This window comes from Vipera ursinii (genome assembly GCF_947247035.1).
Source record: "Vipera ursinii genome assembly, chromosome: 1".
NCBI lineage: Eukaryota > Metazoa > Chordata > Lepidosauria > Squamata > Viperidae > Vipera > Vipera ursinii.
In genome coordinates, this window is record NC_139512.1 from 89,798,183 (window position 1) to 90,374,898 (window position 576,716).

The 576,716-nt window shown below is 38.5% G+C and overlaps 1 protein-coding gene across 1 annotated transcript; it reads left to right on the forward strand.

Annotated features, from left to right (window-relative positions):
• Positions 1–7,083: 7,083 nt before the first annotated feature.
• On the forward strand, positions 7,084–445,818 carry LUZP2 (leucine zipper protein 2; the record flags this gene model as incomplete). Its single annotated transcript, XM_083349683.1, has 12 exons — positions 7,084–7,145; positions 241,493–241,610; positions 242,837–242,907; positions 258,076–258,157; positions 276,684–276,746; positions 322,210–322,272; positions 331,285–331,347; positions 371,349–371,423; positions 372,010–372,174; positions 423,021–423,110; positions 443,767–443,820; positions 445,714–445,818. 12 exons carry the CDS (start codon positions 7,084–7,086, stop codon positions 445,816–445,818), a joined length of 1,011 nt encoding a protein of 336 aa, XP_083205809.1.
• Positions 445,819–576,716: the final 130,898 nt, after the last annotated feature.

Sequence of the window (576,716 nt, forward strand, 5' to 3'; positions counted from 1 at the left end):
GCTCCACTGGCAGCTGGTTCTAAAGGGCAGGCACCCCCACTGAGAAGGCCCTATCCCTGGGTGTCGTCCGCCGGCAATCTCTTACCGGTGGCACCCTGAGAAGACCCTCCCTGTGGGAGCGCACTGGACGAAGGGAACTTGATGCCGGCAGCAGGTGTTCCCTCAGATATCCCGGACCCAAGCCATTTAGGGCTTTATAGGTCATCACCAGCACCTTGAATCTCACCCAGAGGGCAACTGGAAGCCAATGCAGCTCGCGGAGTAGAGGTGTTACATGGGAGTATTGGGAGACACCCATATATGTATGTATGTATGTATATCAGCCCCTTTACCTAGATTACAATCCCTACATATTAAGCCATCTTCCTTACTATCTCTACTATATGATTTATTTTATTAGGCATACTTTCAAGATATTGTGAAAACAAAATCTGATACCATGTCAACCAAGGGATTTCAAACAAACAAACCTGCTGTATTAAATTGAAGAATCATCTAATCTAGCGTTCTTTTTCTCCAGGATGAGGTAGAAGAAGCCTCAATATCAAAATTGTTGTTTGGAGATATATTCCTTCTGATTACAAAAGTAGAATATAAACTGCAATGTCATGTAGCCATTATAAACTTAATTGTCCATGAAGAGAAAAGCTGCCTAAATTTCTGGTGTTGATATATACTCTGATAATAAAATCTCAGTTTGTTGTGTGATGAATAATTCAGATTAATATGAGTTCATTCTAGAATTATAATGGAGGAAGAAAATTTCTTGCTATCTATTTTGTCTTCACTATACACTTTTTTATTTATTCATTTATTTAAATTTATTGACTTCAGTGGACTCTTTTAATATATTTCAATCATGTTTCCCAAAATTAACATTTCATTTCTTTCAGTTATTTGCCAAAAATCCAAAAATGGTTTCCAAGTAGAAAATAAAATTAGCCAAAGACTTTTCTTTAATTAAAACTGTCAATTTTACCGTCAGCTTTACTGTCCATTCTTCCACTGTAGGTATCTGTAAATCCTTACAACTTTGTGCATATAAAAGTATCATTGTTCGTTTTTTTATATATATAAGATGTTTCCAAGAGTTTATCCATTAAACCCAATTCACAAAATGTCCCAGACATTTCTATAAAGTCATTATAATAATAGCTTTTAATATTTATGCCTTCTCTATCATAACCTCAAAATATCTGTTGCTCTATCATCCTTCCATAATAACCTACATAGCAATACTGAATAGAGTTTGCCACTTTAAAGAACACTTCCTGAATTTCAGTAGCATTTTAAAACTCCCCATGAACTGTTTATTTGTGACATTAATAATCAAGCATCCTCAAATCTGGTTGCCCCATCTGCTCCAAATTCAAATATTTTAGAAACAACTTTATTTAATCATTTAAGAAACCATTTTTCACATCTATTGGCTTTTTACTTATAACCTTTTGTTGTTCTTTAATTTCTTCTCAGGCCATAAAAAAAACTTTATTCTTGTTATACAATTCCTATGAATCTTTTTGATATCATTACAGAATGGCTTTTGAAATACCAAGTTAAAATGTTTGGCTGAAGAGTCCTCATATTTGTTGATGCTAACAGTGTGCTTTGTGCATAAAATCATGTGGATCACAGAGTTGCATCATGTTCATGGATTATGGCCTGGAGAAATACAAAGACAAAAATTGACTGTACTGATTAAAGAAAAAAATATGAATACTTTTATTGCCACGTGGAAACTGCTTCTAGATTTTGTGTTTGAGGTGGAAAAAAATGAAATTTTGATTGTGGGCTTTACCAATTAGATAGATTTGATGATATTGAAATGGCTAGTTTATATTATTTTGTAAAAGTAAAAAAATGAGGTTTGATACTCTATTGCACCAAAGGAAGTTGGAAGTCAATGCCTTTTTCTCTCTTTTTTCTCTTCCTTACCTCACTTCTCTACTCCCTTTTCCCTTCCTCATCTTTTCTGCTATTTACTTTGTATTTCAGTTGTATCGTTATATTATAAACTAATAAAACTTTGAATATAACAGAGAAATACAAAACATAACTATTGAAAGGAAAGAAAGTTATAGTGGTAGTGTTTGGGATGAGGAAATGTGAACAGGGATAAATGATCATAGCACTCCTGCGCTGAATGACTGACTAGTAGAATTAATAAGGAACTTTGCTTTTAGCTTATTCTGCTCTAATTGTTTTTAGTTCAGCTATTTTTCAAAGAAATCAGTCTTTGTAATTCCTTTTCTCAGTCTACCCACTCTGAAGTCAGTGACAGAATTGAAGTGTTCCCTCACTGGTGTAGTGAAGCATTGCTGACAGATTTGTTTTGCTTTCACATTTATATACTGTCCAGTATCTCTGGGTAGCTTATTACATGCAGACATATAAACCACAGCATCAAATAAACAAAGACTATTAAAAATAATAGACAATGAAGATACATCAAGAAGACAGAATCTCTGGATGAATAGTTTCATCTCAAGCCATGAACTGTAATTATATGCTAAGGATGTCATGTTTGCAGTTACTCAACTAAAGGAATCCTTAGAATCGATAATACAATACATACTGCAATAGTGTTTGGTATATCTGATTATTGGATTAATGACGATATAACTCAAATGTTGTCATGAGACAAAGTCAAAGAAGAAAAGCAATATTTGCACCAATAACAGGGTTTGGCATTATTGCTAGAAAAGTCAAATAGATAGGTATTTAAGAAAAAAAAATAGCAACCCATTGAAAAAAAAATATTCACAGATTTGAAAAAGCTATTTCAAAATGGAGAAAGCTGAAATTATCTTGGTGAGGATGAATTGTAGCTGTAAACATGAATGTTCTACCAAGCCTTAATTTTGTATTCCAAACTATTCCAATAAAAATTAAAATTAAGGTATTAAATGATTGGCAGAGCAAGTAAAAACTTACATATAGTCAATAAAAGCCATGGATTAAATTCAAGATACTACAGGATGAAGTTGTCTGGCAGCCCTCCAAATTTCAAACTGTATTATCAAGCTAGTTTTATAACCTGGATAACAGATTGCATCGTATCACCTTATGGCTTGGCTACATCTTTTGATAGAGCAGAATTACCAGATGGACTGCAAAAAACTTTAATTGGATGATACAATAAAATATTAAATATTGTAAATATTCACTCAATGAAATTGTATAGACAACAAAGCTTGATTAGCAGTAAGAGGTAGATAAAACTTTTTTAGACATTTCCTTCAGAATGGCCAGAAACAACCAAATGTTGTCAATATCTTCAAATGAGCAGTGCAACATACACACAGAGAGAGAAAAGCAAAAATTAGGGAAAAGACTATGTCAGTTGAGTGAATTTGAAAAAAAATCTTAATAATTGGTAAAATGTACATGCATTCTCTAAAAATTGTTGGATTTTATTGGTTTCTTTAGTGGCTGTGTTGTAAAGTACAGAAAGAAACAATGTTCTAAAAGCTGAATTTTCATTCCAATCTGATATTTTTTTTATTAAATATTATTTAATATTATATTCCTCAAAGTATACTAAAATACCATTGTGCATGGTTACTGCTTCAGGAATTTGCTATGCTTCTTATATGAAAGGAGTTATAATTCCATTCATGAAAGAATGGCTAGTTCAGTTGTGGAAGTATGCTTGAATGTCTAAGTAACTTCATATCTCAGAAGTAATTCTGACACAGAATTTTTAATTCAACTTGGAAGCCAATTCTGAACTATAATTCAACATTTGAGCTTCCAACACCTCCAAAATTTGGGTTTACTATTCTGATTCTATAGGATCCATTAAATCAGAATACATCATCAGTAGTTGTATTTACTATAACTATTAAACTTACTTTAGAATTTACACTGTGCTGAACTTTGCTGCTGTATATATTTCCTATATAGCTCGTGGATTTTAAGAATGTCTGGGAAATCTAAAAATGTATAATAAAGAAAATTACTTAAAAACAATTAAGTATTGTTGTAGATAAAAACTGACTTGTTAATAATGTCTGATTAATACTGTATGTACTTAGTTATATCTACAAAAGCTGTTGTTATTCTGGGAAGGAAATTCAGAGTTATGGAGAACATTTGAATGTTACATCACTGGAATTGTGAGTTTTGTGCTTAAGGAACAAATGCTTGTGTAATCTATTTATTAACATTTTGTCCTATATTTTCTCCTATGATAATAAATATTTCTTTAAACCTGGGGAAGCTTGAGAAGAAACAACTAGTATTCCAAGGGCACAAATTTAAGTCTATCTGGATGCTTTTTTTCTAAAGACAGAGGCAAATTTCCAAACTTGGAAGCAAGAATCTAACATCAGCTTCTACCACCCTGCCTCTCTCTATGCTTCTTCTTTTGTTCAGAAAATTCAGAAAAAGACATTGGGCTTGAGGCAGGTCAGAGATAATCAGAGTCTGAAGCACTTTAATTCTCCATATCCAGCCCATCTAAACTTTAAGAAAAGGGAAAGAAAGAAAGAAAGAAAGAAAGAGAAAGAAAGAAAGAAAGAAAGAAAGAAAGAAAGAAAGAAAGAAAGAAAGAAAGAAAGAAAGAGCATATTGATCCTTTCAAACACATATGTTTCAATTAATGTTTCATAATTTACAACTAAGAACTCCAATATGGGGGAATCTACATGCCAACAAGTGCTTCCTTTGGTTTTACTTTTAAAGAAAAGTTTCAATTCTTTTATTTTCTGAAAATAAATAAATAAATACAAAGATGGCTTCATGAAAAATATTCCCAGCCTTCAGTCTTATATTTATTTCTAAGAGGCATTGTATAGAAACTATAAATATGATCACAAAAATAATTGCTACAATCCAATATTCTGTTTAAAAATGTGTCCAACTTGCTGAGAGATTAGATAGACATTCAAAAGAGTTCCTTGATATAAATGCATTTATTTGTTTACTTATTACTTATAATTCATATTTCTAAGTCTACCCAATTATCAACTTTGGCCGAGTTGCAGAATTAAAAAAAATCCAATATATTGCGAAAACTCTTGCATTTGATACTTTGTAACTTTCTGGCAAAACCTTGTCAACAAAGTGACCTCAGATGAGCTAATTTACAGGACTTATTACTCCTGAGGGAATGAAATTTGGGACATTTCTGGTGTCTTAAGCATGGCTGGGCTGCAGCTGCTTCAGCACCACTGCCATGCTACTGTGGTTGTGGGGTCTTCATTTTCAGTATTCTATGAAAATTTTCCAGCCATTCGAACAATCCTTTGCTCCTTCTCCCAGCGGGTAGCAACCACTTACTTGACTGCTAAGAAGAAAGAGAAGGGAAAGGGAGGGAGGAACAGAGAGGAAGGAAGGAATGACCACACCCCGTTTCAAGGCCACACTGTCCCTATGCATCATCACGGACCCTTGCAGCACTTCTTGTGAATCTCGATAGACTCCTGTCGGCCTCCTTCCACCCATCTGTATCTTCTCCCTGACTTGCATGGCATTCATGCACATCTTTGCACACGCTGTCCCCTATCTTTACAGCATCTTTAACACAACCCTAAGCACCCTTCTTAACCTACACTGCCCAACACAGTGGGAAGGAAGGAAGGAAGGAAGGAAGGAAGGAAGGAAGGAAGGAAGGAAGGAAGGAAGGAAGGAGAAAAAGAAGAGAGGGACAGAGGAACCCTGAAAACCACTTAGGTCAGAGTATATTTCCCTCAATTGGACTTGAATACAAAATGTCATTCATTAATGATACAATATAATGTATAAACTTCAACATCTATTATGTGATTTCTATTAGTGGGAAGGAAATCTTGCCATTTCAGTGTGTCACAATTAATTTTCACATGAGTATTTTGCCATTTAAAGGCTTCTTGTTAGCAAGGCTCTAGTTAATAGGTTTCAAATGTTCTTTATCCAATCTTCTGGAAGCTTTTGCCTTGGATATTTTGCCTCTCTGTGATATAGCAAATCATTTTAAATGTTTTATATGCCTTTCTGCATGAACAATTTATCTATTCAGGCGACTGAATTCTCTTTTATCCTGACTACACAACCATATTTCCTTTCCAGACCAAGTTATCCTCTTTTCATAAAACTGCAATATGCTTTAAAGTCTAAATGCTGACATAACCAAAATATATTATAGAAACCTATTATGACCCAAGAGTAGAGCTTTATTTATGTTTGGGGACTGTGAAGGACATCCAGGACTTTAACTTTCATTGGCAAATGGATTTTGAGTGATGTCAAGAAACCCTCTTTAAGGAGTTTTAATATGCCCCCCCCTTTCTCACCCCACAAATTAAAATTTTAATAATTGATGCCAAATGTTGCTTCTTTAAACAGGATATCAGGATAACACCCAAAGAAAGCTTACATTTGGACTGACTTTTATAAAGTTTCCTAATGATGATAATTGGGTCTTTAGAGAAAATACTCACTTTGGGGATCTTTTTAAAAAAAAACAAAAACAAACCCATATAGTGTTTCCTACTTGCTAAGGAATGTGCTTCTAGTTGGTACAATAACTTCCTATTCATGATGAGTGGAGAGCTGCCTTTCTCTTGCACCAAGCAGGAGGTGAGTTTGAAACCTGGCTGTTCATTTAAAAAAGTCTTCACCCTTGATCTCCATGTGAATGACTCAACTTTCACTAGACCCACTAGACGTTTTGATTTTTAGGGTGATTTTATGATGAGCCCTTAGCCTTAAGCAGCATCTGCTGCGTGCTCACTTCCCTCTGCTGTTGCCACTGAAACTGCTAGTAATAACAAATCCTTCAGGACATCAATAGAGTCCCTGTGTTGAATAATCACAGACTATCAGGCATGAGACTTGCAGCAGCAGCAGCAGCAGCAGCAGCAGCAGCAGCTCCGTTGCCTGTGACATCACTCGTGAAGCTCAAACCCCACTCTACACTGCCTTCATTAGTCAGTGTGTTGGTCTGCCTGCTTTTTCAGATCTACTGACTGTCACACGCGGGAGCTGGTTCTTTGCAGAGGGAGGACTTTAGAAATCGGAGAGGTGGTGAGAAAGAGAGAGGAATCGAGAGAGGAAGAGTGCCAAGCAGTTCCAGAGGACGAAACAGCCACGCTTTGCAATATGAAATTTATCTTGCCTCAGTATTTGCTCTTCCTTTTTCCTGCTTTGGTTCTCAGCACCAGGTGAGTGGCCGGCTGTTTCTGACTTGGAACTGGGTCTGAGAAGCAGTTAAGGTGGATTTTTAACCAGGCTTTTCATTCCAGCTTTTCCCTGCTTGGAAGTTCAGACAGCATCTTCTGTTGTGTGGATAACTAGGGTAGCTTTTATTTCCCTTTTCGTCCCTTTCACAAATGCTTCTCTGTCTCTCTCATACATACACTGAGAGAGAAAGAGAGAAACGGTGCTTAAGAGACTTTGATTCTGGGTCATTCACTAGTTAGTCAAGTCCATTCATCTTCTTAGTCAACAAGAGGAAAACTCGAAGCTCTGCAATGAGCCAATGCGTTTGTGATTAAGCAAAACAGTTTCTTATGTCAATAGTACTCATCCAGCACTAATATTTTTTCATGTGCTCCAATGCAAAAACAACAACAACCTTATACCAGAAGAATAGGGAATGTACTTGGCTTTGTTATACATTGCATTTGATTTCAAAACAAAGCCTTAAAGCATGGACCAGTTTTATTTTACTGGGTGTTTTGCAACAGAAAAATAGCCTTATTGGTACTATGTTTGTATTTTTGAAGAGCATAATGGTGAAATGACATTGGGATGCTATCAAGATTATTTAAAAGTTCTATTAATACATGGAGAGTACACAGAATACATTATTTAGCAATGAAAGAGAAAAGCTGGTAAAATGTAGGATTTGCAGTTGTGGATGTGTGTATGATTTTTATTCTGGAGTACACACTATCAGATTATATACATACATCCACACATTCTGTCCTGCAAATGAAATTTGATATAGAGTCACCCAGGATACAGATAGAAAGTTAAGACTGTGTGCAAGGTATGATCTGAACAAATAATCTCTTCAGCAGCCTTACTGTCAGTGTGTACTTTTCAATTTTCTGAAGCCTATAAATGAGAGACTGACAGTCTTTTGCTTTGTTGCTTATTAAGTAGCCAGTAAACTTCTAAGTCTCTGGGAAATGCAATAAACTGCCTGCACAGAGCTATGCCTATCTTGGGAGAAATGCTTGTATGCTTTTCTGCCAAGTTATGTTTTCTAGCAATATTTCTTTACAGTGGATTTGGAAAAGCCTTTTTTCTATTTTGAGCTCTAAGTGTTTAGTCACTAAAGCAAGATTACTTGCTAAACTGTTGGGTTTTTAAAGATAGTCCACCTATGGAAGGATTCCTGACAAATACAAATGAAACAAAGAAGAAAGGATTCAGAAAGTCATATAAGTGACCACAAATAGCCTGATAATGAAACATAGTAGGACTAATTACTCAACTATATTTTGAAAAAAACAAACATAATTGAATATTCTCTCCTGCTTAATCAGTAACGAACCACTGTAATGATTACATGCTTTGACAGACTGTACAGATCCCTTTGGAACTTTGTACTGTGATTTGCTTATTACCTGAGGATCTGCTTTGACTTAGCAAGTGATTTTGGAAATATTCTCTTGGTAAGAATCTCTGTATAAAACCGTATGAGTAATCTAGGGTAGTCTTAAATTTTAGGTGTCTCTCCGAATTATACCAGAGCTAAATTCCAGTGGAGGAGAGATGGTCCAGTAAATCACCAAGAGATGAATGGGCTTTTGAGTGAAGTTCTTTTATCCTTGCCAATTTATCTCCTTTATATACTGAATAGAAAATGAAAATAATTGTTTGCCTTTCCCCAGAAAAATTTTAGAAGAAAACTTGAAGAGACTTGGTGGAAGGAAATTTGGTCAAAGGACCAGTTTTAATTTAAGATCTTTTCTAATAAACTTTGAAAAACTATCACCCCCCAAAAAATGTTTCTTGCCTATACAGTACATAAATGCTGGAAATTTGTAAACAGTCAACTCCCTTTTTTTCTAGAGGTTTTTTTTAAAAGATAGAATTGCAACAAAACTGGAAAAATAGACATAGATATCCCAATACAAGCTTCTTATGACAACTTTCAGAAATAAAGTTAGTTTGCATGCATTCATCAGAAATAGTTCTTTTGGTGTTGAAAACAGAATATTGCACACAGATCCAGTTTTTAAAAATGACTTCTTGGAACTTCTTCCTTTAGCTTTTTGAGAAATGCCAATTAAGTTTTAAATGGAATATTTGGCATTAGAAACTAAGCTAAAGTGGTGTTTTAAATAAATAGTTTACGTTCCAATAGTAATAAAAATGTAAAGGATTGGAGATAATGCAATAATTTTTTGAATGTCCATTATATGGGTCCAATAAATCACATATTAGGAAGTAACAATAATCTGCATATTTTGGGAGATTTCTCTCTATAGAAAGACAAAAGTTTGTTGTAAGGTGTGTTTGGAGGTATCTACTTAAGAAATATAAAGTGTCGTTCATTGGTGAACATAGACTTCATTGCAATAACCTCACTTTAGGAAATGTGGACTGTGGGAGATGTAGCCTTTTATTAGACTTTTACCTTGATGAGATTACTGAAGTCAGTGGCCTTTCTCCTATCATTTATTCCAGAAGAATGTCATTTAGTTTGTAGCATCTCAGATGGTTTCTTTCTAACATATGGTTAATGTTCCGGCAATTGAGATACAGAGAAGGTTTCAAAGAACAGTTGCTGTACTAAAGAAGGGACTCTGTTATCCTGCTGTTTGAAAATGCTTAGCTCAGGCATACTTGCACTGTAAGTGTTAAAAAAAAGTTTTTAGAAGTATTTTTTGTCAACTTATATGAACATTTGCAAGAAAAATCTCTGTAAGTAGCCTCTAAAGGAGGGGTTGGTTTAGTTAGTTGTTGAAGCCAAGAAGAGGATGGGAACTGTGTTTCCTGCCTACCTAAACATTGGCAGTGAGGGCACTGATGAAGGGACTGGCTTTTCTTAGATGGGGCACTTTGGGTATTATATGGTTGACCTAGGAGAGAAGATTTTAATTTTTTAAAAAACCCTCAAAACTTCTGGGGATTAAACTGTCTCCCTAACTCCATTTCTGGCTCCTTTTCTGACTATTCATATCACATACTGATTTTACCCATGACCATGAGTTAAATGTGCCATGCCAACCATTCAGTAACATAAATATCTAGGTAAATGTAAAAACAAAAAAGTCCCCTGCTGTTGATATACAACAAATGAATTAATAAATCAAAGAAGCAATAAAAGAAGAAAGCATTTATTAAGATCCAATCACCTGGCAAGCTATACCAGACAGACACCTAATATGTTACCATTAAAGATGCTTCAAAAGGCAACAGTGTACCAAGAATGTAAACACAGTGGTTGAACTTGAAGACCGAGTTAGTTCGTATATGTCCTTCAGATAGTCTACTCCTAAATCTTCAAAGGTAATAACTTAGCATCTTGAACTGTATTTACTAGCATATTTCAATAGTATTAAGCTGAACTAACCTGTTTAGTTTCAACCTGGTTTTAAGCATTGCTCCATGCAATTTATATTACAGTAGTTCAACTGATTTTCATTAAAGTAAAACAAACAAAAAGTCATAGCTAAATCTGATCATTCCAGGAAAAGTATTCAGCTGACTCATCAGCAAAACCTTTTTAATGCCTATATATTTTCATAACAAAGTTGAGTCTAGTAGTCATCCCAGATTATAAACCTGATTTTTAATGGGATGAAATGCTATCAGTGAGTGAAATTCAACTATAGTATTGGCTGGACTCAAATCAATGTTATTTCTGTATTTTAGTTTGTTTAACTTTACCTAACTCATCACCCATGTAGAACCTTCTCAGCCTTCTCAGAATATGGTAGAAGAAAAATAAAAGGTAAATGTAAAGGTTCCCCTGCACATGCGTGCTAGTCGTTTCCGATTCTAGGGGCCGGTGCTCTTCTCCATTTCAAAGCCGAAGAGCCAGCGCTTGTCCGAGGACGTCTCCATGGTCATGTGGCCGGCATGACTAGACACCAGAGGTGCATGGAACGCTGTTACCTTCCCACCATAGTGGTCCCTATTTTTCTACTTGCATTTTTACGTGCTTTTGAACTGCTAGGTTGGCAGAAGCTGGGACGAGTAACAGGCGCTCACTCTGTTACATGGCACTCAGGATTCGACCCGCCAAACTGCCGACCATCTGATCGACAAGCTCAGCATCCTAACCCACTGAGCCACTGCATCCCTTTAGAAGAAAAATACATACCCTTAAAAGCACCTTTTCAATTTCCCAGTGATTCCTGGAGAGGTTGAAAAGCTTAGGCGATAGAATGTACTCCAAGGGACAACTTAAATCAAAATAATTAACTACAGAAACTTCAGATAATAGTAGGAAGATATTTTTAGGGAAAATAGCATGAAAGTGAGTAAGATAGGTAGAATCACTTTTACCTGCAGAAATTGAAAATGAACTAGCCATTGTAGTACCTACCTAAGTTACCCAGAATTGGATCTGATTAGTACATGAATGGGAAACAATCAGAAAATCCCAAAGCCATGGGCTAATCTGGGAAGTTGAACAAAATATCTTTGAAAAAGACCTGATCACTTTTTATTTCCAGCACAATTCATCATCCTTATCAATAAGTCAAAACATGCCCCGCTTGATCAGTTAAGGATATACAGTGCTTTTTTTTGTAAAAGAAAAAGGTGCCGGAACTCACACTTGTCATACAAACCACCTTGCCTACCCTACAAGGTTCCATCCATAAAAGGTGCCGGAACTCCGTTCTGAGCGTTCTATGAGAAAAAAAGCCCTGAGGATATATATCAACTGGGAAGCTCCTTGCTAGAGATCGTTGCCAAGATATATTGCATAGAATATCAGGGAGAAGGTTATCATGAGTTCTCTTTGGATGGCCAAATAAATAGTAGAAATTTCTGTACTTGTCTTATGGAAGGGCAGCAGGATAATATGATGGAGCTAGTGAATAGAGTATCTTGACAGGGTCTTATGATAGACTATAATGATTCTGTGTACCTTCCCTTGAACTTTGACTGCTAGTGAATACTTCTAATGATATTCTTCTTACTATGTTCCTGTAATAGATATAAAATCAAATATGATAGTGCTAAAGATTTTCTATTATTAATGCACCTTACATTAGCTAGCAGCATGAGTATCAAGTTTTATAGGATTGAAATGAGTATATATAGCCACACAAGCACAATGGAAGATCACAGTAAGAGGAAACAGCAGACCATAAATCTCTTAAGTCTTAGTTTTTTAATTGCATCTTCCCCATTAGATTAGTTTATTGGTGTGGGTGGGGATAGTTTAGCAATCATGGAATGCAGTCACTGCTGCTCCATTGGAAAGTCACAATCTGTTCTGTGAGTTGAATTGATATGTACATTATATCTGAACACTTAAAAGTGGTGTTATGTGCAATTGGAAGCACAGTATAATCAAAAGGACTTGACTCGTATGTTTAATAGAATCAGAGGAGTAAACTGCTATATTCAGGACTCTGCAGAATCTAGTGTGAATTTAGTATATTCAACTCCGTACATTCTTATTCAAAGCTAATTTATTTACATGGACAAACAGTGCTCTAATAGTTTACTAGTCTAATATGTTAATATTTTGCAAAAGTTAATGCTGGTATCTGTATTTCAAAAAAGTATGTTTTTTAAAAAAATGTTATTGATCTTCTTTTGTGATTACCATGGTATTGTCATTTTCTTTAATTATGTATTATGAAAACTGATATTAAGTATAATTCAAATCTTACTGTACATATGGGGCGCCTCTGTGGGCGCCCCGGAGCTATGGAATCAGCTACCGGTTGAGCTCCGGACGGCGCCCGGCCTTCGCTCCTTTCGCCACGAGCTAAAAACATACTTTTTTGAACAAGCTGGCCTGGCCTGATGAGGGGATTGGGGGGGGGTTGTTATTGTTATTTTATTAGGTTTTAAAGATGTATTTTAGTATGTGGGCATTTATTTAATCTTGTTTTAACTTTTGTAATTTGTATTTTTATTCTTGCCCTGTTCACCGCCCTGAGTCCTTCGGGAGAAGGGCGGTATAGAAATATTATTAAATTAATTAAATTAAATTAAATATTAGCATTTTCGTTTGTTATAAATCTTAATAGATACTGGAAATGTCACTACTATTAAAGCACTATATGGTGATCAAAGTGTTCCTTTTACAAATCTAATGCTACTTTCATTTCCGAAAGGGATAATATAATGGTATTTGGGAAAGACTTTGGGAGATGGAACAAAAAGATGCTGCCCAGGGAATGGTCAGAATTGTATTTTCAGACATGCAAGAATCTCTTAATGTAACTTTACAATAAAAATAGAATTTATCTGGTCATGTTTCCTGTCTGGTCTAACTGATAAGGCTGACAGATTAGAATCCAGTAGAAGTTATTTTTGCATGCTGCCTCTTGTTCTCTGCAGATCTCCACATGACTTCCCAGGATTTCCCAGAAATCTGGAGGAACAGCTTTTGAAGGGTACATAATATAAGAAACAACAAAAGGAAATAAGACATGACAAAAGTTACATTCCACAAGTTTTGTTAGCAGGAATGATTTGTAAATGAGCTTTTGCTCAGGGGAACATCTATTCTGGTCATAAAAATTATAAAAGATTATGGGGCTCTGCTGAAAATTTTCCACTTTTAATTTTTGATCAAATTGTTGTTGGAGTGTGGCTTTTCATTCTCAAATTCATACTACCCACAATTTGCCTTTGTTTTAACCCTGTTTCCCTTGCCCACTGACTCCTCTTACCTTTTTAAGGCATAAAAGATTAAGATAATAATATATACAACCAGATTTCTTAACACATTAGTCATAAAATGTTCTGACATATTTTAAGCATCTGTAAACTTCCATGGGGAAAACTATTTAACACCTACCCAGTAATATAACAGCTGAAAGTACTAGACTGTTATTCAGTCTCTAGCAAAGGTATGGCTAAATAGTTCAAGAAAAATAATCTGATATATCTATGGATTAATGGATCTTTCCATCTGTCATATATCAATGTTTTTTGCAAGTGGTACAAGCATGTTGTACATAATATAGATTTTGGGGGGCGCTGTCAAGTACAAATAGGATAATTAGTTTTGGCTTCCTCCCAAAAGAAATTTGTCCTGGTAATACATATACAGGGAAGATAGTGGAGAACCTCTTAAAATACATTACCATTCCTGTCATTAACACTGTATATATCGTATTGATCAAATCTGGTCTCATGTTTAGTTATTGACGTAAGGAAACTCTATCCTTAACAGCACGTGAACATCTGTAGATGAGTCAGGCTGACTTTGTAGTAAAAAGACTGAACTATAAATATAGCAAAGAAACATGATGGGTATGGTGCTGTATAAAATTAAGTACACTGATATAAAGTAATATAAGACAGGATCAAGCTGTGTATTTTTCCAATGGAATTTAAGAATAGAATTTTGGTCCGGATTAGTGCTGGGCTGAAAGATAGCATCCAGTTATTTATGGACAGTTTGGATGCATATTCATTTTTATTCATGTATCATTAACTTTTGAGCAAAAGGTCTAGGACCTTGGCTAGATGATGATGTCTTACTTTAGAGCAAGACTTTTTCCTAATTTTGTTAATCTAAGCTGTCTAACCGTGCTGACATTCCAGGTAATGTTCAGTGCAACATCCAGCAATGCTCCTATAAGTATAGCTTCTCAGATAATGATCCTATAATATTGTATATTGTGATTTATTTGTACTTCTAGTGAATGGGAGAGAAGGAGAGAGAAGATAGCTGCTTGGATGAACTGCTCACAATACCTGTCATCTAATATGTGTGTGGCTATTCAGCCCACAGTTTGGAATATTATGAAGAATATTGATCTGTCATTTTCAAAGCTTCTTGATTTTGCTTACCTCCTTTTTTGTTTAAAATCAATCAAACTCACCTATGTGCTCACCTATTAAAGCAAACAGACCATACTGTATAATCAAATTGCTCTCTTTTATATAACTTATATGTCTACCATCTGTATATCTATATCATCTGTCTATCATCTCTATCAACTATTTGTTTATCTCTCATTTCTCTAAGGTTTTAAGTGAGAGATTGTTATCTCTTTAAATAAAAAAAAATAACGTAGACAAACTTTTTTTTCATTGATGCTTTGCAGAACATAGACATTAGCAATAAATTTACATGAGTAGATTTAATAACCAAACTCTTAAAGCTACAATGCTAAGCAGATTGGTCTTTAAAGCTGAATAAATGGGTCTTCTATGTAGATATCAGTTTTTTGTTTGGCAACAGGAAGAAACAAGTATACTGCACCATTATTTATTAATGGACACTTTTGTTGCTTCTCTTTTTCTTGCATAGCAAATACTTTCATCTGTAGAAATAAAAAGAAAAAAGAAAAAGAAACAGCATTGTTTAGTAGGGCCAAATTAGGACTTTTCATTCATGAACAGTCATGAAATCCCAAGAAAAGTCAATAATGATGTTTGTAATAATGTGCTTAAATGGATGTTATATTAGTTTAATAGCAAGGAGAAGGAGAAGGAGGAGGATAAAAATAAAAGAAAAAAGGAGAGGAAGAGAAGGAGATGGTCATGTACTGCATTATGCAATATAACTTTAATTCAATTCACAGGAACAAACGCTACATTAGACTTTTAACAAAAAAAAGAAAGCATGTTTTGGGATTTCTGTTCAATGCTATGACACAGAATAACAGATTAACCTCAAAGAATCTCTATTGATCTTAAAGATGGCCGTTTTGACTGCCATTTTGAAGGCACTTCTATCAAATTAAAATGGAACTGCTGAAACCTTGTATTTATGTAACTCAACATTTTTAATAAAAATAATAATTCTGTGTTTTAAAATCCATTAAATGTTTAATTCATTTTAATATTCCGTCAATTCATTGTTAGATTACTCATTCAACTAACACAACCAACCCTTTGATGTACATTTTTAAAATAATCAAAGACTACTCCTTATTAATATATTTGCTTTGAGCCTCAGTTTGTTGTCTTGGAAAACAGCCTATTTCTATTTGAAACTAATCAGCCATTGCATGATTCATTTGGAGCTAGAATATAAATAAAATGTGAAAATACAGTTCTATACTGTCCATTGATTAGCATAGGAAAACTACAAATGATTGTAACTTTTTCAATGTGTTAAAAGATTAGGATGAATGAAATGTTCAGGCACATGCTTCAATAAGAATGAAATCTGGCTGTTTTTAAGGAAAGAGGTGCAGGTGAAAAGTCTTTTATGTGCTGTTTTATTTTTAAAAGAAAAATGCTTACAGTCTTACTTTTAATAAAATTGGATTACATTTGCATGCCAATAAAATTTGACTATATATCCCTCACACAAATTATTGTGGTTTGGAATGTCTGATAATCTATTATCAGAAAGATCTGATATTCTTCTTACATTATGCTTCCTTCTTTTTCTTCTCCCTATCATGGTGTTTTATGGAGCAATTGTGCTGTTTTTCACAATTTCAAAGTTTTTGTTCTGATCTATAGTGCTGAATTGCACTCCCCTGAAAAGGACTTTGGAGGTCTTCTAGTCCAACCCCCTGCTCATGCAGGAGACCCTACACCATTTTAAATAAGTGGCTGTCCAGTCTCTTCTTAAAAACCTCCAGTGATGAAGCACCAACTTCTAAAGGCAAGCTGTTCCACTGGTTAATTGTTAATTTAACAAAAGTGCTATTCAATATAATTTTAATTAATACAATTACTTTTTTAAAAAAAAATACAATTAAAAACTTAACAAGTAAACATCGATTAATTTGGAAAACCCTAATAGGATTTTGGTGATTTTCAGTTTGATTTCATCTCAGACAGCCTCAGAATCAGTCCACACTATTCTAATTTACCTGGAGATTTAGATTTAGATGAAGCAGCAACATACTTACTTTGTCCTTCACTGAACTAATCATAAGCAAAACAAGAACAACACCCTTAAAAATGAATAAATTTGTGTTATTATTCCCAGCAATTAAAATTGGAAGAATTCAAATGAAGTTGCCAAGGTCTAGATAGTTAAAGCATTACTTTTTTAAGATTGATTAGGTGCCATAAAGTTGTTTTCAATTCCTAACAACAAAATGAAATAAGTAGGCTTCTGTAAGTTATGAAGATGTGTTATGATTTCAGAAACATTATAGCATTCTTATTTTTAGGGCGTGAACATATCTAATACTCCTTCCTCCTCCTCTTTTCTGCCAAGAATCACTGCATGGGATGAGTTGGGTTGAGAGTCACTGATGCAAAGTCACCTAGTTGGCTTTCATGGTTAAGACAGAACTTAAACGCATGGTCTCCTGGCTTCTAGCCTGGTGCCCTAATCATTAGATAAAATTGGTTCATTAAAATTTCTTCTACCCTTCTCCACAACCTTCCCCCCAAACTTTCTGGGTATTCAGATAGTAATTTTTTTACTACCTCCCCCACAAAAAAGAAAAACAATCTCTCAAACCCTGAACTGATCCCTCAAACCCTGAATTCATTCATGAGAATGAATTCCTATTATAATTTTGACACATTCAGAATAATACATCTATTAACAATGGCTATATATACAATGCTTTGTGGAAACTTTTTTCTAAGCTCTTATGGTTGCTTCAAAAGTTGCTTCTGGCTATATCCACATTCTGGCATGAATGCACTTTGATAGTAAAGGCTTTATCCAAGGCTCATCCTATATGTACATAACTTCCAAGGTTTAAGTCCTAGGCCTCTCCCTCCCTTAAAAGTTTGGTTTGCTGTTTTTCCCTACCCCCCCCCCCCCCAAATCTGAGGCATCTTTATAAAACATCATCTGTGATAATTGGAAGATCCTGTTTAATTACTTTCACATCAATTTACAAAGACCATGTGCATGCTGATATGGTTAGAAGCCTGGTGTGTCAGTTGCGACCCTACCTGGACCGAGATGCCCTACGCATAGTCACTCATGTGCTTGTGACCTCCCGGTTAGACTACTGTAACACTCTCTACATGGGGCTGCCCTTGAGGACCACTTGGAGGCTTCAGCTGGTGCAGAATGCAGCCGCACGAGTTGTGATGGGGGTTTCCCGATACTCCCATGTAACACCTCTACTCCGCGAGCTGCATTGGCTTCCGGTTGCCCTCCGGGTGAGATTCAAGGTGCTGGTGATGACCTATAAAGCCCTAAATGGCTTGGGTCTGGGATATTTGAGGGAACACCTGCATCAAGTTCCATTCATCCTGTGCGCCCACAGGGAGGGCCTTCTCAGGGTGCCGCTGGTAAAAGACTGCCGGTGGATAACACCCAGAGGGAGGGCCTTCTCTGTGGGTGCACCTGCCCTTTGGAACCAGCTGCCCATGGAGCTTAGGACTGCCCCTGACGTTTGTTCATTTCGCCGGGACCTAAAAACCTGGCTCTTTGAGCTTTCTGGCCCAGGCTGAGAGTTTTTAATTGGGGTTTTTATATTTTTACTTTAGGGATTGAATTTAATCATTTTTAATTGTTTCTTAATTTTTGTATTGTATTGATGTTTTAAACACCTTGTAAACTGCCCTGAGTCCTACGGGAAAAGGGCGGTATATAAATCTAATAAAATCTAAATCTAAATCTTTTGAAAGCACCTGCCCAAGCTTCAGTGATGTTAAGAGATCCTTTGTATGTACTGTCAGTGCAAATCATCTGTTCTGAAGAGTTTGTACAACTCTTCTATTGAATATTGTCTCTTATCCAAGATAGTTATGTTTCAACAGAACTCTAATCACTTTGTGGGAAACAGCAAACAACAAAGGGGATGTATTGTATTCATAGGTGGTTTTGAAGTTTCTCCAAAGCTGACAAGATTTAGAATTACACAAGCCCTTAGTTTAATGCCACGAGATTCTTATCTCTTTAAAGAAAGTTATTAAGGAAAGGACCATGCTGATTTACAATAGCTTCTGAAACGATAAGACCCATTCCATACATCTCTCTTTATAAGATTTAACTCTGTTTCTTTATAATTTCATGACCAAAGTAAGAGAAGAATTCAGCATAATTCTGCACTGTATTTTGTTTCATACAAATTGTAATTTAGCTATTCCTACCATGAGTTTTAAAGGTTTGTGATTAACTTTCTACATATTCGAGTTTCCTTGAAATTACAGTTTTTTTCAATAACTAGTAACTTTTTCTATATTGTAATTTTGGTATTGACTATTTTTTTCTATTTACATAAATCAAATCAATATTCAAAACCAATTCTGTAATGCATACCTGAGGTCAAGAAGCTATTATACTTCAAATAACCCTAAATAAAACAATTGAATAATGGGTTGTGCTTAATCTCCCAGCCCAAATGGCTTTGGAATTATCTTTTAATGTCTTGGAAACAGCATTGAGGCCATCCTGATCTCAATGGGTTTGTTGATCCATATGGTAGGCAGAGTGACAAAACTGTCTCACATATATGGGAACTAGAGCATGTAAACTTTGCTGGTTTTGGTGTGATTAGCAGAGATAATTGTTCACACTTCTAGAATAATGTTGTATTAACAGGAAGTTTGGGGAAAAGCAGGATTTTTTTTCTCAGCATAAAAGAACTATTACCTGCCTCAGTTATACAGGGGTTCATATCATTCATCTAAATGAAACAACCTGTTTAAATGAAGAAAGCAATATCTAGTCACCTATTATACAATATTCCCTAAGAGTGATAAACCAGCAATGTCTGGTGTGGAGCTGACTAATGGGGACATGAGAGAAATATATTTTATTACACACTGGACAGTTTATGATAATTAAATAAGATTATGGTAAATTATTTTAGATCTGGAAGATTGAGTTATAGAAATTTATTAAATTGTATGAGCATATTTTGCATGTTGAAAAGAATGGTTATTACTTTGCTAAACTGAATATCAGTAGTAGCCCAAAGATGCCAAAGATTTTCATAAATGAAAAGTAAAGAAATAATACTACTGCTATAACTTGAATTATTTTTAAAGGCTAAAATGGCTAATATTCAGTAGAAAATTGTACTTAGCATTCTGTTGTATTTTTGTTTGCAGTATTCTGATAGTTTTAAATTTTACTTAAGTGGATGCCTTAAAACATGATAGAATAGTGAATTTAATAGTGTTTTGAAGGAACAATACCTCATCAGTGTTTATCTTGATGTGCTTTTTTTGTTTCAATCAACATACAGTAGTTGATTGAAATCTGAAGACTTTTTTATGTAATGAAGGAAAACATTAAAAAATTGTAAAAGGGATACAGTGCTGAATGAGAAGGTGATCCAAGAGCTGGAATAGTAGGAATAAGGGCACTCAAAAACTGAAAATATGATTGAAAAATAAATATGGGAGGCAGAAAATTGAAAGTAAGTCAGAGAAATTTGAAATCGGGCTTTGAGAGGTCAAGAGTTGTATACTACTAGCTATATTATTAGCAAGAAAGCGACAGGCAAAAAATATGGCAGAAAATTTTAGACCACAGCCATCAAAAATATGAAAAGGAAGGATAAATCAGATAAATTAATATGTAAAACAGAATAGAAGGACCAATGAGACTGCAAAACATCCCTCTTATCATTTTTCAAGTGATGTTACTCACTTGTGAGGAGACTTCAGTTAAAAGCAGATTATACATATGTCTTGAGAGTAAGTCCTATTAAATTCAGACAGACTGTATAAATCTAGTGTTGCCTTCCAAGAATTAAAACAAGTCCTTACTAATGTCAAGTTGAGGAAAATATATTGACTGTCCATATTATTGTTATTATATTAATCCTTTGATTGTCACACTTATAAACTGCAGCAGTTAGGATTTTTAACAAAATGTCACTGAAGAAATGTGACATTTGACCTTGATAGAGACAGTGTTGCAGATCACATGTTAACTTGGAAATATTTATAATAACTATTAGGAACTTTAACACACTTAGCTAATAATCAATATGCACATTGTGCTTTCTGAATCTTTGAAATAGTTTTTAAAGGATAATGTCTGTTCAAGAAAGTCGTTGATAAAGCCCAAATAAAGTATATATAAAGGTAAAGGTTTCCCTGTCAGTCATGTCTGACTCTAAGGCATGGTGTTCATCTCTGTTTCTTGGCCGAAAGAGCCACAATTTCCATTGTCATGTGGCCAGCATAGCTGTACACCAAAGGTGCATGGAATGCTGTTACTTTCCCACTGAAGTGGTACCTATTTATCTACTTGCATTTGCATGTTTTCGAACTGCAGGAGCTGAGGCAAGTAATGGGTGCTCATCCCATTAAGTGTGTGGGTATTCTTATATGATTTTTAATAATCACTACTTTTCATATATCCATTTTTAAGCCTAGACAAGTTTATCAGAATATAAAAAATGTGTGGCAACCAAAAGAACTTTGCATTCAGTTTATGCTTTTAAACTGTGTGTGCTGTGTGTGCTGTGTGTGGAACAATTAAACTAACCAAGACTTGCAACTTGTTCCCATGAAATGGATATTAATAGATTTCTCATTATACCCATTAGATAATCCTACTCATGTAACACATCTGCACAAAATGTAGCAACTCGGTTATGACTGTGCTTGATCAGTCCTAAGCATATCTTGGCATATTCTCTACCTTACTGAAATTAACTTTCTACTCACACTGTTCTTTCTCTTATTTGGCCTCTTGACAATATAATTGAAGGTTGAAACTAGAACAGCCAAATTATGCCAATGAACTCTCATGAACTAGGTTCTTGTGTTTGTCTGTGTGTTTATGTGTCCATGTGTCTGTGTCTCTGTGTTTGTCTCTGTGTGTATGTACTTTAGGAGTATTCTGAGTTGATTTGGTGGAGAAAAATCTCTTTTCTCCCTAGCTTTTATGAAAAAAAAAACAACAACACTCAAACCATTATGTTAAGTTTTCTTAATGATAATGAATTTGTTCTGCATTTATAAATACAGTTCTTATTTAAACAGATGAAGATAAATTTGCTTCACAATCTCTTTTAAGAGGGATGTGAATTGCTAAGGAATGGTTGAATATGAATTCTTGTATAAGTGCAAGAATTTAGTTTGAGATGACCAAGAGATTCATGAATGTCCTTTTTTTAAAAAAAAAAATCACAGTCACCTCTCCAGTGGTTATGCTAGATCCTCCTCCTTCAGTTAAATCCCAGTCAAGGACATATAAAATAACATTTCTTATTGGGCTATTTCAATAGCAAATTTATTACTAGAGTGGAGTCCTGACTTGCAAAATTGCTGGATATTTTTTCCTTCCACTCAAGAAATATAGTGGAATCATCCACCCCATTCTTCTGCTGTAGTTTGACTACAGAATTTCTAAAGCCCATTAGCGTTCAGCTCTCATATCCACTCTCCAAAAGAATGAATTCCACAGCTATCTACCCCTAACTGACATATGCCTAAAGCTGAGATCCAGTTTTAATATCTCAAGTAATCTCTCTCATACGGTATAATAAATAGATCCCCTTATCCCTGTAAGAATCAATAATCTTTGGTCTTTTCAAATTCCAACCTTTCTAGGTAAATATCAAATATTGAGATTTTCAAACTGTGTTTCTTGGTTCTGTAAGAGAGTATGAAGAAAGAAAGAAAGAAAGAAAGAAAGAAAGAAAGAAAGAAAGAAAGAAAGAAAGAAAGAAAGAAAGAAAGAAAGAAAGAAAAGGGAGGGAGGGAGGGAGGGAGGGAGGGAGGGAGGAAGGAAGGAAGGAAGGAAGGAAGGAAGGAAGGAAGGAAGGAAGGAAGGAAGGTCTCTTGATTGGGGGTTAAATCTTAAACAAAAAAAACAATCCAGGTTGACCAACTTGAAAAAGTGTGAAACGGCCTGCTGCAGAACTCTCATGGAGTGGATAATTAGTCATCCAGTTACAAGAGTGTTAAAATGCATCTATACTGTGACAACAATATGTGAATTTGTTATGTAGTCATCATACAGTCATCAGTAGAATTATTACTGCCTCATCCATTAGTCTTTAAAAAAAATCTTTTGCAGCATTTAATTATGGGCCTGTGACAGATCACAGTGAAAAACTGCAGTAAGGTAGGTGTGATTTGTAGCATACCGCCTGAAACAATATCCCATTATTCAGGAATACACATTCACACACACACACACATACACACACACACACACACATACACACCACACAGCTAAAGTTTAATCTAAACAGTCTTCAGAGATTCAGTCTGTATCATTCCACTGAGTAGACAAGCATTGTGTCTTGATTAGGTAAAAACTGTCCCTCTTGCTGTTTCACAATTTGATTATTTCTTGGAGAAGTTACATCATTACAGACATGGTTCTTGAAATAACTCTATTTTAAAAAAATCTAATTTTGACTGGAGCCAAGCTAAACCTTCAGAAAAAATGCCGTGCAAAGAATTCAAGACAATTCCTTGGAAAAACACTGGAGTGCATATTCAACGCCTCTTTTTAGCTTGTTAATGCGACCTTATAATTAACAAGGTTTACAGGGCTGCATCCCAGGTGCTGCCTTGCACTGAAATGCAGGTTTTTTAAAATATTTTTCAAAATCTGATTGAAGCTTTCCCTACTGTAATTTTTACTCCTCAATCTGAAATAATATCCTGGAATTATTGCTACTATACGGTTCTCATTTCAAGTAGCCTTCAGTGTCGCCCTGCTGGATTTTTCTGGAAGAAAACATATACTACAAAAGATTCACGGTGGTGATTTGCATTTACATAAAAGAAAAAACAATAAAACAAAACATTCTTTCTTATGCAGTTAAAGATATGCAGGTGTGTTTCCAAAAGCCCCAAAACTGTGCATATAAAATATGAATACAAAACTTCACAAAATTATTGAACAAGTATATGAAAGAATGACCAAACAAAATACTCAAATGGAGAATAAGGAACTACATTTAATAGGTGGTAGTTTCACAGTGATATCTTGGCTTTATCTGAGCAGAGGGAAGGCAAAACTTTTCTTAAAGGTATAAAACTAATAACTACTAGATTACTTGTTATCTGTCTGTATTGAAATACTCAGCTTAATGAGAAAGAAATGAATGTGCATAAGATTAATAAAGGAATGATAGAAATTGTATTCATGGGTACCAATTGCAAGCTATCATCATTATCACTATCATAATTACCTGAAGGTTACTGTTTTAGGTCACTGTGGTTTCAGATAATATTTAAGACAATTATTTTGTTGATGTATAAAAGTCAGTAACATATATCTGAAAAACAAAAGAGGAAGTGAAATTAGGGAGGCATCCTTAATGTTTTATTTGATGTAAGTTGATTGCAGTTTTGGTTTATTTCAGGAATGTCAAACTGCTGGCCCATGTGATGTTCTGTATCAATTAACTCACTGTCCCCATTGTTTAGTTTAAATATTCCTCCAGAAAAGCTGTGAATTTATTGCCAAGTAACTCAGTCTCTTTCTTGGATGGATGCAGACCATCTCTTTTGTACATTTTTTCATTGGACCAGCTACAGACATCATGACTAATATAACCAAAGCCTTCTCCTTTACACCACTCCTTTAGCCACATATTAAATTTTGCTATATGCTATTTGTATAAAAATAACTTATATTTTGCTAATTTTTTAGATTCCAAGCTCAGCATTTCAGAAAAATGGGCCCTAATTATGTTCCAAAAAGCATAGCCTAACAGAAATAACAATCTCTTAGCCTGCCACTCATGCTTTAAGTCATCTAAATTTGTTTTTACAGTACAGGAAAGTCAAAATATTATTTTCAGTTGGGCATAAATTTTGGTTTCATAGTTATGTTCATATTGTTTTCCTGGCAAAGGATATAATATGAAAGTAGCCTGCCATTATCTTCCTGTTTCTGACACTAACCAACATGACAAGATTTACTTTCACATATTCAAGATGTGACTTTTTCAACCTTGTTTTTTCAGGTTCAGTCAGCATCAGTTAGGTAGTGTCAATGAGTGTCAACTTTTATAAAGCTGCCTTCAAAATTCTACAAAAGAAGCAAATTAAAATGCAACTAGCTTTAAAATGGAGGTGTTCATGCATGTATCGAGGGTTAAACTTTGGTAGCTACATGCCTTTACATTTCAACTTGCCTTTAGATAAAGGGGGGAGGTGTTACTTTCAAGTGGATTAGATGGAGAAACAAAACTTCTGTGATTCAGCTGAAGATGGTGAGAGCCTGAAACCTTTTCAAGGATACCAGTACAGGTGTGGATTCGAAGCAGTTGGTTCCCATAACAAAGAGAATTTGTTTATATGGACTACATAAGACATTGTGGATTTGGCTGGGAAAATTATTGTTTAAGTCTATGTATTGGTGTTGGAACTGCAAAGTTAGTTTTGCTTCAAAATTACCATGCAGTGTATTCAATAAACAGTAAGATTTTCAGAGATGGTATAAACCTGGAGTTTTATTTGGATTCTCAAGCTGTATGTTGACAGCATGGTAATATCATTTTGCAGTTTTTTTTCTTTTTTTCTTCTTTGCATTCTTTCTTTTATTTTCTTCCAATACAAGTTTCTCTTTAAAAAATAATAATAATAACGTGTAAATTGGGGGAAAACTCTTCAGGTGAATCATCCAAGGAACTACAAAGATAAGTTTAAATACTTTTACTATGTCTAACAATGATTCTTTGCAATAGTGGTGAATGATTTTTTGGTCAACAGTTTTCTTGGGATTTTGCCAAAACTGAAATTTAAGGAGGATGTATAAACCCATCCTCAGATTAAAGCTGCAAAGAATTTCAAAGGAAACTAAAAGCAGTTTGACAAGTAGCATAAATTCTCAAAAAACAATGAGATACTGTTTCTCTTTAGCCGCTATTACATTGTCTTACCTTTGTAGATACTAGTATTTTGAAATAGTCTTTTGGTGCGAAGTACTGAAGCTAAACATTCTAATGAGCATAAGTGGTGCACAGTGTTTACTGTATAATCAGTATTATGTTTTATGAATGTCAGTTTTAAACTGCATACTAAACACTCTGCATTTTGTTGAAGTAAGTGCTGCACACTTTGATAGGCACAGGAATTAAGAGCTTTTGAAAACATGCATTATTAGAAAACAAGGAAGTGACATTAATTGGTTACTTTAAAAAAAGCCACCAGAAAATAGCATTGCTATTTTTCGTCATGCCATTTCTAGCAAAAGGCCAATCATTACCAATTGGCATCAATCTGCTTTGTAAAAATGTTTTAAAACTTTTGTTTTTGACTACGAAAGGTTTGGCTGGTGTGTTGTGCTTATCTTGATTTGAAAAGTGTGGGGAGGGGGATTATAAACTTTACTACCTTAAGTCCAGATGTGGAGATTCATCACATATAGAAAGGGTAATAGTGAGAATGTTTAGTTCTATTAGGCATACAGTAGCAGATGGAAGCTACAGTTTAATTAGCAGTTCTGTGTAGTTTCTCATAACCTCTGCTAGGCAAAATAAAGGTTCAATGATTTTCAGTTTACCCACTCGAAGAGAATTCCCAGGTAAAAAATATAAATAGAAATGAAATCCATCTCACTATCGAAAATGAAAGCTTAAACTATCATGTATATCAGTAAATTTTCATCCATTTAATGCTGCTCAGGGGACTGGAACATACACATACAGAGAACTCATTGTTCAAGCATGCATTTGTAACTTTTATCTCCTAAAAGTCTACTTCACACAATGAATGCAAAACCACTGTGTTTTTTTTAAAGTTCCATGTGCTTCTACTGCCTGCATGTTTTCCCAAACTTTTCAGAACATTCAAGTCATAACCTATTGCCTTTATCTGATATTTTTATCTTCCCCCCTTTCCCCCCCTAATAGCTAAAGAAAAGTAGAAAACATTTTTTAATAAACTTCCTTGCTTGGAGGACAGTTTTTGTATATCCTGGCATGTTCTTTTTTTGAAAAAAAAAATCTTATTTAAGAACATGATCTCCTACCAAGAATAAATGCCCAAATGGTATGTAGAACAAAGAAAAGGATAAGGATAAGGAAGCAAAAACGGTTAGAAATTATTTTTTCACAGATTACATTTTACAAATGTACACATGAGGCTGCATTTCTTTTATTATAACTGAGTTGTTTGTGATGCTGGCAAAAGAAAACAATCCCCAATAGTTTTAAAGGGCAACTGATATATTCTTTTTGGCGTTTTCTTCTCAGAAGAACAACAAGCTCGATTATCTTTGCTTCCTCAGCTGCACTTACTGCCAATCAGAAGCACCAGAGGAGAGATGGCTGGAATGCTTTTATGGGCACCTGCAGTGGTGATTCACTATTGACATTGCAGCAGAAAAATATGTGGCTTAATTTATATAACCTGAAATCTGTATATACTAATGCCTTGATACATAATGTACAAATCAGGTTGCACTTCAAATCTGCATTTTTGCTACAGAAATGGGCCTTTTTTTCTAGATTCCAGAACCCCAATGCTTTCTAAATGTCTCAGGATCCTAAATGCATGCACATCAGTTAGAAATTGTAGTTGAACTGTGCATTTGTGTGCACGTGCGCACACACACACACACACACACACACAAATAAGTTTGAGCCAAATTGTCAGTACTTTTGATATACTTCCTACCAAGGAACAGTATATAGACTTGCAATGTAGTCACTAGATTAAAGATCCTACCCTGCCTAAAACAATACATTTGGGATAACACTGGGCTTTTGTGGTATGTATAATACACTGCCCAAATATGCTAATTTATTATTTTATTTCAATGTTTAAACCACCCAGGAGCCAAACCTCTCTGAGTGGTTTATAACAAAATACAACACAAACCACAGTAAAAAACACCCACAATAAGATTAAATAAAATGAAAAATGAAAAACTTACAAAATGGGCAGCAGCAAGCATTAAAAATCTAAAAGTATAAAAATCAAATGACACTGAAAAATTGAGGATTAATGCCTTTGCCCTCTACAGGGAATGTTTTTCTAAGTCTTCCTTATCTTATTTAAACCTGTGAAAGTTTTCATTGTCTAAAGCTTTCCTGAGTGGTGGAATTCAATATCTATAGATGCATGGTAGTTGAGATGTTGTTGCTTTTCTCTTTTATGCAGGAAATATGATAGTTCAGATTTGGAGGGGCAGCATAAGAAAAAGTGGAATCCTTGATTGGTAGGTAGGTAAATGTTTGGTAGATGAATATAGACGAATGCTTAAAATCACATATATATGAGTGTTGTATAGAGTCTGTGCCGGTCTGTATCTTTGAAGGTTTTCTCATTAGAGATATCCAGACTATATGCGTGGACAATAGCAGAAGGCAGAAGCTTAATGTATATAAAGGACAGTATGGTTCTTTCGTACGATTCTTCTCCCAACTCCTATTATACTTACTTGACAGTACTGAGAATACTACTCAGTGAAGTCTATCAACATGTCATACATCATATTATAAAAGTGCTTGTGATTTTGTGAACAAAAGTGGGTCTGTCCCCTATTGGGTTCTAGTTATCGAAGTCTACATGACCAGGCAAATGTATTTAGATTTGCAAATTAAATGTTAAAAGAATTGTTAAAAATCATACACTAACAGTTCAGATTATAAGGAACACCACATTAGAAAGATAGAATTGCCAATTCAAACCCTTAATTTGTAGAACCATAGGAAGAATGTTCTGTTTAAGGGTAGGTATGCCACACATTTTACAGAGTATTTCAGGAGAAATAAAAGAAACTGGGAAACTATATCCCTACCCAATTGTATAGCTAATAGCCTACACTTTTCAGTCCAGGGTCGCCTTCTACAGAACAGCTCACCACAGGTGGTGCTCATTCTCATGACCTTACAAACCTGATAAAAACGTGGCTGTTGCAGAAGGTCTTCAGGACTTGACTGATGTGAGATTGTCACCATCAGATGTGCTTTTATTACAATGCAACATAAGAGGCTTTATTGTATTTTATTGTTTGCATTGGCAACATTGCTGTTGTGTTTTTGTAATTTGTTTAGACTCTCTTAAGATTAAAGTGGTCTCAAAATTCCATTAATATATACATTAGATGCTCAGGTTCAAACTAAATCCAAATCTGACCTCTCTGGCTTCAGATGACATAGAAAGGAACGATGGCAGGAAAAAGGCTTTATCTTCCTAAACATCTTAAATTCTGTTTTTTTTTAATTTTACCTATACATAAAGTATTGCTATATAAGTCTGTGATAAATAGAAAATGCTACTATTAGGAGCATGATTGCAAAAAGAATAATTGATGCTAAGCTTCTGAGCTTCTTGTGATCCTGATGTGGATCTGCATTTCAAAAATCTGATTGAAATCTGGATGAAATTATGCTCACATGTTGGACTGCTGAAATGTTGGATTGGGTGTTGGAGCCCTCACAACTTCTGGAGGCAAGTTGTTCCACTGATTAATTGTTCTAACCATCAGGAAATTTCTCCTTAGTTCTAGGTTGATTTTCTGCTTGATTAGTTTCCAGGAGAAATTTCCTGACAGAACAATCAATCAGTGGAATGACTTGCCTCTAGAAGTTGTGGGTGCTCCAACATTGGAGGCTTTTAAGAAGAGATTGGACAAAAATTTTTGTCCAACATTGTTTAGGGTTTCCTGCTTGAGTAAAGTGTTGGACTAGAGAACCTCCAAGGTCCCTTCCAACTCCATTATTCTGTTATTCTGAAAGCTATTCAGAACATTAAGAGTTAATGGGGAGGTTGGAACTATGAAATGATGTAAACTATGTTACACTTATAGTAAGTTCATCTCCGGTTTGGGATGATAGGAAAAAGAAAATCATAAATAATATGCTGCATTCTAAACTGAAATTGAAAGTTATCATATAGCTGGAAAGTCTATGTTCATAAAATACTTTATTTTGTTGCCTGTTCAGCTAAAGATAAATTGTTTAACAGGAGTGTTTTAGCATGGGAGCACAGCAGACAGTAGAATTGCATAGCAGAAATAGTAAAAGAGAGATGTATACATAAACTTAATTTTAATTCTGGATTGTTTTTGTTTTCTTTTATTATAACTATTTCAATGGAAACAATTAAATGGAATTAAATTAGACTAGTTCCCGCTGTTTCCCATGAGACAATATAGAGAATATTGTATAGGATACAGAAGGATTTTCCATCACTTCCAGGGTAATCTGCATTCCATACCTTGCTATTTTTCATCCCCAGAAAGTCCTATCTATAAGCTGACAGGGAGACAAAAAAAAATGTAACAAATTCTGTGCCCTCTGAGATGGTGTCAGGGACCAGTATGAAGCAACCAGAAGTACTTTGAAGTTTTCATTTAGGGAAAAAGCTTCCCGCTACAACTTACAAAAAGTGTTTCATCTGTGATGAATTGTGACTTGTTCCATATTCATGGTAAGAAAATTATGTTTCCAAGTAATTTACATATCCCCAATATTCTCTTTTTCTATCTCGGTTCCATTCTGACTTACTCTGCTTGTCCCTATCATTAAAATATCTCCAAGTTTGGAAGATATAAAATTTTAAATCTTTTCCATCATCAACCCTTGGGTAATATAATTCTTCAACCATGAGCTCTTGCTTTAACAATATATGAATCTTGGAATTTGAATACAGTTTCTTTCATGGAGGATTTAGACCAGCATCTTCAATGGGCCAGAGAGGCTTGCCTTCATCATGCCTGGAGACTACCATATTGAGAAAGTTTGTTAGAAATGTTTAATTCCCATTTATTTCATGGGGAGAAGAACAGGAATAACTTTATCTGTATTGGACTATTGAGAAGAATTGAGGCCTTTGAACTATGGTGCTGGAGAAGACTCCTGAGAGTCACTTGGACTGCAAGGTGATCAAACCGGTCAGACCTAGAGGAGATCAACCCTGACTGCTCTTTAGAAGGCCAGATCCTGAAGCTGAAACTTAAATACTTTGGCCACCTAATGAGAAGGAAGGACTCATTGGAGAAGAGCCTAATGCTGGGAAAGGTTGAGGGCAAGAGAAGAAAGGGACGACAGAGAATGAGGTGCCTGGATGGAGTCACTGAAGCAGTAGGCATGAGCCTAAATGGACTTCAGAAGATGGTAGAGTGGTCTTCAATAATATATCCAAAATGTAATAATTTGAGCCTAGTCAGTGAGAGTGAGATTGGATTGATTGATCTATTCTATGCTCTATGTATTTGATTTCTTGTCTATCTCTGATATTCTTAAGAGTCTCCTCCAACATCAACACTTAAAAGCATCAGTACATTTTGTGTCCTGCTTCTTCACAGTCCAACTTTTGCTTTCATAGAGTGTAACAGCAAAAGCCATTGCCTGCACATTTCTGATCCATTACTTGCATATTTCTGATCTTTATAGGTATAGAAACTATACCTATCTATATCACTCACTATATCTGAATATCTTTCCCATGCCTTCATTACTTCTTATCAAGTGCTATCCTATAGTATATTCTTGACTGCTAGTTCCTGTTGAAAATTGATTCTAAAATGCAGATGCCATCTACCACCCTATCAGTGGTGGGATTCAAATAGTTATCTGTGTGGATGCTGCTCCAAAAGTCCATTCTGGGCCTGAGCAACAAAAAATTAGTTACCGGTTCTCCCGAACTGGTGCGAATTGGATGAATCCCTCCACTGCACCCTATCATCGTAAGGCTGGTTGATATACTTGTCATTAACATGGAGAATAATCTCCTATCATGTATCAGTTGTATTGCTTTCAGCAATCAAATAATTCTATACTCATACAAAATATTTCATAATTTAAGCCTATTCACTTTATCATAATTAAAAATATCCACTATAATTTTCTTATATTTGTATATTTCTGAATAGCTAGCAGAAGAGCAAGAATTTGGATGCAACATCCTTTGCCTAGTACAAAGCCATAATGAACTCCCAGATTTTGTAAATTTTCACTTTCTTATAATTTTAGTTCCTTAAATGCCTTCCAGATACTTTGAACAGTCTGATACTCCTGTAGTTTTTTACATTCCGCTTATTACATTTCTTCATAGTGGAACTATAATGTCTGTTTGGGGAAAACACAGAAGATGATTCAGATGTTATAAAATAATGAAAGAGACACTTTGGCATATTTCAAGTAAATATTAGATCCCTTTAATGTGTGTGTGTATGGATTTGAGAGGAATGAGTATATATTTATAAATATATTTATAATATATGTTTATATTATATTGTTATATAGAATATATTTAAAAGACAATAAGACACTCAACAAATCAGCAAATTAATAAATGGCTTTATATTACTCTTCTAATTAATTATTCAAGATGTAAGCCTTTTGAAATTCTTACACAATATTAGTTAATATTAGTATGTAGTTTATCTATACTGCAAATAGTCTGCTCTGAGATTTGGGAATAGCTGAGTTGTAGTTTTCATCCACCGAGAAGGGAAATTAACAGTACTTCATCATCTTACATTTGCCAAATATTCTGCCTCTTTGTGAGCCATTTTATTTTTTTTATTATTAGTTATCTATTACCTGCACACCCCCAATTTCATTTTTATTCTGGCACTCAATTCTACAGAGACCTAGTAGAATTAGACCTAATTAGAATTACTGTCATATGTTGCTTTTTTCCCCAGGATCTCAAAGTTCTAAAGTTCTGAGGACATTTTCCCATAGCTACCATATGGCTAACCCCCAAAACCTTCAGAAACAAATTCACTTCTGTTTGTGATTATCCTCCCTTCTGACATGCTTGGAGTGCCAAGATCCCAGAACAATTCCTGTGTTCTCTCCAATTGGCCATAAAGAAAAAGAAAAACGGAACACTGCAGTTATCCAGAACCACTTTGCCACCATTCATGTTCTTTACTTGCCATATGTTTGTCATTGGAGACTGGGTGTGTATGTGTGTGTTATAGGAGCAAAATAACAGTTTGACTCAATTTAAAATATGTGATGAAATGGAGGTTTGTTAAATTATCATCAACTAGAGGAAAAAGAGTCAAAGAGACAGGGGGTGGAATGAGAACAGAGTTCATGCCAGTTGAAAAACGTTTGCTTCCAAACTTCAGTGTTATCAAAATGTTTTCACTGTGGTTCTTGTTCCATGGCTGAGCTGAAAGCTCATTGGCTCAGAGGGCAAAGAAGGATGAAGGTACAGAAGCCTGGATATAACCTGAATGGTATTGCTTTATGGAAGTGCCCTAGATCCCTTCTTTGTTTTGTTTTTTAATGCCTCATTGAAAATCGCAAACCTTACCGGGAATGAAGGCCATACAAAATAAGCTTACCCAGTTCTGCCAATTAGCATCATGAAGAAAAATTATCATCTTCCCTCTCCTGTCCCATGCATTATGCATCTACACATAGTTCCAAATTTTGAAAGGGCAAGTTAGACACGGAGTAGGTATTCAGACATTCACTCAAATGCACTGGGATAAATGTGGTCCTTGCAGAGGACAGCAGAAAGGTTGCCACAAACATGTGACAATGCACACTGCTGGCATTTCTTTTCATCAATGAGCAGTGGGGAAGGAAAGTCTGACAATATGAAGTATTCCATAGGGGTGTGTGTAAGCAGAGCATCCACAGTGTATTCACTGGAGTACTTGTAAAGGATACGTGTACATTTCCTATGGATGAGTGTATGAAGATTCATCAAAACAGATCTTGATTTTTATGTTATCATAAAAATGATAGTATATGATTGGGCTCTGCCCAAATTGGGGGAAAAAAGATTTGGAAGAAGACTGATGTGGAAGTTTTTAAAAAGGTAGGCTATGTTAATGAATAGTTGGGAAATGTGGTACTCTTCCTTTACAGAGTCTGAAACATTTCTGAATCATTTTCAAAGCAAATGAAATCCAACTGTATTATTTTAGTACAATAGCAGGAAATACTATTTCTTAAATTGATAGAGCTGTGCTGTTTACACCAACAATGTTTGTCTAAAACTAGAAAGAGCAATGCTGTTTGAAAGTCCTATACAGATTAAGAGAACTTATTACTGCTGCTTCTTTCTAAAATCAAGCACAAACCTGTTCTGAAACTGGAAGGAGTCTTTTTTAAAAAAAATAAAAATGGAGCTTTTGGCAATAGGGTTTGGGGCTTTTATCTGTCCTTTGAAATGTTGGATTTCACCTGCATATGTATATGCTTTACGTTTAATCTTTCTTGGCCACATACGTTCTACAAGAGTTCCTTGAAGTACTACTCACTCGTTGGTTTTAATGTCAGGTAGGTAGAGAGGCATTACATTGGTGAGCAGCCACATGAACGTCATGCAGTTTATGTTGATTAAAGTTAAGTCAAGTAAAATTACTTTAATTCAGTTTTTCAGTTGTCTTTGCTATAGAATACAAGTAGGATACTGTAGATCAGGGGTGTCAAACTCAATTCCATTGAGGGCCGCATCAGCATTGCGGTTGCCCTCAAGGGGCCGGGTGGGTGTGGCCAGGGTGGGCATGGCTTACTGGGTGGGCGTGGCTAGAATGCGTATGGCCTACTGAGTGGGCGTGGCCAGCTCTACATCGTTCGCATCAATGGTGCCCATGGGGGCCTGGGCAGGAGTGGGACAGATCTGAGGGTCTCTGGCAGGAGGTGGGTCTCTGGGCCAGGGCCAAGGCAGCAGGGGCCATTCCCTCACTGTTTCCAGGATGGCTTTGCGGGCCACATGAAACCACTTCACGGGCCGGATTCGGCCCCCAGGCCTTGTGTTTGACATGTCTGCTGTAGATGGCTAACAGCTGTTGGCTATGCTCTTTGCATGACACATCAGGGCCAAGACCTTTCAAACCATAAAGGGTTTCCTAGTCTTCTTTTCAAAATATTGTGATAGTGATCCAAGATAAAATTCAATTCTTCGATTCAATCTGATCAACATCTCCTTCCTAACAGGGATAATTAAATGCTAAATAGAACAGCTTTATAATTAAAATATGAACCTTCCAGTACAGGATTTCAGCTAATTTCTATTGCTTGACTATGAATACAACAAACGGCATATAAATGTAGATAAATCAATAAATATCACCTAGAAGGAATTCCTCTGAAATTGTATGGGCATCTATAATAAACTAAAACTCTGGTTTTCATATTCTCAATGTAATGTCTTAAAGATACCGTAATATTATTATTCGTCTGTAACATGAAATATAATTATAGCAGATATTACACAATGCTCTAGAGATAAGAAATGCAAATACCTTGGGGCAGATTACATCTACAATACAAGATTTTGTTGCTTAATGTCATTTTGGTTTTTCCTATCCGGAATTAACTTAACTTTTTTACTCAATTAAATTTATAGCAATTAGGAATAAGGCTTGATTATAATGTTATGATTTTAAGAAAAACATTTCAGTGGGATTTTTTTCCCCAATAAGTGAAAGAGAAATTACTGCATGTTTTTCAATAGATTTGATTCTTTTTAATATGGACTAAGAACTACTAAATACAGGTAGTCCTCAACTTATGATGACAATTGAACCCAAAATTTATGTTGTTAAGTGAAAAAATTGTCAAATCAGTTTTGTCACATTTTACAATTTTTATTGCCATATTTGTTAATTGAAGTTGTTAAATTAGTAGCATGGTTGTTAAGTGAATCTGGCTTCCACATTGTCTTTGCTTGTCAGAAGGTTGCAAAAGGTGATCACAAGACCCGGGACATGCAACCATCATAATTATGAACCAGTTGTCAAGCATCCAAATGTAAATCTCATGTGAAAAATGGTCATAAGTCACTTTTTTCAGTTCAAACAGTCACTAAGTGAACTGTTTTAAGTCGAGGACTACCTGTATTTTTAAGAGTTTTTTTAAAAAACTCCTACACTATAGTGTTGATCTCAGTTCTATGGTACATGGTTATTTTATAAACAAAGCCTATTAAATAATTTGATATGATTTAACTGCATGAATATTTAGGCTACTTGCAAGTACACATCAATCACCTGGGCAGGATTCTTGGAAAAAAAAATACCATTTACATTTTATGAGCTCATTGTAATATCAAATTGAAACATAATTTAATTCTGACTTCTTTTTCAATGATGTTGCAATTTGTTGCTGTTTTTGTTCAGTGATTATGATATGTAATTCCAAATAGTGAAAATAGTTAATTTCCTTCCTTCCTTCCTTCCTTCCTTCCTTCCTTCCTTCCTTCCTTCCTTCCTTCCTTCCTTCCTTCCTTCCTTCCTTCCTGAGCCTTTTGATGATGTACTTTAGAAAACAGGGATATATCATGTATCTGGCAGTTCTTTAAGACAGTCCTACCCTTTCCCAGAATGACCTAGCAGTCATGGCCAGAACCACCCATTCCCAAGAAAAGGCAAAGCCAGATAGTTTTAAATAGGATAAAGGCTTGACTCTTTATTTCAGCAACTGTCTACTGCAGAATGATCTAAATTGGAACACATAATTAGATTTTTAGGCTATTATTCAAAAAATTTTCTTCGGTATAGTAGATTCTGCATAACCATAATCACCTTATAATGAATTGGTTCAACCAACCTTCCTCTAAGACCTCTTATGTTCCTAAGTCCTGCTTTTCCACTGAGACTTTAATAAGAAAACAACCTGGATCTCTAATCAGCAGGTTAGTAGTAGGGAAGATTTTTTTTTCCTTACAAATTTGAAAATAATACCATCTGATAAGGAAAGCTGCTTGAATCAGGGTTTGTTTTTGTCATAGAATGCTCAGAATGGAGTTCCGGCACCTTTTTTGGATGGAACCTTGTAGGGTAGGCAAGGCGGGTTCTATGGCATGTGTGAGTTCCGACACCTTTTTCTTTTACAAAAAACCCACTGGCTTTAATTCATTATAAAACAGCATTTTTGAGGAAATGGTGCTGTTGAAGGGGGGAGTAGACAGAGACAAATCCTCATCTCTGACTTTTCTCAAAACCTATATTCCTACATTAATGTGAGGTTTTACAGAAGTAATTCAAAGGAGATGGCTTAGGAGAGAAAGACTAACCTTCTCGCAGTGGTGGGATTCAGCTGGTTCACACCACTTCGACAGAACCGATAGCTAATTTTTTGTTGCCCTGGCCCAGAATAGACTTCCAGAAGCAGCATTCACACAGAGAACCAGTTGTTCACATATTTGAATCCCACTACTGCTCTCTCACCTTCAAATGACTTCTTCCTCTCCCCTATTGTCACAGGACTTTAATATACCTTCCACTGCCATGAATAGGTGAGATTTAAAGCCTAAATGCAATTTTTAAAGGATGCATTACTACTGTACTTGTTATTCCCCTCTCCGAAGTTGTGTCCCCACTCTTGGTGAAAAATCAGCCCCGTAGTGCAATCAGAGTTTAAGGGTGTGCATTTTCTAACTTAACATTGTTTTAGGAATATAGTTGTATATGCTTTGAGTATAAGAATGTGCTCTAGAGAAAAGTATCAGAAACCTCAGCCCTGCCCACTAATGGGAAAGCAAAAATTGGAGACACTTGAGAAATTGAAATCAGACAACTGGAGTAAGAGGCCCCATACCTTAGAGGTATCCATATAGTCTATTCCAGAGGTGTCAAACTTGCCACGTCACATGATGTGTCGCAACGTATCACGACTTTTTTCCTGTTGCCGGAGCTGGCGTGGGTGTGACTTTTGTGTGATGCATCTGGCCCGTGGGCTGGCAGTTTGACACCCCTGCTCTATGGCAATAGGAAAAAGTGTGTGTTCAAGAACTTAGGAAGAACATATTAGATGCTTAAAGAGCATAATTAAAGAATTAATCTGAGAAAATATCAAGACATTACCCATTACTTTTTAATATTTAAGAAATCAAGGCACACATTTAAAATTGGAAAAAAGAGGGACTTATTGCAACTGAGAATAATATATTATGGGTACTATTCCTTTAAGAGGTCCCATGCCTTACACATAGACTGAAGAAGTAATAAATATTTCAAGAATGCTGCAGCTAAGGAACCTTACTTAGTTGAGCTGCTGAATGATCAGCCCTACTTCTTTAAAAATGTTCATGATATGCAAATCTGTACCTGCTATAGTTTCATATATCTACTGCAAAGTATTTAATAAGACCTAATGAAATATGGCATGATTGTGTCCTATTCTTCACTCAAGGACTATTTACTTAATTGGGCTTAATAAAGGTAGTTAAAGAGGAGGTCATTAAAACTGATTTTACATCCATGGCAATGTGACTTGGTGGTATTGATTCTCTCTCTCTAAAACAAATGACAAAATTCATTTGGCATCATTGGAATGACATATCATTGTGATTAAATAAACTTTTTTGACAAGCAATTTTGAGATTGAAGGATGTTACAGTCTTGGCTGGAAGTTACTGAATACATGTAAACTTAAGCATTGAAAAACAAAAGTCTGCTATTTCATGAGAAAGATTCCTCTTTGTTGCCATGTAGAAACTAAAATCGAAAAAAGGTCAGCCAATTACATATTTTAATGAAATCCTGCTGAGATATTGAAGCCAGGTGCAAAAGGAAGATAAGGTGGAATGGTGTCCTAGACCAGGTGGAAGAAACGAATCCACACAGAGCATTTCTGTCAGGATTTATTGAGAACAAAAGAATCTTAATTAAAATGTTGATTTCTATATTGACTTTCATTCCCAAAATAGCCTCTGTGTCTGTTTTGCTTTGTGGATTGCTTCACATTGCTTCCACTGTTTCTCTTTCCATTTATTTCAAGCCTTCTTGAATGGAACTGATTTTCTGGATTCCTTTCAACCTGCTTGCAAACCTACTATTGGAACAAAAAGCTGCTTTGATTGCCCTGTGAGATGAGTTATGCTGTGAGATGAATATGAACCTGTTATTTTGGGGACTATTGAAAGATTCTGAGACATTAATCGTGATAATCCATCTGGAGAGCTGTCCTAGTCAGGATCCAGGAAGACTGTATTATAGTCACTTCCTTTTATTTGCATGGCAAATTCCAGAAGATGGTGCTAAGGGATTATAGCACTTCCCTTATGGCCCCTTAGATCTCTGGTTTGTTCCCTGTGCTTGTATATGTTTATGTTTATCCATACATGCATATATACATATGTACGTACATACATAACCACCCTTAAGATGAAATAGTTGAAAAAGCAGTCTGAACTGTCACTGATATAAAATTTACATCCAGTTCTTTTCCTTATTGTATAATCAGGTGAGGCAGTTGGTGTTTTAAACCCATGTTTCTCAAAACTTAGCACCTTTAAGATTTCCTCAGGCAGCCATTCCCCATAAAGTCTACACATCCTGAAGCTGCCAAGTTTGAGAAACACTGTTGAAAATCACACCTTGATTGTATATTTTTTTATTTCAAACTAATATAAAATAAATGGTTTTCAATAAAGTATGAAGCGAAAGAACTATCCTCAGTAAAATACTCTGAAGAGGTGTGTATTTTGTAATAAAATGGCTGATAGGTATATTGACCAAATTGTCCACTAGAGTTTGTTCACAAATAGAGGCTAACAGAAAAAGGGCTTTGTATAGCTGTAGTGTGTATGTTTGTGTGTTCATGCATGTGCATATACATACATACACACTTGCACACATTCATGAACATACACACAAACATATATGCGGTATATATAAACATACATACACACGTACACTGAATATTTGACAAGTTATAACAGTAGAATAATTTGACTGGATATAGTAGGACATGAGTGTGGTAGCTGTGGCAGAACTATGAGGTAATGAAGGTAATACTATAAAGACAATAGCTTGTAGGACCTGGGCAAAAATGGTGTTCTTTGAATAATATTTACTCTTGATGTATTACTTTGCTGGGTGTTATCTCTAAACCATGTTGCTTCCAGCACTATTTCTATCTCTTAGTGTTTTTAATCAACATTCTTTATGCCTAATGTTTCTGTAGTAGTTCTGACAGCTTATTTCTCCTGGGAAAATTAATTAATTTGAAGTGGTTGCTTTCACTATTACCATATTTTACAGTTTGGTATAAATGTTACAGCAACCTACAGTAGCTCTGGTTCTCTGTTCATTAAATACCCTAAACTTTGGGAAAAACTTGACAAAACATCTACCATGGATGTTGGATGGAGCTATTTAGGAATAGAATCATGGTTCACTTTGAAAGGATGCAGAGATTTGTAATTAAAAGAAAAAGAAAAAATGCATCATAGGAAATCTCATTGTTAAGGTTAGGGCAAAAAGCTTAGACAATATTAGATGTGTTTAATATTAATAGTTTCTTTTTATATAAAGTTTTTAGCCCAAGAAAAACTACTATTAAATAAATCAAAATGAAACAAAAGAAATGCAGTTTTATTTTTTAAAAAGAAAACTATTTTACAAAATTAGGGATAAGTTACAATCTTAATGCAGCATTAAAAGCAGGCAGAAAAGAAAATGCAAGCTGTTCAACCCAAATTCCATGGTGTAATTTAGGAAAGAAAGCTTCAGGGACTAATCATCTGTGTTATAAGGTTTACCTTCCATAATTTCACACAGATAAAATATCATGACATTTGACCAAGTAAAATAAGAGTGTTATAAGCTCTAAGAGAACAAATTGCAGCTGTACCATTCTTAACCCCAAATTTTCTAGAATAATTGGAATTGCAAATCCAGTTGAACTTTAAGTCATTTTGATGCAATAAGTATTAACTTTAAGCCATTGTGACACAGTACATATTAAGAGATCGTAACATTTGTAAACAGGAGAAACCTTAGCAACAGCATGAAATACATTTTTTCATTGTGCCTTTTTATTTTTCACAAATTCATTGTGCTAAAGTGATTAACAAAAGGAAATAAAAATACGATACTGAAAAAAGCCTGATGTAATAATATGACTTCAACACAATTCTTTTCAAGAGAAAGAAGGAATTTGATTTGGTTTGATGAGGCATCTTGCACCACCTTGTAGATTCTTTTAACATTTGCAAAAGCTGGATGAGCATTGGACCAGAAGGAAGCAATACAAAGTGAACTGCCCCAGAACAAACATAGGCTAACCTAAAAGACAGAACAATTTACTTTCATCAAAAAGCTAAAGCCTAGGGAATAACAAATCTAGAGAACCAACAGTGAAGACTGGACAAGTAAACCAGCAAAACTATATATGGATGTCAATGTTACTCATGCAACACACACAATGGATGTCAAATCCAAAGATTAATTTATTGAAAAGTAATAATTTGTGCACAATTAAATGAGAAATGATAAATTATTACGGTTTGGATCTTAAAATCATTGCTTTCTAATCCTTTTTTTCAACACAAGGAGAGGGGGGAAAAGGTTCCACAAAACCTAGAAGTAGGCTTTGATGCATTCAGTGATTTTAATGGTTAATACCGTTTCTCTGGAAATAAGACCTGGTCTTTTTTTGCCTCCAAAAGAGGTACCAGGTCTCATTTTGGGGGGTGTTTTTTCCACTCACCTTGCGGCAGCAGCACTGACATCACCGCCCAGCCTACCCACTTCTTCTGAGGCCAATGGAGCAGCTTCATTCTGCAGCTGAGAATGAAGCTCCAGCCTGCATGCTGCAGTCAGAGGCCTTTACAGAAGGCTTCTGCATCTGAGAACTGAGCTACGGATTGGATCCATAGCTCATTTGTCAGCTGCAGAGGCCTTCCTGAAAGGCCTCTGACAATGAAATACAGTCTGGGGGACACCATAGAAGAAGTGGGCTGATGAAGACAGATAGGTGTTGTTATATATCGGCTGTTAAACTATTTATTCACCTCACACGTTCGTGAGGGAAACACGGGTACATTCTCCTCATACGTTCGTGAGGAAGAACACGGCAGCCCGTTGACAGCTGTCAAAAGGGCTGCCGCCTCTCACCCCCACCGGCGCAGCAAGTGGCTGACTTTGACAGCTGTCAAACTGCAGCGCAGGCGCAGTTCACTGACAGCTGTCAAAGTTGCCTGGACCGCGCATGCGCAGAACATCCAGAGCTGTCAAAGCTGCCAGCTGGCCACAGCAACAGTTCATTGACAGCCGCGGCTGCCACAGCTGACCTCGCCTGATTGGCTGCCGCCGCGTGGCGGGAGAACACCACCAGCTGATTGGTTTTTCGTTACAAAGTTTGTGTATAAATAAGAGTGAATCCCGGCGGTGCCTCGCCCGGGACATGAGTTCAAAATAAATTGTTAAACTGTGCCTGCTGCCTCCTGGTCTTCCTTCGACAACAATCCATGTGTCAATTCATGGGAGGCCTGGTAAGTGGGTGCGGGGCACATGAGGCAGCTCCACCCCCCACCCCCACCGTAGCTTGATTTTAGGCATGTGGCCTTGCCCCAAAACTAGGGCTTATTTTTGGAATAGGGAATATATTAGGCCCACCCCCAAAAATCAAGCTAGGGCTTATTTTGGGGGTAGGTCTTGCTTTCAAGGAAACAAGGTATATGAAATTAATACAGTTTTTTGAACTGAAGTATAGATGGATGCTACATATAGAGGCAAAAAGCTGAGCAACCCAGGAGACTTACTATTGAACAAAAATGGATGAGTTGCACTACAAGTGATGGAAAACAATGTGTGTTGTGAACTTAAACCTCAGCATCTGTAAAATGTGTTTTTCACTCTCTAAAACTAAAATCTATGTTGATATTTTGCTATTTTGAGAGTAAGCAAAAATAGCGTGTGTGGAAAACTTTCCTCTTTCAGATTTTTTTTTCTTTTCTATTTTTTTTTAATTCAGGAGATTTAACCTTGCACAGTTTGGCTCAAACGGCTAATAATATTTGAATTATGGATCTGTAGAGTATTTTAAGGGATTTAGAAATGTCACAAAGATCCGGTCATGAACTATTTGCCACCTAATTTATATATCTGGGGATTAGGAACTTTCAGCAATAGCCATGAAAGAAATATGAAAAAAAAAAGAGCAGGATTTTTTTTGCTGGTCAATTACCCCCACCCCCATCCCCTCCTAAAAATACTTGACCAGTCTTCCCTTTTTCTAGCTTTCACTAGTCTGAGAGCAGATTTATACCAAAATTAATTTCACAATTTTTTCTCTTTTATTATATTTTTATAATATAAAAATGAAAGAAAAATCATTAGGGAATTATAAAAAGGGGAAGAAGGAAAAGAGGTAAAAACACAGTTAGAACCCCTACATTTTGTTTTCACACATTTAGTAAGTACTTCTGATTTCTATAATAATAGATTTCATTTAAAACCCAAATCTGGATCCAATATTATTTTCAGTTATCACAGGTCCACCAGAAAATCTCACAGTTTTTTGATCATGGAATCATAGAGCTGTAAGTATTCTTGGAGGTCATGTAATCAAACTGCCTTGGCAAGGCAGGAGTTCTTATGCCATTTGTCAACCGTCCAGCTGGCGAATTCAACATTAAAGAAACTCTATGGCCTTAAGGTGTTATAAGAGATATTTTTTATTGAATACACATCCTGACACTGAAGAAGTAAAATCAACTCTACTTTTCCCACGCAAAAATCTGGTTAGTTAACAATAGCTTTTCATAACCCCCAGCCATCATGTGTTCATGTTGTCCAATCACATTCTTTCTGTTTGTTATGGGGACAGTTCACTTCTTTGCCAAACCTGCTTTGGATGACCTTGGTTCTCACGGTTCATAGATGGCTTCTTGAAACTCCCATTCCTTTCCTATATTCCCCCTCCCCCCTGTTTCTATGGCAAGTTGAGCAGCAACAGAGGTTAGCAAGCATCTTAGCAATTCAACCTTGACACCATCCTGTACAAATGGTTGTCCAGATTCTTTCTTGAAAACTTCCAGTGATGGAGCACTCACAACCTGGGGAGACTGGATTGAACAAGCTGTTCCATTGATTAATTGATAGATTATACAATCCAGCTGGTGATTAAGATTCTGTCAAAACAAAATTACTTGAGAAGAGAGAAGGCACTAATTTGGAAAGGATTTGACAAGGTATAATTAAAGGGAAAAAAATTGCAAATAATAACAATAGATTCATATGCTTAACTAAGGATTGTTATGTTATATTTTAAAAAAAGTTACCTCTAAATGAAATGACTACATGCCCATAATAGTTGATTTCCCAACAGTGCTGATCTTACAAAGATGACAATGTACTCAGGGCATAAAAAATAAGGATAATTTATGACATGCATAAAGAAAATAGCAATCAAAAGGAGAAAATGCTTGGGAAAGCTAATATCACTATTAATGCTTTACATATAACCTCTGTGTCCTAGAAATTTATCCTTGAAAGCAATTACTGAGTGGTAGAAACTAAAAGAAGCTGATCCAATTTGCAGGATGATCTTCTATTTTCTTCAGCAGACTAAAATATCACACTTCAGTCCCTGAGTGAGAAATTCAAATGAAGTCTGGTTTAGTCTCCTCCATATCATTATCAGCCCTAGTTAATTATTTCTTCCTAAGCCTCCTTTTTTTGGCTTTACAAGAACAGGAATCTTAAAAAGACTGATATTTTCTTTAAAAGGTAAATTTTTAAAGCCGCCAAATGTCCATACTGATCCAAGCATGGTATCTCTTGAAGGAAATATTTTCTCATGATCCCATTTTTGGTGCTTTATTCAAAGCATCAGTTGCTAAGGGTATTACCTGAAGATAGGCAGGCCAGACAGGAAACAGATTCTGTGTAAAAGAGAAGTTCTCAATGAAATGATTTGATTTAGAATAGCAAATTCCTAAACAGATTGGAAAGATGTCCAGATAGATTTTCCAGACAGTATTTATTGGTTAACAAAATAGCAGATAAAATTTGATGTAAGTAAGGAAAAACCGATGTTTGTACTAATATGGGGTACTACTATTCTATCACCTCATTTCATTGTACCTACTTTCTGGTTTTACCTATTCTTTTCTCTCTTCTTCCTCATTTCAAACAATCATTTAGCAATTCATGAATATAGAACATATTCATTTGATCTATTGGTGTTTTTTTAATTGCCATTCCTTTTGATCTCCCTCACCCCCCACCCAAATATTTTATTTTATTTTTATTTTTATTACATTTATATCCTGCCCTTATCCGAAGACTCAGGGTGGCTTACAAGCTTAGCAGTAGCCTTCATTCTATGTATATGCCTGCTTATTAGGGCTTTCACACAAACCCCAAGTGGCATTATTACAAAGTCAGCTTATTGCCCCCAACAATCTGGGTCCTCATTTTACCTACCTTGGAAGGATGGAAGACTGAGTCAACCTTGAGCCTGGTGGGATGCTGTATTGTACCTCCCAAAAATTTATATCTTTTTAAGTTATGATATTCTCTCTTTAGCTATGCTGGCTAGAATGAAAGAGAAAATATTAAAAGGTATGGAAGAGGCCCCACATTTTATAAAGTTGAAAGACAGGTAACAAGAAAGATTGCAAATTGCTCACACCTGAATTGCAGCATCCTTGACTGATAAACTGTCCAACTTCCATGGACTGTGAGGCTTCTGTTTCCAAAGAAAGCCTATGTCACTGTTGAATATCATCAGGGTTGGTTTCCTGCAATTTCCATGAACTGATTCCTGCTTGCTCTCTAGAGGAAAAAAAAGGAACAAATTGTATTGTGTTTAGGAGTAGGGAACAAATATATTGGTGGTAGTTACAACTTCAAATGTCGTATTCCTCTTGTCAAGCTGCTCCTGAACAACAAACAGCATCAGAAGCGTCTTACCTGGGCTAAAGAAAAACAGACCTGGTCTGTTGCTCAGTGGTCCAAAGTCCTCTTTTCTGATGAAAGCAACCCAGAGTCTGGAGGAAGAATGGAGAGGCACACACTGCAAGATGTTTGAAGTCCAGTGTGAAGTTTCCACAGTCTATGTTGATTTGGGGAGCCATGTCATCTGCTGGTGTTGGTCCACTGTGCTTCATTAAGTCCAGGGTCAACGCAGCCGTCTACCAGGAGATTTTGGAGCACTTCATGCTTCCTTCTGCAGATGAGCTTTATGGGGATGCTGACTTCATTTTCCAGCAGGACTTGGCACCTGCCCACACTGCCAAAAGCACCAAAACCTGGTTCAATGACCGTGGGATTACTGTGCTTGATTGCCCAGCAAACTTGCCTTACCTGAACCCCATAGAGAATCTATGGGGCATTGCCAAGAGAAAGATGAGAGACAGAACAATGCAGAAGAGCTGAAGGCCGCTATTGAAGCATCCTGGTCTTCCATAACACCTCAGCAGTGCCACAGGCTGATAGCTTCCATGCCACGCCGCACTGAGGCAGTAATTGCTGGAAAAGGGGCCCAAAACAAGTACTGAGTACATATGCATGCTTATACTTTTCAGAGGTCCGATATTATTCTATGTACACTCCTTGTTTTATTGATTGCATGTAATATTCTAATTTTCTGAGATTGTGGATTTGGGGTTTTCATGAGCTGTACGCCATAATCATCACAATTATGACAAATCACGGCTTGAACTATCTTGCTTGGCATATAATGAGTCTAACTCATATATTAGTTTCCCCTTTTAAGTTGCATTACTGAAATAAATGAACTTTTGCACGATATTCTAATTTTTCGAGTTTCACCTGTAAAGTGCCATCAAACATTCTGGACAGTTAGATAGCTAAGTACATTTTCAATTTCTGCAAGTGTCATTGGTGATTAAGATTGACTGATTATATGCCATCAAGTTGGTGTTTACTTTGAGAAATCACATACACAAATATTCCCCAGAATGTTTAACTTTATTCTGGTCTATTTGGTCTTCCAACATTGCACTTATCATTGCTGCAATTTGTTGCGATGAGCGACCGGTCAGGGTTCTGGCCTCAACTCTTAGAGCCCCGTGACAGGGGTGAGAATTTAGAGGGACCCTCGCAAGGGTGAACACCTTGAATATGGAAAGATCCTGCCCTTTGCCACCGACCCAGTATGCCGGAAGTTCCAACGGTCATACTTGGGAACTGCGATAGTTTAGAGCAGAATCCTAGGAAAGACTGAGGCACCAACACAAGTTTTCTCAAGGTGAGGGAGCATGGAGTGCTCGGGGTGGATGGTGTGCCCCCAGAACAGCTTTGGAAACCCTCTCTTTATTAGGCTGTTTCATTTGGGAGGGGCAGGTACACACATGAGGGAGCAACATATGGAAGTATAGAAGGTCAAAGGGAAAACATAACTCATTGTACACATCTGCTAATGAAGAGAGCAAAGGTCATCACAGGAAACAATAAAACATAGCTTATCATATTACAAATGCTAACAGAGAATACAAGGGTTGTCATCAGTCAAGAAGGCATATCTTAACTTGAAAGGCATGACTTGAAAGGCATGACTTGAAACATAACTTGAAACATAACTTGAAACATAACTTGAAACATAGACAATTATAAAAGACAAGTGTTTGTTATAAATGAAGCAAGGGGCAAAGGTTTATCACAGGAATGCAGACTTAAATGGGGGAAGGCAGAGGCCCCATCTTGAAGCAAGGACAACTATGAACAAGTGTAAAGAGATTTATCACTACAACTCAAGAATGCAAAACTGTATAACTTTTAATATAGAAATTAAAAGGGTCTTCTGTAGGTAGAGGAAAGCAGATTTTACACTTGCAGAAATATTATCACTGGAGACAGGAAGGGAGAATATTGTAATTTTTAATATAGGAATAAAAAAGGTCTTTTGTAGGTCTGGGATATCTACAACTCCTCTTTTTCTGTTTTTTTAAAGCCAATTACTGAGAAGGCCCCTCAAAATCCAGAACTTTCTCTTCTAGGATACTTGCGCTGGAAAAAGAGAAATCCTCCGATACCTCCTAAGCCTGCGTCAATGTTCCTTTCAAAGAGTGTTGGTGTGAGGGTGCATCAGTCTCTGGGTCAGAAGTGAATTCTAAAAGAAGATGTTTGTATTCACTGTCAACAGTGTTTTTCATCAACAGAATGTCATCGCTAATGCTGTTCAGCCTTCGTTGTAGAAAATCTAAAAGTTTACCCATAACACATGGGCCAATTGCACATGCAAGTAATAATAAAATTAAAGGACCAGCTATAGCTGAGAAAAGGGTGGTCAGCCAGGGAGAAAAGTTAAACATTCCTTGATACCAAGTATAATTCTGCCATGGAGTCAAGCACAATCAAAGAAATACTGTTAGTAATACTTCTGATAAAAATAGGCAAGACACAAGGTAAAATAATACATCCTAATACAATCATACTAATAAAAGCTACAATAGCTTGTAAACCAGGTACTTTGGGAAACCAGGAGCCAAGTAATTCCTGAAAGTTGAAACCATTTCAAGTTTGGACAGGAGCATGAGCTACAGAGTTCACATAGATGATGATGGTAGACTCGTTGTTAACAACAGGTTGTTCCCTCTGGGTCCATGAAATGGGCAAAAACAGTGTGAAAAGAGTCATTTTTGACTGGAACCAATGTCAAAGGTGTGAGAGGCGGCAAGACTTTGACGTCTGGGGTTAGCTTTCAGATGGAATTGTGTTTTAGTGGCATCAGTCAGTGGTGTTAAAGCTGAAAAAAGTCACAAACCATGCTGTCATCTTTAATGGGTTCTGCAGTTGTGTTTGTGGAGGCATGATACGGATGAACATGGCGACCTGGGATCCACAGCACTTTGTCTGGCAGTTGAGCAACTGCGTAGCCTCTTCCCCAAGTGAGAAGGTCTGCAGGGCCTTTCCAAGTTAGGTCTGGAAGTTGGCGATACCACACCTGTGGCTTAGGGAGATCTGAAGAAGAAGAAGAAGAAAAATGCTGCTCTGCAGCTGTGGTTAATGGATAGCCAGTCAAGTTGGAAAAGTTCAGAGTATAGAGGCAAAGATTAAGAATTTCTTGCATTGCTGGGAGGTTGGGGTTTCGTTTTCCCCTGTTCTGATTTTTATAGTGATGTAAAGCATGTTTCAAGGTTTGGTTAACCCTTTCCACCAAGGCTTGGCCTTGGCTATAATATGGAATTCCGAATTTGTGTGTGATTTGCCAATGATGACAAAATTTTGCCATGGCTTGACTGCTGTAGGCAGGGCCATTATCTGGTTTGAGTTCTTTTGGACATCCCAGCACTGCAAAGGTCCGAATACAATGATTGATTACATGTTTGGTGGCTTCTCCCCTTTGGGGGGTAGCCATGATGAGCCAAACTGCTTTTGCAAAGCTTTGGAATTTTGATGAAAATATGAATGACTTTCCCAGGGGGGTGAGGGGTTGCAAAGAACAGGCTGAAGGTCCGAAGGCAGCCTGATCTGCAACATTGTTTCCCTCTTGCAAAAAACCTAGAAAAGGCTGATGACTAGAATGTGAGCAACAAAAATAGGATGTTGGTGTTCAAAAAGCAAATTTTGCAAGGTTAAAAAAAGTTGTAACAAATCTGGTTGAATGGAGGGGGATAAATAAGATCCATAAATCACTTGAATTGTGTGATAAACATAAAAGCTATCCACAATAAGATTCAAAGGTTGAAAGGAAAAAAGTTGACAAGCCAAAATTGAAGCAGCCAGTTCAGCTTTTTGAGCTGACCGCTGGGGTGTTGTTTGCTTGGTTAGTGCGAACAATTTGCATTGCGAACGATAATGGGTGGTGGGTGGCAAGAAACCTTGCCATGCCAATAAGCTAAGGAAAATTGTAATTCACTCGAGGTTTGAAAAAATGATTCCCAAATTTGCAAAGACATAGGCACAAAAAGAGTGTCTATCTCCAGCCCAATCAAGGCTTTCGTTCGGTGACAAATTTTAAAAATCAATTGAGCTAATTGTGCTTCTCTGGTTAAAATAGAAACTTTGGGCGTGTGGGATAAATGAATCCACTCCAAAATTTTCAATTGGTTAGCACGTTGAACAATAGCAACAATAAATAGTCCAGGCGTGTTTAAAATAATAGCAGCAAAAGGAACATCCGACTCCCATCATGCAACATCCACCTCTCTCTATTTAGTACATTCTTGTTCCTTCAGAATTCTAAGGCTTGCGTTAAGGCATACAATTCATGCATGCAATTCACAAATCTGTGCAAAAACCACTTTTCTGTTTCTCCCTTCTATTATCTATTCATTCACTGCCCTTCTGCCATTCTGGCCTAACTTCTGTCTTTTCTGCTTCCAGCTTCTATCAACTTTTGCATGAGCCAACTGTTTCTCTTAGCTATTAATCAATCCTCTACATTTCTCTTCTCCAAAAGTATTGAAAATTCCATAATCATATTTGGAGTCAGTGTATCTTTATTAACAATTTCAGAGCCTGTTGTAAGGTATAAAATCCACAGGCTAGTGCTGATTAAGGGAGGGAAATTCTCCCAGATATCACCTTCTATCAATGTGTCCTGCACACAGACACAAAAACATCAAAAACAAAACAAAAAAACAACAACAACAAAAAAAAACAACTCCACAAAAAGATCAGAGTAATTTCTTTTGGGTGATGTTTAACTAAAACTCAAAGAATTCCAAAAACTTCTTTTGGGTGATGTTTAACTAAAACTCAAAGAATTCAAAAAACTTGTCCAACAAAGAATCTCTCCTCTTTCAAGTAAAAATAATTGCAAGCTGAAACTGCAAGAGTGGGCATCAAGTTTCACATCCACCCCCCTTTCTCAGACTGGAATTCTAAGCAGAGAAAAAAAATGGTTAAAAGGACCAGCCACCCCCCCTTCTTCTGGCTGTCTCTCCCTTTCTCACTCTTAAAGTAACACAGCAGGGTTGGGGGGGGGTAAAAGAAACTTTACAAAAATCTCACCACCAAAAAATAAAATAAATAAAAATAGTTTGCTCTCCTTTACATGCATTTACTCTCACACATCATCCATGGCTTTTACAACAATAAAATCTGCAATTTAGAGGGCTAACACACTCACATGTACATATCAGCAAATTAACTCATTCACTTCCATTCTGACTGCTTGCATAAACAATTTCACATACAAAAATTCCATTTCATACTTTCTCCAGACAACCCATACATTACAAAAATTCCATTTCATACTTTCTCCAGACAAACCATACATTATTAAATAAGGCCTTTTTGTTTGGTGTTATCAGAGAGGATTTTGACCCTCTTCCAAGTCTTGGAAATAACACAGAACAACACAGACAGACATATATACACAGATACTATTAAGACAACATTTATTTAAAACAGAACAAAACACACATATAAAACAACATTTATTTAAAACAGAACAAAACACACATATCAATTTGGGGTTTTAGGCCAAAACAATAATCCAAAGAGCTAGATTAAAAGAAAAAGATAGAAGAAAAACTTGATTTTATTTCTTTGATTTTTCTTTTCTTTAGGTTAACAACAACAACTACTTTCCTATTCTTTGATTTGGTAGGCCATAATTATCAATTTAGCTTGGCTTGGAGCCTGCTATGGGAAGCTAGATCCCAGAAAACTCCAGGCAGTTGAATTCAACAGGCGCGCCCCTGGACTTTACTGAGAACAGCTCACCCCAAGAGGCTCTTTCAAGCCCCACATAAGCCAATTTTAACAGGAGTTCATTTCGGGCATATTCATTGTCTATTTGCCTTGTATTTTCTTCCTGCAATCTATCCACAAAGTCTGAATAAGCCTGATTGGGATATTGATAAACTTTTGCAAAAGACATTTTAGCTTTTCCGTGAGGATATCCTGTGGAAAGCTGCTAAAGCCCCTTCAAATTAAAAGCCTCTCTTGGGCTTTGAGCCTGTTGGTCATTAGTAATGAATTGTCCCGTGCCAAATAATTGATCCCTATTTACTCCTTGAGGTAATCCAGCAAGAATTTTTTCTCTATTTCTTTTTTATTTATATTCAGATTCCCAAACAAGATATTGTGATAGAGTAGCTTACCTATACTCATTAAAAATCCTTGCACATAGTTGATCAATTCATGATGCAAGGGTGGATTGGTGAACCTCCGGCTGCTGGTGGCGGCAAAAAATTAACAGGAGAACAAGATGACAAATCTTCCTCATAAGGAGGGGGAGGTGGAGAAACTGAAAAGGCTTAATGAAAAAGAGAATCATTAAGAGGAAAAGAAATGTCCCGAAGGCATGAGCTGTAAGCATAGAGTGAACAAAAGGTGCCTCTTGAGTGAGGAGAGAGATTTGGAGAAGGAGGAGGAGGGAAGGGGGGAGGGGGGTTTAGAAATGGCAACAAGCTCAGAGGCTTTTTCCTCTTTGCCGAGAGCAGAAAGAGAGACAGGCACAGCAGGGCAAAAATAAAAGGCAGAAGGAAGATTCTCCGGAGGCAGAGCAGAGGGGGGGGACATGCACAGCAATAGGAGGAAGTTTCTCTGATTTTTCATAGGGTGGGGGTGGCACGGATGAAGGCAGAAGATCAGAAGAGTGATCAAGAGGTTTAGAGATAGAAGATGTTAGATCTAAAGGAGATGACAAGAGTTTTAATGCTGCCATCACGGCTTGCCATGCAGACAGAATGTCAGCAGGCACCCTGGGATGATTGTGAAAATATTTACCTAGCTTTTCCCAGGTTACAACAGACAAAGTGCCTGATTCCGGATAAGCCAGACAATTTTTGTTAATATATCGTAAAAGTTTTGTTAAAAGTCTCTTTCCTACAAGATGGACCATGGTGCCATTGTGTTTTTGAACAAAATTAGCCTTCTGCATTATATTAAAAAGTTCGTCCCTATGATCTGACGAAACTTTGAAAATTGGAGAGCCCATTTACTCACGATTTGAAGCCTTCTCCGAGGTGCGTGAGAACAGGGAATGCAGGCAGCACACGCCTGGACAGGAGTCGTGCTGTGGAGTTGAAGCCACGATCCAACGGACGAGCCCCCAGTTGTTGCGATGAGCGACCGGTCAGGGTTCTGGCCTCAACTCTTAGAGCCCCGTGACAGGGGTGAGAATTTAGAGGGACCCTCGCAAGGGTGAACACCTTGAATATGGAAAGATCCTGCCCTTTGCCACCGACCCAGTATGCCGGAAGTTCCAACGGTCATACTTGGGAACTGCGATAGTTTAGAGCAGAATCCTAGGAAAGACTGAGGCACCAACACAAGTTTTCTCAAGGTGAGGGAGCATGGAGTGCTCGGGGTGGATGGTGTGCCCCCAGAACAGCTTTGGAAACCCTCTCTTTATTAGGCTGTTTCATTTGGGAGGGGCAGGTACACACATGAGGGAGCAACATATGGAAGTATAGAAGGTCAAAGGGAAAACATAACTCATTGTACACATCTGCTAATGAAGAGAGCAAAGGTCATCACAGGAAACAATAAAACATAGCTTATCATATTACAAATGCTAACAGAGAATACAAGGGTTGTCATCAGTCAAGAAGGCATATCTTAACTTGAAAGGCATGACTTGAAAGGCATGACTTGAAACATAACTTGAAACATAACTTGAAACATAACTTGAAACATAGACAATTATAAAAGACAAGTCTTTGTTATAAATGAAGCAAGGGGCAAAGGTTTATCACAGGAATGCAGACTTAAATGGGGGAAGGCAGAGGCCCCATCTTGAAGCAAGGACAACTATGAACAAGTGTAAAGAGATTTATCACTACAACTCAAGAATGCAAAACTGTATAACTTTTAATATAGAAATTAAAAGGGTCTTCTGTAGGTAGAGGAAAGCAGATTTTACACTTGCAGAAATATTATCACTGGAGACAGGAAGGGAGAATATTGTAATTTTTAATATAGGAATAAAAAAGGTCTTTTGTAGGTCTGGGATATCTACAGCAATTGAGTCCATTCTCCTCACTGCTAATATTCATATTTTTATCTTCCATCTTTCTTAATGTTGTACATTTCTCAAGAGAGTTAGTTCTTGACATAATACATTCAAAATAATGTACACACAAATACACAGGTTTTTTTTGTAAATTTTAGTAAAGTAAGAAGGAATAATTTTCATACTTGAAGGTTCTTTCTCTACATTTAACTTAACAAATGCAGAATTTTAAAACATCATACCTGAATTTGGCAATACAGAAGGAATATGTGTGAACATCTACATACATTTTGAGCATTATTTAACTACTGTATGCAAGTAATATTTTTAGTTCCGTGGGATTTGAGTATGCAAATCTTTGTTCAATGAGTTTCCTATCTATAATACAACTCACAGAACTGAACAAAAATTTGCAGAGAAATTATTCCCTATCTCGCTCTCTGTGTGTGTATCTCTGTATCTCTCTCTCTATCTCTGTGTGTGTCTTTTTGCACATACTCTTCTCTCACAGTAACAAAAATACAGCCTGAAGCATCTTGTCTACAGATTTCTTTTTTTTAAATACAGTGTATGTATACATTTTCATTAAAGTTTTTTAAAGCACATAAAACTAATAAAGAGCAGAAGCAGGAAAGAGACAGACAGATAGACAGAAAGTCCTACTTTGTTCAAAATTTGTCTGCAGATTTCTGACATGCTGATTTTCTGATGATGGCTTTCCTAAATAAGTTTGGTTGAGTGCTTACAGAAACCAAATGTTATGGTTGATCAGCATGGTAATTTTGATAGAATATCTATATGGCCCTTTATTATCAACTGAAGCAAGATATTTCAAATTGTGCATGTGTTGTGCAATAATCAGAAGCAAAAAAAAAAAAAAACCAACACATTTGAGCTATTAATGCCTAGATATTTCTTTGACATTTATTTTTTTAAATAGTGCATTGAAAGAACTTTAAAAATAACTCCATCTACTTAAAATGGTTTCCCATTCCAAGAAGCCACCATGGAAAATGAACAAAAACAAAAATCTTGGATTTGTCCATATTTCATCAGATACATTTCTTCTTTAAACAAAGTATTGTTGGTATGCAGGAATAGTCATGTCAGGACCCACCCCAAACCACATCTTAGGAAGACAAAATTCTTGGAGTCAAATCTATTCCAAAAAGAATCTTTACTATGACATGCTTGGTTGTAGGAAATGAGACAGGACTTAATAATATTCCACGAACTAAACCCTTATATAGAGTTCCCGGTTTAACCCCCCTTAGCCCCATTTGGTCAGTCCCCCATCCTTTATCTCGTATCATCCCTCTCGTGGGAAGAAGGAACTTAGGACCTTTCATGTTTATTGCTCTCTTCCGTGACACAAGCCAGATGCTAGCCCTCCCTTTTGTTTCCCCAGTTCAAAAGGCTTCTCCTTTCCTTTGAAATGCCTAATACCGGTTCAATACACATCCATTCTCTTCTCTTCGGGAGATGGCAGAATCCATGGAATAATGTTTTAAACATACATTTATAAATATGATATAAATGGATTCTGACAAGTCATCTAATTCGTTTTAATTTGTATGATATCCCAGGACAGATATCAATTGTAGGACTAGGATGTAGGAGACCCAGACTGAAGCTTATTCCTCACCTCGGCCATAGAAGCTCATTGAACAACTTTGGATTAGTTACCATTGCTAAGACAATCTACCTGCTGGTGGTTGCTGTGAGAAAAAACATGAAGGGGAGCCTGGAGCTTGTCTTGAACTTCTAGAGGAAAAACAAGATATGCACCTACTAAAAAAACAAAAACAAATAGGTAACAGCCCAAAAATAAAACCAAAATTTTACCTTATGTAATACAGTATTATTATTATTTTCAGTAAAGTAGATGTACAAAATGCCACAATTATTAGTGCTAGGTGCACTTTTAGAGAAAGGGACAGCAGAGTAAGAATTGTTAATGTGTTTGGTTCAGGTAGACAATGACTCAGAGTGGTTCACAATGAAAAGAGTTTATTCAATACACATAAGTCAACTGACAACTGTCAAATGTTTCAAGCTTTTATACTAGAACTGTTTAAACTGTAACCAATCATCAATCGCTATTTTCCCGCTTCTTTGCAACTTTAACCAATAGTTTCACCAGAATCTCCCGCTTCAAGAACCTTCTTTTGCAACCTGCTATTTACATGTTTGCAACTATCTACAGACACAACACCCCTTACCCCCCAGTTGTTGTTATTTATTGACATAGTCTCTTAAGTATTTGGGTGGCCTATGGACCCTTGATGGATATCTATTGCTTTGGATACCTAAGTCATCTCTATCAGATTGTCTGCTTGGCTGGCTTACACTGGTGGATCTGGACTCTTGACTAATTGGCTCAGATGCTTCTCTGCTAACAAGTTGTGGTTGTTGTTGTGTTTGATGTTGATGTTCAGCTAATGCGGGCCTGCTCAAAGGGGGCAGCTCCCAGTCAATTTGACTGTGTTGTTGTTGGTTAGCTGTGGACGGACTGGTTTGAATTTCTGCTTCCCCACTAACTGGCAGGTTGTTATCAATAAGCCATGATGCAATGTTCCCCCCGTGTATACTTTGATCCCCATCAACTGGCATGCTACCAATAGTTCTCTTCCTTAGCTGATCTATATGTCTTTTGCTAACCCTATTCCCTTCCCCCTCAATAGTGTAAGACAAAGGTCCCATTATCTCAGTGACCACCCCTGGGACCCATTTGTCCCCTTGTGCATAATTCCTGGCCCAGACTAGGTCCCCAATTTTGAATGATCTGTTTGGAATGTCCGGTTCAGCACTTGATGGTAGTCTGTCAGGATGTAACCTGTCCAGTTTGGTGGTTAATCTTTTCCCCCACCTCATTTCTGCTGGGCTTTTCCCGGTAGCCGTGCAAGGGGTCGTATGTTGGGTCAGAAAGAATTCTGCCAGTCTTTGGTGCCAATCGCCACGGATGATTCTCTTTAATGCGTCCTTGGTGGTTCTCACGTTGCGTTCAGCCAAGCCGTTGGTGGACGGGTGGAAGGGTGCTGATGTCGTGTGTCTAATCAAGTTGGCCCTGAGGAAATCCTGGAATTCAACAGAGGTGAATTGGGGCCCATTATCTGACACAATTACATCAGGTAACCCATGAGTGGCAAAGAGGCCCCTTAAGACTTGTATTGTTTTACCTGAAGTCATTGAACTGACGGGTACTACCTCTAGCCATCTAGAGAAACTGTCCACTACTACTAGAAAGGTTAACCCTTGGAAAGGTCCAGCAAAATCAATATGAATTCTAGACCAAGGATTCCTGGCCAACTCCCACTTATGAGTACGTGTGTGTTGCAGCTCAGGTCTAGAACGCTGACACAAATAACAATTAGAAACACATTCTTCAATGTCCTTGTCAAGTCCTGGCCACCATAAGTGACTTCTAGCCAATGCCTTCATACGTACTATTCCAGGGTGACCCTCATGTAGTTCTAATAAAATTGTAGGTCTGTGGATTTCAGGAATGACAACACGGTTTCCCCACAGAACACATCCCCAATGGGATGATAGTTCATCCTTCCTTCTAAAATATGGAATGTACTTGGCATCCGGGTTAGTACTTGGCCACCCACTAAGGACCCAGGCCATAATTCTTTTTAGGATATGGTCTTTATTGGTTGCCTCAGCTATATCTTTAGCAGTTAAAGGGCATTCAGGAATGTCCTGTAAAGACATAATTTGTCCCACAGGAGCAGGGTCTTCCTCAGTGTTGTTTAATGGCAGTCTGCTAAGGGCGTCTGCATGTCCCATTTCCTTGCCTGGTCTGTGTTGAAGGGAAAATGAATATGCTGAGAGGAAAATTGACCACCTCAGCATTCTGGGCGACATTATTTGGGGTGTCTGTTTATCAGTGGTAAACAGTCCCAATAATGGTTTATGGTCAGTGAGTATGGTAAAGTTCCTACCATAAAGGTAATCATGGAACTTTTTTACTCCTGCCACGATTGCTAATGCTTCCCTATCGATCTGTGCATAATTCCGCTCTGCTTTAGTAAGCGTCCTGGAATAATATGCGATTGGCTTTTGAACACCATGACTGTCCAAGTGGCTGATAACAGCCCCCACACCATAAGGTGAAGCATCGCAAGCTAAATAAATTGGTTTATTCTCAATAAAATGGGTTACTGTTGATTGGCTAGAAAGAATATTTTTTAATGTTTGGAAACTAACTCTATGTTTGTCAAGCCACTGCCACGGGTTTTTTTTATCTAAAAGTCTATGAAGAGGTTCTGCTATGGCAGCTTTGTGTGGCACGAATGTGTGGTAAAAATTAACTAATCCAAGGAAGGCTTGTTTTTTGGTTCTGGTGCCAATTTAATTGCCTTGATTTTATCAGGGGTAGGATGAATTCCATTTTTGTCTATCCTAAATCCTAGAAATTCAGTGGACTTAACCCCAATACAACATTTTTCCTTTTTTAATTTAAGTCCAGCCCTCCTAAACCTTTCCAATACCTGTTCCAGACGCTCTGCTAATATTTCTTCATTTCTTCCAGCAATCAGAACATCATCAAAATAAGGGCATACACCAGGTATGCCCTTTAAGGTCCTCTCCATCACCTCTTGGAAGATGCCTGGAGCTGCTGCAATACCAAATTGCAGTCTGTGGACTCGGAACGCCCCCTTGTGGGTAACTATAGTTTGAGCTTCAGCAGCCTCTTCAGAAACAGTTAATTGCAAGTACGCCTGCGCCAAGTCTAACTTGGCAAATATGGCGCCGTCCTGTATCGTGGCGAGGACCTGCTTCACCGTCGGGACCGGGTAAGCGTGTTTTTTCATTCCCAGGTTCAGGGTGGCTTTGTAGTCAGCGCAGATCCTCACATCCCCATTAGGTTTAAGGGGTGTGACGATCGGCGTTTCCCACAAACCACCCTCGACTGGTTCTAGGACGCCTTGGCCTACAAGCTTATCGAGCTCGGCCTCGATTTTTTGCTTAAGGGTGAAAGGCACCCTTCGGGCCTTAAGCCGGATGGGTTTAACCGACGGATCTAAATTAAAATTAATTGGGGGCCCTTTATATTTACCTAAAGACCCATCGAATACGTCTGCGAATTCATCGCAGACTGATTCGAGGGTCTTATTTTTAATAACTCTGTTTATTCCCCCTATCCAAATGCCCAGGGCAGGAAACCAGTTAAGGCCTATTAAACTAGTCCTATGGCCTTCAGTAACTATTAAATCTAAAGCTCCCTTAAACCCCTTATATTTAACACTAAGGGTAATTTTCCCTTTAATTTTTATTGGGGTTTTTTGGAAGTCGGTCAATTGGATTTTGGTTGAACTAAGTGGAATTTTTCTGCCACTTATTTGTTCAATCTTTTTTAAAGTTTCACCAGATATTATGGACACTGAGGCCCCAGATTCTATTTCCATTTTGCAAGGAACCCCTTGCAATTGGACTATAATTTTTAATTTTCCTTCCGGAAAATTATTAATTTTTCCCTTCCTACTATGATTGACTCGCGCCACCTCCCCACGGTTCGGAAATTTAGCCCTCGGTCTAGGGGTCTCTTTGCCACTGTAGTAAGGGGTTACCTTACCTTCGGGCCAAATGTCGACTTCATGTAGGCGATTGTCGCGTGCACGGCCCCTGCAAATGGCTTGAATGTGGCCGGTCTTCCCGCACAATCTGCATCTGGCGGTACGAAATCTGCAAGTTGCACGGGGATGATTGCCCCCGCAGCTGCCACATCGGTTGTCATTGTCGCGCGGCCTCGTTGCGGTGTCTCTCCATTGTTGTTGGGTCGCGGTTACTTGTCGTTGTGGTGTTGAGGTTTGGAATCGGCGGTTTGGTTCAGGCCCGTCGCTTCGGGATGGTTTTGCCGCCATTTTTCCAAACCGTCTGGTGACTTCGGCGATGTCATCTTCCCATTGCTGGTCCACCTCCCCACAGTCCACAAGGCCTTCTTGATTAATTTCGGCAGACGCAGCCATGCTATTACGGGGGGGGTCGCGGTACCCGATGGATTCATAAGTTAATAGTTCGTCCAGTACTTCTTGCAAATCGCCGGTGGGCTTGGCGATGATTCTATTTTGTAGATGCTCATCTCGCAAGCCAAGTACCACTCGGTCCTGGATTCTGATTTCCAAGTTGTCATACTTGCATCATACTGCGGCTTCTCTGACTGCAGCAACGAATTTTTGAATCGATTCGCCCGGTCTCTGATTTCTTTTTTCGAAAATACGACGCCAAAAGAGTTCGGATCTCCTTGGCGTGAAATGTACTTTTAGTTTAGCTAACAGATCGGCATACGGAACACTTGAGACCGGCTGTGGTTGACAAAGTCCTACAGCGATCCGATATACTGGTGTGCCGCATATGGTCAGTAAAGCTGCCGCCTTTTTTCGGTCGTCCGTTATCCCGTTAACAAGCAGGAACCCTTCGACCCGTCCTACATATTCTTCCCAGTCCTCTGGGAAGCTTGGGTCGAATTCTTTCAAGGACCCAATTTGCACCATTCGGAGGATTGTTGATTCCGCCGCGGCCGCTTGTGGTTGACTGTGACTTCTTTTCAAATTTGCCGCCTATGCGTAGCTGTTCCGCCGAACCTACTCTGGTCTGCCGTCAATCCCACCTTCGTCGCCAGTTGTTTGGTTCAGGTAGACAATGACTCAGAGTGGTTCACAATGAAAAGAGTTTATTCAATACACATAAGTCAACTGACAACTGTCAAATGTTTCAAGCTTTTATACTAGAACTGTTTAAACTGTAACCAATCATCAATCGCTATTTTCCCGCTTCTTTGCAACTTTAACCAATAGTTGCACCAGAATCTCCCGCTTCAAGAACCTTCTTTTGTAACCTGCTATTTACATGTTTGCAACTATCTACAGACACAACATAATGCATGTTATACTTTTTTTTCTGACTCCAATATTAAGCGAGAATATTAGTGCGTATAGTTTAATAACAACTGGGCTGTTACATATTTCTGTTGAATTACATTATACATGTCTCAAATGTAGAACAGCTGTTCTACATTTGAAAACAGATGGTTCCTTTCTTGTCTCATGATATGTATTGATGACAAGCCAAATTATAAAGTGTTGTGACATCCACCTATCACAGAAAGTATTTGTCACATATGTATTTCCTGATGATTTAATGGTGTCTGATCTAGAAATACATACTAAAATATTCTCAGGAAAAGGAAGATTTTATTGACTTTCACAAATGAAAAATAGCTTTAAAAAAATTCTATAAAAATATTTTGATCAGATCAATTCAGCATTAAAGTTAATGTTAATCAAGAATGTACAGTACATGCAATTTAGTCAATGTTGCTATCAGGTCGTTTGGCAGCTGCCTCAAATTGAAATTAATTCTATCAAATCAGGATTCTCACAGAGGTTTCTTTAACAAGATTTATTAAAATAAAGGGGATGGAAATAGAAGAATTTGTGCAATTGAACTATTTCCCATCTACAATCAATTTGTCCTCTGACATCTACAATCAATTTGTCCTCTGATGGTCACACTTTTAGTTTATTTCCAGCAGCCTTTAAATGATCCAGCAAGGAAATGACTCTTTTCATTGATAATGGAAAGCTTGCAACTGCCTATTCACATTGCCATTTCCTGAATCTCTATCAGTGTGGGGCCAAAATACTGCAGCCATTCACAATATTAAGTACCGGTATTATGAAATTATAACTTTGGACCACATAGTCATCTCCCTAACAGTTCATATATGGAAATAGAACAATGAAGATTGAACATGAGACTGATTTTCTGGTGAATATGTTATGAATCTTAGCCATGAGTCACCTTGAGCCACTCACTCATTCTCAGTCCAACTTACTTCACAGGATGATGGTTGTGGGAAAATAGGAAGGTGTAGATATGTTCACTGTCTTAAGTTATTTTCAAAAATAAGGGAAGGATAAACACATACACATATATGTACAGTTACAGGTATACATATACATATGTGTGTGTAAAATCAGTTCAGTATTAGAGTAAATATTACAATCAAGAACACACACACAAACACACACACACACACACACACACACACACACACAGAGAGAGAGAGAGAGAGAGAGAGAGAGAGAGAGAGAGAGAGAGAGAGAGAGAGAGAATATTTGACTGCTTGTGGATATGGATTCAGGAAAGTAGATATTTTTTTCTTGTTTTTCCACTGAATAACTACTAAGATAATGCACCTGAAGTGCAGTCTCAGCATTTTAGGGTTTTGACTGCATAGAGCTGGTTGCCTAGATCCAAAGAACAATTTTATGGTGTTCTATGGTTTTTCACTTTTTAAGTAAGAATTCTCCCTTCTTTTCCTTTGAATTGGTTACTTTGGTGAACTATACAACCCAGGCTTTGGTAAATTGTGATAAAAAGATTTTTTAAGTTAAAAGAATTATTTTACTAAAGGTGTTATGCTTTATAATGAAAAGAAAATAAACATTTATGGGGTTTTTTGTAGCCAACCAAGTGGAGTTTGCATGCATACAGGACTTTAACATTTCCCCTAAATATAAACAGAAATTTAGTTTATAATAAATTTAACTATTTATTATAGTCGTCAGGACTGCTTTTCAGGTGCAGTGCTTAGATGCTAAACAATTTACTGTTTCACTGTAAAGCAAATATTTCTAATTCTCTAGAACAGCAACCTACAAAAAGTGCTTTAGGAAACTTCATTCATTATGTAAGTGAAATATTAAAATATAATTGTGTTTCTGAAGTATGTGAAGAGGTGTGTGTGGAATAGATTCAAATTTTCATCATGTCTTGTTACTAGCTAATTTGCTGATACAGTCTAAATTAGATTTGTAAATTTGACAAAACTGCTTTCTCATTTTCATTTTATATGCACTGCAATGAAACATATTTATCTTGTTATTCCAGAAATGGAAGGTTTCCAAGGTAGAAAATGACTAAGGCTAATAGTTTCCCCTGTGTATTTTGCTTGTCATAGCAAAATATTATAAAAGCTACCTGGAACATTCATAAATTGCATCCGATCAACATTCAGTGCATCCTGGAAAGTTGATCTAAACAGATTAATCTATTGTTCATGTTCTCCTTCTTTTCAGGTATAATATCTGGGGATATAAATACATTTATGCTACAGAATTTCCTATGGCAATTCATTTTCTCTCAGCAAGCCCCATACCATTTGAGCAGACCTTGCATGTATATACTACATTCATATACTGTATGTTTGCCCACATAATTTATCATGCAGCTGCCTGAACTTAAAAAAAAATATAGTAGTTTCTTAACTTCTACCCTGAAAATGCTTAGGGGTGTGGAAGTAAAAGTTCCACACATTTAAAGGTCATCAAGTTGGTGATAACTTTGCTTATTTCTCAATAAAATGAGATGGCTCTATATGCAAATACAGGTGAAGACAACTGGGATCAGCTTCTGAAGCAGCTGCATGAGCCTTACACAAGCCATAGCTATCAATGGTCATAAAGTTTCTGGGCTTCATGAAGCAACCCATTTAAATGATTTGCACACCCATAGTTTTTTTATATAACTATTTTATAACACATAGACTTATATACTGCTTCATAGTGCTTTACAACTCTCTCTAAGTGGATTTACAGAGTCAGCAGATTGACCCCAACAATCTGGGGCCTCATTTTACCAACCTCAGAAGGATGGAAAACTGAGTCAATTTTGAGCCGGTCATAATTGAACTCTTGGGAGTGGGCAGAGTTAACCTGCAATCCTGCATTCTTACCATTGGGCCACCATGGCTCTTCTACATATCTTTCTATAATTTTATGCACTATAAATATTTTAAAAATTGCACACACACACACACTTTGCACAGTCCCGATTACCATCATTAAGCAAGGATCACTTCATTTTAATAAATTGCAATAGAAATTTGTATACCCTACTGTGAAATGGCAGTGTAATGTATTCAAATTTATCTTGATTTCACAATTTGGTCCAGATGCATTAGCAATCTTCAGTGTATATAGCATATTATTAGCATTGGTATGTGTCTAATAATCAAAAAGTATTGCTAAGCTAGATATTAGCTACTAAGAAAAATTTTGGAAGAAGGACTATCCCATATTGTTAAATCTATTTTTTCCTTAAAGATTATTTAAAATGTTTATAATTTTAAGATGAGATTATTTCAACATTTTTTTCTCATAGTTATTAGATAAATGTTTTAGAGTTCTCTAACAATATATTTTTGGACCTGTAAAAATGTTGAGGAGCCATCTACTGATATAAAGTAGGCTTGTCTTCCTATTGCTTTTCTTTTAAAGTTCTTATATCTCTTAATATAAATTTTATAAATCAACATTTCAAATATGTCAATATATAGTACTTTGAATTTTTTTTATAAAAATCATGGATATTTTTTTTTCATTGTGTAAGGAATTGATTTTTTGAGCATGGAGATAAAAAAAGGTTATTCTTCAATATGGAATAGCCTGTGCAACTTTTCATTTATAATTCTGGGATCAACGACATGTGGTTTGGTATTTGTTTATGATCTGGCTGTTTACTGACATAATGGCAGACAGATCCATGTTATTTTGTGGCCCTAAAGTTTAATTATGCATTTCAATATTTAACTGGGTGATTATCCATCTGTGATTTAAAAAAAATATTGTCCCTCTTTTTTCCTCTCTTTTGTGTTTTGCTTTTTCTCGCCCCACTTTGTCTTGTTTTTCCCTGTCCCTTTTTGTACAAAACCAATACATTAAAAAGAAAAAAAAGCATTTTGTGTTAACAGAATATTGAATGCACAAAATGCTACATGTCATCCCGTTGAGACAGCATGATCAACAAACAGGTACAGAAGGGAATTCAGGAATGCTGTTTATTATTATAGGGTAGAATAACATTTGTCTGCAACCTTGTCTGAATGTATCTATTCCATTAAGAGGAGGTAATATTCCTGTCTCTCCTGGAGGACAAAAGGTAGCAAGAATTCTGGAGGATAATATGCAGGTACATTAGCCATATACTGATTGAAAGGGAAACATCTCAATGTATCAATGTGTTTTAGGCAAATTCTACAGGAAGTAATAATTCAGTTTTTTTGTTGGTAAGAGTACAAATATTATTTCAGAAATGCACTCATTTTTTCCAATTATCCATTAGATTTCAGATAAGAGGATGACAAATGAAAGTGAATGTCCAGTCAATAGAAAAAGCCTTTCAAAATTTTGATATAAATTGAGAACTTTAATCTAAAATTGATAAAATACTTGGATCAAAAATGAAAGTCTTATGCAGTCCCCTGAGCTGACAGTAGTTGCTTGCAAGGAATAAAATACACCATCTTGGTACACCAATCCACTATGACTAAAATAATTGTGCAGCTGAAAGATCAGTAATAACATCTACAGAAACAAAATGTGACTGAGCTAATCATAATAGTCTTAGTCTATAAAAAGATATGACAGAATAAAACATAGTATTTAATATTCATTGTTAGTTTGTAAGGTTACATGGAAATAATCCATTAATAGCCTTACATATAGGTCTTTTGTGGCAAGAAAATCAAACCCAACTGAACTACTGCCTGATTCCTTGCTCCTGAGTTCCCTAGAATTTCAAGGAAAGTGGGAAATAGCAAGCTTGTTCTGTGAACTAGGAATATGGGATATATAAACACTGAAATAAGAGAAAAGTTGTGTCCACTGATCTGTTGTGGATTGAAGGTCTAGGTCTTTTGCAAGTGCTCCAAAATCTCGTGAATTCTGCAACCTGTGCAGGGTGAGTTGCTCCCTGCAAGAAAACACTCGATTGTTACAACACTGCTTTTATGACCAGCAACTTTTCTTGAAAATATCATAGTTTTTTTGAGGCAAGAGAAAGAATCTGAAGTCTGCTGAAGCCTGCAGGAAATTACCTCCCAAAGTTGAAGCTGAGGCATGTTTGCAGACAAATTGCCTATAAAAATATCAAAGCTCAGAAAATACTGGACATCTTTCATATTTCTAGGATCCTGCCATGTGAAAATTTATTGTACTTTTGCTGAATCTATTTATATTCTGTCTGTGGAGATTATACAGCCAAGTAATCCAATTGGGGAAGATCAGATTTATTCAACTTAGCAAAAGGTTTGCAGTTGAAAAACTGTTCATTTCTGATGTAAGTCTCATATAAGAATGTGTCTTCTGAACATATGTAACTTTTTTTCAAATCTAATTTAATGAAAATGTACATCTTCTGATGGTGATCCACTAGATCTGAAATAAGGAACAGTACACAATAGTTCCAAATGATTGCAGAATTAGAAGTCTATAATCACACACAGTTCTTAGGGAATTGTTAGTTTTATTTCCAAAAAGGAAAAAAAAATAGACACAGACACTAAATTTATAGAAAGGTAAACAAATTATTTAGATTGTCATCCAAAACTTATTTAAATCAGCTAAATTAAGAACAGATGTGAGATATTACGGTACGTTTTATCTGGAATCTGGATTACAGGTTTTAAGAAGCTGTTTATGGTCCCGTGAGGCTAAGTTGCTGCTACATCTTCCTCCAGAGCATCTACAAAAACTGTTAATCTTTCTAGTAAAGAAGAAATTCACAAAGAAGGAAAAGAATGAGACCCCTGCCGTTTTTGCTGACACCTTTGAAAGTAAAACAAATTCTCTTTGGTTCCTGGTAGTTATTCAGATTATGAGTTTGCAGTCAATCTATGCTCAAAACTATGGGGACATATAAGGAAACTGTAATGCAGAATGATAATATAATGTATGACCGTTTATTTTAACTGCATAGGCATTGCAATAGCAAAAGAGGACCAGCTTCAAGAGATTGCCTGTCAATTTTCTCAACTAGCATTGAGTTCTCTAATAAATGTGCGGGCAACTGAAACTGATGCACTGTAGTCTCATTTATTTATTTATTTTATTTATTTTTATTTATTTTATTGGATTTGTATATTGCCCTATTCCCGTAGGACTCAGGGCGGTTTACAGGGCAGTTAAAACCATAAAATACAAAAAAAATAAAATCAATTAAAACAATTAAATTAAATTCAAGCCCCAAGAGTAAATCTAAAACCCAGTTAAATTAACAACCCCACAGTCTGGACCAAACAGATCAAAGAGCCAAGTTTTCAGGTCCCGGCGAAATGAGTGAAGGTTGGGGGCAGTCCTAAGTTCCGTGGGTAGTTGGTTCCATAGGGCAGGCGCACCCACAGAGAACGCCTTTCCCCTGGGAATAACCCATCGGCATTCATTAACTGGCAGTACCCTGAGAAGGCCCTCCCTGTGGGGGCGCACAGGATGATGGGAAGATGATGCCGGCAGCAGGTGTTCCCTTAGATAGTCTGGACCCAAGCCATTTAGGGCTTTATAGGTCATCACCAGCAGTTAGCTGTTGTGCCAGATCCTAAAAGAGAGAGAAAAGAATTTTATTTTTGCACCAGCAGAGGTGCAAAGAGTAACAAGGATAATAAAATGCATTTGCCTGCTGACTGACATCTGAGCACTTCTTAATTGTCTGAGTATCCCTCAGTGGAGCTTTTTGGAGGGCTGTCTGCAAAGTTCCCCAAAGACAAGCCTCTGCAGCAATTGGGCATTTACTGGTGAGATGACCTTGATGTGGTATTTTCCAGCTGTCTCAGAAGAAGCAGCTCAAGATCTCCACTGTAAAAGTATAAACTGAGATAATCCTGTTTTGTTTCTTCTTTGCAGTCTGCATCTCTTCTCTGTTCCTACTGATATGGGTTCTATGGTACCAGGGTTCATAGGCTATTTAGCTACAATTTATTATGTACCAACTGTTTGGTAAATATTACCAAACATAGGGTTAAGATAACCTCATAAATGGAGCACAGATTGAAGCTTTCAGTCCCAGCCCCTGACATCCGTAGAAAGTACCATAAAAGTCCCTGTCTGGAATTCTGAACTAAATGGATCAATGGTGTGGCTCACGTTGTATGAAGGAATAAGTCAGTCTTTAAGGGAGGAATTTTGGAAGTAATTACTTGGTCCTTAGGGGGAAAATAGTATGTTTTTACTTGGCATAACATGGAGTAGAGAGAAACTCAGACAGGCTTTCAAGGTTACTTTTTTTTTTTTAACCCCACAACAGTAAAAAAAAAACATTCCCGGAATGCTAAAGTAAGGAAATCACAATTTCTGAATATATAGTTGATTTCCACTTGTATGTCAGAAACATCCATAAGGTGCATTAAAATAAAATGGGAGAGCTGGTTCGGAATTGTGTGTTAATGGATCAGAAATTGGAAGAGTTGGGATGTGAAAGAAATAATAGAGAAGTAGTTTTACAATTTTGTACAGTCTTCTCCCTGCCCTCAGCCCATGAGCCCTGGTACCATTGAACCCATATAGATAGGACTCAGTGAAGAGATGCAGACTGCAGAGGAGAAACAAAAAAAAAAAAGGATTATCTCAGTTTATACTTTTACAGTGATGGTCTGGGGCTGCTCCTTCTGAGACAGTTGGAAAACACCACATCAGCCTTATATTTGGTAAGATTCACCAAATAATTGGTAAAATAGTAGCTAAATAGTTATACGATTGGGCCATGAAGTAGTTTAACTCAGAGTTTCCCAATCTTTCCGGCATTGCAGACTAGCATGGGGGCAGGGAGAGGGGATGTTTCCGCATGAGCAGCTGCTCCATTTGCAATAGCGGTGTACACTTGTGCCCACTGCCGAAGCAAATAGAGCATATGTGCACACACTTCTCCACCATTTCCATGGCCCAGTTTCAAACAGCTTATAGCCCACTAGTGGACAGTGGCCCAGAGGTTGGGGACCCCTGGTTTAAACGAGTACCCATTCACATACTGTAGGGGACAGTAATGAGATTTACTTTTGAGAAAAGGTGTAGAGGGTAAAGTCTCTATTTAAAATGTGCATTGTTTGTACATGGCAATTGCCTCTGCTTACTTAACAAAATAACTGAAGATGTTGTTGGCAAAATATGCAAAAGCAATCAAATTTGTGCACCTAGCATGTGCAATGTCTAATCAACAATGAATAATGAGCTCAAAGATTGCTAGGGGATCACAAGTGGGCTACACAAATGAAGCCGGGATTTAACCTATAAAGATTCCAAGCACTAACGAATGCAATGCCAGTCATTCAGGTTGATTCACCACAGGGAACTATTCATTTAAAGCAATATGGGTCCTAGCTTATAATTTCAAGATAAAGGGAGGCAATAGCTTGTAATCAAATCAAGGACCACTGGAATATTAATTAAAAATATTACACAATCACACAAAATTGCGACCTGTGTTATTTTTCTAATATAAGATCAAATATATCAAGTATCAGTCTCTCTCTCTCTCTCTCTCTCTCTCTCTGTGTGTGTGTGTGTGTGTGTGTGTGTGTGTTTATGATAATTGCTAGTGATATATCCTGCCTTTTGTTCATGAGCAAAACATAGCATCATTATGATGAGATGATATTTTCTCCTCCCTTTCAAAATATATTTCTGGCCTATTCAAGACAATGAAAAAAGCCAATACTCCTGCCTCTTATTTTCTCCACAACAATAATCCTGTGAGGTAGTTTGGGCTGAGAGAGTGAGACTGGTCCATTGTCAACCCAACCTACATTGTGTGCCCCCTCCCTAATTGCCTCTACAAGAACAACCCTATTAGACAGGTTGGGATGAGTGGAAGGCCTAAAGTTATCCTGTCAGCTTCTCTAATGTCAGCTCAGCCCTTAACCATTACATGATAGTAGCAACACTGCAAGTTCTATTAAAACCAATTAGTGATGTCAGTTATTTGCTAAAAGCTATTTAAAGTCCAAATAAGTTTAAATGCAAGTAAACTCCATTTCACTGAGACTTAACCAGTTCAAAAACATATATAGGATTGCAGCTGCATGATCCTAAACATTTGGTCCATGTTTTATATCAGTTTGTTGGCTCTTGTCATAAGGGTATCTTGATCTTAATTTATATGTGTAGGATGAAGCCCAAATTCTATAAGCATATGAAATACTCCCTGAATTTAATAATAGAAGAGATGTCTCTGTGTATGTATGTGTATATTTATATAAAGACCTATTTATTCCCTTCATCCTATTTAGATTTCACTCAGGTGCTCATTGAAAATTTATGACAAAATATTACATAGCAAATGCAATATTTAAAAGAAGAGTTAAAATAATGAATACACTTCTTGTGTATACAGTTCTCGAGACAAATTTTATATCCAACACATTTCTTCTGGACTGTTTATTATTTATGTAAGAAGCAGACACTCATATTTCATTAACTTAACAGCAGATGCAGAAAGATGGAAAAATTACATTAAACTTAATGTCAGGCTGCCCTCCCCATTGCTTGTGCTGCAGCCTGCCACAATCCTGAGGGGGGCAGTTGAGGGGTAAGAGTGATTGTTGAAAAAGGGGGAAAATAGGGGAGGGGCCAGAGAGACCACCACAAAGAGGAAACAGAAGTGTGAACCAGTTTCATCCAGCTACTTCAAGGACTTTGGGTACCTGGGAGCTGGGTATAAAATGTTAACTGCTTCTCAAAGAACCAGCTACCATCCTATTAGGCACTGATGAACTGGTCAAAAGGGGGGGGACTAAGAGTTTGAAACAAGGTAACAATTTGCATGGGTTTTCTTCAGATCTGGCTTAGCTTTTGCAGTTGTCTCTAGTAAAAGAGCCTTGTAACCTTCTGATGGAATCAAGTGTCTCTCTTTCCTAGAAGGTCAGCTAAGGCAGGGCTGACACTTCATAGGACTTAGGCATGTCAATTTAAATGGGCAATACCAGAGTTAGACAGACATGGGTGCTGCTGAAATAAAATAAAATATAAATAAAAAATACCCTTTTCCAGGGACATGCATAATACATGTGATTTAATTGGTTCTTGATTTATTGTGCTGACTTCTTTATTTGCTGTAGTGCACTGCATTGCTGCAGTGCAGTGGTTAATTGTGCACTACTATGAGTCCTCGGGCCATACGGTACTAAAATAAATAAAATAAATAAATAAATAGATAAAATTTAGACTGTTGAGTAGCAGCTATTTATTATTAATAAAATTATTATAATTTTAAAATTTTTGTTTTATTTATATAAAATTTATAACATATTTTATTTTTATGTAGATTGGTAAAATCTCAGCTAAGGTTTGGTTTTATTTTTGTTTTATTTTCCTCCCCAGAACTACTTTTCTGTCTTAATTTATTTGGGTAATAGCATAAACTTTGAAATATCACACCTCATATGGTATTGAAGTTATATAATAAGAAATTTATCTGAAAGCTTCAAACATGATAGTGGTGTTGCTCTTGCCAATGATGATGCACGGAAGACCTCAATTTGCCATTGATTTCAAGGAGACAGTACTGTTCTCTAAATTACTGGAAAATTATAACCTAAGTGAGCATGAAGAAGCAAATCCTGGCCATCTATTTCTGATGAAAATTTCATGGCAGGCTAACAAGGTGAATTAAGTAACAAAATCCATTAATGTGCAGATGAATCACAACACCCACATGAGAATGAGATACTCATCTTTTGTTTTTAAAGGTCTTGTTTAGTAGATGGATAGCTGGTAAGAACTTTATGGGTACTGAATAAAAGGAACCACATTAATGTGTGTTAGGAGAAAGAAAATCATTCTCTTCTGCATCTGTGAAATCTAATTCACGGCTCCTTTAAAAACCAAGGAGGGACATCATAAGGTTTCCAGTTTAGTCATCTAATCTGAAAGAAATAAAGGGAAATATAATGGAAAAAAGTAGATTTTAACTGGGCTTGATAATAGGGTCCCCAACCTGGATTTAATATGAAAGAACTATTACCCAATACATCCTACTTCCTGAAGATGCTTTCTCTTTATCTGTAGATTGACAAACAAGTTTCCTTCTCAGTCCAAATCTGAGGTGGTGCAAGTGAGAGAGGAAAGGTCTAGAAAAGGGAATAAGATGAGAGAGGACAGGGAAATTTTGTAAATCATGACCAGTGGTCCACTTTTCTTCTTGTTCCCACCTTTTATATTAGTATTATTCTTTCTGATTTCAGAGCTTCTTAATTTAGCAGAACAGTTTTGCCTATATTATTGTTATTTATTTACTTAATAATACTTGAATTTTATTTTGAAGGGAAATTATAAAATGGCACTGTCCTTTATCTCTGTTGAACTTTTCAGGGTGAGGAGGACGAACTCACATTTGGAGAGCTGTGGTAGCGCAGTAGTTAGGATGTAGTATTAAAAGCCGACTCTGCTCACTGCCAGGAGTTCGATCCTGACCATGCTCAAGATTGACTCAGCCGTCCGTACTTCTGAGATTGGTAAAATGAGGACCCAGATTGTTGGACATAATATGCTGACTCTGTAAACTGCTTAGAGACAACTGTAAAGCACTACGAAGTGGTATATAAGTCTAAGTGCTATTGCTATTGCTATTTGAGAAGTTCTGATTGGTCCAGAATTGAAGCTGGGTTTCATGAAGAAAACAGGTAAAATCAGGAAGATGTAAGTCAAATGGAGATCAAAGGAAGAGGAGTATAAACTGCAAGGCAAACAGTTCTGAGCAAAGGAGTCTTTAATTTACACACTATACCAGCAGTTACAAGAACATATTTATATATTTAGTTAAGTATTATGTTATTCAAAGAAGGAAACAGATCTGGACCATTAGAAGTGCACTCTCTCTTCTTCTTCTTCTTCTTCTTTATAGTTAAGATAATCTGTAAACACTCAGTGCAAATAGCTAACTAATTTTCTCTGTGGATTATTCACATTCTTGTTTTGTATCTATAGAGTTCCATAACAACATTGGTTTATTTTTGTTTGGTGTGTCTTAGCCTTCTAGACAGAATTCTCTCTAATCTTTTAGCGGATTGCACTGAAATGCTTATCCACATAAAATATGTTTGCAGCATATTTTAAGGTTCCAGGAGAACCTCAGCTTGAATGCAAACAAACTCTGACTTTATAAGAATTCAAGGTGAAAATGAATTGCTTATGCTTTGCAAATTTCATAGAAAATTGTCTTTTTGGAAATATAGTAGTACTTCCTCTCAAATGTGAACCTGCTAAACCCCTCTGATTACCCCTCTGATTATATCCAGCCTAACTTGGGATACAAAAATATTTACATTTTCTTAGTAATATGACTCATAAGAATAATTTATAAAGATCTGCATTATGCGAGTAATGATACAGAACTTCCCATCCTCTCATTTAAAGAAGTGCTACAGAACAGCAATGCAATATTGTAGAACTAAAAACGAGAATCCAAGCATAACAAAAACAATTATTTGTGTTGCTGTTTGTGGGGAGAGAGAGACCCCAACACTTATCTGTTCCAGTAGTTCTCCAGTCCTAAGAAGAAAAAGAAAAATGAGACGGGGAAAATGTGTTGCTCCATTTGCTTGCTCTTGCTCCAAGAAATTCAGATTGATGACTTCTCAGGGGAGAGATTATAATGCATTATTTGATGAAAGCAGTGATGGGATTCAAATATGTGAACAACCGGTTCTCTGTGTGGATGCCGCTTCTGGAAGTCCATTCTGGGCCTGGGCAACAAAAAAAAATTAGGTACTGGTTCTGCTGAACTGGTGCAAACTGGCTGAATCCCACCACTGGATTAAGACACGATGCCAATGCTTTTTCAGATGAAAATTCTGGATTTTTTTTTTCAGGATCTGCACTTTTTGTTATGGAAATTTATGTTGACAACCATGAACATCAAGCATCAGCCTCAGACATCAGAAAAGCAGATTGTAAATAGAATACATATTAGCTATGTGCTCTTTCTTAAAAGGGTCTGAAAAAAAATAATAGCATGGAAAATCTCTCTCTCTGTGTGTGTGTGTGTGTGTGTGTTAGAAATGTTACCTGTCATCTCTTGGGCCTTAAACCTTCCTTGCCTTCAGATTACATCCTCATGTTTTCTGGAAAAGAAAAAAAGGCCTTGAATGAGTATGTGATGCTAGTTTTTTTTTAAAAAGTCTTTTCTTTCTGCTTTGTTAAAAACACCTTATGGTTTGGCTTATCTTCCAAGTATATAGGCTGGATTTCATAAGCTCCTTGCCTTATGTTCACCTTCTAATCTCTTATGTTATACATAGTTTTGGTTCCTTTCCATGAAAGCTTTTCATCTGAGTTCTTTTGCTAAAGGCGATTATGGCTGTTATATTCACTGGGAGCTAAATAACCCGTTTCTGTGTCTCCTTGCATTTCGCTTGAACAAAGTGTGGTCCTTGAAGACTTTACAATGATTGAGTGAAAAGAACATCCAAGAGCTATAAGAGATTTTACTTTACTCTTTCTGTTATATACAAAATTAAAAAACCCTGAGGTCTCACTAAGTTTACTAGTAGCTCTCCCTTAGGCCACCTACCTGAAGACAACAATGTTGCATACTCAAAATTGAGATTTGTCCCTTAGAAGCATTTGATCACCCTGTGAGAGAAAATGTGGTGGATCGATTACTCTTTGTACTCTTTGTATTAAGATCCATTTATATCCTGCTTTTAGCTCCCAGAGGAGATCAGCTAGAAATGTATTGTGTACACATATACGGTTAGGAGAATTTATTCCCTGGGGTTTGTTCCCTACTCTGGTCAAACACCAGTGCCATAATTTATCGTTTCTGGTTTTTGGTTTTTTGGTTTTAAATCACGCAAGGCAAAAGCCAGGGATGCAACACTTTTTTCACTCTTTTCAGGTACAAAGAAGCAAGAGTCACAAAGGCAGATAGGAAAAGAATGAGGAGAAACAGATAAAAATATATAGTTAGCAAGTGAGAAATTGGGCTATTCCTTATAAAAGGAAAATTAAGCTGGAGAATTTTAGAACTAGGCATGTACAAAACTTGCTAACTATACCTTTTGTTTCTCTTTCTCCTCATTCTTTTCTTATCTGCTTTTGTGACTCTTGCTTCTTTGTAATGGCAAACCACTAACTTACCTTTTAAAATGGCCTTAGTTTAGCTTTTTGGTATTCATTTTCCAAAAGTACTTTTAGAATGGCCAAGGTTTAGAATCAGTGTCATTAAAGCTGAATGATTAATTATAATTCTAGTAAATCAAAGTAAATACACGTGTTCCAGGATAATGTTGCAAGATCCAATCTCAGTCAGTCATCAGGACTTCCATGCTTTTGGGCTTGCGCTAGAGCCTATTATCAGGGAATTCTCTCTTTCCAGAATATGTGCACTGGAGAACAGCCAGCACACATATTCTGGATAGAGAGAGGTTCCCTAATGATGGTCTCAGCACAAGCCTGAATGCATGGAAGAATAAACCTTTGGTGCTGGTGACTAACCCAGATTGGATCTTGACATTGTAGAGTTGCCTCCAAACTCAGGCACTCCTGATAGATAAGATCTCTGAATTTGAGAGAGAGACATTTATTTTTATAAGGGGGCTTCTTTGCCCATCGAAAAATAAGAATCACCAAGTAATTCAGGCAAAGCAAAAGCATTTTTAATGGCTGTGTGTGTGTCAAGACTTTTTATAGGAATGGAAACAAATTACCTGCATTTGGAATATGTGATATATCAGAAAGTGATCAAACAATAGAAGACAATGATTACATGTGAGACTTGAACAATAGAAAACATTGGCTCCAGATAATATTCCACAAGTGACAAATTTATAAGTTGCATTGCTTCTTCCCAGCTGGGTTTCTATCTTTCTCAAAAAATGAAAGTGTATTCAAGGTTTTTCAGAATATCCTCTTTATTGTTTAGTGCTGAAAAGACAAGTTTTCACATATCAAAAGAAATAGCTTTGGCTAAGAAGAAAACAAAAATGTGTCCCTGAAATTTACAAAAACAAAACAAAGGCATAAACTGCCATTTTTTAAAAGTGCAAACATCATCTTTTAAAATGCTAATAATGAAACCTAAAATTCCAGGCAACATCATAACATTTTAAAATATTTTCATTGTATGAATGAAGATGAATGGATGAATGAGTGAATGAATGAATGAATGAAAGCATTCCCACTATTCCTTAATCCTATTTGTTATATTTGTGTTTATATGAAATTGTTTTTCAATTAGGTATCAAGGGTGGTGTAAATTTCTGCATTTGAACAATTATTTGAATTTTATTTATTGGAATTCTTATAAGAGAGTACATAATTTAATTTAGAAATCTACTTCTTAATTTGTAACTAATAATTTCTATGGAATGGGCATACATTATTCCTAGGATTCTATTATGCCTCAGGAAATCTGAAAAACAAATTTATTTTGCCTACTGTTTTGTGTTATTAAAAGCAGAAAATAGTGAATTATTGCTTCTGAACTATTTATAACATAGCTATTCTCTAAGCCATCATGACAGTTTTCCTTTTAATAAAATTTGATAGAAGAACATCTTAAACATTTAAAATAAATAGACAAGTAAGTGAGGTGAAGCAAGTACCTTTCAATCCATCCTCTCCTTATATTAAGAAGTACTTAAAAATATTTATTTTGAGGAGTCTTTGGTTCTCTCTAAACTTGCTTGTTTTCTTGCAGACTTTTCTTTATCCAAACTAGGTAACATTATCTTGAAGTTACCTAGTTTTGGTAATGAAATGTCTGATGTTACCTAGTTTGGGTAATGAAACATCTGCAAGAAAACAACCAAGCTCAGAAAGCACCAAGGATCCCTCATTTCAACCCTGAGCTACAAATATTCTCTTCTATTGATAATATTCATTTTGTTGGCAGAGTCAAGCTCTATTTAACATAAGAAATTGTTAAAAACTGATAAAATATGCTGGCAAAGTGGGAATCTCTTACTTTATCATGACAAACAGTTCTTTCCATGAAAGGGTATATTATTATTTTTTTATTACACTTACATCTTGCTTTAGCTTGTGAAATATGAAACAGCTCAGTTCATACGAAAATGGCTTTGCCAGGAAGAGGGAGGGAAAGTTGAAATATCCTCGGTCTCTGAAGTTAGTCTTCCAAAGCACACGATGTTTCCAGAAACATGCTAGCATTCAGATGCTTAGCCAAATGTGACCTTTAATAGTTGTAGTTGCTCTACTGAACATGAAGGATATTATTCCAATCTTTTCCTCTGCCAAATAGGCTTCCAGCTTTCCTCTGATAGAAAAAAACATCTAGAGATGGAAAGAGACAGGTGCAGTAACAGCAGGACCTCCTTTTTTGACATTATGTAGGTGGAATGGGAGCTGTTTGCAACAGCTTGCAGGGTGAGGAAGAAGTCACATGAACATCCTTTTCTCAATTCTACAAAAAAAGGGGAGAAGACTAAGTGAATCGTTCAGTCAATGAATGATATGGACTATAAAGATTGGACTGTCACTTTATAGATAGATGATAGATAGATAGATAGATAGATAGATAGATAGATAGATAGATAGATAGATAGATAGATAGATAGATAGATAGATGATAGAGATTATACAAACACACACATGGGGAGGTACATACATATTTCATAGTCTATTTCTCTCTTGTTATGTTCCTGTTTTATAATGAAGTTAAAATTCATTATTATTCCTATTTTTTATTGAAAAGTTTTACAATACATTTTATCTTTAACAATCCCACCCCCCTCCCTCCACCCAACCCTTCCTAACCCTCCCTACCTCCCCCCCTTCCCCCCTCCCCCCTCCCCGACTTCCCAGAGCTAAATACAAGGTATAAAAACAAAAAAAAACAATCATAAACAACCATATGTTAACAACAATAAATATTAAGTCTATCACACTCTAGCTCATATGAAATGACTACAAGCAATACTAATATCACATAAAAAAAAGAAAAAAAAACTTATTCAAATGCTAAGTGAAACTTTTTGGTCCCATATTTGTTCTGATTATTATTCCTATTTTTAAAAAGAACAAATTTAAGGTGAATAAAATGTTGGGTTGCCTTTGCTTGATAGCAATATGAGGTCTAGGGGAACTCTTTTAGGATGGTTAAACTTTTTGAAGCCTGGTATATTTACATGGAGTGGCAGCACTCTACAAAAGAGCAATTTTCCATTCCCTAATGCTTTCTAAAATTCCAGTCTGATTGCCATGCAGATTCTCCATCTCTCCTTTAATATTTATCTTGTTGTGTATATCTATACACAGGCACTTAGGCCCTGTAACATGAATTAAGCACCATTATTGATTTCAGTGGAAGAACTTCATTCAAGATTAAAACCCTACCAAACCCAACTCTTTTAATCAGGAGTAAGCTCCCTTGAAGAGAGTGGAGACCTCACATAAAGATCTAATGTCAGGTAAATCTCTGTCCTTGATTAAGGAGCAGGAGAAGAAAACAAGTAAAGGAACCATACTGATAGGAAAAATGTGGTGGGGGGGGGCAAGGAGAATATGTTGGGAATAATATTTCAAGCTAGAGGATGTTAATACACTTTCATTTTTTCCCTCCTCTTCCTTCCCTTCAAAGGACCTGTTGTTGTTGGTCTGTGCACAGCTTTTACTAAGAGGAAGCTTCTATGCATTAATCTTCTCATAATATGTCTCTTTTTTTCAAGTTGCAAAGGAGCAGATCCACAAAGGAGCAGCACTATCTGATTTCACCTTAAAAGATGAAGATTAAAAGCATTTATCTCTGGTTTACTTAAACTTGTTATTTTAATATTACTTTTGTGTTTAAGTATGGGTACTGATACAGAGTGCTGTATATTTTAATCCAAATAGTGTTCAGCACAATCCCATGGTGAATAAGCCATTGTATATTGACTTCCATGAATTGACTTGCTTACCATAGGATAGAAGAAAATTCCTGAAAGTGAATGGTTGCCAAGACTCTTACCTTACAAGGTAGTTGTTAGTTGACTGGCATGGTTTGATTACTCTAGATTCTGTGAAGCTAAAACCATGAGCTTCTTTTTTTATTAAAGAGTTTTACAAAAACAAGATTTTACAATATATTCCCAAATCCCCCCCACCCCAAACCCGCCCACTTCCCCCCCACTTCCCAGAGCTAAATACAGGATTATAGTTATAATAACCATATTCTAAATAAGAATTATGCATAATATACAATTAACCAAATTCGTAATGTGCTTTAACTCCCCTTTAACATAACTACATACAAAGTACCAATAACAATATCCCTCTAAAATCTACTCATAAGCTAAATGGAACTTTTTAGTCCCATATTTATTCTGAATATAATCTATCCATCTCCTCCAAACTGAAATATATCTTTCCTGTGAATGATCTTTCAAGTAAGCAGAAATCTTAGACATTTCTGCAAGATTCGAAACACCCATTCTTCTATAGTAGGCAAACTATCCTTCTTCCAATATTGTCCCACCAGTAACTGTGCTGCTGTTATCATGTTCAACATCAAATTAGTTTCTTTAACATCACAATCTACAACAATACCCAATAAAAACAATTGCGGAGAAAATTTTATCTTTCTCTTAAAAATCTTTTGAATGTTCCACCAAATTTTTATCCAAAAAGCTTTTATATTTCTACAAGTCCACCACATATGAAAATAGGTGGCTTCTAAACTACCACATCTCCAACATTTAGACTGTAAATTAGGATACATGTTAGACAACTTCTTGGGATCCAGATGCCATCTATAAAACATTTTATAAAACTTTTCTCTTAAGTTTTGAGCCTGAGTAAATTTAACATTTCTGACCCAAATTATCTCCCAAGTGTCCAACGAAATTGGTTCCTGAATATTTTGTGCCCACTTTATCATACAATCTTTAACTAATTCCGTTTCCGAATCCAATTCAATTAAAGCATTATTTATCCTCTTTATATGTGCACAATTTAAAACCATGAGCTTCTTCAGTCATGCCTCAACTTAGGAAGTGAAGAAAATTGTTTAGGGCTGTGAAAAGTCTTATTGGGCAACTCTTCCTTGGTGACCAGAACACCAAGCCATCAATCTGATGGCAAAAAGAAACTGCATTCATACATGGAAGGACACATATTTATATGAAAGCAAAGACTGCATCATGTATAGATGCTTATTTTTCTAAGGACTGCAGTAATCTTGGGAAGTATATGTTGCAGTGTTTTAAAGTTCACATAAGGCATTGATAACTGAGATGAGAGTTTTCACAGAATTTTCAATTCACGGTCCTAAATTGCTTTTAAGAAGGGCGAGGTGATCTATTTTAACAAAGCATAAGACCTGAAATACCTTGTACTTTAGGTTCATGATTAATGGAAATGTTTGAAGGTCTGTTATTATGTACAGTAGACATTCAGTAGATTAGCCTTCTTAAAATGTTTTTTTCTGATACACTGGAACAAAATAGAAGAGGTGGTGATGTAGAATGGAGCTCTAGATCAAAATGATATCTACTAAGGACTTCCGGATGGCAAGGCGTCGCCGGAGGCAGCCATTCTTCGGCTGTCAGCCTCACGGCTCCGTAGAGCCGCCGAAAACAGTGCTGATCAGCTGTTTTGGTGGCTTGGAAGCCCCCACCTCGGGAGAAGAGGAGGGGGTGAGCATCCAGGTAGGGGTAGAGCTCTCCGGGGCTGCCAGAACTTAGAGTTTTGGCAGCGGAAGGATTGAGCCCCCCCGAAGCCTGGGCATGCTCCGGACTGCGAGGCGCCTCTGCTCCGGGTTTTTTGGAGCAGAACAGGGCATTCGCAACCATCCCTGCTAGCAAGGAAAAGCTTTTGAGAACGAGGACGCAGGCAGAGTGATGCAGGAGATTTTGGTGAAGATGGTGTTTTGATCTTTAATTCAATGGACTTTGCTGAACTCGTAAGTGAAAGTGCGTAGCTAACAATAGTGGGTGAAAATGGCGGCTATATCTTCTAAAGTTCCTGCTTTGATGCAGCAGTCTTCAGTGAAAACTTTATTGTCCCCTGCATCCATATCTGTATCAGCTTTTACAGTAAAAGATTTGCAGAATCTGCTGCAAGACACTATGGAAAAGCAAATGCAACAATTTGTTGAGATAATGGAGAAAAGGTTGGAGGAGAAGTTTACAGAGAAATTAACAGAAATGAGAGCAGACATCACATCTGCAATGCAAAGCATGGTTAAAGGCATTGAGATTTTGGATGAAAGAATGGAAGATCTTGCTCAAAATGATATTAGACTGGAAGCCAAAATGACAGAAACAGAAAATGTGATAGAGAAAATGGATTATGATTTGATTTCGACACAGTATTAGGCGACAGCTCCCTTTGAACCTGGAGGAAGCTGAATATCTAGATCCGTACCAATCGGGTTTCAGACCGGGGCACAGCACGGAGACGGCATTGGTCGCGCTGGTGAATGATCTCTGGCGGGCCCGAGATAGAGGTTATTCTTCTGTCCTGGTCCTATTAGATCTATCAGCGGCTTTTGATACCATCGACCATGGTATCTTACTGCGTCGTCTTGAGGGGCTGGGAGTGGGAGGCACCGTTCTGCGTTGGTTCTCCTCCTACCTCTCGGACCGTTCGCAGACGGTGTTGGCAGGAGGGCAGAGGTCAAGCCCTAGGCCTCTTAATTGTGGAGTGCCTCAGGGTTCGGTGCTCTCGCCCCTCCTGTTCAACATCTATATGAAGCCGCTGGGAGAGATCATCCGTAGCTTCGGGGTGAAATATCATCAATATGCTGATGATACCCAGCTATTCATCTCCACCCCGAACCAACCCAGTGATGCCCTTGATGTGATGTCCCGTTGTCTGGAAGCGGTACAGATTTGGATGGGAGAAAACAGGCTTCGACTCAACCCGGCCAAGACTGAGTGGCTGTACATACCGTCATCTCGTTTAGTCCAAGAGGTTCCATCTCTGACTATAGGAGGAGAGATGTTACCTCCCATTGATAAAGCACGCAATCTGGGCGTCCTCCTAGATTCACGACTCAGTTTTGAAGATCACATTGGAACCGTGGCTAGGGGGGCATTTGCCCAGATTCGTCTTATATACCAATTGCGCCCCTTTTTGGACCGAGATGCCCTACGTACAGTCACCCACGCACTCGTTACCTCCCGTATTGATTACTGTAATGCTCTCTACATGGGGCTGCCCTTGAAGACCACCCGGAGGCTTCAGCTGGTGCAGAATGCAGCTGCACGGGTTGTGATGGGAGCTTCCCGATACTCCCATATTACACCCCTCCTGCGTGAGCTGCATTGGCTACCAGTTGCCCTCCGGGTGAGATTTAAGGTGCTGGTACTTACCTTTAAAGCCCTACATGGCTTAGGTCCGGGATACTTGCAGGACCATCTGCTGCCGGGAACAAATTCCCATCGTCCAGTACGCTCACACAGAGAAGGCCTCCTCAGGGTACCGTCAGCTAGGCAATGTCGGCTGGCGACCCCCAGGGGGAGGGCCTTCTCTGTGGGAGCACCAACCCTATGGAATCAGCTCCCCCCTGAGCTTCGGATAGCCCAAAACCTCCAATCCTTTCGCCGCGGCCTCAAAACACACCTGTTCCACCAAGCTGACCTAGACTGACAGGCATTTCAATTAATTTATATTTAGTATTTTTAATTCATTTTAAAATTCTCTAATTTTTATTGCACTGATGTTCTCAATTTTCATTTTATCTTGATTTATGTACTTATTATATGTTGTATTGTGAGCCGCCCTGAGTCCTTCAGGAGATAGGGCGGGATATAAATCCCATCAATAAATAAATAAATAAATTATCAGATGGAGTTTGCTTTAAGGATCAGAGGCCTAAAAGAAAATCCTAAGGAAAATTTGAAGAAAATGGTTTCTGAGGCTTTGGAAGGGGTGTTGGAACGACCAGCAGATGAAATAATGGAAGATAAAGTTCGATAGTTTAAATAGTTTAGGATTGTTTGCGTAAGTTAGATTATGATTATTTTGTATTTTTATACCCTGTATTTTGCTCTGGGAAGTGGGGGGGGAGGGGAAAGGGAGGGAGGGGTTGGGGAGGGCTGGGGAGGGGGAAGAGGGTGGGAGGGGAGGGGGTTGGGAGGGTTTTTTTCTTTTTTTTTGTTTGTTAAAGATAAAATGTATTGTAAAACTTTTTAATAAAAAAAATGATATCTACTAAAAGTTACATATTAACAATATATAAAAGAAATATATAGCAAAGTTTCAAGGTTATGCACAGAGATAATTGCTTTATTTGCTGTTTGTATAATAATAGCTTGACCAATCTATTTTCGTAGCTTTTAAGGGGACAGATTTTGTATGTGTGTATATATTTATGTATATGAATATGTATGTGTGTATGTGTGTGTGTGTGTGTGTGTATTAGAAAGCAAGCTGTATTAACTTTGGAAGCATTAAAAGAGTTATATTTTTCCTGTAATATAGAATGCTTTGCAATACGGTTTTTGAACTTTTTGTATATTGCTTTAAGAACTTTCCTCTACTTTAATTCAAACTGTAGACAATGTGATGATTTCAACTTCCATCATCATCATAAATAAAATTCCCCTTGAAATCTGTAGTAGATCAAAAAGCAAAATTATACTTAATTACAAGAAACTTGTCAGGGTTGGCTAGAACATGTCAAGTGTTTTGAAAAGTCTCATTAGTGTCATTTCTAAAGAAGCTACAAAGGATGTAGCATCGTAAAATTTTGAGAGACTTTTATTCAACAGCTGTTTTACTCAAGTGCTATGAGCTGTAGATTTAAAATAAGTATTTACTCCTTAGAAAAAAATAGTGTTGATGTATTATGTTGGGATTAATATGAAATGGTTTATGTGTACATAAACATCACCAATTCCACACATTCACTTGAAGGCATATAAAATAAATGTGTCTGATTTTAAATGTAGCTGATTTTAGACAGCTTGATCTACATATGTAATCAACATAAAAATATGTCAGTGAAATTGAAGATTGTGAATTAATCAGATGCTTTGCTTTCTACTCTCTATTACATATTTAGTCCCTAGGAATTAAAATATGTATGAACTGTCAAATGTGTGCAATCTAACATTGACATTTCCACCATGGGTTATTTTGTGTGTATGTTTTGTGTGTATGCCATTGTTGCAAAGAAGCTGAAGAAACAGTTAACCTCCTGGTTAAATGCTGCAAAAAAAAATAATACTACAAACAACAGTGTGACACAGTAGCAACAATGGTGCATTAGAATATTTGCCAGAAATACCATTGGTCTGCAAACAAGAATAGGTGGGACTACAAAATATAGAAAGTAATATAAAATGAAGGACCTAAAGTGCTTGGGACTCTAGAATTCAAATAGACAAGCACCTGCTGCATAATACTTTAGATTTAACACTTATTGATAAGGAAAATAAAAATGTCTAATATCTAACTTCCCATTTGAGGAAGATAGTTGAGAAGATGGTTCTGCAGCAGCTTCAGAGGACCTTGGATGAAGAGTATTATCTGGATCCTTTACATTCAGAATTAAGTTCTTAGTATAAGATGGAAACCCCTGAAATTGCTGCCCATTTAAAAGGCTGATTGGAGAGATAGGTGATGGTTAGATTAGAAGGAAAACTCTGACCTGAAAACCAATAGCTAATTTTTGAATCAAATAATCGCTTTCCCTTTTGACCAAGTCATTTTATGCAGGAAAGTGATAACAACTTTAACCCTCCCTCATTTGATACAGTTGCTATGGCAATATCCTGCCATTTCCACCATTGTAGAGGTCCCAAGCTACGTATCAAAGGTTCACAGAGGGATGTGAATCAGGGACAGAGTAGGCTTGTCTTGCTTTGAATTTTAGGCTGGGTGTTCAGGCTGTGCTGTGAATTAGAACACAATCCTAATCCTTACCTATACACCATAAAAATTGTCAAAGGCAATCCCTGATTCAAAACTTATCATGTTTAATATTAAAAATAAAGATGCCTGCACAATGAAATATTAATATGAAAGATGTACAATGGTGCGATTTGTGTAAATTCAGGTTATGAAGCAGAAGTATTTATTGTGTCTAATACAGTAATTGTATTTTACCCATCTATTAGCTACTAAATTTGTATCCATTTTATCATTATGATTAAATGTCTCTGGAGTTCATTAAAGCAAAACGTGACTCAAAATCACACACTCAGTATGTCAGATGACAGTGTCAAATTGCTAGGAGAGTAATCATAAATCATCCAGCATTACATGAGTGTACAAATATTTCAGGGCTTAGAAATGAAAAAGTAAATGGTACTTCCTATTGTGATATAATAAAGAAGAATGATTGCAAATTGCTTTCTTGGAGCATCTCCCCAAAATATGATCCCTAGCAAAGGGTTTAGAAACATTTCCTGTCTAAGGATAAGATTAGGGATGGAGAGAAATTTATCAGATTCACAGTACTGAATAGAAATACAGTTCTCCTTACAGATTGAGCTAGTTCATTGTATTTTGCTTGAATGTACAAATATAGTTCTCCAATAAATTGTTGTTTTAACTATTCATTCATGTCTGACTCTAGACAACTTTACAGGCAAGTGCTCTTCATACTACCATGTCAAACACAGCTTCTTTCAGTTGTTGGATGTTCATCTTTGTATCAGTTTTGATGTTATCCAACTGGCATGTTCTTTGCTTGCCCCTTCTTCTTGTTCCACTAACCCAGGGGTGTCAAACTCAATTTCATTGAGGGCCGCATCAGCATTGCGGTTGCCCTCAGGGGGCCGGGTGGGTATGGCCAGGGTGGGTGTGGCCTACTGGGGTGGGCGTGGCTAGAGTGCATATGGCCTACTGGGTGGGCATGGCCAGCTCTACATCGTTCGCATCAAGGCTGCCTATGGGGGCCTGGGCAGTAGTGGATCTGTCCCACTCCTGCCCAGGCCCCCATAGGCACCATTGAATTTCATTTTGTTAGATAGTGCCCAATGTTAAAGTCTGTCAAGATCCTCCTGTATCTTAAGCCTATCTTCTGGAGTGTTAGCTATTCCTGCAAGCTTGGTGTCATCTGTAAATTTCATGAGTTCCCCATCCATTTACTCATCCAAATAATTGATGAAGATGTTGTAGAGTACTGGGCCTAAAACAGAGCCTTGGGGTACCCCACTGCATACTTTCTTCCATGTAGATGCAGTTCCACTGAGGACTACACATTGAGTGCGGTTGATCAGCCATTTATGATTCCATCTGGTAGTGTTCTGGAGTGTTGATTATTCCTGCCCATTTGGTGTTGTCTGCAAATTTGATGGGTTCCCCATCTTTCCCCTTATCCAAATTATCTTCCACGTTTTCTAGGAAGATAAAAGTTATAGGTGATTGCAGCCTAATGATTATTTGCTTAAGAAAGAGACAAAGGTAAGCAAGAAACAACATGACAAGAAACAAAGGTAAACAAGAAGCACTATGGCAAGTAACATCCTGAAATATCTTTGAGTTTGGGTTGATGGTATCATCTACCACATCCATGTGGAGAAGGTCTAGACCTGCAGCAGACTTTTTTTGAGATTACCCAAAACATGATTTCAACATTTCAATGGTGCCTTCCAGCTCAAAGAAATGTTGGATTTGGGTGAGACAAATATACCAAAACACATTATTTGATGGCAAAATGCTAACAAAAATGGAAATACAGAACAGCATTGTAAAGAAAATGCTTGTGTTAGAGAAGTATTCACAAAAATGAGGGTGAACACTTGAGCACACTTTTATTGAAATCACAAAACAAACTGATGCAAAAATGTGAAGGCAGAAAATGGTGGATGGGGTAAAAATGAAAATTGATAGGCTGTTTTTCTGCCTATATGTGCAAACTTTTTATTAACATGATGAATAGAGAAACCAGTTTCCTCTTTAACAGCTTCCTTTGGATTCCTGATATGGCTTGAAAGTGAAAGCCCTGTTTTGCAAGTGAATTAACATTGATGTATAAAAAAGTTGACATTAGGCGAAATGCTTGTCACTGGTTCTTTGATGCCATTCAGCTCAAACTCTAATGACTTGATTTTGCACACATCTCCTTTCCTGTTCACTATTCTGGCTGTATAACAGTAGGATGCTAATGTGTGACCTGTTCATACCTAAAGGTTTTTGCTTGTTTGTTTGTTTTGTGGCTTAATTTGTGGCTAGGCCACAAAACTCACATGAGCAATACAAACTCCTTTTTGTCTAAAGTTGAATATACTCAGAGTTGAAGCTTTCATGGGGCCTATAGGCACATTCATTAATTTCTACCGTGTAAGATAATAAACTTTTCGCCAATAGAAACCGTGTTCAATAATAAGTGTCTGCATTATGTACAATAGTTTTTCCAATTGGTACCCATTTTGTACAATGTCATTGAAACCCACTTTTATAAAATAAATGATTCTCTTTTCCAGCAGATTATTTTTCTTTCTATGTTTTACTCCGTACCATATTCTGTTACTTTTGTATGACTAAAAGCTGTCAACTTCAGATATTGAATGATTCACACACACACCCGATCTTACTTACAGGAACAGCTTTCATCTTCAATGAAACTGAAAAAGTATAGAGATGAATTGTACTCTGGCACTTATTATGGATTAAGATTACATTTTTTATGCTATCCCTGGATCTGTACAGAAAAAGTGCCGTGAGATTTTCAAATTGGTTAATAAATGGTTCTAGCTCTTTTTTCTGCCAAAAGAGTATAATCATTAATTACTTTTATGTCCCTTGATAAGAAGTAAAGATAATAGAAAGACTGGGATACAATGATCCAGATAAAATAGCTTCTTCAGATAATGTACTTTAATCAACCATAAATCATAGAGCAGTTTTCCAGTGTTCACGTAGATCCATATAATAATGTAACATAATGTAATGATGTAATATAATATAATAAATACATCATGCTAAGCCACAGTTTGCTTAAGGATCATTTACTGAACAAACCATAATGAACCAGGTGATAATTCATAAATTCAAGTAGAAGTTCATACAATGCACTAAACCAAAACCAGGCAAACCACATTGCAAATTAATACGTTGTGAATTTCAAATCAGTTTCAAGTCATAGATAAAGAATAAAGAACAATGGTTTCCTAAAGCTACATCATGAGCAAATGGAACCAAAATTTAAATTCTTGATTTTTACAATAATGTTAACCAGAAGATTTACAAAAGTGACGAGTGTTGTTCAAATATTTTTTGTTTTCTGACTATCCTGGATGTTGCAGCTTTCAATAGTTTGAAGATCACCACATTTGGGAAACCCCTTCTATAATTTTGTACACATATTTTCATATAGAAAGTCTTAATTACATAGACATGTACTGTATATATAAAACTATTTTCAGCGAGGGTATGGGATTGGTTGGTCTCATTCTGAAGGTTAACAATTTGATAATTATTAATATTTCATAAAAAGACCCACAACTGTTTTCAGTTAGCATCTCAACTATGGATTACTTTCCACTTTATTCATAAAAGTCACAATGTCATCCATGACCATATAATTGAAATCCCACCCCTTTTAAAATGTGTGGCACATCTTCAACAAATGTAAAAACTGGTGAAACTTTGATTACTTAGTTGTGGTTACCATTTTTTTATCCATCTCCTATGATTGCCCCCGGAAATCCATGAGCAAAAAAACACATTTGCATGATTTGATTTTAATAATTTGTTTCACACAATATACCTTGTGTAGAACTAAAATAACTTGATTGATTTTAGTTCTTTAAGTCATGTATTTAAGAGGTTTTCTATGAACATCTATATTTTAATGAAGAGAAGAACTAGGGTGTGACATGATAACAGTGTTCCAATATCTCAGGGGCTGCCACAAAGAAGAAGGATTCAAGCTATTCTCCAAAGCACCTGAAGGCAGGACAAGAAGCAAAGGATGGAAACTAATCAAAGTGTCATGGTTCCAGATTTTTTTTGCAATCAGGTCCATTTGTGCATAATTTTTAGATCTACCTTCAAGTGAAAAAAAAGTATGATGAAAAGACCTCTCAAGTGTAAGAAGTAATTTCTGACCGTCCAAGGAATAAAAGTTTTATTTTTGCCTACTGCCTCTTTCTCCATATTTTGAGTAATTATCTTCATCAATTTAGGTCTATAAGGCTGCAGTCATATGCATACAATTTGAGAACTTAACAAACCAAATCACGTATGATAGATTTTTGATATCAGGAGCTATGAATAAGAGGAATTAATTAAATGATACTCTACAGTACTCCCGTTCCTCCCAAAAAGCAAGGTATCTAAATACTTAACAAACATTTAACACACATTTCCCTTGCTTCTCAGCTAAAAGAGAGAGAGAGAGAGAGAGAGAGAGAGAGAGAGAGAGGGAGAGAGAGAGAGAGAGAGAGCGCCTGTGGCCTAGGGGTTAAAACAATTGCCTAATTTGCAATCAGCCCAGGTTCGAATCTCAGAAGGGTATGGCTGACTGATGAGAACAAATAAGTTTGAAATGCATATCAGTCTCCCTTTAATTCTTTGTTAGCAATCCAAAAAATTTACACACACACACACACACACACACACACACACACACACACACACACACACACATATATATATATATATATATATATATACATACAGTATATATATATATATATATATATATATATATATATATATATATATATATATATATATATATATATATATATTCAAAAATTCAATATTGTATATAAATTTTTCTCTACAACAATAAACCTGTGAAATAGGCTGGCATGAAGGAAAAAGAGAGAGAGAGAGAGAGAGAGAGAGAGAGAGAGAGATTAACTGGCCTAAAATCATCCAGTAGGATTCTATAAGAGAGGACAGACTCCTTAGTAACAACCTAACATGTTACCCATAACAGCAGTCTATGGTGTTGACATCCTTTATTAATTAAATTAGTACTGAGATTTACTTTTGTATAAATAAGGGGAAAAAACTACATAACTGATTATATTTCCTTGTAATATTCGATGTAGGTTGACCATTCCTGGCATATTAATTTTCCCAAGATTTGTGAAGGTACTGTTTAAAAAGGAAAAGTAACCACTGATGATTGTAAACTGACCACCGCCCCCAATCTCCCCCAAAAAGGAAAAAAAAACCCTGTTCCATTTCAGTCTACTTCCTATCTCTTGATAAAAGCACTCATCTTCTCATCTTCTCTGATAACAAAGGCAAGTGGGAGCAGCAACAACACTAACTGTGAATTTATTTAATTTTGTCTCAAAAGGAAAATACATAATTGGTGTGAATCTTTGTCAGCATGAAGTCAGTGACCTGATGCCTAATGTTTCCCATTCAACACACATAAGCATTATTGTGGTTTTATGTAACTTTTTTTTCCAAACGTTGTGAAATGGTCATCAGGTTTAAATATTTCAGAATAAAGTTTGATAACACAGTAATCCTTTTTTATTATTTTAAAGTTGTTTATTGTCTAAGTAATCCCAGCTGAAAAGTAAGGGTGGACATCTGTTGTTATATTGTTATGTGCATCATCCTCTCATGGTTCAAACTGCATCACCAGAATATTGAGGCATAGGTGATGTCACTTCTTTCTTATGCTCTTTCATTGCCTCTGCCCAGAAAGATATGAACAGAATTACAATTTTGCAAGGTATTATTGAATGCTGTTTTCTTCATCTGAATAATGGGAAAAGAAATGTAATGCATTCAGTAGTAACAAATTGCCATCACATAACCCTAGAGCAATTCCTTGGATATGCTGTAAAATAAGTTCCAGAACTCTTCATACACACACACCCACAAATATATATACATATATACATACATACTGTATATAGGGACGCGGTGGCTCAGTGGGTTAGGACACTGAGCTTGTTGATCAGAAGGTTGGCAGTTTGGTGGGTCGAATCCCGAGTGCTGTGTAACAGAGTGAGCGCCTGTTACTCGTCCCAGCTTCTGCCAACCTAGCAGTTCGGAAGCAAGTAAAAATGCAAGTAGAAAAATAGGGACCACTACAGTGGGAAGGTAACAGCATTCCGTGCACCTTTGGCGTCTAGTCATGCCGGCCACATGACCACGGAGATGTCCTTGGACAAGTGCTGGCTCTTCGGCTTTGAAACAGAGATATATATATACATATACATATACAGAAAACATATATATATATATGTATGTATACAGGGCTTTTTTTCTCATAGAACGCTCAGAACGGAGTTCCGGCACCTTTTTTGGATGGAACCTTGTAGGGTAGGCAGGCTCTGTTCTTTTATAATACAGCTTGGGAAACATAGAAACAGCTGCACCTGCTTTCCCCACACCAGCATGACTTCCATGTGAGGTGTCACACAGATTTTTAGCTCTGCTCCTTCAGTATCTGATCTTTTTAAGTGCCTGTAACTTTATCACTTGAGGCAGAATGTGATGATATCAGCAGCTCTAGTTGCCACTATAGGTAGGAAGGAAGGTATAATGAGGTGGATCTGAGAGAAAGAGGTCAAGGAGTGAGACTGAAGAGATGGTTGTAAGTAATGATGATGCCCATTCCTGAATGTAATGGAACTGCTTGTTAAGGCTTGAGGCAATAGTGATAAAATAAATCCATTTTTTGGTCGGGGAACTAACACAGCTAACAAAAAAATCACACAATTTTTTCGGGACATGAAAGTAAAGTAGATTGAATGACCCAAAATTTATCTCGCTCTATGACAGTCCCCGTCTGGGTGACTTTGAACCAGTCACTCCTGCTCAACCCAATTGTCTCACAGGGTTGCTGGACTGGGGATAAAATAATAAAGAAATATCACTGTAAATTATCCTGAGCTCTTGGAGAAAAGGATGGATGTAAATCTTGTAAATAAAGCTCAAAAGATTCAATTACTGAAGCCTGATAACAAAAACAAAACAAAACATTGACTTGAGGACCGGTCCTGCATTGATGCTCTTTCTTAAAATAGGCAAAATTGTTCTATAAAACACATCATGTTTACTTAGAAGTAAATGTAATGAAATGTACCATGAAAATACAATTTCCCTATAAGGCTTAAACTTTGTTGCATTAATTTTGTTTGAGTGTTCTGCTTATTTTGCACTATTACTACATTTAGAAGTTAAAAATAAATTAAGTATTACAAATATGTAAGAAAGTTTATTTCTTTTGATTTGCAAGAACAACTAACTAGGATGTCTTTTATTTTAACTTGTGTTCACATTACCAATAATGGATTATATTTAAGATTTTTGGGGGTATGTGTGGAGTCCAAGGTGCTATGTGACAGGGAAATTAAGGTTAAAAACAAGCAAAAAAAGAAGTGTTTGTCCCAGTTCTAACTTTGATTTGTCCATTAGTGCCCAGTTTTGGAGAGATATTTGCCTCCCCATGGTCAAGGTCATCTAGCCCATCCCTTCACCCAAGCAAGAGACCCTACACCATTTCTGACAGTCCAGTCTCTTCTTGAAAACTTCCAGTGATGAAGCTCCTAAGGCTTCTAAGGAAAATCACAGGAATATTCTCTCTAGTTACAAGATAATATTTCAATAGTTTTAGGATGTGAACATTTGAGTTTTCATCTAGCAATCTGTGAAATTTAGATAATTGTTAACCTTGTGGAAAGGAAGCTGGTTTCTGAAACCCCTAATTTAGAAAGTATAATAATAATATTTTATCCCAATATGTGTAAAACAATGTGTGTCTGAACTGTGTGGAAAAAAAATCAGCTTGCAAATGGCATCCAGTGGTTACATAAAAAAGGATCTAAAACATGTCACAGGTATATACAGCATGCGTAATGAGCTTTTCAGTGGTTTTTAGAGGTATCATTTAGGAAAAAAGAGGAAAGTACATTCACTGCAGAAATGCAACAGTAAATTATATCCTATCAGTATAGAACAAAACTGGTTCAGATTTTTATTTCTAGTGTCTCCTCAAAATGTCCCTGTATATTTCAGTATCCGTTGACAAGAATTTTATGAAGTAATAGATCCATAGAATCCATCCAAGCAGAGACTAATCAGTTTTTTTTTTACCTGAACATAAAAACCTGTGCTTGACTATAAGAAGCTGAAAAGCTCCAGGAAGGCGTGAAACTTTTTCTAAATCAAAGGAAAAATTCATAAACAACCCCATGGCTATTAGTTTCTATAGTCCTGATGTATTTGAGATAACTAGAATGGATGGATGGATGAACAGACAGGCACCTCCATTGTTACACAAAGTAGGGAAGAATAGGAAACAACAAGGTCAAAAATAATGAAATATATTTCATGGTATTTAACACCAGATAAGTTATCTAGAATGTATTAAGATAACTCAAATGGATGTTGTAAATGTAAATGTAAAGAAAGGACTTTTTATCATTTATGGTGGATGTGTGAAAAAGCAAAGAAATGTTCAGAAAATTCTTAAAGTGGATATAAAGATAAAACTAGAAACTTTTCTTCTGGGCCTAATGGAAAAAAAAAACTTGGAAAAAAACAACCCTGGAACTTTGATTTTATATATGTTGACAGCAGCAAGACTACTTTACACACAAAAATGGAAGGATATTTCAATTCCCACCATGGATGAATGGCTACAAAAGTTGATGGAGTTAGCAGAGATGGCTAAAAGGAAAGAATACTTTTATTTCTACATGTAACCCTCGTCTGGATTTTGTGACTGAGGTGGAAAAAAATATGATGCTTTGATTTTGGGTTTCACTGATTAGACTGATTTGTTGTTACAGAAATGGCTAGTTTATACTATTGGAGAAATGTAAAAAGTTGAGGTTTGATGTTAAATGCCTTATTTACTAACCCTAACCCTTATTTTATTGCAACAGAGGGAGTTGGAAGTTAACTTTTTTTTATTTTTTCCCCTCCATTCCACACTCCTCTTTTTCCCTTCCCTATATCTTTGTTCCTTACTATTTGCTTTTGTATTTTCGTATTTTATCAGTTAGTAAACTAAATTACATAAAAATAATGAAATATAGGCTATTTCTATACCTCCTACATTTCATTTCTGACATGTATCATACGTATGTCAGGATATAAAAGAGTATATGAAAAAAGCAAAATAATCCAATATGAGGAATATCTATCTATCTATCTATCTATCTATCTATCTATCTATCTATCTATCTATCTATCTATCATCTGTCTGTATGTCTATCATCTGTCTGTATGTCTATCATCTATCATCATCTTACAGAGAGATACAAATACAGATAGAGTTAAAATACATAGATGCATATTCTTCTATCAAATAAATAGGATATATATATATATATATATATATATATATATATATATATATATATATATATATATATATATATATATAAAATGTTTCAAATGTTAACTATTTAGACGACTGAGGACGACTAAGGAGTCAGAAATGCATCTCAGTTTATATATATATATATTATCCTATATATTCTAAGACATTTATTATGTCATAAATGTTTGTGGCTACCACATTTTGTCATATATATATATTTTTGTTATATATATATAACAAAATGTGGTAGCCACAAACATTTATGGCATAATAAATGTCTTAGAATTTCAGATGACATAAATAGGATATTTTCTGATTTTTATTCAATAGACCAAAGAAGAAAACAAAGGCAGAAAATAAAGAAAAAGGAAGAATTGTTTAATACTTGGAACTAGAAACTGCAGGCAGAACAGAAGACATGCATAAGAAACAGGAAACAAGATTTTGTTTTCAGATTTGCAGAGTTCATACAATGCCTGTGTGGGTTTCTTGAAGCCATCTTTCCTTATTAGAACATTAACAGGAATATTTATTGCCTTTTTGTCTATCAGTGTTCCAAGTTAAACAAATTACTAAGAACTTTCCTAGTAGTTGTCCCTGAGAGCATAGAGAAACTGTCTTGATACATGTTTAGGCATGTGGTAATAAGAAGCTTCCTTCAGTTCCAGGAAGACTTTGTTGTCTCACTGCTACTGAAGAAAAGCATCCATGAGTCTTAAACTAAAACAGAGCCATCCATGGAGAGTTCTGATTACATCACCTAGAGAGGCCCTTGGTTTGATATAATAGTGGAAGCCTAACAAGGTTACAAAAAATTAATTTAGATTTTAAAATGTGTCACTGAAAATAATATGGATTTATCTGGAAAAGGAATAGTGTTAGGGAGCACATACAAATTAATTCATTCATTTTGCAAGTTACATATAAGAGCAACATTTTTGATAGTATTCATTCTTGTGTCACACAATGGCTACTGCTAATTCCCAGGCTTTTTAATACGATTTTTCATTGGAAGAAGATTTTACTCCCTTCACGTCTTTCCATTTCCCCAATGACAATATAGTGCTGTAAATGCTAATTATTAATTCAGGTGACTAGTCTGGAAGGAGGGCTTTTGTCTATGTGCCTCTCTGTCTCAATGCAGCATTCCTTTTCTCAGAGTTAGACCCACACTTAATGCAATCAAGGACCTTAAAAAGAATACTAGATGTATTGGATGTGAAAGATGGGTTTGTATCAACCTGCTTATATAAAAAAGGATGAAAGAGAAAAGCAGGGGAACTATCTATAATGCAACAGATTTTTTTTCTCATTAATTAATGAGCATATCAAGGCAGATGACAGGTGTAATGACTACAAATGCAAAGCAACTGCTATTGATCAGAGCTATGCTAAATAAAGCTACTCACTTTAAAATTTTTCCCCTGATTGGGAGTTTTGAACTGACTAAATCTGAGAGTGATTTGGCAGGTGCTTTAGAATTTAATAGCAGGAATCAAGAGACATTCTACTGAATACATTCAATAAAGCTACAAATTAAATAGCTGAAATGCTATGCTCTCTGAATATCTTTCTTCCAGCTGCTTAGTAAACGAATATTATATATTGGCATTCAATAAACAATGCAACGAAACACTTTACAAAGGAGCTATTTATCTGTTTTGAATGTTGAAACCAGCTTTATTTGCTTCTTTCTTCTTCTGTTCTTGCTTTGCCATCTTGCAATCTTCTTCTTGGGGCAGCCTTGGCAATTCCACATGACAGAGCTATTGCAGAAATCAAACCCTGAATTTTTCAGTGCAGGCCAAAACTTCAGCATTGTAATAAAGATCTGTATATACTGGATTTATAAAGAACTCAAATGGATGGCTACACCTGTCCGTCTCCAAACCAGTTTTCAGCTTTCATGACAAGTGTAATGTATTGGGATTTTTTATTTGTATTGATTCACATGTCTGTTTGAATGCTGCTTAAGGTTGCTCAATGGTGTGTCTGTGTAACAGTCACTGACTAAGCCAGACTTGTTGTCTCCAAGAAGATCATTGCATGATTTGGGGTGGGAATGGGTTCCTTTAAACCTATTGGCCACCACCTATTGGCCAACCATATAAGTAGCTGTGCAGCAGCCTCTGTTTCAGTTTTGTTCCTGTTCACCTCAATAAAGCATGTTCCTGTTTGCAAACTTCTGTCTTGCTTGTTGCCTACAAAGAACTGGCTACACAACACTGGCGATGAGGATGGGATGCTGCTTCTTCGTAAGAGCTTGAAGTCACTAGGGGTGAGGCCAGCACAGCATCTGGGAGGGACCATGTTCCCCCCCTTGGTCTGCCTAGCAAGCCCCGCTAGAGACCACCCCACCATGTGGACCAGTCCCAGGGCCTACGAAGAAGCTAGCAGCACAGGGTAATGCGAGACATGAGCTGCAAAGACTTCTCACCATGTCGAAGGTCGGAAAGCTTGAAGAATTCAATGTCATGCACCCAGAGAGATGGTTGTCCTACATCTTGAGAGAGGAGAACTACCTCCGGGCAAATCAAGTCACCAAACATGGTCTAAAGGCTACAACACTCCTCTGTGTGTGAGGACCTGAAACATTTGACATCACTGAGAACTTGGTCGCACCACCACAGCTGGAGTCCATCACTTAAGCAGACCTGAAGAAAAGGCTCGGCAACCATTTTCAACTGAAGCTGTCAGTGATAGCATGGAGGCATGCTTTTGAACAGCAAGAACAACAACCTGGCATGACAGCCACAGAGTTCGTTGCGGCATTGAGGCAGGTGTCTCGTCTTTGTCAATTCACTGACTTGGAAGAAAGACTTTGAGATTGTTTTGTCTGTGGACTCAGGAGCAGAGAGCACCAACATAAACTTTTCGTGAAGAAGACTCTCTCACTCCAAGAAGTATTGAAAGAGGTCATGGTGGACAAAGCCACTGGCAGGGCCCTGAAGGCATTGTGTGCCAACAAAAGCACACCACACAAGGAAGCTGTGCACCAGGAGGACGCAGAGCAACAAAAAGACGTCGACTCCGACCATGAAGTTGACAAGGTTCAGTGACACCATGACAAGGAACAGAGACCCCCTTACAAGGCAGTTCCCTTCCTTCAATGTTTGGGCTGTGGCGGCTGCCACCAACGAGCAGACTGCAGATTCAGGAGAGCTATGTGTCAGGCCTGCAGAAAATCCGGCCACATTGCAGCAGTCTGTACAGGTCGCCAGAAGGACTGCCAACTGGATGAATCATTCAGGAGAGGTACTGGGGCAGCATAGAGTAGGGTTCTGCTCCAGCCACAGGAGTGTCTGCCGCACGGGAGCTCACCATCCCCTTAAACAAAAACTTCAGCTACAAGTCAAGCTGCAAGGTTTTCCTTGCAGGATGGAACTGGACACCGATTTAGCTGTATCTATTATTTCCCTTGAGACTTTCCAGTTCGTGTGCAGCTGCAGCAAGAGATGGGCCAAGCTTGGCCATCTGACATTATTTTAACAGATTTCCAGAATTTCTGAATAGCCATCAAGGACGAGGCCACTTTGGCCACAAAATTCAAGGGGTTTTGGGGGGCCATAGATGTCATTGTGGTAGAGGGCCATAGAACAAGCCTCATTGGGCTTGATTGGTTTGATGCATTGGGCATTCAACTAACCCTAATCCACCAGACACAAGCTGCAAACTTGGCGTCAGTATGTGAGGAGTTCGCAGATGTTTTTGACACAAGTCTGGAAGAGTAGAAGGGCCCTCCAATAGACTTTAAGCTTGGTCCTTCCATAACGCCACTTAGGATTAAGCCCCGTTGTGTGCCTTTTGCACTAAAACACAAAATCGATGCAGAGCTGGACAACCTAGTTATTTATTTATTTATTTATTTATTTTATGAAATTTGTATACTGCCCTATTCCCGTAAGACTCAGGGCGGTTTACAGGGCAGTTAAAACCATGAAATACAAAAAAAAAAAAAAATCAATTAAAACAATTAAATTAAATTCAAGCCCCAAGAGTAAATCTAAAACCCAGTTAAATTAACAACCCCACAGTCTGGACCAAACAGATCAAAGAGCCAAGTTTTCAGGTCCCGGCGAAATGAGCGAAGGTCGGCGGCAGTCCTAGGTTCCGTGGGTAGTTGGTTCCAAAGGGCAGGCGCACCCACAGAGAACGCCCTTCCCCTGAGAATAACCCGCCGGCATTCATTAACCGGCGGTACCCTGAATGGCTGAATTCTGCACCAGTTGATGCCTTCGGGTGGTCCTCAAGTGCAGCCCCATGTAGAGGGAATTGTAGTAGTCTAACCGCGAGGTCACGAGCGCATGAGTGACTGTACGTAGAGCATCTTGGTCCAGATAGGGATGCAACTGGTGCACCAGGTAAATCTGGGCAAAAGCCCCCCTGGTCACGGCTCCTATATGATCTTCAAAACTGAGCCATGAATCCTGGAGGACACCCAGGTTGCGAGCCCTATCAACGGGGGGTAATACCTCATCCCCTATTGTTAATGATGGAGAAGGCTGGTCAGCCCGAGATGCTGGTATGAACAGCCACTCAGTCTTGTCAGGATTGAGACAAAGCCTGTTTCTCTCCATCCAAACCCAGACCGCCTCCAGGCAACAGGACATCACGGCGAGGGCATCACTGGGTTGATTCGGGGTGGAAAGAAAAAGTTGGGTATCATCAGCATACTGGTGATACCCCACCCCGAAACCATGAATGAGCTCACCCAGCGGCTTCATGTAGATGTTGAACAGGAGGGGAGAGAGGACCGACCCCTGAGGGATTCCACAAACGAGAGATCTTGGGGTGGACCTCTGTCCTCCCGTCAACACTGACTGCAAGCAGCCCAGGAGGTAGGAGGAGAACCACTGTAAAACAGTGCCTCCCACTCCCAGCCCCCTGAGACGCCGCAGTAGGATACCATGGTTGATGGTATCAAAAGCCACTGAGAGGTCTAATAGGACTAGGACAGAGGAACAACCCCTGTCCCGAGCCCGCCAGAGATCATTCACCAGTGTGACCAATGCCGTCTCTGCTATGCCTGGGTCTGAAACCCAATTGGTACGGGTCGAGATAATCAGTTTCCTCCAGGAACAGAGGGAGCTGATGTGCTACCACACTCTCAACAACCTTCGCCAAAAAGCGAAGGTTGGAGACAGGACGATAGTTATTCAGAGTTGCCGAGTCCAGGATGGGCTTATTGAGGAGGGGCCTCACCACCGCCTCTTTCAAGGTTGCAGGGAAAACACCCTCACACAAAGAAGCAGTTATTACTGCCTGGAACCAGCCTTGAGTCTTCTCCCAGGCTGCATAAACCAGCCAGGAGGGGCATGGGTCCAATAAACAGGTGGAAGAGCTCAGCCTCCTCATGATCCTGTCCACCTCATTGGGGGTCATAGGATTGAACTCATTGCATATAACACTCTCAAGACCGCTTGATTCCTCCCTGTCAGACTCTGTCCAGTCAGAGTCGAAGCCGGCCCAAATCTGAGCAATTTTATCCGCAAGATGATGACTGAACTGCTCAACCTGCCCCTGCAAGGGATCCTCCCTCTCCTCCCAATGAAGGAGGGAGCAAGTAACCCAAAACAGGGCGGCCGGGCAATTATCTGCGGACGCGATGAGGGCAGCGAAGTAATTAGACTTCGTCATCCTCATTGCAGCGAGATAAGACCTTGTAAAGGCTCTTAGCCACAATCGGTCAGGTTCAGATCGGCTGGATCTCCAACAGCACTCTAGACCCCATTCATTCTTATGTAGCTCAATGATTTGATTTGATTTCTCTCTTCTGGCCCAAAGAAGAAAAAGTGGCCCAAATAAATATTGTTTCAGGGGATTGGCACCATAGGCTGGATGATTTCTTGCTATGCCAGCACACTACACCATGCACAGCAACAGGCAAAAGCCCAGCAGAGCTTTGCTGGGGAAGAAGATTGATCACGAAACTGGACAGGTTGCACCCTGACCGGGTAGCAGCAGACACCACATGCCCAAAGGCTCCAAGGGGTTTGCAAGTGGGTGATGGGGTGTGGGCCCAGAACTACGGGCATGGGAATTTGTGGGTGCCTGCTAAAATTGTTAAGGTCTCAGGACCTCTCTCCTACGAGGTGGTCCTGGAAAGGGGGGGTGAGTCATTCGCTGACATATTGATCAGCTGCGATGGCAGTTTGCTGAACTATCACTAAACGAGAACTCCCCAGAGGGTCTGCAACAAGAGCCGGCAGCCAGCAGTCTAAAGAGCAGTTCACATGCTCTGAGGACTCTTTCAGACAGTACAATGGGGAGATGGCCGTAGATGGACACAGTCCAGAAGTGCAAATTGGATCTCCAGACAGGGAAGGACAACCTAAACAGTGCAGCAACTCCGCTGACCTAGCTACCACACTGGATTTTCATTTGGGCCAACCAGGAATGGCTAGCCAAAGGAACTCGAGTCAACTCAACTCACTTGAACCCAAGAGTCCTGGTCTACTCAGCTCGGCAGGCAAGCAGGTAGACCTTGAGTTGCCCAGAACCCCCAGGCATTCTGAGCAGTCTCGCAGACCACTGAAATATCTCCAACTATGTTATTAAATAATGTGTGTACATTTTAGGGGGGAGGGGTATAATGTATTGGGATTTTTTACTTGTACTGATTCACGTGTCTGTTTAAATGCTGCTTAAATGTTGCTCAATGGTGTGTCTGTGTAACAGTTACTGACTAAGCAGACTTGTCTCCAAGAAGATCATTGGTAGATTTGGGGCAGGAATGGGTTCCTTTAAACCTATTGACTGCCACCTAGTGGCCAACTGTATAAGTAGCTGTGCAGCAGTCACTGTTTCAGTTCTGTTCCTGTTTACTTCAATAAAGCATGCTCCTGTTTGCAACCTTCCATCTTGCTTATTGTCTGCAAACAACCGGCTTCACAACAGTAAGAATTGTCCAAATTAAAGGTAAATATAAGTGGGTCTTCTCCCTACCTTGATACTTAGGGTGATGCCAAAAATCCCTCTACAGATCTGAAAAACTTTATAGAAAAAGTTTCCAGGTCCAAACCTTGCAATTTTGTGATTCCTCTAAGCCTGAACCTGCTTCATAGGATCACCGTACCTTCCTGAATTGCTAATTGGGAACAGTTCTGTTACTGTAGCAATTGGTCTGCAGCAACTGAGAAGCTTGGCCTTTATTCTGTACGTGTGAAAAACTCACGCTAATTGAACGCACAATTTTTATTCCCAAAGACGTTTCATTAAAATAAATGCAAGCTTTGTATTGATTAAAATAAAACCATGTTCTTGTATGCTAGAAATGTAGAGTCCTGCTTACCCTTTAATGTAGAAACATGTGTGAGGTTCTTCAGATTTTAGTCATCCTTCCTTTAAAAGTCAAAAATAGCTACTCCTTCGCTAGTTGAGAGTTCTAGCAGTGCTGACTTATTATGGAAACAACAAGCAAGGTTATTATTTAAAAGCATATTTTCTCCTGCAGATTCCAACTGAAATCTAAACTTGAATTAGCAGTTACATGAATAAGATAAATCTAAAAATGAAAGCAGGAAGGTTATGTTACATTGAGAATATTGCTGGGTTTTTTTTCTCTCTCATAATTTTAATCCTGCAGACATTTTGCCATTTTTCCAGTATTTGTTTTTGATAACATGCTAGCCAATAGATAAGAAGCTTGTAAAAAAGTAACAAGATGACAAGTCACTTCAGCCGATTAGAAAAAAGGACCTTTCCTGCCCATAATTAAAATTGATTTTATTTACTGCATACCATTCAAGATGCTTATTTAGAGTACAGTGCTGGGTGAACATCTGGAAGAGATCAGTGCAATTAAATTTCATTTGGAGGATAGGAAATGGGGGATATCTTTTTAATTAAAAAAGTGGGGGGTTCATTCCTATGTAACTCAATGATTTTATTTTATTTCTCTCTTCTGGCCCAAAGAAGAAAAAGTGGCCCAAATAAAATAAGAAACTCACGGATTAACTCTATTTTAGTTTTGCTAGACATATTTTAAATGCACAAATTCTGATCAATGAAATTTTAAATGTATTATTCCACGCTGAAGCAATTCTGTCCTGAAATATGTTATCCTATTTATTTAAACATAATTTTCTTCTTTCTTTCACTGTAATGTTTATTTTTAAAAAGAAGGATTTTTGAGCTTCTTTTAATACAGCAAAAAGTGTTTCTTTTCTAATTTCTTCTTTTAAAATCTCCATGTGAGAAATTTCTTTAAGAATTCTTATACTTAGAGTTCTTATCTTTAAATTCAAGTCTGGGAAGCCAGAAAGGCAGCAAATGTCTGTAGAATAGGGTCCCATTGTTCAGCAAATTTTCTTCTCATTTGAAAGTAGTAAAAAAAAAAAATCAGGAGTGGTTTCCTACACATCAGTACTATAGGCAAAAAGCAAAAGTTTATTTTCTTCATGTTTTCTCATATAATTTATAATTAATCTGGTAAAAATGTTCAGCATGCTTTGTGAAATTTACAAATTCAATTTTAGGTTTGCTAAGTAATAGATTAATTGAAATTGTTAATTCTTTTAAATAATACATTTAAATTAGACATGCTACAGATGAGCAGGTGTTATCAGAATGTCAGGAATTGTGTCATGATAGGTGTTTCTTGATCAATTCCAACAGGAATTGAGATTTGATTATAATTTCCATCAGTTTGGGAATTCAATTTTCTTATCAAAATGTTTCTAAATGCATTCAAGGATGAAGTACATAGAGGATAAATTTAGAAGAAACATAGTTTTGTAAGGATGATTCAAATGCATACTCAGGAATTCTGGTCTATTATTTTTAACTAAATCTAAATTAATGAGAAAACAGCACATTGTGTAATTGTGAATAGACTCAGGTAAAATTAAGATGGTCTAAAATATAGACTGACTTGGATAAGAAGTAGGTGGATTCGTTCCTAATGAGAAATACTTCCACATCTTAAATACCTATTCTGATTTAAATGCTAGGTCCCTTGGTACTGAGATTGACTGAATAATTTACAAGTACATAGGTTTCTTTTTCTGGACCCTTGCTTGAACACATTCTTTATCATACAAATGTACTACCTTAATCAGTAGTCTGCCTACTACTACCTCCCATGACTCATTGTTTCATAGATGACAAAAGGTAACCAATAATTCAGGGGAGAAGTGGAAAGGATAGAAATAGAAAATTTTGAAGATTTCATAAACAATTGATGCATACTCTTTCATCTTGGTTCCTAGACAAGAAACATTTACTTCGTGTAAATGCTTTCCACATTTGTCTCTCTGTTCTTACATTGCAAATTCTGATTTGCACCAAACACCAAACTGCAGCATAGTTTGTTTGTTTTCATTAAGACATGTAACTCTTTTCAGGTTCTTTTGAGCCACCAGCACACTTAACATCAAATAAATTATAGCACAGTTGATATATATATATAAATGTTTAATGTTATAACGTTATTATTGGTTATGTTAAAATGGTTATGGGTTAACAGTTAAATAACTGGTTACATGAGGTAAACGCGGCTGACAGGAAAACACGTGGCAATTTGACAGCTGTCAAATTGCCGCCGGCTACCGCGCAAGCACGAAGACTAACAGCTCAGCACGAGGACTCAAGCTGTCAGAAGCCGACGCAGCCGATTGGCCCAGCGGCCCCGGCGGGAGAAGCCGGGTCGCTGATTGGAGGAACCAACTTCCAGCTGGCTATATAAAGAAGTCAAACTGGCTGACTTTTGCTGGGTGTACCACAATAAACAAATGTAACCGAGCCTGCTGTCTCCGCGTGATCCTTGCCATCGCAAGCCACTTCAACAGTTGTATGAGTAAACACAAAGGGACATGATGGCTCAGCAGTTAAAGATGCTGAGCTTGCAGTTGGAAAGCTGAGAGCCCAGGTTTGAGACCCAAGTGCTGCATGATGGGGTGAGCTCCCATTACTTGCCTCAGCTCCTGCCTACGTAGAAGTTTAAAAGCATGCAAATACAAGTAAATAAATAGGTACCACTTTGGTGGGAGGCAACAGCATTCTGTGTGCCTTGGCATATAATCATGTTGGTCAAATAATGACAGAAATGTATTTGGACAATGCTGGCTCCCTCAACTAAGAAACAGAAATGAGACCACCCCTTAGAATTGGTCACGACTGAACAGGGGAAACTTTTATCTCTATGAGTAAGCACACTTATGGATAAAATATGCAACACTAACATATCTTGGTGCCTTTCAGTGAATGTTTCACTTTCATGAGTTGGAACTATGTTTGCTAAAATACCCAACCAGAATTGTTACTAGCAATTTCCATGAACAAATCCAACCTACTGTAGTGAGAAAAGCTCATCAACATTCCCTTTTACATTTTATATTAACACGCATAGCAATTGTTGCTTTAATAATAAACCTCAGTACAAAAACACATCAACAAATCCCTATTAAAAATGTTGGCACAAATGCAAATTAATAGCTCATGACTGGTAATTCACATTACCTAAATTACAGACATATATGAAATGGTAATCTATTTCATGCAAACATATAGCAGGGAACTGAAAACTGTTTAGGTTCCATATCTGCATTTGATTTTACAGTCCTCTAAAAGATTATTTTTCAGCAAGGAAAAAAAATCAGCTTTATGAATTAAGTTCAAAAGAGAAGGTACCTTCATTGCCTCATCTACGCAGGCTTATTCTCAATAGTGCTTCTCCAAAGTGAAAATCCATTGACTGGCTACAAAAAATATATTCATCTGTATGCTATATAGTTAGAATCTATGACATATAAGAGAACCAAAGATTAATTAAACCTAAAGAAATTAAAACTGAAGTAAAAAAAAAACATGAGAGAACAACATTAACCAAATAACTCAATTTGTTTGGGGTTCAAGCAAGCTAAATTGATGAAAATGGGTATGGTTTTAATGCAGTATAATTATGTGTGTTTAAGTCCAATTGATTTCAGTTGGACAAATTCATGCCATTGCATATTGAATGATGGGAAGTCTTTGATTACAATTTCTTCATATATCAAGCTTGACTAAAATTAAAAGAAAAAAGGTATGTGTAGAGGATATATTTAAAAAAGCCATATGCATTTTTGTTTATAATTATCTGCTTGATTGTACTTATCTATTTTTTTCCTGTTACTGTGGCAATTAAAGAAGTATTTTCTTTATTAAGATTTTCAGGTGGTGAAGATATGACTCATAGGATAAATTTGTATATTATTAGTTCAATTGGATGCCAATTCTGGTACTGTGAAAAGACTAGAAATGGCATCAGATATTGGAATATTAGAATATTTAATTTACCATTAATGCTTTTGGTTGGGAATTTAAAATACATGCTAAAAACTAGTATGGTCTCTAAAGCCAGTTTGGTGTAGAGGTTCAGGCATCAGGCTAAAACTAGATGAATATGAGTTCTTGTCCCAGTTAAGGAACGAAGAAAGCTCGATAGTATTAGGCCAGCCACTTTTGCTCAGTCCTGGGAAAATGACAATGGCAAACCATTTCTGAAAAACCTTGCTAGAACAATTTCAGATGATTGTCAGGAATCAAAACCCAACCCAAAGGAACCAAAACACAAACAAAAAACTAGAGACTAATACAGTGGAGAAATCAATAATTTCCCCCTTTTTTGTTAACTAGAGCTCCCTGAGACTGGGGTATATGTAAAGAAAATCCTATCCAAGTTTCTCAGATGGAATCCTTCATCCGAACAGTAGTTATATATTCAAGATGGTAGATGTATTTGATGCATAAGGCTTGCTAATAAAAGCCATGATTGAGGGGAAATGGCAGCAGCACTACTAAAGCAGAGTTTAAACATTACTTATAGCTTTCTTTCCTTCCAGTTTTCCCCAGAACAAAAAGCCTACAAGGTAAGTGGGACTATGGGAAAGTCACTGGCCCCAAAACAGTGGTGGGATTCAAAAATATGACCAACCGGTTCTCTGTGTGGATGCTGCTTCTGGAAGTCCATTCTGGGTCTGGGCAACAAAATATTAGTTACCGAAGTGGTGAGAACCTGCTGGATCCCACCACTGCCCTAAACCACCCAGTAAGTTATAACTAGATCTTCACTATATGAGGTTTCTTCTTCTAATATGGCATTTCTTATACATAAATAAGAGAATAATATGTATTCTGAAAGGCAACATTCTACTAAGAAAGTCCAATTGCCTTTTGAAAAGTACCTTTGGAATGACCATGACCTGGATAGTTGAGAATCTTACTAATGTGTGAGAAAGGTCCAATTCTTTAGCAGTTCAAGCATCCCTTAGCAAGTTTTCAAACTTTTTTCAGTCCTTGGAACTTGATAGTCAGTGATGATGATTTATAATGATTTCTGGAATCCTAGAGCAAGAGACAAAGCTCTAATGATAGTGAAAAAAATACATTCAATGCTCTTGATCTCTCATAGAACCCTCTCAAGTTCTTATGGAACTCTAGTATTCTATGGAGCAGAGTTTGAAAAACCCTGTTTTCCAACACTGCTTTCTACATCTTTTCCCCCCCCCAGTGTTTTAATGTTCTCCATATCTCCAACTGCAGACCATTTGTCCATTTGACCATTTTCCATTTCCTTCTCCAGTGCATTGTGTTTTTCCTGTTCTTTCAGCTGTAACATGCCTTTTATGGGGGACTGTTGTGATTCAGTGTCAGCCTGTGCTCCCAGCAGCTGAGTCTGAGGAATCTGAGGAGGAGGAGAGGTTTGGAGAGACTTCAGTGTTGGAGGGAGGTTCTGATGCACTGCAGGACTCTCAGGCTGGCCCCTCCAGTCATGTTCCTCATAAGGCTCAGCTGTGTGAGGAGAAGGTGTCAGACTCAGAGGAGTCACAGCTGAATCTTTTCAGAGACTCTAGCAATCCAGCAGAGTAGAGCAGAGAAAATCAATGAGGCAACTCAGTGAAAGGAGGAGAAGGCATTAAGAAGCCACGACTTGGGACTGATAATAAAAGGGGAAGGTGTGGACGGTGCTGGTTACTGAAGGCAACCGTTCAGAGACATTCTAAGAGAATCCTGGTCTGTTCTTGTTAATCTGTTTGACTCTTGTTTGACTCTTGCTGGATGTTTTGAATCATGTATTTTTGGTTGAAGAAAATATTCTGCTGCTTTTTTGTTTGAAAGACTTTATTATTTGGAACTGTAAATAAATTTGGGTTGGGTTTTTTCCTGCCTATTGATTGTTAAAAGAAAAAAGGAGTTGTCCCTGACTCACAAACAGGGCTGGTTGTAGGCTGGAACAGAACAGGGACTCTCTTAAGTGTATATCATTATTTATAGTTGTAAATAGGCTTCCAAATCCCAATAATAATGATTTGAATTACAGATAATGATCCATAAATGGGCAGCACATACAGGATACCCTGTTTAATTTGCTCTGAAGCTTTCCACATTCATCCTACAGTTCTAGGCATATGACGGTTTGTCTATGGTGCACATTAGCTCTTCCACAGACCACAAAAATGTGTTTGTTTTAACAAGCCAGGTTTCAGAAAGAACTTGTGTATCTGTGGACTCTACAGCAATTCTCACACCTATGTGGACTATGTTTAAACCTGAATTGTGGTACAATGTACATGTACCACAGGATTTTACCTTATTTTCTGGTAACTCTGATTGATAAAGGGGGATCATTATTTCCCAAGGAACACTTTAACAAAATGTTGTTAAATGTTGCATTATAGCAACTTTCTGGAAGAGGCCCTTCACTTAAGACTTCACAAATCTTCAGCTAGCTTCTAAGTCTTAGATACAAACTGTGTTATATTATGAATAAATATACAGACATAAACTTGTAAGCACTATGCAACAATAGTTGTAAAGATTATAAAGTTTACAGTCTGAATTGTGATGCAAAGACTAAAGTTTAAGGTACATTTAAGGTACATCTTTAAAATGGTGCCAAACTGATGAATAATGCATATTAATCTTTCCCCTCTCCCTCCTTCAGAAGATATGCCCTTCAGAAGTACAAATCATAGCGTAAGATAGCCTTCTTCAAATGAAATTGAAACAGTGAGACCATACATTTGAAGGTTCTTTCATATGGAAATCTAGCATGGCTGGGTGAAAGTTTCTAGTTATCTTTATTAAACTGTACCCAGAATACAGAATGCTGTGTGCCCAGATGCCTTGTTTCTCAGTCTTGAGGATTTTGTAAATGTGTCCGGTCAAACATGCTTACATAAACTTTTTCAGTAAATATAGAAAATTTAACATGCAAAACTGAAACACTGTGTACCTGCATAGGTACCCATGTTTCATTCCCATTTTATTGGATTTGATGGACAAATTGCAGACATTATGCAATGAAAGTTTTGCAAAACACTTTAAGTGAACTCATAGTTCAATATGTAGGTTGGGCTTTACATGGTGTTCTTTCTTTTATTCCTGGGGGGGGGGAACTGATATGGAATCTGAGGTCCCTGGCTGATCCAAAGTCTAGTGCACTACTGAAATGAAGAAACAGAAAAGAAAATAATATGTAATTATGGAACCAAAAGCTAGCTTGATATCAGTTCTATACCAATGACTTCAAATCAGAGTTTCTTAGCTTATCTGGCAGTGCATATTTCCTACTTAGCAGCTTCTAATGACTGGGTTGGTTTTTAATCATTTTTTTTTCCTTTTCAAACAAAATAAAACAGAAGTCCAGTTGGAATCCTGCCTCATACCAGACAAAATATAGGGTATGCCTTGATTAATTTTAAGGATAAAAGCATCATCTATGTATATGTGTACGTGCACATCTATAGATAAAATAAATGTATATGGAGTATTCCCTTCATTTTAACTGTGTGAAAGAGAAGAGCATGAGAAAAAATGAGATGGGCCACTCACACCCAGTGACCTGTATCTGCTCGGTAATAAACTCAATAGCATAGCCTTTTTACTAGCTTACTGTCTTCAGCATAGAAAACCAAAATAATTAATAAACATTTTAGTTATACTTTCCTTGAGATAAATACAGAGAGAGTTTATTAAAGTCATCTTTCTCCTCTTGACTTGCTTTTACCCACTTGTTTAGCTCAGGATAAACATCCACACAGTCGCAAAACACACTGAGAGACATGCCACTTCTTGTTTATTTTGCTCTACCCAAGGAATCAACATTCTGAGAACAGTAATTCATGGGTCAAAGTCTTTCGGCTCCGGGGAAACATTTTCTTTCCGTGGCTCATTTGTTCTTCCAGACGCTAGCCCAGAAGCAAAGAGGTAGCTTAGACATTTTTGTAAGACTGATGAAATACGTTCTGAATGAATGTGCCACTCAAAACTTTCACTGCCACATTCTGCATCAGATGAAGCATCCCAGTTATTTTCAGAGGCAGCCTAATGCATAATATATTGCAGTAATTCTATTTTTAGTCATGGGGTTGTAAATTAATATTAATGTCTGAATTTTTTATACTAAATTAGAAATTCTAACTTCTTTAGAGTATTAAAATTTTAACACAATACCACCTTTACAAGCATTTGGACTCATTTAGGGGATGCAGATTTTGTGAAGGGGTCTTTATTCCAAGGAGCTTTTCAGTGAATCCCTTGACAAATATGCAGGTGGAGCAACAGATGGGATTTCTGTCACTTGGCTTAATTAATTCCCAGATACCACCCAACTGATCATGTTATAAAAATGAATAGTAAATATTCTAAGAGAATTGGTCTCAAGACCAATGCCTAAGCGACATAATCTTATTCATCTTGGACATTTAGAGGTTAGAGATGTCAACAGTGATTATTAAAACAATTAGTGGAATAGTGGAAGCAGCAGTGGGTATAATCATTTAATATCTGCCTTTTGTTTCTTTGTTTTAAGGAGAAAATAAAGCTAATTGTAGTTTGCATAACATTTTGGAGCTACAAGGAGGAATCAGTCTCCAGAAGCAACCATCAAGGGAAATAGAAAGTGAAGAAAACCGAATCAATACATGGCAAAGAGTTATGTGTGCATTAACTGGCAGTACAGTAGAAGGTAGAAGAGAAAATGGCATGCTAGATTGCAATTATAATAGGCAATCTTGTCAGATGGCTGAGTATCAGCCATCATTTTTCAGGTGAACCATCTATTTTCATAACTATTCTGTTCAATATAGTCAGAGCCTTTTCACTGCTAACAAACAGCTAATCAATGTGAATGAGGAATACAAATTCAGTCACCATATTAGACATCAGGCTCATTGGGAAGGAAATGTTGACAGGACTTTGAAATAAAAGAAGTCTAAAACTAACTCCCGCTTCATGGATTACTGCCTTGCCGTGGTGAAGGGGCTTGTGTAATTCAAAGAAGCTATGAGCTATGCCGTGCAGGGCCACCCAAGATGGACAGGTCATAGCAGAGAGTTCTGACAAAACGTGATCCACTGGAGAAGGAAATGGCAAACCACTCCAGTATCTTTGCCATGAAAACCCTATGGACAGTACCAAAAGGCAAAACAATATGATGCTGGAAGATGAGCCGCTTAGGTCAGGAGGTGTCCAATATGCTACTGGGGAAGAGCAGAGGGCTAGTACTAGTAGTGCCAGAAAGAATGAAGCAACTGGGCCAAAGCCGAAAGGACGCTCAGCTGTGGATATGTCTGGTGGTGAAAGGAAAGTCCGATGCTGTAAAGAGTTTTTCTCCATAGGAACCTGAAATGTAAGATCCATGAATCAAGGAAAGCTGGACGTGGTCAAACAAGAGATGACACGAATGAACATAGACATCTTAGGATCAGCTAACTAAAATGGACAGGAATGGATAAATTTAATTCAGATGACCATCAGGTATACTACTGTGGGCAAGGATCCCTCAGAAGAAATGGAGTAGCCTTCATAGTCAATAAAAGAGTAGGAAAAGCAATACTGGGATACAATCCCCAAAATGACAGAATGATCTCAGTTCGAATCCAAGGCAAACCATTCAATATCACAGTAGTCCAGGTTTTTGCCCCAACCACTGGTGCTGAAGAGGATGAAATTGACCGGTTCTATGAAGCCCTACAGCACCTTATAGAACTAACACCAAAAAATGATGTCCTTATCATCATGGGGGATTGGAATGCTAAAGTAGGAAGCCAAAAGATAACCGGAATAACAGGCAAGTTTGGCCTTGGAGTACAAAATGAAGCAGGGCACAGGCTGATAGAAATTTGTCAAGAGGATACGATGGTCATAGCAAACACTCTTTTCCAACAACCCAAGAGACGGCTCTACACATGGACATCACCAGACGGTCAACACAGAAATCAGATTGACTATGTGCTTTGCAGCCAAAGATGGAGAAGCTCTATACAGTCAGTAAAAACTAGACCAGGAGCTGACTGTGGCTCAGACCATGAGCTTCTCATTGCAAAGTTTAGGCTTAAACTGAAGAAAGTAGGGAAAAGCTCTAGGCCACTCAGGTATGAATTAAATCATATCCCTGTTGGATATACAGTAGAGGTGACAAGTAGATTTAAGGAATTAGATCTGATAGACAGAGTGCCTGAAGAACTATGGACAGAGGTTTGCAACACTGTATCAGAGGTAGCAACTAAAACCATCCCAAAGAAAAAGAAATGCAAGGAAGCCAAATGGCTGTCTGAGGAAGCTTTGCAAATAGCTGAGAAAGGGGGGAAGCAAAAGGCAAGGGAGAAAAAGAAAGATACACTCAATTGAATGCAGAATTCCAGAGAATAGCTAGAAGAGATAAGAATGCCTTAAATGAACAGTGCAAAGAAATAGAAGAAAACAATAGAATAGGGAGGACTAGAGATCTCTTCAAGAAAATTGAAGAGATGAAGGGAACGTTTCCTGCAAAAATGGGCATGATAAAGGACTAAAATGGCAGGGACCTAATAGAGGCAGAAGAGATTAAGAAGAGGTGGCAAAATTACACAGAAGAACTGTACAAGAATGAGCTTAACATCCCTGATAACCATGATGAGGTGGTCACTGACCTCTAGCCAGACATCCTAGAACATGAAGTGAAGTGGGCCTTAGAAAAGCTGAGCAACAACAAAGCTAGTGGAGGTGACAGTATTCCAGCTGAGCTATTCAAAATCTTAAAAGACGATGCAGTAAAAGTGCTATACTCAATTTGCCAGCAAATTTGGAAAACTCAACAGTGGCCACAGGATTGGAAAAGATCAGTTTTCATTCCAATTCCAAAGAAAGGCAGTGCCAAAGAATTTTCAAACTATCACATCATTGCATTCATTTCACATGGTAGTAAAGTTATGCTTAAAATCCTACAAGCTAGACTCCAGCAGTATGTGGATCGAGAACTATCAGAAGTACAGGCACGATTTTGAAGAGGCAAAGGAAGTAGAGATCAAATTGCCAACATACGCTGGATCATGGAGAAAGCTAGGGAGTTCCAGAAAAACATCTACTTCTGCTTCATTGACTATGCTAAAGCCTTTGATTGTGTGGATCACAACAAACTGTGGCATGTTCTTAAAGAGATGGGAGTACCAGAACATGTTATTTGTCTCTTGAGAAACCTATATGTGGGTCAAGAAGCAACAGTGAGAACTGGACATGGAACCACTGATTGGTTCAAAATTGGGAAAGGAGTCCAGCAAGGCTGTATACTGTTGCCCTGCTTATTTAACTTATATGCAGATCTAGATAGCACACTAAAAAGCAGAGACATCACCCTGTCAACAAAAGTGTGTATAGTCAAGGCTATGGTTTTCCCAGTTGCAATGTATGGCAAGATAGCAATCATCATCATATTATCATAGAATCATCATAGAATCATCATCATAGAATCTATTCATGCTTTTTCATGCTTTATGCTTCATTTTTCTTTCAGAAATATAGAAGAAGAAGAAAAAAATCAATACAATTTAAAAAAAATCTAGATTAGCACTACAGGTCAATTGGTTAGCAAGCAAATTACAGATCTTAGCATCTTGCTAGCAAAAATACACTATATTTTGTAAACATTCATCACAGAAGTTCATGTTTTCCTTCTCTTCTAAAGTTTGCATGAAAAGAACTGTCTTTTCAAATATATATCATTGGTGAATTCTGCAATTCATCTTGCAATAAATAAATACTACTCTTGTTATTGGGCAGATTACCATAAATGAATAATTAATTAACACAGCAATTATTGAAAGCTCAAGCATGATATTGTTAACCAGGCAATCACTAAACACAAATAGTAATAATATTTTTTTAAAAAAAAATAGAAAACATTCAGGTTGCTGGTTTGCTTTTTGTTTGCTTGTTTGTTTTTTCAGAATATGTTATTACATTTTTAATAAGCATAGAATAAATTCTCTGTTTTTGAAGCAGAATTAAACATGTTGCAGTAAAAAAAAATATATGATTTAAGGCAGAAAGTTATCTTTAAGGGAACCACCTTAAAAAGTAAAGCACAAAAAACAATAAAATATATTAACTGTATACTATCTTTGTCAGAACCTGGAAGTGGGTAATATGCTTCTCTTGGCCCTTTTTTTACTTTAGTTAGTAACTGTTGACTTCATTTCCATTGTGAAGAATGTTTAATTTTGCTTATTTTTCCCTTCGGTAATTAAATTCATTACAATTATGAAAAGTTTACCGTTGTAATATAACAAATTTCTTCAGTGATATAATATACTGAGAAGACTGTTGTAAAGATTTCCTTCCATAGAGGATAGCTTCTGGTGCCTAAATGAAGACATCTATTCTGAATTCTCATCTCATCTAGAGTCCTAACACTCCTGGTGTCTCACATCAACATAACCAATTCCAGTGGTGGTTATTTTTTCTATAACACAAACTGTGGAGGGAATTATATTCACAGAGCAAGGTTATTGTTCATCTCAAAGGTCTAGTTCAGGGGTGTCAAACTGCCGGCCTGCAGGCCAGCTGCATCATGTGGAGGCCACGCCAACCTCAGCTCCGGCAATGTGAAAAAAAGTCACGATAGGTCACAACACATCACGTGACGTGGAGAATTTGACACCCATGGTCTAGTTTATCTCACACATCTTTAGCCATTCCTAGTTGTCTTTAGCCATTCCTACAGAGCAGAAATGAAAGATTGGAGACCCTTGGCCTTTTATACTCCTGTTGGTGGTTTTTATTTAAGAATTTTCCAGCTAATAAAAGGTGATGCTAGGAAAAGATATTGGATTGTGCATAACCAGACCTTATCACTAAGATTATTTCCCTTTGGCTTTTCTGTCAATGAAAATCTGACGCTGGAAAATTTGGTCTTTGGAAGCAACAGAGATCTGGTGGAAGATTTTTCTTGTCTAAGGTTAGAGCTCTTTCTCAACTGGATTCTACTTATAATTTTTCAGGGATTATAGAGTTAAAGAGTTGGAGGAGCATATGTGAAAAGTGAAATGCCATGCCTCTTTATTGCCTTTTTGTGGGTTTGATTCTGAATAATAGTTTTGCTGCAATATCTATCAATTCTTCCTTTCTTTCAACCTTTGATGTTTTCCCTTGTTTACTCCTACTTCATAAATAAGAAGAATTTATATGCTATTCAATTTTATTTTAGTTTTCATTTCATTTAAAATGTTGCATTTTTATTACTAGACTTGGATGTTTTTTAAAGAAAAAGCAAGAAACAAATGTTCAAAATAGAAATCCACCAAAGAAGAATAGTGTACGATGAGTATTGTATGCTTCTCGGAATTTCCCAGGGTGAATGAAGTCAATGTTTTTAGTTACTAGCTTGTGTTCTGGGCATGTGGGAAGGTTAATATATAATATAAATGATTTGCAGAGATGTAAGACACCAAGTGCACCCTTCATTAATTCTCAGCCTTTCCAATAATTAGGATGATCTCTGCAAATATTTAATATTGAAAATGATAAAACAGTTTCTATACATTTAGGTCTTGCCATCCAGCAAAGACTTTCAGCAATGTACAATTAGAGTTAACACAACCCTTAAAAATAGGGGGGAGGACCCTGCAGGTGTTTAGTATCTCTGTAAAATGTATAGTATATTTTGTCTCTTAAATCTTGCCAAAAAAGTTTTTAAAAAGAAGCATCTTTGATGTGACATCTTCCATTTGCTGATATCATTAAAAATAAAAAAAGATCAAAATATTTTCTTTTATTAGTAGAGGACAGTATAATGCTTAAAAAAATAGAACATTAGTATTATCATTGCCTTCTTCTGACAATGAAAAAACAAAACCCTATAGCTTATTTTGTATATGTTTATGCATGTGAATTGTGTGTTTATGTACTCGCATAAAATGACATTTAAAGCTGATAGAAGTTGTGCACCTTGGTTTTAAATTAAAAATTAACAAATTGGCCCTAAGGAATATTAGCCTGAAATACAACACAGAAAGCATGTGTGAGAACAATCAATACCCACAAAAGATGTAACTTACTTTATGATAAATTTTATGGGCTCTCCAATTATTATGCCCCTGTCATGGACCGATCATCATCTCCTGCGGCTGGTCTTCCGTTTTGCCACCCCCCGCCGTGGGTGTTTGGAACCAATTAAATGGTACCGCCCCAGACGCTTAATGGATCCCCAGAGGTTCCAGGCAGCGCTGGGGTCCCCACCTGCCTCCCTTGCTCACAGCTCGGCAGATGCCTTAGTGGAAGCCTGGGAAAGGACGGCCACTGAGGCTCTTGACCGAGTTGTACCCCTGCGGCCCCTGACCCGGTGCAGATCCCGTCGAGCTCCATGGTTCTCTGCGGAGCTTCGGGAGATGAAGCGTCAGAGACGGGGCCTAGAGAGCGGTTGGAGGTCCAGCCGATCCGAATCCGACCGATTGCGACTAAGAGCCTACATTAGGTCTTATCTCGCTGCGATAAGGGAGGCGAGGTCTAACCACTTCGCCACCCTTATCGCGTCCGCAGATAATCGCCCAGCCGCCCTGTTTAGGGTGACTCGCTCCCTCCTAAATCAGGAGGTGAGGGAGGATCCCTTGCAGGGTCGTGCTGAGGAGTTTAACCAACATCTGTCGGACAAAATCGCTCGGATTCGGACCGGTCTGGACTCTGACTGGGCAGAGTCTGACGATCAGGACACTGGCGATCTTGTCGATATCACCTGGGAGGAGTTTGATTCTGTGACTCCGGAGGAAGTGGACAGGATCATGGGGAGACTGAGCACCACCACGTGTTTATTGGACCCGTGCCCTTCCTGGCTGGTTTATGCAGCCCGGGAGAGGACACGCAGCTGGTTCCAGGCAGTTATATCGGCTTCTTTGAGTGAGGGTAGCTTCCCCGCCGTCTTGAAAGAGGCGGTGGTGAGGCCTCTCCTCAAGAAGCCTGCCTTGGACCCAGCTGTATTAAACAACTTTTGTCCTGTCTCCAACCTTCGCTTCCTTGCGAAGGTTGTTGAGAGTGTGGTGGCGCATCAGCTCCCTCTGGTCCTGGATGAAGCGGATTATCTAGACCCGTACCAATCGGGTTTCAGGCCCGGGCACAGCACGGAGACGGCATTGGTCGCGCTGGTGAATGATCTCTGGAGGGCTCGGGACAGGGGATATTCCTCTGTTCTAGTCCTATTAGACCTCTCGGCGGCTTTCGATACCATCGACCATGGTATCTTGCTGCGGCGTCTCAGGGGATTGGGAGTGGGAGGCACAGTTTTACAGTGGTTCTCCTCCTATCTCCGGGGACGTTCGCAGTCGGTGTTGGCAGGAGGGCAGAGGTCGACCGCGAGGTCTCTCATTTGTGGAGTTCCTCAGGGGTCGGTCCTCTCGCCTCTCCTGTTCAACATCTACATGAAACCGCTGGGTGAGATCATTCGTGGCTTTGGAGTTGGGTATCATCAGTACGCTGATGATACCCAACTTTTCCTTTCGACCCCAAACCACCCCAGTGATGCCCTCAACGTGATGTCCCGGTGCCTGGAGGCGGTTCGGGTCTGGATGGGGAGGAACAGACTCCAACTCAACCCCGACAAGACTGAGTGGCTGTGCATACCTTCATCCCGGGTTTATTCGGATGTTCCACCTCTGGCTATGGGGGGTGAATTATTACCCCCCGTAGATAGGGCTCGCAACTTGGGAGTCCTCCTAGATTCACGGCTCACTTTGGAAGACCATATAGGAGCTGTGACTAGGGGGGCCTTCGCCCAGGTTCGCCTGGTGCGTCAGTTGCGGCCCTATCTTAGCCGGGATGATTTGTGCACGGTCACTCATGCGCTCGTGTCCTCTCGTCTGGACTACTGCAACGCTCTCTACATGGGGCTGCCCTTGAGGACCACCCGGAAGCTCCAACTGGTACAGAATGCAGCCGCGAGAGTTGTGTTGGGAGTCTCCCGATACTCCCACGTTACACCGCTGCTCCGTGAGCTGCATTGGTTGCCAGTTGTCTTCCGGGTGAGATTCAAGGTACTGGTAACAGTGTTTAAAGCCCTTCATGGCATGGGGCCGGAGTACCTTAGGGAACATCTGCTGCCGGCATCAAGCTCCCTGCGCCCTGTGCGTTCCCACAGAGAGGGCCTTCTCAGGGTGCCACCGATCAGAGAATGTCGATTGGTGGCCCCCAGGGGGAGATCCTTCTCTGTGGGCGCTCCGGAGCTGTGGAATCAGCTACCGGTAGAGCTCCGGATGGCGCCCGATCTTCGCTCCTTTCGCCGCGACCTCAAGACGTTTCTGTTTGTACAAGCCGGCCTAGCCTGATGGGGATTGGTGGGGTTTTTTAATTTTTTGCTTTAATTTTAAATTGTTGTTTTAGAATTTTATTCCAACTGTTTTAATATGGGCAATTATTTAATCTTGTTTTAACGTTTGTATGTAGTATTTTATTCTGCCCTGTGAACCGCCCTGAGTCCTCAGGGAGAAGGGCGGTATACAAATATTATTAAATTAAATTAAATTAAATTATCATTTTATGGGGGTTTTTATGTGGTGGATTTTTAAATGTCGTAATCTGCCCACAGTTACATATGTGTGAGTTGGTGGCTACATAAATTTAATAAATAAATAACACTTAGCTGCCTCATATGAATTTGGAATAAAAATGGCAATAATTTATGACAATATATAGGATCTATGTTTATTATGTTCCATTGGATATATTTTTATTACTATTTTGCATCCATTTTGTTATACCTTTTCTGGTATCTTTCTCAAAGTTTGATTACTTTTAAATATTTAAAAAAGGAGTAAGAATTCTGGATTATTATTATTTTTTTTAATTCCATTTATATCCCGCCCTTCTCTGAAGACTCAGGGCGGCTTACAAGCTTAGCAGTAGCCTTCATTCTATGTATATGCCTGCTTATTAGGGCTTAAATACACCCCCCAAGCAGCATTATTACAAAGTCAGCTTATTGCCCCCAACAATCTGGGTCCTCATTTTTACCTACCTCGGAAGGATGGAAGGCTGAGTCAACCTTGAGCCTGGTGGGATGTGAACCTGCAATAATTGCAGGCAGCTGGTGTTACTTAAGGAGGCATTAGCCCACTGCTCCACCAAGGCCCACTGCTCCACCAAGGATTATACTTAAGCATGAGATTATTTTTCTTTATATGAATTCATAAACTTGTCCTATCATAAGTTAGTTTTTTAAAATTGAAAATATTCATTGTTTGGCAGTCGAATATAGTGAATTACCGAATTAGACAGGAACATATATATTCAGTGATCATCTCTGAGTTTTGCATTCATTTTTTCATATGATTAACTATATTTGCTATGTGATAAATTGCTGTTCCTATTTGTTACCTTGCTTATCTGAAGCTTCCTCATGGAATTATAATCATATTCTTATCTGTTCTCTCATATGGTGTTTCAAGCTAACTAGCTTTGTTAGCTACTGATGAAATCAGAATAAGCTCCAATATAACATATGGAAAAAACCCCATAGATTATTGCATGATACATACTGTACATCCCATAGCAAATTATTATTTTTTTAAAAAAAGTTTTCTTTTAAGCCAACTAATAATGCAAACTCACCAACACTTTGGTTTCACAAATGAGGCTTAATGGGATATAGGAGACAGAGGTTATGTCAAGTACTCACAATATAGGTATGTATAACCCTTGTCTTATAATCATTTGTTTAGTGACTGCTCAAAGTTACAATAAGCAAGCCTTGAACTTGGCTATGGATAAACAAATCAACAAGAATTACCATAAAATGATTTGATCAGTAACTCAAATATTTAACCCAAAATGAACAATTATAACTGTTTTTCTCTCACAGAAGAATAAGTTAGCATTTCTTTTATCACCTGTTTAAATATTTTTTTAAAAGTTTGGCATCAGTCCAACATCTAAATCACAGTTTAGCCAATGTGATCAACTGAGGAAACTCTTCAGATGCCTAGAAAAACCAGTTTAAAAAGGGCTTCTGAAACAATGGGGAAATACTTATATTTGAAAGTATAACTTACATATTATTTATTGGGATTTAGATATTTTCTAGAGAGGAATATTATCTAACTCTTTCAGTCCAGTACAAAAGTCTACATCTCTTTTCTCTCAGTCCAATCCAGGTTTCAATCATCATAGTACATTAGTTTTGAGAACAATTGGGAAAATAAAACCGAAGCACATTAAAAAAAAAACATGTTTCCATAATACTGGCATCGGTGATTATTAGCATCAGATCTGAATTCCTGGAATTCTCTAAATGCATTTCCAAGAGAAACCTCTGTCCATGGGATTATTCCTGACTAATGGCCTTTTTCGGCAAATGTTTCTTATAATTTTATTTTTGAAAGGGATTAAGTCTTCCTTATCACCATTTTTCCTCAGTGGTTCATTATCTTGGTATTTTCCTATGGGCCAGCAATTTTTCATGAACCTACTGGTTTTCAGTCCAAATTTTGTTACATTATATGTACTTCAGTATATACTTTGTTATAAGTTGATTGACTGGTTAATTGATTGATTGATTGATTGATTGATGTGATTTATATTCCCCTCTGGGCAGATCCAGTGCCCCTTCCAGCTCCTTGCACAGAATGCAGCTAGCATTTCCCCACCACCAAAATGGCGATATATCTATCTACCTACTCACCAATAATGTTTTTGAGCTGCTAGGTGGGCAGTAGCTAGGGACAAGAGTCAGGAGCTCACCCCATCCTGCAGAGCTGGACTCAAGCCACTGGAATGATGGTAATTGCTCAGCATATCCAGCACCATTAAGCCTTTGTGCCACCATGTCCCTTATATTAGTAGTAATAGCTAACATTATCATATTATTACCAGTACCCTTACCTTTATCAGCTAATTTTTCTGGCTAACTCAGAGAAAACGGAAATCTAATTACTAATATCTGTCAGGCCTTTCTTAACTCTAGAATTAGAAAAAGTAAGAAGAGTACAGAACACTTCATATAGTACACTTATATTAAGCTTGTGCAATAACCTGAACACATACACTTATTTAGAGCTAAGTAGAATTTAAAGTTGGACTGAAAAAAATCTCCTCCAGACTGAAATATATCTTTCCTGTGAATGATCTTTCAAGTAAGCAGAAATCTTAGACATTTCTGCAAGATTCGAAACTTTAAACACCCATTCTTCTATAGTAGGCAAACTATCCTTCTTCCAATATTGTCCCACCAGTAACCGTGCTGCTGTTATCATATTCAACATCAAATTAGTTTCTTTAACATCACAATCTACAACAATACCCAATAAAAACAATTGCGGAGAAAACTTTATCTTTCTCTTAAAAATCTTTTGAATGTTCCACCAAATTTTAATCCAAAAAGCTTTTATATTTCTACAAGTCCACCACATGTGAAAATAGGTGGCTTCTAAACTACCACATCTCCAACATTTAGACTGTAAATTAGGATACATGTTAGACAACTTCTTGGGATCCAGATGCCATCTATAAAACATTTTATAAATATTTTCTCTTAAGTTTTGAGCCTGAGTAAATTTAACATTTCTGACCCAAATTATCTCCCAAGTGTCCAACGAAATTGGTTCCTGAATATTTTGTGCCCACTTTATCATACAATCTTTAACTAATTCTGTTTCCGAATCCAATTCAATTAAAGCATTATATATCCTCTTTATATGTGCACAATTTAGATCTCTAATTTGTTTTACTAAATTTTGATCTATAATTGTGATGCCAACCTTTTGATCTAACTTCCACCTAGCTTTCAATTAGGTATATTGAAACCAAGAGTAACTTATGTTTTCTTGTCTTAATTCATCTAATGATTTAAGTTGCCAGTCATTCCCTTGCAATCTAAGTAATTCCTTATAAGAAACCATATCCAAACTCACTCCCATAGATACGCCCTCTATCGCGTATCCAGGAATTCCCCAAATCGATATTTTATAATTTAACTTATAATAATACTTTTTCCAGACACGCGAGAATATGGGATTTAAAAGCCCTGTCCACCTTCTTATCGTAAAGCAAATATGCATGCCATCCATATATTGTTACCTATATATTGTGACTTCACTCTAGAAGTTACATGGCAATTATGTGTATCTCCCTCCTAGCAGTTTCAAGAAATGTAATCTCTGTAAAAAGTCCACAATGTCAATATTCTGCATATTGGAAGAGGAGCAACCATAAAAAGGACAGTTATAAGTGCTTAGCAAAGCATTACATGCTTCTGAATGCAACCTCTAAACAATTATTAACCCAAAGAGTTCTCTTCTTCTTTCCTTATGCGATGAAAATCGGGTTAAACCAGATTAGTCAATAATGTAAGTTATATACCAACGTAGCAAATTGTGCAATATAAAAGTTATAGATTCATTACTTAGAAGTATAATTTATCAATGACTATTTTTGCTAATGAATCCTTTTCAATTAATAAATATACAACAAAATAATGTGATTGGGAAGTAAAATTAGGAAAGCTCATTAAAATCAGTAGATATGCTATGAGTTCACTAGCAAGTAAGTAATTCATCAACTGCACAATGCAGTTTTTTTAAAAACAACAGCCCTATCCATAAATTACTTTTATTACTAAGCTAATACTAGTTTGGTTTAGAGGCATGCACATGCACACAGACACACAAACCCATACACACATACCTAGCATAAAGGTTCAGAAAGTTTAATTGCAAATTGATTAACATGGAGCTCTGCTAAATAAATCAGCTGAAAGACATTTAAGTTGACACTATGCTAGGTGCTCAAATTAAAAGACTGTCCCATCACATTAAATACAGTACATTTGTCACTGATAAACTAACAGTCCCTTATTTGAGCTGACAGCCAATGGAGCAGGAAAGCAATCTATACAATATTGGATTTAATGAATATTTAAATTATTCTCTACCCAAGAATCCTAACATAAACCAAAAAATGTTTCTGGTTTTATATTTTATCAGGACAAGTCCCTGCAGTTTTCGTGGCAAGCTTTTTCACACAAATTGAGATTTGTGCATATGTTACCTTTTTTGTGGCAACTGATTTGCTTCAAGATGCAATTCAGGGTGTTGGTTATTATCTTTAAAGCCGTACATGGTTGGAGCCAGGTTATTTGTTGGACCACCTCTCCCCAGTTATATCTACCTGGCTTGACAGAGTGGCCTGGCAAAGTATGTAATGGGTCCCGTCTCTTAGGGAAGTATGTCTGGTGGGACTCAGAAAGTGAGTCTTTTTTGTAGTGGTTCCTCCTCCCTTTCAATATCATTCTTCCAGAGAAAACATTGCCCCCAACTTTGATACTTTTCCAAAAGGCCCTGGAGATATGATTGACATGGAACTGATTAAGTGATTGATGTTGGTAGGGCAGAGGGTTGTGGTTTTTTACATTGTAAAATTTTACTGTTGTAAGCCACCTAGAGTCACCATGTGTGAGCACAAGCTCACCATATTAAGTTGTTTAATAAACAAGTAAATAAATAAGATAGAAGCAAGACAGAGAAGTAGTTGATTTATTAAAAGTGCTTTGTCTTGGAATAAATGGTATTAACATGTTAATATGTGAACAAGAGAATGCTGTCAGATTAAACCTCTAATTAAAAAACACCATTCAGTATATAAGTATAGGTAGTCCTTGATTTGCAACAGTTCATTTAGTGATCATTCAAAGTTACAACAGCACTGAAAAAAGGGACTTATGACTGTTTTTCATCCTTATGACTTTAAACCTCTAGTCACATGATCAAAATTCAGATGCTTGGCAACTGTTTCATATTTAAGATCATTGCTGTATACCAGGGTCATGTGATCACCTTTTGTGACCTTGTGACAAGCAAAGTCAACGGGGAAGCCAGATTCACTTAACAATTGTATTGCTAACAAATGTAGTGATTCACTTAACAACTATGGGAAGAAAGGTCATAAAATGGGGCAAAAACTCATTTAACAAATGTCTCACTTAGCGACATAAATTTTGGACTCAGTTGTGATTGTAAGTCGAGGATTGCCTGTATATTGATGAAAAATAGTTTCTGCACTGTACATTCAACATGGGACATTTATTTCTTCAGTCTTTGATATGCCTTCATGCTATCATGTACCAAAAATAACACAAAATCCATAGATAGTAAGTTCTCTGGCGCTGTAATGTCATGCATTATTCTGCATGATTTTAAAATAAATCCCATTGGTCTTAGGGTTTAGTTTGTAATAAGCCTTGTATAGCATCCTTCCACAGTGTTTTATCGTTCAGAGATTTTGCACTACGACTGCAATCCATAGAGCCACGAATTATACAGAGCACATTCTTTACAGGCAAGATAATGTGCAAGATATAGCTGGACAACTCATTGCCCATACACCCAAAGCTATTGCAGTAAATGCAATACCTCTGTTATTTCCCCCCACATTTCTAAACGTGGATTAGAGAAAACAAGCAAACATTTCTCCCTTCTTTTATTTGTAGATAGCCTCCATATAGATTACACTTACCTCTAAACTTGCAAATTTTATAAATGAACAGTAATGATCAAAGCCATCCCATTTAAAACTAATAAAGGATTAGATGAAAGGATAAAGGAACAGAAAAAGAAACTATAACTTAGAGAACTTTGCTGGTTCCAGAAGCCTAATAGGGTCAGCATTGAATGAAAGACTATATCAGAAGTCCAAGGCTGTAAGATCAACAAGCTGAAAAAAAAAATCCTAGAAGAAGGCAATAGAAACCAGTTTCATACTGTATTGCTAAGTAAACTCTATGGACATATCTAAGGCACCAGGAGCTGACTAGGTAACAAAGTAACTCAAAGGCTATCATAAATTATTGCCAAGACAAAAAAGTTTTTATGACTCTCTGCTCCTTGACTGCCACTTTAGCAGATAAATGTTAGAGGATATCTAGCCTAAGCTTATTGTTAAGCTTATTGTTAAGCTTAGGCTAGATATTGTTATTGTTACGGAGACACTTATCAAATTTACTGTGGTTGGCAAAACATGTTTAGACTGGATTTGGCATGTTTATCCATCTACCCAAAGACTTTGGGTAGGCAGGTATTGTTTGATGGAATTAAAGATATTAAGTTGTAAAGTTGCCTTCTCCAACTGATTGATTTTGAGTTTATCAATGTAAATGGTGTTCCAGTAGTGTTCCAGGTGTTTTATTAAAGTAGTACTATTGGTATTATTTTTTGCTCTCTTTTGCCACAGTCTTTCTATTTCTATTTGTAGAATTTTCTTCAGTTCTTTCTCTTCTATTCCGCTGTCTCCAGGTACTGTACATTTTTGTCTTTCTATCAACAATTAAATTAGGTCTAGGATAATGTTTTTGTTCATTGCACAATGTCAAATGTTGAGTTATTTATAAAAATAAATATAGATTTATTATAATAAATAAATAAATAGTGGAGAAAGTTGGTTTCATTTTTGTCTTAGAGGCTGCAAAATGTCAGCTGATTCAGATGCATTTTAACCTATCATATTGGCAGCGAAGTACTTATGTGTGTGAATGAAGCACCATTTTTGTTTTGTTGTGGGTTTGTGGTTTTAGACTCTGCCTGTACCACTTACATTAAATAATTCCACTAGTTAGATTTCTTTCTTTTTTCAGAATTTTCCTGTCTTCCAAAAATTTGCTTTGTATTCATCTTGCAGTGTTATGCATACACATGGCAAAAACATGTGTTCATTATCTTCTCTTCATTATCATGTGAGCTTCTACTGAATTGTTCCCAGAGTATTTCTTCATATGAATGCATTTATAAGTATTCATTGTATCAAGCACATAATTATAAATTATGTAACTGCACAGAAGCCCAATTAACCAGAGCCACACACCAGAAATAGCAAGCATGGCCTCCATTCCCTGAATGAGTTTCATTCAGAACTTTGCATCCCCTTATACTGGACATACTCTGCATTTTGCACACATTATACCATAAATATAACTTGCATCTATTGCTCCTGTCTATTTCTTATCTTATGTCATTGTTTGATTTTAGTTGCATTGGTTACTTCACTTTGGACTAAAGAAAATTATTCTGGACTGGATAAGATTATTATTTTCTCTGGAACAAGCCCATCATGAACATTCATTATCCAATGGTCCTTCATGGTACCCTTGGTCTCCCACACATGCAAGGATGCAAATATCTTCTGCACCTCATGCAAAAATAGATTTCTGGGATAAAATATTAAAAGCTCAGCCTTCTTAATAAAACATAGAGAAAGGAAAGCAGACATGTATTTGTGCACACACACACACACACACACACATACACACACACACACACAAAGAGAGAGAGAGAGAGAGAGAGAGAGAGAGAGAGAGAGAGAGAGAGAGAGAGAGAGAGAGAGAGAGAGAGAGAGAGATGTTGCCCAAGAGCAGACTCTATGGCCTTAATCATAGCACTCAATATAGAAGGAAAGGATTGTTCTGATGTATTAGAATGGAGCAATATTTCTCCATTAATTAATACTTAATTCATTATGTTTAAACCCACTCAATTGATGGGAAAGTAAAATTCAGAGCTGGACCAGTTGCCTAATGCCAGATAATAAATGTTTCACTAATCCAAATTAATCTTTCCACCCAATATAAGATTATACAATGGGACCAAAGAGCCATCAAGAAGAAGAATGCATGTCATCAAACCCAGCATTATTCTTCTTCTCTTCCAAATAAGACCTGATAGCAATTCCATTCTGCTTATTTGATTTTTCACTCTATTCCACCCTTTTGCTAAATTCTAGCTAATAAAAATGCAGTGAAGAGGAAGACTGTTGCATAAAAGTCATCACAGGAGCCCTGGTGGAACAATGGTTAGAATACAGTATTGCAGGAAAACTCTGCCCACAGCCAACAGTTCAATCCTGACTGGCTCAAGGTTGACTCAGCCTTCTATCCTTCTGAGATCAATAAAATGAGAACCCAGATTATTGGGGCCAATACACTGACTCTGTAAACCACTCAGAGAGTGCTGTAAAGCACTGTATTGTGGTATATAAGTCTAAGTGCTAGTGCTATTGCTATCATAGAAAGGAATGTTTTTAGTCAACCTACAATCATTAGACTCAAACAGGAACACATGTTCAGACAAGAGAAAAAGCTGCAAAGGCAACTGCAAATGTGACTCACAGAAAAGAGATATAAATTTGATCATGTGATCATGACTGCCATTTTGACTTTTTTGACATCTTCTGCAGATGCCCCCAAACTAATTCATCTATTGAAATGTTGTGATTCACATCTGACTTGGTGCATTTTTAAAAAATCCAAATCAACAGTGTAAAATGAAGAATTTTTTATTCACAGAATGAATTTTCTAGTTCTTCATTTCATAAACTTTATATAGAATAGAATAGAATAGAATAGAATAGAATAGAATAGAATAGAATAGAATAGAATAGAATAGAATAGAATAGAATAGAATAGAATAGACCTTGGAGGTCTTCTAGTCCAGCCCCCTGCTCAAGCAGGAGAACCTATACCATCACAGACAGGTGACTGTCTAGTCTTTTCTTTAAAATTTCCAGTGATGGAGTGTCCCCAATTTCTGGAGGCAAGGTATTCCACTGGTTGATTGTCCTCACTGTCAGGAAGTTTCTCCTTAATTCCAAGTTGCTTCTCTCTTTGATCTGTTTCCAACCATTGTTTCTCATCCTTCCCTCTAGTGCTTCGGTGATCAACCTGGCCCCCTCTGCCTTATGGCAGGTCCTCAGATACTGGAACTCTGCTATCATGTCTCCCTTATTTCTTCTTTTCTTTAGACCAGCCAAACCCAAGTCCTGCAGCCGTTCTTCGTATGTTTTAGTCTCCAGGCCTTTGATCATCTTAGTTGCTCTTCTCTGATCTTTTTCCAAACTCTCGACATCTTTTTTTGTGATATGGTGACCCAAATTGGCTGCAGTATGCTTGTTAGCTAATAATGGCCTCTGAATCAAAGCCTAAATGATGAAAAAGAACTCACTTTCCACTCCAGTCTTCTGCTAGCATGAGAACTATAAAATGGTCATCTCCTCTGAAATATGTAAATCACATACTTTTTGATGTATGCAAAACTGAGCTGAAACACTGAAACCTACTTTGAAGATTTTTTTTCCTCGGCACAACCAACCGAAAGAATGATTCTACTTCAGCATTTTCACAAAAATTATATGATGCCTTTTTTTAAGAACCAATCAAGATACTTACAAAGCATCTTTGATAGCTTTTCCAATCTGATATGTAAGCTTTCTTAAAAGAACAAAATATTTAAATATATGCAGTCTGTATAATTGCCTAAAACTTCTAAAAGGGATTCATGCTTGCATTTGCTTATATGAAAGTATATGTCCAATAAAGATATTGCAGAGCAGTGTAGTTGCAGTAAAGCAAAGCTAGCTTGACAATCCTGAGTTTTCCCACTGAAAATACTGAGATCTGAAAAAATAGAGATGGGCTGAACATTTATGCCTTTCCTCTACTTACTTTTAAATACTTATATCTAAAGTGCCTTGGTGGAGCAGTAGGCTAATGCCTCCTTAAGTAACACCAGCTGCCTGCAATTGGTGCAGGTTCGAGTCCCACCAGGCTCAAGGTTGATTCAGCCTTCCATCCTTCCGAGGTAGGTAAAATGAGGACCCAGATTGTTGGGGGCAATAAGCTGACTTTCTAATAATGCCGCTTGGGGGGGGGCGAAAGCCCTAATAAGCAGGCATATACATAGAATGAAGGCTATTGCTAAGCACATTTGATTTGTGCTTAGATTGTAAGCCGCCCTGAGTCTTCGGAGAAGGGCGGGATATAAATGGGATTAAAATAAATTTAAAAAAAAATAAAGAGGATTTTTCTTTCCCCATGAAGAAAATTCTAAAGTTGTGGAGCCAGCACTGAAAAGGATTTTGATTTGGTTAACCTGGACTTTCCAGCAGACAAAAGGTTCAAAGGATTAGCTGCAGAGTCACTGTGAGGAATATACTAGATAAGGTCTCTTGGATTTTATCTATTGGATTCTAGCCTTGAAACAGATCCTATGGATGTGACTGAGATTGCTTAGTTATCTGAAATTTGAACCCAGGATTCCTGATAACATTGGCAGATTCTTGGTGCAACTAGCTTGGCCAACATCATTTTAGTTCCATGTCCCACCTGACTGACCAAGGCTTTCTGAGTTGGATTCTGACAGTGGTGGATTTCTCTAGAGAAGGAGTAGATCTGTTATCCCTTAAAGACGTAGTAATGTGTCCACTCTCAAGAAGCCATCACTAGACCCAACTGTGCTGAACATTTTTTTGTCTTGTCTCTAAACTTCTCTTTCTAATGAATATTGTTGGTGAAGTGATTGCATAGCAGCTCTAAACAATATTGGAGGAAACTGATAATCTGGACCCCTTTCAGTTAGGATTCAGTGGACAGTACTATATTAGGTTTTCTGGGAAGGCTGTAGACAGTATTGATAGGGGAGAGACCAAACTCATGGTTCCTGCTGTGCAAGGTTCCATGGGGCTCCAAGGTGCCCTCTCTCTCTCTCACACACACACACACACACACACAAACACAGAGATTTTCCATGCTATTATTCTTTTTCAGACCCTTTTAAGAAAGAGCACATAGCTAATATGTATTCTATTTACAATATGCTTTTCTGATGTCTGAGGCTGATGCTTGATGTTCATGGTTGTCAACATAAATTTCCATAACAAAAAGTGCAGATCCTGAAAAAAAAAATCCAGAATTTTCATCTGAAAAAGCATTGGCATCATGTCTTAATCCACTGGTGGGATTCAGCCAGTTCGCACTAGTTCAGTAGAACTGGTAGCTAATTTTTTGTTGCCCAGGCCCAGAATGGACTTGCGGAAGCAGCATCCACACAGAGAACCGGTTGTTCACAGATTTGAACCCCATCACTCCTGTTTAACTTCTACATGAAACTGCTGGGTGAAGTTATTAGTTATTCATCAGCATGGGGTGAATTATAATCAATATGCAAATGATACTCAGCTTTATATAGGTTGTCTTCATTTAACAACTGTCTTGTTAAGTGACCATTTATATTATATGACAGTAATAAATGGTGGTAAACTGCAGTAAAGTAAAATTTCTGAACAATGCTCATTGGTCCAAATTTCAGCACCTAACAGCAATGCCTGATGGGGTGAGAGTAATGCTAACATAATATATGAGGCATTTATCTTAATGAGATGGCAGCAAGGGTTCTTCAAGCATAAGGCTGCATACATAGACCTACCAATGCATAGCCAAATAATGAGGCTTTGTTTTCTAGACCCAAAATTATGTCCAAAAAGCTAATTATTTTATTCATTTTTATTCACTTATTAAACTTATATACTGCCCATCTCCCCTACAAGGTGACTTTGGGCAAGTTTGGGATTGTAGTTAATCCTGAAATTATTTAACTGAAATTAATTTGACCTTAATGTGTAACTATATAATCTGCAACCATATAATCTTATCTCTTCCTATCTCTCATTTATCCTAACTAAAATGTTGCAGATTACTATTTTATATGGAATCACTATTTAAATAGAAATATGCATTGCTTCAAAATATGTCAATAGAACTGCATTTAGAAACCCTCCTACATATTCTAATGTTCAACGCTTTAAACTTTTGTCTCTGAATCCTGTTTTTCGTGGTACCATTGTGCATATGTGCACTTGCAGTAACACTGGCTGATTATGAAATTCCCACCCATGGCTTCTCTTGTACGATCTTGTTTTCTTAATGAGCTAATAGCCATTTTCTGACTGCTTTTCCTATTATATCCTGTTTACCTAATGTACCATGTAACTATATATTTCTCAAGGTAGCTGGCAGCTGTGTGTTGTATAACGCTTTATGGTTATTTATGTAATTGTGATGTAAATGTAGTTTGGAAATACTGAAAGTATCTGGCAGTCTTCCACCACACTCCACAGAAAGCATTCAGTTTCATGCATATATTTATTTTTAACTTTTGAAAACTCAAAACATGGAAAGTAATATTCAGGCTGAGCACTAAAATAACTGGAAGAATGATTTTATATAATTAAACCATTGAAGCCTTCACTACTGTTTCCTCAAGGCATATGACCCTGTAGTACAATAGAACTATATTAAAATGTACACTATGGGTATATTTATTTAAGACAAAGATGCTAGGTTTGAGACAATAACATTGGATGTATCTTATTTTCTTTGTATTCAAAGATATACCATAACTCTAATTATATGGCATTTGAAAGTGTTGTTTAAGAATGGACTTCCAATATTTTTAATTAAAAAGAGTGAGCAATGTAATAATATTAAAATAAGAAACTAATTTAGGAATAGGGCTTCTTACAAATTATGAACTTTTATTAAAGATTCAAATTATGCAATATGTCTGTTCATATTTAGAAATATGCATTTTTTGAAACCGAACCACATTCTATTTTCCAAAAGGGAATTTTCTAAAACCTTTCTTTCTTCATTTTCATTAGGCTCAGCATAAAAATCCTAAAAGCCAAAATTGACAATAGTTCCAAATCATAACAAGAATTTGCAGCTGAATCATCCTGATTAAAGCATTCTAATTCATTGTAGTTATGTATAAATAAAAAAGTGTTATATTTTTATACATTTCATGAATTCCATCACCATCAACATATTTTTATTTCTAAGACATAATATTTATCAGCAGGTTGAATAGTGAATTCAGAATGATAGATTTAATCAGATGTTTGTTTCTGTACCTGTATTTCTCTCTGTGTCTTTCTTTCTTTCTTTCTTTCTTTCTTTCTTTCTTTCTTTCTTTCTTTCTTTCTTTCTTTCTTTCTTTCTTTCTGTTTCTCTCTGTGTGTCTTTCTCTCTCTCATCTATCTATCTATCTATCTATCTATCTATCTATCTATCTATCTATCTATCTATCTATCTATCTATATCTATATCTATATCTATATCTATATCTATATCTATATCTATATCTATATCTATATCTATATCTATATCTATATCTATATCTATATCTTATCTATCTATCTATCTATCTATCTATCTATCTATCTATCTATATCAGAATAATGGCAAACAACAGTAAAAAATTCATTATCAAAACATTTAACAAAATGAATAATTGAGGAGTTTTAAAAATTCACATGAACAGCACATTTACTGTAATTCTACCCAGCTGTTTGCCTAAGTATGCTAAGGCAAAGAGTAAGAACTAGATAAGATCCCAGTTCTAAACTCCACTTTAAAAATACTCAGGTATGGATACAATTTTAATTACATTATAATAATTCCAAAGAATGGCAATGAAGATAATCAAGCAACTAGAGATTAAATGTTGAGAAAAGAAATAGAAGGATCTTGAAATAGTTAGCCTTGGGAAGATTGGAGGAGGAAGCATGAAGGCTCTTTGAATACCTTAAAAAAAGCACATGAAATGTCCAGGACCTCCTATAGGCATAATATGGATTTAAGTTACAAGAAAATTCTAGTTGTATGTTAGAGAAAAAAAGAGCTCAATTACCAAGAAATGTGGTGGGATTCCTTTCATAGTCCAAGAAGCTGGACAACTATCTGTCATGTCATTTTTAATTTTCCTGCAAGGAGTAGTGTGCTGAACTCATTTCACATCAGCTTGCAAAACTGATTATTAAATGTTCTGCAATTTTGCAAGCCAGTTGAGATCAGATAGTGATCAGATATTGATCTCAACTGGCTATATTGCATAGGTGGTTACCTTGCTTTTGTGAGATAAAGTATCTTATTGAGGGAATTGCCTCACCTCTGCAAAATCTGCATGGATTTAAGATAGATGAAACCAAGCCTTTTGAGATATGCCAATCAAGTGGCAATGGCTTTTACTAAAATCACCTTGGGATTTTAGTTCAGAACGTCCATTTCAGTTTAATTTTATCCTTGAAAAAAACAAGGAAACTGGAAGAATATGAAATGCAAGTCAGGAAGAAACAAGTTCTGACTGCTCTGTCCATGAAACTTCATAAATTAAAGGATTTATTTATCAGCACTAAGGAGATGTGATTTTTAAATAACTTTGTGATTCAGAAACAGTTATTTCCCATGTACATATTGTGGAGTGTGGTGGCTCACATGGTTAGAAGCTGGTTTGGAGGTTAGCAAGCCCACATTCAAGACCCAAGGGCTGCTGTGTGGTGAGGTGAACTCCCATCATTTGCTCTATCTCCTTGACAGGGACATGAAAGGAACCCCTATAGGTGTCCCCTGTGCAGTGGTGATGTCACTGGCAAATCCTTTTAATCTTTTAAAGTGCCTTAAATGGTGCCTCCAACACAAAGGGCATGGGATAGCTGTACACATTTATAAATGAAAATAAACATTTTCATGAGGGTCACAATGTAATAGTAACCAGTTCCATTCATAGCCAATTTATTGTGGTCAGTGTGAAGGCTATAAGCATGGTACAAGCGTAGTAGCAACCTGTTGTATTAGTTCACCTCTTGCTGGTATAATATTAACTTTCCAAGGGGGGGAACTACTTGCAAATTTATGGTAGAATAGCTGATTTGTTATTCTTTGTCTAAGCTGAATGTCTGGGTAAATGTGGATTGTAATTACAAGATTTATTTTATTAACAACTTGCATCTTGTTTTGACATGGCTCAGTTTCTCCAGTGGAGAAAAAAAAGCTTTATTTTTCTTCATACTTTTTCTCAGTGCTTATTTTGTAAAAGAAAAAGTTGCCGGAACTCACACATGTCATACGACCCGCCTTGCCTACCCTACAAGGTTCCATCCAAAAAAAGGTGCCGGAACTCCGTTCTGAGCGTTCTATGACAAAAAAAGCCCTGCTTTTTCTAGTTTCATCTAGATTATTGAGCTGAAGCCATGACAAGTTAGTAAATAACTGCTTTAGTACATTTAAAATGATATCATACATTAATAGGTATAAATCTGAAAAAAGTACACAAGTGAGGGTTTGGGGTTTTGTTTTGAAGTATATAAAATATTTATCTGAATGTTTTATGGTGGACCTTATTGTGAGTCATGCACTATTGGGTCAAAACTTCATCCCAATTTGGCTCAAGAGATTCAGGACAGGGCCATGTGTCACAACATCAACTACTGGTACTAATATCTTTTAATTAAGTATGCTATACAATCCTTTTGAAATTTGAAAGCAGCTCTCAAATTTTATTTCTGAGAAAAGACATGTAGAAGTGTTACTACAGAGAGAAGAAAACAAACTTGACCGCTACTCTGTCAAAAAAATAATAATCATTTCAGAAAGATATATCTTGATCTTTAAACTGTAAGTGCACTTATAATTCTGCAAGGCAGCAGGGGAAAAAATTCCACAAAATACCATATTGCTTGTCATATACAAGTGCTTTTGTTGTTTTAAAAATAACATTTTTTAAAAAAATCATGGCTGACATAGGAAGGAAATACAAGATAAAATTTCTGAAATAACTCTGAATGAAATCCAGTATTCTCTGCCTAAAGCAATCACCCAAATGCCTATGAGTTGTTGAAAATGAGGACATGAGTTATGTGGAAACTGATTATTATAGATATTCTTCAGCTGACTAGGTAAAAGCAGCAAGAACCATGGAAAGTAACAACTGTGTCATTTGGGGGTTCAAGATGTTACAGAAAGAAAGGTAAATTGAGGATACAGTAGTAAATGTACATTAGATTCCAAGAGAGATAACTTCAAGAAGCTTTTGAAAATACTCAGTATCCTAATCTAAAATAACTACATACTATTCCAATAGAAAAAGAAAAAGAAATGGGGACAGCTTAGGAAAAAGCTGTAGAATCAATAATGAAATTTCTGTTGTCTAAATTTAAAAGGAACACATACAAGAAAAGAAAAATGGGTGTTTTTCTTGGATTCAAATATCCTTTTGGTAACAATTCAGCATTTTCCTTGTCTGAGATAAACCAACATTTCATTACATTCTCCATTCTAACCAAAGGAAAAATGAAGCCTCTGTTATGTAAAAAACTGTTTTCTGAAACATCAGATCTGAAGTACCTAATCTATCAATGACAGAAATGTTGAAGAAATCATGTTACCAAAATGTAATGCTGTAATCTCTTTTACCCATTTAAAAAAAAATAAGGAAGACACAGTTGTCAAATATATATCCTGGTTTCACTTTCTGGTTGATTTCTTCAGTTGCATCCACTTCCAATATCTGAATATGATTCTGTAGCTTCGTACTAGAGATGAGCAATAATAAATGAGCACTCCAGATCTGCATGAAATTGTTATCATACACTCTAACCTTGGTGGAGCAGTGGGTGGAGCAGTGAGCCTTGGTGGAGCAGTGGGCTAATGCCTCCTTAAGTAACACCAGCTGCTTGCAATTAGTGCAGGTTCGAGTCCCACCAGGCTCAAGGTTGACTCAGCCTTTCATCCTTCCGAGGTAGGTAAAATGAGGACCCAGATTGTTGGGGGCAATAAGCTGACTTTGTAATAATGCCGCTTGGGGGGGGCGCGAAAGCCCTAATAAGCAGGCATATACATAGAATGAAGGCTACTGCTAAGCTTGTAAGCCGCCCTGAGTCTTCGGAGAAGGGCGGGATATAAATGGAATTAAAATAAAATAAAATAAAATAACACAAGCAATAGGACTGTTGATGTAGCTTTTAATGGCTTTTAATGGCTCTAAAAGATGGCTTTTAATGGCTCTAAAAGATCTGGTCTGTGAGATTCCCATTAGTATCAAAAAGAAAAATGTAGTTACACTTCCAGGTAACTGTCTTGGCAGGTATAGAATAGAATAACAGAGATGGAAAGTACCTTGCAGGTCTTCTAGTTCAACCCCCTGCTCAGGCAGGAAACCTTATACCATTTTAGACTAATTGCTGTCCAATCTCTTCTTAAAAACTTCCAATGTTGGAGCATTCACAACTTCTGGAAACAAGTTGTTCCACTGGTTAATTGTTTATATTGCTACAGTATCTCTTCTCCCTTTGCCTGAGCCTTGCCAACATTATTTGAGGCATCTAAGCTAGAGGGGGGAAAAGTCCATAAGGAGATGTATTTATTTAAAATGGTACTCATCTTTATTCTATAAAACCAATTGGAAGTTTGCAAGTTCAAAAAGTATATTGTACAATATCTTAAACTGTGTTTGCTTACCACTTGCCCTATGTATATTCTTTTCTGTTAATATTTGAATCCAAATCCAAATCTATCTAACAAGACGAAATTCAGTGGTTAAAAAAGTAAGGTTCTACACTTAGGGAAGAAAAACCAAGTGCACAGGTATAGTATAAGGTAGTACCTTGCTCAATAGTTTGCAACTGTGAGAGGGATCTTGGAGTCCTAGTGGACAATCACTTAAATATGAGCCAGCAGTGCTAGGCTGCATTAACAGAGGGATAGAGATCACACTTTTATAATGCCTTGGTAAGACCACACTTGAAATACTCCATCCAGTTTTGGTCACCACGATGTAAAAAAGATTTTGAGACTCTAGAAAGAGTACATTGAAGAGCAACAAAGATGATTAGGGGACTAGTGGCTAAAACATATAAAGAACAGTTGCTGGAATTGGGTATGTCTAGTTTAATGAAGAGAAGGACAAGGGGTGACATGATAACAGTGACCCAATATCTCAGGGGCTGCCACAAAGAAGAGGGAGCCAAGCTATTCTCCAAAGCACCTGAAAGCAGGACAAGAAGCAAGGGTGAGATTTAAGGTGCTGGTACTTACCTTTAAAGCCCTACATGGCTTAGGTCCGGGATACTTGCAGGACCATCTGCTGCCGGGAACAAATTCCCATCGTCCAGTACGCTCACACAGAGAAGGCCTCCTCAGGGTACCGTCAGCTAGGCAATGTCGGCTGGCGACCCCCAGGGGGAGGGCCTTCTCTGTGGGAGCACCAACCCTATGGAATCAGCTCCCCCCTGAGCTTCGGATAGCCCAAAACCTCCAATCCTTTCGCCGCGGCCTCAAAACACACCTGTTCCACCAAGCTGACCTAGACTGACAGGCATTTTAATTAATTTATATTTAGTATTTTTAATTCATTTTAAAATTCTCTAATTTTTTATTGCACTGATGTTCTCAATTTTCATTTTATCTTGATTTATGTACTTATTATATGTTTTATTGTGAGCCGCCCTGAGTCCTTCAGGAGATAGGGCGGGATATAAATCCCATCAATAAATAAATAAAATAAATAAATATCTCAGGGCTTACCACAAAGAAGAGGGAGTCAAGCTATTCTCCAAAGCATCTGAAGGTAGGACAAGAAGCTTTAAGGTGCTGGTACTTACCTTTAAAGCCCTACATGGCCTAGGCCCAGGATATTTGCAGGACCGTCTGCTGCCGGGGACGACTTCCCATCGCCCAGTGCGCTCACACAGAGAGGGCCTCCTCAGGGTGCCTTCGGCTAGACAATGTCGGCTGGCGACCCCCAGGGGGAGGGCCTTCTCTGTGGGAGCGCCAGCCCTGTGGAACCAACTCCCCCTTGAGCTCCGGATGGCCCCGGATCTCCGGTCCTTTTGGTGCGACCTCAAAACTTTCCTTTTTCATCAGGCTGACCTGGACTGATGACGGGTTTTTAAAATGTTTTAATTTTTAATTGTTTAGTTAAGTTATTTTGGGGCTGTTTATTTAATTTCTCTTAACTTTTGTATTGCTGCTTTTATTGTTGTTAGCCGCCCTGAGTCCTTCAGGAGATAGGGCGGCATATAAGTCCCAAAAATAAATAAATAAATAAATAAATAAATAAATAAATAAATAAATAAATAAGTAAGAAGCAACGCATGGAAACTAACCAAAGAGAGAAGCAAACTAAAACTAAGAAGAAATTTCCTGACAGAACAATTAACCAGTGGAACAACCTGCCTCCAGAAGCTGTGGATGATCCAACACTGGAAGTTTTTTAAGAAGAGACTGGACAGCCATTTGTCTGAAATGGTATAGGGTTTCCTGCCTGAGCAGGGGGTTGGACTAGATGACCTCCAAGTCCCTTCCAACTCTATTGTTGTTGTTGTTGTTGTTGTTGTTGTCATTATAATCATCAAATAGGGAGAATAAACTGTGATCAATAAAGCCACCCCCTCTCTGTTTGAACCTTTCATTTCCTGAAGTATTACTTACTCAATTAATCCTTGCTAAAATATGTCTCCCTGGATCATAAACTCACTAGAGTTGTTCAACATGCTAAAATAAAATATCCCTCAGTGTTCTGGACAAATCTGGACTTTGTCCTGGTCATGTATTCCTTTTTATTTAGAAGGCCATCCCAACTCTCTAATAATTCTGGGTAGCAAACAATAAAAATGTTATGCAGCATCTAATCATTAGGGCAGGGGTGTCAAACTCAATTTCATTGAGGGCTGCATCAGCATTGTGGTTGCCCTCAGGGGGCTGGGTGGGTATGGCCAGGGTGGGCATGGCCTACTGGGGTGGGCGTGGCTAGAGTGTGTATGGCCTACTGGGTGGGCATGGCCAGCTCTACATCGTTCGCATCAAGGGTGCCTATGGGGGCCTGGGCAGGAGTGGGACAGATCTGAGGGTCTGTGGCAGAAGGAGGGTCTCTGGGCCAGGGCCAAGGCAGTGGGGGCCGTTCCCTCACTGTTTCCAGGATGGCTTCGTGGGCCACATGAAACCACTTTGTGGGCCGGATCCAGCCCCCAGTCCTTGTGTTTGACATGTCTGCATTAGGGCAACACTGTCAACAAGGACAATGCTGTGGGAAATGCATTAACCTCAGCTTCTGCTTTCTTGGAATTTTCCCACAAAACACACTTAAACTGCCATCTTTAACACTTCCCTTTTAGTGTTAGTCACCAAGTTTCCTTACCACCATTTCTTTCACTCTTCATTTTCATAGTAAGTGTTCTGAAAATCCAAAGCTTTCTTCCTCAGAATCAGGCCATTGGACTGTTTCTTTATTATCTACTCCAGCAGTCAATCAAGGTCTAATCTTTTAGCTTAAATGTACACGATACATTTAACTATTGATAGGCCACCATTTGCTTGGTGGGAGCATAACCATTATAGAAGACTGGGTTGTAGTGGATGGAGAAAGTTTTCAAATATATTAATTCTATTTTGCATGAGTATGATCCTTGGATTTTTCATTTTCCAAATCTGAGATACAAGTTTGATGAATGATATTTTCCAAATTGTGGGAAGCCCATCCTTCTTGTCTATGTCTCAGCTTACAACTGAAATTATGCAACTAATTCTCCCACTTCCACTAAATTTTGAAGAGTTTAAAAAAAGGAGGAAGATGGGGAATGCAAGCTGCTTAATTGCCAATTTTCTATTAAACCATTCTTTGCTTAATAATTCCATTATGTCAAGGTGTACATTTTGATTTACATATTTCATTGTTTAGATTTACTAGACATTTATTAAAATGTAACTTACAAGTATTGAGAGGTAGGTCATTCCAATTGCCAGTGTATAGCTAAATTGTAAAATATAATAGAATGAGGGTGATTAATATATATAAATATTACAAGGAGGTGAAATATTCTCAGAGAGAGACAGCATAAAACAGTATTATGTGGAATAAAATTTCCCTTATTACAAGCACTATCACATTTGTGCATAAAAATAAATTTGACATTAGATAGAACTATAGTTTGCTTAGGATAGGAATAGTAAAAGAAAATGAATAGTGAAATGGAACTAATAAAAATGAATAAAAATAATATAATACCCCCCAACAGTTTTAACAGCGTAGGAAGTGTGATTTGGCACAATTTTAGAAAACAATAAGTAGAAATAAACAGTCAAGTGTAATATGTGTGGTTGTCAGTGAAATTTAAAGAATCTACTTTCAAGCAATTTCACACACCCACACAATGCTGTCAACTTCATATCAGTATTTGGTAGTAAATCTCATTCCTTCAAACACTTAACCCTGTATTCAAGATTAGGCTTATTCAGCAAAAGACTGGCAGACATCATTTGACTGAATTAGACTCTAATTTGAGGACAACAGTGAAACCATGTACAGAGAAATGATTTGCCCTCTGTAGGGCAGAGATCAAAGCCTTTATTGTAGTTTATATTTCAAAATATAAAAACTATTATAAAGGGAAACCAATTGCTCAACAGTGAGATGGGCAGCATATAAATTTAATAAATAAATAAACAATTTAATAAAAATGTCATTGTGGCAGTCATGGCATCACAGTAAAAGCCTTTCTCCTTTTGTATGTTAGTCACTGTCTCACACACATGTACAAAGTGGCAGGACTTAGATCAAATTGTGATGACCGCTATCTTGATTTTTTTATGTATACACACACACACACACACACACACACACACAGAGAGAGAGAGAGAGAGAGAGAGAGAGAGAGAGAGAGAGAGAGAGAGAGAGAGACCATTGCTTCGGGTTTTATCCTCATGTCTTTAAGGTTATAGATATTCAGTAATTCATTTAGTGGCCTTAGAACAGATCTTTTTACATGATGGTTCTTTCTAGACTTAGGACTGTTGGTTGCCATTTCATATTACATATATCCCCATTGATTCAGCTGTATTTAACCTGAATAATTTATGTTGAATTTACTGTGTTTGGTTTCCTGCCTGCTAATAATATTTCCAACATAAAGAATGGCATGGAACATTTGCTATACATATTTGGAAGGCTTTCTCCTTATTTATGGGTTGCATGTGCTACACAAGGGATCCCATGTGTGCCATTATTGCTCAGAGTTGTGTGAAAGTAGGAAACAAATCCTGCCCCTATAGCAGCATCTTAGAGGATCTGAGCAAATGTCAGGTGGTTTAACAAATTGTTTGCCATTTTTCCCGCAAAGAAAATGAAGTTGTTGTTGAAATTATGAAGAAGGAAATTATGAGGAGGTTTGGGGGTTAGTTTAGTTATATGGTCAAGAAATGTGTGCTGATATGCTTTCTTCCACTGTATGATTCTTCGTCTGGTGATCTGCTGGTTCCCCAACTTCCAATGTCAACACTGAATTTCCTTTGAAAAGTATATTGTTACCATCCAAAATAAACAACAACAACAACAAACAATAAGCGGATAGGACGGTGGTATTTTTCTCTAAAGGAAGATCGTGTCAGTTAGAGGAAAAAAGGTTATTATAACCCTGGCCAAGATAGTGTACATGGCTCCAAGCATTTCCTGGGGTTTGTTTCACAAATGGTAAGTCTCTCTTTTTTTAATTTTTTCCACTCAGAAATTTCCAAAATGGGTTGTAATATAGAAGAGCTGAAACAAGGAAATGAAGCCTATTTGATTTGTACAAGTTCTCTGATGTCTTTAAAATAGTTCCCTGAACTGTGACCTGTTAGGGATTGTTGTGCAGAGGTCTCCTTGTGCTACCAAGGAGTTGCACAGACAAGGAAGGGTACTGAGAGCAGTAAGAGTCACACAGTAACCACAAGAGACACTGAGTTGTGAAAGCAGAAAGTATTTTACTTTTGAGGTGGTGTAAAAACAAAAATGCACAGTCAAAAATAGTCCAGGTCATACACAATAGTAAAAGTCCAAGTAGCAATCCAAATACAATGTCTTCTTACCGGTCCAGCGGTCAAAAACACAGTTGTTCAGGTTTGTCACAGTAGTAAACCAACAGTACAGCAAAACAACAATAGTAGAGAGAGCAGAGCATTCAGAGAGAAAGAAGCTATATTCCTAGCTCCCTCTTATGGCCATGACAACACTTACACACCCATTGGCCAATTAACATCTTAAAGTCACAATATCATAGTTAATATATTTTCAACCCAACATTGTAGGCTATCACCATATGCCTAACATGACCAATAGATTCTCATATGAGAAATGTAAAAATATTGGTATGGCCTGTATGAGGAAAAAGACTTAAATACTTAATTGTAATGAAAATCTTAATGGCATAAGAATATTTTGAATATTGTGAGGAAAACAAATTTAAATAAGAATTTTAAACAGGATCTATGATAAGGCACTCAAGATGATCGGTTAGAAAAGGGTTAGGTTTATATCAATGTGATTATTATTTGCAGAAATATTAGAAAAATCTCTATATTTGTTATTTATCCAAATAATGAGAATTGTATTAATTCAAGGATGGCATTTTTGGAAGAAGAGAACATCAAGCAAAGCTATTATGTTATCTATAGAATTATAGAAAGTAATTTTTATTGTGTGCTTTTTTAAAACATAAACCCAGACAACATGATGTTTACCAAATATTAAGGTGATTATGTAAAAAAATAATATATTTTTTTTTTAAAAAAGATTCTCATCTAGGGTTCTTGAGGAATAAAGATCATTGTATGGCAGATTTATGCAACTTTTGTCATGGCTCTGTTGTGATTCCGTGCCAGCCTGTGATCCTGGCAGCTGAGTCCAGGGAATCAGAGGAGGAGGAGGGGCCTGGGGAGCCATCAGAGTTGGAGGAATGCTCTGATGAGTTGCCAGACATACAACGTTAGGAAGAACCTGGCCCTTTCCCTCGTGGTCAAGCTGAAAGCCAGCTGGTCTGGGAGGCAGATTCAGACTCAGAGGAAGCACAGTTGGAAGACCTCAGAGATGCTCAGAAATGTAGACTGGTCACAAGAGTAAATCAGAGGGAAGCAATAGGGTGACTCCAGAGGAGAAGGAGAAAGCAGTGCGAAGCCACATCTTGGGGGCTCGTAACAAAAAGGGAATGTGTGGGCAGGGCTGTTTGATGGAGGCAACCGTTTGCAAAGAACTTCTGTGTCAAGAGATGATGGTCTGTTTATGTTACCAGTGAGTTAATTCCTGTTGGCTCATGCTCTGTTTTGTTTGTGAACAAGGTCTGTAACTTCAATAAAAGGGGTTTATTTATCCAGTCTACTGCTAAATTAGGGGTTGTCTCGTGAAGTAACAAGGACGTAGTAGGCTGGGACAGAACAGGATCCCCCTTGTAACCTTCCCTATAGCTAGGAAGAGCCAATTTTATAAGGGTTTACTCCAGTTTTAGATCCTTCATATTATTCACTGCCAAAGAATATCATTGAAAATCTAATTTTAACTAGAGCCACCTGACAGTTCAGTTTTGTATGAAAGATGGCTTTACAATAATTAGGTGGCCTTGTCTTAGTTACAATAGGCTTTTATTAAAATAGAACCCAGTTTTCATGCCATGCATTAACTATTAGAAAAAGAAAAAGAGTGGTGTAAATGACACTAATATGGGCCAGTGTGATAGCAAAGTATTCATTTTATACATATGTGCTAAATATTTTTATTAATTCAAGCCTGATTCAGAAATGCATTAAATATTATCATAATCTAATGGGTTTCATTAGTTATCTTGAACACATAAGACAGCTTCATTTCAAAACCAATCAAACTCAAGAACAGAGAGAAAAAAGGATGAGCTAAGCTTAAATATTGGGCTGAAGACCCCAGATTATTTTCTAAAAAAGAGTAAAAGATGTTCAGGACACCATGATGAGATCCATGATAATCAGGATATGCAATATTTTATTTAGTAACATAGATTAGGGGGAAAAATAATACAAATACTGGCAGTATGAACTACTGTAGAAATAATGAATTGAATCATATCACCACGAAAGTAAACATGACAACTTAAATTGGCCAATACAGAAACTTGCCTGCTTTTATGATTTAGTGAGAAAAAATGTCAATAGGCCAAAACTATACTTGAATACATGTGTCTGAACTTATTACCAGGTAACTATGCAACACTGAAGTTTCAAATTGGTCAAAAACAAACCAGAATGGTAAATGTAAAATTCCAGCTCTGTTACATATGTTCTGGAGACATAGAATCTTCAGAGAAAAGAAAATTAGTATGAATCATTTTCCACATCATTTCACTGGGGGGTATAGTTAAAATTAGATACATAATCATGATCCTGATACCAATATATTTGTATTTTGCTTATGTATTGTTAATACTAAAGAATGGCATTATATTCAGGCACTCTGGCTGAGGAATTCTGGGAGTTGAAGTCCACAAGTCATAAAAGGGCCACGTTTGAAGACCCCTGAGTTATATAAATGAATCATAGGTTATTTAGAAGGTAAATGTTTCCCATATCTAGTCGTGTCCAACTCTAAGGGGCAGTGCTCATCTCCATTTCTTAGCCAAGGGAGCCAGCATTGTCCAAAGATGTGTCTGCGGTCATGGGGCCAGCATAACATCAAGCTGCAGCACAGAGCATGTGGTGAAACATGTAATGCTGTTATTTTCCCATCAAAGTGATACCTATCTATCTACTCTCATTTTCATACTTTCGAACTGCTAGATGGCAGGAACTGGTGCAAGAACAGGAGCTTGTCCCATCATGTGGCTCTTGGACCTCAAACCTGGGCTGTCAGCTTTCCAGCTGACAAGCTCAGCTTCTTAACCATTAAGCTATCACACCCCCTTAGGTTATTTATAGCTTTGTGCAAAGTTTTGAAGTAGTAAATTTATTTCAAGGAGACTTGACTGAATCATGGATTGATCTGTGACATTAAATCAAGTATCTCTGAATTGTTTCAAAATAAACTGAAGATAATTTGGAGATTAGGTGGATTCTCTGGCTTTGAAGAGTTTCGAACATTGTTCTTTTTAGATTGTATTTTATCATATCCTTCTGATAATTATCACTGAAGTAAAAATATTTGACATGACATATTTGACTAGTGGTGAAAAATCTGAACTGGTTTTCAAATTTTCTCTTATAATATATGCCATTAATTATTCCCTTCCTTTGTTTCTTTCTACCAGAGATAGCTATGAAGTTCATCTGTTAAGCCCCGTTTTTATTGTCAATATTCTGCTGTTTGAAAATTTTATCTACTCTGCTATTCATGAGAGACAGTTTGCTCCATAATTTAGCCTTAATAATTAAAAGCAATGTCAATGTTTATAAATATATTGATCCAATCACCAGTAATGTACAATGGGAGGGAACCTAGAACTATGTCATTAATATCATTTTTACTTATTTTTCTTTTTCTAAGTCATACTTTTATTATATTTTTCCATATTCTTCCCCTTTTCCTTTCCTCCTATTACCTGAATGTGTGCATGCATTTTGGGGACAAATAGTGGTGATATCAATATTAGAGGGATTGTTAGTTTTATAGAGCTTTTTAATAACTTCTTAAGATAATATAATTAATCTATATATTTAATTAACTAATTTAAAATTTATGATATTGTGAATTCTGTTTCTTCAGTAATATTTTATCCTTTACCCACTATGTCTCTATCATCTTATTTTTCTTTTTTTTCTTTAATCATGTTGGTGGATTTTAAATCTACATTAAGAACTTACTTTTAAAAGTAAGTAATTTTTCCCCCTAAGTTGTAGTGAAACATTTCTGCATAGGCAACTTCATTTGTGGCCAGACAGTTGGAAAATGGCTGTCCTGCTTTATCCCCAACCATGTTGTTTTTGCTTGAGAAGACCTGCAAGGAGTATATTTCAAATATTTATTTTCGGGGAAACCCTTGAAATTATCCAGCTTCAATTTTGAAAGAAAAATACCCTGTAAAGGTTCTATCTTGCCTGGCTGTTTTCAACATACTCTGTCAGAAATTGAAGCAACTGCAGGAAATTTAATTCTTTCCAGTTGCAATCTGTGATTGAGTCTGTTACTAAATCTCAAATTAGTTCAATTGCAACCTTACGGCATGAAACTTCAGGCTTACATCAAACTTTGCCAATTTAAATTGGTTCCCTGAAATCATTTGATTTTAAATAATGTGTGTATATGTGTGTGCTTGTGCATAAACATGCTAAACTTATAGTTTGTGGATGCTGATGTATGTTTGTATTTGTATGTTTGTGTATAAACTTATACCGTAGTTAATATATTTAACTACATATTAAACATAGTTTTAATTTTTAAGCTGAAACTAAAGGTTGTTCCCAACCCCTCTTTGAAACTTTGTATATTTATATTAAATCTTTTAAAATAAGATTTAATATAAATGTAGCTAAGTTTTTCTTAGGTCAGTGTAGAATTTTTGCCACAATGTGTATAATAAAATAACAGTATTTCTACCCACCCATCCACCCCACACACTCTTAATGCCTATAATTCTTTTTCTGGTAGGCTGCCCAATTATTTCCCCAGGTTATTTTGGACTAGTTGTTGTGTTTTTGATCTGGGGAGTAAGGAAAGCCAATTAAAGCATTCAACATGTCCCTAGTGCTTTATGAATCAATGATCCATTATAAATAGGTGAAAATGTACTATACCATGACAGCTTCTTTGAAGAGTTATTGAAATATAAAATGTAATCTATTATAACTATGGAGGAAATATACTCTCATTATTCTTTACAGAATATAAAATTACTATATTGGTTTAAATGTAGTTTGCATGAACTACACAATAGCTGTCCATAATTGATCCACAATTGTAGATTATAGTCAGTGAACCAAGTGGGCCTAATTTTTTTTATACCATCTGTCTACTTATTTTCTATGAAAGTAGAGTTTTATTTCCTTTGACATATCACTCCCAGAAAAATGAAAATAAACATATATATTCAGTAGTCAAATAAATTCAGCAAAGTTTACTTTTAATTTAAGTTAATGTGGATTCAAGCATAAGAATAATAAATGGAGGATTCTTGCAGTTGGAAAAGGATTTACTTCCTGCAGATGATGATCATGATCATGATGGCTGATGATGATGGTTGATGATGATGATGTAAAGTGGAATACTGGGGCAACAATATAGATACAACAGCTGTGGGAAGCTAGTTTCCTTGGAAAGAGTACTCTGCAATTGGGTTGGCATCAGTGGTGGGATTCAGCCAGTTCGCACCACTTCAGCAAAACCGGTAGCTAACTTTTTTGGTTGCCCAGGCCCAGAATAGACTTCTAGAAGTGGCATCCACACAGAGAACTGGTTGTTCACATATTTGAATCCCACCACTGGATGGCACCTCCAAAAAGCTTGCTTAGTCACTCTCATTTGAAAAACAAATCTGGACCAAAGGCTTTCAATTTGATCTTATGGTCTGGTCATTTATACAAAAAGAGATTATTATGAGTAAATTGATTTAAACTAGTTTTTGAAAGAAAATAAATTGCATTACAGCATGTAAAAAAAATTGCCGGGACGATGTAAACTTATCTATTGATTTTGGTTGAAATTGGTATTCTGTTTTGAACCGGCAAAAGTGACAAGGTCATTTTTTGCACAACAAAAAGTCTAGGACTCACAGTCTCCTGGTTTCTAGCTTGATGCATTAACCAGATCACCGAACTGGCTCTCTCACTTACGTTTTGAAATACATTGATTTCACTAAAATGAAAAATAAAACAAAACAAAGCACTTTCTTTGATTTCCCATTTGGTTTAAAATGAATCTTGGTGCCACTGCAGAACTTCTCAAAAGGTGGGATTGGGTCCCTGAAGGATCAAGCCAACTAGTGGGGGATTCAAGAAAAAAAACAAAAACACAACCCTGAATAAACCTGCACTGGCAAAGTAAGAGCATTTGCCAGAGCAAGCCCAGCTGCTAGAAGGGGCACTAAATTGGCATCAAAATCCCTTGCAGATTTTGGAGGAATGAATGCAATAAATAAATAAATGGTTCAGATCTCTATATTAGTGGTATAATGCAATGGTAGGGTCTCTTGATGATTAATACTTGGTTGTAAGAGCTGTACGCACCTGTGCTATTGTTAAAAAGAGCACAACATGGTATCATATTATGCTCTGGGACTGCTGATGCTTGATTATGGCAGGATGTTATTATATGCTCAAATCGGCACAGATACTATATGTAGATTTAACAATAAGATCATAATTGAAATGTATTTAAATATAACCATCAGTGGTATATTTGTTTATTGGTTTAGTAAAAGTTGGAAAGGCAATGTTAGAGGACAGAAATGTTGGCAATTTCATATGGAGCGAGGATATTTCAGTTTTTCTCATCTTAAACTTGAGTTCTGCTAAACTGATTTCTAACTGAAGCATGCAAAACTACTTTTCCGATTGAGTTTTGTATTATGTATAATTTTAATTGTGATGTTTGTGTCCTTGCTTCATTCATTCTTGGTTTACAAGGTGTTTTTTTTTTCTCTTTCTACCTGAAATAAATCATTGTATATTTTCAGTTTTATTACTTGCATCTAAATATGTACATTTCTCAGAATAAAGCTGTAATCTTATTTAATAAATACGCGAAGTATTAGTGCCACTTTATAAAACTCTAGTAAGACAACACCTGGAATACTGCAGCCAATTTTGGTCAACATGTCACAAAAAAGATGTTGAGAGTTTGGAAAAACAAATCAGAGAAGAGCAACTAACATGATCAAAGGCCTGGAGACTAAAACATACGAAGAACAGCTGCAGTACTTAGGTTTGGCTAGTCTAAAGAAAAAGAGAAATAGGGGAGACATGATAGCAGTATTCTAGTATTTGAGGGGCTGCCACAAGAGAAGATCAGGTTATTCACCAAAGCAGCAGAGGGAAGGACATGAAACAATGGTTGGAAACTGATCAAAGAGAGAAGCAACCTTGAATTAAGGAGAAACTTCCTGACAGTGAGGACAATTAACCAGTGGAACAGCTTTCCTCCAGAAATTGTTGGCACTCCATCACTGGAGATTTTTAAGAAGAGGCTAGACAGTCACTTGTCTGAGATGGTATAGGTTCTCCTGCTTGAGCAGGGGGTTGGACTAGAAGACCTCCAAGGTCCCTTCCAGCTCTATTCTATTCTAAATTCAGTGGAAACAATAGATTTAAAATCTCATTGCACTGAAATGAGAAAGTTATAAGTTGTCTGAAACTAATGAAAACAAGATTGCTTTAGTTTGAATGTTTCCTCCACTGGGTACAGCAATTACATCGGTAGATATCAAAACAGAAATTACCTTGCTAAAAGCACAATTTTTCTGCCATAGATATCTGTCACAAACAAGCATTAATCCAATTTTTGCATGATTCCCAATTTTTTTTTTCCTTAGCTAAATCTCTGAAAGGAGATTCTTCATAATTCATGCTTCTCTCTCCTGTGAAACAGCCAATAACAGCCATTTCTTTAAGATGTTTGGCATACAAATATTAATAACTTTTTAATCAATTGGAAATACCTCATCTATTAATAGCACTTAGCAATAGCAGTAGCACTTAGATTTATATACTGCCCTGCAGTACTTTAACAGAACTCTCTGGTTAGTTTACAGAGTCAGCATATTAACCCCAACAATTTGGGTCTTCATTTTACTGACCTTGAAAGTATGGAAAACTGAGTCAATGTTGAGCCATTCAGGATCGAATTCTTCACTGTGGGCAGAGTTTGCCTGCAATACTGCATTCTAACCACTGCATCATCAAGGCTCTAATCTAAGAGTAATTAACCATTACTCTTACAGAAAGCACCATTAAATTGGATTTTTTTTCTCAGCCTTTTTTTATCCTGGGTCGTCTGTTGCTTATATAAAGGATACCTGTACAAAACAGTGTTAGAGATAATATTACTTGAACACTGACAGTGAAATGACAGGATGCAAATCATAGACATAAGCAAAGAAGACTAATGCAATTAGTGATTGAGGAACAGCCAGTTAATTGTTCATTACTAGAAGCTAAACATTGGGATAATTTCCAACTGTAAATGAAATTCTATACTTGAGACATAGAGTGATAATGCTGCCAGATATGTAACTTTATTAAAAAAATCCCAAACAACCTTCAGCAACCAATTCTTCCACCTTTCTATATAGACTTTCCTATGTATATTTCAAAAAGCAATAATTAATATATTCATATATTGAAGATATTTCAAGTCCAAATAATTTCTTCCAACAATGTTAATAAGTATGGGCTTATTAGAAATGGCAGAATTCTAGAGGCCCTTGGAGCATTTAGATTTTTAAGCAATCAATGAAAGCAATCAGAACTATCCCAGATTATTCCCAATGTCAACTCAACCCAGACAAGACTGAATGGCTGTACATACTGGCATGTCAGGAAGTTCATATTATTCCATCTCTTACTATTGGGGGTGAGTTATTACCCCCCGTAGATAAGACTCGCAATCTGGGTGTCCTCTTAGATTCACAGCTCTCCTTAGAAGATCATATAGGAGCTGTGACTAGAGGGGCCTTCACCCAGGTTCGTCTGGTGTGCCAGCTGCGACCCTATCTGGACCTGGATACCTTGCGTACAGTCACCCATGCACTTGTGACCTCTCGTCTTGACTACTGCAACACTCTTTACATGGGGCTGCCCTTGAGAACCACTCGGAAGCTTCAGCTGGTGCAGAGTGCAGCTGCACGAGTGCTTTTGGGGGGTCTCCCGATACTCCCATATTACACCTCTGCTCCGTGAGCTGCACTGGCTTCCAGTTGCCTTCCGGGTGAAATTCAAGGTGCTAGTGATGACATACAAAGCCCTACATGGCGTGGGTCCGGATTACCTACGGGAGCACCTACTGCCAGCATCAACATCCCTCCGTCCTGTGCGCTCCCACAGAGAGGGCCTGCTCAGGGTGCCACCAGTCAGAGAATGTCGGCTGGTGACCCCTAGGGGGAAAGCATTTTCGGTGGGTGCGCCAATCCTTTGGATCCGCTTACCAGCTGAAATCCGGATGGCCCCCGACCTTCACTCCTTCCAGCGTGATCTAAAAACTTATATATTCCAACAAGCTGGCCTGGCCTGATGGATTTGGGTTTTAAAATTTTCTCACTTTTTTGCTTTATTGTATTCTTACTTTATTGCTCTGTACACCGCCCTGAGTCCTCCGGGAAAAGGGCGGTATATAAAACAAATAAATAAATAAATAAATAAACTTTATAAAACAAACACAACATGCATACCTCCCAAAGCACAATATTTTGCAAACTAAATTAGGCCATTTCCCTGATGAATTTCAGAGAGCAACAGTGTCATAAAGGATACATTGAAACGGGCCTCCCTCCTAAAGGTGAGTAGCAAAGTGATGCTGCAAAGATCATTAAGCAGTTGTTGAGCCCCATGGGCCCAACATTCAGTGGGGGAGGCGGTCTCTCACACCAGCCCCTCCCCCAGTTTCTGCCTCTGACAGTCTCTCTGTGGGGCCTACCGCTGGGCAGCCATGTCCATCTCCCTTCCCTACGGATGCTGCCAGCCTTCCCAGGCATCCTGCTTCTTTGGACAACTGCCAGCTGCTCCCTGCTTCTTCGGCTGCCTGCCAGCTGCTTCTGGAAACACTGGTAGGCACGGCTGCGCAAATGGGCCTCCCTGCCAGGTTCTGCCACCAAACAGTTGATCCGGGAGGCGTTGGAGGGTGCTGCCACCGAACAGCTGATCCAGGAGGCATTGGAGAGGTCTACACAGCATCTGGAGCATCCTGGTGGCTCCGCTGCTGACCATTTAGGTGTGGGGACCTCAGGGGGGGGGGCAGCAGAGCATTTGGAGCTCCTTGCCGGGATGGCTGCCAGCCAGAAGAGCCCAGGAACAGACTTCCTTGGGTTTGCAGAGGGTAGTTTGGGCTGCAGCATTCCTTGTGCACCTGGGCACGGTGGGGCCAGACGTTTAGGAATAAGGGTGGGGGTTACATGGTCTACTTACCTGGTTGGGGGTGGGCTGCTGGATAGGGGAGAGATAGGCTGATGAACGCGTGTGAGGTTGGCATCTGGGGACAGCAGCAAACGGAGCTGTAGGGGGGAGGAGGGATTATATGGAATTGTGGGTGGATGTTGGTCTATGGATTGAGGGTGGAGCCCTGTACCTGGTGACTATGTAAGCATTGGGAGTGATGTGCTACCAAAGATGACTTTGTTTTCACTTTATGTGCATTGGAGCTGAATAAAGTAACCTCTGTTTTGTCACATGTTCCTGTTGAAGATTCGTGTTTGCTTCCATTCGAGGACGTGTATCGACAGCAGTTCATTCAGAAAGTTTTAGAATTAGCACTATGACTTCTCTACCAAATCAGATAAAGCCAGAAGCACTGTAATCTGCATAGTTTATAGAAAAGATTCTACCACTTAAGTCTATAGGCTCCTTATTTATTCCATTATTACTCCTATATACATGGGTCATTCTTTTGGGAGGTTGGGCTGCCACGGCTTGGATTCCTCCAGTAGATGTTTCAGGAGATTCAGAGAGGATACGTTCCTGTTAGTTCACCTCACCTGATACAGAAGGGAATTTCAGGAGGTATTGCTGAAGCTCATGTTGATGCCATTGGCCATTGGATCATGGTATGATGTTTGAAGTGATTCAAGGGATCCATTCCTATTTAATTGACTGAGGAAGACAGAAATGCATAGGAATTGTGAAAACAATAACTAATGGTTGCAGAAGCCTTTTGATGTGCAAATTGTTAGTGAAAAATCCAGTACTAGGAAAACTGAAAAAAGCTGATTTATAATATAAATCTTAATAGCAAACGTTTAGGGGTTACACTCTCTCCCCAGATAAAAGTTCTTCAGCCAGACTTAGAGTGGATTTTAGAAGTCATTTCACCCTGGTACCAAATTACATATATTTTCCTTGGACATTTATCGTGCTATGTTACCCTTATTGGGGAAATTATTATTTTTTAACTCAGAAAATGAAAGAAGATCAATTAATTTAGGAATGGCAATATATATTTCAGTCACATATGACCTACTTGAACTTCCCACATATAAGAGAAATCTTTTTATAATGGCTATTAGGAATGTAAAATCAGTAACACTAATCAATAGAATGACCGAATGTGATTATCATTATATGCACGTATATTTGGAATTGTACAGTGGAACATCTGCCTGAGTGTCACCTTGCAAGTTGGATTCACAGATGGTGTTCATCTGTAAATGAAAACAGAGTCCCTGCTAAGCAGGACAAAGCTAAAATGCTTGCTCTGTGATAGAATGATATATTTTAAAAAATCATTCAGGGAACTGGTTTTAGTTTGATTTTTTTTTCTTTTTTTCAAAATAACGAGCATCCCTGATTACAGGCTGTGTTACTTAGGACTGCAGAAGGATTTGGAGGAGTGTACTTCTATGAACAAAAACTGGTCCTAACTCAACATAATCATCACATTGATATCATCACATTCAGTGCTGCAATTCTAGTCTCTGAATGACTCAATTTGGCTATTCCCTTTTGACGATAGCAAGTCCTGCTCCATTGACATAATGGTGTAGCCAAATTCAGTCATTCAGAAACTAAAGTTGTAGATTGCAGATACCCATATTGGGAAAAAATAAGTTGTTATGTCTCACTGAGTTTAATAACAAAAGTACATTAATGTGCTTATTAATTTGTACGTTTTGCTTTATGACTGTAAGCAAATCAATAGGAAATTAAACACTCAAAATGCTTAGAATATTCTACATCTTTTAGACTTTGCTTTTTTGGATGTTCCCCAGTTCAGAATAGGAATATTTCAATTTGAAAGCCACAGGCAACACATTGCTGGAATTACATTATTCACATTGATGAGGATGAATCAGACTTTGACTTTGAAGTAGTGCTTGGGGGATGTGCAATTTAAATAAATGAAATGATTAATTTTTCCAATTCAGATATGACATTTCCACCTTATTTAAGTATCACTACAGTATTTGAATTTTAGCCCATTTTTATTTACTTACTTTTATGTATATAATTTAGAAACTATTTGACTCCAAATGATACCTGGAAGCTTGTGCTTAAAAGTATAAGAAGTAATAGAGAGATAAATACAGATCATATGCAGCCAGAGGATAAACCATGTAAAACAAAGAAAACTTCATTATAGGGACTCAATAATTAATATATAACAAGATCTAGGAGAATAGACAGGACATGCCACTCCCATCCTGGGTCTACCACAGTCATCAGCAAGCATCCCCAGTGGTGTCTCTGAACTGTCTGTGATAATCCTCTGGAGTTGTTACCCAGTGGCCTTCTCATCAAATTTCTCTTAAAACAGAAGTTTGGAAACTGGATGATAACTAGGTCTAGGATCATTGGGTTTAGTGATGGCTTCTTGAGAAGGAGGAATCTTATCACCATCCCATCTCTCAAAGAAGCTAACACTGGTGTAGTAACCTAACTTCAGGTCACCTCACAGAAGCTATATAAGCCAGGCAGGGTTTTGATCTAATAAACAATTGGCTGAACTCAGAACTTATCCATTTCATCAGTATTCAGAGGCCCAAATTCACTCCCGATAATCTGGCAAAACTCAGCCCCCAAGCATATCAACAGTAATTGCCCAGTTAAGCAGATCTGAGAAATATCATTCACCAGAGAAGCTTGAATATTCTTCATAATGGCCTTGCAAATGTTTCTGTGGCTTGCCTCTGTCCAGCATGGAGCAAATCACTCCAAAACATACTTCAAACAAAATGGGAAATTTGCTTCTTACTGCTTCTCTCATTCTGTCTCTGAACGGGCAAGTAGGAAGACACTAAATGTTTTTGTTCTATTTTTCATTAATTATGGAAGGAAGTGTATACTGGGGTGCCTCCGGGCTCTGTTCTGGGCCCAGTGCTCTTCAACATCTTCATCAACGATTTGGATGAGGGGATAGATGGGGAACTCATCAAACTTGCAGATGACACCAAGCTGGCAGGAATAGCCAATACTCCAGAAGATAGGCTTAAGATACAGGAGGATCTGGACAGACTCGAACACTGGGAGCTATCTAACAAAATGAAATTCAATGGTGAAAAAAAGTAAGGTTCTGCATTTAGGCAGGAAAAATCAAATGCACAGCTATAGTATAGGTGGTACCTTGCTCAATAGTAGTAGCTGTGAGAGAGATCTCGGAGTCCTAGTGGACAATCACTTAAATATGAGCCAGCAGTGTGCTGCAGCTGCCAAAAAAGCCAACACAGTGCTAGGCTGCATTAACAGAGGGATAGAATCAAGATCAAGTGAAGTAGTAATACCACTTTACAACGCCTTGGTAAGGCCACACCTGGAATACTGCATCCAGTTTTGGTCAACACGATGTAAAAAAGATGTTGAGACTCTAGAAAGAGTATAGAGAAGAGCAACAAAGATGATTGGAGGACTGGTGGCTAAAACATATAGGGAACGATTGCTGGAATTGGGTATGTGTAGTTTAACGAAGAGAAGGGTGAGGAGTGACATGATAGCAGGGGCTGCCAGAAAGAAGAGGGAGTCAAGCTATTCTCCAAAGCACCTGAAGGCAGGACAAGGAGCAATGGATGGAAACTAGTCAAGGAGAGAAGCAACCTAGAACTAAGGAGAAACTTCCTGACAGGTAGAACAATTAAACAGTGGAACAACCTGCCTTCAGAAGTGGTGAATGCTCCAACACTGGAATTTTTTAAGAGGAGACTGGACAGCCATTTGTCTGAAATTTAATTTAATTTAATTTAATTTATTGAGATTTCTATACCGCCCTTCTCCCAAAGGGACTCAGGGCGGTTCACAGGGCATAAATATAAAATGACAATACAAAAATTAAAAGACAATTAAATCAATGCCCAAGTTAAAACAAGAATAATAAAATAACCTATAAAAACCCATATACCCCCATCAGGCCAGACCCGCTAGTTCAAATAAATGGGTCTTCAACCCGCGACGGAAGGATCGGAGGTCTGATGCCGTCCGGAGCTCAGCCGGCAGTTGGTTCCATAATGCCGGAGCACCCACAGAGAAGGCCCTCCCCCTGGGGGCCACCAGTCGACATTCCTTGACAGGAGGCACCCTGAGGAGGCCCTCTCTGTGGGCGCGCACAGGGCGGAGGGGAGTCGACGCCGGCAGCAGGTGGTCCTCGAGGTATCGCGGACCCATGCCATGTAGGGACTTAAAGATCATAACCAAAACCTTGAACCTTACCGGGAAGACAACTGGTAAACAATGCAGCTCACGGAGCAAAGGTGTAACATGGGAGTACCGGGAAACTCCCAAGACAACTCTCGCAGCTGCATTCTGTACCAGTTGGAGCCTCCGAGTAGTCTTCAAGGGAAGCCCCATGTAGAGAGCGTTACAGTAGTCTAGGCGAGAGGTCACGAGCGCATGAGTGACCGTACATAAGGCTTCCCGGTCCAGATAGGGCCGCAACTGGCGCACCAGGCGAACCTGGGCAAAAGCCCCCCTAGTCACGGCCACTATATGATCCTCCAAAGTGAGTCGTGAATCTAGGAGGACTCCCAAGTTGCGAGCCCTATCCACAGGGGGTAAAAGCTCACCCCCCATAGAAAGAGATGGAACATCCCAGGTGTCCCGGGAAGCCGGAATGTACAGCCACTCAGTCTTGTCAGTATTGAGTTGAAGTCTCTTCCTCCCCATCCAGACCCGAACCGCCTCCAGGCAACGGGACATCACAGCGAGGGCATCACTGGGGTGGTTTGGGGTCGAAATAAAAAGTTGGGTATCATCAGCATATTGATGATACCCAACTCCAAAACCACGAATGATCTCACCCAGCGGTTTCATATAGATGTTGAACAGGAGAGGCGAGAGGACCGACCCCTGAGGAACTCCACAAGCGAGAGTCCTAGGGGTCGACCTCTGCCCCCCTGCCAACACCGACTGCGAGCGTCCCAGGATATAGGAGGAGAACCACTGAAAAACCGTGCCTCCCACTCCCAGTCAACTGAGACGCCGCAGCAGGATACCATGGTCGATGGTATCGAAAGCCGCCGAGAGGTCTAATAGGACTAGGACAGAGGAATATCCCCTATCCCGAGCCCTCCAGGGATCATTCACCAGAGCGACCAATGCCGTCTCCGTGCTGTGCCCGGGCCTGAAACCCGATTGGTAAGGGTCCAGATAATCCGCTTCATCCAGGACCAGAGGGAGCTGATGCGTCACCACACTCTCGACAACCTTCGCAAGAAAGCGAAGGTTGGAGACTGGACGAAAGTTGTTCAATACAGCTGGGTCCAAGGCAGGCTTCTTGAGGAGAGGTCTCACCACCGCCTCCTTCAAGATGGTGGGGAAATAACCCTCGCTCAAAGAAGCAGATATAACCGCCTAGAGCCAGCCTCGTGTCCTCTCCCTAGCTGCATAAACCAGCCAAGAAGGGCACGGATCCAATAAACATGTGGTGGAACTCAGCTTCCCCATAATCCTGTCCACTTCATCAGGGGTCACAGAATCAAACTCCTCCCAGATAACATTGACAGGACCGCCCATGTCCTGATTGCCAGACTCTGCCCAGCTGGAGTCCAAACCGGTCAGAATCCGAGCAATTTTATCCGACAGATGTTGACTAAACTCCTCAGCACGACCCTGCAAGGGATCCTCCCTCACCTTCTGATTAAGAAGGGAGCGAGTCACCCTAAACAAGGCGGCCGGGCGATTATCTGCGGACGCGATGAGGGTGGAGAAGTAATTACACCTCGCCTCCCTCATCGCAGCGAGATAAGACCTAATATAGGTTCTTAACCGCAATCGGTCGGGTTCAGATCGGCTGGACCTCCAGCAGCTCTCTAGGCCCCGTTTCCGACGCTTCATCTCCCGGAGCTCCGCGGAGAACCATGGAGCTCACTGGGATCTGCACCGGGTCAGGGGCCGCAAGGGTACAACCCGGTCAAGTGCCTCAGTGGCTGCCCTTTCCCAGGCTTCCACTAAGGCATCCGCTGAGTTGTGAGCAATGGAGGCAGGTGGGGACCCCAGCGCCGCTTGGAATCTATCAGGATCCATTAGGCGTCTGGGGCGGTACCATCTAGTTGGCTCCGTACCCCCACGGCGGGGGGTGGCAAAATGGAAGACCAGCCGCAGGAGGTGATGATCGGTCCATGACAGGGGCATAATAAATGGAAAGCCCCCACCAAGATCATCCAACCACCGTCCAGATAAGAAAATCAGGTCAAGGGTGTGGCCTCCCTCATGAGTTGGTTCAGAAATTACCTGCGTCAGGTCCATGGCCGTCATGGAAGCCATGAACTCCCGAGCAAGCTCAGATGAGCCTCCCAGGGATGGTAGATTGACGTCTCCCAAAACTATAAGTTTGGGGAACTCAACCACCAACCCCGAGAGGATATCGAGCAGCTCGGGCAGGGCTGCCGCTACGCGACTAGGCGAAATGTACACGAGCAGCAAGCCCAACTGCGCCCCAGAACCAAATCTCATAAAGAGAGACTCACACCCGACTATCTGAGGAACGGTGGTCTCCCGCGGACATAAGGTCTCCCTAACGATCACCGCCACACCCCCACCCCTACCCTGAGCTCGAGGCTGGTGTAGCACCCGGAAGCCTGGTGGGCAAAGGTCCACCAAAGGGACCCCACCCTCTGGGCCCAACCAAGTCTCCGTGATGCAAGCCAGGTCCGCATGCTCACCCTCAACTAAATCCCTAACAAGGGGAGCTTTGTTAACCACGGACCTGGCATTCAGGTACACCAGCCGGAGCTCAGGAGGCTGCACATCCTCGCTCCCGGAACCTCGGGAAAGAAGCAGAGGGTCGGAGCGCCTCACCGCTTGCAGATAGCAGAGACGGCCCTCCCGGTAACGATATGGCCCCCTGTCTATCCGCCTGCTGCCATTCCCCGTCGTGGGAATTGGTAATCCCACGACCCGCTCATGAGCCCCGGAGACAACGACCCCCCGTTCTCCCCCCGCGCGGTCAGACCCAAGTCTGGCCTGAACTATGGTTGATTGGCCGCCCCCCATAGCCAGACAACCCCTATCTCCCACCCCTCTCCCCAACCCCGTAAAATTTTTTGATAAAAACATAATCAAGGGCCTCTTATTAAATTTATAATGGCCCCTGCCCCTGCCCAGCCATCTCTCAGAGACCCAAAACTCGGGCCCTTCATTGAGGTTAGGATTTAAAGAGGCGGGTCGCACCCAGGCGAGGGTGGCACCCCTGAGGGCGAGCAAGTCCGTGCTAGTATATTGTCGCATGTTAGTCCAGCAAGTACAGAATAGGCAGTCCCGGAGGTGATCATGTCCATAGGAGGGTCGAAGGCAGGAAAAGAAAATATCTGGATCCACACCCAACTGCACTGCCACTCAGCTGGGTGCCCCAGTAAACAGGTCACCCCCGCCCTCTCACGGCAGGTTGCAAATCTGTACCTGGGGGTGGTCAAAGATATACTCTGGGTAGGCATGCCCCATAGAGCTCCCACCTCTACGGGGCTGCAGATGTAAAAGTCAGCCACTCTCCCACCGTGGCTGGTACCCAGGACCGACTGAATCCAAAGGGGAGAGGGGGAGGTAGGCAAAGTTATATGTTCAGGCAGAAGGGTAGACGGGCCAAAATGGAAGAAATGGTCTGAAAGTGTCACCGCCGTTAAAACGGTCCAAAAGCGGTGTAAAGACCGCCTGTTGCTCCATTGAAGCGGTCCGAAGACGCCGTTGCCAACACAAGCGGTCCGAGGCAGCACAGCAAACATCATCGCCGCTGGGATAACTCTCAGTCGCCCTCTCCGCCGCCAAAACGGCCCGAGGACGACAGCGTCACCAAAAGCAGCCTGATGCGATCTGGGGTAAGATGGAAACACCACCGCCGGCGAGAGGGGCCAAAAGCCCGAGAAACGTCGCAGCCAATCACCGGCCTCCACAAGCTGCCCGAATAGGCCAGAAAACACTGATGCCGCCGAAGTGGCCCGGAAACAGGTCAAATGTTGCCACTCGGGCCAGGAGGCCCCAGGAATGCCACCGCTTAGTGCTGGTCGCTGAGAACGGCCAAAGCCCACTGCTGCCGTCGTCGTCGTCGCCGGATGCAGGCCATCTCTGCCGTCGAATGCGGCCCAAAGGGACGCCGCCACCAGCGCCAACGCCCACGCCATCGCCGCCGCCATCGCCGCCGCCAAGTCGGACCCACAGGCATCTCTCTCGGCAACCAAAGGCAGCCCAAAGATGTTAAAGGCGGCCCGAAACGGCCCGGGGAAGTGGTATAGGGTTTCCTGCCTGAGCAGGGGGTTTGACTAGATGACCTCCAAGGTCCCTTCCAACTTATTATTATTATTATTATTATTATTATTATTATTATTATTATTATTATTGTTGTTGTTGTTGTTGTTGTTGTTGTTGTTGTTAATATATCAGCAAACAACAAGATCCCCATCCAGAGCCACCTCGTAGGAAAGGGGTCCTGAGATTTTAACAATTTTACCTGGCACCCACAAGTTCTCAGGCCCATAGTTCCAGGCCCACACCCCATCACCCACTTGCAACCCCTTGGTGCCTTTGGGCATGCAGTGTCTGCTGCTATCCGGTCAAAACCTGTCCAATTTTGTGATTAATCTTCTTCCCTAGTGAAGCTCTGCTGGGCTTTTGCTGATTGCCTTACTAGCCTATGGTGCCAATACCCTGAAACAATGTGCTTGAGTGACTCTTTCATCGTACGCACCATGCATTCAGCCTGCCCTTTAGTCAAGGGGTGAAAGGGAACCGATGTTGCATGCCTTACTAGGTTAGCCCTCAAAAAGCCCTGAAATTCTGCCACTGTGAACTGGGCCCCATTGTCCGAGACTACGATGTCTGGCAGCCCGTGTGTGGCAAAAAGCTTTCTAAGCACCTGGATGGTCCTAGCAGTAGTCATAGTAGATATATGAATTACTTCCAACCATTTAGAGTGGCTGTCAACCACTATCAAAAACAGCTGTCCCTGAAAGGGCCCAGTGAAGTCAGTGTGAATCCTTGACCACGGTGTATGAGTCTCCTCCCATCAGTGTACAGGGGCCTGCGGCATCTCTGGTCTGAACTGTTAACATGTGTAACACCTGTGTACTTGGGCCTCGATAGACTTATCTAACCCTGGCCACCATAGGTAGTTCCATGCCAATGCCTTCATCCAGACTATGCCTGGATGGCTCTCATGCAGAGACTGGAGCACATGGTGCCTTAATGAGCTGGGGACAATAACCCTGCTCCCCCATAGAATGCAGCCTTTGTGTGCTGAAAGCTCATGTCTATGTGTGAAGTAGCTCTGGAACTCTGGTCCCAGGCTATTATCCAGCCAACCCTGTGTGAACCCATGACAACACCCTGCTTAAAATTCTGTCTGCAGCAGTTTCCGCAGCTACATCCTCAGCATGGAGGGGAAGTTCAGGCAAATCTTGAATTGACAAGATGCATGCTGCTGGAGCTGGAGCTGGCTCCACGTGTGGCAATGGCAACCTGTTAAGGCCATCTGCATGGCCTATGTCTTTGCTGGGTTTGTGAACCAACCTGTAGCTGTAGGCTGAGGTAAAAATGGACCACTGTAACATTCTGGGGGAAAGTATTTGAGGTATCTGCCTATGTGTGGTAAATAACCCAAGCAATGGCTTGTGGTCAGTGAAGACTGTGAATTTATGGCCATACAAATAATTGTGGAATTTTTTAACCCCAGCCATGATGGCCAGAGCTTCTTTGTCAATCTGAGCATAATTGCGCTCAGCCAAGGACAATGTCCTTGAATAGTAAGCAATAGAGAACTGAGTCCCATCATCTGACAAATGGCTTAGTACAACCCTCACCCCATAAGGAGATGTGTCACACACAATACAAACTGGTAAGTTTTCATTAAAGTGTGTAAGTACTGAATTTGAGGACAGTAGTGACTTTACTGCCTTAAAACTATTTTTGTGAACCTTGGTCTACTTCCACGGGGTGTTTTTGTCTAAGAGCCAGTGTAACAGCTCTGCCATTGCGGCCTTGTTAGGAAGGAATGCATGGTAAAAATTCAGGAGACCCAGGAATGACTGGAGCTCTCCTTTGGATCTGGGGCTTGGTGCCAGCTGAATTGCCTTCAGCTTGAACTGTGCAGGATTAATGCCTTCAGCATTGATATGGAACCCCAAGAATTCAGTGGAAGGGATCCCAATTCTACACTTGTCCCTCTTCAGCTTGAGTCCTGCTGTATGGAACCGCTGAAGGACAGTTTTGAGCCACCTTGCTAGCACCTCAGTGGACTCACTGGCAATGAGTACATCGTCAAAATAGGAGCAGACCTCCAGAATACCCTTGAATGTATGTTCCATCACTCCCTGGAATATCCTTGGGGCTACGCTAACCCCGAATTGGAGGCACTTGACCCGAAAAGCCCCCCTATGTGTCACAATTGTTTGTGTGGCCGCTGTGGCCTCATTCACTGGTAACTGCTGATAGGCCTGTGCCAAATGTAACTTAGCAAACACGGTACCCCCTTGCAGCAATGCCAAAATGTGGCTAACAACTAGCACCAGGTACACATGCTGCTGCATGTTTTTTAAAGATTAAAAAAAATAAGCATGGTTGGTTGTTTTTTTCTGGAAATGAATTTGGTTGTGTCAGATCCATATTGTGATGAGCAATTGATTGATTACTTGTCATCAAGCTGGTGTTGAATCTTGTGACCACATAACTAGATCTTCTCCAGGATGAAAGATGAATTCCAAAAAACCCAAACAAACTCAGATGTTCCCCACGCCCAAAGGAAAAATAGATTGACAGTAAAATGGAGTGGAGTGTATTTTGAAAAATGAACTATGTGGCTGAAACGTTTCCTTCTTCTTTCTTTAACTTCTACAGATTATGTCTTTGTAGATCAGAGTTTGTTTTTTCTCAGTGCTTCTTGTAATTTCCATCTAAGTGACATGATCAAATAGAACAAAAAACAGTGTATGCTATTGAAGATTGTTAGGAAAAATCCAATAGTATTTTATTCCATCACTGTATAGCTTTCAGGCTCATGCATAATATTAAAGATGAAAATCTTATCAACAGCAAGAAGCCTATACAAAGGTCATAAAATTTAACCTAGGTTGCAACTTCCTAAAGCATGATGGTAGCACTCGATGTCACTTTTGTAAGTCTCTGACTTGCTGAATTTGTGTGTTTGCACGCATATGGAGGAGAAACATTATACCAATTTGGTAGTGAACCAGAACTAACTATATGCTGTGTTAGAAACAGAATATTTTGATTTTTGAGTCTCCAAACTCCCAGAGTTGCTTTTTGTGAGATATTTGATTAATAAATGTGATTAATAAATGAAAAATAATAAAGATAACACAATCTTTTCCAGTGAAAAAAAATTAAAAATTAAAAATACCTTTAAGGATCAGTTTTGCCTTCTCCAGTTATAATAATAATAATAATAATAATAATAATAATAATAATAATAATAATAATAATAATAATAATAATAATAATAATAATAATAACAACAACAACAACAACAACAACAATAATAATAATAATAATAATAATAATAATAATAAGAAGAAGAAGAAGAAGAAGAAGAAGAAGAAGAAGAAGAAGAAGAAGAAGAAGTAGTTGGAAGGGACCTTGGAGGTCATCTAGTCCAACCCCCTGCTATGGCAGGAAACCCTATACCATTTCAGACAAATGGCTGTCCAGTCTCTTCTTAAAATTTTTCTTAATTTACATTTCTCTGCTCTTCAGTTATAGAATGTGTCAATGAATGCTTTTGGAATTAAACATTTAAAGTCTATGATGAAGGTGACAATGTAAAGTTGACCTCTTTTTTATTATGCAGAATGGTGAAAGTCAGATATAAATTGGGGGTTTTATCCATTATTTCACTTGTTGTTCACTTTCACTTGAACAGCAGGAAGGAAGCCGTTTTTATTAACTGCCACATATTTTCAGGAGCAGAGAGGAGGGTCGCAAGCAAACCTGAGAAGGCACATCTTATTTTGCTGATTTCATGTTTGATCTAATTTGACCGGCTCTTTTGATTTTAGAGTGTTTATTTACAGGAATAGATTTATTTTATATAAACATTTCATTAGAAGAAGTGTTTATCCAAGGGGACACTACACTACTAAGCTAAGGAACAGATGTTGTCAATATTCGAAAGATTCAGATGTACTTGTCAGGAAAAAAAATCTAGCACTCATTTCTGCTCTCTAACTAGCAAAGCAGCAGAAATGAGACTAATGTCTCGAACATGTTCTTCAAGAGAAATTTGGTGTGAAAGTGGATGATAGAAATACATAGTCTATTTCATAACATATAAAGAACAGGGAACTGGAGGAAGTGAAAGATACAATGGAAGTGAAAGATACAAAAGATACAATTCAATCACTTTTTATAGATGCCTATTCCATTGCATTAAGTCTCATTCCAGTTGAGTTGCACTTCTGGGGATTTCATGGAAACAATTGTGTAGTTTTCTTGACTATCCATTTTTTTTAGTCTAACCTTCAGTCCAGATATTCTATGGTGGTCTTCCATTCAAATATCCCAACTTTGCTTATTTCCTGAATTCATACAAGCAGTTTTCAACTGCTCAGATCATTACAAGTACATGTGGTAGATACTAGCTATTAGCCATGATTTTTTCCCCCTTATTTTTAAGCAATGACTAGAAATTGTTTGTTTCATGGGAGAAAAATGAGATGGTTTCCAGCTATAAATATTGGAAAGAGGAAACTTCTGGATCTCTAAAAAGATAAATCCTTGAGAGTGCAGTCAAGTACCAAGTTGAGGAGCATTAAAGACACATAACTATTGTTGTCATGAGGGCTATGCAGTGGTTCATACTGTATATGATCTTTATGCACAGTCCCTATGCTGGTCTATGACCATAATAAAGACTTGAATTGGGTTGATTTGATACTTCTGATTATAACTGATAATGAGCTGAGCTTTTCAATATTCTTATATAGCTCAGCTGCAAAACATTGATGGTAAACACTGAACTCCGTATTCATTATGTTTTAAAAATCTTTCTCATGCAAAGGTTATATTCATTTTTCCCAATTCTCATTGATGTTGATAATTTGTATGACTTTCATGTATTATCTGCAACAAAATACAAACAATACATATACAGGATAGCCACTTTTCAGATATTTATAATTCTTGAGTTGTGAGTCATCTTTGTCATTTGCGTGAACTGATTCGTGTATTTAACAGGCGATCAAATACTTTTACCAAAGTTTTGATTCAGTGCTACTGTGATAAAAAAATATATGCCATTATAATGAATGCAATTACAGAAGTCCTTTTTCAATGGTGCACTGAAAATAAAACTGAAGATCTTAGAAACCTTGATATATGTTGTCTAGAAGTGAAAGGAAAACAACAACAACAATAAAAAGAAATCTGCAGAATTTAATTTCAACTTCTTTGCTTTAATGCTATGTATGCTTCTAATGTTAGTTGTCATGAACATATACACATCATGAGAAACAGGACAAACCTGAGGTTGACAACTTGTAGCTTTAGGGCAGAAGTGATACCCACTCAGTCTCATTCCCAGAAGCCTATTGGACTCAGTATAGCTTTTATGTTTCCAATCCTTTGGAGACAGGAACTACATGAATGTTGCATAGCAAGATTTTTTTAAAAAAGTTAAATAAATAAAAATAACTCCCAACAAAACAAAATCTAGGTCCCTTTTCCACTTTCATACATGACAAGCCGTGCTTTATTTTGTATAGACTGCAGCTCTTTTCCTAAAATGTGCAGTGATTTTGGCTCATGACTTAGTTCACACTGGACTTGGTATATCTAGAAAGTTGGAATATCAAAGACTTTCATACTAGTTCACAGTAATCTTTATGTACTCATTTTGTATAACCAGAATGGATATTCTTTTGATAATATAAGTAGCAGTCATGGCATATTCATTATTCCATTGCTATTTCAAATGTTCTTACCTACCCAGAATGGAACAATATCTTGAACCATAGACTGAACATAAATCTCTGTTGTTAAAGACTAAACATGTTAGTGTATGACGTTTGGTACTGAACTGTAAGGATAAACAATATTTTAATGGCTAATAGCCATTGTTCTTTTATGGTAAGATGACCAAAAAATGAATGTGGCCTTATCATATAGGAGAGCAAAAGTATTTTTTCCCCTAGGGAATGGGGGAGGAAAAAAACATGATGTGTTCTTTAACATATAGCCTTATGCATATTTTTCACCTCTTCCCTACTTTAAAATATCAGGAGACTGTGCTATCAGCTTTTGACAATATTACCAGAAACAGTATCAAGGGTACTTGAGAGCAACATGTATGTACATAAGCATAAGGAAATATGGAGAACAGTGACAAAGATGTTATGAATGCTGTGTATTAGTGAGACCTTGCCAGTCGTCCATGAATAGTCAATCTAAAGCAGGGGTCAGCAACCTGAAACAGTGAAAGAGCCACTCGGAACCGGTTCCCTCACAAAAGGAAAAACTGGGAGTCGCAAAAAATGTGTGGGCATGCACGTACATGTGCACATGCGCAGAACAGGGTTTGACTGAAGAGTGGAGCCAAGGTGAGATATGCACCTACCCTGCATATTTGAATTGATTGGTTGAACTTTTTTAGTCCCACTTTTTTTTTTGGACTACACATGGCAGAGGACTGGGAGCCGCAGGAGATGGCTGAAAGAGCCGCATGTGGCTCCAGAGCCGTGGGTTGCAGACCTGTGATCTAAAGTAACAAGCAACCAGTATCATCCTGCTCTTTCACTTACAATTGATGTCAAGCCAACTGATGCTAAAAAGCTCCTCCATTTTCCTTTTGGTTAGTTTTCTGGATCTTCCTAATTGAAAAAAACCCCACATCTGAATGATGACATTATTTCCAATGTGTGTCCCAATATCACAAAGCATAAATGTTGATTGTCTCCGCCAAGGGGCCTCATTTATGTATTCACATGAAAGACTGCCTAGATATTTAAGGCAGCATGAGATGTATTAAGTTTGATTTATTACACAAGTCAATAATAGCTTAATCTTTTTGTCTGGCTCTAAAAATGTGCTCTTCAATAAAATAAATATTTATAAGAAAGCCGAGCCTTTCATTTACCACTTCTGCAAAGCAGAAGCTCTGAACATAAACTGTTGGATGGAGACAATTAGAAATAGTCATGTCTCATTTGGTCACTCTAGGGAATTTAGCCAAATTTGTATCTGTTGACTTATGTCTATCATAAAGCTGGATGGATGGACCAATGGATAGATTTTTTTTTCTGCTCCTCTTTTTCCCTCTCCCCACAATCTTTCAGTTCCATTTCAAATATTTCAAATATTTCTTAAATTAGCCCATAGAACTGAATATGGTAATTTTTTGCTACATTTAAACTTAAGGATACATAAGAAAAAAGATTAATATGAAAATTAGGAAAAGTATATAGTTGTGTGGCTTCACAGTTTTGCTGTTGCATTTATATTTAAAGTAACTAAAGTTTCATCTTCTATCACCAGCTACAATGCTGCATGGCTAACTCCTCAATACCGCATTATAATACTCACATGTTTCTGGTGGATGTGAAGGTATTTGTATGCATATATGATATGAATTACAATCCTTCTCGCCTACATATCATTAGCAGTTTGGGTTCAAATCTCTCCCCAGGTAAGTGACGTGTGCAAACATGGGTGTTCACAACATGGATTTCAGTATCTTAGGAGCTGTGGTGGTGCAGTGGTTAAAATACAGTATCACAGGCTAACTTTGCCCACAGCCTGGAGTTCAGTCCTGACCAGTTCAAGGCTGACTCAGCCTTCCATCCTTCCAAGGTCGGTAAAATGAAGATCCAGATTGTGGGGGCAATGTGCTGACATTTGTAAACCACTCAGAAAGTGCCGTAAAGTACTATGGGGTGGTATTTACGTTTAAGTGCTATTGCTATTGCTATTGCTATTCAGGATACAATAAACACGATTGTCACGTGTGGTACCAATCCTCTGCTCCTCCCACACATTCAGCAAAGGAGGCAGTTGTAGGAATTGTCCAATTATGAATGAATTCCAATCTTCTGGAATCTACAGTTGTTGCTACTGGGAGTTAGCCATTTAGACAAGGGAATGTCAAGGAAATTGTCAGGGATAGTTGTGCTGAAACTAACATTTTCAGCCCAAGGAAGTGGCAAAGGTTATGTAAGCACAGTGTTGGCACATCTAAGCAATTGGAGTCTTTGCTCTGATAAATGTTTCACCTGTGAGTTTCTGCATTCTATACAGATGCTAAACAGAGAGTTGCTGTCAGGAAAGAAAAAGATGGCAATTGTATGTAACCTAAGTTAGAAGGGAGAGTGAAGTTTCTGGTGATTTGTGGAACAATTCTTAAGAAGTTGCTTGTTGATAGAATATGCTTGCAGTGCTAGTATTCGTTTCCCATTTTCATCAGGTCAGCTACTCTTGAGCCTTTCTTGACATCTACACCACTTCACGTCTAAATGCTCTGGTTTATTTCCATCCTCATTTTCTAGCAGGAAATAAAGCAGTGCAGCATCCGTGAAAAGATAATTGTTTTGACATTGTCCTATCTGAAAGCTTGTTACCTTGCAACTATAACATATTTTGTTTTAGGCTGTGCTTTAAAGTAAACAAAACTTTAAAGCAAAACTTGTGTCTGTTCCACTGAACATACTGTGTGTACAATTGGTATTAAAAGAGCTGTACAAAAATAATGGCTTTTGTGATACTTATTTTTTTCGGAGTCTTATCAAAAAATTAGAAGATTCGAATCTTAATTGACGATTTTTTAATGGCAGATTGTGTGTGAGAGTAAGTATACAAAATAGAGCAGTAAGAAAAATAATGTTTGTAGAAAAATGAAACCTTGTTTTAATACATTGGAATGGCAGCATATATGTGATATATAAAGTTGTGTCTTTTAATTCTTAAAACATTCTTTTAAATGCTACCTTAATAGTGCTCTCATTTTCTTTTCTTTGTTCCTTCGTTCCTTCCTTTTTTTCTAAATATTTTATTAGAATTTTTTTAACATAACATAAATCATTATAAAACAGAATGTTGTCTGAGTAACATTTATAAGACAGTCCTTAACAATTAATTTCTATAATCTATATTCCATATGTTAATTATTTGATTTCCCCTTTCCCCAAAATATCTTTCTTTGCAAAACATTACATTAAGACAGTTTTATTTGCTTAACAATAGTTCAATATATAGTTTCAATAATCCTGTATATCATTTTAGTTGTCTTATCATAAATCCTGTCACCATGTTTATTTCAGCTTATTTCTCCCCTTTTTAACACTTAACTATATTTACCTTGGTGGATTTCATTCTGTTTTTTCCATACCCTCTCATATTTTTATATTTCCCAATCAATAAGGAAAAAAAAGGAAACAAAAAGAAACAAAAAAAGAAAGAAGAGCAGCTTATTTCTCCCTCCAAATTCTAAATGTTTATTTATTTATTTTTATTTTATTTAATAATATTTATATACCGCCCTTCTCCCGAAGGACTCAGGGCGGTGAACAGGGCAAGAATAAAAATACAAAGTTACAAAAATTAAAAAAGGATTAAATATATGCCCACTAAAAACAGTCAATACAATTAAAACCCCAATAAAACAACAATAAAAACCCCCACTAATCCCCCATCAGGCCAGGCCGGCTTGTTCGAATAAGAATGTTTTTAGATCGTGGCGAAAGGAGCGAAGATCGGGCGCCATCCGGAGCTCAACCGGTAACTGATTCCATAGCTCCGGGGCGCCCACAGAGAAGGATCTCCCCCTGGGGGCCACCAATCAACATTCTCTGACCGGTGGCACCCTGAGGAGGCCCTCTCTGTGGGAACGCACAGGGCGAAGGGAAGTTGATGCCGGCAGCAGGTGTTCCCTAAGGTACTCTGGACCCCTGCCATGTAGGGCCTTAAACACCATTACTAGTACCTTGAATCTCACCCGGAAGACAACTGGCAACCAATGCAGCTCACGGAGCAGAGGTGTAACATGGGAGTATCGGGAGACTCCCAACACAACTCTCGCGGCTGCATTCTGTACCAGTTGGAGCCTCCGGGTGGTCCTCAAGGGCAGCCCCATGTAGAGAGCGTTGCAGTAGTCCAGACGAGAGGTCACAAGCGCATGAGTGACCGTGCATAAGTCATCCCGGCCTAGATAGGGCCGCAACTGGCACACCAGGCAAACCTGGGCGAAAGCCCCCCTAGTCACAGCCACTATGTGATCTTCCAGAGTGAGCCGTGAATCTAGGAGGACTCCCAAGTTGCGAGCCCTATCTACGGGGGTAATAATTCACCCCCCCATAGAAAGAGATGGAATATCCGAATTAACCTGGGATGCAGGTATGCACAGCCACTCAGTCTTCTCGGGGTTGAATTGAAGTCTGTTCCTCCCCATCCAGACCTGAACCGCCTCCAGGCAATGGGACATCACGTTGAGGGCATCACTGGGGTGGTTTGGGGTCGAAATAAAAAGCTGGGTATCATCAGCGTACTGATGATACCCAACTCCAAAGCCACAAATGATCTCACCCAGCGGTTTCATATAGATGTTGAACAGGAGAGGCGAGACGACCGACCCCTGAGGAACTCCACAAATGAGAGACCTCGAGGTCGACCTCTGCCCCCTTGTCAACACCGACTGCGAACGTCCCAGGAGATAGGAGGAGAACCACTGCAAAACCATGCCTCCCACTCCCAATCCCCTGAGACGCCGCAGCAGGATACCATGGTCGATGGTATTGAAAGCTGCTGAGAGGTCTAATAGGACTAGAACAGAGGAATGTCCCCTGTCCCGAGCCCTCCAGAGATCATTCACCAGCGCGACCAATGCCGTCTCCGTGTTCTTACAAATAACAATCAGTTCAACATTCAACTATATTTACATTAGTGGATTTAAGTACTAAACTAAAAAAATAACATATGAAAATATGTATTTCTCCTAATTTAATATATATTTATTCCCTCAATTTCTCATTCTTTTTTAACCATAGCTAAAAATGTATTTAGTCTATTTAAACTTTGAACATTCCATTCAATAGTTCTAATCATCTAATCCTTTAAATCTCATTCAAAACACATTTTTATATTTTTCTTATCATCACATTTAAGTAGCTAAAACATTTGCTTTTGTTTAAATCAATTCAACTCAGAAGAATAAAAAAAAACAAAAAACAAACACAATTATATTGATTAGGAGAAAGAAAAAGAAGAAAAAATTTCCCTCTAAGAGTAATTCCTGAGCCAGCCATGCTGAGGGAAAAGGGAGAGGTTTTCAAGCTGAGCCAGGCTGGCTCAGGAATTCTGGGAGTTGATGTCCACGAGTCATAAAAAAGCCAAGGTTGCCTACCCCTGCTCTAGTCATTTGTAGAATGACTGCTAGGTTTGGTAGTATTCTGTTTCTTCTTTATCTTTCAATCTCTTGGTTAATCTGTCCATGTCTGTGCATTCCAATATTTTTTAATTTACTTCTTCCTCTGGTGGTATTCCTTCATGTTTCTAGTATTGCACGAAGGTTATTCTTGCTGCTGTTGTAATGTGTAGAACCATATATAAACTTTGTTTATTAATCTTTTCTGGTATTATACATAAAAGAAAGAGTTCAAGGTTAAATACTAAATGTTCTCCCAACATTTTGTCTAACCAAGCATGTATTTTTTTCCAATAAGCCTTTGCTTTACCACATGTCCACCAGACATGATAATACGTGCCTGAATTATGTTTACATTTCCAACATCTATCTGACATATTTTTAAACATTTTTGCTAATCTTGCTGGTGGCAGGTGCCATCTATAAAACATTCTCAATTTATAATTTCTCTCCCATGATTTTTGCCATTTTTCTAGTTCTATATTGTAACCAAAGTTTTTCGCCCTCCTTGTCATTGTTTCTTTAATTTGTTCACTTTCCATCTCCAAAGTTAACAAAAAAAATATACATTTTCTTAATTAGTTTCTCATCAGAGGTTAACAATATATTATCAAATACAGTTTGTTCTTTATAAAACCCATAAAATTTCACATCTTTTTCATATCTATTTTGCATTTATAGCTGTGCCCACCATGACAGGTTGATACCCTGATTTTCCAGTTCTTGTTTAGATTTTAATGTTCCATCAGTATTTAGAATATCTCTGTATGTCCAAATTTTTTCAAAGTCTACCACATTTGGATGTGAGAAAGCTTCAGTCATTGGTAGCCACCCTGGAATTTTTACATATATTTTAGTTTTATTTTTTCCCATACTGTTGTCAAAGCATTTCTAATATAATGATTTTGGAAATACTTATGAATTTAATTTTTGCCATACCACAAAAAAGCATGCCACCCCAATTGTAAGTCATGTCCCTCCAAATATAGCAACCTTTTATTCCTGAGAATTATCCATTCTTTCACCCATGTTAATACAGATGCTTGATAGTACAAAGCCGACTCAGGTAGCCAAAAACCTCCATTTTCCTTAGCATCTTGCAATGTTTTCATCTTTATTCTAGCTTTCTTTCCTTGCCAAACAAACTTCAAAATTAATGAATTTAAATCTTGGAAGAATTTCTTCTCACGTTTTATCAGAATTGTTTGAAATAAAAATCAAATCTTCGGCAATATACTCATTTTAACTGTACCAATTCTTCCTGGTATTGACAGTTGCAAATTCCTCTACTTTTCCAAGTCTAATTTTATTTGTTTCAATAGCCTTATATAGTTTTCTTCTTTTATTGTTGAGCATTTGGCTGATAAATATATACCCAAATATTTTACCTTTTTCACTATCTGTACCTCTACTGATTCTGACAATCTTTTTTTTTTGCTTATTTGTAAGATTCTTTACTATTATTTTAGTTTTTTCTTTATTTATTTTTAATCCTGTTATTTCTCCATACTGTTCTATCTTTCCCCACAATTTAGGTAACATAATAATAATAATAATAATAATAATAATAATAATAATAATAATAATAATAATAATAATAACAACAACAACAACAACAACAACAACAACAACAACAACAACTTGGAAGGGACCTTGGAGGTCATCTAGTCCAACCCCCTGCTCAGGCAGGAAACCTTATACCATTTCAGGCAAATGGCTATCCAGTCTCTTCTTAAAAACCTCCAGTGTTGGAGCATTCACCACCTCTGGAGGCAGGTTGTTCTACTGGTTAATTGTTCTAACTGTCAGGAAGTTTCTCCTTAGTTCTAGGTTGCTTCTCTCCTTGAGTAGTTTCCATCCGTTGCTTCTTGTCCTGCTTTCAGGTGCTTTGGAGAATAGCTTGACTCCCTCTTCTTTGTGGCAGCCCCTGAGATATTGGAACACTGCTATCATGTCACCCCTCACCCTTCTCTTCATTAAACTACACATACCCAATTCCAGCAATCATTCCCTATATGTTTTAGCCTCCAGTCCCCCAATCATCTTTGTTGCTCTTCTCTGTACCCTTTCTAGAGTCTCGACATCTTTTTTACATCGTGGTGACCAAAACTGGATGCAGTATTCCAGGTGTGGCCTTACGTAAAGTGGTATTAGTACTTCACTTGATCTTGATTCTATCCCTCTGTTAATGCAGCCTAGCACTGTGTTGGCTTTTTTGGCAGCTGCAGCACACTGCTGGTTCATATTTAAGTGATTGTCTACTAGGACTCCAAGATCCCTCTCACAGTTACTACTATTGAGCAAGGTATCCAGGGGTTCTTCCAAAATAAATACTAAATCGTCAGCAAATGCTTGTAATTTATATGTTTCACCCTTTATCCCCAACCCTTTAATTTCTGTATCTTGTCTAATATTTCTATTTAAAACTTCCAAGGTGAAGTTGAATAACAGAGGGGATAATGGGCATCCTTGCCTTGTGCCTTTTCTTATCTCAAAGCTCTCAGTGCATTCTCCATTCACAATCACTGTGGCTGTCTGTTTGTTATATATTGTTTTTATCATATTTATAAAATTCTGTCAAAAGTCCATTATTTGTACTTGGTTAATCATAAATTGGCAGGAGAGATTATCAAATGCCTTTTGGGCATCTAAGAATATTAATGCCATTTGTTTCCCTGGGTGTAGCTCATAATATTCTAATACGTCTATTATCACTCTTAAATGGTTTTTAATTTGTCTTCTTTTGATATTAGAGTAATATTTGCTTCCCTCCATGTAGATGGAAGTCTAGCTTCTAATAAGAGTCCATTGCAAACGTCTTTCAGCAGTTCACTTAGTATCTCTTGGAGGTTCTTATATAGCTCCACTGGAAGCCCATCTGGACCTGCTGTTTTTTCCATTGTTTTGTCTTTTTATGGCCTCTGATATTTCCATCATTGTAATCCTTTCATCTAACATAATTTTAAATGTCTCTGAGATCTTTGGAAGATTATTTTCTTCCAGATATTTTACAGTTTTCTCTCTTGAAGTTTCCTCCTTGTCATACAATTCCTTATAGTATTTTTTGATTATCTTTTTTATTTCTTCATTTTTATATTGTAAATGACCTTTCCCATCCAGTAAGTTATGTATCATTTTTTTCTCTTTCTGTTTTTTAAGTTTATAAGGTATAGGCACATGGGCAGATCATCAGCGATGCCCTCGCCGTGATGTCCCGCTGCCTGGAGGCGGTCCAGGTCTGGATGGGGAGGAACAGGCTTCGTCTTAATCCCGACAAGACCGAGTGGCTGTACATACCGGCATCTTGGGTTACCCAGTTTATTCCATATTTAACTATGGGGAGTGAGGTGTTACCCCCTGTAGATAGGACTCACAACTTGGGCATCCTCCTGGATTCACAGCTCAATTTTGAAGACCATATAGGAGCCGTGACTAGGGAGGCTTTTGCCCAGGTTCACCTCGTGCGCCAGTTGCGACCCTACATGGACCGAGATGCCCTACGCACAGTCACTCATGCACTCGTGACCTCCCGTTTAGACTACTGCAATGCTCTCTAATTGGGGCTGCCCTTGAGGACCACCCGGAGGCTTCAGCTGGTGCAGAATGTGGCCGCGCAAGTTGTGATGGGGGTTTCCCGATACTCCCATGTAACACCTCTACGCTGCATTGGCTCCCGGTTGCCCTCCGGGTGAGATTCAAGGTGCTGGTGATGACCTGTAAAGCCCTAAATGGTGTGGGTCTGGGATATTTGAGGGAAAACCTGCTGCCAGCATCAAGTTCCCTTCATCCAGTGCACTCCCACAGGGAGGGTCTTCTCAGGGTGCCGCTGGTAAAAGATTGCCGGCGGATAACACCCAGGGGTAGGGCCTTCTCAGTGGGTGCGCCTGCCCTCTGGAACCAGCTGCCCGTGGAGCTTAGGACTGCCCCCAACCTCCGTTCATTTCGCCGGGACCTGAAGACCTGGCTCTTTGAGCTCTCTGGCCCAGGCTGAGAATTTTAATTTTAATTGGGTTTGTTTTTTTCAGGGATTGATTTAATCTTTTAAAATTGTTTTTAACTTTTGTATTGATTTTTGTTTTAAATACCCTGTAAACTGCCCTGAGTCCTTTGGGAAAGGGTGGTATATAAATCCAATAAAATAAATAAATAAATAAATAAATAACCCTCTGAAAGTGACCTGGAAAGGAATACAAAAAAAAAACCAAGATGGACTTTAAATCCATCCATATTAAAAGCAAAAGAATTCATAGAGTTAGCGAAAAAAGAAATGGAATTTTTCTTCAAAGAAAATAAAAAAGAAGATACAACAGTACAAAATCTATGGGATACAGCTAAAGTGTACTTTAGAGGCATAGCTATAACATATATGGCAAGGAAAAATAAACAGAGAAAACAGCAATATGCATTATTAAAAGAAAAATTTGGAAAGTTAGAATTAGTTAGAAAGTTAGAATTAAAAACAAAATCCACAAAAAAAGACTTTGAAAAGAGAAATGGACATAATAAAACATCAACTAAATCTGTTGGACTCAGAAAAGTGGCAGAACAGATAAAGAGAGTGAAACAGAACTTTTTCAAAAATGCCAATAAACCGGGAAGATGGTTAGCCTATAAACTTTCTTTCTTTCTTTCTTTCTTTCTTTCTTTCTTTCTTTCTTTCTTTCTTTCTTTCTTTCTTTCTTTCTTTCTTTCTTTCTTTCCTTCTTTCTTTCCTTCTTTCTATATTATGTACCACCTTGGTAAATCTTTTAGGCTGCACTTCAATGATTTCTTTAGATGTGTGACTGACATATTTTTTTTGTCTTTTTCCCTTTTATTTGGAGAAAAGAAAAAAAGATTGGAACAAAATTTAATCTCAAGCAATGTCAGGCTCAAAAAACCAAGAAAGACACATTGTGATTCTTGCAAAGCAGATTTCTTTATGGTTTCTCACTCATAGACAGAACCTTGCCAAACCAAATCAAACTATGATCTCCATAAAGCATTTACTGTGAGCACCATTAGGCAGGAGCTGTCTTCATTCTCCTTCTCTCACACAAATTATCTGAATTGAGTTGTTTCTTGTTCCTCTGAAAAAATATTCTCTTCCTCCTATCCAGTCTACATTGCATTACAGGCGGCTTCTGCCCACTCCCACTTCTGTATCTTACTAGAATGAAAGTGGATCTACTCATTTAGCATCTAGTTCAGAAATTTCTCTTCAGACAGTATCAGCCTGACGTTTCTGGTAACTTGGTAACTTGGAATCAGATCATAAAATTAACAAGGAAACCTGTTTTTCTCCTCACAGTTTATATACATAGCAGCAATGGGAATAAAAATATAATTGCCCCTGTGAGTTAGAACAAAAAAAATGTTGTACCAATAAAATAAAATATTTATAGCTGAGATTTGAAATAAGGGGTCCTTGCTGCTTTCTGAGCTTGGTTGTTTTCTTGCATATGTTTCATTACCCAGACTAGGTAACATCATCTAGTTTGGGTAATGAAATGTCTGCAAGAAAACAACCAAGCTCAAAGAATCCCTCAAAGTAATGTTGGGACAAATGACAATAAAAAATGGCAGTCATTATCAATCACTTCACTTTGTTTTCTTTGATATCTGACTCCATGCCCTGAGAAGATCAAAACATGAAAACCAGTTGTAAAAAACTTGTCTGCAAATGGAAAATATCAAATAATTTTAAGGAGAAAAGCTCTCACCATCGACTCTCTCCAATAAGCTCCTGTAATTAGAAATAATAGTAAGCACACTATTCTGTCAAATGAATTGTACCAGTGCAGAGATTCTGTTGCAAAAAGAAAAAAGAAAGATGAGTAGTACTGAAGGAGAATAATAGTTTGCTTTTGTTTTAATCTGTGGAAGTAGTTTGTTTGCCAAAAAATACAATCTGCATCATTGTAATTGGATTGATTTTTCTCCAATGTTTGTTTAAGTCTTAACAATCATATTCATTATGTCAGTGTAGGCTGAAAGGAAGTATTCCATGCCAGACAGAACACCTTTAAAGAGATGTACAGGAAATTCACCACATATTTTACTTTGCAAGAACATTCATATGTTTCATATATCAGAATAGTTGCATTTGAAAAAAAAGGTATGTAAAGGAAAATTGCATTCAAAATTTTGGTGTTAAGGATAATTTTTGTTGACAATGTGAATATGTACTGTATTTTCTAATTACATTTTTAACCACAAAATCAGATAAAACTTATGATAATTGAAAATCTGTGATACTGATACAAGTTTCACAGAGACTAATCTCCACACTTCTATTTTGTAACATGAGTCAAATGTTTAGAATTGCAATTACTTCAATTGGTGGGAGTCTTTAAATGTAGTAAGCCAAGTGTATCTTGTTGGTTATAAAACTCTTATAAAAGCCAGGCATCAAGTGAACATCTCTATGTCTTTATCTGTATCTCTTAAGAGAGGGAAAGTGACAAAAGGAGAATGGAAGAGGAATGTTGATAGAAAATAGAATTTAAACAGTTTAAAGCAGGGGTGTCAAACTTCCCAAGTCACGTGATGTGTTGTGACGTATTGTGACTTTTTCCCTATTGCCGGAGCTGGGATAGGCACGGTTTCGGCATGACGTATCCAGCCTGCGGGCCGGCAGTTTGACACCCCTGGTTTAAAGCCATATGATATGGACTCAAGCTGAAAACTTCAGCCTTATCCTGGAAACAGCAATGTAAATATAAATGAAACCTTTGCATACTTGTACTGTCGATAACCAGTTCAGCATTTCTAGTGGGATACTATAGACTACCATCTAAATATTACCAAAAGATCCAGGGAATTCAATAAAGTCCATGTCCTTCTATCTTTCTTGTGGCAAAGTTTATCTTACAAATTATTGTGACAATTTCATTGGCACAACAGGCCTAAAGACCAAGACTTTGCAATACTATAAATGCAGTTCAGAAATTGAATACAGTACTTGCCTACAACTCATTAAAGCAACTATAATTGTTTCTGAGATAATTGCACAAAAAGGATGAGATTAATGAATCACAGCCAGGAGTTGCATTCTTGCCTCCATTTTTTTGAATTAACAGTAAAGTATTGTACAACCCTATCAAAGATCAGTTCAAATTAATTAGAATTATTATTTTTATCCATGAAAGCTTGTCTATTATTTGCCACTATATTCAGGATGTAGGAACTGAATTCTGCCCAGAGAAAATGAAGTGAGGTGAGCAATTAATTCCCTTTAATACAATGTGCCCTTCCTCCTCTAACTACTATTAAATGTTGAGGGAGTTATTGAAATATTTGGTTTTATAAACCAATTAAATGAATGTGCTTTCATTGATCCAAAATCTGTAAATGAGAACAAAGAAACCCCAAGTTAGCCAGCAAGTAAAATGGCAGTCTTAAAAATGTCTATGTTTTGCAATTTCAGTAAGTTGTAATGTAGTTCTATTTAATTTAATGAGCAACAGAATATTAAAAAAATGGTGCAAGGGTAAAAATCTAATCTCTTTACACAAATTCATTATAGACATATAGAGGAGGATTGAAATCTTCCTTTTGCGTGTTATCATAATTGCTGTTGCATAATCATTTTGTCAGTTGAACTTATATCTGTTTTCACCATCAAATGAGGAATGTCAAATAGCCATCCTAGGCTACCTGAAAAAAATAAAAATAAAACAAGCATAGCTCTATTATTTTAGTGTGCTCACTCATGGTCAAGGAATTGGCAAAATATAATCACTGCCACTATAACTATGCTATCATGTAGCTTTATATTTTTAATATCGCCATGTCATTCAATAAGGGAAGCACACAGAGCAATCTGTATGCTCTAAGCAGGATTTATTTAAAATATTAACATTTCATTTACAGTGGGATAACCTTGATGGGCAATTTCTATGATTCTAGAATATTAAATATCTTGCTTGAAGTCATTTAGTGCTTTTGTAGATGCAAATAAAGAAAAAAAAAGTAAAGCTTTGTTTTATTCCCTTAATGAGGTGTGGAGAAACTATGCTATTTTTACCAGTTAGTTCTTTGTTTTTCACAATAAGAATAGGCAGTTTCTCACACATGAACCTTACTAAGAAGCTGATGAAAATATACTTAATCAATTAACCCTTCTAATAACAATGCTTTTGCCATGTGTCTGTGTTTGTGTCTTTGTGTCTCTGTGTGTATTGTGTCTGGCCACTGTTTGAAGAAGTCCTGGTGTTTTCTTGGCAAGATTTCAAAGGGTGAGGGGTGACATGATAGCAGTGTTCCAATATCTCAGGGCTGCCACAAAGAAGAGGGAGCCAAGCTATTCTCCAAAGCACCTGAAAGCAGGACAAGAAGTAACGGATGGAAACTAGTCAAGGAGAGAAGCAACCTAGAACTAAGGAGAAACTTCCTGACAGTTAGAACAATTAACCAGTGGAACAACCTGCCTCCAGAAGTGGTGAATGCTCCAACACTGGAAGTTTTTAAGAAGAGACTGGACAGCCATTTGCCTGAAATGGTATAAGGTTTCCTGCCTGAGCAGCGGGTTGGACTAGATGACCTCCAAGGTCCCTTCCAACTTCAACTTCTTCTTCTTCTTCTTCTTCTTCTTCTTCTTCTTCTTCTTCTTCTTCTTCTTCTTCTTCTTCTTCTTCTTCTTCTTCTTGTTATTATTATTATTATTATTATTATTATTATTATTATTATTATTATTATTATTATTATTATTATTATTATTATTATTATTATTATTATTATTATATGTTTCCTAAATTGTGGGGAAAGATAGAACAGTATGGAGAAATTATTATTATTTATTATTATTATTATTATTATTATTATTATTATTATTATTATTATTATTATTATTAGTTTCCTAAATTGTGGGGAAAGATAGAACAGTATGGAGAAATTATTATTATTATTATTATTATTATTATTATTATTATTATTATTATTATTATTATTATTATTATTATTATTATTATGTGGTTTGCCATTGTCTGCTTGCTAGGGTGGAGAGATCAGAATGGCCCAAAATCAGCCAGCTGGCTTCATGCCTAAGGCAGGTCTGGAATTCACAGCCTCCTGGTTTTAGCCTGATTCTTTTAGCCACTGTACCACACTGGCTTTCTTGCTTTGTTCCTTTTTTTTGTTAGTAGTACAGAATGTAATTTATAATTATGAGTTTCCCAGACAAAATATAAAATACAACATAGAAATAAAGGCAATGGAAAAAAGGAGAGGAAAGGGGAGAGAGGAGATGAAGTGAGGAAAGAGAAAAAGAAATGAAAAAGTTTTTTTTGATGCAGTAAGATGCATAATATAATTATAGTAACAACTTTTTACTTATACTAAATAGTAACTACTAGCCATTCTACAGCAGTAACCCAATTGTCAAAACTGAAAGTCAAATCCATTTTCAACCAATTGTATTCAGAGTACTTATAGACAATCACAAATGTATGGCTTTTAAGTTAAGACTGCAAATTTTGAAATGCTCACCTTATTCTTCTTATTCAGTTGGAAATATAAAAGGTAGCAGTGCACTTTTATTTAGAAGAATCTTGCTTTTTAAAACTGATTCTCCTAGATAGCATGAAAAATATAAAAATATTGAGTTAAAAACAAACAAACAACAAAGGAATTAAAATGTAGTCCTGGAAGACCACTACTTCTTTTCCATGGTCCAATTGCTCTTAATAATAATAATAATAAAGTTGGAAGGGACTTTGGAGGTCATCTAGTCCAACCCCCTGCTCAGGCAGCAAACCTTATACCATTTCAGGCAAATGGCTGTCCAGTCTCTTCTTAAAAACCTCCAGTGTTGGAGCATTCACCACCTCTGGAAGCAGGTTGTTCCACTGGTTAATTGTTCTAACTGTCAGGAAGTTTCTCCTTAGTTCTAGGTTGCTTCTCTCCTTGACTAGTTTCCATCCGTTGCTTTGGGTAGATAATATTTATTAGAAATTATAATTTTCCCCAGAAGCAGTTCTTTAGCTCTAAGAACAAAGAGCACAATTCTTGATTATTCTAGGTTGTATTTATCTTTCAGAAAATTATACATAAAAAAGCATAGAGTAGCTTTATGAAAGGCATTATAAACTGTCCATTCAATTAATAGTCAAAGAAATTGGGTAGATAATTTATCTGAATTGTTCCAGGAATCAGAGGAAATTTCCAACAGATTTTCTTCAGCAAGGTAAACTCCTCTAATGTTGCAGTTGAAATAAAGCACCACAGAAGCAATTATGGCATGATAATTTCCTTTGGAATATAATGGGAAATTTGAGAGTCAGGAAGGCTGCAGATGACTGGAGAGATGCTTGCACTATGAAAGAAATGCCATTCACACATATACCTCCTCCAACTCTCAAAAAATGCAAGGATACTACATTCTACCCAAGATTAATTCATTTTTTAATCTTCCCTTTGTCATTCTTATAAATAATTGAAGGCAGTGATTATACCAAATATTTCTTCTTCCTTCTATTTTCCCCACAACAACAACCCTGTAAAGTGGGTTGTGATGAATACTTTCTTTGAATTGCTAAAGCACATTCTCTTTCATAAAAAATCAATAGGATAAAAATCAGAATATCTCTGCTCAGAAGAGAAACACATGGAAGGGACTTCTGTTTTTGTGTCATAGTACTGTGGCCAAGGGATTGTGGAGCTCCGCACCCCACAGCTGGTTTTGCCCCACCAGGGGACCTTAAACGGGTCTAAAGTTGCCTCGAAGAGACAGCAAAGAAGGAGTGCCCCCCTGTCAATCACAAAAAGATGGCAGCATTTCCGTTTGATCCAGGGGAAGCCCTCCAGCCTGACAGGAGAAAGGCTAGCTGCACTCCAGGGACTAGTCCAAGCTACAGGCATCCAAAATCCAAAAGCATCAACTAAGAACAACTGTGAACAACATGTTTAGAACTGGATGAGAACACATATTTTCTCTTCTCTATTTTGAAATTGATTTCCTGGAAAAGATCCCCAAGAAGCAAAAAATCCTCTGAAAGTGAGAAGGAGGGGGATTATAACCCCACCCTTCCATATGTTGAAGCGGAAAAGTAATATTTATGGGGGATAGAAATACATTGAATTGGATTAATGTAAAGCTATAACCTAGATAAAACTGAAAACTATAGAAATTGTTAAGATTTTTCATTTGAAAGAATATTGAGAAAACTACAAGAAAACAATTTTTGTTTTTGTTTTAAAAGCTGGAAAATAAATTGCTCCTGACATCTAGTGGTGGATCAGAGTATAGAACTACAGCTGCCCTGACTCAGAAATTGGCAAGACATCCAGAAATAGAGCACAACTTGTTTCTTTGATCCTCAGTGACTCTCAACTAAATAGAGAACAGCTGGGAATGGAGGAAAGAAAATACACTGGGCTATCTATTGTAGAATGAGAAACACAATTTTTATAAAATCTGCTTTTCAGATTATAAATACTTACTGACCTGTGACATTTAAGTTCAAGAATCATTTGCAGAGAAAGAAACACCTTGACTTATTGGCCACTTTTTAAGGGGGGAAATTACTGGATTGTTTTTAAGTGGTTGAACATTTTGGACTGTTCATAAAGATAAGAGCTATATAAGACTATAGTGTTTGGAATTTAACACTGGTTGGTTTGGTGGAAATGGAAGCTGAATACATAACCAAAAGTAGTAGGAATATCAGAGATCTGCAGGATTAATACTTTAATACAAGACAAATATCTTCCAGGAGGAAATGCATGCTATGTTACAATTAATTCAAATGACAATTGTTTCAAATCATAATGAGATTAAAAATAATTTGATGATATGAATGAGCACATCCTTGACCTAAGCTCACAAGTAAAAAACTCTCAGAAAATGATGACAAAGAATGAACAAATAAATCAAGCAATAGAACAAAAAACAAAGGAAAGTGACCCAAAGATGGAGCCTACAAACGAAGAAAATCACAGTTTAACACAGTCAAAGAAAAATCTGCAAGATTTTGCCATAATATTGGAAATGGAAAAGATATTTTATTTTTCAGGAATTCAGAACAAAACTGAGAATAAGAAAGAAGATTTGATAAAATAGACTATAGAGCTGTCAGGAGAACCACTAGAGTTTGGGAGACAAAAGATGAAAAGAGAGATTGAGGAAGAAGGAAAGCGGAAGCATCTTAATGAACATAAATGAGTAAAACTTCCCCTCAAAAGTACCTTACTCAATTTGTCTTTCCCATTTTTAACAACACTTATAAAAGTACAGGAAGAATCCCCTGGCAATCTGAATACACTGATTCGGAAAGCTGCCTGGCAAAAGAAGAAGGCGAGAGATAGACTCAAGAGAGATGATTTGACCTACCAGATGGAGTACTCCATGACTAAACACTTGTTTGAATATGGTTAAAAGAATAATTAAATTTTGGATATGAATGGGTTTTATAGTAAGAGAGAGATGTGATTTATAAATAGTATGGTATTTCTTTATGATATGGTAAATATAAAAATAATGGGATATTTAAATGTAATCAACTTGGATAAAATTATAGCTGACAAGAAATGTTCTAAATACTGAGGGGAAATTCAGCTTAAACAAGAATAGGAGAGAGTCAGACTCAAGAGAGATGATGTGACCTAACAAGATGGAGTACTATATGATTAAATACCTGTTTGAATATGGTTAAAAATAGTAAAATTTTGGACACAAATAGGTTTTATAATAAGAGAGATGTGATTTACAAGTAGTATAGTATTTTTTTATGATTTGTGAAATGTAAAATACTGGGATAATTTAAATGCATGAAATGTTTTGGATATTTAAACATAATCAATTTTGAGAAAACTATAAATTACAAGAAATGTTTTGACTACTGAGGGAAAATTAAGCTTAAATAAGAATTCTGAAAACAGGACCTACAAAAAATAAGATTTTTTTTGCAAGCGCAATTGTAAAACAAGCTGATTAGAAAAAATGCTACATATTGATGTTATTGTTATTCATATAAATATTAGAAAAATCTTTATATTCAGCTTTATATGTATTGAAAATACTAAGAAATATTTGCTTAATGTTGGTAAAAGTAGAATATAATTGGAAGAAGAGAGGATCAATGATAGGCATTTCTATTTAGTATTTTGATTATGAAATCATAGAAATTAAGTATTATTGATTGTTGTTAAATATATGAACACAGAAAATATGTTGTTTACCAAGTACTAAAGATTGTTATTATAAAAAATCAATAAAATATATTTTTAAAAAAGAAAGAAAAACACATGGAAAATTTTCAGTGCCAGCCATAGCAAAGCCTACAGAGAGAGGCTATACTTTTAAAATACCAAGACTGCTGTAATCTCCCCTATGTACATGAATAAATGTAATGGAATATACTTCCTAAGTTATATGAGTTTAACTCAGAAGACTGAAATATTTAGTTTACAATTTACATCCTTTTGTGTTCTAAAATATATTTGGAGAATGGAGTCTTTGTGCTTAGAATCCTTGCTCCCTGTTTAAATATAGAATAGAATAGAATAGAATAGAATAGAATAGAATAGAATAGAATAGAATAGAATAGAATAGAATAGAATAGAATAGAATAGAATAGAATAGAATAGAATAGAATAGAATAGAATAGAATAGAATAGAATAGAATAGAATAGAATAGAATAGAATAGAATAGAATAGAATAGAGCTGGAAGGGACCTTGGAGGTCTTCTAGTCCAGGCCCCTTCTCAAGCAGGAAAACCTATACTATCTCAGATAGGTGAATGTCTAGTTTCTTCTGAAAAACCTCCAGTGATGGAGCACCCACAATTTCTAGAGATAAGCTGTTCCACTGGATGATTGTCCTCACTGTCAGGAAGTTTCTCCTTAATTCCAGGTTGCTTCTCTCTTTGATCAGTTTCCAACCATTGTTTCTCATCCTTCCATCTGGTGCTTTGGTGAACAACCTGGCCCCCTCTGCCTTGTGGCCGCTCCTCAGATACTGGAACACTGCTATCATGTCTCCCCTATTTCTTCTTTTCTTTAGACTAGCGTCACTAGCCAAACCCAAGTCTTTGTAGTTTTCCTTGCCAGTTTTGGTGGGGCTGTGTCCTTTTTGTCAGTAGTTCCTTGATTAGGATATTGTTGTCTGTTTGATTGCTTGTCCGTTTGATTGTTTGTCTCCTAAGTAGTTTAGGGTGTGTGGTTGGTGAGTCTGCATTTAGATTCAAACAGGATTACAGCCTGCTTTGTACTTAGTTTTTCCTCCTCAAGTTTCCCCTTTTCAACTTGCTGCATTTAGAGGCAAGCAATGAGCTTTATTCATATTTCATAATGGATTGCACTCATAACTATGTAATATCCAAGGTGCAATGAATAATGCCACAGGTTTTATTAAATTTGCCCCAGTGCTATTAAAAAAAGGATGTGAGGCAAGCATTCAGGTGGTGTCGTCCTTACATCCACATAAGGGTCTTTGGTACAGATATTATATGCATCTTGGGGAATTAACTCCACCTACAGAAGATGAAAATGGCAGAATTAATGCAAGACGCATTAAGTAGCAATTAACCGGAGGTGCTTGTTTATCAAGTTTTTTTCCCCTTTGTCTATTAAAGCATAGAACTTGCTTTAAAAGCTGTTGTCTTAAAACTGTTTCGCACAAGGACACATTTGTTCTCGCAACCTAATTTACTTTCATTAAATCAGAAGCAGAATAATGCTTAAACTGATTTTATCTCTTAACTGGGTTTTCCGATCTTCATTCCTTCCAGCAATATCTGCAGGATCCTGAGACTTTGTGATTGAATGTGACATTGCAATGCAAATAGAAAAGAGATGGGTCTTGATGATGACATTGGTAATGAGGAAGAGGATGATGATAATGCACTGGTGCTTTCATTGGTCTGTCATCCCCACTGATTCCCCAGAAGACACTTCTGATCCCCTTAGTTTGTATTTGTGGTGAATGGGAAACTGTTTTTTGTTAAATAGCGGGTTCTTTGGCGCAGGAATGAAGATGTGGAACAGAGTACAGGATAACTCATTGTTTATTTCATGCTGGAACTGTACTGGGGGAAAATGCCTGCAACTAGCCGCAATATATAGTCTAGCCCCTAGGCGGCAGCCAATAGGTTTGAATCAACCATTGCTGCCTGGAGATAGCCAATTTCATCACAGGAGACTTGTAGTCTGGGTTGCTGGAGAGCCGTTAGCTGCTCCAGAGCCGTTAGCTGTGGTATTTTACAAGAGCCCAGTACATAACACCCCTCCCCTCTTAGATCAGACCATAATAACACCAATTAGTCTCAACAATTGTCAAGACTCATTATCCAACACACTAAAGTAAAAGTGATAATAATAAAAATAATAAAAAACCAATGTAGGTTACATTAGGGAGACCTTATGTCCGCGGGAGACCACCATTCCTCAGATAGTCGGGTGTGAGTCTCTCTTTGTGAGATTTGGTTCTGGGGCGCAGTTGGGCCTGCTGCTGGTGTACATTTCGCCTAGTCACGCGGTGGCAGCCCTGCCCGAGCTGCTCGATATCCTCTCGGGGTTGGTGGTTGAGTTTCCCAAACTTATAGTTTTGGGAGACTTCAATCTACCATCCCTGGGAGGTTCATCTGAGCTAGCTCGGGAGTTCATGGCTTCCATGACGGCCATGGACCTGACGCAAGTAATTTCTGAAGGGAGGCCACACATGAGGGAGGCCACACCCTTGACCTGATTTTTTTATCTAGACGGTGGTTGGATGATCTTGGTGGGGGCTCTCCATTTATTATGCCCCTGTCATGGACCGATCATCACCTCCTGTGGATGGTCTCCCGTTTTGCCACCCCCCGCCGTGGGGGTACGGAGCCAACCAGATGGTACCACCCCAGACGCTTAATGGATTCTGATAGATTCCAAGCAGCGCTGGGGTCCCCACCTGCCTCCAACGCTCACAACTCGGCAGATGCCTTAGTGGAAGCCTGGCAAAGGGCAGCCACTGAGGCGCTTGACCGGGTTGTACCCTTGCAGCCCCTGACCCGGTGCAGATCCCAGCGAGCTCCATGGTTCTCCGCGGAGCTCCGGGAGATGAAGCGTCGGAAACGGGGCCTAGAGAGCTGCTGGAGGTCTAGCTGTTCTGAATCCGACCGGTTGCGGTTAAGAACCCATATTAGGTCTTATCTTGCAGCGATGAGGGTGGCGAGGTGTAATTACTTCTCCACCCTCATCGCGTCCGCAGATAATCGCCCGGCCGCCCTGTTTAGGGTGACTTGCTCCCTTCTTAATCAGGAGGTGAGGGAGGATCCCTTGCAGGGTCGTGCCGAGGAACTTAGTCAACATCTGTTGGATAAAATCGCTCGGATTCGGACCGGTTTGTACTCCAGCTGGGCAGAGTCTGGCGATCAGGACACGGGCGGTCTTGTCAATGTTATCTGGGAGGAGTTTGATTCTGTGACCCCTGATGAAGTGGACAGGATTATGGGGAGGCTGAGCTCCACCACATGTTTATTGGATCCGTGCCCTTCCTGGCTGGTTTATGCAGCTAGGGAGAGGACACGAAGCTGGCTCCAGGCGGTCATATCTGCTTCTTTGAGTGAGGGTTATTTCCCCACCGTCTTGAAGGAGGCGGTGGTGAGACCTCTCCTCAAGAAGCCTGCCTTGGACCCAGCTGTATTGAACAACTTTCGTCCAGTCTCCAACCTTCGCTTTCTTGCAAAGGTTGTTGAGAGTGTGGTGGCGCATCAGCTCCCTCTGGTCCTGGATGAAGCGGATTATCTGGACCCTTACCAATCGGGTTTCAGGCCCGGGTACAGCACGGAGACGGCATTGGTCGCCCTGGTGAATGATCTCTGGAGGGCTCGGGATAGGGGATATTCCTCTGTCCTAGTCCTATTAGACCTCTTGGCGGCTTTCGATACCATCGACAATGGTATCTTGCTGCGGCATCTCAGGGGATTGGGAGTGGGAGGCACGGTTCTTCAGTGGTTCTCCTCCTATCTCCTGGGACGCTCGCAGTCGGCGTTGGCAGGGGGGCAGAGATCGGCCCCTAGGTCTCTCGTTTGTGGAGTTCCTCAGGGGTCGGTTCTCTCGCCTCTCCTGTTCAACATCTACATGAAACCGCTGGGTGAGATCATTCGTGGTTTTGGAGTTGGGTATCATCAATATGCTGATGATACCCAACTTTTCATTTCGACCCCAAATGACCCCAGTGATGCCCTCGCTGTGATGTCCCGTTGCCTGGAGGTGGTTCAGGTCTGGATGGGGAGGAACAGACTTCAACTCAACCCTGACAAGACTGAGTGGCTGTACATTCCGGCATCCCGGGACATTCAAAATGTTCCATCCCTTTCTATGGGGGGTGAGCTTTTACCCCCCGTGGATAGGGCTCGCAACTTGGGAGTCCTCCTAGATTCACGACTTACCCTGGAAGACCCTATAGTAGCCGTGACTAGGGGGGCTTTCGCCCAGGTTCGCCTGGTGCGCCAGTTGCGGCCCTATCTGGACCGGGATGCCTTGTGTACGGTCACTCATGCGCTCGTGACCTCTCGCCTAGACTATTGTAATGCTCTCTACATGGGGCTTCCCTTGAAGACCACTCGGAGGCTCCAACTGGTACAGAATGCGGCCGCGAGAGTTGTCTTGGGAGTTTCCCGGTACTCCCACGTTACACCTTTGCTCCGCGAGCTGCATTGGTTGCCAGTTGTCTTCCGGGTGAGGTTCAAGGTCTTGGTTATGATCTTTAAGTCCTTACATGGCATGGGTCCGGGATACCTCGAGGACCACCTGCTGCCGCTGTCAACTCCCCTCCGCCCTGTGCGTGCCCACAGAGAGGGCCTCCTCAGGGTGCCTCTAGTCAGGGAATGTCGACTGGTGGCCCCCAGGGGGAGGGCCTTCTCTGTGGGTGCCCCGGCACTTTGGAACCAACTGCCGGTTGAGCTCCGGATGGCATCGGACCTCCGATCCTTCCGTCGCGGGTTGAAGACCCACTTGTTTGAGTTAGCTGGTCTGGCCTGAAGGGGAATTTGGGTTTTTAATTGGTTTTACTATTTCATTATTGTTATATTTTAATTTGGCATGGTTTAATTTTCTTTTAATTTTTGTATACCTATTTATATATGCCCTGTGAACCGCCCTGAGTCCCTAGGGAGAAGGGCGGTATAGAAATCCAATAAAACTAAACTAAACTAAACAATGAGATTAAACAATGTTTCAATGAAAAGGCTTCACAAATTGCCCTATTAGACAGTTAGGGGGTCCATGTTACACTCCAGAGCTCCCCAGTTCTCCCTCTGGTTCCATCTCAGCTAAGAAGGAAAAGCCCTGGTAGTCCATGTTAGGGCTGGCTTGGCCCAAGTTTGAGGACCTTGGGAGGGACTTATGATGCAGTCCTCACTTTGTGGCCGTTCTGCAAACTGTTTCCTGAGCTAACCAATGTGTCATCTGACAACTCGCCTTCCCTCCAATCCCACTTCATAAGATAGGGGTCCGGATGTCTTGGTGATTTGAACAGGAACCCACAGATTCTCATGACCATAGTTCCTGGCCCAAACCAAATTGCCCATGTGCAGCCCCCTCAGGGGTTTTGGTCGAGAGGCTTCTGCTGCCACTCTATCTAGATGCAACCTGTCCAGTTTAGCAATCAAATGCCTCCCCCAAAGTAGTTCTACAGGACTTTTGCCTGTAGCAGTGCAGGGCGTAGAATGCTGTCAGAGTAAAAAATCTGCCAGTCTGTGATGCCAGTCACCTGTAACAATGCGCTTGAGTGCTTCCTTCATTGTCCTCACCATGCGTTCAGTTTGACCATTAGAAGATGGATTAAAAGGCGCAGACATTGCATGTCTGATGAGATTAGCTCTAAGAAAGGTCTGAAATTCAGCAGCAGTGAATTGGGCCCCATTGTCTGAAACTAAGACATCTGGCAACCCATGTGTGGCAAAGATTTTTCTCAGCACCTGGATGGTCCTAGCAGTAGTCATGTTAGGAAATGGAATTACTTCCAGCCATTTGGAGTGGCTATCCACTACTATAAGGAAGAGCTGTCCCTGAAAGGGCCCAGCATAATCTATGTGAACCCTGGACCATGGAGTGTGTGTTTCCTCCCACCTGTGAACTGGAGCCTGTGGCATTTCAGGCCTAGATTGCTGGCATGCATAACAATCATGGACTTGAGCCTCAATAGCCTTAGCAAGGCCAGGCCACCAGAGGTAGCTTCTAACTAAAGCTTTCATTCTGACAATGCCTGAATGGCCTTCATGTAATGATTGCAAAACCCTGTCTCTTAGGGAAGTGGGAATTATGACTCTGTTTCCCCATAAAATGCACCCTTTATGTGCAGATAACTCATGCCTCCTGACAAAATAGCTTTGAAATTTTGAGCCTGGACTTTTTTCCAAGCAGCCCGTGTATACCCATGACAACACTCTACTAAGTATTTTATCTGTGGCACTTTCAGCAGGTATGTCCTGTATGGACAATATTCTAGCAGCAGGAGCCGGATCTGGATCCATTAGTGGCAGGGGTAGTCTGCTGAGGCTATCAGCATGGCCCATTTCCTTGCCCGGTTTGTGAATTAATTCAAAATTGTATGCAGATAGGAAAATAGACCATCTCAGCATTCTTGTAGATAGTATGTAGGGGGTTTGTTTGTCTGTTGTAAAAAAGTCCCAACAGAGGTTTGTGGTCAGTGTAGAATTCCAGCAATGATGGCTAGGGCCTCTTTGTCAATCTGAGCAAGTTATGCTCAGCAGAAGACAATGTCCTTGAGTAAAATGCTATAGGAACCTGTTTCCCATTTTTTCTATGTGACTTAAAACTGCCCCCACCCCATAGGGAGATACATCACATACAAGACATACAGGTTTAGACTCTTTGTAGTGAGTTACAGTGGACTTTTCTGACAATAGTGCTTTTAATTCCTGGAAACTTTTTTATGTAAGTTAGTCCATTTCCATGGAGTTTTCTTATCAAGAAGCCTGTGGAGGGGCTCTGCTATTGCAGCCTTATGAGGTAGAAATGTGTGATAGAAGTTTAGGAGACCCAAGAATGCTTGTAGCTCTCCTTTTGATTTGGGCCTAGGAGCCATTTTAATGGCCTTCACTTTAGAATCAACGGGGTGAATGTCGTTAGCATCAATTTGGAAACCCAGGAATTCTGTTGAAGAAACCCCAATACTACACTTGTTCTTTTTTCATTTGAGGCCTGCTTCACGAAGCCTCTGCAAAACAGCCCTTAGCCTACTGGCCAACACTTCTGGGGATTCCCCTGCAATAAGAACATCATCAAAATAAGGGCAGATGCCCTGAATACCCTTGAGTGTACGCTCCATGATTCCCTGAAACATACCCAGCACAACACTGACTCCAAACTGTAAGCATTTAACTTTGAAAGCCCCCCTGTGAGTCATGATCATTTGAGCCACGGCTGTGGCCTTGTCAACCAGCAACTGCTGATAGGCCTGTGCTAAATCAAGTTTAGCAAAAATAGTACCCCCTTGCAAGGAGGCTAAAATATGGTTGACCACTGGAACCGGGTAAGTGTGTTGCTTGAGGGCTTTATTTAGTGTGCATTTATAGTCAGCACAAATGTGAATTTCCCCGTTGGCTTTCAGTGGAGTGACTATAGGAGTTTCCCACTCCCTACATCAACAGGCTGTAACATGCCCTGTTCTACAAGTTTATCAATTTTGGAATCAATTTTATGTTTTAAGGCAAAGGGGACCCTATGAGGCTTAACCCTGATTGGAACTACGTTGGGATCAAGCTTAAATGAAATAGGCAGGCCTGTGTATGTTCCAAGGGTTGAATCAAAAACATCCGCATATTCCTCAGACACTGACGCGAGGTCTGCAGTTTGTGTCTGGTTTATGCCAGTAATCTGAATACCTAAGGCATTGAACCAATCGAGTCCAGTGAGACTTGTTCTCTGGCCCCCTGTTACTATTACATCCAGGTGCCCAAAAACCCTTTAAACTTAACCAACAAGGTGGCTTCTCCCTTAACATTAACGTGAACATTTTGAAAATCTGTTAGGATTATATCTGAGGGTCTTAATTTGGCCCAATTGTTACTGCACCTACACTTGAAGTTAAAAGTGTCTTGAGAAATGATTGAGACTGCAGAGCCAGAGTCCAATTCCATCTTACATGGAACTCCTTGTAGCTCTACCATGAGCTTAAGTTTGGGTTTGAGGAGGCGTCGAGCCCTGGTGTGGCATACGCTTCTACGGCTTCTGAAAAATCCCACACTAACTGGACCCTGGGCCCCAGTACCTCTCCTAGTCAGTTCTTCCAACTAGTGTTTGGGTGGCCGGTCTCTCTGGCGGGCTCTGCAAACCACCATGATGGTTTGCAGAGCCCTTCCACAAGCTCTACACATGGCTGAACGAAATCTGCAGTTAGCGCAAAAATGGTTGCTGCCGCACCCCTTACATCTCAGTAAGAGAACTGGCTTGCAATTTGTCCTCTCGTGGCTGGCTGTTGCATTGTAGTGCATTGGGTTGCTTTTGGAGTCAGTTGATTTCAGGTTCTTCTTCCTCGGAGAGTTCTTCGGTGCATTTGGCTTCCTCATGGTGGACCGTTTCTTTGAACTTTGTTGATTTGGCAGGCTGTACTGCTTGAACTGCACCTCTGGTAGCTTTGTCAGCCATTACCTCATCTTGTGCTTCAGAAAAGATTAAATTTGGCCTAGCAAATATTCTCTGCTGAAGCGTTCTGTCCCATAGGCCACAGACGAGCTGATCTCATAGTCGCTCTTCTAAATTTGAAAATTTGCATAGGCGTGCGGCCTGCCTTAGGCCTGCTATGAACTCCAACGCTGACTCCCCAGGAAGCTGCACTCTTTGGTCGAACTTGAACTGCCAAGCCATTTCAGACATCTTGGGCTGGAAGTGCCTGGTTAGGTTCTTTTGAGATCTGCGTAGGGGACTGCTTCGATTGGTGTCAGCGCAAAAAGGTTCTCGGCTAAATCAAAGGTTGCTGGGCCGCACACGCAGAGTAGTGTTGCGGCCTTCAGTCCTTCTTCTGCGATCTGATTGGCTCTGAGGAAGTTTTCTACTTGCGATAAATATGATGGCCATTCCTCCGGGTGTTTCATGTCAAATTCTCGCAGTTTGCCAACCTTGGGCATTCTTCTTGCTGGTTCCTGCGTTCTTCCGGATCCTGCTTCAGACTCAGGGAATGAGTCCACTGAGCACGAGGTCGCTAGCGTAGCTTGCTAGCTGACCTTGAGGGGGGGGTAATGCCTCTTCCCTCCAGCGTGTGCTGCCTTTCCCTCGTAGACTTCAGGTCTTTAATCAGTGTAGTAGGATCCCACCTTTGTCACCACTGTTAAATAGCAGGTTCTTTGGCGCAGGAATGAAGACGCAGTACAGAGTACAGGATAACTCATTATTTATTTTGTGCTGGAACTGTACTGGGGGAAATGCCTGCAACTAGCCGCAATATATAGTCTAGCCCCTAGGCGGCAGCCAATAGGTTTAAATCAACCATTGCCGCCTGGAGATAGACAATTGCAGCACAGGAGACTTGTAGTCTGGGTTGCTGGAGAGCCGTTAGCTGCTCTAGCAACCCACATGGTATTTCATGAGAGCCCAGTACATAACAGTTTTTCACTGCAACAGAATAAGAGGGAGGAGAGGAAGAAATTTGCCTACAGTATCCCTCGAGATTTTCCTCCATTCTGTCATTGCAAAGGGAAAAAAGGGGAAGGAATAAGAGATTGCTGAGGGTTATGAAAGAAAGCAGGTGACTTTGGAGGAGAAGAAAGAACAACTAGAAGATGGAAAAAGTAAGAATGGTGGGAAAAGATATGGAGACTCTCTCTTAAAAACTAATGTTAATGTGTGGTAATGAAAATACTACCTAAACACAAAGTGCACAGTACACTCAGTCATGCAAGATGAAAGGGTTTTTTTCCATTTTTCAGTCCACCCCACAACCTCCACCAGCTTCACTACAGAAGAATAAATAACACAATAAATCTAATATATTTTTATTCTTTTTGCCATACATGAAAAAAGTCTTCATCTGGGAAATATTCTAACCTCTATTGATTGTTCCCTTTCTATACCTTTTCTAATTTTATAATACCTTTTTTAAGGTGATGTGATCAAGCATGTCCTCATAAATTTTTATACGACATTATTATACTGGTAGTTTGTTTTTTTAATCTACCCCCCACCTAATAATTCTGAACATGGAATTTGCTTTTCCTGAAGTATTTGACATTTCCACTGAGTTGTCCTCTGTGATTCTAATATATCTCTTTCCTAGTTCATCATTGTCAGCTGAGATCCCATGAATTTATATTCATTGTTGTATCATAAGAAATGTATATTTATGTATCCAGTTAATAAACCTTTGGCTGTACCAGCTGGAACAGAATCTTACAGTCCAATAACATCTGGATGATCCATAGGAGCTTCTGCCATTGTATCTAAATTACCTCCCTCAAAGAGAAGAACATTAGAAATTCCATTATCCTCTTCCATGTAATCTTGGACTATTCTCCACCACCACTACATTTTTAATTTTATATAACGTTGTCTCTTTTATTAAACTCCCTCTGCACTATGGGACATTCACAAGCAAATCATCATCAGCACCATGCTGCAGTCTGAAGACGTCTCCATTAAATGTTTGAGAAATGCCCCAAACCAGCTTCTACTATAAATGGATAATTTCCTACTTTCCAAGTCTTTTAAAAATTATTTCATTACATTATAGAATGGAAATAATAGCCAAGTGGAATGGAATTTAAACAACAGGAACTGGAAGCTATTAGCACAGTCATGATTATATAAATTAGGTAAAACCTTTCAAAATAGAAAATGTATCTCAATGTTAAATATGATTTCAGAGATGTAAACGGACCGAGTTAGTTACATTGTGTGATTAACACTGAATATAATGTTGTAAAGTACATTGAATTAATTTCTAATAAATAGTTTATTGTTACTTTTTCTAATTTATTAATACTAAGAAAAAAGAAAAATCAGACATGTTTGGAAAAAGTAGATGGGTATTTAATCTCTAACTTCCCCCTTTCCTCTACTCTGAAAGATTTGCACTGTTTTTAAACACTGAAGCCTCCTTAAAACCCTCCTGTAAATGTTACGTGATACTGTAAGTATTAAATATACAACAATTATACTTGTTTAAATTTCTGTTGTGGATTCAGCATGTGCTATAATTTTGCCTTTACTTTGCCTTTATAAGCTTTTATTCCCAGTCAGATGATTTCAGCTTGGTTGGGCAATATTTATCTCTGTAGCCATTTATTTCAAAAAATGATGGGGTGATTGTTAATATATTCTAGCATTATTTTATTTATTTATTTTATTTTATTAAATTTATATACCGCCCTATTCCCGGAGGACTCATTATATGGTACCTAGTTTCAAAAATTTCAAATTTGATTTCTAAAATTTCTAAAATTCTTTGAATGGTCCTATGCATGTCTTCCACATTTTGTATTTAAGTTGTTGCTTCTGCTTCAACTTCACCAATTGTACCTCATCTTACAACAGTTGTTATAGTGACTGTTTGAAGATACAACGGCACTGGAAAAAAAGTGACTTATGACCAGTTTTCACCCTTATGACTGTAGTAGCATCCCCATGGTCATGTGATCAGAATTCAGACTCTTGGCAATTGACTCATATTTATGATGTTTACAGGGTCCTGGGGGTCACGTGATCACCTTTTGTGACCTTCAGACAAGCAAAGTCAATGGGGAAGCCAGATTCACTTAACAGCAGTTTGACTAATTTAACAACTACAGTGATTCACTTAATAATTTTGGCACGAAAGGTCATTAAATGGGGCAAACTCACTTAACAAATGTTTCACTTAGCAACAGAAATTTTGGAGTCAATTTTGGTCGTAAATCAAGGACTACCTGTAAACTTTCACTCCCTTTCAAGTTATAATGCACTTTTAACAACTTTAATTCTGAAGAAAGAGAAGAGATTATTTTATGCAGTGCTTTTTTTTATAAAAGAAAAAGGTGCCAGAACTCACACATGTCATACAACCCGCCTTGCCTACCCTAAAAGGTCCCATCCAAAAAAGGTGCCGGAACTCCGTTCTGAGCATTCTATGACAAAAAAGCCCTGATTTTATGACATGAAAACTGAATTCAAAATCCCTAACAGAAAATGGTACCCATTCATTCATTCAGGAAGTTAATATGTGGTAGGTTGTGTGAAGCTTCAAAAGGGCATTTAAATGTTTAAAGGCATGTTTGCTTTGACAAAGCTATAGAGGAAAAATGGTCCTCAAAGCTTCTCTTCAAAGTGACAGTGGTCCAATTATTTTTAGATGTAAGCAAAGAAATATATTATCTCCCTCGACACCCAAAGAGGTAAAAGAGGAAGTAAAGAAGAAGAAAGAAATATGGTGGCTTCATTTCAGTTTGCTTCAGAGTCCCTCTGAGGCTTCTTGCACAGGACTATGAGGAAAAAAAATTAGGGGGGAAAAAACCCCGAGACAAGTTGAACTTCTATGTCAAGAAGTATCTCAGGCTAAGCAGCTCCAGCATCAACTATGCACAATTCCAGATCTTATGTTTGAGATACTAGCCTGAAGGCCCTTAGCCACACTGGTCTACTCCAGTAAAGGTGGCAAGGAATCCATAAGTCCATGAAAAATGTGAACATCTCAATGGGCTATGTGTAAACTCACTGTATGTGAGCAGTCTCCTCAACTGAGCAGCAGTGAGAAAGGTGGCAACATGTTATCACACATGTCAGAAGCAGCTACTCAAAAGCCTGAAAGTCCACAGGAGGAAAAATATGTGTTGGAAATAGGAAGCCTGAAGCCCACTTCATCCCCCAGTGCCAAGGTGCTCCTCACATAGTGGAATTATGGAGAAACTTCCTAATACAATAGTGAAAACCATTAACTAAGGGAACAGCTTGCCTTCAGAAGTTGTGGGTGCTTTATCACTGCAGGTTTTTAAGAAGACACTGGACCACCACTTGTCTGAAATGGTATAGAGTCTCCTGCTTGAGCAAGGGGTTGCACTGGAAGATCTCCAAGGTCCCTTTCAACTCTATTCTGATTGATTGACCTATGCCACATATCTTAACCTTGGAAGCCCCTCCAACACACTGAATTGATTTAAAGTAAATTGTTTTCAGTGTACACATCAGCAACACTGCATCTGCATAGCCTTGCAGAAGACTGAAAGACTTCTAGGCTAAGCAATTTTGAAGAACAGTGCAAACATTTCTAGCTGGAGGCACTTCAGCATGGGGGGAAAATACAGGAGAAGACCTTTATCTGAAGTGCTTTGAAGCAACCCAAATTGGCTTGTTGAGGCAAATCAGCTTCTTTGCTTCGGTGAGATGACTCAAGTTCAAATACCTTCATTGAAGAAAATCTTTGATCACTTTGGAAAGAGCTATTAAAGAAGATGGAACATGTCCTTGATTCCATATAGAAGAAAAAGATAAAATAAAACAATCATCTATCAATATCTTTCAGTGGTGAGTTAAAGAAACTTCTTAACTCTCAATCCTATTCATAAGCATCACATGATGGGCAACATTTTCAATATTTTTTTTTTATTACATTTATATCCCGCCCTTCTCCGAAGACTCAGGGTGGCTTACAAGCTTAGCAGTAGCCTTCATTCTATGTATATGCCTGCTTGTTAGGGCTTTCACACACACCCCAAGCGGCATTATTACAAAGTCAGCTTATTGCCCCCAACAATCTGGGTCCTCATTTTACCTACCTTGGAAGGATGGAAGGCTGAGTCAACCTTGAGCCTGGTGGGATGCGAACCTGCACTAATTGCAGGCAGCTGGTGTTACTTAAGGAGGCATTAGCCCTCTGCTCCACCAAGGCTCATTTTAATGTGTCTAAAACTTAATTAATAGACTTAATTGTTTGTAAGGAACTCAGGTAACTGCAAATGGAAATCCTTTGAAGTACCTGCTTGATATGAACAGAGCTACTTCTTTCATCATGTTGTGAAAAGCCATTTTAAAAATGAAAGAAAAAAACTTTATAATAGCAAATTCAGCCATTGCTTTCCCCAATAAAATAATAGTTACATGTAATTATTTTCATGGGGAGGGAGAGGAAAAATAAGTGTATTGTGGGAAAACAAAAATGTAAAACCTTATAGCATATAATATAGAGATATTTTTTTTCTTTTAGAGTTGAGCAGTGATCCTATAAATTAAATTTTCAGCATATGATGAAGCAATTACTGTGAGATGCATGCTGTCTGCTATTTTCAATGCAATGGGCTTCATGACAAATGTTGTCTAAATGGGTTTTTTTGCGTGTGTCTGTTTCTTTTTCATGTAACAATAATGAGAAACTATAAACTATTTCTCTTTTTTAAAAAAAATATGAATGCTAAAATTCTCCCCATGCTGAGAAATCCTTATGAGCTGATTAAAAAGAGTATTCTGCATATTCTTTTAATTGGCAGTTTTAATAGTGGCACTCACAGGATTCTTTTAAGTTTATTTTTTCCCCAGAGATAGCATTGTATATATGCTAAAAGATTTTATTATGATGCATATCTTCCTTTGAATATCTGGCCTTGGGCAATTCATTTTTTTTAGAAAGGGCTAGCATTTAATATTTATATTTAATTCAGCAGAAGCTTCTTTTGCATTATAAGAGCCTCCTCCTGAATTAGATGAAGTAATTTGCTTCCATAAGCTTTGGGGATGTTTGGGAACAGCAACTGTTTCATTAGAGGTGCCTTAGAATGATTGTGTTCCATCTATCAAAGTGCAGCCTTGCAATAAGAACTGTCAGTCTAATGCACAAGCATCTTTCAGTAGACTTGACAGCCTTTTTCATTAATCTTCCAACAGAACAAGAAAGAAAGAGATTGGGGTAGGCTCTTGTCACTTAATGTAAAGTCTCCTTCATTTAACTTTGATGAAGGGTGCCAGAGAGAGGGAAAGAAAGAGAGAGGGTGTTTTGCATTTGTGCATTCAGTCAAGGCAAACCATGAACTTCCCAACACCAATAAGTTTATGTTGTAATGATATGAACCTAGATAAACATCAGACAGCATCAAGCAAGCAAGAAATTCAATTTTATCCTTAGATAATGGAGTAATGACACTGGGTAGAAGCACTGATTGTAGGCTTCCCCCAGACCGACATTAGAACCAGAGAACTCATAGACAAGAACTTAAGGACCCGCATCTGTAGAGATGCTTTCATTCTTCATACTGGTGGACCTTTGGTAGCAAAGAACACCAGCTACTACACACTCTAGGATTCAAGTTCTTTTTTTCAAGAACTCCCTCAAGTAAAAATTACATTTCTTTCTCTTTCCTTTGCATTATAGGGGACTGGGCCATTTGTTTCTGATGGGAGAAGTGGCTGGCACCTGTAATGGACCAGTCTACTCTGAGGCTATCTGCTTTAGACCTTGCAAGCTCTTTCCTTCATAGGGTTTTGAGGGTATTCAAGTAAGACTTTTACATTACTGGCAAGAAGACTATACTTTTTTTTATTTTAGTCCCAGATGAGAATTATTTTCAACTACATCAGTTTTGTATCTGATTTTTAGTTGAGTGATTTAATACATTTAATACTGGTACAACTGCAGTTTCAGAATCTTCCTATTTCATGAACTGTATCAGATACTCCCCCCCCCAAAAGGCTTGATCTCTTTTTATTAATTGTCATATAAATATGCATTTGTTTCAAACGCAACTTTTTATAAAATAGATTCATTGTAAGCTTATCTTATAAATAAACATTCTGGCAATCTGATGCCTGGCCTTTGTATGGAAAACATGGGAGAAAAACATTATGTTGCAGCTGACCTTCTTGGCCTTTCAGGGCAATGAGTATCCAAGCTCAAAAGCTGAAGATTCCTGGCAGAGCTTTCACTGAAGGGATGATGAACATGAAAATAAGGTTGTTATAGAGCCCTGGTGGCTCAGTGGTTAGAATGCAGTACTGCAGGCTACTTCCTCTGACTGCTGGCTGCCCGCAGTTTGGCAGTTCAAGTCTCACCAGCTCAAGGTTAATTCAACCTTCCAACTTTCCAAGGTTGGTCAAATGAGGACCCAGATTGTTGGGGGCAATATGCTGACACTGTAAACCACTTAGAGAGGGCTGTAAAGCACTGTGAAGTGGTATATAAGTCTAAGTGCTATTGCTAAGTGCTGTTAGCAACTGAAATGGGAAAAATATTCCACGTGTCATTGCCCAAGGTAATAATGAGTATATCATTTTGACAGAAGATGGGCCTGGGGCTGTTTCTATTAGAAGGTGTAGGGGGATGCTGCTGCTTCTAGAAAAGAGGAAAGGGAAGGTGGAAGAATCTGGGGAGGATACGAAATTGGGTAACTGAATTAAAATTATTACTTAGTCTGTCCTATATTTTTTTCCTAGAGGAAAAAGTAGATATTCAGTTAATGTACTGCACTGTGTGTTTTGAAATACCTTTATTTCAACAGACTTGTATGCATACCATAGTGCTCTACATACTCTCTGAGTGGTTTGCAAATGTGAAACATATTGCCCCTAGCATTCTGGGTTTTCATTTTTCCCACCTCAAGAAGGATGGAAGGCTGAGTTAACCCAGAGCCATGTCAGGATCAAATTCCTGGAAGTGGGCAGAGTCAGCCTGCAATATTGCATTTTAACCACTGTGCCACCAGGGCTTTATGATGTGTGTGTGCATGTGTGTGTGTTTATATCTTATATGTATGTTTGTATATTTATGATTTGTGTTTTGTGTTGTGTGGGCCTGCTTTTGCTTCAAAGAAAGGCTTTTAACAAGTGGGGGAATGCTAAGTACATTTTGAGTAGAGATGCAAGACCACCTACTTTGGATCCATATAACATTTTTGTATCTGCTAAACAGGAACATCATTTATTTTATGCCTTTCACACAGAGTATTCATTAAATTATAGAAACTAATATTGGAAGTGCTGTGAAAGATGATTAGGTCTTCAGCCGAAATAACTACAACATCAAAAAACATCAGGAGGAAGAGTTGAGTGTCAAAGGGAGGACATGACAGAAATTATGTTACATCCTCACAATGTATGCAGTAGAGCTTGCATCACCAAGTCACAGTGCCACATTTATTATTTTGACAAAAACATCATATCCTGTAGACGTCTCAAAACAACATTATTGTATTTTGTATTAAGTGCAACCATGGCAAAATATATAATGATTCTGACTCAATAAATTAAAAATGTTAATATTTTCCCTTGACTACATAACACTGAATCCAATGCAACAGGAGAAGAAATTAATCATTTTCATATAATAGAGCTCTTCCTAAGATTATGCATAATCAAGCTGCCTATTTAGCTGCATCATTATCTCTCCAAGAAATAATAGATGCTATTAAATCTGTGAAACAGAAAGCAGTCCCAGTCCAGTAGGCTATCTTCTTGAGTTGTATAAGAAATAAAATTGAGGTTTGTGCCCCATTGATACTAAACAGTTAGTGTGCAAATAAGTTTTTCTAGCTTCCTTTAGAAAAAGCTACAAAACTCTGACTCTGAAAGCTGGTAAACAATATTCTGCTTGAACAAGTGATCCACTTTCTTTCCCCAACATTGTCACAAAAATATTGACTCTAACTTTGACATATAAACTACAATGATCCATTTTTCCCAATTTGATTTTATAAAAGGCAATCAAGCATTTGATAATAATACTTTATGAAAAAGGGTCCTGGATATTCATTCAGAAAAAAAAATCAAAATAAGCCATGATGGCCTCTTTGGGTCAGAAAAGGCCTTAGATCTGATCCAGTGGGAATGTCAGAGATTTGCTGAAATAAGGATAGCCTCCCTTTTATCAATTGGATTAATATATGGTATCCTATATCCTTTGCTAGTGTTAGCATTATGTCATCTATGAAGCTGTCTCATGAAAAATGTCAAGGGAGTGTTTTATTTCATTATAATCCAGTATTAAATACACAGATTTGTTTTATTAGACAAAGAAAGTATAGGTCTAACACAGCTGGAATTAAATACAAGCTGTTATTTTATGATAATTATGATACATTATATTGGTGATAATTATGTGTTTTGTGCAACAGTTGGTAATTTGTCAGGTTATTATATTTAGGAATAGTCATTCCAAGGAATTTTTTTTTAAATTTGTTGTGTCAAACGTATATTTTTTTCTTAAATCTCAGATTAAAATGGATATAAGCAAATAATTTAAAATACCACTGACTTTGGGAGGATAAAATAAATGTTGTAAAAATAAAGTTAAATCCAAGTAGTGCCAGTTTCCTGTCAGAAGTTTACAGATATTTGAAAGTCATGGGCATCCATCTTCCTTTCAGCCTTTCATTTTTAATAATAATAATAATAATAATAATAATAACAACAACAACAACAACAACAACAACAACAACAACAATAATAATAATAATAATAATAATAATAATAATAATAATAATAATAATAATAATAATAATAATAATAATTTTATTTGTATACCGCCCTTCTCCCGAAGGACTCAGGGCGGTGAACAGGGCAATAAATACTAAAATACAAAAGTACAAAAATTAAGTAAAGATTAAACAAAGTGCCCAATAACTTACAACAATAAGTTAAAATACGTTAAAACAATAATAAAACCCAAACCCATCAGGCCAGGCCGGCTTGTTCAAAGTATGCCTGAGTCTTAACTTTACTTTTTGAACTTTGCTTTCTATTTTTAGAAGTAGACCAGCTGGCTGAATTCAGGACTCTAGTTGTTCTTTTCTTTTTCTTTTTCCTTTTGATTTATGCTGTTGTTCTAAATAACTTTCATTTTCCCATATGGAAACATGGCATGCTCTTGGCTGGTGAAGCGCTTTCATTTGATTTACATTAATATTGGATTCTCATCATAGAGTTTTTTGCATGTTTTTTTTAAAATCTGTAAAATACTTTGACTTTATTTCTTTTTATTTTTTCTTTCAATCTTGGATTAAAATACCTTCCTTCTGTTTCAGTTGTTGTCTGGTTAAGTCTCACAGAACAACACTGGATCAGATTACAAACAGCTCTAAGAGTGGCTGGAATCTGAGAAAAGACCTTTGGGTAACATGCAACCTTTAATTGAAAGTCTGATGAGATGATAATGGACGTGGAAAATTTTCAGAGGCACGTAGGTTTGGATAAGTTAGATTCACAAAAGGAATTTGATTTGAAAGATGCATACCAAAGAGATATGCACTATACAGATGGAGAACTAAGTGAGCTGATTCCATATGTCAGTTGGAACTTCAAGCCTGCATTCTCTTACAAAAGCAGAAGCCTGACTGAATTGGGAAGTGACGAATTGTTTGGTGTTTTTTTTTTTTTTGCTTTTTTAGGAGAACTGAGGGGGATTGGGGAATGGATTTATTACATTGAATCACTTCTATCTGGACTTCCTTGAGAAGACAAGACCCCTTGTCGAGATTGAATTTATTATATTTAACTAAACAATAACTGATAAGAGGTATTAAGAAAGAAATGTGGATATTTGATCCAGGATGAATGATGTAACTTTTGTAATGATTTGGGATCATGGTAAACTTTCTATACGTTGATTACAACAACAATTTGTAAACAGAGGGTTTTGAAGTTTTAATTGTCTCCTTTTCATTACTGTTGTTCTTCCTGTTAACTATTTTGTCATTAATATAGCATATAAATGACAGGTCAATAATTTGCAAATAGATTTATTAGTTTAAAATTTTTGAGGGGATCTGTTTCGTAAGGGGTAGGAACTAATATTGTAGTAATGTGCTAATCAGAGTTCATCTTAGGTGATAATAAATGGTGGTTTTTTTTCCTTTTTAATGTCTTGCTTGTTTTGTGTTTTTCTTTGTTTTATTTTGTGTTGTTTTGTTTTGGAATTTTGTATTTTAACTTTTTCCCCCCAAATAAAATACAAATAGAAGGGAAAAAAAGAAATTACCAGATATTTGATTCAAAACTACTTGGTCTGGATGCTAGACTTAAATTTGGTTAGAGGCCCTCAGACACGCAAACTGTCACAACATTATTACACTTTGTCAAAATAAGGATCTGAATTCTTTCTATTATCCACAACACCTGAAAACCATTTTCTTCCCATCATGATCTAATGGACTTTGCTGTAGACCACATACATTGTTTATATATCTCCTCTACCCTTTGAATAACTAGTTTCTACACTTAGGCTTTTCTCTATCCCTATCCCAGAGTTGTGACTCTGTCTAGAAAGACTGGAACTCCCTCTTTTGACTCTGAGTAACAAAAAGGGAGCTCTTTCTCCTTCATTCATATTTTTTTCTTTGGTCAGAGTTGGGGGAAATTCCACTCTTACAGAACTCATTTTCTCTCTTTTGAGTGATTCGGTTTTTCTGCTCCTTTCCTCAGCCATATCTTCCTCTCAATTTCCCTTTCATTTAAGTGCCTTTCTCTTTAGTGCCTGAATCACTGGCATTGGATAATAATGTAAGAATAGTCATGAAGTCTGTGTTTGTGAGGAGGCAGCAAATGGATCTGGTGAAGGAGATGATAATGTTAACTATAAACGTATACTGAATGTTTATAGAACATTCAGATCCTGGGTATCCCTCCCAATAAGTTAAACATTTATGCTTCTGTTGAATTGAGAATAAAAATGTGTTTTATTTCAAATTCTTTCCTCCCTGCTTCGAAGATGGGGAAAAGTAGTAGGATCAAGGTCTGTAAGGAGAGAAAATTGTGTGTTAGGAAAGAAAATTGGAAAACTGGGTGTATTTTTAGTGTGGTCAGAAGCTGCAATCAAAAGCCTAAAGGATTGATTTATGCTATCATAAAAAATGAACTCAAACATTTGACATCCAGCTTTTTTTTTTGAAAACCAGTCAGAGGGCAGGCAGAACTTCATGCCCAATAGTTAAAATAGTTTTTTGCCAAGATGAGCTGTGATAGTTGAGCTCCAATCTGAAATCATTTGACAGGGGCAACCCTGGTGCTAGAAAACGTGAATGAAGAGACAAGTTCATGGCTCTTCTCCTGAGAATAAAAAGAAAGAAATCAAGTTGTAATGGCAAAACCTTGGCAGAATGTTTCAGATGCACAACTTGGTAGAGTTTGGCTTGAAGTTAACTAAAAGCTCCAAAACTGCTCAACTAGATAAGAATCTTTACACACATTAGAATGAAAAATGGATGACTGTCCTCTGGGATTGCATAGTTCAAACCTATTGCCTTTTGTTCCTGCTCCATTTCAAGAGACTCTGTGTGTACTGAGTGGTTGTTGATTGCTTATGCTAAAATAATAGGCATTGATATGACTGCAGAATTAGCAGTACTGTTAACAAAAGAAGCATGTTACATATACAGGCAGTGGCGTAGCGTGGGTTGTCAGCTCCCGGGGCAAGGCAAGTAATTTGCGCCCCCTAACCCGTGGATTTTAGCACTCGAGTCTCTTCCACTAGATTAGTTAAAGAAACCCTTACCCCCTAAGCACATGTATTGTTTGTTATGAAAATACTGATGTAATTAAAGTAAAATGCATCTAATGTGCCCCCCCAGATGTTGCACCTGGTGCGGCCAGCACCCCCTGCACCCCCCACGCTGCGCCACTGTGTACAGGCAGCTGTTGTCTCGGCTTTCCTTGTGAGTTTGTACATATAAGAAGCGGGTGTTGGTGCCACTGTGAAATACTTTCTTAAAGTTCAATCATGCAAAGAGTTTACTTCTGCATTTAGGAATACAGCTTCCCTTTAAATATTCCTGCTCATGGTAGTTTGTTGGGTCTGGAGAGATAGGTATGAATACAAAGAATAGGTCAAGGACAGGATCCTTCAACTTATAAAATATGCAGACCTAAAACATCTTGTTAACATTTTGTTCTGTCTTTTTCTTCCAACATTTTCTTTTTGAAGATAGTAAAAATGTCTTTTTATTTTTTCCCTTCCAAAGAAGAAATAAGTTTAGTGAAAATCTCATGGGTGTTTGTACAAGGTATATGAAATTGGGGCAGGAGAGTTCCATGCTTATACTATATAATCACTTTTCCAAGTGTTTGCATATGTCTGGTTTTCCATATGTAGCTTGAACTCTAAGATAAGATATCATGAAAGGAACTCTTCTATTATTACTTTTTTTCACACCAGAAATGGAAAGATTAAAAACCTTCTGCTACCTCAAAATAATGGATTAAACTCAAAGCACCATCAAAATTTTTTAAAAGAAATATTATAGCACTCTGATTTTTTTTTCAAAGACATGTTAAAAACTGTTCAGGAGATAGGATGACAGTGTAATTCCCGCCCCCCCCAGTATTGTGTAAATACGTTTTTCAGCATGAACAAGCTATGGAAATAGTTTGTGTGTGTGTTCCTTCAACTCAGTGCTGACTTCAAGAAACTGTCGGGATAAGTCCTTGCAGTTTTCTTGGCAAGATTTCAGAAGTGTTTTGCCATTGCCTTCTTCTTAGGACTGAGAGTGTGACTGACCCCAGGTCATCCAGATGGTGCCTAAGGCAGGATTGGGAACATATGGACTCCTGGTTTCTAGCCTGGTGCCTTAACTACTACACCACAATGGCTCTTTCAAATAGTTTTAGGAGTGACCAAATTTAGACCAAACAAAGAGGGTTAATGGTTTCATAGAAAACAATCCAATGCATTCAAAGAAAGAGCCTGTTTTATCTATGGAACTATTTACAAATAGTTGTCAATAGTTGTTGGTTGGAAATCTGACTTGTTGGCTGGAAAGCCAGCAGCCCAGGTTTGAGGCCCAAGTGCCATGCAATGGGGTGAGCTCCCTCCCATCCTTGCCCGAGCTTCTGCCAACCTAGCAGTTTGAAAGCACGTGAATGTGAGTAGATAAATAAGTACCACTTTGGTGGGAAGGTAACAGTGCTCTGTGATATTATGCTGGCCACATGACTACAGAAATGTCTTCAGACAACCCAGGCTCAATGGCCTTGAAATGGAGATTAGAATCTGCCCCTATAGCCGGCAATGACTAGCAGAGTAAAATCCGCAGAGACTCCTTTACCTTTTACTATTTACAAAGCAAAAGCATTCTCCTGTGGTATTATGTCTTGAAGATTTGTAGAAGGATTAGTTTAAAAGTTGTTGAAAGCAAAATATTGACCGTATCTTTTTATGACTATTATTTCAGCCTGAAATGTGTAATGGATCTTTTCCTTGACTGAAAAGAACTAGCTTTTCTTAGTAAAACGTTATTGTCCATCTCATTTGATCTCACAAAAATATTGTATTGGAAATCTGTTAATATATACATGTGTTTACTTTGGTAACATGCAATAATTTTATTGATTCATTGTCCAGAAAATCAGCTAAAATACTGTTATTAGTTTTCAAACTGATTTCATTAAAATGTTCCTCTTCAGTGTTGTTTGAAGCATCTTGATAACCTCTTTTCCCCAGGATAGTTCAGAGAAGAATAGCCTTTATTTTATTTATTTTGTTAACCAATGACAAGGATGACTGATTTTTATAACAAAACAACAACAACAACCCATATTGAAATAAATATATTCAGAAATATTCTGCTGATATTTAAATGATTGGAAAATTACTCCGTAAAGACATTAGCATCCCTAAGAAATAAATGTGAACAATAGCTTTTTTGAGCTGTCAGTCAAGCACCATTTGACAAATATAAACTCTGTACACTCATCCTTGGAGCCTTTATCTTTTAGCCCACTATAGCAACATGGCCAACATGCCTACTATCTCTCCATGCTGGTTTCATCTCATTCTCCTGCCTACGAGTGAATCACACATGCCATTCTTTGCTGAACCACCCTTAATATAGCATTATTATTCTGACACCATACAAGGCCACATGTAAGTTTTATAACGTCTACCATACTTGGAGAGAAGTCAGAAGACTGCAGTGAATTGATGCAGGCAAAACAGGCAGGATAACAATTAGCAGTGGACATAGCAACTGGTATCATCTTGTACGGATTTAATGATGGTTGGATAGCACTTCAGTTCAACAATAGGGAAAGGTCTGAATCTGCTCTTGAAAGTTGCGAGTAGATCAATAGAAGTGTGAAGAGTAAAATGAAAAAAGAAAAGAAAAGAAAGCATGTAGTTGAATTTCATGGAACCCAATAAATACATAAAAGATACTGCTATCCAACAAACTTTTGATCAACTGCTATGAAACCTCTATCTTTTTCAATAAGCAGATGATTTGACTAGAACATTACCTTCACTTTGAATTGGACTCATGAATTGGATATCATGTTTAAGCCAAATTGAATACATAACGATATTTGGGTTGAGGAGGTGAGGACCAGAGAGAAATTTTAAAATTTAATAATTTCTAAATTTGGATACACAGTGCTCAGTTTTGCAACCTGAATAATTAGCAAAACATGCTATAGATAATAGTTTCCATCTGCTTCCTTGGATTGGGGAAATTTAAGATTGAAAATGTAACTGCTTTATCTGCTTCTTCTTCATGAGGTGTTCTGCTCAGATTTTAGTCTAGTGACATGATCTTGGATTGTTGAGGGGCTTCAAGGCTCAGGTTGTGTCAGCCACAAGATACCAAAACTGTGAGCTGATCAAAGTTGCTTCTTTATTGCTGCATACCTATTTACAAGAATCTACCCAAACTGAAGGCATTTTCTTGGCAGCAGCCAGATAAAGGATTTTAGGGATTCTGAGAGTTGTAAGATCTGCATTGCTTCCTGCTGTACAAGGATTTTAAGCTTCCCTCCCTTTCTCATCATACCTTCACCCCCCAGTCTAGCTGTAGATTCCACCACAAGTTGTGTCCTGCTATAAAGAAACAAGTTAGAACAATTAAAAATCACTCAATAAAAAGCTAGGAAGAACCTTACCTCTTAAAATTCCTGAGTTTCTTTGTCTATATACTAAGAACATAGGACATAAACAATATGTCCATGAACTCTTAAAACAGAACAGCAAATATGATTTAACAGGTATAAATGGCATGATTGAAATATAACAATTGAAGATGCAAGTTGTTCAGAAAAAAATAGAAACTATAGAAAAGAAGGAGGGGTTGCACTAGGTTAAAAACATTCACACCTGTTCAAAAATGCAAGTAGGTGAACTTCGTGACACTGTAAAGAGCACAGGAGTTAAAACAAGTATATGAAGAAATAAATTATTATTGTTATTGTTATTGTTATTGTTGTTGTTGTTGTTGTTGTTGTTATAACACTTTTATTCATTAAACATGAACCTCAGTCAACTGAACATTCAAATTGACTGGCACTAATGGTTGACACAGGTTGCTGCCAGTATCCTAGGTATCAACCAGGTAGCTCCTTAAAATGTAAGATGTTCCGAGTAGCACAGTTTTTTGTAGCTTCGCTGGAGTTATTGCAGGAAGCTACAATTTTTTTAATGTAATTTGGAGTTTTTGGACATAGTTCTCAGTGCCCCAATAACAATGGGTATACATTTCATGTATAATCACACAGTTTTGATGGCCAGGTCACAGTATTTCATAATTTTTTTCCAGTTCTTTTTCTTCAACTCTGGCATCTCCTGGTACAGCAATATCAATCAACTGTACACTTCGGTTCTCTACAACTGTGATATCTAGCATGTTGTGTTCCAAATGGCAATCTGTCTGTATTTGGAAGTCCCATAAGATCTTCACCCTCTTATTCTTGACAACTTTTTCCACCCTATGTTCTCACAACTTTTCAGACAGAGACAAGTTATAGTTTTTACACAATGCCCAATGGATTAGTTTAGCAACTCAGTCATGTCTAGTTTTGTAATCAGTTTGTGTGATTTTGGTGCACTCACATATTAAATGTGAAACAGTTTCAACTTTGTTGTTGAAAAGTCGGCAATTTGGATTGTCAGTAGATTTTTGTATCTTTGCTTTCATGGCATTAGTTTGTAGTGCTTGTTCTTGAGCAGCCAGTATTAAGCCTGTCATTTCTTTCTTGATGGTTCCCACCATAAGCTATGCCCATGTCAAGTTATCACATTTTCCTTCAATGTTTTTCAAATGCTGTCCATGCAAAACTTTATTATTATTATTATTATTATTATTATTATTATTATTATTATTATTATTATTATTATTATTATTATTATTATTACATAAATGCTTATTAGATCTGCATATTAGACAAACATTTTACTTTAATTATTTATTTACATAATTTATATGGCTGACCAACTCACACTAAGTGGATCAGGTTATGAGTACCATAGACAAAGTAAGACAAAAATAAAATGTAATGTAATTATGGTAGATTAAAAGAATAGATTAATGGTTTATAAAATGGGGAATATTTAACTTGGTAGTACTAGTGGAAAACATCTCAGAATACCTGAATACAGTTGCAAAATAGGCACACAATTTTAAGCTAGATGAACAAACCTGTGGTTCCGAATTTATCTATCCAGTGCTTTTTTTCTAAAAAAGGTGCCAGAACTCTCATCTTGTTAATCTTTTATTTATATATTTATTTATTTCTTAATTGGCTTATAGTCTTTGGTTGCACTGTGCCCTGTTTGCAATCCACTACTTACTGAGAGAAAGTTGGTGAAATTGCTTCCCGGGGGCACAAAAGGAGGAAAGATTGCCAAGAAGTGCACTTACCTATATACTGGCATCGTGAAGATTCTGGATTTCCCTCTCAGCCTTTCTATCCTAGGAAGATCCAGCAGAGATTGAGCAATAAGTTCATCTCGGGTCTGAATTCCCATGTAGTGAAAAGGAGAGGGCTTGCAACTTCTGGTTGTAGTTATCCATGCACACTGAGATAATTGGCCACGTACACAAATACAGAGCCTATCATGCTTTTATAGTTATATGTGACAGATACATTACCTGAAAATTTAGGGGAGAAAAAAATTGTGCATATATGTATTTTGGTTCTCACTTTAGAAGCATTTGGCATGTTTGCACTGCCAATTGTACTGTCAATTATATACCTATAAATATATCACTCATGACATAATTTTTGGAATCTATAAAAAATTTGAACCAGCTCAGAAACTCATTTCCCATTGTTTGTGTATATATACAAAGTAAACCCTGAAATCAATTTGGAAAGAGCAAGGACTTTGATTAAATGGAAATGTTGCTAAGCATAGAACTGTTGAGTTAATTTGCAGCTGTTTCTTCTGTTTTCTTTTTATGTGCTTATGATTTTACATCACATTTTAAAATCAGCTAAATTGAATTCAAAAATATAAATGTGTGATAAATATGTTTTTAAAGATCTTTGCAGCTTGTTCTCATATATACCCTGCCAAAGGAATAAATAAAATTATGAAATTTAGAATCTACTAAGCTTCCCTCCCATGGACAGAAGACAATCCATGGGAAATGTGTATCAGTAATCCATAGGCATGACAGGCTCTGTATTTGTGCAAATGGCCAATTATCTCAGTGTGCAGAAACGTGGCCATGTAGGTGCACAGGATGAGGTGGCAGCAGGGGTGCAGGTCCAGCACTGGATAGGCCATCAACCTGGCTGACACAGGTGAGCACAAGAAAGGAGTCCACATGGACTCCGCAGAACCCACCTCCAACTCCTTGTCCTCACTTACCTACTTGAGATGGTGTAGTTGAGCAGCAGGGAGGGGTGCAAGTTCCTGCCAACTGTCTTTCACTACAGGCAACTTGCCTGTGCAAAGTTTGCCTGCCAGGTCTTTTGGCGCACTCAGCAGCATTTCCAATAGGGGGTGTAACACAACTTGTGCAAAAGCTTTTTTTTTGTGCAAAAAAAGGTGCCAGAATGCCGTTCTGAGCATTCTAACAGAAAAAAAGCCATCTATCTATCTATCTATCTATCTATCTATCTATCTATCTATCTATCTATCTATATCTATATCTATATCTATCTATATATCTATATCTGTCTTGAGTGTTTTGAGCTCCTCGTTGGCCCAAATATGGGTGAAATCTATATCAGTCTCCCTTTAATTCTTTGTCAGCAATACAGATTTATTTAATATCTATATATCATCTATAGATATAGATATAGATATAGATATAGATATAGATATAGATATAGATATAGATATAGATATAGATATAGATAGATATAGATATAATATTTGGTCAGAAGCCTTTTTGAGTATTGTTTAAAGTTCTATATTCCATATTTTAGAAAAAAAAACTCAGACAAATGAGAACATAGTAATGAGAACATTCAAAGGACTAAAAACAAAGCCCTGTGAAGATTGGTTTCAGCAAGTGGAAATATTCCTCCTTGAGGAGAGAAGGTCAAGGAGATAGACAGTAGGATTTTTCAAATAACTAAACCAACGTCAGTCAAAAGAAAGTCAGGATCTGCTTTCTGTTGCTTCAAACTGTAGGACTGAAATAATAGATTTAAATTTCAGGAAGGAAGTTTCTGAATGAAAGCCAGATAGTGGAACAAATTACTAAAGAGTGAACATTTCTTTTCACAGGATACATTCAAGAAAAGGCTAAGCAGCTTTCAGTCAGAGCTGCTTTAATTTGGAGTCAGGCATAGAACACAGTGTCCTAAATGGCCTTTTCAACAGTATGATTCTCTTATTCTAGATTACTTGAAGTTTGTCTTTCTATCATTTGCAACAAAACTAATAACTTTGGAAACTGAAATTATGTTTTAGGAATTAAGGGTTGCAATGGATAGAGTAATAATATACAGTAGAGGCATCCTAAAATACTTCCTGCTTTTTTTCTACAAGTTCTCATTCAATTGGAAGATACAATAGTTCTGCCGACATTGCCTTCAGAGGGAAAGTAAATATCGCTAAATACTTCTGAATAAAGTTAGTGTCCTTATTCATTATTTCATTAAAGGATGGATGGGTAAATATCCTGTTTGTTTGTTTTTCATTGTACAATCATTCTTCTAGTGCAATCCCCCTGGTTTCCTCAACTTTAATTAAATCCCAGTGGAAGGCATTCTAGGGAAAATTCAGAAAGATTTCTCAGATCAGGAATTGTGGGGAAGTTGTGTGGGAAGTCGAGAAGTCAGAATAACAGTGTAATGGGAAACAATGTCTCCATCCATAGATTCTTCTCCACTTCCTGCAAAGAAGAAAGCTCATTTTTTTAAATAGATGTAATGTGCTTAGTTCATTTCAGCAATAATAAAAGAGCAACTGTTAAAATGGCCCTCGATTATTTATTTATTTGGCCAGACACTGCCAGGATCATCTTTCATTAAATGATCATTTTAATACCCTGAAACAACACATGTTGTTGTATAGAAGACACTGATGTTCACCTAGACTGAGTAATATTTGGGGATAATTTTGTCCCCAAACCTCAGAGACATGCTAAGTCTTCATGAAAGAGATATGAATGTGGAAAGCAAACTTTTGATGTTTTCTTTAAAATGTTATATTAAGAACTATCACATATACAGTATAATAAAGATCAGCATCAGCTTAAAAAAGGCTTGAAAGGAGCTCATTTGTGAATGGACTAAGATTTCCATTTAAAGCAAACATTTTTTTTAAAGACTAACTCTTTGTCTTCTAAAAAAATCAGCTAAAGTCTGAATCCTGAAGTAGTAAAGAAGAGAATCAATTATTCTTCCTGGCATAATTCAAATGCTACTTTTAATTAATCCAGTTCTATATGGTTCTGAATCAAAAACCCTCCATATCCAAAGTATGGCAGCCATAGTCAACCTGCCTGAGATCTTCCCAAGAAAAGTTGCTTGTGATTTTTGCAATTTCAGGAATGAATGGGGTTGAAACCAGAAAATGCTGTTTATCTAGCATGGCACCCCTTCCTCAAACCAGTCTCCCTTTAGAAACTAGGCTGCTTCCATTAACTGTGACCTTCCAGAAGTCAGTGAAGAGTGGATTCATTTGGAAGGCTTTAGGGAATGATTGTGCACCATCTGGACCTGGATTTGTCAATTATTATTGTATATTTGTATTGCCATTTTTATAACTGCTTATGAGATTGTAGTCATAAGCCACTCAGATTCAATCTGGAGTCAGACTGTGCCTAAATTGATTAAATTACATTAAATTTGTTATTTTGTACTTATTTCATTACATCATTGCTTATATATTCTAATTTAGTTTGCTGTTATTGAGGTTAAGCAGTATATTTATTTTATGTTGGATATTTTATGTTGTTCTATGTTGTTGTAAACTGCTAACAGATTTGGTGGCATGCAAATTTAATAAATCAGCACAATCAGCTTCAACATCATGCAAAACTCTATATAATTTATGTAGTGAAGTCAACAGTTAGAAGAGCAAAAATCTGATCTCACATACTCTGCCTGGCATAAAATCATTTGCACTTTCAAGTTTTGCTGTTTTCTTTTTGTTGACAGGCAATCTCAATTCTTTCAGTACTGTACATTCCTAGACTCAATTAAACTACTCCCTATAATTTTTGCTTTCACTTTTGCTACATTGAAAAGCATCCTTTCAACCATCAATTGATAATTAAACAAGCTACAGACCCAGTCTTAAGCAAATTATAGTTGCACCTTACCATTTCTATTCTATTACCTTTTCTATTATAGCTTAGATAGATATGCTACAATAGAATAGCATTATAGCATTTACCCCTTCAAGCCTTATTTTTCACAACATACACAGCACTTTTGACACTAACATTCATAGTATTTACTTCAGTTCTAGTCTTTCACAGACTAATATCATTCCTATGTGAATTTCTAAAATGCTCTTTTCTGCAGGCCTTCATTTCATTTTTACCCTAAACAATTTAACTGCTTTTACTTGTTTAAATCCAGTTAATCTGATCTTTGTTTAGCCCTCTTAATATACATGTATTTGCAAAGAATGTTTTATTTGCATAATCACTCTTTTCCTTATTTGAGTTCTCTTTCTCTCTTTCTTTTCCTTCTCTCTTAGTCTCCTATTTAAGTTCTTTGTCTGTCTGTTTCTTTCCACAATAATTTTTATCACTTTTACCCCCAGCAATTATTTTATGCATTTTTCTACTCCACAGAAAAAGGTACACAAGGTACACATTTGCTTCCAAAACATATATTGATTTCCTCAATATTATTATTCATTGGAATGTAACTCATACCTAGTACCATCTTGTAGATTCCTATTTTCATATATACCCACAAGAACCTAGGACATACCATACTTAGGACATACCAGAAGAAGAGAAATGTCTGCTTGACATCTTTTTCTGTAACAGCTTTCCAAAAAACTTTGTATTCTAACACACAGCATCCAAACCACAACACACCACACAGCTGATAACCATGCAAAGTAACCCTGGTGTTGGAAATGACAGCCAGAATTCTCCAACCTTTAGGAATAGCAATAGTCCACAAACCCACAGCCACACTCTGCCAGGAATTATCCAGAACCAAAGACAAGACATTTAAAAAAAAACACAAGACATCTACAATAATAATAGAAAAGCTCACATCAAGTGTGCTTAGGAAACAATATTAATGTATGATTAAATCCATAAAATATGTTCATAGTAGCTTTAAGCACGCTTAATCATATATATTTTATATGATATTTTATAACACCAACCATATTGTGAAGTTTGCAGATGATACAACAGTAGTGGGCCTTATTCATGATGACAAGGGGGAAGCTTACCACAAGGAGGTTGAGGGGTTGGTGAACTGGTGTAAGGAAAACAGCCTAGTTTTAAATACCAGAAAAACCAAAGAGATCATTGTCTATTTCATAAAAGGCAGGCACAGCCACACTTCTCTGTGCATAAACGTTTCTCCTGTGGAGATGGTTACCAGCATCAAATTCTTGGATATGCAGCTAACGAGTAGGCTGGCTTGGTCGCTCAACAGTGAGAAATTGGTGAAGTGGGCACAGCAGTGCCTGCAGTTTCTGCATCACATGAGAAAAGCACATCTGACCACTTTCTACAGGGGAACGATTGAGAGCATCCTGTCATACAGCATCATAGTCTGCTTTGGAAGCATCACTGCTTCAGACAGGAAGGCAGTGCAGAGAGTGGTGAGGATGGCTGAAAAGATCATTGGCAGTTCCCTCCTTCCCATCCAGGACATGGCACATAAGCGTTGTTTGAACAGGGTCCGTAAGATTATCTGGTCCGTAAGATTATCTGGGACACATCCTCTTCACAACCTGTTTTCCTTGTTACCTTCTGGGAGGAGGCTTCATGGTATCCGTAGCAGAACATCCAGATTCAACCATAGTTTCATTCCATACAGCATTAACCTTGTGAACTCTCAGGCTTCCTCCTTCCGTTATATATTCAAGATGGACAGTATTTAATATTTATTTGTTATGTATATGTGTGTCATGTATGTGTTCCACTTTGAGAGCAGGCAACTAAATTTCAATTTTGATGTTTGCCATTGTGCCCACAGTAAAAAAATAACAATAAAGATTAACTTATCTTATCTTATCTTATCTTATCTTATCTTATCTTATCTTATCTTATCTTATCTTATCTTAAATGACAAGACACAGAAGGATGAAAGAAAGAATGTAATCTACAAACAAACTGTAACAATTGCAACCAATTCTATGTGGAACAAACATCATGTCAATTAAAAACCAGAATCCACGAACACCGGCTGGCAGTCAAATGCCACGATCCCAAATCCTTAATCTCTACCCACACTGACACCAAACAATACCATTGTTTAGCATTGGAGCAATGCTGAAATCATCGGCCATGCTACCACCTGTCACTCTTGTGAGTTCATCAAAGCCTGCCACTGCATAAGCAATTCCATCAACAGACACATTGATCTACAACCAGCCTACAAACCTCTCAGAATGCAAATCAACCACACAACCAACCAGAGACAGCACCGACCCACATCCAACCCACGCAAGTCCCCTCTCCCCCACCAGCAGTTCACCTTCCAATGACCCTAACCTGATGTAACCTCCCCATCACAAGACCCATCTCAAACCTCTCACTGATGACTCACACCTGACCCATCAGAAGACCTATCACAAGACCCTATCACAGATTAGGTGAAATCTGGCTCAAAAACAGTAACTATTAGAGAGACCTTGGAGTCCTAATGGACAATCACTTAAATATAAGCCAGCCATGTGCAGCAGCCACCAAAAAAGCTAATACAAATCTTGGTTGTATAAACAGAGCCATAGAATCAAAATCACATCAAGTATTAGTGCCACTTTACAAAGCCTTAGTAAGACCACACCTGGAATACTGCATCCAGTTTTGGTCACCACAGTACAAAAATGATATTGAGACTTTGGAAAACTGCAAAGAAGAGCAACTAAGATGATTAAAGGCCTGGACACTAAAACATGTGAAGAACAGTTGCAGGATTTGGGTTTAGCTAATCTAGAGGAAAAAAGGACAAGGGATGACATGATAGCAATATTCCAGTATTTGAGAGGTTGCCACAGAGAGAAGGGGGTGAACTTATTTACCCAAGCACTTATAGACAGGACAAGAAATAATCAGTGGTGGGATTCAAATATGTGAACAATCGGTTCTCTGTGTGGATGCCGCTTCCAGAAGTCTGTTCTGGACCTGGGCAACAAAAAATATAGCTGCCGGTTCTACCTAAGTGGTGCGAACTGGCTGAATTCCACCACTGGAAACAATGGATGGAAACTAATAAAAGAGAGAAGCAACCTGGAACTAAGAAGAAACTTCATAACAGTGAGGACAATTACCCAATGGAACAGCTTGCTGTCAGAAGTTGTATGTGCTTCATTACTGCAGCTTTTTAAGAAGAGACTGGACAGTCACTTGTCTGAGATGGCATACGTTCTCCTGCTTGAGCTGAGGGCTGGACTAGAAGATCTCCAAGGTCCCTTCCAGCTCTATTCTGATTGAGATCAGCTACTGAGCCAGTTCACACACTAAAGGTCTATTGGCTGAAGATTGACAAAATTGGAACTAGTCCGATTTCCCATGGCAAAGTGTGGCAAAACTAGCAAATAACCATTAAGACCTTATTTGAATGAGGAAGGACATTCCCCAAATCTGCAAGGTTGTGAGGCATGTTAAAGAAATTGTATTCTGTTTTCTTGAACATCCACTTTGGTATATACCATGTGGTGTCCACCTTGCACCAGAGGAAAACATAAGGATGCACAGATATAAGTACACAGATTTCTGCTGGTTTATCTACATCAGGGCTCATTAGCTTTTGTGAGGTCAGGGATTGCAACTCAAATATTCATTAAGCAGGCAGGCCTTTCAATGATGTCATTGAAACAGGGCTACTAATTTTCAGGCTTTGGGCAGAGGCAGATTTTGCATTTAAAGAGGGAGAAACTATCTAATGTGTTGTCTCTTACATTATTTCTTATAAAACATATGACACTCTACTTGCTGTAGTTTTTCTTTATAGGAAATATGCTGCAGCCTCATCTCTAATCACTCCTTTGTAGCTGTCCTTTCCGCCCATTAGCCAGCTGTGCATTTTTTTATTTTATTTTTTTTTATTTTTGGTGAGATGTGATGTGAGCTCTATGTACTATTTCAAATGTAATTTCATCATATGTAAGGACATTATGATTTTGGATTTTTTGACGATTTTTCTTCCCTGGAAATCCTTGCATTGAATTTTTCCTCTTTTAAAAAGAACAACTACAGCCCTACTTTCATTTCATCTTTTTAACAACCTCACCAACATAATTCTAAGCTTCCTTTCCTACTCAAATCACTCCCAATTCTGACCGTATAATGTGCATTTGCAATTTTTCCCCTCTCCAACTAACATTGCTTTATATTTACAAACATCAAAATATATGTGCCACTTCTGCTTAAAGTATTTACCTTGAGAAAATTGTCTTGAAATGTCTATGGGGTCATCCAGGTCATTGTTTGTCCCAAAGGTGCTTTTTCCAAAGGCAGCTGGATTTCCTTTGTTTTTCCTTGAAGATGTTTCACTTCTTATCCAAGAAAAAAAAAAAAAAACACAGTCCAGTTGCCTTTGGAAAAAGCACATTTTGGACAACCATGATCTGGATGACTGAAAACTGAAGAAGCTTATTGGATGAAAAGTGGAATGTCTTCAAGGAAAAACATAGTTCAGTTGGCTTCGGAAAAAGCATCTTTGGGTTCTCTTAAACCACTTTGCAAATGTTTATTTAATCATGATGAACAATTGCTCCATAAATTTGGCCAGTGTTCACCCCAAAAGCTAAATCAAATTGAGAAGAAATTGAGATTGAATGATTAAAAAAAACATACATTCATGCAGTCAGTCAGCAGAGGATGATTCCTAATTTCAGAAAATGTATTTATACAGCTTCTCTTTTCTATTTTATCCAGGTATGTCTTAAATACTATTTGTAAAAGCGACAAAAATCCACCACTATCAGCAAATAAGCTATGAGAAAGATATCCTAGTGAGGATTAAGAAAGGCTATAAAACATAATACCTATTATTTCCAGTTATATCCAACCAAAAATGATGAAAAACTGGACTGGACTGAATAACCAAGTTTTTTTTTTCATTTTTCTACTTCTGTCTCCCCCCTTTTGGCTTTCAGTTAGGGACATTTGCTTCCAGTTATTTACCTACCTTATAGCAATGACACTAAATATAGGTCATTTCCACTCTAGTGATTTATACTAATTTGTAGTGTTGTTGCTGTGTTGATATATCATTAATGAAGACAGACTTTATATAGCCACAATTATAGTTAGTTGATGTTATGAGAGCCTATAAATCACTAGTAAGGAAATGGTTATAGTTAGCAAGTTTTATTTTGCTATTTAGCAAGATAGCATGTGTTATTCCTTCCAACATTACAGAATGCTGTAAAGAAATTATGTAAAGGGAGGCAGGATTGTCTGTGTCAGGTCATCTGCGGGACAATGCTCAAAAATAGAACTGAATCAATTATGATGTGGGAAAAGCACAAATCTGACAAAAGGAAAATTGGGTTAAAAAATCAGCTGAGAACTGCATAGGGGAAAAAAAGTTGAGAAAATGTCACTCATATGTTCTTATGGGATGGAAAGTTGGGTAGTCTTGAAATGCTGTTAACTGCTCCACTCTTAAACTACTTTCTCTCCTGGTCCTGTGGCTCAAACTGGAGGAAAAGGTTTTTAAAAGTCACGCTTCTCTGTGAAAAGTAAACCTTTCTCCATAATTTCCTTCTCCACCCCCCCCCTACCCCCGGTATTTCATTAGAACGCATCTGATGGCTCAGTGGACTAACAATTGTGTTTACTTGGGTGATATAGAATAAAATTGTGCTGATTGATCATAGTTTCTTATTTCACAACCTAGTAAAAAAAAAAAACACCAGAGAAGAAAAAGCAACGGAGGGAGAAAAAGGATGTGGTGTAAGGTGATAACTTTTCTCAAAGAAATTTTATCAAAACAGTCTATTGCTTTAATATAAGGCAGAAATGTGCATTAATCATATTATTTTTTAGTGGCTGACTAAATTAATGCAGTGTACTTTGTAAGGAACACAGCAGGAGACATTTGTGATGTAAATCAATGGTGCACAATGGAGCCAATTTAGGAAATAGGATAAATGATTTCTGTTACCACTACTCTTGGTAACAAGGAACGTAATGTTAATTCATTATAACACTTAAAGTCAGGGCATTTAAAATATATATGATTAAGTGTGCTTAAAGCTCACTATCAATATATTTTAGGGGTTCAATTATACATTCATATTGCTTCACAAGCACATTTGATGCGAACTTTTCCATTATTATTATAGATGTCCTGTTGTGTGTGTTTTGTTTGTGTCTTATTCCTAGTAGGTTCTTCAGCAGATACTCTTACATGACTCCTTAATTTCAGAAACCCAGCACAAAGCCTGGTTCTACCCTGACCCCTTTTAATTGGTGGTGCCAAGCATTACATTGAGACCACGTGAATGTGAAGCATGTTCTTACTTACATAGTCTTCCTAGGGAACATATGATACATCGGTTCATGAGAATAATGGACTTCTAAATCATATTATAGGGACGTGGTGGCTCAGTGGGTTAGGAAGCTGAGCTTGTCGATCAGAAGGTTGGCAGTTTGGCGGGTTGAATCCCGAGTGCTGCGTAACAGAGGGAGCACCTGTTACTCGTCCCAGCTTCTGCCAACCTAGCAGTTCGAAAGCACGTAAAAAATGCAAGTAGAAAAATAGGGACCACTATGGTGGGAAGGTAACAGCACTCCATGTGCTTTTGGCGTCTAGTCATGCCAGCCACATGACCAAGGAGATGTCCTCGGACAAGCGCTGGCTCTTTGGCTTTGAAACGGAGATGAACACTGGCCCCTAGAGTTGGAAACGACTAGCACGCATGTCCGGGGGAAACTTTACCTTTACCTAAATCATATTGAAACAGAAAATAAGTTTTTGATTTTATTATTTTTGTTTGTGGTGGGAGAACGAATAAGACTGTTTTCTAAATTTCGTCTTAAAAGTTACTGCTAACTTTCAAAATACAAAGTGCTGAAACTTACAAGACTGACTCTCATAACAACATTTTCCAGATCACAGACAGCAATGGAAAGCAATCAATAATACCTTTCTCTGTGGTACAGATGAAATCCCTTTATCCCAGCAGTGATGATGTATTAGTATTTAAGCCTCTTTAACATTTAGCACTTTGAAGTCTTCAAGGCAAATTTACATAGCATTATAGTAATTTATATAACTCACTTTGATAATTGACTTTTTTAGCCTACTTGGATTCTTAGAATCATTCTGTATAAACTATGTTCTTAGATTGGAATGAATTGTCCCATAGGTGCTTTTTCAAAAGGCAATGGGACTTTGTTTTTCCTTGAAGACATTTCAGTTCTCATCCAAAAAGTTTCTTCAGTTCAGAATTGAACTTCAGAACTGAAGAAACTTCTTGGATGACAAGTGAAATGTCTTCAAAGAAAAGCAAAGTCCAGTTGCCTTTTGAAAAAGCACCTTTGGGACAACCATGACCTGAATGACTGAGAATCTCCATAGACATTGGAATGTATTATTTACTTCTTGGTTCATACCCCATGTCATACAATTATACTATAATAGGATCACCTGATCTCTGATGATGAGCTGTCCCTGAAAGAAGATAAATGCAAAACTTTAGCTTTATACTGTTCCCATTAGCCCAGAGTTTCAACCTCACTGGCAATACCATAACAATAGTGCAATACCTCTTTGCCACCCAGGGTATCTTTATCAGTCCTAGCTGGTACGGTCTGAATCAGGGTTCAGAAGAAACTTCAGGAAATTAGAAAGAAATGATCACTAAGAGTTCCACTGTGTTGCTATGGGAGATTGCAGCAGCTTTGTGGGTTCCTTGCTTAATTTTATAATGTAGCTTCCCACACTGAGTAACAGTTTTTCTTTTTGTCTTGATTTAAAACACCCTGTTCTTGTTTAAATTTCTTAGGAGCTTCTTTAATCTTTAATAATCATACATACTATAGAACCAGCATCATAAATACTGCTAATTAATGCAGATTAACTGCATGATAAAGAACTGTTCCATTAATTATAAATGGAAGAAAGAACAATATTGTGGAGTTTTGGGGTTCTCTCTGAGCTTGGTTGTTTGCTTGCAGTCATTTCATTATCTAACTAGGTAATATCCTCAGTGATGTTACAGTGGGGATCACTGAAGAAGTCACTTAGTCAGGTAGTTAAATGTCTGCAAGCAAACAAACCAACTCAGAGAGCACCAAAGACTCCACAATTCAACTCCGAGCTACATTTATTCTCTTCTGTTGGAAAGAATATTGCATCAATAGAAGAGAATTTATGTAGCTCAGGGTTGAAATGTGGAATCCCTGGAGTCCTATTGTATATAAACAGGGAGTAAATCCCACACTAACTAGCACTGATGAAGTTACCTAGTTGGGTAATGAAATACTGTATTTTCTGGCCTATAAGACTACTTTTTAACCCATGAAAATCTTCTCAAAAGTCAGGGGTCGTCTTATATGCCGGGTGCTGAAAATTTAGGGACAGGGCTGGCTGGAAAACCTGGAGCGGATCTCCCATTTAGTCTGCACAGGGAAAGCAGGACCAATTGGAGAAGAAGCTGCAGTCTGTGATTTTTTACAGGGTTTATAGGGTTTCCTGCCTTAGCAGGGGGTTGGACTAGATGACCTCCAAGGTCCCCTCCAACTTATTATTATTATAATAGCGGTCATCTCTGCTTCTCTGCTTCTCTGAGTGAGGGTCACTTCCCCACCGCCTTGAAGGAGGCGGTGGTGAGACCTCTCCTCAAGAAGCCCACCTTGGACCCATCCTCTTTGAATAACTTTCGTCCAGTCTCCAATCTTCGCTTCCTTGCGAAGGTTGTTGAGAGCGTGGTGGCGCACCAACTTCCTCAGATCCTGGATGAAGCGGTTTATCTAGACCCGTACCAATCGGGTTTCAGGCCGGGCTACAGCACGGAGACGGCATTGGTCGCTCTGATGAATGATCTCTGGAGAGCCCGGGACAGGGGCCATTCCTCTGTCCTAGTCTTATTAGACCTCTCGGCGGCTTTCGATACCATCGACCATGGTATCTTGCTGCGACGCCTCAGGGGACTGGGAGTGGGAGGCACGGTTCTGCGTTGGTTCTCCTCCTTTCTCCAGGGTCGCTCGCAGTCGGTGCTGACAGGGGGACAGAGGTCGACCCCGAGGCCTCTCGCTTGCGGAGTCCCTCAGGGGTCGGTCCTCTCGCCTCTCCTGTTCAACATCTACATGAAACCGCTGGGTGAGATCATTCGCAGTTTTGGAGTAGGGTACCATCAGTATGCTGATGACACCCAGCTTTTTATCTCAACTCCTAACAATATCAGTGATGCCCTAGACGTGATGTCCCGCTGCCTGAAAGCGGTCCGGGAATGGATGGGGAGAAACAGGCTTCAACTGAACCCGGACAAGACTGAATGGCTGTACATACCGGCAAGCCAGGAGATTCAGAACGTCCCACTGCTTAACATTGGGGACAAGTTACTTCCCCCTGCTGATAGGGCCCGCAACCTGGGTGTCCTCCTAGACTCGCAGCTCTCCCTGGAAGACCACATTGGAGCTGTGACCAAGGGGGCCTTCTCCCGGGTTCGACTAGTTCGCCAACTACGGCCTTATCTAGACCTGGATTCCTTACGTACAGTCACCCATGCCCTTGTGACATCTCGCCTAGACTATTGTAACGCTCTCTACATGGGGCTGCCCTTGAGATCCACTCGGAAGCTTCAACTGGTGCAAAGTGCGGCGGCACGGACACTCTTGGGAGCCTCCCGATACTCCCATATCACACCTCTCCTCCGTGCGCTGCACTGGCTTCCGGTTGCCTTCCGTGTGAAGTTCAAGGTGCTAACAATGACATTCAAAGCCCTACATGGCATGGGTCCGGACTACCTACGGGAGCACCTTCTGCCGATGTCAGCACCCCACCGTCCTGTGCGCTCCCACAGAGAGGGCCTCCTCAGGGTGCCACCGCTCAAGGAATGTCGGCTGGTGGCCCCCAGGGGGAGGGCATTCTCAGTGGGTGCGCCAACCCTCTGGAACACCTTACCTACCGAAATCCGGATGGCCCCTGACCTCCGTACCTTCCGTCGCGACTTAAAAACTTTTTTGTTCCAGCAGGCTGGCCTGGCATGATCGCGTTAATTGGGGTCCCAGTTTGTGTTCATTAGTGTTTCTTATTATTTTATTGTTCGGTCTGTATACTTCGTCCTTCCTCTGTACACCGCCCCGAGTCCCTCGGGAGAAGGGCGGTTTATAAAAACTAATAAATAAATAAATAAATAAATTATTATTATTATTATTATTATTATTATTATTATTATTATTATTATTGTTGTTGTTGTTGTTGTTGTTGTTGTTGTTGTTGTTGTTGTTTAATCCACTTGCACTGTTTTATGTTTACATGTTTGATGACAAACAGCCTTATGTTTATAAGTGACAGTTTTCCTACTAAGCACCTGCATGTCATAAGCATTTGAATTAAAATTACCATATTAAAATCAAATCTGATGTTTTTTAATTTTTATTTAGTGTGCGTTGGAAGAGGGGTAGTCTTATACGGCGAGTATAGCCCAAACCCTATAATTTAACAGGAAATGTAGGGGGTCGTCTTATACGCCCATACGGTAGCTGCAAACAAACAACCAAGCTCAGAGAGCACTAAGGGTTTCACAGAATAATATCGCTTAGGAAAGACTAATTAAGGACTAAAACTTATAATCTCTTGATAATATTAAAAGATTTCATTCTCCTCCAGTGATTTACCAGCAATAAACCATGGATTTAGAGTGTCTCTGAAAAGTAATTATTTCTATTCCTTCTGTATTAGAAGTCGTTAGGTGATGAAGTATACAACCAAATGAGTTTTAATTGTCTCAATCAGGTATTTAAATATGTGTGTGTTTTAATGCCAAGATAATGCATGGCCTAAACAAATTTATATAGATGAAATTGCCAAGACCCATTTTTCTTTTGCACTTAAGTTCAAATACCCTTCTTTTATGGGTTTCCATTCTATTTTTAGTATGCAAGAAATAAATATATTCAACACTGGATTCACATGCTAATACCTGAGAGTGAACAATGAGAGAACACAGAGAAAGAGGATTTTATAATGGTAATGAGCCTGCAACTATCCCAGCCCTTAACTATAATGTTGAATGTCTCTTAAATTCACAATGGAGTGGCTGTGGAGGAATGAAATGCAAATGCTAGCATTTACGTCTTTTTTCCAAGTTTACCTCAGCTTATTTAGTTTTTTCCTGAAGGCTGAGAGTTTATAATCACAGTTGTTTGCCACTGACGAGCTGTAGTAAGGAATAAGAGCTCTGTTAGTCAGAACTCTTGCAAGGGAACCACCTGGGATGGATGATGGAAAAAAAAGAGGCAGCATAAAGAAAGGGACTCACAAATTTAGAAAAAGATGGGCTTCTATATTCTAGGACAGGGGTAGGCAACCTTGGCTGTTTTATGACTTGTGGACTTCAACTCCCAGAATTCCTGAGCCATCTGGAATTACTACTGCGGGCAAGAATCCCTCAGAAGAAATGGAATAGACTTCATAGTCAATAAAAGAGTAGGAAAAGCAATACTGGGATACAATCCTCAAAATGACAGAATGAACTCAGGTCGAATCCAAGGCAAACCATTCAATATCACAGTAGTCCAAGTCTATGCCCCAACCACCAGTACTGAAGAGGATGAAATTGACTGATTCTATGAAGCCCAACAGCACCTTATAGAACTAACACAGAAAAATGATGTTCTTATCATCATGGGGGTTTGGAATGCTAAAGTAGGAAGTCAAAAGATAACCAGAATAACAGGCAAGTTTGGACTTGGAGTACAAAATGAAGCAGGGCACAGGCTGATAAAATTTTGTCAAGAGAATACGATGGTCATAGCAAACCATAGGTAAAATAAGGACCCAGATGGTTGGGGGCAAAAAGCTGACTTTGTAAAAATGCCACTTGGGGCCCTCCGAAAGCCCTAATAAGCAGGCATATACATAGAATGAAGGCTATTGCTAAGCACATTGATTTGTGCTTCTTAGATTGTAAGCTGCCCTGAGTCTTCAGAGAGGGGTGGGATATAAATGGGATTAAAAAACAACAACACTCTTTTCCAACAACCCAAGAGACGGCTCTATACATGGACATCACCAGATGGTCAACACAGAAATCAGATTGACTATATGCTCTGCAGCCAAAGATGGAGAAGCTCTATACACTCAGTAAAAACAAGACTAGGAGCTGACTGTGGCTCAGACCATGAGCTTCTCATTGCAAAGTTTAGGCTTAAACTGAAGAAAGTAGGGAAAAGCACTAGGCCACTCAGGTATGAACTAAATCATATCCCTGTTGAATATACAGTAGAGGTGACAAATAGATTTAAGGAATTAGATCTGATAGACAGAGTGCCTGAAGAACTATGGACAGAGGTTTGCAACATTGTACAACAGGTAGCAACCAAAACCATCCCAAAGAAAAAGAAATTCAAGAAAGCAAAATGGCTGTCTGAGGAAGCTTTGCAAGTAGCTGAGGAAACGAGGGAAGCAAAAGGCAAGGGAGAAAAAGAAAGATACGCCCAATTGAATGCAGAATTCCAGAGAATAGCTAGAAGAGATAAGAATGCCTTCTTAAATGAACAGTGCAAAGACATAGAAGAAAACAATAGAATATGGAGAACCAGAGATCTTTTCAAGAAAATTGGAGAGATGAAGGGAACGTTTAATGCAAAAATGGGCATGATAAAGGACCAAAATGGCAGGGACCTAACAGAGACAGAAGAGATTAAGAATAGGTGGCAAAATTACACAGAAGAACTATACAAGAATGTGCTTAATGTCCCTGATAATCACAATGAGGTGATCACTGACCTCGAGCCAGACATCCTAGAATGTGAAGTGAAGTGGGCCTTAGAAAAGCTGAGCAACAACAAAGCTAGTGGAGGTGACAGTATTCCAGCTGAGCTATTCAAAATCTTAAAAGACGATGCAGTAAAAGTGCTACACTCAATTTGCCAGCAAATTTGGAAAACTCAACAGTGGCCGCAGGATTGGAAAAGATCAGTTTACATTCCAATTCCAAAGAAAGGCAGTGCCAAAGAATGTTCAAACTATCACACCATTGCACTCATTTCTCATACTAGTAAAGTTATGCTTTAAATCCTACAAGCTAGACTCCAGCAGTATGTGGATTGAGAACTACCAGTACAGGCAGGATTTCGAAGAGGCAGAGGAACTAGAGATCAAATTGCCAACATATGCTGGATCATGGAGAAAGCTAGAGAGTTCCAGAAAAACATCTACTTCTGCTTCATTGACTATGCTAAAGCCTTTGATTGTGTGGATCATAACAAACTGTGGCAAGTTCTTAAAGAGACCATCTTATTTGTCTCTTGAGAAACCTATATGTGGGCCAAAAAGCAACAGTGAGAACTGGACACAGAACCACTGATTGGTTCAAAATTGGGAAAGGAGTCTGGCAAGGCTGTATATTGTCGCCCTGCCTATTTAACTTATATGCAGAGCACATCATGAGAAAGGCAGGGCTAGATGAATCAAAAGTTGGAATTAAGATTGCCGGAAGAAATATCAACAACCTAAAATATGCAGATGATACCACTCTAATGGCAGAAAGTAAAGAAGAACTAAAGAGCCTCTTGTTGCAGGTGAAGAAGGAGAGTGCAAAAGTTGGGTTGAAACTTAACATTAAGAAAACCAAGATCATGGCACCCAGCCCTCTCAATTCCTGGCAAATGGATGGGGAAGAAATGGAGGTAGTGACAGATTTTATTTTCCTGGGCTCCAAGATCACTGCAGATGGGGACTGTAGCCAATAAATTAAAAGACACTTGCTCCTGGGGAGGAAAGCCATGGCAAATCTAGACAGCACACTAAAAAGCAGAGACATCACCCTGCCAACAAAAGTGTGTATAGTCAAGGCTATGGTCTTCCCAGTTGCAATGTATGGCAGTGAAAGTTGGACCATAAGAAAGGCCGAGTGCCAAAGAATTGAAGCCTTTGAACTACGGTGCTGGAGAAGACTCCTGCGAGTCCCTTGGACTGCAAGGCGATCAAACCGGTCAGTCCTAGAGGAGATCAACCCTGACTGCTCTTTAGAAGTCCAGATCCTGAAGCTAAAACTCAAATACTTTGTCCACCTAATGAGAAGGAAGGACTCACTGGAGAAGAGGCTAATGCTGGGAAAGATTGAGGGCAAGAGAAGAAGGGGACAACAGAGAATGAGGTGCCTGGATGGAGTCTCTTGCTCATATCACTTGATACTAGCCTTAGTAGCAGATTGTTTCTGGCTCCCTCTGATTACCATAAGCCATTTCATTCAAAATTAAGTCTTACATCTTTGCATTCCTGTGTGAATTCATCAATTCTACTCCACAGGAACAGATTACCTTCATTCAGATCTATTACATTTCCCCCTTTTCTCTTAGTCTCACACCAAACATATCTATTCCTTTTTTTAATTCATGCTCTTTGCCATTTTTTTTAAAAAAAACCTTAATTTAGGGTTATAGTCTCCACTTAATGAATATTAAGTGGCATTCATTCTAGTATGATAAACAGAAATATATCAAAACAATAAATAAGCATACCATGGTCAAAAAAAAAAATAATGCCAATAATGTTCCATTAGTCTCACAAAGAAATAGCACTTCCTGTAACAATCATCTGCTTAAAGGTGGAAAATAACTATTTTCTCAGTCCCCAAAAGCTTTCTGAAATAGCCAGGTGTGTGTCTTTTGATTGGGATTTTAATAAGTTTGATCTGGCCAAGTCCTCTTTCATATCAAGTCTCAAACTCCCATATTTCATGTTCATCATCAGATCATCTCATCAATATTATCTTCTGCCACTGTTCCATCCCCTAAATCATTTTTTATCAATTAAGACTTTCACATAATGTTCTTCATTAATATATATAATATCAGGAGGTGAGAGAGGAGCCCTTGCAGGGGCAGGCCGAGAAGTTTAGTCATCATCTGATGGAGAAAATTGCTCAGATCCGGGCTGGTTTGGACTCTAACTGGGCAGAGTCTGACATGGAGGAATTGGACGGTCTTGAGCATGTTATCTGGACTGAGTTCGATCCTGTTTCCCCTGATGATGTGGACAGGATTATGGGGAGGCTGAGTTCCACCACCTGTTTATTGGACCCGTGCCCCTCTTGGCTAATTTATGCGGCTCGAGAGGAGACACGAAGCTGGTTCCAGGCAGTAATATCTGCCTCTTTGAGTGAGGGTGTCTTCCCTGCCGCTTTGAAGGAGGTGGTGGTGAGGCCCCTTCTCAAGAAGCCTGCCCTGGACCCAGCGATTTTAAACAACTATCGTCCTGTCTCCAACCTTCGCTTCCTGGCAAAGGTTGTTGAGAGTGTGGTGGCACATCAGCTTCCTCTGTTCCTGGAGGAAACTGATTATCTGGACCCATACCAATCGGGTTTCAGGCCTGGGTACAGCACGGAGACGGCATTGGTCGCGCTGGTGAATGATCTCTGGTGGGCTCGGGACAGGGGTTGCTCCTCTGTCCTAGTTCTATTAGATCTCTCAGCGGCTTTTGATACCATCGACCATGGTATCCTATTGCGGCGTCTCAGGGGGTTGGGAGTGGGAGGCACTGTTTTGCAGTGGTTCTCCTCCTTTCTCCTGGGCCGCTCACAATCGGTGTTGACGGGAGGGCAGAGGTCTGCCCCGAGGCCTCTTGTTTGTGGAGTTCCTCAGGGGTCAGTTCTCTCTCCCCTCCTGTTCAACATCTACATGAAGCCGCTGGGTGAGATCATTCATGGTTTTGGGGTGGGGTATCATCAGTATGCTGATGATACCCAACTTTTTTTATCCACCCCGAACCAACCCAGTGATGCCCTCGCCGTGATGTCCTGTTGCCTGGAGGCGGTCCAGGTCTGGATGGGGAGCAACAGGCTTTGTCTCAATCCCGCCAAGACTGAGTGGCTGTGCATACCGGCATCTCGGACTAACCAGTCCATTCCATCTTTAATGATGGGGGGGTGAGGTGTTACCCCCCGTCGATAGGGCTCGCAACTTGGGCATTCTCCTGGATTCGTGGCTCAGTTTTGAAGATCATATAGGAGCCGTGACCATGGGGGCCTTTGCCCAGGTTCACCTGGTACGGCAGTTGCGGCCGTACCTGGACCGAGATGCCCTGCGCACAGTCACTCATGTGCTCGTGACCTCCCGATTGGACTACTGCAACACTCTCTACATGGGGCTGCCCTTGAGGACCACTCAGAGGCTTCAACTGGTGCAGAATGCAGCCGCACGGGTTGTGATGGGGGTTTCCCGATACTCCCATGTAATACCTCTACTCTGCAAGCTGCATTGGCTTCCGGTTGCCCTCTGGGTGAGATTCAAGGTACTGGTGATGACCTATAAAGCCCTAAATGGCTTGGGTCCAGGATATTTGAGGGAACACCTGCTGCCGGCATCAAGCTCCCTTCATCCTGTGCACTCCCACAGGGAGGGTCTCCTCAGGGTACCACCGGTAAAAGATTGCCGGTGGGCAATACCCAGGGGGAGGGCCTTCTCTGTGAGTGCGCTGGCCCTTTGGAACCAGCTGCCTGTAGAGCTTAGGACTGCCCCTGACCTTCGCTCATTCCGCCAGGACCTGAAGACCTGGCTCTTCGAGCTTTCTGGCCTAGATTGAGAGTATTAACTGGGGTTTTAATTGTATTTTTAATTGTAATCGGGTTATATTTCAAGGTTAGTGTAATTATTTTAATTGTTTTTAATTTTTGTAACTTGTTGCATTGTTTTAAAAAACCTTGTGAACTGCCCTGAGTCCTATGGGAGAAGGGCGGTATATAAGTTTAATAAAATAAATAAATAAATATAAAATGGTTATATTAGACTTTAGCCTTTGTCGTTGGCAGTGCAATGCTGGATTCCCTTTTAATTATAAGGAATATATTGGTCAATTTGGGAGCAGTTGGCTAATATATCACACATGAATTCCTCTTAATCATTATTGTAGTATAAAATCTACACTACTCAGCTAACTGTACAGTCAAATTTTACTTGTTCATAGGGAAGTATACTGAACACATAAAGGTAAAGGTAAAGGTAAAGGTTTCCCCGCACATGCGTGCTAGCCGTTTCCAACTCTAGGGGCTGGTGCTCATCTCCATTTCAAAGCCAAAGAGCCAGCACTTGTCCAAGGACGTCTCCGTGGTCATGTGGCTGTCATGACTAGACACCAAAGGTGCACGGAACGCTGTTACCTTCCCACCGTAGTGGTCCCTATTTTTCTACTTGCATTTTTACGTGCTTTCGAACTGCTAGGTTGGCAGAAGCTGGGACGAGTAACAGGTGCTCACTCTGTTACGCAGCACTCAGGATTCGACCCGCCAAACTGCCGACCTTCTGATCGACAAGCTCAGCATCATAACCCACTGAGCCACCGAACATATTGATATCTAAAGGGATGTGAGAGGACAATTACAATCAATGTGATATGAACATATGTAATTAGCATATATTAGATCTGTTCCTTCCTCCAATATGCTATTCACTCCTCTATTTCACACATGGCAATAAGATTGGTGATTTCCCCCCCCCTTCCTTCAGCTTTTCAACCACATAGCAAAATCTTAAAGCTAGAACCTTCTATATTTGTTGCATCTACCATCTCAGATAGTCTCTTTCTCTGGAAGCTGATTTTAGAACAATGAGTTACATTTCAAAAAATGTAGAAAATGTTGTACTAATGAATGTTGGCATGCCTCTTGACCTTGTCCCATAAAAAAACCTACAGTTCTTAAGATCACACAGTGATTCATGTCTGCAGCACTGGAAACATGAGGAATAATGCTATTAAAAGCACAAATAAAGACAATGTTTGACTGTCTTGTCATTTCAGGTAGAAAGAAAACAAAGTAGAATTGTTCTGAATTTTGATCAGGGTTCATTTTGGTTTCAAACATATATCAAGAGCATAAAGTAGCATTTGGTAAATTGTCCTTCCAAGATACCAAAGGTCTTTTCAATAACATATATTTCTGTAGTCGTGTGTGTTGGGACTCTAAATCATCTTTTAATTTACAAGCCCTCATTTCATTTGCCATCATTTTACTATTTGTTTTGAAGATGCAGCTTCAGAAAAGTTGACTTTTTGCATGTTTTATTCCATTAACTACTAAAATAAAAGGGAAAAAATGCTTTGTTCCTTAGTTTCTTCAAATCAAAGACTGACATTCTTAAGAGTTTCCTTACCAGCGTATTTTCTACATATGAATATAATGCTTCTCTATTACTTTTTCCTCATCATGAGGGTAGAAAGTTCAGGTACAGGGTTATCTTTCTTCTTTAATAAATTTTATTTATCCTCTTTTTTTTTGGTTGGGGGTAGGACTTTACACTTATGTCCAAGAATATATGCAACATTTTGAATTTTAATTATTTCAAATTCAAAATATCTCATCTGAGATCCAAATTGTCCCATTTTGAGTGGTAAACAGTTGTTCGGAGCATCAAACAAGCTGTTCTGAGAAATAATGGGTAATACTCCAAGCCAAGGACTAGAGCTTCTCTATCTCAAATGGAGCTATTTCAACCTCACAGCGTTCCTGAGATCAGAGTGTTTCAAATTTGAAGGAGACAGAGACAGATGTTGCCACTGTTGGCTATTTTGGTTTGTTGATACACATGTGCTTTGCTAGATACAGGTTCCAGTGAATTAACTAGAAGATTCAAATTTGGGTTAGCTTAATATTTTAGCTTCAATTTTCATTTCCCCAATCCACACAATCAGCAGTTCATATGTATTCTTTTCTATTCATTGGATGATATGAACCATGAAACTTATATCAGAATAAATGCCTTCCTCTTTTATGTGCCACAAATAGTTTGATTATCTTTTCATTTCCTAAGAACCTTCTGGGCTTGTTCAAATATTTATTGTATTCCTTGCTTCTTAGTTGTATTATATATGTAAACATTCCTTTAATCAATGTATATATATGTTAACAGTACAAATAAGAAGGCATCGCCTAGCATATAAGGTAAAACCGCCTGACAGAAATACACGCGGGAACTTTGACAGCTGTCAAAGTTCCTCGCACCACGCAGGCGCCACCACTGACAGCTCGCGGCTGTCAAACGCCGGACTACGAAGAAGCCTGAGCTGTCAAAGCACCCACCGTACAGCGCAGGCGCAACCACTGACAGCTCGCGGCTGTCAAAACACCAAGACATGCGGAAGCCGGAGCTGTCAACAAAAGACGACGCGGATTGGTCCCTGCCTGACAGGGCGCCAAAATGAACACCGCTGATTGGTCCTCGCTACCAGCTGCCGGCTATAAAAGCCAGACAAGTTATTCTATGTTTGCCTTGCTCTTAATAAACCTGTTGTTGAACTAGCCTGTCGTCCCGAGTGGTCCTTCGGCTACTTCACTGGCGACGAAGGTGGGATCGCTCCGGAGCTGAAGTCACGGCCGAGGAAGAGAGTTCCCGGCAAGAGCTGTCACGGTAGTTTTAACTTCCATCGGAGCAACCCAGGACCGGACGACATGGCAAACTTCGGCCGTGTGAGGGAGTTTGATACCCGCCATCCCGAGAGATGGCAATCACACCTCGGCCAAGTCGAGGGATTTCTCCTCGTCAGTAAAATCACTGACGACCGAGCAAAGGCCGCCGCTCTGCTGTACATCAGCGGGCCCCCGGTGTACGACGCAGCCGTCGGGCTGTTCAGCCCAGTGCCCATCACGGAAGTCTCCTACGCTGACCTGGTGGACCAGCTGAACAAGTACTACATGCCAGCGCGTTCAGAACTGTACTGGCGGGTGCAATTCGCACAAAAGAAACAACGGCAGGACGAGCCCGCCAACGAATTCATTGCCGGGGTCAGACACGCCGCGCGGAACTGCTCCTTCCCCGACCTGGAAGACCGCATCAGAGACCAGGTGGTGATCGGTCTGAGGGACGAGAAGCTACAGAAGAAACTGACGTCCAAACCCGACATGAACCTGGCAGAGCTGACCAGGGAGATCATGGCATATGAACACAGCCACAAGAAGAAGCCGACGAACACGACCCCAGAGACCCCCGCGACCGTCTACCAGGAAAGCGCAACCTTCAGCGACAGCGGAGAGTCAGTAGACTTCACCGATGGAGAAGCCCTACAGCGCAGGATGGAGCACCGGCAGCCGAGGAGGGGAAAAACGTCGGACCGCCGCGGATCCAGGAACCCACCACCGCCACCACCGCGTTACGAGCCACGGGCCGCCTGTGCCAGCTGCGGGGGCAACCATGCCCGAGGAAGCTGCCGTTTTAGGAACGCGAAATGCCACAACTGCGGGAAGACTGGCCACATCAAGCCGGTGTGCCGCAGCAAGGGCCGGGACAACATCAATGAGGTGGAGGCAAACCCCCCAGGTAGGCCGGCTGCCCAGGCCAGCAGAGAAACCCCACCAGGCCCCCTGGTAGAGACAATTGACAGGGTAAACAGCATAAGCTCCAAAGTTAAGATCTGGGTCAGAATTCAGGGGGTGCCCTGCCACATGGAGGTAGATTCTGGGTCAGCAGTCTCATTAATTTCGCTGACAACCTATCAGGAAATCTGTCAGAAAGGCCGAAGACAAATTCCCCTGAAACAAACTCAGGTACACCTTGCAGACTTCCAGAAAACCCCTATTCCGTTGGAAGGGAAAGCCAAGGTCCTGGTGCAGTATAAGGGGTTCAAGGGTCCCCTGGAGGTTTTAGTTACGCCAGGGAACCGTACCAACTTGATAGGGCTAAACTGGTTCACTCCACTAGGCATCGCCTTAACGGGGGTTAATACCATTCAAACACCTAGCCTAGAAGCCGTTTGCGGAAGGTACGCCGACGTTTTCGATGGCACTTTAGGGAAATATACAGGTTCCCCCATTTCCCTGCAACTAAATCCAGCAATTCAACCAATTAAAATAAGAGCTAGGAGGGTACCTTTCGCCCTTAAAGAAAAAATTGAAAACGAGCTTGACCGACTCGTGGGACTAGGGGTACTGGAACCAACAGAAGGGGGAACCTGGGAGACCCCTATTGTCACCCCAATCAAACCTAATGGCGAAGTGAGACTGTGCGCAGACTATAAAGCGACAGTCAACCTAGCCCTCAGCCCCCATGCTTACCCGGTGCCAGCGGTAAGGGACGTATTTGCTTCCATCCGCTCTGGCACCATTTTCGCCAAGCTCGATCTCACACAGGCGTATTTACAGCTGCCTGTCACAGACGACACCGCGGAAGCTCAAACTATTGTCACCCACCGCGGTGCTTTTAAAGTAAAGAGGCTACAATTCGGCATATCTGCAGCCCCGGGTATTTTTCAGGGCATCATGGAAAAGACCCTGAAGGGAATACCCGGGGTCTGCCCCTATTTCGACGATGTTCTCATCGCCGGGGAAAACGAAGCTAGTTTAGCTGACAGGTTGTCAGCTGTGCTGAGCCGGCTCAGAGAAGCCGGTCTCAAACTTAAGCGGGAGAAGTGCTCTATTGGAGTCACTTCTACAGAATTCCTAGGGTATAAAATTGATAGCCAGGGCATCCACCCCACCGCTGAAAAACTAATGGCTATTCAAACCGCACCCAGCCCTAGGAATAAGCAAGAGCTTCAATCCTTTTTGGGGCTGTTAAACTTTTACCATGCCTTCATTCCCCACAAAGCCACTATTGCAGAGCCGCTCCATAGGCTCCTAGACAAAGGTACAACTTGGTCCTGGACCAAGGAACATGAGAACAGTTTCCAATCGTTAAAAAAGCTTATCTGTCACAGCTCAACTATCACCCTTTTCAAGGAAGACACCCCAATATGCATCACTTGCGATGCCTCTCCCTATGGAATCGGGGCTGTATTAAGTCACATATTCAAGGACGGTACACAAAGACCCATAGCTTTCTATTCACGCACTCTGACCAAAGCTGAAAGAAACTATGCACAAATTGACAGGGAAGCCCTAGCGATAGTGGCAGGGGTCAAAAAATTTCACGATTATCTGTATGGAAGACCATTTACTATATTTACAGATCACAAACCCCTGCTAGGCATATTTACTTGGAATAAAACTACTCCACAAATCCTCTCCCCGAGAATTTTAAGATGGTCAACATTTTTAGCAGCCTATTCTTATCAGCTAATACATAAACCAGGTAAAGAATTGGGCCATGCTGACTGCCTCAGCAGACTGCCCATACAAACCAGGGACTCAGACCCAGCCCCAGCCCGCGGGATTTTAGCAATCTCCCAACTTCCAGAATGCCCCCTGACTGCAAACATTATAGCCAATAATTCAACAAAAGATAAAATACTTGCCAGAGTCCTCAAATGGGCCACAACTGGGTGGCCAACTCAAAACCCACAACCCCAATTCCAACCTTATTATAACAGAAAAAATGAGATTTCAACACACAGAGGTTGCCTGCTATGGGGAAATAGGGTCATCATACCAGAGAAAAACATAGACCAAACATTGCACATTTTACATGAAGGGCACCCTGGAATTGTAAAAATGAAGGCGATGGCCAGAAGTTATGTGTGGTGGCCCGGCATAGATAAACAAATTGAACAGTATGTGGGTGGGTGTTACACCTGTCAGGAGACCAGGAATGAACCACCCCAGGCACCAATCCATAAATGGGAGACTACAAGGAACCCTTGGTCACGTATACATATAGATTTTGCAGGACCTATCCAGGGCCAAAGTTTCTTAATTGTAGTGGACAGCTATTCCAAATGGCTGGAAGTCACACCCCTTAGGAAAACAACGTCCACAGCCACTATTCAAGCCTTACGAAAAATATTCGCAACACACGGCCTACCTGATACCATAGTTTCTGACAATGGACCTCAATTCACCTCTCGTGAATTTCAGATCTTCGCTACGAGGAATTGTATTAGGCTGGTCACGTCGGCGCCGTTCCACCCATCGTCGAACGGAATGGCTGAAATTATGGTACGATACACAAAAGAAGCCTTGAAAAAATTCGTTAAAGGAAACTGGCAAAGGCGACTCAGCCAGTTCCTCTTATCACAACACACAACACCATGCTCTACAACTAGCAAATCACCAGCAGAATTAAGATGGGGGAGGAGGCTAATAACACGTCTCGACAGACTGCACCCTGACACAGCCCCAGAAGAAAAACAGCACCCCCACCCCGGCCGCAAACTCAACCCGGGTCAATTAATATGGGCACGTTCATACACAGATAAAAACAAGTGGGTCCAAGGGACAGTAATAAAACAAACAGGGCCCATCTCATACCTTGTAGCTACGCAAGCACAGGGCAACATACGCCGCCATATTGACCAGCTCAGACCCAGACAACCACCACACGCTTCTGAGCAACCAACCAGTGCCGACTTACAACCCCCACCGGAAATGCGGCCTATCCCAAACCAGGAAGCTGAGCACCAAGACGAAGAACCAGAACCAGAACACCCACCACCCCTTCGCCGCTCAACCAGGAATCGAAGACCACCCACCTACCTAAAAGACTATCAGTGGGCAGGTTCAAACATCCAAGAAGGAAGAAACGAACCAGGGGAGGGGTAAGGGGTGTATTATATATGTAAACATTCCTTTAATCAATGTATATATATGTTAACAGTACAAATAAGAAGGCATCGCCTAGCATATAAGGTAAAACCGCCTGACAGAAATACACGCGGGAACTTTGACAGCTGTCAAAGTTCCTCGCACCACGCAGGCGCCACCACTGACAGCTCGCGGCTGTCAAACGCCGGACTACGAAGAAGCCTGAGCTGTCAAAGCACCCACCGTACAGCGCAGGCGCAACCACTGACAGCTCGCGGCTGTCAAAACACCAAGACACGCGGAAGCCGGAGCTGTCAACAAAAGACGACGCGGATTGGTCCCTGCCTGACAGGGCGCCAAAATGAACACCGCTGATTGGTCCTCGCTACCAGCTGCCGGCTATAAAAGCCGGACAAGTTATTCTATGTTTGCCTTGCTCTTAATAAACCTGTTGTTGAACTAGCCTGTCGTCCCGAGTGGTCCTTTGGCTGCTTCAATTTTCATTTCCCCAATCCACACAATCAGCAGTTCATATGTATTCTTTTCTATTCATTGGATGATATGAACCATGAAACTTATATCAGAATAAATGCCTTCCTCTTTTATGTGCCACAAATAGTTTGATTATCTTTTCATTTCCTAAGAACCTTCTGGGCTTGTTCAAATATTTATTGTATTCCTTGCTTCTTAGTGGTCACTTCATCACAATGTTTTCCAAAGCCCATAATTAGGGAACATACGGTATTCTGTACTGGGAGAGAGTCCCCAGAACCCATAAGATTGTGATCTTTGAAAGTGTTTCCAAATTTCGCTGCTTAGAACAAATTCTAGACTACCCATTGTGCACCTCTGAAACCCTGAAAATATTTCACAAAATTGCCATAAACTATCTCTGTAGGTCAGAGTGCATATGATTGGAGAGAGGAATGGGGTTAGAAAACAGCAGCTGTGACCACAATTTTGAATATATATATATTTTTACCACTACCACTTCTTGTATACGGTCCTGTATCTAGGAGTAACCTGAAGCTCTCAGATTAATTTCAATAGTTCTTGACTTGATTTCAAAACTTGTTTTGCAAATGTTCTAGTTAAGAAGTACTAGTTAAGAAATCACTGTTTAGGTAAGAAATCTCTGTCTCTTTCCTAATCTGTTGTTTGAAAAAGAAAAATACTGGCCTTTGTGTCTGGCCTTCTCCTGCTGTAGCCCACTATCATTTATTACAACACATTGTAACTGTAGGCATGCACTGCTTAATACAAATAGGACTTTTCTACTTCTAGTGTAATTGAACATGGCATGCTAAGATCAATAACATGGTTAAGTAATCCATGAGAGCTGAGCTGATCTCTTTGAAGAATCTCTGATAAGCTTTCAGATAAGTTCCATGGACAGTATGAGAAAAAAAGACATATCATAGAAGCAGAAAACTACTGAAATCCATTGAAAACACACACACATACACACACACACACACTAAATTTACTGATAGATGCAGGCAAAGGTTTTTTAACAGTAGTGCTGTATGGGTGCTTATACCAAGAAACATGTAAAAAGTGCAAAAAGAAAAGTTCAGAAAGATCTTCTTGTGTTTACTGAAACTGAGACAATCATTTATAAACATTTTTTATGGGTCACATGCTAGGAAAATGGCCTGGAGTCTCACAGCATCAATGATTTTAATGGTTTATTATTGATGCTCTCTGAGGCATAAACAAGAACTAGTGTTGTGATGGATACAGCCAGCTGTGAAGTTTTGCTCTAGAAAAATCATATCCCTTTCTGGTGGCTGTTTAATGTTTACCAATGAACACCATTTTTTTAAAAAAAGGTGGTAGTTATCTTGTTGCTTTTATGCTAGCTGAAGGATTCAGTATTATTTTAGCTACATTTATCTGAAGATAGAAATGAAATAATGAAATGAAATGAAATAAGTTTTGTGGAAAGCTACAAAGGATGTTTTGCATCAACAAAACTCAGGAAGAATCATTCCAAAGCAAATGTTTGAATAAGAGTAGGAATTCCTATGTCGAATCAGAGTTCTCTGAAAATCTTTGTAGAAATTTGAAATGAATCCTATATCCGGTAGCTTTTCTGCTACTGCTAAGCTTGCTAAAGACAATGCACAATATTATAACTCTGCTGACATATAGTGAGAGTGCACAAGGAAAATTTTGAATGATGGGATGGCCTTTATTATTGATAAGTATCTGGTCAATTTTATCATCTTATGAAATGCTTTGTCTCCAGAAGTTTGGAATGGGGTGTGTGGGGGGGATGTTAGTGCTAACAGTGCTTTGAGCTTCATTCACTCTCTCAGCCCTCAGTTTCCTTATTATGTAGCCCACATAAGCCTTAGCTTTATTATCTGTTTTGTAAAGGGAATGTTATGCTTTATGCAGCAGTATTATATATATATATATATATATATATATATATATATATATATATATATATATATATATATATATATATATATATATATATATATATATATATATATATATATATACCATATGCACTGCTGCTTCCATATTCTGCAAACACAATTGATAACTCAGTTTAAATCAGCTCTCAGCACTCTGAATGTTGTCCAGATGAGCTGTTGGGTCAAACTCTACTTCTCTATTCTTCATAACTTGGGCAGACTTAAGTCTTCTAACTGTGAGTGGATGGCTACTATGCTAACAATCACAAGCACTGGTTTAAATATTTATAGCAAAAATAGAGGATGGCAAGGCTACAAATGCCAATTCTTCTCTGGTGGTCTCTTTCTCTGATGTCTGACATAACATCTTCCTCTGCAAAACTGATTCTGTTTTTTGGGCTAATTAACAAACACAAAATATTACTGTCTGTCCAAAACCTGATTGAATCATGTAAATGATAAAGAAATCCCTTTACAGGAGAGCCCAAACTTACCAATCAGCTATGCCAGGTTTCCTGGAATCTATGGAACCCCAATGAACAGAAACAACAAAACTATAATATGACACAAGGGCAAAGTCAACAATTGTTGTTTTTTTCCAACTCCTTGTTTCAGTGATCTGTTAAGGTTGGCACCCTGCTAAAATTTGTGATAAGGACATCCTGCTCATAAGAAATCAAACTTCCCAACCATTTATACCAATCCTGCTTGACACGGTAGAAAGGGCAGTGATATAGCAGAAAAATAGCAAACCACACCACCCTACAAGAACATATCAATTGTTATTTTTCATCATTTCCCAAATCCCAGGAAAGCAAACAAAAAAAGAAACATTTTTGCTATCTCTTTGCAGAATGACTACACTAAAAAAATATTGTAGAAAAAACCCTTTGAAAATATTCAGTGGAAACTTGGCATTGACCTTGACAATAAACTTCTCTTAAAATTTATTCTCCCTGTGATTTTCACCTTGTGAATGAAACAGCTGCATATGTATAAAAAAATTTTTAACTCCAATCTTGTAGTGATTCAGATTAGATCAATTTACTCTTGATTTTTGAATCATAAATTCACACTGACTCATGCTTCCTTGAAACTCAAATTGGAATTGAACCACAATTGATTTATACTACCCCCAATATATAGCTTCCACTTGAATAACCAGATCAGAACTCTGATCATATTCTAACAAGAATCCTTAAAATAGTAAATTTATTAAGGAATCAAAAGGAACTCTGGTTATTTCTATGGTGCAATAAAGGCTGACTTCTGAGCCAAAGTTTAGACCTGGGAAGTGACAGATGATAGGACACTGAGCAAAAGACCTGATTTCAGCACCTGATTCAACATGGCTTATCTGAGGCACAAGAGATCTAACATTACTTCCAACATTTTGCTCCGCCCCTCCTTCCTGGACATTAGGGTGTTTCCAGGAATATACATGGCCACAGATTATCATTATGTTACTTGTGTGTACCCTTTTTCTATAACATACAGTAGTTGTTCTTATTGTAAAAGAAATACATTTAGCAGTAAACACTGTTTTATTCCTGTGGCTACTATAGTGCTTTATACAAGTTTAAAATATTAATGTTGTACATGCAACTCTTATTAGTGTTGGTGAATTGCTTGTCTGTTTTGTTATAATGTAAGTATAACAAACCAGCAGTTGTAAAACCATGGAATAATGCAAGAACAGGTTTCTTATATTTTTTACAAGTGAAGTAAGCTTTGTGCCCATTTAAGGGAGGTAGGAGTGTGACAAGATTGAAATTACCTGGTCACATCATTAACTAACTATATTAATTCATGAATAAGCAACTTTAAATTGGAGGTAATAAGTTCTTTTTTCTTGTCACTAGTTCAGAATTATTGTCTGCTTCAGCTCTGATGACAGAAAGACTAATATATTGCCTTTCCAGATTACATCAGCATGGAAGGTTTTCTCTACTTTATGGTTACTTCATATTTTATCACTGATGCTTTGGAATCCACAAAAGAGTACATTTTTTGAAATTTATTTATTTCTTATAATTGCAGTAATATCATTCAATTAAATTCAGAGGAAATAGCTTTCAATTTTGTAGCACAAAAGATATTTTAGCAATCCATTTCCCCTTTGTGTTGGCTTTCCCCCCTCAAACTATTAAATTATCATCATCATCATCATCATCATCATCATCATCATCATCATCTCCTCTATATTTCTCTTCTGCATGTGGATATTGACTCCAGACTCAGAACTGAATTGTGTTGATTTTCCTCACTTTGGATGTATCTTTACTATTGACTTTTTTGTAGAGAAAAAGGATAGGCTTCGGGAATGTGTATATATAAAGCAGCAAAAGAGTAGTAATATTGAATGACAAAGAGTACATAAGACAGCTGAGCTAAATACTTTCCCCAATGTTTATTTTTCTTCATTTCTTTATTTTCAATATTAAAGTCACCCCAAAAGGTAACATTTGTCAAATTTAAAATATCGTCTCACAGATGCTGGTTAGAATAACAGATTTTTTGATGAAAAGCCTAACAGATAATAAGACTGCTGCTATCCAAATACCTGAGGATTTGGCTGTTGATATTTAGATCATGGACTAAAAATAACAAATAATCCTCTTTTTGGTCAGTAAAGGAACTGGATACTGCCGTAATCAAACCAAGGTATAATTCCAGTTCTATTTGTGCTGCTTCAGTTATTTTGAGACAATCTCACCACTGTTTTTTTAATGTGTTAGACAGGGCTATGAAGAGCTGGAAAGACAACTTAAAGAAGTCTTTAAGGAAAGAAGCAACATACTTCGCCAGCTGTCAAAGACATCCAAAGAGCTTGAGGGAATTAAAGTAAACCTTCAGGTTAGCATTTATGCCTTTCCTCCTCCTCTTCTATAGCTGTAAAATGCATTTGACATTAGCTCTGCAACATTATTTATTCAGATCACATGAGGGTGAAATGTGGACATGGGATGTGGACAAAGATACAATTGCTTTTCCTGACTTTTCTCTTCATTGTGGGGTTCTTCTAAAGAGTCTGTAGAAATGCCTATATGATCTGTAATTCTGCCTTCTTGGATGGATTTATGACATGAAAACTTTTCTGATCATATTCAAGCAAGCATGACTTACTTACCACCTTCAGACCCCTTTCCACAAAGACAGAGGAGAAACTAATTTTGAATGCGAGCTTGCCTATTCATTCATATCAGCTCCCTTTTTTAATCCTTCTGTAGAATTATATAATCTTTTAAAGTGAATATCAATATAATAATAGTGGAAGGTGTCAAGATTTAGAAGGCAAAATAACTTTCATCCTTCTGTTTTCTTTCCTAATTATTATTCCTTTCTGATGACCATCAGCATTTTTTTAAACTCGTAAATGTGGTATGCTCAATTCCCAGTTCTTCCAACCAATTAGACTTCTGGCAGGGAATAAATCATTTGGAGAAAACTTATCTGGCTCTTCCTCCATTTGTGATTCAACGATGAATGAAAGTCAAAGAAATGGAGAAGACAGAAAGCCTGAGATAAATGCACTTTCAATATTTCATTTTTCATTTTTAAGAGCTTGCTCTGTGAAGAAAGAAAGTCATATGAGTTGAAGAACCAAGGTCTTATTTTCTGTCTTAAATCCAAACTGGTAATGTGGGTAAAAATTACAACATAATATTAGTCTGGGGAAAAAGTGTATCATAATATTAGGCTGGGAAGCCATGATTAGTCCCACCCAAGCATGATGATAACAATTAAACTTTTGCCTAATTTATTTATTCAATTTCTGCAGCTATCCATCTCAGTCAATTACTCTGCGTAGCTTACAATTATGTTGTGTATATTTGGATGAATTTCATGTTCAGATTCATATTAAATCAGCTTATGCCTTATGAACCACCCAATTTGTTTGAGCGTGCTGTTAAAACTCAGCCACAGAAGAACAAAGTTGTATCTTCCTTACTTTCTTTTCTGTCATATAATGTATCTTTCACATATAGCCTTTAATACAAAAAGTCACAATAAATAATTTTAGTGGTGAAAATTTTAAGGGAGCTCCTTGGTAATACCTGATTTCTTCCTTTTGTTATCAGTCTTTGAAAAATGATGAGGCATCAGCAAAAAGTGATGTGCAGAAACTCTTGGAATTAGGCCAGAAACAAAGGTATGATTCAGCATTTATTTGCCTTAACTATTATATTTTCTAATATAAATAGAAAACGATGATGAATCCTTACCTTTTAAAGCCAGTAAGCAAAACAAAACATTCACCTAAGAAATGGATCATAAAAAATCAACAATCTGACCTGAAATACTCGTTTCATGTTTTGAAGTTAAAGGGGAAAAAACAAGAAAGAACAAGATTAAAATCTTTTTGTTGAACCATTTTTCTACATGGGAAGTTACTTCTATATTGGAGTCTATTCCATTGGGGGGGGGGGAGAAATATTTTCATTTTGCATGCAAAGACCTACCACAAAAAAGATTCTTCAATTCTGAAGTCTCATTTTGTTAAAGCTAATCAGAAGCATTATCTGAATGCATACCTTCAGGTTTATTTTATGGCAATTTCCCAGTGATGGAAAATTTTACACTGTCTGGCAGATAAAATCTACAGTGGTTCTTCTCAAACTTTTAAATCCGATAAATGCCAAAGATCAGAATGAAGTTATGTGCAGGAAATCAAGAGCAAATGTCCATATTTTATAACAAGGCACAGGATTTAGAGGAACCCAGTAAGGAGCTCATTTCTTTTATTAAGAAATCCAAATGGATATATCACAATTATATGTTTATTTTCTAAATATCTTACAGCTCAAGAATATCTATAGACTATTAGGTACCTTAAAAAGGTAAAAAGGTAAAGGTTCCCCCGCACATGTGTGCTAGTCATTTCCGACTCTAGGGGCCGGTGCTCATCTCCGTTTCAAAGCCGAAGAGCCAGCGCTTGTCCGAGGACGTCTCCATGATCATGTGGCCGGCATGACTAGACACCAAAGGCGCACGGAACACTGTTACCTTCCCACCGTAGTGGTCCCTATTTTTCTACTTGCATTTTTACGCGTTTTCGAACTGCTAGGTTGGCAAAAGCTGGGATGAGTAACAGGCGCTCACTCTGTTACGCGGCACTCGGGATCCGACCCGCCAAACTGCCGACTTTTTGATCAACAAGCTCAGCGTCCTAACCCACTGAGCCACCGCGTCCCTTATTAGGTACCTACTTAGCATTTAATCTCCAAAATGAAGTAGGTTTTTTTTTAAACAACAAAAAAACTTCTAATTGTGAAACTCATATATAAGCACTGACTCAAAGCAATTAATACAGAAAGGCATTAGTAAGACTGGGTACATTATACTTTACTTTTCCACTGTTTCTCAAATATTTAGAATTATTGCACAACAAAGATTTTGTTCTCTGAATATTTTTTGGTGTATTTTATAGATTTTTTTGGCTAATCTATATTTACCCAATGGCAATGTACACTTTTCAGTACTAGCTGGCTATCCTTGTTTGTTGTCACTGTGAGTTGTGTGTGTGTGGGGGGGGTGCACGAAGGAAGGCTCAGCCAATGTCATTGTACACATGTTGTACTTTGACAATAAAGCTGATTTGATTTGATTTGCATAATGAGAGAACCATAAGAAAACATGGAACTATTGTTGAAGCACATCCACTACACCACATGCAGGTGGAATATCTGTGAAGATCTAAAAGTAGTGGCTCTGCTGCTTGGAATGCAGCTTGGATATACCAAGTACTGATGCTACAGATGTGAATAGGACAGCAATGGAAGAGGGGCACATTACATTAGAAAGAAATGGCTACTCTAAAAGAGTTTGGTTCCAGGAAAGAAAAAACAGGGCACATGAACCCCTTGTTGATCAAATGAAGATAGTTTTGACTGCACTTTGCATAACATTCAGACTGATGAAAAATTTTGTGAAAACGATGAACCAGGAAGATGAAGGTTTTGGTTATTTGAGACAGATGTTTCCAGGAATCACTGATGCCAAGATTAAGGAAAGCTTTTTTGTTGGTCTACAGATCAGATACATCATGACAAGTAGTTCAAACATCTATTAGTGAGGTCAGAGAAAATCACCTGTATTCTACTGGTTGACCAACTTCTTACAACAGAGAATGCCATGGAGTACAACATGTCATTGAAGATTTATTTTCTACATTCACACGTGGACTTTTCCCAAAAAAATCTAGGTGCAGTCAGTGACAAACCTAGTAAAGGTTTTAGCGGACATGACCACAATGGAAGAATAGTATCAGGGCAACTGGAATCTGACAGTGCTGGCTGAATATTGTTGGACACTATAGTAAGACACTGAGTACACATGAAAATCAGCAGCCAAACACCTTTAGTCCTATTGAACTCATGCAACATGTTGGAAACATTATACAATTAAATGCATTATTCTCATCAAAAGTTAATTTTGCATTTCTCAAGATTCCAACTGTACATGAGACAGTTATTCTGAAATTATATTTGTGTTAAGTTTGAAGGGGTCTGTAATGAGCACCAAAAGTTTTTCAGGAAGCAAAATTTTGGAAAAAAAAGTTATCCAGTGTAACCTTCCCCAGACCAGATATCTGGATTTCACAGTGCAATCTGACAGCTACAAGCAGTGCAATCTGACAGCTACAAGCTATATACACTCACTACCATTGCAATATTGTGTCATCAAGTTTCTAAACCAATTTGGGTCACTACCTGGATATATTTGTAACCCAAACCATGCATTTCTGTGGGGTGGCAATAAAAATACAATTTTTGTATGCTTAGGTTTTTAACATAAATATTGAAACAACAAAGGAGAAAAGGGACAAAAGCCTTCACACTTATATGGGAAATAAATTTATCTTTTTTATATACTCCTTAAAGAATTTTAAACAATATTTATTACATTATATTACAACACCCAATTTTTAATTTAATTTAATTTAATAATATTTCTATACCGCCCTTCTCCCTGAGGACTCAGGGCGGTTCACAGGGCAAAAGTGAAATACAAAATACAAACATTAAAAAGAGATTAAATGATTGCCCAAGTTAAAACAATTGATATACAATTATAAAACCCCAAAGATAAAATTAAGAATACAAAAAATTAAAAACCCCACCAATCCCCATCAGGCTAGGCCGGCTTGTACAAACAAAAACGTCTTGAGATCGCGACGAAAGGAGCGAAGATCGGGCGCCATCCGGAGCTCTACCGGTAACTGATTCCACAGCTCCGGAGCGCCCACAGAGAAGGATCTCCCCCTGGGGGCCACCAATCGACATTCTCTGATCGGTGGCACCCTGAGGAGGCCCTCTCTGAAGCTGAATCAATGCAATATAGCCTTCTGCCTTTATGGAATCTCTCTGTTAAGCAATGGATCTTGCTTCCCCCATTCCCTTACAAGATCATCTGAATTTGAACAGTATTGAATTTAAACCATTTCACATTTAACTATATAAAGGAAAAATAATAAACATTATAGATTCCAAAGCCTTGCTTTCAAATCTCTGGAGATGTTACATTTTTTTTAGAAATTTACTCTGTTTGCTGTTTTCAAAGTAAAAGTGTCATCTCAGAGTTGCCATGATACAACTGAGTGGAAAACAAAATATTTTAATTCCCAGAAACCATTACGTGTGACTCTCTATACATTTCATACTAAAATGAGAGCACATCAGATTTCAGTCACTGTTGAAGCATCAAACAGATAATGTAAAAGCAAAATGATATCTCCAGAGTAAGGAGGTGAGTTTTATGAACCCCCATCTGAGGCAAGTCAAAAGAAATACTCCACACACACTTTCCAAATAGTGTCAAGATTCATAAGGGAAGATTTCCACTACATTTAAAATTTATGAAATTTATTGTCTTGAAAACAAATGCTGACTTCCAACAAAGTTCTGTAATTTGCAGTCTGTTTTCTAAAGTGTTGGCTATTGCCCCCAGCTTATCTTCTAATCCTCCAGGCAAATGCAATGAAAATCATATACCAAATAAGGCCAATATAAGCAGGTCCTTAAATAATTCCTGGATTTAGGATCCATTTGGTTGGAAAGGCACACATTTTAAAATGTGCGTATCAGTTAAAAATGTAAGGCACAAAATTGCCCTGTAATTCATGCAAAGAACAATGCACATGCACTTCCAGTTCCTGTTTGATAGTTAAACAACCTAACAGTAAATCCATCAGGATAAAGATACCTACTGTATCAGATAGAGAGCTGAGTCTTAATGTATTATCTTGTCTACCCTGCAATAAATTTTCTGAAACAACTAAGAAAGGTTCCCTGCTTTATTTATTGGAAAAAAGTAGTTCTCTGAAATTATTCCATTGAACCTAATGAGCAGTGTACAAGATAGCTTTTACATTTAATATGTAGTTCTTCCATTCAAAATGTTCTGTTCTAATCAGAATTATAATTCCTTAGCAGCATTTCTACATTAAAATATTAAGACATAACTATGGTGGAAACTAAGCCTCTATAGCAATGGTACCCAGCCTTTCCAGCTCCATGGACTGGCAGTGGTGGCAAAGAGGAGGGGGGGCGGTGGTAGTGATGGTTTTGCAAGTGCATTCACTGCTTGCTTTGCATGCTCATCTGACACTTGCATGGCCCCGGTTCCCAATGGCCTGGGGGTTGGGGGTTGGGGACCCCTCTCTGCAGATAGCCTTTTTCAGTGACCATTTAAATTACAACAATTCCAAATAAAGACTTGAAATAGTCCTTCTAGTTGTAGCTGTTGCATGTAATTATAGACACATGTTCATGATTCAGCAACTGGCTCACAATTATAATAGTCACAACAGCCCATGGTCACATGATCACACTTTGTGACCTGCCAGCTTCTGACAACCAAAATCAATGGGGAAGCTGGCAGGAGGTTGCAAATGGTGATCACATAACTGTAAGATTTGCAATCTTGCAGGATTTACCTGACAATGGCAACTGGAAGTGCTGCAGTTGCTGTCATATGTCAGTGTGGTTACATGACATCTCAGTTTATGACTATATTACTTACGGACAGACTTGCTGGTCCCAATTATTATAATTAATGAAGGACTACCTGCACCTAATCTCTGATACTTGATAGTTTTGCATCTGGGTTCTAATGACATCCATTGGCTGATATAAACCAGATGTATGCATGCTGAAGAGATCAGTCTGTGGAAAATTTTCACATTTCCATATTCTTGTTCAACCTATTTTTATCACTGATTACACTGAAGCAGTTCTGTATTCGAGTTTCCAAAGAGTTCCTGAGAATAGCCTTCTGTTTTTCCACTATACATTTAGCCTTTTTCCCTAGCATAGGTGAGGCTGGGTTTATTTATTTATTTAGAAAATTTATTTGCCTACCCTACACCATAAAACATTAAAGCAGAAAAGACATTAAAATCAATTGTCATGGCACACAGCAGATAAAATCATTGACAATTACAAACCATTAAAACCAGGGAGCCGGACCCACAGGAGGTGGGGAAGTGAGATTAAGTTTTCATTAATCAACCACTTCCAGTATGCAATTCCCCCATTGGGTCCCCAAGCCATCTGGCAAGTCAGTTCTTAAGGCTCTTTCAAAGTATCAGGGGGGTGGGGAGCCAATCTTGGTGGTAAGATGTTCCAAAGGGCAGGAACTTTTTTTTCCTGGAGCCTGTCAGCTTGAAATTCCTTGGCTGACAGGATCCGCAGGATCCCCTCTGCTGGCATGGGTAGTCTGGGCCAGTCCAGTCAGAGTGAGAGGGTTCCTCAAGTAGGCTGGACTCATAACCTGCAGGGTTTGCTGGAGTATTTGCTGAAGCCATTTGCTGGAGGATCTGAATGCATTTATGCCAGCATTAGATGAAAGGGCTCCCTGCCTTCTCTGATAGCATAAACCCCTCAGGAGAATGCTGAAAAGGGCTCCAAAACAGACTGGAATAAATCAGTATGGTCACATGTCAAAAGTGAGAGAATCTCATTTGGTTTGTGAAGAAACTTTGAGACGCTGCTGGGCTTAAAGCATCGTCCAACTTGTTGTGATTCAGGGTCAGCCTGTGGGTTCGGCAGTTGGGTTGGACAATTCAGAAAAGGAGGAGGGGGTGTTGGAGAGCCTGCAGAGGACAGCCCTGAGGCTTTGCAGAGCCCTCAGCCAGGCCCCTCCCATCTGGTTACGACGCAGACCCAGCTGTGTGAGCCTGACAGTGTGGATGAAGATGACCCACAGCTGGCCCTGTTCAAGGATGCCTGACGCAGGAGGCAGTCAATCAGGAGTAAACAGAGGAAGGCAATGGGGCACCTCGGAAGGAGGCAGAGAGAAGCCACACCTTGAACTGTCGGGACTGTGTGGGAGGGCTGGTTTGCTGAAGGCAACAGTTTGAATAGCTCCTGTTTCATGGTTCGTGTTTTTGTTTTGTTCTGTTTGCTCTGTTTTGTGTCAATAAATTTGGCAGGCTTAGTTCCAGCCTCTTGCCTTTTTGTAAAGGGGTTGTCCCTGCCTTTTCTGCAGGGCCGGTAGTAGGCTGGTACAGAACACAACTGAAGATGAACACAGTTCTTCTAGACATACTTCTTAGAGAAAACACCCACCCATATTAGGGGTATTATTGAGCCAGTTCAGTTGTTTTGAGGGGCTTCTACAAAACTTCTACTTTTGCTGCCACCGACCCTGTAGTGTATGCAGGTTCTGAATACACATGAGGGGTCAGTGAATTAAGAAGGCGCAGAGCTGGACAGCTCCGTGCAGGAACAGCAAGCAGGAACAGTGTTTGGTGGGAAGCCAGAACAAAGAGACAGCGTTCGGCGGGAGAGCCGGATTTAAAGGGATTGGCTGACCAGCCGACAGGACGCTTGGATTTTAACCCATTGGCCAGGCAGTTACCTGGCCAGGTATAAATGAGGGCTGAAATCCTTTGTTCCCCAGTTCGGCCATGTTCCTCAATAAAGCAACGTAACTCCTGAACCTGTGTCATCTCTGATTCTTGAACCCAACTTAACAACTGGCGACGAGGATGGGATGTTCTGAAGGGTGGTAGGAACCTCAACTGACTGGAAAATCACCACCTGCATCAGATCGGAACAGAAGGAATGCATGAGATGTCCCAGGACGGTCAGGCTCAAATGGCTCAGGCGGGTCCAGTTCCCATGGTCCAGGTCAGTCAAGCCCCCATGGTGCCGGTCAGTGTAGCCCCCACTTTTAATAGTACTCATCCCGAAGAGTAGGAGGCATTCGTAGGGCAGTTAGAATTTTACTTCATCGCCAATAATATTGCTGAGGACAGGATCAAGGCGGCCACCCTGCTCAGCACATGTGGGAAGGACATTTATCAATTAGCCATGGGCCTGTGCATGCCCACAGCCATCAGGGCGGTGAAGTATGATGACCTTATGGACAAATTAAAACAGTCTTTTAACCCACACATGTCAGAAGTGGCATGGACGTTCGAATTCGAAAAAAGGAACCAGCAGCCGGGGGAGTCAGGGTCTGCATTCATGGCTGCAGGCAGGCAGGCGGCTCGCCTGTGCAACTTCAACGACTTAGAGAGGAGATTGTGGGACCGAATCGTTTGCGAGCTCAGAGACCGGAAATTGAGACAAAAGCTGCTGGCCAGACTGCGTCTAACCCTCAAGTCGGTGCAAGAAGAGATATTGGCCTGGGAGCTAGCTGAAAAGCCAGAGATGTCCGACACCAGCCACAGCAGCCAGGGAGGCACCATCCATAAGACGCACGGGGCAGAAGGAACCAGCGAGGAAGAACTAGTGGCCGAAGTAGACGTGGTTCATCTACGACCCCCCCATCCATCCAGACAGCACGGGATCCCAAAAGGACAACAACCAGCATCAACAACACCAGCCACCAACAGCCAGGACAAGAGATGCTCCAGGTGAAAAGGCTGCATGTCCCGACAGAAATGTGCTGGTTGCAGGGGGAATCATCACCACTCTACCTGCAAATTTTGGGGAGCCAAATGCCGAGCGTGTGGCAAGACGGAACACATCATGTCCGTCTGCCAGAACCAGAGTCGAGACACGCTACATGAGGTGGACGCTGAAGCTCACCAGCTGCCAGGTACCAGGGGTCCGAAGCGCAGAGTGCTTATCAGCTATACCAAGAGCAGATGGGCAGTTTGTAACATGGGGGATTCTCAATCCCTCACCCCCAAAATTAAGCTAGAGATGCACCTCCAAGGAGTTCCATGTAAAATGGAGCTGGACTCAGGCTCCGCAGTCTCAGTCATTTCATATGAGACTTATAAGCTCATTGGCAGCCGGAGTGGCCAGCGGGTTCCCTTGAGGCCATCTAGCATTACCCTTACTGATTTCCAGAATACCCCAATACAAGTCCGGGGGGAGGCCACCTTCTCTGTGAGGTACAAGGGGTTCCAGGGGCCTTTGGATGTCCTAGTGGTCAAGGGACAGAGGACCAGCTTGTTAGGGTTAAGATGGTTCAAAGCACTGGGAATCCGCATTGTCGGAATTCACCAGACACAGACTCAGACGCCCAGCATCGAATCCCTATGCAAGGCTTTTGCAGACGTATTCGATGGAATGCTAGGAAAATACACAGGTCCACCGATTGCATTCAAATTGAACCCCAACGTTCAACCAATCAGAATTAAGCCCTGGAGAGTACCGTTCACCCTTAAGCATAAAATTGAGCGGGAACTCGACAAGCTAGTCGCACAGTGGGTTTTGCACCCGGTAGAGGGGGCAGAGTGGGAGACCCTAATTGTCACCCTGCTCAAGGCAAATGGTGACATCAGGATCTGCACTGATTATAAATGCACAATCAATAAATCGTTGAACCCCCATGCATACCCAGTACCCACACTTAGCAGCATGCTAGCATCACTCCAGGGAGGGGCCATTTTCACTAAGCTGGATCTCGCTCAGGCTTATTTACAGCTCCCGGTCAACCCAGAGACTGCTGCTGCACAAATAATAGTCACCCACAAAGGGGCGTTCCGGGTAGACTGGTTGCAGTTCAGAGTCAGTGTAGCTCCAGGCATCTTCCAGGAGGTGATGGAGAGAACACTTAATGGCATACCGGGCGTCTGCCCATATTTCGATGATGTCCTCATAGCAGGGGACTCAGAGGGGATTTTGGCATAATGACTGCAGGCTGTTCTGGGTAGATTTTGTGCTGCTGGCCTTAAGCTTAAGAAAGAGAAGTGCTGCATTGCAGTGCCTGAGGCAGAATTCTTGGGGTTCAGGATTGACGCTGAGGGGGTTCATCCTGCTGCATCTAAGGTGAAAGCAATCAAAGAGGCCCTCACACCAAAAAAAACCAAGGCTGAGCTGCAAGCTTTCCTGGGGTTACTTAATTTCTATCACCCTTTCCTATCCCACAAGGCTTCAATCGCTGAACCCTTGCATAGGCTATTAGATAAGAAATCAACTTGGAACTGGCCAAGGCACACAACAGCAGTTTCCAATCTCTAAAAAACCTGTTGGCAAGCAATGCCACCATCACCTACTTCATAGAAAATAAACCAATTTGCATTGCTTGTGATGCTTCTCCTTATGGAGTGGGGGCTGTGTTGAGCCACCTAGAGGAGGATGGCAGACAAATACCCATTGCATATTACTCCAGGACCTTGTCAGCAGCCGAGCGGAACTACGCACAGATAGACAAGGAAGCCCTGACAATAGTTGCTGGAGTAAAGAAATTCCATGATTATTTGTATGGGAGAAATTTCACCATCTTTACAGACCATAAACCCTTGCTAGGTCTGTTTACCGCAGATAAGCAAACCCCACAGATCTTGTCACCCAGAATGCTCCGTTGGTCCATCTTCCTTTCGGCTTACTCTTAGAAACTAGTGCAGAAGCTGGGCAAGGAAATGGGCCATGCAGATGGGTTAAGCAGACTTCCTCTTAACAACATGGAACCAGATCCAGCACCAGCAGCCCAAATATTAGCCATTCAAGATCTGCCAGAATGTCCTCTCAGTGCCTGAGACATTGCAGCAAGAACCATAAAGGATAGGATTTTGAGTAGGGTACAGACGTGGGTTAACACAGGTTGGCAAGACAAATCACCAGGGCCCAAATTCACGGCATTTTTCACAAGAAGACATGAGTTATCCTCACACTAGTGTTGTCTATTGTGGGGATGCAGGGTCATCATACCACAAACATTGAGGAACAGAGTAATCCACTCACTACACGAGGGGCATCCAGGGGTCGTACGGATGAAGGCATTGCCAAGGAGCTATCTGTGGTGGCTGGGCCTTGACAAAGATATTGAAGAACAAGTAGCTGGCTGTTACATTTGCCAAAAATCTCGGCCACCACAGCCACATGCCCCTGTTCACAAGTGGGAGGAGACACACACACCCTGGTCCTGGATACACATTGACTACTCAGGCCCCCTGCACAACCAATCATTCTTGATAGTAGTAGACAGCCACTCCAAATGGTTGGAGGTGGTGTCAGTCAGTATCTTGACCACATCAGAGACTGTCCAGGTGCTCATGGGACTCTTTGCCACTCACGGCCTTCCTGATGTATTGGTCTCTGATAACGGTCCACAATTTACCTCCTTGGAATTCCAGGTGTTTTTGAAGACCAATGGGATTAGACACATCACCTCGGCTCCCTTCCACCCCTCCAGTAATGGCTTGGCTGAACGGGCAGTGCGCACCACAAAGGACGCATTGAAGTGCATCATCCATGGAAATTGGAAACAACCTTAGTGGAAGCCTGGGAAAGGGCAGCCACTGAGGCTCTTGACCGAGTTGTACCCCTGCGGCCCCTGACCCGGTGCAGATCCCGTCGAGCCCCATGGTTTTCCGTGGAGCTCCGGGAGATGAAGCGTCGGAGACGGGGCCTAGAGAGCGGTTGGAGATCCAGCCGATCCGAATCCGATCGATTGCGACTAAGAACCTATACTAGGTCTTATCTCGCTGCGATAAGGGAGGCGAGGTCTAACCACTTCGCCGCCCTTATCGCGTCCGCAGATAATCGCCCGGCCGCCCTGTTTAGGGTGGCTCGCTCCCTCCTGAATCAGGAGGTGAGGGAGGATCCCTTGCAGGGTCGTGCCGAGGAGTTTAACCAGCATCTGTCGGACAAAATCGCTCGGATTCGGACCGGTCTGGACTCTGACTGGGCAGAGTCTGTCGAGCAGGACACGGGTGGTCTTGTCGATATCACCTGGGAGGAGTTTGATTCTGTGACTCCGGAGGAAGTGGACAGGATCATGGGGAGGCTGAGCACCACCACATGTTTATTGGACCCGTGCCCTTCCTGGCTGGTTTATGCAGCCCGGGAGAGGACACGTAGCTGGTTCCAGGCAGTTATATCGGCCTCTTTGAGTGAGGGTAGCTTCCCCGCCGTCTTGAAAGAGGCGGTGGTGAGGCCTCTCCTCAAGAAGCCTGCCTTGGACCCAGCTATATTGAACAACTTTCGTCCTGTCTCCAACCTTCACTTTCTTGCGAAGGTTGTTGAGAGTGTGGTGGCACATCAGCTCCCTCTGGTCCTGGATGAAGCGGATTATCTAGACCCGTGCCAATCGGGTTTCTGGCCCGGGTACAGCACGGAGACGGCATTGGTCGCGCTGGTGAATGATCTCTGGAGGGCTCGGGACAGGGGGCATTCCTCTGTTCTGGTCCTATTAGACCTCTCAGCGGCTTTCGATACCATCGACCATGGTATCTTGCTGCGGCGTCTCCGGGGGTTGGGAGTGGGAGGCACGGTTTTGCAGTGGTTCTCCTCCTATCTCCGGGGACGCTCGCAGTCAGTGTTGGCAGGAGGGCAGAGGTCGACCGCGAGGTCTCTCATTTGTGGAGTTCCTCAGGGGTCGGTCCTCTCGCCTCTCCTGTTCAACATCTATATGAAACCGCTGGGTGAGATCATTCGTGGTTTTGGAGTTGGGTATCATCAGTATGCTGATGATACCCAGCTTTTCTTTTCGACCCCAAACCACCCCAGTGATGCCCTCACCGTGATGTCCCGTTGCCTGGAGGCGGTTCGGGTCTGGATGGGGAGGAACAGACTTCAACTCAACCCCAACAAGACCGAGTGGCTTTGCATACCTTCATCCCGGGTTTATTCGGACATTCCACCTCTCGTTATGGGGGGCGAATTATTACCCCCCATAGATAGGGCTCGCAACTTGGGAGTCCTCCTAGATTCACGGCTCACCCTGGAAGACCATATAGGAGCTGTGACTATGGGGGCTTTCGCCCAGGTCCGCCTGGTGCGCCAGTTGCGGCCCTATCTAAGCCGGGATGATCTATGCACGGTCACTCACGCGCTCGTGACCTCACGACTAGACTACTGCAACGCTCTCTACATGGGGCTGCCCTTGAGGACCACCCGGAAGCTCCAACTGGTACAGAATGCAGCCGCGAGAGTTGTGTTGGGAGTTTCCCGATACTCCCATGTCACACCTCTGCTCCGTGAGCTGCATTGGCTGCCAGTTGTCTTCTGGGTGAGATTCAAGGTACTAGTTATGGTATTTAAAGCCCTACATGGCAGGGGGCCGGAGTACCTTAGGGAACACCTGCTGCCGGCGTCAACTTCCCTTCGCCCTGTGCGTTCCCACAGAGAGGGACTCCTCAGGGTGCCACCGGTCAGAGAATGTAGACTGGTGGCCCCCAGGGGGAGATCTTTCTCTGTGGGCGCTCCGGAGCTATGGAACCAGTTACCAGTTGAGCTCCGGACGGCGCCGGATCTTCGCTCCTTTCGCCGCGATCTGAAAACATACCTGTTCGAACAAGCCGGCCTGGCCTGAGGGTGGGATTGCTGGGGTTTTTATTATCATTTTATTGGGGGTTTTATTAATATATTTATTGTTTTTTTATGGGCATGTATTTAATAATTTTTTAATTTTTGTAACTTTATGTTTTATTCTTGCCCTGTACACCGCCCTGAGTCCTTCGGGAGAAGGGCGGTATAGAAATATTAATAAACTAAACTAAACTAAACATTTGGCCAAATTCCTGTTGCACCAACACACCACTCCCTGCACCACAACCGGGAAGAGCCCAGCAGAACTTCGTTGGGGAAGGCGCCTCATAACCACTCTTGACAGACTACACCCAGACAGAGTGGCGGCAGATGTGGAACACCCAAAGGTTTCCAGGGAATTTACAATGGGGGACCTCATCTGGGCTAGGAACTATAGCTCCAGGGATACATGGGTGCAAGGGAAAGTAGTTGAGCAGACGGGACCAGTATCTTACATCATTAGGGTGGAGGGGGGGTTACTGTGGAGGAGACATGTTGACCAACTCAGGCATCGAGCTCCTGAGAGGGGCCCAGCTAATAATGGGCAAGAGGCCTCACTCCAACCTATAGTGACTCAGAGTGACCAAAGAGACACCCAACCTGTAGTGATTCAGAGTGACCAAAGAGACACAGCAAACAGGGAGATAGTTCCCAACTCAGAGGGGTTGGAACTGCTCTGATCTCATCAACAGCTGAATCAGAGTGAGGTACTGATGTCACCTGGGGCGACCACACCTGAAACCTCATCATCTTTTTCAGCAGCACCGGGGGAGCATAACCAAAGAAGCATAAGCTCAAAGGACAATATCAAGCCTGGGGGGGGATGCCCCTAGGCGGTCTGGCTGAGCCCACAGGCCTCCAGCCTACGTTTCAGATTATGTACGTACTTGAGGGGGGTAGGGGGTTGTGGGTAAGTTGTGTTGATAGTGTGGGTACAGGGAAAGAAGTAAATGGGAACAAAGGTGTGTTCCTGACATGGGGGAAGGGGTGTAGTGTATGCAGGTTCTGAATACACGTGAGGGGTCAGTGAATTAAGGAGGCGCAGAGCTGGACAGCTCTGTGCAGGAACAGCAAGCAGGAACAGCATTCGGCGGGAAGCCAGAACAAAGAGACAGCGTTTGGCGGGAGAGCCAGATTTAAAGGGATTGGCTGACCAGCCGACAGGACACTTAGATTTTAACCCATTGGCTAGGTAGTTACCTGGCCAGGTATAAATGAGGGCTGAAATCCTTTGTTCCCCAGTTCGGCCATGTTCCTCAATAAAGCAATGTAACTCCTGAACCTGTGTCATCTCTGATTCTTGAACCCAACTTAACAGACCCATTGTCCTTCTGTTCTCCCCACAGTAAACCTGATTCCCAGTCCAGAACCTGGCTTCTTTTCTTCCTGTTTCCACAGGAACACACTTTTTCCCCCCCCCCTTTCACATCCATCTTAGAATTGCCTTCTAGGATCTAGCCTTCTATTTCTTATTGTAGGCTTATGCAGTGAAAAAGATTTAGGAGGAGAATATGTATGTATGATACGTTTGGGTGTGTAAGTAGGAATGGGTTTCTGTTCATTTGCATAAAAAGTTGGATTTGGACCAGGGTGAATGAAGAATGAAGCCTTCTCTTGACTATGAGTACATTGGATAGATTTGCACAGTACATTCTTTAGCAGCTTTCATCAACCTTGTTTAGGATTGTTGAGATGAAAGGGATTTTCCCCCCATACTGTATATGGCACTTGCATTCCCAAGAAAAAGTGGAATACAAATAGTCTTGTACATTCTTTTATGAAGTTCAAATATGATGACTCTATTATATCTAGCAGGACACTAGAATGCTTATAGTGCAGATATTTCAGTAGGAAATAAACTAATTCACTAAATGAGTGCTGTGTAAGCTATTGAAAACATAGGAAGCATTTAGTAGGAAGAGAAACTTGGTTATGCATTATAGAGGATGTGTCTTTGGAAACAAGTATATCCTATCTGATCTCTGCAAAAGAAACTGAATTGGCCTTAAGTGTGATTTGCCTTGTAGGAAAAAAAAACATATCATTTCTTGACACTAATGAAGCTTAAGATCTGCCTTTGTTCCTCTAAGAATTCAAGATTAACTGAATGTGTCTTTTTCTAGTGGTTGTTTCTGACCATAATTTTGTAACTAGAGGACTTACTTTGGAAACAAGAATGCAAATAATTACATTTAATATTTAACAAGCTTTTTTGCTCATTTGTTTTAAAATAAAATACAGAATGGTTTCCACTTACAATAATCTCATTCTGATTCAACTTGCCATTAGAGTTTCTTTGCTTACAGCAATTGTACTTTTTTTGACCAGCCAGAATTATTCAAGTGACAATATCTTGCACAGCAGGCTACATAGCAGATGCAAAGAGAGACAATTTCCTATTTCTGAATTTTCCTTTAAGAATTTTACTGGTGTGCACTGGTTGTTTGTTTTATGTAGCTGTATTAATAAGCCACTTCAGGAAAGCAGAAGCAATAGCTGTTTGGTGTAATTAAAAGTGCCTTGTCATGAAATAAGAGAAAACAAAGGCATTATTTCTTAATGGCCAATAGAGATGAAGTTTGTGTTTTGTTTCTTCAATAAACTAGGGAAGAAATGAAATCGCTCCAGGAGACCTTTCAAAAACAGCTTAATGAGGCAACTGAGAAGGCAGAAAAACAGCAAGCCACAGTAAGTGACCTCTCTATTATTTTCATCTGTGTTTCCATGTCCCCTCCTTTGCAAACTCTTCAGAGACACTTTTACAAATGGATATGGACAAGACTAACAATTTAGGTTTATTTCTGTTTTCAAACTGCAACATCTTTCCATTCAATTCAAAAATGGGTGTGGTACTTGGTAATACTTGGTAATAGTTTTCTTTTTTTAAAAAAAAAGGAACACAACAAAATTCTCACTGATCTTTATTCATGAACAAAACTGTTGATTTATACTAGTTGTAGAAAGTGTGTGTATGTGTATATATGTATATGGAGACATACATCGAAATAGACACACATATACATAAATTGGGTAATATCATTTGAGTAAATCTGTGTTGGATACATTTATGGAGCATATCTTATGGCTATTAACCAATGGAACTAACCAATTCTTTGGTGATTCCAAAAGAGGAGACATCTGAGCATTTCCTATGCATTTATTTATTCATGTGTTCATTATATGTTTAGATCACCCAACTTCCATCAATGGGAAATTCCCTAAAATGAGTCACGTGTATTACTATGTCAAAACATCCCAAGGTATGCTATGTGTGCTTTGGTGTGTGTTTATAGGTTTGGGCATGTTTAAGAAGTTTTGGTCTCAAAACTTGGTATGACAAAATGTCATACCAAGTTTTGAGACCAAAACTTCTTAAACAAATATGGGACTAAGAAGTTTCATGTAGCATTTGAATAAGTCTTCCTTTCTTTTCTCCTTTTTTTTCTCTTTTTTATATATATTTTATATTAATAGTGTTTGTAGTTATCCTATATGAGCTAGAGAGAGAGAGATTTTAGAGTTTATGGTTGTTAGCATATGGAGGTTTATGATTTTTTTTTGGTTTTTTATACCTTGTACTTAGCTCTGGGAAGTGGGGGGGGAGGGGAGGGGGGGGAGGGGTAGGGAGGGAGGGATAGGGGAGGGGTAGGGGGATTGTTAAAGATAAAATGTATGATAAAACTTTTCAATTAAAAAAAAACTTGGTATGACAAAATGGTATTATTATGCTTGTAAAAGGAAGACCGGTGGGTCTTATGCAACTAACAATAACACAATCCATTTCCAAGTTACTATATGTTATTCATTAAGCAAGCTGACCCAGCACATTTTGAGCATGCAGAAAACATGTTTAGGAAGTGCATAATTGAAGACTATCTGTTTTAGAGGGGAAAATAGTATATTAAAACCCCAAAATAAATGCAGGAAATCAATTCCTAAAGAAAAGTAATTTAAAAAACTCATCAATTATGCAATTGGGATTCTTTAGCTGCATTCGTAGGTTCAGGATGACTCAGATGGTGGCAGAAGGATCAGATAGTTGACTCTCCGATGAAATTAGAAGGCATTCATTATAGCTACGTTACTTGATAAAAGATGATGGGACTAGTAAACTCTGCTTTGGAATGGAGATCTTTATACAATACAGCCTTTGCCCTGGATCTAATTGTAAATAGGCTGTAAATATAGGCATGCAGTGTGAGTATATCCATCTATATCCATACCCCTGAATGCAGCACACTGCACAAATAACTGCAATAATATACTGTACCAATTTCCTAAAAAAATAAGATCCTTTGAACTCAGTGGGCTATTTCTGAGTAGAGAGCTATGCAGTGGTTTAGGTCAATGCAAGTTTTATTGTTTAAAACTGCAATTAGAAGAAGGGGGGGAAGCCTCTTTCCCCTGGCATTTAAGACTAATGTCTTGAGGGTGTTATCTGTAAAAATATCAGCACACAGTGCAAGGGTTGTCATCCTCCCTCCTTATCTGGGCAATAAGTTTGATGAAACACCCAAGCTTATTGCTGCAGCAATTCTGATGACTGAAATGAGTTCAACTATCAAAGGTATTATAAGAAATAGCCCTAAGATGTTTTAGAACAGCCACCATAAAAAACAATGATAATGTGTGCTGGAAGAGGAGGAGGAGAGAACATAATTTTCCATGCCTTCTTCTCCCAGTGTTTTGCAGCAAATGTAAAAGGCTATGTCACTAACTATATTTTTGCTATTTCACATTTGTCTTCAAGCAGAACAAACTTATTTCTAGTCCCAATTTCACTTATATGCCAACTTTCAAATCTGCAAAAGATGGAAAAGTATATATTAAGAACTAAATTCACATGACATATGAGGTTATGCTTTATTTCCTGCAATTTTGGTAAATTCTTTGGAAGCTGGGTGCATCCATATATACTTTCAATCCATAGAAAGTTTTCAACTTTCTTGGCAATTATCCTAAGGAATACATTTGCAAATTCAATTAAAAACATAACTGTATTTTTCAGAAACTTTAAGCTTATGGCATTTGCAATAGATGCTCCAAGATTCCATGAGAACCCTTTGATTCAAATCCAGAGTATATGTTTCACTGAATTTGGATTTATTTGTTGCAGTGTTGAAGAATCCGATCATTTATCTTGCAATATTGAGGAATATAAAATACAAGTCTTAATTTTCTAAAACAAAGAGGAAAAAGGCTTGCTAACTATGCACATTTCTAAATCAAGTCTATTATATATCCTTTATCCACAATCCGGAGCCTTCTTTATTATATTTATAGCCTGCTGTCTCTCCAATATTAGAAATAGTTTCATTTCTTTACTGCACTTAGCTGGATGAAATCCACACATTTTGTATCCATTTGGAGCTCAGCGATGATAATTCACTGTTGGGCTATGAATTGTTTGGGTCATCTAATATGCATTTCAAATTGGAGATGCTTTTGTGCTGTTTGTATGTACCTACTTCCAATTTTGGCACATTTGCATTTGGTAAATAGGAATAGCAAATCATAGTAGTGATGGGCATATAAATAACAGTGCCAAGGCATTTTCACTTTCAAAAATATGGTTGCATACAACAATCACAATGTACTTGCAGTATGAATCACATTGCATATTCCATGTCAGTAACTAACATGAGGAAGAGAAAAAAAATTGCACCTGCCACATAGAATTCTGCCCACAATATTTCATTTCCTCCTCCCTGCTTCAGGATAAAATACTTGGTTAGAAGAAATAATTTCCAGGGCAGGTTAAGGAATTTGGGGTTCCACCACCAGCAGCAAAAAAGAACCAGCTGGGCAAGTTCATCAGGAAGGCTGATGAATGAAATATTGTTTCGGCTACCAGTTACCTAAAAGCTTTTAAAGCTGTCATTTTAGAGTGCATGTTGATCTGCCAGCCAGCAGAGCTTGCTTTGGGGTTTTCCCATCCATGGGTGTCTTACTTACATGTAGTTCATATTTGGTTTTGTTTCTCAGAAAGCCACCCTGCACCTGTCTATCATTGAATGCGTCCCTTTCTATGCTTAGGGCTAAGTGGTGGGATAGAGTCAGCAGGGAAGATTTCTGTCACTAAGGGCTCTTCTGGAGGGAAATAGGAACCCCAATTCCATGTCAGAGTTTCCAGAATTAGTTTGCTGTTGATAGCCCCTCTAAAGCCTTCAAATTCATTTGAAAAGGAGCTTTGTAAAGTGGAACATTTTTGCTCTCTTCTGGCTTGTTATTTTTCCAGTCTGCGCTCAACCCATATTGTGGACCCCCTGATGCTCTAAGCCGGGAGTGTCAAACAGATGCCACACCCATCCCACCTCCAGCAATGCAAAAAAAAAACAAAAAACCTCACGGTACGTCGCAACACGTCATGTGATGCAGCGAGTTTGACACCTGCGCTCTAAGCTGTTTGTCACTACTCCCTGGAGAACCCTGTCTTCCCACCCTGTAGAGTAAACCTCATACTCATTAGCACTGATGTTACCTACTGGGTAATGAGATTCCTGCAAACAAACAAAGATGCAGACGGAGCACCAAGGACTTCCATTTAACCCATATTCCATGAATTCTCACTGAACTGTTTGTTCTCATTTTTTTTCTACCCTAAAATATGGCAGAATTGGCATAAGAATTTGGCAAAAGCTGAGTAGAAATTCTAGGATACACAACATGGCACAGTTAGATAAGCACTTCAATTGCATACTAGGTGCAAGCTGTAAAAACTGTGAATTTTCCTCCAAGGAAGGTCTGATCTTCATAACAAGCTTGCTCACTGTGAGCATGAGCTGCTGACCACTGCTCAATGTAGGAACGCACTATGTCATTCTCTATTCATCCACAGTCCACATGAAGGCAATCTCTACCCACCTTTTTCAACAACAACAAAAACCTTGTTTTCTGACTCAGATGGTCTGCCTGAATTCCTGCTGCTCTCCATTTCATTGTAGGCAAACAACTCTAATTCATTATTTGTGTACTGCAGCAGGAAAGCACTCTTTGGTCATTGCATCTGCCCTCCACAACCATTTTTTTAACAATAACTTCATTGATAGAACAGTGGAATAGTACGGACGCGTACCTGTCTATTTTGTTTTGTTTTTAACCAGGTGAAATTTCCTTGTAGCCTTAGTGACAGGGAAAATAATATAACTAAGGGCTTTTAAAAAAAACCCTCCTCCAGGAATAGTAAAGGAGAAAGGAAATACATGTCAGGGACTGTAGTAGAAAATTGGACTTTCATTATGGCCAAAGCAGAGGAGGATAAAAGGTAGAAAAGGATTTTTAAGCAGGCTTTATTTCCAGTTAGTTTATGCCTGAGAGTTCATCAGTTTAAGGGTGCAGTATGGAAAAGCTCAAAGTGAAGATTCGCTTTCTGCCTTATATCCCTAAGCCATTCAAATCCATCGCCTTCTCTTCTAGTTTTGTTACACTGAACTATTTGATCGATTGCCAATTATTTTTGAAACTGGCATCGCAGCTTGGGAACTGCTGGCTCTAAACTTGATTTTGTAACTTCCCTGAAGTCCCTTATGTGTAGGTGGTGCCACATTACATTAGCAACTACATTCACAGCCTGAACATAGAAAGAGAAGCAATTATGTAAACCTTTTGATAACTTTTTTGAAGTTTAGATTCCACTACTTTTTCTGGCAATGAACATGTGAGTAGGTGCTTCATAATAATTGTATATACAGCATCTTGTACTGGCTGGTTATGGGAGAGTCGATTTGGTATATAGATTAAGGCACCACAGAAGAAACTGGGAGACTATGAGTTCTAGCCTGGTTTTAGGCTTGAAGCCCATTGGGTAATCTTGGTCCAGTCATACTTTCTCAGCCCTAGAAAAGAAGCAAGGTTGAACCACTTCTAAAATCTTTGCCAGGAAAAACTGCAGGGACTAATCCAGGCAGTCAAAGACTGAGGTACCGAAAACAATTCTATTTATATGTATGTATTTCACATAAACTGTTTCAACTGAGACTGACTCTAAGCAGCATACAATTTCCAAGTTCTTATTCTCAGATTGAAACATAACAATTGAGAACAAAAGATAAAGGTTGTTGTTGTTGTTTGCATATACCAGCACAGCTGGTGGGCTTTTGGAGAAATTAACTGACAATGTGTGCTTAATTCCCTTTCAGAACTTAATGTAGCATACACAGTTTGTTTTCATACATATCTGGATTACTATTACTCCTTTTTTCAACCTTCTAGTGATTGTTTCTATTTACAGCCCAGCTGTGGTATACTTATTAAACCTGTAGCATATGAGAAAATGGTTAAACTAGGATGATTATAGAAAATCTGGAGAGACTGTGTGGCTCCTGTATTAGATGTAAATGATAACGTGGCTATTGGTTTACATATGCTACAGGTTTGTTAGAAGATATGAGCTTAGTATACAGTTGGCCCACTCAATATTTGATCATGAATAGATCTACAAGAGCAGAGTTATGTAACATTCAGAGCTTGTAAGCCCCATTCCTCATAGCTTTATCTGTAACATAATAGAAATATGTTTACATGCAGACAATTAATCCAGGCACAAATGAAGAGACAAAACTTGGACCCAGTTAAGTCTGTGTGAAAATGTGAATTTGATTTAGCTCAAATATTATTAAATCAGTTAAATGTTTCAGTTAATTATTAGGTCTGGAGGGATTAGGTAACAATTCAGAGATTTGATGAACTTTTTGGCTTCGGAGCTATCAAGCAACTTTCCTTCCATTAGTGGACAAAGCTGAGACATTAATAATCAACAGATGAGTTTAATCATAACAGTTCAAATGATTAATTAATCACACCAGTTTCTTATACCTCCACACTTAAGGGAGTAATACTTTGTTGTCTGTCCCATATTTCTGAGAAATTGTTTATGCAAAATCCAAGATTCAGATTTATTTTTTTGCTAATATGCTTTTCCTTTTGTGACAGTCTTTCCTTAAGCACATGTTTTTTAACTTTATTTTTAGTTAATCCCAGTGTATATGTCTTAACTGTGATGTTTGTAGTCTTTGTACATGCTCCAAAAATATTTTGGAAAAGGTGTTTTGTTACAACTATAGCGCCTCTTTAATTTCTTCTTTTCTTCTGTTTTGTTTTAAAACTGGAAAAAAAGTCATAGCTCCTTTAAGATGTCCTTCTTCCATGCATTTTGAATAATATTTTCCAAATTCTTTTTCAAGGATGCCCTGCTTTATTAATTTCTACATTCTGTGTCTGACATTTTTTAGATATTTCAGTCTGTCTTTGCCTAATGTTTAATTCTCCCTGAAGAACCAATTACTTATTTTTCTTTTCTATCTTTTGTCTGTTTTTTTTTCTGTTCCTGGAATGATTAACTTCATGAGTGGTCTAAAATAGTCTAACATCCAAAACATTATTGCATAATAAAGTTGGAAAAGAGATAGATAGATAGATAGATAGATAGATAGATAGATAGATAGATAGATAGATGATAGATAGATAGATATAGAGTATTAGATAGGCTATATTGTAGTTCATTATACTCACAATATTGAAAGCAAGTAGAGTTCTCAAACTTCCTTAAAAAGAAGAGAGAGAAAGGAATGGAAGGAAAATGCATAAAAGATTAAAAAGAAGAAGAAGCAGTACACAAAAAGTCATCAGTTAAAAATAAGAGCCTTACCAATAAACCATGTTAACAAGCTTGCCAGTGGTTCTTTAATATGTATAAAACCTTGCTTTTTAAACACTTTAAGTTTGTTGTTGTTAGTTGTGAAGTCATGTCCAACCCATTGCAACCCTATGGACAATGTTCCTCCAAGACTTCCTGTCCTCTACCATCTTCTGGAGTCCATTTAAGTTCACGCCTACTGCTTCAGTGACTCCATCCAGCCACCTCATTCTCTGTCGTCCCCGTCTTCTCTTGCCCTCAATCTTTCCCAGCATTAGGCTCTTCTCCAGTGAGTCCTTCCTTCTCATTACGTGTTCAAAGTATTTGAGTTTCAACTTCAGGATCTGGCTTCTAAAGAACAGTCAGGGTTGATCTCCTCTAGGACTGACCGTTTTGATCGCCTTGCAGTCCAAGGGACTTGCAGGAGTCTTCTCCAGCACCATAGTTCAAAGGCCTCAATTCTTTGGCGCTCAGCCTTTCTTATGGTCCAACTTTCACTGCCATACATTGCAACTGGGAAGACCATAGCCTTGACTATACGCACTTTTGTTGACAGGGTGATGTCTCTGCTTTTTAGTGTGCTGTCTAGATTTGCCATGGCTTTCCTCCCCAGGAGCAAGCATCTTTTAATTTCTTGGCTACAGTCCCCATCTGCGGTGATCCTGGAGCCCAGGAAAATGAAATCTGTCACTACCTCCATTCTTCCCCATCTATTTGCCAGGATTTGAGAGGACCAGATGCCATGGTTTTCTTAATGTTGAGTTTCAAGCCCACTTTTGCACTCTGCTTCTTCACCCGCATCAAGAGGCTCTTTAGTTCCTCTTCACTTTCTGCCATTAGAGTGGTATCATCTGCATATCTTAGGTTGTTGATATTTCTCCCGGCAATCTTAATTCCATCTTTTAATTCATCTAGCCCTGCCTTTCTCATGATGTGCTCTGCATATAAGTTAAATAGGCAGGGCAACAGAATACAGCCTTGCCAGACTCCTTTCCCAATTTTGAACCAATCAGTGGTTCCGTGTCCAGTTCTCACTGTTGCTTCTTGACCCGCATATAGGTTTCTCAAGAGACAAATAAGATGGTCTGGTACTCCCATCTCTTTAAGAACTTGCCACAGTTTGTTGTGATACACACAATCAAAGGCTTTAGCATAGTCAATGAAGCAGAAGTAGATGCTTTTCTGAAACTCTCTAGCTTTCTCCACGATCCAGTGTATTTTGGCAATTTGATCTCTAGTTCCTCTGCCACTTTGAAATCCTGCCTGTACTTCTGGAAGTTCTCAAGAAGTACAGAAAGGATTTCAAAGAGGCTGGTAGGCTTTATCATTTTTATCTCTGCTATTGCTGCTTTGAAAGAAAGGAAGGAGATATTTCAAGAAATGACTACAGTCTAACCTTTGATGTATTCAGCCAAAATTTGGCAGCACAGTTAATATCCTCTAAAAGACGTCTCAGTCTTGTTATTTTCAGTTTCATTTCATCCCATTTGGCCACAAAATGAAGCAGCTTTAGGCAACCATAACTGACGGTGGCATTTATCAAAGAAAATTTCAAATCAGTTTGATTCAAATCCTTTGGCCTTCAAAACTCAAATTTCAATAAGTTTGCCAAGTTTGAATCTTACATTGAGATTTCAGCTGATTTGTAGTGCTACAGCATCTATGCTGAATTTAGAAATATTGAATAGTTTTAATCCTTACATATTTGCTTATTAAAAATATTTGTAGCTACCATTGAAATATACAAGTCCAGCATTCTGAGACTTCTCTGCAAACTGCTTTCAGTATTGCTTGGTAAGATTTGCCAATTTAAATTAAACACAACTTATCCAGGATAATTTCATGATTTAAGCTGCTAAGGTAGCATTATAAGGATAATGGAGAGCAAAAGAGAGCAGTATAATTGTATTAAGACTGTTACTGTGAAAAAGAAATACAAAATTTTAACAGTTGCTTTAAATCAGAATGCAATAGAGAGGTGATTTCACTGAAGAATTATTCCCAAAATCATTTGCCAGTTCTCTGCTAACATTCAAGGTTATTCAGTTGAGTATCTCTTGTATTGCCTTCCAAAGATAAAAGATAGATGTCTAGTGAAGATCTTCTTCTGTACGTGATTAAGAGGAGTCTGGGAGTTGTCCATAACAAATGGTTATACTCTATATTTGGAGATTGCTTTGACAGGGTGTAGATAATTCTTTTGTCTCTCTCTCTCCACTGACAATGTAAATAATTTATAATCAATTTGTATAATGCTAGAAGATAAATCAGAATAAGAGACCCATGTTAAGTTCATATCTGCAAGATGGCCATGGATTAAAGCTTAACTTGCACACTCACATTTATAGGCTTTATATTTCTCATGATGAGAATTTTTGCCCTTCTAGAAAATAGGTTTTCTGTTAAAATGTCTCTTTCTCCTTTTAGGAAACCACTGAAAGCTTTGGAATGTAGATCTAGAAAATTGGTTCACTTTTTTTCTCTTTCTCTCCCCACGCCCTATATTACCCTTCTTAGAAATTACATATAAGATGGCTTCTATAATACAGAACAATACAAAAATATATCTATAGTAATTTGCTGTATTTCAGGATTTTGAAAAAGCTTAAAAGGAAAAGGTTTTTTTTTTTGTTCTGGATCGTGGTGCTGGCAGACAAATAGGGTGATCGCTCCTCCTTCTGTCTGGCTTTCTTTCACCAGGGGACCCCTGAAAGGGGTCAAAAGTCACCCTGGAGAGGTGACGAGCAAGGAAGAGCACCCTCAAATTGATTTTGGAAAGGCAGCAGCCCTCCCATCAACTTGGAGCAGTTCTTTGGACTGATGAAGAAAGGATCAGCCACTCCCATGGCCCATCATTAATGCCGTTTCCAACTGAGGCCAAACTAACAACTTATCACCTGAAAGCACAGCGGACAAACTGGGTGGGAACTGCCTTCTCCCTATCCAACTTTCCTTTCTTTTCCTGTTAAAAGCCCTCTGAAATTGCCTCCCCCTACGAGGAGAGAGGGAAGGGAACTTTTTTTCCCCACCCTCTTAAATGGTGGCGTTTGAATACACTGGGGAAAAAAAACCTTGAAAAAATATAATTAACTAATTAGACCCATATCTCTTTTACATTTGGTGACTCAAAAAGCTCCTATTTTCATGGGAACTGTCTACATTATGCATTTGACAAAAAAAGGGGAAAAAAGAAAAAAGACGAAGAACTTAATTTTGATAAAAGCCTACTCTGTCTGAAAAGGATTTTAAATAACACTGGAACATCTTGTGGTTAAGCCTGGTACAGCAAGTGAATATCCCTGGCAAATAAATCTGTTTACAACTTAAATCTGTCCTTGGCATTAGCTAAAGATAAAAACTTGAAACAGCTGGGAGGTGAATTTGGATTTTAAGAACTGTGGAGGTGAACATTTACTGACTCTTGTTTAAAAATTAGCCTCCACTAAAGGATTATCTATAACTATTCCAGAAATGGAGGGAGACCAGCTACAAACTTCAATTGACTATAAGCTTATACTTGAAAAAATTCTCGAAGCCACTGAGATAATTAACTCCAGACTGAAAGAGAAAGGCGCTAGCTTGAAACCACAAACTGAAACCCAGACTCCAACTAAAGAACTTATAATTCAGAAAATAACAAAGCTGGAAGAAACTACTAAGATAGAGGACTCTAAGGAACAACAAGATATTGAAAAATTTAATATCCAAATCCTGACTCCATCTAAAGAACCTACAACTTCAAAAGTATATGAAGCGGAAGAAAGTAACACCAAAATAGAGGATGCTAAAGATCAACAAAGACAGCTTATTGAAAACCTAGACAACCAAGCAGCAACTACAAAGTTGGATACGACCTTCTGCTTAAATCAGAAGAAACCAAAGGAAGGAAGAGACCAGACTGAATTGAAGATAAAGACACTAGAGCAAATACAGAGATTTGAACCAACAGGGCAACAACCTAATGATTATAAATGGTTTAGCTTTTTTGGATTACTGATGGTTAGATGGTCTCCTACAATTCAACCAATATGTGCTGGAATCAAGAGAGACCTATCTGACCTAAAGGCAAAAAAAAAGAAAAAGAAAGCTAGAGTTAGGTTTAAAAAATCATTTGCTAGAGAGTTACTAAAGGCTACTCTATTAGTAATGTGTGATCTATTAGGATGTGAAATAGAAAATGTTTATGAGATAAAATTAGAATATGCTTATGTATTTATCAGGCTTATCTTAGATATTATAATTCGTGTAGGGAAATAATGGAAATTTGGGTTATGGACGCTATTATCAATGTTAAAGGTTAAATTTGTATACTTTAACAAAGAACTAACAATTAGGAAAAATCAAAATAGAATTTGGATATGTATAAGTAAAAATAGATTGATAAATGTAGGTTATTGTATTGGCAATGTGTGATGTATCAGGATGAGAAATAGAAAATGTTTATGAAATGTAAGTAGAGTTCACTCATATAGATATTATGTGTATTTTTGATAAATGTAGGTTATTGTATTGGCAATGTGTGATGTATCAGGATGAGAAATAGAAAATGTTTATGAAATGTAAGTAGAGTTCACTCATATAGATATTATGTGTATTTTTGATGTTATAATTTTTGTGTAGTGAAATAAGGGAAATTTGGGTTGTGGATGTTATTTTGGATGTTAAAGGCTAAACTTGAATACTATAACCAAAAAAAAAAAATAGGTAAAACTTAAAAACAGGACATGGATACATATAACTAAAAATGGACTGACAAATGTTTTAACTGATCATGTTATTGTTAGAAATTTACTGGTTTAAGCATGTTATATTAAATGTTAAGGGAAATTGAGAAGGATGTTTTGATAATGTAAACTGAATTATGTACTAAAAACTCTGTTACTGAGCCTTTGATTACCCAGTCACTGTATTATATACGTAAACAAACATTAGTAATAAATTAAACAGTTATTCCGTTATTACTGTGAGGGGAAAACAAATCTGACAGGAGAACACGCGGGAACTTTGACAGCTGTCAAAGTTCCCCGCACGGCGCAGGCGCAGCCACGGACAGCTCGCGGCTGTCAAAACACCGAGCCATGCGGAAACAAGAGCTGTCAAGAGAAGACGGCGAGGATTGGTTCGGTTAGATGTGGCGCCAAAAGGGACGATCCTGATTGGTCCTCACTGACAGCTGCCGGCTATAAAAGCCGGACAAGTTATTCTGTTTTTGCCTTGCTCTAAATAAAACCCCTAGTTAATTAGCCTGTTGTCCCGAGTGGTCCTTCGGCTACTTCACTGGCGACGAGGATGGGATCGCTCCATAGCTGAAGTCACGGCCGAGGAAGAGAGTTCCCGGCCAGAGCTGTCACTGGAAGTTTTAACTTCCAACGGAGCGAGACCCAGGACCGGACGACATGGCCAACTTCGGGCGTGTGAGGGAATTAGATACCCGCCATCCAGAGAGATGGCAATCACACCTGGGGCAAGTTGAGGGATTTCTCCTCGTCAGCAAAATCACCGACGACAGAGCAAAGGCCGCCGCTCTCCTGTACATCAGCGGGCCCCCGGTATACGATGCTGCCGTCAGGCTGTTCAGCCCAGTACCCATCACCGAAGTCTCCTACGCAGACCTGGTAGACCAACTGAACAAACATTATATGCCGGCACGCTCGGAGCTGTATTGGTGAGTACAATTCGCCCAGAAGAAGCAGCGACCGGACGAACCCGCAAATGACTTCATCGCCGGGGTCAGGCACGCTGCTCGTAACTGCTGTTTCCCCGACCTGGAAGACCGCATCAGAGACCAGGTGGTGATTGGGTTGAGGGATGAGCAGCTTCAGAAAAAACTGACATCTAAACCCGACATGAGTCTAGCCGAATTGACCCGAGAAATAATGGCCTACGAGTATAACCACAAGAAAAAATCGACCACCACAACTCCAGAGAGTCCAGCAATCATGTACCAAGAGAGCGCAACCCTCAGTGACAGCGACGAATCGGTGGACTTCACAGACGGTGAGGCCCTTCAGTGCAGAATGGAACGTAGGCAACAGCGAAGAAGCGACACGTCAGACCGCCGAAGAACCAGAAACCCCCCGCCACCACGATACGAGCAACGGGCCACCTGCGCCAGCTGCGGGGGCAACCATGCCCGGGGAAGCTGCCGGTTCCGAAACGCAAAATGCCACAATTGCGGAAAAACCGGCCACATCAAACCGGTGTGCCGAAGTCGGCCCCGCGACAACGTGCATGATCTGGAGGCCAATTCCCCAGGTAGGCCAACCACCCAGGCCAACATAGGGGAAACGCCAGGGGTCCTAGTGGAAACAATTGATAAGGTACACAGCCTGAGTTCAAAAGTAAGAATCAGGGTAAAAATTCAGGGAGTCACCTGCCCTATGGAGGTGGACTCCGGGTCAGCAGTCTCCTTAATTTCATTCAAAACGTATCAGGAGATCTGCCAGCGAAGCAATAGGGAAATTCCCCTTAGGAAAACCCAGGTCCATCTAGCAGATTTCCAAAAAAAAACCCATACCTCTAGAAGGGAAGGCTAAGGTCGCTGTAGAATACAAAAAATTCAAGGGACCCCTAGAAGTTCTAGTGACTCCAGGGAACCGCACCAACCTAATCGGGCTGAACTGGTTCAGCCCTCTGGGCATCGCCATTACTGGGGTAAACACAGTCCAAGCCTCTAGCCTCGAAGCCGTCTGCAACAAGTATGCAGACGTCTTTGATGGCACTCTGGGGAAATACACTGCCCCCCCATCTCCTTACAATTAAACCCAGCCATCCAGCCCATAAAGATAAGAGCTAGGAGGGTTCCATTTGCCCTTAAAGAAAAAATAGAAAATGAGCTAGAACACCTCGTAGGACTAGGGGTGCTAGAACCTACGGAAGGGGGAAGCTGGGAGACCTCAATAGTCACCCCAGTTAAACCTAACGGGGAAATTAGATTATGTGCAGACTGTAAGGCGACCCTCAACCTAGCCCTCAGCCCCCATGCTTACCCGGTGCCAGCGGTAAGGGACGTATTTGCTTCCATCCGCTCCGGCGCCATTTTTGCAAAACTTGATCTGACGCAGGCGTACTTGCAACTGCCTGTCACAAATGACACCGCGGAAGCCCAAACAATTGTCACCCACCGCGGTGCCTTTAAAGTGAAAAGGCTCCAATTTGGCATTTCGGCAGCCCCTGGTATCTTCCAAGGTATTATGGAAAAAACCCTGAAAGGAATACCCGGGGTCTGCCCCTATTTAGACGATGTTCTCATCGCCGGAGAAAACGAAGCAAACTTAGCTGACAGACTGTCAGCTGTACTGAGCCGGCTCAGAGAAGCCGGTCTCAAACTTAAACGCGAAAAGTGCTCCATCGGAGTCACTTCCACAGAATTCCTAGGGTACAAAATAGACGCCCAAGGCATTCACCCCACCACAGAAAAACTAAGGGCTATTCAGACAGCGCCCAGCCCAAAGAATAAACAAGAACTCCAAGCCTTTTTAGGGTTATTAAACTTCTATCACGCTTTCCTTCCCCACAAAGCCACCATAGCAGAGCCTCTCCATAGGCTCCTAGACAAGGGAACTGCCTGGTCCTGGACCAAAACACATGAAAATAGCTTCCAGTCATTAAAAAAAAATATCTGTAACAGTTCAACAATCACCCTTTTCCGAGAAGACACACCAATATGCATCGCTTGCAATGCATCTCCCTATGGAATAGGGGCAGTATTAAGTCACCTATACAAGGATGGCACCCAAAGACCCATAGCTTTTTATTCACGCACTCTGTCAAAAGCGGAAAGGAACTACGCACAAATCGACAGAGAAGCACTAGCAATAGTCGCAGGGGTAAAAAAGTTCCATGACTACCTCTATGGGAGACCCTTTACCATATTCACAGATCACAAACCCCTACTAGGAATATTCACTTGGAATAAAACAACACCGCAGATTCTTTCACCAAGAATACTGCGTTGGTCCACTTTCCTATCAGCATATTCTTACAAATTAATACATAAACCAGGGAAGGAATTAGGACACGCAGACTGCCTCAGCAGGCTGCCAATTCAAGGCAAGGACCCAGACCCAGCCCCAGCGGGGCTAATTCTAGCAATCTCCCAACTTCCTGACTGCCCCCTCTCTGCAAAGATTATAGCTAACAATTCAGCTAAAGACAAAATACTCAGCAGAATCCTCAGGTGGACAACAACAGGATGGCCAGCAAAAAACCCACACCCTCAATTCCAGCCATTCTATAACAGGAAAAATGAAATGTCTTCACATATGGGATGCCTTTTATGGGGGAATAGGGTGGTAATACCCAACAAGAACACAGCCCAAACATTAGACATCTTACATGAAGGACATCCAGGCATAGTCAAGATGAAAGCTCTGGCCAGAAGTTATGTCTGGTGGCCTGGCATTGATAAAGAGATAGAAAAAATATGTGGGAGGGTGCTACACCTGTCAAGCAACACGAAGCGAGCCACCCCAAGCCCCAATTCACAATGGGAAACTACAAAAAACCCATGGTCACGCATACATCTAGACTTCGCAGGACCAATCCAAGGGCAGAGTTTCCTAATAGTAGTCGACAGCTATTCTAAATGGTTAGAAGTCATTCCCCTTAGGAAAACAACTTCAGGAGCCACTATACAAGCCCTTAGGAAAATATTCGCCACCCACGGCCTCCCAGACACCATGGTTTCAGACAATGGACCTCAATTCACTTCTCGTGAATTTCAGATGTTCGCTATGAAGAACTGTATTAGACTGGTCACGTCTGCACCGTTCCACCCATCGACGAACGGGATGGCTGAAATTATGGTGCGCTCCACCAAAGAAGCTTTAAAAAAATTCGTAAGAGGGAACTGGCAGCGTCGACTCAGCCAGTTCCTAATGTCACAACATACAACTCCATGCACAACAACGGGCAAATCACCTGCAGAACTAAGATGGGGGAGGAGGCTGATAACGCGGCTCGACAGACTACATCCAGACACTTACACCGCAGAAACAGATCACCCCCCCACCCCGCACATTCAAACCGGGGCAAATGATATGGGCACGGTCATACACAGCCAAAAACAAATGGGTCCAAGGGACAGTACTACAACAGACAGGACCTATTTCTTATCTAATATCCACACATAGTGACGGCAATCTACGACGACATATCGATCAACTCAGGCCAAGACAACCACAGCACAACCCAGAACCCCAACCAGGGGACCACCAACTTCAAGCCCCCGCAGGAATGTTGCCGATACCAACCCAAGAGGAAGAGGAGCAAGAGAACTTACTACCACCAGAACCAGACATCGCCCCACCCCCAAGGCGCTCTAACAGGAACAGAAGAGCCCCTGCATATTTAAAGGACTACCAATGGGCCGGCTCCAACAACCAACAAGGGGGAGGGAATGCTCCAGGGGAGGGGTAAGGGGTGTATTATATACGTAAACAAACATTAGTAATAAATTAAACAGTTATTCCGTTATTACTGTGAGGGGAAAACAAATCTGACAGGAGAACATGCGGGAACTTTGACAGCTGTCAAAGTTCCCCGCACGGCGCAGGCACAGCCACGGACAGCTCGCGGCTGTCAAAACACCGAGCCATGCGGAAACAAGAGCTGTCAAGAGAAGACGGCAAGGATTGGTTCGGTTAGACGCGGCGCCAAAAGGGACGATCCTGATTGGTCCTCACTGACAGCTGCCGGCTATAAAAGCCGGACGAGTTATTCTGTTTTTGCCTTGCTCTAAATAAAACCCCTAGTTAATTAGCCTGTCGTCCCGAGTGGTCCTTCGGCTACTTCAGTCACCATGATGCTTTCTAAATATTTGGATTTTAAATCAGAAAACTAATAAAACTTGTGGGTTTTTTTTTAAAAAAGAAAGCATGAACATCTGCAGAAAAAAAGTGCCATTAGAGCCTCACCAGTAAGTGGGCAGGGTTGAGATAAGCTTTCACATAATTAAGATTACTCATTTTAAAATATATGAATAAAATACCTGGAAGCTATTTTAACAGCTTTGAATAAAATCCTTCCATTCATGCCACAAGTCCCTGCAGAACCCTCCAAGTGGGTAGAGATGGATGGCTAGGCCTTCATACCACATAAACTCATTCACACAGATTCTTATTATTTAGAGACACAAATATATTTCTAAATATGGTAATATAGGGAAACTCTAGCTGCTGGAAAATAAAAGCCTAGGTTCATTGATCTGGGCTGCAAAACTCTGGACATTTATTTGAAAGTAAGCAGAGAGTTTGTCTGCTGTTATCTCTTTGCAGCCTGGCTCTGAAGATCTATTGAAGCCTTGATCTTTCTACTATACTTTATCAGGATTGCTTTGGAGAATTAGTAACATACCTTTAAAGTAAGTGAGCCATCATAAATAATTTTGAGGCCTGCATTAAAACATTGTCTGTGCTTCTTTTATGAAGAAAAGGAGGAAGAAAAAAGTAAGGGAAAAAAAGAATAATAAAGGTAGCAGGAGAGAAACTTAGCGGAAGAAATCCAATAAAGCCTGCTAAGAGCTTTTGAAGTCATTTGTGGAAAATGTGTGAAATTAATTTACTTTACCCTTTACTTCATTAAGCTGTTCAGAATTATTGGAAGTCAGCTGAGAACATCAAGAGATTTTTTTTATTATTATAAACTTAAGCAGTCTATAAACAGGAATGTTATTCCTGGAATTAAGTAGGTTGGCAGTCCAATAATATATGTCTAGCAAGATAAATGTCTGTGAAAGAAATATATTTAGTTATAAACTACTTCTATAGATCCTGTGCAAAAAAATTCAAGGGTATTTTTAGAGACTGACTCTTTCCATCTTCACTGCTGTACAGGAAAAGAAATCCTTTCTAGAATTACACACAAAAATCACAGATCCTGGAGAACCTTCCATTATGAATAATTAGTTAAACATACAACTCATTAAGTCCTTGAAAAGGCATTTTTTTATATTTTACCTATTCTGTGTGTTCTACGCTTTTAGTTTATCTATACATTAATACAGGATTAATAAAATTATTATTTAGAAGACTATTTTATAATAAGCTGAGAATTATATCCTACATTAGCTTTGCATGTAGGCTTGTAGGGATATGGGACTGGTTGAATATTTGACTTCATTTTTTTTCCATTTTTTGGTGGTGACAGGAGGAAAACAGTCCTATCTTAATCTGAACAGAAGGAAACATAAAATACAGTATGGCCTGATGAGGTGTCTAACCTTTACAACATATGCACCACAATAATCTTCTACTCTGAATGAATAGACCTGGAGTAAAGAGAATACCCAGAATTAAGTAGAGGCAAAAGCCCAAGAAATATACATGGAGTGGATGGATCCTCCTATCAATGAATCAGTGGTTCTGAAAATCCAAAAAGGCTTTGTAGAAATATTTAAATGTTGGATTTAAAACTGACTGAGATGAATAAAGGACTGGAGCTGGCCTACATACAAATGAGCAATGGAAGAAACCTAAATGACAGCTGAAGTAATGTAGAAGTAGACAGATACTACTTTATTTCCTTATTATCCTGTCTAGAGCAAGATTTTCAATAAATTCTTCAAATTTACATTTCCAGATTAATTTTCTGAAGACTGAAATGGAGAGAAAAAGCAAAATGATCAGAGATCTCCAAAATGAGGTGAGATTATTATTATTATTATTATTATTATTATTATTATTATTATTATTATTATTATTATTATTATTATTATTATTTTCCCAGAAGAGACTGAATAATCACTACACTTTTGTTAGGAAACAAATTTGTGGTATCCAAGAATTGTTTTTATAGGAAAAAGAAAAGGAATTATTAGATGCCCAGCATATTCCCAATGCATTTTCTGTTGTTGTATTATATGTTTAAAATGACATGTTGCAAGAGAAAGAACTAGTTTTGAATATTTAAACATTTAACCCTTATAAAATTGCAATTAGTACCATAATTGTCCTGAATATTTAAACTCAAAGTAACTGTTTACTAATTTGTCGGTACATATAGAGTACGTGGATACTTGATTTGCCACACCATAATCTTGGCAAAAACACTGTTGGGAGTTTTTGATTCTTTCTCATAATTTTATTATGTGTTATGTATTTATATAGTTATGGTAGCTGAATATAAGCAGGCTATGCAGAGTGGATCTTGACTATAGGCCAGACTGCAAATACTGACAAATCACTTCCATGTTATTACTAAAACAGTTACATAGTTCTCATGGTTCAAACTTGACTTGAAAGACACTTTATCTTTTAATGTGATTTTTTTGTTATAGTTATTTCTTATCATTTGCAGATTCAATATTTGCAAGTTTGGCTGCTCACTAAAATTTATTTGTAACTGCAAAATCAATACTCACATCCTTTTGTGGTCATTCATGGACATGAAGATCAGTGAAACATTTGTCAGCCGATGCATATATTCCAGTGACCAACTATTCAATAAGTGTTTGAGTTACTGATAATGTGGAGTCAATTTCCATTTCTGTTTGGTAGAAATTTTTAATTCCTCTTAATGAAGGATAGTTAATAATTTCCCCTGAAAGGGCTTCATTTTCAGGTCTGCCTTTCAACATTTAATGAAGTGGAAAAAACTGAGCTTTGGAAAACAAAAAATATTAAAATACAAACATTTCATGCACATTTTGAGATTTTGGAATTATTATTTTCTATATTATGGGATACCAGCTGCACATGAAAAATAAATTTGTAATGCAGGTGTGAAAAATATTTTGCATGCAAACTATGGAGCAACTAGTTTTCAATGTTTCACTTCTGAGCCAAAGAACATTTGTATTGTCAGGTTTGGTCTGAAATTGTGTTCCAAGCAGACATGTTTTGGGTGAGAAAAAAATCATTATAAATGTAAGCACTTTAGTGATGAGACAAAGAAGGAACGAAAGGAGGGCAATGGGAAGAACAGGAGGAATGATTGATAGACTGGTTGAATATGTCGTGTTTGAAGTCAAAGACATCAGTTATAGCTAAGGGTTGGTGGAGAAAAGAAGGTGCTAAGAAGATCAAGAAATGGGTTAGGAAGTTGCTAATTGTACCACACTTGAAGCCAAGGGCATTGATAACTAAGGAAAGAATATTGAGGGAAGGAGAAGTTGGAGAAGCTAAATACGCTGTGCTTGAAGCTAAACATCTTGGAAGTGAAACAGGGAAAGAAAAGAAATATCGACAGTAGGCTGATACACAAAAACCGTGGAGAGAAATACAAAGAGATGGATGAGGTTCATTTGTTTCAGCCTGCTTGGCCATAACGCCCTCTGGATTTTCTTTTGGCCCAAACCTGAAACAACCACAATGTTTGGGGATATGGTCCTGCTGATCTGCAGCCCAGCTGAAACAATTTGGCAGAACAACTAAAATAAAAGATTGTTCTTTTGGGTTCCAAGTAAAACACATTTTTCCATTTCATGCAATAGTTCGTAAAAACTTATGGCTGGCACCATATAATCATCCAGATACTAAAATGTTTCGGAAACTGAAAATGGCTGCAAAATTAATGATAATGAATAAATATAATAAAGTATTAATACTTGTTAATATAAGTCAGAATGATAAATACAATTTTAGGTTTAAAACCTTCTTAGGTTTTAGCAAAGGAATCTCAAGAAAAGTTACAGGGAAATAAAAAAAGAGAAAAAATCCATTGATTTCCTCCATTTTCCATTTTCTTAAAATGTCTCAAATTGTTTCAGCACCTTTTGGGGGTATAATGCCTCCAGCTGTTTGAAATATCCAAGGTAGCATACAGAGCTCTGATTTTCTCTGCCACATTATATTATGAAGTAACTTGGATGAAACATTTGTCACCCACCAGCTTCTCATAAGACAATTTCATTTTCCAAATGCTCTCTCACCAACTCTCTGGGAACAGAATTGCATGAAAATGTCACTTAGAGAGTTATACAAAATCTATGTTCTTTTTCCACATAAAATGCTTTAAAAGATGCATTAAAAAAGAAAAGAAAATATGAAATGGAAGCTAAACACTGCTTTGGGACTGCCTAAAAGCCTCCAGCTAAATGCCTACAAGTGTCTAATGAATTTTGATGAATATTGTTCTTCAAATGAAATTAAACTTATTTAAGCTTTCATGGCGAACCCAGCTAGGCAAAAATGCAATACATGGGTTTTTCCTATTGTAAATATCTGTGTTTCTTAGATGCATTTTGATTATGCTTTTTTGATAAAATTTATTTTTATCAGTTCCAAAACCCCAAAGGAGACATTACGAAGCTCTTGATCATAGAATTTTATGTATGTATGTATGTATGTATGTATGTATGTATGTATGTATGTAATTGGAGATGGAATAAGCACCTTTAGATAGCTACTTTTTTGTCTCTAAAGATCTGAGTGATTCAAATTTATAAGTTACAAAAGCAGATACACTTAGACAAGGATTGATCAGTTCAAGATTGAATGGAGGAGATACAAATAAACATTTGCCCATGCATTCAGCATTTTTTTCCTGTGGTCACACACATAGATGAGTACACTGTAATGTAGATTCTCATTCAATGCAGATTTTCATTCCATCCTCTAGGAGAAATGACATCTAGTGGTTTCTCAAACAGTGGAAACAAACAAAGGAAATGAAATGACTGAATGATCATGTCATTGGGACAAATTAAACCATGTACTGATTATTAATTAACAAACATTTGAAATTTAGTTCATTGGTTAAATTTTACTTTAGTTTATTTATCTAAACAATACTAATAATAAGGATAAAAAGGTAAAGGTAAAGGTTCCCCCGCACATGTGTGCTAGTCGTTTCCGACTCTAGGGGCCGGTGCTCATCTCTGTTTCAAAGCCAAAGAGCCAGCGCTTGTCCGAGGACGTCTCCGTGGTCATGTGGTCATGACTAGATGCCAAAGGCGCACGGAATGCTGTTACCTTCCCACCGTAGTGGTCCCTATTTTTCTACTTGCATTTTTAGGTGCTTTCGAACTGCTACGTTGGCAGAAGCTGGGTCGAGTAACAGGTGCTCACTCTGTTATGCAGCACTCGGGATTCGACCCGCCAAACTGCCAACCTTCCAATCGACAAGCTCAGCATCCTAACCCACTGAGCCACCGCATCCCTTAATAATAAGGATAATAAGATGCAAATGTCTGGCTTCTGATAATAGAGCTGGACCATCAGACCATTCCATTGCAATCTCTCTTCTTCTCTGTTTTTCCCCCCATATATCCACTAGGCATGGGTATTGTAACAGGGATAAAATAGCCAACTACTTTATTTGATTTTACTTTGCTTTATTTTTTTAAAGAAAATATTGTCAGTCAGCCATGAAAAAGTTGGCTGATAACCACCATTTATAAGTGCCACAATTTGATATTTTAGCAGGGAATGAACTGATGGATAAGTAGCTTACCCATACTTAGTGTCAGATTTATGTTAGCATCTCATGGGAATATACACTCTGATAGCAAAGTGAATCCACATGAATAGATCAGACATAATCCATAACTTAGCCAAAAGAGATTAAAATAACCTATTTGTGCAAAAAATATAATGCAAGCATTTAACTCTAACAATGAGAAAGCTAAAAGTCCTTCAGTGTTAAACTGCTATCCCTTTCTATTGCTAAGTGACACTCTCTGCAGAATCCACTGTGATTTTATGTTTGTGTGTATGTGCTGAATGTAGACTACAAATAATTATCTGCTGGATATCCTCCAACACTTCATGCTGAAGTTTTAATATCTCTACTGAATAAATATGTGAAAAGATTGGCCCCATGGTGGTAGCTGTTACCCTGGCAGGGAAAATAGAAAGTAGATTAGATGGTCCAGTTACGGATTCGTTGCAAAGAGGTTTCTCTGCTTAAGCTGTTGGGAGTGGAACTATCTTAGCTCAATCTATCCTTTTGTTTTAGCAAAAACTAACAATTAGAAAAAATGGAAGGGCTGCTATCTATATTACATTGAGCTGTCAGAGGAATGGTAGGATGTAAATTAAATCTTAATCTATAGATATATATCTATCATGCAATTGAAGATTTCCAAACATAATCTATATCTTAGCTCTATTTTCTCTTAATGTCCAAAAATAAATCCATAACTATTTCCTAAGAGCAATGTTGCCTCAATATAGCAACTAAAGCTGAATTTTCTCTGTTTCCTATAATCATCCAGAACTGTAGTTCTTTCTATCCCCTGAAATTTCTTGGAATAATGATTTTTGAGAAATATATTGTAAAAATGAAAATTGTTGTAATGGTATCAGTTTTGCACGGGATTAACGCATTATTTCAGGATGAAAAAGCAGAAGAGTACAAACCAATGCAAAAGATGACAGCACCCCCCAAAAAATAGTAGCTCAAAAAGAATGTCTTCCTTAGTCAGGAAAAAGAAAAGGAGATAAAAAAAAATAGCATTCTTCTCATTTGCAGAGTTTTCTATCTCTTTATCTCAGTGTTACAACAGATGAGTGAATGTGGCTAATTCCAAACCTGCAATAATAGATCAGTAGGTAGAGATGGACCATTTAGTTTTCACTGAATTTCTTAGACTTTTGACAACCCGAAGTGGCAACATTTAATATTTCCCTTAGTGTCCTCTCTATCCCTGTGATGCTAATTCTGAAATTAATTATGGCAGTTTTCAGGGGGCAGCAAGCTTCTGAGGCCAAGCATGTAAGTGCAAAGTGGAGCTATAAATCTGCACATTCTCTCCCTGGGTAAATTAATTTGTTCTTTGGCCAGGACACATTGTCTGTATCGGTGCTGAATGTCAGATCAATGGTGGTCACACTTTGGTCCATGTAAAAATGTTAGGAGAGATTCCAAATTGGCAAGGGCTGCTGCTTGTTTTCTGTTATTCCTTCAAATATACTTCGACGATAACAGTGGTTTATTGCCTTTAATACACAGCTCAGGTATAAGGGAGCAGGAGACTAGAATGATCAAAGAGAATTAATGAACAGAAAATATCTTATTAGCAAAGATGGGCTAAAAATGTAGGATTCACATAATTTATTAACCCATGTAATGAAACTTGGCTAATTAATGATCATGACTGATTTTAATGATCCAATCCTTTTGTATGGAAGAAAATATAATATAACCCTTGTATTTTAAGGTTTAAAGAAACAGGATTTATGTTAGTGTACCCAATGTGTAAAAACATATACTGAATACTACTATTATTGTTTATTCATACTGAGTAATACTGAAGTAGCATAGTAGAATACAAGAAGCAATGGATGGAAACTAGTCAAGGAGAGAAGCAACCTAGAACTAAGGAGAAACTTCCTGACAGTTAGAACAACTAACCAGTGGAACAACCTGCCTCCAGAAGTGGTGAATGCTCCAACACTGGAAGTTTTTAAGAAGAGACTGGACAGCCATTTGTCTGAAATGGTATAGGGTTTCCTGCCTGAGCAGGGGGTTGGACTAGATGACCTCCAAGGTCCCTTCCAACTTCTTCTTCTTCTTCTTCTTCTTCTTCTTCTTCTTCTTCTTCTTCTTCTTCTTCTTCTTCTTCTTCTTCTTCTTCTTCTCCTCCTCCTCCTCCTCCTCCTCCTCCTCCTCCTCCTCTTCCTCCTCCTCCTCCTCATTATTATTATTATTATGATGATGATGATGATGATGATGATGATGATGTAGGGGTAGGATAGGATAGGATAGGATAGGATAGGATGGGATGGGATGGGATGGGATGGGATGGGATGGGATGGGATGGGACGGGATGGGACGGGACGGGACGGGACAGGACAGGATAGGATAAGTAGGGTAGAAGATTACTTCACTGGAAAAGAATAAAGCTCCCTTTGAGTTAATTCAGTTACTGATGCATTTTTCTCAGTTAACAGCTCCCCTCCCCCTTTTTAATGAAGGGATCAGAATGTACGTAACAGTGAAATATTTATTTACATGAGTGCATACCTTAGACTTTTTTGGGATTGTGTGTGTGTGTGGGGGGGTAGAAGCTACTTTAAAACAATAATGGTTCTTGAAAGAAATGGATAACTCTCAGAAGATTGATTGAAGCTAGAAAGACAAGGTAGATAGTCAGTATACCAAAGATTCATATTTTCTAAATCTGTGATGAAGAATTTTGAACTTTATAAGACTCCTTATAGAGTCAGCAGTTAGAAACTAGATATTTCATTTGGGGTCTTCTTTCTCCTTCCCTTCCATCCCAGTTTTGAGTTTCTATTGGCTCACCACCATGATCATCATTTTATAAACTGAAAAGATGAAGAACCAAAACTTCCACATCACACTCTTGATATTCCATGTATTTCCACTAGGCAGAATCTTTGGTGAATGTGTCTTCATTTATTTTATACACCTTTGGAATAGCCAGATTGATACGTATAACCTTGTGCACACACTTGTAAATACATTTATTTTATGAGTTACCTGAAGAAGTGAACAAGTGAGTAGAGAAGAAATAACTGAACAAGTGAGGAGAGAGAAGATTTAGGTGTAGTGAATTACTCTGTATTTAAAGGAAAGGGAAGAACTCTCCTTTTCAGTAAGATTCTTGAAAACCTTTCAACAGAAAACCATTTTAAAGTGCAGATATTTTAAAGAAATTGTAAAAGTGCTTCAAAGGCAGATTATATAATGTGAATCACTGTTCGAAGACTCATTTGAAATGTTGGAGAGGATTTCATATGTCAGACTTACAGCACAGTGAGAGAACTGATAAAATGTGAATGGATTTTTTTTTTCTCAAAAGAAAGGCTGACCGGTGGAATAGCGACATAGGCCAAGCAGAACAGAGTGAAATGTGTTACTGATAAAGAATATATGAAAAAAGGCACCACTGTTTCTAGATTTTACCCAAGCAATGAGATACATTTTTGCCCAAAAAGTGATATGAAACGAAACAACTATTTTAATCTGCATAAATCCCAAACCTTTCATCTCTAAGATGTTCAATTTGCACAGTGTTCCAAATTCATGTTTACAGGAACTCTGTGTAAAAGATTATGGAATAGGTCATAGCTATTATTTGGGACTGATTTGAAAATATGAAGTGTGTTCTAGTGATTGGAGAAGCATAGTGACATTCTGTGAGCTTTAATTACCTCCCTGCAGGTGACATGAGTATCTTAAAATAGTTTTACAAAAGTAAATGAGCTTATTTGACCTAAAATGCCCTATTATTTGTAAACCATCCAAACAATTGAACTGTCACAAAAACACAGGATGTTCGTAAGTATAAAATTCCAGAATGCAATGAAATTTTGGAGATTGGCCAATGTTCTGCTTTGTATATGAAAATTACCATTAGAACTGTTTTAGCAGATAAAACAGAAGAAGACAGCTTTCCTGTAATTCCCATATATTCCCCATTATATCTAAGCCAGGGGTGTCAAACTGTCCAACCGTGGGCCGGATGTGTCATGGCGAAACTGCGCCCAACCCATTGCCAGCAATGGAAAAAAAGTTGTGATACGTCGCAACAAGTAACGTTGTGAGTTTGACACCCCTGCTCTAAGCCCTTTATTTTCAACCACCAAAGAATAATATTTTGCTCTTTTTTCCTCATCTCCTATGATATTTGAAGATTCTTTTCTTCTCTGAATTTGTTCCAATTTCTCTGGTTTTTGCTTAAGGCACACTGCATAGCATTTTATTGCTGAGGAAAAATGTCAGCAAAGAATGTATAAACACGTTAAATTGTGCTCCTCAAATATTAAGATTTACAGTTTGGAAAAGTTGTGGGCAAGGCCATTATCAAGGCCTTAGAGACACTCTAATCCGAAGTGGTCCCAACAGCAACACTTAACAGGCTGAGACGAATACAAGTAACAGTTCTCAAAGCATTGGCCCATGCCTGTCTTGCATTGAGACAATGCTCAGTGTTTGCAGCCCTGAGTTTTATTATTTCTGTCTATCTGAATCCTATAGCTCATCCATTCCTTGGGACTGTCAAGGACACTTCCAAACCTGGATTCAGTCAGGTGTTTTTTGAAGACCTTGTGAAGACTCAGTTTCATATTTCTTTCTGTAAAAAAAAATCAATAGATGTAGCTGTTGTGAGACATAACAAAATTTATTTTGGCAGAGAAGCCAACAATGTATTTGTATTAGAATTCAGATTGGTTCTGCAGCAAAGTGACTATTACTTAAAGAGCTGGAAAAAGCCAAGGAAACATGCTAAGGAGTTAAATTCACATACTAATTCCAAAAAATGAACCAGTTTGCAATCTACCTTAAAGATGTCGACCCGAACATTATGCTTAGGGAATCGTAGGGCTTATTCCAGCTAAATTCAGTTAAAGCAATAGTCCTTACTTTGTGGAATCTAATAGCTAAAACTCTTTGCTGTTCAAAAGGCATATTTAAAAGTAGAAAAGAAAATTCTATAGAGAATCAGTTTTTACGCCACAGTACTCTGAGGCTGAAAGTTTAAAGAAAGCCATTTCATCTAGAAGTTAAATTGTTCTTAAAAGTTGTTTTCAATGGCATTCATGCTAATTTGAATACCAGTAAATCTTAACATGATCAGCATTTAAATTTTACAAATACAGTACACATGGATAATAGTGGGACATCATAGCTGTATTATTATGTTAAAGGGAAAAAAAAGTTCTGCTTTAGCATTTTTGTTTTCACCTACCCCATAAGGGTTAGTAGACAGTTCTTCTAGTTGTGTAAGATTTGCCTTCATTTGTTATTCTATAGAATACAGGAAATGGGGGTCTTTGTTTTACCTCAGTAAAACAGTCAGGATCAAGTAAGGGATGTTGGTATATGATTATAGATTTAGTGATCAACCAGGGCTGTACCTCAGAATAGAGATCTAGGACTACATTGGTGGCACAGTGTCTTGTAGGGACAGTGACTGAAATGAGCCATGTAGCAAAAAACAAAACAAAAAGAAAACAGAGTCCCAGAGCTGATACTGCTTAATATAGTACCCTATTATTGATGTTTTTCTGTTGATAATAATAGGGACTAATTTAGTATTTATGTCTCCATTTCTGTGTGTCTGTACAGTAGGAAAATATAATGATGCCATCTCCAACTACGAACTATAGCTATCCAATGGGTCACCACTAAAACCATAAAGTTACAAATTATATTGCATAAGTAACTGTAGGAGAAGAGCAGGCAGAGTTGGGATGGCAATGGAATTAGACACATCCTCAATTTAGAGTCCTTGCATTGGCGCAAGGCATCCAAGTCCCATTGAATTCCATTGACCCTTACCTAGCACCAATTTAGTGCTGATTGTTACTTGACTAGACTCTTATGTAAAGGTTTGCATAAATCTTCTATGCCGCAAATTTATGCATGATCCTGATCCTTTGCACTTGACAATATCTGAAGAAAGAAGAACATCACTCCAACCCTAGTCTGCCCTTTCAAGATACTTAAAATGAGATGTTGTGGTCTTGAGCAAGTCATTTGGACTTTTTTGTTTGCTTCTACTTTATTTCTGTTATAAATGTTTTTCTCTTTCTTTTCAGCATATTTTACTAGTCCATGTCCCAGTACATTTGTAACTATAGACTTGATTGATAGATTCATGGAAGCTTGACTTAGGGCATAATCACACTGCCAAATTGCCCCATTATGATCATGGCACAAAATCAGTTTAATTTTGATCTCGTGCCATGGTCTTAAATGCTTTGATTTTCTTTTACTGTTCTCTCTCTCTCTGCTCACATCAATATTCTTCTAAATCACAGGGTACTATTAGATAATTTGGCTTTTTGAATTGTAGTTTTGTTTAATTCATAAACTTACATAATTCTTCACATGAAAACACAGAAGAATATTAGAACTATTATCTTAATTGGCTCTGTTTGGCTCTGACGCTGATAGGCAGTTAACCTGAATTAAGGAATGTAGGCTGATGTTTAAAATTATTATTCATGGTGAATTTTTGCAGGAGAATTCCAGCTATCTTTGTTGAATTTATGTTAGTGCTGCAAAACTAAATTACTAGAATGAAGGGACATGAAGACCGAAATGAATATATAATCAACTATTTAAAAAACAAAACAAAAATTTCATGTCATTGCTGAGATTGAAACTTCTACGCTTTTACTCTCATAATTATCAACACCCATGGGCCTCATTTTATCTTAATTTACTTTAGCATTTTCCCTTTAACATTTACTTCTACAAGACAAGGTTGTAAAGCATAGAATGAATACACATACACAGAGACACATACGCATATACATACCCCCCATCCACTCAGAACAACCCCCCACCCAATCAGAACACACCCACCATTCAAAACACACTCCCACCCAATCAGAACACACTTGGTCCCCTACCCAATCAGAGCACACCTCCACAGAACACACCCCCTCTGGCAGTTTAAAAAAGAGGAACAAACAGCCACATGCTTCTCCCAGAAGAAGGAAGCTAAAGCCTGATGATGACGGATGGGATTCCATCGAAACGTTGCGCCTACACCTTTAGTTCTACGCGGGGAAAAACCCGAAAAACCAAGGATCCATATATATATATATATATATATATATATATATATATATATATATATATATGGAACTTTGGTTATTCGGGTTTTTCCCCGCGTAGAACTAAAGGTGTAGGGGCGACGTTTCGATGGAATCCCATCCGTCATCATCAGGCTGGTGGCTTCTGCTTTCTTCTTCTGGGAGAAGCCACATGCCACATATACTATATATATATAGTATATACATTTAGAATCCAACATAATTCATGAAGTGCAACTTTCATGGGAGTTACTTTGCCTCTAAAAGATGGTAAAGACTTGCCGTGTAGTCTGTCCTGTCTTTTCTTGGTATCTTACAGTACAGCTAGTAATTCCTCACGGAATTAATGGAACTGGTTATAAAAATGGCCAGGCTCGTGGCTTTGTAACCTAAAGGGGAATTTTTTTCCCCAGTGTCAGATCAGTTCAAAATAAAAACTTATTGAGGATATTCTGAGTCATTTCCCTGTTGACAATTCTGCTAAGCAATATCTAGTGACCTTCAGTGGTTTTGACCTCCTCTTTAAAAGAGTAATACATAATGTTTTTGCAGTTTATGATTCAGTCTCCAACTTGCCATTTGTGGTAATGAGAGTCAGAGGTATAGGATATTTGGAGCAACTAGAGTTCTGCTACCATAAATTGGGTTTCATTGTCAGTTACAATGTCACAGAAAATCAAAGCATTATTCTGCTGTGTAGTAAACCTATCACGGGAACCTTAGGGAAGGGAAATATTTCAATCAATCCTAAATTGTCTACAATAATCAAATAATGTTGACTTCACCCCTCCCCCCCCGAGTCGCACAGAACAGCTGCAACACTTTCCCAAGAGTGATCAGGTAAAGATGCAGACATTAAAGAATCCTCCTATTCTACTGATATGTTTTCTCTGAAGTATTTATGTATATAAATATATTATTTATGTAAATTCTAATATTAAATCTTAATAGAATCTATTTAGTTGGCTTATATTATTTGGTTAGACAAAGGGACGGATAGCAAAAATAGCTGTTTACTACACATATACATCAATTGAGAACATGAGCAAATGTCCATAATGGTAAAGTTTCCATGGTACACATTATTTTTCTTACACAAAAGCAAGATGCCACCTTAGGCTATCATTTCAACTTTCCTTCACTGACTGGCTATTCCTAAAGTATACTTGTTTGGACTTTCTGTTTCCCTTCTAACATACTATGTAGCCTAAAACCAATAAGAATTTAAAATTATCTCATTATTTTTATATTTAACTGGCTCTGAAGAAGAGCCAACTCATCTACTAGAACCAGATACATTTTCAATTATTTATTTCTATCCCCAGATATTGCCTTTCTTGGTACATATAGTTTCTCTATTCTTTGAAGTATCTTCATTCTTCTGTAAACTTTTCTTATAATTTTAGTTCAAGGTCATTTCTGTATTCTCTCTCTGCCTTTGTTCATATTGATATTCTTTAATCTTATTTTAGTTGGAAACATAATCAGTGTTTCAATATCCTGCAAAAAAGAAGTTTGATGTTCTCTCTCTCTCTCTCTCTCTCTCTCTCACTCACTCACACACACACACATCTATTTATCTCTTCTCTGATTTCCATTTTTTTTTAAAAAAAGTATTAAGATTGTATTCAAATAAACCAACTCCCTATTTTGCAGTAAATCATTTTTATTTTTACTGAATAGTAGTTTATTTTGCTGAAGGTCTTTTTTTACATTAAACCTAAGTTTATCCCTTCTATTATATTAATCTATGAATCTTGAATACTGGTATTATTTAATTTCATTGCTATGAACTGTATCTATGTGTGAAGTCTCTTCAAATGTGTGTACCAAGCTGACTCCTTAATTGAATTAATGACTCAGTTGCTTCTAATACTTGGCAACTCCCTAGGAACTTTGGGGTTTTCAGGCCATGCATTTGGAAGCATTTAATCTAGTGGTGTGTGCAGAAATATCATGAATGTGTAGCCAAACCCTGAAGAAAAAAAACCTACAATATTGTAAATTTCATTATATTTTTTTTTGTTGGAAACCATATTTTTAGATGCAGAAGTAGAGCTTAAAGCTGCTGCCTCCAAACAGTATTGCTTACTACTGTCATTTCTTTTCCCATAATATACCAATGTTTTTCTTTATCAAACATTTAACCGTAATATAAGTCATATTATATTTAATATTCATTATAATATGATTTCAGCTAGTTTTTCCTGTAATTGATATTCATATTCAAACATGTATTTTTCCATGCTCCTAGGAAACAATGTATAGGTATTTGGCCTTATATTATGTTTTCAGAAGTAAATAGGCTTTCATAAAAATAACTAGGATTAACCAGCCTATAACTTCATATAAATGTTAAAATCAGTGTATCTGTGTGGTGAGTTCTCTCTGTTCTGTTGTGATCTCCAGGCCTAGATATATACATAAGATGAAATTACATCTAAAACAATTCTGTTCATATTTGAATTATGAATTACCAGCAATCAACAAATTGTTACTGGCATTTTAACTGTGATTAGCAAAATGAACAAGTTTTCTCCTCCTCCTCCATCATCATCATCACCATCATTCTTATTATTTCTTGAAAACCAATGAGTAAAACAAATGCATTACTCTTGGCCTTGGAGCCCAATTTCTTTTACAAGTCAGTTTTAAGGGAGAGAAGCCTGATCAAAGGATTTCTTTCCTCCATGAAGAACCATTAGGAAAACTTCATCATAATGAATATCTTTTTACTCCAACAGTCTCAGATCAGTCTATAGCTTTTCCACCTAGGATTGCAGAAGAATAAGTTCAGTCAGTGTAAGGGACCTTCATATACAGCATCCCTTCAAAATGTATTCTCAGTCAATCAGCACTAAAAGGCAGGTAGTCCTCAGTTTACAACAGTTCATTTAGTGACTGTTCAAAGTTACAAAGGCACTGAGAAAAGTGACTTAAGACTGTTTTTTTTTGTGTTTTTTTTATTTTTAATCCCATTTATATCCCGCCCTTCTCTGAAGACTCAGGGCGGCTTACAATCTAAAGCACAACTCAATGTGCTTAGCAATAGCCTTCATTCTATGTATATGCCTGCTTATTAGGGCTTTCGGGGGCCCCCAAGCGGCATTTTTACAAAGTCAGCTTATTGCCCCCAACAATCTGGGTCCTCATTTTACCTACCTCGGAAGGATGGAAGGCTGAGTCAACCTTGAGCCTGGTGGGACTCGAACCTGCACTAATTGCAGGCAGCTGGTGTTACTGAAGGAGGCATTAGCCCACTGCTCCACCAAGGCTCTTTTTTTCACACTGGCAACCATATTTATGGTGCTTGCAGTTTCCCAGGGTCATGCGATCCCCTTTTTTATTTTTTATTTTTTATTTTAATTCCATTTATATTCCACCCTTCTCCGAAGACTCAGGGCAGCTTACAAGCTTAGCAGTAGCCTTCATTCTATGTATATGCCTGCTTATTAGGGCTTTCATACACCCCCCCAAGCGGCATTATTACAAAGTCAGCTTAATTGCCCCCAACAATCTGGGTCCTCATTTTACCTACCTCGGAAGGATGGAAGGCTGAGTCAACCTTGAGCCTGGTGGGCAACCATCCAAATACTAGCAAGGTCTCAACCAGACAAGATTAGTCAAATTTTAAGCATATATACTGCCATACGTTATTTTACTGTATTGCACACTGGTTCAGCCACCAATGATGATAAAATAGCCTATCTATCTTAGGAGCCATGGTGGCGCAGTGGTTAGAATGCAGTACTGCAGGCTACTTCTGCTGACTCCTGGCTGCCAACAGTTCAGCTGTTCGATTCTCACTGGCTCAAGATTGATTCAGGCTTCCACCCTTCCAAGGTCGGTAGCATGAGGACCCAGATTGCAATGTGCTGACCCTGTAAACCACTTAGAGAGGGCTGTAAAGCACTGTGAAGTGGTATATAGTGTAAGTCTAAGTGCTGTTGGTATTGCTATCCTCCAATACAGAGCAGCAGGTATTATATTTTCAACTTTATTCTCATCTTAACCCTTCAAATATTAGTTTCTTGGAAGTACTGTATAGTTAATAGTATAAAGAACGTTAGGTGCCTGTTTATGTATTTATTGTTTAATCATGCGTTTTGATAGTCCTCCATAAATAGGCTGACCATTACTTGTTTCAGTAATATATTTTAAGCTACTGCAGCTATTCGTATAGAATGAAAGAACCATAGACTTGGAAGGGCCCATGAGTCCAACCCAATATTCAGTCCAGAAATTCAAATTAATGCATTATTACAGATGGCTGCCCAGCCTCTGCTTAAATTCATCCAATAAAAAAATAAATCAACTTCTCTGACAGTAATTGGTTCCAATGATGGACTCATAGGTACCCATAGAACTGAGCTTTAATTTAACATAATTTATTTGATTTAGAGACTTCCCAAATTCAGAAAGAACCTAGGCAACTCACAATATGGGAAAGAGAATAAAATATAGTACACTAATGATGTCACCCAGTTAGGTAAGGAAATATTGGCAAACAAGCAACGAGGCTCAGACCACTAAAGATTCTATAGTTCAAGCAGAGCTACATATATTTTCTAATGAAAATACACTACAGTTAAAAAAACACAAATCAAATAGATAAAGACAAAATAAAGAACATAATAACAAAGCCAGCCAACAACACAAAACCCACCATGAAGCTTTAACTAGGTGTTTAAAGCTCTCCAGAATGCTATCAGGATGGAAGCCACCCAGATCTCCAGGGAACTTAATTCCAAAGGGCAGGTGTGGCAACAGAAAAGAAGAAACTGTTTAATTGAAGGGACCCAAAGTGAGACAGCCTTGTTGACCTATATCCGGCAGGCAGACACAACAGGAAATAGTTAGTCTTTGAAATGGCTAAGCTGTATGTCATGTAGGACTTCATATATCATAAACAAAACTCTGAAACACACCTGGAAACAACTAGTAGCCTATGCAGCTTGTTGAGCAGAGACAGTATACTGAGGCGTGATCATCATTGCCCATGATAGTCCAGTTGAAGATTCTGAGTAGTTTTCAAGGGCAGGTCCAGGTGCAACACATTGTAATAATCAATCTAGAAAGTGACTGACTCTCTGAAAGATCTTTCAGTCCAGGAGAGGATACAGTTGGTACACTAAGTGAAGATGTGCAAAGGCCCTCACTCTTGTTAAGACTGAACTGGAAACACTTCCTTCCCCTCCAGGCCTCCATGCTTTCTAGGCACTGAAACAGGATTTTAATAACTTTGCTTGGCCAGCCTAGGATAAAAAAAAATATAATTGAGTACCACATTCCAAAATAGTGAATGACCTCATCTAGCAGTTTTCTATAGAACTGTTGAACAGGAGTGGAGAGAACACCAAATCCTGTGGCAGCCTAAAAAAGAGGGACCTGGGGAATGACCTTTTTTCTCCAACCAGCACCAACTGGTTCCAGCCCTGAAGGAAGGAAGAGAATCACCAGATTGTGTCCCCAATTCTCTGACTTCAGAACTGGTCCATGGGGATATCATGGTCAATGGTATTGAAAGCCACCAAGATACCCAGAAGCATAAGGATGGATGTACCACTTCTCTCCTGTCTTTGCCATAGTTCATCAAAAAAAATGTGATCAAAGCTGTTTCTGAATTGAATTGCAACTTGAAAACTGTTCAAAATGGAATAAGATAACCTGCTTCCTACAGGGTTTCAGCAGCTGCAGTCCAACTACCTTCTCTACAACTTTCCCTTAAAAAATGAATGCTGGAGTTGGGATGATAGTTATCCAAGAGCATTGGATCTAAAGCCAGTCTCTTGACAAGAAGACATACCATCCCTTCTTTAAGGATATTATCCCTCCTTAAATAAGATGAGGATGTCATAATGCATATCATACCTTGCTGAAAATAGCACTGATTATTTAAATTGTGCCTGCTATCATTATAGAAATGATAAATAGTATATGATTTGTGTCACTTCTGTGATGATTTAATGATGCGTTATATCATTATAACTATTCACCCTGTGGAGACCATGGTTAAATAGCTCCCGTTGTTTGCAACTATTTCATAACATTCTACCTGATTCTGAGTTTAGCTTATTTCATATAACCTGAACACAGGATGATAGGCATATCTATCTTGGCCTTCTTTGGTGAGATATTTATTTAAGTTCTTAACAGAAAAACAGAGTAACAGAGTTGGGGGTGGGGATCTTGAAGGTTTCAAGCAGGAAATTTTATACTAGCTCAACGTGGCCAACAGGGGGTGGCCTTCTTGCCACTGCCGAGTCCTTGCTTCCCCCTGCTGGCTGTGTCGAGGTAGCAGCATCAAATCCTCCCATTCTGATTGCAATCAAGGTGAAACCTGTTCAATGCAGAATACAATGGAATGAGTTCTTCATATATTTAAAAAGTATACATCAGTAAATGCAGGCTAAAAATTTCCTTTTTTAGAAACCATGCTGTATCAATGTTTACTTTTATCTTGTGCACAACTGCAGTTTGTGACTATTAGAAAGGATAGGACCGGCTTTAGCAGGCTGCTGTGAAAGACTGGGTGTATCTTACCCAGATACTTGGGCAGCCGGAGCTGCACCGTCACAGGGTTGATGACTTGTGTCACCCTGAAAGGCCCTAGGAACTTGGGACCTAGTTTTTTACAGGGTACTTGAAGCCGTAGATATTTAGTGGATAGGTACACTAAATCCCCCACCTGGAAGGGTTTAAAGGGTCTCCTTTTCTTATTTGCCTGTTCTTTACTTGTCTCTGTGGCCTTAACTAGGGCTTTCTTTACTGTCTCCCACACCGCCCCCACCTGTCTCATCCATTCTCTGGGTTGGCATGGAAGAGGCTCCCCTTGGACATACTCGGGAATGGGGACAAAGTCATTGCCAGACACCACCCTGAATGGGGAGAACCCAGTGCTGCTGTGCACTGCATTATTATGTGCCACCTCAGCAAATGCCAACAGGTCCACCCAATTACATTGCTGATCTGACACATAGCATCGTAGATACCACTCCACCATGGCATTTGCTCGCTCTGCTGCCCCGTTGGTACTCGGTGTGCCGAACTGAGGCCTTGGGAAGATCCTATAAAGTGAACAAACTCCCTCCAGAATTGAGCTGTAAACTGCATCCCTCAATCCGAGATGATCCGTTGGGGCACTCCATTTAGGCAGTATATGTGGGTGATGAACATCCATGCCAGCTGCCTGGCAGACGGTAAACCCTTGCACAGCATAAAATGCACTCATTTAGAGAACAGGTTGATAACCGTTCAAATGACATTATAGCCATGGCTCTCAGGCAATTTGACTACGAAGTCCATTGCAATGTCCTGCCAGGGTCTAGTAGGGTCTGCTACAGTTTGGAGTAACCCCAATGGCTTCCCTGTATGAGGTTTTGCAGTGGCACAGGTGTGACAACCTCAGACGTCGTCTTCGATCTCTTGTTTCATACACAGCCACCAAAATTGTCGGCAAGCCAAATGTAAGGTTTTTAAAAACCCAAAATGTCCCGCCTGCTTGGCGTCGTGACACTGATACAGCACTCTATGTCTCATTGTTTGAGGTACATAGATCTTATCCCCGTGCCAGGCCAGCCTATCCCATCTCGTCAAAATGTTTGGATGGCTTTGCAACCAGGTATCTCCCTGGAGCACTTTCTGTAAGTCATGGATCAGGTCACCTGTTGCTATGCAAGATACAGCTCCTGCCACCTTTTGTTGGCAAGGGGGCATAATCGCTTGCACCACTTCCTCCCTCTTGCTTTCGTACTGTGGTTGTCGTGAAAGTGTGTCAGCCACGTATTTTAGGGTAAAACGGAAATGCCAAAAATATTGGGCCCATCTGAAGTGTTTGCAGACAATCGTCTTGGTGTTTGTAACACCTCCAGGTTTTTATGATCAGTCCACACCTCAAACGGGTCTCTAGCCCCCTCCAGGAGATGTTGCCAAGTCTCAAGTGCCCAACGTACGACAAAGGCCTCTTTCTCCCAGATTGCCCAAGCCCGTTCAGTGTTTGTTAGCTTTCTGGAAGAGTAAGCACATGGTTGAAGGGACCCGTGCCTATTCCATTGCTGGAGGACGGCTCCCACCACAACATCACTGGCGTCCACCTGCACAACGAACTGTAGTTCGGGGTCCAGGTGAAGCTGAATGGGTTCTCTGGCAAACAGGACCTTTAAAGCCTCAAAAGCCTGTTGGCATGCCGTAGACCACGCTAGTTTTTCCCCAGGATGAGGCTTTATCACTGTTTGCCATGTGCACAAGAGGTCTGTAAAGGGCAAGGCTATCGAGGCAAAGGACGGGATGAATTTCCGATAGAAATTGGCAAACCCCAAAAAGCTTTGTAGTTGGTGACGGGTCCTTGGCGCCTGCCATTCCAGAATGACTTCAACTTTCTTGGGGTCCATCTCCACCCCTGCCTCAGATATTCTGTACCCCAAATAGTCCAACCAGATCCTGTGGAACTCACACTTAGGTAGCTTCACATACAGCCGAGCCTGCAACAACTTTTGCAGCACCTGTCTTACGAGGACGATGTGTTCCTCCACAGTGGTGGTGTATATGAGGATGTCATCCAAATACACTAGTACTCCTTGGTACAGATGTTCATGCAACACCTTATTAATTAGCTTATTAAACAGGACAGGTTATTAGTTAGCTTATTAGACAGGTAATTAGTTAGCTTATTAAACAGGACAGGTTCGGGAACAGGCCAGTTGGATGAAACCCCTTTCCAGGTTCCGATCAATATACCATCGCAGTTCCTCCATCTCCCATGGTGTCATAGCATACATATGGGGTTTGGGTAATTTGACCCCTGGCTCCAATTCAATGGCACCATCCGTTGGTCGATGGGGTGGCAGGATGTCACATTCTTGCTCATCGAACACATCGGCCAGATCAGAGTATACCTGTGGGACCTGGACCTCCTGCCCAGCCTCTGCCTTACAGGCTCTCACACCCTCAGCTTTCCCTTCTGGTCTTACGGGGTCATGAATAGGGGGTGGGGTCCTATCCCAATACATAGGTGATGGTAACCTCCCTCCCACTAAATTGTTGGACCCCATTTATCAAGCCAGGTAAGCCCTAAAATCACCACCTCGGTCATAGAGGGTACTACTATGAACCGAAGGATCTCCCAGTGCTCCCCCATCTCCATCCAAACAGGCTCTGTCAGATGAGTAACAGGTGCCCCTCCCAAAAGGGACCCGTCCACCTGCTCAAACTGGAGTGGGGTAGGCTAATCGTTCCATCTTAATGCCCACCTTGGACACCACCACTTTACTCATAAGCCAGCGGGTACTACCAGAGTCAATTAAAGCCTGGTATGCACCCTTCTGTCCTGTCTGTGGGCTTACCAACACAATAGGGATTGCAAAGGGACACACTGGCACACTCACCATAGGATCCTCATTTGACTCATCTGTGCTGTTGTAGATCATCAATTAATGTTCAGCAGCCATTGGTGTCTCCACCCCCGTCTGGGACTCCTGCCTTGGCAACTCGCCCACCTGCTGATGTGCTGCTCATGTTCGTTCCACAGGCTTCCTGGGTGTAGTGCCACATGTTCCAGGGGTTGTTGGGACTGCCCGGGGCACTGGGATTGGACCCTCAGCCACCCTATATCCTGGCTGATCACAAGGGAAACATCTAATCGGTGACTGAGTTGCTGGATTGGAAGACCTTGGTGTTACAGTTGGGGTCTTCTGTCCTTCCTCCTTTGCCTTCTCAGTTGATCTCTGGAATCCAGGCACACTCTCTGTTCTCCCCCGAAACTCCTGCAACCCTACGTCCAGCTCTACCGTCACCCAAAACCAGTCCTGTAATCTGTTTGGGATGCCGCGGATGATGCATGCCCTGCGAAGAGCCCCATACAGACCCGCCCTGAAATGGTGGACCAGAAGGCATTCTGGCCATGATCATAATTTACCAGCCTCCTGCTGGAACTCACGGACATATTCGATAACAGGTCTGCCGCGCTGTCTCAGACCCACCACTTCAGCCTCGGCTCTTTTGACCCGTGCCCATAACACCTCCAGAAAGAGACAAGCATCACCCAGTTCTCTGGCGTGGTCGCTGTATAAATCCGCTGCCCAGGCTGCGGCCTCGCCTTGCAGGCTAGCTGTCACTGCCACCACCATCACCCACTGGGATGAGTAAACTGGGGCATACCTGTCCAGATGACTGATGGTATGGCTTAAAAACATAGCCAGGCAGATGGGATACCCATCAAAGGACATCGGCAGTGGTGGCAGACCCCATAACCCACCCGACCCCCATGGTCCCATATGTGGCCCTGGCCCTCATGAAGTGGTATCATAGCAGCGGGAACCCGCTACCTGCCAGTCCAAGGCACTAGATGGTCTTGCTGCCTGCCAGGTAGGCACTCTGTCCACTGTTGACCTGGCATCAGGACCAATCCATGTTGTCACTGCCAGGATGTGAGCAGCAGGACCACTCCCCTGGGATGTACCATGACAGGGCAGAATCCGGAACTGTGGACTGGCCAGCTGGTAACGACGACCGCGAGCGAACAGGCTCTCAGTGTGCAACCACTGCATTGTGTTGTGTTCAGCCTCTGGGGTCAGCCATGACATTGGCTCCTGGTACCCTATCTCACCGAACCTGTCCCAGAGTATCTCCATAGTTTGCCTGCCTGGCGCTGTGGAATAACTCCACTCCTCTTCATCATTGGTGAGACATCATTCTCTCCACTCCATTAACAGACCACTTGGCCTTGCTGTTTGTCCCTGACCAGGGTCCATGTGGCCAAGAGCAGGGCTGAACCACCATTCCCCTCCATGGGTATGGTCTCCTGCCTCCTGGGAATCATCAACTGTGGCTACCGGTGGTGGGTCCTGTACCTTGGGTCTAACCGCTGGCTGAGCTTCTCCTAACTCTGCCACTTCAATAGGTGCTGCAGCTCCAGCTGGCTCTCCTTCATCAGCCACCGGGGCAGCCCCCTGTGTTCCCTCTGCCATACCTATGCTTGAGCAAAAGGACAGGTAGAGGTGAACAGGAAAAATAAAGGAACACTGACTTACTGTCAACTACACATCCTCGATGAAAGCAAACACGAATCTTCAACAGGAACGTGTGACAAAACAGAGGTTGCTTTACTCAGCTCCAATGCACATAAAGTGAAAACAAAGTCAGCATTGGTAGCACATCACTCCCAATGCTTACATAGTCACCAGGTACTGGTCTCCACCCTCAATCCATAGACCAACATCTGCCCACAATTCCATATAATCCCTCCCCCCCTACAGCTCCGTTTGCTACTGTCTCCAGATGCCAACCCCACACGCATTCGTCAGCCTGTGTCCCCCCTATCCAGCAGCCCACCCCCAACTAGGTAAGTAGACCATGTAACCCCCACCCTTATTCCTAAATGTCTGGCCTCACCGTGCCCAGCTGCACAAGGAACGGCACAGCCCAAACTACCCTCCGCAAACCCGAAGAAGTCTGTTCCTGGGCTCTTCTGGTTGACAGCCATCCCGTCAGGGAGCTCCAAATGCTCCACTGCCACCCCCCGAGGTCCCCACGCATAACCGGTCGGCAGCGGAGCCACCGGGACACTCTAGTCACCACATAGCCCTCTCCAACGCCTCCTGGATCAGCTGTTCGACAGCAGACCCGGCAGGAAGGCCCGTTTTTCGCAGCCGCACCTACCAGCATTTCCGGAAGCAGCTGGCAGGCAGCCAAAGATGCAGGATGCCCAGGAAGGCCAGCGGCATCTGTGGGGAAGGGAGACGGATGCAGCTGCCTGGCGCTAGGCCCCATGGGGAGATTGGCAGAAGCAGGGGTGCTGATTGGAACTGGGGGAGAGGGGCCGGCGCAAGAGACCGCCTCCCCCACTGAATGTCAGGCCCAAGGGGCTCGACACATTGTTTATTTTAATTCCCATTCACTTTCCTGTAGGCCTTTTCACCTACTTCCGAAACAATTTTGCTTTGGTGAAAAACAGTCGCCATTTACTCTGCCTCTTAATCTTTGCTCCTTCCTTGCTGTATTAGTTCTGACTATCTTTTTAACTCCATATACACCATACTGTATTTTTCTCTTTAAAAAGAAAGCAGTCATTCTCTCATGCCATTTTTTTTCATTCACAGCCTCTTTCATTTTACCGTTCCATCAAGCATCCTTTTTCCATATTTTTCATTAGTGTGACTCCACACACTTCTGTTACTCTTTGTAATATAATTCTTTTAATTCTGTTCCCAGCAGCTTCTGCCTCCTCCTTCCTTTGATTCATTTCCCATTCATTCTGTTGAGATGGAAGATTACTATTTCTTCTAATACTCTTTCACACACGTTTCGAACTTTCCTGTTCCTGCAGTCATTCTGTTTTCTATCTCTTGCCTTGTTTTCTTCCATCTCCAGTTTTTCCTCATCTTTGACACCATTTCATGATTTTTTTCTCCTCTAGACATCATAAACAATGACATAGGTTGCTTTTAGATTTATATTCATTCCTTTGGCCTATTTATATATTTTATTTTTTATTTTATTTTAATTCCATTTATATCCCGCCTTCTCTGAAGACTCAGGGCGGCTTACAAGCTTAGCAGTAGCCTTCATTCTATGTATATGCCTGCTTGTTAGGGCTTTCACACACCCCCCAAGCGGCATTATTACAAAGTCAGCTTAATTGCCCCCAACAATCTGGGTCCTCATTTTACCTACCTCGGAAGGATGGAAGGCTGAGTCAACCTTGAGCCTGGTGGGATGTGAACCTGCACTAATTGCAGGCAGCTGGTGTTACTTAAGGAGGCATTAGCCCACTGCTCCACCAAGGCTCTGAATAGATTTATGTTTAAACCATACATTAGAGACAAACAGACTTTCTTCTAAGCAATACTCAAAGTGTAGGCAATATTTTCAATCATTCCTGGCTCTCCAAATGGACCAATATTTTTTTCCTATGTTTTTTTTCCCTTTTATTTCAATACATCTATTCAGGTTAGATAATCCCTCTCCCAGTCATTCAAAGTATTGCATAATTTTTCACTACACTCTCATAAAATTAAATTTATTATCTATTTATTAGATTTTTATCTCACCTTTATTATTTTATTGATAACCCAAGTTGGTGAACATACATAATACTCCCTCTTCCTCCTCTTTTTCCCCACAGCAATCCTGTGAGATAGGCTGGGCAGAGAAAGAGTAACTGGCTCAAGATAAAGCAGCTGACTTTCGTAGTCAAGGCAGGACTAGAGCTCAACATATCCTGTTTTCCAGGCTAGCAACTATTACATCAATCTGGCTCTCAATTCTTCCATTATCACAGTTCCCTGGAACGTAACATCAAACTATCTCTAATCTTTGAATCCTTTCTTTCCTTTGTAGTCCTATGACATTAGATTTATTTATTTATTTATTCAATTTATAGAATAGATGACACAAATCCATACTTTTTGAAATACGTTTTGCCCAATTCGTTAATAATTCCTTCATGTATTCATCAGCTCTGTTCCACAAGATCAGGCTACCTGCATTCAGATGTATACATCCTTCTCTTATTTTCAAAGACCCACACCATACCTATTTTTCTTTATTTAATTTCTGTCATTTATACATTCCTCTTATGTGTGATTTCCTTTTACATTCCAAGTTGCAAATTTTCACAGTCCATAGTCATCACCAAATGGGTTCACTGATATGGTCCACCATGGCTTTGGTCAATCAAAGCTTTCACATAACACATTTTATTAAGAAAGTGAAGATGCAGACTAAGTAACTAGTCTTGGCCATAGCTATGGAATGTGCAATATTCCCTGCTATAGCAGTAAGGCCAGTACTGGACAATTTTGTATAATTGGCAAGTGAAAACAAACTACCACTGTTCATGCTATTCTGTGAAAGGAAAGATGTCCATCTTTCAGGCTAACTTGCTAAGATTCCCCCAACCAAGAGGCATTTGCAATGGAATGACACTTTTAAGATGTAGCTTCCAAGATTGAGAAAATAAATAGGCTTTATTGTATGTAAGCAGGTGAGTATGTATGTATGTATGTATGTATGTATGTATGTATGTATGTATGTATATACTGCCTTTAAATTATTTTTACAAATAACTCAAGGCAACAAACATATCTAATGCATGCCCCTCCTCTTATTTTCTACATAACTACAAATCTCTGAGGTGGGTTGGGCTGAGAGAGAGAGTGAATGGCCCAAAGTCACCCAGCCAGCTTTCATGGTTGAAGTCAAACTAGAATTCATGGTCTCTCCGTTTCTAGGCTGTTGCTTTAATCATGAAACCAAACTGGCTCTCCAAAATCTTTTTTTAAAAAAAAACAAACAAACAAACAAAAATATTTTCCTTCTACACATTGAATGCTAACCCACAGATAGACTTACACACATACAGATACAAAATAAAGAAACACATTGTAGAAAAATATCCCCACATCCCAGAGAAAAGATATGGGATTCTAATAAAGATCTGCCTAAGGTGTCAGCAGAGTATATAGATAATTACTGAGTAGTACTGGACCTTGAGTAGAAACACAAAATAGTAAAAAAAGGGTTTTAATTACAGTGTTTTTAAAAAAAAATAATCCTGGAAATCATTCTTATAATCTCCTGATACTTAGATGACTTACACTGCCTTAGATTTACCTTGGTAAATTGATCAGAACCACTCCCCTTCATCTCTCCTTGGTTTTCTCAATTGAGGGATGCTTAAAAAAGGTTAGCTACAGAAGCAAGATATAATAAAGACAAGAAAATCACCCTGAATCACCCTGAGGCTGTAGGAAGCATTGTTTTTTTTGAAAATGAAAGATTTGGATTGATTTCTCTTTGTTAAGTTCAGGAGAAAGGAATCCAAAGCTTAGAGCAGCTGTGAACCACCTATAGATAGCCTCTCTGTGTGCAGAGGGGATTTTCAAGCAAAGGAAGAATGATCACAGGCTGACAGAATATGATCCTTTGGAATATTATTTATTCAGGAAAATTCAGGAGAAAAGAGATGGGAAGGCCTCTGGACTGACTGACTTTCCAAAAGATGGATTGACACCCTACCCAGCCTCCCAATGATTTCTGAAAATATAGATAAGGGGAAAGGGAAGAATGCTTAATCTGCTAGGAAAATGCCTGAAGTTGGAAGCCTCATTGTTGATTTTTCTGACTGATTCACCACCTGCTGGGCAAAATATTGACAAACCAATTTCAGTCCAGTATCTGTGGTGTAATCAATTAGCCATCTATTAGCAAGACTTGAAGACCATTCCATACCCATCTCTGATTTATTAACTCCTCTACCTGAAAAACAGATAAAGGTTTAAAGGTAAAGGTAAAGGTTCCCCTCCACATGCATGCTGGTCGTTTCCAACTGTAGGGGTCGGTGCTCATCTCTGTTTCAAAGCCGAAGAGTCAGCGCTTGTCCAAGGAGGTCTCCGTGGTCATGTGGCCGGCATGACTAGATGCCAAAGGCGCACGGAACACTGTTACCTTCCCACCGTAGTGGTCCCTATTTTTCTACTTGCATTTTTAGGTGCTTTCGAACTGCTAGGTAGGCAGAAGCTGACGAGTAACAGGCGCTCACTCTGTTACGCGGCACTCGGGATTCGACCCACCAAACTGCCAACCTTCTGATTGACAAGCTCAGTGTCCTAACCCATTGAGCCACCGCGTCCCTTTAGATAAAGGTTTAGTTCATCCCTTTTAATATGATTTCACCCTGTGAGCGTCTCTTACAGTACACATCCCTGAATGCTAAAAAATCTCCTATAATCTCTTTGCAATTTGAGGTCCTTCTAAAATACAACCCTCATACTTTTCAGTGACAATATTTTGTCATGTATTGTTACAGTGCAGTATGCAATTAGGGACTCCTAAAAAGCTTGAACTAGTTCTGTACCACTTCAGTCACTTAGCACACATTTAGCTTTTAATTAGGGAGATAATTGGGTCAGCTCTTAATTTTATCATCTCTCAGCTGATCACAAAACAAGGAGAAATTGTGTGAGCTTTTTTAGTAAATAACCACCTTCAGGTAGTCCTCAATTTACAACAATTCATTTAGTGACTGATCAAAGTTAAAGTGGGACACTGGAAAAAGTGACTTAGGACCATTTTTTACCTCCATGGCTATATAATCGAAATTCAGATACCTGGCAAATGACTCATATTTATGATGGTTGCAGTGTCCCAGGGACATGGGAATACCTTTTCCAACCTTCTGACAAACAAAGTCAATAGGGAAGCTTGATTCACTCAACAATCATGTTATTAACAACTGCAGTGATTCACTTACAGTAACAACTGTGGTAAGAAAAGTTCTAAAATGGGACAAAATTCATTTAATAACTGTCTTGCTTAGCCACAGAGGTTTTGGACTCAGTTGTGGTAATAGGTCAAGGACTGTCTACATAAGAATAACTTGATACTTCTGGATTCAGAGTTTATGAAATGACTATCCCAAAGGTGCTTTTTCATGAGGCAACTGGACAAGAAAGTCCAGTTGCCTGATGAAAAAGCACCTTTGGGATAACTATGACCTGGATGACTGACAGTCTCCATAGACATTTATGAAATGACTATCAAAGATGCATGGGTATCTTTTTGTCCTCAACATTTATCCCTGCTGTCCCCCGGTTCTCCCTAGGAATTGTGCAATTGGTGTCAGTTTGAAGAGAGTCTGTGTCTATAGGAATACAATCCTACAGCTCTTCTCCAATGCAAATTTAATCAATATATTCTCTGTGTAGCAACTTTCTTGAAGTAAACATATTTTAAACTTCTAAACATGCTCATTTACAACTCCCAGAATTCCCTGGGAATATTCCTTAAAAAGTAATGCCTGCAGAGAAGTGTCAGGCTTTATTATTTTAAGGTGGTCTTTGTGTTTTTAGTTTTTTGCTGGTATCAACAACATTTTCAACCTCAGAACTAAGCAGGGTTCCCCACCCACCCCCACCTCTTTCCCCAGCTATTTGGTGAGGACAGTTGTTTTTGTTTGCAACATCAAAGAGATTTTTAACTTATGTGTCTTACTGTGTCTATTGCCTCACTGGAGTGCAGCTTTTATCTGCAGATTTGAATGATGAATGATACAAAAGAAGACAATTTAAAAATAACAAGCAGAGAATATGGAATGGAGTGAAAAATAATGCTTTTGCTTACCATGCTTGGCATGTATACAATTTTTAGAATCCAAAGTGGTATAACAGGTAATGTTGGTATAACAGGTAAAGTTTCCTTTAAAAATGGAGCTACTGCTGGTACAATCATTGAGATGGAGATATACTTCCATTTAAATGTAATGCAAACTTAAGCAGTTCCTATAAATATATGTTCCTGATCAATGAAAAAACAACAACAACCAGAATGCAGTTATCCTTTTAAACTTAGTGTATGTATGTGTGTGCGTGTGTATATATGCATGTGTGTGTGTGTGTGTGTGTGTGTGTGTGTGTGTGTGTGTGTGTGTGTATTCCTGATATTTGCAATATATTTTTCAAGGGAAAAGGCACAAGACTGAAAAGTATGTAGTGTTAATATTGTATGTAGTATTAATATTGTAATGGTATATTGATAAAAATAATACTGTATGAATATGTTTGGAAAAGTTCCAGTTTTCAGTAAAAATCACACACACCAAAAAAGGGAGAAACATCCATGAAAATGTTTGAATGTGACCACTCATATACATATTCTCACACAAACTGATAGAACAATAGATGGGGAAAAAATAGAGTTAGAAATTTAAAGACATCAGAGTTGAAGGATTTCACCTCTTCTTTTGTCCTTGCCTGGTATTTTACTTGGTGACATAAATAAACACAACCAGCTTCTACCAGCTTCAAGCAGCTATCAGGTATTCCTTCACATTGTTCCAGAGTGTTGACTCATTTTCAGAAACATTGTATGACCATAAAATATAACATGGCAGCCTTGTTTTTATACAATGGCCAGTCTTTTTCCACCCTCCAAACTGAAGTCTTCAGGGAAAGTTGGAATAGAGACCCACCATATATGGAATAAATATCTGAACAGCACCACACTGTCTACACAAAACCTTATTTTCTCTGTGTACTAACTGTACTATCTTCTGTTTTCTTGAATGATTTAACTTAATTAATTAATTAGTTCATACAACTTAAATCCTCAATCTAAAAAGAACACAAATGCATTTTCCTGATGCTTCAGGATTCAGTGCAAATTATATCCCCATTCTAGAATATATATTTTTTTTGGGGGGGAAGGAGGGGAGGTTGTCATTGCCTATAGTGATCTTTGTAGTAACACCCTCACTATCCTCATTGGATATCTGAATGATTTCACAAGTAAATGTGTTATGAGAAATATAACATTGGCTAAGATAGCTGATTAGAATTTGAACCTGAAGAAAAATGAGGACACACAAAGAAGGTCAAAGAACAAGAAAGCCACCAGACCAGGTCTGGATACCACCTATCAGGTAAACAGGTTACAAAGAAACAACCAATCAAGATCAGAGGACAATAACCAGAGACAACAAAGCAAATAATTAACTGCTATGCACCAAGTCATATCAGACTCACCAGTTTACAGGTTCAAGAAAGGCTAAAGTGATCTGGAAAGGAAAGTGTGATAGAAGTTTCTGGCAAAAACAAACAAACAAACAAACATATTGGTCTCAGTTGGATGTTCCCCAATTTGTACATATTCCTATTTTCCCAAAACCATGTCCATTCCTTAGCCAGGTTGTACAGAGTAAAGGAGCATGAATAAGAATCAATATGTTCACGTGTTTGTGTGTGTGACGCTTATGCAATTGTAATAATAAAGCTTTGTAAAGTAACAGAAACTATATTTTCCATGTTCCAATGGACATTTTACTATCGTATAAAATATGAACATATCCCCATCAAAATAAATGATGATGTCCAGTAATAAATTTCATTTTCATACATTGGCCAAGGTCATATTCCCTGTCTCTATCTCTGGACTGAGTGGAATACAAGGGAGGCAGGAGGCCCATGTGCCTATGTGGGTTGTGGAAAAGAGAAAAGTGAATGAAGTGTAGATATAGAAAAGTATAGGAGTCTCAATGGATTTTACTCTGCTAATCATCGCTGACTGTGGGAGGGGGGAAGTGCTCTTCTTTGTTTCAGGATATTGACCCTTGAATGTCTGAAGACATTTCCACACTCATGTGGCTAGCATGACATCATGGAGCAATATACCTTCTCACTGAAGTGGTACTTATTTACCTACTTGCATTTGCACGCTTTCAAACTGCTAGGGTGGCAGGAGCTGGGGTGAGGACGGGAGCTTAACCTTTCACATGATGCTCAGGTCTTGAACCTGGGCTGCTGGCTTTCCAGCTGACAAGCCCAGCATCTTAAACCACTGAGCCAATATAGAAATGTATAAGAGTGGGTAATGTGTTTTTTATTGTAGTCTAAAAGATGTGGTGGCTCAGTGGGTTAGGACGCTGAGTTTGTCGATCAGATGGTTGGCAGTTTGGCGGGTCGAATTCTGAGTACCATGTAACAGAATGAGCGCCTGTTACTCGTCCCAGCTTCTGCCAACCTAGCAGTTCGAAAGCACGTAAAAATGCAAGTAGAAAAATAGGGACCACTACGGTGGGAAGGTAACAGTGTTCCATGTGCCTTTGGCGTCTAGTCATGCCGGCCACATGATCATGGAGACGTCCTCGGACAAGCGCTGGCTCTTTGGCTTTGAAACGGAGATGAGCACCAGCCCCTAGAGTTGGAAATGACTAGCACACATGTGCAGGGGAACCTTTACCTTTACTAAAAGACGAAGTACTTCCTTCTTCCACAAAAAAAGGCATGTAAGAAATACAAATTTGGAACTCAAAGTTCATAAGCATAGGGAGCTGCAGCATTTGTACTGAAGAAAAATAAATAGAATGCAAATTATGAGTATATTAGAAAAAAGATTACTTAAATCTTTTTTAAAGCTGCATTGGCTTCCGGTTGCCCTCCGGGTGAAATTCAAGGTGCTGGTGATGACCTATAAAGCCCTACATGGCTTGGGTCCGGGTTATCTGAGGGAACACCTGCTGCCGGCATCAAGTTCCCTTCGTCCAGTGCGCTCCCACAGGGAGGGTCTTCTCAGGGTGCCACCGGTAAGAGATTGCCGGCGGACGACACCCAGGGATAGGGCCTTCTCAGTGGGGGCGCCTGCCCTTTGGAACTAGCTGCCAGTGGAGCTGAGGACTGCCCCCGACCTCCGTTCATTCCGCCGAGACCGGAAGACCTGGCTCTTCGAGCTCTCTGGCCCAGGCTGAGTATTAATTTATTTTAATTGGGGTTTTACTTATGCAGGGATAAATTTAATTTTTTTTTTAAACTTGGTTTTTTAACTTTTGTATTTTGGTTTTTAATTACCCTGTAAACCGCCCTGAGTCCTCCGGGAAAGGGCGGTATATAAATGTAATAAAAAAAATGCAATGTCTTTTCACAAAACTCTCATGATTAGGCCTTATTGTACTGTAGTTATGTCATGATCCAGGTGAAGTTCATTATGCTAATATTTACTCATTTAATGAGATGCTATACAGACCACTACGGTTGGAAAACAAGAAGATCTGGAGCCAAAAGCAGTTGTTCAAAGCAGTGACCCATTTGTTTGGAAGTCAGGAATCCAAGACAGCATTTCATACTTAAATTACTCTGATTTGCATATATGGCTTCAGGGTGCTGCTCACTTCATTTTTTTATCAGCTTGCTTTTGGTGGCACTGTCAGCGCCTAGCAGTAATGTGTTTTTAAACTTAATCTTCAGCCTGTGCACATCAAAGACTTCAGGGTCATTTCTCAATTAGATAGGAAGACAGTGCTAAAGGATGACAGGATTCTAAAAAGGTATTCCAGTTTGACTTATATTGTAAGCACCCCCAGACCTTCCCAATCACCCCATTAGACAATTGCCAGGCTTCCTTGCTAGACAATTCTGAATAATACAAGCAAATATTTGGCATCTTCAAATGCAGTACTGTTAAAATCCATTGCTTTGATTTAATTGGAAATGTTTCACACATGGAGAAAATAATTAAAGGGCATGTTCTCTGGAATCAAATTTGATGGTAGAAATAAATGGAGATTATGTCAGGAGTAATAATGGAAGGTGTGCTTTTTTGTTTTCCTATTTTCCCTTTTATTTATTTTCCTCCTCCTTTATTGGCTATTTAGATTACATAGAGTAAACTGTATTAATGCAAATCACAGCATGTCTTTTTCCTCTCTGGTACAGATGAAAGATTGAGTATCATCCTAGGTGGAAGCAGATTCTGTTTTAGTTATATGAATCAGGCTTTCATCTTGCTTTAAAATAAATTGCATACTTAAAAATATTTAGGCTACCAAAAACATGTTTTCTTTCCCTTCGATGTCATCAAACCATGTAGAGAACCATCATTAAGAGATATGGTAAATGACTTTATTTTGGCTATCAATCCTAACAAAATTGTGGAATAGTATTTTGTGGGAAATAGTAGAAAGAGTTTTTTCTATATACAGAATCCTAAAGATGGGCCCAACATAACTTGCTTTGATGTATTCATTAGGGGAAAACAGATGAAGATTTATCCTGTTAAAACAAATAAAATGCCAGAGAATAAAATGTCTATGTTGGCATTGATTATAAGAAATTATTTTCTGAAAGACAGCATGATTCATCTTGACTGTGTGTGTGTGTGGGGGGAGGTTTATCTGCTTTTTCATCTTCCTATCTAGGAGAGAACATGATTTTTGCTGGTCCAAATTCCTATAGTTCCCTATATCCAGAACATCTGAGACATCTGGATTTTCATTCTATATAAACAAAATAAATATAGTGGCAAATATCTGTAGCTCGGGTGTAGGAAGCTTCACCTTCAAAATAAAATATATTTTGGGCACACATTTATTGAATTTTCATTGAATCATTATTATCATGATACTACTTCAAACTCTTCAAGTATGCCCCTTACCCCTATATAAATGTAAATAAAAATCCAATCAAATACTAACAACTGTAAATTCAAATACACATATACCATTAAAACTTAGTTAGTACATTTAAAACTCCAGAGAAAAAAATCCTATTTTTTTTAACTGTTTGACATGTGATTGGGCTTCAACTTCACAGGAATTTATTATTTACTTGATCAATGAAAAAAAAGAGAACAAAGAGAATAAGAAAAAAATTACAGGTGAGTCCTTTGCTAAACGCTAGTGCATACAGTGCAAAAGGCAGAAATTACTGATGTATGTCCTTGATGAAAAGTTAGTCAGTGATTAATGTTCTGGAGAAATATGTGTTGATCTTCAACAGCTGCTGCTAAATTGCAAAGGCAAGAGGTACTGGCTGATTTTTCATACGTCCTTTTAATGGATCTGCTAACCCAGGAATAGAATTCAATGAATTCCATTCAAATAGTACTCATGTCTGAATAGGCCCGTATAATGTTTTGCAGTGCAAACAGCAACTTATACAAACATTCACAGAGGGAAAAAAATGTTTCCTTAAGTTGCTGGGAATAAATAAATAAATACAGTAAATAAATAAAAAAAATCTTTCTGAAGGAGCTGCTTGTATAATTATTTTTTGCAATAAGTTTAAGTTTAAGTTTAAGTTTATTAAATTTTTATACCGCCCTTCTCCCGAAGGACTCAGGGCGGTGAACAGGGCATATAAATAGAAAATACAAAAGTTAAAAAAGGATTAAATTATTGCCCGAATTAAAACAATCAAGGTATAAAAAACATTAAAAAAACCCTAAAATTCCCCCATCAGGCCAGGCCAGCTTGTTCGAATAGATGGGTCTTTAACCCGTGCCGGAAGGAGCGAAGATCCGGTGCCATCTGGAGCTCGACCGGCAGTTGGTTCCATAAAGCCGGGGCGCCCACAAAGAAGGCCCTCCCCCTGGGGGCCACCAGCCGGCATTCTCTGACCGGGGGCACCCTGAGGAGGCCCTCTCTGTGGGAACGCACAGGGCGGAGGGGAGTCGACGCCGGCAGCAGGTGGTCTCCGAGGTATTCCGGACCCATGCCATGTAAGGACTTAAAAACCATCACCAAGACCTTGAACCACACCCGGAAGACAACTGGTAACCAATGCAGCTCGCGGAGCAAAGGTGTAACATGGGAATACCGGGAAACTCCCAAGACAACTCTCACGGCCGCATTCTGTACCAGTTGGAGCCTCCGAGTGGTCTTCAAGGGAAGCCCCATGTAAAGAGCATTGCAGTAGTCCAGACGAGAGGTCACGAGCACATGAGTGACCATACACAGGGCATCCCGGTCCAGATAGAGCCGGAACTGACGCACCAGGCGAACCTGAGCAAAAGCCCCCATAGTCACGGCTACTATATGATCTTCTAGAGTAAGCCATGAATCTAGGAGGACTCCCAAGTTGCGAGCCCTATCCACGGGGGGTAAAAACTCACCCCCCATAGAAAGAGATAGAACATTTTGAATGTCCCGGGATGACAGAATGTACAGCCACTCAGTCTTGTCAGGGTTGAGCTGAAGTCTGTTCCTCCGCATCCAGACCCGAACCGCCTCCAGGCAACGGGACATCACAGAGGGGGCATCACTGGGGTGGTTTGGGGTCGAAATGAAATGTTGGGTATCATCAGCATATTGATGATACCCAACTCCAAAATCACGAATGATCTCACCCAGCGGTTTCATGTAGATGTTGAACAGGAGAGGTGAGAGGACCGACCCCTGAGGAACTCCACAAACAAGAGACCTAGGGGTCGACCTCTGCCCCCCTGCCAACACCGACTGCGAGTGTCCCAGGAGATAGGAGGAGAACCACCGAAGAACTGTGCCTCCCACTCCCAGTCCCCTGAGACGCCGCAGCAGGATACCATGGTCGATGGTATCGAAAGCCGCCGAGAGGTCTAATAGGACCAGGACAGAGGAATATCCCCTATCCCGGGCCCTCCAGAGATCATTCACCAGAGCGACCAATGCCGTCTCCGTGCTGTACCCGGGCCTGAAACCCGATTGGTACGGGTCTAGATAATCCGCTTCATCCAGGACCAGAGGGAGCTCTATGCGCCACCACACTCTCAACAACCTTTGCAAGAAAGCGAAGGTTGGAGACTGGACGGAAGTTGTTTAACAGAGCTGGGTCCAAGGCAGGCTTCTTGAGGAGAGGTCTCACCACCGCCTCCTTCAAGACGGTGGGGAAATAACCCTCACTCAAAGAAGCAGATATAACCGCCTGGAGCCAGCCTCGTGTCCTCTCCCTAGCTGCATAAACCAGCCAAGAAGGGCACGGATCCAATAAACATGTGGTGGAACTCAGCTTCCCCATAATCCTGTCCACTTCATCAGGGGTCACAGAATCAAACTCCTCCCAGGTAACATTGACAAGACCGCCCGTGTCCTGATCGCCAGACTCTGCCCAGCTGGAGTCCAAACCGGTCCGAATCTGAGCGATTTTATCCGTCAGATGTTGACTAAATTCCTCGGCACGACCCTGCAAGGGATCCTCCCTCACCTCCTGATTAAGAAGCGAGCGAGTCACCCTAAACAAGGCGGCCGGGCAGTTATCTGCGGATGCGATGAGGGTGGAGAAGTAATTGCACCTCGCCACCCTCATCGCTGCGAGATAAGACCTAATATAGGTTCTTAACCGCAACCGGTCGGGTTCGGATCGGCTAGACCTCCAGCAGCTCTCTAGGCCCTGTTTCCGACGCTTCATCTCCCGGAGCTCCGCGGAGAACCATGGAGCTTGTTGGGATCTGCACCGGGTCAGGGGCCGCAAGGGTACAACCCGGTCAAGTGCCTCAGTGGCTGCCCTTTCCCAGGCTTCCACTAAGGCATCCACTGAGTTGTGAGCAACAGAGGCAGGTGGGGATCCCAGCGCTGCCTGGAACCCATCAGGGTCCATTAAGCACCTGGGGCGGTACCATCTAGTTGGTTCCGCATCCCCACGGCGGGGGATGGCAAGACGGAAGACCAGCCGCAGGAGGTAATGATCGGACCATGACAGGGGCATAATAAATGGAGAGCCCCCACCAAGATCATCAAACCACCGTCCAGATAAAAAAACCAGGTCAAGGGTGTGGCCTCCCTCATTAGTTGGTTCAGAAATTACCTGCGTCAGGTCCATGGCCGTCATGGAAACCATGAACTCCCGAGCTAACTCAGATGACCCTCCCAGGGATGGTAGATTGAAGTCACCCAAAACTATGAGTTTGGGGAACTCAATCACCAACCCAGAGAGGACATCGAGTAGCTCAGGCAGGGCTGCCGCTGTGCGACTAGGCAAAACGTACACCAGCAGCAAGCCCAACTGCGCCCCCGGACCAAACCTCAAAAAGAGAGACTCACACCTGACTATCTGAGGAACGGTGGTCTCCCGCGGACATAAGGTCTCCCTAATAGCTACTGCCACTCCCCCGCCCCTACCTTGAGCCCGAGGCCGGTGTAGCACTCGGAAACCTGGTGGGCAAAGATCAACCAAAGGGACCCCACCCTCTGGACCCAACCAGGTCTCGGTGATACAAGCCAGGTCCGCATGCTCACCCTCAACCAAATCCCACACAAGGGGAGCCTTATTAATCACGGACCTGGCATTCAGATACACCAGCCGGAGCTCAGGAGGCTGCGCATCCTCGCTCCCGGAACCTCAGGGAAGAAACAGAGGGTCGGAGCGCCTCACCACTTGTAAATAGCGGAGACGGCTCTCCCGGTAACGATACGGCCCTCTGTCCATGCGCCTGCTGCCATACCCCAATGTCGTGGGAATCGGTAGTCCCACGACCCGCTCCTGAGCCCCGGATGTAACCACACCCCGCTCTCTCCCTACGCAGTCAGACCCCGGCCTGGCCTGAGCCATGGTTGTATGACCACCCCCCATAGTCAAACAGCCACTACCCCCCACCCCTCTCCCTAACCCCATAAAAAATTTCACTAAAAAGTTAACCAGGGGCCTCCTATTAAATTTATATTGAAGGCCCCTGCCCTTGCCCAGCCAATAGTATAGGTAATTGACTTACTATTTACTTCTACATAAAAAAAAGATGTACTCTTATATATTTTGCACTTCTTTGAATACTGTGGGACTCACTTCTGATGTAAGAATATTCTTTGTCAACTGGTTTTGATGTTTATTTATGATATGCAAGTTTCTTCTTTCTTTTTCTTGTCCTATCTAAATTTGAATGCAGCTGTCAAAACTTCCCATAATTGGTTTAGTATCCCTGGTGTAAATATAAAGGATCACTTGTTTGATTGGACCCAATGACATCCACAGGATCTTGTTACAACAGGTCTTTTTTGATCTTCATGGAACATCGCAAAATACATAGAAAAGGAATTTATGACACAATACTGCAATGCTGCTTGTAGTGGGTGCTTGGAGTAGAGCTTCAGATATTGTCATTCTTGTAATCTTCCCATGCATGCTTATTGACTGAGTTGAGATTTTACTTGATTGCAATAACATCAAGTGTACAATCAAAAAAGGAAGGAACCTGTCAACATCACATTCAAGATTACAAAAGAATATGGACTGAATATTAATATATCCTTCAAACATATTTATTTATACAAGACTCTCTACTTCATGCATGTCAAACTGCCAGCCCATGGGCCAGATGCATCATACTGAAACTGTGCCCACCATTTTGCAGGCAATGGGGAAAAAGTCGCAATACGTTGTGTGACGTGACATGACATCGTGAGTTTGACATGCCTGCTCTACCTCTTCAGAAAAGTCATTTAGACTATCTTTTTATTCTTTTTTCCCCTAAAAAAATAATAATGATGAATTAAGTAAACTCTAGGAGAACAATTATTACTATGAAAATCAGTGTCACTCAGCATAAGAGGTAAACCTCAAAGAATATGGGACTCTCTGATATTCTAATTAGCATATCTTGACAATGTGCCCCATAGTGCAAAATAAAATAATGAGTGCAAGTTAAAATAATATAAAAGTTTAAAAGTAAACTAACTGGGACAAATTTTTTTGCTAATATTACTGTCTTTAAAAACACACACTTTGAGAGCTGGCAACACAGCCAGACTACTTACTCATCCTAAGCACAGCTAAACTATTCTTCAAAATTTCTTCTTCTTGCAGAAGAGGGAATGTCATCAATATTAATCAAGATGCAAAAGCTACCTGCCAGAGCAGTAAGGTTACAACTGAGCAATACCAAAGAATGTTCCAACAATGAACACAATGTTCATTTGCTCCTAACTGGTTCCCATGAGGGTCCTTGATAAATTTAACCTGTCATATGGTGAGATTTGTGGAGTATAGCTTTAATAAGTAAAGATTATATCATTTTTCATCATGCTGTCAGCAAGCTTCTAATGTGATCACTGGTGCACCAGCACTTTGAGGACCAGCAAACAGGGAGACGGACTTTGAAATGAATATATTTAGACAGATTGGCTAACCATTTTTAAAATACACGGTAATGTGCTGAAAAATATATATATGCATAGACATGTTTCTATAGTTCCTAGAAGTCAAGTTGAAGTTGAAAAAAATCTTTTACCTTTACCCTTACCTTTACCTTATAGAGGTCCATATCAAAAATCAGGACAGTCTGCTTGTACATTTTTAGACAAACAAATTGTATTAAAAGTTTTTGTGAGCAAAGGCTCACTTCATCATCATCCCAATGTAAATTTTACATCAATGTAGCATTTCCCCTGCATCTAATGCAGTGAGCTGTAGCTCACAAAAGTTTAGGTCTTTTAATACAATTTGTTATTCAAGAAAGGTGCAACCAAAGTCCTCCTGATTTTTGGCTACGAAAGAATAATATGACTCTCCTTCTATAGCCCAGCATACAGAAAGCTCAAGATTGAATAGCTGGCATTTCTAGTTACAAAAATTAGGAAGCTGAAGATAGGAAAGATGCTTGTGCAAGGGAGACTCTGGAGAGCTACTGCCAGACAATATTGGACTAGCTGAATAAATAGATAGCATTCTCACACTGCAGTAAGCCAAGTTTGCTTAACCATAAGTTTATTGAATTAACTACAACTTCATGGATCAACACAGCATACTAAGCTATTAATCATGGTCTGAGCCATAAAGACTGGCTTCATAGGTCATTAAATGAAAATGAGGCATCTTTGCTTTGACTTAGTGTATTATGGAGACACAGCCAAAGCCTCACTTGCTATAAGGCAGATTCCTATTTTCCTGTAGACATACTTCAGTGTTTTCCACTTAACTAGAATATTACATACAGTATAATTCCCCCTACTTGTATTTTTCATATTACCCTCTTGCTTTGAAAATTTACCTGTTAAGAGTAAGTTCAAAAAGAGAAAGTTTTGCCAGAAGTGACTTTTGTAGTGTGGATTTTATAATTCTTTGTTGGCAATTTAATTATACTACCTGCCAGGTGGGGATGTAATGCCCTGGTGGTGTGCAATGCCATGCTGGTATTTAGGAACTTTAAAATCCCTTATATAAGGACCTTAGCAAAATGAGCAAAGCAACTGTATAACAGGTAGTCCTGAATTTAGTACTTTCTGCTTTAGTGGTGGAGAGAAGTAATTTTAAAGTTCTTTCTTAATTTAAACTGAAGAGTTCTAGCCTTAGGGTAACCTTTCTGCTGCAGCTTCTCTCCAGATTGGTTTATAATTAATCACACTACCTTTTTGGAAAACCATCATGCCTTTGACCTCTCCTTCCCTGGCTGACGAGATAGAGCAGTGGTTTTGTATCTCTAAAGTTGTGCTTAAAATGAAAATTAGATTTGTGCCACATTCCCAATTCTCTCTTTTCTATATTCTTTGCACAAGTATTTTTATGGAATTCATATCCTAAAATCTAAAAAGAAAAAAGAAACAGGTGGACATATTACAATTCCAATTTATTTGCTATCATACCTAACCAGAGGTGGGTATTTACTATTTAGTAATTTTACAATACTTATAAAAGTCTATGCAGATTGTCAATCATCCAGGTCATGGTTGTTCCAAAGGTGCTTTGTTTCACGAGGCAACTGTTTTTCTTTGAAGACATTTCACTTCTCATCCAAGAAGTTTCTTCTGGATGGTGGGAAATGGAAGGATTTATATTCCTTGCAGACAGCTGATCATTTTCATTCTTTTAGAGCAGGCATGTCAAACTGCCGGCCCACGGGTCGGATGCACCACACCGAAACCACACCCACCCCATTGCCAGCAATGGGGAAAAAGTCACGATACGTCATGCAACGTCACGTGATGTCGCAAGTTTGACATGCCTGTTTTAGAGAGGCCTTGAGACCACTTGGAGGTTTGTCTGTGTGCTCAAGGTCACCTGAGTAGTGCAAATGGGCGTGGAGCCTTCTTGGAACTGCTGAAAAGATTGTGTTGTTACAATACTTATAAAACTTTGTTCCCAGCTTACTTCTTGAAGCTGTATCCATAAAAGTCTAATATCAAACCATTAACCAAAAATGCCTGTGGTAAGACATAAGGATTGATAAGTATTAAGTAGCTTAGCAATTGTCTTATGGGAGCAGGGCAAACTTGGTACCTTCCAGTTGTTTTGAATTACAGCTTCCACAATCTCCTGCTGTTTTCCATGCTAGTTGTAGCTGATGGGCATTAAAGTCAAAACATTTGGAAAGCAACCATTTCTTTCTAACCCAACTGACTGTTGCTAACAAAATAATTCTGTTCTTTTTGACAATAAGTAGTAAAATAATTTGACTGCAAAAATTTCCAGAAGCTGCCTGGCATCCATTCCAGTTTAGGAAGGCATAGCAGAATAAATGCCAGTCACAAGCGTAAACTGTCTAACATTCATCATTTTCTTCTCCCCTCCACCCCAAAAAGTGATGGCCTTATTAACATTTTTATTATTATTTGTGGGGTAGAGAAAGATCTTCTCAGCCTTTTGTCAAGCCTTTGTGGGCTTGTCACTAACGGGAGGGGGGAGGAGGGAGGAGGGGACAAGACCATCAGATGGAGGCATCTGGAGGCAGCAGACAGGACCAGCAACAGAGACGGCAGCCACAGCTCCTTCTCTCCCCCATTACCTGGATGCTGGAAGGGGGACCCTGCGGAGCGCACTATGTGGCCGTCAGCTCCACAGCCATCCCACCAAACAGCTGATCGGTGCAACGAAGCAGCAGGAAGCCAGAAGCTTGCCTTGTGTTCCAGCCTGGGTGCTCTTACCAGCGTGCATGCCAGATGCTGGCCATGTGGGTGGGGGTGAAGCTGGTCGGGAGGCTTGTATTTAGAGTGCTGGGAGGTGATTGCTCCTAGCACTAACTTTGTTTGCTGTTTCTTTGGATACTGCATGCCAGAGCATTCAGTGAATAAACCAACCACCTGTGAACTCAACGGCTTGTTTCTTGTTGGAGCCAGGAGTGTGGCAAGGACTTCTGACACCTTGTTTTTAATCTTTAACAAGCTGGTGTAAGGCAACCATAGGAGAACCTAGAATTTGTGTCTGTGGATTAATATTTTTAATCATTTTTTTAAAAAAAACAGTCCTAGTAAAATGAACACAAGAATAAAATTAATTTTTGAGAATCTCACATTCTGCTTAAAAGCGATGCTGAAGTACCAGTTTTTATGGGAACCTTGATCGGGGACAAACGCAATTAGCACATGGCAAAATAACTTTCTGTTTTCCCTGAAGGCTTTGAAAACAAAAGCTGTGATAGGAATATACACATTGAGTTCTCTGTATTGTAATCCCCTGGTTACTCTTCATTGCCTCACAGTAGCACACACACACCTGCAAAAAGCAGCTTGGAGCAATTTATCATTGCAGAAGGAGCTACTTTCACTGGGTAATAGACGAGAACAAGTTAAAATGTGTGTGAAACAAGATGCTGGATGCTGTCATTGCCCAGAAATTCTGCAAAAAGACACATGAGGGAAATTCAAACGTAAGCAGTGCCTGGGAATTATTTCTTTTTCCATTGACTCTATTTAGCTCATTTATTTGGATAAAGAAGTGTGTAATTTACAAATCAAACTTTTAGAGTTTCCATTAGGATATAGACTTAAATCTGTCTATTGAGTGCAATTAATATTCTGATTCAATTGGCAACGTGTTTCCTGTGCATATATTTTGCAGAATGCTATTACTAGCTAGCAATAAATTTGTACTGATATTACAGAGTCCTTAAGTAAAAGATCCAAATGCTTAGGGAACAGGTTTTCATATTGTTTACAGCTGGTTGATATTTGAAAGAGTTCACATATTTCATTTCAAAATATGTTTGGAGGCAATGTAAAAAGCAATGGAATACCCCGGCACACATAAACACTATGGTAATCCTTTTTTTTTCCAAGAAAGAGAGAGGGAGATTCAGTCCTTTTTAGGTTTTCTTTCTCAAAGAATCTATTGAAATACTATTTTCCTCCTTGTAAGAAAAGCTTTCCATTATCAACATCTTTTATATAAACCAAAGCAAAACAAAACATATTCCAGCTCCTAACAATAGTAGCCATATGGAGAATGAGGAGTATTGTAATTCAGTCCATCTGGAGATTAGCAGTTTGGGAAAAGTTACTTTATGGCAATTTTGGGACCACAAATAAATTCCTGATTACATTCTCACATTCTCCAGCCCCTCCCCCCTCTCTCTCTCATACCTCTCATGTCTTGCTCATCTTTTTCTCCCTCTCCCTCTCAACTCACTCTCATCTCTGTCATCTCTCTATCTCAATAGGGGCATTGTTTGTTATCCCACTTAAATTAAATCACATTTGTCAGTCGGTTGACCATTCGCTAGCTTGAAGAGATCTTGCTTTGGCTCTTCACAATCATATTTGATTTTTTACCACTCAGAATAGTTTAGAATCTTCTGCAGACTTGGTCAGCTCCCCGTGTAGCTCTAAATCATTAGTCTTTATGAATGTGATTAATTTAGAATCCCAACACAGACTTCCATCTATTGAGAAAGTTATCTTTTTGGTTGGTTTGTTTTTTAACCAGTAAAAACACGTGGCACCTTTTCCATTGATTGCTCAATTTGTTTGAAAGTCTTTGATAAGGAAGGTTATCCAAGACTTTTTGAAAGACCAAATATACAGCACAGGACTACCAAGATGATCTGTGTGTACAGTGCTTCTCAACCTCAGCAACATGCTGGCCAGGAAATTCTGGAAGGTTTAGTCTACCCATCTAAAAGTCACTGAGGTTGAGAAACACTGATTTAGTATGTTGTACTTTGGCACATATTTTTAAGAGGGGTGCTACACTGAATACCAAAAAAGGAGTTTAGTTAATTAGCACTGGCAATATTACAAAGTACATAATCTTATTTCATATGTGACTTTCGTGCAGAACTGAAAATCTCCTTTTCTCATGGAAAAGTGTAAATTCTTGTTTATATTCAAAGAAACCAAGGTTTAATCCCATTTGGAGGGGAAACCAACTTGATGACTTCCCTCTCCATTTTCAAGAGGGCTTCTATCCTGAATCATTATGTCAGTCTCTGAATATTACATTATTAGTACATTTGATCCAGAATAGGAATAAATGGGGAAACTGAATTTGAATCTGAAAGAACTTTTGCAGTAGGCCTGTCAGTTTACTTGAAAGGATCAGCTTGCATCTGTAACATATGCTCAGCATATTAATGTCATAAATGTTAATAGTTGTGTTTTTTTAAAAAAAATGTAATATTCATTATGTAAGCTCCTCTCTATGGAATACTGTGATGTTTAAATATATATAAGATCCATTAGAAACCACTTTAGGGTTTTTTCTAAAAAAAACAAGGCTTCTTCATACCCACATGCAATTAAATATAGACGGTAATAGGTTTTGTATAATAATGAGGATAGAAAATGTAGGTATGAAAAGAATTAAGGAGTTTGGCATAACTGTTGTGACAAGTATTTGGAAAAATTTCCATAGATGTTTTCATTCAAATGCAATGAACTAAAAGTGTGTCCACTTCTGTTTATAGGGGGACATTGTTACATTGCTAGAATTTCATCGTATACTAATAAATATAATCAAGATTTGAAGTAGGGTGTACCTTGAAGATAAAGCCAGCAAACCTACTGTATCATGTGGCAATGGCTTTTGCGGCTAACTTGTGTCGCTTATTTTGTAAAATTTGAAAGGTAGTGGTCATGTGGAAGGATCTTTGTATGTTAGTCCTCCATGCCAAAGTTATTGCTCACCAATGACATTGATGTGAGAATGTTGAAATATCCACCAGAAGTTAAGTCTTTACCTAATATATGCATTCCAGTCTTTACTGGAAGCCACAGTCAACAGCTATATGAAACAGTCCTACGAAGATAAGGAGATCCATATATAAAGCTTCTCCACAAGTGTTATGCATTAGGGTTAAAGAAACACTTGTATAACAGTCACCACTAAGAGGCATTGAACTGTAACCGTTCTGGCAGGAAGAAAAGGTTCAATCTGATTGGCTGACTGCATACCTGGCAAGGTATATAAAGGGTACAGGTAACCCTAGACAGCCAGTACAGTTGGTCACCAAATAAAGAGCTGTTTGGCTGTACTCATCTGCCTGGCATCATTCCTACTCTTCAGAACCCACTACAAAACAACAAGTAATTCTCATTGGTCTGAGATTCCTTCTTTGGTTGAAGATGAGGAGAATTAGTCATATCCAGTCAACTGTACTTTCAGGCATATAAATTCACTAGGTAACTTTGTGATTCTTTTTCACTCAGTTCAAGTTTTACTCACAGGGTTGTTGCTGAGGAAAAATTGGAGGAAGGAATGTAGGCCATCTTGAACTTTCAGAGAAAAGGCAGAATATATATCTAACAAATAAAATAAGGTAAAAACAAAAACAAAACTATGTTAAGAAGAAGATATGGAGTTCCATTGAGCTCCCGAATACTCCCATGAAATGATAGATGATGTAAACTAGCCAGAGTATGGGCTGTTTTGTGTAAAAAGACTGAATGGTATAAGTCCATCAACTGTGTTTTCAGCACATGGAGGTGGAGTGGATCACATTCTTTTGTATGTCTGTAATAGAGTAGAGCACTAGTAACAACTCAAAATAACTGATGAAGAAATGAAAATGAAATGAAAATAATTTAGAAATTATTCAATGATATACTTTTCAATTGATTTGATTTTGTTTTAAAAAAGGCAAACATCCTTATTTTGAAGAATGAAAAAATAAAAGTTGAGTGAGGATTGGAGTTTGTTAAATCACTCAGTGAAGGATGGGGCAGGATTTCACTATCGAAGCTATTCCAAAGAACTAGTTTATTCCAAAGACCTAGGATTATATTTTAGGGAAAGTTAAAAAAAAGATGATTTCAAGTCAAGCTGACTTTCTCATGGCTCTGTGGATACATCTATGTGGTTTTCTTGGGAGCAATAGAGAAATTATTTGCCACTCTCTTCTTCCATGCTTGTTTGTTTATTGTTACTTCTCTATTTAGCATATTATCCTTGTGTTTCATGGAAGTCTTCCACCTAGACTCCATCTTTCTTTGCTTTTCAGACTAAACAAGAGAGTCTGATGCCGGTATTACCTGAGACTTGTTAAAAACAAGAATGTGTTCTTCTATCCCACAAGGATAGAATCTTGAATGTATAATGCTACTTGTGACATTATCTATTTAGATTTCAAATATGTAGGTAAGTTGTTAGGTAGATACATTCCTCATAGCCAACTTGAAATCCCATCTCATATATTATGCTATCATAGTTACTAATTTACTGAATATTTGATTTCACATTAATAATATCAAAATATTTCTCTCCTTTTCTTAGAACAAGAGCCTGAAAAATAAACTCCTGTCAGGGAATAAGCTTTGTGGAATTCATGCAGAAGAGGTAAGAAATATATATATATAAAAACAGCACTATTCTGACCATAATAAGGACAGCTAAATAGAAGATGCCCCCTCAGCAAATTGACCTGTAGATTCTGAACACTTTATGACTCATTCTATAGCATTCTGGAAAATCTGCTTGATAGCAAACAATGTATATTAAATTCCAAAAATTCACAATCATTCCAAGAGTGAGAGATTAAATAAAAACAATAGTGCCAACCAAGTTGAAAGATTACCAGCAACAAAGGAATCTGGGCAGGGCATGGATTACTTTTTCTAAACAATGCCTCCTTTTCTCAGTAAACCATCATTCTGGATTGTATTGGACTGCCTGGTTCCTCCCCCCCCCCAAAAAAGGTTGACAGTTATATGCTACACGTTTATCTAATTGTATAATGTAGCCCTTTAGAGCCATGCACAGGATCGAAATGGGGATAGAGTATGCTGGTATGTTTGGAAAATGGAGCATATCTTCTTGTATATTTCTGAATCCAAAACAAATGAACTGAATACAAATTTTAATTACTCATGACAACTGCTGTTCTAAAAGAAATTGGCACTTTCATTGAATTTCCAGAAGTTATTCTATCATAGTTTGGCTATAAAATGGACATTAATCGAATTTGAATTCACTGAATTTTTCCCATTAATTTTTCCCAATGCAAAGGATTAAAACAGGAATTTCATGAAAGATTTGACCCCCAGTGATAACAAACAAAATAAAATCTATTGTTCCAGGTCACAAATCAAAGAATGTAAGGAACTAGTTGTGGCAACATATGTCTTTAATATTCTTAGTTTAAAGTAGTAGGAGTAGGAGTAGTAGTAGTAATAGTAGTTATAATGCAGCTATGCTTTGCTAAATCATTTGGGCACCAGCAAATAATTTTATAAATTTGATATAGTATGGAACTGACATGAAGAAATGTAGAAAGTGTTCAGTACTAAATTCTTTCTGCATCTGATTCAGCACCTATACAAGATTTTTTCATAGTGTTAGGTAGTATCAAAATCATCTCATTTCTTTTTCATAATATTAATTTATTTACTACCTTGCTCTTTGGAGTCACACTGGGCACCCTGAGCATTGTGGGCCATTTATTATAGAGATGGCTGTCTTTTTTCTCTATGTTCACAATTATTTATGTATGTGTTTATCATTCATTTATATGCTTCTATGCATCCATTTCTTTTTGGCTTTGACAATAAGTGATTCTGGTATACATTTCTGAGATCAGAAATTTTATCTAAAACATGTAACCTTTTAAAAACACGGGTAAATAGTATTTTCACAATTATAAAAAGCATACTATATAATTTGAAATCTCCATTAACTATTGTTATATTTTTCAAGGGTTGCAAATAGACTTAATTTTTGTTTCCATGCAGAATAGATATGATCTGTGTGATCACATAAATAATGCTGTTTCTTATTAAAAGAAAAGAGGACAGATACCTTCAACATTTCAAATAGTTTAGTGCTGTGTTTTAAGCAGAAAGCTTTGTGCTGGCTCAAAGATAGGAAATGAAATGCATTTCAAATAGTCATTCCTTGTCCTACTGCTATAGCTTTTGCATGATCCTGCTATAATATATCTAATAAAATGAAGAATAACTCATTCCAGATTACTATCTCAGGTAATCAGAGAGTGACCTTGGATTATTTTCACATATTCATCCTTTGTCATGTGCTTGCTTGCAGTGTCTCCAATACAACCAATGGTCTTGAGTCCTTCGTGTAATCAACTCTTGGTTATTTTGACTGTGATTGACCGAACAGTTGACTTTAGCAATAAACTTTGGCTTTTGCAGTGTCTCAGGATTGCTGAACTGGAGAAATGGTTAATGAACATGCTTATATATTCAGGAATTCTCCAGGGAATATATTATGATGGAATAGATTTACATGAATAACTACTGGAGGCAATTCAGCCTAGTTTACATTATGAGGATTGCATTTTCCAAACAAACCTTTATTTATATTTGTTTTCATGTTTAATAAATAAATAAATAAATAAATAAATAAATAAATAAATAAATAAATAAATAAATAAATAAATAAATAAATAAATGTTTCATCAGTTTTGGAATATTTTTATCTATGTCAATGGATTAAAAGATTCTACAAACGAATTGAATCATTGAATTGAATCACCTGGTCAGTTAAAACTCTTCTCTAGAATTTAGTAACATGTGTTACAGAAAAACACCAGTAGCCACAAATGAGCTTTATTTAGATACAACTTGCTTGGTGGTATTTATTTTAAAAAAATAGACTTTCCAACATCTTAAGATTCTATGGAAGTGCTTTGAAACTTCTACTTCATGCTATAAAGGCAAATAATTGTATGTATGACAATGCTAATAATTAGCATGGAATCAAGACTTTCCATTTGAAACATATGCCAAAATTAAAGCAAACTTTTGTCAGACTAACCAGGTAAACTCATAAATCTTGCAACACAGGAATAAATAAAAGGTAATAATGTATTACTTCAGCTTCAATTTAACTTTCTCTGCAGCTGTTCATCTAAGGAATTCAGTTGTGCTTGCATTTTTATCTACACACAAAACAGTAAAACAAAATGACAAACAACAACAAGGAATATCCATATGCTGGAAGGAAACTGTTGTTTTCTGTGAACAATAACACAATTTGATCCAAATTTATTGCCCCTACCATCCATCCATAATAATTGCCAGAAAAAGGAGGACATTTTTGGAGCAGCTGTTTCAACCTAATCCAAAACAAATTATGGGAAAATGACACACACATCTTTCTCGAGGAGGTAGGGGGCTTCTATTTTCCATTCCTAAAAGGTCAAATTAAATTGATTCCCAAAGCTGAACAACCATTAAACACAGCAACATAACTATGTAAATAAATGCTGATAGGAGTGGTTACAATCCCTTGGAGATGTTGTTCTGAGGCACCTGACTATGCTCCACTGGCAGAAGATAAATTGAGCATCTCATACAGCCCAGCCTGAATTGCTTAATGAAGCTTATTTCCCCTCAGGTGTACTGGAGGACTTTCATCTGTTACCCATTTCAGAGTTATGACTCAATGACTACTCTGCTTTATTTTCATATGTGGAATGAGGAGAGTACTACCATCCCAAAACCAAGACAAACTTTCATCCAGTCATTTGTCATTTGTGGAATTCTACTTAAAACATAGATAGCAAGAAGCAGTCATCGTTGTTTCTTTATGCCACTGAGCTTATTTGCATTCATCATTGACCAAGTACTCTATCCTGTGCCCAAGCTGATTCACTCTGAAATGGACTGAGACACTTTAGTAAGGGCTTTCAAAGTGTTTAGTCCAGATTGCAGACTACCATGTTATCCCGTTGAATAATTCCTCTGCTGCTGTGTCCACCCAGCTTCCTGCTCCAAGAAATGTCCTGCCACACATACACAAAGTAAAATAGATTCTTAAAAAAAATGCACAGAAAAGAGCAACGAAGATGATGATGATGATGATGATGATGATGATGATGATGATGATGATGATTATTATTATTATTATTATTATTATTATTATTATTATTATTATTATTATTATTATTTATTAAATTTATATACCGCCCTTCTCCCGGAGGACTCAGGGCGGTGAACAGGGCATATAAATAGAAATACAAAACTTAAAAAAAGGATTAAATAATTGCCCAATTAAAACAATCACAATATAAAACCCATTAAAACCCTAACGTTCCCCCATCAGGCCAGGCCAGCTTGTTCAAATAAATGGGTCTTTAGCCCGCACCGGAAGGAGCGAAGATCCGGTGCCGTCCGGAGCTCAACCGGCAGTTGGTTCCATAAAGCCGGGGCGCCCACAGAGAAGGCCCTCCCCCTGGGGGCCACCAGCCGGCATTCTCTGACCGGAGGCACCCTGAGGAGGCCTTCTCTGTGGGAACGCACAGGGCGGAGGGGAGTCGACGCCGGCAGCAGGTGGTCCCCAAGGTATTCCGGACCCATGCCATGTAAGGACTTAAAAACCATCACCAAGACCTTGAACCTTAGAGGTCTAGTGACTAAAACATATGAGGAAGAGTTGCAGGAACTGGATATGCCTAATCTAGTGAAGAGAAGGAGTCTTACAAGATTTGAGATCCTGTCAAAAAGAAGAGTGGGACACAACCTATTCACTTGAGGGCAAGAGAAGAAGTAATGGATGAAATCTTATCAAAGAGAGATCCAACCTAAAACTAAGAAGAAAATTCCTAACAATGAGAACAATTACTGTAATTGGTCAACAGATTGCCTTCAAAAGTTCTGAGTGCACCATCACTGGAGGTTTTTAGGAAGAGTTTGGACAGCCACTTCTCCAGAATAGTATAGGGTCTTCTGCTTGAGCAGGGGGTTGAAATAGAAGACTCTGTTATTTTTTATTCTGTTAAGTTAAAGAAATGCAGGCACAACCAGTGCTTTTATTTTTATTTTTTGTAAAAGAAAAAGGTGCCGGAACTCACACATGTCATACAACCCACCTTGCCTACCCTACAAGGTTCCATCCAAAAAAGGTGCCGGAACTCCGTTCTGAGCGTTCTATGAGGAAAAAAAGCCCTGGGCACAGAACAGATTTTTGGGGGTTGCGTGTGTTCCCATTTAGTTGGTCTTGTAGTCATTATGTCAGTCTCCAATCACAAACTCCCAAATAGCCCAAATCATCTAAGGCAGACTTGCGATGTCACATGAATCACACAATGTATCGGGATGGTTTTGCCATTGCTAGCAATGGGGTGGGTGTGGCTTCTGGATGACACATCTGGCCTGCAGGCTGGCAGTTTGACACCCCTGATCTAAGAGCTATATTGGAGGTAGGAGTGAATACTTCCATCTCAAGTGATTGGAAAAATGAAGAAAAGTATGGCACTAGATTACTTAGTTTTATTTTTTTAAAAAAAAATGACAAAGGTAGGATGCTCATAGTAAGAAAAAAAAGGAAGGAAGATGAAATGGAGGAAGCTGTAGGTATTGGCTATGTTTCAGATCAGTATCTTTCATATATGCAAGAACTTTTTAAACTACTGTTTTCGCATTTAGAGTAAATTTTACCATTTAGCATTTTAGCATTTAGAGTAAAAGACTGTTCTAAAAGGTAATAGGGAGCAAGGTAAATATTAACTCAGTTGAAGGCCAGTCCTTCCTCAGCTGAATAGACAATAGACTTATACGGAATGAGGTCTACTCCCAAACCAGACAGAAAGTTTGCAGATCATAAAATGGAAAAGTGAACATCACAAATTAAACAAGAAAAAGTACCCCCAGTACTCACAATAATAGAGTGATTACTAGACAGTGACATTGTCTATTGTTGATCTCCAAAGATAGTTGGTGGACAGTTCTGATAACAGTGCAACAAAACAATACAAATCAATATATTATAATCACCATTGCCTTATTGTCTTTCCTAATCAAAATTATGAAATATTTATAGTGCCCTCTTCTTTCTCTCCTTTGTTTTGTTATCTGAATACATTAACCCATTTATTCGCAATTCCCCTGTTCATATAGACAACAAGATCAGGAATTCTGGGATTTGTAGAATTAATATTGCCCTATTGGCCCACCAGGTTTTTTTTTTCTTCTGTATGTTCTTTTTCTATTAGGCACATCTTTACTATTTTTAATAGATTCCTTTTACCTTAAATGTTTTGGAATATATTGAATGTGTGTGTGTGTGTGCGCACACACAAACATACATAAACATTGCAGCATAACTCTGAATAAGCTAACACAATAGTTTTAATTTAAATAGGGGAAGGGTTAGGGTTAGGGAATTTGCCTTTTTGCAAAATAAAGTAATAAAGCTGTGCATTTGAGTATTCACTGTAGGTAAATTGTAGTTTTATCATGGAGACCTGAAGTGACTAATTCCTGGAATTGCTCACTGATCATCTTTCCAAGGAAATATATATTTTATAATAGAAGATGTGTTTAAAAATAAACCTGCCTGGCTGTGAGTTTTCTTGAGATAACAGGATCTGCACTAGATTTCTTCTGCATAGCAGGAACTTGGTGCAACAGATGCATTTGGTATCTAATGATAAAAAAGCACTTTATGAGCTATATATTTCGAACAGCTTGGGTAACTTCAAAGTAGTGACATTATGCTGAATTTTAATCATGAGTTAAAATGCTTCAAATATTGACTTATCAACAGAAATGGCAAGAAATGTCATCTAGCCAGAGGTGATTATGTATATAGGATACTGAAGAAGGAACAGATTTTGGTAATGGAGAACATAGTTTGTATTGGAGTAGGTGTAGATAGATAGATAGATAGATAGATAGATAGATAGATAGATAGATAGATAGATAGATAGATAGATAGATGAAAGAAAGAAAGAAAGAAAGAAAGAAAGAAAGAAAGAAAGAAAGAAAGAAAGAAAGAAAGAAAGAAAGAAAGAAAGAAAGAAAGAAAGAAAGAATATTATGCAAACTCTTTTTATAAGCATGGTTGGAATGACAAGGTGCGTATTGCTAACACCTTATGACAACAACTAGTTCTGATTAAATATCTTACTGTGCTGATAGTCTTCATCTGGCCACATGAACATGTGGCTGTTTGCATGAATTAATAATTCAAAAGATATTTTGGATGCGTCTTGTGAATTGTTGGCATCTATCCTACATTACATACTAATTGGGTGATATGCAGTGACAGAAAACATACAAGCAATACATCTTTGCCAGAAGTATCATCTGTTTCTTTTTTTAATCCATTTGGAACTATAATTTGCAAGGGGGACTTCATTTTTTCCCCCTCCCTCTCTTTCTATTCCTTCAATTCAGTTTTGTTTCCTGGCAATTGCACAAACAAATCCATGCATTATTTTAGCAACAATATTAAGTAGTTTACAATTGCCTTCTTCCTAGGGCTGAGAGAGACAGTGATTGGCCCAAGGTCACCTAGCTGGTTGTGTGCTAAAGCAGTAGGAGAATTCTTAGTTACCCATTACCTCTATTACACCAAACTGGCTTGCTCTAATTATCTATCAATATCTGCTTGGAACATAGTATGTTGAAAAGTCTTTAAACACTTCTTGTACCTGCTTAAGAATTTTTTTAATACTTCATTTTTATTATTATTTTTTCACAAGGTCTTCGATTTTAGATTGGCCATCCAATTTTTGAATAACGTTTTGTAAAAGTCATAAAAAGGAACAAATAATGAAGGACTGGGAAGTAGCCTAGATATGAATAAATAATGAAGAGAGGGCAGTCACTGAAAACCAGGAAATAATGATGATGATGATGATGATGATGATGATGATGATGATGATGATGATGATGCATAAAAAGTCAAAATTGAGAAGACAGCAACAGACTGACTACAAGTAGCAGCATGACAAAGTAGCAACAAAGGTGCATTGGAAGATCTGCAAGAAATATCATTTGCCTGTAAGCAAGAACTGTGGTGGGATCATAAAATAGAGAAAGTCATAGAAAATGATAAAGTTAAACTGCTCTGGGACTTCAGAATTGAAACAGATAAGCACCTGCAACATAACACCCCAGACTTAACAATTGTTGATAACAAAGACAAAAAAGTTTGGATAGTGGACATGGCAGTGCCTGGAGATAGCAGAATAGATGAGAAAGAACTGGAGAAGATAACAATATACAAAGACCTACAAATAGAAATAGAAAGACTGTGGCAAAGGCAAGCAAGGGAAGTACCAATAGAAATAGGTGCCTTGGGTCCAATCCAAAAACAACTGGAGCACCACTTGAACACCATTGGCATTGACAAATTCACCATTAGTCAATTGCAAAAGGCGGCCTTACTAGGAACTACTTCCATCCTGTGACAATATCTATAATACCATCAAACATCCACATCTGCCTATCCCATGTCCTTGGTAAGGACTCGATAGGTGGACAAAAGTGCCAAATCCAGTCTGAACATCTGGCTGACTGTGCAATGATTAATAATAATAACAATAACAATAACAATAACAATAACAATAACAATAACAACAACAACAACAACAATAATAATAATAATAATAATAATAATAATAATAATAATAATAATAATAATAATAATAATAATAATATTGGAAGGGACCTTGGAGGTCTTCTACTCCAACCTCTTGCTCAGGCAGGAAACCCAGAAATGATTTTCCAGTCTCTTCTTAAAAACTTCCAGTGTTGGAGTATTCACAACTTCTGGAGGCAGGTTGTTCCACTGATTAAATTGTTCTGTCAGGGTAATTTCTCCTTAGTTCTAGGTTGCTTCTCTCCTTGATTAGTTTCCATCCGTTGCTTCTTGTCCTGCCTTCAGGTGCTTTAGAGAATAGCTTGATTCCCTCTTCTTTGTGGCAGCCCCTGAGATATTGGAACACTGCTATCATTTCCCCCCTTGTCCTTCTCTTCATTAAACTAGACATACCCAATTCCAGCAACCATTCCTTATATGTTTTAGCCTTCCAGTCCCCTGATCATCTTTGTTGCTTTTCTCTGCACTCTTTCTAGAGTCTCAACATCTTTTTTACATTGTGGTGACCAAAACTGGATGTAGTATTCCAAGTGTGGGCCCTACTCCTCCTCTTCATTAAACTAGATATACTCAATTTCAGCAACGGTTCTTTATATGTTTTAGCTTCTAGTCTCCTAATCATAAAGGAGATGAAGGGTAAAGCAGAGAAAGGGACAGCTTCTTTATATGAGCTTCCCTTCACATGTATGACTTATGCTCTAACCCGAGTATTCGTTTCTAGTCATCTCTTATATCCGTGGGATATTGGGATTATTTTCTGTCCTGAACTTTGTGTGTTTACTGCAGAAACAGCACTACAACTAGAGCAACTCTGCTTCATTTCATTAGAAGATTAGGTTATCCCACACACCCCAAAATGTAATAATTCAGCAGCCTGCCCCCCACCCCCCAAAAATCTCAGGATACATTGTCCTATTGCCTGAAGTTTATATTTAAAACTCTGTACATGAAGCTGTATTGCATTACTTAAAAGATTAATATATTATCCTCTGCTTACAGTCAAAAAAGATTCAAGCCCAACTGAAGGAGCTTCGCTATGGGAAAAAGGATTTGATATTTAAGGTGAGTTTCTCACTTGAACTGGCAATGATATTTGCTTAAAGACAGTGCAACATTAAAATAATCTGACCAAATGGTTTTGTTCCTCTGACACCAATGGAGGAAAATCACAAAAATGTCAACATACATATTCAAAGGGATTTGAGGGGAAAAAAGAAAGGTACATTTAATTTCCATGCTTCATGATCCAAATACTCATGTATTTCCGCCTTTTTTAATGGAGAAAATGGTCTCAGAGGGCACAGCTTCCCAAGAAAAATCAAGCAGTTCTAAAACATTGATCAGGCTGTTTATTTCTCATGTAAAGACCTCAAGTCTTCTTCAAGGAGGAATATTTTAACTTTTTTTTAAAAAAAATATTTAGTTAAGGTTGTGCCATCTTGTAAAACTTTTCTGTCTCCTTTCCCATTTTTAGTTTTCTTATTGATGTAATTTTGATTTAATCCTTGTACCATGGATGTTTTATTTCATACCATAATGTTTTAGGTTTTTATTTAACACCAAAGTAGATGACTGTCATGGGATAAATATTACACTACTGTAAAATATTGTAAGATGGTGGCCTATGAAACAGATCTTCTTTATCTAAATGTATGCTGTGCTTTAAAAAAAAGCTACAATAATTAAAAACTGAGACATACTTTACTGCCAGTACAAAATACATATCTCAAAGCACTCTGAAAACCGATTTTCCTTTATGAAAGCAGTCCACTATGTGATGAGGGGAAAAGTTAAGGGTGCTTGTTAAAATTAATGGGCTAAAAAGTTTTTTTTTTCCTCATGGAACAGAAAATGTGTATAAACATGTAACTAGTGTCTTTATTTTAAAAATGAAGTCAGTACATACATCTTTTAGTGTTTTTTTTAAAATTAGAATACCAGATAAGGATCAAGGAGTAAGGATCACGGATCATACATCCTAATTCATCTTGTCCTCAACCTCTCTAAAGTGCATTATCTAAAATAGGCATTTATTTTATAAAATGCATTTATTTTAAGGCATTATTTTACACAAAGAAAAGAGCCCCAGTAACTGTCAGGAGGGCTGGAAGGTCTGCAAATTAAATGTTCCCTGCTAGAGGCCTTTGAAGTTGCAATATGATTTTAGTGTCTCAATATCTGTGATGTGTGTGTTTGTGTATGTATGAGTTAGCATTCAATTGTCATCAGGAAAGCCAAGAATACTATTAACCTAAAAGAGTCCTTTGTGTTTACATTCAGCATTCAGTGGGGAGAAATGCTCTTGGAGATGGACTTAGTCTTGATACACCCAACCTTTTTTCGGTATTCCCCTTGGTAAATTAGGTGAATGTTTTCTAAATATTTGGTTGCACCTAGGTACAGATGTATAACTATAATAACACAATGTGATATTATTCCCTTATGTTTGCTGTTTTGTCTGTTAAAAAAACCACTGATTTTGTTCCTGGGTACAAAATCAGTAATATGCATTACTGTTAATCTGCAGAAGATAGAAATGTCTTTCTATTGATTTTTTTTACAAGTTAAAAGCTTATAAATAAAAGGAGGAGAATGATCCTTAGTGGAATATCTAATGCAGGAAAAGAAAGGCTTCTTTTTCTGTTCTAACTGCTGTCAAAACCACCACCACCACCACAATCACCACAGAGGACATTAAGGGACTATTAGCTCTTAGTTCCAATCTATAACATGCAGGTGTGTTTCATAAGATAGCTTTAAAATAATGACATATAAGATTTATTGTATCAGTTGTGGTTGGATGTACTACTGGTTTAAAAAATGTAGCCACTATACATTTTAAATCTTTGTCAGATACTTGGCAGAATTGTAGCCTGGCTTCTGCTATCTTGACGTCCATTAGCTTGGTGCTGTGTGCAACTAATTTTAGCGGATGACCAAAACCTTGTAGCAGTATACCATAAATGTTTATTATAAATAGTTATGGTAAACATATTTATTTAAAAAAAAAACAAAGTTTTTTTTCTTTGCAACCAATCAATTTGTTATACCTGTTAAGTTCCATTGGAAATATTCTTAAATACCATGGCTGAAATTTAAAGAATTATGACTGGAATACTCTGTTTTCTAAGACCTTTCCATTGTATATCTTTGTATCGACTGAAAAAAGCATCTGGAAAAGTGTAAAACTCCCCATAGCTCTGTATAATTAGCACAGGATTACAGCAAACAAAGAGTAATAAATAATTCAAATAAGCCCTACTTCCCTCTCTTTATGCTTCTACCCAAACCAGGAAAGACATGGAATGCAGAGAGGGAGTTGATAAATAAATTATTATATTTGGTAAAGGGAATTAAAAAATTAGGAAAATGTAATAAAAGCACTATTTGCATGACAATGAAACAGTACAGCACTAACAGTTCATTCTGAAAAGGCATGTATGAGGCTGAAAGGTGCAGTACTCCTTTATTTGAAACTTCAAATATATATATATATATATTGTTCACATATTTGAATCCCATCACTGAGTTGACCTGGTACAAAGTCCCCACTGCCACATAAACACACTTTCCATGCAGAAGACTTGGAGTGGAAATTGATCTTTTCACTCTTTTGGTAACTGCTTTGAACTTAGGATGGGGGACCCTACCTTTCTTTTTTGTATATATACAAATTTTATTGATTTTCTAATATTACATTCACATATTTGAAAAGCAATGTGGTGACTGAGTAGTAGTGATTCAATTACATACAGATATCACTAGTACAGATTTCAGATTGCTACCATAAACATTTCCTCTCTTTTTCCCTTCATATATACTGTCTATTTGTAAATTAAAAGACAAATTTTATCTTATTAATCACATAGAAGATAGCTTTCTTACATATATCTAAAGTTTTTAGTTTACACATATTCTAGTTGTTTTAACATTCAATCTTTTAAAACAATCAATGACCTAATAGATTTTTCAGTTTTAATCTCCACCAACATTTAGATTTAACATTTGATATTTATCATTCCAAAAATTTTTAATATACTCCCAATTCATCTATCATTATTCCTCACAAAGTCTAATATTCAAAATACACATCCTGTCTACTTAACTTCTGACCCTCTGTCAACAGGTTAAGGATACAATGTGATATCCTTCCTTTTTGCTAGTTTTCAGGGTTTTTTAAGTAATAATCAAAATTTCTTTTTATTTCAGTATTTAATACTTCCTCTCTCTTCCTCTTTGTATCTGCTATCTCTTGCTTAAACTAATAATTTTTTTGTTTTTAATGTTCCATATAGACCTATTTATTGCTTTTAACAATGTTTTAGCTTATCTACATTGTTCACCCTTACATGACCTTTATACACAAATCAATATTCAAATTAGGTATTAGTATTTATACTGCTAAATTTTAATGGCCAATTTTTTTTTTATCTCAGTTCATAACAATGTCTTGTGTTCAACATGCACATCTTATCTATTTAAGTACGTTGTGTTTTAGATTTCCATAAGATGGTCAAAACTCATTCTTCTTGAGTCTTATTCTGGCTTTTTTTCCTTTGCCAAATCATCTTCCATGTCCTTGTTTTTGGGTCATTGAACCAGTCTCCTTTTAATATCATGTATATTAATTGATATTGACAAAACCATCTGGTTGCTATTTTTTTGAGAGGACTTGTAGCTCTAGTGGGTCATCTGTTTATTCTTCCATATCGACGTGGTTGTTCTGAATTGTTTATCTTCTCATCCAACTGTTCTTTTTCTAAATCCTCTGGTTCCTTCTGAATTGTATAAGAAATATTTTCCTTTTTCCAAGTTGTCAATGTCTTTTCTGGATTTTCAAATGTCAATATTTGTTGAATAGTAGATTCTTCTTTCATAGTATTTGAATGTTTCATTTTTTCTGTTGTATTTTATATAGATGATTCTTTAGTTGTAGTCAAAGTTTGGGCTTTCATATCTGGACTGTCTTCTTGTTCCAGCACATAGCCTCTTAGTATTTCATTGGTTGTGGTAATAATTTGGATTAATGTTTTCAACATAGCGAGAGTTTGTTGTTCTTCATCTATAAGGAAATTTTGTTCCTGGTCTTCTTCCATATTGGTATTTTAAGCTAAAGGCTTTACACTTAGAAAATCCAAAAGAGAGATTTTTTTTTCCCTAGGTAGGGAATACAAAGCCTTTCACAGCTGTTGTTTCAAAGTTCTCAAGGTTATGTATCTTATCTATTTCCCTGGGCAGTCAGCCAGGCCCCTTTTAAAGTTTCCCTTTGAGTCCCAAAGTTGTCTTAATCTTTTCAGTTTTTCTTTTTTGTTTTTGTTTCATAAGAAAGAATCCAGATTTCCAACAGAAGTAGACAATGAAAAATAGGAAATAAAAAATCTTTCAATCCACATGCTTTGAGAAATAAGGTTCCAATTGGTATTCAGTAACTTTTCCAATGTTTAAAACACCCATGGGTATTTATTTATTTAATTGAATTTCTATACTGCCCTTCTTCTGAAGGACTCAGGGCGGTGTACAGGGCAATAAAAGCAATAAAAACACTACATACAAAAGTTAAAAGTAAGATTAAATTAATTTAGCCCTAACAATAAATAGTTAAAAATACCCCAAACCCTTAGACCAGGCCGGCCTGTTCAAATAAGTAGGTTTTCAGATCACGGTGGAAAGAGCGAAGGTCGGGAGCCATCCGGAGCTCCACCGGTAATTGATTCCAAAGGGCTGGCATGCCAACAGAGAATGCTCTCCCCCTGGGGGCCGCCAGCTGACACTCTCTGACCGACGGCACCCTGAGGAGGCCCTCTCTGTGGGAGCGCACAGGACGAAGGGAAGATGACGCCGGCAGCAGGTGCTCCCATAAGTAATCTGGACCTATGCCATTTAGGGCTTTATAGGTAATCACCAGCACCTTGAATCTCATTTATTTGCCACTCTTTCTGGAGGGAGGGTGAAAGTCCCCCTTCCCTCACCGCAGGGGGGAGAATGCTTAGCAGCTTAAGGAGGTACAGAGAGTAATTAGGGTGTAAAAGAGGTAGATCTCACCCAGTCTCTTCCGTGCTGCTTTAAGAGTTGCCTGGTGGAAAATGTGACTTTGGCTGTTCACAGCCTAGGGATGAGTCACAATGGCCGGCCTTTTCATCTGCCGGTTTGGAGGGAACTCCAGGTCTAACGGGAGAGTTGCAGCTCTTCCGCAATCTAGCGAGTGCTCCTCCTTGCTGTTCACCTCTTTGGGGTGACTTTCAGCCCTTTTCAGGGGGCCCCAGTGATGCTAAACTGGACAGGGGAGAGAGAGCAAGTCTCCCAGCTGTCCATAGCAGCTGCGTGGCAAATCAAAAGCCAGGGGACCCTACCTTTCACTTTCCCCTAGTGTAGTGTGGATTAGTCACTGAAGAACCAAATAGAACCATAAGTACCCAAAGACCATTTTGGCCTTTATGACATAGGAATAATAAAAAACACAGATTGAATCAGTCTAAGAATCAGAGCCTGAGTTAGGGAGCTCAGAGGATAGAATTTAAAAATACACTATATTATCAAATAATACGTGATATTATGTAAAGTATTAGCATTTTATATTAAAAACTACCAACAGATACATAATTGCATTCCATATAATAGTTAATTGGATCTAAAAAGAGAAATGAATTGGATTTTAAATGAAAAAGGAGCAAGAACAAAATTAGGAAATCTAGTTCTCCAAGAACGTTTCAGTGGAGAACATTTTAACAAAGGGTTTGTTGCAGTTGATCTGGTTTTAAACATTTATTTAGACTCTTTTTAGCAACATCCAGATATGCAATCTTAAGGTTGCATTTTGTAAGCATCCCCACTCATTTTAATACAGTGGTATCTTGGTACTCATCATTAATTGGTTCCGGGAGGAATGATGAGTAACAAAAACAATGAGTACGAAACATTTTTTTCCTATAAAGAATAATGTTGTTGTTGTTGTTAGCTGCGAAGTCGTGTCCGACCCATCGCGACCGTATGGACAACATTCCTCCAGGCCTTCCTGTCCTCTACCATCTTCTGGAGTCCATTGAAGATCACGCCTACTGCTTCAGTGACTCCATCCAGCCACCTCATTCTCTGGCGTCCCCTTCTTCTATTGCCCTCGATCTTTCCCAGCATTAGGCTCTTCTCCAGTGAGTCCTTCCTTCTCATTAGGTGGCCAAAGTATTTGAGTTTTAGTTTCAGGATCTGGCCTTCTAAAGAGCAGTCAGGATTGATCTCCTCTAGGACTGACCGGTTTGATCACCTTGCAGTCCAAGGGACTCGCAGGAGTCTTCTCCAGCACCAGAGTTCAAAGGCCTCAATTCTTTGGCACTCAGCCTTTCTTATGGTCCAACTTTCACTGCCATACATTGCAACTGGGAAGACCATAGCCTTGACTATACGCACTTTTGTTGACAGGGTGATGTCTCTGCTTTTTAGTGTGCTGTCTAGTGTGCTGGCTTTCCTCCCCAGGAGCAAGCATCTTTTAATTTCTTGGCTACAGTCCCCATCTGCAGTGATCTTGGAGCCCAGGAAAATAAAATCTGTCACTACCTCCATTTCTTCCCCATCTATTTGACAGGAATTGAGAGGGCCGGATGCCATGATCTTGGTTTTCTTAATGTTAAGTTTCAACCCAACTTTTGCACTCTCCTTCTTCACCCGCAACAAGAGGCTCTTTAGTTCTTCTTCACTTTCTGCCATTAGAGTGGTATCATCTGCGTATCTTAGGTTGTTGATATTTCTTCCGGCAATCTTAATTCCAACTTTTGATTCATCTAGCCCTGCCTTTCTCATGATGTGCTCTGCATATAAGTTAAATAGGCAGGGCGACAATATACAGCCTTGCCGGACTCCTTTCCCAATTTTGAACCAATCAGTGGTTCCATGTCCAGTTCTCACTGTTGCTTCTTGACCTGCATATAGGTTTCTCAAGAGACAAATAAGATGGTCTGGTACTCCCATCTCTTTAAGGACTTGCCACAGTTTGTTATGATCCACACAATCAAAGGCTTTAGCATAGTCAATGAAGCAGAAGAAGATGTTTTTCTGGAACTCTCTAGCTTTCTCCATGATCCAGCGTATGTTGGCAATTTGAACTCTAGTTCCTCTGCCTTTTCAAAATCCTGCCTGTACTTCTGGTAGTTCTCGATCCACATACTGCTGGAGTCTAGCTTGTAGGATTTTAAGCATGACTTTGCTAGCATGAAAAATGAGTGCAATGGTGCGAGAGTTTGAACATTCTTTGGCACTGCCTTTCTTTGGAATTGGAATGTAAACTGATCTTTTCCAATCCTGTGGCCACTGTTGAGTTTTCCAAATTTGCTGGCAAATTGAGTGTAGCACTTTTACTGCATTGTCTTTTAAGATTTTGAATAGCTCAGCTGGAATACTGTCACCTCCACTAGCTTTGTTGTTGCTCAGCTTTTCTAAGGCCCACTTCACTTCACATTCTAGGATGTCTGGCTCGAGGTCAGTGACCACCTCATTGTGATTATCGGGGACGTTAAGCTCATTCTTGTATAGTTCTTCTGTGTAATTTTGCCACCTCTTCTTAATCTCTTCTGCCTCTGTTAGGTCCCTGCCATTTTGGTCCTTTATCATGCCCATTTTTGTATTAAACGTTCCCTTCATCTCTCCAATTTTCTTGAAAAGATCTCTGGTCCTCCCTATTCTATTGTTTTCTTCTATTTCTTTGCACTGTTCATTTAAGAAGGCATTCTTATCTCTTCTAGCTATTCTCTGGAATTCTGCATTCAATTGGGCGTATCTTTCTTTTTCTCCCTTGCCTTTCGCTTCCCTCCTTTCCTCAGCTATTTGCAAAGCTTCCTCAGACAGCCATTTTGCTTTCTTGCATTTCTTTTTCTTTGGGATGGTTTTGGTTGCTACCTCTTGTACAATGTCGCGAACCTCTGTCCATAGTTCTTCAGGCACTCTGTCTATCAGATCTAATTCCTTAAATCTATTTGTTACCTCTACTGTATATTCAACAGGGATATGATTTAATTCATACCTGAGTGGCCTAGTGCTTTCCCCTACTTTCTTCAGTTTAAGCCTAAACTTTGCAAGGAGAAGCTCATGGTCTGAGCCACAGTCAGCTCCTGGTCTTGTTTTTACTGACTGTATAGAGCTTCTCCATCTTTGGCTGCAGAGCATATAGTCAATCTGATTTCTGTGTTGACCGTCTGGTGATGTCCATGTGTAGAATAATGTAGTGAGTCACAAAGCACCTGACACTGACAAGTTCTAGCTTACGTCTTGAGTACCAAACAAATGATGGAACCATGACAAAATTTTCACATCAAAACGTGTTGAGTTCCAACTTCAATGAGTTTCAAAGCAGCTGAGTACCAATCTACCATGGTACTGATGTGACAAATTATCTGTATATTTGAACATGCAAAACTGACAATTATAAGTTGGATTTCTTTCACAACATGATGTCTATAAATACTAACTTTCTTCTTGAGAAATCTCCAAAACATTTAAGGAACCCAAAGATTTCCAAGAATATTGAAAATATGGATGGACAAGCTACACTAGCCTCAGAATAATTCTGTTTTTTTTTTTTGCCTGAGCTTTCTATTGGAATGTTGAAATGAATGAATGAAGTAAATGAAAGATCTCCATGTCTGTTCTTAAATATTCTCAAAAATTTTGGGCCTTTTAAGAAGAGACCAAACATATCAAACAATGTGCCTTAACACTGTTATTTACATTACTTTGAGGGGTTTTTCTAAATTTGTTTAGAAAGAAACAGGAAAGGAAGATTGACACAATCAAGTCCATTACAAACCAAGCTTAATTCTTATATGGCTTTCCAAACTAGATGAATATGCATTTTTTTTCTCATTTGAAATGTATCTACATCACTACATGAACTCATCAGTCTGCTGCATTCAATTTATTTTGCTTCAAGGGTATTTTGAATAACAGTTTGGTTTATTATAAAAACAAAAGGAGCTTTTAAAAACCTCTTCTAGGCTACCCTGCCTCCTTTACAGGGACAAACTGAAGATGTATGGAAAAATATCTTCTGAAACAGATTTGCTTCTCAATACTGTCCAATACTGCCAAGATATTGTGATATGCAAGTGCTACCTTTACTACCAACATGGGAAAAACTAGTATAAACTGAAAGAATCAAAACTTCCCATGAAAATAACATCAAGATTCTGGATGAAGACAATTACTACAAATATCTGGACATCCTTCAAGCTGACATTAAGCATGCTGAAGTCAAGAAGACTAGAATGCCTAATGTCAGTTTGAAGAATGTCCAGGTATTAGCAGTAATGATCTTTATTTTTATTTATTTATTTTTATTTATTTATTTTATTAAACTTATATACCGCCCTTCTCCCGTAGGACTCAGGGAGGTTCACAAGGTTTTTTAAAACAATGCAACAAGTTACAAAAATTAAAAAAAATAAAATAATTACATTAACCTTGAAATATAACCCAATTACAATTAAAAATACAAATAAAACCCCAGTTAATATCCTCAGTCTAGGCCAGAAAGCTTGAAGAGCCAGGTCTTCAGGTCCCGGCGGAATGAACGAAGGTCGGGGCAGTCCTAAGCTGTACAGCCAGCTGGTTCCAAAGGGCCGGCGCACCCACAGAGAAGGCCCTCCCCCTGGGTATTGTCCACTGGCAATCTTTTACCAGAGGTACCCTGAGGAGACCCTCCCTGTGGGAGCGCACAGGACAAAGGGAGCTTGATACCGGCCGCAGGTGTTCCCTCAAATATCCCGGACCCAAGCCATTTAGGGCTTTATAGGTCATCACCAGCACCTTGAATCTCATGCGGAGGGCAACCAGAAGCCAATGCAGCTCACGCAGTATAGGTGTTACATGGGAGTATCGGGAAACCCCCATCACAACCCGCGCGGCTGCATTCTGCACCAGTTGAGTGGTCCTCAAGGGTAGCCCCATGTAGAGAGCATTGCAGTATCCAGGCTCTTGGTGTTATTTCAATAGACAGCAACACTTGAGCTAGCACAAGACAGAAACTACTATATTTAACTTGAAGCAGAAAAGTGTGAACAGTAGTCATGCTTTCTAGGGGCTGGATATGAGTAGAAAATGACAATATCCATATCTGCTGTCCAGAATGATTGATAGTCATGGCATGGCAACCTGGCAGTGCAGATGCACCCTGAATCAAGGTAAACAACCTCTGATTAAATCTGAATTGAACTGGATTGCTGCTGAATTTAGCCTCAGCTGAATCTTTTTTCTTTTTTTTATCGAAAAGTTTTACAATACATTTTTGAATACAAAAACCCCCCTCCTCCCCCGTTTTCCACACCGTTGGACCTCCCCACAGTCGCTACATGAATGGTCGTAAGTCGAGGATGGCCTGTGTTCTCAAGGGGTTGGACTAGATGACCTCCAAGGTCCCTTCCAACTTCTTCTTCTTCTTCTTCTTCTTCTTCTTCTTCTTCTTCTTCTTCTTCTTCTTCTTCTTCTTCTTCTTCTTCTTCTTCTTCTTCTTCTTCTTCTTCTTATTATTATTATTATTATTATTATTATTATTATTATTATTATTATTATTATTATTATTATTATTATTATTATTATTATTATCCTCTTTATTTTATTTTATTTTATTTTGGGGCTTTTGTTTGTTTTTGCTGTGAAGGAAAAGGAAAGCTTGCATTTCTTTTTAATTTATCTTTCTGTATTTTCTTTTTTCCCTTCTTCTCTTTCTTCCTTCCTTCCCTTCCTTCCCTCCCTCTCTTTTCTTTCTTTATCTTCCTTCCTTCCTTTCTCTCTCCCACTTTCTTTCCCTCCCTCTCTCAATTTCTTGCTTTCTACTTGTTGTGGAAATTGGAAGCTACTTGCATTTCTTTTTAATTTTTCTTTCTGCATTTTTCTCTTTCATTTATTTTTCTTCTTTCTTTCTTTCTTTCTTTCTTTCTTTCTTTCTTTCTTTCTTTCTTTTTCTTTCTTTCTTTCTTTCTTTCTTTCTTTTCTCTTTTTCTTTTTCTCTCTTTCTTTTCTCTTTCTTTCTTTCTATCTTCCTTCCTTTCTTTCCTGCCTTTCTCTCTCCCACTTTCTTTCCCTCCCTCTCTCAATTTCTTGCTTTCTACTTGTTGTGGAAACTGGAAGCTACTTGCATTTCTTTTTAATTTTTCTTCCTGCTTTTTTTCCTTCCTTCCTTCCTCCCTTCCTCTCTCTCTCTCTCTTTCTTTTCTATTCTTTTTTTCTTTCTCCCTCCCTTTTCCCCTTCCCCCTTTCTCCTTTTTTTCCCTTCCTTTTTTCTTTCTTTCTCACCTTTACCATCAAAAGCACTTCACTCCAGAGGGGGGGGAAACCCCAAAGGTTTTTAATTGCTTTGGTCCAAAGGACATTTTATTATGCAACGTATCAAGGTAAAGGTAAAGGTAAAGGTTCCCCCGCACATGCGTGCTAGTCGTTTCCGACTCTAGGGGCCGGTGCTCATCTCCGTTTCAAAGCCAAAGAGCCAGCGCTTGTCCGAGGATGTCTCCGTGGTCATGTGGCCAGCATGACTAGACGCCAAAGGCGCACGGAACGCTGTTGCCTTCCCACCGGAGCGGTCCCTATTTTTCTACTTGCATTTTTACGTGCTTTCGAACTGCTAGGTTGGCAGAAGCTGGGACGAGTAACAGGCGCTCAACGTATCAAAAGGACAGGTTAAAAAAAAATCAGCCATGTAATTTTTCAGACGCAAGCGAAGCCTCCAAGAGCGAAGCGGTCAGATCCCTCTATTTCGGGCTGGGGCGAGGGGTCGTGGTGAGCAACCAGGCAGCCGACCAGGCGGGAGTCTCGCATCCTCAGCCGCGTGGGGAGAAAGGAGTAAGCGGCGCGTGCTGGGGAAGAAGAGCTTTTTTGAACGTTGCAGGCAACCAACCACGCGACAGCTCAGGCAAGCCGGGCAGGCCGTCCGCCCGTCCTCTTCCGATAAGCGAGCCGGTCGCCTCTCCCCAGCTTCTCTCTCTTCAGCAAGAGACCCTCCGAAGCCAGAGAAGGGGGTGGAGCTACGCTGCTGTGGAGCCCTGGTGCCTAGAGAGGTCGAGCCCACTTCTTTTCCCGGGCTTTTGCTTCCAGCGAAGTAGGGCCGTCAGCTTAGCCAAGGCTCCCCGCCAGAGAGTCTTGCAGCGCCGCTCCGCCCGTGGCTGTTCCACCTCCTCCTCCTCCTCCTCTCACCGCTGTCTCCTAGGTCAGTGTTTTTTCAATTCTTCCCACGGCACACCAGGCAACATCTCGCGGCACACTAGTGTGCCGCGGAACAGTGGTTGAAAAACACTGGTTTAGATCCCAAAAGATTATTGTTTAACCACAATGCAAATTCTGAGAGAAGTCAACTTCCAGGTAACCACTCCAGTAGGATTTGTGGTGATTCAATTGGGTTGCTACAAAGAACTTTCTCCTTTGATTACAACATCCATCTAGCCTCCCAAAAAATCTGCTGAATGCTATAGATTTGAGTATAGTACTGTATATGACAATATAATAAAGATAATTACTTAAACCAAGCAAGAAATGTGCCTTCTCTGGACTTGTGATCATCTTCAAGATGACCTCATAGTAAGCAGAGGGTGAAAATTTTATACTCCAAATTATATAGTTTGGTAACATATTTAAGATTTAAAATAGTTCATCTGTTTTTCATACAGTAAGCATTATATGGATAATATTGTATATGTCATAGGTTCCCTCTAAATCAGACATGTCAAACTCGCAATGTCACGTGACGTTGCACAATGATTCAGGACAGTTTTGCCATTGCCGGCAATGGGGAGGGCGCGGCTTCTGGATGACGTGTCTGGCCTGTGAGCCAGCAGTTTGACACCCCTGCTGTAAATCAAATTGATAGCATGAAACACAATACAGGTGCCCATAGTTTAACTCAGAACTAATTATGCAAAGAATGCCTCTTAGTTTAATTAATTTATTTTGAAATAAAAAAAGGAAAAAAGCACATAAAGCAAACATTGACTCTGTATACAGAGCCAAACTAAAAGAACATCAGGCAGCAATTCCCATTATTATCCTTCCAAATATCCAATCCTCTTTAATTTCTGGATCTTACATTTATAAAGTTTAAAAATACTCTGAATAATTAATTCCTTATTTTACATTTTAAAAATCCGAGCACCTGCTTTATAGGCTTAGAAACATTTTACTGAAAAATATGAACATTGGTTATCTTCTAATAATAGGTCGAAGTAGGTAATCAGAGAATTTGCTTTTGTTCAAAAGGGTTGGAAGCTACAGATAACACAAAGAGCAACAAGGGTTTTGAAAAGACATATCTTTTAGTATCTTCATCTTTAATTTATTCAGGCTAGAGTTTATGCCTCCTGGCAAAGGCTACTAGTGTCAAAGATGCCTTGCATATTTCATTCCCCAGATGAATTCATAAGACTCTGCCACAGATGAATAAATAATAATTGAGAATATATGTATCTCAAGGTTGAACTGTTGGCTTTTTGATATTTCCTGTTTCCTGCTTATTTGATTTTGGCTGCTAGGGAAGAAGTGTGGCAGGGAGATTCTCTCCCTCCTTGACCCTTTAAATAAATCCCACCCATATATCATGTAAAATATAAAAAAATGTTAACAATGGAATCCTCTGGATTTCAGCAAGATAGAATTATAATTATAAATACATGATAAATAATATCTGAAAAAGGAAAAAAATATTGAGTCTAAAAACAACCCTGTAAAAGCAAGAGAACAAATTGTAATTTATAAGATTAATACATCCCTGATCTCAAATGTCAAACTAAAACATATCACTGATAATGTTCATTCAGGTAACCAGGATCAAATGAAGCAATGAATTGTGGCCCATCAAGGACTTTACTGTGTTAGTCTAGACCATTCTATCTGTGAGGCTTTCAAAATTTCAATGTCATCAAATCATCATTGTTTAGCAATCAATATTTATTATATTATTTGGGATCAGGAAAAAAATGATATTTTTAAAGATTTACATTCTAGAACCCAATATAGATTGGGAAAGGAAAAAAAAATCCACCAGAAGATAACAGCAAGAAAAGTACATGGCTGTGTGCCCAGAAATCAAATTGAAGGAGTTTTGCCTTTACAAATCTATCCCACCTGCTCTGTTTGCTTCCCTTATTTTCAGAGGGAAGGAGTTCCACAATGGTGGAATGGGGAAAGGAGGAACATTTCAAACATCTAACTGTCTTCTCTCTCTCTCTCTCTCTCTCTCTCTCTCTCTCTCTCTCTCTCTCTCTCTCTCTCTCTCTCTCTCTCTCTCTCTCTCTCTCTCTCTCTCTCTCTCTGTGTGTGTGTGTGTGTGTGTGTGTGTGTGATAGGAAGAGGAGAAATATTTATTTATGCAATCATTTCTCACTTCCGATGACTTAAGGACATTTACAATAATAGTAATATAATCAAAACCAGAATCCAATTTATGAGAAATTTCTTCAGATAACAATAGCCATCCTCCTGCTCAATTGATGTGCTTAACTGTATTATATTCTAGATTCCAAAGCAGGAAAATGAACTGGAGGATCTAAAATTCCATCATGAATTTACTCCCAGAGACCCTCATAAGATAGATAGATGATAGATAGATAGATAGATAGATTATAAAATGTTTATCATTTGTTTATTTATAATTTATTTATTTAATATCCTGCCTTTATCATTTATACACATAACTCATGGCATTTGTACAAATAACACACTTACCTCTTCCTAGTTTCCCTACAACAATAACCTTATGTTTAGCTTATGTGCTAAATCTGTTTCTTTTAGCGTTTTGGTATTTGTGAATGCCTACATGGAATCAAGTTCATCTTCCACATATTCATTTATGAAATGAATGCTATTTTACTCCTCTGAGCTTTCTCTTTCCCTTTATTAATAATTAAATTAAAAAGGACTAAATTCAACAATTGGTTCAACCCTTCTTGCTGAAGTACCATTCCAAATATAGTTAAATTATCTTTAAAAAATAACAATCTCCTGCATTCAGTCCTTATCCTTATTCCCAATACCTTTCTCTTTATCTTCTCTTATCTATGTTGTAGTTAAATTTTAAAGTGTAGGATTTTTAGGGCACAGACCTATCTTTTTTTTAAAAAAATTTGACATTGTCATTTATGTGGATGATGCTATTTATATAATAAAAATAAATCATCATACATTTATATAATATAAGCCTATGATCATTATTGCAATTTATATATTACAATTATACATTATTACTGCTAGTCCGGGGTGAGTCTGTGTGATGCTACTTCAAGCATTTTTGTCCAAGAGGTAAGGTCAGATATATGCTTAAAAAGAAATAAAATAGAATTATTTATCTCACTGAGAATACAAATGCACAGAGGGGAAAAATCTGTGAACAAATGAGGTGAACAAAATGAAATGAGATTATTATGTCAGTTCACTGCACTAACACTATTTTAAAAATTTATAGAATGTTTGGATGTAAAAAAAGGAAATGGATATTTTCCCTTAGTGATAGAAATTTCATAGTGGTGATTTTATTGAAGATGAGAAAGAGATATAGAAACTCCTGGCTAAATCCAACATGTTATCTTAGTAACAAGAGATGTAAACCTGGAAACAAGGATCTGAAGCATGTTATACTTTTATTGCCAAGCAATTGTTAGCATATTGTTTGCCAGAGTAAATACCAAAAACCTTATTTAATTCTGAAAGGATATGGATATGATGTAAATGTATCCAAAATGGCAGCTACTTTTTGTAGACTATGTCCTTAGCAGCACATCTCTTTTGCAAACTTTCTCTTTTTTATCAAGAATGGTTTATCTAGGAAAAAAATAATGTCTTGTCTTAAAATTTTACAAATTGAACCTAGAAATCATCTTTGAGGACAAAAATGGATTTTTATTTCCCTCAAGGTGGAATTGAAATGTTCATTTCTTCAAAGTAATAAAAGGAAATCAAAGTGATTCTTGAAACTTGAGATAAAGCATGTTAATGCACAGTTTATACTTTTAATATAGTTCCTAAGCTCCAGCACTGATATGCTACAATGACTCTCAGTTAAATTGTTTAAATTGCTCACTTACCCATCTCTGTTCAAAGCTGCTATTGTTAATTTAGCTTTAAGAGCTGTAGTGGCACAATGGTTAGAATGTAGTATTGCAAGCTAATTCTGTTGACTGCCGATTGCCAGCAGTTCAGCAGTTGGATTCTCACAGGCTCAAGGTTGACTCAGCCTTCCATTCTTCTGAGGTCAGTAAAATGAGGATCTAGATTGTTGGGGGCAATATGCTGACTCTGTAAACCACTTAGAGAGGGCTGTAAAGCTCTGTGAAGTGGTATATAAGTCTAAGTGCTATTTCTATTACATGACAAAGGAAGGCACAGCTCCTTTACCCTTTAACTCTGTACAGAAGAGACAATTGTTATCAGATGAATAGGTCAAAAATACATCCAATATAAGTAATTTGATTATAGTTATACATTTGAAGTTAGATTTGTTATTAGATTTGTTACTCTATACATACATAATGGTTGGGCAAGTCATTTACAAGGAAACAAAAATATATAGAAGAACACACAGTTGGGCAAGTAATTTACAAAGACGCAAGCAATCTACTGGAGAACTGATAGACTAATTAAAAACACTTCATGAAGTCTGATCTGGCCCATAGATAAGAATGCCATCTATAATCTTTTTTTATTAAAGTAAGTGTTGTTTCATAATATAAAATGGTTCTTGGTGTGTATGTGTTCAGATGTTTGTGTGTATGATCTCCTCAGTCTCCCTCTATCAACTTTATAACACATTTTGTACAACACGTAAACTGAATGAAACTGAGTGAATATAGGGTGAAAATAATTAAGAGGAACTACTGTTCCTATGTGTTAGGTGTGATGACAACTTTGAAAGTATGATGGGAATCTGTCTCATCATCTTGCAATCAAAAATCGGGACTGGGTGGAATCTTTGCTTAAAGAAAGTTTCCATTACTAAAACCAAAATATAAAGGGAATTTCTGGGAATTATCAAGCCTTGATATAACACTTTGGAAATATCTCCTGAAATAGAATTTAATGTAGCCAAATTAATTATAGCTGATAGCTCCTCCCTTACATCATAAGCAACAAAAATAGTAACAAGGCTGAACAGAAGCCAAGACTTACTTAGTTCCTGCTTAGGAGAACAAAACAAGAATCATTGTACATTTTAAATCAGAGCACTGTGGGAGTTGAGGATCAAGAAACCTATACATTATTTAATTTGTGACGAGCAGGATCTCATTCTGATTTTGAGTGACTTTTTATTTGGGCAGTTCTGGGCTGGTTCATAACCTTTCCAAAAATTTTCAGTAGTTAGACACTATCCACTTTCCTAGAAATGCAGAATCTAAATTACACAACAGTATCAGAAACAGGATATCCTGTCTTACATATCCTGGCATAATATTTATCTAGTGAAGGGGAAAGGCTATTTTATTGAATTGTCTATAAATAATTTGAAATCATCAAAGAGAAGATATATATATAAAGATTAAAGCACCTTTGGGTTAAATTCTATATATATATATATATATATATATATATATATATATATATATATATATATATATATATATGCAAATATATGCAAAAGTGTATAAATTTTATAAAACATGTTTGCTGAATGAAAACTCTTTGAGGACAAATTTCGATCAAGAAAACAAGAGAGGAATTTAAGTTTAACCCAAAGGTGCTTTTCAAGAGGCAACTGGACTTTTTCTTTGAAGACATTTTGCTTCTCATCCAAGAAGCTTCTTCAGCTCTGATGAGCTTCTTGGATGAGAAAGGAAACATCTTCAAAGAAAAACAAGAAAGTCCAGTTGCCTCTTAAAAAAGCACCTTTGGGACAACCATCACTTGGATGACCGAGAATTTCCATAATTTCCATAATTTCTGAGTTTATCCAAATTATTCTCTTTTCTTTATTTCCTAAAAAAAATTAGCTCATTCTTGACTTATGATCATTCACTTAATGACAATTCAAAGTTATGACAACCAGTTCAGGTACTTGGCAACCATCTTCTATGTAGATCGGTTGCAGCATCCTGTGGTCACATGACCACAATTTTCCACTTGTTTTCTGATTTCTGGGAAAAAAGTAGCTCATTGGGCAAAGCTACATTTGTTTAACAACTGCTGTAAAAATTGTCATAAAATTGATTCCAAGTTGACTTATAAGCAATTCTGGTCCCAACTATGGTTGTAAGTCAAGGATAAACTGAATTACAAAAATACCTTAACTCTCACATGTCAGCTGAAAAGCAACAATAGGAGCAAAAAGGATAGACCAAAGTAAATGTTTTCCATGTTCTGTTTGTATAAAATCCACATATCAGTTTAAGATTAAAAAAAAATCTATCCAAGGAATCCAAGGTGAACATATAATGCAATAGGAGCATGTATATATGAAATAATTCTTATATACAGTTATGTGAAATGATTTTGATATATATTTGGAAAGACTGATCACAGATCCGTGCTTTGTCAGAGAGAATAGTTATTTTTTAGTGTATGGAGTAATGACTTAGCTATCAAATAAGTGCATTTATTTCAGGTACATTGACAATAGGGTGCTAACCTCAAACACATCAAACAGATGTGTACAATGCATTTACCAGCTGTGTTTTAATGCTTTTAAAAGACTATTGTTTCAGATCTTGTCTTGAGGAGCAAATTAATGACATGAGAACTGCATGCTAAATGGACTGTAGTAAACAAAACATATATATTTACTCTTGATGTGAGGGTTTATTTGTTTTTTGCTTGTTTGTTTTTTGGCATGCTCATTATATACAGTGAGGCTCATTAATTCCAAATTCCCCAGCACAAGAGAAAAAAAACCCCAGCCTTTGATATGGGTTTGACTGCTTTTGCGCATAAATGGTGCATCTAATCCATTTAGATAAGCACACTTGCATGAAAGCAGCCTTCTAAACACATGTTAGATGTTGACTGAAGGAACACTGCAAGGCTATTTATAATGCAAGTTATTTTTAAAGCACACTTAAAACTGGTCCAGGACACACATTTTTTTAGGCTGATCATCATTTTCTTTTTCTTTTTTCTCTTTAATATGTCCTATATTTAACTGAGACCTTATTACATTTTTTAAATATAGAATCCTACTTAATGACAATAACAGGATTCAAAATGTGGATGATACCTTCCACATTGTTAAAGTATCCAAAATATTAGAATCAGAGATTATACCTTGTAACCAATAGCTTTAATTTCTTCTGCCCTTCTAAATCGACAGCCTTTTTTCCCCCCAGTAGATTTCTTAAAAATCTATTTCAAAGAAGGATATCCAATAACTATTGTTTCTTTGTGTCAAAAGTAGTGACTATCCAAACTCTGATCCTGGAAGCCTAGTGGCCTTTAGTCAAAATGTATATGCAAAACAACCTTCTATTTAACAATTAAGGAGGACAATAGGAAGCCATGGAAAATACCTTTTGATTTCATTCTATGATAGCATAGGTTTGTGATAGTGGCGAATATCTATAGGTTGGTATAGTGGAGGTTCATTCTCTGAGATTGTTTCCGAATATTTGTTACCAGGCTAGGTAATATCTTCAGTGAAACAAGCAAAGACACCAGGCTAGGTAATATCTTCAGTGAAACAAGCAAAGACATAAAATGTAATATCTGGGGAAGCTCAATAATTCAAAAACAGTACAGCTAATCTATGGGCTTCATGCCACTCCTCTGGCCTTTCTAGAAGGCCATCAAGGTTGGGGGCCAGCCTGGACTGAAGATAAAAAAAAATGATGTTTTATAATGTGGGTGCAATAACAATAAAATACTTCCTCCTGTGTTCCATGTCTAGTGAATTAAACCAGTACAATCTTCTTTTCTGAGACCTGATGGACAGATAGATATCACTGGAGAGAGGCAATCTCTCAACCCATCCCATATACTATACCTAGTCCATTTTTCAATAATATTGGTTTCAAAATAATTTAACATAGATGAATCATTTTAAATCTTCCACTGCAAATGAATAAAAATTACAAATGCCTGTAGCGTCTGCTAAAAGGGCAATTGCTATCTTAGGATACATTAACAAGAGCACAACATCTAGATGTAAATGCTCCAATATCTCCACTGCTTGATTAGGCTCCGCTTGGAATACCGTGTCTGGGTACCAGAGTTCAAAAAGGGCATTGACAAACTGAAGTGAGATCAGAGAAGGGCTACCAAAAGGGTGATAGGTCTGGAAAACAAGCTTAAACAGCCCAAAGCACATCTTCCTCAACAAACAACATCTAGATAAGCAGTCAGAGAAAAAAAAGGAAATATCCTAATCAAATAACCTACAAGGAAGAAACTATACTCCAAATAAGACTGGTAGGGCAAGTTGCTACAGGTATAAACATCAGAAAACTTCACTTTCTCATGCGATGTTGAGGTTACCTAGCCTGATAATTAAATATCTGTAGGAAACAACTAAGAATAATAACAATCCAGCAGAACCAGAGTTGGTAAGTTAAAGCTATGAGAAAATAGATTAAGACTAGCCATTAGGAGGAACTTCCTGACTATATGATAGATTAGATTAAGTCACTGATTGAAAGATAGATGTGATAATATTGGAAGAATAATGGTAGTCCTCAATTAACTTCCACTCATTTAGCAATCATTTGAAGTTATGACGCTGCTGAACAAATGAGACTTACTATTGGTTCTCATAGTTGTGGTTGCTGCAGTGTGTCCTTGATCACATAATCATGATCTGAGCACTTGGTGACTGACTCATAATTGTGACAAGTAGCATCCTATGGTCACATGATTAGCATTTGCATCCTTAACTGTTGGTTCTGACAAACAATGTCAATGGAGAAGCCAACAGGAGGTCACTATTGGTGACCACATGACATGACAGAGCCCTGGTGGCACATCAGTTAGAATGCAGTATTCCAGGCAAATTCTGCCCATAGCGAGGAATTCGATCCTGATGGGCTCAAGGTTGACTCAACCTTCATTCCTTTCCAGGTCAGTAAAATGGGGAGCCAGATTGTTGGGGGCAATATGCTGATAGTGTGAACTGCCCAGAGACTGCTGTAAATCACTGTGGGGTGGGATATAAGTCTAAGTACTATTGCTATCACTCTTAATAATGGCATGGCACTCACTTAATACCAGCAATTGGAAGTGATAGAACTGCCATAGCATTTTACTGTGACATTGCATTTTACAACTGCATCACTGAGCGATGGAAATTCCAGTGCCAATTATTATAGTCAAGCAAAGATTACCTGTATACTATAATCTATAACAAACATAATTGATAAAAATCTTAACATTCACACCTATCAAGAAAATGAAACAGATAGTTCATCCTTGTTCAGCTTGGAAATATCTATAAGTATAGTCAGTGCTTTTTTTTGTAAAAAAAATAAAAAGGTGCCGTAACTCACACATGTCATACAACCCACCTTGCCTACCCTACAAGGTTCCATCCAAAAAAGGTGCCGGAACTCAGTTCTGGACATTCTATGACAAAAAAAGCCCTGAGTATAGTTACCTCACTAACACTAAAAATTAAGGTATTATCTGAAAAACTTTCACTGTGGAACAATATGCAATAAAACATCAATATACAATATATTGTAAAGGAATGTGTGGACTGGGTATAAAGGAAAGAGACACATCCTAGGGAATGATCAGATAAAAGAGGGAGGAGCCCACAGTCACTTAATGGTCAAAGGAAAAAAAAACATAGGAAGGAACACACACACACACACACACACACACACACACAAATACAGACTCCAATTATCAGAACTAGGAGTCCTTCCTAATTTTACAGATTTAATTGTAGCGACAATGTCTTGAAACAAAAGACATGGGATTAGTTACCTGATCCTCTAATAAATGTACAGTAACAAACCCAAATTACATTCTAAAATAGAATGTTATTGTCTGTTGATAAAGAATTAATATTATAATGTTCAGACTAAAATTCAAATAATTGTTGATTAATGAGTCTGGGGTCTTTATATATCTTGTTACATTTGTTTCCAATAGATTGTACAATATTGTTTAGCTTGTTTATCAACCAGTCATTTATTCAGTTTCTCACATTTTCCCCTATAGTGTAATAAAAAATATATTGTTTTTGAAGAGTAAAGCTTTTAATGTTGCTATAGACAAAAGATTTATATCAGTAATTTGTAATTTTTCAATATCTAGGATTTTTTTTACTTTAGACAATTGTTTTGTCTTTTTGTATGAGGTATGCAATAGTAATAACCTTGACTGAATGCTTTAATGGTTGCCTTCTCTAATGGGTCATGTTAAGTCTGTTCTTCTGTCTATAAATTATCTATGACTTGCTCATCACAAACTACCCTTTTGTATACAGGTAAGATGCCCCTTCTACCAGCACAGGTTAAAGTTCCATGAAGGGGAAGGAATGGTATTCTATTAAATTTTGAAAGCTGCTACTTTATCTCAACACTGAATCATCAATGTATTATTTTTATAGTGGCCTATATAAAATACCTATCCTAAAATAGGAGACGTGGTGGCTCAGTGGGTTAGGACACTGAGCTTGTCGATCAGAAGGTCGGCAGTTTGGCGGGTCGAATCCCGAGTGCTGCATAACAGAGTGAACACCTGTTACTCGTCTCAGCTTCTGCTCAGCATGTAAAAATGCAAGTAGAAAAATAGGGACCACTACGGTGCGAAGGTAACAGTGTTCCATGCACCTTTGGCATCTAGTCATGCCGGCCACATGACCACGGAGATGTCCTCGGACAAGCGCTGGCTCTTCGGCTTTGCAACAGAGATGAGCACAGGCCCCTAGAGTTGGAAACGATTAGCATGCATGTGCAGGGGAACCTTTACCTTTACCTTTACCTAAAATACATAGTAAAGGGAAATAAGAACAAAAGGAGTTGGGGAAAATAGGAGACAAAACCAGAACTACTGTACATAGAAGTTTTCAGTTGCTTCCATAATAATTTAGTGTAATAACAGGATTGATGGTTCATATCAATTTAAGTTTTCAGGTTGCTGGGATTTAAAGAAGCCACAGAGTTTTAGTTGATAAACCTCTTCATATTTATATACAAATAAAAGCTTTCAAAATCTTTGCTAAGTTAAAAGTACTCTCCCCCACCTCCTTCAATGTTCTGTAGTTTCTTTGAATCTGGTATGTGTATTAAGGAAGTTATTACATCTTTAATGAACTGAGAAATCCAATTTAGAAACCATCTCTTGCCTGCAAGGTGGCCTTAAGCTTCTTGACTTACATTGGAAGTTAATGGGATCCTTAATACCTAGCTCAAGCTGTTCTGTGTTACAAGGTTAGATAGATAAATTCAAGTTGAGTGTGAGCATCATCTCTACAGACATTCTGAAATGTGCCATGAATATCCACAGCAAGATGAAACTGTCCAGCTTGTTATTATGGCTATTGTTATTATTGGAAAGTCACAGCAAGTGTTGTTATTCACTCTGCAAAGTTGTAGAATTGCTCCTTACTTGCATTTGCTCTGACTGGGGCCTAAGAGACAGTAACAGAAATAATTAAGATGTTAAAAATCTCCAGAACTCAAAAATAGGTAATCCCATGATTTACAAAATACAAGAGCAGAAAAAGGAAACTGAAAGAGGGAGAGAGGCGGAAAAATCTAACAGTCTGCCTTACTGTAAGATTTTGGAGAGGTTGGTAATTTTTGATTTACAATAAATCATCTCATTTTGAAAGAACTGGATTGCTTTGTTACTTCTTGATCCTTCTAAAACCAGTGCCTTGTATAGACTAGACTAGACTAGACTAGACTAGACTAGATTAGACTAGACTAGACTAGACTAGACTAGACTAGACTAGACTAGACTAGACTAGACTAGAATAGAATAGAATAGAATAGAATAGAATAGAATAGAATAGAATAGAATAGAATAGAATAGAATAGAATAGAATAGAATAGAATAGAATAGAATAGAGCTGGAAGAGACCTTAGAGGTCTTCTAGTCCAGCCCCCGGCTCAAGCAGGAGAACCTATATCTGTTTAAACCAAACAGATTTGGTTTTGGTTGTCTTTTAGTTCTTCCCTCCACATGAATGCACATTTATTTTCTTGATGTGGAGGAAAAGTGGCCTACCGAAGAAACTATAAATCTTAAATTCGGAAAGGCTTGCCTTGTAAAAGAATTTGGAAAGTAAAATAGGGGCACAGAAAGGGAATGACAGAACATGAAACTTTCCTGCAATCAATGGATGATGAAATAACATTTGTAGTTGTAAACTGACATTCCTTGGCCTTAATTAATAAACATGAGCATAGGAAAGCACATGCAGCAACACAGCCACACCTGATATTATTTTTTTTTACTTTTGGAGTCCTCATGTTGAATGGAGTACTCATTATTGCTAAGGGATTTCCACATTCATCTTTAAGGGAGTAGCCTATATTACCATTTTCACATCCTGTCTTTTTGGGGGAAAGAGAAGAGAGGAGAGGAGAGGAGAGGAGAGGAGAGGAGAGGAGAGGGGAGGAGAGGAGAGGAGAGGAGAGGAGAGGAGAGGAGAGGAGAGGAGAGGAGAGGAGAGGAGAGGAGAGGAGAGGAGAGAATTAGAAATAGAATAAAGCTGGAAAAGACCTTGGAGATCTTCTAGTCCAGCTCCCTGGTCAAGCAGGAAGACCTATACCATCTCAGACAAGTGACTGTCTAGCCTCTTTTTAAAAAATCTCCAGTGATGGAGCACCCACGATTTCTGGGGGCAACCTTTTCCACTGGTTAATTGTCCTCACTGTCAGGAAGTTTTTCCTTAACTCCAGGTTGCTTCTCTTTTTGGTCTATTTCCAACCGTTGTTTCTTGTCCTGCCCTCTGGTACTTTGGTGAATAATGTGACCCCCTCTTCTTTGTGGCAGCTCCTCAGATACTGGAACACTGCTATCATGTCTCCCTTATTTCTTCTTTTCTTTAGACTAGCCAAACCCAACTCCTGCATCTGTGCTTCGTATGTTTTAGTCTCCAGGCCTTTGATCATCTTAGTTGCTCTTCTCTGATTTTTTTCCAGACTCTCAACATCTTTTTTTGTGATATGGTGACCAAAATTGGCTGCAGTTTTCCAGGTTTGGTCTTACTGGGGTTTTATAAAGCGGTACTAATACTTCGCGTGTTCTTGATTCTATGACTCTGTTTATACAACCCAGGATTGTATTAACTTTTCTTTTGTTTGCTGCTGCACAATGCTGACTCATAGTCAAGTGATTGTCCACTAGGACACCAAGGTCCCTCTCACAGTTACTGTTTTTGAGCCAGGTCTCACCCAATCTATATTCTGCATTTTATTTTTCCTGCTTAAATGTAAAACTTTGCTTTTCTGCACATTGAAAGTCATTTTTGCTGGATAGGGCCCATTGTTCAAGTTTGTCAAGAGTTTGTCTTCTGGGGTGTTGGCTACTCCTGCCAGTTTGGGATCATCTGCAAATTTGATGAGTTCCCCTTCAATTCCTTCATCCAAGTCATTGATAAAGATATTGAAGAGTACTAGGCCTAAGACAGAACCTTGTGGTACCCCACTGCTTACTTCTCTCCATGTCGATGTAGTGCCATTGAGAACTACTCATTGAGTACACTTTGCCAGCCACTACAGATCCATCTGATGGTAATGTTGTCTATTCCACCTTTTTTTAGCTTACCAAGGAGTAGGTTGTGGTCTACTTTATCAAATGCCTTACTGAAGTCTAAATATACTATGTCCACAGTATTTCGCTGGTCTGTTAGTTTAGTCACTTTGTCAAAGAATGAAATAAGATTGGTTTGGCATGATCTGTTTTTAACAAACCTATGCTGGTTACTAGTTATAACTTTGTTTGCTTCTAGTTTGCCCTGTGTGCGCCCACAGAGAGGGCCTCCTCAGGGTGCCTCCTGTCAAGGAATGTCGACTGGTGGCCCCCAGGGGGAGGGACTTCTCTGTGGGTGCTCCGGCATTATGGAACCAACTGCCGGTTGAGCTCCGGATGGCATCAGACCTCCGATCCTTCCGTCGCGGGTTGAAGACCCATTTATTTGAACTAGCGGGTCTGGCCTGATGGGGGTACATGGGTTTTTTATAGGCTTGTTTTATTATTCTTGTTTTAACTTGGGCATTGATTTAATTGTTTTTTAATGTTTGTATTGTTATTTATATTTATGCCCTGTGAACCGCCCTGAGTCCCTTTGGGAGAAGGGCGGTATAAAAATTTCAATAAATTAAATTAATTAAATTAAATTAGTTGTTTGCAGATCTGTTTTTTTTATTATCTGTTCTAAGATCTTCCCAGGTATTGATGTTAAATTGATTGGTCTGTAGTTTCCTGGGTCCATTTCCCCCCCCCCTTTCTTGAAGATGGAAACCATATCAGCACTTTTCCAATCCTCAAGTACTTCCAAGGTGCTCCAGGATTTTTGAAAGATGTGATGCAATAGTTCTGAGATAACATCTACCAGTTTCTTCAGAACTCTGGAATGTAATCTGTTAGGCCCCGATGATTTTTATTCGTCAAGGTCAGATAGGTGTTCTTTTACCATTTTCTTGCTTCTTTTAATTTTTGTTTCTAATTTGTCTTTTACAGTGGTTTTTTTGGTATGTTGGGCTATAGTTTCTTTTTGTGCAAAGACTGATGCAAAGTAAGAGTTAAGCAGCTCTTCTTCTCCCTATTGCCTGTTATTTCCTTGCTATCTTCTCTCTTTAGTGGACCTACAGTTTCCTTGACTTTTTTCTTGTTGTTAATATGTTGGAAGAAGAAACTTTTTTATTATTATTCATGATTTCTGTTTCAAGTCTTTGTTCGTTCTGAGCCTTTGCTTTCCTGACTTCATCTTTGCATGTTCTGGCTGTCTGCTGATAATCAGCCTTAATTATGTGCCCCTCTTTCCATTTTTTGTATTTTTCCTTGTATTTTTCCTTGTATTCCTTGTATTTTCCTTGTATCTCAGTCTCTGGCCTAGACTGAGAGTATTAACTGGGGTTTTAATTGTATTTTTAATTGTAATTGGGTTTTTATTTCAAGGTTAGTGTAATTATTTTAATTGTTTTAATTCTTGTAACTTGTTGCATTGGAAAAACCTTGTGAACCGCCCTGAGTCCTACGGGAGAAGGGTGGTACATAAGTTTAATAAAATAAATAAAATAAATACAGTAAATTTGTCAGAGAGATCTTTGTGCAGCCATGCTGGTTTCTTTTAGAATTTCTTGTTTTTCTTTTTCAGTGATATTGTGCTGGTCTCGGCTTTTATGATCACATTTTTCAGAGTTTCCCATGCTTCTTGGATTGTTTTCCCCTTTAGGGTTTTCATCTATGGGATATTTTCTAGGTTCTCTCTGAGTTTATTAAAGTCAGCTCTTTTGAAGTTCAAGACACTGGTTGGATTGTTTTCTATTGCTAGTGTTTGTGTTATATTAAACTCCAGTATGACGTGGTCTCTTTCGCCTAAGTTTCCGGCAACTTCAACTCCCTCTATCACTTCTCTATTAGTTAGAATTAAATCCAGTATGGCTTTACGTCTAGTTCCCTCCTCCACCTTTTAAATGGTGAACTTGTTGGCTAGGTTGGTTAGGAATCTGTTTGATCTCCTGCTCACTGCAGAGTTTGTCTCCCAGTTGCCATCTGGATAGTTGAAGGCTCCCATTACTACTGTGGTATGCTTCTTACATACATTTGTTAGCTGGTTGGCAAAGAGTTCATCTTTTTCTTATGATAGGTTGAGGACCTGTAATATACAGGTAATGTCACTTTTTTTCTCTTTTATATTGACCCATATGCATTCTGGAGAGATTTTATCTTTGATCATGTGTGTTTCTGTAGATATGTAGTGTTCTCTTACATATAGTGCAACTCCCCCTCCTCTTTTTGTAGACCTGTTTCTTTTGAACAATTTGTATCCATCCATCAGTCCATTCCATTCCATTCATGGGTTTTGTCCCACCAGCTTTCTGTTATGCCAACTATGTCATACCATCCCTCCTGTACTATTGCTTCTAGTTCACCCTGTTTGTTCCAGAAGTTTTGAGCATTTGTATTTAAGGATTTAAGACTTTTATGCCTGTTCTTGGGCATGTTTCCTGCATCTCCTTATTGTTGTTTGTTTGTTTGTTTTTCTTGTCCCTGCCTACCTCATTATTTGATTTGTTTTCTTGGAATTTATTATTGGTTTTGGGTTCTAGAGATTCTAAAGTTTGGACATCCTCCCCCCTCAATTTTAGTTTAAAGCCATCCTAATGAGTTGGGCCAGTCTTTTTCCGAGTACATTTTTCCCTGTTTTCGTGAAGTGCAGCCCATCCCTTGCCAGGAGTCCTTCACATAGGAAATGCAGTCCATGATCCAGGAAACCAAAGTTTTCTTGGCAACACCAACCCTTTAGCCAATGGTTTATTTCTAGAATTCTTTTTCCCCTCAATGAGTATTGGCCTTTCATTGGGAGCATGAATGAGAATACTACTTGTGTTTCTAGCTTCTTAACTTTATTGCCTAGATGTTTGTAATCTCTCACTATTGTACTCAGGTTCTTTGTTGTGTAATTCATCCAGGGAAATTAATGAACCTTTATTGTCTAAGTACAACCTTGTATACATTGACATTGGCTGAGCCTCCCTTCGTGCCCCCACCCCCAACTTACAGTGACACAAACCCTCCATCTTATTACACCATGTGAGCTAATTGCACTACACACCGGCCTCACAAGTCAATCATACATAAAGTTTATAAAATTATATCCCATTCAAAAGCCTAACAGCCCATGGATAAAAGCTGTTCTTCAGCCTGTTGGTACGGTTGGCTATACTCCTATATCTCCTACCCGATGGTATGGAGAGTAAAGAGATACTGTCCAGGGTGTGAGTCATCCCTGAGAATCTTCCTCACTCTTCCAAGGCAGTGAGCCCTGGCGATGTCATCCAGTGGTGTCAGGGGACAGCCCACAATGTCTTGTGCTGTGCTCACCACCCTCTGTAATGCTTTCCTATCCACGGCTTTCAGACCACCATACCAAACCAAAATACAGTACGAGAGGACACTCTCTATAGTAGACCGGTAAAAGAGGGTCATTAGCCGTTGTTCTACCCTGTTCTTCCGCAAGACCCTGAGAAAGTGAAGTCTCCATCGGGCCTTTCTGGCCACCTGGGTTGTATTAACTTTCCAGGTAAGATCTTCGCAGAGATAGACTCCCAGAAATTTAAAGGAGGAAACTCTCTCCACACAGTCCTCCCCAATGTAAAGTAGGGCAGGTTCCTCCTTTTTCCTCCAGAAGTCTAGCACCATTTCTTTCGCCTTGCCGATGTTCGGGTGCAAGTTGTTGTTACAACACCATATGGATAGTTTTTGTACCTCTGCCCAAATGTGAAGGAGGAGGAAAGGGTAGTAATCAGTAGGCCTAATTATTTTGGTTAGGTTCTCAGCCACATCTTTGACTTTTGCTCCAGGGAGACAATGTACTTTCCTGGATTGTATATCCAGTCGGCAGATGGATGATTCTGTTCCTTTGATAATAGAATCTCCTATTATCAGCACTCGCCTTCCTTTTTGGGGGGCTGCAGTCTGGGGTGCTTTTCTGTTTATCACTGGTGTGTTTGTTGATGTGACATTTTTAGGGATATTTTAAGTTGTTTCTTTGCTAGGTGTCTGCATGTTTTCTTTGAGGGGGAGGTTGTGGGTCTGCATGTTTCCATCCAAGGGGAGAAATCGATTGCTCAGTTTTAATGGGGCTGCTTCTGGTTAGGTTGGATTGGGCAGAAAGGTTTTGTTAGTTGTATGCTGCTTCTTTCTTTGAGTATTGTGTTTCCTTCTATGTGTGACATACCTCCGTTTGTCTTCCTCCAAGGGTTTATCGGTAGGGTCAAATCCTCTGGGAGTTATTTGTTCATTAATTGATTCGGTTTGGATAGAGCTTTCTTTTCTATGTTGGGGTTTGGCTATAGTTGTCTCTAAGTTCCTTACTTTTTCCTCCAGTAGTTTACAAAGTTTACATCTAATGCATGTATAGTCTGGGTGTTCTTTGGCAATAAGCACATACATAGAACATGTATTGCATACCACCATAGTATCAGTCACCTGTTCCATGAGTTTGTTGTTTGAAAATCTCTTCTTTTTTTGCCATCTGCCAGCCCTGGTCTACCACTATCCATCACATTTGGTCTGCTGCCATCTATAGGTCCTGTTCTACCACTGCCTGTAGCACTTGCTCTGCTGCTGTCTGTAGGCCCTGGTGTACTGTGCTGCAGCATTCCACCATCCCCACCAACAGATCCGCAGCCATGTGGCTCCCATTTGCTGGTCTGTCGTGCTGGTGATCTGCTTCTTTCGGCAAACAGGGCTGCCTGGATGGTTCACAATAAGCTCTCCTCTTCTCTCCCTGGCTGGCTCTCCTCCCTTCTCCACTATCTCACTAGATCTCCTGTTTCTCCTCTCTGCCAGTCATTGTGCTGCCTTCAGTCATCTTTCCTCTCTGCCCCACAGCTGATTCTCCTCTCTGCTCTGCAGATCACTTTTCGTTTTTTCTCTTCTTCAGTCTTTTTTTATTTTTCTGAGTTATCTTTCCCTCTTTACCTTTTCTCTTACCATTTTGTCTTAGTTTAGGATAACTTAGTTTAATAGCAACTTCTCTTCCCACAATGAAAGCAACCTTTCTCTCTGGCCGCCAAAGGCAAGCTATAAATATTTAATTTTTTAAGTTATTAATTCTGTTCTCAGTCCTGAAACAAATCTCATACAGGCATTTTACTCAGTTCAGTGCAGAGTATTCCTGAAAATTTACCAAATAAAGTTAAAGATTGATTTAGAAAACATTTTAGTCATTGAACTACAATTCCTTGGAGTTCTCCATATTTTTCAGTCTCAGTTATTTTAAGAGAGATGTATCCTAGTGAACTATTAGTATTTTAATTATTTAGATCACTTCTATCCTGGTTCCTTTCAGCCTCTGAAGAGAATTTGAAAGCTTCACCACCACTGCTTATAAATGTACATTTGGCTCTCTTCCAGCTGTATCCCATAAGGTTTTTGACTAAAGAACTTCAAAGCCTTTAATGGGGTTTTCAAAGGAATTTAAAACAACTAATTTTGTTTTAAAACCAATATAATGCCAGATCCTTTTTAGATTCCTGTTGCAACTCAAGGACTCAGAATAGCATAAGATTGCTCACTTTCTCTTAACTTTAAAACAAATTTCTGAGATGGATTAAACTAAATTTTCTCTGTGTTACATCGGCCGCGGGCTCAGGGCAGGGGCGGTGGGGTGGCGGTAGTTATACGGGAGACCTTATGTCCGCAGGAGACCACTATTGTACAGATAGGTGGGAGTGAATCCCTCCTCCTGAGGTGTGGCCCTGGGGCTCAGTTGGGCTTGTTGCTAACATACCTGGTGCCCAGCTGTGTAGCAACGGCCCTCCCCGAGCTTCTCAATGCCCTCTCAGGGTTGATGGTTGAGTTTCCCAGACTTATAGTTCTGGGCGACTTTAACCTGCCTTCTCTGGGAGGGTCGTCTGAGTTGGCCCGGGAGTTCATGGCCTCCATGACAGCCATGGACCTGACCCAAGTAATTCAGGGTCCGACTCATGGGGGAGGACACACTCTCAACCTAGTTTTCTTATCTGGGCAGTGGTTTGATGATCTGGGAGGGGGCTTGCCAACTATTGTCCCCCTGTCATGGTCCGATCATCACCTCCTGCGGTTGGTCTTCTGCTATGCCATCCCCCACTGCTGGGCTGCAGAACCGACCAGGTGGTTCCGCCCCAGGTGCCTAATGGATCCGGAACGGTTCCAGACGGCGCTTAGGTCTATACCTATCCCCCTCGCTCACAGCCCAGCATATGCCTTGGTGGATGCCTGGGAAAGGGCTGCCACTGAGGTGCTCGATCGTGTTGTACCCTTGCGACCCCTGACCTGGCACAGATCCTGGTGGGATCCATGGTTTTCTGTGGAGCTCCGGGAGATGAAGCGTCAGAGACAAGGTCTAGAGAGCTGTTTGAGATCCAGCCAGTCTGAGTCTGACCGATTGCGGTTAAGAACCTTTACAAGGTCTTATCTCGCGGCGATGAGGACAGCAAAGTGTAATTACTTCACTGCCCTCATCGCGTCTGCAGATAATCGCCCTGCTGCCCTGTTTAGGGTGACTCGCTCCCTCCTTAATCAGGAGGTGAGAGAGGAGCCCTTGCAGGGGCAGGCCGAGGAGTTTAGCTATCATCTGATGGACAAAATCGCTCAGATTTGAGCCGGTTTGGATTCTGACTGGGCAGAGACTGACGGGGAGGAATCAAGCGGTCTAGAGAATGTTACCTGGAGTGAATTCAATCCTGTGACCCCAGCTGAGGTGGACAGGATCATGAGGAGACTGAGTTCCGCCATGTGTTTATTGGACCCGTGCCCCTCCTGGCTGGTATATGCAGCCCGGGAGGAGACACTAGGCTGGTTCCAGGCAGTAATAACTGCTTCTTTGAGGGAGGGTACCTTCCCTGCCACCTTGAAGGAGGCAGTGGTGAGGCCCCTCCTCAAGAAGCCTGCCCTGGACCTGGCTATTTTGAACAACTATCGTCCAGTCTCCAACCTTCGCTTTCTTGTGAAGGTGGTTGAGAGCATGGTGGCACTTCAGCTCCCTCTGTTCCTGGAGGAAACTGATTATCTGGACCCGTACCAATCGGGTTTCAGGCCCGGGTACAGCATGGAGACGGCATTGGTTGTGCTGGTGAATGATCTCTGGCAGGCTCAGGACAGGGGATGTTCCTCTGTCCTAGTCCTATTATACCTTTCAGCAGCTTTTGATACCATTGACCATGGTATCCTACTGCGGCGTCTCAGGGGGTTGGGAGTGGGGGACACTGTTTTACAGTGGTTCTCCTCCTACCTCCTGGGCTGCTCACAGTCGGTGTTGATGGGAGGGCAGAGGTCCGCCCTGAGGCCTCTCATTTGTGGAGTTCCTCAGGGGTCGGTCCTCTCTCCCCTCTTGTTCAACATCTATATGAAGCCACTGGGTGAGCTCATTCATGGTTTCGGGGTGGGGTATCATCAGTATGCTGATGATACCCAGCTTTTTCTTTCCACCCCGAACCAAACCAGTGATACCCTCGACGTGATGTCCCGTTGCCTGGAGGCAGTCCGGGTTTGGATGGGGAGAAACAGGCTTCGTCTCAATCCTGCCAAGACTGAGTGGCTGTGCATACTGGCATCTCAGACTAACCAATCTTTTCCATTGTTAACTATGGGGGGTGAGGTGTTACCCGTGGTTGATAGCGCCCGCAACTTGGGCATCCTCCTGTATTCACGGCTCAGTTTGGAAGATCTTATAGGAGCCGTGGCCAGGGGGGCTTTTGCCCAGGTTTGCCTGGTGCGCCAGTTACGGCCCTATGTGGACCGAGTTGCCCTACGCAAAGTGACCCATGCGCTCGTGACCTCCCAGCTAGACTACTGCAATGCTCTCTACATGGGGCTGCCCTTGAGGACCACCCGGAGGCTTCAGCTGGTGCAGAATGCAGCCACGTGAGTTGTGATGGGAGTCTCCCGATATTCCCATGTAACACCTCTTGTCTGCGAGCTGAATTGGCTTCCAATTGCCCTCCAGGTGAGATTCAAGGTGCTGGTGATGACCTATAAAGCCCTAAATGGCATGGACCCGGATTATCTGAGGGAGTACCTGGTGCCAGCGTCAATTTCCCATCGTCCTGTGCGCTCCCATAGGGAGGGCCTCCTCAGGGTACCGCTGGTCAAGGATTGCCGACGGGCGATCCCCAGGGGGAGGGCCTTCTCTATGGGCACGCCTGCCCTATGGAATCAACTGCCAACGGAACTCCGGACTGCCCCTGACCTGCGTTCATTTCGCCGGGACCTAAAAACCTGGCTCTTTGAGCTATCTGGTCTGGACTGAGGACTTTTAATGTTTTTAAATTGTGATTTTAATTTTTGGGGGCTAGACTTAATTTAATTTAATTTTAACTGAATCCTTCGGGAGTAGGGCGGTATATAAACCAAATAAATAAATAAATAAATAAATAAATAAATAAATAAATAAATAAATAAATAAATAAATAAATAAATAAATAAATAAATAGCAATTGACTCAAATTTACCTATTCAAAAGGGAATTTATGATTAATCCAAGCCAGACTCATCTTTATATATTGACTAGTACACGCTTCATTGACCTAAGCACCATAATGTATAAAATCAGTAATTTGTATTTTTCCCCTTACAACTCAACAGCCTTGAAAGAGAATTCAGGAATAAAGGTTGCCATAATGTAGTGATTTTTATTTATTTATTTATTTTAAAATGTTGATGTTTTAAACATGGTCTATATCTAAATGACCAATCTCTTCAACCAAATAGCTTTTCACTACAAGAATGTAAGTAAAGTGGTTATAAAAGTAAAGTGGTAGCAAGATTGATATTACCACCCTTTTGATTCAATGGTCTGTGAACAAATGGGATTTGTGCAAGATATTCAGACACTAGCCTCAATCACTTAAATTAAATTGTGGATTAAAATGTGTAAATGTGCACAGCACTAGGTTAATAACTAACTATGAAGTAAGATTAAATTATAAATAGAACAATGTTTACCTCCACACCAAAATTGATCTGCTATTTACAAAGGAGTAAAACAGTTTAAATTATGTTAGGTTTATTATTTCTGGCTTAGAAAGAAGGCAATGGGCAATCAGAAGTAATCACACACATATACAACGTTTATTTAAAACAACTTTTGCTTGTATGTATAACTGGCTTAAATTAGAGGAAGCCTTGGATTATGTAATTATAAAATTACATGGCAGAGTAAACCAAACTGCCTAGGTAATTATAAAATGATTTTATAAGTATGACAGATGTTTACAAAAAGAAAAATGTAATGAAAGCTTTGGACGTTTTGAAAGCAAGAGAATTATGAAATTCATCTTATTTTACTGAACTCTGTTCAAACTTCCCTAGTATGATATTCTCTAAATATGTGAGACTAAATTGCAAAGCCAGTGCAATCCATATATGGTGCACCAATTCATAGCACTAAATGGAGCAAACCAATCAGCAGTTAAAAATTCAAACATGTAACAATAAAATACCTGCAATCCTGCTGATTGCCTAAATGACCAATATTGCATAGTTCATACAATTGAAAGCAATCATTTAGAACACAGAATAATAGAGTTGAAAGGACCTTGGAAGTGGTCTAGTTCAACCCCATGCTCAAGCAGGAGAACCAACTTTTTTTCTCCACCCCGAACCAACCCAGTGATGCCCTCGCCGTGATGTCCTGTTGCCTGGAGGCGGTCCAGGTCTGGATGGGGAGAAACAGGCTTCGTCTCAATCCTGCCAAGACTGAGTGGCTGTGCATACCGGCATCTTGGACTAACCAGTCCATTCCACCTTTAATGAAGGGGGTGAGGTGTTACCCCCCCGTCGATAGGGCTCGCAACGTGGGCGTCCTCCTGGATTCGTGGCTCAATTTTGAAGACCATATAGGAGCCATGACCAGGGGGGCCTTTGCCCAGGTTTGCCTGGTATGCCAGTTGCGACCCTACCTGGACCGAGATGCCCTGCGCACAGTCACTCATGCACTCGTGACCTTCCGATTGGACTACTGCAATGCTCTCTACATGGGGCTGCCCTTGAGGACCACCCGGAGGCTTCAGCTAGTGCAGAATGCAGCTGTGTGGGTTGTGATGGGGGTTTCCCGATACTTCCATGTAACACCTCTGCTCCGCAAGCTGCATTGTCTTCCGGTTGCCCTCCGGGTGAGATTCAAGGTGCTGGTGATGACCTATAAAGCCCTAAATGGCTTGGGTCTGGGATATCTGAGGGAACACCTGCTGCCAGCATCAAGCTCCCTTCGTCCTGTGCGCTCCCACAGAGAGGGTCTTCTCAGGGTACCACCGGTAAAAGATTGCCAGTGGACAATACCCAGGAGGAGGGCCTTCTCTGTGGGTGCACCAGCCGTTTGGAATCAACTGCCTGTAGAGCTTAGGACTGCCCCTGACCTTCACTCATTCCACCGGGACCTGAAGACCTGGCTCTTTGAGCTTTCTGGCCTGGACTGAGAGTATTAATTGGGGTTTTAATTGTATTTTAATTGGGGTTTTTATTTCAAGGTTAATGTAATCATTTTAATTGTTTTTATTTTTTGTATTTGCTGTATTGTTTTTTAAAAAAAAACCTTGTGAACCTCCCTGAGTCCTACGGGAGAAGGGCGGTATATAAGTCTAATAAAATAAATAAATAAATAAATAAAATAAATAAATATACCATTTCAGACAAATAATTGTCCAGTCTGTTTTTGAAAGCCTCCAGTGATTAAGCACCCAAAACCTTTGAAACTGAAGCTATCCCATTGGTTAATTGCTCTAACCATTAGGAATTTTCTCCTTAGTCTAGGTTGCTTCTCTCCTAGGTTAGTTCATATCCATTGTTTCTTGTCTTTCCTTTTGGTGCTTTAGAAAATAGTTTAACTTTTGGTAGTCAAACTATTTAAGCCATTGGGTGAAACCACTTGGTCAGGAATCCAAAGGAAAACATTTCTGAAAGAAGAACATCTAGCCACCATTTAAATATATCCAGTGAAGAGATCCCACCAACTTTTGGGAAAACTGATTCCACCATTAAACTATTCTTACTGCTATCAAGCTATTTCTATTACTTAATCAGAATATGCCCTTTTGTAATTTAAAGGCATTTGTTCGTGTCTTGCATTCTAGAATGACAAAGAACAGTTTTTGAATTTCATCTGCACTATAGCATTTTAGATAAAGAGGTTTTTTTTGTTATTTTTAAAAATTCCATTTATATCCCGCCCTTCTCCGAAGACTCAGGGTGGCTTACAAGCTTAGCAGTAGCCTTCATTCTATGTATATGCCTGCTTGTTAGGGCTTTCACACACCCCCCAAGCGGCATTATTACAAAGTCAGCTTAATTTCCCCCAACAATCTGGGTCCTCATTTTACCTACCTCGGAAGGATGGAAGGCTGAGTCAACCTTGAGCCTGGTGGGATGCGAACCTGCACTAATTGCAGGCAGCTGGTGTTACTTTAAGGAGGCATTAGCCCACTGCTCCACCAAGGCTCTATTGCATCCAAACTTTATTCAATTAGTCTTGATATTCTTTATTGTCCTTCTGTGAACCTGTTTATTATCTGATGGTGTGAAAACTAGACATTCAAACAATGTTGGTGGTGAGGGCTGACTACAATATAATAAAATGTAATTTTTACTCCCATGTTTTTTCCCCCAGCTACATTACACTTAGTGACCCCTATAATACACTTATTCTGAGATCTTTTTTTCACGGATACTGTTACAAACCTAGGTATCCCCCATTCAAAATATATGCATGAGATATATGCAGAGTTTTTTTTTCTCTGTCAACTTTGATACTTTTATGTTCAGCTCATTTTTCTAATCTATTAGGATTGCTTTGAATTTTATTTCAACCTTCTAGGTTGCTAGCTACAGATCCAATTTTATGTCGTCTCTAAATCTGATAAAATGATCTTCCCCAGTTTAGCAAATACAAAAAAAATGTTAAAGTATATACTTATATGCATGAATAGACTCATCATCAACATCATAGCTGAACTATCATCCTCTTTTTTTTTCAATTTACCTTTCCTATTGGAACTGAAACTAAAGTTGGACACTTCTGTACTTTATCTAGAACATTCTGGTTTATGTAAAATTGCACATCTGGACACTTGCCACAAATGCAATCCTAAAATTATATAAAACTGCTCACCAGGAATGTTTTAAATTCTTATCTCAATTCTTATGTGAACAAATTCAAATAGTTAATTAGTGTTCTAGTATATGTATGTAGAAATTCAGAAATTATTCATGTTTCATTTTTTCCAACTGCAGCAAACAAAAGCAACATCTCAGATTTTACTTGACTCTTCATTCTGATTTTCATTTCTGAAATCTGCCAACTGAGCTATAAAAAAAATTTACACAAAGTTACATTTTAGTCAAGTTAGTCCAGATTTGCATGGTTTGAGAGCAGCTATAATGTACGCCTGGACTATGGTTAATTCTTTGGGTCCTAGGTCCTTAGGCCTGTACCAAGCAGTTGAATTTTGCCCCAACAAGGACCCTGGAGGCCACAGATGCAGTGCAGTTCCTCTAGTTCACTCAAGGATGAGACACAATTCTCCTCAACAAAGTATGAAGCTTCTTGTCCAGTTCTCCTAGTTGCTAGAAAACTGGATGAGAGGCTCAGAGTAATATAAGGCAAAGAGAAGTGTTAACTTCACTTTATTTTAAAAACTGGCCAGGGAATCATATTGCTTTATCAAGCAGCTATCAAGAGGTGCTGTGCACAAATTTTCATTAAATGAAGCATCCCTTAATAGTTTTGCACTATTACCCAAGAATTTAACTTTTCCCTTAACTGTCTTAATTTACTTTCCATATCTGTAGAAGGATTCCAAATTAGTTTTATATTTATTTTGCTTTGAATGTTTTGTTAATTGTGGTAGAAGGTAAGACATTCCAGTTTTTTTTATTCCATCCACTGGCTTATCATAATAGCACATTAAAATGTAAAGGATGAAACTGTCTCTTGCTATAATTTTATAAAGGAAATATGAAAGTCAGACATCTGGATGGTGGCAACTTTGGGAAAAATTAGCAATGAACTCTAGTAATTGCTTGTTTGGCAATGTTTAGCGAAGAGCCCTAAATGCAATGTCCTTTATATCTTGTGAGATAAAACCTTGCAAAGCAATTCATATGCTAAAAATGTCCAGTGCTGTATAAAAATTCTTATAGCCAACATAACCATCTGGTCCACTATGATTTTCCCACTCCTTTTACATAAAGATTAGACATAACCATAAAATTATTTAAATTTGGGAATAAAGGCAGTTATCTACCAATCACTGTGGTAGTCATATTTATTTAAAAAAAATAGCAGTAGTACCCAGATTCTCTTTCATATATGGTAGTTAAAAATGGATGGATTGTAGATGATCTAAGTGTTCATGTTGCTGGAGTAATAGTTAACCAATTTCAAAGCATAGGTTTCTAGTCCTGATGACACTAAGCTCAAACAAGGAACATTGCTCTATTTATTATAAGGAATGGCTATATTGGTGTTATTATTGTCAATGATGCATTTGATTCACTAATTCAGAAGTTGCTAATTATATAGGGTCCTCTCTTATATCTGGATTTATTTTTTTTGCATGCTCAATCATGTGCAATTTCATTCCATACTTAGTAATGTTGCCTTGATATCAGGGAACCGAATGTTCTCCTGTCAGTTTTGCCCCAAAGGGCAGATTTTCCGCAACCCATTTGAAAACATGGTGTGTTGCCATAAATCTTCTATAAAATGACTGGCCAACTGAAATAGCAGTTGTTTCATACTCACAGGACAACCAGAAATGTTGCAAGGCATGCAAAGCAGCTGATTATACAAAATGAAATCACTATCTGGTAGCAAAGACCAAAATGTATGGGGTGAAGAAAAAGTTATGAAATAATTAACATACCTCTTACAAAATGAGAAGAGGTATCAGAGAAAGAAAAGCCACAGGAATTCTTTATTTTTCCTTTTTCAAATTATGACTCCTAATTGGTTTTCTCCCTGCAAGATTCTAATATATGGCTAAGAGTAAAATAGGGAGACTCATGATGCAGCATATGGAAAAAGTTAAGCAAAAACTTAGGATCTTTCAGTTCTTTTGTTTAAGGAAAAGAATGGAGAAAAGTTGTCTTTTCACATGTAATTGAATTGTAGTTTTTTTACATGAATAAAATACTTTCCATTGATCCAGGGCTATGAAAGCATTATCACATATGTGTTTCAATGAAATTTCTAAATATTTAAACACAAGATGGAATATTTTCTGGTCCCTCAAAATTGATAATAAAATAGTCATCAGAATGAGATTTTAAAATCTTCCTGTTTACATCTTTCCTCCACACTTCCCAATATTCCCTAAAGAAACTATTTACATTGTCAAGATTTTCCCCCAATGTTTGATCTATTTTAGTTACCTTATTCTTCTTCCAGATATTTTAGATGAGCTTAGTGTGTGAAAAATTGGTTCATAATTTATATTAGCTAATTTGTTTTTAATTTCCCACAGGCACAGCAGCTTACAGACTTGGAACAAAAACTAGCAATTGCAAGGGAAGAATTAGAAAAAGCAGCTCTTGACAAAGTAAGTAGTCTTCTCAGCATATCTGTTAGCTCTATTAATAATCAGCTTTTGGGCAGCCTAATTTAGAACTAAAAATCATATTATTGTAAAAACATGACCATAATTTTGATTTTACATGTAATGAATGTTTCTTTTGAAAAGTGAAAGCTGCCATGTCGAGTCCAAACATCCCATTAAGCCATTATTTCTTTCATCTATGCAGTATTGAAAAAGATACCATGAGCTGATTCATAGTGAACACTAAATTATAAATTGTGGGTTTTTAAATCACATGCTAAGCCAAAAGCAAACTAACCATATTATGGTTCAAGGTGGTGAGTTACTCCCACCAATTTGTCTGACCACGTCTAGCTAATCCAATGTTGTTTGCAACAGTTATCATACTATGCCCTTCCCTTCCCAAGGAGTGGTTTCTGGGCAGCTGAGGTGAGGAACAACATATTTTTATCTATTATTCTCGGTCTCAATTTTCCTTAAATGCATTGTATCTGGTCATTTATTTGGTGAAATTGGTTTGGTTGAAATTAGGATTTCTTTTAAAGCCTGAATAAATTATTCCTTATAATCACATGATATTTCCTCCCAGGAATCACAGCTGAAAGCTCTGAAGGAGACTGTACAACTATGCCTCTCATCGGTTTTACACACTCAGTCTCCTCCTGCCAATATAATACCTTCAAGAACAATAGACAGACAAACATCGTCTTTTACAAATGGTTCAAAAGCTCCATTTCAAGCGACAAACCCCAAGGTATCCAGCTTTGTTTTGCTTGTTTTTTAATGGAAATCTGGCTCAAAATTCTACCAAAATAAAACTGAAACTTTATTAAAACAGCAGAAATTTTAAAGGCAGTACTAAAACTAACTTTATTTTCACTAAGTTTTGTTTGTTTAAATAAGATTTGGGGTATTTATTGTCTGCTACATATATCTCATTTATTATATATATAGTACATTATAGAAATGTACTGTAACAGTAAATAATTGCTTCTATACTATTCCATTTATTGATTCAATAAAGTTTCTTCTCGGTTAAATGCATCTCCTGGTGACCTCATAGAACCAAACAGCCATGTTGCTTTGTTTCCACGCTAGTGCTTTCTTCCAGATTCTTTGTTTATTTATCTTGTTTACTTCCAAATCTAGGCTTTTGCCCTTTTGCCCTGAAAGTCTCAGCTAGGAAATTTCCATTCATGTAATTTCGAGGAATTCCCCTGCTTAAATTCTGAGTCCAGAAAAGGTCATAGCTATAAATTCAGATCCTATTCCTTGTGCTTATTGGAAGAAAAAAAAATATTATCCAGAAAAAGGTTAGCTGTTAATGGTTGCCATTAAAATGGCACATGTTGCCCCTGACACAATTCTGTTGTATTACTGTCCACAGAGTTTTGTCCTCTGAGCTTGGTTGTTTTCTTGCACACATTTCATCACCCAAACTAGGCAATATCATCAGTGCACTAATGATGTTACCTGGTTTGGGTAATGAAACATCTGCAAGAAAACTATCAAGCTCAGAGAGTAATAATGACCCCTCATTTCAACCATGAGCTACAAATATTCTCCATTATTTTGATTTTTTTTATTACCCCATAAGCTGGCAGTCACTTTAAATGGTGTTTTAATATACAGTCAGAACTATAAAATGCCATTCGTGTATCATGACTATAGCTGGACATGGTTCCCAAACTAGGATAATTGTGATTGCTGTGTCAATATGCAATTGATAATTTTATGCTAAGCAGTATGCTTCAGCCATGATGTATAGGCATTTTTAGAGTTGTTTTCTATTTCCAAACTCAATTTATTTACCCAGGTACTTTGTGCACATCTAGAGTCCAGCAAAAGTTATCTTAGCCATCAGATTATTTCAGAAAGCTTTATTCCCACTGTTATACACTTCTGATTGTTGTTCTGTGTCACAGACATACTTTTGTAGGAGAGTTCAGGCATCATTACTTCCCTCCCATACAAATATATTCAAATAACTGCTAATTAAACTATGGTTTTCTACCGATAATGTGCCTGAACATATGGAGTTAGTGTGATGGACCAATGGCACTGAACCTTTTCTTATCAATAGGAACTTTGCTCATGTAAGTATTCTGACTTACTTGAATATGTCCCAGTTATGTAGAGATATTCATTGTCATCTTTCATTCTAATGGTAGGAGGGGGTCTCTCTACAGGTAATGCTTGACTTACAATATTTTGTTTAGCGACTTATTTCATATGAAGTTACAATGGAACTGAAAAAAGTGACTTATGACTGTTTCTCACACTTGGGTCCATTGCAGCATCCCCTTGGTCACATGATCCAAATTCAGACACTTGGTGACTGGCTCATATTTATGAAGCTTGCAGTGTCCCAGGATTATGTGATTACACTTTGTGATATTCTGACCAGCAAAATCAATAGGAAAGCCAGATTCATTTAACAACTGTGTTGCTAACTTAACAACTGCAGTGATTCAATTAACATCTGTGGCATGAAAGATTGTAAAATGGGGCAACTGTCTTGCTTAGCAATAGAAATTTTGGGCTCAATTGTGGTCATAAGTAAAGGACTACATCTATCTATCTATCTATCTATCTATCTATCTATCTATCTATCTATCTATCATCTATCATCTATTTATCTATCTCTATAGATCTATCTATCTATCTATCTATCTATCTATCTATCTATCTATCATCTATCTATCTATCTATCTATCTATCTATCTATCTATCTATCTATCTATCATCTATCTATCTATCATCTATCTATCTTTATGGAATCAGCTGCCGGTTGAGCTCCGGATGGCACCGGACCTTCGCTCCTTCCGACGTGGTCTGAAGACCTACCTATTTGAACAAGCCGGCCTGGCCTGATGGGGGATGTGCTGGGGGTTTTATTGTGGATTTTTATATTATTCTACGGTTTTAGCTCAGGCCCTTATTTAATTATTTTTTAATTTTTGTATTCTGTATTTTTATATGTGTCCTGTTCACCACCCTGAGTCCTTCGGGAGAAGGGCGGTATATAAATATAATAAAATAAAATAAAAATAAATCTATCTATCTATCTATCTATCTATCTATCTATCTATCTATCTATCTATCTATCCATCTATATCTATAGATCTAACTATCTAACTATCATCATAATCTATCATGTATCTATCATCTATTTATCCATCTGTGTGTCTATCATCTTTATGTCTAACTTTGTGCAAATTATTCCTGATTATCTTGTGCAGCACCTATGACATGTTTCTTTCCTCAGCAGTCAGAGCTGAACTTTCTTAAACAGAAGTACTTCATTAATTTTACACAGTCAGTCCCCTACTATTAAAGATGAATCGGCAAGAAGGTCTGCAATAGGCCACTGTGCAACATTTTGCTAATAAGGCCAGCAATGTTCACTCAAAATTTAACTCTTCGTAGGTGGGACTGAAGTGGTAGCAGAGGCAATGTCATTTTCTGAAACCTGGGATTCCTTTTGGTAGATTCTGATGAAGTAGATATGAGGTTTTCTAGACTACTTCAGGATATTGGGGTGGTGCATCCTCTCTTGAAAAAGACTTCCCTGAATCTCTCAGACAACTATTATCCTAAGTCTATCCCTTACTCCCTTTTTAGGGAATATTGTTGATGAGGTGGTAGAGAGAGGGTGTGACATAGTGAGTAATGTGCTGAACCAGGAGCAAGAAAACTCGGCTTCTAGTTTTCCTGTAGGCATGGAAATCAATTCAGTGATCATGGGCCAATTACTCCCTCTGAGCCCTAAATAGGGATGAAAAAATATGGCTAAAAACAAACTGCTCTTCACATTATGCATTGATAAACTTTTTTCATAACAACTAGGCAAGCACAGCTTAAAACCAGCAGACTCTACAATTAGGCAAAACAAATATGAAGAGAAACAATAACAACATTTCTGAGGAATTGGTGAGGCCTCAATTACATTCCAAGGCATTTGATAGAAGCATAATTGATCATTCTAATAAATTATCCCTGTCAGAATCTAAATGTGGGAACTGTATGCTGCCTGATCTTATCTCCTAGCTGTGAGGTATTGGGCAAATCATACTGGGAATGATTTACAGTGAGTTTGCTCTTTCCTAAGGGGATAAGCACTAGTTGGTGACAGTGGAGTAGAATGGCAACAATAGTGCATGCTTTTATATTGTCCAGTTAGACTATTTAATTTACATACGCTTGACTTAGAAGACTGCTCAGAACTGGTGGCTGACAGCCACTATAGTATGTAATGCATTACACCTATGCTAACCAGCTTCAAAGTGCTGGTTTTAAGTCCATCACTACTCCTGAGTAGAATTTCCTCATCCAATGTATTTGTTCCAGTTGGGGATGGTTCTTGTACCTATGAAAAATGACCTGACTGGAGACCATGAGGCAAAGCTTTTCCATAGCAGGACCCTGTTTCAAGCCTGTGCTTAAAGATCTGCTTTATGCCTCACCCAGCATCATTTCATATGGTAGATAAAATGGAATTCTTCTGCAGGGCTTTTCAAAGTTCATACTGCCTTCTTCAATTGGTGTTGGCAACAATTACTTTTATCTGTCAATTTTTGTCGTGAATGCCGTTTCGTGGTTGTGTAATTGTGGATTTTAGAATTGGTGATATTTATAAACATGATACATGGATCAAAAAGTCATCTCTTTTAAACAATCCATCTGAGATGGAAGTAAATTATCCCAAACAACTTCTCATGTAAATTGGACAGAATATATTTAGTTATAAGGTTCTTAATTAGGTGGAGTTTGTGGCCGGTTAAACATACAAAATTCAAGGCTGTTTCTATAGAAAAACAGAAAATAGTAACTTCAGCCTTCCATCTCATTTGGTATATAGTGTACCTAAAGGAGAGTTATTTGGCCTTTGACTATTTCAATTATTTCTAGAATCTAAATGCTACAGCAGCAATAAATTATTATTAGTAGTATTATCCTTATTATTACTATTAGTATATACACAACAATGTGGAATCACAATTGTCAGTACTTAGGGTTGATCTTCATTTGCATCAAGATTTTCCCAACAATCTAAGATGATGTAAAGTATCAGCGTAGTATATATGCAGATCCAACAGTTTGGCCTTTTGTAATTGACTGACTGCATTGTAAATTTTATTTATTTTATTACATTTATATATTTATTGCACTTTATTACATTTATATATTTATATTAAATACAAGCTGTCCAAGAAAAGATGCCTTTTGAAATTGACCAGGGGTTATTTTATCAATGCCAGTGGTTTTTAAGTGGTGCACCAGATGTTTTGGGATTGCATCCAGGATGCTTATTGCTATTGGTACTATCTTTGCCTTCTTTTGGCAAAGTTTTTCAAAAATGTTTTTTTTCCCTTTTAAGCAAGGTCTGTTCTCAACAATGTCTCCTAGATTCATTTCAAAATGTCTCCTTAGGCAGCATTTCTGAAACACCATTGTAGACTTTCTCTCCAGGGTTCAGAATAATCAATAGATTGTAATTCACAACACGTTCATTCAATATTTTTCACTGAGAAATGTGATTGCTTGCGAGATATTGCTGACACTAGACCATGTCATGAATGTATCTGGGGAAAAAAATGGGCCATGAATTTGCTGCTTTCTTCGTAGAGATCTTATTGTAAATATATAGTTACAGTTTTTGAAGTCTGCTACTGTACTGTTGTACTTGTTCTCAGTGAGCAATGATCCAGGTCTCAATTATACTCATCATGACCAAATTATATTATTGAACTATTATACTATATTATGATACTGAACCAAGCAGTTAAAATGATAGGAGGAGCTACTTAAAAGGAACACATTCACTTTATATTTCACTTTGTTAAATTTCCATGACTAGCCTGTTTGTTTGTTTGTTTACTGTAATTTTTTAAAATGATATCTTTTAATGATATAGAGCAGACATGTCAAACACAAGGCCCGGGGGCCAGATCCGGCCCGTGAAGTGGTTTCATGTGGCCCGCGAAGCCATCCTGGAAACAGTGAGGGAACGGCCCCCACTGCCTTGGCCCTGGCCCAGAGACCCTCCTCCTGCCAGAGACCCTCAGATCTGTCCCACTCCTGCCCAGGCCCCCATAGGCACCCTTGATGCGAACGATGTAGAGCTGGCCACGCCCACCCAGTAGGCCATAAGCACTCTAGCCACGCCCACCCAGTAGGCCACACCCACCCTGGCAATACCCACCTGGCCCCCTGAGGGCAACCACAATGCTGATGCGGCCCTCAATGAAATTGAGTTTGACACCCCTGATATAGAGTGTAGAAACTGGAAAGCTAGAATGCTGTTTTTGTCTTAAGGGAACCTGTTCTTTTATCATTTAATGCAGTTCTCCAATACGTGCATGGACATTTCCTATAAAGTTTTTTTTCTTTCTCTCTTTGGAAAAGGATCTTTCTACCTTCTTTTCAGAGCATTGATTGCATGCACAATTAAAATTTAAAAAATAGAAAAGTCATATCCCCCCAAAAATTAAAAATACAAACAGGTAGGAGCGACAGAAAAAGAAGAAAAAGTTTTAGAATTTCTTTTGTTGGTAGTTATGAACTGTCTTACTGCTCTGGAGTGCTGTTGCTTGATTATTAAACATTTCTCCATCCTTTTGAAACTTTCCTATTTATACCCCATTTTTTATCTGAAAAAGTTCCAGACAAAGAGCTTCTTAATGATGTCTTTAGGATATCATTAAAATATGGGAAATGAAAGATGGTACTACTCTTTTAGAGTTTTTTGGGGGGATAAATAAAAGATGGTACTGTTGCTTGATTATTAAACATTTCTCCATCCTTTTGAAACTTTCCTGTTTATACCCCTTTTTTCTATCTGAAAAACTTCCAGACAAAAAGCTTCTTAATGATGTCTTTAGGATATCATTAAAATATGGGAAATGAAAGATGGTACTACTCTTTTAGAGGGTTTTTTTTGGGGGGGATAAATAAAGAGATGGTACAGTTGAATTGATACTGTTGTGGCAGTTTTACATTTTGGGAGGAAAAACAACTAAATAGCAAGCAACTAAATGAAAATTAAAGTAAATGCAGGAAAAAACATCAGTGGAGCAGTACCTCTAATCACTAATCTATATGATCAGTGTGGAATGTTATCTCAGTTCAGTCCTTATTACTGCTAAATAATTGATCTGCTCTATTGTCATTACCTTTGGAAGATCTGGAATAATCTCTATTTGTTCTCGAAATTACAATCTATTTTTCAAATAAATCATTTTTGTTTGCTAAAAATGGAACTGCTGCTGATCATTTCATTTATTATAATATCCCAATTTAAATTCAGGTTTTGATCTTTTGTTCAGAACATTCTTCTCTACAGAAAAGAAAAGACAATATAAATTTAATTATTGGGCTGGGGACTTATCTCACGTAAAGAACAAATCTCAAACTCTCTTAATGTGTATACTTTTTTAAAAAATCTCCATATAACAGTCCTTAGTGAAACATGTCAAAATCTCTTTTTTCTTAAAAAAAATGGCAAAATTTCCAAGCTGTTGTTATGAAACTCTGTCAGTAAGGTTTCTCACATCTAATAGATAATACCATTCGTGATGAGGAATTGCTTTTAAGATGTATTTTGTCCCTGTAGAGATATGGTAAGCCCCAATTCAGAGGTAAGCTTTTGGCAGAATATTGTTCTGAGATAGATAGATAGATAGATAGATAGATAGATAGATAGATAGATAGATAGATAGATAGATAGATAGATAGATAGTAGATAGATAGATAATAGATAGATAGATAGATAGATAGATAGATAGATAGATAGATAGATAGATAGATAGATAGATGTTTTTGTAAGAAGAGGCCAAAGTTCTGTGAATTTATATAGAATATATATCATTTATATATTTTGTATATATAAACAAAACAAAACTGAAACTTAAAAAAAGATAATCCTGAAACCAAATCTAGGAATTTATCTATCAAACAGAGGCCTCTGAGGTTTTTGTTTTCTCCTTTGTTAAAACAGTTGCTGTCTATTTTTTTAATGTTTCTAATAAATATTAAGAAGACGAATATACATGTGCTAACAAGCCAGGATTAAAAACAAACACATATTTCTTTCAAAGAACTGTGAGTTGTACAATATGCAACACGTTTTGCTCCTTCCTGCCCCCATCATACCTTCTGGCTCCAGTTCCAGAGATAGATGCCACAGAATTAGACTGTCTCTGAGGCTGAAACAGGGATTGACCTATGGAGAGGAGAATGTCCTCAATAAATAAATACATTTAAAATTGGGTGAGGACTAATAAGGCTAAAACAGAACTTGCCCTCCTTAACTTTTAAGCCTTCCTTTTTTTCTGCAAGATTCTTCATGAATCTCATTTTGTTATGTGAATTTGCTGTGTGGATTAGGTTAATTTAGTTGTCAATTGCATTGTTTGAAAATAGTTTTTTGAAGTCATCATAGACTATTTCAAATATCTGTGCATTTTGTATACAGTTTGACTGTAGCATGCCATTCTTTGATTTTCCTAAAGAGGACCTTGATTCAATTGTTCTTAGTTATTTATTTATTTTAACAATTATTCTGGAAGCACTTTCACAGAAAGCATTATTCTTTGGGAAGAATAACACATATTTTGTAAATGAAAAATTATGGAAACAATGATTGTCCAGCAGCTAGATTTTGCAATCATGATAGCTAATTCCGATATCGATCAGCATTTGCTTTCTTAAAGCAGCTGACAAGTAAATCTATTGAACTTTGAGACCACGTGAATGCCATATAATTTTGTTTACTCTAGGTCACATAGTAGGAAATTATTCCAGAAGATTCTCTACCAGTGAGTAGCTCAGATTTTCTTTTCTTACAGGATCAAATACAAGAACTGCCTTCAAGCACTGAGTCACTGAATGGAATTTTTTTCTTCATATTTAGCAAGATATTAAGATGAACCACTTTAACTCAGTTCCTAGAAACTTCAAATTAATTATTATTATCTAGTTGCTTTATAAACAAAGATGCAGCAAAATATATCAATCATGTTCTAATTTCTAATATAGGCCATGTTCTAATTTCTGAAAATCTTCCTATGGTTTTATCATCTTTATCATCTACCCAGCTTGATAAAGCTACTCAGTATGAATAGTTTAATAAAGCATCTTAAAAGATCCATGTATTATAGTGCAGTTTTTGGATTAAAAAATCCTTTATACTTAAAGGTTCTTCTGCTTGCATTAAAAAAAATCAGGCCAGGGGGTACCTGTGGCCAGGAAAACCTTTGCACAGATTCATCATCTAGTGTGCCAAATATATTATTTCCTGGATTATGAATCACTTCTTATAGTCACTGAGACACTAATCCTCACACAAGTGGACTACTGCAAGGTGTTATACATGAGGATCTAATCCTCACACAAGTGGACTACTGCAAGGTGTTATACATGAGGATGTCCTTGAAGGTCATTAAGAGTTACAGCAAGTCCAGAATGCACTGGTGCAAGCAGTTTTGAGCACACCACGATAGCACCTCTGCTACATGAGCAGATTTTACTAGAGTTAGTAGTTACCAGTGAACTTATGTGTGTATTTCAAGAAGCCAATTATCACTTATAAAGCTTTTCTGGAAGACCACCCAAGGGTTTGAACCGTCCAGATTTTTCAGTTCTTTACACAAGTCTTGAAACTGTGGCTTTCTACCTCCAGTTCTGGGGTATTCTGGTGGGATGGATGCCCACCCAGATTTTACTATGTTGGTTTCTATGTCGTACATTCCACCATTCTGGTTATTTTGTTTTTGTTGTTTCAGTTTTTGATACTGCAGTTATTTTTAACTTATACACCAGCCAGAGCTATTGCTGAGTAAAATCAAATCAACAAACTTATGTTCCAAATTAATTTTCTAACATAAAAGGACATCAAAACTGGTAGGATGGCAACATAAATGACTCTTCTTTCTCTGATATAATTTATGAATATTCACTAGAAATAAACATGAAATATCTTAATTGCATTAAGCAAGTAAACTTTTTCAATTTGACTCTGGATTGTACATCCAGGCATTATAACTGAAATGTATTGAATTATTGGCCACAAAAATGCAGAAAACATTGTTCATCATTGAAGGATTGCTTTATCCTGCAGTATTTAAGAAATAACTTAGAGCAGGCATGTCAAACTGCCAGCCCATGTGTCACGCCAAAACCGCACCCACCCCATTGCCGGAAATGGAGAAAAAGTCCCGATACGTCACAAGACATCATGTGATGTTGCAAGTTTGACATGCCTGACTTAGAGATATGAACTATTATCCTGAAATTTCTAATGGTACATATGTGTGTATTGATTCCTCTCTGAATGCCTTAGCAGAAACCATAAATTTTCTAATGATCAGTGGAAAGCTAATGTAATAAGTCTTCTCCACCAGTATTTGGAAAAAAAAACCCTGACCTTCAAAAGTTACCACAAAGAAGATAATGAAAATTTAAATTTAAATGAAAACTATCACTTGAAGTTTAAACAAGGTTTTCTCTTAACATTAATTAGAATAATGAGTAGTTAATATTTGCTACCCTAGGGCAATTCATTTCAGCTTATGATTAATTATATTATTATTGATCATTGCACAGTCAGTCAGATGTTCCGACTGGATTTGGCATTTTTGTCTACCTATTGAGTCTTTACTAAGGACCTGAGATAGGCAGATGTACTGTAGATGTTTGATGATATACAGACATAGTTGCAGGAATGAAGTTGTTCCCAGTAAAGCAACCTTTTGCAATTGACTGATGAATTTGTCAATGCCCATGGTGGTCAAGTGGTGCTCAGGTTGTTTTGGGATTGCACCCAAAGTGCCTATTACTATTGGTACTAACCTTTCTTGCCTTTGCCACAGTCATTCTATTTCTATTTGTAAGTCTTTGTATTTTGTTATATTTTCCAGTTCTTTCTCTTCTCTTCTGCTGTCTCCAAGCACTGCCCTATCCACTATCCAGATTTTTTTTGTCTTTCTTATTAACCCTTGTTAAGTCCAGGGTGTTATGTGGCAGGTACTTGTCTGTTTGAATTCTAAAGTCCCAGAGCAATTTAACTTTCTTTCATTTTCTATGACTTTCTCTATTTTATGGTCCCACTAGTTCTTGCTTGCAGGCAAATGATATTTCTTGCAGATCTTCCAACGTACATTGTTGCTGATTTGTCATGCCGCTGCTTGTAGTCAGTCTGTGTGATCTTCTTGCAGCAGCTTACCAGGTGGCCCACTGTTTCTTCAGCTTCTTTGCATAGGTAGCACTTACTGTCTGTTGCTGTCTTCTCAATTTTCACTTTGTATGCATTGGTCCTTAAGGCTTGGTCTTATGCAGCCAGAATTAGTCCCTCGGTCTCTTTCTTCAACTTTCCTGTTGTTGTTTTTGTTGTTGCTGTTGTTGTTGTTGTTATATTTTGAAATCACAGTGTGGCTTTTGTGACTGACAGGTGGAAATTTTGTCAATATGCATAATTTCACAAAATGTGATCTACTACTTCTGCTTCTTTGCACAATCTGCACTTGAAACATTGGGTGATTTTTCAGTTCTGGACTTGATTTCATTAGTTCAAATAGTTTATTCTTGAACAGCCAAAATTAAGGCTCCAGTTTTTTTTCCTCTTTTATTAATATTCCAGTTGTCAGACACTGTGAGGTCTTAGCTTTAACTTTATTCCCCTCAATCTTTTGCAGAAATTGAACATGTAATGCTTTTCCTTGCCAACAAGGAATTATTCTTAACCTTCTCCCATATCTTGCTTAGGTATTTTAAACAATTTTTGTTATTTTGGAAATGTGGTAAAAAGAAAACTTGCCAACATCTTCTGAAATCAACATATGTAGTTACTTATTTATTTATTGAAATAGTCTTTCTCTCAGTAAAAATAGGAAGCTCTTATTTTCTATTTTTGATTCCATTGCACAAGTTTCTCACTTCACTTTCTGTAGCTATTTATTTGCAAGAATGAGAACACAGATGAGTTTCTGAAGTGTCAACAGAAGTATGAACTTCACAAATTAGTTACAAAATCTTCATAATAAACAGGTTCATAAATTTAATAGCATATCTTATCACATATTCTAGAGACAAAAGCATTTTAAAAGGAATTCATTCAATTGTCATTATCCAACAGTATTATCACAAATTGAGGCCATGGTTCTATATTATTATTATTATTATTATTATTATTATTATTATTATTATTATTATTATTATTATTATTATTATTATTAATAATAATAATAATAATAATAATAATAATAATAATAATAATAATAATAATAATAATAATAATAATAAAAAGTTGGAAGGGACCTTGGAGGTCATCTAGTACAACCCCCTGCTCAGGCAGGAAACCCTATACCATTTCAGGCAAATGGCTGTCCAGTCTCTTCTTAAAAACTTCCAATGTTGGAGCATTCACCGCTTCTGGAGGCAGGTTGTCCCACTGGTTAATTGTTCTAACTGTCAGGAAGTTTCTCCTTAGTTCTAGGTTGCTTCTCTCCTTGATTAGTTTTCATCTGTTGCTTCTTGTCCTGCCTTCAGGTGCTTTGGAGAATAGCTTGACTTCCTCTTCTTTGTCGCAGCCCCTTAGATATTGGAACACTGCTATCATGTCCCCCCTTGTCTAAGCATATAACATCATGCTTAGCATTCAAAAACCTGATTATAATCTGTTGAAAAATTTAGTATGTCCACTGAGATTTTCTTTACTTTCCCATCTTTGAACAGCAGTCCATATTAAGTTTGTTTTTAAAAGAGAAATACTGAAGAAACTAAAATCCAATGTAAATTGATTTGATAATTTCTCTCAGATCAAAGTGTTTATTGGAATTACTATCCAAATTTTGCATTGTTTTATAATTGAGTTTGCTTACAAAGACATGAAAATTAAAAACTTATTTTAATCAACATATTAGTGCAATTAAAAGCAATGACAAAGGAATTGAGAATGTGAACAGAATATATGTGTGAATAAATAACACAGGCCGAAACAATTTATGGATGAATGTATAGAGTAAAATCCTTGTCTTTGAAATGCCTTCTTTCAAAAGTATTTTGCTTGTAACGTGTCTGTTACATGCAAATGTATAGCTTTTAGGTAATAATATAGCAGCAAGAACAATGAGCAGAAGGCAGTATTGTGGAATAAATGGACTTTTCTAAAGAAATCATTATACTGCAGTTCAGTATAAAACATAGGGCTAACAAAGCAGGAAGTTATTTAAAAACAAAACAAAGAAAAAATGAAAGTCAATTGCTGCAGTAGTAAAGCATTTTATTCAGGATGCAATCTTTAGTGAAAGCACTGATGTGGCATCAGTCAGATACTTGATTGATTGAAAGGGAGAGATTCATTTCTCCCAGCCCTTTTTTTTAAAACAAACTTCTCTGCGGTTTAGTAAACTAGCATTAGAGGGCATAGGAATAGAATAATGGTAATCTGTTGTATTCCATTTTACTAACCACATGTTCCAGTCAATAGTCCACCATGATTGAGTGTGTGATCTCAGATGTGGCACCAGATTACCCTGGTACCTTGTCCTGGGTTTGAGGTCCACATTAAACTGACAGTCAGGAACAGTGCAGGATTTTATATTATTCATTATAGCCATGAATTTTCCAAGCTGATAACTATCCCCATGCATATGATTGAATAGTAATTAGACTGTGACCCTCTCATAGTCAGAAGATTACTTGGTTATTTTTTGCCTGACCAGTAAGATAAACCTGGATTCATATTGTTTTCAGAATTTGCTTGGGAGTTTGCTTTCTGTTGATGATGTCAAAATGTTGGTTGCTGTTGGATACAGAGATAGTCTGGACAGTTGATGCGAGAATTAAGTTGTAAACTAGTAGTTCCTAGGGCAAATAAACTTGATATATAACTATCAACAACTGCTCAACTTCAAACACCAACAGATTCCATTGAAGAATAGTATGGAAAAGAGTGTGAACTTCCAGGAGTGTAAAAAAAAAATTGCATACTGATAGTGGGCAAAAAAAAGCCATATATGGCTTCATAATAGTATTCCACAAAGGTTCGAGCCATGCCAACTCCTATATAAGAGAGCCTCTAGTGATGATCCAGTGTAGCAACCAAGCCATGCCAAATCACATAGTCTGAAATGACTGCAGTGTTCTTGCTAGGGTTCCTGATGCTTGAAACAGATAAGGTTGCTTATGCAGTAAGATCATCTCAAGGTGCATTTCAGTTCCATATTGCTGGAGGGTTGATTTCTTCTATTGCATCTGCAACAGAAAAAGCCAGCTGTAAAGACATGTCAGGTATTGTTCTAGTACTGAGTTTGTTCATTCTGGCCCCCATTTGTTTGCAGATGATAACTAGATGGCAGGCCTTGATCTGTGCCTAGCAGGTCCAAAAGGGCTCTCCAGAACTCTGAGGTGAACTGGACCTCCCCAAATCTGATATTATGCATTGTGGGGCTCCGTGCAGTCGATAGATGTGCTGAACAAACATGTTAGCTAAGGGTTTAGCAGTTGGGATTTTTTGACAAGTGGGCTTGTTTAGAGAATAAATCTATCACTACCCAAATGACAGCATATCCAGCACTCTCCGGTAGTTCCATGATAAAATCCATAGAAATCTCTCTCCAGGATGCTGAAGGGCTGGCTACCACCTATACAAGGCCAGGCATTTTTCCTTGCCTTTGTTTCACTGCTGCATAAATGAGGCAACTGGCCACATAGCTTTCTGTGATGACGCCGGCCACAGCACAGAGGCAATGCAGTCAGCTGGCAATTCAAACTGCTCTTTAATTGCTCCAAATTTTCCCAAAATGTTCCCACATTTCTGGCAAGCCTCAAAGCAAAGGAAGACACACACATACCTTCAGCCGCCTCTGGCTACAAATAGTTTCACACACAGTCTGATTAGAAGAGGAATTTACTCAAGGCCACAGAGATAACAAGGAATGACACATACATCCAAAATCTAATGGGTCTGTGGAAATAAAAGCTTTCCTGAGCAAGTTTCAAAAGAGAAGCCAAAATACAATCTGAGGTCTTTGTATATCCAAGCAGCATTGTCAGTCAGTCCAATGGTCAGAGATTCTGGGTTTCCAAGCAGAAATCACAACACCGAATGAGATCAGCAACAACACACAAAACTCCAAGGAATCAGTGTTTGTTCCCAACAAATGCCTCTCCCTACAGTGTCTCCTTAAGTCTCAGTCTCCAGGTGTACCTTGTGGAGAGGGGCGGGACACTCTCCTCCCGAGTAGTTGAGCCTGCCTGCGTTGTTCCCTCCTTCTCTCCACTCTCTGTGCTCTAGGATCAGGAGGGGGTGGCCCTTGTTCATTGCCTGAACTCTGTCTCTCCTGTTCATCCTGTCCCAATCCTGAAAGGCCCTGTCCTGTCTCTGTCTGCTCTTCCCCACATTCCTCTGAAGCCACAGCACCTCTCCCTCAACCTCCATAAAGTCCCATTCCAGCTCATTTTCCTCATCAGATTCAGGCTCCAACACCACCGCTACATCACTGGCATGAGCCTGGATGACAAACAGTTTTTCTGGATCTGGGTGTTTGATCACCGGCTCCATGGAAAAATAGTCTTTTTAGTTTTTCAAAAGCTGCCTGGCATTCCATAATCCACGTCAATGGCTGGCTGGGTTTTGGCTTGTTCTCCCCTTTCATTTTCAGCAAGTTAGTAATGGGGAGTGTGATCTGTGCGAAAGAGGGGATGAATTGCCGATAGAAGTTAGTGAAGCCCAGGAAACTCTGCAGCTGCTTCGAGATGCATGGCAGTGCCCACTCTAGTACAGCTCACACTTTTTTCTGGGTCATTTCTACTCCTTTGTGGGAGATACGTTAGCCTAAATAATCGATCATTTCTTTATGGAACTTGTATTTTGAAAGCTTGGTGTAGAGCTTGGCTGCACAGAACTTATTCAGAACTGCTCCAACTAATTTGACAGGCGCAGCTTTCATTTTGGTGTAGATTAAAATGTCATCCAAATATACCAAAACCCCTTTATACAGGTGCTCATGGAGGACCTCATTAACCAGCACTGTTACTCTACAACATCTCCTTTATTAAAATACAGAAGGAAGGAAGAACAAAGTGAAACAAATTGCATAATTCTTTGCAGACAACTTTGCAGACAACTTTGGCTGGTTGTTTCTACTTAAATTCCATAGCTGTGCAGGAGATAGAGATATGCTTTAGTAACCACTTGTCCCATTCCCTTTGTTTCGTTTCAGCTTATAAATCTTGAAGATGTGGACCTCTTGAGTATTTGAATGATGAGAACCACAACTAACAAAATACTTGATTCTTATCACTTCTGGCAAATTCAATTGGTCAGGGTGGAACTGCTCCATGGTTAAGGGTAGTGATCAATACATTCTTGAGGGAAAAATGTGGTCCCAATACCTAAATAACTGTATTAAAGAAACCATATTTCAAATCAAGTAGCCTGGAAAAGATTATCAAGAAGACACAACCTTTCAGTTTCAGATACATTCAAATGAAATTAGTTTTCTGGATCCATTTTAATCAGGCTTTCTATAGAATATGGTTCTGAAACTGCTTAATAGGTAGCATATGAGGGGCCAAACTGATTTTCCTAAATTTCACAACATTACCAATGTTGACTGTGTGGCAAAATTAGAACATGGGCCATTATTTTAAAGTGGTTCTAGTTCTTTTTGCCAGGCTATATCCAGATAATGTACTTTATCTAGGCACTGATCTTTGATGTCTCATTGGATAATTCTTGTCTTCCATTTGAGGCTTTAGAATGGGGAATCATTGCTATTCCAATTATATCTAGATCTGTTACTCATTACCAACCAATTGTAAGGAAGTGATCAGTTTAATAATAATCTGAAAAAAGCTAGAACAAGGTAAAATAAAATGCGAGCAAGATAGTGGTACTATTAGCCAATAGGAAATTAAAAATTCAGAATTTCAGTTCCTCCTAGTTTGGACAAGACTGTCCTCTGCTTGAAAGATCAGTCTGGGGATGTTGCTTCAACCTTACTAGTTACTAGATTTATAGATAGCAGCTGTGGCCAGGCATATTTTAACATATTTATATCTGATGTTACAGCCTCTTTTGCTTAGTATAATGCTTTGAACGTGGGGCTAGCATATTTGAAATTGGTGCAAAATACAGTAGTTACCCTGCAAAATGATGCAAGGAAACGGATGGTATATGGCCCTTCTTAAAGATCTGTATTGATTTCCTGTTGGTTAGCTTGCATAATTTCATGTATTGATATTGATATAGGTTACAGGTATGAATAATGTAAGGCATACAGTCAGTGGTGGGATTCAAAACCTGAACAACCGGTTCTATTATGTGATGTAGGCCTGGGCCTCTGATGCCTAGAATGGGCTTCTGGAAGTGGCATCATGCACTTCTGGTGGACCGTTCTAGGCCTGGGAGGCCTCCTCCATGCCTCCAATGCCTAGAACAGACTTCCAGAAGTGGAATCATGCACTTCCAGTGGGCTGTTCTAAGCCTGGGAGGTCTCCGAGGCCTAGACTGGACTTCCAGGAGCCAGCCAGTTCTCCAAATTCAGGTAAATTTAGCTACTGGTTCTCCCGAACCGGCGCAAACCAGCTGAATCCCACCACTGCATACAGTAAATATTCCAGGCTTCTTTGTCTCTGGTGTCTTACTGTACATAACAAGCCCCAAACTATATAATTCCTAGGACTAATATTCCTGGTAAGAACTGAGGAATCAAGCGGTCTAGAAAATGTTACCTGGAGTGAATTCAATCCTGTTACCCCAGCTGAGGTGGACAGGATCATGAGGAGACTGAGTTCCGCCATGTGTTTATTGGACCCGTGCCCTTCCTGGCTGGTATATGCAACCCGGGAGGAGACACGAGGCTGGTTCCAGGCAGTAATAACTGCTTCTTTGAGGGAGGGTACCTTCCCTGCCACCTTGAAGGAGGCAGTGGTGAGGCCCCTCCTCAAGAAGCCTGCCCTGGACCTGAGGAACTGCCGACCATAGAAGAGTGGACTTTAAAGGTTTCCGACCTGGCAGAGATGGCGAAGATTTCGGCCTATTTGAAAGATCATTCGCAAGAACGTTATATTATGGAATGGAGAAAATGGATTGAGTTTATCCAGAACAAGTATAGGGTCAAGAAGTTTTATGTAGCATTCGAATAAGTCTTCTTTCGTTTCTCTTTCTTTTTTTTTATTCTAGTTTTTTATATATATTTAATATTGTTAAGGTGTGTTTTATCCTATATAAGCTAGAGAGTGATGGATTTTAGAACTTATAGTTGTTAGTATATGGTTGTTTATGATTGCCTTTTTATATATATATACCTTGTATTTAGCTCTGGGAAGTCGGGGGGGAGGGGGGGAGGGAGGGGGGGAGGGAGGGAGGTTGGGGGGAGGTAGGGGGGGTATAGGGAGGGGGAAGGGGGGTTTTTTAAAGGAAAACTGTATTTTAAAACTTTTCAATAAAAAAAAAGAACTGAGGAAGCCAGGAAAATGATATGACTGCCAGCCACAGAGAGTTTTTCAGTCATTTCAATATTTTCAGAAGCAACTGAGTTATAAACCTTGTCTATAGCTATTTGTGCTATCAGGGGAAAGGAATGGAAAGAAGGAGATGCAGTGATACTCCATGGGGCAGAATTTTGACAGCCCAGGGCCAAACTGATTAAGACTTAGGCTGGCCAAGCATGAGCAAGTCAGCTTGCTTTGGGGACTTTCCATTTCAAATTTTGGACTAGTTGACATCCTGAGCTTGACAGCTGAAATGACCTTGCTTTATAAAATGTTTCCTATGTTCATTTTTCATGAATCTGTGATTCTTGACAGACTTCAGGAATGCAACATGAGTCTTATTCTGTTTATATTTGTTGAAGGAGCAGCGTGTTTATATGCATCGTCAAAAGGCAGCAAGACTTCTACCTACTCTGTAAAAACAATCAAATTGGATTCCCAAAATTGTGACAATGTGACACAGCTGATTTTATTTCAATTCCTAAAAATCTATTACTCTTGCAGAAGACTCTAGGAACTAATCAGAAGCAACATTTTTTGGAATTATTATGTGTTATATTAGCACATAATATATTAATATAAAGACATTATATATAATATGTTAACAGTATTGCTTCGGATGTGTCTGAATAGAAATACAGAGGCATGCAGGTGTACATACATCTTGCTAGATAGTTCACGTATGTCCTTTTGACTCCTTGACATATCTTTGTAGTTTTCCTGGGAAAAGTTTTGGAAGTCACTGCCTCCAAGTGTCAGATAAAGATCTGGGGTTCCTCCTTTTTATTTTTAAAATGAGTGTTCATGATAGCATTTATGGAGGGGAAGGAGCTTTTTTTATCACAGAGTTTCTAACATAATACTAAATCAGACCATATGGGCATTTCTACAAGAATTAGAGAGTGTCTGTTGTGCACTCTGAACACAAACATCCCACTTTCTCTTTGGTAATGTTTGCCCATTTGGTCACAGATGCAATTGCTGCCAATGGGTAAGAATTTTCTTTGGCATACTTATGGTGTGGTGTGTGTGTGTGTGTGTGTGTGTGTGTGTGTGTGTAAAAGAGAGATAGGGAGAGAGATGAAAGCAAAATTGTCATTCTCCATCCTTAGGAGTATGGGTTTTCTTTTTCTTTTTCCGGTGCATTCAGTCAAAATGGAAAGTAGAGGGGAGACAGTTGAGTATCCTGCTACAGACTTCCATCACACACATTTAGTTAGAGTTGCTTTGAAGATTATCAGTTTTACTTCAAGGCTGAAGAGTTAACAGGGAACAAAGAACGTAAACAAAAGCAGAGGCTTGCCTGCAGAGTTTGCTTTGAAATAGAGCATAATTATAGGTATTTTTGGTTTTTTTGCAGAAGACAAAAATAAAGTTCTTAGTCTCCTCCTTTCTTCTGTAAACATTATTTTGTCATTGTCAGAGGGAAAAAAAATCTACCATTTTAGATTTCTCTTTCAGTAAGACAATAATAATCATAAGCTATGATTTCACATTTTTGTGTAGAATAATAATAATAATAAATAATAATAATAATAATAATAATAATAATAATAATAATAATAATAATAATAATAATAATAATAATATATTAAACTTGTATGCCACCTAACTTTCAGTTACTCGGGACAGCTCGCAACAATCAAAGAAATTACAATAATACTTATAAAACATTTACAAAACTATGTTAAGCAAGTATCTATGGAGATTCTCAGTCATGCAGAGCATGGTTGTGGTAAAGGTGCTTTTTTCCAAAAGGAAAAACGTTTTGTTTCTCATCCAAGAAGTTACTTCAGAACTGTAGAAGCTTCTTGGATGATAAGTGAAACATTTTCAAAGAAAAACAAAACAAAACAAAACCAAACCAGAAAGCCCAGTTGCCTTTTGGAAAAAAAGCACCTTTGAGACTGTGTTAAGCGAGCACAATAAAGTGAGGGGTTTCAATTTTCCTTACCAAAGGGCTGAGTGAAGAATCAGGGCTTTGTAGTTCTTCTAACAACAGCAAAGTAGGGACATCTACATCTCTGGGGACATTCCAGAAAATAGGCACTGCTACAAAGAAGGCTCACTTCTGCAGTCCTGAGAGATGACAGTGTTTAATGAAAAGAACTCAGATCACGCCAACCCTGCAAGGTTGAATTGGCTAGACAAATGTTAAAGGAGATGAGCAGTTTTTTAAGTAACCAGGTCTTATGACATGCAGGGTTTTATACGTAACAACCAGCTTCTTCAATTGTACACAGAAGCAAACCAACCACCATTTCAGCTCCCTTGCCTTAAAGGGGATTTCATCATAATTCTTGAAATTGTGATTGCTATTGCTCTGATGAAAACTAGAATTTAAAATAGAATTGAGCAGACTTTCTAAGTCTGATATCTGCCAGATATTTTTGGGAAGGCTGTAGTGGGGTAAGACATCTTCAAACTTTATGCTGTGTTTGGAAAATGTATGAATATATTTTATATGTATGATGTGGAATTGCACTACTGAACTTATTTTGCCATTTAAAAACACACACACACACAAAAACCAATAGATAACTTTATTCCAAATTTTAAATGTTATTTTGTCATTTATCTGTGAATTGAACAAATCTCCTTTTAAATATCCCAGTTTTTTCTATTGTACATCAACATTTGAGTAAGTGTCATTGTCTGGATATTACTAGCCTAAGTAACTATTATTAAGGTGTGTTACTGTATACATGGGGACATGATAGCTCAGCTGTTAAAGATACTGAGCTTGCCAGTTGCTGAAAGCCGGGGTTTGAGACCCAAGCATCATACAACAAGGTGAGCCCCTGTTATTTGCACTAGCTCCTACCCACTTAACAGTTTGAAAGCATGCAAATGCAAGTAGATAATTAGATATCACTTTGGTGGGAGGGTAACAGTGTTCCATGTACCATGGCATATAGCTATGCTGGTCAAATTACCACGGAAGTGTTTGGGGGCAACAGTTGCTCTCTTGGCTAAAAGGCAGAGATGAGCACTGTCCTCTAAGAGTTGGACAAAACTGAACAGGGGGAACCTTTACTTTTACTATATGCATGTACAATAATATTATTTTCTGCATTCTTTGAAATTTATATCAGCCACCAGTCAAAATACATCTGGGTTATTTTTGTTGTTCTGGAAGAGAGAGAGAGAGAGAGGGAGGGAGAGAGAGAGGGGGGGAGGGAGGGAGGGAGGGAGGCAGAGAGAGAGTGAGAGATCATATACCAAGATGATTTACAAACCTCTGAAAAGTATATTACAGTGGAAAGGGGCCATATCTTTAATGGCACAAATGTCAGTAGGGCAATAGGGAGTTCTTTAGCTGGGCAATAAAGCATCAGATTGGCTGACATATTCAGTGACCTATCTAACCAGATTTAAAGGGAGAATGAAAAAAAATTACAAAAAGCCCTTTGGCATTTCTTCTGCAGTTTCTACTTTATTATTTTTTCTTGGTTTGGGGACCACATACATTGCGATAGGGAAAGGCAACACTATGATATAATTACATATTATATTGAAATTTTCATATTTGTTTTTGGAATAAGAGACTGAGCAAAATGAGTAAGAAAGTGGCTTCAGATTTTCATATACAGCTTCTTTCCTAAATATTAAAAAAATAAAAATAATCAGAGTGATGAGATTTATGTTTAGCCAATTGCTTAGGAATAAATAGATCTGAAATACAATTATCCTCCATTCATGCACAACTGTCCGCACTCCCATAAATATGCTTGGGACCTGAAAGTTAAGATGTCCTTCTAAAAATCTGTTATTTATGAAATTTATCCTGAAGAATTGCATCAATTGCAATTGCAGTTGATATCCCTAGGTGTTAAATGGTATCTAATATATGAGAAGAAGTAAAGATACTTTACAATTTGCCTTTTATATTGCAAGGAATGTATTTATCTGAAAGCACACTATTTAAGAACTGCAACCACAAAACTCCTTAATCTTTTATGATCAAATTCTACTAAAAGTCAGTCAGAAACAGTGGTGGGATTCAGCTAGCTTGCACCAGTTCAGCAGAACCAGTAGCTAATTTGTTGTTGTCCAGGCCCAGAATAGACTTCCAGAAGCAGCATCGACACAGAGAACTGGTTGTTCGCATATCTGAATCTCACCACTGGTCAGAAAGGTGTTAAATACATTGATCTACTCCAATCTGTCTCACAAGAACAGTAGCATGGCAACAATTAGCTTTGATCAAAGGTGTTAATGTGATTAAGTAAAGCAACTAAATAATAAGAATAACAATAACAATAACAATAACAACAACAACAACAACAACAACAACAACAACAACAATAATAATAATAATAATAATAATAATAATAATAATAATAATAATAATAATAATAATAAATGTTCTCCAGTCCCCTAATCATCTTTGTTGGTCTTCTCTGTACTCTTTCTAGAGTCTCAACATCTTTTTTACATCGTAATGACCAAAACTGGATGCAGTATTGTAAAGTGGTATTAATACTTCACATGATCTTGATTCTATCCCTCTGTTAATGCAGCCTAGCACTGTGTAGAACCTTACTTTTTTCACCATTGAATTTCATTTTGTTAGATAGCGTCCAATGTTCAAGTCTGTCAAGATCCTTCTGTATCTTAAGCCTATATTCTAGAGTGTTGGCTATTCCTGCCAGCTTGGTGTCGTCTGCAAATTGGATGAGTTCCCCATCTATCCCCTCGTCCAAATCATTGATGAAGAAGTTGAAGAGCACTGGGCCCGGAACAGAGCCCTGGGGCACCCCACTACACACTTCCCTCCATGTAAATGCAGTTCCATTGAGGACTACACACCGAGTATGGCCGGTCAGCCAGCTATGAATCAATCTGGTGGTGATGCTGTCTAACCCACATTTTTCTATCTTACCAAGTAGTAGCTTGTGATCTACTTCATCAAATGCCTTACTGAAGTGGAGCTCCCACATCTTTATAGTGTCCCATCATTTTCTCCAGGGTGCTATTTTATGTTGGGACAAATCACCAACATTACTCTTGGTTTTCTATGGGATAAAAAGTAATTACAGGTAGTCGTAGTGAGGCAGAAGTGAAGTCTACAAGTCTTAAAGTTGCTGAAGTTGGAGAACCCTGTTCTAAAGTAATCCTCAATCCCGTGTTGTAACCATCATAAATCTTCAATTTTGAGACTCTTCACTGTCTTCTGAACAAGTGGTCTCCTGCATCATAACTGGGCCTGTAGTGTATCATCATCTTCATTTGTGAATAATAACATTCATTACAGGCTGAATGAAGTCTATATATAAAGCTAGAGCTTGCAGTACGAATGGAGACCAGCCTTCCTTTTCATATTGTATCATCACAGATGGCACTCTACTTAGGAAAATGCCTGAATCATTAGCTAAATTGCCTTTTACAAAACACAATTACATAACAGAAAAGTATTTGCCTCTCCTTCAGAATCCAGCAGGGATAAGAAGAGGCACAGTGGAGCTAGAGCAAGTTAAATGAGTCTTATTTTCTTTGTAGGTCATCAAAGAATTTGTTAACCTTGTTCCTTTCACTTCAAAGAAATTACATGCTGATATGATTGCATGTGATAAGGAAAGTTGTAGTTGTGCTATTTTTTTTACAGGTTACATCAGGGGTCTTCAAACTTGGCCCTTTTATGACTTGTGAACTTCAACTCCCAGAATTATTCAGCCAGGCTAAGGAATTCTGCAATTTGAAGTCCACAAGTCATAAAAGGGCTAATTTTGAAAAACCCTGGGTTACAAAGTCTCCCTATTTTGATTCTCAGTCAAAATGAGAAGTAGCAAGCTATTTCTGTAGAAAGTTATATGTTCTAAATCAGCATAATTTCTCTTTCCGAGTAATTGATATAGCATCACTGTTGTCTTCTCAAAATATTGCTGGATGATGATGATGATGATGATGATGATGATGATGATGATGGAAGGGATCTTGGAGGTCATCTAGTCCAACCCCCTGCTCAGGCAGGAAACCCTATACCATTTCAGACAAATGGCTATCCAGTCTCTTCTTAAAACTTCCAGTGTTGGAGCATTCACCACTTCTGGAGGCGGATTGTTCCACTGATAAATTGTTCTAACTGTCAGGAAATTTCTTCTTAGTTCTAGGTTGCTTCTCTCTTTAGTTACTTTCCATCCATTGCTTGTTGTCCTGCCTTCAGGTGCTTTGGAGAATAGCTTGATTCCCTCTTCTTTGTGGCAGCCCCTGAGATATTGGAATACTGCTATCATGTCACCCCTCTTCCTTCTCTTCATTAAACTAGACATACCCAACTCCAGCAACCATTCATTATATGTTTTAATCTCCAGTCCCCTGATCATCTTTGTTGCTTTTCTCTGTCCTCTTTCTAGAGTCTCAACATCTTTTTTTACATCGTGGTAACCAAAACTGGATCCAGTAAGGCATTGTAAAGTGGCATTAATACTTCAAGTGATCTTGATTCTATCCCTTTGTTAATGCAGCCTAACACTGTGTTAGCTTTTTTGGCAGCTGCAGCACACTGCTGGATCATATTTAAGTGATTGTCCACTGGGATTCCAAGATCCCTCTCACAATTACTACTATTGAGCAAGATACCACCTATACTATACCTGTACATTTGGTTTTTCTTGCCTAAATGTAGAACCTTATTTTTTTCACCATTGGATTTCATTTTGTTAGATAGCACCCAATGTTCAAGTCTGTCAAGATCCTTCTGTATCTTTAGCCTATCTTCTGTAGTGTTGGCTATTCCTGCCAGCTTGGTGTCGTCTGCAAATTGGATGAGTTCCCCATCTATCTCCTCGTCCAAATCATTGATGAAGATGTTGAAGAGCACTGGGCCCGGAACAGAGCCCTGTGGCACCCCACTACACACTTCCCTCCATGTAAATGCAGTTCCATTGAGGACCACATGCTGAGTATGGCCCTGGGGCATCCTACTACACACTTCCCTCCATATAGTTGCTAATATAATAATTGCTAATAGTGATTCTACTGCATTTTTTGTATGTGTGACATGCTTCCTGGAAGTTTTGAATTTGCTGTTGGGAATGACCATATTTACCATTAAAATGTCCTTGTTTTTATGTCGGCACAGTCTGTTTTCTTGAGTAGTAGAGCTTATGGTGCTTGACAAATAATTTAGAAAAATGCTTCACAGTACACAAGGAAGCAAGAACTAGATCTTTTGCAGAGATCACAGTTTCCTTTTACAGCTGCTTCATGATCCCAAAAAAAGGTATGCTCCAGGTGCTCCTAAACCCCTATTCAGATTGAAGTCCAAAGTGCTGCATAACCCCATTTTCCAGTATAATATTCACAGGCAGAAGCTTAAGAATTGAGCATTAATACTCAATGTGTATAATAACATTTTATCCTTTCAGCTCACCTTGAAACAGTTCGTGTAACAGCCACAAAATCTGCAAACAATAAGCTAACCCTCTACAGGTAATAAAGGAGAAATTACGTAGATTCTTGATGCTAAATACTACATTTTGCATTGGATTAGCATAAAATTACTGGCACAGATGTTCTGTAATTGGGAGTCACTTGGAGAATTCACTCTGTTCAATGACCCTCTGCTGGATTGTTTCCTCACTTGTGATGGAGGTAATGTGTTAATATTGTGGATTCTGTCATGTAAAATAATGCAGCACTGCTGTCTGGCATCCCTGTCCTGAAAGCATTTATGATGATAATTTTATTCTTCATGAACTTCTGTCCATTATTTAACTGGATTTCTTTTATAGAGAAAGACTAGAGAACTTCATTTTTAAACAAATCATTTTTTGATTGGGACTAACATAAGGGCAGGTTTATCGCACTGGGAGAGGAGATTCAATTAACCTGAGTATTTACTTCTGACAATGGCTGGTTCTTCTAGTTCGGGTTCAATATGCCAGGAGAGTTGGAGAATTATTTGAAATGCTGGCTGCATCTATTGCTTCTCGCCCTGTAAGAAGGCTCATGAAGTTGTCAGGTACAGAAACATCCACCAAACCTCTAACAGAATTTACCACATGCAGCCTCTACTTCACTTTGAGGAGGTCTGCATTTTTTGTGTATGCCATCTTTACTTTTACAGAAATATATTAATTGTCATTGTAAGGTAAGGTGACAGTGAGACAAAAATAAATAAATAAAATTCTGTAAAACTGGTCAACTGTAAAAGCAATACAATAGCAGAGAACATATGTAGCCCAGGGTTGATCTGTGGAGTCTTTGATGCTGTCCGACCTTGGTAGTTTGCTTGCAGAGTTTTAATGCCCAACTATGGTATGTAACATCAGTACTAGTGAGTGTGGAGTTTGCTCCTTGTTTATATACACTAGCTTGCCTTGCCAATGTGGGGATGTAGTTTTCTCCTTGGTAGACCTTTGGTTAAGGTATTGTATTGTGCTTGATTGTCAATTTGGTTTTAATCTCTGCTTATCTGGGTGTTGGCTGGTGGACAGTATGTGTTCTGGATTTTTATTTTGTTTTTTGTTTCTTTGTTAGGTTTTTTATTGCCTTTTTTGAATAGTGTATAAATATGATTTATCTCTAGGTGTCCATAGATGAATGATTTGTCTGAAAGCCAAGCTTCCAGAAATTCTCTAGAGTTTTAGGATTTATTTTGGTCTAAATTACTCAGATTTCCAAGTGAAACTGGTTAAATCTGTCCATGTATTGTAATATTAAGGAGTTTTCATTGTGTCTTCTGATTGCTAGCTGATGTTCATGAATGCACTCCACTATTTTTCTGCCTGCCTGTCTTACATAATGGCTGTTACAGTCCTTATACTATATATTGTAGATGACTGCTGGTTTTAGTTTTCCCTTGGGCAACTGCAGGGGTGTTAAACTACTGGCCCATGGACCGGTTGCATCATATGTATACCATGCCCACCCAGCTCTGGCAATGCAAAAAAAGTCCTGCTACATGTGATGTGGCAAGTTTGACATCTGTGGGCTACTGGGTCTTTTGGTTTACTTAAGATGTTTTGAGGGGCTTTAGATAATTTATGTGCTATTGTCAGTGCTTTTTTCCTTAAAAAAAAGGTGCCAGAACCCAGAGGTGCTATCACTGGGAGTGATGCCGGTGTCTTGCTATGGCATTGCTGCCCATCCTTTGCACCCTGCCCCTGCAGCTCAGAGCCACATGCCAGGAGGATTCCCCTCCTCACAGCTGCCATGGGGATTCTCCTCCCTGCAGTTGCCATGCCGCGGCCCGTGCTGAGCCCCCACCCAGAGCTGCTCCAAACCCAAACCCAGAGCTGTATTCCTTGTGGCAGTGGTCTCCGGTGCCAAACAGCTGATGGCCTCCGGCACTGGCACTCGTTCACTTACTGCCCCATCACTTCCAAATGCAGTAAGTGAGTGAGCGAGCAAGTGGCGCTTGGAAGTGTTTGGAAGCGACGGGGCAGTTAGTGAGTGAGTGAACAAACAAATGGCGTTTGGGAGAGATGGGGCAGTAAGTGAGCAAGCGATCAAGAGGCCTTTGAAAGAGATGGAGTGAGTGGGGAAGAGACTGAATGAGGTGCCTTTGAAAGAGATGGACGAGTGAGTGAGAGCGACTGGAGGCTTTTGTGAGCAAAGTGTGAGTGAGTGGGGGAGCTTTTGCGAGCAAAGGGTGAGAGAAAAAGGGAAAAGTGAGGGGGAGAAGGGAAAAAGAAAAGGCACTGACTTCTGACTTCCTCTGTTACAGGAGTAGAAGGAAGCATTAACATTGAACCTTAACTTTTTGCTTTTCTATAATATTATGTACTAGCCAACCATGTTCCCCACCTCTGCTATACTGTTTTCTACTTTCCAACAAATAGGAAGGTTTAGATGGATGTCATGAGAAGTCACAGCTAAAATAGTAATATCAATGTGAAAGTTAAGAATAGGAAAATGCATATTGTACATGAAACCAGGAGTTAGACTTTTAAACTTTTTTGTGTCCCATTCAATTCTCATTTATTGAATGTGTTGGGCAGTGATATTACTATTTTAGCTGTGACTTCTCATGACATCCATCTAAATCTCCCAGATTTTAAAAAGCGCACAATTGCATCTGCAATAACATCTAGGCCAATAATGTCTTAGTATGTACTTACTATGCACACCACTTACTATGCACCACTTACTATGCATCTTGGTATGTTTTAGTACCTTGTACATACTTCGTATTTGTTGGAAAGTAGAAAACAGTATAGCAGAGGTGGGGAACATGGTTGGCTCAGGAATTATGGTTGTTGAAGTCCACAAGTCATAAAAAGGTATCATTCCCCACCCCTGCAGTACAGCATGCTAATTAGACTCCAGGTTAGAAAGATAGTTTGCTTAGAATAGGAGACCACATTTAGAATCAAAGTAACTTTGGTGTGTTTGTGACATACTGTATTTTATATTGTTGAGTACTGTACTTTATACTATTTGAATAAACTGACATACATTTTTTTCTTTATTATTATCTTTGAACATTGAAGTTCATTACTTTGAAAAAGTCATTCATTGCTTCAAATTCAGTACCTCTAAATATGAATTATATTTGGACATTTTGTTTGGAAATTAATTCTAGTCAGGCAATATGAGAACTTCCTTTCCTTTCCTTTCCCTTTTGTGTTGATGATGCCAATTGAAGCTCATTATCTAGAATTAGATACATGTTAGTACCAAGCCATTCAGAATGTGTCGTGATATAATAGCATGCCTAAAGGAGATTGAAGGAAAACATACTGTGGTGAGATGTACACTAAAAATAACTCAGGGTAGTTATGACTTCAGTTGTACTGAGAAAGCAGCTTAGATTTCAAAGATTGGTGTCAATTAATGTTGTTGGATTGCTGTCCCACTGAGCGGTTCCTCTTGTGTTTGGCATGCTAAAACAGGTGCTTGTGGTTGTCGTGTTGGGGTACCATCACAAAAGTAATATCATCTGGCAGGACTGGAGGAATATATCTTCTCCAGTAGGGATCCTGTCTGTTAGAACTGCATTCTCCTTGAGATTTAGTTTGCCTGATCCTGCCTGCCTTTGGAAAAACATTAAAGACCTGGCTTTTCTTTTCTTTTTTCTTTCAGACATGAAATCTGAGGGATAATACCCTACTGGATGAGCTTTTTCCTGAAAACAGATGTGTTTGTTATTTTGAATTACATTTTTATGTTTCATTTTAGTGTTTGGTTTTTATTGACTCATTACTGTTTATTGGAGATACACCTCAGCCTGACCCATGTGGTGGCTAGGGGAGCTATATATATCCATAAATGTTTGCTAATCAGCTCAGACCAGAAACTTCCCAGCATCAGCAGAGAACCTGTCCCTGATTGCCGTAATCCCTACAAACTACAGTAGGGTCTGAGGCTATATTTCTCAATCTTGGCATCTTTAAGATGTGTGGACTTTAAATGCTGGCTGCGGAATTCTGGGAGTTGAAGTCCACACATCTTAAAGTTGCCAAGATTGAGAAACATTTTTCTGAGGAGAAGGTGGTGATGCAATAACTTCCTGTGGTGCAAAAAAAGACTGTTCTATTGTGCCTTCCCATGCCCCTTTTAGCTAATGGGATAACCATATCCTGCATTTTCAAATGCAATAGCAAAATGTTGTGATATCATGCCCTGCTCTTCCATTTACTCACATCTTTTCTGCAGGCATGTCAATTAGCCAAGCATGAAATTGCTTCCATTTTAAAATAATTGATTATGACAGATTATGTGCCATTAAGTTGTTGGCAGCCACATAAATAGATTTTCTCCATGGCAATCTATCCCTAACCTTCCAACAATGATCCAAGAGGCCTTCCAACAATGCACTCATCACACCACTGTAACTGGGACTTCAATAAAGCATTCTGTTTTTTGGTGATAAGTCAGAACCACTGCCCAGATTCTGTGTGTCCAACCCCCAATTCCTTCAATTAAATAGGCTTCAGAAAAGAAAGCTGGCAGTGGTATTTTAACTCTTGTTTCAGGACAAGTGCTGCCTGTTCTGGGGAAACATTTAGGGTGACAAAACAAGAATAACAAAAATGTTGCCTTTTGCAGCAGGGTTTCTATCAATCAAGTATTTATCTTCCAGCTACATCAGTAACTAATAAGATGGTTTCCTTTGGCTCTTCTATCATTGGAGCTGCCACTGTCAAACATTCAGTCTCATTGCTGCAGCCTCAGGTGGAAACTGCTAACTGTTTTCATACTGATTGCAATAGAATAGAATAGAATAGAATAGAATAGAATAGAATAGAATAGAGTAGAGTAGAGTAGAGTAGAGTAGAGTAGAGTAGAGTAGAGTAGAGTAGAGTAGAGTAGAGTAGAGTAGAATCGAATCGAATCGAATAGAATAGAATAGAATAGAATAGAATAGAATAGAATAGAATAGAATAGAATAGAATAGAACCTTAGAGGTCTTCTAATCCAACCCCCTGCTTAGACAGGAAACCATGTCCCATTTCAGACAAATGGTTGTCCAATCTATTTTTAAAAACCTCCAGTGTGGGAGCATTCACAACTTCTGGAGGCAAGTTGTTTTCACTGTCAGGAATTTCTTCTTAGTTCTAGGTTGCTTCTCTCCTTGATTAGTTTCCATCCATTGCTTCTTGTCCTGCCCTTAGGTGCTTTGGAGAATAGCTTTGGAGGTGCTTTGGAGAATCTTTCGAGATTTAAAGAATTTTGGTACCAATCTCTCGCCTTTATTTTCTCCTTGGCAGCATTTTCACACAACTAAGCAAACTTTTTAAAAAAAATGTTGGGCTTGTGTTAAATAGTTGTCTTGTGTTAAACAGTTACCCCTTGTCCCAGCAACATGGTCCTTCTATTTTTCCTCAGCTGTGGTGACTCTGAAGCACCATGGTCCCTTTGCATGGCCTCAGGAGTTTTTGCAATTGTTCGCTTTTCTACTTGCCTTTATCATAATAAATATAATTTCGATTACAGGATTTGAGGGTGGAGGCTGGTTTCTCTAATCCTTTGTGGATCAGGTGGAGAAATGACAGGTTGGTTCTGGCAGTGCTTGCAATGTCTACAGCAATTTCTCTTGCAGGCATGTGGCCAATTGGCAGGATGACTCTTGAGTGTTCGTAGAATGTTAAAGGCATAGGGAAAGTGCTCGTGGAGCAGTCTCCTAATGGTGAGCAGTGGTGCACATGAGATTATTCCCTGATCAATATGTCTCAAAGATAAACATTTGCTGATGAAAGGCTAAAGCCTGCTGAAAACTGGCAAAGGTGCATGAAAGAGAAAGTCTTAGCCAAGCATTTAGCTTTCATCATTAAATAGCCCTATCTGGTATTAACTGAAGGAAGCTTATTTTACTGGAATACAAAGCTTTATTTAATTCTGCTCTGTAATTGGGTGGAAGGAAGGATCTCAAATTAATTTAGAAAAATAAAGGTGTAAGATTATTTTTAAGCCACGTGTTTAAAAAGGATCAGTGTTAAAGTGAACTTGTGTATTTGTATACTGTGATACAAAGCCCTGACAACAATGGCTGTGGAGAGGACAGTGCCAAAATAGTGTTTAGAGGCTTGCCAAACAATACCTCATCTCCAGCTGGCAAAACAGATGCTATTCTGTGGTCTGTTTGGCTGATAAGAATTTTTCTCACTTATAAAAAATTTAAGTAGAACATCGTGGAAGAACTTAAGACTTATAACAAACTGGATAACTGAGGAAAACATGGATTTTAGATGTTATGCATCATTGTTTGTAAGAACAGTCTGTTCTTTATAGAGCTCTTTCTCTATGACTTTAATCTACTTTTTTTACCAAACAGCAGCTATGCATGCTCTATAGAAATTATCCCTAGAAGAACTCATTAAATCAGAGCGGCCTTTCAATTTTCTAAAAGCACAAAACTCAAATCTGTTAAAATGAGTAGGTCAGATGCAAACTAAGTATCACTAGATTTATCATTCTAAACGTTCCATTAGCATTTGGAATGAGATTTCCATAACAAAGTTGGCTTTGTTTTGCAGAAATGATAGCGAAAATGCAGAATGCTAAATTACTAGAAATAAATCATGATGCTATTAACATTACCTGAATAAAAGTAACTGGTATAGCAGAGAAAGAAACCTTAAAATTAAGGGATACTGCATATGAAAACACAACAATCAGAAAATCAGTTTTTAACCAAGCCTAGTCATATAATAAAATTTAAATTAGTTGTATTTTTTTTAAAATTTGTTAGATGTATATCCCCTCATTTATGTAAAATATTAAGGTGGCATATATACTTCATATTTTTCCACAATTACCTGCTGGGTAGGTTGAGCTGAAAGAAAGTCCCAGCCCAAAATCACACAGTGAATTGTCATGGCTGAGGTAGACTTGAGGCTGAGTCTAAAGGTAAAGGTAAAGGTTTCCCCTGCCCAGTCATGTCTGCTTCTAAGGTGGGGGCAGGAGGTTGTGCTCATCTCCATTTCTTAGCTGAGGGAGCCAACCTTGTCTAAAGACACTTCCATGGTCATGTGGCTGCTATGACTATATACCAGAACTCTACTACCTTACCCTGAAATTTATCTACTTGTATTTGCATGCTTTCAAACTGCTAGGTTGGCAGGAGGTAAAGCAGGAATGGGAGCTCACCCCATCATGCAGTACTTGGGTTCTGAACTGCCAATCTTCTGGTTGACAAATCCAGTGTCTTAAACGCTAGGCTGCCACATCACACCCCTACTGAGCTTCAGTCTAGCCCAGGGGTAGGCAACCTTGGCTCTTTTATGATTCGTGGACTTCAACTCCCAGAATTCCTGAGCCAGCATGGCTCAGCTTGGAAACCTCTCCCTTCCCCTCACCATGGCTGGCTTGGGAATTCTGGGAGTTGAAGTCCACAAGTCATAAAAGAGCCAAGGTTGCCTACCCCTGGTCTAGCCAGTCATAATTCAGCATCATTTCTACTATATCACATTTCCTGTGTTCAATAGCCCTGAACTCAGACTATGATCATATTTATTTTTTTAAAAATGAAACATTTTAATTCTGTTTCAAAACAAGTAACTGCTTTGGCATATTTCATTTGTTTAACCTTTCCAACATTCTCAAACTCATAAAAATGCTTTAGAAACAGATGGAAACACACTGCTTCCCTAGGCTTTGTTTAACTTCCGCATTTTCTTAGCCTCTCTCTCAATTGGTCAAGCTGGCTAAAGCTGCTGGGAGTAATATCTGTGGAGGCCAGCATGCCTCAGTCTTTTCGAATTAGAATAGATATACTGTTAGATAAATGCAATTTATCTACACACCTAAGAGATGGGAAATGCATGTTCAAAACAAAAATAAATGCAAGGAAAATGTTTGTGGTGCATTAAAGTTCAACACATTGATAATGATTTATGACTTTGGGATATATCTTGCAATGCTTCTCTATTTCCTCCCTCCCAACAAATATTTTAGAAAAGACCTTTTATTTTGCTTCAGAGATTTTTTTAAATAAACCACCAAAAATCACTGAAATAATAGAAATATAAGGATTAAGCTCCAATGTTTTGCTGATTCTTTTTACCCTTTCCCTTCCTATGAAATATTCAACTGAGTATCAAGTCTTATTTATATAGTTAGTTCAGTTTAGAAAACATCTGACTCCAACTAACTCTGGGAAGTTTACAGATAATAACAGAAAAGCCAATATAAAATAAAATGGGATCTAGGCACAATATGTAGACAGAAACAAAAATAACATGTTTTTTTCATTAACAGTGTGATAAGTAGCACAGGGAAATTCAGAAGAAATAGGAAATTACTAAAAAAATCACTCTTTATGTAATAAGAACGCAGATTGTATGTATGCCTCTTAGAACTAAGGTAATACTTGGAATACTTGAACATTATTTAATTTTCTAGAATATAGAAAAAACAGATTCTGAGTGCAAAATTTGCAATTTATCACAGTTTAGTCAACATTTCAGTGATTTAGGAAGAAAAAAAAACACAAGACAATAAGAACGTAAAAGTAAAATAGATATTGTTTTTCCTTTAGCATAACTAGCACTAGAAACTATTAATCAATGATATACAGTATATGAAGTTCTTTAGTACCATATGTTGACAGATATAACCCCACTCAAGTGACTGCTCTGTAAGTAAAACCTCAGTTACAGATACTTGTATAGTAATCATATTGTACATGATAGATAATGATGATACAGAGATAATCTTATAGATAGATAGATAGATAGATAGATAGATAGATAGATAGATAGATAGATAGATAGAGTACAACTTTCTATAATAGCTTTCTGTGCAGGTATAGACAACTTCCTAATACTAACTACTAACTACATTTATACTAACTACTTCAAACTTTATTCCGCATCCTCAAATATATGCATTATATGTGATTTTTGAGTCAAGAAATATTTTAAGACATGTTTTTATGATTTTCCTGCCATTGCAGCCTTGTCAAGTATATTTTATATCCCCAGCATCAACAGATATGATAGACCTATCATAGACCAAGTTACAACTAAGCTGCAGACAGCTGATATCAAACTTACCATCAAGCACTTCCAAAGCAACATGGATGAAATTAGGTGAGATCTGATCTTATCTTTAAGATCATAAGTATATTTTTTTTCCTGCAAAAGCTCCCCAAAGTATCTTTTCCCCCTGTGAGGAGAGAGGGGATGGAATTTCTATCCCACCTTCTAAGAAAAGCAGCGGCTGACTACCCAGGGGAGTTAAAGCACTAAAATAACAGTTTTAATCTAATTGGATTTGTAAGTTTCTGAAATTTGGGGACCAAAAGTTTTCTTATTTTTGCTGGAGACTTTTGTTTTTGTCTACAAAAAAGAAATAAAACTACAAAAAAGATTATAAAAAATTTGGACTTAAAAAACCTTAAACGGCATTGGTGACATCTTGCGGCAAAGTTTGGTATTACAACTTGTTATCGCTTGTTATATGATGAAATACCTTGGACTATAAAATCTTACTTGACAATCGACTTCTACTCCAAAAGCCACCTACAATACATGAAATAGAGGTCCCATACCTAGTTATAAAATTATTTTTAATGTCTGATTTTAAAGTCCATAACTAACACACTATTAAGAGAATATAGATGAAGACCAGGAAAACATCCTTTCCATGTTGAAAGCAATACATGAAATCATTCTTTCAGCTTGTGACAAAATAAGATGCAACATAAAAGAACAAGATGCCAGCTTAGATATACAAACCCAAATTTTGACTACAACCAAAGAACTAACAATGCAGAAGATAACAGAAGAAGTGGAACAATCAAATACTAAGACAGAGGACTCAATTGACCAACAAATACAGTTAATGGAAAATCCAGAAAAGGGAGTGACAGCACTGAAAATGGAAAAGGCTTTCTATATAAATCAGAAGAAATTTGAGGAGAAAAAAGAAAAACAGACTGAAAGGAAGATAAACATATCAGGACAATCATGGGGAATTGGAATAATAGGCAGATGATCTAATGAATACAAATGGGCTAGCCCTTCCAAAAAAAATGGCAACTAAATGGTCTCTCTTATTTCAAATAATATATATAAAATAATAGAGGGAGATCTATTTGATGATTTAAAAGCACTAACATGGAAGGCTAGTTGGCAAAGGAAGAAAGCCAGAATAAGGCTGAAGAAAATTGGGGTTGTGATTTATTAGAGGGGATTTCATATTACTAATTAGAGGGTTAAAGGGAGAAGCTGAGATAAAGGGAATTTTGGTCATTAAACTTAAAATATTTGGAAATTAGTTGAAAATAAGGATTCTATTTCTTTAATATTTTAAAAAATAGACCCAAAATAAATAAATATGCTTGATATATTGATTAACCCAGACAATATATATAATGGTTTTGATTTATTGAAAGGGATACTGTATTATTAATTAGATGATTTAATATGATGGGAAATAGATAGCTTTTAAGATTTAATATGGGGAAGAAATGGAGGTAGTGACAGATTTTATTTTCCTGGGCTCCAAGATCACTGCAGATGGGGACTGTAGCCAAGAAATTAAAAGACGCTTGCTCCTCGGGAGGAAAGCCATAGCAAATCTAGACAGCACACTAAAAAGCAGAGACATCACCCTGTCAACAAAAGTGCGTATAGTCAAGGCTATGGTCTTTCCAGTTGCAATGTATGGCAGTGAAAGTTGGACCATAAAAAAGGCTGAGTGCCAAAGAATTGAGGCCTTTGAACTATGGTGCTGGAGAAGACTCCTGCGAATCCCTTGGACTGCAAGGCAATCAAACCGGTCAGTCCTAGAGGAAATCAACCCTGACTGCTTTTAGAAGGCCAGATCCTGAAGCTAAAACTCAAATACTTTGGCCACCTAATGAGAAGGAAGGACTCACTGGAAAAGAGCCTAATGCTGGGAAAGATTGAGGGCAATAGAAGAAGGGGACGACAGAGAATGAGGTGGCTGGATGGAGTCACTGAAGCAGTAGCCATGAGCTTAAATGGACTCCAGAAGGTGGTAGAGGATAGGAAGGCCTGGAGGAACGTTGTCCATAGGGTCGCGATGGGTCAGACACGACTTCGCAGCTAACAACAACAACAAAGATTTAATATGATGGGAAATAGATAGCTTTTAGAAAATAGAACAAGACTATACTCAAATAGATAAGATATGTATTTTGAATATTAGATTGTGTTATGAATTGATATAAGGGAAACTTTGGTTACCTAAAGCCTGGAAATTATAAATATCAAATGTTAAATTTGAATATTGATGGAAAACTAAATATTGGGGGAAAAACAATAACAGGGCAATGACTGTCTAAAAAGAATGAATGTTAAAGTAATTAAGATATGTATAAGCTAAAATTGTTGATAGTGTAATAATGATGTTTTTACTTAGTTGATATAATGAAAACTATATTAGCTTAAACACAAGATAGTAGATATTAAGGAAAAAAAGAGGAAATGTTTGATGTTGTAACTTGAGATTTGTACTAAAGATTTTTGTATGTTATTGAACTATTGATTAACCCAGCCTCCATGTTGCTTTTTAAATACCTAAATGTAAAATAGAAAACTAATAAAATATTATTAAAAATAATAATGTTGACATGGTCTTGCTTGAAATCCTCCAGTTTAATCTCTAGAGCACATCTTTAAGAAATCATGCATGTAACATGTAGAACCAAGTACACAGAGAAAACTTAGAGTCCGATGTTTAAGATCCAAAAGGCAGTAAGATTTATTGGGGCCATTACATAAAATGCACACTGTGAATTCAATCCTCATAGTGGGAAAAAGGAAAGAAAAAAGTACTTTTCCTAGGGGTGGCAAACTGAAGTGACTTCCAGTTATGATCATGTAAATCTAAGATGAGGAGGAAGAGGAGGAGGAATAACTTTCCACTGCTAACATTTTATTTATTTATTTATTTTTATTAAAGAGTTTTACAAAAACAAAATTTTACAATATATCCCCAAATCCCCCCCACCCCAAACCCACCCACTTTCCCCCCCCACTTCCCAGAGCTAAATACAGGATTATAGTTATAATCATATTCTAAATAAAAATTATGCATAATATACAATTAACCAAATTCATAATGTGCTTTAACTCCCCTTTAACATAATTACATACAAAGTACCAATAACAATATCCCACTAAAATCTACTCATAAGCTAAATGGAACTTTTTAGTCCCATATTTGTTCTGAATATAATCTATCCATCTCCTCCAAACTGAAATATATCTTTCCTGTGAATGATCTTTCAAGTAAGCAGAAATCTTAGACATTTCTGCAAGATTCGAAACTTTAAGCACCCATTCTTCTATAGTAGGCAAACTATCCTTCTTCCAATATTGTCCCACCAGTAACCGTGCTGCTGTTATCATATTCAACATCAAATTAGTTTCTTTAACATCACAATCTACAACAATACCCAATAAAAACAATTGCGGAGAAAACTTTCTTGATCCTCCTTTGGAATCAATGATACAAAAGCTGTCCTCCATGATGGAGGAACTGCACCTCCAGTCTGAATTTCATTAAACAAAATCTATAAGGGTTCAATCATTTCGAGCAACAACTTTTTATAGTAAATTGCTGTTAATCCATCTGTTCCCGGAGCCTTGTCCAATTTCAACTGTTTAATAGCTAAAGAAATTTCTTCTGATGTAATTGGGCAATTCATCTCAATTTGTTGTTCTTTTGAGAGTCTTGGAAAATGAGCTCCCTATAAATACTTGTCTATATCTAAAGCTTGTACATTTTCTTTAGAATATAATTTCGAATAAAAATCTAAAAAACTCCTCTTAATCAAATTTTGTTGGTAGACTTCTTTTCCTTTATATTCTATTTTATCTATAGTACGTGATTTCTATTTCTTCCTTAATTGATAAGCCAACCATCTACCAGGCTTATTAGCGTTACAAAAACTATTGTGTTTAGCATAGCACAAATTAGTTGCTACTTGATCAGCCAGTAGCATGTTAAATTGTTCTTTCAGTAAATGTATTGAGATCCTTAAATTATTATCCAATGGATTCAAAATAAGCTTTTTCTCCTTAGATTTAATCTCTTCCTCAATATCTAAACGTTTTTGCATTTGCTTACGCCTGTAATCATTGTTCATATAAGCTTTAATAGCATCCCAAACCATTTCCATTGATGTACCTTTATGCATATTTGTAACAAAAAATTCTTTCATAGGTTCTCTACATTTCTGCAAGAACAAGTCATTTGTAAATAAATTCTCATTCAGCCTCCAGGATCTTCTACTACCATCTTCAGCAAAAAAAACTCCAACCAAACAGGACTATGGTCAGACATTGTCCTAGGAAAAATCTTAACATTCTTAACCAAAGAAAAAAGATCAGTAGTAATCAAAATAAAGTAAATCCTGGAGAAAGATTTATGTCTATCCGAAAAAAAGGTAAAATCTCTGTCTCTCATATTCCTTCCCCGCCATACATCTCTTAATTCCAGATCTTCCTTCAAATCAAAAAAAGCTTTAGGCAATTTCAAATTAAAAAAGTTTTTGGAGGATCCCTTCTTGTCTTCAGATGGCACCAAAACTCCATTCCAGTCCCCCATCATAATAACAGATTTATAATCCAATTTGATTAGTCTCTGATGTAAAAATTTGAAGAATTTCTGCTGTTGTTGATTTGGAGTATATAATCCAATAAGAAGAACTTTCTTTCTTTGTAGTATTAATTCAATACTAACATATCTCCCTTGTTTATCCGATTCAATCAATCTTGCCGAAAAGTCTTTTCTCAAATAAATAGCCACTCCAGCCTTCTTGTCCGGAGCAAAGGATGCAAAATGTGTTCCCAATCGGGAATTAATCAGATACTTTTGGTCTTTTAATGCAATAAATATGTGTCTCTTGTAAGCAAACAATGTCTAACATTTTATTTATTTATTACATTTTTATGCTACCCATCATCCTGTCAGATGTCTCTGGGCAGCTATCCCTAATAGTATACACAATAAAACTGTTATTGGATCTGCTACTTCAACTTTATTTATTTGGTTTATATTCCATTCCAGTCATAACTCACTCAAAGTGGCTTAAAAGACCTCCAAAACAGGAATAGGTCTAAAACTAAGCATAGCAATATAAACATAGTGGTATAATAAAATAACAATATAATGAATTTGCAGGTGGAAGTTACATTCTCATTTATGAGGTGAAGATATAAGATATAAGAAGATATAAGATATGATCTGGCTGTGTTTATTAAGGTCAGTGTGGACTCAGCTTTGATAGAGAATAAAATGGAACTGAACATGTATGCTGCAAAGCATCACACCTTATACTGTAATATGAGTAGGTCAACTGGTGGTAAATGCTAACTTTTTTTACATTCCCTTCTTTCTAAATAAAATCACTGGTGCACTTACTTAGCACCACTCAATCTGTTCAAAATGTAATAGCATCTATGGACATTTCTTTTTTAAGAAGGATGATGACATTGCAAAACAGATACTGTATGTAGAACATTGTGTTTATGTCATTTAGACCCTTGTCATGCGTAAAAATCAATTTTTTGATGAGCAGCCAGGCTGGGATGAATTTTGAGATATAATTTACCATTTTCAGTTTTATCTGATTTTTGCCACCTTTTTAAGCGTTTTTCCCAGATGCCATATTAAAAAAGTAGTTTTATTCAATTTAAAATTTGAGGGAATGATTTTTATTAGTACTAATTTTGATGATGTCCTTCTATGGTGCCCAATATGTCATCTATCTGTGCCATGGTTCCTGAAATGCTTTTTATTATTATTGTATGTTGCAGAAACTAAAAGACATGTGTTTAAAGTTGTATCAGATGTATTAAATGCATAAAATACATGTTTGCTTCATTCATTGGTATGTGCTAAAATACACCTAATGCATTTAGCTTGGAAAATATTGTGCATATATATCTAAATGCAGTAGTATTCTCTTTGAATTCATTTGTTTCACATTTTGGGATTTAGGCAAATTCTCAGGCTTTCATTTTTCTTCTGAACTATAAACACTGAATGAATCTATTCAGTTGGCTCTCCAGATGACAAATAATTCTTCTTGCTTCTCTTCGGTTTAATTCTATACATGTTCTCCTCAGTGCTATTTGTATATTCCTCATAGCATGCATCATTATGAGGAAAAAAGTTTAAGTTAATGAGAGACACCTAATACTAGGAAAGACATTCATCATCTGTTTAAACGTGTTTTTCCCTGTAATAGCTTTATACTGAATTATTATGGATGATGGCTAATACTATAATATAAGGTTGAGTTGTGAGTGAATAGTTCTGCTGCTTAACATATATCACTAGTGTATTTTAGGTACTAGTTTGCATTGCTAAGTCAAAATCCTGCAGTCTTGATTCTTATGCCCAGAACAACTTTATTTTTAATTAAAGATTCAGTCATAAAAGTTACTCTTTAATTTCAGACCTCTTATAACTTCTTCAACTGTCTCAGTTTCCTTTTGTAGCTTTGCTCTGCAGACAAATCCTTTGTATGTTATGTTTTTCACTGCATACAGTAGGCCTCAAATTCCTGCAGTATAGCTTTAAAGCTATTTATTCCTTCATCCATGAAAGTGAATGTATTATAAACATCAAGAGCATCTGCTCTGGCCACTATCAGGAAGAATGTTATTTTCTATTCTTATATGTGGCAACCAATTGATCTTGTACAGTAAAAACCTTTGTTGAAAGCATCAGTATTCATTTTCTGCATTTCTAGGAAGTTTGATTCTGTTGGTGACCTGAGAACTAAACTGAGCTTGTTACTTCTTGACCCACTCCAAAGAGGGTGCTGCTGTCTGACAGAAGAAGGGAATTGACAGAAAAAATATTTATTAATATTAAGTTGGACTCAGTGCTGTTCTAGAACAAAAGGAGCTTTATTGTTACAAGAAATATTAAATTACTTTTGTTCTTCCACTGTTACATAAATTACCATTTCCACATAAGTAAACAGTAATTGAGAATAATCCTTTTTTTAAAAAAAAACAAATCTGTTATTCAGTGAAAAATTGTTTGAAGCAGAGCGTACTACTAAAAAACTAAAGCTTTATATTAAACCCTTTCAGAAGTGATTTTTCCCCCTCTTATATGCCAACTCAAAGATTTTGTTTTTATATATGAAACAAGGGGAACGATGGCACAGTAGTTAAAGACACTGAGGTCAGCTGGGAACCTGACAGCCCAGGTTCAACACCCAAGTGCCATGCAATGGGGTAAGCTCGCATTACCTTTCCCAGCTCCTGACCATCTAGTGGTTTAAAAGCTTGCAAGTGTGAGTAGATAATTAGGTACCACTTCAGTGGGAAGGTAACAGTGTACTGTGCACCTCAGCATATAGTTTTGCTGGCATATGACCACAGACAATGCTGGCTCCCTCAGCTAAGAAACAGAGAGGAGCACCACCTCCTGGAGTTGGACATAACTGGACAGGGGAAAACTTTATCTTTATGTATGAAGCATCCATACATATAAACCAGGTACAAAACTGACTTTGGCTTTGCATGGCACATCAAGGAGAATATTCCAAAAGTGGGACATGTGAGACTCATAAGTAGATTTTAAGGAGACCCTTTAACCCTTGCAATTCCTAAAATAAAAAACAATGTTCCACATATATTTCAAAAGATATTTCTCACCATCCACTCTGAGAGTCTCTGTTGTCCATGGTCAGAATGTTCTTGGACCACAGTTTTAGTACCACTGCTATGTATTTTTGATGGCGGCTAATATGTACACAACCGCGCAAGAGCCCCCAAATGCTAATGTCAACTTTTCCCCTACAAGCTGTGCTACCATACTTTTATTTCAAGCCACAAGCACCCCCAATTAATCCATTTAAATAAGTTTGAGCTGGCAAAATTGAAAATGCACCACCAAAAGTAATTTGAAAGTGAGTAATTTAGTAGAGAAGGGCCATTTTGGTGAGGCAGTTAAGGCACCAGGCTAGAAGTCAGGAGATATGACTTCTAGCCCCACTTTAGGCACAAAGCTAGCCATAGAAAGAAGGCAATGGCAAACCATTTCTGAAATCTTGCCAGTAAAGCTTCAGGGACTTGTCCAAACAGTTTACAAGTGTCAACAATGGCTCCAGTATATCTATGTGTGCGCACAGGATACAATCAAAGTATTCTTTGATAGAAGGCTCACAATATTTTAATCTGAGATGTCATACTTCCAGGGCAAAAAAAAAAGGGGGGGGGAAGAAAGCAAGAGAGAGAGATATCTTTGACAAATTTTGAAACATTTGTTCCATTTGTTAGGAGTGAAATATTTCACCTTTTGATAACATAACACCCTTTTCCCTTTCCCTCCAGTGATGTTCCCATCATTTTAAACCATTACACTGGGCAAATGTTATGAAGAAGGATGTTATTTCAACTGTGATAGTGATGGTGACCTGAAGATGCTTTTCTTCTACCGGTCTTACATCAAAATGATGAAAGCTGTACCTTCTTTCAGTATATGTCCCCCACCCTTGTCTTCTCTTTTATCCATGTGCAAACCACAGTCACAGTCTGACATCCCTTGAACATCTTCACAACACTTAGAAAACAAATGCAGTTCAAGAACTAGGCATTCATGCAGTCACTAAATTGCACATGTCTTCAATTTACAGTTTCCTTCCTGTGAAAGATAATACTCAGGAATTATTTCCTTTCAGAAGATAATATAAAGTGAGCTACTGTGCAATTGAGAATTTGTATAGAATATCTGTTTGATATTATTTATTATTTATTTATTTAATTTGTATACCGCCCTTCTCCCGAAAGACTCAGGGCGGTGAACAGGGCAATACATAATAAAAACAAGATACAAAAATTAAAAATTATTAAAAGTAATTAAACAACGGTGCCCATAATAAATTAGTACAAATTAAAAGTTAATTTATAAAACCCAACCCCATCCCATCAGGTCAGGCCGGCTTGTTCAAAAAGGTGGGTTTTAAGATCGCGCCGGAAGGAGCGGAGATCAGGCGCCATCCGGAGCTCGACCGGAAGATGGTTCCATAAATCCGGTGTGCCCACAGAGAACACCCTCCCCCTGGGGGCCACCAGTCGGCATTCTTTGACCGGTGGCACCCTGAGGAGGCCCTCTCTGTGGGAGCATACTGGGCGGAGGGAAGTTGACGCTGGTCGCAGGTGCTCTCCAAGGTATTCCGGACCCATGCCATGTAGGGCTTTATAGGTCATTACTAACACCTTGAACCTCACCCGGAAGACAACTGGAAGCCAATGCAGCTCGCGGAGCAAAGGTGTGACATGGGAGTGTCGGGAAACTCCCAACACAACTCTCGCGGCTGCATTCTGCACCAGTTGGAGCCTCTGGGTGGTCTTCAAGGGTAGCCCCATGTAGAGAGCGTTGCAGTAGTCAAGACGAGAGGTCACGAGCGCATGAGTGACCGTACGTAAGGCATCCCGGTCTAGATAGGGCCGCAACTGGCGCACCAGGCAGACCTGGGCGAAGGCCCCCCTAGTCACAGCTACTATATGGTCTTCTAGGGAAAGCTGTGAGTCTAGGAGGACTCCCAAGTTGCGAGCCCTATCTACAGGAGGTAATAACTCACCCCCCATAGAAATGTCCTGAATGTCCTGAGATGCCGGTACGCACAGCCACTCAGTCTTGTCAGGGTTGAGTCGAAGCCTGTTCCTCCCCATCCAGACCCGGACTGCCTCCAGGCAACGGGACATCACATCGAGGGCATCACTGGGGTGGTTTGGGGTCAAAATACTGATGATACCCAACTCCAAAGCCACGAATGATCTCACCCAGCGGGTTCATGTAGATGTTAAACAGGAGAGGCAAGAGGACCGACCCCTGAGGAACTCCACAAACGAGAGGCCTCGCGGTTGACCTCTGCCCCCCTGCCAACACCGACTGCGAGCATCCCAGGAGATAGGAGGAGAACCACTGAAGGACCGTGCCTCCCACTCCCAATCCCCTGAGATGCTGCAGCAGGATACCATGGTCGATGGTATCGAAAGCCACTGAGAGTTCTAATAGGACTAGGACAGAGGAATATCCCCTGTCCCGAGCCCTCCAGAGATCATTCACCAGCGCGACTCTAGAATAGAGAAGAAAAAGAAAGGTGACTTTTTGGAAATGCAAGGATGGTGCTAATCTTGCTTAAACTAAAAATCAGGATACGTTTTTAAAGAAAACAATGGGAGAGAGATAGAATCTAATCTTGGTCATAAGTGTGCAATGATGGAAAACCTGCACAAGAACAACCTTTTTTTACATCTAACAAATATATAGCTGCAATAATTGATTGCCATTCAAATAAAACAATTTTAAAAAAAATTCTAAGCTATATTTAGGATAAATTAACTAGGAGAAAACACAGGTTACACTTTGTCTGTTTCAATAAATCAGAACTAAAATTGTGGTTATTAAAAGTGGAGTGTTTCAAATTTCTTCCTGCCATCAGGATTGATGAAAAGAAGAAAAGGGACTGAATGAGCTGAAGTCTTGCTGAAAATTGTTCCTATAGCTACTAAAAAAAAAGCAAGTACTTACGATTATGACTGATAAGGTACTACACATTTTGAAAATGATTTAGAACAGGGGTGTCAAACTGCCGGCCCCTGGGCCTGATGCATCAAGCAGAAGCCGTGCCCACCCCAGCTCCAGCAAGGGGGGGAAAGGCACGATACGTCATGACACATCACGTGACACGGCAAGCTTGACACCCCTGATTTAGAATAAATGCATTGAGCTTAATGTGGGCACTGAACAGCAGTCTGTATTAATTAAAGTATCCCAACTTTCTTCAGGCTTTTTTTCCCCCTCAAGTGTCATTGCTTTAAGAGACATATAACTTTAATTAATGGTTTCCTTAAAGCAGTGTCATCCTTACTTCAGATTCAAGTAGAAGACCGGGGGGGGGGGGGGAAGGTGAGCTTATGTTAATAGCAGAAGAGCAAATGAACTTGCATGGCATGCAAAATGTATAATTGTCAAGGTGTGCACAAGCCTAATATCTAACTAAGCCTGAAGCTTTAAGCTAATTTTCACTCAAAAGTAGTTGGAGCATGTTGTTAAACCCAAATTTTTAATTTGTTTTCCCCCTTCAAATCATGGACGTGGGATTATTTCTTGCTTACCTCTTTGAGTGAGTTCTTTGAAATGCAAAGCATTACTATCAGAGTCGTGTGTCAGAAGTACAGTATTCTAAGAAGGTAAAATTTACTTTTGGTGAAGAAATAATACACCAATGTTAAAGAACATCTCTAAGGAGCATTATTCTGCATAGAGATATGGCAGCATTAGACAAGGCAGAGATAATGAAAGACCAAGAAGATTACAATAATGGAAAGGGAAATGCTAAGCAGTTTACAAAGAAAGGAGAAATAAATAGAAGCAGTTAAAAATCAGGAACCATGCAATGGAACCAGAATGTGCATTATTTACTCCAGCAGTAAATTTGGAAAGCATTTTAGAGAGAAATAATGACCTTGGCTGGCTTTCTGGTTTCAAGTAACATGTTTTTTTTTTTTTTTGAAAAAAAAAATGTGCTTTCATTTTGTACTTACAAACACAAACGGAGTTTTGCTTCATCTGTTTAAATTAAATGGACTGCAAAGTTAAAACTTGATATTCAGTCAAGCATACTTTAAGAAGATTTCACCTGTCACTCTAATTTTGTAAAACTCATGAGCCAACTTCTGTGTAGTTCCACAAAACTGTCTTTTAACCTTTAGTTGTTCATTTTAATTTTAAAGATTACAATTAAAAATAATTTTAGTTACCTAGTGTAAAAAGGTAAAGATAAAGGTTCCCCCACACATGTGTGCTAGTCGTTTCCAACTCTAGGGGCCGGTGTTCATCTCCGTTTCAAAGCCGAAGAGCCAGCACTTGTCTGAGGACATCTCCATGGTCATGTGGCCGGCATGACTAGACGCCAAAGGCGCATGGAACGCTGTTACCTTCCCACTGTAGAGGTCCCTATTTTTCTACTTGCATTTTTAGGTGCTTTCGAACTGCTAGGTTGGCAGAAGCTGGGATGAGTAACAGGCACTCACTCTGTTACACGGCACTCGGGATTCGACCTGCCAAACTGCCGACCTTCTGATCGACAAGCTCAGCATCCTAACCCACTGAGCCACCGCGTCCCTAGTATACCTAGTGTAGTAACACTCAATAATGGAAATATAGTTCATAGGAATTAAATATTAATTAAATGTGGGGATATTTTTTATTAATTATTATGTCATCAACCTATGTAAGTGGTGCATAATCTGAACTGTAGCCCCTCCAAGTACTTTGAAAGTTGAATTGTAAATATAACTGTGAGTATTGCTTAAAGTTATATTAAAACTAGCGGGTTTTTTTTCCTTTTAGGGTTTAAAAAACAAGATTGAATCTATATAGAGGATTCATATTATCCACACAGCAATGAGAAGCAGAGACGGTTAAGCTGACCCTTTTATACAAAGATGAGAATATATTTAAGCTAGCTTCTATTTTGAAACTGCTTCCAGATTTTGTGCTTACAATGAAAAATAAAAATAAAATTTCATTTTGTTTTTGTTAATCAGATAAGTGTATTGTTATAGAAATGGCTAGTAGCAGGAAACACTCAGGGTTTTTTTTATAGCTGTGTGAATGTTAACGATCGAGTTACAGAGCATCGTGTTGTTCTGCTGTCTTTGTCTTAGTCTTATAGTGGGTTCTACTCATGCTTCTGTCTCCCCATTCACACACGATGGGAAGGCACACGATGGGAAGACCATCGGCAGATGTGACTGCGCAGCAGGCTGACAGCACAGCTGGACAGAATAGCAGCAGGAGTGATCCGGCAACGATGCCAAACAGCTGCATGCTACGGGATAGACGTGAATTCCAATTTCTTAATACACTTTTTCTTATAAGAAATATTAGTTTCAAAGACCGTAACTAAAAATTCCTTCACTGAATTCTATTAAATGTGGGTGGCTTCCTAATGCTCTAGACTTGCTTGTAAATTTCTTCCAATTTTGTTAGGAAAAAGGGTTAAAAACAGCTGTAGTTTTCCTGTAACAGATAACGTTTTCAACTTTTAGGATTAAAATATTCCACTGTGATTTTGTTAAATTCAACCGTTTTGGAACTTTAAATCAGATCCTCCCAATCAGATTACATAATCGCTACACAATTCAAATTATATAGAAAAGTAAATCCTGCTTTCAAAGATGCAAAACTAATATTTTAAAATCAAGCTGTCTGTTTCTCATTCTTTAGAAAAAAAGACCTTTTGAATGTCAATATTCTTGTACGGGAAGAGTCATAAAACATGAACCAAGAACATTCTAACCTACAGTGTTTTTAAATTATTTATCTAACTCTGTATTCTCCTTTCTTCTTAGAGTCATTTTAATTAGCTTTGCATTGTTTCATTATGAGAAGAGCGGATTTCGGAGATAAGCTCTCATATTTAACATTTTAGTTTTAATTGGGTGGGCTTTTCAGGTGCTGAATTATCTGCCAAGAAAATAACTAACTTTTATCACCTTTCTTCACATTTTATTCCAGTACTTCATAATGCAGGAGGCTCTTAATATTAATTCCTTGCATTACAGTCTTTAGTTACCATCCTTTTCCATTGCATCTGTCAGCTGGAACAAAAGTGGCTTAATGTGCGTTCTTTAAACCAGGATTTGACTCAAACTTTTGCTGTTTTTTTTCCACAGCCATCTAGGGTCAAGAAAATATTTAAATCTATCTGCCTACCCACTTATCCTCCTTCTGTGCAAGATTTTTGTCACATTCTGTGAATGCTTGGTATTGCTTCCCATCTGTGAATGTGTTCATCATTGTCATCATCATATGTTTTAAGAGTATTGCATTTTGTTACAAATGCCTAATTCAGCCAAATTTGTCCTTGTAAACTGGACTGATTCAGGAAGTGCTAGATATTAAAGTGGAGCTGATTCAAACTTCTTGCTTGCCTGGAGTGAGAATGGACTACTACTATTTTGAGAGAATAGTTCTTTGGAGTTCTTGGTTCTCTCTGAGCCTGGTAGTTTGCTTGCAGATGTTTAATTATCCAATTAAGTAACACCACCATTTTCACCACCCAACTAGGTTACATGGTGACATTATGGAATGTATGAATGGGCTTGGGGGACAAGAGAAAAGATGCTATGCAGGAAACAATCAGATTGAGAGGGAGGAGCCTCCAATGGATTAGTGGTCAGAGGAAAAAGAATTAAGAAGGACCTGCCCTGATTGATCAGGTGATTAAAAGTACCTTCAGAGTTGCAATATTCTGTAAACAATAAAGTAGAATTAGCTCATTGAGTTGTGTTGCCTGTCTGGTTTAGTCAGGGGAGCTGACAAGTAATGAACCATATATATGCAAATAACCAAGTTCAGTGAGCACCAAAGATTCCACAGCTCAAGCCTGAGATTGTGATAACGAGATAGCTAGACAGATAGCTAGACAGATAGATTATATAGATGATACAGTACATTAGATCTCTCTCTCTCTATAGTATCTAATCTATCATCTTTATCTCTCTTTATCTATCTCTATATGTCTATTTATCTATATACAGAGAGAGAGAGAGAGATACAGAGACAGAGACAGAGACTATCTAGTGATAGATTCTCTTCCATTGAAGGATGGTTTTCCCCCTTATCCTGCTGTGAAAATTACGGTAGTTTTGTTGAGTTTTCTTGCTCCACATAAAGTTTTCTTCCCTTTACTAGCACATCCAGGACAATTTTCCCTAATGTCTGCCTTAGTCCACCATTTCATATCTATCAGCCATGAAAGACTAAACCTTTGTGAGTTTGTTTTTCCCCATTAGATTCAGGAGAGGAACTACAGTAGCTGTTTCTTTGTTCATGCTTCAATAAGATGAAATTGAGAAGAATTCTGCCTTTCTTCCCCGAGTGATGGATAGAACTTGAAAACTGCTTTGCTTTCAGAAAACATATTCTCCACAGAAAGAAAGGAAATTGATGTTTGGTTTCCCGGCAAGAAGAGAAGGGTGGATGGATGAGCAGTTGCAAGGGAATTCACCAATTCAGGGCCATGATAACTGGGATTCCAACAAAAAAACTGAAAAAAATATCTCAATGTGGCCAAAGTAGAGGAAAATGTTGAAATTAGAAACTGAGTCATTTGCTGCCAATTTACACATAGGAACCCATGCAGTTGAAGACTCCAGTGAAGAAAAGCACTTACCTGGAAGATAGAAACGCATTAATGTATAGAGTTTTATAGTTTATGACTTGTAGCATAGAGATGCACAGAGGACTTTAGCTCTGGACTATCTTACTTTCTCTAAGTCAAACTTTGAAACAAGGAAGCAGAAGCTAATGTAAGTACAGTTGAGAAAGGTACAGAAAGGAAGAACCCAGCTTTTTAAACAGTTAATTTTTGAAGCAAGAATGCTGGGAAGAAAAGTTTCTTTCAAAATGCTATAGATCATAAGCTTCTTTTCACTAGGGATAAAAACTAGAATGATATATGTAACATTAAACAAGTTGCGGATATTTAATATTCTATTATTTGACTCTTTGGAAAACAATATTGCCACTTTTCCATCAGTAAAACAGAATCAGAAGCAACCCGTAATTAAGGAGAAACATCCTAACAGTGAGGACAATTAGCCAGTGGAACAGCTTGCCACTGCTTCATGGCTGCTTCATCACTGGAGGTTTTTAAGAAAAAAACTGGACAGCCACTTGTCTGAAGTGGTATAAGATCTGCTTGACCAGATGGTTGGACTAGAAGACCTCCAAGATCCCTTCAAGCTCTATTCTGAATTAATAAAACTAAGTTTTCTTTTAAGATTCCCCCCCACATTTTAGATTCTTCTGAGAAATATGATTTTACTATTTAGTTTAAGAGTATAAGCTTTTTGCACTAACTGAGCCTAGAAGTAAAGCTATCCTTGGGAATCTGATATTTTTTGTCAAATGACAAAAGTAACACTGCAACACAAGCTGCACCCCTTTCATAAATCTATACAGTACCATAGGGCATTCCTAAAATGCACAGATTGTGTTATGATGATGCAATGCTGTTTTCATATTTTAATTAATTAATTTGATTCCTATAGCCACCTATCTCAACAAATGATTCTATTATTATTAGTCTCTACCTTGAGCACTCTATGTACTTCTGTTTAGAAGACAAATAATGCAGTATATTTTGCAAAATTACTGACACCAATGACATAGAAATGGAGGAGGTGAAGAAATTTACACACACACAAAAAAAGCATCCATAGGTGGAAGAAGGGGGCAAAAGGTATTTTTGTTACTACTACAGGCATACAAATGTTGTAAGTAAGTTTAACATTGTATAACCTGACTTGAATTCTATGTCTTTCTGTTCTTTTGGGTAGATGTCCATGATAGGCCAAGAAAGTATGGATGGCAGAAACTTTCTAAAGCATTGCTGTCATCTAATAGACACTATTCAGGTCATAGAAAACACTTCCATTCAATATATAGCATTTCTCCTTTCTAATGCAATCCCTGTAACTCATACTGGTCCATACAAGAATGGGATAGGAAGATATCAGGGGAGAAAGTTTCCTTCCATTTCTATATCTCAGGAGCAATCCAAAGACATTTAAAAAAATTGCACCACTGAATGTTTGAATGCAAAACTTTATAATAGAACTCCAACTTCCAGGAAGTAAGTGTTTTCAACTGTCATCAGGAAAAAGGTTGACACATGTGTTGTTTATCTTCCAGCAAAGAATTCCTACTGGCAAAGAGACTCCTCAAGTTTCTTCAAAAAAGGTGGATACCGATAAAAACGCAGCAGAATGCAACTCAAAAGATGTAAGTGCAATCCATTTAGATTGGAGGTCAAGATCTTATCTGTAGTATGTGTGAACCATGAAATATATGGATCTATAGCTATTTAACTTTAACCATGGGAATATGACATACAGTTTTATATTAGGTGAATACAGATGTTTGATATTCAGGTGCTACAAAAGAGATGCTTTTTGATGTAATAGATTTTTTTTTCTCTGTGGTTGTACTTGACTAATAGGATTTGCAAGATTTTCAGGAGAATGAAGCAACTAGAGAAGATGTGATCTAACTAGAAATTAGCTACAGTCCACTTGGAAAATTCACATGTGAATTCACCACAGTGGATCTGTTTATTTTCAAAATGTGTGCTACCTTTTAACGTACCTTGAAGCTTATGAGTGCTTCAATGTTAGAAGCAAAGAACAAGCTATTATAGAGCTTTATACTGCAACATTTACAGAAATGATGTTGTGTGTCCTTTCTGGTTTTCCAAATGCACAAAGAAGGGAGATGTGAGAGAAAGTATAAATTACTAAACTATAGCAATAATTTTTCATGCATGAAAAAAATAACATCTTATAAAGAAAAAAAAATGAGTTATACATGGAGAACAAAATGACTAATAACAACAAGTTTCAGAGTAAGTCATAGAGACACATTGTCAGATAACTAATGTAAGATGGATAACAGAGAGGCAAACCGATATAAGGAGATTGACCTTTGCTCTTTTAACTGTGAACAGACTTTTGAACCTTCAGATCCTGGCAGGAAATGAAATATATTAAGGTTAATGAGACTGGCAGAATACTGATTATTTTTCTGGGCAACTTCTATAACTATTCCATAAACTGAATCTGGAGAAATCAAATGATTCAAAATAAGAAAGGGAGTAAGATAAGACTCTTGTATTGTCCCCATATCTGTTTACTTATATATAAAGATATTATATTGGTAAAATGAGGAGGGGGGATACATGACAGCTGCAATCAAACTAGGAGGCCCCAAAAATCACCATGTAATATCACAAGAGTTTTCTGTGTGTAAGTTGGGACATCATATAAATTTGCTAAACAAATAAATAAATAACACCGTTTTGTTACTGGAAAGTAAAGAAGAGTTGGAAGATTCATTTTCAAAGTTAAAGTGGAAAGTGGAAATTTGGGCATTAATGCTAAATATTAAGAAGGTAAGAGTAATGTTTATTTTATATTTATTCATATTTCCTATTTCTAAACTGCCTATATCCCTGAAACAGGGGCTCTGAGCAGTGTATAATACACTATCAGCATATAAAGAAGTGTATAAAATTAATATTAAAATATTAAAATTAATTTACAATTAAAATTTTAAAGTTACAAAGACACAAATACTTATCATCTTCCTGCCTACCCTCCCCCCCTCTCCCCTTGGATTTTGGACACACCTGGGTATCGGCCACGGTGGGAGAGTGGCTTGACTTTTCCATTTGCAGCCCCATAGAGGTGGGAGCTATATGGGTTTTGCCTACCAAGAGGATATCTGGTCCACCTCCAGGAACAGAGTTGCAACCCGTCGTGAGAGGGCGGGGGCGGCCTGTCTCTGGGGGCACCCAACTGAGTGGCAGTGAAGTTGGGTGGGGACCTAGATATCTGTCTTCATGTTTCAATCCTCCCATGGACATAACTAATGGGACGCCTATCCTGGACTTGCTAGACTCATGCGACAATACACCAGCACGGACTTGTACGCCCTCAGAGGAGCCCCCCTCTCCTGGGTGCGACCCGCCTCCTTAAACACTCTTAACCTCGATGACGGGCCCGAGTTTTGGGACCCGGAGAGATGGCTGGGCAGGGGCAGGGGCCGTCAACACAAATTTAATAGAAGGCCTCTGATTAATTTTTTATCTAAATTTTTTATGGGGTTAGGGAGAGGGGTGGGAGATAGGGGTTGTCTGGCTATGGGGGGTGGCCAATCAACCATGGCTCAGGCCAGACTTGGGTCCGACCGCTCGGGGGGAGAACGGGGTGTGGTTGTCTCCGGGGCTCATGAGCGGGTCGTGGGATTACCGATTCCCACGATGGGGAATAGCAGCAGGTGGATAGACAGAGGGCCGTATCGTTACCGGGAGGGCCGTCTACGCTATTTGCAAGCGGTGAGGCGCTCCGACCCTCTGCCTCTTCCTCGAGGTTCCGGGAGCGAGGATGTGCAGCCTCCTGAGCTCCGGCTGGTGTACCTGAATGCCAGGTCCGTGGTTAACAAAGCTCCCCTCATTAGGGATTTAGTTGAGGGTGAGCACGCAGACCTGGCTTGCATCACGGAGACTTGGTTGGGCCCAGAGGGTGTGGTCCCTTTGGTTGACCTCTGCCCACCAGGCTTCTGGGTGCTACATCAGCCACGAGCTCATGGTAGGGGTGGGGGTGTGGCGGTGACTATGAGGGAGACCTTATGTCCGCGGGAGACCACCGTTCCTCAGATAGTCGGGTGTGAGTCTCTCTTTGTGAGATTTGGTTCTGAGGCGCAGTTGGGCTTGCTGCTGGTGTACATTTTGCCTAGTCGCACAGCGGCAGCCCTGCCCGAGCTGCTCGATATCCTCTTGGGGTTGGTGGTTGAGTTTCCCAAACTTATTGTTTTGGGAGACTTCAATCTACCATCCCTGGGAGGTTCATCTGAGCTAGCTCGGGAGTTCATGGCTTCCATGAAGGCCATGGACCTGATGCAAGTAATTTCTGAACCTACTCATGAGGGAGGCCACACCCTTGACCTGATTTTTTTATCTGGACGGTGGTTGGATGATCTTGGTGGGGGCTCTCCATTTATTATGCCCCTGTCATGGACCGATCATCACCTCCTGCGGCTGGTCTTCCGTTTTGCCACCCCCCGCCGTGGGGGTACGGAGCCAATTAGATGGTACCGCCCCAGACGCTTAATGGATCCTGATAGATTCCAAGCGGCGCTGGGGTCCCCACTTGCCTCCACTGCTCACAACTCGGCGGATGCCTTAGTGGAAGCCTGGGAAAGGGCAGCCACTGAGGCACTTGACCGGGTTGTACCCTTGCGGCCCCTGACCTGGTGCAGATCCCAGCGAGCTCCATGGTTCTCCGCGGAGCTCCGGGAGATGAAGCGTCGGAAATGGGGCCTAGAGAGCTGTTGGAGGTCTAGCCGATCCAAACCCGACCGGTTGCGGTTAAGAACCCATATTAGGTCTTATCTCGCAGCGATGAGGGTGGCGAGGTGTAATTACTTCTCCACCCTCATCGCGTCCGCAGATAATCGCCCGGCCGCCCTGTTTAGGGTGACTCACTCACTTCTTAATCAGGAGGTGAGGGAGGATCCCTTGCAGGGTCGTGCCGAGGAATTTAGTGAACATCTGTCGGATAAAATTGCTCGGATTCTGACCGGTTTGGACTCCAGCTGGGCAGAGTCTGGCGATCAGGACACGGGCGGTCTTGTCAATGTTATCTGGGAAGAGTTTGATTCTGTGACCCCTGATGAAGTGGACAGGATTATGGGGAGGCTGAGCTCCACCACATGTTTATTGGACCCGTGCCCTTCCTGGCTGGTTTATGCAGCTAGGGAGAGGACACGAGGCTGGCTCCAGGCAGTTATATCTGCTTCTTTGAGTGAGGGTTATTTCCCCACCGTCTTGAAGGAGGCGGTGGTGAGACCTCTCCTCAAGAAGCCTGCCTTGGACCCAGCTGTATTGAACAACTTTCGTCCAGTCTCCAACCTTCGCTTTCTTGCGAAGGTTGTTGATAGTGTGGTGGCGCATCAGCACCCTCTGGTCCTGGATGAAGCTGATTATTTGGACCCCTACCAATTGGGTTTCAGGCCCGGGTACAGCACAGAGACGGCATTGGTCGCTCTGGTGAATGATCTCTGGAGGGCTCGGGATAGGGGATATTCCTCTGTCCTAGTCCTATTAGACCTCTCGGCGGCTTTCGATACCATCGACCATGGTATCTTGCTGCGGCATCTCAGGGGATTGGGAGTGGGAGGCACAGTTCTTCAGTGGTTCTCCTCCTATCTCCTGGGACGCTCGCAGTCGGTGTTGGCAGGGGGCAGAGATCGGCCCCTAGGTCTCTCGTTTGTGGAGTTCCTCAGGGGTCGGTTCTCTCGCCTCTCCTGTTCAACATCTACATGAAACCGCTGGGTGAGATCATTTGTGGTTTTGGAGTTGGGTATTATCAATACGCCGATGATACCCAACTTTTCTTTTCGACCCGAAACCACCCCAGTGATGCCCTCGCTGTGATGTCCCGTTGCCTGGAGGCGGTTCGGGTCTGGATGGGGAGGAACAGACTTCAACTCAACCCTGACAAGACTGAGTGGCTGTACATTCCGGCATCCCGGGACATTCAAAATGTTCCATCTCTTTCTATGGGGGGGTGAGCTTCTACCCCCCGTGAATAGGGCTCGCAACTTGGGAGTCCTCCTGGATTCACGGCTTACTCTGGAAGATCATATACTGTAGTGGCCGTGACTAGGGGGGCTTTCGCCCAGGTTCGCCTGGTGCGCCAGTTGCAGCCCTATCTGGACCGGGATGCTCTGTGTATGGTCACTCATGCGCTCGTGACCTCTCGCCTTGACTACTGTAATGCTCTCTACATGGGGCTTCCCTTGAAGACCACTCAGAGGCTCCAACTGGTACAGAATGCGGCCGCGAGAGTTGTCTTGGGAGTTTCCCGGTACTCCCATGTTACACCTTTGCTCCGCGAGCTGCATTGGCTACCAGTTGTCTTCCGGGTGAGGTTCGAGGTCCTGGTCATGATCTTTAAGTCCTTACATGGCATGGGTCCGGGTTACCTCAGGGACCACCTGCTGCCGGCGTCAACTTCCCTCCGCCCAGTACGTGCCCACAGAAGGGGCCTCCTCAGGGTGCCTCCGGTCAGGGAATGTCGACTGGTGGCCCCCAGGGGGAGGGCCTTCTCTGTGGGCACTCCGGCATTATGGAACCAACTGCCGGTTGAGCTCCAGATGGCATCAGACCTCCGATCCTTCCGCCGCAGGTTGAAGACCCACTTATTTGAATTAGCTGGTCTGGCCTGATGGGGGAATATGGGTTTTTAAATTGATTTTTAGTACTTTATTATTGTTGTTTTTTAACTGGGCACTGGTTTAATTTCCTTTTAACTTTTGTATCGTTATTTATATATGCCCTGTGAACCGCCCTGAGTCCCTAGGGAGAAGGGCGGTATAGAAATAAAATAAAACTAAACTAAACTAAAACTAAACAAAAAGAGTCCAAAAAGGCGATTTAACACTGTTAAGATTGTACAAATAGAGATAGGGAGAGGGCGAGGGCGGTATATAAATCCAATAAAATAAAAAATAAATAAATAAACAGCCCCATGATTGCATGATGCTTTGAGTCCCCATGCAAGGCGGCAAAGTCATATTTTGAGCCCTTTTTGGAAGGTTAGGAGAGTCGGGGTCCGCCTCCACTGTGTAAGTGCCAAGAGCATTGAAGGGTCTCTTCTTAGACCAATGTTAACCAACATGCTTAGGAATTTACAATTCACAGTGAAGAAATGAAAATGACAATTGGTTTTATTTCTTGAGTTCAAAAATAAAGATGACCAATATGATGGATAAATAAATAAATAAAAAGGAGATATGTGTTAGAGCAGGGCTTTTCAAACAGTGGTACGAGTACCACCTGTGGTACATTGGCACCTGGTAGGTGGTACACGACCATCCTAGAAAAGTGGTAGCAGGGGAAGGGAATGAGCTGAACCGGTGGCAGCACCACACAAGCCTGGGCAAGAGATGGCTGCAGCTGCAGGGCTGTCAGGACTCAGTGGAAGTGCCAGGATCAGTGCCAGGCTCCAGCTGGAGCCCAGAAGAAGTGCCGATCAGCTGGAATGTTGCAGCATCTCCAGGGTCCTGTGATTTACATTCAGATGCTTGGCAACTGATTCATATTTATGATGGTCACAGTGTCCCAGGGTCATGTGAAGTGACCAAAACCTGCTGCAACCACTCAGCAAACAGGGGGAATAAAAACCTCCACCCCTACCCCTGCTGCCAATCCTCAACAGAAATGCTCACAACAATGAGAACCTCCGACAAAAGGAAAAGTGCCACCAGGTGGGCAGGCAGATGTCTTACTCGGCTGTGTCTTGGGGGGCACTTTTTTCAGTGCCATTGTAACTTCGAACAGTCACCAAGTGAATTGTTGTAAGTTGAGGACTACCTGTACTTCATCACTTTTCTCTCTCTTTTTTTGCTAGGCGACTGGTGGTACTAGGATGTCGCCATATCCTAAAAGTGGTACAATGTGTGAAAAGGTTGAAAAGTCCTGTGTTAGAGAAAGAAGGCAGTAACAAACTCAGACAAAATCAAGACAAATAGGACATTTTCTAATAATAAAGATGAAAACGATAAAGCAATAGTATTTCCAGTAATTATGTATGGTTGTGAAAGGTAAACACAGAAAGTATGGAAGCTAAATACCTTTGAATTATGGATCCAAATATGATTACTACAAGCACTGTGCACAGCAAAAAAGTGATTAGTTTATATTGAAAAAAAAGATGAACTTACATGCTTTAGGGAAGTAGTGCTAATGGACAATGAACTAAGAGAAAAATAGTATTCCTGGCAAGCTGAGGAAGAAGGAAACAATTAGTAAAATGAATGGAAAGTATCATGATTACAGGAATACACTTGGAAGAGATAATACGTATTACAATAGACAGATTGAGATGGCAAGCATTTGTCTATGCAGATGACCAGGAAATGAGCTTATTTTGAAAGTGTCCAATTAAGTAACTAATTGGGCTAGACATATAAAGAAAATGAAGCTTTCTCACCTTTGTAAGACCTTTGCATTATTTTCTGTGCTTGACACATTACAAACAAAGTAATAGGTACTCAGCAACATAGTCAAATTGAATAATCAAAATAAATTCCATGGGGTTTGATGTGAAATAAATTACTGCTCTTTAGCACCAAGTGTGAATTTCTTAATGCTACCATTTCTCATTAAGCTTCTGTTTCCAATAATGATCTACAAGGAACTGTGTACAGTAGGGAAAGAAAAAAGAAATAATATGTAATTAATGAACCCAAACTGTATAAAATGATACTCTGCTTAAAATATATGGCTCATTTTATTGCAAAGGAGCAGGTTTGCCCCTGTGTGTATTTCCTTCCTTTCCATATACATGCTGAAATACTTCACTGTCTGAAACTGAGCACATAGTTTTGCAAACTTTGCAAAACTAAAATGTTTTAGTTTTATTTAATGCTTGATTGTTGTATTAAAGATTTGTAAATACAAAGCAAAAGTATTTTTATGAGAGTTTTAAATCTTAGCTTTCCATTATTCTATTCTATTCTATTTTATTATTCTATTCCATATTTTAAAAATCTAATTAAATTATATCCATACAAAACATAATCTGTATTTATTCATTCAAGTAATTGATTGAAATTAATAATTTTATCACAACTAAGCTAGCTACAATTTATTGCAATTAGCCTCTTGTCAGCATGATACCATAGAGAAAATGTGATTAATCTTTTGTTAGGTAGGACATGTAATCCCTTAAATTAACTAAGGGGTCATTTATTAAGTTTGCACATCGTACTAAGCCTTAGTGATCAGCTTATTTCATTTACACATGATGTCCGAACAGCTATTGTGGCTTTTAAATAATGATTTATGGCATAAAACAAAATGTGAGGTATGTGGAATGACCAATAGAGCAGTCAGATTAGAGACAGCATAGCCGGCAGCTGGATGGTAGGCAAGTCCAAGAGGCTCAGAAGAAACCTTCCCTTATTGCTTGGGTTGTAAAGGAGATGTGGGGGGTGGGGATGGCAGAGAAGTATGGTTTCAGACTTGTAACATTCTGTTAATATAGCTTTGCAATAATCTAGAATTGGCTCATCAGGTTTTGTTTCCCATCTGGTTTGCCCTGCAAGGCTGACACATAGAAGTATTTAAACAAAATATTAATCTGGTGGTTAAGACACAAGAGATTCACCAGGAAACTAACTTCCAATCCTTAGGCCTGAAAGCCAGCTGTGTGACTTGGGGCCAGTAACTTTCCCTCGACCTGACTCGCCTCACAGGGCTATGTGGGGTAAATAGAAAGATATGTTTGCCACCTTGACTTATTTATAAAAAAACTAATAAAGATATGTATACGTAGTGAAATAAGTCAAGGGAAATGCATTGATTTATCTGAATATGATGATTTATTTGAAAGTAGCTAAGCAATGTGAAAATTCACTCCAATCAGTCTAAATCGATGGAATCAATAATCTAAACAAATAATATGAGATAATTGGACATCACGCCTCATATTTTGAGATTATTTTCTCTCAAATTCTCCTAGAGTTTGGCATTTGAGATCACTAGAATATATATTCTAGTATTATATATTTTATTAGAGTTTCAGTGAAAACAATCTCAAAATATTAAGCTTGATGTCCAGTTATCCCATATTAATTGTTTAGATTATTGATTCTCTCAATTTTAGGCTGGCTGAGGTAAATTTTCACATTGATTGGCTATTTTCATATAAATCATCATGTTCAGATAAATCAATTTCTCTTGGCTTATTTCACTACTTAGCTTCGAAGGGAAATATTTAAATAAGCCCAATTCCTGAGTCAAGATTTTTTTTCCATTTTTTTAATCCTATTTATAATGAACTACAAACATTCCTACTTCTTACACATATTCCATTTTCATCTAATAGTTATAATTGGTAAAATAAACCAATTGCTGACATGATCCTTGTCTGTAGAATGCAGTTTTTCTAAACAAAAACTTGCTTCACTGGTTTAGCTGAATATCTTTGTAGTCCCATTGTTACAATTTGAAGCTCCAATTGCACAATGTAATTGTCAAGAAGCATGTGATTTTAGGATTCTGATTTTTTCCCCTCACAAATTATTTTAATGAAGATGCATACTTGAGTAATCCACTTTCATAATTTATGGTCCCAGTTGTGTACCTTGCCAGCTTTCCTGTTTAATTCACTGGCTGAGCTGTCTTTGGGAATGGTTGAATTTTTACATATTTTACTGATCAAGCTGCATATTTCATCATTTGAGTTTTGCGCACCCTGGTACTTTTGCTGATCAAAGTGCATGGTAAACTGATCAAGGAAGAATTACGTTTAAGCAGAAGCCATGCTCCTGTTTACTATAGCTATTTTAATGTCTCTCTTTATGATTTCCAGGTTTTTTTTTACTCCTTTCTGCATAATAGGAATAATTATATTGCATCATGATTATATTTTATTAAAAAAGGTGGTTTTGCATAATAAGGAGAGATTCAACATCAATAAATTTTGCCCACTTAGGTTGTTCTTCTAGAGAGCCAACCTATTGTATTTTAATAATTACTGATAACTAATATTAGCATCATATGCAAAATAAATATAACTGACATTCCTAAGAAATAATTCTGAGTTAGAATGTCATAAAACATAGCACTGGGTTCTGTATCAGGTATTATGGAAACTGGAGCCCTACTAATGTTGTTTAAATTATGTTGGGACCTTGTGGAGTTGGTTTTTTTTTTCCTTCATTGCAGAAGAAAGTCTTCACATCCATGACTGTTTGATTATGGCTTTCATGCATACAAAGACCTTGCATTAACTGGGAGTAGCTGACTAACCTCGATGGCTGAATTATAATTAGGAACAATGTTGATCTGCTATTCTATGATCTGGAAAAGAGAAATGCTTAATACTATGTAGAACTTTTTTTTTTTACAAAATGAGCATGAATTTTAACCAATTTTGAAGGGACAAGCAATGGGAAATTCTATTTTAAAAATCAGAGCAGGGCTTTGGAACTACATACCTTTAAATTTTGATTCTTAAAGTTTGGAACTTTTCATGAGAATGAGATGAAATTGACAGTACAGGTAAATCATTGGTGGAAGATGGAAAGTAGGCCAAAGTTTACAGAAATTAGTGCAGAAGTGTTCAAGTTACATCAGCTGTTGATTGTAAAAATTGCTATGACAAACAATTTGTGCAAGGCTCACAAAGGTACCAATAACCTTTTGCAAATACCATTTGACTGAAACCTATCCCTAATCTGCTCATACTTGATTTCTTCAGTGACACTATCTAACGCACTAGTATGCACATAGACACTATCAATGTAACCAACATGGCAAGGTTACAAAAACAAATGACAATAGACAAACACATACACACACACACTCAATTAATGTAATCCAGTGAGTAACCTTAGCCATAGAATATCCGATACAATAAAATAACATATAATTATATTTTATACAGTGAATGCATAGAAACCTATTTATTTCTTAATTTAGAAAAGCTACCCTGTGTGGTGGTTCTAAATTAAGAAATTAAGTATATTTTGAGCAATAAAATCACATAATGAAAATAATGCAATAGTAAAATCACACCATTAAACTCACTAGCTATCATCTTTACAGAGAGTGGTTAGGACAGCCGAGAAGATCATAGGAAGCTTGCTCCTAGTATTCAGGATGTTGCTTATAAGCACTATGTGCTTAGAACTCAAAGCATTGTTAGAGACCCCCCACACCCACTTTACAATCTGTTTCTGCTGCTCCCTCTGGGGAATATTTCTAGCAGGACTACCTGATTCTGTAATAGCTTTGTTCCCTATGCCATCCATCTGGTAAACTTGCAAGATTCATTTTTCTCACCATGTACATGAATACATCCAAACTAGACTGTGTTGTTTCTCTGTGTCATATAATATATGTGTGTATATGCATAATTATCTATTTATGTATTTATTTTAGTCATATTAATGTAGTGTATATTGGAGGTGGTGACCCTTTGAGAGCTGTATGCAATGAAATTTCATTTTAATGCATGCCATTTAGTGTACATTCAAAGTGACAATACACTAATTATTCTATTCTGTTCTTTATGAGATAGACCAGGTCAGAAAATAAGCTCCATAAAGAGTACTGGAACTCTGTTGTTGCAAAGTATGATAACAGTATTTTTACTTTTTCTCTGCCCCCTTTTTTACACAAGAAAATCAAGGTAGAGTAATCTTGAGTTTCTTTCTCATCCCCTCATCCCTTTCAGGGCTATGTTGGTGTTTATCAAACTATTCTTCCATTCCTCCTTCAAGGAAATCTACATACTCTTCTATACTGGCAAACATTTTTCATAGATTCTTCTTTTTTTTTCCCTCTGCAAGGGCAGAGTCCCTTCCCCCCCCCCACAGATCAAGCGTTGAGCCATTGGTTGCAACAGGAACTGACAAAACAGCTTGTCAACCAAGCCGAACATAGTGGGCAGAGACACAGAGTGACTGATCCAAAGTCAACCAGCAAGCTGCATAAATGCCCTCCCACATGTCTCCAATGACAGTATAATATTAAGAGCACCCTTAGTCCTTACGGTAGTACCATCCCATCAAGCATTGAGGTTAAGGCCATTTCTAGCTATAAAATGCCTAGCAGAGAATTTCTGACTTCTGGAGATTCAGTGTAAAGCAATTGGCCCCTTCATCCAGTCTATGCAGCCCAGAAGCACTAATAAAAAAATAATTGCTTTTCCTGGTTCAGATGAAAAGGAGAGATTTTATTTATTTATTTATTTTATTTTATTTTATTTGTATACCGCCCTTCTCCTGAAGGACTCAGGGCGGTGAACAGGGACATAAATATCAAAATACCCAAAATACAGAAATTAAAAACAAATTAAACCCTAGTGCCCAAATGCAGAAAATAAATTATATTAAAACAATAATTAAAACAAAACCTATCAGACCAGGCCGGCTTGTTCAAACAAATAGGTTTTTAGGTCGCGTCGGAAGGAGCGAAGGTTGGGAGCCATCCGGAGCTCAACCGGTAAACGGTTCCACAGGTCAGGCGCACCCACAGAGAACACCCTCCCCCTGATAGAATCATCTAGGTATGGTTGCTAATTGGACAGATTAGGGCAGTCCAAATCTCTCTTTCTCTCCCCGTCTTTCTCTCATAGATAGATGAGAGAGATGATAAAGAGAGAGAGACAGAACTCATTTTATTTGAAACAATTCTCTCATGATAAAATGATGTGAAGGAAGTATATTATTTGCAGACTGATGCATATGCTACATTACATCACTTGACTCTGTTTTGATCCTAACTCCCTGACATTCATGTCTCAATATGAAAACTGTGGAAAAGTCATGTACGTGTATTTCTGTTTGTATGTTATATTAGATTTCCTTGCTATGCCACTACACATTAAAACTGATCTTCACCCATTCCCCATGATTTTTTAAATACAAGTTTTATTAATCTTTTAATTTTACATCCAGGTATTTATGAAGCAATACAGTGATTGAGTAGTTAAAAGTAAACAATAGCAAATAACAAAATCATTTGTACATAGCTCAAGTTACATTAACAAAAAATCCCTCTCCAATTCCTTTAGTTATAATAACATAGTCAAATTAATCAAATTAATACATTTTTAATTGTAACACAGTCAATTAGAACAATTTTCAAAATATTTTCACTTATACATATCCATGTCCTGTTTTTGAGTTTTCCTAATTGCAATAGAATATTCCAAAGTAGCCTATAATATATAAAAGAAAATTTAATTTTTGGGTAGCCCAGATTTCCCCCATTTCATTATATAGTAATTATCCTGTCTAAAATACATACATTGTTCATTTAGGTGCATTTTTATTTTATACAAGTTTATTCTGTTTAACATCTTAATAGTATAAATCAATTCTAATAGCTAACTTTCTTTTCCTTTAAAAGTCTAAAAGTTAAGTATAAAATCAGTGTGTATCTTTTAAGGATTCCCCTTAGCTCATTAAGAAAAAAATTAAGATCTATCATTGCAACAAATATATTCTATTTATCATCTTAATAGTTCATCAGTTATTAAAATAATATATTTTATTATATCACTGCAAATTCTATAATGTAATTCAAAGTTATGTTCTAATATCTAATCTATTTCATTATATAGTAATTTTCATATCTGAAATACATACATATTCTATTTGTCATCCTTGCAATTCATCTATAATTAACAAAGTATGTTTTATTGTTTGTGGATAATTTTCATTCCCTTAAAAATCTAGATCCTAAATATAAAATCATTTTATATCTTATAACAGTTCCCCTTGGCCCATTAAAGGAAAAATTAAGCTTTATTATTGCAAATCCCAACATTTACAACAGAAAAAAATATATCATTTTTAAAATCTAACTCTAGCTTTCTTCTTGTGCCAGGCAGGCTTCCATATCATTGTCTTTAACTTCTCAATTGTGTCTCCTTTTCTTGCTACACGTGTTGTTTGGATCCAGGGAGACCATCCAGTTATCAATTTTTGAAAGAGAGTGACCCCTTTATAGTCATTAAATTTTCATTCTAATAAATCCAATCTCCATGTTTGGTGTGATACAGTTGTCATTAATTCAGTCTGGTCTTCTTCTCCTTTCAAATCCATCTGGTTTAGATAAGAGGTCATGTCTCGTGTTGTAATTATTGGTTAAAGTCTTAATGTACTGTATTTGAAGGCCTTTGGCATCCTCCATCTTAGTATTGCTTTCTTCAGCTTCTGTTGTTTGTTGGATTGTAGGTTTTATAGTTGAAAGAAAAGTTTGGGCATCAAGGCTCTCAGTAGATTGTACTTGTTGTACTTTAAAGTCCCCTATTTTGTTATTGATTTCCTCATCCTCTGTTAGTTTTTGGGTTGTCAGTTCATCAATTGAAGTCAGAGTCTCATTAGGTGAGTTTATGCTGTCAGATTTGTCTTTACGTCTGGCTTTTATTTCTGTAGTCATTGCCAAAATTGTATCAAGTATGAGTTTATAGTCAAGTGGTGGGATGTATTCTTCCATTTCTTTAGTATTTTGCAGATAGGCCTTTAGTGGAGGCTAATTTAAGAAAAGTCAATAAATGACCACCTCCACTATTCCTAAAGGTTGTTTTCAGTGTCAGGTGTTCCCAATTTTTATCTTTAAAGATAATGTCAAGGACAAGTCTGTTACAGCCAGATCTCAGAGTACAAAAAAAGGTTTACTTGTTATACAAGGTTTCGCCACAAGATGTCCTCAATAGCATGTACAATCCTTTCCAGACTAATATAATATAAGGCTTTTATCCAATTAATTCATTTTAGCAGTAAATAGGGTAGTAGTCCCTGCAGAAATAATCAATAAAAACTTTTTAGTAGCCCAAAATTTCCAGAAGTACAAATAAGGTTGCTTACTTATTTAGCTTAGTCTTTTGATTTCTTTTGAGGCTTTAAGGTTTTAATTCCCCAAGTAAACAGTCGCCGATCTTTCAAGAAGGGGGGAAAGAGATTTCCAGGAAAGTCCCATAGGGAAGTAATCAGGGAAATAAGAAAGGTAAGGTGTCACCCAAATCCTCCAGATTGCTTCCTTGTGCTTGATAGTGATTTTGGCTTTCAGCAGGGAACGGCTTAGTGATTGGCTGATCTCTTCTTCTTCGGGCCAGAGGAGCAACTCCGGATCAAATGGAGGGTTGCCGCCCTTCTGCGATCGCACGGTGGTTACCCCTCCAGGGCAACTTTTAACCCTTTCTTCCTTCTCCGAGGAATAAAGACCAGATGGCGGGGAGAGGCTTCTTCCTGCACGTCCGCCAGCACCACGTGTACAGACTGGAAGCACCCATTCCCCATGATTTTATTGGATAGCATTTCCTGGCAATCCTGCATTCATTTAAGCTTCCCCTATAATCCATTTCATGCTAAAGGACAGAACCATAGCTAGTTTGCTTGCTACGGTTTGGATTTATACAACAGTGGGAGAATATGGTTTTAAATTATCCTAATCAATGCTTCAATGAAATTGAGCTGTCTTCCATTTTTTTCTCAGAGAACATAACTCATGTTTAGTACCTTGCTCTTAATATGGCAGCAATATTCCTTCCTCAGATTAAACAGTTCAAATATATGCTTATGTCAGCCATCACATTGTGCCCTGCCTGCTTAATGAATTGTGTTCTCCTTGCTTAATACAGTAGTGTCTCAGGTATAGAGTCTTTCATTTAGTTATCCTCTACCTCCATGTACTTTATTTGTCTGCCAGTCCAAATAGAAATTCTAGGAACGAACACTGCAAAAATATAACTCTGTTTCCAGCATTGATCCTGAAACATTTGCTGAGCTCTGTAGATTTGCAAGAATGAACAGAGCAAGGAAATTATTTAGGGCAGATTGCCTAATCTTCCACATATTGTAGTTCTCAAAAATTCCTTTTATTATGACACTCCACAAAAAAAATGTTGTGGAAGCAGAGAATCAGTTCACTTTGTAAACCCCAAAGGATCCCTTACATAAGAAAAGTTACTGTTTTTTTCCAATTTGAATTAAGATGAAACTTGAGCAATCAATTGATTTTTAAAAGTAGATTTAAAACAGATTCAGAGGGATAGTCACTTACTTTATTCTATGACACTAATTAGAAGCAATGCATGTTGTGGTTATTAACATTTTCCAATCTTTATCATAGCTAGAAAAGCATAATGGAGTGGGAGTGATAGTTCTTCATAATAAATTAACATTTGTTTATCAGTTTTATATTGCACTTTTTCATTCAAGAGCTCAACATTTACACAAAGCTCTTTCCACTGATTTCTTTCCCAGTGACAAGAACCTTGTTGAGTAGATTTGATTGAAAGAGAATAATTACTACAAAGTTATCCTGTGAATTTCAGCAGCTAAGTGTGGACTAAAACAGAGCTCCCCAACCTTTCCAGGTTGGCAGCCTGGAGAGAAAGGGAGGAGCATGGAAATGTGCACATGTGTGCATGCATGCGTAAGCAATGACATTCACAGCAGTGGGGCTAACGCCATTGTGCATGTGTAAGCCAGCGGTGGCACTGGCACATGAGAAACTGGCCAGCTAGTGCCCACACTCATGTGCAAATGGGCTACTAGCACCCACATAACACTGGTGGCAGCACTAGCACTCCTGTGCATGCGCAAATGGGGCTGCTAGTGGCCAATAGGCTGCAGAACAGTACTGGGCTGCATGCCACAGGTTGGAGACCCCTGGACTAGAACTTGGGTCTTCCTTATACCAATTTAGTACTTCAATCATTATTTGTTGTATGATGCCCAGGCTCCGTTCTTATGAGCTAGGCAGCTAATTTTATTACCAAATTAATTAATAAATCATTACACCACACTGGTTTCTGTTCCATGTATTATTCATATAAGAAGGAGAGAGCAAAGGTTTATTTTTTTAAAAAAAAAGTCTAGGGCTTTTTTTTTACTTTGGCATAATAAATTCAATCTCGGATAGAGGATAGTGAAGGATCAGTCCATAGTGGAGAAGATGCCAAATCCCAAATTTTAGAAATGTTGGGGGTTCTTGGGGATCCAGCAAGGAGTCTGTTCAATGGTTGCACTGTGTTTTGATGGATGCCTTTCTCACAGAACCTTGCTTTTATTTATTTGTTAAGTGTTTAAACATTTGTGATATTGCTTTAGTTGTTGGTAGTATGCTGCTCAGAGTCATGTACAGTAAGATGGCAACCATATACATTTGTTACATAAATAAACCCCAGGAAAAAAACATTAAAAGTGGTCAAGAGTGGAACAATAGTTTATGTAGTTATCTCCAGAGTTCTACATTCTATCATCTTTTTCTAGATAACATTAATGGCAAGAGAGTGTGATCCAGGACATTCAAAGTTTCTTTTCCCAAAAAAGTAACAAGGTAGCAGAGAAATAGTATCTGCTATTTAAAAGCAGACACTCCTGAAAGTCCATCCTTTCTTCCACAGATGTATATTTATATAGAATAGAATAGAATAGAATAGAATAGAACAGAACAGAACAGAACAGAACAGAACAGAACAGAACAGAACAGAACAGAACAGAACAGAATAGAATAGAATAGAATAGAATAGAATAGAACAGAACAGAACAGAACAGAACAGAACAGAACAGAACAGAACAGAATAGAATAGAATAGAATAGAATAGAATAGAATAGAATAGAATAGAATAGAATAGAATAGAATAGAATAGAATAACAGAGTTGGAAGTGACCTTGTAAGTCATCTAGTCCAACCCCTCCCCCCATCCAAGCGGGAGGCCCTACACCATTTCTGACAGATGGCAGTCCAGTCTCTTTTTGAAAGCTTACAGTGATGAAGCTCCCAAAACTTCTGAAGGCAATCAGTTCCATTGGTTGATTGTTCTCACTCATATCATATCTCATAACTTTAATATCTTGGGATGAATCATTTTTCAGGATATTTTGTTTGGGATCTCTAATGTAATTTATTGCTGCTTTCACAGTTGTTCTCTGATAAGCAGCATAAATCCTGTCTATTGGCTTTGTTTATTGTGCATACCATGGATCATAGTATACATAACAAAAGATAAGATAGTGTATTTTGTACTATCAGCATGTAACAATTGAATTCTTTGTAACTTTCAATGCTCCCCTACACTATGCTTCTTTCCTCTGATGTGCTTATTGTAATAGGGAGATAAATTTATTAATTATTTTATTAAATTATAGTTTCATACCCAATGAAATAGATATCTAATAATTCAGGAAAATTTCCAGTTTCAGTTTAGCAGTTTAGTGTCTGATTGTCCCATTAAATCAATGTCATAAATCCACACAATATTAATTAAACATATCTTTGGTCTATGGGAAGCTTACATTATTCATTCTTAGAATTATTGTAATATTCACCTAGACACCTACATACAATAGGATGGGGAAATAAAAGTAAATGTAATCTCAGTTGTATGAGTTTCTTGAGCTAGAATAATTGAATCACATTATTTTTTTTTTGCCAGGTATAATAGTAATGCAAATATCTGTTCCTGTCTATGGTTAATAAATGTGCTCATAAAATTTTACAGCCTTATTCTCAAGCACTAGTTAACTCAAATATTTTTTCCCCATTTTTCATGTTCTGGGTACAGTGAAGGCATTTTCTCCTTCTTTTGTAAATCTGGATTATCATGGCAGACAAAGAGGCAGAATGAAAAATGGAACTACAAATGTTATTAGCATTGTTAGCTATGCTATGCACAATAGATTCATCCAGCTTAAAAGCTCATCCTAAGGGTCAGGTTCCTTCACCAAATCCAGCATGATGTAATACATCCAACTTTGTTTTTAGCATTAAAAGTTTTCCTTTACATTTGGAGTAAAAGGGTTGAGCATGATGTTAATGGCCATTTTGACCCAATAGTAATAGTAGTACAAAAGAAGCAGAGGAAAGAATGCACAGCTAGAAACATGCAATGGTAAATATGTGAATGAGAGCAGAAAGGAGCTTTGGCACAAAAATGTTCAAGCCATTTTGGCAGGATGACATCTTGGCATGTTTCTAGGCATGTTTCTCTGGCACAAATTGACTTTACTAGCTCAGCTATCATAACTTTTTCTTTTTCTTTTTGCATCAAGTGAATTCTTGGACAAAAGACTATCAATCACATAATAGCAAATCTACGTAACACAATGGAAATGTACTGAAATTATTGCATTGTGGAAAAAGTAAGAAGTTATCTGAAGCATGTGCAATATTGTTCATTCACCCAAAAAGCACACACAGATGGGCATTTCCAGTTCATATTTGTCAAAGCATTGGGGGAGAAATCTATTTCTAATTGAGATGAAAATAAACTCACCCTGAGAACTGCATTCACTAGAAGGCAAGAAATGATGAGGGAAACTCATGATATGGTTTTGATATTAGGGTTATGGATTTAGCTTTATGAAAATAAGTCCTAGAAGGTCTGAGTTTAAACACCTATCCCCATGGTTCCTACATACCTTGTGGTGAGATTTCTTTTCCCATTTGGAATAACCATGTTGCTTCTTGGCAATATTTTGTGAGTCCCTTGCCATTGCTTTCTTTCTAGAGCTGAGAAAGATTGACTGGTTGATACATTTGTTTTTGTTTTCTGGAGGAAACTAACAGACATTACTCTAGATGACCAACCTGCTTTCCATTAATTAGAGAAAGCTTATTGTTTTCCTGAGAAGGGCAATGTTTACTGCAGACTGTCCTTCGGTGAAAAGATTTATATTCTTCATTGCACTGCTGATTGCATAAAGAGCTAATATAAAGAGCCAATGGTCACTTCCTCACAAATCATGTTCCTCTTAGTTTATTTTTACCTTTACTAATTGACACATTGATAGAACTACCATTATTCTGAATGCAATCTAGTGCATATGAGAACTAAGTCAATATGTAGGGCAATCATAGTGAAAAGAAGACGTAGTAGACTGAAGCTTGTGATATATACAGCATAATCTCCTATTTTCACTGCTGTGATATTAAAAAAAGGAAATAAATGATCACAAAATGGATGATGAGATATTATACTAGGAGGGGAAGAGGGCTTCTTAATTGCCAACAGCATATATACAATACTGCAAATTGTTATGCATGTTTATTGTTATTACTTGATTCCAATTATTGTAGAACAAATAAGCTATTATTATCTCTATGACAACTACAAGTCCATCTGCATAAAACAAAGAATTGAGTGTTTCTATCCCAGAAATACAGCTGTGCAATTTGTGTTGTTCTCCTTCCTACTATTTTCCTCAGGTCATATTTATATCCTAGGAACAAGTCATAGGAAACCAAATGAGACTTCTTTCTGAGGAGGCCTGAGTAAACTGATAGATATCTTGATGCAATTGGTAAAAAAAAAAGCTTATAATCACAGCAAAACTCTAGCCCTCTGAAGGGGGCTGCACATCACAGCTTGATAAGATTTTTTTTCTTTGGCTATCTAATCAATAACTACAATAGTCCTAGTAGACCCACCACCCTCCTTGCCTTCAGGAATGCTGCTGAGACCCTGTTGTTTTTTCTCCTCCCCTATGTTGGGTCAACAGGAGAGGAAAGCTCACATTTGTCATTTTGTGATGGGGTTGTTGTGGTGTTTGGTATTGCTAAGGGAGTTTTAAATTGGTGTTGTTATTTCTTCATCTATTGTTAGCTGCCTGGAGTTCTTAGATACAAAATGATTTACCAGTTCTGTAGGAGCTCTGCTGGATCAAAAAAATTGGCTCACCTTATCCAGCATTTTCTTTTTTCCCAAAACCAATGAGATAGCTTTGCGACATTCACAAGTAAAATCTGCAGAATGTAATCTCCCCATGCTGTTTATGGCAATTGAGAAATCACCAGGGACAGGTAGAAAATGTTTGCATCTTTCCATCACAGATATGTTTCATGCCATTTCAACAACAATCTGCAATTTAAAAATATTGCAATAAAAACTTGCCTTTTTTAAAAAAATGTGTTTTGAATGTAATTATGTAAAGGTATGGTTTGTCTCCCTTTTATCTTGACTTTTATTAAGTCAAATAAAATAATTTGTTCAGATCTCTTTAATCAATACTGTAATTAAATACTGCTTAAATTTTTTACATCACTATAAAACTACAGAAAATCTATGTGGTTTAATTATGAACTAGGATAGCTTTAAAGAAAATATTGTATGTGGTGGTTGAAGACATATTTATTTATTGTTCTGTGCATTCACACCTTTCCTTCAAAACTTAAAAGTAAAAATGGACAAATATTCTCAAACATGAAATCCTAAGTTAGGCAAGTAAGCCTTCAGTCATGGTTCTATGAATCATTCTTACATGCATTTGAAAACACTAGTCAAATTTGTACAAATTATTGATTTCTAAATTAGAGGTGATTGCTTAATACTATTTTTTTTCCACTTTTCAGATTGGCAACGCTTGCTTAGGAAACCAGAATAATGTAACAGATCCTAGCATGCAGGTATAAATCTTGTTCTTTTTATACATTCTGATCACCCAAATTAAATTCCTGCTTTCTCCCTTGTTATGAATCATCAGCTTTGAAAGAGCCACCATGCTCTATACAGTGTTATTTTTTATTCTCTGAGTTGGTGTGTTATTTTTGCACTTTGTTTTGTTTTGTCTGAAATTTCATTTCTAATCTACAGCTCTAAATTATCTAAGACAAATCTATTGATGCAGGAAGAGGCATTGGTATAGGAAGAAGACAATGAAGAAAAATTTACAATTGAGACCCTCTTATCACAGTTTTTTTATTCATTATCAATATTAGCATTTTTATTTATTGATACTAGTTTAGCTTGACAACATGTTCCTGTTTTAGTTTGTAGAAGTCAATACTGGATAAAAAATTAGAAGCCAGCAGTCAGGGCATTCATAACAACATCTGAATGACTTTGCTAGAGTAACCCTCTTGTACGAAGGGTATTATACCAGAAGGAGAAGAATGAACAATTTGAACATTAGAACCACTATAGACTTGTGATGACTCATATGTTGATATGTCTACATTGTGAAGTAGCAGATATCACAACAATCTAGATAGGTTTCTGGAGAGTGTTGGGGAGGAAATAGATTGTTGTCCACAATGACATCAGTAATATTGTAATCAATCAGTTCTGGAAGACAAATGTAGTCTACTGAGAAGTCCAGGACCACCAGAATATTTTCATTGTCAGAAATTGTATTTGTATCCTACACAGGGTTACAGAGAATGGAATCCAAAATTTTAATATGTGGTTCAAATAATAACACAATTTTGAGATAGTTAGAGACAAATTTTATATGTTCTTAAATAGAAAATGAGTGATTGGTCATAGCAGGACATCTTAACTATAGTCCAATGTTCCTCCAATTTTCATCTTCATTTTCTAGAGAAATAATTTTAGGCTTATATTTGTCCTAACCACTTTTCAACACACTAAGAAATTTGGGAGTACTATAGCATAATCTAATAGATAATAGGGAAAGCCAAATTTTACAGATGAGCATGTTACTTGCAACAAGGTTGTATATTTTTCTTCTCTCTGTTATTGCCTGCTATGAATTTTAGATGGTAAGAGTCTGTCTTCCTTGCCTTGTCTATATTGACAAAAATATATAGAACATATTGGTAATATACTATCACCATTCTATTCCTTCTCTGCTGCACTCCAACAGTCCATCAAGTGATAAGATTATATTGGAAAAGGGGAATCATTTCTAGATTTTCCATCCTAATCCATATTTTCCCAGGAAGTTAATAAAACATTTTCTAGAAAAATCTTCTTAGTACACAGAAATGAGTATGTAGTTATTTAATGAGAAGAAAATCTGCATATTTGCTATATTGCCTTGTTACTGTGGATTCCACTCTATGTGAAGGCATATGAGTTCTCATTGTGCTCCATTTTCAACTGCTCTGTTTTCTATTCACACAAACCATCAATACAGTATTTTGCCCTTAGTCACATATTTCTTTCCCCAAGATAATCAGACTTGGAAAAAAAGGCAGCAATTCATTATGTTATTTCTGGTATATTAATTAACATGGCTGGTCAATAGCTGAGCAAGCAAATGTGGAATTATTTTTAGTTAGTAAGGATTGGGCAGCTGATAATTTCTTCTGTTTTTCTTTGTGATTTTTCCCCCTTATACTTCTCCAAGGGAAATATTCTTTATTGACAATGGCAGTTTTGTGGTGCAATGTAATCTATTTATTTGCTTTTCAAGAGGACCCAATTCTTTTCATTGGAGGGTTTTCCTTTGAAGCAGATCAACCTTATTCTTTGGTGTCCAAATCTATGTTTCCATTCCTTGCAAGTCCCATTGTAACATTTTAATATTGATTGTGTTTTCTTCATTATACCCACAGAAATCGCACAGTCCTCCATGGATTAAACCAGAGAATAACAAATCAACCGAGAGAAAAGGAAACAATGCTGAAGAGTCAGCTAAAATCAGTGAAAAGACTCTGTAAATGACATCTTGCTATCTTTAAAATGTTATTCATTTGCTATCGTCTTCATCTTTTTAGTCCACAGGCATGAAAATGTACCAGGTTTCTAGAGCATGCAATTTTTTCACTATTTTATGGATGTTTGTAAATTAGTCAAGAAATTTCTGAAATAGATTGACTAGTATCTTTCAGCAATAATCCAACACAAATGGATGTTTGAAAAAAAATGCTTTGTAATACAGTCCAGTTTTTTGAAATATTATTCTGCCCTGATCTGTAACTTGCTTATTATAAATCACTCTGTTTTGTAAAGAAAAGTTATTAAGAAGTTTTATTTTATTAACCAATTCTGTTTTGTAAGTATCTTTATTGTATACTAAGATCAAAGCAGAGAAAGAAGTGATTCTACACATATATATGTATTCAGTCAGACACAATAGTGTCTGTATTTGAGAAAAAAAATACTTACCTATTACAAGTTTTGGATCATTTGGAATTTTTATTTAGTAATCGTTTGGTTCCAAGCAGAATCCTATGTACATAGCAATACTTATTATCTAAACAACTATTGAAGGTTTTGGAGATTACATCTAATCAAATAAAATAGATTTTATAGCAGATTGGTATGGAAAAAAACTCAGGAAAAAGTTAGTTGTAGTTAAATCTTGCTAAAAGTAAATGGAGCTTAAGACGATCAGTTCAAGTTTTTATAAAATTGTACAGAAAGCACAGTTGGTTAAAAGGATTGATGCAATATATTTAAGAATCACTCTTTTTGAACTGTAGCCTGTTTTTAGTTATACTCTTAATAGGGATTTCATGACTTTGAATACGTTTTATGTAATTATGTCCAGATATATAATTAGCCATTTTCTACATTTAGTGCTCATTTAATGCAGACATATTAATTTTCTATTATCAGAAGTTTTCCTTCAAGTAATAATGATCACATGGTTAACATGAGAAAAATTATTTTTTGGAAGTTGTATTTTTTTCTGTTTTGTATTAATAACAGCTATTGCTAAAAATAATTATTATGAACAACTTCCTTACACTAACACAGTACATACTATACAACTGGCTCCCAATCTTTAGCAGCATACTGCAAAGAGCTTGTGAAAATTCCTTGTTAATTTGATCGGGGAAAGGAACATCCTTGTCCCTTATTAATTGAGACAGAATTCCATAGAAACATTACATGTCACACGCTCATAGTCTACAATTCTAGTTTTCATTTTACATGAGATTCCTCTTTGCCCATCTGCTCATCCTCATATCCATTCTCTGAAATAAAGAGCTAAATGTTGCTAAGCACTGGTAGTGAATTCCTGGGCTCTTTAAGGTAGAGTAGAGATACCAAAGGTACCAACTTCAACTCCCATGTCATTAGCATGAGGATTGGGATGGAGATGGTGAAAAAAAAGTTTTACTTACCGATAGAGTGATTGCTGAACAGACTGTAGTCTTGACAAGGTACTGAAGATGTGTTAGCAATGGAAAAGTCAATACCATTACTAGTAAGGAAAAAGGAGGAAGCAGTATAGTTCCACCTCCAGTTCCATCCCAAACAACCTAATAATTCTTCTTAGTGCAGCAGCAGAACCTCCCCCCACACATATAATACTTACATAGGACTATGTATAATGTATTTAAGCCGTAATGGTGCAATGGTTAGAGTGCAGTGTTGCAAGCTAACTCTGCTCACAGCCAGGAGTTTGTTCCTGTCAGGGCTCAAGGTTGACTCAGCCTTTTATCCTTCCGAGGTCGGTAAAATGAGGATCCAGATTGTTGGGATAATATGCTGCCATTTGTAAATACATTCAGAGAGTGCTGTAAAACACTATGGAGCAGTATTGTCTTTTGCTATTCCTAATTAAACCTTACAGCATTTGGCAAGTAGCATAATCAGCTTTAGCTATTTTAGTGATTTCCAAACTATATATTTAACCCTTATTGTTCTGATGGCAGCAACATCTGATGGCTGGCACAGCGACAGATTCTATTGCAAATAAGGGATGTTTCCGAAGGAGGCAGAGGAGAAGAGGTCCCAGGGGTTATGGAGTGAAGGAACTGTATGAGGCTGTTGGCAGGCCCAGAGGAAGGGAGAGAGGATTTTGAACGAGTTGGAGGCGAGGGCAGTATGCTCCAGGAGTAAAAAGGAACAAGGCCCCTTTAAGGAAAAGGTGGAAGAAACAGGATCAGAAAAAGGAAAGGAGGTGAGGTTGATGTGCAGGAATACAAGCTAATTTGAGGGTTAATCCACATGGAGCTCTGTTTCCATCTGTCCTGTTTGCCATTATTCATTCCCTAGAGACTAAAATGGACATTCTGAAACTTGAGCTGGCCACGAACAAGGAGTGTATACTGGAGGTGGTGACCCTTTGAGAGCAACACAATTTCATTTTGATGTATGCCAATTGGTGTACATTCAAAGTGACAATAAGAGTAGTAGTAGTAGTAGTAGTGTAGTAGTAGTAGTAATAGGTACAAGAATGCTACTTCTAACCTCTTTTGTCATTATCCTCCTTGGTCTCCATATATAAATGGAGCCAATTCCTTCTGCCTTTCTTCTATACAAAAGGTAACATTTGAAGAAATAAAAAATAACTTATTGTATTTATACACAATAGACCTAGGTAAGTATCATATAGTTTGGTCCTTAGAATGATTTTCATGATCTTGAGTATAAGTAGCATTGTGTGGGATCTACTAGTAAACATTCACAAGATTGCATTGTCAGTGACTTCTAACTTGTATCTGCTTCTAAAATAATTTTAAAACCAGAATCACCATCTCTGCTGATGTCATATAAGTGCAATGTAAGTACAGAATTATTGTTGATGTACTTTATTCACAGCCAATTCCACATTTTAGAGGACAATTTAAGTTTTAGCACAACTGCTGAGAAGGGTAGTTTTTATGCAATAAAAATGCATTTATTGCTGTAGCTCACAAATGGATTATGCAGCATAACAAAGGACACAAAACATAAAGTGTTTTGTGAGGATCAGGATAGCTGGTACAAAAATATGAAAAGAAAATCATCTGATAGCTGACAATCTCTTTAATCATGAGGGGCTGCATTGTACCATAATACCATGCTTATCCATCTTCTGATGCATCTTCTTGGTAGAATTCCATGATTATAAGATTACAGAAAAAGCACAAATGTGAGCTGTGGCAAAATGTATTTGCCACAGTTAGTTATACACTCTGAAGCTTTCTTTTGCCAAGTATGTTTCTTCACATAATATGTACTGAGAATTTAAATTACCCAGTTAGTCATTTCAAAAGAGATTACAAAACGTTACTCCTAAAAATAAACCTTGTGGCGTCATCCACTATTTGACATTCAATAAAAGAGTAGAGAGTTTTGTAATGGGACATGGTGATGATCTATAAATTGCGTAATTTCAGCCTTTTAGTGCAGAGAGACCTAACTTCTATTAGCTCAAAGATTACATCAGTCTTTTTATAGATATTGAAAAGTATACTGCAGAAGTGGATGGTGACAGAATCTCTTCTGGGAGAGAGTTTCAGGAATTTTACAGGCATTTTGATGTCATCCCCCCAAAAAAAACAGTGTTTGTTTTCTGTTTGTATGATTTTTGCCCTATCCATTCTAGAATAGGTTTTGGTGGGCCAAAATAGGAATGCTTGCAGATAATTACATGGCCTCACATCTTGCCCTCTTGTATTAAAGTCTGGTATAAAGTGTAGCAAAATGGAGCTAAACATTCACTTTTCTTTTTCTTCCAGTGCATTGGTTTGTTTTGGGGTGGTTCAGAACACTTGAAGAAAATAGCTACAGAACTGCCTTTCCCAGCTTCTGTAGCATTTGATTTTCTCAGGTGTATTGTTTGCAGGAAGAATAGAGTAACTATTTTAGTTCCCATGACAACTTTATCATCACTCATTGGAATGTCTTTGCCAAAAGTTCCTTTAAGGCAGGCAGCTGCAATTCACTTTGCAATGACAGAGGCAACTCTTTCTCAATGGATTTTGAGTGTGAGGAATTTTTAAGTTTATATTTATAATTATTAGCAGTATGCTTCCTTTCTAGCAGAAATGGGGGATTTTAGTGTGTCAAGCCAACAATCTATTGCCTTCAGGAAAAAAAAAATCCCCTAGATTCAGAAATATAGTTCTTCTGTATTGGAAGATATGAATACACAAAGAGAAACAATTTTCTGGTTATAATAAGTACCTGGACTCTTTCAGTCTGGGTTTAGGCTGGGGCATAGCACTGAAATTGCATTGGTTGAACTTGATGACCTTTGAGGACTCAGGATGGAGGTAATGCAATAATTTTTGCCCTCCTGGACCTCTCAGAAGCTTTCAGCACTATCAACCATGTTATTTTTCCCAACCAACTTCTGGGGCCAGGAGTGGAAGGCACTGTATTACTATAGTTTTCCTTCCTCTGTGACTGGTTTCATTTAGTGTTGGTAGGTGATGAGATGTCAATCAGTAGAATAGAATGGAATGGAATGGAATGAGAAAGTTGGAAGGGACCTTGGAAGTCTTCTAATCCAACCTTCTGCTCAGGCAGGAAACTCTATACCGTTTCAGACAAATGGTTGTCTAATCTCTACAATGTCCCTGCAATGTGGAGTGCCCCAGGATTTGAGTCTTTCATTACTGCTTTTTAACATCTACATGAAATTGCTAGGAAAATCATCTGTTGATATGAGGTCCAGGATCATGTTGATGAAACCTGATTGCATATCTCCAGCCTTAGCTGGTCTGATGGCAGTGCTGCAAGTGCTGGAGGCTGTAAGGGTATGGATTGAGAGGAATCAGCTCTCAAGTCTGGCAAGATTGAGTGGTTCTGGAGTTTTGGCCTCCCGGTCCAAGTGATATTTCATCTTTGACTCTGACAGTATGCCACTTCCCTAGACTGAACTGGTGTGCAATTTGGGGTTTTTCTTGTGGTTTTTTTTTTCCTCCTCAAGGGGTAGGTGGCAACTGTGACTAGGGGAAATTTACATTTCTTCATCTGGTGTGCTACTTGCACCCTTTCTTGGACTGGGAGGCCTTGCTCATGAATACCCACGCCTTGATTACCTCTCATTTGGATTACTGCAATGTGGTCTGCATGGGGCTGCTCTTGAAGACCACCCAGAAAGTTCAACTGGTCCAGAACACAATTATGGGTGACCTTAGGTTTACACATCTGTTGTGTGAGCTACACTGTCTTCCAATTTTTCCCCTGGATGCAATTCAAGATGCTGGTTATCACCTTTAAAGGCCTATATGACACAAGGCATAAGGGGCTGCCTCCACCTTAGGACATCTCTCTGTCCTACCAGTTTTGATAGGGTGCATGTGCTCCTCATCCCTTCCTTTAACATAGTCATCTTATGGGAGCTAGGAATGGTATCTTTTTCCATGGCAGTCCCTTCCCTAAGAAACAGTCTTCCTCCCTAAGTTCCAGAATTCAGGGGTCTACCTTCCTAGCTTTTCATAAAGCACTGAAGAGCTGAATTCCCTCAAGTACTGGGATAAGTTGAAGTTACTGCATATTGAAAGCTTGACCTGGTGCATTTTTAGAGAGATCAATGCTCTCCTCACATTGTCAATTCAATAATTTCAGAAGAATTTCTTTTTACAGAAATACCAGATGGAAAAGAGGCAAGAGTATCTTGGATGATTTTGTATTTTAACATTTTTTGATTATTTTTGTCTCTTGGGTTGGCATAATAATTATATACATGCACACATTTTTCAAGCTCTTTCTGATTAATGCACTTTGAGCAGAAGAAGTTGTCTGGCTGGTTCTTAAAGGATTCTAATCTCACACAATCTAAATGAGACTTTAAAGAAGAAATCTTTCAGCCTAACAGCTAATTTAGTATGGGAAAATAGCTGCAAGTGAGTACACACAATGTTCATTTCGATTGTAAAGAAATATGAACGTCAACTTCTGAGCATTCATCTCTGGGAATGAAGACAACTGGTTTATTATTTAAATGTTAATGCCAAATTTTGGGATAAATGTGAATCGAAAGTATGCAAAAAAAAATGGAATGGGTTGGTCTCAAACACCTTTTACAGCTCTAAAACAAATTGTAGGGCAAACTGGATTAACATTTCTAAATAAGAGGAAAAAACTTAACTTGTCTCAGGGCAGTGTCAACTTTTTATAGGAAGAAAACGGCACTCCTCATTTCTTCTTGAGGGTTTTCCCAGAGGTTTTTATAATGCAGGTTTTACCATGTTGATCACATGGTTAACACAAGAAGGGAGTCAAAACTGTGACATAAAGGAAGTAAAGCATTTAGCCAAGGGTGGTTTATCAACCAAAGCTCAAACTACACTACAACAGGTTTCCCCGACCCTGAGTTTTCCCAGAATTCCTAGTAATAGGCGCTATTCTGAAGAAAGGACTGTGAACCCTATATATACTTCTGCTTGAATCTTTTCTCCTTATTGCAATCTCATTCTCCCCTGAGCTGGCCATAGAGATTGGCTTTCTTTTCAAAGGAAACCAATTCAGATTAATCCTGTACCCAAAGTCTTGTTTCATGTGGCCTTCAGTTACCCTTATACTGTATGAGGTGACCTGGCCTGTCTCCTGTCAGCATCCTGCCCTTTACAGTACACAGCTTTCTACTCTGTCTGATCTAATCCCACATTTTACACTCCATGACTTCTAAATAAATTAAATTCAAATGCACTCTTCTGGGATAAGAGAATGGGAATATAGCCTTATGAAAATGTGTCCCCAAGTGTTTATTCACTACTCCAGTCAAGGTAATTTCTGATTTAGGTCAGGAAACTTCAGGTCAGGAAAATACTCCATTGATGAAATAAACCTATTTCCACATATAGAAACTACTAACATTAGTAATTTATTGCATCATTGAGCTTTAATTATGGTGCTAGTTGGCTGCTATGAACAGGAATAGTTATGTAGTGTTAAAATGATAGGAATAATCTTTTTAACAAAAAAAAAAATGTAAATGGGAACCAAACTTACTGAGCTCTGTTCTTTTGAGCTTCCTCTGTTCTTTTGAAGATAGAACTCTTATTCAGTATCTTAGATTCATTATATCTTATGTTGAAAGAAAAATCTTCATCAGGGTCCAGGCCAAGCCGGGAATAAACAATATGGAGACTGCTTTAGAAAGAAGGTTGTAGTTTATTGAAGAGGAGAGCCAGACAGAAAGATGTCTTTAGAAAAAAAAAAGACCACATGGAGCAGAGTGGTGGGCTTTTATACCTTCTGGTTGTTTCCTGTTCCTGTTTAAGGCTTTGTATTTCCTATGTCATGTACTTTGACCTGAGTCTGAGTGTGTCCTTTTGGTATTGGTGGGTTAATCCTATTACATCCTGTTTTAGACTTTGGGTGGGATATGTAGATTTTAAGGGTTTTTGTTTTCCTAATCTCTTCAGTTTCTAGCTGGAAGGCTCCAAACTTTCTGAAAAGATTATTATATCTGTATTTCTAAAAGCTGTTTTCTCCTGAGTTGTCTGGCTGGGGGCGGGCGGGCAGGGAGTTTCTGCCTTTTTAAAGATCTTCTCCAGTATTCTGCCTTTTTAATATGTCCTGAAATATTTCTTTTTTTTTAAAATAAAATTTTATTAATTTTCCAATATTACAATGGTATCTTTGAAAAGCAACGTGGTGTCTGGGTTACAATAGTTCCATTTCAGACAAATACATATTATTACAAATCTCCAAATTGTTAAAACTAATATTTCCTCTCTCTTGTTTCCTTTAATACATATTATCTCTTATCTAAATTAACATACTTCTCATTGCTATCCATCCGTCATTTAATAGTTTCCTTATATTTGTCAATACCTTAGTATATTTTATATTTTAACATTCCATCTTTAAAACATCAAAACACCTTATATATTTTTCCAGCTTTAATTTTAAATTAAAATTAAAATTAAACGTTTAAAGTTTCTCATTTTCATATTTCTAAATAACCTCCTTTCCCTATACACAATTTTCTCCGATATCTAGTAATGTAAATACACTTCTTATTTATCTCATTTTCATATTGACAAGTTAATAGTACAATATAAGAATGGTAGTTATTAGAATACCAATTGCAGGGAGGAGAAAAAGATGGAGGACAATATAATATTCTTATTTCTCATTTATAGTTTCCACATATTGAAAATTAACCAAAATTTCTCCCATTTCATCATTTAATACAAACTTTCATGTTACTACATCCAAGTTTGTTAGTTACCATATATCATTCTTAACATATATACATCTTAATCCATTTCATTTAAAGAGCTCAATATTTCAATGTTAGTATTCATACATCTGTATTTTGTTTTGTTTTGTTTTTAATTAGTCAGTATTTTTATCTACTCATCAAAACAGTCTCTCATAATCCAAGTACAATCCTGTCTATTTTGGTATTATCTATTTCAGGCCTCTTAAGTATGTCCATATTTCTTCAATCTTATTCTTGCTTTCTTCCTTTGCCATGTCATTTTTCACTTTTTTGCCTCAGGGTCATCAAAGCATTCTTGTATTGTTATATCATATTGAAGTGGTCCTTCAGTCTCCATTTTTGAAGGATTGAGGGATCTGTTAAAAGCGCCAAATCTTCTCATTTTTTTCACCTCTTGAAATAACTGTCCTGGGCTAAATAAATTTTCTTCCACCTTCTCATCTTGGTCTTCAAAAGTCTGTGCTTCTTGAATAGTTAATTCTTCTGCCAATGTATTTAATTCTTTTGTTAAGTTCTGTCCCTATAAAATATTAGTTGTAGTCACAATTTGAGCTTGTTTCTTCAAGATGTTTTCTAATTCTTTTCCAAAAGCTCTTATTTCATCGCCAGCTGTAGAAAGGAACTGATAAGTTTGGTAGGATATTTCCCACATAGCATAGATTTGTTTTTGAAACTCTTCCATGGTGGAGTTTTACATCTGGTGTTCAAGGTTAATCTTATCTTATTTTTCTTAAATGTTTTCTTTAAAAAAAAAAGGAAGAAAATCAGATTGCAATTTCAGGTTTAGCCACTGGGTGTCCCGCAAGTGCTTTGAAAGTTCTTTTCTTTTAGTCTGTTTCTTTTTTCAACATTTAAAAAAAACACCCCTGAGCTTGCTCGCCGCTTATTTGAAGGGAGGGTTGAATTCCCTCCTGCCTCTCCACAGGGGGGAAGGTACTTAGCAGCTTATTTAGGTGAAAAGAAGATTAAGGTATAAGAAAGGAATCTTACCCCCATCTCTTCCATGCTGCTTTAATGTTGCCTGATGGTAAGTTTGACTTTGGCTGTCTGCAACATAATAACTGGCCATATCCTTCTTTCGTGAGCTGGTACGAAGGGAATGCAGGCACTAATCGGGGGGTTGCGGCTCCCCCGCGTTTCTGCAAAAGCCCCTTCTTTCTGGTTGCCCCTCCAGGGTGACTCTTTGGCTCTTTTAGGACCCCCCAGCGATGCGAAACTGGATGTGGAAGATGGGAGCTGTCCTCCAGACATCCATGTTGGCTGGCTTGGCAAACCAGAAGTCTGAAATATTTCTCTAGATTCTTCCCACACATTTATTTGGGAAATAGCCCCCTTTAATTTTTAAACACTATAAGTTGTGTTTTAAAAAGGGGGTCTGGATTTCTTTTCTTTTCTCTAATCTTGAACCCTTGATCTATTGCTGCCATCCATATTTCCCATTTTGCAATCTGTTCAGTCAAAGCCCTGAAGTTTTTCCACAGAATGTCTTATATGCAAAGACTAAAGAGACCATATCTCAGAACACCCACAAATAGCTGACATCTCTCTTTTCTCACTGCCCATATGGGCTTATCTGCAAACCAGATTGCCCCAGCATGAATAGAGGCCATTGACTATTTTTTGAAAGTGAGAACACAGCATATTATCTTTCACCCAGACCCAGACCATAAGGAAGACAAGGTCTGCTGGTCTTTATTTGCTATATAGTGCTTATATTGGTGTTTTCTAACTTGGGCCATCAAATTGGTGCTGTCTGATGTCCTGCTGTGTTTTATGTTATTGTAGGCAAATACCTCCACTCCATCTGGTTACTGTGCAATGTGGCAGAAAAACCTTTACAGGCTCTTTTTTTTTACTGCAAATTTACCAGAGGAACTGAGAAAAACTGGGTTTTCTTTTGCTTGCCTTGCTTTTTGCCAGCTGAAATTAACAAGATTATTAGGCTTTTCTCTTGTAACCAAAGCAAAAGGAAAAAATGGTAAAACATCTTTATTTATTTTCATTAGTCCAGGAGGACTAAAGAAATGGGGCAATGTATTCACAGGAGTTGTGATAAATGTGGCCATTCAACTAACCCACAGTCAAAGCAGGGAAAGGAGTTGAAACCTTGAATGGGATTTCTTAACCCACCTTCATTTGCTGATCTTGATGCACGAGAAACAAACTGCTAAAGAAGACAAGGCAGGAGAGCCCTGTTACTCTATTCAGTGTCCCTGTTGTGCTTTCAACTTGGTTTTGTCAATTTCTAGGTCTCTTCCCTGGTTTTAAACTGATATTACCTCCTTATAAAAACATTTAGTCTAAATCTCATACCAAAGCTGACTTAGACAAAAAAAGTTTTCAATGCAGCCAATGGAAATTTTATTATATAACTGGGAGAGGATGTGTGTGTGTGTGTGTGTGTGTGTGTGTGTGTATTTTTTTTTTGGCTTGCTAACAAAGAATAAAGGGATACCAATACGATCATTTCAAACTTATTTGTTCTCATCAGTCAGCCATACCCTTCTGAGCAAGCCAAAAATAAAAATAAAAATACACAAATATGAGTTGCCACTGCTGTGGCTACTGCCTGTAGATGGCCTTGGGCTAGGCTGAAACAGGAAATGAGATTTGTCCCGTGTTTGGGGCCTAAGCAAGTGCATTCTAAATACTTAACAAACATTTCACACACACACACACACACACACACACACACACACACATACATATTCCTCATTGTGTACTATTTTTCAAATTAAAATCCCCTTGTGCCGGTAATTAAAGGAAGTTTGATGATGTAATTGCAAGCAATAGTGCCATTTGTAGTTGACCCTTACAGGTCCAAACCTGCTAAAGAAACATTAATGTTAAAGTAACTAGACTAATTAGCAATATACCCAAAAAAGAAACAATGCTAATGTTGATTAGCAATTGAATAGGATTGCATCACAGTTCTTGTAAGGGATGAATTTGGATAATTTACTGAAATAAAATAAAAGCTAGCCAGACTAAGTAATAACTGCATATCTCATTCACTAGAAAACTCCATGCAAAGAGAATTGCTCTGCATTATTTCCCACAAATTTATGAGGATTTATAAATTGATTTACTGCAACTTTGGGATTAATAAAAATAGAAACTTCTTTTTTAGCATCTCCAAGTTTGTGAAGTTTACTTATTTATTAAATTTGTGTGCTGCTCACCTTGCTTCCCAGAGTGACAAGTTACATGGTCAATGTTCCAATAAGTGGGATCTTCATAGCCTCTTGGGTCCAGTTTTTCTTCATATTTTTAATTTTTAAAATTGGAACAAGCATTTTCTGGGTCAGAAACTCATTCTCCAGATGGACAGTAGGTTAAAAAAAAATATTTGTGTCCTTGAAAAGATCCTTGCCTGGCACAGAAGAACAGCTCCACATGTAAAGATCCGATTGAACTACTCATGCCTATGAACAGGAATTGTCTCATCTTCCTGGAGTTAAATAAGGGTCAACAGAATTCAAGAGAAGTTGGACTTACTTTGCTTGTGCCTATGTAAGGATTCTAGGCTGATCCCTCTTTTAATTCCACTCCCAGGTTCTGACACTCCTTCTCCTATAATCCTAGTTCTGTGATATGCAATAGGTAAGCACTTGATTTGTGCTGCTTTTCCTTTTCATTCTCCTCCCATCCCATTCTCAGGAACTGGAAAGACCTGAAGCAATAATCTATGAGAATGCTTTGCAAAATATGACACTTAGCAGCTTGAAAACTGTTACATCAATGTAAAGGGTGCTTCTTTCTGACGTTTATGGTTCCTGGTACAAAAACAAAGGGCAGTTTTGTACAACCTGATAATGAATATTGCAATTTCCTAGGTGCAAGCACTGCAGCGAACACTAATTGCAGGAATCAGTAGTTCTTTATTGCCTATCTACTGAGCAAGATCTGGCTAAACAAAATGGATGTAAACAAGAGTTGTCTTGAAGGCACACTTTGGTTACAGGTGTAAATGCAGGATCTTGAAAACAATACCTTCTTACTGTTTGTCTGCTTGATAAAATCTGAATATGATCTTCTTACTTGGATTGTGTCACATTTAATTCTCTGATTAAAGTTCTTTAGGCATTAACTGTTCCAACTCTTAAAAGAAGATATTAGGTATAAGCAGAAGTGAATATGTGCAGGAAGGGTTTTGTAGTTCAAATACTGGAGCTTCTTCCATAGCAGTTTTCAGGTCTTAAAAAGCATGTGCCCATACTTCTAATGTGCCCACCAATTTCTATAATCTTGAAATTTAGCAAAATGTAAAAGGAATAAAATATCCTCATCTTTTTCAATGCCTCCAAATTGCCTCCTTATATATACTGTATTAGTAGGGACGCGGTGGCTCAGTGGGTTAGGACGCTGAGCTTGTCGATCAGAAGGTCGGCAGTTTGGCGGGTCGAATCCCGAGTGCCGCGTAACAGAGTGAGCGCCTGTTACTCGTCCCAGCTTCTGCCCACCTAGCAGTTCGAAAGCACGTAAAAAATGCAAGTAGAAAAATAGGGACCACTACGGTGGGAAGGTAACAGCGTTCCGTGCGCCTTTGGCGTCTAGTCATGCCGGCCACATGACCACGGAGACGTCCTCGGACAAACGCTGGCTCTTCGGCTATGAAACGGAGATGAGCACCGGCCCCTAGAGTCAGAAACGACTAGCACGCATGTGCGGGGGAACCTTTACCTTTACTTATATACTGTATTAAACAGCTCTGAATACTTTCATCTTCCATCTTTCATACTTTCCATCTTGAAGACTCTTTTAGTAGCTTCTACTTAGCATTTTCATTTCTCTGGTTTTGTTTTAAAATCTATGAACTGCACACAATAGGATCACTTGTTCCTCCCTTTCTTCTTTTCTTAGATTTATATCTTGCCTTTCAATTAAGAGCTTTTCCTTCCTGTAGAATGGGCTGAGAGATAATTGGCCCACAGTAACTCTATAAAGCTGAACTACAATCTAAACTTCATAGTCCTACAGTTTTACCATTGATTGTATACAATAGAGTGCACTCTAACTTTTAGAGCTCCTCCCGATGATTGAATTTCTTTCTTAAAACATTGAAGTGGTTAAAGGAGATGGTGAAAACTAGGCAGAGTTAGTTTCATCTGAATACTTTTTGAAGTGTGCTGCATCTGCCAAAAAAGCCAACAGTCCTAGGTTGCAATAACAGAGGGATAGAATCAAGGTCATGTGAAGTATTAATACCATTCTATAATGCATTGGTAAGACTGAAGTATTGCATCCAGTTTTGGTTGTCACAATGTAGAAAAAGATGTTGAGACTCTAGAATAGACATGTCAAACTCACAACGTCACGTGACGTCGCACAACGTATTGGGATGGTTTTGCCATTGCCGGCAATGGGGTGGGTGTGGCTTCTGGATGACGCATCCAGCCTGTGGGCCAGCAGTTTGACACCCCTGCTCTAGAAAAAGTACAGAGAATAGCAACAAAGATGATTAGGGGACTAGAAGCTAAAACATATAAAGAATAGTTGCAGGAACTGGGTATGTCTAGCTTAATGAAAAGAACGACTAGGAGTGACATTATAGCAGTGTTCCAATATCTCAGGGGCTGCCACAAAGAAGAGGGAGTCAAGCTATTTTCCAAAGCACCTGAAGGCAGGACAAGAAGCAACGGATGGAAACTAATCAAGGAGAGAAGAAACCTAGAACTAAGGAGAAATTATCCTGACAGTTAGAACAATTTAATCAGTGGAATGACTTGCCTCTAGAAGTTGTGGATGCTCCAACACTGGAAGTTTTTAAGAAGAGATTGGACAATTGTTTGTCTGAAATGGCATAGGGTTTCCTGCCTGATCAGAGGGTTGGATTAAAAGACCTCCAAGATCCCTTCCAACTCTGTTATTCTATTAATTTTATGTGGTATATTCACATCTCTTGAATTATAAGAACAGCGCTGAAACCCACAATTTTTCTTCTTTTTTGCAATTCATTTCGCAATTTATAAATGCATAAATCCATTAGAATACAGTATGAATGCATGCATGTATGTATGTATTTATCTATGTATGTATGCGTGTATATGGGAAAATATTACTTCAGTGGAAATGAGTAGGAAAACATTTGGAAGTATTTGGAAAAGTGTGCATGAAAATTTAAAGGAAATTAACATAACATGTTTACGTGTGTGTGTGTGTGTGTGTGTGTGTGTGAAATTGGAAGCAAATGAAAATACATTTGACATAACTACTCACTGTCAAGTATTAGAACTTTTTGTTTCCTTTGCTTTGTTGTCTTCCAAGCTCTACATTTTGCCATTACAGACTCTTTCCTGGCTCCTGACCCTTTGTTATCAATTTTGACAATGTGATGTCACATTGATCCTTTGGTAACAATTCTCTTCTTTCTTTGTTTTATGGACCACAGGCATCTGGAAAAGACAAAATTGGGAGATGTAAGTTTTTGAGGCCTGGAGCACTCAAAGGTTCTCCAGATTTATCTTGGATTTGCTATAGAATTATCCCCTTCTCCCACTATCCTCATTAGAGCAGCAAATGTGTGAAGAAACAAGCTTTGAAGAAGTGATATTTCTCACCAGTTGAGGACCCCTCTGTCCATAAGAGAATAGGATATTCTCATTATTTTGTGGTTCAGTCTAGTGAAATGTTATTTTGACAGGTAGAAAATATATATAACCTATTCCTCTATTTATTTTGGAAAGGATAAATTAACTCCTTTAGCCAACAATGTAGGGATATTGCGGCTTTAATGGATCATCAAATACAACTTTTTTTGAACCTTTATGATAACTATCTCAATTGCTTACAGGGAGATGCTGCAAAAGTAATTGCTGGTATTGAAATAATGATAATATAGATATGTACTTAATATATTATTTCCCTCACATCTTTTAGTATTAGAATAACCCTTAGTAGAATTCCCAAGATTTAAAGAAATTGAATGTTTGATGGCTTTGGATCTATCTATATCCATCCCAACAGAAGTAGTTGCTGAATTATTATTATTTTTCCCAAATGCTTTCACATTTTATAAGATTTATCCTAATTGTTTGAAAGATTGAGTCATACAGCAATGCCATATAAATGAAGACAAAAAGTTGTCACTTTGAAGGAGACAAAGAGGAAGGATCCAATGTTATCTACTTAACAACTGCCATATAGGCCTGATGACTCATTTCATTTTGTTTTGCAATGGAATTCTGGAGACAGAAGACAAAAAGTAACACATTCAGCATCAAACCAAATGATAGATTGCCTCTAAATACTGGTGTCTATTCAATTTAAAGCTGTGTAACCATCAGGTTTCCAAAGATGAACTTGAGAAACCTCAATGCCTTACAATTCAGCTTTATTAAACTCTTTTAGTTTCTCATAGTTTTTCCTTAAAATTTGGTCTGAGGTGGAATCTCCATTTTATTTGGTTGTTGGTTTAGATTTATAATAAATACTTCTACCATCCCTTTAAAATTTAAAATTATTCCTGATCTTCACAACTCCTCTGTGAAATAGCTCATTAAAAACCACATTGGAAGATAATTTTTGATTTATTATTTTTAATCTTAACAAATTGAAGTTAATAGGCAAGTGTTAATAGGCATGTGTGAAGTACATTTCGATAGAAGGACTATGAATATTGCTCTGATAAGTGGTGATACATGTAGCCAGAGAAAAACCCTCTGGCTAAATTTACCTTATCTTTGCTGGTGAGTGTAAAATAAGTCTCCAGTAGAGATATACAAAATCTAACTTTTTGAACCAAAGATTTTAGAATTTTAATCAAAACCAGGGCATAGAATTTTTTCCAAGATGAATTCTTATATTTTATCAATGAAGTATTGTGAGTTTTACATTATATGATCACTGTTTGGTATATATTGGCCATATAGATTAAAGACACATCATCAAAAGATGATAAAAAAGACACAGGGAGAGTCAAAAGTGATAGATAGATAGATAGATAGATAGATAGATAGATAGATAGATAGATAGATAGATAGATGATAGATAGATGATAGATAGATAGATAGATAGATAGATAGATAGATAGATAGATAGATAGATAGATAGATAGATAGATAGATAGATAGATATTGGAGTCTGCTAATGGACAACTTCAAGAACCATAATTCTCCTTCTGGTGGTTCAGTATCATTAAACTGCACCTAGACTGGTTGTTTTCAAACAGGTATATGATGGGCTGTCAGAGAACTACAAAAGACCCTTCTGTAGAAAAATAGGACATGCAGCTACCCCGCTCATTCTTTTAGCCAAGAAATACCTAGTCAAAGAGCTGTGTCAAATAATCAAGCGTCAACATGATGCTTGATCTAATCAAACTGTAAGTAAAATTGGACATTTTTCAATTTCCATGTTTGAGAACTGACTATTATTCAACAAAGAGTGACTGGCAGAATCACTTCCTGCAGGACCAAACTATATATTACAGTAACTTTGGAAAGAAATAGCCATAAGGATGGGGGCTGATTTTAGGAGAACATTGGCATAGAGTTTCAATTTGATAGGGGATGATTTTCCAAATTGTGGCCCATTGCTAGTTGGTAATTAAAGCTTATAGCTCTGTAGAAAACTAAGGTACTATTAGCAAGCTGGAGACTATTTGTCTCCCTTCAATTTGCTACCTTTTCGTTCTGATAGCTATTAAATTTCCAGGCTTGGTTTGATTGCATTCATTAAACATTTGGAGGTCTTCAAAAGAATAGTTGAGAAGTAAGTATGGCCAGGACAGGTTGGTATGCAAAGCTGGCTGAAAAGCATAAAGGCCTATGCCTTACAAACTAAAATTAAATGTTGTCAACCTCTTAAGTAAAGATCCCATAGAAAACCAACTGACAATAATAGGAACAGATGCTTTTGCAATTTACCAGCTTCTTTACCTCTAGAATATTAATCTGTTGAATTTTTGTGCCATGTCCTAGAGTCTGACATCTAATGTCTAGTCCAAGTCTACATATGTCATAAAAATCCAAAGGCTAATTCAGATGAGAAAATGTTTGTGGGATGCTACTCCGGCATAAGGACAAAGTGGTGACAAAAATAGTGATATGGCAATATTTGCATCACACACTGATTCATAAAGCATCTAAACACACATTAACCTAATGCAGCCAGTAGGGTTAATTTACAGATTAGTGTGTCATCCACAGCAGAACACTGTGAGAATTGAGCCAATCAAATTAACTCAACCAAGTCTAAATTAACCAAGCATAGATGCAGAATAAATTATCCTTCAAATTCTATACCATCATTTAGTTCAAAGAATAATATAATATAAAAAAAACATAACAGTCATCTACGGTTCAAAATTAAACAGAACTCACTGGAATTTAAACATACAATTTACTTAGGTCAAAAGCATTCTTTGCATTCAATTTGGATAGTAGCTACATATTTCATTTTGTCACTTTTATCCCTCATGGGACACAAATAGAAAATTGTCATATATTATTTGTCTTTTAAAATCTGCACACTTTAGACTATAAAGTCTAAAAGTTACATAAAGTGATAATTTCTCTCCCAAAATATAAGTTGGATTGTTCCAGTTTTTCTTACAGAAATTTTGACTCAACAGTTCTTTTCTGAAAAAACAAAAAATGACAATTTAAATCACTTTGTGGCATCAAGAATATATAATTTTTATTTATTGATTTAGGAATTTAAAATATATTAAAAGCATAAAGAATCAAAGAAAACATATATCACATTCTTTAATTCCTTTCCATGTATCCTTGGCTTCTCTCTGAAGTGTTCATACAAAGCAGAAATACTTGAATATGTCTTCCAATTTTAATGATAGGTAGGAAGGTTTTTGAACTTTTAGGCAGCTATCAAATTACCTTTGGGGGAAAACCTCAAAGAAAGACACTAACCTGGAATATTAAATATTTTCCTTGTTTATATAAAATGGGATCAGTTAAAATAGTGTTCCAATCTAAAAAAAATCCTAAAAGTTTGATGGGGAAGGGGGGAGTAGGAGTAGGAGTAGGAGTAGGCGTAGGAGGAGAAGGAGAAGGAGAAGAAGAAGAAGAAGAAGAAGAAGAAGAAGAAGAAGAAGAAGAAGAAGAAGAAGAAGAAGAAGAAGAAGAAGAAGAAGAAGAAGAAGAAGAAGAAGAAGAAGACATTAGATCCACTTTGTCATCATCCTATGTTAGAAGAAGGGCAATGACATGCCATTTTGAGGGCCGTCTATCCAAGGAAATGAACACTTTAATTTCTATAGTGAAACCATTTTAGAAATATGATCCTTCAGATTTGGAAAGTAATGGATGGTTCTGATAATGCAGGATGAAGGGTTAAGGGAGCTCACTGCAGGCACTTTTGGAATGTCAGTGCTTATTTGATGTCACTGTTTTTTTCAGAAGTGGCAAGCAGAGGAAAGGAGTTGGAAACTAAGCTAACATCTCCAGTAATAATATACACTGTGTCTTTAGCGTTTTGGATAAATTCCAATTTGTTTCTCTGTCCAAGACACCTTTCTTGGTTCCTTTATCCTTCATAATCCCTTTTGGTTGGCATCTCTTCTTGGTCATGTTGCCATATACTTCTCATCACTCCTAAGTAATTGAGGAAGCAGCTTGGTTCACCTAAGTTGTTTCTCCTTGGTAATTTGCAGACTCTATCTATGACCTTATACTGTAACTCTACGGCAATATTGTATATTGTCGATTGATATATTGATGTATTTTCCTTTCATTTGGCTGGAAACCAAATATAAGCAAGTAGTAAATCTAAGGAACACTATCTATTAAAGAATTAATAAATAGAGCATAAGTAAGATAATTGGAATTTATCATTCTGATAAAGAAGAGTCTTCCTCAAGTTTATCAAATACAATTCTATAAAAGCCACAGAATTTTTATGGGCTTTGCATGCCCAATCTAGTAAATTTAAAATTTCTAAAGGAGTGCAGCAATGGGCTTTTATTCAGAGCATTTGCTTTCCAAATCAATGTACCACTTCTAGGTTAGTTTAGATTCAGTGGGTTCATTCTGGCATGATGAGAATTCAACACGTGGGAGAGAGATACATTACCCATGCCACTTTTTGAAGCTACCATCTTCAACTTTTTCTAATGGTTCCTTGAAACCTGACAAACTTTGAGGCATTTAATTTACCACTGAGCTCTGCCTTCTGCTGCTCAATAGTGCAGTAATCAAGTGAAATGGAATTCAGAAATATCACCTTTCATATGATTTGGCCCTTAGGGAAATTTCTGTTGGGGATGCTATGGCTGCCAAATTTCAGTTGCCAAAATCGGGACTACTGCAAGATGAAAGAATTTTCTCTATCATCTTCTTGAAAAATAGTTTTCCGAGTTTAATAGAAGAAAATACAACAGAATAGAAGAACTCAGGGAATAAACTCATGAACTAAATCTGTTCCAGCATCCAGCTTCTTGCAACAGATTGATTAATGCATTGATTATGTTCCATCCAGTCATTTGGGATCTCTTTAAAATTAACAACCTATCCAAGATTTGGTTATAAGTGATCAGAAAGGGTTTTTTTATAGTGTTCTATTAAACTGCAGAGTCTTATTTAGAGAAAATCAATTACAAAGGAAAATTTCAATTTGTACCATGTGCTGCTTACATTCTATACAACTACGTATTGGGCGATTTACTATCCCTATCAGAAAAACTCCATATATTCTGAGAAGACAAGCCTTTAAATATTTTTCTTTCCAAAAGAAAGTCAGATCCCCTTAGATTTCAAAATTTGTGACAACAATGTTATCCTCATAGTGCTTTTTAGCTCAAGAAGCTTTATCTCTTACTGTGAAAAAGACATTCTTGAGGTGGATAATTAAAAAATAATATAAATATAATTCCATGTGAAAATTTGACAATTGCATTTTTGGAACCAGAGCAACACACCTATCCTAGCCAGGTTTCAGTAATCTTTTTTTTTTAATTCTGATGTCCTATCATCTTGCAGGCATATTGAAAAAGCTATTAATATACACATTCATTGCAGAATCCATCAGGTTGATGAACAAGACTGTTATACTTCTTCATTGAATTAATTAATTCACTTCAGCTATAAATGTTGTTAATATTTAAGTTTTAATAAAACTATGGGAAACCTTACAAAGAAAAAGCTTATCTCTCTGCATTCCTTTCTTTTCCCTATTGATAATGATAGTGGTAGCAACAGTTTTGTAGGTGGCTTCTATCTTCATATGGAATAATAATAATAATAAGTTGGAAGGGACCTTGGAGATCATCTAGTCCAACCCTCCGCTCAGGCAGGAAACCCTATACCATTTCAGACAAATGGCTGGCCAGTCTCTTCTTAAAAACTTCCAGTGTTGGAGCATTCACCACTTCTGGAGGCAGGTTGTTCCACTGGTTAATTGTTCTAACTGTCAGAAAGTTTCTCCTTAGTTCTAGGTTGCTTCTCTCCTTGAGTAGTTTCCATCCTTTGCTTCTTGTCCTGCCTTCAGGTGCTTTGGAGAATAGCTTGACTCCCTCTTCTTTATGGCATCTTTAAGACATGCTCTTCTTTTTCTTAGTATTGAATCATGTTGTATTATTTTTATTTACCTTGCAGTACATAGTTTTTCACAGAGATTGAGGTGGATATCTTGAGTAGTAACTACAAATATATCTCTCATTTGTCAGTAAATTCAGTAAGTGAAGTGTACCTATGTAAAAGGAATCATAGGTGTGTAAAAAAAATCACAGAAGAAAAATCATGCAGTTGGACAAAACAGATTGCATTCTAGGAGGAATGGACACCAATTAATAGCATTTACAAATGTTAATAAGACTCTGCTTTTAAAAAAAAGTAAAAATATACAGTGCAGAAGCCAGAATATATTTGGAAATCCTGCATACAGGAAAATAAGATATTGGGCAATTTTTTGGGTACATATTGCAGTAGCTGGAAAATATTGTCCATATATTAGACAAACTTGTAAATTGCAAGTAAAAATTATATGGCTGCTTTTTTTCCCTTTTATTTGCAAAATTAAATCAATAAAAATGATTGAACAGAACTGAGTAATGTATGAAAACCTATTACACAAATGCAGACCAGATTTAGATTTGTGCAAGCTTACACAATTTTTATGCAAGCATGTGAATATATATATATATATATATATATATATATATATATATATATATATATATATATCCCTAATAACTTTAAAAATACAAATCCCAGGCATATTTGTGTAATGGTATGAAATCCTCGAACTCTGGGATAATTGTAAAACAGCTGTTTATTGTTTAAAAGCAGTAAAACAATAAAATCGACCATTTATAAAACCTAAAAATCGACTGTCTTAGCTTTCGCTGGTCTACTGCCAGAGTCATCAAAGTAAGCATTAGGGGGTTACTTACAAACCAAATTGCCTCTGCATTTTACCCACTGATCATGTGATGGGCCTGCCTGTTCTAGTTAACCGTAGTTGCTCTAGTTGTCCCGCATCTTCTTGTCCACATTTTAATCCTATCACCCTCTTTCTTCCCATTGTTCCTTTCTCTGCCTGTTCTATTTTACTCACTTGGGTCAGTCCTGCCTCTACTCACTGTGTCTCATCCCTTGGTATGTGTGCCAATTCTGGGGAACCCTCTCTCCCTTTTTCTATCTTCCCTGCCCACCTTTCCTGCACTCGGCTATATGGTGTTACTGCGAATCCTCCAATCTCCTCCCTCCCGTGACCATTACTAGCTGTGTGTCCCTGTCTGACGATGTACGTATCTTTCCTTTGTCACTCCGCCCTCCCTCCTCTAGTCTTTCTGCTTGTCACCCCCGTCTTCAGTTATTTTTTCTGGTTGATCTGGTTTATAAGAAAACTTGTCACCCCCTAATGCTTATTCTGATGACGCTGGCAGTGGACCAGCGAAAGGTAGGACAGTCGATTTTTAGGTTTTATAAATGGTTGATTTTATATATATATAAAACTTGTTAATTCTGGAGAAAAGAAACCTGCTGTCAGGTTTCTTGAAATGATACCAAATCTGTAGATGGTATGTAGGATTAAACTCTGTCTAGCCACATTTCCCCTAATGAGTAGCTGTTATTTAGTAATCTCAATGTTTTTCCAAAACTACAGTTACCAAGGTTTCTTTAGAGATATCTTTTTATGTGAAAATTACTGAGAAACTTTCAACAAAGCTGTTACTTCTCAAGCCATTTACTAAAAAAAATGTGGTAGCATTCAACAGACAATTGCAGCTTTTAAAATTAAATGGCTACAGATTATGACTTTAAAAACTCTATAATTTATGTCATCTTATTAGAGAGTATAATTGGGAAGCAAAATAAAACTAAAGAATTGAAAAGAAAAAAGGAATTGAAAAAAGGAAATATATGAAGAAGCAACTCCCCGTCTCATCACAAGAATAAACGATTTTAATATCTCTTAAAATACAGAGCAGATATTCTTTTCTTCCCATATCTCATCTCTTAATTATAAAGAAAATTCAAAGCCTCATCATTCAGTGCTTATCAGCAACAGTCCATTAAGGGTTATCAGAGATAACTTCATATCTATTTTAACCTTGATCAAATGTCAGCTCTATATACTTTCCCTGTAGATCTTTTTTCTTAATCCTTTCAAATAATGTTATGGAACTAGATTTCTTTTCTTTTCTTTTTTTCTTTGTTCTCAGAAAATCCTTCAAAACTTTAATACATTTCTTGTAAATATTATACATTAATACTTTTTATCCCTTTAATATTTGGTGTTAATATTTGTATATCCCTTTCAAATATTAAGACATCAACTGGTTTCGTTTGTACGTCCACTAATTCTTTTTCCATATTATTCTTGTAACCTGTTATATTTAAATTCACATTCAGTTTCAGTCTCATGTAGTGCAGCTTGTTCTTCTTCTATGATATCATTAGCACAGCATCTACCTATTCTTCAAATTAATTTCTGAGTCCATTGTTTAAAAATATCTTTCAAACATTCAGTGTTTCGTTCTATTCTTTGTTAATAAAATGAAGTATTCTTCTCCTTTAATTGAATCTTTAATTTCTTCTAGTTTCCTCTAGTGTCCAACCTTCAAAATCCCATCTTATCCTATAGTTGTTGTTTTCCCAAAGAACCCAAACAATGACAGTTTCCTACATTGAAGATTTTTTTATAATTTCATTCTTTCATTCCAAATCCATCTGGACCCTTTAACTTTCGAAAATAAACAAGAGCAATGTTTTTGTTTGCCCTTTTCTATCAAATTTATATTAGATCTGAACATGCTATTGGCTGTTGAAACATCTTGCTGGAGTGGCATTCCTTGATGAACATTTCATATACTTGTCACCTTATACATGTGCTGTGAATCAGATAGGGTATTTTCTTAGCAGTTAAAGGTGATAGAATTAAATTAGCAACATGGCTACAACTCCCTTGGGAGACATTAAATAATAGGGTCAAAGGGGTGAGATACTTGTTTGCCTGGTACAATTAAAATGTGAATATATTATCAGAGGATTTAAATAAAGGAGAATAAATTCCTTGGGTTGCATCGTTTTTCCAGCAATATAGATGTATATAGATACTGTATGTATAATTTTGACCTATATCCCACTCAATTTCTGAAAATCCCAAGTGGCTTAAAATAAGTAAATGGGACTTACAAATAATAAATTTAAAAAAAAACGTTAACAGTAAGCAGGCTCCGATGTAACAAACGAGATCTTCAAACATCTTCAAATGCCTTTCTAAAGTCCCCCAACTCCCACCCCACCCCCTTTTTTACAGCTATTTGAAAGTATAATAGAAAGAAGGTGACCTGACTATCTGGGGACAGGCTGTTCCAGGTGCAGGAGACAATCATTGAGAAGGCTTGAGAAGGAGGTACCCAGTTAGATATTATCCCTCAAATTTGGGACCATAAGCAAGCAACACCTGTAGTTCAGTTTTTCCCATTCACTTGTTGCTGCCCAATGTCAGGAAGCTCTGCTGTTTCTTTGAACCTTCTGCTGGTATGAAATAAAGGGTTAGAGTCTTTGCAGCTAAGATTTACAGCTTTGTGAAGAATAACAGAGAGTAAGGAGGAAATAGAAGAGGTGGTCTAAGACTGGGTGAGATAGGATGCACCCACTCCCAGGCTTAAAAAGACCATAAAGTAAAATAAATCTGCTGCATGACCATCAGGTGACCATCCTGTCCTCTGCTTGATCTTACTTCCACATCTGAGTATCTATTAACCCTGAAAGACAAGAAGAAAAAGTTGAGAGTTTGAACTCTGACTCTATATAATCTATAAAGGTTCCAGAATACCTTTGTTCTGCAATAGGCAATGAACTATTATGTTAAAAGTTTATTTGTATCTGCAATTAAGATTCTGATCTAAGTCACATTTGAGAGTCTTCTGCAAAGACAAGCCATGAACTCTAAAGAGAAAGTTGCGATTTCTTGTCCAGATGTGGGCGAAAGTTTGACAATTGGAATAACAGCTGCCTTATTTATGGAAAAGACTGCTGAAGTCACCCTTTAGATTCCCACAGTGATTAGCTCACCTGCATTTAGGAACAGCATCATTCCTTTTAAATACCCATTTTCACGAACCCTTCTAAATATATCTATCTGGAACTTGTTAAAGATACAGAGTGTTATTAGAGCTGCAGATTTCATCACATTCTGTTTCAGATCCCTATAGTTTTGTGGGTTTTTTTTTTAATTTGGTTAGATTTAGCTCACAAAATGCTGTTAAAAAACAAAGACATTTTGGCCATCTGTGTCTTTACATGCTAAATTAGAAGAGCTCTCTTTTGCTGATCACATTCCAGAACCAGGACCTGAATAGACCAAACTAATCTCAGAGAGACTGGATTGTGCCATTTTCCATAATCTACTGATGACCATTGCCCCTTGCATGCTCTTAATGCAGTCCAAGTTATACCTTGACTGATATACATCAAAGCCACTCTTCTGGATAAAACCCAGAGCATCTAGGACCATATCAGTTAGATAGCAACCAAAGATGAGTTGCTAGAAGAATGCCTAAGGCAACAGCAGATGTGGGAGTAAGATCAAGCAGAGGACATGCCATGGCAAGACAAGACCCTGCATGGGATGTACCATAGACAGAGCTGAGATGACATACCTTGGGAAATCCTATCAGTGGTTAAAAAGGGCTGGACTAAAAGACAGCACTTGAGGCACTGATAACAACAGCATAAGAACAGGCCCTAAGTATCAGATCCATAGAAGCAGGAGTCTACCATGTTAGACAGGATCCCAGGTGCAAACTATGCAGAGAGGCCTCAGAAATAGTCCAACACATAGTGGCAGGGTATAAGATACAGGCAAAAACAGCATACACTGATGGTGAAATCTAGTAGTGGACATTGTGCATACGAGCATCTGCACAGAATATGGATTAGACCCTCCTAAGCCCAGATGAGACATCCCACAGAAACTTGTGGAGAATAAGAAGATTAGGATTCTGTGGGACTTCCAGATCCAGACAGACAGGTAGGCAACAGGCAATCAACTAGACATTGTGAGAATAGACAAGGACCAGAAAACAGCAGTGGTGATAGATTTAGTGATACCAAATAACAGCAACATCAGGAAGAAGGAGTGTGAAAGCATGGTGAAGTATTAGCACCTGAAAGAGGAACTGAAAAGGTTGTGGAACATAAAGGTCAAAATGGTTCTAATAGTAGTAGGAGCATTTAGGGCAGAGGTCTTCAAACTTGTGCCTGGCTGAGGAATTCTGTGAGTTGAAGTCCACAAGTCATAAAAGGGCCAAGTTTGAAGACCCCTGTTTTAGGTCTATGACTCCGAAACTGAGAGAGTACCTCCAACAGATCCCAGGAATGACATCAGAGCTCTCTTGTCCAGAAGGGTGCAGTGATAAGAAGAGCTATGATACTGCAGAGGATTCTCAAATTCCAGGCCTGTGATAGAGATTGAAGAAAACAGACCATCCATAAAGGTAAGAAGGCATATCCACCACACTGCTGGAAAAAACTAGACATATACATATGCCATACAGTACATACACACATACACACACATACATCACACACATACATATATACATTCATACACACACACACACACACACACTGTGTTTTCCCCAAAATAAGACACTCTCTCTCTCTCTCTCTCTCTCTCTCTCTCTCTCTCTCTCTCTCTCTCTCTCTCTCTCTCTCTCTCTCTCTCTCAATTTGCTGTTGCTGACTTTGGATTCAGTCTTCATTGCTTTTTCGTTGTCTCAAGATAAGACAAGATGCTTTATCTTGAAGGAAAAAAAGTGGGTTTTAAAGTTAATGGGTAACTGATTAATATTTTTAAATTAGGAGCATCTCTTCCTTCTGCGTAAAAAAATGATTTTGATTAAAGAAAAGATATATTTCATTTATGAACTGGGCAGCACTTCAGGTTCAAAGGCAAAATGGAGCCTGCTTGTGCAACAGCTGTCTGCAACTCTTTAAAGCAGCTGAGTCTTTTCCTAGTATCTTCTCTACTACTGCAGCATTACTGTCACTCAGGAAAAAAAAATAAGGTACTGCAGATGATTGCAGCATGTACACTCATAAGTGCTCTAAAGCACTTTTTAGTCTTTCACAGCCCTAATAAACATTTATGTTGCTAAATGATTCTGAGGTCCTTCTTAATGTAGCATTTCTATTATCCCATTTTTGCACTCATCATCTTAAAATGCACTCAGACTGTGCAAGTTTCATTATTTCTTCTATCAAGCAATGGAAAGAAAATATAAATGAAGCCTGCATACATAATCATTGCATAAAAGAAATAATATGTTCATCTATTTCCAACTGATTAGACCAGTCTGTGTTTTCTGCATTGTATCTTGCGAAAGGACTAAGCTTTTATCATTTTGTGTGACAGTCCTGATTCTATTACATTCATTCTAGTCATTAAAAATAAAATGGAAACTTGGCTAAAGAGAATTGTGCTTCACCATGCCTTTGGCTTGGTCTCATCTGGTAATGATGTTTCAGCAGGTCATCAATGTACAGGCTTCTTAATTTTGGGATCATGACAGCAAAAGCTATTAGGAAGCAGATATGACAAAAATAATAACAGGCTTTGACAGTTAAGTATTGGGCAAGAGGAAGCCAGATCACTTATTAAATACTATGTAGCTCTTGCAGGGACTAAGTGCATAAAATTACAGCTGGGAAGGATAGTCACCACCTGTCAGGTCCCCAAAGAAATATATTTTAACCCTCTCCCTATTTTCTACCTTTCTGTAGCTTTTCTTTGTGGCCTACCATTCTGTTGGGAGTTTTGGGGATTGCCCTCCACCCAGGGGATCGAATGTCTCTCCCTTATCTGAGAGATGGTTTACACTTGGAGCCAGAAGAAATCAAAAGTGAGAAAGACCTTGAGGAACCCGCCAAAAAGACCAGTTACCAAAACACCATGCCACCTGTGGATTGGCTGGGATTCAAAAGAACACTGGGACTCTGGGGGGAGGAGTATTGAATGTTGCTTTTAATATACTGCTTCATGGGTTTTTCTCTCAGACCTCGCCTTGATTCCTTGCTGTCACTAGCCCCTAATAAAAGTTCCTTTTGAGACAATGCCTGTTCCAAGGGTTCTGCTTGGGTGGCTTAGCTGAGATAGGTCCTTACACCACCCCAAAAAATTCTAAGGCTTTAAATGCAGCATTGAACAGCCTGTCATCTTTAACAATTAACTTCATCTGTGTTGATATGGTCAACAACTCTTCTCCAAATGACCAAGTCAGTCTTGACACTTAGCAATTCTAGGAGGCAAGTCTGTGCAACTTTATTGGGAACATTTTGCCACAGTCTTCTTCCTAGGACTTAGAGAGAGTGACTGGCCCAAAGTCCTCCAATTGACTTTCATACCTAAGGCAGGCCTGGCATTCACAATATCCCCACTTCTAGTCCAAGGCTTTTAACTGCAATACCAACCTGGCTCTCAATTCTTAAGATACTACAACATATATTCTTGAAAGGGAGGGGTGGTGCAAAGGGATTGTGTTCAGTTGGTAGGAAGGAAAAGGAGAGGACAGGTTGTGCTGATAAAGAACTATGCAAAAAATATGACAGTCCTTTGTATGCAAACTTCAACCAATAACTAAAGATGAAAGCTGAAATTCTACCTAGCGATAGAATCAAGATGACGTGAAGTGTTAATACTACTTTATAACACCTTGATAAGGCAACACTTGGAATACTGCATCCAGTTCTGGTCAGCACAATGTAAAGAAGATGTGGAGACTCTGGAAGGAGTACAGAAAAGAGCAACAAAGATGATTATGGAACTGGAGGCTAAAACATATAAAGAACGGTTGCTGAAATTGGGTATGTCCAGTTTAATGAAGAGAAGGACTAGGGGTGACATGGCAGCAGTGTTCCAATATTTCAGGGGTTACCATAAAGAAGAGGGAGTCAAAGCACCTGAAGGCAGGATAAGAAGCAAAGGATGGAAAGTAATCAAAGAGAGAAGCAACCTAGAACTAAGGAGAAATTCCCTGACAGTTAGAATAATTAATCAGTGAAACAACTTGCTTCCAGAACTTGTGAATGCTCCAACACTGGAAGTTTTTTAAAAGACACTGGATCACCATTTGTCTGAAATGGTATAGGGTTTCCTGTCTGAGCAGGGGGTTAGACTAGAAGACCTCCCAGGTCCCTTCCAACTCTATTATTATTATTATTATTATTATTATTATTATTATTATTATTATTATTATTATTATTATTATTATTAATTATTATTATTAACATTGTGATATTTTGGAGAAAGCCAATTCTGAAACTGCAGAACAGAGGATTCCTCAGATTTAAAAACAAAATGAAACAAGAAAAATAAAACCCTGGTGTTTCCAAATTTAATGTGAATATACCAGCTTGGTGAATTTATTAAACCTAAAACAAGATGAATTGATGACATCAGCAAGTATTGTGGGCCCAAATGGCAAAAGAAAGCTCAGGGCCGTATTGGTTGGAAATATGCGGAAGAGACTTTTATCCTGCAGTGGATAGACAAGGGCTAAAATGATGATGATTGATAATGATGATGATGATGATATCAGTTTCTCATACATTCCATAGTACTAAATGAGACAAGATTTTGTACATGCACCACACTTTATATGCCAGTTCCACCTGAAATTCCTACACAAGCCTTGTCTGCAAGACCTGCTGCCAGTAATAATATACAATGAGGAAGAAAGAGACTGCATGTTGTCTGGAGCTGGTTGTGATTCAAAAGAACAGAACATGGCATTTTCCAAATCTATCTGACCATTGATGCCAGGCTCTCTATTGACTTTAGCAAGCCATTGAACCCAGCACCTAGCAAGGGGGGGTGGAAGCAGGTCTGTATCTGTTATCCTCACCAACCTGCCTTGCCCATCTTTGCACATGTGATGAGAAAGTGGTAGGAAGGAAATTAAAGCTGACTTTGAGTAAGGAATGAATGGGTTGTTAAGGAGGCATGGACATGAAATTAAAAGAATTGGGGAAAAAAACCCCATGGGAAACAAACTCAGAATAACCCCATTCTATTTTTACATAGTATTAGATCGGACAGAGAGAAATCTGTCCGATCTAATACTATATGTGGAAAATATACAGATTTTCTCTATAAAGGTATTTCACATAGGCCGCTCTACTAAAGATCAGAATTCACAACAGATTTATCCTTTTCAGTTCTTTTTAATAGTAGAGCTTTGGTGTAAAGAAAGTTCATAATAATCTTTTATTTCTTCCTATAAACTCTAAAGTCCAACCTATTTCCTTTGGGGATGAGTCAAATGATGCATTAGAGTTCATGGAAAATCTGTTAGCAACATTGAATATTATCACAGTAGGATTTGTTTCATGAGACGATGGGGATAAAATTAAGTTAGCTATTGCTTTGTGATGGAAATATATAATTGATTCCTACATTCTCTAGCAGCTTGTGAAATAGCAAATTAAACTATAAATAGGAGGAGAGGAAGGGAGGGAAGAATTGCAGGATAAATCTAGAATTTCACATGTATATTAATTACTGGACATATTTTATGGCTAAAAATGTATACATTATGAGACCATTTATTGTCCAGATGGCAAAACCTAGGTCTGGTATCATGGAGTAATTCAAGACAGTAATAAATAGAATCAACGAACAATTATTTGACACAGTGGCACAGCAGCTAATATGAATTTAAGTTTAATGTTTTTCACATTTTATAGATGTATGATATGACAAACTGCTGCAGTCTGAAAACTGCAGTCTCAGAACTTTTTTGACCGTTTAGCAGCACATTATGGAAAAGTTTAAAGCATATCAAAGGGAACCATCATTTATTTTTCTTCTCACATCAAATTTTCTCATTCAAGTTATAGTGTAAAAATGTTGCTTAACTTTATACATGCAAGGTTAATTTGTAATCTCCTAAAAAGGGAGAGAGAAAGAGACAAATACAATACTATTTCAAAGATATTCTTGAAATAGAGTAGGGGATATAGTAAAGCAAAAAAATGCATATAATTTTTCAAAGTTATGATAAAGGCAGGTATTCAGAAACATCCTAGACAGTTTGTATCTAAATTTAATTGTGAATAATATTTCATTGACTATTTGTGTTTCCTGCTTGAGCAGGCAGGTTAGACTAGAAGACCTCAAAGGTCCCTTCCAACTTGCTTATTCTGTTATTCTCTTATACTATAATATACTTTGGAGTCCTTTCTGAACTTGGTTTGCTTGCAAACATTTTATTACCCCTCTAGTGTAGTGTAGGGAGTATGAAGTTTGCTTGTTTATATGTTGTATAGTGGGTTCTGGAGAGCAGGAAGGACGCCGAGACGATGAGTACAACATAACAGCTCTTTATTAGGTGGAAGTGACTGTACTGGGGAATAGGGGTCACCTGCACTCTTATATATACCTGCCAGTGCCTGGCCAGGTACACAACCAACCAATCAGACTGAACCTCTGTTTCCCACCAAAATTGCTTCCCGCCAAAACAGTTACAGTTCAACGCCTCCTGGAGGTGACTCTTAAACACAGCTTTAGGTTTCCAATAAAGCCTAATACATAACACCCCTTCCCCCTTAAGGATGAAACTATATACACATATAATGAACTTACATTCATGACAACCACTTCCCAACGGATCTAGGCACCCGGCTTCCCTTATTTGAGCACATAGTCAGCGAGGTAAGTGGGTGGCCTGTGGGGCCGAGATGAACGTCTCAGGGGTTCTTCCCCCTTGTGGGTGGGTGCCCTACTCAGTGAGTCCTGGCAGTCCAAGTTCTCCTGAACTGGAGGGTCAGCAGGTAAACTCGTCATTGAGGGGTAATTTTCCCCGTGGTTGCTTGTTGACCATTCTGGAACTCTTTTCCTTACTTGGTCTATGTGCCATCTGACCTGACGACCCCCCTCCACCCTCACTATGTAAGATAAGGGCTCCATTTTGTCAACCACCACCCCCGAAATCCACAAGTGTCCCGGACCATAGTTCCTGGCCCAAACCAAGTCACCTGAGTGTAGTTCTCTTGAGGTTTTGGGTTGTGCGGCCTCAGAAGCCACTCTGTCGGGGTGAAGCCTGTCCAGTTTGGTGATGAGGCGTCTGCACCAATGGAGTTCCTCAGGACTCTTCCCCATGGCTTTGCATGGTATAGTGTGTTGCAACAATAGGAATTCTGCCAACCTGTGGTGCCAATCACCAACGATGATGTGCCTGAGTGTGTCTTTGGTTGTTCTCACCATCCTCTCTGCTTGTCCATTAGTCGACAGGTGGAAGGGCATGGATGTGGCGTGTCTAATCAAGTTCGCTCTCATGAAGGCCTGAAACTCAGCAGCAGTAAATTGAGCCCCATTATCAGATACCACAACATCAGGCAGACCAGTGTGGCAAAAAGTCTCCTGAGCACTTGGATTGTTCTGGCTGTGGTCATATTTGGGACTGGCACTACCTCCATTTTGAGTGACTGTCTACCACTATTAGGAAAAGCTGTCCTTGAAATGGACCAGCGTAGTCTACATGGACCCTGGACCAGGGTGTATATGTTGCCTCCAATTTGTGAACAGGTGCTTGGGGCATCTCAGGTCTGGACCTTTGACAAATGTAACATCCATGAACCTGTTCTTCCACTGCCTTGTCTAACCCAGGCCACCACAGGTAGCTCCTAGCTAGCGTCTTCATGCGAACTATGCCTGGGTGCCCTTCATGTAGGGACTGTAGAACCCTATTTCTTAAAGTTGATGGTATGATAACCCTGCTACCACACAACAGGCATCCCTTATGGGTGGACAATTCATGTCTCCTTATGAAGTATGCTTGGAATTCTGGACCTGGGCTTTTATCCTGCCACCCTGTGAATACCCAAGACTGAACTCTGCTCAGGATCTTGTCTGAGGCTGTCTCAGCTGCTATGTCCCCTGCATGGAGGGGGCATTCAGGTAGCTACTGGATTGCTAGTATCTGGGCAGCAGGCACCAGATCTGGCTCTAAGTTTGCTAGGGGTAGCCTACTTAACCCATCTGCATGGCCCATTTCTTTCCCTGGCTTATGGATCAGTTTAAATTTATAAGCTGATAGGAATATGGACCATCTGAGCATCCTAGGGGAGAGTATTTGAGGGGTTTGTTTGTCTGTGGTGAATAAGCCTAATAGAGGCTTATGGTTCATAAACACTGTGAACTCCCTACCATACAGATAGTCATGGAATATTTTGACCCCTGCCACTATTGCCAGGGCTTCCTTGTCTATCTGTGCATAGTTCCTTTCTGCCTCTGACAAGGTTCTGGAGTAGTAAGCTATGGGAACCTGTGTACCATTTCCATCCAGATGGCTTAGCACTCACTCCATATGGTGAAGCATCGCAAGCGATGCAGATGGGCTTTGTTTCTATGAAATGTGTGAGTGTTGAATTGCTAGACAGTAAGCCTTTTAGGTCCTGGAAGCTTTTTTCATGGACATTGGTCCATTTCCATGCAGCTTTTTAATACAGAAGCCTATGCAGTGGTTCAGCTATTGTTGCTTTGTGGGGTAGGAACGAGTGAAAAATTTAATAATCACAAAAAGGCTTGCAGTTCAGCCTTGTTTTTGGGAGTTGGGGCCATCTTGATTGCCTTCACTTTGGATTCTGCGGGGTGAATCCCACTGGCATCTATCCTTAACCCCAAAAATTCTGTGGATGCAACCCTTATGCTGTATTTGTCTCTTTTTAGCTTGAGACCTGCAGAACGAAGCCTATTTAAGACTGCCCTAAGTCTGTCTGCCAGCACTTCTTCAGTGTCCCCTGCAATGAGGACATCATTGAAATAAGGGCAAACACCTTGGATTCCTTTAAGTTTTCCTTTTAAGTTAAGTTACCTCCTGAAAAATCCCAGGTGCCACCCTTATGCCGAATTGCAGGCGGTTGACTCTGAAGGCTCTCCTGTGCGTTACAATTGTTTGAGCTTCAGCAGTTTCCATGGTGACCGGCAGCTGCTGATACACCTGCACGAGATCTAGTTTAGCAAAGATGGTGCCACCTTGGAGGGAAGCGAGAACGTGGCTGACCGTGGGGACCGGGTAAGCATGCTGGTTAAGGGCCTTGTTTAATGCACATTTATAAATGGCACAGATATGGATCTCCCCATTACTTTTGTGGGGGGTGACAATTGGGGTCTCCCACTCCCCCCCGTCTACCAGCTGCAGGACCCCCTGTTCCACTAGCTTATCTAGCTCCTTTTCTATTTTGTGTTTGAGTGCGAAGGGATCTCTCCTGGGTTTGATTCTGATGGGTAAGACTCTGGGGTTTAATTTAAATGAGATGGGGGGCCCTGTGTACTTTCCCAGATCATTATTGAATACGTCTGCAAACTCTTTGCAGACAGATTCAATGTTGTATCCTTGCATCCTATGGATGCCGGATATTACTATGCCTCAAACCAGTTCAACCCGATTAAGCTGGTTCTACGGCCTTCAACTATGATAACATCCAAGTGCCCCTGAAACCTCTTAAACCACACAGAAAGGGTGGCCTCCCTCTTTATTTTTACTGGGGCATGTTGGAAGTCAGTCAACAGGATACTAGAGGGCCTCAATTTAACCCACTGCTTGCTCCAGCCGCAAACAATTTTAAACATCTCGTAGGAAATAATCAAGACTGTAGAGCCGGAGTCTAGCTCCATTTTACAAGGGACGCCCTGTAGATGGACTTCCAGTTTTAGCTTGGGCCTAAGTGGGTGGCGGGCTCCAGTTCGGCAGACAGCCCTCTGGCTCTCGCAAAACCCCACGTGGGTCAGGCTCGGGGCCCTGGTACCTTTCCACAATGAGGCCTCCAGCTGTCACTTGTGTCGGCCCTCTGGGGGATGGCTACGGCAGACCACTGTGATGAGGCCCAATTTTCCGCAGGCCCGACACATGGCCGACTGGAACTTGCAGCCCATCCATGCGTGGTTGCCGCCACAGCCTCCACATTTTGGGAATAGAGCTGCCTTCGATGGGCTCTCCCTTTGCTCATGTCGCTGCTCCCGTCGCTCAGGCCATCTCCGGACCAGATTGATCTCAGTCTCCTCTTACTCCATGTTGTCACTGTACACTGCACGCCTCGTAGTTTACTGATTCGTCGGCCTTGTGCAGGGGTGTCTGGACCACTTGTGTCATTCCTCCAGCCGCCTCGTCGGCCAAGATCTCATCTTGGGCGTCTTGGAGGGTGATATCGGGACTTGCAAAGAGCCTCTGTTGCAGTTGCTTGTCTCTTAGGCCGCATACAAGCCGGTCTCGTAGTCTCTTGTCCAGGTTGGAGAACTGGCAGAGGCAGATGGCCTGTCACAAGGCCGAGATGAACTCTGACACAGATTCACCCGACTGTTATACCCTATGGTCAAACCAAACCGCCATGCCAATGCAGACATTCGGGGTTTGAAATGCACGAGGTCCTTGTATGGCATGGTATCATTTGGCATCAGTGCGAACAGGATTTTGGCCAAATTGAATACGGCAGGCCCACTTATGCAAAGCAAGGTTGCCACTTTTAAGCCATCCTCAGTAATTTGGTTCGCCCAGAGGTATCTCTCGACTTGCCCCAGGTGTGATGACCATCGTTCGGGATGGCAGATGTCGAATTGTTTGGGATGGCCGACCTTTGGGATCTTCCTCTCGTTCTTGGATCCTGCTCTGCCGACTCAGATGGTTGGTTCTGAGTATGTGAGGCTGCTAGCATGGTGACTAGCTGGCTGTAGAAGGGGGGGGAGATGCCTCTTTCCTCCAGCACGCAAAGCCGTCCCCTCGTGAATTCAGCTCTTTAATGTGAAGCAGGATCCCACCTTTGTCGCCACTGTTGTGTAGTGGGTTCTGGAGAGCAGGAAGGATGCCGAGATGATAAGTACAACATAACAGCTCTTTATTAGGTGAAAGTGACTGTACTGGGGAATAGGGGTTACCTGCACTCTTATATAAAAACTTGAACCTCTGTTTCCCACCGAAATTGCTTCCCGCCAAAACAGTTACAGTTCAACGCCTCCTGGTGGTGACTCTTAAACATAGCTTTAGGTTTCCAATAAAGCTTAATACATAACATTATATATAGTAGCTTGCCCTGCCAATTGGTGGGGATGGGGTTTTCTCCTTGGTAGTACCTTGATTAGGATATTGTTTTCTGCTGGGTTATTTGTTTGTCTGGTGCTAGTCCCTTGTTACCTAGATGTAACTTGTTGGACATAATGTGTGTTTACTTCTTAGCTTGTTATTGTCACTTTGCAATGATATGTAAATATGGTTTATCTCTAAATGTCTATTGATGGATGATTTATCTGCATGTTTAGGGGATAGGGAATGGGGATTGTAATGTATTGGTCTTAATTTCTCTAATCAGTTGAGTGATTGCTTAACGGCTGTATTGTTTGGAACCCAGACTGCCTGTCTCCAAGATTATTAACTGTGTTTTTACACGTGAATTGTTGCTTTAAATCTATTGGTTGCTGCCTAGAGGTGATCTGTATATATAGCTGTGAAGCAGCTGTTAGAGTTGCTTCTGTTGTTACTCAATATTGAAATCTCTATTTTCAATACCATGCCCGATTATCTTTAACAGTCTATTGATATTTTTTTTAACCATTGATACACAGTGTTGATGCTTGCACTGAACTGTTTATCACCACTCCAAGAACTTTTCCTCTAGCTCTCATTCCATCTGTTTGGGACTACTTAGGATTTTTGGTGCCAATGTGCATCACTTTATACTTACTCAAATTGAATGGCATTTGACACCCATTCCGCTAATGTGCAGAGATTCCTTTCACAATCCCTTATGGCTTTAACAACTCTAAACAATTTAGAGTCGTCAGCAAACTTGGCTATTCTATCAGTCACACCCAACAGTAGATAATATTGCTTGTTCTAATGTGATAAATTATGGGTTTATGTTTACAGGTCAGAGCTAAGACTCAATGATTTGATGATTTGTATGTTAGTCACAGTGTTAACTTGTGCAGATAGCCCTATAATTTACTCTTGATGTTAAATTAGATGCATGTATATAATGTTTACTTAAATTAATACTATTATGATACAATTTATACTTCATACCTGGAAAATAATTATTTTAAACTACATTAAAAAGGATGGAACAATATGGAAACATTCTCTTTTATGTACTATATTAAGGCTCTACTGAATGTGAAATACTTAAAGGAATAAATTAATATTTTATCTATCATAGTGAGAGTATGTACCATGAAACCTATGGATACATTAAATACTTTCCATATATTATCATAAGTTGATTATGGGTTATATTGTCTGTCCTGAAATAATAGAACTTGTTAATATTTATATTTATTTATTAAATTTTTATACCGCCCTTCTCCCGAAGGACTCAGGGCGGTGTACAGGGCAATAAATATTAAAAAACAAAGTACAAAACTTAAAAAAACAATTAAATAATTATGCCCGATATATACAATAATAAAACCATGTTAAAAACCCAACCCCAAACCCATCAAACCAGGCCGGATTGCTCAAATAAGTAAGTTTTTAGATCCCGCCGGAAGGAGCGAAGGTCGGGGGCCATCCGGAGCTCAACCGGCAAGTGGTTCCACAGGTCTGGCGCGCCCACAGAGAAGGCCCTCCCCCTGGGGGCCACCAGTCGACATTCTTTGATCGGAGGCACCCTGAGGAGGCCGTCTCTGTGGGAGCGCAGTGGACGGAGGGAAGTTGATGCCGGCTGCAGGTGCTGCCGTAGGTAATCCGGACCCATGCCATGTGGGGCTTTGTAGGTCATTACCAACACCTTGAATGATATTAGCAGTATTGTTTGCTTTTTTTATTAAAAAAAAGTCTATGGAGAATATTAATTATTATGATGATTTTTCATCCTTTTATTATAAACTTTATTTATCCACTTATGCGCATGCATTTATATCCTCTACCACTTATACTAACTTTAAACTAAATATTTTTTTTTATTTTATCAGTGTGTGTGTGTGTGTGTAACTCACTGATTCATTGTTATTGTTAGTTGCGAAGTCGTGTCAAACCCATTCTGACCCCATAGACAAGGTTCCTCCAGGTCTTCTTGTCCTCTACCATCATGTAGAGTCCAGTTAGGCTCATGCCTACTGCTTCAGTGACTCCATCCTGCCACCTCTGTTGTCCCCTTCTTCTCTTGCCCTCAACCTTTCCCAGCATTAGACTCTTCTCCAGTGAGTCCATCCTTCTCATTAGGTGGCCAAAATATTTGAGTTTCAACTTCAGGATCTGGCCTTCTAAAGAGCTGTCAGGGTTGATCTCCTCTAGGACTGACCGGTTTGATCACCTTGCAGTCCAAGGGACTCACAGGAGTCTTCTCCAGCACCATAGTTCAAAGGCCTTAATTCTTTAGTGCTCAGCCTTTCTTATGGTCCAACTTTCACCGCCATACATTGCAACTGGGAAGACCATAACCTTGACTATACGCACTTTTGTTGACAGGGTGATGTCTCTGCTTTTTAGTGTGCTGTCTAGATTTGCCATGGTTTTCCTCCCCAGGAGCAAGCATCTTTTAATTTCTTGGTTGCAGTCCCCATCTGCGGTGATCTTGGAGGCCAGGAAAATAAAATCTGTCACTACCTCCATTTCTTCCCCATCTATTTGCCAGGAATTGAGAGAGCCGGATGCCATGATCTTGGTTTTCTTAATGTTAAGTTTCAACCCAACTTTTGCACTCTCCTTCTTCACCTGCAACAAGAGGCTCTTTAGTTCTTCTTCACTTTCTGCCATTAGAGTCGTATCATCTGCATATCTTAGGTTGTTGATATTTCTCCCGGCAATCTTAATTCCAACTTTTGATTCATCTTGCCCTGCCTTTCTCATGATGTGCTCTGCATATAGGTTAAATAGGCAGGGCAACAGTATACAGCCTTGCCGGACTCCTTTCCCAATTTTGAACCAATCAGTGGTTACGTGTCCAGTTCTCATTGTTGCTTCTTGACCCGCATATAGATTTCTCAAAAGACAAACAAGATGGTCTGGTACTCCCATCTCCTTGAGAACTTGCCACAGTTTGTTGTGATCCACACAATTAAAGGCTTTAGCATAGTCTATGAAGCAGAAGTAGATGTTTTTCTGGAACTCCCTAGCTTTCTCCATGATCCAGCATATGTTGGCAATTTGATCTCTAGTTCCTCTGCCTGTGCTTCTGGTAGTTCTCGATCCACATACTGCTGGAGTCTAGCTTGTAGGATTTTAAGCATAACTTTACTAGCATGAGAAATGAGTGCAATGGTGTGATAGTTTGAACATTCTTTGGCACTGCCTTTCTTTGGAATTGGAATGTAAACTGATCTTTTCCAATCCTGTGGCCACTGTTGAGTTTTCCAAATTTGCTGGCAAATTGAGTGTAGCACTTTTACTGCGTCGTCTTTTAAGATTTTGAATAGCTCAGCTGGAATACTGTCACCTCCACTAGCTTTGTTGTTGCTCAGCTTTCCTAAGGCCCACTTCACTTCACATTCTAGGATGTCTGGCTCAAGGTCAGTGACTACCTCATCATGATTATCAGGGATGTTAAGCTCATTCTTGTATAGTTCTTCTGTGTAATTTTGCCACCTCTTCTTAATTTCTTCTGCCTCTGTTAGGTCCCTGCCATTTTGGTCCTTTATTATGCCCATTTTTGCATGAAACATTCCCTTCATCTCTCCAATTTTCTTGAAAAGATCTCTGGTCCTCCCTATTCTTTTGTTTTCTTCTATTTCTTTGCACTGTTCATTTAAGAAGGCATTCTTATATCTTCTAGCTATTCTCTGGAATACTGCATTTAATTGGGCGTATCTTTCTTTTTCTCCCTTGCCTTTTGCTTCCCTCCTTTCCTCAGCTATTTGCAAAGCTTCCTCAGACAGCCATTTTTCTTTCTTGCATTTCTTTTTCTTTGGGATGGTTTTAGTTGCTATCTCTTGTACAATATTGGGAACCTCTCCATAGTTCTTCAGGCATTCTGTCTATCAGATCTAATTCCTTAAATCTATTTGTCACCTCTACTGTATATTCAACAGGTATATGATTTAGTTCATACCTGAGTGGCCTAGTGCTTTTCCCTACTTTCTTCAGTTTAAGTCTAAATTTTGCAATGAGAAGCTCGTGGTCTGAGCCACAGTTAGCTCCTAGTCTTGTTTTTACTGACTGTATAGAGCTTCTCCATCTTTGGCTGCAGAGCACATAGTCAATCTGATTTCTGTGTTGACCATCTGGTAATGTCCATGTGTAGAGCCGTCTCTTGGGTTGTTGGAAAAGAGCGTTTGCTATGACCATCGTATTCTCTTGACAAAATTCTATCAGCCTGTGCCCTGCTTCATTTTGTACTCCAAGGCCAAACTTGCCTGTTATTCCGGTTATCTTTTGGCTTCCTACTTTAGCATTCCAATCCCCCATGATGATAAGAACATCATTTTTTGATGTTAGTTCTATAATGTGCTATAGGGCTTCATAGGACCAGTCAATTTCATCCTCTTCAGCACCGGTGGTTGGGGCATAGGCTTGGACTACTGTGATATTGAATGGTTTGCCTTGGATTTGAACTGAGATCATTATGTCATTTGGGGGATTGTATCCCAGTATTGCTTTTCCTACTCTTTTATTGACTATGAAGGCTACTCCATTTCTTCTGAGGGATTCTTGCCCGCAGTAGTATACCTGATGGTCATCTGAATTAATTTCACCCATTCCTGTCCATTTTAGTTCGCTGATTCCTAAGTTGTCGATGTTCAGTCTTGTCATCTCTTGTTTGACCATGTCCAGCTTTCCTTGATTCATGGATCTTATATTCCAGGTTCCTATGGAGAAAAAATCTTTACAGCATCGGACTTTCCTTTCACCACCAAATACATCCACAGCTGAGCTTTCTTTTGGGTTTGGTCCAGTCGCTTCATTCTTTGTGGCACTACTAGTACTTGCCCTCTGCTCTTCCCCAGTAGCATATTGGATGCCTTCCGACCTGAGGGGCTTATCTTCCAGCATCATATCTTTTTTTTTTCCTTTTGGTACTGTCCATGGGGTTTTCATGGCAAAGATACTGGAGTGGGTTGCCATTTCCTTCTCCAATGGATCACACTTTGTCAGAACTCTATGCTATGACCTGTCCATCTTGGGTGGTCCTGCACCCAAGCTTCATTGAATTATGCAAGCCCCTTCACCACAACAAGGCAGTAATCCATGAAGGGGCACTGATTCATTACTTTTTAACAAATGTACTAAATTTCAAGATTATTTAATGTGACAAGATATAATACTTTTTATTGGAAAATACTGTATAATTTTACGCTCACATATGTATGAACCGGATTCTATCACATTTTACAGAATCAGTTTCTCATCTTTTTAAAATTGAGCTGTGACATTAAGGATGATGATTAAAATATTGCCCTGCTGTTTTCCTTTATAGACTCACAGATCTATGCTTTTATGTTTTACTATTCTGTTTCCACAGCTAAAGTTCACTTCTTAAAGTGAAAAAGGGTGACTAACTTTAATCATATGCAAGGAAAATAATAGTGTAGGTATTCTTGGAATAGATTAATTAGCTTTTGATGTATTGAGAGAGTTCATTACATTTGTCAATCATGGGAAAAATCAACATATCAATAATTCTGTATTAAGGAAAAGATCTTCATCAAGGTCAGAAGGAAACAAGGAAAAGCTATATTGTCAATGCTTTCTCCCTCATCACTTTCTTTGCAACATTACTTTGGTGCCTTGAAAGTGGAAAAAATACTTCATCTCTTTCACTGAGAACCACATGATATACTACCAACTGTTCTTACATGTATGTATTGTGGAGCTAATTCTCTTTGTGAAACATTACACTGACAGATTTGAAACACCCAAGCCCTAGTACCCTAGATAATTGCCACAGCTGAGAGAATATCATTGTTAATTAGCACTTTTTTTTTCCTTCTGCAGAAAAGCTTAAAGAGAAAAAAAAATCTCTTAAAAAGAGAAGAACAGGGGGTTCTTGAGGTTGCCCACTAATCAGTAAGCAAATTTCTTAACTGAATATCATTTCAAGATCATATTATTTTAAGAGATTAATAAATTTGATTTATTGTACTAGCTCCCAATGTTGTCATATTCAGAGCAGATCCATTGGAATCACTCACGCTGTGACATTTAATTTCTATAAGTCTTTTCTAAACACAATTGACTAATTGGATAGTAGATAGCTTTATATAGTGGAAACTATACTGGAAAGAGAAATACTAACATTAGCAGGGTAACTTCAGTAAGAGTATTCTTGAGGCTGGTGCTTGTGTGAAAAAAAATGAATGCAAGCTTTAGTTGGGTAGGAGCAGGATAATAGGGAAGTCTGAGATGCGTAAGCTTTTCTACAGCAAAGAATCAGCACTCTGCTCACTGTTAAGTAAGAAAGTGAGACAGATAAATCTCTGAACTGCACAGGACAAAGAAGAATGAACTCAGAGACAAAGTAAATAATAAAAGCCTTGAGAGGGACACCCTAAGAGAAGCACTTTCCACAGAAGCATGCAAAGTCAGCTCTTCAGGCACAGAAAGATAGAAAAGGGTAGAGTCCTTCTGCTAATTGTTTCTTTATTAATTGCTTCTATTGGTCGATAGGTTTAGAGGGGCATATAGCTGGTGCATGCAAAGTTGAATTCCAGGATGACTTGGAACCTAACCCGTCCATGTACAGTTAATAGATACAATTAGCGAACTCCCTAACCATTTAAATGAAAGTTTATGCCATATTAAAACTGTCAATATAGCTACGTCCCCTAACACCTTTTGAAACAATTCTAATTTGCCAGCAGTTCCAAATGAATAGGCTGATTTCAAGAAGTGCTGTAGCTAGTATATTGTTAAATTAATCTGTTCCTTCGTGTTTCCACAGAAAACATTAAAATGTCCCCAGTTCTGCAATTTCATATTGTGATGTAGGTAATGATACTTGTAACGTGATTTACTTAATTGTGAAATGAGGCTCTTAAGCGTATTCAGTTTAGAGATATTTTTTTTGCACCCTAATTTCATGCCCATTCTTTTGCCAGTGTCTGAATGAGTCTCTTTGATATAATGAACAGCCGTGCAGAACGAGCAAAGCTTCTCCTGCAAAATAAGGAAATGATCTGGATTCAATCTCATTCAGCAAAGATTTCCACTGAGATCGCTCCAGCTGTTTTTAGGAGAATTTGAAATAAACAGCCTTTCTTTGCATGCTGAGAGGGATGCAAAATAACAGTTCTGCTAAAGCAAAATTGGCATTTCTAAAGCCATAAAATTTTAGTCTTCTGAGCTAGTCCACAGACAATACTTCATATATTTTCAATCCATATTTATAAAATCATAGGAAAAGCTCATTAAAAATAGTCATATATACTTGATTTGGATACCCCATTCATCAATCCACATTGAAATTAATTTGATAAAGGACAATAAATGCTCATGTTCAATATTGTCAGTTCATTTCTGGCAGTATCATTGGATTACATAGCTTGTTCATTTCAAATGCATGGATGTATAGCCTTCCACCAGGCTGGTAAATCCAGATGTGTCAACCTGCAATTCTGATAATTTCTAGGGATTATGATATTAAAGCCCTGATATACCTTTTATCAGACTGAGTCAGTATCATGGCAACCACACTGTGGGGACAATCCAGAGAAAAGAAATATTTTTGGGAATATTAAAAAGGCAGAAACTTCTCCACATAACCCCCCAGCCAGACAACTCAGCAGAAACCAGCTTTTAGAAATGCAGATGTAATAATCCATTCAGGAAGGTTGGAGCCCTCCAGCTAGAAGCTGAAGAGATCAGGAAGACAAAGACCCTTAAAATCTACATACCCCATCCAAACTCTAAGACAGGACATAATAGGATTAACCCACCACCATCAGAATACCAGAAAGGCACACTCAGACTCAGTTCAAAGTTCATGACACAGGAACAACTCCAAAAAAAAAAAGCCCAAGGAGATATAAAAAACCCTACTCCCTGTTACATGTGCTCTCACTTTTTCCAGAGCCATATTTCTGTCTGGCTGTCCTCTTCAATAAACTACAGGCTTCTTTCTAAGGCAGTCACCATGTTGTTTATTCCCAGCTTGACTGGACCCTGATGAAGACTTTTCCTTCTACAACTTCCAGTAGCTCTGATACGCTGTCATCCACACATTAATGATCTTTTCATTTTATAATAAAGAGAGATTTAAAAACTGCAAAGAGTTAAAACCAAGGCTTTCTGGTTAGAGCAGATATGTCAAACACAAGGCCCGGGGGCCAGATTCGGCCCGCAAAGTGGTTTCATGTGGCCCCTGAAGCCATCCTGGAAACAATGAGGGAATGGTCCCTGCTGCCTTGGCCCTGGCCCAGAGACCCTCTTTCTGCCAGAGACCCCCAGATCTGTCCCACTCCTGTCCAGGCCCCCATAGGCACCCTAGATGCCAATGATGTAGAGCTGGCCATGCCCACCCAGTAGGCCATACGCACTCCAGCTGCGCCCACCCAGTAGGCTGTGCCCACCCTGGCCATACCCACCCAGCCCCCCAAGGGCAGCCACAATGCTGATGCGGCCCTCAATGAAATTGAGTTTGACACCCCTGGGTTAGAGTGTGGATCGATATGATCATATTATTGACACAACTGTATCATTTTTCTTCACTTTTTTTCCCTTTTACTCTTTTTTTTATTTTCTCCCTTACACTGCAAATGGTTATAGTAACAATTGCACCTTGAACAATATCTCAAATTAATAGTTGCTATCTTGAGTTTAGGAGAGGACATGATACTGAAATACATGGAAATAAAGTTGAATGATTCTTTTCTTTTTTTGAGAAAGTTCAGAAAAACAAACATGTCAGAAAGGCACTCAGAAAACTTACTTGAATAAAGTTTGTTTTGTTTAGTAATCATCTAGTGGTCATCTGGATTTTGGAGTCTAAGTAGGTTGGCCCTAGTATCAAACGAGAAGAGAATGGGAGAATAGTTTCAAATTATACTGTATGTGACCATGAAAATTCAAATAGGATATCACTTAAGTCAATCAGTAATAAATATAATTACAAAGAAATCATGACCGATTATAAAGATAAGTATTTTTGTTAGCCACCCTAAGCTGCAAGGTGAGGGGCAGACTGGAATAGTGATATAGTAAATAAGCAAGTAAATAAGTAAAAACAGCATGTGGAACAATAAATAATACTGATAATTTTAGCAATATGTGCTTAGAATATTAGTGAGTAATTAGGGTAGAGAATTTAGAGTCATTATATCTTCAACTGAATATGTGCTATGCTCAGTGCTTTTTTTGTAAAAGAAAAAGGTGCCTGAACTCACACACGTCATACAACCCACCTTGCCTACCCTACAAGGCTCCATCCAAAAAAGGTGCCGGAACTCCATTCTGAGCGTTCTATGAGACAAAAAGCCCTGGCTATGCTGGTGATAAGAGCAGAGTTTAGTGATTATTGGGAGAGAGAAATAAATGGCTTGCAATATGATGTATTCATAAAAATCTAAGTTGTCGCTTAGCAACCACATTCGTAGAATATTATGTCCTGTTCTTGTTGCTGCGTTTTGAAAAGAAAAGCACAGAGTTGAAAAAGCTTGAAAAGTCTGCTCAAATGAGAAGTGGAGTGCTGCTTCAAAGGGCTTTTGTTTGCTTGTTTGTTTTGTTTTGTTTTGGCAGGAAGGAGAATGCTGGAGACCAGATATCAGGCTGTTTAGCCATAATTTAGGCAGTAATCCCTCTAAGATTTGGGCTAACATGGCTGGGAACTAAATCTTGATTATAATGCTGCAGTGTCAGAAAGTCTGCAGCCTTTGAATAAGAGAGGAAAATGGTTCAAATTTTATATCTAGCTTACTTTGAATTCAGCATGCTCTTCTCCCGTTTTCTTCCTTTACAAAGATGGCTTGGTTTTTTCTTTTCTCAGATGTCCAAGATTTGTCCTTTGAAGTCAGCTTCCCATTATTTGATCCTGATCATTTATTTCCTCCTGGTGGTCCACCTATCACTCACAGAACCCTAGCCCCAGGTACAATTAAATCCAGCATTATCCATGACCAAAGTTCCACTTCTGCCGGGAGGAATGAGTTTTAACGTTGCTTCCCTTACAGACTCGAGTACCCACCTAAAGCTGCATTTTCAGGTGCAGGTGATCAAAAATCATCTCTCTTTTTTCCTCAATGTTTTCAAATAAATAACAAATTCAAACCAATTATAAATGCATATAGCAATACCCTCTGTCATGGAAAGAGTACTCTGGATGTGAGTACTAAAATTATGTCTGTGATGAAAAAGAAGGGAAAGAGTCTATGAGGATTCTGTCCTCCCGGTCATGGTGGTACGAAAGGTGATTTTTTTCCCCAAAGGCAACTGAACATTGTTTTTCTTTGAAGACATTTTGCTTCTCATCTAAGAAGCTCCTTCAGTTCTGACTGAATGGTGGAGGATGGAAGGATTTATATTCATTGCAGTCATCTGGTTGTTAGCACTCTTTCTGAGAGTCACTGAGCCCACTTGGAGGTTTTTCTGTGCCCTTAGGGTCACCTGAATAGTGTAAATGGGTGTGGAATCTTCTTGGAACTGCTGAAAGGACTGTGTTGTAAACAGGAGATAGGTGGTATCATATCCCTCCTCCTCTGTTGAGAGAGTGCTACTAAACATAAATGTAGACGGCCTCTTTGACCACTCTTTCAAACCAGCAGTCTTCTTTGTCTGTCTTCAAAAGAGTGAGCCTCAACAACTCTCAGAAAGCCTGCCAGATGACTGCAAGGAATATAAATCCTTCCATTCCCTACCATTCAGTCAGAACTGAAGAAATTTCTTGGATGAGAAGCAAAAACATCTTCAAGGAAAAACAAAATCCACTTGTTTTTTGTTTTGTTTTTTGAAAAAGCACCCTTTGGGGCACAAAGGAAAAAGATATTTTACTCTTCTCAGAATTCTAAGATTCCAAGTTACCCAGTGAAATTTCTTGTTGCTTAAATCAACCTGAGCAAATATAACCTTACTTCTTACAGTTCAACTTCTGGAATTCTCTGATTAGGGTTCATCAGAAGTGTTCTAGGGGTGTGGGCTACAGAAAAGTTTGGGAAACACTGCTGTAGAAGCATGGAGTAGATTTATTTATTTATTTAGCTTATGGCTGGTCACACACAGAATTAAAAGCACTTCATATTTACAAGTTAGATCAGTCAAAACATTTTTTTTTAAAAAAGAAGCAATTATAAAACCTAAGAGGAAAACAGAAATAACATTTCAGAGTTTAATGTCGAGTTTGGAGATCCAGTCAGTAGCTGCCGTTGTTACGCAGAGGAAGTCCTTAAAATCTCCTGGGTATCTTCTATTAGTGCATTCCCTCACTATATGTTGGATAGTCTGTCGGGGAGCCCCGCAATCACATTGTGCTGAAGGTGTCTTTCCCCATTTATACAGAGAATCGGCACACACCCCATGAGTCATTCTAATTCTATTGTATGTCACCCATATGTGCCAGGGTAGATTAAATCCTGGAGGTATACTATTAGGATTAATATGCTCAGAAATATCTTGGGAGGTATAGCTACTCCATGCTTCCATCCATTTTTGTATAGTGCTCTGATGTTCGGCCAGCAGCTTAAGCACTGTGAGTGGTGGATTTCTTGACTTTAATCGACATCTTAAGAGATCAGAGGTATAGGCATGAATGGGTAGAGAGGAGTTTAGCAGGATCTTACTATACTCCCGAATGAGAGCTTCTTGTCATCGTAAGTGCGGGGGAAGTATGTGGCTAAGAACTGGTAGCCAGTGAATAGGTGTAGATTTTATGCACCCAGTAATTAATCTCATCATATGGTTGAGTTGAACATCAACAAGTCTTGTATGTGAGCTGTTTATCCATACAGGTGCGCAGTATTCTGCTACAGAGTAGCAAAGCCCAAGGGCTGCGCATCGAAGAGTTGGAGCTGAAGCTCCCCAAGTTGTTTTGCAGAATGTTGTTTCTGCTGTTAACCTTGGCAGCCATATTCTGAATATGTTTTTTAAAAGACAGGGTCCTGTCTAAGGTGACCCCCAGATATTTTGGAGTTGCCTCATATGGGAGCAATTTGTTATTTAGGTATACATTGAGTTCTCTTTTTGCCAGTTTATTATTAAGGTGGAAACATGATGTGACTGTCTTACTTACGCTTGGGATTAACCTCCATTGGTGGAAGTATGTGCTCAGAGTTGTAAGGTCGGCTGTAAGTACACCTTCTGTAACTTCAATGTCCTTGTGGCTATATGCTAATGCCAAGTCATCAGCATAAGAGAACTTTGTTGATAGCGTGGGTGGTATATCAGAAATCTATAAATTGAATAAGGATGGGGCCAATACAGAGCCCTGAGGGAGTCCATTATTCAGATGTCTTTGCTTACTAATTTTATCGCCCATGACGACTTGAAAGGTCCTTGCTGAGAGCATGTTATTTATTAGGTGGCCCATGGTCCTACAAGGGACAGCGTGGAGGAATTTGCTTAATAGACCATCCCTCCACACTGTATCGTATGCTGCTGTGAGATCCACACATACAACAGATGTTTTCAATTTATTCTGATAGCTGCTTTCAATGTGGCTAGTAAGACTAAGGACTTGATTGGCACAGCTCTGATAAGATCTAAACCCAGCCTGTTCAATCGGTATTTGTTCGTTAATTTTCTGTCCAATTCTGTTAAGTATCAACCTTTCAAGTAGTTTATAACAAACACTTAACAGAGCAATGGGGTGATAGTTTTCTGGGTTTTTGCTTTCTTTTCCAGGTTTTAGTATGCCGATTACCTTGGTTCTCTTAAATTCTGGAGGGAGCTTACTGGAAGTTAGGATATCTGTGTAGAATTTTGCCAGCCATTCTCTTGTGCGAGGCCCAGAATGGATGATAAATTCAGGCATTATTCCATCAAAACCAGGAGATTTTCCAGCTTTGACATTCTTCAGGGCAGTATCTATTTCAGCCACTTGGAAGGGTCGAGCGTATCCCTGGCTAGGCGAGCACAAAGTTTTTAAGTGCTTTAGTTCTCTTTTCACTAATTTTGTATGTTTCTTATCATGGGGTACTCTAGTTAAGTTGACAATTTGAGTTGCTACTTGATCTGGAGTAACCTCTTGTTTGCATTGAGCTGGTTGGTCTCCTCCCAATTTTTTCAGTAGGCTCCATGCCTTCCTGCTTGAGTGTTTAAAGAGAGTAGAGAGTTAAGCTTAGGTTTAGGCTTAAAGTGTTCTGAATGCGATTTACTGCTGTCAGGGAGAAAATAATGTTTCCTTCCTGTCAGGATAAAGAAAAGAAGAAGCCAGATAAAAAAATTAGGGAATTATGTATCACACAGAAAATGTCAGACCTGTTGAAAGTATTTGACTTTCTTAATATTTGCATTTTTGAAAACATTTGTTGATTCTACCTCATTTCTGCTTACGTTTGTCAGAGTTTTCATATTATTTTCCCTAAACATATGCATGTTTTCCCAAATTATGCTTTATACAGTAGACAATTTCTCTAATGAAGCATATTGTGTGCATATTTCAGCTCTGAAAACTACTTCACAAAAAATCAGGAAAGTGTAGAAAATTAACTCTGGTAGGTACATTAATTCAGGAAGTGAGGATTAGGTCAGCTCACATTACAATGTGAAACACGCCATGCCCTCTGATTTCTCTTTACAGATGATATTTTACTATATGCAAAGAGTTATATTTCCTTCTATTAAAAAGACTGTTGTTTTGACTGTTTTCATTATGTGATCATTGGCCATGTAGGAAAGAAAATGTATTTTTGTTCCAAGAAGCTAACACAAGAAAAGCAGTAGAGGAAAGAAAAAAAAAATAAGAAAGTGACAAATTAAGCATTGCTGTGACACTTATATATAATAGATCAAGGGCTAGGTAGATTGATTTACTAATAGTTTTATACTGTCATGCATCATATATCTTATAGATATAAAGATGAAATATATATGACAGTACAAAATATAAGAAAATCAATAAATCAATAAATCTACAAATCATTCTATATACAATATATATGTATCCCATCTTTATATGCCATCTTTCTCAGAGAAGCTCCAAGTAGCTTGTTGTACATGGGATAATCACTAATTTATTTTGTGTTATGAGAAAATGACTGGCTGCAAATCAGCCAGTGAACTGGATATTTGAACAATGTTCTACAACAGTGGTGGTGAACCTGTGGCACGCATGCCAGAGGTGGCGCTCAGAACCCTCTCTGTTGGCACGTGCACCACCGTCGCCAGCAGCAGGTCCATCAGGCCACTACTGCTGCCTGGAGCAGGAGGCCCACCCAGCACAAAGGAGCCAAAGTGGCCAACTAGCAAGCTCGAGTAGAGGTGATAGAGCAGAGGTCACCAACCATTGTCAATTGGTGGACTGAAAAAAGAACGGAAGGGGAAGCATTTTACATGTGTGCATGAGTGCACGGGGCCATGAGCACACACGCGCTGCAAATGGGGCAGGGCTAGGGCCTGGGTGATACTCACCCTGTCCCATTCTTGCATGGTGTAGCGTCTTGTATCTGCACCCCATGGTGGCACGGTGGCCATTTTTGCGCCTTGCAGCACAGTGGCCCATTTTTGCACCCCTGGTTTTTACGTGCCAGAGGTGGCAGTCAGAGGCAACTCCCTGCCCCACCCCGAGGGCACCACAATGCTGATACGGCCCCGGCACTTTGAGATAAATAAGTGGGTTTTGAGTTGCGGTTTGGGCACTCGGTCTCTAAAAGGTTCGCCATCACTGTTCTACAAGAAGGTCTATGGAGATTCTCAGTCATCCAGGTCATGGTTGTTACAAAGGTGCTTTTCTCAAAAGGCAATGGGACTTCTTGCTTTTGCTTGAAGACATTTGGCTTCTCATCCAAGAGGGTTTTGAAAAAGCCCTTGGTTTCTGCAAGGACAGTTTAGAAAAGATCAGCAAGCATTTTCTTAAAAAAGAAACAAAACACCCCACATCATATTTAAAAACTCTGCATTCCAAGCAGATTTGGAACTTGAAATGGCAACCATCAACACTTCACAGAAGAAGGTTGAATCTTACTAAAAACTAACAATGAAAATAAATTAATGGGAAATGACAGTGAAAGGGAAGGTACTGGTCATTGAGAAATAACATTCAATGAGAACACACTGTTTGAAATAACAGTGTTGACATAATAGAAATCATTTGTAATGAACCCCCATGGGGAAAGCAAGAGCAACTGGAAAATGAAATTAAGAAGGCAAGAGCAACAACCGGGTAAACAGTATTCAATTAAAAATAAGTCTTTACGTGGTATTGAGGGAAAAGCAGGGAATAATCTCAGGAGGCTAGCATGTTTTGGAGAAGACAGCAAGTGCAATATATGCTCTGTACAAGCCCTTTTCTTTGTCAGAGAGAGAGAGAGAGAGAGAAAAGACAACAGGGAGCTTTCAATGGTTTGGTTGAAGATAGAGGAAGATGTATGTGAAAAAAACTAGCGTGTATGTAACAAATAAATAGAGTACAGAAAGCACAGGGAAGAAAGAAAGATTCGAAAAGCTAGATGATAAATGGAGGAGTGAGTGAGAAAAGATGGGTTCTATGATTGCCATAGTCCTGGCTTTCAAAATAATAGTGGTAGGCAGAACTTTAAGAAGTTTGTAGAAAGAGGGGGTAGAAGATAAGAGATACCTACAATATTAATAGTTGCTCAGAGTGCTCAGCAGCTCCCTGAAGCCATAGTTCCCCTGGAGCTGGATACTCACATCAGTTTAGAGAGTGGACATTGATACATGATTCTTTGCCTGAACTGGACCGGTTGATAAAGTAAGAACCTGGATGGTTCCAGGTTGTGAAACCCAAATCAGTAGGAGATGCTGCTTCAAGAATTCAAGAAGGCTGTCCTTTAGAAATCTAAGGGGGGGGGGAATGTTTGAAGCCCAACAATTTACTTGAGCTAAGGGAATAAATCCAACTTTGATTCCAACAGGCCTCTGCCTATTTCTTAGTTGGGTTCAAGTCCAATCTTCAAAGAAAACCTGTTCTTAAGTGGTCACAAGAGGTTTCTGTCTGGAATAAGCAAAGTATGTAGAAAGAATTTGGTTTGTTCTCAGCAATACTCTTGAGTAATGTCAGCTGCTGATGGGTATTAATACTCAAAATGATATTTTTCTTGTCACAATAGCTTGCCAGAAACTCTGGCTTTCTTGTAAAGTTTCTTCCCAATATAGGTAATTCATAGACTTTCCTCAGCCATATCCAGAACTTGCAGATTTTATGAGAATTAGGATTGACACTATTTTGGGACAAAATTTTGTGTTATATATCTTAATGCAAAAAGATACTTGAGATTTGACAAGTTAAGCAGGAAAACTGAAAAGTTCCCTACTTACAAATATCAAAATACAATGTAATTCTGTGCAAGTGAATACCTGAACCCACATTTTTATGAGAAGAGAAGTTGTTGTGGTTAGTTGCAAAGTCATGTCTGACCCATCGTGACCTCATGGACAATGTTCCTCCAGGCCTTCCTGTCCTCTACCATCTTCTGGAGTCCATTTAAGCTCATGCCTACTGCTTCAGTGACTCCATGTAGCCACCTCATTCTCTGTTATCCCCTTCTTCTATTGCTCTCAATCTTTCCCAGCATTAGGCTCTTCACCAGTGAGTCCTTCCTTCTCATTAGGTGGCCAAAGTATTTGAGTTTCAACTTCTGGATCTGGCCTTCTAAAGAGCAGTCAGGGTTGATCTCCTCTAGGACTGACCAGTTTGAGCACCTTGCAGTCCAAGGGACTTGCAGGAGTCTTCTCCAGCACCATAGTGGTAGAAGAGAACAGAGGCTTCCAATTTTCTTTACTGGATACAAATACATTGATCATCTCTTCTCCCTTTTTAAGATTACATAACAATTCCCTTTTCCCATATTTTATCCTTTTTAATTATCAAATCTGTAAGTGCCCGGTTCATTTTTTTTCTAATTGTTAGCTAAAAGTCTATAAAGGGTTTTTTATTCTCTAATCAATTATTTGTTATCTTCTCCCTGCTCTACTCTAGCAAAGTAATGTTGCCTCTTCTGTAAATTCTGCCATCTTCTCCAATCATTTCTCCATCGTGGATATTTTGAAATCTTTCCATCTTTGTGCATATTGTGGTCTCACCACAGTTACCATGCCCAAAACAGTTTTCCATGAGTCCTTCCCACATTAATTTCTGGAGCAGTTTACATGTGTGTGGAGTAAAGGATTGGGAACAATGAATTTAATGAGCTGATTGAAGAGAGTCCTTGGGTAAAATGAGTTTTGTAAGAAATATGTTAACCAAATATGAAGTCAGCAAGGGTAAGGAGTGATAATTCACCTCTGTGCTTTTCTTTTCTTTTTTTTAAAGATAAGCAGCTTTGTACTGTTCAGAGTCTTCTTCACCTTTGACTGGAAAGTTGTTTCCAAAGAATATGAACTATGTAATGTAATTCACTGTGTCCTAGTTTGGTAAGGGTTAGAAAAGATCAAAAGAGTCATATTGAAAAAAGATATGTTCATTCATGAAAAGAGCTACTTAAGAGTATAATAATTAGTTTTTTTTAAAAAAATTCCCAAACCCCAACACTGGAATGCAAACCATCATTCATAGGAGGTCATTTGGACAAAATTGCCTTGAGAAATATCTTTAAATGTCACATAATGCTTACCCATTTCTTGGAGAGGCCTTTAAAAAAAATTCTCATCATTCAGTGGTTCTTAAATAGTGCATTCTGTCCCCAGGTTAGAAATAAACTTGAGCTGCTATTATCTCTTTTGTTCATTCCCTGTTTATAGTCAAAACTGCAAAGCGCTGCTCTAGCTGCTATTACTTCCTAGTTAAAGCAGCCAGCCACTCATACAACTTTTTTTTCCCTTAATGCTGCTAGTTCTTCTGTGCCAGGAGTGAATTAAATTAGCAGGAATATAATTTTGCCTTAAGGCTTCACAAGCACCTGCCATTAAGGTTAATTGGCGTTACATGCTCCAGTTGCATTAATGAAATAATGAACATTCCTAGCACGGAGCCATTTACACATGTTTGGGAGAAAGGATAAGGCACAGCCAAATGTGTCTAGGGAAGATTATATAATACATATGTATGTTTAAAGGATTAGATTGTCTTGCAGGGGTGGGGTGTTCCTCTTGGACTCACAGCTCCTACTCAAAGACCAGGTGGCAGCAATGGCCAGGAGGGCCTTTGCACAGATTCATCTTATGTGACAGTTGTGACTTTTTTTCCCAACTTGGAAGCCTTCAAAAAGTGACTCACATCTTAGTCATTCACAACTGGACAACTGCAATGTGTACTATGCTGCTGCCCTGGAAGCTACAACTGCTTCAAAATACATCTGTGTGAGCAGTTAACAGGCACTCTTTCTTATACACATGTGTCACCATTGCTACTTATAATAAAATGTGTTGATGACCTCTGGGGACAATGGAAAAAGATATTGCCTAAGTAACAATCAGACATGAGAGAGAGGAGCCCTCAAGGATTTAGTAGTCATAGAAAGAAACTTAATAGTTCAGACACTTAAAAGTAATGGCAGGAAGTTTGTACCTTCAGACTATCAAGATGCATGTCATCCCTCCTGGATAAACCAGACAGGAAACATGACAAAGTGCTAAATCTACTTTATGGTAAGGCTACTTAAACAGAATTGTGTGAAATGAAACTAGCTAGACACTTTAAAAACTATGCAAAGAATCTACAAAAAGCTCACTAAGCATTTAGGAGTTGTTGGAATTGCAGTAGCCCTGGCTATGATCAGCAGCAGAGGCAATGATCTGAATTTGCATGCCAGTATGCTAGTCAGCATTCAGAGCTTGGCTCTTGTTATCCAAGTTCAAAGTTTGGGGACTTTCTTTAAGTAAGTACTATATCTAAAAGCACAAGTGATCCCAGTGGGCCCATGTGCCTGCTGAAAGATCAAGATGACAAATAGCTTCGGCTTTTCCCTTGAAAAAGTAGGTTTAGCCTTTATTGTACATTTGCTTGTTGTCTCTAAAATAGACTGTTGTGTTACTTTCCTCAAGAGGCTGCTTTTGAAGATCAGTTTGGAAGCTCTGGAATTTCAGCCTTTGTAGATGCAATTACAATTCAGTTGTAGAATGAAAATAGAAAATTCACACTCAGGCCAGATAATCAAAATACCCTGGCTTTATTTAAGCAAATCTTAAAAACCTGGCTGTATCCCCAGACCGGGATTAGCCCTGTTTAAATTATTTCATGCAGATGCTAGGTTGGAATAGCTTTCAACCACCTGAAGGTTGGTTAGATAGCTTTGTAGCTTGGCAGTGGGGAAAAACCCAACAATGTCTTAATTTGAAAAATGCCTTACTAATTTCTGGTTTCACAATGTTGTACATACATTTTTTAAAAAAATGTTTATTAATATTTCTGAATTAACCTATGCTCCCTACCTTTTTTGAAATATATAATGGTGTTAATCATATTACAATAATATGAGATTTTATTTACTTTAGAGTCACTTAATCAGGCATAATAAATGCATTAGGGTAAAGAGTAGCAACCTGTTTTGCATTTTTGAAATATATATTTTCTTTTTGAAATAACTTATAGGAAATAAATAAATGATTAATTTGCATGGAGAATATAATAAGTCAATAGAAGTAAAAATGTGTTCTCTGTCAAACATTAGAAATCATTTATTTTGGCATAAAACAGTAGTGCTTAAATTTATGAGTGAAAAGACATTTCAGGCAAATTGAAAAAGAGGAGATAGATTCTGTATAACAAGACATATGAGAGCATATTAATTCTAAAACAATCTTTTTTTTAAAAAAAAGTCTCAACATTTATTGGCCATTTTTCCTCTTCAGTAGAGAACCACAAATAAAATTTATAACATAGAAGGAGACAGTGTTGCATATCAAATGTAAAGGCTGTCTGAAGGAAAAGAAAACTTTAAGCATGTTGAAAAAAACACATTCAAATTTAAATTTCAAAATAAAAAAAATATTTAAAGAATATTGATTGTTAATACATTATAATTACAGATAGATATAGTGCACCTTGTTCATGAAAACAGCTTTATGATTCCAAATGTACATTATTTTTATGTATGCTCACATACATGCATCTCTTTGGCTCACATAATTTTACCAACACAAATCATCTATTTTATGCTGATTTTCTTTTAAAGAAAATGCACTATGGATGCTTCCCATTCCTTTACTTAGCCATATGTGTCCCTCTACATATAGTATACACTGAGCAAGCAAATATTTTCTTTTTCTTTGCAATTTTGTGAATCCATATGGAAAAAAATAGTATACAAAAATATGGAATTTAGGGAACTATCCATGTATGATGACAAAGCAAAGCAACACAAAAAAACCCTCTTCAGGAAAAAAAATAAGTTAATGAAATATTTCTATTTATTAATTCCTAAATGCAGCCTCTCACAGTTATCATACTATGATGTTTGGGATGTGGAATTGTGTGTTGTATATCATCATTTCATAAAATGCTTGAGACATAAAAACAAGAATTAACAAAATATATATTTAAAAATATGCACTTAAGCTAATGAGCAACATAAATAAACGGAGTTTTTTGTACAGACTAAGTAAACAATCAAAATATAGATTCAAAGGAACTTCAGAAGAAAGACAACTATTTTCAACACTTTCCCCAGAAGAAAAACATTCCAGTTATTTTTTCCCTTTAAGAAAGTATTTTAATGGGGGTGAGGGTGGGGAAATCCCATCTAACTCTCTCTCTCTCTCTCCACATATCAGCTGCATAATCTTAATAATGTTTATCTCCTTGTCAGCGTTAAAATTTATTAATTTTCACTGATCCATGTGGGAGTTAACATAATTTTTCCTAAGCTCCTTTGCTAATTGGCATCTTGATCTTTTTTTTAAAAAAAAATCTGATTTGGGTTCTGTATTTTTAGTATCCCAAGAATGCTTTCCATATTTTTTTACTGCGCTATTTATTTTCATGATGTAATCTTACCATATGTTTAGTACCTATTTTAGTATATCATCTATTTTTTTTACCCCTTCTCTCATTACAAGCAAGAAAATTGCTCCAGCATGTTAGCTTGGTGTTACACACCACTCGGCTCCATACTGGAGTGTCCACAAAGACCTCCTCCCTCTAGGGAGGAAGGGGGATTGCTCATTGACCAGCAGCATCCCATATCCAACTCTATCTCACCTGTAGGTATTGGAGTTGCTTTCTCATTCTGACTCACCACCCATTAAGAGATTTCAAATTTCAGCCTTGTTTCCAAAGGAGCCAATTGGCAGTTACCTGTTGGGCCTTGCCACCAACTGAATGGGTGCAATGGTCAAAGACGGGTGGAAAAAAAGAACAAGGATACACCTTTTCTATCTTCTTTCAAGCCATACAACCTACACATTTCTGGGAGGTGTAGTCAGAAGGGGCTGTGGTGCTGAAGCAGTCATTATTTCCCCAAATTTCACTCCAATGAGAATCATGGGTCTTGGCATTCTACAAGTGAGCCCATTATGAGCTGTCTTGGTACAGTGGTGAGAATGCAGTATTGCAGGCTGACTCTGCCACTGCCAGAAATTGGATCCTGACCAGTCAAAGGTTGAATCAGCCTTCCATCCTTCCCAGGTTGGTAAAATGAGGACTCAGATTGTTGGGGCAATATGCTGACTCTGTAAACCACTTACAGAGTGCTGTATAACATTATGAAGTGGTATATAAGTCTAAGTACTATGCCAATTGCTTTTGAGTTTCTTTTGTTAATAGTTTCTTTTTCTATTTCACCCAGTAGAGGGTTACAAACAAAGAGACAAGAGCGTTTTAGTAGCATCAATATATCATGTACATAATACTCTATTAGAGACTGCTATTTATATTAGAATGGATTTCCAACATGCCTATGATGTGTAGCTTTGTTTTTCCAGTGTTCTCAACTCTGTAATGAGAGGAAGATGTATTCAGGACACAATTACATTCAAGACAAGTAAGACAGTTGAGAATAAGAACACATACCTCATCCTAATATGCAGAGCATATGTAAGTGCTAGGAATGGAGACAAGTAAAGGAACATCATTTTGATTTCATGACCCAAAACTGTGACTTGCTTACTTAAGTAAGTACTGGAGTTTATATCATAACATTGCACATTTGTCATTGTTTTACTATAATTTTGTCTGGCTGTGCATATATGTAATAGGATGCAAGGTCTTACAAAGATGGAATAAAGGTTACATGATCCCTAAATAAATGGATCACTTATGTGACTACTCATCCTACTCTGCTCACATCAAATCAGTGTTCTTTAACTGCAAAACTGGAGGATATTGGCTATAACCTGGATTTTCATATGATATGTACTATTATGAGTAGTGAAAATATTTAAGACTAACCTTTAATATTTTAAACTGCTTCTTAATTGTCAGATGCTAAATGCAAGTAGGGGTTAGAGCAGTATCACTGTTTTCTACTACCACCAGCTGAGAAACAATTTGTGGTTAAACATGAAGTCTAACAAGCTTTATATTTCAACAGTCATTTAGCCATGATAATAAAATATCTTATTTCAATGTTTGATCCAATCTAAAGTGATTTTAGTCTGTAAGGATATTCAGTTTATATATGTTCACTGATGTATCTTCACAAATGGTTCTGATACAATGATAGTTGGCAGCTTTTTCCATTAGAACATTAGATGTGGTGGCTATTTTGAAAGATACATATTTGGGATAGTAGTATAATTTGAAAGCCTTCACAAATTCTAGGTGTCTACAGATGACCTGAATATTTCCTGCTGAGCAATAGTTCTGCTAGGCTTCTTGACAAAATTCTGAGGGTTTTTTTTTAACAGCATTCTGTGTCCATGACATGTTTTTGACAATCACAATTGAACAAATGATGGTGTAAGAGTCTGTGAAAATAGAGCTTGACATACAGATTGAAGGTACTTTTCTGGCAGGTAGCAAATTCTATTTTAGATGTGAAAATTGAATCAATTTACCATAATATTCACTATAGAAAATACCCTTTGAAGTTCTGTGTTTGAATAATGGAGGTTATGCCATTTATTTTCCCACACTGCTTCCTGCAGTTACAAATATTTATTTGCATTTAGGCAATCTAGATTGTGTGGAGATTCACTAAGGAGAATCTAGATAATTTTGAAAAAGGGGGGGGGGACTGTCTAATTCCAAATGTGCAGACTTAGACATGGTGCCAGTCTATTCAGGGAACTACCATCAGGTGCAAGCAACCAGAACTACTTATGGATAGACCCAAGTAACTATTTTATTGTTGATCACCTCTGTTACAAGAATCTCACCAGACTTTCTGCCTTCCCTTGAGAAACTTAAGGGTTTGACCTCAGATGGTTCCTCTCCCCAAAATATTGTAACTTCAAATGTCTCTTTACTCTCCCCAGAAGGCCCCCCTCCCCTTCAGCCAGAGATTTCACCATATCTACAGTGCCAGTATCAGAATAGGCTACTTACAATGCCCTTGGGTTAAACCATTTCACAGGTGTCTTCAAATAGGAAAGCATAAAATAAGGTGGATTTCCTTCTGCCTTAAATTTGAATTATGTGTAAGAGTCATATCAATTCATCTATAGAACCTGTCTGTGTCATTTTATCATATTTGAAATATGTAATGGAATTTACTTCTTTATGTAATAAAATTGGATGCTATCTAATCTGTTCAGACATAAGTGTCTGAACAGATTAACTTGCAAAATATTGGGACCAATGACTCCCATGTAAAAGAAATCTGGGGAAATTGTGGCTGCTTCATTGCCAGCGCACCTTCTGACTATACTTCCCAGAAACGCATATGTTGTAAGGTGTAAGGCAATAGGGGAGGGGCATATCCCCACTTTCTTTCTCATCCTGTCTGGTCTCTGCACACAATAGCTGATGGAAAAGCTCAATGCAAGTAGTGATTGACTACTTTGGAACCAAGGCTGCAGTTTGAAATATCTTAACAGCAGTGGGCTATGAGGGGAGGATGAGGAGCAATTTGAATATTTACTGGTGAGGTAGGACTAATTGAGTTTGTCGAAGATCAACAAGCAAGCTCTCTTCCTTTCTGGAGGAGGGAAGCAGTCCTTGGGAACATGCCAAGATGGAGAATATGGGTGGTCTCCCATGTGATCATTTGCTCCCTCTGTTCCACCTTCAAAATGGCCTATACATGAAGATGGAATTTGGTAATTTTGGATTGCTGAAAAAAAGTAGGATCAAGGATGATTCAAATCACCAAAGGGGATTTGGCTATGTAAGAGAGAGAATGAAATAATGTTTGTCTAACAATAGTAATAACATTTAGGTCAGACATATCAAACTCGCAACATCACATGACATCGTGCAACGTATCGGAGCCTTTCTGCCATTGCCGGCAATGGGGTGGGCGTGGCTTCCAGATGATGCATCTGGCCTGCGGGCCAGCAGTTTGACACCCCTGATTTAGGCTTACATAACTCATAGTGTTTTACAGTATTCTGTAGATGGTTTACAATGCCGAAGCATTATTTGCATATTGCCCCCAATAATCAGGGTCCTCATTTTACCAACCTCAGAAGAATGGAAAGCTGAGTCAACCTTGAGCCCTGTCAGGATCAAACTCCAGGCTACCCAACAGAGATCTTAAAGCAGAGTTTTAAATTAAGTCTTTGACTAACACTTTAGAGAAGTTATTAATAGCTACATTACACACCAACCTAGAGCTTAGGTTATGCACCATCTCATATTAGAATGTTAAACAATGTTACTGCAACCAGGCAGGCACTGGCATCTCAGAGAGATAAATGGGAAACAAGTCATGCACGCAGTGTCCTAGATCGTGGTTTAAGCCCTGTCTGTTTTCTAGGTATGTTGTAACATCACAAACATGCCAAAAGGCATGAGGTTGCAGCACAATACTTTCATGTTGCTCTTATTATTCTGATGAAAGTAGGGAAACTTTGGAGATGCTGCTGAAGCAGAGAAAAAGTTTATCTCAAAATTATAGCATAATTAGGCCACAAAGTCACCTATTTTCTTTGGAGCAAAGGCAGAATACAGAAGAGAGGGAGGAAGGGGGACCTGAAGCTGTATTTGTATGCCAAATTCCCCTTGCATAATCATTTGACTAATAATTACAGAAACTAGTGTCTCTTTGTTTTTAATATGCTATGCATTAAAAAAAACACCAGACCCTGTTCACAAGAGACTTCTTGCCTGCTGCATCTTACTTAATCAATCTTGAGATTTTAGAGCACGGCAGACATGGACAGCCTGATAAGAATGGAATGTCATTATGGCAAGTCACTATGTTTCCATTCTTTTCTCCTGCGTTTATTGAGTAATTTCTAAAAACAGTGTCTCCAAGATCATTTTGAAGACTATTTGGTAAGCCAGATTTAAAGATAAAAATTAAAAAAACAAGGGTAGAAAAATAAATATCAAAGGCAATAATTTTCTTGGTGTAGAGACTGTTTTTCCCATTAGGAAATAAAAATGGATTTTTTTTTCTGGAATAAAAGTAAAGCTTTTAAAGCAAAGTTTCTTGTCTCAGAATCAAGGGCACTGATTCTGTGTTGTAATCCAAGTTATAAAACTAAATAAAGTAGTTCCTATATATAACAAGTCTGCTAGGCATTTCCACACCAAAAGAACCTGAAAACACTGTGCCCTCCTTGCTCATAAATTGCTGCTTGACAACTTCTGTTGACCTTAAGGTCACAGAGACCCTTAATTAAGTATCTTGTTTCCTTTGGGCTTGAATTTCCTCTTTAGGTCAGCTTTTCTATTTCTCCTGTTCCTTTCTCAACTTCGGAGATGGTTATTAATAATCAGTCTAGGACAGGGGTCAGCAACCTGAAACAATGAAAGAGCCACTCGGAACCGGTTCCCTCACAAAAGAAAAAACTGGGAGCCGCAAAAAATGTGTGCGCATGCACGAACATGCACGCATGTGCAGAACAGGGTTTGACTGAAGAGTGGAGCCAAGGCGAGATATGCACCTACCCTGCATATTTGAATTGATTGGTTGAACTTTTTTAGTCTCACTTTGGGTTTTTTTTTGGACTACACATAGCAGAGGACTGGGAGCCACAGGAGATGGCTGAAAGAGCCGCATGCAGCTCCGGAGCCACGGGTTGCAGACCTGTGGTCTAGGACAACCTTGAATATTAACATAGCATTGCCCACTATTTGGTAAAAATAGCACAATCTGAAGAAGGGGAAACAGAAGCTGAAAAAGAACTGTGTTTTTTTTATAAATGAATCTTTATTTACATTTTGTGTTAAAAACACACCATACACCAACAAAGACAAAAAAAACATTTACAATATACAAAAAACGAAGAAATCAAAAAATTGAAAACCATTTCAAAAATTTCACATTATATCTACTTCTAAACTAACAATTATATTCCACTCATTATAACCATTCAACTCCAAAGCTTATTCATTAACAAAGACTACATCACTTCATTTTTGACCAAGCTCCAAGCCACCCTCATTTCTTTAATCTTTTATCCATCCAAATATACCATTTATTCCATGATAGAAATGCTGGTGTCTCTTCTTTACCCTTCAACTTCTTGGTCAATGTGTCTGCTTCTGCACAATCAAGTATTCTCCTAATTATAACTTCATCCGGCGGGGTATGATTTGCCTTCCAAAATTGAGCATACCCCATCGTTGCCGCCGTTAAGATACATAAAACCAAATACCATATTTCCTTCTTAATATTTCTTGGAAATGAAAAAGAACTGTTAAGTGCAGAACTCCTGGGGGTGGAATAAAAATGTGAAATTTGAGTGGAAATCAAGTTAGATTAGAATCAAAGTATCATCAACACCCACTCATGTAAAAAGTAAAAATGTAAAAGCACTATGATTTTATAAAACTCAGTAATAGCAACGGTAAGTTATACCTCAAGAAGAGGGATGGTAAAGTGGAATATACACCTATTGAGACCTTGCCTTAAGGATCATAGGAAAATCAGCATTCACATAGTATAGGCAAGTAAGAAAAAATTCAAGACTCAGAAAACGCTAAGTTTTCTTCATTCACACTATTAAAATACCTTACTGATTATTAAAGGTCGGTGTTGTAACAGAAATCATGATTGCATAAAATGTTTTTATTCCACTTCTCCCTTTATTTATCACTAATCATTTGGTTACTGTGTGAATCATTATAGACTTAAGGAATGGTTCTGCTTTAGCAATTCCAAATGAGAAAAAAAATGTCTTCCTCCTTCTCAGTCAATATAATTGTAATACAGGTGAAACTCAAAAAATTAGAATATCGTGCAAAAGTTCATTTATTTCAGTAATGCAACTTAAAAGGGGAAACTAATATATGAGATAGACTCATTACATGCAAAGCAGGATAATTCAAGCCGTGATTTGTCATAATTGTGATGATTATGGCTTACAGCTCATGAAACCCCAAATCCACAATCTCAGAAAATTAGAATATTGTGAAAAGGTGGAATATTCTAGGCTCAAAGTGTCCCACTCTAATCAGCTAATTAAGCCATAACACCTGCAAAGGGTTCCTGAGCCTTTAAATGGTCTCTCAGTCTGGTTCAGTAGGAATCACAATCATGGGGAAGACTGCTGACCTGACAGTTGTGCAGAAAACCATCATTGACACCCTCCATAAGGAGTGAAAGCCTCAAAAGGTAATTGCAAAAGAAGTTGGATGTTCCCAAAGTGCTGTATCAAAGCATATTAATAGAAAGTTATCTGGAAGGGAAAAGTGTAGAAGAAAAAGGTGCACAAGCAGCAGGAATGACCGCAGCCTGGAGAGGATTGTCAGGAAAAGGTCATTCAAAAGTGTTGGGGACTTTCACAAGGAATGGACTGAGGCTGGAGTCAGTGCATCAAGAGCCACCACACACAGACGGATCCTGGACATGGGCTTTAAATGTCATATTCCTCTTGTCAAGCCACTCCTGAACAACAAACAACGTCAGAAGCATCTTACCTGGGCTAAAGAAAAACAGACCTGGTCTGTTGCTCAGTGGTCCAAAGTCCTCTTTTCTGATGAGAGCAACTTTTGCATCTCATTTGGAAACCAAGGACCCAGAGTCTGGAGGAAGAATGGAGAGGCACACACTGCAAGATGCTTGAAGTCCAGTGTGAAGTTTCCACAGTCTGTGTTGATTTGGGGAGCCATGCTACCAGGAGATTTTGGAGCACTACATGCTTCCTTCCACAGATGAGCTTTATGGGGATGCTGACTTCATTTTCCAGCAGGACCTGGCACCTGCCCACACTGCCAAAAGCACCAAAACCTGGTTCAATGACTGTGGGATTACTGTGCTTGATTGGCCAGCAAACTTGCCTGACCTGAACCCCATAGAGAATCTATGGGGCATTGCCAAGAGAAAGATGAGAGACATGAGACCGAACAATGCAGAAGATGTTGTGGCCCTGACCCCCGAGCCTGTCCTACCTGAGGAAGAGGACTCTGAGAATGATGGGGAGGAACTGGCAAGGCCTCCCTCTCCAGGACCCTCCCCTCTGGCAAGGCCTCCTTCTTCAGGGCCCTCCTCTCTGGCAAGGCCTCCATCTCCATCTGAAGGCTGACAGGAGCAGCCTGGGAGTAGCCAGGCTGGGAGCTAGGCTGGGATGGAGCTTGAGCAGCTGCAGCAGATACAGTATAGCGAAGATGACTCATGGCTAGACCCCCGCAGGGCCAAGCGTTTACAGTAGTGTAGGAAGAGTAGGAGGGCCAGGGACTAGCTGAGTCATTGATCCACACCCTACTAGGTACAAAAGGGGGTGTGGCTGCTCTCAGAACTTTGTGACGAACAATAGTTTAAACAACTTCTGGTCACATCTTCGGAACTCTGCTTCTTTTTTGAAACCCTGATCTGAATTCTTGGCAACACTTCTGTACATCTGCTTCTGAACTGTTTGTTTGGACGTTATCTCATTCCAGCCAACGCTTGTGGTAGGGAGCCTATTTTGCTGCCAAGGCCTTATCTGAAGGCAATTAACTACAGCCTGTAGAATTAACTCTTGTTAGTCATGTCTGCTTGTCTGTTTGTTTGTACTCCAGAGGGGGGAACAGAACAGAAGAGCTGAAGGTCGCTATTGAAGCATCCTGGTCTTCCATAACACCTCAGCAGTGCCACAGGCTGATAGCTTCCATGCCACGCCGCATTGAGGCAGTAATTGCTGCAAAAGGGGCCCAAACCAAGTACTGAGTACATACGCATGCTTATACTTTTCAGAGGTCCGATATTGTTCTATGTACACTCCTTGTTTTATTGATTGCATGTAATATTCTAATTTTCTGAGATTGTGGATTTGGGGTTTTCATGAGCTGTAAGTCATAATCATCACAATTATGACAAATCATGGCTTGAACTATCTTGCTTTGCATGTAATGAGTCTATCTCATATATTAGTTTCCCCTTTTAAGTTGCATTACTGAAATAAATGAACTTTTGCACGATATTCTAATTTTTCGAGTTTCACCTGTATGTCTTGACATCCAAATAAATACTTAGATCAATGTGAAAGATTTGGTGGACATCAAGGAGAGTATATCATATATCATTTGGGTAAATTATCACTAAGGCATTTAACTAGAGCAAAGTAAAAAAATAGAGTTCTTTTTTAAAAATAGAGACTGCAATAATTATTTTCTGAATAGGAAGAATTTTTTTGTTTTATTCATCAGTTTTACAATGTTTGTTGTTACTTCAATTTTCTTTTTTTTTTTTTGTTTCCATTCTATCACCTTGTAGCCCAAAGAAATTGATTATGCAGCACAGTGGTAATATTCTTTTTGAAATATATCTAATTAAGGTAGTTCAAAAGGAGAAAGAAGCAACGACTAGAAAAGAAACTACTTCAGAATATGGCAGGTGGGAAAAACAATGATCTCATGTGGGGGGGTGTCAGAAAATGGTTTTAATTAAAATTGTTCAGCCCATTATAATCTTACATTTTGTCTTGAAAATTGTGATGCATTGATATGGCAATTTGACCCCGTATTCAATTCACATAACTTTTTAAATACTGTATATGCTTTCAATTCCATTCTATAACTAGCTTTTATAGACATGATTTTGATCTTTTTTCTACTAGTGGAAAACCTCTTGTTAACTTCTGCAGCATTTGCCCAAGGCTTATCTTGCCAACTCTGTTTGTGAGATTCAGTCACTCAGGGCCTATTAGGATGAATGAAAGATCCAAGAAGAAAAGCTTTTTGAGCAGAACAAAAATTAAAAGGAATGCAAACAAGCAACTTATAATTTGTACAAAGGGGACAAGGTTCTATGCCACATAATGCTTCTTACAAACTGATTTTATTTTGATGAAAATTGAGCAATCAACCGGTCTTCTCACCATCAGCAGTTTTTGAAGCTGTGAGTAAAAGGATCTAATGTCCCACAAGGGGGTGAAACATACCTGCAATTTTGCATCTTCTTTCATTGTAGGCATAAACCTGGAGCAGAAATGGAAGCAAAGTTCCTACTGTATGTTTAAAAATTCAGCGAATAGAACTGCTCCTGAATTCGGAAAATAACAGAAAAAACAGAAAAAAATAGAGACCATTGGAAATATCTTTGCAATACTCTAATAATTCAGGGTAATGTAGGATCATTATAAAGAATATATTTTCCACACTCTTATTTTGATGCTTTGAAGAAGCTGACTAGTGAAAATGAAGATGTAGTCTCTATTTTCTACCTGGGGCTTCGTGGCTTAGTCCTTTTGTCATTGGACATTCATAACACTGCCTTCAGGAGCTGACAACTTAAACCAAAGGAAATGGAATAGGGAAAAAAAGAACATCCTGGGACTGAGATAACTTGCATTCTTCTTGGAGAGTATAAAGAAAGAATCAATACTGCAGTGAGGATAATAAAAACATCTGAGACAGCAAGAAATTGCCTGGCTTTAATACGTTATTGAAAGTCTTGTTAAAAACTTTTTTTTTCTGCAGTAAACCTCATAAAAGTTCTCCATTGTCCACCGAGTTCTCAGGTTTGTTTGGGGAAATGTCTTGTTTTACAATTGTAATCCAGTAAAATGTAATTTGGTTTAAACACCTTGTTTTAAATGTATTTTGGACCATTGCTGTAGAAGTCAGAGGGGATCAGCTATCTGGAAATGAAAAGAAAGATTCACATGAATCCTGAATAATAAATTGAAATGGCTACTGTAACTGTACAAAGCAAAGTGGGAGGAAAAAAAACTACCAGGTAAATCTGACTAAACTTGAAAGATTGATAAATTAACCAGGACCTCATAAGACTTCAAAAAGCAAATAAGGTTTCTGCAAAAAATGACTGCATAATTATCCATTGCTCCCTACTTTGACGGTCAGACTATAGGATATCAGGCACCTGTTTCCTCCTTCCCCTCTCATCAACCACTGAGCTTGTGATCTTCCACAATTTAATAGATAATATATAGTTGTATCCTTCCTACCTACAGTACATCCTACAATAATCTAAAATAATTCTCTTTAAACAAAAACATCCTCCTTATTGTATTTGTGCATTCAGTACAATGTATCCCCACTGTAAAAGTGGTATTTAAGATGGTACTTATTTCTTAAACAAAGTGACAATGAAGCCCCTCTTTTATTTGGACCAGGAACTTTAGAGACTTTTAGAGGTTCTTAGGAAAAATGGATATATTTTAGCCTCCATTTGACCAAATAGGAATCAGTCATCCTGGCACTGAATGGATAAGATATACCAAGTGAAAGACTTTATTGATCGTCCTCTACTGATCGGTATAGCTTTGAATATCATTTTAATACCTTTTATTTTGGTCCTTATTTTTGGCCCTTGTTTGGTGAAATGTCTCACTTTACAACTGTAAAATGTAAACTTTTACAGCTTCTCATTCAAACTTTTGAGTTTTATTCACTCAAAAAAATGATTTATCCAAGCTGTAGAATCTTATTTATCAGGTTCAGCATAATGGTGATTATGGAATTTTTGTTGAGCTAATGTCATACATTTTTTTTCTTGAGATCCATTACTATAGGACAAGTTGAAAATAATTGAATAAATATATAAATAGAAAAGGTGCAATATAGATGTCTCAGATAGCTTATTTGCTTTACAGGGACCAACGGTTCATCAAAAATGTTGAAAGAAAGTTCAAGTTTCAAGCATTTAGATCCTAAAAAGCTCGCAAGTATGTATCCGAATTATCAGCCCAAATGCTGGAGGTGTGGTGGCGAAGATGCAACATATTTTCACATATGGTGGACTTGTAAAAAGGTCAAGGCTTTTTGGATAAAAATTTGGTGGAATATGCAGAAGATTTTCAAGCAAAGGATAAAGTTTTGTCCGCAACTCTTTTTGTTGGGTATAATTACAGATGCTACGGTTGTGGACACTAAGCTGATGTTGAATTTAATTACAGCAGCAAGACTTTTAATAGGTCAATATTGGAAGAAGGAAGAATTGCCGACTATAGAAGAATGGACTTTAAAGGTTTCTGACCTGGCAGAGATGGCAAAGATCTCGGCTTATTTGAAAGATCATTCGCAAGAACGTTATATTATGGAGTGGAAAAAATGGATTGAATATATCCAGAACAAATATGGGACTAAAAAGTTTCATCTAGCATTTGAATAAGTCTTCCTTTCTATTTTCTTTTCTTTTCTTTTCTTTTCTATATGAAATATTAGTATTGCTTGTAGTTATCTTATTTGAGCTAGAGAGTGATAGATTTAAGAATTTATTGTTGGTAGCATATGGATGCTTATGATTGTTCTTTGTTTTTATACCCTGTACTTAGCTCTGGGAAGTTGGGGGGGGAGGGGGGAAAGGGGGGGAGGGGTAGGGAGGGATAGGTAGGGGAGGGGGAGGGGGGATTGCTAAAGATAAAATGTATTTTAAAACTTTTCAATAAAAAAAAAGTTGAAAGAAAGTTGACAACAGGTCTGTGCATTCACAAATGTTTGTCTTCAAAATTGTGGCTGATTATTACAGTATATTATTGTAAATCTATTATGTGAGTAGAATTCAGTAGAGAATGAAATGGCAAGAAGTTTCTTTAGTCACATAATGCTATATTTAAGCTGTCTGACATTTTTTTTTAAAAAAAAACCTGCTTCGCTGGATCAGTCTTGTCCTGTCTTGTTCTGTTTTGTTACCAGAACAAGTTCAGAAGCACCATAAAATAGAGATTCCCTATTGGGTAATCAAAAACACATTAAGCCTGATAATAGAGACTATATTGTTTATCACAGATAATACTTATTGATTGAACTATTTTCACGATTTTTCCTAGATGGAAACATAGGAGAAAATGTCTAGAAATTGTTTGGTTATGATTTTTGCAATTCTTGTTCCCACCATCTTGCTGATTGCCCTCTTTTATGTCCAGAATTGTTATAAATCACTTATAGGTAATTATCATAATTGGTCTAATACAGATAAAAAGCCAAAAGAAAGAGCCTAGAAAGACTGAGAATAAATCTAGCCAGAAGAGACAATTACAAAGGGGTGATCAGCTCTCCTACATGCATATTGTTCTTAATTTTTGTATTTTGGATTTTTAATTCCCTGTAAACCGCCCTGAGTCCTCAGGGAATAGGGCGGTATATAAATATAACTAAATAAATAAATAAATATTGACACACTCACAAGACAATTTAGAAAAATTCTCTATGGAAAGCAAAACTGATGGGATTCAAAAGTCACAGAACAAGGTATCTGCCGAACAAGGTATCACCTCAGCTTCTACCAAGTTAGTCTTCTGATTTGTTCATGTCTGAATTTCAGATGCTTACTCCATTCTTGTTCAAGCCACCTCCTTCTTTTCCTCATGTCTCCATTCAATCAGTCTCATTTCTCCCCATTAACATGGACTTGAAACAATTATTGGATTCCATAAATACATCATTTCCATCTATATCCCCTTTAGAAGATGTGGTTGATGTTTCATGGTGATTCACTGGGATGCCCATTGACATTAAAGAGATATCAAATCTTCCTTACTAGACACAAATGTATAGTTGATACATAAAATCAAATTTTGTTCCTGTGTATACAAGAAATAGATGGATGTGGATATTAGCAATATCACCTCCTTGGGTGTCATATGTTTAGTACAAACCACATTATTCTAATACTATGTCTTTTAGATCTAAAGGTGTTTTTTTTCTTTCTAGCAGTCATAAACTATAAGTTTATAAACTGTATTTTTAAAAGCCCAGTCAATACCATAATCCATCAATTGGTAGGACTAAATAGAAACACTTGATCACTCTTTGTTCTGTGATTTGCTGCATGGTAGAGTTACTAAGAATTATAAAGGGAAGGAGGCTAAATTTATTAAGCAAATACCCATAAACATGATTAAAGATGTCACTTTATTCTTACTATTGGCTTTCCATTTTTTCCCTCTTGTTTGCAACAGTAGTAATAAAAACAGATGAGGCAATGCAATGACAACCTCAAATTATTATTAAAGGGTATTTATCTAGTAATAAAAACCTTTTAATAGTCTACCAATCTCAATAAGCTCATCAACAAAATGACTAAGAAGTAGGACAAGTCTTTGTTAAGGTTTTAATGAGGAGGAAAAACAAGATTTCAGCTTCTACTCCAATAATTATACTTTGCCTTCATAAGGTGAATTTGTGACTGAAAAGCTCATCTAGGTATTATTTGAATTTTAGAATCACTATTTGAGCTCTAGCTCTATTTGTGCTTTTGCATTTTTCCCCACTAAAGTGGATTTCCATTAAATAAGTTTTTACCCATTTAATAAAAAACCTTTTCATAAATGTCACTGGATTATTACTTACTTTTACTCCATAAAGAGGCAAGTATTAGCTTTAATACTATATTAAGGTTCATGATTGAACAATATAAGTCATTTGTTTTTGCTTTAGCTAGTATTACACTTTACAAAACAAAAAATATATGGAATGGGTGGATGGAAGGAAAGAGAGAGGGGGGAAAGATGAATATATAACTAGATTTTGTTTTATTAAGTCAAAAAAAAGTTTGAGCATTTTTAAAATTATTTATTTATTTCTAACACATTATTAAGGTTGACTCAGCCTTCCAGCTTCCTGAGGTTGGTAAAATAAGGACCCAGACTGTTGGGGGCAATATCCTGACTCTGTAAACCACAGAGGGCTGTAAAGCACTGTGAGGCAGTGTGTAAGTCTAAGGGCTATTGCTATTAAAAAAAATATCTAAACAATGGATTGAATAAAATAAAATGAAATGAAATTAAAGAGCTGGCAGAAGTTATCTCAGAACCATTGCACCACATCTTTCATCAATCCTGGAGCACCAGGGAAGTACCTAAGGATTGGAAAGGGGCTGATGTGGTCCCAGGAAACTACAGACCGATCAGTTTAACATCAATACCTGGGAAGATCCTAGAAAAAGATAATAAAGAACAGATCTGGGAACAACTAGAAGCAAACAAAGTTATAACTAGTAGCCAGCACAGGTTTGTTAAAAACAGATCATGCTAAACAAATCTTATTTCATTCTTTGATAAAGTGATTAAACTAGTAGACCAGCAAAATTATGTGGACGTAGTATACTTGGAGTTCAGTAAGGCATTAGATAAAGTAAACCACAACCTACTCCTTGGTAAGCTAGAAAATTGTGGAATAGATAACATCACCACCAAATGGATCTGTACCTGGCTGGTAAACCATACTAAACAAGTATTCCTCAATGGCCCTACATCCACACGGAGAGAAGTAAGCAGTGAGGTACCACAAGGTTCCATCTTAGGCCCAGTATTCTTCAATATCTTTATCAATGACTTAGATGAGGGAATTGAAGGGGAACTCATCAAATCTGCAGATGACACCAAACTGGCAATAATAGCCAATATCCCAGAAGACAAACGCAGTGTTACATAGTGAGGTCCATTACTTGGAACCAGTAACTGCTTTGTCCGTTTAAACTCCAGACTGCCTGTTTACAGAATTGTTAACTTGTGTTTTGGGCATGAATAACTGCTTTAATTCCATTGGTTGCTGCCTATTGGCGATCCGTATAAATAGACTTTAAGCAGCTGTTAGAGCTGCTTCTGTGTTAACTTAATAAACGTTCTGTTGTTTAACTGCGTTCACCTCCTCAATGCTTCACTGATCCCAATACTTAACCGTGGCGATGAGGGTGGGATGTGCTGCTAAGGAAGAAAGAGCCAAAAGTCACTAGGGGTAAGACCAGGCATCAGCACCCTGGTAGGAACCACATTCGATCTCTGCCTGCCAGCAAGCCATGCTGGAGGCAACCCCATCCTAAGGGACCCGTCCCTAGGATCAACACAGAAGCCCTTAGCAGCACAAGGCATTGAGAGGTCAGCAACAGCAACCATGGCCAAGGCCGGCAAGCTGTCGCAGTTTGACATGTTGCACCTGTTGTGATTCTGTGTCAGCCTGTGCTCCCAGCAGCTGAGTCTGAGGGATCTGAGGAGGAGGAGGAGGAAGAGGGGTTTGGAGAGCCTTTGATGTCGGAGGGAGGCTCTGCTGCATTACAGGACTCTCAGTCAGAAAGAGAGCAGGACCCCTCCAATCATGTTCTATATGAGGGCCAGCTGTGTAAGGAGGAGAATTCAGACTCTGAGGCTTCACAGATGAATCTATTTAGAGATGCTTGAAGTAGAAGGCAGTTTAGCAGAGCAGACCAGAGAAGGTCTATGAGGCAACTCAGCAAAAGGAGGAGAAGGCATTGAGAAGCCATGCCTTGGGGCTGTTAATAAAAGGGGAAGGTGTGGGTGGTGCTGGTTGCTAAAGGCAACCATTCATAGAACTCCATAGGCAATCCTGGTCTGTTTATGTTCTTGCTGAACTTCTTGTTTAAACCCTTATTTTGGTGTTTGAACCATTTATTTGCTAAGAAAAATATTCTGCTTTTTTGTTTTGAGGACTTAATTATTTTGAACTGTATATAAATAAAAGGGTTGGGTCTTTTCCAGCCTATTGATTTAAAAAGAAAAAGGGTTGTCCTTGACATGCAAACAGGGATGGTCACAGGCTGGAACAGAACAGCACCCAGAGAGGTGGAGCTTATACATTTCATGAGTCAAGAACTATTTAAGAGCTAACCAAGTTAGTGAAGATGGCTTAAAGGCTGCAACACTACTTTGCGTGTGTGGCCAGGCAACATTCGATATAGCCAAAAACCTAGTTGCTCCAGCTACACTAGAGTCAGTTGCCTATCCAGAGCTCAAGAAAAAGCTCAAGGATCATTTCGAGCTAAAGCTCTCCATCATTGCGCTCTCCATCATTGCGTGGAGATACGCATTTGAACAAAGGAAGCAGCAACCAGGAGAGTCAGCTGCCAAATTTGTGGCTGCACTATGACTAGGCTCTGCAACTTCACGGACCTAAAAGAGAGGCTCAGGTACCATTAGGTTTGTGGTTTCAGGAACAGGGACCTTCAGCAGAAGCTGTTTGCGAAGGAGAGCTTGATGTTCCAGGATGCTCTGAAAGAGGTAATGGCCGAAGAAGCTGCCAGGGGAGTCATCAAAGCCTTACGCCTCTCCCAAGAACATTCCCAATCCAGCAATGGTCTACCATGAGGACTCAGAAAGAGCTGGTGACCCAGATGTGGAAAAGGAGATTGACCAGCTGCAGAAGTTATCAGAAAGAGGGCAGCGGCCAGTTGAGAAGGCAGTTCTCTTCACTCAATGTCTGGGCTGTGGACGCTGACATAGGCACTTGGAGTGCAGGTTCTGCACGGCAGTGTGCCGGGCATGTGGCAAACAAGGCCACATTACCACCATCTGTAAAGGTCACCAGAGGGACTTTTCACAAGAAGAATTCCCCAGGAAAGGTACAGGGACCCCGAGGCAGAACAGAGTTGACTATTGCTCCAGTAGAAGGAGCATCTTTGGAACAGGTGCCCATCATTCCCTTAAAGAAAAGCTTAGGCTTAAAATCAAGCTTCAAGGAATCCCCTGCCACATGGACCTGGACACAGGGTCATCCCTGTCCATAATTTCTCAAAGAAATTTTAACAACATTTGCAACTGCAGCAGCAAAAGAGTTAAACTCAAGCCATCAAATCTGTTGCTAACGGATTTCCAAAGTTCCTGCGTAGCAGTTAAAGGAGAAGCTACGCTCAAAGTACAATTCAAAGAGTTTGAGGGTCCCCTCAATGTTGTGGTAGTCGAAGTCCACTTCACAAGCCTCATTGGTTTAGACTGGTTTGATGCCCTGGGCACCCATGTGACTGGCATAAATAAGATTCAAGCAGCAGATCTGAAATATGTTTCTCAGGAGTATGCTGACGTTTTCAGCCCTAGCCTAGGCAAGTATGAGGGAGCTCCAATTGTTCTCCACCTTGATCCAAACATAATCCCAATCAGGATCAAGCCTCTCAGAGTGCCTTTTGCCCTCAAACTAAAAATCAATGCAGAGCTGGACAAGCTGGTGCAACAAGGCATGTTGCAGCCAGTAGATAGCAGCGTATGGGAAACCCCTATATTTACACCACTTAAATCCAACAGAGAGGTGTGCATATGCGTGGATTATAAGTGCACTATTAATAAAGCACTTCAACAACATGCCTATCCAGTACCTGTAGTCATCCATATCTTGGTGTCATTACCAAGAGGTCGCGGTATTTGCCAAATTGGATTTGGCATAGGTGTACAAGCAACTGCCCATGGACGAAGCCATGGCAGAAGCTCAAACTATTGTAACCCACAGGGGAGCATTCAGGGTTCGACACCTGCAATTTAGGGTCAGTGTGGCCCAAGGTCTCTTCCAAAGCATGATGGAGCACATGCTCAAAAATATTCCAGGGGTGTGCCCTTATTTTGATGGCATCCTCATAGCTGGGGAGTCAGTAGAAATATTGGCAGAATGGCTCAAAGCTGTCCTTCAGCATTTCCATGAAGCAGGGCTGAAACTGAAGAGGGACAAATGCCAGATAGGTGTAGACTCAACAGAGTTCCTCGGTTTTCACATAGATGCCACAGGCATTCACCCAGCTGAATCCAAACTCCAAGCTATTCAGCAAGCAGCCAGACCAAAGTCTAAAGGGGAGCTCCAGGCATTTTTAGGGCTACTCAATTTCTACCATGCATTCCTGCCTCATAAGGCAGCCCCGGCAGAGCCTTTGCACAGGCTTTTGGACAAAAAGACACCATGGCAGTGGACGAACATCCACGAGAAAAGTTTCGAGGCAGTCAAATCACTGTTGTCATCACACTCCGTGCTGATGCATTTTAATGAAAAGTTGCCTATCAACATTGCATGTGATGCATCCCCATACGGAATAGGGGCTATGTTGAGCCATTTAATGGCTGACGGGAGGCAAGCTCCCATAGCTTATAATTCCCAGACTCTGTCACCAGCAGAATGCAACTATGCCCAAATAGATAAAGAAGCACTGGCCATCGTGGCCGGCATCAAAATAATTTCATGATTTCATTTATGGTCATCATTTCACAGTCTTTACTGACCATAAGCCACTTCTTGGTCTGTTCACGACAGATAAACAGATGCCTCAGATCCTATCTCCATGGATGCTGAGATGGTCCATCTTTCTCACAGCTGATAGTTACAGTCTAATTCACAAACTGGGCAAAGAAATGGGCCACACTGATGCTCTCAGCAGATTGCCCTACCCACACCTGCTGCATGCATCCTGGCAATCCAGGACTTCCTCTTCACACTGGGGATGTGGCTGCTGAGACAGCCTCTGACAAAATGCTAAATTGCATTTTGAACTGGGTGCTTAGGGGGTGGCCAGAGGCAAGTCTATGAGCTGAATTTCATAGCTTCAGTAGAAGGAAAGATGAGCCATCTCCTCACAAAGGCTGCATTCTTTGGGGTAGTAGGGTCATAGTTCCCAACTCTTTGAGGACTAGGGTCTTAGAATCTCTGCATGAGGGACATACTGGGATTGTCAGGATGAAGACACTCACAAGAAGCTACCTGTGGTGGCCAGGATTGGATAAGGTTGCCCCTGTCCCTTCTATGACTTTACCAGGACCATCCAAGAACTGCGCAGAATCTTTGCCACACACAGCTTAACCGACGTAATCGTATCTGACAACAGGGCTTGACAATTTACCACTGAGGAATTTCAGTCCTTTTTGAGGGCTAACATGATCAGGCATGCCATTTCAGCCCCCTTGCACCCGGCTTCGAATGGCCAAGTGGAATGCATGGTTCGAACAACCAAAGAGTCATTAAAGAGAATCGTGACTGGAGATTGGCAGCATCGGCTGGCAGACATTTTACTCTGCCAATGCATGACACCCTGCACTTCTACAGGCAGAAGCCCAGCAGAACTCAGATGGGGACAGCGCTTGACCATCAAGCTGGACCATCTGCAACCAGACTGAGTTGCTGCAGACACTGCTCAGCCAAAGCCTCCATGGAACTTGCAAGTTGGCGACTGGGTTTGGGCACAAAACTATGGTCAAGGGGCACTGTGTGTGGTAGCTGAGGTTTGTAAGGTGTCAGGACCACTCTCTTACAAAGTGGTCCTGGAAGACGGTCGAGTGTTACGATGGCACATCGCTGGCTCATGACATCACTGGCTCATGAGAATCAAACCCAGGATCAACACGACAGCAGCCTTGCATTGGATTCTCAAAGTACTGATGAGACTCCAAGAGACATGGATGGTGTACTAGTGGAAAGCAAGTCACCTCAGAGCACAGGGACTGCACCCACTGAGCAAAACTGGCAGATGGCCCCGACTTCCAGCTCCACAGAAACTGTTCCACCAATGGACATTGGGTCAGGTCTACCTGGACAGACCAGCCAAAAAGACACGGGTCTACGCATAGCGAACGGGTTCCAGAGCTCCGGTCCATCCAGCTAGGCAAGAGAGCCAGTAAACCAGAAACCACTGGAAGTTCCAAGATGTTCAGAGTAGTCGTGGAAGCCACCAAAGTATTTTCAGGACTACATTCAATACTTGAAATTGTGAACTATCTAGGGCAGGGGTAGGCAACCTCGGCTCTTTTATGACTCATGGACTTCAACTCCCAGAATTCCTGAGTCAGCATAGAGTTGAAGTTAATGAGTCATAAAAGAGCCAAGGTTGCCCACCCCTGATCAGCCTGAAGTCAATTACTTGGAACCAGTAACTGCTGTGTCTGTTTAAACTCCAGACTGCCTGTCTACAGAATTGTTAACTTGCGTTTTGGGTGGAAATAACTGCTTTAATTTCATTGGTCACCACCTATTGGCGATCTGTATAAATAGAAGTTCAGCGGCTGTTAGAGCTGCTTCTGTGTTAACTTAATAAATGTTCTGTTCTTTATCTACGTTCACCTCCTCAATGCCTCAATGCCTCACCGATCCCAATACTTAACACTCAGGATACAAAAAGATCTTGAAAAACTTGAACAATGGACCCTATCTAATAAAATGAGTTTCAATGTGGAGAAAAGCAAAGTCTTACATCAAAGATACAAGTACGATTAGGTGAGACCTGGCTTAAAAACAGTAACTGTGAGAAGGGCATTGGAGTCCTAGTGGATGATCACTTGACTGTAAGCCAGCAGTGTGCAGCAGCAGCCAAAAAACTAATACAATCCAGGGTTGTTTAAGTAAAGGCATAGAATCAAGAAAACGTGAAGTATTAGTACTGCTTTATAAAACCTAGTGAGACCACACCTGGAATACTGCAGCCAATTTTGGTCACCATATCACAAAAAAGATGTTGAAGTCTTGAAAAAATTCAGAGAAGAGCAACTAAGATGATCAGCAGCTGTGCTTCGTATGTTTTAGTCTCCAGGCCTTTGATCAGGACTTGGGTTTGGCTAATTTAAATAAAACAAGAAATAGGGGAGACATGATAGCAGTGTTCCAGTTTATCACAAGGCAAAAGGGGCCAGGTTATTCATCAAAGTATCAGAGGACAAGACAAGAAACAATGGTTGGAAACTGATCAAAGAGAGAATCAACCTGAAATTAATGAGAAACTATCTGACAGTGAGGACAATTAACCAGTGGAACAGTTTCCTTTCAGAAATCATGGACACTTCATCACTGCAGATTTTAAAAAAGAGGCTAGACAGTCACTTGTCTGAGATGATATAGGTTCTCCTAGTTGAGCAGGGGGCTAGACTAGAAGACCTCCAAGGTCCCTTCCAGATTCTATTCTATTCTATTCTATTCTATTCTGTTCTGTTCTGTTCTGTTCTGTTCTGTTCTGTTCTGTTCTGTTCTATTCTATTCTATTCTATTCTATTCAACAGAATCAAGAAATAAAATGAAATAATTGCAATTGTAGTGCAGTTTTTATTAATAAATCTGAAAACAAATCAATACATCAGAATCAGAGAAAAATGTGAGTGAAGAGACAGGTCTTCAACAAAGGTTGTTTCATAATAGAGCACTAACGCACAATGATCCATTCAGTACACCTCTTTTTTTTTTTAGAGTGATCCTTTAACTCCGTCTTAACACCTATCCCATATTTTTTTTGTTTTATAAAGTGTAATGTTACAGTACATATTTCTTAGGGCTCTTCAAAGCTGAAGTGAAATAAGTGCTTCAATTCTCACAGGAACAAGGCAATTCTCTGCTGGACATAAAACACCTCTTCTGTTTTCAGGCTTTCATGAGAATCTAGAAATAAAAGGTTTTTTGTGTATGCTGTTTTAACATTTGCATTCATTTCGATGAATGAACTCCTTAAAATGGTTTCAGCTTTTTTCAGGTGCTTCAGGTGTTTGCCCCACAGCCTGATAAAAAGGATACCATTTTAATAAATGGCAGATAGGTTTGGTGCTTGCACTATTATAAAATCCAAAGCAATATTTTCTAGGGGGTTAGACTAGATGGCCTCCAAGGTCCCTTCCAACTTTATTATTGTTATTATTATTATTATTATTATTATTATTATTATTATTATTATTATTAAACATGAACCTCATTCAATTGAACATTCAAATTGACTGGCACTAATGGTTGACACAGGTTTCTGCCAGCATCCTAGGTATCAACCAGGTAAAGGTAAAGGTAAAGGTTCCCCTGCACATGTGTGCTAGTCGTTTCTGACTCTAGGGGCTGATACTCATCTCCGTTTCAAAGCTGAAGAGCCAGCGCTTGTCCAAGGACGTCTCCGTGGTCATGTGGCTGGCATGACTAGATGCCAAAGGTGCACAGAATGCTGTTACCTTCCCACCGTAGTGGTCCCTATTTTTCTACTTGCATTTTTACGTGCTTTCAAACTGCTAGGTGGGCAGAAGCTGGGACGAGTAACAGGCGCTCAGTGTTGTGATTCAGGGTCAGCCTGTGGGTTCGGCAGTTGGGTCAGACGACTCAGAGGAGGAGGAGGAGGGGGGTGTTGAAGAGCTTGCTGAGGGGGTTGGACAGCTTGATGAGAGCCCTCAGCCAGGCCCCTCTCACCTGGTCATGACACAGACCCAGCTGTGTGAGCCTGACAGCGTGGATGAAGATGACCCACAGCTGGCCCTGTTCAAGGACGCCCGACGCAGGAGGCAGTCAATCAGGAGTAAACAGAGGAAGGCAATGGGGCTCCTTGAAAGGAGGCAGAGAGAAGCCACACCCTGAACTGTATTTAAGGGTGAATGCATGGGAGGGCTGGTTTGCTGAAGGCAACGGCTTGAAAAGCTCCTGTTTCTTGGTTTGTGTTTTGTTCTATTTGTTTTTGTAGCAATAAATTTGGCAGGCGTAATTCCAGCCTCTTGCCTTCTTGTAAAAGGGGTTGTCCCTGCCTTTTCTGCAGGGCCGGTAGCAGGCTGGTACAGAACACTCACTCTGTTACGCGGCAGGATTCAACCCGCCAAACTGCCGATCTTCTGATCGACAAGCTCAGTGTCCTAACCCACTGAGCCACTGCGTCCCTTATATCAACCAGGTACCTGCTTAAAATGTAAGATGTTCTGACTAGTGCAGTTTTTTGTAGCATTGCTGGAGTTATTGCAGGAAGCTGCAGTTTCTTGATGTATTTTGCAAAGTTTTTGGACATAGTTCCCAGTGCCCGGATGACAATGAATATTACTGTTACACTGTTTCGTCCATAATCGCACAGTTTTGATGGCCAAGTCGTGATATTTTGTATTTTTTTCCAGTTCTTTTTCTTCGACTCTGGCATCTCCTGGTACAGCAATATCAATCAGCTGTATGCTTCAGTTCTCTACAACTGTGATATCTGGCATGCTGTGTTCCAAATGTCGATCTGTCTATATTCGAAAGTCCCACAAGATCTTCACCCTTTCATTCTCAACAACTTTTTCCACCCTATGTTCCCACGACTTTTCAGACACAGGCAAGTCTTATTTTTTACACAATGGCCAATGGATTGATTTAGCAACTTGGTCATGTCTAGCTTTGTAATGAGTTTGTGCGATTTTGCTGCACTCACATATTAGGTGTGAAATTTATTTTATTTTATTTTATTTTTATTGCATTTATATCCCGCCCTTCTCCGAAGACTCAGGGCGGCTTACAAGCTTAGCAGTAGCCTTCATTCCATGTATATGCCTGCTTATTAGGGCTTTCACACACCCCCAAGCGGCATTATTACAAAGTCAGCTTAATTGCCCCCAACAATCTGGGTCCTCATTTTACCTACCTCGGAAGGATGGAAGGCTGAGTCAACCTTGAGCCTGGTGGGATGCGAACCTGCAATAATTGCAGGAAGCTGGTGTTACTTAAGGAGGCGTTAGCCCACTGCTCCACCAAGGCTCTAGTTTCATTATTATTATTATTATTATTATTATTATTATTATTATTATTATTACTATTATTATTGTGTTTGATATACACACACAGTTCTAATAGATGTGTCAAAGTAGTTTTCTTCATCAGCAATGAAGAAATGCTTTTCTACTATCTTTTAAAGAGTTTTTGGATTTTTTAATTTGTACTCTAATCTACAGCCATGGGATTTCCTAGTTTTTGGTGGTGCAAAGCAACGGGAATCTTTCACTGTTTGCAACAAACAGAACCAGATTCTATGTGATATTAATAGGAATGCTTTTCAGAATAGTTTTCTGAACTATGGAGTTTTCACTTCATAGTAATATTCATACTACAGGAAAGTGTGTTCCATATTGTAGAGACAAAAATTAAATAGGCATTCATTTGTTTATCAAATATCATCTGATATTGCTATATATTAGTATAACTCCTCTAGGAAACTGTTGTATCATTTCTAAGCCAGCCCTTTAACTAGAAGTGACCATTGTAATCATATCCTCATTTCTTAGAAAGTTGCCCTAGATACCTTCATCCTTGAGAAAATATTCTGTGGTTCCTTAAAGGATATTTATTACCATAATGTAATTAGGCTTAGTTGGATTTTATGGTTTTGCCTGTGGCTTGACTATAGAGAAGGGGTATCAAACTGTCAGCCCGCAGGCCAGATGTGTCATGGCAAAACTGTGCCCACCCCAGCAATGGCAAAAAAGTCATGATATGTCATGACACGTCATGTCACCTTGCAAGTTTGACACCCCTGCTATAGAGGGAGTAAATTATCAACACACAAGATTGCAACATTCATTGTGAAGCAACCTATTTGTAATTTATTGCCCTTCCATCTCTTTCTCAGTAGTTTTCATAATTCCAAGAAGAGGGTGAGGAAAATCAACAGACAGCACAATTTACTAATTTATACAATGGCATTTATTTTCCTGTAGAAGAGGTAGGAAAAAAATGAAACTAGAGCATCATGTGCAGGACAAGGGGTCACTGTAGAAAAAGCTAATTACATCAATTCTATACCAATCTCTTTCTTTGCAAAAATCAATGCTTCATGTACTTAATGATGCACTAAAGTGCACCATTATTAGTCTCTCCACAGGGAAACAATATGATAACCAATCCTATCATTTGTTATCATTACCCTTCCTATAAAACAGGACAGTTCATTGCTGCTTACAGAAAGAAGTGAAACATTTATGTAAATATTTCAGTATGTGTTAGATAAGCACAGTTCCCCCTGTACTAGGAGAGAAAAGTAGGTGCCTTTTTAGACTATAATTTCCAGAAGCTCAAATCAATATATAGGTCAGGAATTATTGAGACTGTATTACCAAACATCTGGAATTCAAGCTTCATAGCCAAGAAATAGTAATTGCCTCTTTATTTTCTTATTACTAACTAATAAATTATTTTATTAGTTTGGGATTTTAAAAGAACACAACAGTTTATACCAAGCTGTTTTGAGCAAAATTTCTTCAAAATCTGGTTATGCCTGAGTACACCTAATTTACTAGTTCTTAATTGAGTCTCTGCTCTGCTGGACACCATTCAAGGATGTTTAGCTCTTTAAATGGTAAACACTGGTCTGTCAGTAGACTATAGTCACACTGATTGAAAAGTAAAGAGCCTATTTTATACTTCTACTTATTTTATATATACTTATACTTGTATTTTATACATATTTTACACAGGAGAAACTTAGCCTGCAATTAACCTTTATGTAAAAAAGGAACTTTAATGTGATGACATGTATTATGTAATCTTAAGGGCAGAATCTCCACCCTCCATCTTTGGATGACTGGATGGCATACTTAATACATATACATTGATGCAACTATTTGAATGGATGCTTTTAATGAAGCTTGTGCTTTGACTGTAATTGTTAATTGAAACAGATGATCACAAAAGCAATACATCATGAAGCTGTTAAGAAAGCCAACAAAAGATGGAATGCTTTACCATCATATGATAATTAGAACAGAGACTATCAGTAAAACCATCATTGCGATAGTGCTGCTAATAGTGATGGCTATATTTCACCTCTACTATCAGTAGAAATCTCCTCTGAATACCAATTACAGGGTGTATGGCCAGAAGGACACTCTTGTCTTAATGCAGGGGTCTTCAAACTTGGCCCTATTATGACTTGTGGACTTCAACTCCCAGAATTCCTCAGCCAGGCATGCTGGCTGAGGAATTCTGGGAGTTGAAGTCTACAAGTCATAAAAGGGCCAAGTTTGAAGACCCCTATCTTAATGTTTTCCTTGTGGCTTTCAACTGAGCATGAATCGACTTAGAAAGAATAGAATGCTGACCTAATTAGCTATTATTCTGAACCTTCATTGGTCTTATGTTCTTGCCATTTCAGCTCTATAATGCCAGACATGAATATCACAGCCAGGCCATTTGTTCCAAAATGACCTATTCTACATTAATCTTCCAAAGAAAAGAACATATTCTATATGTAAAGGAATGCTGGTTCAGTTCCCAGAAGCTACAGGTAGGGAGATAAAAGATTTTCATCCACTTTAAAATAAGAATGACTTGCCTAGGTTAATATAAAAAAAAATCAAGCAAAGATACATGCAGTTCTTACTTAATGACCAGTCACTTAGTGACCATTCAAAGTTATGACAAACTGCCTTACAACCCAGTTCCAGAGTTCTGATTGCCACACATGTCCTACAATTATGTGATTGCATTTTGGGTACTTGGCACACATTTATAGCTGTTTCCCACTGTCTCATAACCATGATTTTTTTTTTCTGGTTTCCAATGTTTACTTTTTGTTTCTGGCAAAAAATGCTCATTGGGTAAAACAGGTTTGCTTAACAAACACTTGGTTCCCTAATGAATAAGGTGTTCACTTAAGAACCACTACAAAAAATGTCATAAAATCAGGCACAGTCCTATGGTGACCAGCTTAATGACAGCCATAGCTTATTACTATAATTATGGGCTCAATTATGGTTATCAATCAAGGACTACTTGTAAAACCCACAGGGTGATGGTTTTGCTTGAAAACCTTGGCTAATATTTTCTGAATTTTTAAAAACTTTCTTGTTTCTTTTATTTGAACACAAATGATTTATTCATAGCTTGGCAATTTATTCTGATTTCCCAGGGCAGCTATCTGGAATAATATATAGTGTTCTACTTTATTTCATATCTTGAAATTTTGAATATGCAAAGAAGATATAGTTGTATTGTTATTAATAATGGAATAAATGGCATTCCTGGAGAAAACTATGCTTGAAGCTCTTAGCAGCCAAATAATATTTATGATTGTTTTGTATTATTTTATTTTAAGATACAATGCTATGTTTCAGTCATTTACTGTTGAGAAACAGAAACAGTAGCAGACAATATTGAGAGATCATATGCTGGCTTGGAAATTCTGTCAGTTGAAGTCCACACATCTTAATGTTGCCAAGGTTGAGAAAATTTGGTATAGATTGGTCTCTCCTTAATTCTCTATCCTAAAATAAACAATTTAGTCTTGGGGAAATACACTAATGTCATATGTCATGTGGATAGTGAACATAGGAACCTTTCAATCATATTCTCAGCATATGGAGAGGAATCTACAAGTTTTTTTTTAAAAAAAAACCCCAAACAAATCTACTTTTGGATTCTATTCTTTGCAATTTCACAAATATCTGCCACATTTGCTCCTCTGTAGGATAAGGGATATACACCAGCTGCCTTGAAATGTTAATAGTTGAAATGTCAAAGGTCTTCAGTTTGGCATTACCCATGAAAGCGTCCTGTCTATTCATCATACATATCAATATAAGCTTCCTTTCCTTTCTTTGGAATCATGAGTGGGGACACTGTTTTTCATTGTAGTGATAATGCATAGAAAGGGATGTTCATTTTCACAGCCGATTATGATCCTTTCCAAAATTGCTTCCCAGCATAGCTATTTGTGTTAGGAAAAAGTCCCATGGAACCAGAGATTTTTTTTGTTGGCTCAGAAATGGAAAAAAAGGGGGTCTACCATTTTTTCTCCACATATTTTGTTCCTTTCAAAAATTCCCTGTCTCAAGGATACATGTTATTTTCATTTTTTTTAAAAAAAATGAAACCTTTGTTATCATCAAATTTATTCTATATACAAGGGATTCCTAAATAAGAAAGGGTACATAATATTGTAAATAACCAAGTAAACTTAATAAGAGAAGATGGGCTCCAGCATGGGTCCAAAAGTTCAGGAAAAAAAACCCTCTAGTCCCAGTGACTGACTCAGATTGGATCCTGCAACATTACCCTTGGACACCATCATTCATAAATGTAATAACATTAATAAACATAACTTAAGAGAAATTAAACTTTCAACATTTTTTTTAATGAAAACCTAAGTATTTACAGTACTTAGGGAAAAAATGAATATTTGCTTGGCATTGAAAAACAGACCCCATTGTTATCTCTTTTGTAAGAGCATTCTAAAGTCAATCATCACACACCAAACTCTCCTTTGTAAATGCAGAGGATATTTCTCTAGTCACAGTGGTCAGTCCACTAGTGATGCTTTCAGTGTGTGTGTGTGTTGTTAAATCATTCTAGCATTCCAAAATGCCAAAGTGAAAATAATAGTTGCAAAGGTGGCCTCGTGATAGCTAAGTCTTTCATGCTGACTGCCTGTGACACTTTATAATGATTGTGCCAGCCATGCAACAACACGGATGTGATAGACAGCCATGTGGCAATTTTCCATGTTGAAACATGCCAGTTTTTAGAAACATTTATTTTACAGATTAGAAATGCCAAGTAACATGAAATAGAAGTGTGGTTATTCACAGATCACTTGTAATGGTTGTGAAGCACACCTACATGATACAGAATGGGTGTTGCAGGGTATTAAATCAATTGGTTCTCTGAGCAGTTGCCACAGGTTTAAACTTTATCTGGCTTATATGCCTTCCTTGGAATTTGATCTCTATTTATATAGCCCTAAATTGGATGGCATCTCTTTATGACCAGCAATTACTTTAGATTTTCTTATGATGGTTTATACCAAGGCCAGCTACTAAGATGGCAACCACAGGAAAGTATAACAGCCTAATGAAAATGGGATAGTCAGATAAATATGGAGTAAAAAGTGATAATCAGATTAAGAGAAAAAATAAGAATATATCTAAAAAAGTTATCTAAACCACAGATGAATTCCAGATATTCAACTTAAAACAGGAGAAATGTTATAGCCAGGTGAAGTGAGTTGTATCCCTTTATTTCCCTTAGCAATGAGTTCTCATCCTTGAAAGAAGAGATACAATAAAAAAATGGGATGCAAAAAATTACTACTCCTTCCACCCTTCTGACCTTCAGTGAGGACCTGAAGACCTGCCACTGCCAATTTCTTGGAGCCCCAGCAGGAGTGGACCTGGCTAGATGTGGTTGACAGACCAAGAGAAGACCCCACCTCCCATTGGTGCATCCTGCTCCCTTCATCCACATTTTTTTCAATGTAAGTTTTATTATCACTAGAAGTATTTACTCTTTTGTTTTATTGGCTTTTAACGGTGTAGGCCTTCCAGAGTCGCCTCAACCAAATAAATCTAATAAATAAATGGACTCACACTTGGTGTAAGTGGTCAAATAGTGTTTACTAACAATAAAAGCAATAATTTCAAATATATGAGTCACTAATGGCTGCTGAGAAAAAGTAGATGAGTTGAAAAAGCTTATTGTTCAGTATAAGCCGAGAACATCACAAGGAAAATTGGAGACTAAGTCATTGGAGAGACAAAGGGATAAGAATGATGTTTAAAACTGCTGGTAGAGTAAAACCACAAATGTAATCATAACAGAAGTTGGGAAAAGAAAGGAGACAATAAAACAGAATGGAAGAATTTCCTCTCTCCCTCATGGACTGAGGGACATTCTGTATCTTCCGAACAACCCAAATGATATTGTAGATTGTTTTGAATGAGATCAATAAAGATATATGGCATAATATAAAGACATGTTCCGGGTCCCATCAGCCCAATTATTCCGGCTAGCAGGCTCCAGGAGAAGGACCTGCTCTGCTGTTTCTCCTGCCCTCTGGAACATCTTAGCCCCCTATGTGAGGTTACCCCCAATCCTCCTATCCTTTCATAAGATCTGGTTATGCCAGTTGGCTTGGGGTCCCAACAGAGGAACAACACAGTGGAGATGGTTGATTGAGCAACAACAGATCACACCTCCCTCCACTCTGCCCCATGTGTCATTAGGTTTTAATGTTTGGTTTTAATTTATTTATGTTTTAATGTACATGTATAAATATACTTTTTATGACTTTAAGCTGCCCAGAGTTACCCTGTGGTAAGATGGGCAACCAATAAATTGTATTTTATAAATAAATACAATTAATAAATTAATGGCAAGCAATTTAGCTTTTTTCCCCCTCTCAGCTTCAGGTTTATTCTACCAATCTAAAAACATATTGTATGCCTTCCCATTTATTTTGGAAATAAAATAAATGAATTGCTTTTAGGTACATCACTTTGCTTTAATGATTCTTAGAATGAGAGGCTATATGAGGAGATTTCAAATTATTCTTGTTTGGATTTTCAGAGAGGATTATATTTGTACCATGCTAAAACACAATGCAAGAAATTGCCAGAGCTCATAATTAATTCAGTTGAGATACAAAAAAATGGATTGTTCAATCATTCTCAAGACCAAAATGATATGAAATACAGTTCTTCTGAGCAAAAAAAAAGAAGGGGTAGAAGGCATTCACAGAAGAAGTAGAAGTGTTAGAAATGGACCCTGAAGGAAATTTTTTCCTCTAAAATCCCCCACCACACTGAATAAAACAAAAATATTATATAGCCCAAAGGCATTACAAATGATGTGGATAGCAAATGCAGCTGCCACAGAATTAATGAATGCTTTAAACACCAATAAAAAATTGAGAGCAACAAGCATCATTTGATTTATTGAACAATATAACAGATTCAAAGTGGACCAAGTTTAAGGCTACCATTTTTTTAAAAAAAATAAATAATAATCATTCAATTCCAAGTCTCAGGCATAAAGGTAACAATCAGGAGATTGTGGTACAAGATGAGGGCAACAATGGCAAGAGTTATTCAAGAGAAGCAACAAACTGTAGTAATTGTGAATTTGACAACATAATCAACAGATCCTTCTGGTAGGCAACAGATAAATGCTATGAATTTGATGATCAACGTAAAAGAATAGAACCACTCACAATTAAGAATGAGCTATTGGAGGGTAGCACTGAAACTCAAAGGGAGAAATGTTTTTTTTTAAAAGGGGTCTGTAATTTCTCAGGATCCCCTATGATTAATCCTTTGTCTGACTCTGTTTTTACTAAATTACAGGATGAAGTTTAAAAGATTTCCCTGCTAGGTTGGGAGGAAAATTCCTTCTTAATCTTCATTTCAAAATATGATAATTATAATTGTTGTGGAACTCTGGATATTAATTGAGCTTATAATTAATGGTTTAATTCACACACTTTCAGAACAGAAGATAGCATTCAATGGGGTAGACTCAAATGAGGACTGGAGGTGTTGCCTTTCATTACATTATATGCAATATCAGTAAAGTTACTAGTCCTTTAAGCCAGGGGTGTCAAACTGGCAGCCCACAGGCTGGATGCATCATGAGCAGGCCATACCCACCCCGGCTCCAAAAAGTCAAAAAATGTTGCAATATATCATGTGATGCAATCAGGTTTGACACACGTGCTTTAAGCAATACTCTCTAGCTGTGGCAATTTATTTTAAACACTGCACTTTGGCTGTAATTAATAGTTATCTCTCTCTACAGAGGTAATATCAGCAACTCAAACAATAAAGTTCTGAATTGGGATCTTACTTAACTGACATCCCACCCCCTCCCCCCATTCATATGTAGTGGTTGCAGATAATCTTACTGTGGATTACATAAGAATACATTCAGATCTGATAGTTACTCTTGATAATATATACCATTTTCAAAGGTTCACTCCAAAATTATCATGCATAAAAATATATTTACTTACCAGGAATTAAAAATAATGTTCTTCTTAACTGTGTCATCTCAGATAATTTTCTCCACTCTGCAAATAGCTTTGGCCACTTCCTGCATTTTATACTTAAAATCTCTCTCTCTTTTTTTGTAACATATTTTATTGATTTTTTAAAACATAAATCACTTAACAATTGGGGAACAGTTTGTTGTCTTGGTTACATTTCTAAAACAATCATTAACAATTGATTTCTATAATCCATAATCCACATAATGGTTTTGGTTGATTTCCTCTTTTCCCAAAATATACTCTTTTGCAAACATTAAATTAATACAATTCTTATTGTTTTGATAGATAACATATATATATATATATATATATATATATATATATATATATATATATATATATATATATATATATATATATATATATATATATATATATAATTTTTAACAATAATAAAAAAATATGCTTAATCTTTAAACATTCCATTTAATACATCTAGCCATCTAGTCCTTTAACTCAGGGCTTTTCAACCAGTGGTACTGATACCACCTGTGGTATATTGGCACCTAGAAGGTGGTACACGACCATCCTAGAAAAGTGATAGTGGGGGAGGGGAATGGCAGCACCACACAAGCCTGAGTGAGAGATGGCTGGAGCTGCAGGGCTGTCAGGGCTCAATGGAAGTGCCAGGATCACTGCCTCTTTGGGGCTGTCAGGGCTCAATGGAAGCACCAGGATCAGTGCCAGGCTCCAGCTGGTGCTTGCCACTGATCCTGGTGTTTGCTTAGTCTCAGACATGAGACAAATCTTATTTCCTGTTTCAGCCTAGCCCAAGGCCATCTTACAAGAAGAAGAAGAAGGAAGAAGGAAGAAGGAGAAGAAGGAGAAGAAGAAGAAGAAGAAGAAGAAGAAGAAGAAGAAGAAGAAGAAGAAGAAGAAGAAGGAGGAGGAGGAGGAGGAGGAGGAGGAGGAGGAGGAGGAGGAGGAGGAGAAGGAGAAGAAAAAGAAAAAGAAAAAGAAAAAGAAAAAGAAAAAGAAAAAGAAAAAGAAGAAGAAGAAGAAGAAGAAGAAGAAGAAGAAGAAGAAGAAGAAGAAGAAGAAGAAGAAGAAGAAGAAGAAGAAGAAGAAGAAGTAGTTGGAAGGTACCTTGGAGGTCATCTTGTCCAACCCCTTGCTCAGGCAGGAAACCCTATTGTCACGACGTCCTCTGCCAGGAAACAAAAAGCACTCCAAAAGGAACGGGTGACCAGGTTTATTTCTTCCACAAAGCAAACCGCGATAAAGTCAGCGTTGAGGCACCTAGCCTCAACGCTCTTTTATCATGTTACCACACCCTAACCCCACCCCTTCAAAGCAAACCGGCATCCGCCCGCCTCCCCATAAACACCCCACCCATCACCGTGCATAGCCACCACCCATCGTGTGCACTGCTGCAGCCCGTCAAAGCCCCTCCCAGGTGAGTTCTGTCCTTCCGCTCCCTCGCGCGCCCCAGTCCGTGCTGGTGTTACGGGCGTTAAACTCCCCCCGAGTCCAGTAACAGAGGGTGGCGAAATGGGCACAGCCACACACCCCTCCACAGTTTGCTGGAGCGTGTCCAACTGCCCGCTTGGTTCAGCCCGTTGCTGCCCGGGCGCCATCCGCAGTCCAGAGTCCAGCCGCCGAGAAACAAACATCAGCGCCAGACCGGTGGATGCCCGGCGCCGTCCCCGGTGACGAGGCAAGCGCGCGCCCGCCGGCCGTCTGGGAGCAGGCGCGCCGATCAGCTGAGCGCTGGCCAGCTGCTCGGCGGGATTGCGGCGGCGCACTCCGCGAAGTCCAGGCGAAGCCACGCCCTCTACATGAGCGTCCGGGGTCCGGGAAAGGTGCTGCCCGGGCGCGCCGATCAGCTGTGGTCCGGAAAGGTGCGAGCCGGGCGCGCCGATCAGCTGGGGAGCGGCTGGCTGCTTAGCGGGGCTGCGGCGGCATGCTGTGGCGGCAGACGAAGCCACGCCCATCGACCGAATGCCCGGGCCCCGACGATCCGGAGGGGGTGCGCTGATCAGCTGGACGCCAGCCAGCTGATCGGCGGAGCTGTGGCGCGCTCCGCAGTGTTTGGGTGAAGCCACGCCCATTACGGCAGGTTCCGGGGCCCGACGGTGGCAATGTCGAGGCCCGAGCGGGCGGCGGACCGGCGGGGCTTGACACCTATATCATTTCAGGCAAATAGCTGTCCAGTCTCTTCTTAAAAACTTCTAGTGTTGGAGCATTCACCACTTCTGGAGGCAGGTTGTTCCACTGGTTAACTATTCTAACTGTCAGGAAGTTTCTCCTTAGTTCTAGCTTGCTTCTCTCCTTGACTAGTTTCCATCCATTGCTTCTTGTCCTGCTTTCAGGTGCTTTGGAGAATAGCTTGACTCCCTCTTCTTTGTGGCAGCCCCTGAGATATTGGAACACTGCTATCATGTCACCCCTCACCCTTCTCTTCGTTAAACTACATATACCCAATTCCAGCAACCATTCCCTATATGTTTTAGCCTCCTCTTCCCCAGTCATCTTTGTTGCTCTTCTCTGTACCCTTTAGTTGCAATATACTATATAGAGGGACGCGGTGGCTCAGTGGGTTAGGACGCTGAGCTTGTCGATCAGAAGGTCGGCAGTTTGGCGGGTCGAATCCTGAGTGCCGCGTAACAGAGTGAGCGCCTGTTACTCGTCCCAGCTTCTGCCAACCTAGCAGTTCGAAAGCACGTAAAAATGCAAGTAGAAAAATAGGGACCACTACGGTGGGAAGGTAACAGCGTTCCGTGCACCTTTGGCGTCTAGTCATGCCGGCCACATGACCACGGAGACGTCCTTGGACAAGCGCTGGCTCTTCGGCTTTGAACGGAGATGAGCATCGGCCCCTAGAGTCGGAAACGACTAGCACGCATGTGCGGGGGAACCTTTACCTTTACCTTTTACTATATATCTCCACCTGTGAAGTATTTATGTTTTCTTGATATGTTCTTTCTACATGTCTCTGATCCATGATGGCCAAGAATTGAGTTTTTCTCTTCCTTTCTTTTCTTTGCAAATAGGTCCCAATTAAATAGATATTTCTAATCCAAATAGTTCAAAAAAGGTTTTTTTCTTGAAATTTATAATTCTCTCTTTGTCTACAGCCCAGATTGTTGTCTTTTTTGTCACAGCTGTTGTTGTTAAAACTTTGAAGGTTACAAACACAGATTAGCTTTTTCCCAGGTTTTGCCAAGTCTTATATTAAAGTCATAACTGTCATAGTCTTCATCCACCACTAGGTGTCAGCAACTATTTGTTTTTTCAATTTCCAAAATGAACAAGTATCTTTAAAATGAGAGTCTTAACCAGTCAAACAATTTTAGATTTATCCAGATTTAAGTTTTAAATTTCAGGTTTTATATTTATTTAACTTCCACATATTTTGATCCTCCATAAAAAGATTAATTTGCTGCTTCCATTAGTATAAGGATGGGGCAGAAATCCCTCTCCTTCCCTTTTGGAGGTATTTTGCTTCTTGGGGATCTTTTCCAGGAAATTAAATGTAAAATAGAAAAGAGAAGATCGAATTTTTCACCCAGTTTCAAGCATGCTGTTCACAGCTGTGCTGGTTAGTGCTTTTGGACTTCAGTTGCTAGTAGCTTGGGCTGGTCAATGCAATACGGCCAGCCTTTCTCCTGTTGGGTTAGAAGGCTTTCCCCAAGTTGAACAGAGTGGCTGCTGCCATTCCAGAATTGCTGGAGCACCCTTCTTTCTTCATTGCCTCTCCAGGGCTACTTAGACTCATTTAGGGTCCCCAGGCAGGATGAAATTTGCTGTGGGGGTGCAGAGAATCTGCAAGCCCAGGACTGGTCACTACCACACAAAACTGGAAGTCCCTTAAAATCTCTTGTTCCACAGTCATACATGGAAGATTTATATCATGATTTTATATCATGATTTTCCAGGGAGGAATATATCCTACTATTTCTTTAATTATACATATTTTTTAAAAAAAAGACCCAATTCCCAATGACTTAGTTGCTTTAGGCTACCAAAAAGAAAAAAAAGCAAGAATAATAAGTAAAATAACAAAGAGATGTGTATCCAGAGAAAGAAAAACCATGCCAAGCAACACCAAATCTTTCAGAGACTCACCACCATCCTATCTGAAGATCTGGGAAAATAATCAATTTTTCAATGCTTTCTGGAATATCTATGGTGAGGAGTCACATGGATGTAAATTAAATCATTCCCCCTGCTAGGAAGGCAATAGCACAATGATTATCTTCAGAATGATTTTAATATATCTTGATTTTTTTAATATCTGGAGTATCTCAAGTTAATCTTAGTCATGTGGAAAAGAATTGTGCAGGATTTATAAAAAATTATTAATTCATAAAAATATTGACTAATAAAAGTAATGTTAATATATGCCATAAGTTGATAAAGAATATGTGGACACCAAAAAATCTCATATTTATATTATATAAATATAGTTCATAAAGCTGGCTAATATGGGTATAATGTTAGTGCAGGAACTTAAGCAAAAGTGGCTCTTTAAGCAAATTCTCAAAGATAAGAAATGTATCACAGTGGAATGTATCATAGTTATCCAGAGTTGGTTGGAAGATGGGCAGCTACATAAAAATATTACATACATACATACATACATACATACATACATACATAGGCATGTCTTATACAAGTTGTAAATAATAACAATTCAGCTTTATTCTGGTACATTATTGTAAATTACCAGGAAAATGGCCAGCTTCCTATAACTTCTAACTCAGACATGGGAAAGTTATTCTTGACAATTAGTGTATACAACAATGATGCAATGGATTGAAATAGATCTTGGTACTCTGTAGAGGACCTGCTGATTTGGCCTCCAGTAATGGTTGCAGATGTTAAGGATTTAATTACCCACTTAAGATAATAGAAAGTCTCAGGCAATAATTTGATAACTTTCAAATTAATTAAGAATAACCAAGCCTGGTGGGCACTTCTCTTTGCTATTTTCAGCCATAGATAGGCATAGTTGCATCCTTAAATATTTCAGCCCTCATTCTTTTAAAAATGGAGGAAAGACCCCTCAACAAATGATAGAAATATTAGATTGCTGGAATGAATGTACAAGTATATCTATATGTATAGGTATATGTACACATATATACTTATATATACATGCACACACACACACACATATTTGTATATATATATATATATATATATGATTAGGGGACTGGAGGCTAAAACATATAAGGAACGGTTGCTGGAATTGGGTATGTCTAGTTTAATGAAGAAAAGGACGACGGGTGACATGATAGCAGTGTTCCAATATCTCAGGGGTTGCCACAAAGAAGAGGGAGTCAAGCTATTCTCCAAAGCACCTGAAGGCAGGACAAGAAACAATGGATGGAAACTAATCAAAGAGAGAAGCAGCCTAGAACTAGGGAGAAATTTCCTATATATACCCATCTAGAGAGAGTGCAAAGGGATTAGCTAGAACAGATGAATCATCTGGAGGAGAAAAGGCCTGACTAATATCTAATCCTCCATTACTTAATAGAGAAATATTCTACCTGTTCTAAACTGGATGCCCCTTCAATTGACCATTGCCAGCTACTTCTAATTCATAACTGAAAACACAAAGCTTAAGGTCAAATGTAATCTCCAGGGTCATTTAACATCTGTTCTACCAACAAAATGGAAACTAAACTACATCCAAGTCCTTATTGTTTAACTTTATCATTTGTCTACAGAAACAATTTGGTAGTTGTTGGCTACCTAACAAATTTGGATTTTCATTCTTCTAAATTAAGAAAGAGAAAATTTGTTTCCACTCTGTCAGTTTCAGATGAGTGAGTTATTTCATCAAGGACTTCTTGATGCAAGGATTAGTTAGAAATGTACTATCAAGAGATCAAAACCATAACTTTTGAGACCTGCCATGTAGATGAACACACAACTGAGCAGGTAACATCTTTTTAAGCTTTTGGTAGTGGTTTTTCATATATCTGGTAGTATCAAATTTTATGCCTTCTATTCTGTCCAGAGTGCTCAGATAAATATATCTGCCATCCTTAATTGCTTGCCAACAAAAGGGGTGGTTATATACCTGTTATTTCCAAATTATTTAAAGCAAAATCAAAGTTGTTCTGTAAGAGCAAGTCTAATCTATATTTTTGAAGATTGCATTGCAGATGTCTCAACAAAGATGATTAGGGGACTGGAGACTAAAACATATAAGGAACGGCTGCTGGAATTGGGTATGTCTGGTTTAATGAAGAGAAGGATGAGGGGGGACATGATAACAGTGTTCCAATATCTCAGGGGCTGCCACAAAGAGGAGGGACTCAAGTTATTTTCCAAAGCACCCAAAGGCAGGACAAGAAGCAATGGATGGAAACTAACCAAGGAGAGAAGCAACCTAGAACTAAGGAAAAACTTCCTGACAGTTAGAACAATTAACCAGTGGAACAACCTGCCTCCAGAAGCTGTGAATGCTCCAACACTGGAGGTTTTTAAGAAGAGACTGAACTCGTGATGTCATGTGATGTCACGTGACATATCACAACTTTTTCCCCATTGCCAGCAATGGGGTGGGCACGGTTTTTGCGTGAGTTGCCACAAATTATACAGGTAGTCTTTACTTAAGGACTCTAAATGGAACCAGTATTCTGTTGTTAAGTGAGGCGGTCTTTGGATGAAACATCATATGACTGCATTATTTAGCAATAGCAGTTCCTGTAGTTCAGGTTATAGTTGTGTGCTCTTCTGCTCACACTCTCCCATACACCACAGGTGTTAGGAATCTTTATTAAGGCTTCCAAGCTTGAATTAGTATCCCGCAGCAATTCCCTGTGCCAGCAGCAGCTCCACTCCAATGAGTTCCACAGGCTACTCAAAAGAAGCCAGCACTAGTCCTCAAGGCAAAGGCAAGTCCAGTCCACTAGGCAAAAGCAAGTCCCAAAGGCAAATCAACAAGGGCAAGACCACAGTTAAAGAGAAACTATCCGAGTTTCAAGGCAAGAACACGCAGCAAGGAAACAGACACCTTCCCAGCATCAGCTTCCCTCCCCTTGCTGAGCTAAATAACTGCTTTCTGGTGCAGCTCATCAAGAAGGGTGAGGTTGCCTCCTCACAAGTAGTCTAACTGACCTTTTTGTGCCTGCCTCTTCTCAGACTTACATGCTCTCAGATCTGGAGGCAGCAGCAGTTCTTCTTCATCTCTGGCCACTTGCAGCTGTGTGCCCTCTCCACCTGAAGCCTCTGAACTTCCCAGATGCATCTGTGCCTCTCCTATCTCTAGTTAAGCCAGCTCAGCCAGTTGCTCCCCTGTGCTCAGCCTCTCCACTTCTGCCTTTGTTAGGCAACTATCTCATCCTTTTCCTGCACTCCTCGCCTCTGCTTTAATTTCTCCTCCTATCTTCCCCTTATGTCTGTCTTTTTGGGTGCCATGCACCCTACTGCTACTCTCCTGCACCTCCAGCATATACACATATCTACCCTAGCAACCTTCACCATCTTCCCCCATGTCACTGATGAGGTGAACCTGGTAAAGGACCATCAGTGCCTTGGCTGGGCATAACTTGTTAGCAACTGGAGGAAGATGATAATGAAGATCGGCTGAGGGGGGGGGAAAGGGTAGGCCATGGGGGCAGAGTGCCCAAGAGGACAGAGATGTGGGGGGAGATAGGCAGGTGGGGTGTGTTGAAGTGCACACTACAATTGTAAATGCAGGAGTGCTGCCAAGAGCTGTAAATTTGATTGTAAATAAATAATTATTCTGAATAACACTGAATAAATACAACAGGCACCATATAAATAACACACAGAGAACAGCACACACTCTGCTAGAGAGATGTTCCCTGAAGATGGGTTCCAGCACAAGTACAAAAGCTTGGAAGATAAAACCTTTGGTCATGGTGACTGACCCAGTTTGGATCCTGGAATAAATAGCTGTTAAGCAAGGAATACCTTATGAGCCTCAGATGTCCTCTATGATACTTAACTAGCTCGTAAACTTTCTATGGACTGATTCTTGGTGTAAAGGAAAGCATGTATTAGCATTGTTGGGAAAATGGCAGTGAAACAGATATGCGTTCAGGTTTATTAATGCTCGAGTCCAGCTAGTAAAAAAAAACACCAGGAAAACAGCTAAAATAACATTTATCAGCTTAGTGGGTCTCTCTAAGGAAGTAATTACTTCTGTATTTACAGACTGTATGCCATAAATACCTAATAAGCAATATTATAAAAAACACTACATGGCAGCAAACCTATAATTTTTGGATATGGGTGAAATTTAATGAAATATTTTGCCTGACTTTTACTGTATATTCCAATTAAGAATTCAGCTGTCAGAAGAAGAGAGTATTTTATCTGTAGAAAACCAAATATTTTTAAAATTGGATTTAATAACGACTTAATTTCTTGCATCTCCCCCTTCTTTTTGCAACTTTGAAAAAAGAGCAAGTTTCATTCTCTCCATTCTGAACTCTGAAAATGAATATATTAATTGGCTACTTTTGTTTCCATTTTAGACCCTCTCTGCTTTTCCATTTACTTGCATAAAGTTTCCTTTCTCTAGTTATATCAGTGTGAAAGATGGAGAATGGGATCCCATTCAAAGTTCTACTTCCAACTTCCATTAGATTCAGTTAAAATATGCAAAAATTATATGAATGGAGGTATTATATGTAAGACTGAAGATTATAGAACATAAATGTTAGATGACTGGACTAAGACAGCAAGTATTACTCCACATTCGCCCCAGGAGTTTATTCTCCCAAATGTCCTGTAAACAAAGTTACTGACAAACGCAGGATTTGGACCAGCCATAAAAAAAGCCAATCCCTCAAAATCCAGAAATTCAAGAAAAGGAAAAAAATACCTCTTGTTAAAACGGTTTTATTTCTCCTGAACATGCTTGAATATCTTGCTTAAACAACTATATAATTCCCATCATTTGTTCAGTTTAAAGTAAGAAAGCCCGAAAGAGAAATGCAAATTTAGACTGTGTCAGTACATGAACATTCCTACAGAATTATATTCCAGATTCCTCTTTCCTGTTCAAAAGTATTGGAAATCTCAGTGGATGAGCATATATAAGTAATATGGAAGGTTAGACCACTATGTAGAGGCCTACTCCATATACAGTTTCATTTTCATGCATTCTCATGTGTTGTTATTCTGTCCTCCACCCTTATCAGATATGTTAATAGCAACCTTCATTTCTGTAACAGGAAACTGTATGCCCCACTATCTTTATTGTAGGAAGGACATGTCACATAACTTACTATGAGATTCCTAACAAGTCAGAGAATTTCAGCAGAAGGTTCTGGAAGGATCCATTCCTGTCAAATAGAACCATACAATCCAGAATGTTGATACATGTAGTCTTTGATTTATGGCCACAATTGAGCCCAAAATTTCTGTTGCTAATTGAGACATTTGTTAAGTGATTTTTGCCTGATTTTATGACCTTGCCATAGCTGTTAAGTGAATCATTGCAGTTGTTAAATTAATAACATGGTTGTAAAGTGAATCTGGCTTTCCCATTGACTGCTTGTCAGAAGGTCACAAAATCTGAACTTGGAACTCCAGAACACTGCAACTGTCACAAATATGAACTAGTTGCCGGGCATTTGAATTTCAATCATATGACCAAGGGGATGTTGAAACAGTTGTAAGTGTGAATAACAGTCATAAGACACTTTTTTCAGTGTAACTTTGTACAGTCACTAAATGAACTGTTGTAAGTCAAGGAGTACCCGTATATGCTTGCCATTAGAATAATACTAAATAATATTAAAACAAGTTAAGTATTATGCTGCTCCTATTAGATATATTTTGAATTTTCCATTACACTCTGTGTGTGTGTGTGTGAGAGAGAGAGAGAGAGAAGAAAGAGAGAGAGAAATACAAGAGAAAGAGAAAGAAGAAGGAGAAAGAAAGAGAAAGAGGGTGAAAGAATGGGGTTTATCTTTATAGTAGAGTTTTTAATGATTTTCTATTATTCGTGTTTCATTATAATTAAATACACTTAATGCATTGGCCCAACAAGTAAGGATAACAGCAGTTGTGTTTGCCTTTCTGTGACATAAAAATCAAGCTCTTAAAAAAAAGCAACACATCTAAAAAAATGAAGAACTAAAAATATACATGGAAAGAAAACTACAAAAAATTGGTTAGAGATTTGGAGTGGAATATTTTATTTTGTCTGGGGGGGACATTTTTTTTCTCTCTCTCACACACACACTTACACACAAAATACCCTGGAAAATTCAATATAGCTTGAATGAAAAAGAGCCGACGTTCAAAATGAATGCATGTGCTGCCTGTATAATATTATTAGAGGCAGGCTATGATCATTATGTAAGGGACGCGGTGGCTCAGTGGGTTAGGACACTGAGCTTGTCGATCAGAAGGTCAGCAGTTTGGTGGATCAAATCCCGAGTGCCGCGTAACAGAGTGAGCGCCTGTTACTCGTCCCAGCTTCTGCCCACCTAGCAGTTCGAAAGCATGTAAAAATGCAAGTAGAAAAATAGGGACCACTACGGTGGGAAGGTAACAGCGTTCCGTGCGCCTTTGGCGTCTAGTCATGCCGGCCACATGACCACGGAGACGTCCTCGGACAAGCGCTGGCTCTTCGGCTTTGAAACGGAGATGAAACGGAGAGTCGGAAACGACTAGCACGCATGTGCGGGGGAACCTTTACCTTTCCCTTTTATGATCATTATAAGCAGAAATTATTTATATTATCTAAGGATAAAATTGTTAGTGGACTTTGAGTCAGAGTGTGCATATTTCACTCTGATGTTCTTTTTCTTAGGCTGATTCAGTTAATTATTCATACCTAGGAATCAATTATATATTTCAGAAGTACCTGACCAAAATTACTACACTGGGACTTCTGAACTAACAGTGTAAGATTGGGGGGAAAAACAGGTGGCTTCTTGAATGATCCAACTGTCACTGCGTTTTTTCTGTGTTTGTCAGTTACGCACGTTGCAGTCTGCTTTGCAGCTGTGCTGTTATCTTATCATTGTAACCATGGTGAGTGTCACATGTTCAACCATGTTTTGGTTTCATGCTCTACTACGGTGTGCGCATGTCCATACAAAGAAGTTTTTCTGTTCCTTCTTTCTCTCTGTGCTGTCTGGTGAGCTAGAGCATGTAGTCAGTTAAGAGTCTCTTTTGTTCTTTTTTCTGATTAAAGTTTTTTTTACAGTAGAATATGTTTCAGGTTTTCTTTCTTTTACCTGTTTTGCACCATGCGTCAAATGAACCACGGTTCATCGACCTCTGATAAGGAGTTTTTTTTTATTTACTCCTTTGACACCAACAATAGATGCTTCATCCTGGTTCCCTCTCATTCTGAAGCACCTCTGTAGAAAGATTTGTACAGCTTTAATATAGAGAGTGTTTCTTAGAAACACACCATGTTGTCAGCTTTCAGGCTACCTCACCCTAATGATGGATTAAAAAATGATCTTATCCAGTAATACTATCTGTAGAAAACAAAGTAATCTGAGAGGGAAAGGAAAACTAATCTGTTTTCAAAGGACAGATAAAAATTTAACAAGTTTTCTTATCTGTTTGTTAACCTTACAGTATCTATTATTTAGCTCCAAACCTTTTGATCCAGGAGGTGCTGCCTTCCCCTTTACTTTATATAGGAGTATTGATTATCATTACAGAACTGTTTATGGGATGCATGGAAACCTCAATATCTGCTCCACTTATGTCACAGATGGTCACTGAGCAGGGCTCACATAATCATTAGAATTCACACATATACATTTCTTGCAAATCAGATGCCATGATTAATAACCAGTGGAGTAAATCATAGGGCTGTGCAGACTTTTGATGCAGTGAATAAATGTCAGTGGTGATTTAGTGAAATTACTCCAACTGAAGCAGAAATGTTTCCAGTAGCTGCAGAGGCTTCTAACAGACTTGAATAAAAAAAAAATCAAGGCTGCAAAGTAGCAGGAGGTGTCTTATTAAAAGAAGTTGTGTTTCCTCAAAAAGAAAATCTGTGTAGTCTCTGAACTACAAAGTATATATGTATTCTCTCTTTTGTTTGGGGAAAAAATGTCAACAATCAGTTCTAAAGACATCTGAATCTTTGGGCAGTTCATTTTAAATCCCAACCTTACTATTGTTTGGGTGATCAAACTCCTGTCCCTTCTTTCATGGTGTGGCCACCATCCTGACTTATTTGACACATTTGGGATCCCTCTGGGCCCAGAATTGTATAGCCTTTAAATTTATGCTAAACAGCAGAGTTGCATATAGTTTGTAATGATTTAAGATTGAGAGATAAACTGTTGCATTGCTGGGTACTGAATACTGAGTACTCATTACAAGAAACCATTTACAATAAACTATCTAAGAAGGGGCCATTAATCACTATAGGCAAGGAAAGATAATTTTAAGAATAAATTGTTAGGGATGAGTAAATATATCATATTCAAGCTAACTCTTTTTTATATACCATCTTAATGCTATTTAGCCTAGTTTCTTCAGAAATTTATGACTACTTATTTTCTAAAACTTTCATTTTCTTTAACACTTTTTTATGACTCTAGATTATAAAAACAGTCTAAAAACCTATAATGGGCATTGGACAGTGCTAATATTTCAAAATATTATATCTAAATTTAGGGCAAGAGGTATTCTAAATCCACAAAATTTTATTTTGCATAAAGGATGTATAAAATTAAAAATAGTGCCAACCCCAAAACACTGCAAAGCCTCTTTTTTAAATAAATAAATAAATGTGATATTGAATATTTTTTGACATTTCTTTTTAATTAACAGGTTCACACATTTTGTTAGAAAGGTACTCCTATATAATATAATGATATTTTTAGTTCTGGAAATATACATATAAATTCTGAAGCCATCAAAGATGCATATAGTAAATGGGGGGAGGGTTTGGGGGGGAGAAACAAATGGGTATGCTTTGATCAATGGCTGGTTCTGTGTTTGAACTTCAATTCACTTTTTAAACTTATATTATTAAAAGCTGAAAGCATGATTTGAATATGTATGGAACACTGGAGTAGAACATTTTTGTATACGATTGCACATTTTAAAAAGTTCAGTTGACAGATGTTTTCATTTAAATGCCAATGTACTGTGTTTCAAACATTTTACAGTGAGAATACTTTAACTTGCCTGACAGTGTAGCATGAACATACTCTCAAAACATTGCTTTTATCTCAGGTCTAACCCATAAAGAAACAGCTTAACATACCGGTAAGTGTTGGCTGTTTAATTCTTAAAGCAATTTAATGCAGGCTGTTTTGCTGTGAATATGATTTAGAACAGGCATGTCAAACTGCTAGCCCACAGGCCAGACGTGTCACACCTAAACCATGCCCACCCCATTGCCGGCAATGGGGGGAAAGTTGTGATACATCACACGACATCATGTGACGTCGTGAGTTTGACATGCCTGATTTAGAATGTTTCACTGATGACATATTTGCTGACTCAATTAAGGATGGGGACTGCAATTTTTGACTATTTTAGCTACTGTGAACATATCTCCTCACATTGCTCAGAATGGCTGATCTGGTATGGGCTTCAGGAAACTCCTGGTTTCCATTCAGCATCTACTTACCATGTTTTCCTGAAAATAAGCCCTAGCTTGATTTTTGTGGGTGGGCCTAATATAAACCCTAGTTTCGGGGTGAGGCACATGCCTAAAAGTCAAGCTAGGGTGATAAGCCACTTACCAGGCCTCCCCTGAATCGATACCTACCTCTCCTCACCTGCACACTTCTTCTGTGTCATGCCCCAGAATGCATTTCCCAGTCAGAATCTTTTCTGGAAGGCCTCTACAGCCAAGAACTGAGGTATGGATTCAATCTGTAGCTCAGTTCTAGGCTGTAGAGGCCTTTTGGAAAGGCCTCTGACTGAGAAATGCAGGCCAGAGCTCCATTCTCAGCTGCAGAATGAAGCTGCTTCTTTGGCTGCAGAAAAAGTGGGCTGGCTGGCTGGAGCTGTCTGTGCCACTGCCACGAAGTGAGTGGAAGAGACCCCCCCCAGACAAAAGAAATGAGACCCTGTGCCTCTTTTGGAGGCAAAAAAAAATAAATAAGACCAGGTATATGCTCAGGGTGAGGACTGGGTCGCTTGGAGGTTGCATTGTAACTGAAAAACTTTTCCGATTTCATGATTATGTCTCCCATCCAAGAGCTTGTAGCTGCAATATTTTCATTATTAATCCAGTATTCCAATTCAGAAGTGGTATATTTTAATTATCCAATTCCATTTTGGAGTGTGGGCTTGAACTGAGTCAAGTGCATATCTTTAGTATGCACACATATTCTTTTGTGACCTAGATATAGTAGGTGCATAAATTAACGTGATTTCAAACTTTTTTTGCTATCTCTTTTTGAAAAAATAACAGTTTTTAACAATTATTCTAGAGTGATAATAGGCTTACACCTTACCACAGACTGGAGTTTATATACATTTTATATATTGCATTTCATGTAATATTATTGCCATATTATTAATATCATTTACCCTGTCCTCCCCCCATAAATATGATATTTAGGTGATTAGTCTATATGCTTAAAAGGGACACGGTGGCTCAGTGGGTTAGGATGCTGAGCCTGTTGATCAGAAGGTTGGCAGTTTGGCGGGTAGAATCCCGAGTGCCGCGTAACAGAGTGAGTGCCTGTTACTCATCCCAGCGTCTGCCAACCTAGCAGTTCGAAAGCACATAAAAATGCAAGTAGAAAAATAGGGACCACTACAGTGGGAAGGTAACAGCGTTCCATGTGCCTTTGGCATCTAGTCATGCTGGCCACATGACCACGGAGACATCCTTGGACAAGCGCTGGCTCTTCGGCTTTGAAACGGAGATGAGCACCGTCCCCTAGAGTTGGAAACGAGTAGCACACATGTGTGAGGGAACCTTTACCTTTTTTTTTTTACTATATGCTTATATTAATATTATTTACATATCTTCTACCAGATAGTTCTGGCCAGATCTGGTTATTTGAAGCTGTTTTTTGGTAACTGATGAGTTGAGATTCTATCCATTTCTATTGCATACAAATGTCCTAATACTTGACAAAGAGTAATAATAGTAAACTTCAAGAAATGAGGAGAAAAAGTTCAAAGGTTTATTCTATTCATTATTCTTTGAAAAGTGAGATTGGTGAGTGACAAATGCACTGGGAATGAATTAGAGATTCTTTTCTATTTAATATTAAGACTTTTTTTTTGAAAGAGCAATTGAACCTGGACAGATTCATGTAATCCAGTACTCATGAGAAAGAAAAGGGTATTCCTTTGAAGCATCCCTTTTGCAAAGGAGATTACAAGAACTGAACTTTATCATAAAGATATAATGTTATATCTTAAATAGGGATTAGCATGTACACAGCAGTTTCTTCTGTACATGACTAATGGACTGAATTTGGCTTGCAGAGACATAGTTTTTATCCATCTGGGCTTCTTTAACACAAGCAATTGTAATAATTTCTGGATACATCAGTTTCCTATCTTGCAAATCTGTACTTAGGAAAAGCAGAAAAGTTAGTATATGGGAAAAAATGACAATTGCAGTGTAACAGCTGGGTGATGGTTATTCCCAATTAAATTTCTAGTTGCTACATTCAAAATATAAAAAATGGGGACTGCGTTTTCTTTACCCTTCAGTTATTGCATATTCTAAAAGAAAGAATATTATTCTTTTAGAAATAAGAAAATAGGTGCAAGGATCAATTAACTATTTTAAATAGCTTCTCTCTTTCTTTTTAGAATTAAAATCAGAATTCTCCCTATCACTATGGGAATAGAGATAAAAATACTAAATGTTCAAAGGAGAATGATAATTTCCTTCTTAGTGGGTAATAAGGTCAAATTAAAGTTAATTGATAAATGATTCTCTTTTGAAGTTTAGCACAAGCAGTATTTTGAAGGGCACTTTCAAAGACGTGTTCTCTAAAGAGCACCTTGCTGAACAATCATAGTGATAATAATGGGAAATAAGAGCATTAAGTCATATTATCGATCAAAAGAAATGTTTTTGGGTAATTATTTTAGTTGTGGTGCAGGCCATCAATGTGTTCTTGAGCCATTCTCTTAAACTATCTTTTTTAAATTTTGAATCTTAAATTGTGAAGGACTCTCTTCCATTAGAATGCAACTCTCTTTTCTGTATTCAGCTCAATACTGGAGTGGCAGAAATGAATAAAAATAAATAGCAGGATCAATCTTACTTTAACAAATAAGAACAGATGTATGGAGGTAGGAAAATATGATTAATATTATGTTCAAAAGAAATCTTCATCTTTACAGAATTTTAAACACAATATTTTATATTTACGACAGACCTTGCTCTTAATTGTATATCACCATTGGCAAGGTCTCAGTTCATCTATCAATGAGTTAATGTATGCTAATCATTTCCTGATATTATAAACTAACAAACTAATGCATATTGTTAAGAAATGAAAATTATTCTGGAAAGTTGTCGGTTTAAATCATTTTCTCATGCTTGGCAACTTTAAGATGTGTAGATTCCAACTGCCTTGCTGGCTGGGGTATTCTGCAAGTTGAAGTGCACATATCTTAAAGTAGCCAAGGTTGAAAACACTGGTCTAGATGGTGTTACTATCAAAGCTCCACTCATAGTTGGACAACTGATTCTAATAGTTAGTGTTGGAGAATATTATTTCATTCGATGGTATTTCTCCACCATATCCCTGGGGTTCAACCTCTACTTGAAAGTGCTAAGTGGAGTGATTTGTAGATTTCAGTGCCATATATTAATAGCATGTGGCCCCCTCTCTTTCTTATCAGTTGCAGGTGAGAAAAGTAGAAGTGGTCAGTGAATGCCTAGCTAAACAGTGGACTGAATAACATACACAGAGTGATTCTCTATCATGAGGAAAAAAGAAACAAGACAAAAGCCTGGCTGAACTCTGTAAAATCTGGGAAATGGTGTGTGGGGTGGGTGGGTGGGCTGGATCCTACTTGATTGTCTCTGCAGATTCATCTTTGTCTTTATAGAATAAGAATGCTATATGCATGGATTTCATTTCACTAGGTATAAAATTACTTGGACGGATTTTTAATATCTATACCTTAGTAATGAATTAAGATCATAGGTGGTCTTCATTTAAAAGACCACTTATTCGGTGAGCTCTGAAATTTATGACAGCACTTAACAAGTGGCAATTATGATGGATCCTCGTAGCTATGGCTGTCACAGTGTTCCCATGGTCATGTGACCATGATCTGGATGCTTGGTGCCATAGCTTGTGATTACATCACACAGTTCCACAGTCAGGAGACAAAGTCAATGCAGAAGGTGGCAGGAAGTTACAGTAATGTGAGATCCTCATATAATGACCTGCACAGTTCTTGCTTAATGATGGCAACTGGAACTGTGAAACTGCTGTCTTTAGGGGCACAAATCACATAGTTTTTTGCCTTTCAAATGTATCACTTACTGACAGAGTTTTCAGTTCTAATTAGCATTATTGAGTGAGCACTGCTTGTACTATTGCATGCCAGATTTGGTTTTTCCTTCAAAATCAGTTGGTGCAAGATACAGCACTATGAAAAAAAAACATCTGATAGGAGATTTTAGATTATATATCTACTCTAGGTGCCCTCTCTTTGTGGGGAAAAAACAGCTACTTATTTGTTCTACAAAAGCTGATTTGATTGAAGAAAAAAATGTTAACAACCTATCATTAAACTTAATTCAAAATTCATTAGCCTTTTACAGTTTTGCTAAAAAAAATTATGCTGTAGTGATAAATGATCTTTATGTGCTATATAAAAAGATTAATGCTATCAAAACCACAACTCAAGAATTTTTGATTTAATTGCAACCTAGCCGAAACAAACCAGATTCTACTAAAGGGCTAACTGGTTTAAATCTATTGTGATATATTTCTCTCCCAAGATTTTATATTGCTGCTGGCCATATTTTAATTATATTTCCTAGCTTGTAAATTAAAATTAGTTGTTAGTAGCAAAAACAAAGCAAAAAAAAACCACAAATATAGCAGCACAGCCCTGAAGCAACTTTGAGTAGCGGTGCAAGTGTTTCTAATGAAAATCCGTATTACCACTGTGTTGCTAATTTGGTCTTTCTACTCTTGTTGTTTCTTTCCTACATCTATCAAGTATAGAGTTCATCTTCCCTTCTAAAACTGAACTGAAGTATTGTCAGCCTGAGGATCAGATCCTCCTATTTCACCCTCTCTCCTGATTTGAATATAGGGATTTTTCTCACTAAATGTAATTGACAAAAGGAAGCCAATCTTTGGGGGGGGAGGGGGAACACAGCTGTCTGCTCAGCAATAATTAGGCTGAAAAAAGTGCTCCCACTTTAGACTATTGGTAGCATTCCTCAAGGACATGTGGTAAGTCTACATTTTTATATAATGATTAATGAGTTGTCAACAATTACCTCATCAAGGATGGAGGTGAGTTTATATATCAATTGTCAAACACATCCTTCGTAGGATGAAAGCAGGAATTTCCAAGCAGGAACGTGCAACAAACAAAAGGCTGCCTGCTCTTTGTTTGTTTCTCCAGCCTTTACTAGAGCCTTTTTTACTGCACCCCACACATCCCCCACCTGTGACATCCACTCCCTAGGTTGGCAAGGTAAGGGATCCCCTTGAGCATACTGGGGAATGGGAACGAACTCCCAGCCAAACACCACCCTGAAAGGAGAAAACCCAGTACAGCTGTGCACTGCATTGTTATACGCCACCTCTGCGAACGCTAACAGGTCCACCCATTTAGACTGTTGATATGACACATAGCACCTCAGGTAATGCTCCAACATAGCATTTGCTTGTTCTGCTGCCCTGTTGGTGCTGGGATGGTATGCTGAACTGAGACCCTGGGATGACCCGATGAATTGAACAAATTCACACCAGAATCAAGCCATGAACTGTACCCCCCCTGGCCTGAGATGATTCTTCAGGGTACTCCATGTAGGCAATAGATGTGTGTGATAAACATCCAGGCCAGCCTTCGGGCAGACGGCAATCCCTTACAAGGCACAAAGTGCGCCTGCTTAGAAAAAAGATTGACCACCGTCCAGATCACATCGTAGCCCTGGCTCTCTGGTAACTCAACAATAAAATCCATTGTGATGTCCTGCCAGGGCCTGGTAGGATCTGCCACTGGTTGTAATAACCCCAAAGGCTTCCCTGTATGGGGTTTTGCAGTGGCACAGACGTGACAACCTCGCACGTAATCCTCAATCTCTGCTTTCATTCGCGGCCACCAAAACTGCTGTCTTGCCAGGTGTAGAGTTTTTAAGAATCCGAAGTGGCCTGCCTGTTTAGCGTCATGGCACCATTGAAGTACCCCTTGCCGCATTGTTTGTGGGACATAGAGTTTATCCCCATGCCAGGCTAGACTGTCCCGTCTCGTCAGGATATTCGGGTGGTCTCTCAATCAGGAATCATCCTGGAGAGCTTTCTGCAACTCTTGTGTCAGATTCCCCATCACAACACGGGACTCTGCTCTTGCCACATCCTGTTGGTAAGGGGGCACGATCGCCTGCACCACCTCCTCCCTCTTACTATCATATTGTGGCAGTCCTGAGAGGGCATCGGCCAGGAATTTCTTTCCCCCAGCACGTATTTCAGAGTGAAACGGAACCTTCAGAAGTATTGCACCCATCTGGTGTGTTTTGGGACAGGCATCTTGGTGTTTGTAGTACTTCCAGGTTTAAATGGTCCGTCCACACCTCAAATGGTTTCTTTGCCTCTTCCAGGAGGTGTTGCCACGTCTTGAGCACCCAACACACAGAAAAAGCCTCCTTCTCCCAGATAGCCCATATGCGTTCAGTTTTATTAACTTCCTTGATGTGTAGGTGCAGGGTTGCAAGGAGCTGTGACTATTTCGTCTTTCATAGAATGAAAGCAGGAATTTCCAAGCAGGAACATGCAACAAAAGGCTTTATTCAGCTCAAAAGCAAAATCAGCACTGGGAGTGAATTGCTCCCAGCACTTACATAGCTATCCAGAGACAGGACCCTGCCCTTAGGCCACAAACCAGCATCCGCCCACAACCCTTTATAATCCCTCCTCCCCCCTTGCAACTTCCTTTCCAAAACAGCTCATGCTGCTCTATGCTGCCACCACCCTCCGCACATCCTATAGACCTCCCACCCTCGTCCAACAGTCTGCTGCAAACAGGTAAGTAGTTCAGGTAAGCCCCACCCTCATGTCCAGATGACCAGCCTCACTACTGGCGGCTCCACGAAGGGAGTTGCGGCTGCAACCATCCCCAGGCCTCGCCAGTGCATTTCGAGCTCTGGAAGGCTTGCTATGGTGGCGGCGGGCCTTCTGGATGTTGGGCTGCCAGCTGGTAGGTGGTGGGGTTGGCAGAGAGCCCGCAGCAACCAGTGGCATCAGTGGCACTGGGCAGAGAGGCGGCAATGCAAGTGGAAACCCAGCGACGCCCTCCAATGTTCTGGAGCCCCAGTAAGGCCTGCAGCGGCCAGCTGAGAAGCGGTGGGGCCAGTGGAGAGCTCATGGCGACCTGCGAGAGTGGCGTTTGTTTAGGAGGCAGGGAGGGGAGACAACTCAGGACTCTTCCTCCCCCCTCGCTGTATGTCAGGCCCACAGGGCTCGACATCAATGACTGCACTTTGGAGAAATATTTAATTTGCTGGAAGAGCAAAATAAAATGAAGCTGTGAGAAACTTAATGACATGGAATATAAAGGCCCAATGTTTTTCACTAACTAGAACTATTGGTCACTATTTAGTGGAATTCTTATTTGAATCCTTACTGAACACAAATTTAAATAGTTACAATTTTTATTTTGGGGAAACAGTATTTCATGATAACTTGACATGAAGGAAGCAAAATTGCTATAAGGTTTTAAACAGTGTAAAAATATTGTTAAACTGGCTAAGTAGCAGACCAGGTAGTGGTTTTTCTTCATCATTAGCTTTGCTATAAGGTTTTAAACAGTGTAAAAATATTGTTAAACTGGCTAAGTAGCAGACCAGGTAGTGGTTTTTCTTCATCATTAGCTTTCTTCATTCAATTGTGTCCAATTTTCAGATTCTGTGTGGACAGGTCTATGCAGTTTTCTTCACAAGGTTTTCCAGAAGTGGTTTGCCATTGTCTCCTCAAGAACTGACAGAAAGTGACTCACTTAAGGGTCATAGTTGGCTTTGTGCCTAGGGAAGAACTAGAACTCACAGTCTCCTGCTTTGTAGCCTGATACCTTAATCAGTACACCAAACTAGGTCGGTAATGTAACAATAAATAAGAATGAGGGCTGTGGAGTGCTTTGGATCTGAAAACAAACTGGTCTGCTTGAACTGAAGAAGCTTCTTGGATGAGAAGAGAAATATCTTCTCTTCTCATCCAAGGAAAAACAAACCAAGTCTGGTTGCCTTTTGAAAAGAAAGCACCTTTGGGACAACCATGATCTGGATGACTGAGAATCTCCATAGCCATTGCCTGCAACTCCTTAAATAAAGCATATCTTTCTTTCGGATCATGTTGCAGCTGCAAAACACAACTCTGTGATCCAGTATGCTCTAAAGAACCTACTTGCCTTTAAAACTTAAACATTATCCAGCCTGAATAAGAATAAATAATAAACATTAAACACTGTCAGTTCTATACCCAAGTATTACTAAACTTAGGAAATGGCATGTATTAAATTTGTTAATGTATGAATTTATTAACTCTAATCAGGCTAGTTTCAAGTTTCATTATAAGAAAGATGGAATTGCAAATGTTCAAAGGAATATTTCACTTTAATGAAATTTTGAAGCTGCTTTGTAGAACATTTCCCCTTCTGAAAGTTATTAAAACAATCACATTGCTTTGCTTTTGCTCTGTTTTTCAGCTCCTTCACTCTTCTGGCTTTGACAAGTGTTTCTGGAGAACTTGGAGAGCAGAGCAGAAAGCTTCAAAGCAGTGCTCTCCTGTGACCTGCTTCATCTGCACAAAAGCTGCTTCTGGCTTTTGCAAAAAAAAGAGATAGGAGACATTGTATTGTGCCATTTTTCTTCAGTGAAGAGAATCACACCACCTCCAGAGTAAAAAATCAAATCTTAGTTGCCCTGCATCTTGCTTTTGCTCCTGATAAGGACTGCAATCTAAAATGCTTACTGTATCTACTGGGATTTGAAGAACATAGATATCATCTCTTCAGGCTGAAAGACTGATTCTTGAATATTAATAAAAATATATCAAACTGTTTGAACATCATTGTCATAAAAAAACTTTTTTTAAAAATTTGTTTTTAACTTTTGTATCTTGGTTTTTTAATTACCCTGTAAACCGCCCTGAGTCCTTCGGGACAGGGCGGTATATAAATGTAATAAAATAAATAAAATAAAAATAAATCCAGAGTGTAGGTAGTTTGTGTTTAACAATTTCTTAATTTAGCAATTGCTTCATTTAGTGGCTGTTCACGTTTGTGAAGGTAATGCAAAAGTAATTTAGCAACAAAACATTCTATTTAAGAACTTCACAAGTCTCTAAAGCAAAGGAAAGCTAAAGTAAATTCATAAGCAAAGTTGTGGTTTGACTTAATGACTTCTTTACTTTACAACTCAGTTGCTGATCCCAATTGTGGTCACTAAATAAGGTCTATTTGTATTTCTGTTCTCACCATAAAATTAAATGGAAATGGAATCACACCATAATAATATAATTTTGTTAAGTTGTATCTGGGGAACTGACCGTAAGGATTTGAATTAAAGAACTATTTTAAGAATAATTACTTCTGCTGAAAACAGTAAGAAAAGACTTAATTCTCCCTCTTAAGAATTGGATGTGTGTCAACTCAATTTAAAATAATTACTTTGGACCACAGCAGCTTTCTTGAAGAGTTCAAAATGAAAAGTAGGCCTTACAAAATAAGCAAAGCATTTCACTGTTATAGCAATATAGAAAATATGTTAGCTAATACTACATGACAAACAGCACTGTTTTAAACATGCATCTCACGAAGTACACTGTATAGTATTTGTTTTAGTAATGCTTGAATATTTTTCACAAAATTTATCAATTTTATCTTATTTTTGTTATAGTACAAAACTGCTCAGTATTGCTATTAAACTATATTGTTTATCTGTGCAGAAGTAAGAAAATTGAATTAAGTTGGGTATGCTTGAGAAAATTGTGTACATGATTGCTGCCACAATTTTAAAAAAAACTACAGTTAGCTATGAGATTAAGAAAAGTTGTTTTTGTGTAAATATGTCCATTGTTTAATTTTTATAAGGAGATTATGTCACACTTTTACAGGATGGGTGATTTATGTATTCTCAAAGAATGAAACAACAACAAAAACTGGCTTTGAATAAGATCATATAGAATTGGTTTACTGCAGATTAGAGTTGAGGTCTTCTTGAAAACAATATGGATTTATTTATACCACAGACTGTAGAAGGATCTTTTTACTCCCTAATTTCATTAAACTGATGTTGTGTTTGAGGGCCAGAAGGAAGGAATGACAGAAACATTAGCTGCTAGAGATGTGCAGTGCTGCACATAGGTACATGTCCTGTTTACAACTCCCTAAAGCAGCTTCATCTTTTCCTGGATCAGGCTGGAGATGGGGTGTATGTAATCTTGCTAACATTTTATTTTACTACTCTTTCTCCTGTGGTTTTTATGCAGACTGACATGCAGAAATTAATATTTTCCTAGCATGGAAAGATACGTAATAGATTCTCAATAAATATGCAGGAGCAATAAATAATATGACACTTTATTGAACAGCCTTTCCATCAATTCCCTGATGTACAAAGGAAATATTAGGCTTTGGTAATTTATAGGACTTTTAAGTGCTCCTAATGATACAGTACTCCTTGCAACTCTTTTTAAACCTTTAAAAATGTCATTTGAAGGAGAAAACATAAACAACCCCACCTATTAAAAATATTTTCAACTTTTTAGGTAAGGCAATATTTTCCACATTAAATAAGGAAAGAAAAGACTTTGAAAGAATTTGCCAGGTTAATGAACTCAACTGGATATAGAGATAGAGATACACACATACATACATACGGTATATACTGAAATCTTTAATAAAACAAAAGGTAAGGATTCAGTCTCTGTATCTGAACACTAACAATATGATATTTCATATGGGACCTTCAAACATTTAGAAGAAGAAAGCATTTCTCTACTAAATGGTGCAGAATCATACATTGGTTGATTATAGTCTCCAGACCTGAAAATGGTCTGATCAGACAGTATGATATTCTCACAATTTAGCCTATCCAGATTGATGGCATTAAAAATATGACACATGCTTTGCTATATTACTGAAAGAAGACTGATTGGTAGATAATTAGCTGGGTCTCTATTATCATTTCTAATGTATAATCTAATGTATTCCTCATTTTGATTACGTATCTTTATATATAGCAGAGAATGTCAATAAGCGTCAACAGGGCTTTTTTTTCTCATACAACGCTAAGAAAGGCATTCCAGCACCTTTTTTTTTTGCAAAAAAAGCGCTCCCTCTATTGCTTTAAAGGTAAAGGTAAAGGTTCCCCCGCACATGTGTGCTAGTCGTTTCCAACTCTAGGGGCTAGTGCTCATCTCCGTTTCAAAGCCGAACAGCCAGTGCTTGTCTGAGGACGTCTCCATGGTCATGTGGCTGCCATGACTGGACACAAAAGGCACACGGAACGCTGTTACCTTCCCACCATAGTGGTCCCTATTTTTCTACTTGCATTTTTGCATTCTTTCGAACTGCTAGGTTGGCAGAAGCTGGGACGAATAACAGACGCTCACACTGTTACGCAGCACTTGGGTTTCGACCCACCAAACTGCCATCCTTCTGATCGACAAGCTCAGCATCCTAACCCACTGAGCCACCGCGTCCCTTATTCTATTGCTTTACGAGTAGGCAATCTTGGCTCTTTTGTATGACTCATAGACTTCAACTCACAGAAATCCTGAGCCAGCCACGCTGAGGGGAAAGAGAGAGGTTTCCAAGCTGAACAATGCTGGCTCAGGAATTCTGGGAGGTGAAGTCCTTGAGTCATAAAAGAGCCAAGGTTGCCTACCCTGCACTAGAGGAGGACATTAAAATTATTTACAAGGTTACTTCTTTAGGAACTAAACTTTTAGAATCTAAAACAGCTAATTAAAAAAAGCCAACAGGAAAGAACCTCACATTTTTCATCTGCTTCTGTCTTTTGGAAGGTAAAATTAGATAACAAAATAATCTATTTCCTATGTTAACTTCTCTGCAATGAAATCAATAAAGGTAACCGGAAAGAAATGAGAAACATTTTTCTCAATGTAATATGTCTAATTTAGCTGATGCTAGAAAAAAATAGTATCTTTTGTACACTCTTGAAAACTATTTTGAATCTATAACCATCAATTACAACTAAACCACTTTAAATTAAACAATTCTTAAGAATGAAATATTCTTAATTTGGATTTTACTTTTACTGTTTGGACTGTTGTGTGTTTTGAAAAATAGATTATTTAGAATCTACTTATGTTGCACTTCAGTCTTTAAATAATTAACCTAGTATATAATAATAATAATAATAATAATAATAATAATAATAATAATAATAATAATAATAATAATAATAATAATAATAATAATAATAATAATGAATTTGGAAGGGACCTTAGAAGTCATCTAGTCCAACCCCCTGCTCAGGCAGGAAACCTTATACCATTTCGGACAAATGGCTGTCCAGTCTCTTCTTAAAAACTTCCAGTGTTGGAGCATTCACAGCTTCTGGAGGCAGGTTGTTCCACTGGTTAATTGTTCTAACTGTCAGGAAGTTTTTCCTTAGTACTAGGTTGCTTCTCTCCTTGATTAGTTTCCATCCATTGCTTCTTGTCCTGCCTTTGGGTGCTTTGGAAAATAGCTTGACTCCCTCTTCTTTGTGGCAGCCCCTGAGATATTGGAACACTGCTATCATGTCACCCCTCGTCCTTCTCTTCATTAAACTAGACATACCCAATTCCAGCAGCCGTTCCTTATATGTTTTAGTCTCCAGTCCCCTAATCATCTTTGGTGCTCTTTTCTGTACTCTTTCTAGAGTCTAAACATCTTTTTTACATCGTGGTGACCAAAACTGGATGCAGTATTCCAAGTGTGGCCTTACCAAGGCATTGTAAAGTGGTATTAATACTTGACATGATCTTTATTTTTATTGAAAAGTTTTACAGTACATTTCTAAATACAAAACCCCTCCCCTCCCCCTCCCCTCTCCCCAAACCTCCCCAACTCTCCCCTCCCCTCCCCCCCTCCCCCCCCGACTTCCCAGAGCTAAATACAGGGTATAAAAATACAAACAAACATAATCTAAAATATGCAAACAACAATAAAATATTAAATTCTATTGCACTTTAACTCTTAATAAAATAACTACAAGCTAGTTATACATCATATATATCCACTACTTATTAAAATGCTAAGTGAAACTTTTTAGTCCCATATTTATTCTGGATATAATCAATCCATCTTCTCCACTCCACAATATATCTCTGTTGCGATTGGTCTTTCAAATACGCTGAAATCTTTGCCATTTCCGCCAAATTGGAAACTTTTAAAGTCCATTCTTCTATAGTTGGCAGTTCTTCCTTCTTCCAATATTGCACTACTAAAAGTCTCGCTGCCGTAATTAAATTCAACATCAGCTTAGTGTCCACAACGGTAGTATCTGTGATAATGCCCAGTAAAAACAATTGCGGACAAAACTTTATCCTTTTCTTGAATACTTTTTGCATATTCCACCAAATTTTAATCCAAAATGCTTTAACCCTTTTACAAGTCCACCATATATGAAAATACATTGCATCCTCACAGCCACACCTCCAACATTTGGGCTGGCAGTTCGGATACATGCTTGCTAATTTTTTAGGATCTAAATGCCACCTATAAAACATTTTATAAAAGTTCTCTCTTAAATTTTGGGCCTGTGTAAATTTTACATTTCTCACCCAGATCTTTTCCCAAGTATCAATTGTGATAAGTTCTTGAAAATTCTGAGCCCATTTTATCATACAGTCTTTGACAAGTTCGGTCTCTGAATCAATTTCTGTCAATGCCAGATATATCCTTTTTATATGAGCTTGACCTTGATCTCTAATTTGCTTTACCAAATTTTCATCAGTCATCAAAAAAAATCAGTTTTCTGGTCCTCTTTCCACCTAGCCTGTAATTGCCCATACTGAAACCAAGTTTGTACTATCTTTTCTTCTTTTAAAATGTTATATGACTTTAATTGCCATACATTCCTTTCCAAACTTAGAATTTCCTTATATGTAGTCACATCATGTTTGAATCCCACATTTATATTTTCTATTGCGTGTTTAGGTATTGCCCAAATAGGTATCTTATAATTTAACTTGGGTCTGTACTTTTTCCAAACTCGCAACAGAGCAAACCTTAAAATATGTATCTTAAACACATTATCCACCTTCTTATCATACAATAAATATGCATGCCATCCAAATAACAAATCATGACCCTCAAGATTTAATAATCTCGCTTGTGTTAAATTAAACCAGTCACTTATCACTGACAAAGCAGCAGCCTCATAATATAATTTGAAATTAGGCATTTTAAGACCACCTCTTTCACGCATATCTTGCATTATCTTACATTTAACTCGTGGCTTTTTCCCTGCCCAGACAAATTTATTAATACTTGACATGATCTTGATTCTATCCCTCTGTTAATGCAGCCTAGCACTGTGTTGGCTTTTTTGGGCAGATGCAGCACACTGCTGGTTCATATTTAAATGATTGCCCACTAGGACTCTGAGATCCCTCTCACAGTTACTACTATTGAGCAAGGTACTCCTTATACTATACCTGTACATTTGGTTTTTCTTGCCTAAATATAGAACCTTACTTTTTTCACCATTGAATTTCATTTTGTTAGATAACGCCCAGTGTTCAAGTCTGTCCAGATCCTCCTGTATCTTAAGCCTATCTTCTGGAGTGTTGGCTGTTCCTGCCAGCTTGGTGTCATCTGCAAATCTGATGAGTTCCCCATTTATCCCTTCGTCCAAATCGTTGATGAAGATGTTGAAGAGCACTGGGCCCAGAACAGAGCCCTGGGGCACCGCACTACATACTTCCCTCCATGTAGATGCGGTTCCATTGAGGACCACATTGAGTACGGCCAGTCAGCCAGTTACGAATCCATCTGGTGGTGACTCTGTCTAACCCACATTTTTTATCTTATCAAGTAGAAGGTTGTGATCTACTTTATCAAATGCCTTACTGAAGTCCAAGTAAATTATATCCACAACATTCCTCTGATCCACTAATTTTGTCACTTGGTCAAAGAATGCAATAAAATTTGTCTGGCATGATCTGTTTTTGACAAACCCATGTTGGCTTTTAGTAATGACTTTGTTTACCCCTAGGTGCCCACTGATTCGTTGTTTGATTATCTTTTCCAGAATCTTCCCAAGTATTCATGTCAGGCTGATAGGTCTGTAATTTCCTGGATCCATTTTTTTTCCCTTTTTTGAAGATGGGAACTACATCAGCTCTTTTCCAATCCTCTGGTAGTTTCCCAGTTCCCACCATGGGGATTCCCCTCCCCGCAGTTGCCACACCACGGCCCGTGCTTAGCCCGCACCTGGAGCTGCTCTAAACCAGAATACTGGAATTAAGTATTTTAAAAGGCAGATTAAGGGGGGGGAGGGGACAATCTAAAACAGGAATGCCCAGAGAAAATAAATAATTCAAAATTGTAATATAAATTGCCATTTATCTATAGTTTGTCCACACATAAATAAAAAAGTGTAGCATTAGTATTTTTGTGGAAAGAAAAAGACCAAATTTATCTTATTTTAATCATTTCAAATATTTTCATTGCTGAACTAAAGCCAATTTAGTTACCCCATTTTTAATACCTTCATATTACAGGCTGCTATGGCTAAAACCACTGCAAAGTAATACAGAATTAATTATAATTATGAAGAAGTGGCACAGGACAGGGGAAAAAAAAGCAAGTCACACTATTGCAATGGTGTGACTTGCTTTTTTTAAATCTATCCTATGTCTTCATAATTGCAATGTAATTCAATCGCGATACTGCCCAATTGTAGACGATTTTGTGATATTTCAGCAGTGTATGAAATTGATAAAGCCATTAATAATCCCATCCCTTCAATACAGCATCACTAATTAACTACCAAAAGGATCACTCATCATAGACAATAGCACAACAAGAAAGCTGTCTTCATCCTTCCCAGTGCCACCATAACAATCCATTATGAATAGCTTTCCCCCAAGTGATTAAAGAACAGTTTAAAATGCTTCCATGTAAGGAGTGTGTTACTAGCACATTCCCTTTCTCGCAACTTTAGATTGAAGATTGAGCTTGTTTTCCAGCCAAAATATATCACAAAGCAGTCCAACTATTTCAGTGGCTTCTTTTTCCTGCACCCAGCTCCAGTTCAATGCTCAGGTCTATGCAAAAGCCTTGTGTACTCAGATATGCTATGATATTAACATTTTTCTATGTTCTAGAAAAGCTATTTTCTTCTAGATAATTACACAACTTATATGGATTTGGGAAAGGAAGATACAGACTGCAAAAATAAACAGGTGAATAAATAAATCATTTTCTCTATAGGAGAAAACAGTAGCATTGTTTTCATTTACATGATTACATAAGGAAGCTTGTACTAGCAGCTCACACTGTCAACTTAAATTGCAATTTTTCATCCACTCATTCAAGAATCAATCCCATTGGACTTAACAAAATTAGTTTTGATTAGGCATGTATAAAACTCCGTTACTTGATGAGTCAGTTTGTAGTATCTGTGAGCAAATCTCCAACTGAAATTATTGTAATTCATTTCAGAGATTAAGGTTTAGCTTCAGTAAAGAAGATACTTGGTTGTCTCATACAGTTTGTCCGATAAGGGGACATAAAAGTGAGAAATATTTTAATGAAATCATAGAAAGCTGTCGTCACATCAAATTTCTGTTTGTAATTTAAAAAGCAAGAATATATGAAAAGCCTCAGGTTACCAGAGATTCTGTGGAAATAGGGACAGTTCCATACCATCCCTTGACATAAGCAGAACCAGCAATTTAATGATGCTATTTACTTACTGGGTTTTATGACAAAAATGAGCATAGGACTTGTTAATATCACTTCTATATACCAGTAATATATAATTCTATTTAATTAAAAATATGTGTGAATTCCAAAGACCATAAAAAACTTCACAAGAGTTGTGAGATCCTTCTTCAAAGTTTTCTTCATGAAAAAGATTTCGAGACTTGTGAATTGAGACCTCAAGTACAATATAAGTTGATTGACTATGTATAGAACTATAGATTTATCAAGGATTGGTATTTAGGTTGAAATTAATTATTTTCTTAAATCTAAAATATACATCTTTAAAATTCAATAAATCTCCTTCTGTAATCTAAACATTTATGGCATGTACTGTTGAGTTCAATTCAACATTTCTTTCCAGACTAAAGAAATTCAGTATCTTCAAGTTAGGTAGAGGTAAAGGTTCCCCAGCACATGTGTGCTGGTCATTTCTGACTCTAGGGGCCGGTGCTCATCTCAGTTTCAAAGCCGAAGAGCCAGCATTTGTCCGAGGACGTCTCTGTGGTCATGTGGCCGGCATGACTAGACGCCAAAGGCGCACGGAATGCTGTTACCTTCCCACCATAGTGGTCCCTATTTTTCTACTTGCATTTTTTATGTGCTTTCGAACTGCTAGGTTGGCAGAAGCTGGGACGAGTAACAGGCGCTCACTCTGTTACGCGGCACTCGGGATTTGACCCGCCAAACTGCTGACCTTCTGATCGACAAGCTCAGGATCCTAACCCACTGAGCCACCGCGTCCCTTAATCTTCAAGTTACAGTATATATCCCTATATATCTACTTTTGACATTTACATCTGTTCTCAATATCTCTTTCATTTTTGATGGCTAACATTGTCATTATTGAATTTTTTTCCTGCTGACTTATTTCTCTTCAAATAATTCAGAGAGCAACATATCTGCAAATAAAAATGCTATGATTGCTCCTCTTTAAGTCTTTACAATGGCTCCCTGTCAGGATTGAGTATTACAGACCACATGCAGAGACCATCAAAATAGATTTACACAAATCTGTGTTCTATATGGTAACTGGCTCCCTCCATATACATGGTTTCTACAATCTGAAATTGGTGTCACCCTCATATCTCCATGATATCACAAGACTTCTGAGCGAAGCTAGGTCAACAATCACTTTCCATTCCATGGGAAAAATTATTTTGCAGTGTTTCCTGTAAGGCTGCAGAGTAGGCAGTTTCCACTGATGTAAAGTGTTCCTTATCCTGCCTTCAACTTCCTAAGAAATGGTAAAATGCTATTATTTCTTCTTGCCATAACCCAACAATCACAGCTGTACTGTAGGAAGCTTAATTTCCCTTTCTGTAGGTTTTTTTTTTCCTTGCTGAAAAAAAAATGATGAGGGTGAAGGTTCGTTCTCTGAACTTGTGGGTTGGTTTCTGAACATTTCATTACCAGACTAGGTAACATTTTCAGCAGCAATTAGGGGATGTTTGTGTCAGGGCTCATCTGTTTATAAGGACTTCAGGTGTGGGTATGTCAAGTGAGGGTCTTGTGATGGGACATGTGTGAGTCATCAGAGAGAGGCTTGTGATGGATCTTGTGATCAACACCAGCCTCTCACTGATGACTCACACCTGACCCACTGATAATTCACACCCTCTAATGACCCTGGCCTGAAGTAACCTCCCCAGCACAAAACCCTACACAAATATCTCTGATGACTCACACCTGACTCATCACAAGAGCCTCACTTAACACAACCACACCTGAATCCCTTATAAGCAGAAGAGCACTGACACAGACATCCCCTAAATGCTGCTGAAGATATTACGTTGTTTTTTTTTAAAAAAAATGTTCCAAAACCAACTCACAAGTTCGGAAAACAAACCTTCACCTTCACCTTGTACCTGAGCCACAGTATTTGCCACTATAGCAAAAAAAAAAAAAATGAAAAAAGAGTCTGAGGATAGAGTACTGACTGGCTGCCATTGTTCATTCTTTGCCCATGTCCATTTGGATGAAATTCAGATTGGCAACCAGAAGGGATGGAAATCACCAATGTAGACACTCAGTGATGCAAAACTGCTGTTAAATAGGGCTGTCAGCTCTCTATAGCCCACTAAATGCTAGCCAAGATATACAGAAAACCTCAGACTTTTTGTCTGCCATTAGTTGCTATCCATATTTTTGCAGCTCACATCAGATAATCTTAATACAAAAGTTATGAACAATTGAAGGACTATATCAAGCTTCATCACTAAGTCATATCTCTCCAGATACTGGCCTTTATTCATTCCTTGTCTTGACATGGCAGAAATCTGTACAAAGCCTTAATTGCCTAAATGTTCAGCAAAGAATCTAGAGCCTTCACATATTTATGCTTCTGTCAACATTTCAGCACCTGCTTCTAATTGAAAGTAGATTCTTATGAGCCTTCTTTAACAAGATTAATTGAGATGAAAGAGATAAAGTTACAAGAATTTAAACAACTGAACTATTTCCAATTTAGTAGAAATTTATTCCCCAATATGTTATGTGAAGTCTATCTTAACTCCTTTCAGCAGTTTCCTTGAAAACTGGTAAAAAGAGGTTCTTTTCGTTCATAACGGAGGAATATGCAGATGGCTGCTTACAAAACCATATCCTAAGTCCTATCTGTCTATGGATATTATAGCTCCAGAATTTGAGTTGCCATTTCTTTGTGCTTTTCCAGATTAGCAGGTATTTTGATGGTTTCCTTGGTGACTTTAGATGGCCAAAATATAATTAGATAATGATTCTTTCTACCCTGGGAACTACTAATTTCCATATCACCAGCTTTAGCCTGTCAAGGCTGGTGGTTGTGTATCTTTAGAGTGCAAAGTGGATTAGAAATTATCCTTTGCTTCCTCTATTCACTTAGTATCTATTTTCTAAGTCTAAAAACCCCAGAAGTAGGAAGAAACATCCTCTCATTATCCACATTTATTTTGAAAATTGAACTTTTAAGGAGTCACTCTGGTTAATTTACTGATTAGATTTATATCTTACCTTATCTCCAGGAGCTCAAGATGTTTATAGGGCAATTTCCTTCATATTATTCCCACATCAATGCTTTGAGGTAGAATTATGTGAGAGGGATTAATTGGTCCAAAATCATTCAGTAAATTTCCCTGTTTTGTAAAGAACTACCATATATAAATTTGGAATTGTTGAAAATGCCATTAAGATTCTTCAACACAATATCAGCTCTTCCAGATTTTCTCTTCCTGTTTTATATGCTCTAGACAATTTTACTGTTCTCTCCCTCCCAACCAGTTCATCTTTGTCAATTTCCCTCCGTCCAGTGTGCTCCCACAGAGAGGGCATCCTCAGGGTGCCTCCGATCAAAGAATGTTGATTGGTGGCCCCTAGGGGGAGGGCGTTCTCTGTGGGTGCGCCAGACCTGTGGAACTGCTTGCCGGTCGAGCTCCGGATGGCCCCCGACCTTCAATCCTTCCAGCGGGATCTAAAAATTTATTTATTTGAGCAATCCGGCCTGGTTTGATGGGTTAAGGGTTGGGGTTTTAATCATGGTTTTTAATTACTGTTTATATCGGGCATAATATTTAATTGTTTTTTTAACTTTTGTACTTCGTTTTTAATATTTATTGCCCTGTACACCGCCCTGAGTCCTTCAGGAGAAGGGCGGTATAAAAATTTAATAAATAAATAAATAATAAATATCTGTTCTCTATGACTTTTTTCTGCATTCCAGAACCTGCAACCTTCCAAGTAGCAATATTTCTTTATTTCTTTCTTGAACAAAGAGAGTTCTTTAGAAAAAAGGTATTTTATTTGCTGTTACAAGAAGCTCTAGAACAGACATGTCAAACACAAGGCCTGGGGACCAGATCCGGCCCGCAAAGTGGTTTCATGTGGCCCCTGAAGCCATCCTGGAAACAGTGAGGGAACGGTCCCCGCTGCCTTGGCCCTGGCCCAGAGACCCTCTTTCTGCCAGAGACCCCCCAGATCTGTCCCACTCCTGTCCAGGCCCCCATAGGCACCCTTGATGCCAATGATGTAGAGCTGGCCACGCCCACCCAGTAGGCCATACGCACTCCAGCTGTGCCCACCCAGTAGGCCGCACCCACCCTGGCCATACCCACCTGGCCCCCCGAGGGCAACCACAATGCTGATGCGGCCCTCAATGAAATTGAGTTTGACACCCCTGCTCTAGAAGATGAGGTCATATCAACACTTTGGTTATTTCCAAGTCAGAAGGAACTCATGGAATATCAACAGAACTATAGAAGAAAATAGAAGAATCAGTAAAAGTTCTAACTAAGGTATGCCAGCAAATCTGGAGAACGACACAGTAGCCGATCGATTGGAAGAGTTCAAACACATTCTAATATCCAAAAAGGAGACTTTACAGAGTATGAAAACCATCATACAATATTATTAATTTCCTCTGGTATCAAAATAGTGATTAGCATCATCCAATGCAGATTAGAGTCCTACATGGAAAAGACATGGTGGGTTTTCAAGTTTTAATGGAACATTATTGCTGATGCATGCTTGATACTTGAGAAAGCCAAAGAACTTCAGCAAGAAGTCAATAGATGTCCTTAACAGATTTTAGAAAAACCTTCAGTTCTGCTTACCATATCATACTATGGACTATGCTTAGAAAAATGGGAATCCCTGAACATCTTGTCCTCTTGTGAAACTTGTTTATATACAGGTCAGAAAGCCACAATGCAGATTCACCATGGCAAAAAAAGGTTAGCTCCATGTTGGCAAAGGAGTGACACAAGACTGTTTTCTCTCCTTAATTTTTTACCCCATATGATGAATATATAGTATTAAGGGAAGTCAAATTGAAAGATTAGTGAAGTTTTCAAATTAAAGGAGGAAACATCAATAGCCTGTGCTATGTTGATGATGCTATCCAGAGAGCCAAAATGCCAAGGTTCGGTGTAAAAAACAAACAAAACAAAACAGTAAAAAATGGGGACTTAAATGTAAATATGAAGAAAACCTAAGTAATTACTATAAATACAGAAACCAGCTTTAGAACTGACAAGATATAAAAGTGATGGATAGCTTTTATTCCTCTAGGAGCAACCATCAACAGTAAAGGAACAGACAATCAAGAAATATACTGCAAATTAGCACATGGTATGGGGTAGCCATGAAGGTCTTGAAAAAAAGATAATTAGCTGCTAGACTGTGTCTACAAGGATTAGAAAAGCACAAGCAATAGTTTTCACTAAAACACTGAATGGAAGCAAAAGTTGGACTTCGAAGAAGTAGAATAGAATATTGTTGCTTTTGAACTTTGGCATATGAGAAAGATTGTATATATTTAATTTTACATGTACTAACTGCAACAAGAATTGTATTTGCCCAATGTTGGAAAAATGAAAAATTACCAAATGAAGAAGAATTAATTAAGAAATTTTTAGAGTGTGCAGAAATGGGTAGATTGATTTTAAAGATAAAAGAGAAAGAAGACTGTATTTTAAAACATGGAAAAATTTCTATCCATGGCTAGAAAAATGAATTAAAGAGAAAGGAATGTGATATGTAACTTTGAATATAAGCAAGAAGAAGACTATCGAGTGATTAAATAACATATTGTTTATGATAATTAATTATTGTCTATTATTTTTGTTAAATAAATTATGCTGTTTGCTAAATATTGAGAATGTTATTTGAAAAAATCCTAACCCCAACCCCAACTGCAATCCTAACCCAAATGCCAACCCCAATCTCCATCCCACCTCATTCCTAAATGTATAAAAACTAATAAAATTTACACACACACACACACACATAAAGAAAAGTGCAAGCAATAGTTTTTACTAAAACACTGTATGGAAGCAAAAGTTGGACTTTGAAGTAGTAGAATAGAATATTAATGTTTTTGAACTTTGGCATTGGAGAAGATTCCTGAAAATATTATGGACGGTCAAGAAAACAAACAAAAGGATAATTGAACAAAACCAATCCAAAGTTCTCACTTTTGGTACAAATGACCAAGCTCAAATTATTATAACTTGCATGCATCACACAAAGATCTACCTCTCTGGAAAAAATTCTAATGCTTGAAAAGGTAGAAGGAAAGAAAAGTGGAAGAAAAGTAGTAAAATAGATAAATTCAGTTACAGTGGCAATTGGTATACCATTGGAAGAACCAAAAGACCAGATAAGGTCAGGTTGTGTTGGAGAAAATCTATATAATCACTAAGAATTGACACCAATTTAGTGGCAACTAAACAACCAAATGAAACCTTCTAAGCAGTTTTATTCTTTTCTTCCTTGAAAAAAAGAGAGTTCTTTAGAGAGAGATATTTCTGAAGACTCCATTTTTTCTACTTTTATTTGAACTTCTAAATCACTGATTTCCTCATTTGCATGTATGTTAATATTACAGGACAACAAAAAGTCTAACAATAATAGGAACAAGACAAACATGTTTATTTGAGTCAGGACCTACTTGAGATAGGTCATTTGAAGGGAAGATGAAGGATAGGGCAAGAGTACAAACCATGATTTGCATTCATAGTGTATATTCTCACTTTTTATATGTATTGATCAACTGTTCCTCACTTTTCCTTTTCCCTAGATTAAACTCCAAGATCACTGCAGATGGGGACTGCAGCCAAGAAATTAAAAGACGCTTGCTCCTGGGGAGGAAAGCCATGGCAAATATAGACAGCACACTAAATAGCAGAGACATCACCCTGTCAACAAAAGTGCGTATAGTCAAGGCTATGGTCTTCCCAGTTGCAATGTATGGCTGTGAAAGTTGGACCATAAGAAAGGCTGAGCGCAAAAGAATTGAGGCCTTTGAACTCTGGTGCTGGAGAAGACTCCTGCGAGTCCCTTGGACTGCAAGGCGATCAAACCGGTCAGTCCTAGAGGAGATCAATGCTGACTGCTCTTTAGAAGGCCAGATCCTGAAGCTAAAACGCAAATACTTTGGCCACCCAATGAGAAGGAAGGACTCACTGGAGAAGAGCCTAATGCTGGGAAAGGTTGAGGGCAAGAGAAGAAGGGGACGACAGAGAATGAGGTGGCTGGATGGAGTCACTGAAGCAGTAGGCATGAGCTTAGATGGACTCCAGAAGATGGTAGAGGAAAGGAAGGCCTGGAGGAATGTTGTCCATGGGGTCATGATGGGTCGGACACGACTTCGCTACTAACAACAACAGAGTAAACTCATACTGAGGGGTCCTTGGTGCTTTCTGAGCTTGCTTGTTTTCTTGCAGGTGTTTCATTACCTTAATTGAGTAACATCATCAGTGCTAGTAAGGAATGCTGTTTGCGGCCATTTTATATTCTGGTGTCTTGCCTGTTTGTCTCTGTGGGTGGGGGATTATGCAAAAGAGACAATCAACCAGCCCCAAAGAGGAAAAGACTCCAGCACCTCTCCACCAATAATCAGCACTCAGATCAGCATAGATTAACTCCAAGATCACCCTCAGACCAACAGTCAAATAAGCAGTGCCCCAATCAAGAAACTGCCAAAGAGCCATTAGTAAACAGCCCAACCAAAGAATCTCTAAGACCATGTGAAGTGGCTCGGGGTAAGGATCACGCGGAGACAGCAGTTGAAACTTTATTGTGGAACCGGACAGTTAGTTTAACATCAAAACACAACAACATGTCCACCCACACAGACAGGCAAGACACCAGAAAATAAACTGACAGCAAACAGCAGTCCTTACTAGCACTGATGATGTTACCTAGTTAGGGTAATGGAACGTCTGTAAGAAAACAAGCAAGCTCAGAGAGCACCAAAGACCCCTCATTTCTACCCTGAGCTACAAATATTCATTTGTAAATTCAGACTGGCCCATTCCACATTTGGATCACAGTATATGAAAAAGAGAAAACCCTACACCTTTTGCCCCCAGCTTTCTCATTCAAAAAAGCCATACATACTAACGGGAAAGCATGCATAAAGCATGGAGAGAGAGAAACATTCACAATTCTATCAGCACAGATATCACACATATCAGCACCCTTTCTGAACATCCTTGTTGAGAAAAAAATTAAATTTTCCCTTCATTGTGCAGTTATTTTAGACTTCAAATAATATTTAGCTGCACTGTACACATGAAGACATTGTATAGTTGCTTCTTGAAACTGCTAATCAAATATGCATTTCCCAGTGTATTTATTACAGTAATGCATTCTGCTTTGAATATGATAGAAATCAGCCTAAAGAATGCAATTCATAAATGAATGTCTGTGGGCTAGAAAGATACTACTTTGCATATGACTGCCTGCCATGTCAGGATACATTTTAGTGATGCATGGATCCACCTGAGATTAGATGTCACTAATCTAATTTTTTTAACACTTGAAAAATCATAGCAACACTTCCTGAAGCAGAAGATTTCAAAACAGCCTACAAATTCAGGGGCAAATGAGACATGTAAAAACATTACAGTTTTCCTTAAAACCTTTTAGATGTAGTAGGTTTACCTAGATTTTTGTATTGGGCAAAACATTTGTGGCATGACAGTAATATCTTGAGTGATAAATTAACAGAATGTGATCTGCATGAGAGCCTAGATTTTAATAATAACAATAATAAAGTTGGAAGGGACCTTGGAGTCAAACCCCCTGCTCAGGCAGTAAACCCTGACCTATACCATTTCAGACAAATGGCTGACCAGTCTCTTCTTAAAAACTTCCAGTGTTGCAGCATTCACAGCTTCTAGAGGCAGGTTGTTCCACTGGTTAATTGTTGTAGCTGTCAGGAAATTTCTCCTTAGTTCTAGGTTCTTCTCTTTGGTTAGTTTCCATCCGTTGCTTTGTATCCTGCCTTCAGGTATTTGGAGAATAGCTTGACTCGCTCTTCTATGTGGCAGCCCCTGAGATACTGGAACACTGCTATCATGGCACCCCTCATCTTTCTCTTCATTAAACTAGACATACCCAATTCCAGCAACCGTATTCATTGCCTTTTGGTAAGTATTTTCTCTAAGTCTCTGATTTTCCATAATGACCAAAAGTCCAGATTTTTTTCCTTTTCCCCCCTTTGGAAATGGCTTTGAAGTCAAAATTAAATAGATGTGTATAATCCAGAGAGTTCATAAAAAAGGTTTTTTTTCTTTGTTTCTGTTCCCTCAGATTTGTAAGTCTCACTTTATCTAAACAGCTGTGTTTATTGAGAACTTTGAAGGTCAGAGGCAGAAATTTGTCTCCAAATAATCTTTGTCCACCAGTAGGTGTCAGCATTGGTTCATTTTTCAGATCTTTCTAATCTTTTCCCTCCCTAAAGGGTGAAATTTGCCGCTTCCAATAGCCAAAAGGTGGGGGGGGAACCCTCCTTCTGTCTCTCAGAGGTCTTTTGCTTTGGGAATTCTCTTCTTCAAAAAAGTAGATAGGATAGAGAAAATCAGTATTCTTACCCAGATTCAAACACGCTGTTTACAATCAGCTTAAAGTAGAGCTTTTGACTTTCATTGTTTGCAGCTTGGGCTAGACAATGGAGTTAGCTAGCCTTTCTTCTCTTGGTTTCTGTAAGGCTTCTCCTGGACTGATAGGGGAGACTGCCATCTCTACTAGGTCCCTGGGACTATCTTCCTTCATTGCCACCTCTCCGGAGCAGCTCCTGGCCCATTTAGGGCCCCCAAACAGAAAAAAATTCAGCTGAAGGGCTCAGCATTCTGAATCCCTTAACTGCTTCGCTGCTCACAGGAAACCGGAAGCCCGCCAGCAACCGTTCCTTATATTTTTTAGCCAGTGGTGAGATTCAGCCAGTTTGCACCAATTCAGCAAACCAGTAGCTAAATCTGGAAGTCCATTCTAGGCCTCAGAGGCCCAGGCCTGCATCCAATAAGAGAACTGGTTGTTCAGGTATTTCAATCCCACCATTGGTTTTAGTCTCCAGTCCCCTAATCATCTTTGTTGCTCTTCTCTGTACACTTCCTAGAATCTCAACATCTTTTTTTACATCATGGTGACCAAAACTGGATGCAGTATTCAAGTGTGGCCTTAGCAAGGCATTGTAAAATAGTATTAACAGTTCACGTAATCTTGATTCTATCCCTCTGTTAATGCAGCCTAGCATTGTGTTGGCTTTTTTGGCAGCTGCAGCATACTGCTGGTTCATATTGAAGTGATTGCCCACTACGACTCCGAGATCCCTCTCACAGTTACTACTATTGAGCGAGGTACCACTTATACTATACCTGTGTATTTGTTTTTTCTTGCCTAAATGTAGAACCTTACTTTTTTCACCATTGAATTTCATTTTGTTAGATAATGCCCAATGTTCAAGCCTGTCAAATTCCTTCTGTATGTTAAGCTTATCTTCTGGAGTGTTGGCTATATATTGCAAAAGAAAAACATTGCCTGCAAACCCTGGCTTCCTTCACTTCATCTACTTGGTGACCATTAATAGATCTTGATAACAACTTCACATTGGAGGAACTGAGTGAGCCGTTTTTGCACAAAGGAGACAGTTTGATAAATACTTTGATACCAAATCACATAGACCAAAACCAGAACTTGAACTGTACCAAATAACAGATATATCATAAAACAAATGCTATACAATTATAATGGCTGATTTGGTGATATACAGGTAGCTAGCTACATTTTGTACTAATTGTGGTCCAAATTGACCTCAAAGCAATTTACAGATTCATTGTAATCTAAGTGAGTGAAGTTAGCCCAGTCCAACACACGTTAGAGAGGGTTGCAACTGATGCATCAACCCAACTGGGCAGACAGACACACACACCAATTATGGCTTCTACCTACTTATCAAGCAATAGCTGTGAATTAGGAAGAGCCCATAGCAATAGACCTACTCTTCCAATGCAGACTGTCACCCCAATAAGAATTTATTACTGGAGCCAATAGAGATTACTTATGGAGAAACAGCAGTTATGTCTTGCTTGAGCTCAAATTCATCCTAAATTAACTCTGTATCACAAATACACATTTTGGGGGCAAGGTCATACATAATATTGAAGAGTAAATGTTGCCATAATATTTACATATGATTAAAGACATTTGCATTAATATGTAAGTATTTATTAGGATTGAGGTTTGGTTGCCTTCTGAGTATACTAGAGGAATTCTGGATCATCCATAGGTGCAAAAGATAAATTAATAGAATAATATACAAGCTCATGTTGAGCTGGGCTATAATGTGGACCACTGTATCTTAGACACAGACACAGAAATGAAAATACAGTTCAGCTTTATTGTAGGCCTCTGCTGTATATATCAAATACCTGCTATATTGAGATTTTGATAGCAAAAATCCATTTTTCTGTTACATTTTTTTTCCAGAGTAGAAAATAAGAGAACTAATTAGCAGATAAGTTCCTGTAGCATAACTTTCCTTTTTGCAACCTTTCAAACCTCAGATGGTGTTAAAAGGATACATTCTACAAGTGTATTCTGCTCTCCATTAATAACTGCAGAATTAGTTATATAATTATACCAAAGAGACACTTTCTGAGGTGGTCCTACATAATTAAACTTATTTTGCTTAATTCATAAAAGGCCAGTTTCACAACTATAAAAAATATGAGCAACACAGACTTTTTAGAAAGAAATTTGGCTTGTCGCATTTGGACATTTGAAAGTGTAAGTAATTTGTGAGAGCTTTTGTGTGTGGGTGTGGATGTGTGTGTGTGTGAGAGAGAGAATATTACTTATGAGTAATTATTCTGAAAGTATGTTTTCAAATTTCAGTTCCTTCATAGCTATATGAACTGAGTGATGCCTCATATTGTAGGATCAAAAATTCTCCTTAGTAGAATTTCAAGTTCTGTTTCAGTTAAATTTCATTTCCCAACCAAAGCCTTGTGTAATTCTCTGCATGCACATTATAATATTGATCAGTGTGATCTGTATGAACTGAATTACAAATGAGTTTTGGGTTCATGAAAAATACAGAATCTGCAGGAAACAATTTACTGATGTATAACCAAACAGCTACCACAATCCATGGATTTGAAAGACTTGGTTTTTGTACTCTTCTCCTGTATATTAATTAATTCCATTAAAAAAATAGTTTATGTCTTACTCTCTTATTGTTTGCCCAATAAAAGCAGCTTCTATCTTAGCTGAAAAATCAAAACATACAATTGGGTCACTGAAATTCTGTTTATGGTACCAGAATTGTTCAAATTTAATTCAGTAGAGAATGTAGTATCTACATCTGCACACATATTCCGGTATTTCCGTTTCTTATTTTTATTAAAGTTCCCAGGGCCACTCCAATTTACAAAAGTCTGTTATAGATATAATATTATTTATGTGTGTTTACACATTTCCTATTTAGTAAAACTAGGTAGGTATTTCATGTGGTTTTTAATGGAGGCTAAGCAGTGCTTTTTTTGTAAAAGAAAAAGGTGCCAGAACTCACACATGTCATACAACCCACCTTGTCTACTCTACAAGGTTCCATCCAAAAAAAGGTATCGGAACTCCATTCTGAGCGTTCTATGACAAAAAAAGCCCTGAGGCTAAGTGAGAATGGACCAGTAGTTTGAATTGTAGTGATCCTTAAAGCCCTTCAAATTAGGAAAAAATACAATGTCACCTCTAGGTCTAGAAACCTGAGCTGGATTCAAAGGATGAACATAATTGTATTCTGGGTTGGAAATTTCAGGGAAAGTTTTTCAATTTTTTTTGAAG